The 576,716-nt window shown below is 47.6% G+C and overlaps 1 protein-coding gene and 1 long non-coding RNA gene across 4 annotated transcripts; one reads left to right on the top strand and one right to left on the bottom strand.

Moving 5' to 3' along the window:
* Positions 1–135,456: 135,456 nt before the first annotated feature.
* LOC147729492 (uncharacterized) lies at positions 135,457–356,377 on the bottom strand. The gene is made up of 3 exons (XR_015308319.1): positions 356,254–356,377; positions 255,980–256,084; positions 135,457–135,635 (listed from the first exon to the last, which is right to left on the bottom strand). It is a non-coding gene; the product is annotated as an uncharacterized LOC147729492 (long non-coding RNA).
* A 218-nt stretch (positions 356,378–356,595) lies between these two features.
* Positions 356,596–483,598, top strand: ZFAND2B (zinc finger AN1-type containing 2B). Of its 3 annotated transcripts, none has more exons than XM_086954360.1 (10): positions 356,596–356,803; positions 362,770–362,854; positions 379,060–379,154; positions 380,226–380,357; positions 381,561–381,712; positions 393,807–393,932; positions 416,792–416,864; positions 425,087–425,160; positions 425,411–425,486; positions 481,330–483,598. In XM_086954360.1, the coding sequence occupies exons 2-10, from the start codon at positions 362,800–362,802 to the stop codon at positions 481,372–481,374; spliced, it is 828 nt and encodes a 275-aa protein (XP_086810486.1). In that variant the 5' UTR covers positions 356,596–356,803; positions 362,770–362,799; the 3' UTR covers positions 481,375–483,598. The 3 variants fall into 3 exon arrangements, with proteins under 3 accessions (XP_086810486.1, XP_086810488.1, XP_086810487.1); XM_086954361.1 differs by lacking the exon at positions 356,596–356,803 and adding an exon at positions 356,808–357,326; XM_086954362.1 differs by lacking the exon at positions 380,226–380,357 and having other exon boundaries at positions 356,623–356,803.
* Positions 483,599–576,716: the final 93,118 nt, after the last annotated feature.

Here is a 576,716-nt window from a genome sequence, read left to right as displayed (position 1 = left end):
GATCTAGTGTCTCCATCGGAGGATGAAGTTTCTTGTTCTGAGTATGGATTGTAAGACCGGTTAGGGCGTCGGCGGGCATACACTTCTGCCCAAGTGTACACCTCGCCGAGCTTGTAGTCTATGGTGTCACGTTTAAATTTCCGAATCTTACGTTCCTGAGTTTCACGAATGTGTTTGTCCAACTGAATGTTGATATCTTCCAACATTTTGGTTAATTCTGTGGCTTCCATGGTATTGGTCAATTCTGTACGTGTGTTCTTGATTTCTATGGCCAGATCTTCTAGAGTTTTGGAAAGTTCCTCTATGATAAGGAGGATTAAATCTAACGAGCATTTGTTGAGTATGGCGTACCAACGCTCAACAAACCTTGTGTTATGTCACACCAATAAAACCATAGGCATGGAGTCGGTGACCTACCTAGGGCACAAGATGGGGGTGCGAAGAGTAACTCCAAAAGCAGAGAATGTAAAGGCGATATGCGAAGCGCTACTGCCCACAAACAAAGAGGAGGTCAGGTCATTTTTAGGCATGGCGGAATACTACAGCAAATTCTTGCAGCACTTCGCCACCAAGACACATCATATGAGGCAGCTGACGAGGGAAAGTACTGAGTTTCGTTGGACGGAGGAAACACAAAGTGAATTTGAAGTCATCAAAAGGTAGGTGTTAGGAGCAGTACCACTCCAGGGATACGACCCCCAGGGAAAAACAGTGTTTACTACCGATGCCAGCGATAAGGGGCTCGGTGCTGTATTGATTCAGGACCGAGGACAAGGAAGGATGGAGACACTCAGCTTTGCATCCCGCACACTGAGCGACACGGAAAAGAAATACAGCGTCATAGAAAAAGAGATGCTGGCAGTGGTGTGGGCAATGGCGAGGTTCAGGCAATTCCTGTGGGGCACACGGTTCCAGTTGAAAACGGATCATAAGCCTTTACTGAAGGTACTAACATCCAGCGGACACGCCAGCGCCACACCCAGGATCTCAAAGATGACCCTGAAACTACTAGAATTCAGGTACGACGTAGAATACATCCCAGGCAGCCGGAACAGAGTGGCAGACTACTTAAGCAGGGCGGCGGCCATGGAACAGAGTGAGGAAGACCAAACAGGGATGGAAGAGCTGGCTGTGCTCACGGAGTACCAAGAAAGAGTCATCGGAAATCAGGAGTGGAAAGAAGCGTATGACGAAGACCAGACCATAAAGGAGGTGAAATCATACATCTCAAAAGTCTGGCCGGACAAGAGACAGACCAGCGAGGACCTTAAACCATATTACGAGATCAGGGAAGAGTTCTCGATGGACGACCAAGGAGTGTTCGTGTACAGGGGAGATAAGGTCATCCCCCCAGCAACCATCATTCCCAAGTTACTAAGCATGCTCCACGAAGGCCACTTGGGAATAGGGAAGATGAAGTTGAGGACCAAGCAAAACTACTGGTGGCCAGGTATGGACCTACGAGCTGAGAGACACGTCAGAGACTGCTTACAGTGCCAAGGTGCAGATAAGACACTTAAACTGTTACGCCCAGCACTAGGAAAATTTGACCCCCCGCAGAATCTGTGGGAAGAGTTGTCAGTGGATATCCTGGGTGACCAAGGGGTTCAAAAATACGTGTGCGTCCTCATTGATAGATATTCAAAATGGCCAGAGGTGAAAGTGTTTGAGACGATGGATACAGAGACTATCATAAGGTTCCTATCTGACACTTTCGTGAGAGAGGGCATCCCCAAGTCCATCCTGAGTGATAATGACCCCCAATTCACCTCAGACAAATGGAGCAACTTTATGCAAAGGAATGGTATCCTAGTGTCAGGTCCAATGGTCCTCAGGATCTCACGATGCTCTATGGGGTCCACCTCTCGACAGCCCCTGGGTCTGAATGTGAACAGACACACAGGAATGATCGAGCGAGGGATAATCAGGAAGGGAAGGAAGGGAGCAGCTGGGAAGGGAAGCTGAAACGAGAACAAGGCACCATGAGACAAGCACAGACTTATATACAATTTCACTTATAAGTAACCTGTATCCCCACCCTAGTGTGAAGTGAAGGAGGTATACCTGGAAAGGAATAATTGGATGGCTTTGCCTGGCAATCAGAAAAGTTGGACTTGTTGATCATTCTAAAACACAAGAACCCTGTGGTCAGTTTCTTCCCTCTGTGATGTTTTTGTACACTAAACACAACAGTATAAATTACATACCAACATGAATGTCTAATATGGCTTCAACAGGGGTCAGTATGGTAGTTAGCCTGCCAGGCGAAGCTCATAAGCCCCTGTTGCACGAAATAAAGAAACGAAGACAATAGTTATTGTCTAATACCCTGGATATGTATTGCCCGGTTACATCACCAGACATACACACGATATTGCACACAATGAGTTACACTGATAGTCCTGGATCCTGAAGCGAGTACTAGACAGAAGCCAAGAAAGGCTAAACACGTCTTCAGTTTGCCAATATTCCCAAAGTTAATAAGGCACTTCTGGAATACAGAGTCTCAATGCAGGTAATTCCAATATTCCCATTTTGAAGAGGATATAGACAAGGTGGAGACGAGTGACAAGAACAATTGCAATGTGAGTCAGGAAGCCAGTTAATAACCAGAGCATAGGATGGCAGATCACGGATCACATGTGCTCACTCGAAAATCCTCCCAACAGAAAAACACTGAAGAAGCCGCTAGGTAAAACGGCAGACCACACGGAAGTGCGAAAACAAGAGCCTCAGCCGAGGACTCCACAGGAATGGGAAGCGCCGCAAGACGCCACCCACCAACAGAAGCGGAACCCTTCTACTTTACTCACCAGCCGGATCAGATAACAAGCATAAAAAAAGGATACGCTGGTAACTCTTGGAACAGTCTTTACCGCAACACAACCAGAATCAACGGCGGGCGCTTCTGTTCCTCCACCGGTAATGTTCCTTGCGCGTGTGACGTCATCACCACGGGCGTTGCGCGCGCGGACCCTGGAAACATGGGAACTGTAGTTTTAGGTACAGAATTGCGTCTCAAGGCAGGGTTCGAGACTAGACCCCGCCGTGAGACCTGACACCTAGTCAAACATACCTCAATCTACCATCCGGCCGGAAATGGGCTGGTAGAACGATTTAACAGAGTAGTGATGGGGTCGGTGCAAGCAGCCATCTCCAGCAACAAAGACTGGGAAAAGGAGATATGGCACATGGTGTGGGCGTACAGAATCACCCCCACAGGGACAGGGTATAGCCCCTTCCAAATACTGAGGGGTCGTGAGCCATTCACTCGGGACAACCGTGTATGGAAAGAGAAAACCATAACGAGCAATGGAAAGAGAAAACCATAACGAGCAAATGGTCCCCAACAGTGGTGCAAGCCAACTTGGAAAAGGCACAGGCCATCTTTGCGAGACACTACAACAACCGCAGAAATGTGAAAGAGACTGAATTGGAAAGAGGCGAATGGGTGCGTTTAAAGTTGGCTACGCTACAAAGAAAGGGAGACAGCAAGTACAGTAAGCCTATGGAGGTCAAAGAGGTGTATGACAGAGCGGCTCTGTTAAGCGACAGAATTGTGTGGTCCCAGGATCGCAAGGCAAGATGCAACAGAGTTTGACGATGGAGTCAAGGCGGAGCAGATCTAGAAGACGTGGAGGAAAGCAACGTTGAGCAGGAACAAGCGGATGTGGAGTTGGATGAGAGAAGAGAAGATCAGCATGGAGAGAGAACAGGTGACGGCAGCCAGGTAGCTGCGAAGGAAAGAGACATGAGGAGACAAGAAGAGGGAAAGGTTACGCTTGGAAGTGGAAGGGGTGATGTAGAGACTCAGGAGAAGGAGACTCCGTCCACCCCGGTGAGACTGACCCGGAGGGGAAGAGCAGTGGTGATACCGAAAAGGTTTCGATACTTTGATATGGACAGCGGACTGTAAGTTAAACGTTTCATTGTTTGGAAAAAGGGGAGATATGTAGTGTGGCGTTCTAGCAGTTGCACGTCACGCCGTGACGTGATGCGCTGGCGGCCATGTTGGCGGCTGCGCGCGCATCGGATAATCAGAGGCGCGAAAGACGAGACCGAGTGCGCACCTGCTCGGCGCTCTTTAGGGAACAATTATAAATAAATAAGAGTGACACTTCACCCATGTGTCGTGTATCATTGGGGCAACCTTACTTCATTACACATACATGTAAAAGAAATGGTGGCAAAGTGGTTGGCTGATAGAAGCTTGAAAATAGAGACAGGATAGAAGGCCAACTTCAATATGGCGACACGTGATGTGCGTCCCGCGGGGTGGCTAACAGCGCTTCAGTGCACCAAAGCGTCACCCAGCAGTAGTTAAAGACCTCACTGCAGCGAAAACGATCCCACAGAGGGGAGACGTCACAGGAACATTGAATGCAGGATCGTAATGGAGATCCACGTGCAGGCAAGAGCGTGCCCTGTTATAGAGTTGCGTGGCTTCTTTTTAAACAAAAGCACAGCAGTTGAATATATCGATATCTCAAAAAGAGCAAACTATAATATACATCAATAAAAAAAATTAGTCTAGTTGATAAAACCACACATAGAGTGAAAATGTTACTTGTGAGACTCACAGTGCCAAAAGATGTTGATCCCTGGTGCCACTTGGAGAACTTGAATGTAACAAGATTGATCACACGTAGAGTCACGTGACGGAGTTAAGTGTAAAATTGGCTGGCTTGAGATAAATATGACATAGATGCAGCCCTCACTTGTAGATACATTCCAGTACAGCTGCTACAGTTTTTTGTAGTGTGGGATGACTCTAGAAGTAGATTATCTGTGGTAAAGGAGCACAATTTAAGCTGCACTTGGTATAGAGGTTGGTTCTTAGTTATCCCATCCTCGTCACCAATAAAATGTAGTAATGAACTTCAGGCTGGTAGATGTATTTTAGAAGTATGTATGGAAGGAGTCCTATGTCCAGTAGAAGAGCCCCACCAGGAGCAGCCAGCATTGTGCTCAGCCCCCATCGTAACTGTCCCTTTCTTGAGAGACACTCAACATTCTAAACTACATCATCATGCTATAAAATTCTAGAGGCAGGGCATAAGGTGAATAAAGATATGCAGGTATGGTATAAAGGCATAGACAGCAGTGTAAGATACTACACAGTGTTACCCTGAAACCGGTCCCAGGATGTTTGTTTCTGGTCCAGGGAAGACCTGGTGTGGCAGTCTGGGCTGGATTGTTCCCATGAGGAGCAAGGTCAAGCCTGATTTGCATATGGCTGGGCCCAAACTGGGGTGGCATGGTGCGGTACAAAACATAATGGATTTAACCCAGATATTTTTGAGTGGAGGTGAATGTTTGATTTGTTTAGCATGCCATCCATCATTTGTTTGCTCAGCATTTATAAAGTTTCCAGCAAGATTTCAATGCATACTTATAACTTTTTTGCCGCCAGGAGTATAACCCCTTTTCCAATCTGTTCCAGGTTTTGCATTCCACTTGCCACCTCTGGGGAAAACAAGGGGGGGAGGTAAGGGGTAGGTGAGGTGATTGCATCTTTTAAATGAAGCTAGTTGATTCAAAGTTGCTGTTGGCCATGCATTAGGCACTTCCACATTAGTCTCCATGGAATTGTCTAATGAAGTGGATGTTGTGGCAATGGAGTCACTGAAGTTGTCCTTTGTGATTTTGCCCGACAACCTCTTTATCGTGTCATTGTCTTTTAATACTCTCCAACGGTTACTGTTACAAATGTTAATTAAGACAAGTAAATAGTCAGACCAAATAACCGGTATGATAGAGCCAGTTCTAAGTGATTGCAAATTAGAGGAAAAAAGATCAAGCATATGATCAGCTTTATGCTTTGGTGACGTTACTAATTATCATACATTTAGGGAGCAAGTCCTCATACCAGCTACCCGTATGGTGGTCCTCCTGTCCAGCTTGCCTGCAGTCCGCTACCCTCTGCTGCCCTCACTATTGTGCCTCCTCTGCTCATTTTTTCTGCCTCTTCTCTGCTTGTTCTATCCTCTAGTTTGCAGCTTGCTGCTCATTCTGCCTGTTATTTTGCCTCTCTCTGCTAGTTTCTCACCTTTATTTTGCTCCTTTTAGCTTGTTTCTCACTTTTATTCTGATTCTGTGGCTTCCATGGTATTGGTCAATTCTGTACGTGTGTTCTTGATTTCTATGGCCAGATCTTCTAGAGTTTTGGAAAGTTCCTCTATGATAAGGAGGATTAAATCTAACGAGCATTTGTTGAGTATGGCGTACCAACGCTCAACAAACCTTGTGTTATGTCACACCAATAAAACCATAGGCATGGAGTCGGTGACCTACCTAGGGCACGAGATTGGGGTGCGAAGAGTAACTCCAAAAGCAGAGAATGTAAAGGCGATATGCGAAGCGCTACCGCCCACAAACAAAGAGGAGGTCAGGTCATTTTTAGGCATGGCGGAATACTACAGCAAATTCGTGCAGCACTTCGCCACCAAGACACATCATATGAGGCAGCTGACGAGGGAAAGTACTGAGTTTCGTTGGACGGAGGAAACACAAAGTGAATTTGAAGTCATCAAAAGGTAGGTGTTAGGAGCAGTACCACTCCAGGGATACGACCCCCAGGGAAAAACAGTGTTTACTACCGATGCCAGCGATAAGGGGCTCGGTGCTGTATTGATTCAGGACCGAGGACAAGGAAGGATGGAGACACTCAGCTTTGCATCCCGCACACTGAGCGACACGGAAAAGAAATACAGCGTCATAGAAAAAGAGATGCTGGCAGTGGTGTGGGCAATGGCGAGGTTCAGGCAATTCCTGTGGGGCACACGGACGGTTCCAGTTGAAAACGGATCATAAGCCTTTACTGAAGGTACTAACATCCAGCGGACACGCCAGCGCCACACCCAGGATCTCAAAGATGACCCTGAAACTACTAGAATTCAGGTACGACGTAGAATACATCACAGGCAGCCGGAACAGAGTGGCAGACTACTTAAGCAGGGCGGCGGCCATGGAACAGAGTGAGGAAGACCAAACAGGGATGGAAGAGCTGGCTGTGCTCACGGAGTACCAAGAAAGAGTCATCGGAAATCAGGAGTGGAAAGAAGCGTATGATGAAGACCAGACCATAAAGGAGGTGAAATCATACATCTCAAAAGTCTGGCCGGACAAGAGACAGACCAGCGAGGACCTTAAACCATATTACGAGATCAGGGAAGAGTTCTCGATGGACGACCAAGGAGTGTTCATGTACAGGGGAGATAAGGTCATCCCCCCAGCAACCATCATTCCCAAGTTACTAAGCATGCTCCACGAAGGCCACTTGGGAATAGGGAAGATGAAGTTGAGGACCAAGCAAAACTACTGGTGGCCAGGTATGGACCTACGAGCTGAGAGACACGTCAGAGACTGCTTACAGTGCCAAGGTGCAGATAAGACACTTAAACTGTTACGCCCAGCACTAGGAAAATTTGACCCCCCGCAGAATCTGTGGGAAGAGTTGTCGGTGGATATCCTGGGTGACCAAGGGGTTCAAAAATACATGTGCGTCCTCATTGATAGATATTCAAAATGGCCAGAGGTGAAAGTGTTTGAGACAATGGATACAGAGACTATCATAAGGTTCCTATCTGACACTTTCGTGAGAGAGGGCATCCCCAAGTCCATCCTGAGTGATAATGACCCCCAATTCACCTCAGACAAATGGAGCAACTTTATGCAAAGGAATGGTATCCTAGTGTCAGGTCCAATGGTCCTCAGGATCTCACGATGCTCTATGGGGTCCACCTCTCGACAGCCCCTGGGTCTGAATGTGAACAGACACACAGGAATGATCGAGCGAGGGATAATCAGGAAGGGAAGGAAGGGAGCAGCTGGGAAGGGAAGCTGAAACGAGAACAAGGCACCATGAGACAAGCACAGACTTATATACAATTTCACTTATAAGTAACCTGTATCCCCACCCTAGTGTGAAGTGAAGGAGGTATACCTGGAAAGGAATAATTGGATGGCTTTGCCTGGCAATCAGAAAAGTTGGACTTGTTGATCATTCTAAAACACAAGAACCCTGTGGTCAGTTTCTTCCCTCTGTGATGTTTTAGTACACTAAACACAACAGTATAAATTACATACCAATATGAATGTCTAATATGGCTTCAACAGGGGTCAGTATGGTAGTTAGCCTGCCAGGCGAAGCTCATAAGCCCCTGTTGCACGAAATAAAGAAACGAAGACAATAGTTATTGTCTAATACCCTGGATATGTATTGCCCGGTTACATCACCAGACATACACACGATATTGCACACAATGAGTTACACTGATAGTCCTGGATCCTGAAGCGAGTACTAGACAGAAGCCAAGAAAGGCTAAACACGTCTTCAGTTTGCCAATATTCCCAAAGTTAATAAGGCACTTCTGGAATACAGAGTCTCAATGCAGGTAATTCCAATATTCCCATTTTGAAGAGGATATAGACAAGGTGGAGACGAGTGACAAGAACAATTGCAATGTGAGTCAGGAAGCCAGTTAATAACCAGAGCATAGGATGGCAGATCACGGATCACATGTGCTCACTCGAAAATCCTCCCAACAGAAAAACACTGAAGAAGCCGCTAGGTAAAACGGCAGACCACACGGAAGTGCGAAAACAAGAGCCTCAGCCGAGGACTCCACAGGAATGGGAAGCGCCGCAAGACGCCACCCACCAACAGAAGCGGAACGCTTCTACTTTACTCACTAGCCGGATCAGATAACAAGCACAAAAAAAGGATACGCTGGTAACTCTCGGAACAGTCTTTACCGCAACACAACCAGAATCAACGGCGGGCGCTTCTGTTCCTCCACCGGTAATGTTCCTTGCGCGTGTGACGTCATCACCACGGGCGTTGCGCGCGCGGACCCTGGAAACATGGGAAATGTAGTTTTAGGTACAGAATTGCGTCTCAAGGCAGGGTTCGAGACTAGACCCCGCCGTGAGACCTGACACCTAGTCAAACATACCTCAATCTACCATCCGGCCGGAAATGGGCTGGTAGAACGATTTAACAGAGTAGGGTCGGTGCAAGCAGCCATCTCCAGCAACAAAGACTGGGAAAAGGAGATATGGCACATGGTGTGGGCGTACAGAATCACCCCCACAGGGACAGGGTATAGCCCCTTCCAAATACTGAGGGGTCGTGAGCCATTCACTCGGGACAACCGTGTATGGAAAGAGAAAACCATAACGAGCAATGGAAAGAGAAAACCATAACGAGCAAATGGTCCCCAACAGTGGTGCAAGCCAACTTAGAAAAGGCACAGGCCATCTATGCGAGACACTACAACAACCGCAGAAATGTGAAAGAGACTGAATTGGAAAGAGGCGAATGGGTGCGTTTAAAGTTGGCTACGCTACAAAGAAAGGGAGACAGCAAGTACAGTAAGCCTATGGAGGTCAAAGAGGTGTATGACAGAGCGGCTCTGTTAAGCGACAGAATTGTGTGGTCCCAGGATCGCAAGGCAAGATGCAACAGAGTTTTACGATGGAGTCAAGGCGGAGCAGATCTAGAAGACGTGGAGGAAAGCAACGTTGAGCAGGAACAAGCGGATGTGGAGTTGGATGAGAGAAGAGAAGATCAGCATGGAGAGAGAACAGGTGACGGCAGCCAGGTAGCTGCGAAGGAAAGAGACATGAGGAGACAAGAAGAGGGAGCGGTTACGCTTGGAAGTGGAAGGGGTGATGTAGAGACTCAGGAGAAGGAGACTCCGTCCACCCCGGTGAGACTGACCCGGAGGGGAAGAGCAGTGGTGATACCGACAAGGTTTCGATACTTTGATATGGACAGCGGACTGTAAGTTAAACGTTTCATTGTTTGGAAAAAGGGGAGATATGTAGTGTGGCGTTCTAGCAGTTGCACGTCACGCCGTGACGTGATGCGCTGGCGGCCATGTTGGCGGCTGCGCGCGCATCGGATAATCAGAGGCGCGAAAGACGAGACCGAGTGCGCACCTGCTCGGCGCTCTTTAGGGAACAATTATAAATAAATAAGAGTGACACTTCACCAATGTGTCGTGTATCATTGGGGCAACCTTACTTCATTACACATACATGTAAAAGAAATGGTGGCAAAGTGGTTGGCTGATAGAAGCTTGAAAATAGAGACAGGATAGAAGGCCAACTTCAATATGGCGACACGTGATGTGCGTCCCGCGGGGTGGCTAACAGCGCTTCAGTGCACCAAAGCGTCACCCAGCAGTAGTTAAAGACCTCACTGCAGCGAAAACGATCCCACAGAGGGGAGACGTCACAGGAACATTGAATGCAGGATCGTAATGGAGATCCACGTGCAGGCAAGAGCGTGCCCTGTTATAGAGTTGCGTGGCTTCTTTTTAAACAAAAGCACAGCAGTTGAATATATCGATATCTCAAAAAGAGCAAACTATAATATACATCAATAAAAAAAATTAGTCTAGTTGATAAAACACACATAGAGTGAAAATGTTACTTGTGAGACTCACAGTGCCAAAAGATGTTGATCCCTGGTGCCACTTGGAGAACTTGAATGTAACAAGATTGATCACACGTAGAGTCACGTGACGGAGTTAAGTGTAAAATTGGCTGGCTTGAGATAAATATGACATAGATGCAGCCCTCACTTGTAGATACATTCCAGTACAGCTGCTACAGTTTTTTGTAGTGTGGGATGACTCTAGAAGTAGATTATCTGTGGTAAAGGAGCACAATTTAAGCTGCACTTGGTATAGAGGTTGGTTCTTAGTTATCCCATCCTCGTCACCAATAAAATGTAGTAATGAACTTCAGGCTGGTAGATGTATTTTAGAAGTATGTATGGAAGGAGTCCTATGTCCAGTAGAAGAGCCCCACCAGGAGCAGCCAGCATTGTGCTCAGCCCCCATCGTAACTGTCCCTTTCTTGAGAGACACTCAACATTCTAAACTACATCATCATGCTATAAAATTCTAGAGGCAGGGCATAAGGTGAATAAAGATATGCAGGTATGGTATAAAGGCATAGACAGCAGTGTAAGATACTACACAGTGTTACCCTGAAACCGGTCCCAGGATGTTTGTTTCTGGTCCAGGGAAGACCTGGTGTGGCAGTCTGGGCTGGTTTGTTCCCATGAGGAGCAAGGTCAAGCCTGATTTGCATATGGCTGGGCCCAAACTGGGGTGGCATGGTGCGGTACAAAACATAATGGATTTAACCCAGATATTTTTGAGTGGAGGTGAATGTTTGATTTGTTTAGCATGCCATCCATCATTTGTTTGCTCAGCATTTATAAAGTTTCCAGCAAGATTTCAATGCATACTTATAACTTTTTTGCCGCCAGGAGTATAACCCCTTTTCCAATCTGTTCCAGGTTTTGCATTCCACTTGCCACCTCTGGGGAAAACAAGGGGGGGAGGTAAGGGGTAGGTGAGGTGATTGCATCTTTTAAATGAAGCTAGTTGATTCAAAGTTGCTGTTGGCCATGCATTAGGCACTTCCACATTAGTCTCCATGGAATTGTCTAATGAAGTGGATGTTGTGGCAATGGAGTCACTGAAGTTGTCCTTTGTGATTTTGCCCGACAACCTCTTTATCGTGTCATTGTCTTTTAATACTCTCCAACGGTTACTGTTACAAATGTTAATTAAGACAAGTAAATAGTCAGACCAAATAACCGGTATGATAGAGCCAGTTCTAAGTGATTGCAAATTAGAGAAAAAAAGATCAAGCATATGATCAGCTTTATGCTTTGGTGACGTTACTAATTATCATACATTTAGGGAGCAAGTCCTCATACCAGCTCCCCGTATGGTGGTCCTCCTGTCCAGCTTGCCTGCAGTCCGCTACCCTCTGCTGCCCTCACTATTGTGCCTCCTCTGCTCATTTTTTCTGCCTCTTCTCTGCTTGGTCTATCCTCTAGTTTGCAGCTTGCTGCTCATTCTGCCTGTTATTTTGCCTCTCTCTGCTAGTTTCTCACCTTTATTTTGCTCCTTTTAGCTTGTTTCTCACTTTTATTCTGATTCTGTGGCTTCCATGGTATCGGTCAATTCTGTACGTGTGTTCTTGATTTCTATGGCCAGATCTTCTAGAGTTTTGGAAAGTTCCTCTATGATAAGGAGGATTAAATCTAACGAGCATTTGTTGAGTATGGCGTACCAACGCTCAACAAACCTTGTGTTATGTCACACCAATAAAACCATAGGCATGGAGTCGGTGACCTACCTAGGGCACGAGATTGGGGTGCGAAGAGTAACTCCAAAAGCAGAGAATGTAAAGGCGATATGCGAAGCGCTACCGCCCACAAACAAAGAGGAGGTCAGGTCATTTTTAGGCATGGCGGAATACTACAGCAAATTCGTGCAGCACTTCGCCACCAAGACACATCATATGAGGCAGCTGACGAGGGAAAGTACTGAGTTTCGTTGGACGGAGGAAACACAAAGTGAATTTGAAGTCATCAAAAGGTAGGTGTTAGGAGCAGTACCACTCCAGGGATACGACCCCCAGGGAAAAACAGTGTTTACTACCGATGCCAGCGATAAGGGGCTCGGTGCTGTATTGATTCAGGACCGAGGACAAGGAAGGATGGAGACACTCAGCTTTGCATCCCGCACACTGAGCGACACGGAAAAGAAATACAGCGTCATAGAAAAAGAGATGCTGGCAGTGGTGTGGGCAATGGCGAGGTTCAGGCAATTCCTGTGGGGCACACGGACGGTTCCAGTTGAAAACGGATCATAAGCCTTTACTGAAGGTACTAACATCCAGCGGACACGCCAGCGCCACACCCAGGATCTCAAAGATGACCCTGAAACTACTAGAATTCAGGTACGACGTAGAATACATCACAGGCAGCCGGAACAGAGTGGCAGACTACTTAAGCAGGGCGGCGGCCATGGAACAGAGTGAGGAAGACCAAACAGGGATGGAAGAGCTGGCTGTGCTCACGGAGTACCAAGAAAGAGTCATCGGAAATCAGGAGTGGAAAGAAGCGTATGACGAAGACCAGACCATAAAGGAGGTGAAATCATACATCTCAAAAGTCTGGCCGGACAAGAGACAGACCAGCGAGGACCTTAAACCATATTACGAGATCAGGGAAGAGTTCTCGATGGACGACCAAGGAGTGTTCGTGTACAGGGGAGATAAGGTCATCCCCCCAGCAACCATCATTCCCAAGTTACTAAGCATGCTCCACGAAGGCCACTTGGGAATAGGGAAGATGAAGTTGAGGACCAAGCAAAACTACTGGTGGCCAGGTATGGACCTACGAGCTGAGAGACACGTCAGAGACTGCTTACAGTGCCAAGGTGCAGATAAGACACTTAAACTGTTACGCCCAGCACTAGGAAAATTTGACCCCCCGCAGAATCTGTGGGAAGAGTTGTCGGTGGATATCCTGGGTGACCAAGGGGTTCAAAAATACGTGTGCGTCCTCATTGATAGATATTCAAAATGGCCAGAGTTGAAAGTGTTTGAGACAATGGATACAGAGACTATCATAAGGTTCCTATCTGACACTTTCGTGAGAGAGGGCATCCCCAAGTCCATCCTGAGTGATAATGACCCCCAATTCACCTCAGACAAATGGAGCAACTTTATGCAAAGGAATGGTATCCTAGTGTCAGGTCCAATGGTCCTCAGGATCTCACGATGCTCTATGGGGTCCACCTCTCGACAGCCCCTGGGTCTGAATGTGAACAGACACACAGGAATGATCGAGCGAGGGATAATCAGGAAGGGAAGGAAGGGAGCAGCTGGGAAGGGAAGCTGAAACGAGAACAAGGCACCATGAGACAAGCACAGACTTATATACAATTTCACTTATAAGTAACCTGTATCCCCACCCTAGTGTGAAGTGAAGGAGGTATACCTGGAAAGGAATAATTGGATGGCTTTGCCTGGCAATCAGAAAAGTTGGACTTGTTGATCATTCTAAAACACAAGAACCCTGTGGTCAGTTTCTTCCCTCTGTGATGTTTTAGTACACTAAACACAACAGTATAAATTACATACCAACATGAATGTCTAATATGGCTTCAACAGGGGTCAGTATGGTAGTTAGCCTGCCAGGCGAAGCTCATAAGCCCCTGTTGCACGAAATAAAGAAACGAAGACAATAGTTATTGTCTAATACCCTGGATATGTATTGCCCGGTTACATCACCAGACATACACACGATATTGCACACAATGAGTTACACTGATAGTCCTGGATCCTGAAGCGAGTACTAGACAGAAGCCAAGAAAGGCTAAACACGTCTTCAGTTTGCCAATATTCCCAAAGTTAATAAGGCACTTCTGGAATACAGAGTCTCAATGCAGGTAATTCCAATATTCCCATTTTGAAGAGGATATAGACAAGGTGGAGACGAGTGACAAGAACAATTGCAATGTGAGTCAGGAAGCCAGTTAATAACCAGAGCATAGGATGGCAGATCACGGATCACATGTGCTCACTCGAAAATCCTCCCAACAGAAAAACACTGAAGAAGCCGCTAGGTAAAACGGCAGACCACACGGAAGTGCGAAAACAAGAGCCTCAGCCGAGGACTCCACAGGAATGGGAAGCGCCGCAAGACGCCACCCACCAACAGAAGCGGAACGCTTCTACTTTACTCACCAGCCGGATCAGATAACAAGCACAAAAAAAGGATACGCTGGTAACTCTCGGAACAGTCTTTACCGCAACACAACCAGAATCAACGGCGGGCGCTTCTGTTCCTCCACCGGTAATGTTCCTTGCGCGTGTGACGTCATCACCACGGGCGTTGCGCGCGCGGACCCTGGAAACATGGGAAATGTAGTTTTAGGTACAGAATTGCGTCTCAAGGCAGGGTTCGAGACTAGACCCCGCCGTGAGACCTGACACCTAGTCAAACATACCTCAATCTACCATCCGGCCGGAAATGGGCTGGTAGAACGATTTAACAGAGTAGGGTCGGTGCAAGCAGCCATCTCCAGCAACAAAGACTGGGAAAAGGAGATATGGCACATGGTGTGGGCGTACAGAATCACCCCCACAGGGACAGGGTATAGCCCCTTCCAAATACTGAGGGGTCGTGAGCCATTCACTCGGGACAACCGTGTATGGAAAGAGAAAACCATAACGAGCAATGGAAAGAGAAAACCATAACGAGCAAATGGTCCCCAACAGTGGTGCAAGCCAACTTGGAAAAGGCACAGGCCATCTATGCGAGACACTACAACAACCGCAGAAATGTGAAAGAGACTGAATTGGAAAGAGGCGAATGGGTGCGTTTAAAGTTGGCTACGCTACAAAGAAAGGGAGACAGCAAGTACAGTAAGCCTATGGAGGTCAAAGAGGTGTATGACAGAGCGGCTCTGTTAAGCGACAGAATTGTGTGGTCCCAGGATCGCAAGGCAAGATGCAACAGAGTTTTACGATGGAGTCAAGGCGGAGCAGATCTAGAAGACGTGGAGGAAAGCAACGTTGAGCAGGAACAAGCGGATGTGGAGTTGGATGAGAGAAGAGAAGATCAGCATGGAGAGAGAACAGGTGACGGCAGCCAGGTAGCTGCGAAGGAAAGAGACATGAGGAGACAAGAAGAGGGAGCGGTTACGCTTGGAAGTGGAAGGGGTGATGTAGAGACTCAGGAGAAGGAGACTCCGTCCACCCCGGTGAGACTGACCCGGAGGGGAAGAGCAGTGGTGATACCGACAAGGTTTCGATACTTTGATATGGACAGCGGACTGTAAGTTAAACGTTTCATTGTTTGGAAAAAGGGGAGATATGTAGTGTGGCGTTCTAGCAGTTGCACGTCACGCCGTGACGTGATGCGCTGGCGGCCATGTTGGCGGCTGCGCGCGCATCGGATAATCAGAGGCGCGAAAGACGAGACCGAGTGCGCACCTACTCGGCGCTCTTTAGGGAACAATTATAAATAAATAAGAGTGACACTTCACCCATGTGTCGTGTATCATTGGGGCAACCTTACTTCATTACACATACATGTAAAAGAAATGGTGGCAAAGTGGTTGGCTGATAGAAGCTTGAAAATAGAGACAGGATAGAAGGCCAACTTCAATATGGCGACACGTGATGTGCGTCCCGCGGGGTGGCTAACAGCGCTTCAGTGCACCAAAGCGTCACCCAGCAGTAGTTAAAGACCTCACTGCAGCGAAAACGATCCCACAGAGGGGAGACGTCACAGGAACATTGAATGCAGGATCGTAATGGAGATCCACGTGCAGGCAAGAGCGTGCCCTGTTATAGAGTTGCGTGGCTTCTTTTTAAACAAAAGCACAGCAGTTGAATATATCGATATCTCAAAAAGAGCAAACTATAATATACATCAATAAAAAAAATTAGTCTAGTTGATAAAACCACACATAGAGTGAAAATGTTACTTGTGAGACTCACAGTGCCAAAAGATGTTGATCCCTGGTGCCACTTGGAGAACTTGAATGTAACAAGATTGATCACACGTAGAGTCACGTGACGGAGTTAAGTGTAAAATTGGCTGGCTTGAGATAAATATGACATAGATGCAGCCCTCACTTGTAGATACATTCCAGTACAGCTGCTACCGTTTTTTGTAGTGTGGGATGACTCTAGAAGTAGATTATCTGTGGTAAAGGAGCACAATTTAAGCTGCACTTGGTATAGAGGTTGGTTCTTAGTTATCCCATCCTCGTCACCAATAAAATGTAGTAATGAACTTCAGGCTGGTAGATGTATTTTAGAAGTATGTATGGAAGGAGTCCTATGTCCAGTAGAAGAGCCCCACCAGGAGCAGCCAGCATTGTGCTCAGCCCCCATCGTAACTGTCCCTTTCTTGAGAGACACTCAACATTCTAAACTACATCATCATGCTATAAAATTCTAGAGGCAGGGCATAAGGTGAATAAAGATATGCAGGTATGGTATAAAGGCATAGACAGCAGTGTAAGATACTACACAGTGTTACCCTGAAACCGGTCCCAGGATGTTTGTTTCTGGTCCAGGGAAGACCTGGTGTGGCAGTCTGGGCTGGATTGTTCCCATGAGGTGCAAGGTCAAGCCTGATTTGCATATGGCTGGGCCCAAACTGGGGTGGCATGGTGCGGTACAAATCATAATGGATTAAACCCAGATATTTTTGAGTGGAGGTGAATGTTTGATTTGTTTAGCATGCCATCCATCATTTGTTTGCTCAGCATTTATAAAGTTTCCAGCAAGATTTCAATGCATACTTATAACTTTTTTGCCGCCAGGAGTATAACCCCTTTTCCAATCTGTTCCAGGTTTTGCATTCCACTTGCCACCTCTGGGGAAAACAAGGGGGGGAGGTAAGGGGTAGGTGAGGTGATTGCATCTTTTAAATGAAGCTAGTTGATTCAAAGTTGCTGTTGGCCATGCATTAGGCACTTCCACATTAGTCTCCATGGAATTGTCTAATGAAGTGGATGTTGTGGCAATGGAGTCACTGAAGTTGTCCTTTGTGATTTTGCCCGACAACCTCTTTATCGTGTCATTGTCTTTTAATACTCTCCAACGGTTACTGTTACAAATGTTAATTAAGACAAGTAAATAGTCAGACCAAATAACCGGTATGATAGAGCCAGTTCTAAGTGATTGCAAATTAGAGAAAAAAAGATCAAGCATATGATCAGCTTTATGCTTTGGTGACGTTACTAATTATCATACATTTAGGGAGCAAGTCCTCATACCAGCTCCCCGTATGGTGGTCCTCCTGTCCAGCTTGCCTGCAGTCCGCTACCCTCTGCTGCCCTCACTATTGTGCCTCCTCTGCTCATTTTTTCTGCCTCTTCTCTGCTTGGTCTATCCTCTAGTTTGCAGCTTGCTGCTCATTCTGCCTGTTATTTTGCCTCTCTCTGCTAGTTTCTCACCTTTATTTTGCTCCTTTTAGCTTGTTTCTCACTTTTATTCTGATTCTGCATTCACTGCACCCATATACCACTAGAGAGGACAGTGCTGCGCTATACAACTACTGATTGACTGAATAAGTCTAATCTAGCTTAGAGATTTGTGTTGTCATCTATGTTCAAGTTGAAATCTCCATGGACAGAGAAGTTAGAATCTTGGAGACAATAGGGAGGAATCAAGTTGCCTGTAGAAGAAGCAAATTATGCATCATAGCCCAGAGGACTTAGAGGAGTACACCAGAAAAGAAGTCCAGGGATATTTTTATGCAGAAGTCTAGTCTTTCAGCTGTCTCAAATTGAAAAGTGGAGTAGGGAAAACTGGAATGATAAGAAATTGCTATGCCTTGCTCTGACGTGCAGTCCTGTCCTGATGTATTCTTGAATACCCCTGGGAATCGCTAGGGCATTATAAGAATTTGTTAATCCAGTTTTAGATCCGAATAATAAGTCAATCTTTCCATAGGAAAGTCAACTAAAGATATCAAGTGTGTTTAGGTAGGGACTATTAGATTCTTTTATTTTTTTATTTTTCAACAAACCTTTATTAAGAAGTTCAAGTCAAGTACTGTACACTGTGCAACAGATAGATAAGTGCAAAACGACACAGTAGTAGCCAGTTCAAGCAAAGTAAATGCAAGCGACATTCCCTCTCACAGGGGTCCAAAGTACAAAAACATGTTAGAGACATCAGAAAATAAAAGAGGAGCCTCTCAACTCCGGAGGGAGACTCCACCGTTCCTTAGTTAAAAATGAGAGCATGTAATGGAGGCCTAGTTAGGAGGGTGAGGAGGGCGGACTCCAAACAGTACCGGCGGCCTCCACGAGCGATGAGCCGGCGGGGAGCAAGGGAGAGGCGGCGCCGCTGGGGGGGGGGGGGGGGGGGGGGGGGATTGAGGGAGGAGAGCGGGAACGAAGGTAAGTCACCAGAGGACCCCAAATATCAACTGGACGGGAATTGGAGGGCATTAAGTCCCAGAACTCCGATGGCAAAGTCTGGCCTCGAGAGGAGTCCTCCAGCCAACTATCAACCTTGGGAGCAGGCCTGCGACCCCAGCACATGGCCACCCTGCACCGGGCCAGAACAAGCAGCCTAGCGATTAGACGGCGGGAAGCATCTGGGCAGAGTTTCACAAAGCCAAGTAGACACAAGGTGGGGTCAGGGGGTACCAGGGTGCTAGCAATTGCCGAGATTGTGGAGCACACGCCCTGCTAAAACTCTGAGACCCTAGGGCACAACCATGCCAAGTGCGCAAAATCTGCAGTAGGGGCGCCGCAACGCATACAGTTATCATTTGGTATGAGCCCCAGCATATGGAACTGGGTGATCTGGTAACCAATTTGTGCGGGAGCGGGGATTGTATACACTAGGTCAAGGGCCGGCATGGTGGGAGGGGCTGGGGAAAAGTGGAGTGCAGCGTCCGGCAAATGGAGCGGAGCTGGTAAAATAGTAGCGTGTCCAGTGGACCAGATGATTCTGGGAGGGAATAAAATGCATCCCCTGGGTAAAGGTCCACAACCATTCGTAATCCCAGACACGACGTGTGCTTGGACATACCGGAGGACTGAAGCGGTGGTTCACTACTGGCACAGCATTTGCAGAAAGTAAGGGTAAGTTTGAGAGCCGAAAGTAAGGGTAAGTTTGAGAGCCGGCAGAGTCTGGACCAAGCCCACCGCAGCGTCTCAACTGTATCCACCTCCGCCCGAGGTGGACTGCCGGGGTGAACAGTGCCGTAGACAAGGGCCAAGGTGAGGCAATACCCGTCTCAACAGCCACATGAGGTTGGTACGGGGTAGGATGAATCCAAAAATGCAAAAAGCAAAAGTGCAGTGCACCCAGACCACAGGCAGACATGGGGAGAGTAAGAATGTCATACGCCACCCTCTGCTGCCTACCCGCCAAGATAAATGAAATAATCAAGGAGTGTAATTTACGGAAGAAGTGGGCGGTAAGGAGGATCGGGACATTCAAGAACAAGTAAAGGAATTTTGGCAACACCACCAGCTTGGCGATGGCGATCCGGCCAACCAGAGACAGTGGAAGCTTGCCCCAGACAGAAATCTTATATTCCAACCAATCTACCGCACAGCCAAAATTTGATCTCTACAGCTCATCCGGGTCCAGACTCAACCAGATAGCGTGTTGGGCCAACTGCCCCCACAAATGGGAAATCGGGAGTAAACAAGACAGTGGCATCCATCAGAGGAAACAAGACCGACTTACTCCAGTTTACTTGTACCCCAGACAGACCACCGAATCATATGATTTCCCTGACCAACGGGCTAAGGTTGTCCTGGGGGTGGCGGAATTATAAAGTCAGGTTGTCTGCATACATGCATACAAGAAGGGAGCGAGCAGAAAAGCCTATTCCCCTATGCGTATGGTGCTGTCGGAGCCTGTCGACCAGGGGCTCCATTGCGATAGCGAAAAGCATAGGTGCCGGGTGCCTCGGCTAATAGTGATGGGGTTGGTCACCAGGCCGTTGATACCTAAAGGGCCGAAGGGGCAGTGTAGAGGAGCCTGACTTTACGCAGGAAAGTTTCACTGAAGCCCGTTCGGGATAGAAGGTAAAAAAGAAAAGGCCACTCAAGAGTGTTGAATTCTTTTGTTGCGTCCAGCAGGGCGGCCACGGCAGGAAGGTTGGGATTGATTTGATGCAGAACAGAAAAGATTGTGCGGAGGTTATGTGAGGTTGCCCTCCCGGGGATGAAACCAGATTGGTCTTGGAAAGCAATAACCGGCATGAACATAGCTACGAGTAGAAGTCCAAGAAGCGGGATTGGATCTCCTCCGGGGCGGTGGTTCTGGTAGATCACCATCCTCGAGGGGCGTAATTTAGGAGGCCGCGCTTGGTGGGTGAAGGAGATTAGCTAGAGTTTGACCCGGGCGGTCGCCCTCACCGAACCGTCGCGCCCGGCTCTCACGCCCTAAAAAGGAAACTCTGTGTGTTTTTGGCGTATGCAAGCTAAGTTGTCAGGAATAGGGCGCGCAGCATGCGGGGCATCTAGCTCCTTGAACTCCCCCTCAAGCAAAGTCAGAGTGGAACGAAGGGAACTGAGCACTCCAGATTGTTTGGATAAACATTCACCCCGGATTACTTTCTTGAAGCCCTCCCAAAGTAAGGACGCCAAATCCACTGAGCCCTTATTAAGTTCAAAATAATTAATGATAGCGGTTTGGATGTCTGCGCAAAATACAGAGTCCCGTAATGCATTTGGTGGAAGACTCCAGGAGAAGGCACCCTGTGAGGAGTATGGGAGGCAGAGGCGGATCTGAACAGGCGAATGGTCCGAGAAAGTGCGCGCCATGTGTATTGATAAGCCAGAGCAAGACATCAGGGGAGGTTAGCCAAAAATCCATGAGGGACCAACACCCCCTCGCGCCGGACATACAGGTAACCCTCCTGGGAATCGGGCAGGAGGTGGAGCCAGGCGTCATAGAAGGAATTTGAGTAAGATGGAGGAGAGGGCCGCAGTGGCACGAGGGTGGAAAGCCTGGAGACCAGACCTATCAAGCGTAGCAGATAAAGTAACATTGAAATTCCCACCCCAGAGGACCGCCACAGGACCACAGGAGGAGATGAGGTGCCAGCGTGATTAGAAGAACACCAGGTCATCAGAGTTGGGACCATAAACCGCAGCGAGTGTCATAGGCTGGACCAACAGTGAACCGTGTATAATTACATACCTGCCCTCAGGGTCAGTGAGTGTTTGGGCAGTGTGCCAAGGAAGACCCGTGCGTATTAAGATGGAGACCCCCCTGGCATAGGAGGAGTAGGTGGAAGAGTGGATTTTGCCCCAGTAGCGCGCCTGGACACGGGAAAGAGAGGAGGGCAATAGGTGCGTCTCCTGCAACAAACAAATGTCAACCCGGTGTCATTGTAAATGTGAGTGTATCAACCGTGCCTTACGATGGTCATTTAGGCCACGGACGTTCCAGGTCCAACAGACTGTGCCAGACATGAGGAAGGGATGATAGGTGTGGCGTGGCGCAGCACAAATTGGGAGCATCACAGGGAGGAGACCACGCTGTGATGAAGAAGGCAACCAAAACTGCCCCCCGAAATGTTCGCAAAATACCTCGGGCAACAGAACATGAGTTAAGGAACAAGGCCCGTTGAGGGGCGAGCCAAGTGCCCAGCATTTTTAGAACACTAAAGGGCGGGAAGTGTACCTAAAATGAAGCTAGGGGAACAACGCGAACACGAGGCACGGTTACCATTAGGCTACAGGCAGTAGAAAGAGCCATGCACAGTACAGTGTCATGAGCATGACATGGAGGAACAATAGCAAACAGGACATCCCCGAAGAGTTCCTTGATTAGTTGCTCAATGAAGTCTTCCATTTTAGAGATGTTTGTGGACTCCGGAAGGCCCGTAATGCGAAGATTGCTCTGATGGGAGCGGGCTTCTAAATCCAAATTTTTCTCCCGAATTACAGCCAGGATCTTGTCCATCTGGAATAATTTATGCCTGTCCTGGGTGGTCGCATCTTCAACGTCTGACACCCTGGATTCAATATGGAGCAGTCTATTGTCGTGGGAATCCACACGGGCCTTCACCGAGTCGAGCTGAAAGTTGGTCGAGCTGGGACACGAATCCGGTAACGGTCGACTTTACGTCCAGCATAATCGCCTTGAGGTTGTCATCCCGGCTTGGGAGGGTAGGGGTGTAGTCCATGGAGCCAGCAGAGTTGGCGCCATCAGAGCCCGCGCCGTCCTAAATGGAGGATCTTCTAAGCTCGAAGGCAATCTTGGGCTGCCTGGGATCTGATTTAACCATGACGAGGGGACCTCCAGGCGGGCACAAGGCCGCTCGGGGTAGAAGGGAAGCAGAGGAGGAGGAGTAGGAACCGCTACTCAGCAGCTGTCGATATCGAGGAGCCAAGATGAAACCAGTTCGGGGACCAAAGGCCAGGCAGCCGCCGCAGGCCAGGGAACCCGTCCCCCCAGGCAACACAGAAGGAAGTCACCAGTCGAAGATGGAAGGTGGGTCCCAGCAACAAAGTCCTTTGCTCCATCGCCCCCGGGAGACATTGCTGGAAGAGAACCAGGGCCAGCCGCGTAGCTAGGTGGGGGGGGCGGCGGTCCGCCCTAGGCGGCACCTTATCTGAGGCGGCTGAGGTGGCCGCGCGGGCGGGCCGGCACTCTCACTGACTGACTGGAGAGGCGAGGCCCGGCCCGTTGCGGCCGCGGAGGCCTGCTGTGAGTGACCTGCTCTGCTGTGCTGTGCCTATGACTAGGGCGGCCGCGACGCGCGGTGACCCCGGTGGCCGGGCGGTGCTCAGCTCTGCTTAAGTTTACATTACACGACATGTCAATCATGACAGTTACAGTAGGAGGCACTTCCGATTGAGAACAGATTAAGCACCTGATCACGACATCTGACGTCATCATCTATCTCCGTACAGGCCCCCCACCACGTACCACCTCCCTCCCAGACTCGCTCACAGGGCCGTCAATTAGGTAGTGTGCGCGGTGCGCACCGCCGCAACCAATGATGACTGCCCTGTAACACTTTGGGCCAGCCCTCGCTCTCGCCGCCGCACTGGTGACGCGCGGCGCGCAGTGCACGCCGGCCCCTCCCGTCGTGTCGAGCCTCGAGGTCCGGGTGTGGAGACCGAGACCAGCACCATCCATTCTTGCCGTAACGACCGTTGCCTGCCCTGGCCCTGCTGCAGCTGCCCTGTTTCTTCCTAGTGCTACAGTAGTAGTAGAGGAGTACAGTACTGGGCTGTGGCGGTGGGTGGCTGTGGGCGCCGGGCGGCACTCTCTCTGCGCGACTGGAAGCCTCTGCTGCCTGCTGCCATCAAGGCTCCTATCAGAGGTCGTCACGCACAACTATAATTGATTGAGGTGAGCTGGTGAGACTGAGAGAGAGTCGGATCGCAACTTCGCAAGTGAGTGAGTCAGTCGAGTCCAGTCATTGAGATGGATCATTGGGGCGGCACCGTGACCGTGCACGGCAGGCCGCAGACAGTCGACATACCAGGGTGGTGGGCTGTGATTGTGCTTTCAATGAAAACTGATAACAGACTATCCCTGTTTCAGTAACACAGCAGCGAGCCTACAGAGAATTCATGGCACAGACAGCACAAGGAAATCAGGCCTGGCTCGACAGAGAGTGGAAATAGAATGTGGTGCCTATTTTGAGGTGGCAGAATAGCGGGTGTGCAAGGGCTTTAGAGCTGATGAACTTAGAAGAATACTTCCAAATGTGGGGCTTGTGTCAGAGTTTGCCTCTTCAGGAGTAGGTGAGCCCTTTTAGATGTAACATGGAGACAGGAGAGCAGTCTGTGGAAGATGGAAGCTTATGAGGGACAGAGCTGGGGTGTGTGGTAAGCAGACTTTGAATCATTATATGTAGGGTCATCCACCTTTGGTTTTCTGTCAAACAGTTCATTCTGGGGAACAGATAAAAGATATGCCCTCTCTAATGAAGTGAGAGATGAACAGATTCTCCTCTCAGGTGAATTATGCCTCTGGGAATTTGAGCACTCATGTAGAAAGTATATTAGTGAGTTGCTGTTTTATTGAAGATAGATTGGACTGGAGGGGCTGATCAACAAAGAGAGGCTCTATCAAGAAAAAAAATCTTTGTCTCTAAGTGAAAGAGTAACTTTGTTGCAAATTATATTACACATTTTTTTGATTTAGTCTGGCGTTTTGTTGTCTGTATTCATTCTCTAGAGGGAAGGAAGCTGATGATATGGGGGAGTACCAGACAGACGCAACATACAGTCACTGGGTATAATTCAGGAATGAGAGAAAATGAAGGTGTCGCATGTGATGCAAAAGGAGGGCAATGATGTGTCATCATCTGGTTTGACGGGCACACTGAGGTGCAAAATCAACCATAACGCAACATCAGAAAACATACAGTACCACAAATAATATTCATGTGAAAATTATCATTTATGTTCTGAAAAATCACTTTTAGGTGCAATGTAAGCAGGAATCAGCAGCAAGATCAAATTGAGGTGCATAATCACCCTTCAGGAACATCAACATAACTGTGGAAACACATTCAGAAGCAAAAATCCCATTTAGGTGCAGATACACGTGCAGTCAAAACAATCACATTTAAAGTGAGAAAGATGCTTCAAACAAGAACTGACTGGAAGGGCCTGATACAAAATCCACTCTTTGGGGCTGATTCACAAAGAATTAGCTAGAACGTAGTATTAAAACCCTCTTGTCGTATTAATAGCAGTAGTTGTGTGGTGTCCCTTTGTAGTGTTCTTCACTGTGTTACTGTGTATGATCATAAATGCTTTACACACTGCCTCTGAGATAAGCCCAGCTGCTCGTGCTACGTTACCACAGGGTTGAGCAGGGGTTATCAAAGGGTGTAGCCCCCTTACTCTGACTTAGGAAGAAGGGTCCCCAGTTGGACAGTGGCCAGCCATTGCTAACTATAGACCCCCATTTCTAACAAACAACCATTCCGATTTTGAGAGTAGTAAACATCTCAATGCCCATTAGATTCCCCATGTTAGACTAATGTTCTGATTTGTTACCTTTGCCTCAAATTTAAAGCACTCTGATTTCACGCTATATAAAACTTTATAAATTACTAAATGTAACTTTCATGATCGAGGTAACTGTTAGCAGCAATACTACGTGTCTCTCCTCGGAGACTCTGACATCTTTCAAGTGCTCACCGTCCTTTTTCCCCAGCAGCCGCCCCACACCTCCAACCCCCCGCACCCTCCCCCCCCAAGGGGCGGCACTCTGAAGGGTAGCCCCGGGCGCCACAAGCTCTAGCTACGCCCCTGACCAGGGCACAAGACAATGTGGTCAACCCCAGAAGCAGACCGCGTGCGGTCGAGTCGAGTCCCACAACTGCGCAATACAGAGGTAAGTGTCACAATAAACAGGAGTGCAGGGCTGAGACCAGGGGCTCACTCCAGTGGTAAAGATGCAAGAACTGAAGCGAGCGTAAGGCACAAGATTGGGAAAAAACAGCTGCAGCAGGAGGTCTGAGAAGAGTCTGGGCAGTGGTGAATGGGCAGTCAAAGTATCCAGAGGAGGTGCGAGCGGAGGCAAAGGCAGAGGGGGCAGTTGTCAGCGCCTCCGGCCCACAATGCTCTGGAGAGATGCCGAATCAGGCCCCTGTTGCGGGAGCAGCAGGCCCGGAAGGAAGGCCTCTGCAGGCCAGGATGCCAGAGGTGACCAAGGGTGGTAGGGGCAGTGCCAGTCTTCATTGAGCCCTACACTATTTAATACATACATGGCCCCCCTGGAGGAAGTGGTTACCCCCTTTGGGATAAAAACCGTCACATACGCTGATGACACCCAAATGGTTGTATCATTCTCGCTAGAAAGTGCCCAACTTAAAAACCTCCATGACTGTCTCGAAGGAATCCACAAGTGGATGTGTGACTCAAGGCTGAAACTTAATGGCTCTAAAACCGAGCTCATGCTACTGGGACATCAAACATCACCCCTCCCCAGTGCTATGTGGCCATCTTGCCTGGGTACCCTTCCGCAACCCAAGACGGAGCTCAAAAGTTTGGGTTTCTGCCTGGAACAGGACCTTTCTTTTAAAACTCAGGCCAAAAAAACAGTGGGTACCTGCGTAGGCCTGCTCCGTTCGGCCAGGAAGATTCTCCCTCTGCTCCCAGCACCTTCTCAAAAACTCCTCATACAAGGTCTGATATCATCTAGGCTAGACTATGGCAATGCCCTCTTCCTGTCAGCCCCTGAAGCAACTATGAACATTCTGCAGAGAACCCAAAATGCCGCCGCAAGGCTCCTGACAGGCACTCCCCGTAGAACATCAGCCAAATCTGCCTTGAGGGCACTTCACTGGTTGCCAATTCGTGAAAGGGTCAAATTTAAGGCCTTATGTATAACACACAAAGCTCTACAAGACCAGGGTCTCCCGCTGCTCAAAATCATGCTCTTCCCATACAAACCTAACAGGTCCCTGTGCTTCTCCCAAGGCAACTTGGCCACGGTACATAGAATCAAGAAAGCCCGAACTGGAGGACGCCGATTCTCAGTTGCAGCTGCAACATCATGGAACGCCCTACCAACCCATCTTCGCGCTGAACTTAATCACAACAAATTCCGCAAGTTACTTAAAACTTACCTTTTCCCACAATAACCCGCGCACACACCCTCCTCTTTCCGCTTCCCCCCCTCAGTTGTTATTGCAATCCCAGCGCTGGGACGCCCCCGGGCAGCCATGCGCTTTAGAAATCCCGTTTTCATTTCATTTCATTTCATTTCCCTGGACAAGGTCAAGCAAGGGAGGTTCCGCCGTGCCCCCAGGAGCAGTCCATTGAGCAGGACGTAGGTAGGCCCCGGCCGGCCTCAATGTAGGGCGGGCGCAGCAGGGCCGCCCGGCGGAGTGGCAGCAGAGGCGGCCAGAGCACCCAGCACTGCCCAACAGGAGGGTAGCAGAGCGGGTAAAGAGAGCTCGCTGAGCGGGGGGAGAACGCCAACGGGGAGACATGAGGGGTCCGCCTCTCCCTCAGCCAGGCTCGGGCACTGCAGCCGGGGAAGGAATGGAGCGCAAGGCAGTGTCCAGGCTGCAGCGTCCTCGGACCAGGCCGCACAGCAGACGGACCCCAATCCCACCAGCAACTCCCCCCCCGCCCCCGAGGCAGCGCCACTCACGGTCCTCCAGCAGCACCGGGCCAGGAATGTCCACCGTCCCCACGGGGCGCACCAGGCCCACGCAGCCCCGAAGAAGAACAGGAGCAGCCCTCTGGAGGCAGACACGTGTGCCCAGCGTCGGCCATGAGATCCGCAGCTCCGCTAAGAAAGCTGGTAGGAGAGCAAGAGTAAGGGCGAGCGACTCCAAATTCCACCTGGAGTCCAAAGAACACTTTGTCGTGCGTAAGGAGTGTGGATGCATGCAGGAATTTGGAAGTTTGGCCGGCAGAGTCCACTATTTTTGCCGTCGGCCTAGCCACGCCACCCGGTAATGACTATTAGTTAATGCGACAAGCTGTAAGACCTGTATCAAGTCAGTTATCGACCACCTTATGAATTATATGGCCAAGATCCCACAACTACTTGACATCCTACACCGGTGTGGCAGTATAAACATGATACAATCCTGCTCAAGATCTTTGTCTAAAGTTGTGTTTAGCACTTAACAGAGGCTTGAAATGTACAAATTGCAATTTAGTCAACAAAAAGTTCATATAAACTAATTTAAAACATTTCATAAAAGAGCAAAATGCCTTAAATAAAAATCAAATACTGAAAATGCAAGTTTCTATGAAATGCATTCCGCAGACATAAAACGTAATATTTTAGGGAGAACATCTGCCAGTCTCTCATTCTTCATTAATCAAGTCCGCAGAATAGAGACAACTTTAATTGCAACGAACACTCCGGATCTGCAACCGGCACTCATAAGTGGGCTAAAAAGTAACAATAACTCAAATCGTCTTCTGTTAAGCAACTGTTATGTCAATCCCGCCTCTCAGCAAAAAAAAAAAACCAGGTACTAAAAACACTGTCAACAAAAATGGAGCATCTTTTAAATAAATATGCTTCACAACTACCAGTGATAGTTGGTGACATGAAAGTTGATAGTTGGTGTTCAGTTAAATGTGAAAACCGTTTTACAACTGCGAGCACTGGAAAGCACTCCTAGTGGAATTAAAACTCGCCCTAGGGGGGCAATTTGGCAATACCCAAGTGCAGGCTGCCAACACTCATCGACTCCCTTTACAAATCAAACCAATGGAACTATACTCAACCAAACGCAGTCTCTTAAAGGCCTTAAAGGTAAAAAGAAAAAGGATCTAAAAACTCCCAAGCACAGACAATAAAAGCTCTTCGTGCGGACACAGGAAGTTTGGGAGATACGAACAAAGAGAACCAAGGCGGAATGGTTGAAAATCTTCACCCTCCTCAAAGAAAGGGGCCACACCCAAATCTGGAAATATATTAACCAACACAGTAACAAAGGTCAAAAAAAAAGGGAAGGGAGTGGCAGCCGCTGAGTGGGTTAAACACGCACAGCAGTTATATTCTAAACACCAGAACACATCCTACATTCATTCACAATAACCTTCCCCAGTTACACACAACGTTGTTAAAATATCTAACATCACAGAGGTCGAGGTCACGACGTTAATCAGAAAAATGAGGACAGATGGTGCTCCAGGACCCAACGGGGTCCCCGCATCAGTGTTCAAAGCCTCACATGCTTTTTGGGCAGAACAGCTCACACGGCTTTTTAGGTACGCTTTTGCCACATCAATTATTATAACGTCGTGGACAGGCTCTATTCTTCCATTTACAAAAAAGGGGACAGCACTAAAACAGAAACTTATCAGCTTATTGCTTCATTAGATATAGAAGCAAAAGCATATGCCAGAATACTACTGAAGGAATTAGAAGCCTGGGCTAAAGACAACAACATTCTTCCTTTTTTTCAATCCGGTGTTTTAGGCATGACAGTTCCACCACAGATAACATCTTGGTATAGGGACACCTGTCACAACGAGCAACTCAGTCATCACAACTTCCCGTCTTTTGCTGTTTTGTGAACTATAGTGCAGCATTTGACCAGGTTGATCGAGGGAACCCGTGGGAAAAACTAGACTCTTGGGGAATCCCCCAACTGCTGAAGGCAATAACTGCGCCACATCAGGGGACTTGGATTCGCATTAAGACTAGTCAAACGACAGTAACAGCCAAGGTGTCAACTAATAACGGGCTAAAACACCAGTGTGTCCTTGCACCCCTACTTTTTAAAATATATACATCAGACCTGGGAAAAGCACTGTAAGGGGCAGGCTCACTAACAACAAGGCTGGGGAAAGTACGGATCCAAATTCTTCAGTATGCCAATGACATTGCAATAATGGATCACACACTGTCAGCAAAACACACAAGGCGATGGACGGAACGTTGCACATTGGCAAAACATTCACCACCAGTTACAGATCTGGGTTTAATCCATCATTATTTTGCTCACCACGCCACCCCAGTTCTGACATGGTCATATGCAAATCAGTCTTGAACCTGCGCCTCATGGGAACAGTCCAGCTTGAACTGGCTAGCCATGTATTCCCTGGACCGTAATCAAGCATCCTAGGACCGGTTTCTGGCTGTCAGATCTCTGTACTGGGGTGAATGTATGACATTGTTCTGCATTCTGTCCATCAACTGTTGTTTGTGCATTTGTCACCCAGAGTGGGACGGGTATGCTCAGACGTGAGTCCTGTGCTCTCCATGCCACTGGAATCAAGCTATCCTGGCTGATGAGGGCTGAAAGCGCTAAACCAGTCCTAGGATGCTTGTTTCCAGTCCAGGGAGGACCTGGCTTGGCAGTTCGGCCTGGACTGTTCCCATGGGGCACAGGGTAAAGACTGATTTGCATATGGCTGGGTTCAAACTGGAATGGGATGGTGAGCAAAAAACGATGGATTTAGGCCCTGATCTCTGTACTGGGGTGAATGTATGACATTGTTCTGCATTCTGTGAATCACCTTTTTTTTTTGCATTTGTCACCTCGAGTGGGACGGGTATGCTCAGACGTGAGTCCTGTGCTCTCCATGCCACTGGAATCAAGCTATCTTGGCTGATGAGGACTGAAAGCCCGAAACCGGTCCTAGGATTCTTGTTTCCAGTTCAGGGAGGATCTGGCTTGGCAGTTCGGTCTGGACTGTTCCCATGGGGCACAGGGTGAAGCCTGATTTGCATATGGCTGGGTTCAAACTGGAATGGCATGGTGAGCAAAAAAACGATGGATTTAGGCCCAGATCTCTGTACTCGGGCACATGTATGACATTGTTCTGCATTCTGTCAATCAACTGTTGTTTTTGCATCACTCATGGTCAGGCATACAGAAAGCCCTTAATGACTTACACTCAAAAGAACAATCTCCGAAGAAACTAGGAGAAGACCAAGATATTCATTTTTGGGCAGTACCATCGAAGAAAACAGCCCATTGGCACCTAGGAGATCTGCAAATCAAAACATGCACATGCTACAACTACCTGGGCATCAGGCTATTGGAAGTGGCAAAATCCATAGCCCACCTGAAACATCTCAGAAGCAAGGGGCCGGCATAATTTACAGTATGAGACGTCTAAACCAGCGTCTTCACAGTCCAACAGCTGAACCCATTCTGAAAGTTCTAAGAGCAAAACTTGTTCCCTCTCTCAATGATGGTCATCTAGTTGTTCCAGTGCCTTCAACAAGCTCCTCCTGAACCTTCAAATTACTGCCTATAAGAAGGTCCTGGCATGACAGGCCAAGAGAGCTAGAGAAAGGCTGGAGCGGAGTCTCATTTGCCCGGATATCACTTGTTCAGAGGTATAATAAAATACTATATCAGAACGCTGCGTGCTTCAGAAGTATCACTGAAAGCTCAAATTAAAGTTATCTTTGAAGTAGAAGGCTCTCCGTGGCAGGAACAGTTGGTAGACGCAACAAGTTTACTTGAAATAGAGGCCCAAAACTTGCACAACCTGGACATCCCGGTAATAGCCTGGAAAAAGACAGTGAATACACAGGTCAAGAGAATTTCCTATGTAAGGGACCTGGAAGGTCTACATCACCAACCCAAACTTTTAACACTGGACGCTTCTTACATCCTGGGAAAACCTCAGCCTTATTTTGAGCAGGCTTTGACAGTTTTGGCTAGGAAAAGACTCTCCTTTATGAGACTTCTAGCATTGCCCATTGTGGACTTCAATCCATCCTGGGTCCGGCAAGACAATTCAGTTGTCTGTCATCTTTGCAGTTACCATTGTGAATCCTGGCTCAATTTTTTATGTTGCTGCCCACATCTAGCCAGAGAGCGGGAATGTCTGGTACTCCCAAGTTGCAGGTCTCACGGCATTGGAGGATGCAGAAAAGTCTCAGACCTGTGCTTCTCTGCTAATACATCTCAAACTGTGGCCAGCCTAGGAAAATTCATTGATGCAATACGGATTGCACTTGCTTGTTTTTGTACAAGCTTTATTCGAGATTATTTCTCATAAAAGCACAGCATAAAATTGAACATTACAGAATAAAAACATAACATTTACAGGTATAAATTCATATAGGCATTCTGTGCAGCTTATACAATATTAGCATAAAAAAATTACATGTGACAAAATAGTTTTACATTTTTAAACAGTTAAAATAAAAGGAAAACCTGATTAACTGATCCCCCCCAGAAATCGTCGCCTGATTGCCCAGGCCCATCCCAAGTATTTAGCTACCCCAATAACTATCGATTCCTGAGTTGTTGTACACAAAATTCTTAAAGCCACTGCACTGTCACGTGTCCCCAGGTTTTTGCATACAGGTGTAAGCCATACTCTCCTGGGTGATGAGTAGGCTTTACATACAAATAGAAAGTGGCCTACACTCTCCACAGCAGTTTCACATACTGGGCATAACCTATTGGTCGACCTCTGCCAACCTGCCGTTAGTTTTTTTAGGGGAATAGATCCGGATCTTAGCTGGAAGACTAGCTTCCTATCCATTGGTACCGTAATAGTATCCCAATAATTTTCTAGGATAGGACGCATTTTTGTCTCCAGGAAGCGACCAGCCATAGAGTCAGACCTAACGTCTTTCAGCAGATTACCACCCACCCAATCCCAATATTGTGATTTGAGGGTTTCTTTGCTTGGGAAGACCTCTTCCACTGGGTTATTCCAAAGATTGGAAAACCCCAGGTTAATTAACATGGCCCTTAGATTTTTAAGCCATTTTATCTTGTGGAAGATGTCTTCCTTAATTATCCAAAGAAAACCCTCTGCATATTGCCTGATCTCTGGAGTTGTCCAAAGACGTCTCCAGTAGAGAACAGGGCGCAATCGCGCTCTATCGCTAATTGGGCGTCTACCCAACTCCAGGAACAGTGGTATTAGGGGGGTGCTCTGTGGAAGTCCTGTAATCCCTCTGAGGAACTTGTTCTCAGATGTCTGTAGGGCCGCAAGATTGTCCCAAGCCCATAACTCTGCACCATATAAGGTGGCACCTAAGACCTTTGCATCATACACTATAAGTGCGGGTTTAATCGGTTTTGTCTTGGATTTGCGGTGTTCTCCCCTCAAAGCACCTGAAAGCTGTTGATGTTTTATGGCCACTTTTTCCAAATGATGCGACCATCCAGCGCCCTCTGCTATCTGAACCCCTAAATATGTGAACTCCTTAACAGTATCTAACTTGCTATTATTTAGAGGTACCTTGGGATAGATTCTACGGCGTGGGGTAAAGGCCATTAGTTTCGTTTTCCCCACGTTTACTTCTAGGCCGTGCTCTGTGCAAAAAATATCAAAAATATTTAATGCACGTTGCAGCCCTTCGGGGGTTTTTGACAAGATCAGGGTATCGTCAGCGAACATCAGGATCGGGACCCTGACGTCCGCTAAGGAAGGAGCGTCTACGTTTGCTTCCAACATTCGCTTGGCAATCCCATTAATAAATAATGAGAAGAGTAAGGGAGCCATGGAACAGCCTTGTCGGACACCCCTTTCCACTGGGAAGTCCGGAGTTGACTCGCCATTCCCACCCCACTGAACTCTTGCGAAATTGGATTCATGTAGACGCATAATTAGTGTGAGCAAATCAACAGGAATTCCCAGCTTTTGCAAGACCAACCATAGCTTAAACCTGGGGACTAGATCAAATGCCGCCCGCAGGTCGACAAACGCGACATACAGGCAGCCTCTTCCTAGTAAAACTGTCTTCCACCGCAGTATGGTAAAGCGGAAAACCTGGTCAATGGTGCTGGTTGCTCGCCTAAATCCAGCTTGGTATGGGGAAAGGGCGTTGTTGTCGTCAACCCAGTCCATAAGCTGGTTTGCAACCATTCTCCCCACTACTTTTTGCATGGTTGCTATTAGGCTTATGGGCCTATAGTTGGCAGGCAGTGAGCGATCTCCCTTCTTGTAAATGGGAATAATAATTGCACCTTTCCAAAGGTCGGGGACCACCCCCCCCTTGGCTAGGGCGTTTGCTACTAGAAAGATATACCTCACCCATCTCGTCATATCATACTTGAAGATATCCGGGGGTATCCCATCTAACCCTGGTGCTCTCCCACATTTCACGGAACTAATCGCGATTTCTACTTCTTTGGAGGAGAACAAATTGTCAATAGCATAGACTGGCATTATGCCCTCACCTACCCCGGGGTGCATGACTTCGGCATATTGTGGTCTGAAGTAGTCAACCCAGGCATCTTCAGCTACATTATTATCAGGCTTTGCTGGGCCACCTCCTCTACCCCACTTAATAATTTTCCAAAAGGTCCTGGAGTCCTTATTACTAGAAGCCTCTTTTAGCTCGGCCCAGTGGTCTTCGTCCCATTTCCTTTTGGCTTGAAAAATGGCCAATTTGTACAATTTCCTTGTCTCTTTTATTGCAGCACTGTCCCTGTTCCTAATAGCTTGTCCCAATTCCAGTCGTGCGGATCTACATTGGCGATTGAACCACCTTCCAACATCCTGGGTTTTCCTCCCTTTCTTACTCTTAGTCAAAAAACATGGTTTGAGGAGGGAAAATAACTTGTTGTGGATATCAGTGATATCCCTAGCCCCAGGAACTATTGGATCTGCCGCCTCCATTGCGGAAATTGCGCTATCAACCTCATGGTTGATATAGGTCACGGTTTTCTCATTAGCCAATACCCTTGGCCATTTTAGCCTACGTTCGTCGTTGCTCATGACTGGAATCTGATCATTCCTTAGGTGCAAGTTTCCCACTCCGACATTCCACCACCTATGGGTCACACAAAGGGGGTTATGATCACTTTCTACTCTAGGCCTAATGGCCATATCAATAACCCCCTGCCACAGCTGGAGACTACATATTATATAATCAATTCTGCTCCTGCTGTTACCGTTGTCAAAGGTACAACTACCCTCCTTGTCCCCTGGGGTTCTCCCGTTCAGTGCTCTTAGACCATGTTCCATACAAATAGCATTTAGTAATAGGATGTCTTTTGTCCACCGTGGGACGGGGTTTAAATATAAAGATGGTACTCCCCAAAGGTTGTCCTCATCCTTCCCTAAGGGATCATTTGTGCAGTCTAAAGGTTCAAAAGTCCTGTTAAGATCCCCGGCTATTATTACCCTACTATCTTGGGACTTGGTCTCTAAGGAGGCAGACAGCAGCTCTAGGGTGGAAGAATAGGTTGTATTACTGCCTCTTACATAAACGTTGTACAAATCCATTGACGAACCCTTATCTGTGGAGATTCTTAGCATTTGTAAATCGCTAGTTCCCAGGTCCAACATTTTGATAGTAATGTCCAAGTCCTGTTTTATCCATACAGTAAGGCCTCCCATAGGCCGACCCCTTCCACCTTTGGATGCTGGTATGGAAAAGTTTAAATAACCAAAACAAAAGAGGGGGTCACAAGCCCAGGTTTCTTGGAAACAACAAACATCAAACCCACTGATATATTCCACCCAAGATTGGGAGTCTAACTTACTACCCAACCCTGCAACATTCCAGGATAGAAGCGTACCAAAGCTAGACTCAGTCCCATCAGGATTGTTAATGTTGGAGCACACTTGGGAAATCATTGGGCTTTCGATGTTGTTGGTGACCTTCGCAGGATCATCAATGGTGTCAACTACCATGTTAGCTGTTGATAAGGGTAATTTCACAGCACTAGCATTTATATTTTCCATCCCAGTACCTCCCTCTGCAACAAAACTCCCCTTCTCTGTGTAACCAACAGTTAAGATTGTAACAGCAGTACCAACATGATCTTCACAGGCCCCTTGGACTCATTGTTGTTCCCTCCATTACTACTACTCAGCTCTCTGGTGATTTGTCAACATCCCCATCCCGGGTCCTGCCATCCAGCATGAGGATTATAGTTTGTGCATGTGGTATAGTTTTGACCAAATAATGGAGCTGGTGTGGAAGTGATTGGCCATGGTACAGTGGGGGGATTTAGGGGTTCATTAAGCAGGCTAGTCAGTACACTGGTTGGGCGGGGGTAAAAAAGGTAAGATCTACAATTCCAATACCTCCCTTGTTTGTACCCCATCCCTGCCTAGTTATCCATCCCGCCACCCTTGGGTCTTGGAAGTTGACCACAATACAGTCCCCACCCAGGCTTTTCGGTGTATACCCAATCCAGTCTATTCTCCTTACCCCTATGATTAACCCATCGATGTCTCCTGGGAGAGGTCGGTTCTCCCTTAACCAGGGCATGATCTTATTTTTGAGCCTCTGGAAGGTTTCTCTCTGCCCTATAGGTAGCGGTGGAACATTTATAAGGACTGCTACATAGGGGAAGAAATCCGGAGTAAGATTCACTGGGGGTTTTCTGTGTGGTGGCTTTGTCAAGGGAGGTGGGATCGATTTGGAAACTGTAGGAACAGGGCGGGGTGCAGGTTTGTTCGACACCAACTGGGTATTAGTTGGTTGGGTTGGTACTAAAGCTTTACCCGCTGGAGGACATGCATTAGCCCCTTTCCCGACCACAGGATTGTTTGGAACTATCTGCTTATTGGTTACTTTTGTAGGTACTGGAGCTTTACCCGCTGGGGGACATACGGTAACCCCTAGACCAGCAACAGGAGATGGAATTTGTGACTGGAGTACCATAGACTGAGCTGGGTTTGTAGTGTTAGGCTGATGTTGAACAGGGCCTGAGTGTACCAAATCAGTAGATTTGGGAGTTGTGTTGACAGTGGTGTTACTTGACTTGGAAAGTAATGGGGGGTTGGTTTGAGGCCTTCTTCCCTTGTCTTGGGTAACAAGGTTAATATTGCCCTGGTGCTTTGTACTTACATCCACCCTAGCATTAACTTTAATCAAAGATTTTGTGGAATAAAAGTTATCTAACGTTGCCTGCTCAAAGTGGTTTAACCTATCAGAAAGCTTGGCGATTTTATCCTCTATCGGGGTAAGTATTAGTCTAAGTAATTTTTCTAGCTCAGGGAGCAGATTTGCAAGTGATAACAACTTATCGTTAGTTGGTAAGGCAGTCTCAGGACAAATATTCTCTTCAGAGTCTGGGCTATCCAAAGGAGCAATGTTTGCGTTCGAAACACTTTCTATGCTATGGTTTTCTTCAATAACAGCCTCTCTAGTATTCACAGTTTTGTGTAGCTTCCTATGCTTTTGAGGGGGTTTGGCCACAATTTTACATTTTCTCAGTGGAGCAGTTCTTTTCCTTTTGGACCCATGCTTGGGTTGAGCCAGGATAGCCTGGGCACCAGAGTCAGGGAGCAATGTAGGGTGAATATGACTCCCACTGGAATTGTTCGATTCTGTAACAATTTCCTTATTTGTTACTTTTGCCTGTCCTTCAGATTGTTCGTTGGCAACTGGAAGATTTACAGAAGATAATGGTGTTACCAGGGCGGGATACGTTAGAGTTAGGTGCTTGTCCGTAGAATTTTTAAGTAGTTCAATTGATAGTCTGCGCTCTGCACGCCTCTCGGCCAAGCATAACTCTTTGTCAATTGAAGATGAACGGTTAAAAAAGAATTTATCCAAAGGGCCAATTGCCAGTGGACCAATCTCAACCGGTGGAGTAGTCGAACAGGCGCTGGCAGTACTTGTTGAGGTAGACATTGCCCTACTTCACACCAATAGGATACAGTATATCAGATATCACTTACTGTAGAAGGAACTGTGGAGCACTTGTCAGGGGGATGGCCCAGCCCGGCCTCCTTCGGCCCCTGACGGCCACAGACGGTCTCGCCCTTGTCCCGGGCTTCTCCCGGCGCCCTCCCGCGCAGCGGTATTCACACGTTAATTTATGGCTCTTACGGTGATCACCCGGTCGTAGGGGCGGGGCGGGGAGGGAGAGCAGCCCAGGTGGAACGGGCGGGGTTACTGGGACTCCTGGGAAATGTAGTCCCAGCCCTCTTGCTCGCAGCCCTCAGCCCCTGTCTTACCCCAGCAGCAGCTAACAGCCCACGAAGGAGAGCGCCCCTCTGCGAAGCGGGACCCGCGCAGCGGGTTCCGCGAGGCGTTGGTGGAGATGCAAGGAATCCACGGGCAATCCAAACAGCAAGGCAGGTTTGTCAAGGTGTCCCACGAAGTGCAGGGCAAGCCGGTATTTGATCACCCGGTTGTTGGGGGCGGGGCGGGGAGGGAGAGCAGCCCAGGTGGAACGGGCGGGGTTACTGGGACTCCTGGGAAATGTAGTCCCAGCCCTCTTGCTCGCAGCCCTCAGCCCCTGTCTTACCCCAGCAGCAGCTAACAGCCCACGAAGGAGAGCGCCCCTCTGCGAAGCGGGACCCGCGCAGCGGGTTCCGCGAGGCGTTGGTGGAGATGCAAGGAATCCACGGGCAATCCAAACAGCAAGGCAGGTTTGTCAAGGTGTCCACACTTGCACAAAAGATCAAGAACTAAACAAATGGCCACCATGCAAGAGTGACACTATTTAATTATTTTATTTAGTTAAAATATTATTCTTATTTCTGCAATACATTTAAAGACCTCTCTCTCAGATAACTTTTATCAAACCTTCCAGGTTCACAAGGAAATAAAAAAAGATCAAGACCAGAGGACTAATCAAGTCAATCCAGGAACCTGTCACGAACCAAGAAACATTAACATTAACGGGTATAGTGCTCATCTACCAGATGTAGGAGTAAGCCGTACACATCAGCACTTAAGTTCCAGCTCGGACAATCATTTTCAGACTTTTACTCTTTTAGTTCTTAGCAAACTCATTGAGAATTTTATTTTTCTCCTTCTTAATAGCTTTTTAAATGATTGTATATTGTAATGATTTTAATTAATTGAACAATAAAGTATACTTGACTTCTTGCTCCTTACCTAGTGTTTTGTGGGTTAGAAGGACAAGTTTGGAAACATGAATGGGGAAGAAACTGGAGCAAGATTCAGATGGTTCCTTTGGGTAAAATCTCTGTCAGAAAGCAGAGCAACAAACATTTACACTTCTCAGAATCATCATTACAGCCAGGAGAAAGTTCACAGCATATAAATGGGTTTCTTTAGTTTTTAACCCGTCTTTTAGTAAGATTTTTGAGATTACATTCTGTTGGACCTGGCCCTCTCTACACTCTACTTTTCTTGTTGAACTTGTTTACTCGCCGTAGGACTCAGTGCACTTTACCACTGCTAACCGACGCTAACGTCCTTGGACTCTCCTCTAAACATGGTAAAATTGGCTTATACCCAAACGGCATATTTAATTCACATGTAAGTGGTACTACATAAGCCCAGGGCCTGTAAATTAAATGCTACTAGTGGGCCTGGCTGCACAGATTATTCCACCCACTTACGTAGCCCTTGACAAATGAACCCTTTGCAAGTCCCAAACCTTCCTTTCTAATACATTTAAGGCTCTGGTCAGCCCAAAAGGCTGGATGCAGTATATTTGAAGTTTTATATGTCCTGGGAGTGAAAATAATTTTTCACTGCTGCAAGGCCTAGCTTTACAATGGGATAGCATTGGAGTAACCTTATTACAATTAATAAGTTGTAAATTCCAAATGGGAGCAGGCCACCAATTCATGTTTGGTGTCTCTGGAATTGTAATGAAAAATCCTCTCTGATGGTAAAGTCAGATTTTCAATTACAATTTTGAAAATACCACTTTTAGAAAGTTGCCATTTTCCTGCCTTATCCAATTAGTTCCTGTAGCCTGCCACTGGTAACATGACTGGGTGTAGCTAACAGTTGGGCTTTGAGTATTCATCCTAGACAGTGACACACAACAGAGATCTGAGGTGTGCCTCGTTGGGTCATCACTGGTAGGATGAGAGGGCCGGGCACAACCCTACTGACACCTGAATAGGCATTTATACCATCCTGCCTTCCCTGTCCTGGATTCTAGGAACTTCAAAGGGAAACTTCAAGATGCTTCTCCAACCTTCCAGGGGGAGGGCACTTGTTATAAATACTGGACATTAGACAACACCTCTTCAGTATACTTCCAGACCTATGGATAATCAGCCATGCCATGAAGAAGAACTGCTTTGCTGCAGAAAGGATTGCCACTCTGCTGGACTGCTGCTCTGAAGGACTGATGCCTCTTGAGGCGGTGAGAAGGACTGTACCTGCATCTGTTGAATCCAGGAACCCAAACGTGACTCTACGGCTAGTTGGCTGGCCTACTGACTTGAGCCTCATGGACATAAGGCTCCAAAAACCATGCACTCCAGCACCTGGACTCTGCCATCTGTGAGTCTACCCTAATTATTTTTCTAACTTGGTGTGGGATCCTTGGTGTATGGTGTTTTGCAATGTATTACTGTTGGAAGTGTTACACAAATACTTTAACAAACCACAAAACATACACGTGGGTCTTGTTTGTGATTTGTTAGAAGTATTGGGGAGTTGAATCCTGCTGGTCTCGAAACCTCCTCTGGCCCTCGATTCGTGGTTTGGCAAAAATACTTTACACATTTCCCCGTGTTAAGCCTGACTGCTCTGTGTTTAGCTACTAGAGGATGGAACACAGGACAATTTAGGGTTGGCTTTTGCCTCACCCTGACTTTGATTGTGGCTGCTGCTTGAGAAGGGGTTGACCCCCTCAAACAGTAAACCAACATTTTACACATACACTACAACAAATCCAAGATTGATATAATTATTGGTGTTATATCAACGTAGTTTCACTAATCAACTACATTATTTCAGTGAGGACATATTAGATATCTACTATAAGCAAAAGTAATGCAATCACACTCTTATCTTCACCTAACCAACTCAATCTTTACCCTCAACTCTTCCATCTTGCTTGGCCACAAAGGAATCATATTAATGAGTGTTCACACTTATATTTAGTCTAATCAACAGCATCAAGTGAAGGTGTCACATTTCACTTTGTTTCAAAGTCCTACCAACATATTAGTCATATGGCATCAGCAGATTGCTGCAAACTACTGCAGCATACTACTAGATCTTTAATAAATTAACATCCTTGAATCAGGATAGCAAACAGTACAACATGTCTGCAAATAGTGGGAAACAAGCTCACCCTATTGTACAAGCACTGAAAATGCAATAGGACTCGTGTTTAAGCGAGCCCTATTGCATTCTAAACAGAAGTGCGGTCATTAAAGAAGGCACGAATGGGAGGGAGTAGGAGGGTGGTTGTGGTAAAAAAAATTGCAGACTACAGGAGGGAACAGGGCGAATTAGGGGAACAAAACGTTTTTTTTTAAATTCTTTTTATTAACCAAATGACAAATCAAAAAAATTACAAAATACAAACTACAACAAGCATCAGGTGAGATTATACTCTTCTCATCTCATGGGCCGGTAATTACAGGTACAGAATCAAATAAAAATATAGTTATTGTAATAGGATCAAAAGGATTCCAGTACTTCCAATTCCATCCGTGGAGCCGGTGGATCACATATCTCTCCCCAGTGACTATTCCATGCCCCCCAGACCTTTCCCCATTTCTCCAGATAGCCCCTGGCCACAAACACAGAATTCTCCCTGAACATACACCAGTCCAGATCCCTGGCCCATCCTGAGACTTGAGGCGCCTGGCTCGCTCCCCAAAGTTGGGAAATGTTTCGTTTGGCCACCATGTACGCCAGTGTCACCCATTGTCTCCAGTAGGCATTCAAATCAGTGGGTTGCCATCTGTCAATAAACACCTTCGGGCCTCCGTCGCAGTTCCTACCCCAATACCTCTTTCAGCTCGTCATGTATCTTCGTCCAAAACTCCTGCACCACCACGCAGTACAGAGTATATGTATAAAGGTACCAGATTCACCACATTCCCTCCCGCAGTCACCACTCCCCATTCGCACCAATCAAGGTCCGGTAATATACGATCTATGCAAAATCTTTAGCTGCACCAGCCGGAATCTGTATCACCCCTACCTTTGGAGAGGAAACTGCCTCCACCCAGTCCTCATCATCCTATTCCAACCCGTCAGCACTCCACTGATTCCGGACTCGTCCCAACTGATTCTCCATGTTGTTAATAAGCTTCCTATATATCAAGGAAATAGTCTTCTCTGAAAGATGCCTGTCTAACACACGATCTTCAGGAGGGGAGGCTTCCGGGAGCACAGCGTCCCTAGGTACCTGGGTAAGGAGCGCATGTATCACCTGCAGATATCTGTAGTGTTCGGTATCATGTGAACTATATTGTTTCTTAAGAGCTTCAAATGTATGCATCTTATCCTTGCCCCAAACATCCTTTATCTGGGTAATCCCTATGAGATTCCACTTGTCAAATCCCTTGGATTTCCACAAACTCCGTAGTCTCTCTGAGTCCAGCAAGGGGATGGTTAAAGTCAATATGCCTCCCCAGCCTAAACATCGCTTGGCTGCGTTCCACACCCCCACTGTATGGGTTGTTGGGCCTGTCAATGCAAATCTCCCCGGCTTGGCATACAAAACTCGATTAATATCCCCACCAGGCACTAGCCCGCTGTCCATGGCTTAACCCGGATCTCCGGGGGGTCCATAGACGATATGGTTTAGAGCTGCTAACTGCGAAGCCCAATAGTACTTCCTTAAATCCGAGAGTCCAATTACTCCGTCATACCATGGTAGAGTTAATTTAACAAATGCTATTCGGGGTCTACCATCCCACAGAAGCCGCCTCTGAAGTGCCTCGATCTCCTTAAAATAGGAAACTGGTACCGGGTCCATTGAGTTCTGAAGTACATATAAGATTCGGGGCAGGGCCATCTTCTTAAACAGAGCAGCTCTCCATGTAGTGATAGCGGTAGAGTCCTCCAGCGCTCTACATCTTTTTAAAATCGATTCAAAGGGGAGCCCAGATTGTTTGCATACCTCAACTTTGGGTTGAGCATTATGTAGATTCCAAGGTACTTGAATCCTACTGGCTTGATCCGTATAGGGCAAGATTGCGGAATTACCAGCTGCTCGCCCGTGAGGACAAATAACACCGATTGTGTCCAATTTATCGCAAAACCTGAGTATCTACCAAATATGGCCAATACATCTAGGAAACTGCTCAAAGACACTCTGGGATTAGGGAGGTAAAGTAATACGTCATCCACATATAATGAGATTTTATCCTCCCAATCTGAAGTCCACCGCAGGCCTCGTATCGACCGATCCCACCGAACCCACGGCGCCAAAGGCTCAAGTGCAAGAGCAAACAGCAACGGGGACAATGGGCACCCCTGTCGTGTGCCTCTCTCCAAGGAAAAGTCTTTCAATCTACAGTTGTTTACGACCACTCTTGCCAGGGGATTTATGTACAGCAGTCGAACCCATCCAATGAACTCCTCACTAAACCCCATTTTTGCCAACACCGTAAATAAGTAGTTCCATTCTACCCTATCAAAGCCCATGGATGCGTCCAGGGAAACAAACACTGCCGGTTCCTGTATTTTCGATGCTCCCCCAAGAATCCCGTGTAACCTCCGCAAGTTCAGAGCTGTGTTTCGGCGCGGCATAAAGCCCGAGTGATCCGGATGTATCGATGTTGAAACTTCCTTTACCAGCCTAATAGCCAGCAGTTTAGCCAAGATTTTGGGCTCTGCATTAAGGAGCGAGATGGGCCTATACGAGGAACAATGCGTCTTGGCCTTAACCGCTTTATGTATGACCATGATATTCGCAATTCTTGATCATATGGGAGCTGTCCCTTCTCCTTGCTTTCTAAGAAAATGGCTCGAGTACACGGGGCGATCTTATGAGCATTTAACTTATACAATTCTATTGGTATCCCATTAGGGCCGGTCGCTTTGCCGGATTTCATCACTATAATAGCCTGAGCGACTTCATCATTGGAAAAAGGAGAGTCTAAATACATCTTATCTTCCTCAGACAATCTTGGCATGATAATATCTCTGATCTTCTCGCCGTTCTCGGCTTCTGTATATCCACTGGCACTGTATACCCACTGGCACCCACCGGCAGTGTGTATTTCTTTGTAATATTCGGAAAATGTGTCAGCTACCACCTGTGGATCTGTAACTGGTTCTCAGTCTGCTCCTTTGAGCTCCGGTACCAGCCTAGATGCCCATTCCTCAAGCTCTAGACAAGCAATTCATTTGCTGGCTTTGCCTCCATGTTCATATATTTGGCTTTGTTTTGGGCCACTGCTCTATCTCTAGCAAGACTATTGTATTCGTCATGCCGTAGTCGCAATAGGTGAAGGGCTTCCGGTGTAGGTGTTCTAGCCACTCTCTCCTCCAAACTTATCACAACTGCCTCTATTGTGGTCACCTCGGCCTGACATTTCTTCTTCTTTCCCGCCACCAAGGACAGGACCTCACCTCTCATCACCACTTTGTAAGCTACCCAGAGGGACTGCACTAAGTCTACTGATCCTACATTCTCCTGGGAATAACGCTCCGACTTCTGGATAACCTTCTTAATGGCCGGGTCTTTCAATTGCCAGGCGCTAATAGGAGCCACTCTCCCCACCGCCGGCCACTCGAACACGAACTGCACAACCACAATGGGGAATGATCTGAAATACCCCTGCCTAGATACCAAGCCTCTTGAACTGTGGCAGCCATAGCCGCTGGTACCAATATATAATGTAAATGTAAATGTAAATGTATTTGAGCTTGTAAAGCGCACTGCTACCCGTAGGTTTTCTGGTGCTGTATAACGCTGGGGAGCCTGTCCTGGCTTTCCCTGTGAGATGGTCCCTATTGGGCACCCCCAAGGTGAAGCCAGGCATCCCCGGCGTTGATGGGGCCGTTTGAGGAGATTAAGCAAGCTATTGCCCAGAGTTGCTGAGTGGAACCCATGGTTTGAGTGACACCGAGGCGAGATTTATCGAGCCCGCTGACATTGGCCCAAACACCCTGCAGCATCGGGATTTGAACCCTGGTCCCGGGCTGACCTCTGCTTCTGGGTCTGCCATCTCTAACCTGTGAGCCACACTACTCCACATAATCTAACCTAGACAAACTTTGGTGTGCCGCTGATGTATGGGTAAAGTATTTCTGTGTTGGGTTACGCACTCCCCAGCTATCCACCAATCCTAACGTCTCGAGAAAGTTTGAGAGCCATCTCTGCGACTGCCGAAGCAGTTGTGGTGGATTTCTATCTAACTCGCCATCTAGCACTGCGTTAAAATCACCTGCCATAACTATGAGGCCTAGGGGCAGAGTGAGAAATACATTGCTCAAGTCTTGAAAAGTCTCAGTTTGAAGGCCCGGAGGCACGTATATTGACATATAGGTGACAGTTCTCCCCCATATTTGCCCCGAAATACCACCATACCTGCCTCTTTGATCTGCCCAAGTGGCCTGTACCGTCATGGGAAAGGAGTTTCTAACCAAGATTCCAACACCCCGGGAGTCGGTTGTAAATCCGGCATGGGCCACCAACTTGTACCCCCCTTTATGAAGCGCCATGCAGCGATTACCTTCAAGGTGTTTCTCCTGCAATAATACCACGTCTGGAGAATGCCTCCTAATTAGCTGATTGACCATCCCTCTCTTAATTCTGTCACCCAATCCATTCACATTACAACTCAGCACCTTCATCCTTGATCCCTGGCTAACCTGTGTCATCTGGCCCACAAAACAGACATCCAACTGCTCCATTCCCACCTGATGCATTCAAAAAGGGAAAAAAGCAACCATTTGCCCCCATAAAACAAATCTAAAAAACAACACAAAACACACCAAATACCAATATTCCCAACCCCTCTCCCCCACCCTGCACCCCTGGTCTCGGCTTCCGCCTGACCCCAACTTGCAGTGTGCCTGTCGCCCCATATTCTAACTAACCAACTATCTAAAGGTAGAAATGAGGAGGAAGGCAGCTCTCATTAACCCTCCCTCACACCTGTAACACCTAACTCTGCGCCTAAAGCGACTCACATCCATTGAGGGTCAGAATAAAAGAACGCACATGCCGGACACCCCCATTCCCATTCCTTGAAGGGGGGCCCTCTACTCCTGCTCTTGCTCATCTCCCCTCTCCTCACTTTGAGGTCTCTCAGACCCCGGCTAGGGTTGTCCCTCCAACCAGTCCAAGGCAATGTCTGGATTGTCATAAAAACTGGATTTCCCGTCGATCTCAATCCTCAGCCGGGCCGGGAACATCATGGCATATTTCAGACCCCTTTCCCTGAGCCTTTTCTTGACCCCCAGGAATCCCTGGCGTAGTCTCTGCACCGCTTGGGTGAAATCTGGGAAAAAGGGGAGACTGGTATTCTCAAATCTCAGAGGGCCTCCCAACCTGGAGGCCTGCAGGATAGCGTCTCTTCTATGAAATTAAGTACTTTCACAATCATCGGATGGTTGGAGCTCCAGGCCTCGGCCTTCCACCCGGGACTCTATGTGCCCGTTCAATAGTAAACAAATGACTCAGTCCTTTGGGTTTAAGGTGGTTGAGACAAAGGTCTTTCACGAATAGATCCGGGGCCTTTTCCGGGACACCAATAATTCGAACATTACTTTTTCTGGCCCTTCCCTCGTAGTCGTCCAGCTTCCGGCTCGTGAGATCGCCGGCCGCCCTAAGTTCCCGCACCTCCTGCTGCAGCAATGCCACATCGTCTGTCAAGCTCGTTGTTTTAATGTCTAGGGACTTGAGCTTCTCGCTAGTCTTGGTGAGATCCGCACGAATAAGGTTTACTTCTATAGTCTCCGTATCCAGTTTATGAGCAAGTGACTTCATTTTCGGTCCCAAAGACGTTTTAACCCCGTCTATGGCTGCCATCACATCCAGCAGTGTGGGTTCTGTCAGAGGGCCAGCCGATTCCCTTCCCGGGTCCTGTGTCTTCTTTAAATCAGGCGGGGACCCTCTGGGCGTCTTGTATCGGTCCAGCTTATTAGCCTGGATGTAACGAGACCCTTTAATGAACAGAGACTGCGACTTCTCGCTTTCAGGTTTAGTCGCCATCTATGATCCCCTGTCAGGACTCTCCACTGTAACCAATGTAACCACAACACAACTGACCAGAACCGTGAATATATTGGCTTCCTCCCCTCACAGCAGGCCCCTCCTCCTTCCACAGGTTTTGTCGTCTCCTTTTCCCCTCGAGCACCGAACTGACCTCCAGACTCGTCCCTCTGCCTGCCACCAAATGTACTCAAGCTCCAGGTCTCATCAGCTCCGGCAGCCCAGATTCCCCCGTATTCAGGGCGTCCTCAGGCACTTAATGCCAACACACGGAAGACTCCTCCGTGACAGTCCGTCTCCCCGCAGCCGGTCAACACTCCAATTCATCCGGCCGTCTCCACCACTGCCTGGCTGGCTTTCCTCTCACTTGAACCGGCGGTTGGGGGTGGGGTGCCTCGCCCGCTTCCCAGGCAATAAGGCGACCCCACACAGTCACCAAAGGTCTCGCCAATTGGTGTAGTCGTTCCCACCACAAGTGCCTCCTGTGACCACCCGGATTCGTCCCCAGGTGTCATCCGTTCTGTGGCAGATCAACTTCCTCAAATGTGTCCCGGCTCCCCCACCACGGGAGGTCTGATCCCGCAGTTTGCTGCTCCGGTCCCAGACTCCACTACGTAACCGGAAACCTGTCGAGGGGGAGGGTTTATCGTCAAACCACAAGCCCACTCGCCCGTTTGCTGGGTCTTCATTCCCCCACCCCGGCCAGGCTTTCCGTCTCTCACCGGCCTCACAGAGCTCGAGTAATCCTCCGCTGTCCCTCCACAGGCGGGCACCGCCAGGCGGGTAGCCAGGATATCTGATGCGGGCTCTGCTCTTCTGCTCCTGAGTCAACCTCGGAGACTTCCCAGACCGGCCGGCCACTACCGGTTTCCGCCACAGTTGTTATTCCACTTGCTGCCGGCGCTTCTCCCACTCCAGCCCCGGGCTTCACCAGTCTCGGAGGCCAAGAACTTCTCCGCTCCCCGCTCCGGTCCCCGACCTCGCAGCGGAACCGGAGTTGCATTAGGGGGCACTGCAGGATCTCCGCTGACCACTGACAGGTTCAGCGCCTCAGGATTAGGTCAGGATGTGGGGGCGAGGGTTCGGTCTCGGCAGAGCTGCTCACCTAAGCGGCCTCTTGGGCGCTTGTTCGGCTCCTCCCCCGAACAAAACGATTTTTAAAGTAAAGTAAAGGGGCTGCTTGCCTCGGAAGAACAAAACTGACATGGCTGTCAGGAGGTGGGACTAAGAAGCCAATCACCAATCAGAAGGCTGATGATTGCAGCCAAAGAAAATGATGTATAGAAAGTGGGCAGAGTTTACCCAGCTATAGCGTATACTGCATGCCTCGCAAAGTGTTGGCAGCGAGTTGCACTGCAATGCTATGCGAGACCTAAAAAGGTTGTGTAGAAATTCTTATCCCACTGCTGATCGGCTGCTTCATTCACATCCAGGAAATAATGTCTAGTGAAGCTATGATTACTTACCATGTAGCTTTACAGAAAAGGCTCTGTAAAGACACTAAAGACGTCCAACATATACTGCAGCTGTTGCCATACGTCTGGTAAAGTGCACCCTCACTTTGGCTAAAGTGGGCTCTTTGCCTTGCTGTGACATAAGATGAGGAAGGCAGACAGCCAAAGTCGGATGCCTTGTTTGGACAACGGGCGATTTCTTCCTTGTAGGCCAAAAGACACAAATTGTTGATCAGATGAATGTAAGTTCTTGGTTTTGTCCATGTAGAACCTAATGAACCTCGAGACATCAAGTGAGTGCAAGGATCTCTCAGCAAAAGTGGATCTAATAGGAAAGAAATATAGCAGGAAGTCTTGTTCCTTTAAATGAATGGCCGTAGGGATATTTGGCACAAATCTTGTATTGATCAGTAAAATCACATCGTCTTTGGTGAAGCAAAGATATGGCTCCTCTATAGTGAACTGTTGCAATTCTCTGGGCTAATAAAGCGGAGAAAGAGCGTTTCATCCTTCTGAATATGGACATTTCGTCCAAGTAAACTGTGACCAATAAATACTCTTGGAAGGTTCCCAGAAATGCAGTAGCACTTGATGGGGCCACATGGAAATTAGGTTAATGATCTCAACTTTGCACCATGTGCAGAAATATTTCATTTAGTGTTGTTGGTTTTAGTCGTGGATGGCGCATGTGCCTGCAGCAAGATTCCTCTGCAGTCCGAAGGGAGTTGACCGTACTCTAAGTTATCAGAAGCCAGACAGACCAGCTCAGTGACTTGAAGTCATGATGGAGAATCTCTGTTGTGTCTGAAGAGGCACCTGGGGTAATTCTTCAACAAGACTGGTGGGTATATGAGTGCCTCAGTAAGTCTCTTCCAAAAGAGGCAAACCCATGCCGGGAATCAATGAGCAGTTATCGGTCTTTTCCTTCCACAGCACACTAGGGACAAGGAAAGTCGAGAAAAGCCACAAGCAAAGTTCATTTCTTCGAAAAGGCATTGCTCTCAGAGCATGGCTGATAGAACATGCAGCCATAGTAAAAAAAAAAAAAAATTGCCATGGGATCAAACTGATAGATGGGTGGCCGGGCCCATGTTCAAAGATGTGTTCTGCTTGCAGCTGGGGGAGTTCCCATACATAGCAATCTTCAAGGGCACGGCGGAGTGCATCTAAATGGTAATTTTGGCATCCTGGAAGCTGCTCTACTGCAATGTCCACCTCATGGATGGTGGGTGCGTCCTACCGCATCCGTGACTCATCTGACAGAGAATAGGACCTTATTCCTCTTTGCTTCGCGATGTACCACTTTAAGGTTTGTGTTGTCCATCTGGATCAACACAGCTTGCTTTTTAACCTCAGAAGGAAGGACTGCAAGCCTATTCTGATGACCTCTACTCCAGGATATTAATGTGTAGCTGTTGGACAGGGCCTCGTGGCGTGGCCCCACTCCTCCCGCTTGGCGAGTCCCGGACTACCTCGACCCCTGTTCTACGACCACGAGCGGCACCTTCCACGAGTGTCGCCCCTCCGGGCCGCCCCCAGCTCTCCCCCGACAGACCTCGACCTCGTCTCCTCAACTCTCCCGGCTGGCCCGGACCATTTCCCAGACCATCATCTCTGGCCCAGCCGCCATCTTGGACCCTCCACGACCAGGCCTCGTGGCCTCGGCCCGACCGCAGCCGCAGGCCCAGCAAAGCCTGACATTGAGGCCCCACGATCTAACCAGGGGGTAAAGAGACCACTTGGCGAATCAATGGGGGAAGGAGTTTCGATGGTCCCCCATCCGCCTAGTTTCGATCGCCCACAGCCTCCCTGGGCGCTGGCTCCACCCCCCCTGCTGGGTGTCTGGACTCGCACATCCCGGACCCCCCGACCTCCAAGTGCGAGGGTCCGGATATCAAAGGGCACCAAACCTATAACTGGGGCAGCTCCAGAGCAGGAAGGCAGTTGTATCCTGGAGTCGAGAGACACCGAGACGAACTCATCCTTGGAGACCTGCTGGCGCTGCCGCGGCTCATCTTCGTGAACCATCCTTGGAGTCCTGCTGGCGCTGCCGCGGCTCATCTCCGTGAACCATCCTTGGAGTCCTGCTGGCGCTGCCGCGGCTCATCTTCGTGAACCATCCTTGGAGTCCTGCTGGCACTGCCGCGGCTCATCTTCGTGAACCAACCTTGGAGTCCTGCTGGCGCTGCCGCGGCTCATCGTCGTGAACCATCTTGGGGTCCTGCTGGCGCTGCCTCGGCCCATCCTCTTGAACCATCTTGGGAGTCATGCTGGCGCTGCCGCGGCCCCTACCGAAGAACCCTCCAGCTCGAGGATTGAGAGCTGTCCGCCAGATATCCCTGTACCGAACCGGTACCAAGACTGTCCCGCTACCCCCTTCCCACAGAGACTAAATTCAAGGGGATCCTCGAGTCCTGTTTCTACTGTATCATACGATAACCTGCCAAAGAATACTGATAAACGAGTTAAGAACCTATCTTTGTGTGGTGTCCATCTGTAGGGGGTAGGTTGCTCGTCTGTACCACCTAAGGAGAGGACCCTCGCCCGGAGGCCTCTCTCTCTTAATCGGCCGACCCTCAGGGTCCCCGTCTAACATTGGTGGCCAGCGGCGCGATTCGAGCCGACGCAAATCGTACGGAGAGTAACTCGCCCCACTACCAACGAAAAACACACAGCGACCATGACGACGAAAGAAACCGGAAGAACCGCAAAATTCCAGATGGAACGACTGGAAGATTACAGTCACAAAGAATTGAAGCAATTCTGCATAGACTTGGGTATCGCTACCACGGGACTAAGCACTAAAGACGATCTCAAGCATGCCCTGCAGACTTGGGTGGAGACGGGAGCGTCGCCACCTGTGAGAAAGATCCGGTCGGAACACCTGATAGGGTTGGACTACGGAGCCCAGACTTCCCTGCACGAACAAGGCGGCATCACGTCTCACCAGAACCGCGGACGAAGAGCCATGTCTCTCCTCTCTTTCCACAGCGTGAGGCAACATCTAGAGGAGGTGCTACGGAGAATGGACGAATAAAAACGGACGCCACACAGGAAGCGGGGTCGCAGAACGTCGAGGAGGTGGGACCTGTGACGGAACACGCGGAGGACGCCGAATCTCGGAGCCGGGAGCCGGAGCTGCACGCCGAGAGTCAAGACAGCCTTGCTGAGCGTGGAGAGGAAACGGGGGAAACCGAAGACCGCTGGACGGAGGAGTGGTGGTGTCCCCCGGAGGAGGCTGGAGAGCGTGCCGTGACTCAGGAGAGTTACGGCGGGGCCGGTGAGTGACATTGATCGGAAGCTCATTGGGGAATTGTTTGATATTGTGGGTGGCGGGTGGTGGAGAGCAAACCTGTGGGTGGCGGGTGGAATGGACTAAGGGGAAAAGCCTATACGTTCACAGGGACAAAGTCAGTACTAGTAAGTATCACTTGGTTGTTTATCTTGGGTCGGTTTTTGCTTGGTCTTCGACTATTCCTCCGCTATATTCTTATCCTCGCCTTGTACAATTCACCACCTACCCTTTATCCCTCACGACCATTATCTTTATGCACAACCCTTCACCGTTCCCTTTTCCGTGCACTACCTTCCTGTGTAGGGGCAAGGGTTTCAAACCAACAGTCCAACTGACGGCCCCTTTCTCTTTTTCCCTCTCGGTACCTCCGGGTAAAACAACACCACGGAGTTTCCATCGTCCCAGGAATTACAGCAACTGGAGGAAGCGGGAGGAACATCGAGTACCACGGCTAATCCTTTCAAACCTGGAGAACTTGGTGCTGCGGGAGGAAGCGCGGAACCCGATGTGAAATCTAAATCCTTGTTTCCTGATAATAAAAGTGCTGTTTGCCAATATATTCAGCCTCCGCGTCTTTATATCCGACCTGCCCTCCCACAAGTGGTGTCAGAAGTGGGATCTGACGGAGACATGGAGGCGGCACTTACAAAAATGGCTGACCATCAAGAACATTTGGGCAAAGTAATGGAAAAGTTTCTCCATGTTGTGGAAGAAGATCGGGAGAAAACCCAAAAGGTCCTTACAGGACCGAGTCAAACACATGGAGCTGCTATGGACAAATTAGCTGAAATATTAGGCAATCAAAAAGGACCTACTACACTTCCATCAATGGTCATGCAGAAATATGTTAGTGGAGACGATCCTGATTTCTTTTTTACAAACTTTGAGCGTATAGCCACTGCTGCCGCATGGCCCGCCGATAAGTGGGGTCAGTATTTAGGTCCTCTTCTATCAGGGGATTTACAGGCAGCATACCAAGCAGCCACCGTACAGGGAACGGTGCCATATGCAGATATTATGGCTGAGATACCCGCCACCCCCTCTCAACACAATCCCCAAAGGAAGGGAAACCGGAAACAGTTCTGAAGTCTTTGGAAGAGGGAGGGAGTGACCCTCCCGGCCGTATTTATTAAAATATGAAACAAAATTAAAACATTAAATCAACAGTTTCATATTAATGTACAATTTCATTACCACATTGCGATGTTTGGCTAACCTTAACAGATTCTCTAATACAGAGGTTCTCCTAGCCGAACTAACATCCTACAAAACATTTACTTGATATTTTGAAATTGTACATCCTAACGTTTAAGGGCCAACGGCAAGGTCGTAACCGGTGTCAAGATCCCTAAACCAGAAATACCCCCCCCCCCACTTGTGAGGGGCGACAGCACAGAGGCGTACCTCAAGTGCAACTATCAATTTCCCTTGACTTGACGGGGCCCCAAATAAAACTGGACGCCACTTAAAGGTCGTCCGAGGACTCGTGTGAGGTATCTAGAAGGTAGCGTAGACCCCCCCCCAAACCCCACACAACTTACCACATCTGCCGTCGCAGACGTCCTGGCCCCGGGAAATTCCCCAGGAGGGGGCTGTAACCCCTCCTATCCAGGAAGGGGCCTTGACCGCCTTTCCTTTTCTTTCGGCGACCCATCCTTAGAAGGGACCGCCTCCCCGTTGAGGGGCCAATGGCCACCTCCCCCGAGCGCTCCCATCCGTGTTGGGTGACGCCCACTCATAGGGATCTTCTAATTAGTGCTCACCGATCATGACCTTACCGCCCGACCAAAATAAATACGACAATGCTAACTAACTCACTAAACTAAAAAGACATTGGCTACTATAACTGTATTAAAAGCATGCTTACCAATGAACACTAAAGCAGTATTTCTTTATTCACGAAACATAACCCAAATAGACCATTCTTTATTACATACTCAAAATCATCACGGTAATACCACAACCTGTAAACGAAAATCAGAGTTATCCATCAACTTTATTCAAAAACCACTTGCTGTCCTCAGGGGCTGGTGGGTGGGTCAAAATTGGCTCTTCGTTCCGTCTCGAGCTCACGTGCAGCGAGGAGGTGCAGCTTCAGAGCACAGGAACAAGAGGATGTCTTCTGGTCTTGCGTCTCCTTTTATCCGTCTTCAGGGCGGGCGTAAACCCGCCCCTGCCTGCCCCAAAGGGCGTGGCCAGCCGCGTCAGTGTCTAGGCCAGCCCACTCCAGGGCGGGAAAAAGCGCGCCCCGGCTACGCCGCTTCGGGCATACCAGCCGAGACTCGCTTCCCGCCCAAGATGGCTTCCCGGGGGGGTCGTGGTACTCCGCCATACGTGCGGGGGGACCGAGTGGTCGCCCCTTTCCATATGGCTGAGATACCCGCCACCCCCTCTCAACACAATCCCCAAAGGAAGGGAAACCGGAAACAGTTCTGAAGTCTTTGGAAGAGGGAGGGAGTGACCCTCCCGGCCGTATTTATTAAAATATGAAACAAAATTAAAACATTAAATCAACAGTTTCATATTAATGTACAATTTCATTACCACATTGCGATGTTTGGCTAACCTTAACAGATTCTCTAATACAGAGGTTCTCCTAGCCGAACTAACATCCTACAAAACATTTACTTGATATTTTGAAATTGTACATCCTAACGTTTAAGGGCCAACGGCAAGGTCGTAACCGGTGTCAAGATCCCTAAACCAGAAATACCCCCCCCCACTTGTGAGGGGCGACAGCACAGAGGCGTACCTCAAGTGCAACTATCAATTTCCCTTGACTTGACGGGGGCCCCAAATAAAACTGGACGCCACTTAAAGGTCGTCCGAGGACTCGTGTGAGGTATCTAGAAGGTAGCGTAGACCCCCCCCCAAACCCCACACAACTTACCACATCTGCCGTCGCAGACGTCCTGGCCCCGGGAAATTCCCCAGGAGGGGGCTGTAACCCCTCCTATCCAGGAAGGGGCCTTGACCGCCTTTCCTTTTCTTTCGGCGACCCATCCTTAGAAGGGACCGCCTCCCCGTTGAGGGGCCAATGGCCACCTCCCCCGAGCGCTCCCATCCGTGTTGGGTGACGCCCACTCATAGGGATCTTCTAATTAGTGCTCACCGATCATGACCTTACCGCCACAGGCCGGATAGTTGACCGGCTATCCGGACCCCCCACAAAACTCCTACCTAAAGGTCATGTTATAACGTTTTTAGCCATGCTATGAAGTCTCCTATCAGTAACTCATTCCCCACCTGAGACAAATGCACACCATCCCCCAAATACATACTATCGTCAGTAATACACCCATGTGGAATAGAATGCAATGTCTTGGAACGGAACAACCTACTCACTTTGTTATTAAGTTTTCTGACAGAATGATTCAAGGCGGGAACAGAAATAGCCCCCCGCCACACTTTCCGTGGGATCATATGTGACCACGCAATTGTGCACCCTGGAACTCTCCTCGCTAACCAACTTACAGTGGAAAGCATCGCCTCAAGGAGAAGTCGTCTACCAGTGGTGACCAAATCATTGCCCCCAAGATGTACTATGACTACAGACGGCGGTGACCTTGTCCGCCCTAACAAACCCTCGAAAAAAGATTGAAACTGGTCAATACAGAGACCGCCTCTTCCGTAGAAGGACACCCTGTACCCGTATTCCCCAGCTACGTGAATCATGTCACCTGCCTTGAATACGTCCGCGGCACGCCTCACGTATGAGTGGCCCACGACCCACACCTCCTTTTTCACAGCCGGTGATGTCTGACCGCTGGCCCGGTGTTGGGTCGACTGCATAGTCCGCCCCGCCTCGTAGGCTTGCGCAACTGAAAACCAAACAAAAACAAGAAGCGTGAGTACATCGTTACAGCTTCACAACATGTGCAACCGCACATACCTTTTATAACAATTGGAGGACCAACGCCCCACCCGTTTAACTTGTTCCACATTCAGACCCCTGGCTGTAGCTTCTGTAGCAGCCCCTATCCGAAAGGAATGGGTCCCAAACTCGCCCGGGTTCAAGCCCGCAGCGGCAATCGACATCGCAAGCACCCGCTGAAACTGAAATCTTGTCAGTGGGGTGGCGTCAGCGTGTCTCAACAATGTCCCCCCCCATGATGCCACCCTTCGTGCTAGGTAATCTTCTAAACACTTTACCGGACACATGGAGGACCCGGGAATCCTGCGTATGATTATGCAGTCACCAATCCCACTTTGATCGGTCTTGGACCTGACAAATGAGACAGTCATTGTCTCCCCTCTGATCTGAACGTGCTCCTGGCACAAACCTCCTGTCACATCCTGCCTGTTCCTCGCCACTAGTTCGCTTACCCGCATTGCCCCATGAAATGCCAGCGTAAAAGCGGCTCGGAATAACACTGCCTCAAACTGAGATGAACATGTAGCAGGGAGTGTAGATAACAACTGGGCCAACCTATCCAAACCTATCGGGCGCCTCACATCTACCCTGCGACCCTCAAGGCGTTGCCACCCACGTAGCGCTTTTTGTACAACGAAAGACGCTGTCGGGTCTTGGATCCCATGAGCCCTAGCGACAAAGGAAATGGCAGCCCGATGCCTCTGGGCCGTGGCCACCGATTTCCCTGCCAGATGTAAAGACATCAGAAAGTTTACTACCCATTCCTCCTGGCCCCAAAGCTCCTCTCTAGCAGTCCCCAAAAAGGCTAAATAGGATCGGAACGCCCCTTCATATGCCTTCCTCGTCCTGGGTGCTAAACTCTCTCCCACGAGGTTACGAAGTTCGGGGCACCGAGAGACCAGAGAGCTTCGGGAAAGGGTGCCGGCTCCGGGTCCGCTGTGGGAAGAAAACCCCAGAAAGCCTGCATACGAAAACGAGACAGTGCATCAGCTGCCTGGTTCATTACCCCTGGGACATGTCTTGCTTTGAATAACACATTCAATTGCATACACAATAAGACAATTTCCTTGAGCAGTCTCAAAATCCATTTACATCGTGCTGCCTGGCTATTGACACACTCGACCACGGTCATATTGTCAGACCAGAATACCACAGAGTGATCTTTGAACCCTTCGGGCCAAGTTCTCAGGGCCACTAAAATGGGAAAAAGTTCCAGGAAAGCAATGTTACTTGTCAGTCCACTGTCATGCCACCATGTTGGCCACTTTTGTGCAGACCATCTTGTGCCGAAGATGGCACCAAAACCTATGCTCCCTGCCGAATCCGTCCACAGCCCCAGCTCCTCAGAGGACACGGCTGGTTTGTTCCAGACGACTCGACCATTGAAATCCGCCAGAAATGCCAACCAAATGCGCATGTCCTGGCGGACCTCAGCCGAGAGCCTCGTGCGATGGTGGCCTTCCTTCAAGCCGACCATGGCTTGAGCAATCGAACGAGAAAAGGGGCGGGCCATTGGTATAACCCTCAGGGCAAAATTCAACTGACCAACTAGCTGCTGTAACTGATGCAGCTTGACCTTAGATCCATTTATACATATTTGCAGGGATGCCCTGAACTTGGACACCTTTTCAGCTGGTAAACGGAAACAACCTTCTTCGGAGTCCAACTCGATCCCCAGAAACTCGAGGCAAGTAGAAGGCCCCACAGTCTTACCTGGTGCCAATGGCACGCCAAACTGATTCATTAAAACACAAAATTGAGCCAAAGCCTGCCCACATTCCGAATCCCCAGCTGGTCCCAGGAACAAAAAATCATCAAGGTAATGCATCACATGCTGGAAACCCGTCTTCCTTGTGAAGACCCACTGTAGAAAACTACTGAATTTTTCGAAATAGGCACAAGATATAGAGCACCCCATCGGCATACACCTATCCATGTAATAATGGCCCTGAAACATGAAACCTAGGAGCCGCTGATCGGCTGGATGTACCGGGAGCAACCGGAACGCTGATTCGATATCTGATTTTGCCATCAGCGCCCCGGGCCCCAGGCGATTTAAAATGACTACGGCCTCATCGAAGGATGCGTACCGCACCGAACACACTTCCGGGTCTATCGCTTCGTTTACAGAAAGACCACGTGGAGCTGATAAATTATGTATCAGTCGGAACTCACCCGGGTCCTTCTTGGGGACCACTCCTAAAGGAGAACAAACAAAGTTATGCACAGGGGGTACACTAAACGGGCCGGCGACCCGACCTCGAGTAACATCCTTCCGGATCTTATCCTGTACCACGGTCGTATGCTGCATGACCGAAAGTTGATTTTTACATTTCTCCACACCCTGAAAGTCCCCTACTGGGATGCGGAAACCATAAGCAAACCCGTTCCGCAACACCCCAGCAGAAGTACGATCCGGGTATTCACTGAGCCAGGGAATCATTGCCAAGGTATCAATCGGGGTAGGTAAAGGCGCCCCTCGGACTATGTTAGACCTGTTTGGCGCCTCCTCTACCCCCGTTATCACCCGTTTTGGCTCTGCACGTGGACTCAGGATGGGATGACCCGCACCCACTACATTCGTGTCTAAATTTGCACGATCCCTGGGGCCTAGTACATTTACCCCTGTTGAAGTTCCAACAAAACCCCTTTTTTCCTGTATTGCTAGCAGGCCTCGAGTAATCGTCGGTACCCGTACCTGATCGAAAGGGCGTCCCCGCATACTGGCGGGAGGATTCGCCAACATTACTCCCCACTAATGGCACTTTCAACATACCAGTCTCCTTCATTTTATCCCATGACACAGAATCATAACAATCCCAAGTTAAGCTTTTCTCATGCTCTTTAGCCTTTCTGAAAAGATTATCGTAGCAGAACCAATGGTTACCCTGGTGTGACGTCGAGTATCCCATGATTCGTGACTGATAAGTCGGCAACTCGGGAAGCAACTCGGGCCTTCGTTCCCCCAAGATCGAGGTAAAAACCCCCCATGCTTTGCCCCAATTACCAATATTTTCATTTACTTTAAAGGCGGCCATCTTTGCGCGCCAAACACTCGGATGCATGAGGTCTTTCTGGCCCTTAACATGCTCCACTTCATAGTGATCCGTAAGCAACGAGAAGATGTTCACATACTCCCCTGCCCAAATCTTCTCTTTAATAGCCAAAGGCACATGTTGACCCAACTTTTCCCTACGAGAGGGTGCTGACTCGTCCCTCGCAATCGGCAATGGCCGCTTACCTGCACCGGACGCTGCCTCTGCGGTCGTACTCGTCCCTTGTGGCTTGTCTACTACTGCAGCCGGCGCGGACACCTTGGCTGCCTCTCGTTTCTCACGCAGTTGCTTCATCAGCACCTGCGCTTCGACAGCCGTGGCGCCCTCGCTACCCTCGCCCAACCACGCTGCTAGTTGTGCTGCCAGCTCGGGCGGCATATCATCCTTGGACACAGGGGTGACCACAACGGGAATCGGATTCCCTTCCTCCGGCACGGGGGTGGGTGCCTCTAGCGGGGTACTGGGACCCGGGATGTCTTCCCCAGCTCTTCCCCTCCTGGGCCTCTTGCTTTTCCCTCCCGGGGCTGCTCCCGCCAACGGACGCTTCGGTCCCCCTTCCTCGTTTTCATCCATCCGCCTCTTTAACTCGGTCATCTCTTTCATGAGAACGCGCAGCATCTGGTCAGTAGTCATGCGCTTTCCCGCCTTCTTCGGCATTCTCCAACAGAGTATCTGGAAAACAAACAAGAACGATTACAACGCTCAAAATTGGCTCTTCGTTCCGTCTCGAGCTCACGTGCAGCGAGGAGGTGCAGCTTCAGAGCACAGGAACAAGAGGATGTCTTCTGGTCTTGCGTCTCCTTTTATCCGTCTTCAGGGCGGGCGTAAACCCGCCCCTGCCTGCCCCAAAGGGCGTGGCCAGCCGCGTCAGTGTCTAGGCCAGCCCACTCCAGGGCGGGAAAAAGCGCGCCCCGGCTACGCCGCTTCGGGCATACCAGCCGAGACTCGCTTCCCGCCCAAGATGGCTTCCCGGGGGGATCGTGGTACTCCGCCATACGTGCGGGGGGACCGAGTGGTCGCCCCTTTCCAAAAACGCTGTATAATGGAAAGGTTGGGAGTGGATGACAAATCCTACAGAATAAAATTACGCCAGATAAAAGAGGGTCCACAAGAAACACCCCGAGCTTTGTACTTTAGGGTGAAAGACATGACCGACCGTTGGTTGAAGCCTGCAACATCGGACAAGGACGATATCATGTCGAAAATTTACTTAGAGCAGTACCTGGCCTCACTTCACCCACCCATACAGAAGTGGGTTAGAAAACAACCACTGGTGACTCTAGAAACTGCGGTGGAGAACGCAAGTGCCTATAACAGGGCCCAGGAGCTCCAAAAGGGTAGAGAAGATACACAATGGAGAACTCCCGGACCAGGACATCATAGGCCACCCCGCGTTTCTATCTCTAAAAAACCTGAACCCGTGACTCTCTTACCGGGACCTATGATACCCACCCCGGTATTCAGACCGCCAAATCCTGGACCTCAGTGTTTCCATTGCGGAGGGCTGGGACATATTGCTAAGTTTTGTCCACAAAAAGAGGAACCTATGGAGATAGGGATGGCCCGGAACTACTACTGTTCTACATCGCGAGAACCCTTACCCCCATATCACTGTGCCGTAAAGGTCAATGGACAGTCCACTTTGGCGTTGGCAGACACGGGGTGTCGACAAAGTGTAGTTCGACCCCAAGATTTTCAACCAAGGATGGTACCAAGTGAAGAGATGGTGGCCATAAGTTGTGTGCACGGAGATGTTAAACAATACCCAACTTCGCAGGTTACCATTCAACATATCAACGATTCGGGGACCTCCCTAAAAGTAGGTCTTATACCGAATTTACCTGAGAAAGTCATCCTGGGAAATGATTATCCCCATTTGTCACAGATGTTAGCGTATGATAACCAGAAAGGAGAGGACTGGTGGGCCGAAGCTTCTTTTTCTAAAGCAGATGAACATGAGTGGCCCTTATCAAAACCACGGAAGAGTAGGAAACAGAGGAGAATAGAAAAAGGGAAGCCACCTACTGTATTGCCAGTTATACCAGAAGAGAATCCCTGGGAAACCGACAGAAGTTTTCGTGCAACACAGAGAGAGGATCCGGTACTACTGGAGGCCTGGAAGAATGCTCTAGAACAGGAAGATCCCCTTCATGTAGGTCCCTATTTCTTTAAGAAAAATGGGTTGCTTTATAGGAAAGGAAGTCCTACTCAAACACCACAGCTGATAATACCTACACCCTTTCTTGAAAAGGTTATGTTCTTGGCCCATAGCCATTTGCTAGGAGGTCATTTTGGACCTGAGAAAACAGACAAACAGATCTTAGAGAGGTTGTATTGGCCTGGCATTTACCAACAAGTTAAAAAGTATTGCAGGGAATGCCCCATCTGTCAGAGACATAGCAGGTACACACCCCCTCGTGCACCCTTACGTCCACTACCTGTGATAGAAGAACCCTTTAATAGGGTAGGAATGGATATAATAGGCCCCTTGTTGCCGTCAAGAAGTGGCTGTAGGTATGTCCTTGTATTGGTGGATTACGCTACCCGTTTTCCGGAGGCTATAGCCCTACGGCGGCCTGATGCCATCAATATCGCCAAAGCAATGATAACAGTGTTTTCCAGAGTAGGGTATCCAAAAGAAATCCTGACTGATCAGGGAACCCCATTTATATCCAAAGTCATGAAGCAAGTGTGTACCGGATTAGGTATTCATCAAATCAGAACGTCCGCTTACCACCCTCAGACGGACGGGTTGGTCGAAAGATACAATGCTACCCTTAAGACCACCCTTAAAAAACTGTTGGAACTAGAGACAAGGAAATGGGAGGATATGTTACCGTTGGCCCTGTTTGCCATACGATGTAAAATACAAAAGAGCACTGGATATTCTCCTTTTGAGTTGTTATATGGCCATCAACCCTGTACATTTTTAGACACGGCTCAAGAAAAATGGGAAAACGAACCTGACAATACCAAACCTTTAGTTGATTATGTCTCCTCTCTGAAAATGCATCTTGGTCAGATCCGGACTATTGTCCGTAATAATCTGGAAGAAGCACAGGCTGCTCAGAAGACACAGTATGATAAGAAAGCAAAGGAAAGAAAGTTCGAGGTGGGAGACCACGTCCTATTGATGATGGCCTCCTCTGATCATAAATTGCTTGGCCAATGGCAAGGTCCTTATAAGGTCACTGAGAAAGTCACCCCTGTGACCTATCGAATAGAGTTAGATGCAACCAGGGGTACTTCACAAATCTATCATATCAATTTGTTAAAGAAATGGGAAGGACCTCTACCTATCCTAAGCGTGCAGACAGAGACCAAGGCCCCTTTATTTACCCAGTGCATAGATGCCAGTCTTCCAAACACTTTGAAAGAGCAGTTAACCCAAAACCTCGCTCCCCTTGGAGGAGTGTTTTCACTAACCCCTGGGAGGACCACTTTGGTACAACATGCCATTAGGACACCTGTAGGGAAAAGGGTGCGACTTCGGCCGTATCGGATACCCGAGGCACGTCGTCAAACCATACGAGAGGAAGTCCAAAAGATGCTGGAAATGGACATTATTGAACACTCTTCTAGCGAGTGGAACTCACCGGCTGTCCTGGTTCCAAAACCGGATGGTTCGGTTAGATTTTGTATCGACTTCAGAGAAGTAAATAAATTATCCGAATTCGATACATATCCACTACCAAGAGTGGATGAAATGGTGGAGAAAATAGGGAGGGCCAAATATATCAGTACGCTGGACCTCTGTAAAGGGTACTGGCAAATCCCTTTACGTACACAAGACAAAGAGAAAACAGCTTTTTCTACCCCTGATGGGTTGTACCATTTTAAGGTTATGCCTTTTGGTTTACATGGGGCACCAGCCACCTTCCAGAGAGCAATGAATTGTATCTTACGTCCCCATGAGAGGTATGCCGGAGCATACATCGATGACATTGTCATCTTTAGTGATACATGGGACCAACACTTACATCACTTAAAACAAGTCGTTGAAACTATCTCTCTGCTCTGGTGCAGCAATACATTCCCCCCCGTACACTTAGGTCCTCCACTCAGAACAAGTTCAAGATTCCGCGCATCAACAGAGCCAAAATGGGAGGACGTTCGTTCTCCCTGCTGGCACCCTCCTTATGGAACTCTTTACCCCAATTTTTGCGTTCTGAATTGTGCTTTTTGACATTCCGTAAAGGAATTAAAACTTGGCTTTTCAATACTTAATTTTATGGTTTGACGCTCCTCCCACCCTTTATACCGCTCAGTTTGCCTTAGCGCCGGGAAACCTCCGGGTAGCTGCGCGCTTAACAAATGTAATTATAAATAAATAAATAAATAAAACATTAGGAGGACATGGCTTAAAAATCAATCCCTCGAAAAGTCACTTAGCTGCTCAAACAGTAAAATATCTGGGATACCTATTAGGCGAGGGAATGATTAGACCACAAGATTCCAAACTGACAGCCATATCTCAAATACCCCTTCCTAAGACAAAAAAGATCTCCGGGCCTTTTTGGGCCTCTTGGGGTACTACAGGAGATTCATCCCCAATTTTTCACAAATACCGTCCCCTCTCACCAATCTACTGCAAAAAGCATCCAACACAGAAGAGCGTTTAAAGAATCCCAGTCCCGACATTCTAAGAGCCTTTCATACCCTGAAGGGTTCACTTACGTCCGAAACAGTGCTAGCCAGTCCTGACTATTCTTTACCGTTTGTACTACAGACGGATGCCTCAGATCAGGGGTTGGAGGCTGTGCTCTCTCAAGTATCCCGACAGGGACAAGAAAGGGCCAATCCTGTACATCAGTAGGAAATTATTTCCTAGAGAACAGAACTATGCAGTCACCGAAAAAGAGGCCTTGGCTGTGAAGTGGGCCATAGAAACACTGAGATATTATCTGGAAGGAAGAGAATTTACTTTATTCACTGACCATGCCCCTTTGGAATGGTTATCCCGAAACAAGGGAAACAACGATCGAGTGTTAAGGTGGTTCCTGGCATTACAACCCTAAAAGTTTCGCACTCAACATCGGAAGGAGTCAGAACAAGGGAATGTAGACTTCCTATCCCGATATCCACAGGACAGAAACCATAGTAACAGGACACCAAGGGAAAGGGGATGTGAGAAAGATCCGGTCGGAACACCTGATAGGGTTGGACTACGGAGCCCAGACTTCCCTGCACGAACAAGGCGGCATCACGTCTCACCAGAACCGCGGACGAAGACCCATGTCTCTCCTCTCTTTCCACAGCGTGAGGCAACATCTAGAGGAGGTGCTACGGAGAATGGACGAATAAAAACGGACGCCACACAGGAAGCGGGGTCGCAGAACGTCGAGGAGGTGGGACCTGTGACGGAACAGGTGGAGGACGCCGAATCTCAGAGCCGGGAGCCGGAGCTGCACGCCGAGAGTCAAGACAGCGTTGCTGAGCGTGGAGAGGAAACGGGGGAAACCGAAGACCGCTGGACGGAGGAGTGGTGGTGTCCCTCGGAGGAGGCTGGAGAGCGTGCCGTGACTCAGGAGAGTTATGGCGGGGCCGGTGAGTGACATTGATCCGAAGCTCATTGGGGAATTGTTTGATATTGTGGGTGGCGGGTGGTGGAGAGCAAACCTGTGGGTGGCGGGTGGAATGGACTAAGGGGAAAAGCCTATACGTTCATAGGGACAAAGTCAGTACTAGAAAGTATCACTTGGTTGTTTATCTTGGGTCGGTTTTTGCTTGGTCTTCGACTATTCCTCCGCTATATTCTTATCCTCGCCTTGTACAATTCACCACCTACCCTTTATCCCTCACGACCATTATCTTTATGCACAACCCTTCAGCGTTCCCTTTTCCGTGCACTACCTTCCGGTGTAGGAGCAAGGGTTTCAAACCAACAGTCCAACTGACGGCCCCTTTCTCTTTTTCCCTCTTGGTACCTCCGGGTAAAACAACACCACGGAGTTTCCATCGTCCCAGGAATTACAGCAACTGGAGGAAGAGGGAGGAACATCGAGTACCACGGCTAATCCTTTCAAACTCTGGAGAACTTGGTGCTGCGGGAGGAAGCACGGAACCCGTTGTGAAATCTAAATCCTTGTTTCCTGATAATAAAAGTGCTGTTTGCCAATATATTCAGCCTCCGCGTCTGTATATCCGACCTGCCCTCACACACCACCCCAAAACGAAAACATCGCAACCACGGAAACCATTGCAACCCCCGAGGAGGAGAGAAGCACGGGCCTCTCTCATGAGGAGGCCCGAGAATGAGAGAGGAGCCGGCTCCACGAGTTGGAACTAGCTAGACTCCGCTTAGATGGAGAACTGAAACAAGCGGAAAAAAAGATGGCCCTTGAACACCTACGATTACAGGGAGAACGGGAAGGAAAAAAAAGACAGAGGGAGCTGGAGGAGAAGAAGCTCGCGTACGAACACGAGCGCGGTTTGAAGGAACTAGAAATTAGGAAACAAAACAGGGACCTCGGCGTCGCCGAGAACCGGAGCTCCACTCCCCCTGCGGACACCAAGGTCCACATCCCCAAAGATGTCGTCCGAGAGTACTACAAGAACAACGACATCCAGCAATGGTTTAAGGCCTACGAGGTAGCCATGACCTCCCACCGGGTTCCGCGAAAAGACTGGGGGGGCGGGTTGTGGGGGAGATTCATCAACGAAGGGAGAGATGCCCTGCTACAGCTCCCCGACGCTGAGATGACCTCCTACGAGCATATGAAAGCCGCCCTCCTCACTCGCTATGGGCTCACCCCCGAGATGTACCGGCACCGATTCCGAGACTGTAAAAGGATCCCCGGTACCACCTGGGTAGAATATGTGAACTTTTTTAGCCGAGCCCTAGAAGGATGGATCAAGGGCAGCCAGGTCACCACCTATGAGCAATTGTTCGATCTTATCGTATGGGAACACCTCTCCAATAACTGTTTCGTCAAACTAAGGCAGCATCTCCTCGACAGTAAACTGACCGAGCCCCGGAAACTCACCATTGAAGCAGATCGATGGGAGAGCACCTGGGTCCCCCGGAACTGGGCGGGAGACCAAGGCCTAACCTCCCAGGGGTCCCACCGTCCGTGAGGAGGAGGAGGAGGCCAGGGCCGGGACCGGGACACCGCCACGGTGCCTCTCACCAGCACTCCCCCGTCCCTGGCCGGGAGAGGAAGCCCTCCAGTACTGCCGGGACCCCGCCCCAACATTATCTGCCACAAATGCCAGCGACCCGGTCATTACGCCAACGACCCCAACTGCCCGAGCAACCAAACATCCACCCCCATAGGGCCGCTAAACCGCCAGATCACCGCCGTCTCCCTAGGGGAGGATCAAGGCAAAGAAGAGGTCGAATACGATGAACAGTACCAGCCCGAGTGGGAACCCGCAGCCATGTCCCTGGTATGTCTGGGCGAAAGAGACATGGTCCCACGGGCCCCCATCCCGGCCAATACGCAGAAGTACAGCCAGTGGGTCACCATTAATGGACACCGGGCCGAAGCCCTCCGCGACACGGGAGCCAGCGTAACGGCCGTCCGTTGCCATCTGGTGACCCCGGATCAAATCCTGCCCAATGTGCTATGCCCAGTACGGTCAGCGGATAACTCCGAAAGCCTGTGCCAGATGGCCCGCGTCCCCTTTGAATGGGGGGAGTGTCGGGCATGCTGAAAGTGACCGTCCGTGACGACGCCCCCGTAGACTGCCTCCTGGGGAATGACCTTGAGAACTCCCCCTGGATTGCCGTTGAGCGGAGGGAGCACCTGGGGATGCTTGGCCTCCCTGAATGGGTCTGTGCAACGACCCGATCCATGGCCGCCCGCACCATCCCCTCCACGGAAGAACCCGAATGGCCCGAACCTCCACCGCCCGTAGTCACTGAAGACACCGACCCTGAACACGGTCCACCGGGGCCCAACGACGAAGAACCTGACCCACTCCGTGACCTCCCGGAGCTGGCCCAGTGGCAACAAGAAGGTGGCCCCACTCAACAGTTACGCCAAGAACAAAAAACGTGTCCCTCCTTCGAGGGGATCCGACAGCAAGCCGCAGCCCAGAGCACAGGGGATGCCTCGGGGGCTCACTGGGTCTATTGGGACAATGAGCTCCTCTACAGTGAACAGAAGATTGCCGAGCTCGGGGCAAGCCGGGTGCTGGTAGTCCCCCTCCGATTCGGAGACTTCCTCCTGAACCTGGCTCATGATGTACCTCTCGTCGGGCACCTGGGGCAGGACAAAACTTACAGCCGCCTGGTGACCCACTTCTACTGGCCCAAGATGAGGAACGATGTGATCAATCACTGCCGAGCCTGCCCCACCTGCCAGGCCAGCGGGAAGAGCGGCAGAAAAATAAAAGTCCCTCTGCAGCCCTTCCATGTCGTCAACACTCCCTTTGAGCGGGTAGGGATTGACATTGTGGGGCCCCTGGAGCCCCGGAAATCACAGGGTCACCGGTTCATACTCGTCCTGGTGGACCATGCCACCCGCTATCCCGAGGCCATACCTCTCCGCACCGTGACAGCGCCCGTGGTGGGCCGAGCCCTGATGGGGATCTTCTCACAGGTGGGCTTCCCCCGAGAAGTCGTCAGTGATCGGGGCACGAACTTCATCTCCTGATACATGAAGTCCCTCTGGCAACAGTGCGGGGTCACCTACAAATTCACGACCCCCTACCACCCGCAAGGGAACGGACTGGTAGAACGTTTCAATCGCACCCTCAAGGGTATGATCATGGGCTTGGCGGAGCCCTTACGTTGCCAATGGGACCTGTTGCTGCCCTGCCTCCTATTTGCCTACCGGGAGGTCCCACAGAAGTCCCTGGGATTCAGCCCCTTCGAACTATTGTATGGGCACCCCGTCCGGGGTCCCCTGAGTCTGATAAAAGAAGGATGGGAGGTAACCACCTAGAATGCTCCTCCTGATGTGTACCGGTACCTCCTGACCCTCCGGAACCAGACTCGACGGTTCAGGGAACTTGCCAAGGCCAACCTCGAAGCCAGCCAAGAAGACATGAAGAGGTGGTATGAACAAAACGCCTCGTCCATCGAGTTCGAGCCGGGACAACAGGTCTGGGTCATGTCCCCGGTCGAACCATGCGCCCTCCAGGACAAATGGACGGGGCCCTTCAAAGTGGTGGAGCGCAAGGGGCCTGTCACCTACCTGGTAGACATGGAGTCCCCCAGGAACCCCCTCCGGGTCCTCCATGCCAACCGACTCAAGCCTCACTTTGTTCGCTCGGAACTTAGCCTCCTGATGGCTACTGACAGCGGGGCTGAAGAGGACTTTGAGCCACTGCCCGACCTCCTGAAGACCCTTGAGAAAGACGGCTCCGTGGAAGGCGTCAACCTCTCTTCCACCCTGACCCCCGCACAACGCCAAAGCTGCCAAGACCTATTACGACAATTTGCCGATCTATTCTCTCTCACCCCCGGGGTCACCCCATGGTGCCTCCACGATGTCGACACCGGGGATAGCCCACCTATACGGCACCGGGCCTACCGCGTTCCCGATCGGGTACGCGCCTGCATCCAGTTGGAAGTATCCAAAATGCTGGCTCTTGGAGTGATCGAGCCCTCCAACAGCCCATGGGCCAGCCCGGTTGTCCTGGTTCCCAAGGCCGCCGCCCCTGGCGTCGCCCCCGAACTCAGATATTGTGTGGACTACCGGGGTTTGAACACCGTCACCCGAACCGACGCTCACCCCATCCCTCGGGCTGATGAACTGATCGACCGCCTGTGGGCCCCCCGCTACCTGAGCACCTTCGACCTAACTGCAGGTTACTGGCAGATCGGCCTCACCCAGGGCGCCCAGGAGCGATCCGCCTTTTCCACCCCGGATGGCCACTATCACTTCAAGGTGATGCCCTTCGGGATGAAAAACGCCCCCGCCACGTTCCAGAGACTAGTGAATAAGGTGCTGGCGGGGCTTGAGGAATTCAGCGCTGTCTAGCTAGACGATATTGCGGTTTACAGTCTCCACTGGGCCGACCACCTCCAACACCTCCATGAGGTCTTGGCCGCCCTCCGACGGGCAGGACTGACAATAAAAGCCAGCAAGTGCCAAATCGTCCAAGGGTCCGTGAGCTACCTGGGGCACCAAGTGGGAAGTGGCCAGGTGGCCCCCCTTCAACCAAAGATCGCCGCCATCCGGGCCTGGGAACCCCCGGTCACCCAAACAGAGGTCCGAGCCTTCCTGGGGCTCACCGGATATTACCGGCGCTTTGTGAAGGACTACGGCAGCATTGTGGTTCCCCTTACAGAACTCACGTCCAAAAAACACCCACCGAAGGTACACTGGACACCGGAGTGTCAGGCCGCCTTTGAGACCCTCAAGACAGCGTTGTGCACCGCCCCGGTGCTCCAAGCCCCCGATTACAGCTGGGAATTCATAGTACAGACCGATGCCTCCGATAACGGAGTCGGAGCAGTCCTCTCCCAAATCAACGCAGAGGGGATTGACCAGCCAGTAGCCTTCATTAGCCGACGTCTGCTGGCCCGAGAACAGCGCTGAAGCACCATTGAGCGGGAGGCCTTCGCCGTGGTGTGGGCCCTCAAGAAGCTCCGACCCTATCTCTTCGGCACCCACTTCCGGGTCCAAACCGACCACCGACCTCTGCAATGGCTGATGCAGATGCGAGGAGAGAATCCGAAACTGTTGCGTTGGTCCATCTCCCTGCAAGGGATGGACTTCACTGTGGAGCATCGCCCAGGCAACGACCACGCCAACGCAGACGGCCTGTCCGGCTTCTTCTGCCTCGGCGAGGAGAATACCCAAGAAGATGGGTGACTCTCCCTGCCTTCAGCTGGGGGGGGACGCATGTTGGACAGGGCCTCGTGGCGTGGCCCCACTCCTCCCGCATGGCGAGTCCCGGACTACCTCGACCCCTGTTCTACGACCACGAGCGGCACCTTCCACGAGTGTCGCCCCTCCGGGCCGCCCCCAGCTCTCCCCCGACGGACCTCGACCTCGTCTCCTCAACTCTCCCGGCTGGCCAGGACCATTTCCCGGACCATCATCTCCGGCCCAGCCACCATCTTGGACCCTCTAAGACCATGCCTCGTGGCCTCGGCCCGACCCCAGCCGCAGGCCCAGCAAAGCCCGACATCGAGGCACCACGATCAGACCAGGGGGTAAAGAGACCAATTGGCGAATCAATGGGGGAAGGAGTTTCGATGGTCCCCCATCCGCCTAGTTTCGATCGCCCACAGCCTCCCTGGGCGCTGGCTCCACCCCCCTGCTGGGTGTCTGGACTCGCACATCCCGGACTCCCGACCTCCAAGTGCGAGGGTCCGGACATCAAAGGGCACCAAACCTATAACTGGGGCATCTCCAGAGCAGGAAGGCAGTTGTATCCTGGAGTCGAGAGACACCGAGACAAACTCATCCTTGGAGACCTGCTGGCACTGCCGCGGCTCATCTTCGTGAACCATCCTTGGAGTCCTGCTGGCGCTGCCGCGGCTCCTCTTCGTGAACTGTCCTTGGAGTCCTGCTGGCGCTGCCGCGGCTCATCTTCGTGAACCATCTTTGGAGTCCTGCTGGCGCTGCCGCGGCTCATCTTCGTGAACCATCCTTGGAGTCCTGCTGGCGCTGCCGCGGCTCATCTTCGTGAACCATCCTTGGAGTCCTGCTGGCGCTGCCGCGGCTCATCGTCGTGAACCATCTTGGGGTCCTGCTGGCGCTACCGCGGCCCATCCTCTTGAACCATTTTGGGAGTCCTGCTGGCGCTGCCGCGGCCCCTACCGAAGAACCCTCCAGCTCGAGGATTGAGAGCTGTCCGCCAGATATCCCTGTACCAAACCGGTACCAAGACTGTCCCGCTACCCCCTTCCCACAGAGACTAAATTCAAGGGGATCCTCGAGTCCCGTTTCTACTGTATCATACGATAACCTGCCAAAGAATACTGATAAACGAGTTAAGAACCTATCTTTGTGTGGTGTCCATCTGTAGGGGGGTGGTTGCCCGTCAATACGACCTAAGGAGAGGACCCTCGCCCGGAGGCCTCTCCCTAATGAACCTCGAGACATCCAGTGAGTGCAAGGATCTCTCAGCAAAAGTGGATCTAATAGGAAAGAAATATAGCAGGAAGTCTGGTTCCTTTAAATGAATCGCCGTAGGGACATTTGGCACAAATCTTGTATTGATCAGTAAAATCACATCGTCTTTGGTGAAGCAAAGATATGGCTCCTCTATAGTGAACTGTTGCAATTCTCTGGGCTAATAAAGCTGAGGAAGAGCGTTTCATCCTTCTGAATATGGACATTTCGTCCAAGTAAACTGTGACCAATAAATACTCTTGGAAGGTTCCAAGAAATGCAGTAGCACTTGATGGGTCCACATGGAAATTAGGTTAATGATCTCAACTTTGCACCATGTGCCGAAATATTTCATTTAGTGTTGTTGGTTTTAGTCGTGGATGGCGCATGTGCCTGCAGCAAGATTCCTCTGCAGTCCGAAGGGAGTTGACCGTACTCTAAGTTATCAGAAGCCAGACAGACAGACCAGCTCAGTGACTTGAAGTCATGATGGAGAATCTCTGTTGTGTCTGAAGAGGCACCTGGGGTAATTCTTCAATAAGACTGGTGGGTATATGAGTGCCTCAGTAAGTCTCTTCCAAAAGAGGCAAACCCATGCCGGGAATCAATGAGCAGTTATCGGTCTTTTCCGTCCACAGCACACTAGGGACAAGGAAAGTGGAGAAAAGCCACAAGCAAAGTTCAATTCTTCGAAAAGGCATTGCTCTCAGAGCGTGGCTGATGGAACATGCAGCCATAGGAAAAAAAAAATTGCCATGGGATCAAACTGATAGATGGGTGGCCGGTCCCATGTTCAAAGATGTATTCTGCTTGCAGATGGGGGAGTTCTCATACATAGCAATCTTCAAGGGCACGGCGGAGTGCATCTAAATGGTAATTTTGGCATCCTGGAAGCTGCTCTACTGCAATGTCCACCTCATGGATGGTGGGTGCGTCCTACCGCATCCGTGACTCATCCGACAGAGAATAGGACCTTATTCCTCTTTGCTTCGCGATGTACCACTTTAAGGTTTGTGTTGTCCATCTGGATCAACACAGCTTGCTTTTAACCTCAGAAGGAAGGACTGCAAGCCTATTCTTATGACCTCCACTCCAGGATATTAATGTGTAGCTTATTCTTCTTTTCTGACCAGAGGTATCTAGAAGTGCACACCCAATCCTCCCAGCGATGCAGCTGTTATCATGATTATCCTGTTAGTTGGAGGTTGGAATGAAAGAACTACTTTGAGGTTTGATGGGAACTTCCAACTCAGCAGGGTTCCTTGACTCGTTGGATTACTTTTGTTTTTGCAACATCTTTTTATTCATCGTACAAACAAAACAGTACATCAGCAGTACTTGAAAAGCCCCCATCAAAACATGACAATTGATTACAGCTACTGAGACCCCTTGTGAACGCAGACATTAAGACCACCTCACATGTCTTCATCCAGAACCTCCATACTGTTGCCCGTTCTACCTATATTAGTACCCCGTACTTGGGGAGGGAGGTTGCATATATTACCTCAGTGCGCATTCCACTTCCCCCCAAAACCGGTCCCACTTTTGGGGGCATCCTCTATTTTTATAGACCTCCACTTCTGCAGTCATGCACCAGTCCATGTCCCTCTCCCATTCAGCTATGGTTAGGGATTCCACTGCTCCCCACCTTCTAGCAATATTACGTTTTGAGATCATGAGGCCCATTGTAGTCCGGAGCTGTTCAACCCGACTCATGTCAGCTACTTCCCATATATTCAACAGGCACAGTTCAGGGGACACTCAAATAACCCCACCACTACCTTCTTTCATGCATGTGATTACTGCTTCCCAGTACAATTTGATCATCGGACACTCCCAAATAATATGGAAGAAAGTGCTAATACCCCCACATAGCCTTCTGCACAATGCCTCTCCAATCTTGCCCATTTTGATCAGTGTGGTGCATGCAATGTATGACCTTTGGAGTCATTTTAATTGCACGAGTCGCAATCTTGATGATAGGCAACTTGAGGTGATGAAAGCGCCTCCCTCCAGTCCTCTTCCTCCAAGTTGGCGATATCAGCCTGAAAGTGTACTTGTAGACTAAGAAGCGAGTCAGGTAGGTTAATTAATGTGTTTATAGGTCATGGGTATGGCTTTGCAGTGCATATGTTTGGACTGGAGCCTGTCTTTCAGCGGTGATGCCTCTGGTATGTACTTCCCCCCAGGACCGACCCCCTGAAGGCATGCCGTATTTTGGAGTATCTAAAGAATTCCTTCTGAGATAACTCAGATTCTTTCTGTAGATCTGTAAATGGGATTTTTTCCCCCTTGCCCACAGATCATTCACCCTTGAGATGCCAATGGTGTATCATTTGTTTAAGCCGTGGTTGCAGCCCAGCTTTCCCAGGCGCTCTGCCCACCAGAAGGGTGTGGCGAGCGTCACTCTGTTTCCCCAGCCAAGAGGTTTAGTAACTCTGTGCCAAATAGAGAACGTTTGGGCCGTCGGCACATGAGCTTCTGCTTTTTGGGGTTGGTGTATAGTGCTTCCCTGTACCCCGGGGCTACCATCAACCACTCATCCATACAGCATAATGGATCACCCTGTGAGCAATGAGCCCATTTATTTATGACCACCAATTGGGCTGCCCAGTAATGATCATGAATATTGGATAGTGCGATACCACCATCGTACCAGCCCCTGGCAAGTTTGTAGGCTGCTATATGAGGTGGCCTCCCATCCCAGAGCAGGTTTCTGACCTCCCAATCTATGGGTCTGAAGTATACTTCGGGAATCTCGTAGGGCGTATTTTGCAAGGCATAGAGGAACCGTGGCAGTGCCATCTTTTTAAATAATGCAGCTCTTCCCAATAGGGAGAGCGACAGGGCACGCCAGTGCTGCACATCTCCCCTTAGGCGGACAAGCGGAGCGAGGGGATTCCGCTCATAAAAAGTTCCTCCCTGGAAGTGACATAAAGACCTAAATATATGAAATCCTCTGTCACAATTTCCGCTTCATTGCCCGTCCACAGAGCAGAATTGAGGCCCCATAAGGAGAACATCACAGATTTGGACCAGTTGATAGTATAGCCTGAATATCGTCCAGAAATGGAGCAGATCTGGAGTATCCTGTCGACGCAACGTACAGCAGCACGTCGTCCGCAAAGAGGGATTCTGTCTTTGCGCTCCACTGTCCATCTGAACCCGTGGATAATTGGGTCCCCCGTATCCAACTCGCTAAAGGCTCCAGTATCAAGGCGGGACAGGAGCAGAGATAGGGGACAACCCTGCCTTGTTACCAGATTTAAAGTAAAAGTGTTTGATGTCAGCCCATTTACTATGCCAAAGTTGCAGAATATAACAGTTGAAGCCATTCAATACATTTTTCACCCAGTCCCATGCGCTCTAGGACTGCAAACATGTATGGCCATTCTACGGTGTCAAAGGCCATACGAGAGTCTAATGACAGTATTGCTGCATCTTCTTGAATTGAGCCTGCCACTGTAAAGGGGAATTGTTTTCGCACCAATATCCCTGCCTCCTTGGAGCCTGGGGTAAACCCTGAGTGAACAATGACTTTGTAGCCCCATCTGTTAAGCGCCTCACATGTAATTCCAACCAGGTGGTTCTCCTGGAGCAGCATCACATCGGGAGCCAGCCTTTTATTGTACTGAAGCATTATAGCTCTTTTTACGTTTGGCCCCTAGGCCATAAACGTTCCAAGAGAGTATACGAAATGATGTTTCTGCCCTCCCCCCATTGCGGGCGTGAATGTCACCTGTGTATTTTCATTGGCCGCATGTGTGATCACTACATGAGAGGCGATAGGTGAATCTGCCCATTATGTGGATGTCTTGTGCAGCATATACAATATTTTAACTTGCAGTTAGAGGCGTGGTCCTTGGAGTGTCATTAGCGAACTATTATGTTGGTGCGAGTAAACAGTAGAACATAAGTTAGAACGACCCCCCCCCCGCTCCCCTCAAAATCAGATCCTTTGACCCTCCCTACCACCGTGCAAGATGGTTTCCGAAATGCCTACTCCCCAACTTTGCCAGAGTGACCGTCGCCCACCCATCCCTGTAGCGGAGGAGCCGTATGCCAGTCCTCCAACCAACTCACCCCCCTTTCCCCCCTCCTGCTTGTCCCTCAAATTTTACTGGACGATTTATTAAAATGAATACATAAATGCAGTTATTGGTATACCCAGAGGTCTCTTCAATAATATGCCGGCAGCTGCCCCAGTCCTTGTCGAAATACAAAACAGCCTGCCACTTTTCCAGTTCCACTTGTATCCATAGAGCAGCTCAAGCAGTTCAGGGGACCATGTTTCATTATCCTTGAGAGGCTGCTCAGTGTCTCTTATGTCCCAGGAGAGATGAACCACGCAATGCAGATCCTGCTATGATGGCTTGTGAGTTAGTCTTTCTTATTGGTGAGGGTTCCTCTCTTCTTGAATAGGATCCTGTCGTTTTTGCGTCCACCCCAGCCACCGCTCTCGTCGATCTGGGTCGTCTCAATCGCCTACTCTCCACCATCCCTCAAGCCATTCCCAGACATCTCCCGGCTCGGTGAAAAAACAGCTTTTACCCTCTGCCTCAACCCTCAGCTTGGCTGGAAACAACATTGAATACTTCAACTTCATCTTTCTGAGGGTTTTTTAACCTCCAAATAACTGTGCCTCTGCACCTTTATGTTAAAGTTAGGAAAATGTTTTATTGTACTATTTTAGTACTTGAAAGGCAGTGCGCTACGAGCAGTTTGGAGAATATTATCTGGGTCTCTGAACACACGCGTCAGGATGGGTTGGGGGGGCGCGCCCAGGTTAGGTCTGCCTGCTGGTACACAATGCGCCTGCTCTATAGAAGAGAGGTTAGAGACATTCCGCGGCTGCAGGTGTTTTGTGGCTAGGTTCTCCACAAACAGATCTGCAGCTGATCCCTTGGCTCGCCCCTAAAATTCTAATGCTGTTTCTCCTAGATCTTCCCTCATAGTTATCCAACTGCGCTGCTGAGATTTCACTGGTGGCTTGTAGATCTGAGACTTCTTTCTTCAGAGCTGTTGTGTCTGTGACCAGAACGTAGGTTACATCCTCCACTTTGACCCGGGAGTCCATTTTTCTCAAGTCTGCCCGCAGTAGGGAGATGTCCATGAATACTAAATCCAAGCGCCCCTCTGAGGAGGTGCATACACTGGTGATGACAGCCATTATATGCGTGGGGGGAGTCCTGTTCGGCCTGCTTATGCATTTTCTCTAGTTCTGGGTCTGGCTGCACCGTTACTCCGTCTTGCAACTTCTGCGACAAGAATTTATCGAGCGTGGGTTGATGCGAGAAGCATCCGTTTCCGTTGCCCGACATTAATGGGTCGGAAAGAGTGTAGATAATTATGTGGCGTGAGTGTTTGCAGGTGCTCACCGCCGCCTGCCAGGGGATACCCCGCACGGTCTGTCGGCTTCCACCTTACAGACTCTCACGCCCTTGCAGTACACGCCTGTGCCACTTGCTATGATACAGTGGGTTCACACAGTATAACTGTGGCGGGCGGTGGTTTTAGAGCTGCGCTGTACCTGAAATCTGGAGCGGGACCCTGGTCGCAAATGAGCCGGACTTGCCACTATACCCCAAGCACACACCTGTCCCCCAGGTTCCAGGCCCTGCAGCACAATCAATTAGGGGCGTGGGTGTAGTGACCAAGGTATTTTCAATGATTGGATTGGTTATGACCATTGCCCACTACCATCTCAGTACATTTCGTTGGTACTTGGGCATATGTGTTCATAAAGCAGGGCTTGTCGATGTCCTTTCTGTTTCCGACTTTATCTTTCCTAATGGCAGGGCTTGCCTACTTGCTTTGGCATGATCTTATGCCTTCCTGCATACCAATTTTGCTCTTTTTTGGGCATAGAGGCCTATGCTCGAGTAACTCCATGTTCTAAACTGTCGCCATCTTCTGAACCTCTTTGGGTGAGAGGTGATGTTTTAATTCCTACCTGTTATTCACTCTTCCTAAACTGGAGAGGACCGGTTCTTATCGGAGGAATGTGCTGGCTCCGCGCCCGAGTCATAGCAAACTCTTGGCCAGCTGCTGTTGTGATCTCGGTACAAGGTGGTACAGGAATCTGATGGGAAAAGTAGGGTAGGTGAGGTTTGCTAGAAACTTCGATGGAGGCTTGAATTTTAAATTAGAGAAAGGGATCCAAGAGTTCTCTGAGTTAGTCTGGTGGTTTGGCGGTCTGGTGATACATCACGGTGCAGATGTTCAGTCGTGACTGTGGAGCAGAGAGTCCTGACCGAATCAGAGGAAGAGAGACGGACTTTTCTCTAAATGCAACATGTGCAAGACCACGGTGAGGTGTTCCATTGACGCTTATATTATGATTGTTTATGCCTAACTATTCCTTTTATTTTAAGGTTCTACACATATGTATACATCAGTAATTGCTATTGTGAAGAATGTTTACTGTGATGTTTAGTTATTTCTTTCTTTTGTTATTCTATCATTGTGTAATAAAGAAGCCCCAGAGCATATAATTTGTCTGTATTCCTTGTGAGGGAAGGTCGGACCCCTTTTTTACCAAGTGCTTACAGAGGGATGGGTAAGTTCCCCTCTAATGGGTAGTTGTTGATACGGAAGGGAAATCGGCTCCCAGCAGGAATGTCCAAATTTTAAGTGTTTCACCCCAGCATAGTGGAGGAGGTATGTATTTATTCACCGGAAGGTGTTGTTGGTACTGAGGTGCGTTGTTCTTGCAGTTGTGCGTTGTTCATCGGAAGGTGTTCACCGGAAGGTTTTGTTCATACTGAGGAGCGTTGTTCGTGCAGTTGCGCGTTGTTCGTCGGAGGGCGTTGTTCACCGGAAGATGTTGTTCGTACTGAGGGTGCGTTGTGTTCCTCGGCATATCCACCTAGCTATGGCTATAGACTTGCAGTATTTCTAGCTATCTATATTATTCCTTTCTCAGGTAGGTATTCTAAAAGTGTGGTGTGTTTATGAGTCCTGAGAAGGGCTGTGGTAAGTAATGGCCTGGTGACTGACAGAGGCACCAAGATATACGAAAAACCAAGTCATTACATTTTGGGCTTCTGACTCACAGGATCGAAGGGTGGAGTTGTGTAAGGGAAACAAATTACCTTTTGGTGTTGTGGCATTTATAGAGTGTAGGTTAGGTGAATTATAGAGGAAAAATATATCATGTTTTCTAGGAAAACATAGGTCGAATTTCAATTGCCTGTGGAGATTCCCGGGTGTGAATCGACTCCAAATGGAGTACTGGCTCATGAGTGGGCTCATTTTGCTAGTGTGAGTGAAAACTGGAATGCGCGATTGCTCGAAGCTGAACCGGCTCAGGTGGTGCCATATTTGCAGAAAGTGCCGGTAACAAAAGGAGAAGAGCTTCCTACATTAGGACGAAGAGGATGGGTTTTGCTAAATGCTTATAGATTAGTGCATGAAAAATGTGTAAAGCTACAGCACGAGTTTAAAGAGTTTGAAGAGCATTATGTGGAGGTAAAGAACGCTAATAAGCTGTTGAGATGTCAAAATAAATTATTGTCAGACAAGTTGAAAACTTATCAGACTGTAGTAGAAACAGCTGCAGTGCGCATTGCAAGGTATAAATACAGAAACAGACGAGGAAGAGTTAACAGAAGAAAGGTACACTTAGTCATTGCAAAGGAAGGGCTTGACTGGGATCCCGAGAAGTGGGATGGAAATATCTGGGATTCTTCTGAGTTTTCAGGTTCGGGTGAGGATGAAGATAACAAAACAGAGCCTATTAAGACTAAGAGTTGGAATAAATCAGAAGAGCATAGAGAGGTGCATGCACAGCCAATACATCGAAGAAGATTGCAGGGTGGTCCTCATACTCCCCAAGGGATAGCTTTTGATAGTTTAAAGGATTTTACACAACAGGAAATAATGATATTTTGGACAGATTTCGGCAGAGGTCCGGCGGAATTTACTTACATGGATGGTTCGTATCTATGACCTGGGTGCTGCAGGCGTAATGCTAGATCATGGAGATGCAGTGAAATTTTGCACGATAAGTACAGATCCGACCATTCAGGAACATTTTGGAAGCTATGGGCAAAATAATCAGATCAGTTTGTTGCAATTAGCTGTGGCCTGGTTGTAGTCATAAATATCCGACCGAATCAGACTGGCCAGTGAATGAGAAACCATGGAATACGCTGAGAGATGCGACCCAGAAATTAAAGGAAGAGGTGATGAAAACCTCTATTTTATTAGATACTGCACACAAATTAATGGAGGGACTACTTAATACTTCTGTGAGAAACAAGATCATTCGTACTGCTCCTCCTGCTTATAAGCAGGTGATGATGACGTTGCTAATAAATCAGACAGGGAACACACTGGCTGAAACGATTCAAGCGGCTCGCGAATTGGGCGAACTGGGGGAATGGATGAAGACAGAAATACCATCTAGACCTGAGGTCCGTACAGACAAAAACAAGTTAACCAGACGAGACAAGTTTTTTGCCCTAATAAAAGATGGGGTGAGCAGAGAGGAAATAGATGGGGGACCTACTTCAAAACTATGGTACCTATTTTGAAAAAGGGGTCTAGATAGAAAAGAAGGGAGCAGAAAAGTTATTAAACAAGATCACGAGCGGAGACATTCAGACGGGAGCAGTGATGAGGCGTACCAAGAGAGAAGGGGAGAGTTTTCAAATTATAAAACCTGGAACGAGAAGGAGGAATCTCCAAGATACAGAACATTTAATGAGAGAGAGAGAGAGAGAGAGAGAGAGAGAGAGAGAGATAGAGAGAGAGAGAGAGAGAGAGAGAGAGAGAGAGAGAGAGAGAGAGAGAGAGAGAGAGAGAGAGAGAGAGAGAGAGAGAGAGAGAGAGAGAGAGAGAGAGAGAGAGAAGAGTGTGTTGACCGTAGGAGCAGGAATGAAAGAGGTAGATCGCCGGAGCTGAGAATGAGAAACGAGCGAGAGAGATCTCCTGATCAGAGGTCACAAACTAGAAGAGATAGGAGAAATTCATTTTTTGAAGAAAGAGTGTACGAGGAAGATGTGTTGCCTAAACGATATGTGAGTCTTTACCCTGATTTGTCCTGGGCACAGGACAAGAACAATCATGAATAGAAAATAGGTCAAGCTCCAGTGATGAATTGGGCTCGTAGAGATCACAGACCCTATGTAGATATAGAAATTTTTTGGAGGCATCGTAATGTACAACGGGCCCGAGCCCTAGTAGCTACAGGAGCGGAGGCTACTTTGATGTCTGGAAATCCCAAGAAATTTAGACAACAGTATTTTACTATCACAGGGCTAGGCGGGAAAGAGACCCCAGCCGTGCAAACGAACCTTCAGTTAAAAATAGGGAAGATACCAAAAAGAGAATATAGCGTGTGAGTAGTGCCCTTTCTGAATACATTATTGGAATTTACATTTTAAAAGGAATGACGTTACATTCAGATGATGGATACTATCAATTTGGAACAACGCATTCTATTTCAGCTAATACTATGAGAGTAGGGCGTTTGAAAATTCCTCCTATAAAAGTGCCTCAGGCGACTAAGGTGATCTCAATGAAACAATATAGGATTCCTGGTGGGCATGATGAAATCTGTGCAACTATTCAAGACTTGATGGACGCAGGAGTCGAGATTCCGATTACTTCTGCCTGGAATAACCCCGTGTGGCCAGTGTGCAAGAGTGATAATTATTGGCGTATGACAGTTGATTAACGCAAATTGAATAAGCATACACCGCCTTTGACTCTTGCTGTACCCGACACTGTTACTTTGATAGAGAGAATACAGAAACATCCAGGGACATGGTACGCGACTTCTGATATTGCCAATGCTTTCTTTTCAATTCCCATTGCTCCTGAATGTCAGGAACAATTCAGTTTTTCATGGAATGGTAGACAAATGACATTTCAGAGTTTGCCACAGGGCTACTTACATAGTCCGACAATTTGTCACCGGCTGGTGGCGGAGCACTTGGAGGTAGTACCATTAAGTTCAGGAGTACAGATTTGTCATTACATTGATGATATAATGATTCAAGGTGAAACACAAGAGCAGGTCCAAACCCAGTTAGACCAAATTGTAACTCATTTGTAGAGCAGAGGATGGGAGATTAATCCTGACAAATTGCAAGGTCCAGCACAGAGTATGAAATTCCTAGGTATTCAATGGCATGAGGGAAATCGAGAAGTGATGCCACAGGTGAGACAGAAAATTAAAGAATTTGCAGTACCACGGTATAGGAAAGAGGCTCAGAGATTCATTGGGTTGTTTGGATTTTGGAGACAACTTATTCCCCATTTAAGTCAGATTTTGGCTCCTTTTTACAAGGTTACGTGTAAAAAGAATGTGTTTGAGTGAGGCGAGCCGCAGCAAACCGCGTTTGAATTAACAAAGGAGGCAATTCAACATGCTTTGGATTTGTGGCCAGTGCGAGACGGTGATGTTTATTTAAACGTGACTGTTCAGGGTCCATATGCAAATAAGAGTTTATGGCAAAAACAAGGTAAGACAAAAGTGGCTCTGGGATTTTGGACAACAAAGTTGCCTGACGCTGACGAGCGTTATACACCCTTTGAGAAACAGTTACTTGCATGCTATTGGGCTCTGGTAGACACTGAACAATTGACATTAGGACATAATGTTGTTCTGTTCAGTTCAGATTAGCTTTATTCGATTTTGGTTTAAAATCATAAACGCAGCAACAATACATAAATAGATACCTTAACATTTCATTACAAAGTTAATATCAATTATTAAAGCAGGATTAAATAAGTATGACGGATCAGCTAATCAATATAAAACATTTCATTATCAAGTAGAACAACTCTAAAAACAAAGAGGGTCATGCATACAGTGCCACAAAATAGCTTAAGGTTCAGGGGAAGAACATCAGGCAAACCTATGTCAGAGGTTTTCTTAATAATTGCATACTACTGTGCCAATTAAGCTAGTACTCATTAGTGGCCTCTTTGTAGTTGGTTCTCAGAAAATAAAATTTTTAAACAGTGGTTCAAATCTATTAGAGGCTAGGAGGTTAGTGGCGCTAGGTGCACAAGATCCCCTTCCCCAGGAATGTATTTCTTTGCGCTGATCTTAGTAACGGGATGTGTAGGATGCTCGGGTAGAAGTCATGCACGTCCCAAATGCAAATGGGGCCATCTCCTTCTTTGGGCTGGCAAGATGGTAAGTGGGGGACGATGTTCCTATTCTTAAATTTAATTAACACCAGGTCCCCAGAGATGTCTTTGGGCAGCGTACCTAACCACCCCACCCTCCTGACGCTCAGGATTCCACCATCTAGATCAGGTGGCAAAGGTCTGTTGTTCTGTAGCCAAAAAATAACCTTATTTAGCAAGTCCTGATGTGTTTCGTGTTTTCCCTGGCTAAGTGCAGGAACCCCAGAGAAGACAGTCACATACGGGGCGGCTTCAGGAGGTAAGTTAATACATGGCATTCTTTCTGGTTCGGCTCTGGCCACTATGTAATTTATTAACGCGGGTTTTAATGCCACTTTAGGGCCTGTTGCGGTAGGTGTATTAAGAGGTAGTAATTGAGTTTGGGCATTCTTACGTGTAATTGACTTGAACTTTTCGGGGGTAATGGGAGGATTAGGGCAAATGGGTATTACCATCTTATTGGTTGGTGGAGAATTCCTTTTAATTATTTTCTCAATGCTAGTCTGCCTGTCCCCCAGGTCATTAATTTTTATTACCAAAGGTGATATGACAGATAGTAACAGTTGCTCGAGCTGAGCCAGTAAAGTCAGTTGGGAGGACGATACAGGGTCATCTATTTTATCCACAGCCATATCCGCCATTGATGTGATTGGGTTAGATGGGGATGATGTAGGGCTGGTGCACAATTTTTGGATTTTTGGTTGGTTCTCATTGACATTTTCTCCGTCATGCTTCCGTTTAATATTGAGACCCCGAGGCAGTGCATTGGCTTGAGTTTTGTCTTTATTTAAAGGTAAGGGTAGGTCCCGCGGAGTGCCGTTTGAATTGTCAGAGTTACTGCCCATAATAGGGGGGGGGTGATGCATCCGGGACATACTTGGTGCCACACAGGGCATTGAGCTCCTCCCAGATGGACATGTTTTGTATACAATACGCCAAAAAGCGGCAATAAGCAGTACAGTGCAAGTCAGTAAGTAAGGTGCGTCTCTATACCTCCTCCTAAAGAAGAGTCAGGTGGGGTGGCCCGTCCCGTCCTCTTCTGGCCTCTGAGGGCCCGCCCTTTGCCCGGCGCCGGCCACGCGCGTCCGCGGGGCGGAGGAATCTGCCGCTGGTTAAGCACCTCCGGGCGCGGAAATGCAGGAAGTGGGTGGGCGGTGGTTCCTGGTTACCCCAGAGCTTGCTGGGAGCTGTAGTTCCTCCCCGCTATGGCCGTGTGGATGGAGTGTAACGGCGGCGGGAGGAACGAGCAGCGTAAGGAACCCAGCAGCCCGGCAGTGAGGGAAGGTAGGTGTGGGTCTGCCTTGACCCTTTCTTGCCCCTTAGCCAAGTGCGCCGAAGTCCCCACTCCTCAAGGGAACTGCCGCTGGTTAAGCGCCTCCGGACGCGGAAATGCAGGAAATGGGTGGGCGGTGGTTCCTGGTTACCCCAGAGCTTGCTGGGAGCTGTAGTTCCTCCCCGCTATGGCCGTGTGGATGGAGTGTAACGGCGGCGGGAGGAACGAGCAGCGTAAGGAACCCAGCAGCCCGGCAGCGAGTGAAGGTAGGTGTGGGTCTGCCTTGACCCTTTCTTGCCCCTTTGCCAAGTGAGCCGGAGTCCAACATAATGTTGTTTTGAGAACTGAGATTCCTATTATGCAGTGGGTCATGAGCTCTCCTAAAACTCACAGAATTGGACACACACAAGAAGCCAGTATAATGAAATGGAAATGGTATATACAGGACAGGGCTCGAGTGGGTCCTAAGGATACTGCGATGTTACATGAGCGGGTGGCGCAGGCGCCAATAGAAGAGGTAGACAAAGACCACCCCGTACCTATAGTGCAAGAATCTCCTGTTCAGTGGGGTAAGCCGTTCAGCGATCTCTCCGTGGAAGATAGAAAGCATGTATTGTTTACGGATGGTTCAGCGAGGTACATAGGAGCAAATAGGCACTGGAAAGCAGTTTCGTACAACCCTGTCACACAAAAATTGTGGAGTACAATTGGTGAAGGAAAGAGTAGTCAATTTGCAGAACTGTATGATTTCTATCAGGCTTTGAAACAGGAGTTGCCAGGGACTTGTCACATTTACACCGATTCCTGGTCGACTGCTAATGGTTTGGCAGTATGGCTTCCTATGTGGTATAATTATGATTGGCACATCAACTCAAAAGTACTAAGGGGTAAAGAATTGTGGAAAGAAATTTGGGATATACTACCTCAAAGTATTGTCACAGTCTTTCATGTTGATGCTCATCCCCCCATTGACTCTATTGATAGATTTGTTAACGTGATTGCAGATGAAAAAGCAAAAATTTCTGAGGCAGTGGTGGACATGCAGGATTCTGACTTGGTTGGATTGGCGAGGTGGGCACACCAAAAAGCGGATCACTTCAGAGAGAGAATTACTAGCAGGTAGGCAGCAGATAGAGGAATATGTCTTCCCATTGATTTAATAAAAACTGTTATTTTACAATGCCCTATTTGTCAGCATTCTCAACAACGAGAGGCACAGATAGTGAAAGGTCAGTTACATCGAGGTAAGTCACCTGCATAGACTTTGGCAGATCGATTACATAGGTCCCTCACCAATGAGTAAAAATTGTCAATATGCATGTACTGTAGTCGATACCTTTTCAGGATATTTAATTGCTTCCCCCTATAAACGTGCTACACAGATGAATACGCCCAAAACTCTAGATTTGCTCATGCTGTATTACGGCAGTCCGTTGCAGATTCAGTCCGACAATGCTCACATTTTAAGGGAAGATTGGTTCAGGAATACTGTGCTCAACATAACATTGAATGGATTTTTCATATTGCTTATTACCCACAGGCTGTAGTTTTAATTGAGCGAATGAATGGCCTTATAAATGATCAATTGAAAAAATTGTCTGATGGTTCATTGTGTAAATGGAGAAATCATTTAACTGATGCTTTACAGATTTTGAATAATCGACCTTTAATGAATTCCGACACATCTTTTATGCGAATGTTGTCCCCTTCTGTAAATGTTCAAGCTCATACAGCTATGGCTACTCTTGCAGCTGCTGGATTAGATCTACATGCTTTAAAACAGCTTACATTAAAGCAAAAGGACATTGTCCTCATTGAAACTGGAATTGGTGTCCAAATACCTGCGGGACACTTTGGTCTGATTGTCCTACGCTCAGGTGCTGGGTGGAATTATTGACATCAAGGTGAACTAAAAGTGATCTTACTGAACAGTGGTGACTAGGATTTGACAATCCGCCTTGCAGATCGAATTGCCCAATTGGTTATTATGCCTGTTTTCAGTGGTGTGGTAAAAAAGGGTCTGCCCCAACACTGCTAACTGTACGTGGAGAAGGAGGGTTTGGCTCAACTGATAAAAAGTGTGGGTCCAGTCGCCTAATCAACCACCTGAACAGGCCGAAATTATAGCAACGAGCAACGCCAATACTATATTGATCATGAAACCTGGACAGGAAAAATGGGACACAGTCCTGGCTGATAAATATTATCTTCGAGAATGAATAATGCCTGTTTTTGACTCCTTTTCTTTAGGTCATTGTGTGGACTGCTGCTGTGTCGTCGCTGGACTACTTTAGGCCTGGTGCGTTTGGGGCCAAGAGGGGCCGGGGAGATTCCGGAGTGGATTGATCATCCGAGAGCGCAGAACAGACTCGATCTTCAATGAGAACGTCAACATTTGGTAAAACATTGCTCACACTTCTGTATGATGAACATGAAAAGTGTCTCTGGCATGCTGTAGACATGTTTAGTGTCGGTTCCTGCCCCAACTGCTATTTTGATACATTCCTTCAACGTCACGGAAACCAGTTATGAATCTATGAAAAGTGATTTTTCAGTATACGATTATAGTGCTTCTTGCACAGTTTTAATGGAACTGAGCACACACCTGACTTTTGCTATTGCTACCTATAATATCGCGGAAGGGGATATTTGCTATCATTTCACGTGATCATCGTCTGATAGGTAAATATGTGCAGGCTAAATTGGAGAATGCCTCAACACTTTCCCAACATGTGCTCTTCTGTTCGTAATTCATGATTTGTAAACAAATTATTCTTTCTGCCAGTCACTACTATAATGTGTTGCTACCTACTGGATGGCTCTTTTCATGTGGCAATACTTCTTGGTCCTATATTCCAGCGAACATTTCCGGTGGACCGTGTGCTTTATCCAGACTAAGTCTGATGATGTTTTCTTTGTCCCCTTCCATACATGCCCGGACCGTGTGTGAAGCATCCCTGTTGACTGAGAACTGTGATTCTAGTTTGCATTTACTTTCCAAAACTGAATACATTAGCTTAGCTGCTTCAATTGTAGGTATTTCCGGACTATCGATTTACAACTCTAGAGCAATCAGCAAATTAGTCTGTCTTATGGTCAAATCTATTAATCACACTTCAACTGCTTTATCTGAATTTCTATTGGATACGCAAGGTGAACGCCGAGATATTTTACAAAAAAGAGCGGCCATTGATTATTTACTGTTGAAGCATGATCATGGATGCCCAGATTTTGAAGGTCTTTGTTGTTTTAATCTGTCTGACCATTCCAAGTCCATCCAGTCCCATATTACCAAGTTGAATAATTTGTCCCGGTAAGTCCGACAAAATTTAGATTGAGGGTGGTTTGATTGGCTTCTTGGGTGGTTACCTGATTTACATTTCCTTCGTCCCATCATAGGTGGCGTACTTCTGATAGTTTGTTTTCTGATCGCCATCTGCTGTTGTATTCAATGTATACCTTCTCTTTTGATTATGTTTCATCCACGTACTATGTCAAGGTCTGTTAGTTATGTTTCCTTTTACTCTACTGCTGACTTACGTTCAGTTTAATGTTGATATACTTTCGATGGTGTTGGACAACGGTCATGGGTGGAATGTAGTGAACAAGGTATTTTCGATGATAGGATTGGTTATGACCGTTGCCCACCACCATATCTCAGTATATATTGTTGTTACTTGGGTATATGTGATCATAAAGCAGGGCTTGTCAATGTCCTTTCTGTTTCCGACTTTATCTTGCCTAATGGCAGGGCTTGCCTACTTGCTTTGGCATGATCTTATGCCGTCCTGCATACTAATTTTGCAATTTTTCGGGCACGGAGGCCTATGCTCGAGTAACTCCATGTTCTAAACTGTTGCCATCTTCTGAACCTCTTTGGGTGAGAGGTGATGCTTTAATTCCTACCTGTTATTCACTCTTCCTAAACTAGAGAGGACCGGTTCTTATCAAATGAATGTGCTGGCTCCGCGCCCGAGTCATAGCAACGCTTGGCCAGCTGCTTTTGTGATCTCGGTACAAGGTGGTACAGGAATCTGATGGGAAAAGTAGGCGAGGTTTGCTAGAAACTTCGATGAAGGCTTGCATTTTATATTAGAAAAAAGGGATCCAAGAGTTCTCTGAGTTAGTCTGGTGGTTTGGCGGTCTGGTGATACATCACGGTGCAGATGTTCAGTCGTGACTGTGGAGCAGAGAGTCCTGACCGAACCAGAGGAAGAGAGACAGACTTTTCTCTAAATGCAACATGTGCAAGACCATGGTGAGGTGTTCCATTGACGCTTATATTATGATTGTTTATTCCTAACTATTCCTTTTATTTTCAGGTTCTACATATATTCATACGCCAGTAATTGCTATTGTGAAGAATGTTTACTGTGATGTTTAGTTATTTCTTTCTTTTGTCATTCAAGCATTGTGCAATAAAGAAGCGCCAGAGCATATAATTTGTCTGTATTCCCTGTGAGGGAAGAACAGGCCTTTTTTTAACCAAGTGCCTACAGAGGGATGGGTAAGTTCCCCTCTAATGGGTAGTTGTTGATACGGAAGTGAAAACGGCTCCCAGCAGGAATGTCCAAATTCTAAGTGTTTCACCCCAGCATAGCGGAGGAGGTATGTATTTGTTCACCGGAAGGTGCTGTTCGTACTGAGGTGCGTTGTTCGTGCAGTTGCGCGTTGTTCGTTGGAAGGCGTTCACCGGAAGGTGTTGTTTGTACTGACATGCGTTGTTTGGGCAGTTTCGCGTTGTTCGTCGGAAGGCGTTGTTCATCGGAAGGTGTTGTTCGTACTGAGGGTGCATTGTGTTGCTCCACATATCCTCCTAGCTATGGCTATAGACTTGCAGTATTTCTATCTATTTGTATTATTCCATTCTCAGGTAGGTATTCTAAAAGTGTGGTGTTTTTATGAGTCCTGAGAAGGGCTGTGGTAAGTAATGGCCTGGTGACTGACAGAGGCACCAAGATGTACGAAAAACCAAGTCATTACAGTGGGTCACCATCGCCTGCCCCGGGGTCCCTGCGTACTCTTTCACGGTCTCTCAGACTGGTCACCCGCCCTGGCTGGCTCCGTCTTCTGCGCTGCTTTCATTCATGTGATGTCTTTGCCCAATTGAGGTGTGGCTAGCAGGCAAGTTATAGCGTTGCAGTGCTTTTGGTTTGTAGGTTTGTTTCATGGGTCACACTGGTCGCATGTGGGGCATGTCGCCCGTGTACGCCGCAGTGTGCCTAGCGTACTCCTTAACTTTTGTGCTCTCAGGCTCACCTCGCCTGGGCGTGGAGTATCGCTGCCTGCTCTGAGGATCCAGGGAGCTCCTCACCAGCCTTTGGTAGGCGTCTCGATCCGGCCAGGCTCAGGCCTCTTTCTGATGGATCTGTCGCCAGTCCTCTACCGGCCGAGAACACCGGTCCCACTACTCCGCTACCCTACTGCTAGCCTCAGAGAATAGTTCACTACTCGGATGGGGCGGTGAGTAGTGGCCACCCCTTACCACGATGCCTTTGTTCGCGCCTCAGTGGTGCGACCGGGTCTACCATTGCCGAGTTGGGAACGCACCTGCGTCACGCCATGGCTTCTGTAATTTTACAGGTCTCGAACTCCATGGGCTTCCAGCTGTTTCAACAGTTGCCAGTGATCACCCGGAGCGAGGGTATGTCGCACCCAATGTTCCTGCACTGAAGTATGCGTCCAGAAAGAAGAATTGTTACTTACCTGTAAACAGTGGTTCTCCAGTATTGGTGTCTTTCATAGATTCACATGCTTGAATATTCCCCGTCGTCGAAGTGGGAGCCCCACGGTAAATAAAATAGCAATAAAACAAATATCATATATGTATATAAAACATAATTACACACATTCTAAAATCCTAAATACTCATAAGTACCATAGGTTAGTATTAACACATAGAACTATATTAAAAGAAAAAGGCACTTCAATAGCATATCCATGTCGTTATGATAGTCCAAATTACAGCCAATCAGGCGAAAGCAATGCAATGATATAACATAAGACTGCTAGACAGATAACAACCCATACAGGAGGAGGGAAAGAAAGAGGCTCACCTTATTTAAAAAGAATGCGAAGCACCGCTTGGCCCACTGCTGGATCAGCTTCGTTGATCGTCTCTAGGCCGCAGTGCTTGGTGAAAGTGTGCCTGCTGGACCCCGTACCTGCACGACATATTTGGTGAATCGGCACACCAGCAAACAGGGCAGTAGAGGATGAAATCGCCCTGGTGGAATGAGCTCCTACTGTAGATTGAAGAGGCTTGCCGGTCTTCTGATGACAAAACGAGATTGCTGAAGAAATCCAACGTGCAATAGTTGGCTTGGTAACAGAACGCCTCTTGTGCATGCGTCCATAAGCAACGAACGGTTGATCAGATCTACGAAAGGGCGCTGATCTGTCGAAGTAGAATTTAAGGCATATTTTTACATCCAATGAATGTAAGCTTCGCTCAACCGGAGATCGGGGATTAGCAAAGAAAGTTTTTAAGAACACTGGTCCATTGAGGTGAAAATCACTTGGCACCTTAGGCAGGAATGCCGGATTGGTGCGAAGTACAACACAGTCTGACTTGAATTGAAGGAAAGGAGGCTGAATGGTGAAGGCGTGGATATCACTCACGTTGTTGTATATAAAACAGCGATAATGTTAAGCATTCGCAGAAGACATGCTATTTTGTCTTTAGTATAGTTTTCCCGCTCATACTTGGAAGTACGGCCGGACTCCATTTTGTTTTCCGGCTTCCATCTTGTAGGCTACATTTCGCCATGTGCTCGCCACGAGGCAAGTCCTACCTCACTGACCGTCACCCCTGGACTTTGCCCAGCAACAAGCTAAAAATAGTTCCAGCTTATCTAGAGCATGCCCAGTACATGTAACATCTGTTTCTGCTTAGAGGGGATTGGAATGTGCATTCGAGGGGTTTCATGAACCGTTAACTCCACCCATGTATCGATCATGCTTGAGAAATGTCCTTATATAGTTATAAATCATACTTTTGAGCTGTAACCGCCCACTTATGAGCCCTTTCTTTGTGTATAAAAGGGGACCGCATGTTCGTGTTCTTTGTGCTACCTTGTACAATACTGTAGAATGTTGTGTGGGCTGTAGTACCACCTTTAAAGGTTTATTAAACTTTGTTTTTGTATTTCCAGTTTCCGTGCCAATTTCTTATGTAGTCTGAAGACTTAGCGTACAGAAGGGCGAACCCTTTCACACTCACAGGCCTTGCTGAGACCTGTATTCATCAATTGGCGCCCGTCACGTGGGGCTCATCGGCGACTCGGATGCTCGAAGGACTGGTCGTGACGAAGGATTGGAACCTTGCCGGGGACGTGATCACTGCCAGCGGCGCCTTTAGTCCTGGCATCCCGAGGTATTCTTCCTTCCCTTCCGATCTGACCATCTGGGTGGCGCCGGTCATCGACTGAGACCCCTTCTGTTGGTTTGCCGCGTAGTGGCCGTTTGGGTGAATTCGGAACTTGGCAGTTGGAATCTGGACGCCCTTGATTGGTAAGAATCATTGTACGATGCTTGCTCCGAGCCTTTGATAGTCTTGTTTGGCAAGACAGTTTTATACGCTTGCCCGACTAATTTGATTGATTGTTTGGTAATGACTAGTCATATTATTGATCCTGTGAGAGTCATACATGAGTTGCAACCCATATAGGCAGGCAATGTGTGGATATTTCTCCTGATCTGTGAATTTGAGCGGCGCAATGTTTAAGTGCCATTTAATTATAATATTGCATATTCTGCATTATTTCTAGACATGCCTGTTTTTAGCGCACTGCGTAAGTGGTGCTGCTGTTTTGGAAATGACCGGTTGGTACTAGAAGAATCACAGCCGGCTCCCCCAGAGGGGACGCCGAATAGAGACATGTATGTCAAATTTGGTCTTTCCCCCATAATGTACAGCACATTGTGGAGGAAATATACAAAGAAGGATCCTGAGTTGCGATGGCCTATGTATGGATCGTTTGATTTGAGGAAGATTGAGTATGTGAAGCAGTGTATGTGTAAGCGAAGAGTGCGACAAGATATGTTTGAATGCATACTAATGTGGGTGAAAGAGGAGCGGGAGACGCGTGAGCAAGCACTGATTGAGAAAGAGCAGCGAAAGAGTGAGCGTGAAAAGGCGCATGAGATGAAAAAGCGAGAAGCAAAGGAATTAGAAGAGAAGCAGGAGAAAGAACGTTGGTTGCAAATATCTGGCTAGTATCCTGTTCGTCAACCTCTCTATCCTGTCCTTAATAAATTGGATGATGATTTTTCGTTATTAGATCGTTCACCACCGCCGTATGCTGGTCTGTTCGCCTCGAATGGAGGAGATCAAGATTCTAGGCCGCCCGACCGGAAGAGGGATACGCGGTCTATGTTATCGGCCGATCGTATGGCTGATCTTCGTAAGATTGCTTATCGGGTCACCAAAGATACTATGCCCCTTGCCGATTTATTGACAGAGCTTGAGACATGGGAAGATAGAGAAAGATTATATTTTGCTGGTTTTCTTTCTGATGAAGTGGTGTCAGCCTTTCGGAAATATTCTGATGTTCTTGAACCAGGGGATGTGATAGCTGATGCAAAGGAACTGCGTAAAGGTCTTTTTCTTTCTCCCCAGGTGCCCAATGCACTTCGACGGCTATTTGCGTTACGGGATGAAATGTTTCGGCTCCGGGATGAAGCACGGAAACGGAAGGCTCGCGACGAGCCATCGAATATGGCTGGCGGCGGGAAGCAGTCATCCATCTTTTATTCAGATAAGATCGATGCAGTGCATGTTAAACCAATGCGGGAGGCGGCGCCTTTGTACGTTCCCCCTAAGGGAGCGGGTACTAGTACGGATAGAGGATCTCCGGATGCTCAAGGGTATTTCATCTATAATTGGGTTTATACTTCTTGGAATAGGGCAGATGTTATGGCATTGAAAGCGATTTACAGAAGGGGGTGGTGATGAACAGAGTGTCTGAATTGAGCAGACCACTCTTACCCAGTCCAAAGATCAGGGCTTGATCCATCACCGTTATTTATCTCACTGCCCCATCCCAGCTCAGAACCTGGCTATATGCAAATCAGTCTGTCCCTGGCCCAGTGCATCATGGGAACAGGGCAGACTAAACTACCAAGCCAATTCTTTACCAGAAAGGAGACAAGCTACCGGGGACCGGTTTCTGGCATTTCAGCCTCTTCGGCCCGGCTTGCTTGAATCCTGATGGAGCAGTGAGAAAGGGACTCATGTCTGAGTATACCCTGCCACACCTATAGTGGCCAAAATCGATTTACAGAAGGGGGTGGTGATGAACAGAGTGTCTGAATTGAGCAGACCACTCTTACCCAGTCCAAAGATCAGGGCTTGATCCATCACCGTTATTTATCTCACTGCCCCATCCCAGCTCAGAACCTGGCTATATGCAAATCAGTCTGTCCCTGGCCCAGTGCATCATGGGAACAGGGCAGACTAAACTACCAAGCCAATTCTTTACCAGAAAGGAGACAAGCTACCGGGGACCGGTTTCTGGCATTTCAGCCTCTTCGGCCCGGCTTGCTTGAATCCTGATGGAGCAGTGAGAAAGGGACTCATGTCTGAGTATACCCTGCCACACCTATAGTGGCCAAAATCGATTTACAGAAGGGGGTGGTGATGAACAGAGTGTCTGAATTGAGCAGACCACTCTTACCCAGTCCAAAGATCAGGGCTTGATCCATCACCGTTATTTATCTCACTGCCCCATCCCAGCTCAGAACCTGGCTATATGCAAATCAGTCTGTCCCTGGCCCAGTGCATCATGGGAACAGGGCAGACTAAACTACCAAGCCAATTCTTTACCAGAAAGGAGACAAGCTACCGGGGACCGGTTTCTGGCATTTCAGCCTCTTCGGCCCGGCTTGCTTGAATCCTGATGGAGCAGTGAGAAAGGGACTCATGTCTGAGTATACCCTGCCACACCTATAGTGGCCAAAATTGAAAGCAGCATTACCTGATCCTCGAAAGAATCCAGCAGCCTTTTATGAGGAAGTTGAGGGGGCTTTGAATTCTTGTACTATGACTTTGGCCGATATTGATTTGTTCTTCGGGCTTATATTACCACCAGATATGTGGAGATCAATACAAAAGGTTAATGATCTTCCGGCATTTAAAGCTCGATGGGTGGATCTTGAGGATGAGGACAGGGAGAGAAAACCAGCACAGAAGCCGCCCCAGACGATTTAAGATCTTCCTACTGCTATTGTAACTAAATTAAAAACACTTATTCCCCCTAAAAAGATTGATTGGACTATGTTAGCGTCCTGTAAACAGAAAGTAGATGAATCCGTTTCGGATTTCTTCACGCGGTTTGAGGAAACGTTCCATGATTTTAGCGGTCAGTCGCTCACGGACGATACGGGTCGACATCTCTTTGTTGATAAAAATGTCTCGAATTTATTACCAAGTATAGCAGCTCGATTAAAAGCGAGTGAAAGTTCTGGGACGACTTCGACACCAGCATCCCTCCTGACGATGGCTCAGTATTACGAGCGTAAGGAATTAGAAGCAAAGGGTAGTGAGGAAAAGAAATCTAAAGATCTAAAAACAAAGGTTATGTTAGCGCAAGTATATGGGCCGCCTCGTAGGGGTAACGATCGGGGCAGCAGGAATTTCTCTACCTCTCCTTCAGGCCGTACTGACTTGGCCCGGGATCAATGTGCGTATTGTTGACAGAAAGGCCATTGGGCGAATGAGTGCCCGGAGTTGCGTGCACAGCGCCAGGAGCGTGGGCAGGGGTCTATAAGGGGTAGAGGAAATTTTTCAGGCCCTAGAAATAACACGAATGACCAAGCTAGATTTGATTCTAATGTGCGACCACGAGATGGGTCTAATGTTTTTGATCGACGAAATCAGTACCAAATGTCTGACTATGTACCTCCCGAGCAGCACGATTCACAGTATGCATAGGATTGCGTAGGATGGGGTAAGGAACCAGTTGAAGTGCCAGCAGATCAGAGGGGTCCTTATGTTACAGCACATGTTTTGGGCTCTACTGATAGGTTCCTGGTTGACACAGGAGCTACTCATAGCGCTTTGTCCAAAAAATTGGTTTCGATGGCTCCCCTGTCTGGCTCAACGATTACGTCAATAGGGTTCGATGGAACGCCTTCTGTTAGCCCACTGTCACAACCTCTTGCACTCTATGTAGATCAGTTTGCTGCACCATGCCCATTCCTCCTTTCCCCGAACACTCCTGATAATATCATCGGCCTGGATATGCTCAAATATTTTCGGGCCACGATACGGTGCTCCCCTGAGGGAGTACGTGTTATTTCAAATGACAATTATCCATCAATGGAGAGGGTGTACATGATCACCATAGAGGCCGCACTGGCCTCTTTGCCTGAATCTTTATGGGCCACGTCCGATACCGACGGTGCATATCAGTGTAAAGAAGGGAGCTGTGTTGCCACGCCTGCCTCAGTATCGGATTTCGCAGGAGGGGGAGGAGGCGCTCATACAGATAGTGCAGGATTTGATTAAAGTTGGGGTGGTTGAAGAGGTTCCATATAATGTGTGTAACAGTCCTATCCTACCGATTTTGAAGAAAGACACTGACACCAGGATTTATCAATTTATTATCGATTTGAGGGAGGTCAATAAGATTGTGATACCTCAATACCCAGTGGTTTCTGATATCATGACACTTCTTACTTTGGTCCCACCAACTGCAACAACGTTCTCTGTTATCGACTTGAAGAACGCTTTCTTTTCGATCCCTATTCATCCTGACAGCCGATATCTTTTCAGCTTAAAGTTGAATAATAGATCGTACAGGTTCTGTAGAGTTCCCCAAGGCTATACTGAGAGTCCCAGCATTTATAGTCAGGCATTGAAACGACAATTGGATTCGTTTGTTTTACTCGACGGTGTGGCGCTTATACAATATGTCGATGAGATCTTGTTGGCTGCCGACACCCCTGAGCAATGTGAAGAATGCACTTTGTCCTTACTTACATTTTTGGCATCTCACAATCACAAAGTATCGAAAAAGAAACTGCTATATTGTAGACCAAAGGTAACCTACTTAGGTCACCTTTTGTCTAAGGAGGGGCATGCACTCACACCAGATCTTATTCAAGCCATTTTAGACACACCAGTACTCTCCACGCAGAAAGAAGTTCGAGCTTTTTTGGGTCTCACCTCCTTTGGTAGACAGTGGATATTGGGGTTTTCATACATAGTTAAACCATTGTTAGGCTTGTTGACAAAGGATACCCCATTTCCCCTTCCATGCACGGATGAATGTGAGAATGCTTTTCACCAATTACGTCAGGCCCTTTGTTCGGCACAAGTATTAGGCACCCCTGACTACACAAAGCCCTTTACATTGTATGTGCATGAGAGAGATGTGTAGGAGGGTGGATACCGGACTATGGTTACCCCCAACTTTTTGCCTGGTATTTTGCTGGTTTTCCGACTTAGTTGACCTGGGACCCTGCTATTCAGGACCCCAGGCCTACTGCTCTCTCTCTAAAATGGATTCCATTTACCTTAGGTACATATCTAATTGGATACTGAGTCACCTTATAAGTCCCTGTACAGTGTACCTTAGGTACCCAGGGCATAGATGTACTCAGGGCCTACCAGGGGCTGCAGCATGTATTATGCCACCCCTGGCTGTCCATCTAAATCTGACACAACTGGCTGCACGACAGCTGGGGCAAGGTGGTGTAATCACCCTTTGCTTTAGATATAGTATACCTATATCTAACCCTAAAATGGACACATGTATTCCTATCAGTCACTCCTATGGCAGGCCATAACAATCCTGAAGGCAGAGTGCTTGGAATCATGTTAGATGGTGCTCTGGCATGAGCTGAGCCCGTTGCAGCTTGCAGAACCAAGTCCTAATAGCTGTTCCATGATAACGCGTACCATATACTCTTAAGTGCATTATAATCCTCGCGGTTATTTGCCAACTTTGGTATCGCTTTATCAAAACATGTCGAGTAATGTGTCATACGAATTGGAATACTAACCCCTCGCCGATTCTGGCGACGGGGTTAGCATTCCACCCTTCTAGAGGCACACGACATGTATGTAACTGTGAACCCCGGTTAAAGTTAACTCGAGCCTCAGCATAACAAAATGGATGCTGCCACCACAGACACAAGTCTGACCTCCTGCTGCTGGAAGTCCTTCCAGCGAGGAGAGCTTGGACAAAGGGTTTCCTGTCAGGGGCGGTGCTAGCACCATCCCAGACAGGGTTTTGTGTATCCCAGGTAGGCAGGGCTGAGAGGAAGGTGACTGCAAGTGGCACCCCGGTGCTCACTGTGCATATGCCGGCATGAACCAGTTCCAGGGGCACACCAGCCCCTGAGCTGGGGAAAGGCCGGACAAGGGAGAGGGGTGTAACCACCCCCTTCCTGGTCCCACCCATGGGCAGGACCTAGTCGCGTTCCAGCCCCTTTCTTTAGTATAAAGGTAGGAGCGGGCCCCCTTCCGAAAGTAGATCATTCTGAATCTTGACTACTTTCCACGAAAGAACTCTTGAACATTTCTGAACACTCTCCCTTGTGGCTAAGGAGTAGCCACCCTGCACCAGCGGGCACCATCTAAGCGCATGCAGTTTGCTGCACGTCCATCCTCCGGATCAAGACTGCCCAGCTCGACGAGACCCGGATTCCTTGCCATCTCTGACCTCTACCTACATCATCAGCCCAGCTGAGATTCGTGGGTGTGACGAGACCCGAGGGACCGGCCATCTTCAAAACCTGCACGACGCTTATCCAGCACTACCGCCGAGGGATCCTCGAGTGAGTGCTTTGGGGTTTGAGAAGCCCTAACCCTAAGCAGCTCCAGCACCAAAGTCCAGCCCCCCAGCATCCACGAGATCTGCGTGGGGCCCTTCTGCTCTTTGCTGCTCACCGCGTTGTCCGGCTACTTGCCTGCTGGCTTGTGGCCCTCCTGACGACGAACCACGACACTTCCATCGCTGGTCTGGTTGCTCTAGACTGGCACTTGCTCCCCTCCAACAGAGGAGCACCCCGGACCCTCCTGGTCCACTCCAGACGCCATCTTGAGTCCACTGCGTGGGCTTGCATTTGCCAAGAGTTGTTGCCCCAATCCTGGGTCCAGCATTGCCGACAGCAGATACCTTCGTGGGACAGCTCGCACCTCCATCCTGGTCGCCGACAACGCCTCCTGGTCCGAGAGACTGCAGAGCCCAGCGCCGCCCACTCACCTGGTCAAGGTGACTTCATCAGGCGCCATCCTGGTGCCCATCTGATCACTGGCTAGTGATTAAGAACTGAGTCTGCTCTGCTTTCAGGTCGTCTCCATCTTCAATCCAGGCTTGGATCACATCGAACTTCATCACTGGTCGCCTGCCAGCAACTTCTTCTTTCAGGCTACATAGACTGTAACGAGGATTCCCGACGTCTTTTGAACCCTATGCAGCCGCAGCCCCTGGGCTAGGTAACTTGAGCATTTCTGTGCTCCAACGTAGGTTCACTATCTAAGTGTCCAGATCCTTTTTCGTTTTCAGCCTAACTAGTCGGATTTGTCCGATAACACTAACTTTACGAAATCTAGCATCCATAGACTGTGTCCCGCATCCCGCGTGAGAGTGCACACTCTGCACCCGATCCCCCTAGGCCTTCTGCTCATAACCTTAAGGTTCAGTAGTGTAGTCCTAGCGATCCTAAAGCCTCTGGATTGAGTTACTTACCTGCTAGTATTTCGCATTCCACTTTTGTAGTATATGGTTTTTCGTGCCCCTCGGGCATTTGTGTAATTTGTGCAACTTAAAGTATTTTCTTAAGAGTTTTGTTGTGTGCTTAGCTCGCTGACTCATAAAGAGTTCAGGATAGACTTGTTATAAATAAATATCTTTTTATTTTCATAACAACTTGTGTGGTGTCCTTTCACTTGGTGTTCAAGGGGTATATGTGATGGTATAACAGCTGGCTTAACACGCCCTCTAGAGTTTAGCCTAAAGACTGCTCTTGTCCATGCTACTAGGATAGCTGGTCTATAAGGTTGACTTACAACCAATCATCAATAAGGGTCGTTTGGAATGATACATAGTGATCACTAGAATTGTGAGCACTGCATATCAAGCCAACTTCTCACATTGGTGAGCAGCGGTTGGGATTTGAGCTTGCTGTTGTTTTACCAATACCATACGTATCCTAAGAATATCATTTGAAAGATAGCATAAGTACCAAGGTACATATAACTTAGCTTAGAATACTCTGAGTTCTACTGAACCAGCTGTTGTAGTGTAACAGGGCTTAGCACACCCTGACTACAACTCTTAGCAAGGGATAAGTAGGCAAACAAATAGTGTAGGTAAGTGCACCACTTACACCTCACTAGAAAAGCATGTCAGACAAAGGAGGGAACTCAGAGGCCCCCCTTGTGTCAGTTGACCCTCCACAGGTCATATCAAGATATGCAGCTCTTAGCTTCCAGGAGATGAGACAAGTGTGTACCTCCAGGAAGCTAAAACAGGGTTCTAACCCTACCATCCCATTCCTGATTGGTCTCTTAGAGACTTATGATGCCAGGAGGGCTTCTAACACAGGCCCTCCTAATCCAGATGGGAGCATGCCCCCCTTAGAGGGAACCCTTGGGGAGTTACAAAGTTGCCCTAGGGTGGCAACAAACCATATACTAAACAAGTGGTATAAGGAAGTCGATAGAAGGAATGGAGCTGTCCAGAGGCTGTAGGATCGCTGGGACTACACTATCCTAACTTTAGGTAAGTAATAGGAGACCCACCGAACGCGTGTGCAGAGTGTGAACTTACACGCGAGATGCGCAACAACGTCTATGGACAGTACAGTTCAAGAAAAAGGTGAGTACGGACAATCCTGACTAGTTAGGACTAAAACGACTGTGGAACTGGACACTAGGAGAGTCAATCTACCCTTGAGCACCGAAATGCTCTTGTTACCTCACCCACGGGCTGCGGGTGCATAGGTGCGAAGTCGTGTCGGGTTTCTGCATTGAAGTCTATGGAGCCTGAAAGACAAGATGCTGCAGGCGACCAGGAGGAAGATGTACGGTGTGATCCAAGGGTGGATCAGAGATGCTGAAGACCTGAAAGCAGAGGGGACAATGTTCAAAGTCACTAGCCAGTGACTGGAGTGGAACCAGGAAGGAACCAGATTCTGTTGTCGCAATCAGGTGAAGAGTGGACGCTTGACTCTGCAGCCACGTGGACCAGGAGGTGTCTTCGACGACCAGGATGGAGGCACAAGCTGTCCCACGCAGGCTCTGGCTGTCGGCGGTGTTGGTTCCGGATTCAGCGTCAACAGGCCTTGGCAAAGGCAACCCACGCGGTGAGTGGAAAAGACGTCTGGTGCAGACCAGGAGGGTCCGGGGTGCTTCTCCTTTGCAGGGAAGCAAGGGCCAGTCTGGAGACACCAGACCAGCAGTGTTGATGTTGTGGATCATCGTCTAGGAGGTCCCTAGCCAGCCGGCAAGTGACCCGACAATGCGTCGAGCAGCAAACAGGCAGAAGGGCCCCACGCAGATCTCGTGGATGCTGGAGGGCTGGTCTTCGGTGCAGGAGCTGCTCGGGGCTGGGGCTTCTCAGTCCCTAAAGCACTTCATCGAGGATACCTCAGAAGTTGTGCTGGAAGTGAAGTGCAGATTCTTCAAGATGGCCCGTCCCACGTGTCTCTTCGCACCCACGGATCTCAGCTGTGCTGCAGATGTAGGTAGAGGTCGGAGAGGTCTGGGAATCCGGGTCTCGTCGGGCTCTGAAGTCTGGATCCTCGAGGGAAGACGACAAAGTGAAGCAGCTGGACGCTTGATGGTGCCTGCTTGTGCAGGGTGGACACTCCTTGCCCACAAGGGAGATTTCTTCAGTCTTCTCTGTAGAAAGTCGAAGTCCAGAGTTTCTTCTTGTAGAGTTTCAAGTCAGGATTAATCTGATTTGGAATGGGACCAGTTCCTACCTTTATCCTGCTAAAGGGGGCTGTACTATCACTAGGTCCCTCCTAGGGGTGGGACCAGGAGGGGGGTGGTTACACCCCCTATCCTTTGTCCGCTGTCTCGCCAGAGCTGGGGCTGGAGTGCCCCAGCAACTGGTTTGAACCGGTGTATGCACAGGGACACCTTGAGTGCCCCAGGCATGTCTCATTCCTTTCAGCCCTGTCCTACCCAATACACAAAATCCTGTCTGGGGTGGTGCTAGCACCTCCCAAGGCAGGAAACCCTTTGTCCAAGCCTCCCTCGCTGGAAGGACTCTCAGCAGCAGGAGGACACACATTTATGTCTGTGGTGGCAGCATCCATTTTGTGATGTTGAGGCTCGAGTTAACTTTAACCGGGGTTCACAGTTAGGTACATGTCGTGTCCCTCTAGAAGGGTGGAATGCTACCCCCGTCACCAGAACTGGCAAGGGGGTAGTATTCCAATTCGTATGACACCTTACTCGACATGTTTTGATAATGCTATGCCAAAGTTATCAATAACCGCGAGGTTATAATGCACTTAAGAGTATATGGTATAGCGTTATCATGGAAACAGCTAAAGGACTTGGTTCCGAAAGCTGTAGACAGGCTCAGCTCATGCCAGAGCACTATCTCACATAATTCCAAGCACTCTGCCTCCAGGATTGTTAAGGCCTGCCATAGGAGTGACTTATAGGAGTATATGTCTCCATTCTAGGTTTAGATATAGGTATACTATATCTAAAGCAAAGGGTGATTACACCACCTTGCCCCAGCTGATTGATCAGCCAGTTGTGTCACATTTGGAGGGCCAGCCAGGGGTGGCATAATACATGCTGCAGCCCCTGGTAGGCCTTGGGTTCACTTATGTCCTGGGTACCTATTTCACACTGTACAAGGACTTACAAGAGTGACCCAAAACCAATTGGTAAATGCACCTAAGGTACATGGAGTCCATTTTAACAGAGAGAGCCGGAAGCCCGGGGTCCTGAATAGCAGGATCCCAGGCCAACTAAGTCGAAAACCAGCTAAACACTAGGCAAAAAGTTGGGGGTAACCATAGTCAGATATCCACCTTCCTACACAGCATTACTGCTTCCCAAACAGGGAAAAAAGCAGAGATTGTTTCACCAACTGGTAGCTGAGTGAAGTCAAGCTCTCTCCTCATTGTTCATGTTCAAGATGCTCCCATTTACATTAGCTTTGGCATAGACATCTGCCTAAAATGTAACCGATTATAACTTGATTGTCTTGGAGGGTAATAGGGTCTTTAGCCTCTGTATTGGGAGAAGCCTTCAAGAAGGGTTGAGCCCTTCTTGAGCCACAAATTAGAGAGGAGGTAGGGTGCAAACATTAGGGTTCCCAGAAAGAGTGCCATCTCCATCCTGATGTCTCACATGACGTGATCTATATGCTTTTCAAATAAAGTTTGCCCATCAAAAGGCAAGTCCAAAATCTTTGCCCGGGCTTGTGGAAGATAAGAAACTAACCAAAGCCATTCTTGCCTGCTCAGAAATACACCTCTGCAAGATCACATAAGCATGTGTAGTAAACACCCATCGCTGTGTGGATGATGGCAGTGGACTGATTAATTTCTGTTGTTATTGTTAATTCAGTTCCAAGTAACAAAGCTCTCTGAGAATCATCATGGACTTTGGGCCATCATAGTATTTGGAAAAAGTGATCCTTATACATAAATTATGAGCAGTATTTATGAACCAAATAGTTATTTATTCATATAAAAGAAAGGCTTAAAAACTTCAACAATGAGTATAGACAACAAAAAGTGCTCAGTGGTCTCTTAGATGTGATACACACAGGAGAGAATAGTGGTCAAAGTACGTATCTGATCGCTCCGCCCTATACGTCTGGCATCTTTCCCAACAAGCAAGGGGTGCCACAGGGCTCTTCCCTGAGCCCTCTGCTTTTCAATCTATACGTACAACCTCTGGTCATAGTAACCAAGAGCAGAGGGCTGACCATGGTCTACTATGCTGACAGCACACAGTTGGTGGTGGCTCTCTCGAGCGACTCTAAACAGAACGCTGTCAAATTTCAAGTCGATCTTGCGGCAGTCGCCGAGTGCATGACCACCAACTGTCTCCAACTTAAAGCCAACAAGTTGGAGGTGTTGTTGGTAGGAAAGGACCATGGTCTACGGAATGAGCTCTGGTGGCCCAAGAGCCTAGGCATTGCCCCCTCCCCCAAGCAGGCAGTGAGGAACTTAGGGGTTTGGATGGATGCTTCCTTCAACTACCAGAATCAAACTAAAAAGGTGGTGGGAACCTGCTTTGGGTTGTTGCAAGGACTCAAACCAATCATGGGCTTCTTTGATGCCCCTACCAGGCCGATTATCATCCAGGCCTTGATTATGTGGAGACTTGATTATGCCAGCTCGCTGTATCTGGGAGTGAACAAGACAGAAATACTTAGGCTACAGAGTTCAGAAAGCGGCTGCAAGATCTCTCCTCGGTCTAGGAAGAGCCTGCTCAGTGACAAACGCTATTCGCCGTCTCCACTGGCTGCCTGTGGCTAGGCAGATTGAGTTCAAGGCTCTCTGTATAGCCTTTAAAGCCCAAATTTGCCTCTCCTAATATTTTGACCGACTTGCTGCTACCCTAGGTTCCCTCCCTCCAGCACCGCTCCATTGAACAACACCTGGTGGTGGTCCCCCGGGTTAGGAGGATTCATGCCGGAGGTTGCTCTTTTCAGAACAGAGCTGCAATTCTTTGGAACACACTTCCGGCCCACATTCGGGAGATTAACTATTATCTCAAATTCAGGAAGGCCCTAAAAACCTTTCTCTTTCCTACTCTGTAGGCCTCATTGGGCCCTCACTGACCTTGGTCACTCTTTGCTGTCAGCGCCGGGACGCCTCTTTGCTGGGGCAGCTGTTGCGCTTTATAAAACCCATGAACATAACAGTCGAGATTTAGATTCCTTAAGGAGATACCACGCTCATCATCTGGATACATAGGATTACACAGCCTGAGAATAAGGTCAAACACACAAAGACATAATAAAAACTAAACAGTAAATAGATATAGAAAAGATAGCACAATGTACAAATAAAATCATAGTAATTATTCACATAAGGTATTAACCTTGAGAACAAAAAAGCACAAGGCTTATTTGAAAAAAGTGAAGGCAGGATAAAGCGTAATAATGGCATGGTTCACTCAGGATAAAATAACTGCAGATTCATAGAATATGAAGTAGGAGCCTTCGGAGAACAGAAAAATAAAGTGCCTTGACATATCGAAACATGAGATCTGCAGCCGCTATCAGAAATGTAGAAAAGTATCTTCAAATGACTGTAGGAAAGTGCCTCTTTTGACAAGGTTAGCCACCCACTTTTTCCCTAGTGTATGATGTGATTTCAAATTTAAAGTGCACTGGGTCCCTGCTAACCAGGTTCACATTGCCATGAGCAGATATGACCCTAAAATATTAAGTCCATTCTTGGATATTGCAAGTGCACAGGGAAGCCACAGAAAGTGCATCAATCAATCAATCAGGGGGTTTATATAGCGCGCTGCTCACCTGTGAGGGTCTCAAAGCGCTGGGGAGGGAAGGGGGAAGAAGTGGCTCCGGATCAGTCGAAGAGCCAGGTCTTGTGGTCCTTACTGAACGTGTGCAGGGTCGGGGAGCGTCTGATGTTCAAGGGGAGCTCGTTCCAAGTCTTGGCCGCAATGTAGGAGAAAGCTCTCCCACCAGTTCTGTTTCTGCGGATGCGAGGGACCTCTGCCAGGGTGAGGTCGGCGGAGTTGAGGTTCCTTTTGGGTACGTGGAAGGATACTCTCTCGTTTGGGTCCGATGTTGTTGAGGAATTTGTAGGAGTGGGTGAGGAGTTTGAAGGTGACCCTCTTCTCGATGGGGAGCCAGTGGAGGGCTCGAAGGTGTTGGGTCATGTGTTTGTGACGCCATGTCCCGAGGACAAGTCTGGCTGTGGCTTTGTGGATGGTTTGGAGTTTGTGTAGAAGAGTTCTGTTGATTTTGGCGTAAAGGGCGTTTCTGTAGTCCAGTCTTCTGGTTATGAGTGCGCGGGTGACGCTCCTTCTGCAGTCGGGGGTGGGGGGGATTCATTTGAAGGTCTTGCAGAGGATGCGAAGGCAGTTGAAACTAGTCGAAGCCACGGCGTTGACCTGGTGATTCATGTAGAGCAAGGAGTCAATGATGATGTTGAGGTTCCAAGAGTGGTCTGTGAGGGTTCCCAAGGGCGGAGCGCCACCAGGTGTTGTCCCAGGCGGAGGTGAGGGGTCCAAGGATGAGGACCTCGGTCTTCTCTGAGTAGAGCTTCAAACAGCTGTCTTTCATCCATGCAGCCATGTTCTGGATTCCTTCCTGGAAGTGGAGTATGGTGTCCTCTGGATTCTTTGTGAGTGAGAGTATGAGCTGGGTGTCATAGGCGTAGGATACGATGCTGAGCCCATGCTGTCTGACAATGGTGTTGAGGGGGGCCATGTAGATGTTGAAGAGTGTGGGGCTAAGTGAAGATCCCTGGGGTACTCCGAAGTTGATTTTCGAGGGCTCTGAGAGGAAAGCAGGGAGTCGAATCCTCTGGGTCATGCCGGAGAGGAAGGATTGGATCCAGTCGAGGGTGGCTGCTTGTATCCCTGCGTCATGAAGCCTGGCTGCGAGCGTGCTATGTGAGACTATGTTGAAGGCTGCAGAGAGGTCTAGAAAGATGAGGGCCATAGTGTCTCCCTGGTCGAGTAGTATGCGGATGTTGTCAGTGGCAGCGAGGAGGGCAGTCTCGGTGCTGTTGTAGCTGCAGAATCCAGATTAGGAGGTGTCTAGGAATGAGTTCTCTTTGATGAAGGCAGTCAGCTAGGAGTTTACGCGTCTCTCGCTGACTTTGGCTGTGAAGGGGAGGAGAGAGATCGGCCAGTAGTTTTTGGGGTCAGTTGGGTCAGCCGTTGGTTTCTTGAGGAGGGCTTTCACCTCTGCCCGTTTCCAGTCGTCAGGGAAGATGCCGGATCTGAGTGAGGCGTTGATGGTCCAACCTAGCTCGGGTGCCATGGTGGCCCTGTGGAATATGTGCGGTGGGCAGGGGTCCGTTGGGGCTCCTGAGTGGGTATTCTTCATGGTTGCGGTGAAGAGTTCGATAGTAGCGGGTCCCAGGTCGTGATGGTCGGCTTGTCGCGGTGGTGGGTATAGGGATGGTGTCCAGCGCTGGTTCGCTCAAGTTGTCGTAGAGGGCCTTGATCTTCTGATGAAAATAGAGGCTGAGCTTGTCGCAGAGTTCCTGGGAGGGTGTGACGTCCGTGGCTTCACTGGTTGGTTTTGCAAACTGCTGTATGACATTGAACAGCTCCTTGACGTTGGTCTGGACTTTGTGTCTTATGAAGGTTTGTTTGGTGTCTCTTATGCGCTAGTGGTATTCCTTCAGGGAGCTCCTGTGGTTGTTTTCTAATTTCGCCAGATAATTACGAGCTTCCTAGTTCCATGATTACTTCACTGTATCCTAAGTTGTTTGGTACCAAACATCTCTTAATAAATCCACACTAATGACAGTTTTGAAAAGCTACCAAGCACTGGTGTGGTTCTCTGACTAGTCTTAGCCAGCCTGCAACCACCAGACATGTTGCTGGCCTCATGGGTTGAGAGCCAGCTCTCCCCGAGACTAGGAACACAGCCTGCTCTGGGCGGGGGTGCTTCACACCTCCTTTCAGGCCAAGATGGCCTTCCAGAGTGGGAATCTTCAAAGGTGATGCCGCCTTTGAAATGAGAAACAGACATCTCCAGATAATGGAGGATTCCAACCCCCCTTTCCTGCTACACATTTGGTGGGAAGTCAGACAGGAAAATTAGTTAAACCAGGAGGTGTGCCCAAATTTAGCCAGCACCACCCCTAAAGTGAGGCAGGTGATATTGACGCAACTTTTCCAGTTCCTCCATCTTGGGATGGCAGTAATTAGCCTATCAGGGCCAGGGTAGTGTCCTTTCCCACAGGGAGTGGTCACTTAGAGGGTGTAGACACCCTAAAGGTAGGTAGCGATTGGCTACTACCTATTTCCCCCTGAACCTCTAAATGTATTATTTAGGAGACATCCCTGGACCTTGCAACTTAGATTGGATGGACACAAAGAAGATACGGACAAAGAAGAGCTGCTGACCCGAGAACTGAGGCCCGCTGCGGAATTCTGGCGCCAAACCATGCCTACTACCTTTCGGTCTCGGCAAGCTTGGTGTGCTGCCTCGCCCGGCAACGGTGAGGCCTCCAAGAACACCAGTTTCTCCAGCCTTCTACAAATTGCCAAAGAACTCTTTTAGAGAAGAGGTACTACTCCTCTGCATTCCGCAGGCAAATAACCCGCAAAGTCTGATTTGTCCACTTGCTGCTACCCGGCGACTACGACGCAGTATCCCATCCAAAAGAGGCACCTTTTCTCCGGAGGGTCAGATTTGTCTTCCCACTGAGTGTGAAGACACCAGGACCTACCAGAGACATGCTGTACCAATAGTAGTGGTACTGGACCTGCTGTAGCATACAGGAAGACAAAGATTCCAATCCGTGCTCCAACTGCCCAGGAAGCAAGCACCTGTTGAGGGACGTTGAGACCCACTTTGCGAGTGGCCCAGCTATCGAGGAATCATCTCTACAACAAGCCTGCTCCTGACTGAGGACATTTTTAAGCGCGCCGCCAGGCTGACCTATTTGCCCTGCCAGTCTGGTCTTGGTAACAATGACCTGTGCTCCCGTGGTCTTGTGGCCCTTGACACTTGCTCCTTCGAGTGGGCATTGGCTTTTGCGGGGTATGTCACTTGTTAATGTGGGTTAAATTGAAGGTTACCCAAAAAATGTGATGTCCGCAAGTAACAGTATCGTCTACGCATGTGTACGAAAAAATTAAAGACAAATGTATTTCGCCATTGGTTAAACAAAAACTCCCCTCTTTTTACTTAGGCTTATGTACCCACTGTAGGAGAGTAGGGTCTGCAATCCTATGATCACCCAGATTTTTTGCTTTTGTTTCACTGGTTTACGACTTTCTCTGGCTGTGGGCCTGCCAATCAGACCCACAGCCTGGCTGTTCTCTCGCTAAATTGACATGTGTACCTTAGGTGCATTACCCAATTGGAACTGGGCCACCTTGTTAGACCCTGTAACTCAGGGCATCGGTGTACCCAGGGCCTACCAGGGGCTGAAGCATGTATTATGCCACCCCTGGATGGCCATCTAAATCTGACACAACTGGCTGCACGACAGCTGGGGCAACGTGGCGTACTCGCCCGTTGCTTTAGAGATAGTATACCTATACCTAACCCTCAAATGGACACCCGAATTCCTATCAGCCACTCCTATGGCAGGCCTTGACAATCCTGAAGGCAGAGTGCGTGGAATCGTGTGAATTGGGCTCTGGCACGAGCCGAGCCCGGTTGCAGCTTGCGGAACTAAGACCCAATGGCTGTTCCATGATAACGCGTACCATATTAGTAACTTCGGTATCGCGTTATCAAGACATGTCGAGTAAGGTGTCATACGAATCGGGATGCTGACCCCTCACCAATGCTGGCGACGAGGTTAGCATTCCGCCCTTCTAGAGGGACACGACATGTACGTAACTGTGAACCCCGGTTAAAGTTAACTGAAGCCTCAGCTCCACAAAATGGATGCTGCCACCACAGACACGAGTCTGACCTCCTACTGCTGGGAGTCCTTCCAGCGAGGAGAGCTTGGACAAAGGGTTTCCTGTCCGGGCCGGTGTTCGCATCATCCCAGACAGGATTTTGTGTACCCTGGGTAGGCAGGGCTTTACAAGAAGGTGACTGCGGAGTGGCACCCCGGTGCTCACTACGCATCTGCCGGCTAGAATCAGTTCCAGGGGCGCCCAGCCCCTGACCTGGGGAAAGTCCGGCAGGGGAGAGGGGTGTAACTACCCCCCTTCCTGGTCCCACCCCTAGGGCAGGACCTAGTCACATACCCACCCCTTTCTTTAGGATAAAGGCAGGAGCGGGGACCCTTCCAAATTAGATCATCTTTGAATCAAGAATACTTTCTACGAAAGGAACTCTTGACTCTTCTCAAGATTTCTCCCTTGTGGCTAAGGAGTAGCCACCCTGCATCCGCAGGCACCATCTAAGAACTCTGCGGTTTGCTGTAAGTCCTTCCTCAGGAATCCGACTGCCCAGCTCGACGAGAACCGGCTTCCCTGGCACCTCTGACCTCTACCCACGTCGTCAGCTCAGCTGAGATCTGTGGGTGCGACGAGACCTCGAGGGACCGGCCATCATCAGAACCTGCACGATTTCTTAACCGGCACGACCACCGAGGGATCCTCTGGTGAGTGCTCTGGGATCCGAGAAGCCCCGACCCTGAGCAGCTCCAGCACTGAAGTGCAGCCTCCCAGCATCTCCACGATCTGCGTGGGGCCCTTCTGCTCTTTGCTGTTCAGCACGTTGTCTGGTCACTAGCCGCTGGCTTGTGACCTTCTTGACGACACCCGACAACCAACGCTGCTGGTCTGGTTGCTCCAGACTGGCCTGTGCTCCCTTCTGAGAGAGGAGTACCCCGGACCCTCCTGGTCCACTCAAGACGCCATTTTAGGCCCCCCCGTGGCCCTGAAATTTGCCAAGGCTTGTTGCCCCAATCCTGGGCCCAGCGACGCCGACAGCATCAACCTTCGTGGGACAGCTCGCACCTCCATCCTGGTCGCCGACAACGCCTCCTGGTCCGTGAGACTGCAGAGCCTAGCGTCGCCCACTCACCTAGTCGAGGTGACGATCATCCGGTGCCCTTCTGGTACCCTCTGACTACTGGCTAGTAGTACGAACTTGGTCCCCTCTGCTTTCAGGTGTCATCCATCTCTGATCCAGGCTTGGATCTCTATGAACTATTTCCACTGGTCGCCGGCCAGCAACTCCTTCCTTCCGGCTCCTGGCTCGTCAGCGAAGACTCCCGACGTCTGTAAAGACTTGTGCAGCCGCAGCCCTTGGGGCTAGGTAACTTCGGCATTTCGGTGCCCGCATAGCCTCCTTATTTAAAGGGTCCCGAGTCCCTATCGCTTCCGACTTGCCTTATCGGGTCCGCCCGAGACCACTAAACTTTCCGTGCCCTCGGGCACTTGTATTGATTGTGCACTTGAAGTATTTTCTTAAGAGTTTTGGTTGTGTGCTTAGTACCCTGTCCTCATAAAGAGTACAGGGCTGTTGTGATTCTAATAAATACACTGTTTATTTTCATAACACTTGTGTGGTGTCCTTTCACTTGGTGTTCAAGGGGTATGTGATGGTATAACAGCTGGCTTAACACGCCCTCTAGAGTTTAGCCCGAAGACTGCTCGTATCCACGCTACTAGGATAGCTGGTCTAAGGTTGACTTACAACCAATCACCATAAGGGTCGTTTGGACCTATGCATAGTGATCACTAGAATAGTGAGCACTGCATATCGGGCCAACTTCTCACACCCACCATACTACGCAGATGTCACGCATCTGTACATCACACAGCGCTTGGAGACATATGCACATTGTGTCGCCTCCTTTGGCCAGCCATTTGTGTCATCTGTACACCACACAACACATTCAGTTGTATGCACTTACTGCAGCTATGGCATCGTCTGCACAATCACCTTCGACCTGGGGGCTCCTTTCCTCACCACACATCCCTTTGACCCTTATGCACTCCACGCAGCCATCTGTATCCTGTGCACCCCTTCAGGCACTGTTGGACTCCTCTACACACCACACATCCCTTTGACCCTTCTACAATCCACGCAACCGTATGCACCATTAGCATCATGTGCACACTACAACAACCTTGTTAAGTCTTTGAATTCCTCTACACACTACACCAGGGGTCTCCAAACCGGTCCTGGAGGGCCGGATCCATGCCAGATTTGTTGGATATCCCCATTGAGATACATGTAGCAATTTTAAAAATCTGGCATGGATCCGGCCCTCCAGGACCGGTTTGGAGACCCCTGCACTACACAAATCTTTGAGCCATCCTTACACCTTACTTCCTCTTAAAGCCATTTGGATCACCTACACACTACACAAACACCTTAAATGTTTGAACTCCTACACAATGCACAGCCCTTTGACACGTCTGCACACCTTGTAGTGTCCCAAACCTTATGTTTGGTTCGATACACCACTCACTCTCTATTAATCACTCTATTACTCTACTACATACTCTCGACTACTCTACTAGGCACTCTCTACTACTCACTCTCTAATACTCACTATTACTCACTCTACAACTCATTCTCTACTACTCACTTTCTACTACTCTCTACTCTAATAACACTCTAGTAATCACTCTCTACTACTCACTCTACAACTCTATAATACTCGCTCTACTACATTACTGACTACTACTCACTCTACTCTCAAATCACTATACTACTCACTCTCTATCTACAACTAACTCTACTACAACTCTTTACTACTCACTCTATACTACTCTCTACTACTCACTCATTACTGCTCACTCTAATACTCTTTATTACTCACTCTTTACTACTCTCTAGTACACTTTACGAACTCTTTACTATGCACTCACAACTACTACTCTCTGCTACTCACTCTCTACTCCACTATACTACTCTCTTGTACTCTATACACTCTCTACTACTCACTCTCTACTATCTACTACTCACAACTCTTTTATAGTACTCTCTCCACTATCTACTACTCACTCTCTACTACTCTACTATCTACTACACTCTAGTACTCACTAACTACTGCTCTCTAATCTCTACTCAATCTATACTACTCATTCTCTACTACCCACTCTACTAAATCTAACATCTACTACTCACTCTATTACTCACTTTCTACTACCCTCTGCTACTATCTAGTACTCTTCATTACCCTCTACTACACTCTCTACTACTTGCTATCTCCTACACACTATCTCCTACTCACTCGATAATACTCTCTACTACTCAATCCCCATTACTGCCTACAACTCACTACTACTCTACTGTTTACTACTCTAGTCTTTATTAGTCTACTACTCACTCTCTACTAACTACTACTCACTACTACTCTCTACTGCTCACTCTCTACTACTCACTGTACTAATCACACTACTAACTCTCTAGTACTCACTCTCTATTACTCTCTACTCACTCTTTACTACTCACTCTCTAATCACTCTCTACTACTCACTCTCTGTTACTCAATCTGCAAAAACAGCCTGACCGTACTCCAACCCTTTACTCATTGCCTAGAGGCACTAGTGAAAAAAATGTCATAGGTCTCATCTTTATTACACAAAGCAATTTCTGTTTGTAATCAGGTGGCTTTTTAGCTTTAGCTTTATTAGTGTTTTTCAAACTTTCAGACATAACATGCATATATATGCGTAGATATATGCGTATATATATGTATGTGTGTGTATATATATATATATATATATATATATATATATACAAATACATGAATTTATGGTTTTATACTATTTATTGGCACCATTTGTACAGATGTATTTTGCACAAAGGAATTTGCACACAATTAGCTGCTATGCACTTATCACTTTAGCTCGGATTTAAAACCCTGGCTTATCAGCAAAGTTTCACAAGACTGATGTATATATAACGCTGGTTCTTTCTCCGATTAGGGTTCCCGGCTGGGATTCCCTATTTTATCACTTAAGCACTTTATTCATTCACTTACTGCACTTTTTTGCACAAAAGCACTTCACATTAGTATGATAATCATATGGTCAATTTTTATGATATACATGTATGTGATTTGACAGCAAAAAAGTGTTTTTGTTACCAAACAATGTTGGTTAAATAGAGGTATATTTGGGATAAAGACAATATGGCATTAAGCAGTCATAAGATGGTTTATTATTGTCATGTATTGTTATGCTTTTAATAATGATCAAAATATTTATTGTTTTAGACATGAATTATGTAATAATAACATACAGTATTAGTACGGCTGTTTTTATCCCAAGGAACAACTAGCAATGCAAATGTATTTGTACAGAAATTAATCACATTGCGATTATTACTACATGGAAATCGACTGGGACCAAGTCCATTTTCTATGTTGTTTGCTGCCATCAGTAGTCACATGATACTCTGTAAAAAGTGCTTTCATTGGTGGATTGTCATTTAAATTGGGTATAATTACAAACACTTCCATCTGTTGAGCAAGGCGACTCAGATTGCCGAAACGCGTCAGATTGTGGCACCCCTGATTCACTAAATCTAAAATAAAGAAACACTGCTGCACTCATTACCGGATTTCAAGTGTCCGTTCTTCTCTTAGAGAGTGCTGGTATGCGCGGTACTCTTTGAGAGCGTTAACGTATATAAATACATATATAAACATATAAACATCTGCATATCTATATGAATAACAATATTAATGCATGCTTACATATACATAGATGCACACATATTCATGTTATGTACATGGAACTTTAAAAAAAGCTAATAAAAGCAAAACTAAAAACCCACCCAATTACAAACAGAAGTGCTTAAATTTACTAAAGACGAGACCTGGTGCATTTTCAATACGTGTGTGTGTGTGTGGCTCTGTGTGTGTGTGTGTGTGGCTCTGTGTGTTGTGTGTGTTTGTGTGTGTGTGGGGGGGGCTCTCTGTGTGTGCCCATTGTTATTCGCAATGTCATTAGCTCAAAACCGCGTAAATACACAACCTTTTGCATGGCAAATGCAATAGGTCTCGCATTTGTGAGAGATTAAGCTATTGGCATTGTAAATGACAATGCCATTTTATTTATCTGTTTTCAAAATCAACACATAAATAAAAATGTTGTCATTTACAATGCCAATAGCTCTAACTTTTGAAAAGGTGAGACCGTTGCATTGTACATGCTTGTTTTAATGTCGTTTCGGAGGAAACGTTTGTCTGATATTTGGAAGAGGTCGCTACTGATGCTTTTGAGGTAAAAATCCAGCTGTGCTTTCTTTTTTTGCTACCACCTTAGAAGTACTTGGTGGGGCATTTTTCACTGAATCTTCCCGAGATAAGAGTGAATCTCCTTTAGTAGGCGGAAACCTCTTCTTTACCAGCAGAAGAAGAGCTGACATCCTTTATCTGCCTTTAGGGGTCAGTTACTGCAAGAACTATCAATGGGATAAAGGCAATAAATGCACTGATCATGAGGATCATCAACGTAGATCTACTGCCCACAAACTGAGCCAGTGTTGAAGAAAGCTCTTTTCTATTTCTCAGTGAAACGTGTCCATTGGTGACAGTTGACAATTACCCAGGGCCAGTACTAAGGTACCAGTTTCAGCAGTTCCCTAAAAAACAACTCACAGTTTGACGAAAGATTAAAATAGGGCTGGATACAGCCCCAGAAGGACAAGGTAAAGAGTAATAGTAACCAAAATATAAGGTCAAACATAAGGACAAAGCTCTTCTGATGGACTCCCAAACAAAATGGTAGAAATCTGAAATAATGAACCATTTGAACAATATTTACTGCCATTTAAAGTTACCAGGGATTCCCAGCCTGATGAGGGGAATGATTCAAGCATCAGAATATATGAAACATCCAATGCTGGAGGTTGAACCAATTGTGGAGAAGCGGTAGGTCTGATGGGGTAGAATATGACCCTAATAAAAGATGAAAATGTATGACAGAAATATATTTCTTATGTAGTGCATGCACTGGTCTGTACAGTACATAAGAGGGTTGCATGGAGATGCCAGGGATAACAAGCCTCCATAGATTGACTTTATTAAAGGCATAAGAGACTTGACATGTTTAACATTTGATTTACCACATAAGTATATACCTGCAAAGTTTAGAATATCTCCTCCGGACGTCAACACACCTGCAGAACAGAACAAAAAACATTAGTTGTTTTGTCTTCCTACTGAAAACAACCCGCAAGAAGACATGATGTTTGAGGGAACAACAATAATGTATATTTTATATTTGTGAGAACAATATAATGCAACTAATTTTGTCTTCTCATTCTTTCTCATAACAGTTCACTACCATCTTAAATGTTCTTCTTGAAGACTCACAAATAGTAGAGGTTAAAAGAAGAAGCACAATGCTTCTTTTTTAAAAGAAAATAGGTTTATTGATTTTGCACCTTAATAATAATAACCCCTCTCCCCACCACTCTCCAAGCAGACGATTTCCCTAGATATTAACAATTTCATCAAATAAATTGCCAAAAGCAGGTTATGATAAAAAGGAAAAAATATACATCAGGTACATACATATATATGCAGCTTCAGCTATCTTAAAAAGAAAAAGAAAACCAGGAAGAAAAGAGGGCCCCACGAGAGAGAAGTATGGAAACAACAAAAAGAAAAGAGAACCAGACCAAACATCTCATAATCCGGTGGGAGTTCAGCTGCTACCTCAAATCATAAAATGGTTTCCAAGTTACAAAGAGGAAGCCATACTCTTGACATTTTTTCCCTTATCTTCTTAGTTTTCCGAGAATAGATAGCCCTTTCCAGATGATAAGTTGACAATAGGCGGGCCAACCTTTGCTGAAACACTGGAGGAGAAGGGTCGAGCCAGGATGTTGTCAAGCAGATCCGATAGACAGCCATAACAACAATCTCTTAAGAATGAGTCTCTAAAGAACTCTATGAGAATGCCTGTCGTGGTGTAAGACACAAACTTGTACTTGATCCAATGGGAGGTGTAGTCAATGAGTACAATCATGAATCTCTTTTGGACTCCAGAGTGGTTCATGGGACAGATTATGTCAATGGCCAGCTTGGTCCATGGTATACCTGGCACTGCGACTGGGGTTTTGGGCATGTACAGATCTTTATCATCAGACATACATTTATCCCATTTGCTTTCTGTTGTCGCAGGGATCCTGCTCTCACACAGAACTGTGCATAGAGACTTGGATCCTCAGTTAATTAGGGTGTGCCAAAACTCACCTTAGTACCCAAAATCCCCTTCCCGACTAGCAATCAGTGTCTCATTGGTTCTTACAAACTCCCAATGTTTAGACAACCCAGAACATGGACTTAGAACACCTCAGGTTACGTGGAACACATGAACACTCTTTCGTTATACCAACAAATCAATCCAGAACGAGGAGTAAATGAAGACACGTGCATGTTTGAAATGTTTATTTCAAATGCAATGTTCTCAAGCGCAGTATCTTAGCTAATACAACGTAATCAGCATAGTTACTAGTCCATAAAATACAAAGGGAGAAAGCATGTTAAAATGCTAGAGAGAAGATGGCTAAATGACACCTAAGTCTTACTCTCCCTTGCTAGTATATTATTTTATATCTAAAGAAGGTCTCTTTGGGTTTTAGCAGGGCGGCCCCATACCTCTGATCCTAGTGGAAAGGGATCACATCATCTTCCACCAGCTCTCTGCATGCGAAGCATCATCAAGTGTGTATGCATCCTTTGTGCAGTGCAATATTCAACGCGCCTAAAACCAGAGTTGGCCGCAACTGCATATATGTTATGACTAGAACGTGCGAAGATCAGACCTCACAACAACCACTGTGTTGAAATAACCCTGAAGGCCTCTGCACTCACTGTACAGACATAGCTTACCAAGCAAAGCTGATACAATAGCAAAACATGTTATTCTCGAGTGAAGCAAAACATTCTACTAGGCTAAAAGCTCTAATGACAATATGTGCTGTGTGCAGAAGCAGCAGAAAGGTAAAATGGCATTTTAACTCCTAATAAGCTCATGCTAACTTAACACAGTTTGAAGGCAAAGCATACCTATATGACACCCTCCCTTGATCCGAGCACGAATAAGATAAGGAACAAATTTTGAAATGCAGAGTTCAAGAACGACAGTCAGCTCAAAATTGTGCAAGTGAAGACAAATTAAAAACAATTTCATCCAAAAACAAAATTTCATAACCAAGAAAGTTTAGTCTTTGGCTTTAGCAATGTCAATAGGCCTGAAAATTGTCATATGCCAGAAAAGATAATAATAAAAAAAAATGTTCAATGTCCAATAAATGGTAATGACATACTTCATCCTAACATGGAATATGCAAAATATGCAGCAACAGCTTCCAATGGGAAGTCACTGTTCTCATCCGAAAATAGTTCAGCCATCCAATTCAATAGCGGGAAAGAACATACATGCTCTTCAATTACCGGAGCCTCTAGCACCATCAGAGGGCAACTTAGTGGGTTCTCAATGAAGCTGTGTGCCAAGAAATCTTGCGCCGCTGCGAATACATTCCAACGACCCAGTATTCCATGCATCGCTGCAAAGGCCATAATCCCTCTGTCAGAACAAAGCAATTCATGAGCAACTAAGGGGCTCATGAGCTGGTTATAATCCACATCAGGAGACACTGTATTGCAGAGACACAAATCCAGGGCCCAGTCAAAATCGCAACTCAGGCAATGAAAGACAGGCTGGACACATGTAAAATAGGAAAATCGAAACGATTATCCATAAGTTGCATTTAAGGTGGCAAGTGGCAGCGCCCCATAGTATTCAAGCATTCTGTTGCAAAACAGTGCCAGACGTGACAGCTCGTCTCGAAACACAGGATGTGCATCCATTTTGTATGAAACAAAACAGCAAAAGAACGCCTGCAGCTAGTGCCAGTAGAATGGGAAATCCACCAAATAGGCTGGAAAAGACCGAATTAAAGAAAGCAGGAAAGACCCCAAATATACTTTGAAATGAAGTCACAAGGCCGCTGCTAACCACTTTAAAAAAGTGCGCCAGCCCAGTTGTGGAGGATGCATTAAAGGATGCAATGGTAAGTTAGTATTTAATAAAGCTTGCACCTCTGTGCGGGTGTTAGCTATGTGAAGGAAAAATGTTTCACAAGCAGATGTGAGGGCAACTTCTTTTTGGGACAATAAAGCTCTTATGCGACTCATCTTATTGAACTCTGCTTTCAAGGTCGGAATCTTGGGCCAGATGGAAACATCCAGTTTCCCATGCGTGGGTGGATACATTACATTCTTACAGCAAACCACACGCTCACTGACTGGAACGACATAAGCAATTCCTTTTATCAACCCACAGCAATCCTCATTGTTTAATAGTAAATAACTCCCATTTGCCAGTAATGTGAATGTGGGAACGATAGCAGGCACGGGGGTACCTTATAAAACACAGGCTAAAATTGGGCACGTTTTGATTACAGGAGCCGTGTAATTGGATATGTCTAAACATTAATGAGTGATCCGGTGTTTGTGCATTCTTCACCATTCAAATAAACTTCCTTGCCCTCCCTAAGGCATCTATATGTAACAGGAAGTGACCAGGCTTCATGGAGATAAGCACTACCAAGAGGCTCGTATCTACCAATGGCAAAGTATTTCATACAATTTTTAAACTCGAACAGAGGAAATGGGAGAGTTATCAATCCATGGATGAGCCACGTTGCAGTAGTGGCCTCTGCCACAGAAAACAGTAAGAACTCTAACCGCTCAATGTGTAACATGGAAAAAGAGGCATCCTTCATCGGAAGTAAACGTTGCTTGTCAGTCAAATTAAACGGGGCAAATAGGGAAGAGGTATTCATATAATGCAATGGCACTTTTCCTGCCTTAAGCGTCTGCAGGGTCCAAGCAAACTGCATAATAGAACGCAATTGATTCTGACCATTGTACAATACAGACACTTCATCTTGCACAATATCCACAACAGATGGCACAATATTATCCAATGTGTAAATGCGGGAAGAAAGTGTGTTAATACTATTATCTACAACTGCTAGCACTTTTTTTAATTAGCTTGATGATAACCCTGAAGCGGGTAGCCGCCTCAATCTGGGATGTCTTCCAGAATTGGTTATTAACAGCATATGTCCATCTTTTAGATCCACCTTTAGCCGGGCCTTTTATGAAATCATTCAGATCAACACCATCAGTCAGTTTAGATAAATGCTGTTTAACTGACACCAAGGTGGAATGTTTGAGCCAATTCTGACATAATTTACCTACCGAATAGGTAGTCACAGAATGGTCACTTTCAAAACGGGGATCCACCATGACCTGTGTAAAGCCGTGAGCCAAACCCAGAAAACGATGCTGGCACGAGTCAGCACTGCTTTGCCAAAGCAACCAGCCATTGCGATCCAAACTGGATATGTTAAAAGAAGAATTTAGCAATAGATATTGCAACTCTCTGATCTAAAATTTTGTAGTATTATCCCAACCTGAATATTCTTCTAAATCAGGGAAAGGAGCATTTAATTTTTTAGAGGTAGCCAATCCAAAGCATGTTGTCTGTGAAATTGTAGAATTCAAAAACAACATATGATTCGGGATGAGACATGCACAGTGCAAAGCCTCAGTGCCTTGCACCTGCCAACTTTTAGAACCCCAAACAGATTTAAAGCCAACTGTTTCCTTCCACAACTCGTAGCCTCCAACAGCCAACTGGTCCAGAAAGGACTTTGAGTACAATAATTTAGTGTCGGTAAGTCTAACCTTGGATGTGGACTTTTCTGTCATTTTAAAATAAAATGCATTGGTATTTGACTGAATAAAATCAGTAAAATAAGCGAACCTTTTCAAAAAGGTAGCAGAACTGCCTTGTACAGGAGCTGGACAATGTTCCCATTGTGTATAATTTACAGTGTTCCTCCTGGTATTAGTTTTATGTAGGTAGTGATTGCCAAAATGTTGGTAACAAAATAAATCACCGTAATTAGCAGATTCTAAATACAAATCTTCAGCATCAAAGGCAGCATAATATTTCAAATCAGAAAACAACGCTTCTACGGCCTGAACATCCCAATTATCAGAACGTATATTTTGTTTAACCACATCCTCCATGTTAACTTAAGCACATTAGGTACATTTATAACCGCAGTGGGGCCATGGATTTGAAATTTAACAGCATCCCATAGAATTCCATCTAGGAGAGGCCAAGCAGTGATATTAACAAAAGCCAAGTCTCTCTTCAATCTGTGTGATGAGGAATGGGGTGCCAATGTTCCATTGATATGTTGAATGCATGTTCTCTCCTCGACATAGTGTCCATTGACGAGACGGAAAAAATAAAACACAAAACCAATTGGCATAAAAAGGTAAATCGAAAAAAGCACCAGCCAAATATAGATCCAAGGGGGGAATCAACATTTTTTTTCAAACCGTCTTATATAAACTGTAAACCTCAATGGCTTTCCTGATGTGTGTGAAACAGTGTCAAATGAAAATCTGGATTCTGTGGCCAAGCGAGTTTGTAAATCAGGCATCGATAAGTCAGTTGGGTAAGTGTAGTCAATTTCATCATGTTGAGTACCTGTAGCGATTTCGAGCAGTACTACCAGGCGTCAGGCACACAGCCGCACTTCATCTCCCAGAACCCCCTGGGCTCAGGCGGTCAGGAGATCAGTGGCAGCTGGGCTACATAAGCACCTACCCGGAAGGGGAGGGTGCTTGTCAATCCTTCCTGTTTTCCTGAGCAAGCCTGTTGTCCGAGAGTGTTCCACCGTGGAGACCGACGCTGGAGAGCCAAGGACACTGTTGGAGGGCCGCGGACGCTTGCCTGCCCACTTGTGAGGACGCCGTTGGAGGGCCGCGGACGCTTGCCTGCCCACTTCTGAGGGCGCCGTTGGAGGGCCATGGACGCTTGCCTTCCCGCTGGATGAGGTAGGAGTATCGCGCAGCTGTGCTAGCGAGACTATGTTTCTCTACCTTTTCTCCTAACGGTGCATAGCACCCACAGTGTACTTCCGCACCAGGGAACCGTAGTGCAGTCAACTACTAAGACCCTCCCGCAATATTTTGCTGAAACTTACTCGAGACTTGAACCAGTACCATGTCTGATGTAGAACTGTGATTTCAACAGTTCAAGAGAAATATCGGATATTAGACACACAGTCGTTTGTGAAGGAACGGAAGGGATTAAGGTTCCCAACAAGCTGGACATCGACTGTTCTGGGTACGGAGGCAGTTCACCTGAGACCAGACCTAGAAGGGTGTCCTGTCCAGACTTATATCGTTTTATCCCCTTCCCTTTCCCCCCCCCCCCCGAGTGCATTCTTTCCTAGTAGTGTGCATCACTTTGGGGGAGTTGGCGCTTATGGGAACTGGGAGGTCTCTCTTCAAGCAGTGGTCCCTGCAGGCAAGAAAAGCAAAGGTTAGTGGCGAGTGTGTCTATATGGGGCTACGACCTTTCTGACTAAACCTGACAGTACCAGGCAGGGTACTCAATAAAGGACTAGAAATTGCAGGCATCTCGAAGGCAACCTCAGGCACGGATTTGAAGCCGGGCCCAAAACAGAATTTCTCACAATCGAAGGACATGAGACTGCCGGTGTCATACTAAGAAGAATCGGCCACTCTGTGTATCTTGACATTGTCAATGGAGATATACCCGTTTTCCTTACGACTTGGAAGTGGTGGTAAAATGACAGTTCTTGTGCCCTTCACACTAAGCACTGGAACTGGAGCTCGATAAGAGGGACCAATTTCTTTCTTATTCTCGATCTTCTCCCGAACCAGTTCTCCAACTTGGGGCATCAAGCCAACTACCGGGATCTGCAACGTATCATCCGAGGTGGAGGGAAAATGTTCCTTTGCAAGACTGTCTCCCGTCTCTTGTAGATTCTGTAAAACATTGCAATGTTCATGTACGTCAAAGGAGGCAGCAAAAGCCGCCGAGTCTAGACCGTCAAGGTCCAGTACAAACATCTTGATACCAAAGAGCATCTCGTATGGGGTCCGCCCACCCAGAGACCTTCTAGGGAGATCATTTAGAGCATGCCATTGAGGCGGGCCAGCCAGTTCCTGCCAGTGCCTATAACTCAAGCTGTCAAAGATCTCGGTTAATTCGTTCCACAACACTATTACCCTCCGGTCTGTATGGAGACGAAAACATGACTTGGACCCCCAATGAAGTCATGGCATCCTTATACGCTGGAGAACCTGACCTTATGGGCCAGGCGGCGCAGGGCACGCCTGAGATCTCCGGGTTCACCTGCCTTGACGGACAGAGACACGAGACACTCTGTTTGGCGTAGAAAAGCAGATTTATTAGCTGCAGCTAAGCACAGTTGTCCTGTAAGTACACCAATGGTAGGTTCTCAGGAGACTGCCACTTAATTCCGTGGCGCACAGTCTATTATAGTACACAAGTTTACAATGATTTCTCGCAAAACATACAAAACTGACAAATAGGAATAGTTTGAAAACAAGCTATCGAATGTCTAAAACACACCCTTCTTTCAGACCCTGTGTGCTCTCCTCCCCTCAAGTTAATCAACACTAGTGCACGTAATTCAATGTGCAGGTGGTAGAACATGTTTGAATGCTTCACAGGATAGTTTATGTAACAAGAGAACATACGAAGAGAATAGCGAAGGCCAGTTAAACAAGATAGAGTCAAGAAGAATGGTGGGACCCAAACAGTGGAGTAAGACATGGATTAATCAGTCTAGACATGGATTTACAAACTCGGCAAAACCCTGACATCAGTTTCGTAAACATGGGCAAGAGTTACTCTTCCACGAGAGAGACATGTAACAGCTGAAAAGGCAAAAACATCGCGTTCACCACGTTTGCCGTGCTGCCTGAGTGAGGCAACACAAAATGGCAGTTAAACACAAAATGGCGTCTAGATACGAAGCAGAGTCGAAAACCACGTAACCTCAGACCCTCCTTTTGCCATACTCAGGCAAAGGACTCATGTTAGTCTGAGTCGATATCAATGGTCATGAGGTCATTGAGTTGCTGCTGCAACATCATTCCAATATTCTCTGTTTTCTGTGTTGTTGGCTTAGAAACACACACAGAAGCACAAAGTCAGCAAATGGCTGGACCACACTGTATACAGAGGCAACAAGAAAAGATGATCGCTAGAATCGCTCCAAGGAAAGTTAACACTTTCCATCCCCATTTGGACAGTAGTCCCCAAAACCATCCCATCACAGACCAATCTCCAGTGTCCTGATGAATGGACTCGGAGATGACATGTAGCTTAGAAATGGCTTGGTATACTGTAGGGGCATTATCAGGAACGTAAACGCAGCAACTAGACCCAATCATTTTACAGACTCCACCTCTATCTGCAAGGACAATGTCTAGAACCATTCGGTTCTGCAAGGTCATAAGGCGATCCGCCTGAAGTTCAGCTGTCAAATTACTCAATGCTCCAGAAGTTTATAGTCGCATCAACCACACAAACTAGGCGTCTGATGTTTCGACTATTAACCATTGGACCGCAAAAGGGGAGAAACCCTTTTAGAAAATCTCCTCCCTCTTGTCCGGCTGTGTCTTCCGCATCAATAACCCCTCTACCAAATCTTTTTCTATGGTGATCTGCAGGAGCATTATATGTTGGAGGAAGAAGAAAGGCTATATAACATGTTCCAGAGAAATATGTGGGAAGCCATGTATAGGCTCTGTCGCGGCAGTTAAAATATGTGCCTTGAGATGGCAATAACGGTGAAGAAATCAAGGGTGTATAAACATATGTGTGGGAACAATTACTCTTTTTTTGCTTAATTTTTGTATTCTGGCCATTTATTTGTAAACACAAATTACCTCTTTGGGGTAAAACCCAAATTGGTGCAAATCTCTTCTGTTTAACCTTGTCAGTAAGACTAGTGATATAACGAGTCACATTCCATCCATCATATGCTCTCTTCTCATCCTTGGGAATGTTACCAATATCAGCAATTTTTGCCATGGTCACTATTCCCTTTATCAAAGGACTGTGACTGAAATCCACTCCACCATTATAGGACCCACCAGGAGGATATCGAAGTTGGTTCTGGTATGTATTAGAAAACATAGCCAGATAAGCCCAAGCAGAACCTTCATACGAAAATGAAAGGACTAAATATGGCATCCCTCTCTCTGTATTATGTGGTATAAGCCCACAAACCCAACAATCAGTAGTATTTACTACCAATCGATGCTGATGTAACAATTGGATAAATGAATTGTTGAGATATTCCATTCATCTCATCTGCTCATGGTCTGGGAGTGAGTAAAATCTGTGCAGAGAAATAGTAGTAGAGGAAATCAAAGAAATAGAAGTAGGAACAGGTGTCAGCTGTATACTGTGTATGATCCATCCTACACATGCTAATAAACTGCAGGAACATACTTAAATACATAATGCTACGCCACACCGACTGAATACTAGTTTCTTATAATGATTTCTTTTCATTATCTTAATATCATCCCCTTTTCCTGCGCTATCCATTACTCTAAAGGCGTTGCTCACGGTAATCTTCCTTAATCACTTGGCTGTGATTGTTAGCCGTCCTATGACACTGCAAGTCCTGTTGACCTAGTCACTATTCAGGTCACAGCCTAAGACTCCTACCGTGACCCTGCAACTTGATGGATAATGGAAAAGGAATGTTTTTCTTTTTAATAAAGGCAAAATAATAAAACACAGAATTTAATTGTCTTAAGGCAACCTTTTTCTCAGGTTGTACTGTGTTTTGCTAGGTATTGTTTGGTCCTTAAACAAAGTCTCCGGATCCGATGTATTCAATCGTAAGTGTGAAGGTACAGCTTTCTGCAAAACGTCGTCGTCCTCTTTCTCAGAACTAGTCCAATCCAGGCGTGCACTGCTGACTGCTACAAATCTGGGTACTTTCTCACAGTCTCTATCACCAACACCTTTCCGGACCCACTGGTCATAAGGTAAAGGTAATGGTACCCTTTTACAGTGAACGCTGTGGATCGAATTCTTCTTTCCGACGACCTTCACTGCTGTACGGGTGGTTAGTAGAGCTTGTCTCGGCGGCCCCCCAACGAGGTTCCCGATTCTTTTTCCTCTGGAAATTCTTCAGACACACCCAATCCCCAGGTTGGATGGAGTGTCCTGGATCTGGGGAGGCCTCCGGCAAAGCGTTTTGGACCTGTTGATGAATAACATGCAGTTCAGTGGTGAGGTCATGCAAATAATCATCCAACAATTGATATGTAATATCTGAGTATTTCTTGGGTCGAGGGACTCCCCAAACATTGGCTGGACGCCCAAAAACAATCTCGTATGGGCTAAGCCCCAAACGAGAATGAACAGTCGTTCTTGTTGAGAGAAGTGCCAAAGGCAAGACATCAGGCCAGGAAAGGCCTGTGCTGGTCTGAATCTTTGCTAACTTAAGTTTGAGAGTGCCATTATAACACTCTACCAAACCCGCTGACTGAGGGTGGTTTGCCGCATGGAATTTCTGTCTAATACCAAGACCCACACATACCTTCTGCATAATTTGACCTACAAATTCACTCCCATTGTCACTCGAGACAATGCGCGGCAAGCCAAACCTCGGGAAAATTTCCTTCAGAAGGACTTCGGCAGTAGACAAAGCAGTATTGTCCTTTAGGGGGTAAGCCTCTATCCATCTGGAAAAGGCACAAACCACCACCAGGACATACTTAAGATTGTTGAAACGTTCCATATGGATATAATCTATTTGTAGTACCTCAAAAGGATACGTAGGAGGAGCAAAGTGACCTGCTGGAGTTGGAGTTCCCTTTCCTGGATTATGCATCAAACAGACAATACAATGCTTCACTACATTTTCTGCACATTTAGGAATATTTTCATTCTGCCATACTGGAGCTAGGAGTTTACATATACCCCTTGCATTAATATGGGCTGGTCCATGAGCCATAGTAACCACAGGTAATACATACGCATATGGTAACAACCATCGCTGATGCTCTGACAATTCCGTCCAACATCCCATCGTATGCAACATTCCCGTACTCTCTCTCCACTTACTCAATTCTTTCTCAGTTGCCTCCTTTTGAATCATTTTCACACTTTCTACTGTGTCTTCACACTTACCAACATCTGCGACCCATTTTGCCGGTCCTGCAAAATACATGCGATTTTCAGCATTTTGTGCTGTTTCCCTCGCTATTTCATCCGCGAATGCATTTCCTCGACCCACGTCATCAGTGATCTTTTTATGCGCACTACACTTCACAATCGCTATTTGAATAGGCAAAGCGAGTGATTCAAGGTCAGTCACTAACTGACCATACTGTATTTTAGTGCCGTGGGAGGTAAAGAATCCTCTTTCTCTCCACAAACGGCCAAAGCTATGGGCAACACCAAAATCGTATTGACTATCTGTATAAACAGTCACTCTCTTTCCTTTCGCCAATACATATGCTCTTGTCAACGCAATCAACTCTGCAGCTTGCACTGAATTCTGTGAAATGGGTGCAGTTTCTACTACTGTGTGTAGAGTTGTAACAGCATAAACTGCTCTCGTCTCGCCATTAGGAAGCTTAAAACAAGACCCATCCACCCACAGGATCCCATCTGGATCCGTAAGTGGTGTAACTTTCAAATCAATTCGACCTTTAGTTTCTTCTTCCGTACGAAGAAAACAATCATGCTGATCTTGTAAATTTTTCTCATCCAAAACAGGCAACAATGTTGCTGGATTCAGAACATTACATCTCCTATGTACGTGACTAGCTAAAAGCGTCAACTCATATCCAGACAAACGAGCACTCGTTAAGTGCTGGGTTTTTGTCCTGTTTAAAAGAGTAGCTACTGCATGTGGCACCATAACATTAAGAGTATGATCCAACACCAATCCAGCAGATTGACTAATGGAAATCGCCGCTGCCGCTGTTGCTCTAAGACAACTGGGTAATGCCTTAGCGACTGGATCTAACGTAACCGAAAAATAGGCACATGGCCTTTGTTTGTCTCCAAATTGTTGTGTCAAGACTGATAATGCACAACCTTCTCTTTCATGAACATAGAGTGTAAAAGGTTTACTGTAATCTGGAGTACCCAACACAGGAGCAGAACACAAAGCAGTACGTAAGTCAGAAAAACTTTTTTGACATTCATCAGTCCAAGGGAGAGGTTGGGGCGTATCTTTCAGAGTGAGTGCCAACAAAGGTTTAGCTAGTAGGGAAAAATTCGGAATCCACTGTCTACAATGAGAGGTAATGCCTAAGAAAGCACGCACCTCTCTTTGTGTGGATGGTACAGACATTCGTGCAATTGCATGGATACGTTCTGGGGTCAATCGCCTTCCCTCCTTCGACAAGAGATGACCGAAATAGGTAACCTCTTGGCGACAATATTGCAACTTAGAAGGTGACAGTTTATGGTGTAGATTAGACAAATGTCGCAAAAGTGACACAGTCGCATTCTTACAGACATCTTCCGAATCAGCAGCCAGTAACAAATCATCGACATACTGGATAAGAGTAGCACCTGATTGCAAAGAAAAGGTGTCAAGCTGAGATTTCAGAGCCTGACTAAAGATGGAGGGACTCTCACAATAGCCTTGAGGTGCACGTTTAAATCGGAAACTTCGGCCTCCGAGAGAGAAACCAAAGAGATCCCTACTTTCCTCAGCAATGGGAATGCTAAACAAAGCATTTTTGAGATCAATAACCGAAAACCAAGCTGCCGAAGCAGGAATCTTAGTAAGCAAAGCAGTAATATCCGGATCAGGAAACTGAGGGACAACAATTTTATTGACCTCTCGGAGATCTATCACAAAACGATACATAGGTGGCTGAGAAGGATCAGTACACTTTAGAACAGGCAGAACAGGACTATTACAAACATTTCCTCTGGTCTCCTCGACCACACCCTTCTGAACCAAGTCATGAACAATAGCCAACAAAGCTCTCTCACCATCGTTAGTGATTTTGCATTGCGGAATGCTTGGTAATTTAACATCAGGCCTAAGAGTAATCACATTTGGTGGAATTTGAAGCAAACCAACATCATTCGGACCCGTAGCCCAAAGCGTAGCAGGAAGCGAACGCAGTTCGAGTGGCAGTTGGTCTTCAGATACGAACATCGGAGAAGTCAATTTATCACCCAAAGTAAGATGTACACCAGAGGGTGAGCAATACAATGTGGCATGCTAGCATTTCAATAAGTCCAAACCCAATAAATTCTCTCCGCAACCTGTCGTCAAAAGAAGTGGAGCTTCTAAATCGTACGGGCAATGGGCAAAGGACAAGAAACAGGGTTACTAACTGGGGTGCCAGAGAATCCCACAGAAACATTTGTTAAGCCAGACAAAGGTGCCCCAGGGAGTTTGGAATGCATAATAGAACTTCTCATTGCACCAGTATCTAAAAGAAATGGTTCTGTAACACCCAATGCTACAACATTGACATAAGGTCCATTTTGACCCACTGGAACTGATACGACTACCTTACTCTGTCTATGGCTGTCCTAGCTAGTGTGGAAATCAGCATTCTCACTATCAGTGTAATAATCATCATTATAATATTGTGCAGACTGAGAATTCCGCTGGTCGAAGTAATTGGTAGAGTCCTGAGGGGAAGAGGGACGACGTTCCTGAGACGACGCACCACGCCCTCTACCTCTGGACACTGACCGAAAATCTCCATGACCTAGTGGCCCTAATGATCCGCCATAACGTTGCAACAAAACCGGACAACTATTCTTAAAATTACCTTCCTCTTTACAGTAGGCGCATTGATTAGGACCCAACGGAAATCTCGGAACTGAAGATACAGGTTTCTGCAACAACTTCTGAAACTGTGGAGGCTGTTGAAATTGGGGCTGAGCAGAACGAGGAGGATAAGCCTGTTGCAGAAGAACCTTCATTTTTAATTCTTTAGTCTTTTACTCCACTTTTTCCTTATCTTCCTTATCCCTATTCTCGTAATATTGAGCAGTAGCTAATATCTGGGCAGTTGAAGAAACAGCTCATGAACTCTCTGATTGTTTCAATTTATGCGATAATTCTGGAAGTAAATTAAAGACGAATGTATCTACAAATAATCGCTGTCCACCTTCAGTGCTCATATCTTGACCACTATGGTCGATGAAAGTCTCTTCAAAACGAGTAAAGAAATCAGAGACGCTTTCGTCAATCTTTTGTTTGCACGCTGCTAACTTATCCCAGTTAACGCGTACAGCAGGCATCATCGTTTTCATAAGATCTATTATTCTACCGGGCAACTCCGTAATCAGATCATCAGGCTTGACACCACCTATTTGTCCTGCATCTGCGGCTGTAATAGCAGCCCAATTACCACCTAAAGCTTGATCATGGTCTTGTCTACGAATTTTAGCCCATAAAGCTTGTGGGACTACATTTCCCATAAGTAAGTCAATATCTGCCAGATTCATAATACATGCATTAACAGTCTGGGACAACTCTTTATAATACCCAGCAGGATTCTTACGATGGTCCGGTAAAGACTGTTTAAGTGCCAGCACTTCTGATCTTTTCCAAGGATCATGTACCCATATGCGCTGAAAATGAGCAAGGACAGGCAGATGAGCGTTTGGGTCTGCCTCTCTCCATATTGGAGGAACTTCTCGCATAGGATATTGTGCCATTTTATGACGAACCGCAGGATCAGGCTCAAGAGAATTTTGAGAGAGAAGAGAAGATCGGAAAGTAACAAGCTTCTGAACAGCAGGCTCTATACCAGGACCCACAATAAGTCCCTTATCAAATTGATCCTGTACTTCGAACAGACCCTGAGGAGGTGAATCTAAATCCATATCTTCCCACCCTTTGATAAGAGTGTTGCACATAGTATTAAAGACGTACCTCTGCGTAGGCGCGTTCCATTGCAAAAAGGTGTCTAAAATATCACGCACACTATACTGTAGTCTACTCATAATCCAATTACGAGCAAGAGAATCTCACTTAGTCCGTTCTTCCAAATCTGGAATCTGGCTGCGAGATTGTCTTCGAGACGAAGCAGGAGAAAAGAAAAGAGGTCCAAGAAAAGGTGACAGAAGACCAGAAACAGTTTCAACTAAACGTTGTCGAGCTGTAGGAGAATCTGACACTAGAACAGGAGAAAACGTATTCTGTAGAACAGGGGAACAACCAGTAGCAAAAGAAGGTAAAGGTAAAGGAGACTGAAGCACAGAAGATTGGGGTACGGAAGTTGGTGGCAAAGGGGGCGGAGGTGGAATCACAGGAAGAGGCAATTGTGCAGGAACCAGAACAGCTGGATTCGCAACAGGTTGTAATGGAGGTGCATTAGCACCTGACACATAAGGTGGAGGTAACTTAATAGATGGGACATGAAAGGATTTTCGTCAGAACCCTTACTCTTTCAGACAGTAGGTAACACAGGATAACATCTGTCTATTGCCATACAATGCTGTCTTTCCGAAACCTCAACCATCTGATCAGTTTCATCGATTTAAACTGTTGGGCAGCCTGCAAAATTGTCATATTCTGCTCTTTCTTATCTTTCTTCATTTGTTTAATTTCTTTCTGTTTGGCTTCCTTACGCCAGAGGCGGAAAGAGTCAAACATTGCCGGCCGGGCGTTTCTCTTAAATAAAATCGCTTCCAAATTATCTAGTATATCAGGCTCAAAGGTGCCATTTTGTGGCCACCGTAGGACACCATCTTTTTTGGTATATCAAATCCATGTTTCATTAAAAATAATAGGACCAAAACCATGTTTTGAATAAAGCTCGTAAGTGGGAGTTCCAACCATTTCAATTCAATTCAATTCAGTTAATTTGTATAGCGCGCTACATACCCAGAGGGTCTCAAGGCGCTTGGAGAAGGGTGGGGAGTTACTTGTCGAATATCCATGTTTTGAGTTGCTTTCTGAATGCTAGGTGGTTCTGAGTGAGGCGAAGGTGGGTGGGAAGTGAGTTCCAGGTTTTAGCCGCCAGGTAGGAGAAGGATCTTCCTCCCATGGTGGTTTTGTTGATGCGAGATATAGCAGCAAGGGCTTGGTTGGAGGAGGGTAGCTGGCGGGGGGGGTGTAGAAGGAAAGTCGTGTGTTGAGGCATTCAGGTCAAAGTTCGTAAAGTGCTTTGTGTGCATGGGTTAGGAGGCGGAATGTTATCCTCTTATTGACGGGAAGCCAGTGAAGGTTTTTCAGGTGACCAGAAATGTGGTTGTTACGCGGGATGTCTAGTATGAGTCTGGCTGATGCGTTCTGGATGTGTTGGAGTTTTTTCTGGAGTTTTGCGGTGGTGCCGGCGTACAGGGCGTTTCCGTAGTCCAGGCGGCTTGTAACCAGTGCGTGGGTGACTGTTTTTCTAGTTTCGGTGGGGATCCAGCGAAAAGTTTTTTTGAGCATGCGAAGAATGTTGAAGCACGATGATGAGACGGCGTTGACTTGTCTGGTCATCGAGAGTGAGGAGTCCAGGATGACGCCCAGGTTCCGTGCGTGGTCTGTCGGGATGGGTGCTTTTCCAAGGGACTCTGGTCACCAGGAGTTGTCCCAGGCAGAGGGGGAGGTTCCTAAGATAAGGACTTCTGTTTTTTCGGAATTCAGTTTCAGACGGCTGTGCTTCATCCAATCAGCTACTTCTTTCATTCCTTCATGTAGGTTTGTTTTGGCGGTGTTAGGGTCTTTGGTGAGTGAGAGGATCAGTTGAGTGTCATCAGCGTAGGAGATGATGTTGAGGTTGTGTTGGCGTGCGATGGCCGCGAGGGGGCTCATGTATACGTTGAAGCGGGTGGGACTGAGTGAAGACCCTTGTGGCACGCCACAGATGACTTCAGTGGCCTCTGACTTGAATGGTGGAAGGCGGACTCTCTGAGTTCTTCCGGCAAGGAACGAGGTGATCCATTCCAGTGCTTTTCCTTGGATTCCGATGTTTCTGAGGCGTTGTATTAAGGTGCTATGACAAACTGTGTCAAAGGCTGCGGAGAGGTCGAGGAGGATGAGGGCGACTGTGTCTCCATTGTCCAGTAGAGTTCGAATGTATATATATATTTGGTATATTTTGGTTTTTGTAGAGCGCGTAGTCACCCTTGAGTATCCCAGCGCTAAAACCTCGAACTCCTAACGGGGGGCACAGGGAAATTTCGAAGAAAAATCAGGGAAAAGGAGGGTTTTGAGGGACTTTCTAAATCGAAGGAGGTTGGGTTCCGCTCTGAGGTTCGAGGGGAGAGCGTTCCATTTTCTGGCCGTGAATGTCGTCTGTTGCTGCGATGAGTGCGGTCTCGGTGCTGTGTTTGGCTCGGAAGCCAGATTGTGAGGAGTCGAGGGATTTGTTGGTTTCGAGGAAGGCGGCGAGCTGGTTGTTGACAGCTTTCTCGATTACTTTGGCTGGGAATGGAAGGAGCGAGATTGGGCGGTAGTTTTTGAGTTCGGTGGGGTCCGCTGTGGGTTTTTTCAGAAGGGCGCTTAGTTCGGCGTGTTTCCAGCTTTCCGGGAAGGTGGCGGAGTTAAGGGAGCAGTTGATGACGTCTCGGAGGTGTGGTGCTATGATGGAATCAGCTTTGTTGAAGATGTGGTGAGGGCATGGGTCTGTGGGGGATCCTGAGTGGATGGAGTTCATCAGGCGGATGGTGTCCTCAGTGGAGATTGGGTTCCAGTCATTAAGGATGTTCAAGGGGGGTGAAGGTACTGCGGAAGGTTGGGAGGGTTGGTCTCCAGGTTGGTTATCGAAGCTGTTGTGGATGTCTGCGATTTTGTCGTGGAAGAACGAAGCTAGGGAGTCGCAAAGGGCTTGGGAGGGAGTGATGTCGTTAGAGTTGGCAGCGGGGTTGGTAAACTCTTTGACGATGTTGAATAATTCCTTGCTGTTGTGGGCGTTGTTGTCGAGTCGGTCTTTGAAGGCGGCTTTCTTGGCAGTCCGGATCAGTTGGTGGTGTATGCGAGTGGCGTTTTTGAAGGCGCCCCTGGTACTGGTGTTTGGGTCTTTTTTCCATGCCTTCTCAAGGGAGCGACAGAGTTTCTTGGATTTCTTAAGATCATCGTTGAACCAGGGGGTGTTTTTGTTGCCTAGTTTGATTTGACCTTTTCTCAGGGGTGCTAGGTTGTCGGCGCTGTTGGTTAGCCATTGAGTGAGGTTAATGGCTGCTTGGTTGGGGTTCAAAGAGTGGGCAGGGGGGTTTTGAAGAAGCGATGAGGAGATCTGGTCGATGGTGATTTTGTTCCAGTTTCTTCGCATAGTAGGTTGAGGATGGTTGTGGGTTGTGGGCTTTTTGTAGAAAAAGTGAACCCAGCTGTGGTCCGTCCAATGGAGAGCTGCGGTGTGACTGAAGGAGATATGTTTGCTGGAGGTGAAGATAGGGTCGAGTGTGTGACCTGCGTCGTGAGTGGGGGTATTAACAAGTTGTTTGAGTCCGAGGTTGGTGAGATTGTCCAGAAGGGTGGTGGTGTTGCTGTCGTTTTTTTCCAGGTGAAAATTGAGGTCTCCCAATAGAATGAAGTTCTCGGAGGGGAGGGCGTGTGGGGTGATAAAGTCAGTGATGTCTTCACTGAATTGAGCACGGGGTCCTGGTGGCCTGTAGTGGAGGGTGCCTCTGAGAGTGGTCTTGGGGGTCAGTGTGGATCTGAAAGTGAAGGTGTTCGGCGCTAGCGAGATTGACGTCTGAGCTGGTTGAGATGCGGATGGAATTCTTATGGACGATAGCGATGCCTCCTCCTGTTTGCTTGGTGCGGTCTTTCCGGATGATCTTGTAGCCTTCCGGGATGGCAATGGTGATATCTGGGGCTGAGGAGGCGTTCATCCATGTTTCTGTTAGGAAGGCGACGTCCGGGGAGGTGGTGTCTAGTAGATTCCAAAGGTCGATGGCATGTCTGTGGACCGAGCGGGTGTTGATCAGGATGCATTTTAGGTGGTTGGTGCCAGGTCTCAGTTTGGTTTTAGTGGATGTGGAGTTGGTCTTGGTGCCGTCGAATTTGCAGGAGTTGCAAGTGAAGGGTCTATGGGTGTGTCCAGGGGCGGCTTGGACGCAGGTGGGGAGACGGCCGGGATTAAGGGCTAAGAGGGTGGAGGCGTCGTATGTGATGCGGGAAGGGTGGGTGGTACGGGGGTCAGGGGGTCTGGCGCTGGGCGCGGTCCAGGCGCGGACGGGCGTAGACGGGCTTACCTTTGGTGCACCTTCGGCGCGGCCGCAGCGCGTGGACGCTGCGCGTTGGGACATCTGCTTTTAATGGATAGTGGAGGGGGCGGAGCGTGGGCGGGTCAGCTGGGAGGCGGTAGCGGGGAGGCGGGCCAGGGGAAAGCACAACAACAAAATTGTGGGAGGGATAGGAATCGAAACCAACACAGTACAACGTCAGCAATGAAGGAATGCACTGTAAGCAGTGAAAGCGCAAAGGACTGAATACTGCTGCGAATATGTAAAAGCACTACCAAATGACGTTAAGTTAAAGCGCTACCAAAATGAGCTAAGCACAAAGCGCTATGATTTTACACATGAGGGCTGATTGAAGGTGCTTCAGCTGTGGGCAAATGCAGTTATGTTAAAGCGCTACCACAATGAGCAAAGCACAAAGCGCTATGAATAAGTGAAGCTAAAGAATCACAAGAGCTACGATACCACACACGTGGGCCGATTGAAAGCGCTTCAGCTGTGGGCGCTGGAAAGAAGATTGCAAGCAGGAGCCAGGGAGCGTGGGGAAGCAACCGTTCGGGACGAGGTCCAGGCGGTCACAGTCTTCTCTTGGAGGTGGAGGACCCTCTGTTCGTGGGTGGGCGGGTCAGCTGGGAGGCGGTAGCGGGGAGGCGGGCCAGGGGAAAGCACAACAACAAAATGGTGGGAGGGATAGGAATCGAAACCAACACAGTACAACGCCAGCAATGAAGGAATGCACTGTAAGCAGTGAAAGCGCAAAGGACTGAATACTGCGGCAAATATGTAAAAGCGCTACCAAATGCTGTTAAGTTAAAGCGCTACCAAAATGAGCTAAGCACAAAGAGCTATGATTTTACACACGAGGGCTGATTGAAGGTGCTTCAGCTGTGGGCAAATGCAGTTATGTTAAAGCGCTACCACAATGAGCAAAGCACAAAGCGCTATGAATAAGTGAAGTTAAAGAATCACAAGAGCTACGATACCACACACAAGGGCCGATTGAAAGCGCTTCAGCTGTGGGCGCTGGAAAGAAGATTGCAAGCAGGAGCCAGGGAGCGTGGGGGAGCAACCGTTCGGGACGAGGTCCAGGCGGTCACCTGATTCAGAGGAATCGGACAAGAATCCTCTAGCCGGGAATCCCTAGAGCAACCAAAACAACAACATTTCCTAAACTTACTAAATCCAGGCATTTTGTAATGAACTGGACTTCTTACAAACGTCAAGGGATTTTTTGGGACAATATAGTCGCAGCACAAACGTACTTACCCCTCGGCTTTGGTTAGTGCACTAATCGAATAACAAAACAAAAACAAAGAGTGGGCGCTACCCACGAATACTTAACTAGATGTTTTCTCACGCCAACAGATGTCCGTCTAACGTCTCGCGATACCAATCATCACCAGAGGGCCAAGGCAGGGTGACAGTCAGGTCAGCAGTCGTCAGCAGCCGTCGGAAAGGAGTAGCCGCGCTTCAAAAGATGTTCAGTCCACTTCGACATACAGGGGTTGCTCACGTGGTTCGCAAAATCCTCCGGAATTTTCTTGCGAAGCTCCTCACGACCCTTGGGCAAAACTACTACCACTGAAGTCGCCCACACGTTGGGCCGCCAATTGGAGAACCTGATCTTATGGGCCAGGCGGCGAAGGGCACACCTGAGATCTCCGGGTTCACCTGCCTTGACGGACAGAGACACGAGACACTCTGTTTGGCGTAGAAAAGCAGATTTATTAGCTGCAGCTAAGCACAGTTGTCCTGTAAGTACACCAATGGTAGGTTCTCAGGAGACTGCCACTTAATTCCGTGGCGCACAGTCTATTATAGTACACAAGTTTACAATGACAACTCCCAAAACATACAAAACGGACAAATAGGAATAGTTTGAAAACAAGCTATCGAATGTCTAAAACAGACCCTTCTTTCAGACCCTGTGTGCTCTCCTCCCCTCAAGTTAATCAACACTAGTGCCCGTAATTCAATTTGCAGGTGGTAGAACATGTTTGAATGCTTCAAAGGATAGTTTATGTAACAAGAGAACACACAAAGAGAATATCGAAGGCTAGTTAAACAAGATAGAGTCAAGAAGAATGGTGGGTCCCAAACAGTGGAGTAAGACATGGATTAATCAGTCTAGACATGGATTTACAGACTCGGCAAAACCCTGACATCGGTTTCGTAAACATGGGCAAGAGTTACTCTTCAAAGAGATAGACATGTAACAGCTGAACAGGCAAAAACATCGCGTTCACCACGTTTGCCGTGCTGCCTGAGTGAGGCAACACAAAATGGCAGTTAAACACAAAATGGCGGCTAGATACGAAGCGGAGTCGAAAACCACGTAAACTCAACGCCTTAGAGGCGAAAGCCGGACCCTGATCCGAATGGAAGGTACCACAGGCAAAAATTCCTACAAAGACACTCAAGTCTCTTATGACAGTCCATGAATCAGCGCTGCCGTGGGGCCAGACCCACACAAAGCGTGTGCATGAATCAACTGCTGCTACTAAGATGTACTCATTCGCAGTATCAGAAGAAAAAGGACCGCAGTGATCTAAATAAACATAACCAAGTGGTTTATTAGAAATGTACAACTGTGTCTGGGGCGGACGCACAGCAGTTGATGGCTTGATCTGCTGGCAAATGTCACATTGAAGGACATAATCACACGTCTGTTTGTACAGCCCCAGCCACCAGAAACATTGTTGTAACTGAGCCACAGTAGCTGAAACGCCCACATGCGCAGACGCGTCTCCTTAATGGGCTGCTGTGATCAATGTGTGCCTGCGATCCGCATTGGGAAGTAATCTCTCACCAACGTGAGGAATTTTCACATAAGGAACTTTATCAGGACTTAAGTGGTATGTATACTTCGAAGGGAAACCCTTAGGATATTTAATTCCCTTCTCAGTCGCAGCAACAGCTACCAAGATGTCATCATCAATCTTACTTTTGGACTGGGTAACTGCTGCAACTAAATATGACAAAACTGCTGATTTTGCGGCCTCATCAGCCAATTAATTGCCAACAGCGTGGACTCCCACGTGCTGATGACCTAAAGTGTGAATAGAAATTTGCCTAGCCTACGAGAAGGTAAGTTTCAATTCTATTAAGGACGCGGAGGCAAGGATTATGCTATATATTCTCTCTTCGCTTTATTCAAATTTTGCACAGCAGCTCTTAATTTAACCATTAACAAACTTCATTTCCCACAACACTAGGGAAAAGAAAACAAAGTCTCTTCAGTCCTTTCCAAGAAGGTCTTCCCATAAATCCTCATGCAACTTCCTGCACTTCCTCTTTCTTCGCTGGAAGAGTTTCCCCAAGGTTAGGCGCTTTGTTTTATATGATCATTCCCTGAAAGAAACAACACCAAATTACTAGAGATGCCCTTAATCGTTTTTCACATTGAGGTACATCAACAAAATAAACATTCAGTATACACAGCGGTGATCGTTAGAAAAGAGAACATTGTAGGCATGCAATAACAAACTGAGTTACTTACACCCATTACGGCGAGAGATAGCAACCAACGTTATGTTATGTTATGTTATGTTATTTGGGTTCTTCTATAGCGCAACGGCTACTCCAGTAGGAGTGTCCCGGCGCTTTGGCGAGGAAGTCCTTTAGGAAAAGGAAACATAACTACAGAAAATAAGGAACAGCGAAGTTAACTGGTAAAAAGCCAGGTTTTTAGTGCCTTTCTGAAAGACATCAGACTAGGGGCCTGTCTGAGAGAAATAGGAAGCTCATTCCAGGCGCATGGAGCCAGGTAATGGAAAGAACGCCCACCTTGTCTGGTTCGCTTGATGGACGGAACGACCATTTTAGACAAGGAGGCAGATCGCAAAGCTCTGCTCGGCTTGTAAAGAGCAAGGCGTTTCCTAATGTACCTGGGACCTGAATCATGAAGGTGCTTGCTGGGTGGGATAATCCTCGCCTCCGCGTCCTTAATAAAATTAAAACTTACCTTCTCGTAGGCTAGGAAAATTTCTATTCCATGTCAGGACCGGAGGCGAGGATTATGCTCCTTCAAAGCTTACTCACCACCACTTGCGCTACACTCAGCAGCGGCTTAAAATAGAGCCGTTTAAAGGTTGAGTCTGATGACCAGTCCGCTGCTCTCATAAGGTCTTCCAAACGCACACCAAGGTTGAACGCCTTGGACGCCATAGCACCCCAAGAAGTGTGGCTCAGGGGTTAGAGGCGGCAGACCCGGAAGCTGAGATCGGCCCTGGACCAGGGTTCAATTCCCCGCCTCGGCGGGTCTTGGGCTCAAAAATTCCACGGACGCGATAATTCTCGCTCCGGTGCCTTCTCAACTCACGGGTTCACACTCTGCGACTCTGGGCAATAGCTTGCTTAATCTCCACAACGGCCCCTCGCGGCGGGATGCCTGGCTTTCACCTTGTGGATACCCTGCCGGGGTTATCTCAAAGGGGAATACCAGGACGGGTTCCCTAAGCAAGCGCCGGGAAACCCTTTGTGGGTAGCTGTGCGCTATATAAGCTCAAATACATTTACATTTACATTTACAAGTGGAATGCGCACCAAAAGCTCGTGTATTGATACCTGCCTCCTGCATCACCCACCGTACCCACCGGGCAATCGTGGGGGAGGAAACCGCCTTAAAGGGCTTCTTGAGGGCTATTGGGAGTTGTCGTTCGCCCGGGGGACGAACTTCCTCCGTAGCGTCCTCATAAGCTTTTAAGCATTGCACCACACAAAGCTTTGGGGATTCTGCAAAAGCAGGATAGGAAATTGTGCGTGTGTTCGATTTGGTACGTCTACTCACCGTAAAAGTCACCCCATCCGGGGAAAAAACCCTGGCCCTGATGTCTAGGGCACGAATATCAGACACTCTCCTACACGACACCAAACATAAAAACATGGCTAGTTTCGCCGACAATTCCTTGCGTGAAACAAAGCGATTAGGCTGCCAGGACAACAGTAAATTAAGAACCAGGTTTACGTCCCAGAGAACTGAATAACGGGGTTCTGGAGGGAGCGACAGCCTAATGCCCCTCAGGAGTTTACAGACAAAAGGATGTTACCTCAAGGGGGCTCCATCCACCGGAGCCTGTCCTGCTGAAATTGCTGACCGGACCGCATTCAATTACCTATATGCCAGACCCTTTTTGGCTAACTCCGCTAAGTATTTGAGAACATGGGCCAGATCTGTGACCACGGGATCCACTTCCTGTCGTAGACACCAGCATACCCATCGCGTCCATGCTGATTTATATCGTTTCAATGTGCTGTCTGCCCAAGCTTTGAACAACAAGAGCTCAGCGTGGGCTGAAAGGCCTGGCAATCTCCAACGTTGCCTGTAATCCGCCATGCTACGAGCTGCAGGGAACCCTCCTCCACCAAGCGGTGGGGACTCCCCTCTGGACTCAACAGGAGATGCGGAGTCGGTGGAGTCGGATTGGAGAATCCCAAGAAAGTCCCAGAAGCACTGGAAACCAAACATGGACTTCCAGCATGGAGTGATCAGGACCACCGCGGTCTCTTGCCTGCGAACTTGGGCTGTTACCCTGGTGATCATGGAAAATGGAGGGAAGGCATATCCCCTCTCCTGCGTCCAATCCTGTCTGAACGCAATCCCTGCCTCCGCTAGAGGATCTGGTCTCCAACTGAAGAACCGGAGAAGCTGCAGATCGAGGCGGCAAGCAAAGAGGTCGATGGAGAACGGACCCCATCTCTCCTGAAGGTAATGGAAAATCACTGGATCCAGCTTCCAAACGCTGGAGTCCCGGAGGTAACAGGAGTGCCAATCCGCTACAAGATTCTCCTTCCCCGGAAAGTACTCCGCTGTTACCGATATTTGATGGGCTAGACAAAACTCCCAAAACTGCTTTGCCATATTCGCTAACGCTTTGGACCGAGTACCCCCCAGGTGATTTATGTATCGGACCGCCGACACACTGTCCTTCTTTAAGAGGACCGAGGCTTGGTCTTTGGTCCAACACTGGACGGCCAAGGAGCCCGCTAGGAGCTCCACACAATTGATGTGGAGCAGTTGCTCTTGCGGAGACCAGCTGCCGTTGGTAGAAAACTCTCCACACCGTGCGCCACAGCCTGCCCGGCTGGCGTCCGATTATCACCAAGTCTGGGGCTGAGCCGAAAATTGCTCTCCCGTTCCACGCTTCCATGTGTGATAGCCACCATTCCAGCTCCTCGCGGACCTCCTCCGTTAGGGGAACCACCTGAGAGTAAGTGAGACCCTTCCGCAGGTGATGAGCTTTCAACTTTTTTAGGGGCGTTAATGCAACGGCCCTGGAAAGATCGCCTGGATCGACGCCGAAAAGAGGCCCACCAAATGAGAATTTTGCAGCAGGGAGGTCCTCTGCTTCGCCAATTTCTGCCGGATCTCATGACGGATCTTTGCCACCTTCCTGGAGGGTAAGCTGAGAGTGGCTGAGGTGGAATCTATCACAAAACCCAAAAAGGTGGCCTTCTGCATAGGAACCAGGAGGGACTTCTTCTCATTGATAACAAACCCTAGGGACTGGAGGAGAGACACCGCCATCTGCAGATGGGTTCGCAGTTGTGAAGGACTGACTTAGGAGAAGCAAGTCGTCCAAGTAGACAATCAAGCGGACCCCGTGAGTCCTCAGGTACTCCACTACTGGCTTGAGGACCTTGGTGAAACACCACGGGGCCGAGGAGAGGCCGAACGGAGGCACTGAAATTCGTAAGCCTGCCCCCTCCAAAGAAATTGGAGGAACCACCTGTGAGGAGGAAAGATCGGCACCACCAGGTATGCGTCCTTCAGGTCCAAACGTACCATCCAATCGAGTGGTTAGAGAACATCTCTCAGCAAATGAATGCCCTCCATTTTGAAGTGTCTGTACACCAACCACTCGTTGAACTTCCGGAGATTGATCACAGGCCTCTGGCCACCGTCAGCCTTGTTCACTAGGAAAAGGTTGCTTAAAAACCCCGACGGGTGCACCTCTGTGTGATACACCGCTCCTTTGCGGAGCAACTCTCGCACTTCTTCGTCTATTAAAGCCGCGTCTGATGCGCAGAACACAATTGGTCGAGGGGGGGCGCTCCTGCCAAGGGGACCCATAAAACTCTATTCGAAATCCCTGGACTGTCTGGAGTACCCACGCATCCTCTGTCAGGGCTTCCTATGCGGGGAAGAACTGCGTTAACTTGCCCCCAACCTGAAGCTGCGCCGCCGGCAAGACACTCACCGTTGTTATTGCCGTAGTTTTCTCTGTTAGTATCAAAAAAGAATGCCAGTACTGCCAAATGATTCCAAGTCCTTAGTAGACACTGTACATATGAACCAAACAATATGTAAGGAAGATACAAATCATAGAATTAATCACTTTTGAGTTTGCATTTTATTTACACTTTTTCTTTTTAACTTATACTTTTTTTGCCATTTCAAAGATTTTTACAAAATATTGTAGTGAAATATATTACAAAAAACGAACATCAAGGTACTTTTCACATCAAAATTTCATACATACACATTCATACAGCTAGACATTTCATTCATACTAAAAAACATTCATTCAACTAACAGTCTAAGACAACATATACTTTTTACAATTTATGTACACTTTATGACTCGGAAACCATAGAATCTCATTTGTGAAAGTAAATCCCTCTAATCATAGAGTTGTTCTTATGGTTTCAACGTGAGAACGTTATCTGAGAAGGTCTACGTGTTTCAAACTCCGTGATTAGGGATTATTCCGGAGAAATTGCCAAGATCGGCAGGAATATGAAAAACATGCTGAGAAATTAACCAACAATCTCATCGATCGCGGGTACCCCAAAAAACTCTTACAACATTCAAAAAACGGGCTTGGTGGACTCCACAGGAACATCTGTTGGAGAAAAAAAACAAAAAGAAATTGGACCGAATAGCTCAAGTCACCACATATTGCCCAAACTCCAACATGTTAAAAAAAAGTGGTGCATAACAATTGGCACTTGGTTAAAAATCTAAGTGAGGAATTGAATAAACCCCCACTATTTGCCTTCAAAAAAGAATCAAGTTTAGCCAATAAATTGGTGAGAGCTGCACTTCCAATTAAACCACCCACCAATCTGAGGAACATGATGGGCTTCCCACCAATGATGGGACACCATAATGTGGAGGATGCAACTGTTGTGAGTCCACCGAAGAAGGAACAACATTTAAACACAACGGAGTAACATGGAGACATGAGATGTTTACAAACTGTAAAACACGATCGGTCATCTATGGAATCAAGTGTCCATGTAACCTCCTATATATTGGGAAAACCAACCAGGAGGTCCGTTTAAGGATCCAACAACATAAATCAAGGATCAAACGAAAGGTAGCGAATGCCCCATTGGTAAATCATTGGCAAATAAAGAATCATGGAGACAATGAACTAAGGTGGACAGTGATAACAAAAGTGGAACAGGACCTAAGAGGAGGAGACCTAGAGGCCAAATTATCAAGAACAGAAGCATCAATGATCGTAAGGTTCAATACAGCTACAAACGGATTAAATGAACTCTCTGAGATGTTCAAATTATAACTAATCCAAAGACAGAACCATACTTAGGACCTACTGACTGGTTCCATATCCTATAGAAACCCCTGATGATAGAATTATACAATGATTGCATCGGAGATAACATGGTACACAATCAGCAAAACCAATAGGATGACTACCTGGCTTCATGAGATAATACAACAATCGTCAAGTACACACATGTGAATCCAAACAGGAAATGACTAGACAAAGATGGTGACCACAGTACACAACTAAGTCATGTGACTTTTTCAAAACAGGAAATAATAGCTCCACAGAGCAACACATCCCGGAGCGTGAGGCGGGACACAGCCAGAACACACTGCGAACCAAAGGTACGTTCCACTAAAAACACCGCTACTGAAGTCTGTATCTCATACAAACAAACTCTGAATCGTCCTCTCTTGGCTCCCCCAGGCGCTCAGCAAATTATCAATTCAATCAAACGGAATCCAATCCACAGAGGCTGAAAACAACAAAACCGGTAAGATTCGAAACTCCCTAAAAACGCCATAGGTATGGTTTTTCACAAGCAAAAAACAGGTCACTGACTCAATTTTTACCATGCTTTGTTCTAGAATTAAAGAGAAAGATCATCATCTTAAAGTGAGTACAATTGTATAACATGTGTGAGAGCGAGTGCAGCCATCATTTCTTTGAGCCATTTCTTGAACGATTTCAATAGCGTTCACATTTGTTATATAGGTGGTCCCGCTCCGCGGACGGTGACGAACTTATGAGGTACATCCTACTGACAATTAGAGAGGTAAGAGGCAGAGAAGTGGGTGTTGAGCCAAAAGCAGCTTTCACCCTTTTTGAGATCAAGTATTAATAGAGGTTCCCTTGTTTTTCATTTGCAGTCTATGGTCCTGACGAGAACTCCCTAATCACGGAGTTTGAAACGCGTAGAACTTCTCAGATAACGTTCTCACGTTGAAACCATAAGAAAATAGAACAACTCTATGATTAGAGGGATTTACTTTCACAAATGAGATTCTATGGTTTCCGAGTCATAAAGTGTACATAAATTGTAAAAAGTATATATTGTCTTAGACTGTTAGTTGAATGAATGTTTTTTAGTATGAATGAAATGTCTAGCTGTATGAATGTGTATGAATGAAATTTTGATGTGAAAAGTACCTTGATGTTCATTTTTTGTAATTTATTTCACTACAATATTTTGTAAAAACCTTTGAAATGGCAAAAAAAGTATAAGTTAAAAAGAAAAAGTGTAAATAAAATGCAAACTCAAAAGTGATTAATTCTATGATTTGTATCTTCCTTACATATTGTTTGGTTCATATGTACAGTGTCTACTAAGGACTTAGAATCATTTGGCAGTACTGGCATTCTTTTTTGATACTAATTAAGGCAGGGTTTGGACTTACTGCTTGGGAACCCATACCCAGTGGAGACCAGCAGTAGTTTCCTCTGCAGCAGCGTCCTCTGAAACGTTGGCCCCTGGTTGGGTAAAAGTTGGTGAAGCGCTGGTCTGACTGATATTGTCGGCGCCCGGAGCCTTGTCCCCTACTTTGGGGCTGCTGGTTTTGGCCACGGCCGGACGGGCGGCTCATACCCGCCCGGCCCCACGGAAAACCTGTGGAGTAACAACTCTCTTTATGTTCGCTTGGGCTTTGTCGAGGGATGTGATCGTGGCCACAAACTTCCCAAGTTCCTTTATAAACGCCGAGGCCCCCGCCTCGGAACCTGCCAAGTCCCCAAGCTTGGGGTCGACCTTAATCAACAGAGACCTACGCCACTCTGTCGAGAGGGAGCAATTGGCATTGCCCACAAAACAAATCGCCCGTTGCGCCCAAGCTGAGAGGACCTCGGGATCAATCAAAGAATCTGAAACCCGAGCTTCCTCCGCCATGTCAAGGATCTTGGCGATCGGGCCAATGGTATCTAGCAGTTTATCCTGACAGGAACGCCAGGAGTGATCTATTCCCTTCTTGGGATCCTTAATAAACTTGGCTAAGAACATTGCCATTTTGCTTTCAATTTCCGGAGTAATGGACACCTTGCCTTCTGAAGAGGGCCGCGGGCACTCCGCCCGTAGTCTACTGCGTGCCTCACTCTCCAAAGGTTTCCTGAGACGCGAAGCCAGGTACAAAGCTGCTTTCTCGGCGGGCATCCACTCCGCAGAGCGGGGATGAACAATGTCATCTGGATCTAACATGTCGGAAATAGTCGCCTTAGGTGGATCCGAGGATCCCGCAGGCCTCCACGACATTGAGGAGCCCGCCTCGTCATCGAAAGCGTCCGGGGAATCGCCTTGCTGCGTTGCAGAGGACGCTGGCGGGAGTTCATCATTCCCAGGAGAGGGGTCTTGGGGCGGTAAAATGGGAGCTGTATGCTCCAAAAACGCCTGTTTAAGGCGCTCAAATGCGTCTGTCTCTACCTCTCTATTGCACTTTTTCTTAGGTGGGGGAGGAACCTGACAGTCTGAAGCTGGAGGTGGAGTATCCGACGTCTCTGGGACTGCAGGGTGTGGTTGTCCCATCTTAGCACACAGCTGCTCTATTTTGTCCGCTAGACGCTGCTCCATAGGCGTCATTAGGTCTGATACTGCCTTATGAATAGCATCGTCGACTTTGGCGTAAAAATAGTCATCCCATTGCAGGTACGCCAAGGAGTCTTCCTCCTTATAATAGTCTTGCTCCATGTTACGTTATCCCTGTCAGAACGCGCTCCGGGACCCAGGTCGCGACGTCCCTGCAGCGGCCTCTAGCGGCCGGCGGACCGCACCGCAGTCCGCTGATGAAGCGGGATACCACGTAAAAAGCGCACGAGCGCTGCCGCGGTGTAGGGGATCTTAAATAAAAGGTTCGACATATGCACAAACAATCCCCCAGCACGAAAACGTTCACAAAGCCCAAGAGAAAAAAATGCACTTATCTCGAGCTGCCGAGCAGCGAAGAAAGAGGAAGTGCAGGAAGTTGCATGAGGATTTATGGGAAGACCTTCATGGAAACTGTGCAAGGACTGAAGAGACGTTGTTTTCTTTTCCCTAGTGTTTTGGGAAATGAAGTTTGTTAATTGTTAAATTAAGAGCTGCTGTGCAAACTTTGAATAAAGCGAAGAGAGAATATATAGCATAATCCTCGCCTCCGGTCCTGACATAGAATTACAAACACGAGTGGCAACTGCTCTTTAGGCGCAGCCACTCGGACCCAGATCCTTTTATGTTTTATTGTGTTACCCTTGGAATCACCAAAATCATTCTGAATCCAAAAAAACAGGTTTTCATTGTAAGACTGTTCACAGTAGTAAGAATCACTCACAATTAGAGTTGTCACACTAGGATCAGCGTACTCCAATGCAAGCATCAAAGCACGAAGCTCTGCCAATTGTGCGGTGCAGTCCCCTAGAGTCAGCGTGTGCCCGACTCTGGACTTGAACTCATCATTCACCATGGCACCCACCACAATGGCGCAAGCGGAACGTATGCATGTTTAGACCCATGCTCAACTTGCGCTGAACCATCAGTGTATATGATGCAATGGAAATCCTCCAAAGGCCGCAGAGCCAAAGGTGCAGGATGAACGAATTCATATTGCAAAAACTCCTGCAACTGTAAGGAGGCATCAAAAATAAACGTGACATCCAGAGATGTCAATGATGCTGCCCATTGTATCCACCGTGGGTGCAAAGCTTTAGAATTTGGTACACTGGCTTTCCTAACTGCTTCAAATGCAGGATACGGGGTAACAACCAACATGTGTTTTCCCTGCGACAGTGCACCTTCCTTAAGAATCGCCATCTGCAATGCTGTCAAACCTTTTTCCACAGAGGAAAACCGCATTTCAGCCCAAGTGCACAAGTGTGACTTGTAAGCAATAGGTACTGTGTCACCTTCATTAAAAGTAAGATAAGTGAAACCCACCGCCCCAGGGATGATTCTTATCACCAGGTTGGTGTGGTTATCACAAGTCAGTAAGAATTTAGATTCTAGAAAATCAGCCTGCAAAGATTGCAAAATAGCTTAGTGTTCTGGCAGCCAGCACGATTTGGTAAAAGTAGGTTGTATCAAGGCATACAAAGGCTTGATACGCTGGGCATATTCAGGAATGTATGTTCGCCCGAAATTCAACAATCACAGCAAGGACTGTAATTTTTTCAGAGTTGTCGGAGCGCGCAGTTGTGCGCATTTCTCCAAGAAGTAACAAGCCAATCCTCGACCTTCATTGTTGAGCTCGTAGCCCAGGAACGACACTGTGTACTCTGCAATGTGAGACTTTGCAAAGTTGAATTTGTAGCTGAAGTCGCAAAGCTACAAATTATGCGGTCAACTCGACACAGATGCACCCAAAGTTCGTCGTCTGTGAGATAAATGTCATCCACATACGAACACGCATCGGGTCTATTGTCTCCAAGAGAGAGCAGCAAACACGCCCGGACTATTCTTATAGCCCATTGGTAAACGTTTGAACTGTTTTTATTTGCCGCCGTTTGTAAAACTGGTCCATTGGGAACTTAGACTATCCAAATGGAGGGCAAAAAAAACGTTGGATATGTCAAGCGTGGTTTTAAACCGCTTACGTACAAGACTATCCACTAAGGCAGGGCCATGAGTATTCTGTACTGCACAGTTACGACAATGCGAGTTAAGATGCCGGTAATCCAATACCAAACGGTACGAGCCGTATGGCTTGGTCACAGTAAACAGAGGGTTATTCATTGGTGACACACGTTTCAATTACACCTTGATATTCCATTGTTCAAGGATTTCCGCAACAGAAGCCTTAGCTTCGCGTCTGATGGGATATTGAGGTTGAGGCTGTGGCATAGACCGTAAGGGAATCTCGTGGTGTGGGGAAAATATATCCCAACCACAGTGTGTACGGTACAGAGCAGGCGCCAGGGCTTTAACCCACTCCTCTGCAAAATTCAGCGCATGCTCCTTCGAGACCGTGTGCGCGAAACTAGGGAGGATTACCTCCTCCCCTCTCGGAGCTGCGAGCACAAAAGGTGGGGGCCAGTCAGCCTCCGCTAACAAAACGTCATGGATAGTCGTAAGATTCTCCCAAAATACTCTTTTTATGGTACGTTACATGTCACCTTCAACTAAAAGGACTATTTCATGAAGTCTATCAGGGGGAGCAACTCTACTGTCAGCTATCTCCACAACAACATAACGGTCAGTCGCTGTCACATTCAGTAGCGGATGCAGGGCCTCTCGCACTATGGTAATCTCCGCCGCACTGTCCAGCAAGGTCAGAGCCCATGTCTGATTTCGAAGCTGCGTTCTCACTATCTGTGGCATATCTTGCTGTTAAAGCGGCAACTTTCTTTTTCTGAAACTGGGGTCTTTTCGGTGTTGAATCGTCCTGCTTGCCTTTACCGTCTTTCGGGCGGGGTTGGTCGCGTCCCTGCTGGCCGCCCCCGACCTCTGCTACCTCCTCCACCACCGGTCGATGAGGCGATGAATCCTGAAGAGAACGAGGAGAGCGTTGTTCAGAATCTTGAAAACGATCAGGTGATTTTATCGTTGCGCAAGTCATAAATACGTTCTGTAGGTGCAGGCACTGGAGATGCAGGACGAGACTCCTGTTTCTGCTGTTGTTGTTTACCCTGTTTTTGTTGTTTTTTCCGCCAATTTTGCTTCTTAGCCTTGGGCTGTTTGTCAGTTTCTGACTTCTGCCCTTGGGGTTGTTTTTTCTCTTTTGTTGAGAAAGGCTTGAGTCCCAAACTGTTGCGGCCTACGGTCTTATAAGCTGCCACAATAATTCTTGCTAACTGTCGGGGTTTGTCGACATCGGGTACAGCCTGCAGAGCATTAGACACCTGAAAGTTCACTGTATCTCTCTTGACATTCGCAAGTAGGAGATCGGAAACTACGTCAAAAGTGCCGCATAAGCGTATACCCAATTCAACCGACGCTTCAGGTCAGTGCTCATCCTGAACACGCTTAAGGACCGTAGGAAGGACAGTCAATGAAGGAGTACCGAAGCACCTCGTATACACTGCCACAAAGGTCCTACCCCATGTTTCACAGTCACCAGGTTCCGGGACCAAGTCTTTTGGCATGCTAATTGTCAGAATTCTGTGTTTTTTACCAGGAGTCGTGTTAGGAAAAACTGCTTCCAGCTGGTCAAACTTCTCGGCAAGCCAGAAAGGAAAATCATCCTTATTCTGGGGGCACTTGCCCATTACTACGTTCACCATCACAGGACTGAGCCTCATACCGCCCTGTCCGGCAGGAAGCGCCGCAGCACCCGGGCCCCGCCCAGGAGATTGCGGGTTATGTACTTCACTAACAACCGAATTACACTAATTGCGACTGTATGTAACAGCCATAAATCTGCAAAGGGAACCGCTCCATGTCGAGGATGCGGTGTAAATCCAGCCAAAACAGGCCAAGTTGCGCCTGGAATGGATAAAGGACCTAACCTCTGAGTTAAAAAAGAGTGTGGTAGGGCGCCATTAAACCAAACTCGGTGCTGCCAAGCATTAATAGGAACTTCCTGTGTTGGATAGGGAACATATTCCTGTGGCATGGCAGTCGAAGAGTACGTGTCGAACACATTAGTATTTGCATTCACAGCCGGGAAGGTCACCCACGAGTAAAAAAAAAATCATATGGGTAAGCTACTTCCGCACTCTCCACCATGATCACAGCCATGCCATCCACAGGGACATCTTAAGTCTGTAATTGATTGCGTACCGCAATCCGACTATGCTGTGGAATATCAACGGCCATAGCGACACAGTAAGAAAAAGGTACCATAAAAACTACGTAGCACAACTTAGTAGTTGTTCAAAAAGAAACTGTTTAAAAAGAATCAAGCTTGAAAAGATCCATGTAACTATAGGTAGGTTTATCCGACACCACTGTTAACCGGAAACAATAGTGAAGGGTGTTAAGGACTGATAGAAGCACTACTCAAGTGTCATGTAATAAGACCACCAACGTTGGGCGCCATGTCGCAGGGATCCTCTCTCACACAGAACTGTGCATAGAGACTAGGAACCTCAGTGAATTAGGGTGTGCCAAAACTCACCTTAGTACCCAAAATCCCCTACCAGACTAGCAATCAGTGTCTCATTGGTTCTTACAAACTCCCAATGTTTAGACAACCCAGAACATGGACTTAGAACAACTCCGGTAACGTGGAACACATGAACACTCTTTCGTTATACCAACATATCAATCCAGAACGAGGAGTAAATGAAGACACGTGCACGTTTGAAAAGTTTATTACTAATGCGGTGTTCTCAAGCGCAGTATCTTAGCTAATACAAGCAAACATATTATAAGAAACAACGTAATCAGCATAGTTACTAGTCCATAAAATACAAAGGGAGAAAGCATGTTAAAATGCTAGAGAGAAGACGGCTAAAAGACACCTAAGTCTTACCCTCCCTTGCTAGTATATTATTTTATATCTAAGGAAGGTCTCTTTGGGTTTTAGAAGGGCGACCCCATACCTCTGTTCCTAGTGGAAAGGGATCACATCATCTTCCACCAGCTGTCTGCATGAGAAGCATCATCAAGTGTGTGTGCATGCTCTGTGCAGTGCAATATTAAATGCGCCTAAAATTAGAGTTGGCCGCAGCTGCATATATGCTATGTCTAGAACGTGCGAAGATCAGACCACACAACAACCACTGTGTTGAAATAACCCTGAAGGCCTCGGCACTCACTGTACAGACATAGCTTACCAAGCAAAGTTGATACAATAGCAAAACATATTATTCTCATGTGAAGCAAAACAATCTACTAGGCTAAAAGCTCTAATAACAATATGTGCTGTGTGCAGAAGCAGCAGAAAGGTAAAATGACATTTGAACTCCTAATAAGCTCATGTTAACTTAACACAGTGTGAAGGCAAAGCATATCTATATGACACTGTTGTGGCAGATAACTGATCTGGTATACCCACTACTATAGGTGCCCTGGAGGAATAGTTTATAATGATGTTTTGCCTACCCGGATGCACATTGCAGGCAGCACAGTTTGTAATGATGTTTTCCCCACCCGGTGGCACATTGCGGGCAGTACAATGGACATTGTTAAAAAGGAGATTGCTAGAGTTGAACCTTTTCTTACAATGTACACTTTACCCCATGTAGATCTCCCCTTGAAATTTATAAGCATTTTCACCATCCTCACTATTGGAATGGTTTCTGTTGCATATCCTTTTGGTGAAATGTCAGGTTCCAAAACATCAAGATCAGAGATGTCAGTTCGTTATTATCATCAGGATTAATCAAAGTAAAAGGGGAACACGATTCAGCAAACACAACCAGGGGCTTACTGTTCAAATGAATGGTACATTTAGGATACTTAGTATATTCAGGAGGATTTGGAGAGGGATCATTGTCGGTATCTTTTACTTGAAATACATACTTGGAGGATAGGTTCCCCTCACTGCAAACCACTTTCACCTGACTGTTCTCCCCATCTCTGCAAACTCTAGCAAAGTGCCTCTTCCTGTTACACATTTTAGATGTCACATTGCGGGCAGTACAACGAATATTGCTCGCAAGGTGATCGCTGCTGCCACCCTTGTAGCATTTTAAACCATCAGTTACTCTGACTGGTTTGTTAACGTTGACTTCTCCGGGTCTAACCTTAAGTATTTCCGTATCATTGCAACTGTCGTGTGCACTGCTGGTGTTGAGAACATTGGCAAATAGTTCATTTGGAATTTTCATTTCCTTGATGCACTTAGCAGTGTGCTCTATGGATAGTGCTACGCTACAAGCTTCTTTTAGAGTAGGGTTTTTTGCCAGGAGTTTTTCTTGTATGCGACTATTATTGGTGCACCTGACTAATTGGTCCCTGATGAGGGAATCATTGAGTTCCCCAAAATCACATAACTTGGTTAGACCTCTGAGTGCTGCTATGTAGTTGGTACAAAATGGGGTGGTGATGGACGGAGCATCTGAATCAATCAAACACTCACACCCAGTCAAAAGATCTGGGTTTAATCCATCACCGTTCTTTATCCCACTCCGCCACCCCAGTTCAGACATGGCTATATGCAAATCAGTCTAACCCTGTGCCTCATGGGAACAGTCCAGCCCGAACTGCCAAGCCATGTCTTCCCTGGACCGGAAACAAGCTTCCGAGGACCGGTTTCTGGCATTCCAGCCATCTTCAGCCCGGCTTGCTTGAATCCAGTGGCAAAGTGAGCAAGGGACTCACGTCTGAGCATACCCTGCCACACTTATGGCGGCCAAAAGCGGTACAAAAGGGGGTGGTGATGGATGGAGCATCTGAATCAATCAAACACTCACACCCAGTCAAAAGATCTGGGTTTAATCCATCACCGTTCTTTAGTCCACTCCGCCACCCCAGTTCAGACATGGCTATATGCAAATCAGTCTGACCCTGTGCCTCATGGGAACAGTCCAGCTCGAACTGCCAAGCCATATCTTCCCTGTACCAGAAACAAGCTTCCGAGGATCGGTTTCTGGCATTCCAGCCGTCTTCAGCCCGGTTTGCTTGAATCCTGTAGCGATCGCTACCATCGACATGGCCAAATGTAAAAGATTCCGTATTGACAGTCCCTTGCGGAAATACTACAAGTCCCAGAAGGCCATCCGGCGCTGGGGGCTGACTCAATGGGATGACCTTATATAAACTCCACCTCCGGAACACAACGGGGCTTGTCAATCGTGTTCCGTATTCTCTCATAGCAGTTGAGAATTCTCTTGTCGAGTGGATATCTTGAGGACTACTCTGATGAAAAGCCTGCGTGGTCATTGGTCCTGTTCTGCACGACGTCGAGGAAAAGCCTGCGTGGTCAGTCCTCTGATCTGCACTACGCTGACGAAGAGCCAGCCTGGTCAGTCGACGGTGGAGCAATCAACGCCGACGAAGAGCCATCGTGGTCAGGAATCCCAGAGAGTCCTTGTTGCAAGCCATAATCTGTCGTGCAAGTATACCTGAGGAGTGCGGGCTCGCCTCCTGTTCTTTTGTTTACTTTTACTGGTTGAAGCGGTACTAGGGCTTCCGCCATTCTTGTTTATATTCGGGGAATTTCCGAGTTCTCTGTCAGTGATTGCTGACTCTACCTGATACTTGGGCTACACCGATCCACAAGGTGTATTGTGGTTCTTACAAGCGTGGTACTAGTAGTCCTCCAGATCTATTTTGTTACCTACAGCTGTGATAGGTAGAGAAGTGAAGTTAACTTCTCCGTACTTCTGGCAACCTTTTCACTAGTGCGCTGTGCGTATGCTTGGATTCTTTCTTGGATACATGGGGTGGATAAACTGGTGAGTGTGGCATCCAAGGGGGGGATTCAAGGTTCACACAGTTACCTTTGCGGCATTAATCTCTTGCTCTCTGTCCCCTCCTCTACCTGCAGTGTCCCAGTACCAGTAACCTCATGGTGTAACGACCAGACGATACCAGAAGTACCATTCCCCCGATGCCAATCTACCTTCTGGCCCCTATCCGTACAGGCTCGAATAGTGGGTATATTCCATTGTTGGGGTTTGTGCGGTGCGGAGTTGGAAGGACTATCGTCTATCGTCTCTGCTGGCCATCAGAGTAAGGTTAGTGGAGCTTGCGTATTCTTGCGCTGCTCTCAATCCCGACAGATTAACAAGCCCAAGAGTACAGCCCAGCCTAGACGATAGATACTAATGCTATTCTCACTTCCTTGTTGGAGAGCTTTACAGAACTTCAACAAGAGGTTCAAAACTCCCGTGCTGAGAACCAGGCTTTATATAAAGAGGTCTCTGATTTACGCAAAGACATGTCGGACCTTGCCCAGAAAGAGCCAGCCGTTAAACCATTGATTAGACCGGCCACCTTGCAGCCGCCTCCTTCCTTCCAAACTGGGGGTTCGTTTGCAGCCCCATCCACTTCTACCGAGACCACTCCCACGGTCCATATAATCCAAAATCATGGAATTCCCCTAGCTCCCCCCGAAAGGTTTTATGGAGACCCGCGAAAATTCGAGACATTTTTGAATCAATGCCGTCTACATTTCCTATGTAAGCCTATGGTCTTTCAGGATGAGGCTTCCAAAACAGCTTTCATGATGTCCTATATGGGAGGGAATGCGTCCAGCTGGACTATTCCTTTACTGGAAAGGAATGACCCTGTTTTGCATAATTTTTCCACTTTTTGCCTAGAACTCCGTAAATTGTTTGATCGAAAGTCCCACATGTTGTCCCTAGATCATGAATTAATGACCTTAAGACCAGGGTCCCAAGATCTGTTGTCCTATATCACCACATTTAATCGCCTTATCGTGGAAACTGATTGGCCGGCTCAGAAACGGATCTCCTTGTTTTATCAAGGACTCCAGGGAGAACTGAAGGACGTATTAGCACAGGTGGTGCAATTGCCTTCTACATGTGAGGAATTAATAGATTTGACAGTCCAACTAGATCACCGGTTGCTGGAACGGAAAGGGGATAGAAACAGGGGGGATAATAGATACTCTTACCCCCTGGTTAAACCTCGGCAGGGGGGTGAAGAAAAAGTAAAGACACCGGAAGGACCGGAACCCATGCAAATTGGGGGAATACGTGGTCCTCTCACCAGGGAAGAAAGGGACAGGCGACGGAGGCTCAAACTCTGCCTGTATTGTGGCAAAGGTGGGCACTTCATCAATGACTGCAGAGCTCGGAATTACGTTCCAGGGAAAAATCCCCTTCCTCGAGGGAAGGCTGCTCTTAGTTCCAGTGAGCCGGCGGAAAACTGAAGGTCTCGGATCAGATAGAGACCTCTGATTTGAGACGACCTCATGATACGGTCTCCCCTTATGTCGCAAATACCCTACACCCTGCAGTCGCCCGTATGAACGTGAGTGTTTCATTAAGGGTAACTAATCAGGACCCTTTAAGACTCGATGCCTTGTTAGACTCAGGGGCAACCGGAAACTATATCGATCAGAACTATGCCTTCCGCATGGGTATCCCCTGTGAAAAGAAATCTATACCTGAAACAGTGAAAACAGTGGATGGTACGGTACTGACTTCAGGCCCTGTCACATACCATACGCTTGCCTTGTTAATGAGATTCGGTGAAGATCACTGTGAGTACATCCAGTTCGACCTTATCGATGCCCCTCAGTTACGTCTCATTCTAGGTATGCCTTGGTTGACGCTGCATAATCCTTCGGTGAGCTGGGCGTCCCGTACAGTATGTATGACGTCCGAGTATTGCAAGGAACACTGTCGGGAAGGGATAAACCATGACTTCCCCCTTGTTCCCTCACCCGCTACTTTCTTAGCAAGCGAATGCACCGTTGATTCCTTTTGTTGTGCCACAGCATTACCCGATGAGTACAGTGCTTTTCACGCCTTGTTCGATAAGCAAAAAGCTACCCAATTGCCTCCTCATCGCACCTACGATTGTAGGATCGACCTCATTCCGGGTGCGGATATCCCTGGCAGCAGGGTGTATGCCCCGACAGAAAAAGAGACGCTGTATCTAAAAACCTACATAGAGGACAATTTGGCGTCTAGGTTCATAAGACACTCCACCTCCCCTGCCTCGTCACCCATGCTCTTTATACCTAAGAAGGATTGTGAGGAGCTGCGACCTTGTATTGACTATCAAGCCATTACCAAGGTGACCATCAAGAACTGTTATCCTCTGCCCCTAATTCCAGTGTTGATGGATTAGTTGAAAGGAGCTCGCTATGTTACAAAACTCGATCTCCGCGGGGCCTACCATCTTGTACGCGTAATAAAAGGGGACGAATGGAAGACTGCGTTCAGAACTAAGTTTGGTCTCTATGAATATCGAGTGATGCCCTTTGGCCTATGCAACGCCCCAGCCGCCTTCCAGTTCTTTATGGACGAGGTGTTAAGGGGGTGTTTGCAATCATTTTGTGTGGCTTACATCGATGATATTTTAATCTATTCTGCATCTCTGTTAGACCACATCACCCATGTAAGAACTGTGTTAGAACGGCTACAACAAAACTCCCTGTATGCCAAATTGGAAAAATGCCTTTTTCATGTTCAGCAAGTTGCCTTCTTGGGTTATGTTATAGATGCTTAAGGGTTTCGAATGGACATGAGTAAGGTTAAAGCCATCCTAACCTGGAAAACGCCACGTAACGTCAAGTCTGTGCAGAGCCTTCTCGGTTTTGCCAACTACTATCGGCGTTTCATTCAAGATTTCTCCAAAGTCATTCATCCCATCACTTCCCTTTTGAGGAAAAACGTCCCTTTCAAATGGGGAGAGGCAGCCGAGACCTCATTTCAACTTCTAAAAGAGAGGTTTACACAAGCTCCCATTCTTCGACATCCGGATCCGAAGATGCCATTTGTGTTGGAAACAGACGCATCACAGTATGCTCTTGGGGGAGTCCTGTCCCAACGCCACCCTACCACGAGTCAGCTTCACCCTGTGGCATATTACTCCAAGAAGCTCACCCCGTGTGAGGTTAACTATACCATCACTGACAAGGAGCTCTTAGCTATCAAAAGAGCGTGTGAAGAATGGAGGCACTACCTCCTAGGGGCGTTACATACTGTCGAAATCATTACAGACCATCGTAATCTGTTATTCTTAAAAACAGCAAAGGCTTTGACTACTCGACAACTGAGGTGGACCCTCTTCTTCTCAGACTTTGATTTTGTGATCAAATTTAGACCTGGGACCCGTAACGGAAAAGCAGATGCGCTCTCCAGGTTGGGCGAGGAAGAAGCGGTAGTTCCTACGGAACCCCCTTTCATTCTTAAGGGGACCGAATATTCAGAAATATCTATCGCCTTAATCACCTCTGAAGATTTTCTAGACGACCTTAGAGTCGCCCTAACTGACCAGGATATAACTGCTTGGGTACAAGAAGAGCCTGACAATCGATGCGAAAAGGATCAGCTAGCCTATCATTTCCATGCCTTGTATGTCCCCTCATCTGCGTTGCAACGCAAAGTCCTGGAATGGGCACATGATTCTGCTCTAGGGGGACACATGGGCATTCACAAGACAACCGCTAACGTGGAACGATCCTTTTGGTGGCCTGGTGTCAGAGCTGATACTAAGGAATATGTAAAGAACTGTGCGATCTGTGCCCAGGGAAAAGCCAGTCATATCAAACCACCGGGACTGTTGAAGCCATTACCGATTCCACCCAAGCCGTGGCATACCCTGTCCATGGACTTTATCGTGGAAATGCCCCCTTGTGAGAAACAAACAGTCATTTTGGTGGTAGTTGACCATCTTTAAATGGGACATTTTATCTCTTTACCTGGTCTACCTTCCTCCAGTGAATTAGCCAAAGTCTTCTTGCAACATATAGTCCGACCACACGGATTGCCGAGTGTGTTAATCACGGATCGGGGAACACAATTCACCTCTCGTTTTTGGAAGGCTCTATGTACCATTCTGCAGATAGATGCTCGTCTCTCGTCCAGCTACCACCCACAAACGGATGGTAAAACGGAACGTCTAAATCAGGCGCTTGAACAATACCTGCGATGTTTTTCGTTACAGAACGCCACTGATTGGACCATCCTTCTGTGGTTGGCGGAATTCGCCTACAATAACGCTGTACATACCACCTTGGGCTGTTCTCTTGCCTTTATGGATTCCATCCGAACATGCTTCCCTTTGAATGGCCGGCTGAATCCTTGGTTCCTGCCATCCATGAACATCATGCTCATCTTCGGGCTATTTTGATCGAGGCTCGGAACAATTTGGAAAAAGCCCAAGCAGCCCAGAAGCAATTCGCTGATAAGAGATGTACCCCTGAACCTGAGTATAAGGTGGGGGACAAGGTTTGGCTTTCTACACGCAACCTGCATATTAAGGGACTTACGAAGTTGAATCCTAAATATGTTGGTCCCTATGGCATTTGTGAGGTAATAAATGCTGTAGCCATGAAACTCTCATTGCCAGTGTCATGGGCGATTCATCCTGTATTTCATGTATCGCTCCTACTTCCTTGTCCTCCGAGCGTGAGGTTGCCTGATAGTCCTCGTCCTGTGGAAATCGAAGGACACGAGGAATATGAGGTACTGTCCATTCTGAACTCTTGCTTGGTCCGAGGCAGGATCCAATACCTGGTAGATTGGAAAGGTTTTGGCCCCGAAGACAGGACCTGGGAGCCTGTGGACCATCTCCATTGTCCCGAGTTGGTTGAACAATTCCATGAGCGGTATCCCGGGAAGCCAGGACGTCCGCCGGGACAGCGGTCCACGAGAGGGCGTTCTGTAGCGATCGCTACCATCGACACGGCCAAATGTAAAAGATCCCGTATTGACAGTCCCTTCCGGAAATACTACAAGTCCCAGAAGGCCATCCGGCGCTGGGGGCTGACTCAATGGGAGGACCTTATATAAACTCCACCTCCGGAACACAACGGGGCTTGTCAATCGTGTTCCGTATTCTCTCATAGCAGTTGAGAATTCTCTTGTCCAGTGGATATCTTGAGGACTACGCTGATGAAAAGCCTGCGTGGTCATTGGTCCTGTTCTGCAGGACGTCGAGGAAAAGCCTGCGTGGTCAGTCCTCTGATCTGCACTACGCTGACGAAGAGCCAGCGTGGTCAGTCGACACTGAAGCAATCAACGCCGACGAAGAGCCAGCGTGGTCAGGAATCCCGGAGAGTCCTTGTTGCAAGCCATAATCTGTCGTGCAAGTATACCTGAGGAGTGCGGGCTCGCCTCCTGTTCTTTTGTTTACTTTTACTGGTTGAAGCGGTACTAGGGCTTCCGCCATTCTTGTTTATATTCGGGGAATTTCCGAGTTCTCTGTCAGTGATTGCTGACTCTACCTGATACTTGGGCTACACCGATCCACAAGGTGTATTGTGGTTCTTACAAGCGTGGCTCCTAAACGCTTGGTACTAGTAGTCCTCCAGATCTATTTTGTTACCTACAGCTGTGGTAGGTAGAGAAGTGAAGTTAACTTCTCCGTACTTCTGGCAACCTTTTTACTAGTGCGCTGTGCGTATGCTTGGATTCTTTCTTGGATACATGGGGTGGATAAACTGGTGAGTGTGGCATCCAAGGGGGGGATTCAAGGTTCACACAGTTACCTTTGCGGCATTAATCTCTTGCTCTCTGTCCCCTCCTCTACCTGCAGTGTCCCAGTACCAGTAACTTCATGGTATAACGACCAGACGATACCAGAAGTACCATTCCCCCGATGCCAATCTACCTTCTGGCCCCTATCCGTACAGGCTCGAATAGTGGGTAAATTCCATTGTTGGGGTTTGTGCGGTGCGGAGTTGGAAGGACTATCGTCTATCGTCTCTGCTGGCCATCAGAGTAAGGTTAGTGGCGCTTGCGTATTCTTGCGCTGCTCTCAATCCGACAAATCCAGTGTCAAAGTGAGCAAGGGACTCACGTCTGAGCATACCCTGCCACACTTATGGCAGCCACAAGCGGTACAAAAGAGGGTGGTGATGGACTGAGCATCTGAATCAGTCAAACACTCACACCCAGTCAAGAGATCTGGGTTTAACCCATCACCGTTCTTTAGCCCACTCCGCCACCCCAGTTCCGACATGGCTATATGCAAATCAGTCTGACCCTGTGCCTCATGGGAAACAGTCCAGCCCGAACTGCCAAGCCAATGTAGTTGGTGACCGATTCTTGTTTCCCTTGGATACAAGTAAAGAATTTATGCCGCTCTAAGACTACATTTATCCTGTCACCAAAATGTGTCTCCAATTTCAAAAGGGTAACTTTAAACTCATCCATATCCTCCTCATCCTCTTCTAGCTCCGGTTCAGGTAAGGTGTTGTATATCTTTCTACCTTGAATACCTACGTTTTGTAATAGGATGTGTTGTTTGCAAACAGCAGAATACCTTTCGCCACCTATGGCGATAAGGTATGAAGCAAACAAATTATTCCATTCCTTCCAATGGATTTCCGGTTCCCCAATCTCATTATGAAAAGAGGGTGGTTGACTAATAGCTGGTACAGCCATAGTAAAGGTAGAAGATGCTAATACAAATACCCTACCAAAAAGCTATTATACGAATCACAGAGTGAACACGGAAAAATCAGTACACAGCTAACCAACATTAGTAGAGCAGACATACTGCAGGTAAGCAAGTCAACATAGATGGGAATCCCCACTACTGACAATCACATTAAAACCAGAACATATACTGTTGCATGGGATGCACTTGGATCACTTGAGATCTTAGTATAGGTGTGCACAGATAATCAACACTTGATAGAAAAGAAGTACTGCAGGTTCAAGTTCAAGTTCAGTAATTTGTATAGCGCACTACTCACCCAGAGGGTCTCAAGGCGCTTGTGGGAGGGGGAGCAATATTTATCGAATAGCCAGGTTTTAAGTTCCTTTCTGAAGGAAATATGGTTCTGTGTGAGGCGGAGGTGAGTGGGGAGGGAATTCCAGGTCTTGGCCGCCAGGTAGGAGAAGGATCTTCCTCCCATGGTGGATCTGTGGATGCGCGGAACTGAGGCGAGCGCTTGGTTGGAGGATCTTAGTTGGCGGGTGGGTGTGTAGAAGGACAGTCGTGTGTTGACGCGTTCGGGTCCTAGTTTGTAGAAGGCCTTGTGAGCGTGGGTGAGGAGACGGAACGTTATTCTCTTGTTGACGGGAAGTCAGTGGAGGTCTTTCAGGTGACCGGAGATGTGAGCTTGGCGAGGGATGTCCAATAAGAGTCTGGCTGATGATTTTGGATGCGTTGGAGTTTTTTCTGTAATTTGGCTGTGGTTCCGGCGTAGAGGGTGTTTCCATAGTCCAGTCGGCTAGTGACCAGTGCGTGGGTGACCGTCTTTCTTGTTTCGGTGGGGATCCAACGGAAGCTCTTTTTAAGCATACGAAGTACGTTGAAGCAAGAGGATGAGACGGCGTTAACTTATCTGGACATCGAGAGGGAGGAGTCTAGGATGAAGCCTAGGTTGCGTGCGTGGTCTGTGGGTATGGGAGCTGAGCAAAGGGCCGATGGCCACCATGAGTCGTCCCAGGCAGAGGGGGAAGATCCGAGCATGAGAACTTCCGTTTTGTCCGAGTTAAATTTTAGGCGGCTGTTTTTCATCCATTCGGCTACTTCTTTCATGCCTTCATGAAGATTGGTTTTGGCGGTGTTAGGGTCTTTGGTGAGGGAAAGGATTAACTGGGTGTCGTCAGCGTAGGAAATGATGTTGAGGTTGTGTTGTCGCGCGATGGATGCGAGGGGACTCATGTAGACGTTGAAGAGGGTGGGACTGAGTGATGATCCTTGTGGTATTCCGCAGATGACTTCGGTGGCCTCTGATTTGAAAGGGGGGAGGCAGACTCTCTGGGTTCTTCCGGCTCGGAACGAGATGATCCAGTCTAGGGCTTTTCCTTGTATTTCGACGTTGCTGAGGCGTTGTATGAGGGTGATATGACAGACTGTGTCGAAGGCGGCGGAGAGGTCGAGTAGGATGAGGGCAACTGTTTCTCCGTTGTCCAGTAGTGTTCGGATGTCTTCTGTCGCTGCAATGAGGGCGGTTTCGGTGGTGTGTTTGGCTCGAAAGCCGGACTGTGAAGAGTCGAGGGAGTTGTTGGATTCAAGGAAGGCGGCGAGCTGGCTATTGACGTCTTTCTCAATGACTTTGGCAGGGAAAGGGAGGAGGGAAATGGGGCGGTAGTTCTTAAAGTCAGAGGGGTCTGCTGTGGGTTTCTTCAGGAGGGCGCTGAGTTCGGCGTGTTTCCAGCTTTCTGGGAAGGTAGCGGAGTTGAAGGAGCAGTTGATGATATCGCGGAGATGGGGGGCGATGATGGAGTCTGCTGTGTTGAAGATGTGGTGGGGACAGGGGTCGGTTGGCGAACCTGAATGGATGGAGTTCATTAGACGGATGGTGTCTTCAGTGGTGATTGGGTTCCAGGCGCTAAGGTTGTTAGAGAGCGGTTCAGGTTCGGAGGTGGGTGGAGTGGTCTGTTCTTTGGAAATGTTCTTAAAGCTGTTATGTATGTCGGCGATTTTGTTGTAGAAGAAAGAGGATAACGAGTCGCAGAGGTCTTGGGAGGGAGTGAGGTCGTTTGAGGCTGCAGTGGGGTTGTTAAATTCTTTGACGATGTTGAAAAGTTCCTTGCTGTTATGGGCGTTATTGCCTAGTCGATCTTTGAATGCTTATTTCTTGGTGGCTCGGATCAATTGGTGGTGTTTGCGGGTGGCTGCCTTGAAGGTGGTCAGGTTGTCAGTGGTTGGGTTTTTTCTCCATGTTTTTTCGAGAGTACGGCATAGTTTTTTGGATTTCTTAAGGTCATCGTTGAGCCAGGGGGCCTTTTTGTTACCTTGTTTGATCTGGTGGTTTTTCAGGGGTGCTAAATCGTCAACGCTGTGAGGGATCCATTGTTTGAGTTTGGAGGCAGCATTATTTGGGTCCGATGAGAGGGCGGGAGGGTTTTGGTTGAGCGCTGTGAGGAGTTGGTCGGTGGTGATTTTTTTCCAGTTTCTTCGAGGAATAGGTTGTGGGGGGTTGTGGATCGTGGTGGTTTTGTAGCTGAAGTGAACACAGCTGTGGTCCGTCCAATGGAGAGCTGTGATATGATCGAAGGAGATGTGTTTGCAGGAGGTGAAGACAGAGTCGAATGTATGTTCGGCTATATGAGTGGGGGTGTCAACAAGTTGTTTGAGTCCGAGATTGGCCAGGTTGTCCAGAAGGGTGGAGGTGTTGCTGTCGTTTTTCTTTTCTAGGTGGAAGTTGAAGTCTCCCAGTAGAATGTAGTTCTCAGAGGGGAGGGCATGTGGGCTGATGAAGTCAGTGATGTCTTCGCTGAATTGTTTACGTCTTCCTGGTGGTCTGTAGATGAGGGTGCCTCTAAGTGTGGTCCTGGGGTAGGTGTGGATCTGGAAGTGGAGGTGTTCGACGGTTGCAAGGTTATCGTCGGAGCTGGTCGTGATTCTGATGGTGTTCTTATGGAGGATGGCTATGCCTCCTCCTGTTTGGTTGGTGCGGTCCTTTCGGATGATCTTGTAGGCGTCCGGGATGGCTATGGCGATGTCGGGTGCTGATGATGCGTTCATCCAGGTTTCTGTGAGGAAGGCGATGTCCGGTGCCGCAGTGTCTAGTAGGTCCCAGAGTTCAGTGGCGTGTTTGTGGATCGAGCGGGTGTTCAGCAGGATGCACTTCAGGTGGTTGGGGTCGGAGCTGTGTTTGGAGGAAGTGGATTTGGTGTAAGACTTGATGCAGGCGAACTTGCAGGAGTGGCAGGCGAAGGGACCATGGGTACGTCCTGGGGCAGCTATGTAGCACTGTGGTGGGCGTCCGGGTTTGAGGGCTAAGAGGGTGGCGGCGTCATACGTTATGCGGGAGGAGTGCGGTTTGCGGGGGCCAGGGGGTCTGGCGCTGGGTGCGGTCCAGGCGCGGAAGGGTGTAGACGGGCTTACCTTTGGCGCACCTCTGGCACGCGTGGGGCGCGACTGCTGCGCGTGAACGCTGTGCGCAAAATCATCTGTCATAAATGGAGAAGTGGAGGGGGGAGGGGCGAGGGAGGGTCAGCTGGGAGGTGCAGGGGACGGTCTCCGGGGCACAACAACAACAAAATGGCAGCAGTATCGAAAAGTGAAACTACAGAGAGGCTGGGGCACTAAGCCAAAATCAGGCAGCTTACACAATGGTACAATAAAGCGCTACAAATCAACAAGGCACAGCACAATCAATGCAGTTATAAACAGAGCAACACAGCGAGCGCTGAAAGTGAAATTATTTATGCAATTATTTCGACAAAGCCAATCTCACTATAGCGCCAATATGCACAGCAGCCAGCACATGTACAGTATTCTGAGGAGAGCACAGAGTGCAGCCCAAACGATACCAGGAGTGGAGCAGGGAGCATGGGGAGCGACCGCTACTGAGAGCGTCAGGATAAGTCCACTTATATTGCAACCTAAAACTAAAGTGAAAGTCCTCAAAATCTGAAAATATACTGACACATGGGTATGTAATTGGATTTTTGAAGTCAGAGTAAGGTGTGTGCATCACCGTAGGGTGCACACACTCTGATGGAGAAGGCAGGAGGAAACACCGGACAGAGTGCATACACGGAGTGGAGTGGTGTGGCTCACTGGTTAGAGGCGGCAGACCCGGAAGCAGAGAACGGCCCGGGACCAGGGTTCATTTCCCGACGCGGCAGGGTTGTGGACCAGGGTCAACGGACTCGATAATTCTCGCCTCAGTGCCTACTCTAACCAGGGATCACACTCGGCAACTCTGGGCATTAAGCTTGCCTCATCTCTACAACGGCCTCCCACAGACGCCGGGGATGCCTGGTTTCACCTTAGAGATAACCAGAAGGGACCATCTCACAGGGAAAGCCAGGACGGGTTCCTCAGCGGTCTTCAGCGCCAGGACACCCCGAGATGGGGTAACAGTGCGCTTTACAAGTATCATCATTACATTACATTACATTACATTACGGTGGAAAATAGGGTGAAGGTGTGTGTGTCACCGTGTAACTGGCGCCCCAACAGGAGGAGTCTGAGGGTAGGTGGTGTGTGTGTCATCGCAAGGAGCGTGTGCACACCTAAACTTACAGGAAGAAGGTGACCTAACGATGACTGTTAGAGGCGGAGACCATGAACTAGGACTGATGTGCAGATTAAAAGGAAGGGAATGCACAGTACCTTAGGTCTTTGTCAGACGATGTACACAACGAACTGTAGGGTCGGTAAGACTCGTAGTTCCTTCAAGTGAAGAACGTTATTGACGAGGAGAAAGGAGGTAAGTAAGTCAAGACAATTCGCAATAAGCTCTGCACATTGAGGAAAGTAAGGCCATTTGAAGGTACTGCCTAGAGCACTTGAAATGTGAGTGCAGGTGTGTGCGAATGAAACGTTAACAAAAGGGTGTGCATGTCACCAAAAATGGAGTGCCCACACAGTGGCGAGATTATAGTGAAAGGAGTGCGTGTCACTGTGTAAGGGTGCACACTCAGTGCAAAAGTTTGAGGGGAAAAAGGTGTGCGTATCACCATAAATAGCATGTGGCCGCACAGGCTTGCAAGGTGAAATGACGGACCTTAAAAGGTGGAGCTGACTGCATGCAGGGGTGGAACTGAACTGGGAAGAATGTATGCACAGGCAGTAAGAAGGTATAAAATGCACAGTATCTCCGGGCTTATGAGCTCATGAGTGAAGAAATGTTCCGCCCTGAGAGGAAGGAAAATGTTACCTCAAGGAGCGCAGGAGTGGCGGTGATCTTGGCGAGAGAGACGATAGTGCACCACCGTGAGGGGAATGATTTTACCTCATGATGCGCAGGCGCAAGGTAACAGGAAATCTTGAAGTCGGCAGGCACTATTTCCTTCCGTGAACTCCGAGTCGGGTCTGGCAGGGAATCGATGGAACGATGGACCGTGAACTCTGGGGCATAGGTTAGTAGACCACGATTCCCGCAGGCTTTCCTCGTGACCACCGGGCAGGCAAAGAAAAGCACCTTGCTAGCGCAAAGAGAAGTACGCAACCGAAGAGCCTCGAAGAACGAGAAGGTGGATGACCGTGGGGCACCAGAATACCGAGCAGTATTTGCTCAGTCTTCATTCCGTGGCTTCCGAGACCACCGGGCAGGTGAAGTAAGAGCACCGGAGAATAATGCATGCAATGTCCTCATAGAGAAAGAGGTACGTAAGAAGGGGATCCCGCTGAAAAGGGAGTTGTGTTAACAAACCAACAAAGTCCGTTGAAAGTTTTGTTTTGGTCACTTAGTTATCACTGTGTGCCCTGACTCCCGGGCTTATGTATTTGTATATAATTTGAAATTGTTGCAACTACTGTACCTGTCACTTGTCTATTTAACTGTGTTTATTCCTCCTTTACACTTCCCTAAGCACTCCCCCCTCTGCCCTTCCCTCTTCCATTTTGGGGCTTTTCACAAAACTGTTTTGATTATTTTACTATTCAGGTATTGTTAATAAATTACGGTACCTAGACTGAACCTTTCCTTCTTCTGAAATCATTCTTTATGAAAGTGTTTTAAATTAAACTTTGTTGGTTTGTTAACACAACTCCCTTTTCAGCGGGGATCCCCTTCTTATGTACCAATGATCGCCCAGGTCCCCGCGACTGCATGGGTAAAACCCCCCCCTTTGTAATGTCTCATAGAGAAAGAGGCGGGGCAGCAATGATGATCAGGTTCTCAGCAAACGAAGTTCTGATTCCAGCCAGACCGAAGAGTCTTCACAGGGACTAGGAAAGGCGTGGAGAAGGCTTCAGTTACATCAGGCTGGTGGCAGATAGGAGTGAACCAGAGGACCCTCGACACAGGGAGGCAGACGGAGCAATGCAGAACTGCAGAACCAGCACACTGATGTACGAAATGGAGAGAGTACTGTAAGAAGAAATCACAAAGCTGGCCCCCTGCGCCAAATCGTCGCCAGTGATGTAAAGAAGTACTCTAGTAGATGTGAGTACAAACGTCTTTATTCTGTCATCCACTCTCCGGAACTGCCGGAAGCATGCCAACATTCTAAGGCAAACTTCAGCGGAACGTTCCAAGGGGGGAGGGGATGTGGGGGAAGGAGGAGGGAATGTACGAAGGAGAAGGGGAGAGGGGGGAACAGGAGGGAAGATTACAGCAATAAGCTTGTATAAAGATGGGGTGACCCCCCACTGTCCTTTGCCGTCCCCTACTTTACCCAAGAGGGAAGCCAGTTTATTTATTTATTTATTAACAGTTTTCTATAGCGCGAACATGACCCAAGGGTATCAGAGCGCTTAACATCACATTAAAACAACAATGTATAGAAAGCAATAAGATCTTAAAAACAAAAAACTTAATTAGTATTACTTTCGACCTAGTCTATAAGTAGCATCAAGTGATCACATCCGTGATAAGTCTTAGGTGGCGATTGTCGTACCTATGGTAGGAACTTACTCATATTAAAGATCTTAGTTTCCCTCTTAAATGTTACAGAGTTTGTAATTTTTCTGATGTTTGCGGGAAGGGAGTTCCAAATTCTGGGAGCCACGCCTGAGAACGTCCTCCCATATGTTTTTTTCAACTTGAAGATAGGTGGTCTCAGGAGCAGATAATTGGCACTCCTGGCTGGTCTGTTTCATCCTGAAATTTCTATTTTGTGGGCGAGATATCTAGGTTTCTTGTGATGAATCGCTTTATGGGTGATTCATGCCATCTTCAGCTGTACCCTAGCGTTGTAAGGTAACCAGTTTAAAGCTTTCGGGTGAGGGGAGATATGGTCAAATTTCCTCGAACCTGTAATAAGCCTTGCCGCTGCATTGAGGCAAGCTTTTAGGGGTGCTGTGGAAATTTTTGGTAGTCCTGCTAGCGTTGTACACCCATATTCAATCCTCGAGATAACTAGTGATTGCACAGCTAGTTGTAAGTCGGTCTCCGTGAGAAAGGATTTCACTTTTTCTCAAATAGTTCAAATGGAAACGGGAGTTTTTTGCCATTATTTTAATGTGGGTTTTCATATCAAGGTTCTCATCCAGTGTGATTCAGAGTGATTTCGCCGAGTCAACTAGAGTAGGGATGCAATTTAACGCTGCGATCATTTTGGACCATTCCTTCACTACAGATTGATTCTTTTGAGGTGTGATAAGTAAGAATTCTGTTTTATTTGCGGTTAGCTTGAGATGATTGTTAGTTAGCCATTTTAGCGATATTTTGAGGGTTTCATTCATTGTGTTTATGTCTTCCAGGCTCGCAATCTTGATGTAAAAGTTGCGTGTCGTCCGCATACATGTGGTACGATATTTTTGATTTCGGCAGAATTTCTGTAAGAGGTTCGATGTATAAGTTAAACAATGATGGAGATAAAGTGGATCCTTGAGGTACTTCGATTGTGTTTGGGCATGAAGGCGAAAGTGGTTGGTTTACTAGGAATCTCCGAGTTCTGTTCTGTAAAAATGATTCGAACCATTTCAGTACAGTGCCATATATTCCCATCCTGTTGTGAAGTCTGTTCAGTAATTTTTCGTGGTTAACTGTGTCAAATGCTGATGACAAGTCTAGGAGGATGAGTAGACAAGATTGATTGGGATCTAGTGCTTGAAGTGCATCATCGACAATGTGTAGGATAGCGGTTTCCGTGCTGTGATCTGCTCTGAATCCAGATTGACAGTCATCTAGCAATGAGAAGTTTTCGATATGTCTGCTCAGCTGATTCTGTACACATTTCTCTATCTATTTGGCAATAAAAGGGATGTTGGTCACTGGGCGATAGGTATTTGGATCTGTTGGGTCCACTGTGGGTTTTTTGATGATCGGGACTACTTGACCTGCCTTCAGGCTTTCTGGGAGGACCCCCTGGGAGAGTGAGGCGTTTATAATTTCTGTCCATATTGGAATCATAGTATGGCCGATTTCTTTTAGGCATTTCAATGGTAGTGGGTCGTTATAATGGTTGTTGGGTTTCGTGATCGCTAGCGTTTTCGCAATCTCATTCTGGTCCAATAATTTGAAAGTGGCCCAATGTGCTTTATTTTTAGTCATCTTGTCCACATAATTCAGAGCAGATTGTGATGGAGGTGTACTGTCGTCAATTTTATCTGCAGCTATCCTAAGTTCTTCTTCCAGCTTCTTGGCTTTGTTAGTGAAAATGTAGACAATTCTTCACAACTTAGTTGGGTTTTAGTGACCTCTTGGACAGATTTTGCCATCTTGTTTCATTTCTGTTTTATGATTTCAAACAATTTCCGTGGTCTGTTTTTGGCGTTATCCAATTCTGTTCTGATAAATTCCTTTTTTGAGTTGATGATCTTCTTGTTATATTCATTTCTGATTTTTCTGAGTGATTTCAGTTCAGGGGAAGATGGGTGTTGTCTCCATTTTCTTTCTGCGCGTCTCAAATTACGCCTTTCTTCATTCAATATTCCATTAAACCATGGGTTTTTAATCTTTTCCGTAACTCTTTTAAATTTGAGTGGTATGGTGGCATTGACTATTTCCGTTACTGAGGTAGTGTAATGGTTCGTTAGATCGTTCACATTTTTCATGTTGTCAGGTGGGTTTAAGTTTCTCCTGCAGCTTTCAATTAGAAGATCCATATTTGAGTCTCTGGTATCTCGGATCCAACTTTTAATTTTGTTAGTTTGAATGGTTTTTATCTTCTCCCACGATGGTATTAGGAAGGTTATGGTGTGGTGATCTGACCAGTCGCAAAATTCTATGGAGAGGATTGAGATGTCATTATTCTTCGAGATAATCCAGTCCAATGTTGCTCCTTTCGAGTGTGTTGGTTGAAGACAAGCTTGGGATAGTTTTAGTTCAGTTAAAAAGTCTTTAAAGGCGTTTACCTGTTTGTCGTTGTTGTCATTCCAGCGTAGATTGAAATCACCTAAAAATATATTATTAATGTCGGTGTTGGCGTTAGCAGTGATGATCTCCATCAGTTGGTCAATGAAGTTCAAATAGTTTCCTGCTGGGTGCTATAGGGCATGTAAGTTGCAAATCTGTTTGTTTGCCGATCTTACATTGAGCCCTAGGTATTCGCATGATTCGAGGGGGTCGGATTGAAATTGGCCGACTTCTAAGTTCGATCTGTGGATACAGGCAATACCGCCCCCTGTCTTTTTCTGTCTGTCCAGTCTCAATATGTTATAGTGCGGTGGCACCAGAAGGTCCAAGACTGGGGACGAGGATTCAGATAACCAGGTTTCGGTAAGTATGGTTATGTCTATTTTCTGATTGATGATGATGTCAGCTATGTCAGAAGCATGTTTCGCTGCAGATCGACAGTTGAGCAGTAGACATTTTAAAGATTTCTCATTTCTGGTTGTGATCCTGTTTAACGGGTCAGTGGTTAGTTGGATTTGTTGTAAGTTGTTGAGATTTTGTTTCCTCTCATTCCTCGTTGATGTTCTGTTGGCGTCTATCAGTACTCTTTTGATTTCCTGTGCCTTCATGGGGTCTGATGACTCATATTCCCGTAGTAGAGATAGTATGTCTTCTTCGGTTAAATAATTTTGATTTTCCTCATGACCTTGGGTGCGGTAGTGGGAGTACTCCTCTGTATGTTTCGATCTTCACATTTTTTGTTCCCGAATTTTCGTTCTGAGCAATGTATCATTGACTTCTTGATACTTTCATTTGGTCGATTTTCTCCTCTGTCATTGATTGCGGCATTAGCCGTTCTATCAAGGTTTGGTGAACCACAGCTGTTGTAGTTATTATTTGTATTTCGCGTTCTTTCTGATTCATTCCCGATTAACATATTTTCTGTTCCGCATATGGCTCCTGGTTGAGTGATTTGTTTCTGCGGGTTTCTAGATGGAGTGCTGTTTTGTTCAGGTTCCTGTTGGTCTCTGGTTGGGGTAATACTTATAGGGTAGGTGTCGGATGAGACTTGGTTGTCTGTTGGCGTATTCTGGAGTTGTAAAGGCCTAGTATCTCTCATTTGCGTAACTTGATCAGGTTCCTGTTGGTCTCTGGTCGGGGTAATACTTATAGGGTTAGTGTCGGATGAGACTAGGTTGTCTTTGACGGATTCTGGAGTTGTAAAGGCCTAGTGTCTCTTAATTGCGTAATTTGATCCGGTTCCTGGTGGTCTCTAGTTGTGCTACTTCTAGTGAGGTTGTTTGGTGGGACAGAGTTGTCTACTATATGAATCTGGTGTAGTAGAGGGTTCATGTTCTCCACATTTCTTTTTAAGGATGAGAAGATGTTGTCGGATTTTTCCAGTTCATCGTTAGAGGCTTGGATCAACACTATTCCATTCTTGAAGATAGTTATGCAAATGTCCGCTCTGAGGTTAGGGGATGCTCTGGTCATAAATTTTGTTCCATGCGGGATGTTGGTTGTGGATTTAATATATAGCATGTTTGTAAAGGCATTGCGCCATTTCGCCCATCTCCTGGTGAAGAATATCATCTCTTTCATGATGATTCCTTTATCCATGCAAAAGGAAGTGTCAGAGATCAATGTGTCAGGGTTTTTCCTCATGAGGTTATGCTTACATTTTTTGGCTGCATTTTTAGAAAGATAGGTAGGGTATTTTAGTATGCGTTCCTACCTATTCGTTCCAGGTAGTTGTCCTCCATTTTGTGATGTGTGTTCGCGTACTAAAATTAGTTGCCTTCTTCCTGGTGGTATGAGTTTTCTCTTTGCATAAATTACTGAATAATAATTATAATTATACCTGGTAGTATCATAATAATATTCTCTATAGTATAAGTAATTAAATAATAGATTCTGATTTTTTTATTCCTCCTCCAGGTAGGTAGTTTCTTCAGGATTCCTCTGATAAATACCCTCTCCAACACAAGTGATTATATGATAATTACTATGTTACTATGTTCCTATGATCTTTGAGTAGACTTTCCAAGATGTCCACCTTTTTCGTTATCTTTGTTAGCACTGATGTCTTTCTCTCTTTCTACCATTTATATTTGTCCTCTTTCCCTTGCCATAGACTGTTTAAGTCCTAGAGTTGGCTCCTTTCTCCATGTCTATTGATTTATCAGTCCTCTTTCAGTTGCTCCTCTATCATGCCGCCATTTTGGAGTACTATTTCTACAGTATGTTATGCACAGTTGGTTATAATAGGCAGCAAGAGCTACTTTCCCTTTTGCAGATTGAATTGTCCTATGCGGCCGCCATTTTAAGGTCAGGTGCGCCGCTTCGTAGTTTCCCCTTCATTTCACTTTCCGGGTTTTAATACTCGTTTCTCTCTCTCTTTTTTTATTTAAACACAGCTTGCGCTAGGGAGCGCAGGGTCCATCCATTTCTTTTTATCGTGCCTCATGTCCAGCGCCGCCCCGCCTCCGCTCCCGTCCCTCACCTCGGTTCGTAGATACAGCGTAGATGCGCTGGCCAGGGATCTTTGTTTCCTCGCTCCGCTTAGCACGTCACTCCGGTTAGCACGCAGGCTCCGATCGGGCTCCGTATCTCACCCAAGGTTCCTGGGGGCCGGGGCAGCACAGAGGATATCGTGGGGCCGTGGCAGTGCCTCCCAGGGGGGCACCGAGTAGCCTGGGGCAAAGCGTCAAGCTAACAATCGGTGTCCCACGTCATCCGATGTCTCCGACGTGGCGATCCACAGTGCACAGAACGGATCGATAGAGAGTCACCAGCCCATGTTCCCGAGTGCCCTCTGATGCCAACGATGGGACAGGCTCGGAGTCTGGGGATGAGAAGTCGCGTGGGACTGGAGTCAATCCTCTCAGAGTAAGCCGTTAATTAACTTCTTCTTCTAGTTCCAGGATATTCCGCTGTTAGTCGTGTGGTCGGAGGGTGGACGGCAGGGTTTAATCAGGGATTTTAAATGTTTATGTTATCCCTCCCCGTTCTTTTGGGAGTCACAAATCTTAGCACTCTCCTGGGGTTGGTATATCCACACAGAAATCATGTCACCATCTGATCACTTAGCTTAAACCAATTATTACCTATTTCAAGCAAGATAGCCCAGAAAAGATATAAAACCTTAGGTTCACATATCACTTTCATCAGATTGGTCCGCCCGATCACTGGCAGTCTCACGTTATTCCATCTCCAAAAATCTTGTTTCACTTTGAAAATTAAGGGCGTCAGGTTAGCTTCAACAATCTTTCCTACCTCTGCTTTGATAACCACCACAAGGTATACTGCTTCCTCTGTAACCCGCCCATCAACCAGGAGTTATCTTTGTTAATAATAACCAGAGCTTTTTCCCTATTCAAAAGGAAGCCAGAAAACTGGCCAAATCTTTTGGCTTCGTTTTCAATCTCCAAAGGGGATGATGGACGGAGCGTTGACAATACAAACACTCACCACCAGTCAATTGATCTGGGTTTAATCCATCACCGTTCTTTAGCTCACTCCGCCACCCCAGTTCAGACAAGCTTCCCAGGACCGGTTTCTGGCTGAAGATGGCTGATAGCCAGAAACCGGTCCCAGGATGCGTGATTCCGGTCCAGGAAAGACATGGCTTGGCTTCCCATGAGGCACAGAGTCATGGCTGATTTGCATATGGCCATGTCTGAACTGGGGTGGTGTGGAGTGCAAAAAAACGATGGATTTAGGCCCAGATCTCTGTACTGGGGTGAATGTATTTCATTGTTCTGCATTCTGTCCATCAATTGTTGTTTATGCATTTGCCACCCCGAGTGGGATGGGTTTAACACCAAGTCCAGCAGCAAGTTTGTAATGTTCGTTTACACGCTGGAAGCATATAATCAAAAGGAGACCGCTGAACTGTTTGGCTGCAGCTCCACGAAAACTGACGCTAACACAGCCACCAACGTAGCAAAAATAAAAAATGAATGCGTGTTTTTGTGTGCTGCAAATTATAGGTACAAGTACTGCAGTTTAGGGGATTTGTGTGCGTCTATTTTAATATATGTTAAGTGTTGCGCCCATGATTAATTAAATTAAGTGTATGACGGCGGTGAAGCAGGCACTATTGTGATAACAAAACAAGCTACGATGGGGCAAATGAGTGGAAAGACGCATCAGTCAGCTAGGTGTTGGGGAGAGGCGGGCAACAAAGAGAAAAAGCATTTACAATGCAATGGTCTCGGCATTATTAAAGGTAGAGCTATTGGCATTGCTCATGACATTTTTTTTCATTAAAAAATAAATAAATAAATAAATGGTATTGTCATTTACAATGGCAATAGGTGAGCATTAGAGAGTAGTAGAGAGTATTCGCGGACAAAGAGCCACACACACACACACACACACACACAGACAGAGCCACGCACACACACAGTCAGAGCCACGCGCACACACATAGACAGAGCCACGCACACACACACAGACAGAGCCACGCACACACACAGACAGAGCCACACACACAGAGCCACGCACACACACATACATACAGAGCTACACACACACACACAGACAGAGCCACACACACAGACAGAGCCACACACACAGAAACACAGACAGAGCCGTGCGCACACACACAAACAGAGCCACGCACACACAGACAGAGCCACGCACACACACACACACACAGAGCCACGCACACACACACACAGACAGAGCCAAACACACACAGACAGAGCCACGCACACACACACAGAGCCACGCACACACACACACACAAAGAGCCACGCACACACACACAGAGAGCCACGCACACACACACGCAGACAGAGCCACACACACACACACAGAGCCACACACACACACAGACAGAGCCACGCACACACACAGAAGGAGCCACGCACACACACACAGACAGAGCCACGCACACACAAACACAGAGCCACGCACACACACACACACACACACACACACAGACAGAGCCACGCACACACACACACACACAGCCACGCACACACACACACACACACACACAGACAGAGCCACGCACACACACACACACAGAGCCACGCACACACACACACACAGAGCTTCGCCACACACACACACACAGAGCTACGCGCACACACACAGACAGAGCCACGCGCACACACACAGACAGAGCCACGCGCACACACACAGACAGAGCCACGCGCACACAGAGGCACAGAAAAACCGGGATGACAAATGGGAACAGAGGCAGAGAAAAACCGGGGGAAAGAGAGGCAGAGAAAAACCAGGGGAACAAAGGGAGAGAAAAACCGGGATGACAAGCAGGGAACAGAGGCACAGAAAAACCGGGGAACAGTGGCAGAGAAAAACCGGGGGAACAGAGGCATAGAAAATCCGGGATTAACACATATTAACACATATTAGCATTAATAAATACCAGTAGCGTGCGCTGAAACTAACCAAGGAGTGAAAAACGCAAATCAGCCACAGGCGCTTGCCACTGAATATTATAGTGACATCAGGGAATAAAAATGCAAATACGCTACTTTATGGAAGGCGGAAACAGCCAGCACGTGAGACTGCCCTGCATATCCTGCACCACACAGCAGCGAGCCAAAGAGCCAGTTGAGTCAGAGGCCCTGAACGTCAGGATTGTCAGCACCACATCCTGGTAGGCATGGTGCCTTTGAGAGAGAGAGTCAGGTGCTCCGGGTTGGCGCCGATCCCCGGGTGGAGCCCGGCAGCCCCACCCCTCCGCTATTACGACACATTCAAAGGGAGGTGAGCGTCCTGGTACCACCCTGACCCCGTACAGCATCCCATGTGACCCACGCTGGTGGCACCATACTGTGCCCCTACCCCCAAGTGTCTACACCGCCCCGCACGCACTGACTAGAAAGCTTCATGGAAGGAGTAAGACAAAGGCAGTGGGCACACCAGGAGTAAGAAGCAGACTAGAGAGCTTCATGGAAGGAGTAAGATTTGGATTAACGATGTGTAGAGCAAGGCATGGACTACAGAGGTACATGAGAGGAGTAAGACAAAGACTAGAGAAATGTATGAGAGGAGTAAGAGACTACAGAGATAGATGAGAGAAATAAGATGCAGATGCGAATGCACACCGGTACCCAGGATCACACGGACAGGCGAATTTTGGCAGAGAATCCAGGCTGTGCACAGAGATATGCACGCAGCCCCTTTGTAGTGCCCGCCATTTACATTTAAGCCCCGTCCTTTTCAGACTGGGGGGGCGTGTTTTTTGTTGAGTGACGAATGACGTCACAGTGAGAAAGAACGCAAAAAACACGCCCCCGAATCCGAAAAAGACGGGGCTTAAAGGGAGTGACGCCCCTCTTCTCCAATGGCTGGCAGGCATTTACGAGGTCAGCCAATGGAAAAGAGGGGCGGGTTCAAGCCCCCTAACGTAAAAACATTAAATCTCGGAGCTCTGACCACACTGCTACGCTGTGCGATGCAGTCCTCGACCTAAAAAGAGAGTGAACCATGCTGAAGAGAGAAGGGTGGGAGGGCGGCTACAGAGAAATGAATAAAGACGTGCAGAATCCACAGTGTATCTGTAGCCGTCCATTTGCTTCCCATCTCAGCAGCAACTAGGACTGCCATGAGCTGCTTACCCCACATTACCGTGCCAGTCTTAGCACCAACCCGCCAGCAGCAGGTGCACAAGACCCCTCTTCCAGCCCTGGTACCACCCGGAGGGAGCGGACCCTGCACCCTGCTGGTTGGGGGGCCATGATTACCAGGGGAGCATCCTGGCAGGACCGGCTGCCTGCGTGCAGAAGCCCTGGAGCTGAGACGGGAGACCGCCTACCTTCTCCAGCTCTGCCCCTACATGTGACAGCACATAGGACAACTTTTGTTCTGTCGTCCTTCAGATTGCACTTAGAGAGCTCGCTCCAGGCAACTACCTGCAGCATATAAGGGGCATGTCACGCATGTTTTGTGAAGAGCGCTCTTAATGAAAAATTAAAAACATCTTGACACAACTGCTTTGGACTCTGCTTTGCGCATGTGTGGATCGGAAGAGTTGAAACCCATCATCTGTCTGCACTCAATGGTAATTTTCAGGTGCGTTTTCTATTATTGCAGCTCTGTGAAAATGACGATGTATGTGTTCAACGAGCATCACGCATGAACGGTACACAGACAAAATATCGAGTTTTAAATTTCGATATACAATTATATCGAAGTTTAAATATCGAAGGGACATAATATAGAAGGTATGTAATATCGACACTTTTAATATCGATATTAGTAATATCGAAGTTTTAAATATCGATGTCAGTAATATCGAAGTAAATCATTTTGATGTTACTAATATCGATATTTAAATAAATTTAGTGTATATTATATAGTATTTATTATGTTTTATCATGTATTTTTAATGTAATTTAATTAAAAGTTGTGTTTTAGTACTGTAGCGGGTTGTGGGTTTATAGGGGAATAGAGTGGGAAGTAATTTAATTATGTTAAATTAATTATTAATTAGTAGGAATTATTAATTAATTGAGAATAATTTTTAATTAATTTTAATTAATTGATTAATTGATAAATATGTTCTGTAGCGGGTTTGGGTTTATAGGGGAATAGGGTGGGAAGTAATTTAATTATGTTAAATTAATTATTAATTATTAGGAATTATTAATTAATTAATTGCGAATAATATTTAATTAATTTTAATTAATTGATTAATTGATAAATATGTTCTGTAGCGGGTTATGGGTGTATAGGGGAATAGGGTGGGAAGTAATTTAATTATGTTAAATTAATTATTAATTAGTATGAAATATTAATTAATTAACAGAATAATTTTTGATTAATTTTAATTAATTGATTAATTGATAAATATGTTCTGTAGCGGGTTATGGGTTTATAGGGGAATAGGGCGGTAGGAAATTTAATTATGTTACATTAATTATTAATTAGTAGGAATTATTAAATAATTAATTGAGAATAATTTTTTATTAATTTTAATTAATTGATAAATTGATCAATATGTTCTGTTGCGGGTTATGGTTTTATAGGGGAATAGTGTGGGAAGCAATTTAATTATGTTAAAATAATTAATAATTAGTAGGATTTATTAATTCATTAATTGAGATTTTTTAATTTAATTTTAATTAATTGAATAATTGATAAATATGTTCTGTAGTGGGTTATGGGTGTACTGTTGCATTCTGTGGAGTTGGAATAGTAATTGTTACCCCTACGCTATCCAACACTTTCCCTACTGTTGCACTCTCTGGAGTGGGAATAGTAATTTTTACCCCTACGCTATCCAACACTTTCCCTACTGTTGCACTCTCTGGAGTTGGAATAGTAATTGTTACCCCTACGCTATCCAACACTTTCCCTACTGTTGCACCCTCTGGAGTGGGAATAGTAATTTTCACCGCTACGCTATTCAACACTTTCCCTACTGTTGCACTCTCTGGAGTGGGAATAATAATTGTTACCCCTACGCTATCCAACACTTTCCCTACTGTTGCACTCTCTGGAGTAGGAATAGTAATTGTTACTCCTACGCTATCCAACACTTTTCCTACTCTTGCACTCTCTGGAGTGGGAATAGTAATTGTTACCCCTACGCTATCCAACACTTTCTCTACTGTTGCACTCTCTGGAGTGGGAATAGTAATTTTTACCCCTACGCTATCCAACACTTTCCCTACTGTTGCACTCTCTGGCGTTGGAATAGTAATTTTTTACCCTACGCTATCCAACACTTTCCCTACTGTTGCACTCTCTGGAGTGGGAATAGTAATTGTTACCCCTATGCTATTCAACACTTTCCCTACTGTTGCACTCTCTGGAGTTGGAATAGTAATTGTTACCCCTACGCTATTCAACACTTTCCCTACTGTTGCACTCTCTGGAGTTGGAATAGTAATTGTTACCCCTACGCTATCCAACACTTTCCCTACTGTTGCACTCTCTGGAGTGGGAATAGTAATTTTTACCCCCTACGCTATCCAACACTTTCCCTACTGTTGCACTCTCTTGAGTTGGAATAGTAATTGTTACCCCTACGCTATCCAACACTTTCCCTACTGTTGCACTCTCTGGAGTGGGAATAGTAATTTTTACCCCTACGCTATCCAACACTTTCCCTACTGTCGCACTCTCTGGAGGGGGAATAGTAATTTTTACTCATACGCTATCTAAAATGTATATTGGTTTTGTATTACTTTTATGTTGATATTAATTGTTTTTTTGTATGATTATTTAATGTATATAAATGTATTAGTAATTTATTATATTATTATTTCTTTATAAGTTATGAAAATAATTAATTTAGAGTTATTATTAATGAAAAAAATATGTTATATATATTTATTAATATTAATTTGTATTAAATTATGTATTATTTTAACTATTATAGTATATTTTTAAATATGTTTATTACATTTATAAGTATATTTTTGTTAATATTACATAATTATTTTATATTTAAAAAAACATTTTACAAAAAACAATATTTTTGTCATTCTATATATTTTTTTTCCGATATATTTGTACTTACCTTGTTAGGGATAGCATTCCAATATTTTTGGCATCAATATTTTGGTTCCGATATTTTTGTATATCGATAATTGTGACTTCGATATTTTGTCAGACATTCCGCATGTACATATGACCAGTTACAAAGAGCACTGTGATTAAAATTAAATGGGGTGAAAACAAAAGCTGTGTTACAGTCATAGCTTAGTCCTTACCCACTTCCGTCTACACCCAGAACTTTAAAATTTACATTGAGCCTGTGAAGACAGTGCAGAGGAACGCAGTTAATTACAGTCTCCAAAGGCAGTGATTTTTGTCAGGGCCTCTGAGGAGCCGACCAAGTAAAACATCCTGGGTTGCCTGACGATGGTAAAAATCGCCATCCGTCCCCTCCTGCAGCCTCGCGTGCGCATGCACACACTAGCATCCACTCATCACTGCTTGCCTAGGCATGCTGAAGTGGATGCCTGCTTGTGCCCCCGGGGAACCGCAAAGTGCATTCTGATAGAGAAGCACTCTAGTAGGTCCCTGCTTGTGCCCCAGAGGCACTGTAAAGTGCACCCAATGGAAACAAAGATAAACACCTTGAGGAGCTTGTCTTGAAGAGATGAGACGGGGTAAAGCTGCCGACGCTGGAGAGCAGAGTTCGATCCTCGGCTAGGGCTGTATTAATTATAAATAATTAAAAGAAGGTCCAGGGTTGGGCTAAATAATTAAAGGGAGGCTTGGGATGTATTTAATAATAATTAAACTAAACAGAGTGGGGAGAGACAAATAAAACAAGCATTGTGGGGAGAGACAAATAAAACAAGCATTGGCAGTGGGGGTGTGAGAAGGTAAAGAAAGTACTCTATGCTGTAAAGGGGCCAACAGCTGTGGAAGAACACAAATGAAGACTTGTCCATCATAAGGAGGGACTACCAAGCCTACAACCAATCATAAGTCACCATTTAAGACACCAGCCTATAAAAATGATCGGTGGAGAGTGGGCGGAGCTTATATACACTATAGTGTATACAGCATGTCTCAACAAGACAGCACAGAGACCTAAAAAAAGGGAGTAAACAATAAGGATTAGTTACTTCCCTGTAATCCTAGTTCTCTTCCAGGGGTATCCTTATCAAAGTCATAAGCTCTAGAATATATATATATATATATTCACTAAAAAAAAACAAAGGTTTCACACCAGTTATAGTTAGCTGAACATTTTACTCATACAAAACCATTGAAATTCCCACGTTATAGTTAGTTGGACTCACTATAACTCACGCGCCTGCAATCCACTGCTGATGATGTCACATATTACATCATTCATGACATGGTCAGTGACATCACTGATGACATCACTGATGACATCACTGATGACATCATCCAGTGTTTGTGTGTTTCTGTTAAGTTAAAATATGTTTTACATTTTGAAGAATGAGTGTATGTATGAGTGTCTGGATGACTGACTGAATGAGTGAATGTTTGTGATCAGTCTAGAGAAGTGAAGATGCCTGGGCTGAGTAAGTTTAAGAGATTTTGTTGTTTAGGTTGTACAAGGGATTCCCAGTTAGAGGACTCGTGCCCGATCCCTCCTGTTGGAACTCCCACTTATGAGCTCTATTCGAAACATGGTATTGGTCCCATTACAGACATGGGTCCGATATACGAAAAATAGTGGAGTTTTAAGATGGCCCCAGAATGGTAGTTTTGATCCCACTATATTAGACAATTTAGAAACAATTTTGTTTAAAAGAAAAGCCCGGCCGGCGATGTTTGACTCCTTTCGTCTTTGGCGTAAAGAAGCCAAACAGAAAGAAATTAAACAAGCGAAAAAGGATAAGAAAGCACAAGACATGTCGATCTTACAGGCTGCCCAACAGTTTAAAGATAATGAAGTAGATGGTGCAAAGGAGGTATTAGAGAGACAGCATCATATGGCAATAGATAGATGCTATCCGATGCTGCCTACTTCCTCTTTAGATAAAAATAAGGAATTAGAAGAAGATGCCTTAATGACTTGTTTATTGAATTCCCCTCCGCCCTATGTCCAAAATGCTACCGCACCTCCGTTACCTCCTCCTGTTGCTCAGCAAGTGGTTGCTCAGTTGCCAATTGTTCAGCAACAGGCTCAGCCTATTAATACTTTGTTGCCTGCTTCTGCTCCATCCTCGCAGTCTGTCATTCAATCTCCGCCTTTTCCTGCTCCTAATCTTGTAGGAGTAGTGTGGCTCAATGATTAGAGCGGCAGACCCTGATGCAGAGGTCTAGCCCGGGACCAGGGTTCAATTCCCCGCCTCAGCGGGTCTTGGGCTCAAAATTCCATGGACCTGATATTTCTCGCCTCGGTGCCTATTCCAATCATGGAGTCCCACTCTGCAACTCTGGGCAATAGCTTGCTTAATCTCCACAACGGCCCCCACAACGCTAAGGATGCCTGGCCTCCACCTTGGGGGTGTCCAGGAGTGAACGACTCACAGGGAAAGCCAGGATGGGTTCCACAGCGGTATTCGTACAAGCGCCTTGAGACCCTTGCGGGTGAGTAGTGCGCTATACAAGTATCAATTTACATTACATTACTCTTCAGCGAGCTATATTTCAGTCTCTGCTGCCTTCTACATCCGTCATGCATTCTATTCTCTTGAACGATTCTCCTACTTCGCAGAGGAGGGTAGTGGATGTTGTTTCAAGTTTCTTTTCTCCTCTCCTTGGGTCTTTTAATCTGTCTCCAGCTTTCTCTAGACGACAATCTCGTTGTCAGCTTCCTCTAAGGGATGAGAAAGTAGTTTTGGGCTCTCTCGCTCGTAGATGGATTGAGCAGGGATTAGAATATAGTACTGCAGATATTATGAGTAACTTCTATCAATGGCCAGAACCTACCCAGAGATATGTTTTTAACGTTATGTGTCAAACCCTTATTAGAGGTTGGGAAGATATGGAGTCAGATACAGTTCCCTCGGAATTGCTGGAGTTGCAGGCTGACTTTAATAAAGGCATTAATGTAGGACACCGAGTTGAAGAGGCAGTGAATAAACTCATTGCATTTCGCACAATGTTTTTATCCTGGTCTGTTTCCGAGACTAATCCCACCAATAAACAAGGTAGTAAGAATTACCCGATGCGTGAAGTTCCTCCTGTATGGAGAGAAGAAGTGATTGGTCCACCTCAAGTCCCCGCTCATTTCCAGCGTATATTGGTCCATGAACCCTGGAAGAGGTCTGAAGTGTTGGCACTTAAGAACACTCTTCCGGACCCTCGTAAAAATCCTGCTGGATATTACAAAGAATTGTCCCAAACAGTCGACGCTTGCATTATGAATTTGGCCGACATTGATATGCTATTTGGAAATGTGGTTCCGCAAGTCATATGGGCGCGGATTCGTAAGGAAAATCACTTGGCTGAATTAGGTGGTGATTGGGCTGCTATTAGAGCCGCGGATGCGAACCAGGTGGGCGTGTGAAGCCTGAGGATTTGATTACGGCTCTACCAGGTAGAATAATTGATGAAGACAATGATGCCTGCGGTACGAGTAAATTGGGATAAGCTGGTCGCATGCAAGCAAAAGAAAGATGAAAGTGTCTCGGATTTCTTCACTCGCTTTTAAGAAACGTTTATACACCACAGTGGTCAGGATTTGAGTGTAGAGGGTGGTCAGCGGTTATTTGTGGACAAGTTTGTATACAATTTGCTTCCTGAGTTATTGAATAAATTAAAGAGTTCTGAAAGTGCATGGGCTGTGTCTTCTCCTGCTAAAATATTGGCTACTGCACAGTATTATGAGAACAGAGATAAGGAGGAAAAGGAGAAACAAGAGAAGAAAAATAGAGATTTGAAAACAAAGGTTCTTTTACAGTAGGCGTATCCGCCTCGCTCGAATCAGCATCAGCAATCTTCCCAGTTTCATCAGCCTCCACAGTTTCAGAGATTGTTGCAAAAGACCGAGTATTATGCGCCTTTCATTAGGTCCTAATCAATGTGCATATTGTAGGGAAGAAGGGAATTTCAAGAATAGTTGCCTGGTTCTATTACAGCCTAATAATGGGATGTCTGCTCCCCGAGATCGTGGTAATTTTCAGGCAGGATCTAGAGGTAGAGGACAGGGTGCGTCCTCCCAGGAGCAACATTCTTTTTCTTCATCTACTTCGAATTACTTTGATCAACAGGCAGTTCCGTCCACACAATATTGCAATGATGATTATCACGTTGAGAATAGGGTCGACAATGTTCAGATTGAATAGGACAGCCATGGACAAAGTAAGGGAGATGTGTCGATTCCAGTAGATCAAAATGGGCCATATGTCACTGTCAATACTCTGGGCGTTTTAGAACCGTTTCTTTTGGATACTGGTGCGATGAGAAGTTCTATCATACATTCCAAACTCCCTGGGGCACCTTTGTCTGACATTATGAATATCTCTGTGGGATTTTCTGGCGCCCCAGTCCGTAATCCGGTTTCTTGCCCCTTGCCTGTCTCCATTGGTCCTTATGATTTGGAAGCTTCCCTTATCCTGACAACTGGTTGTGGTGAGAATTTGCTGGGCTTGGATTTGCTATAAAGGTTACATGCAACATTGTATTGTTCTCCTTCTGGTGTGCATCTTACATTGGGAAAGAAGTTGATGTCTTCTATGTGCTTGTCCCGAGATCAGTTTCCATCTGAGTTGCTTTCTCTGCCGGAAAGTCTTTGGGCCACGGGTCTGAATGACGTGGGTCGTCTTGCGATCCCACGGTATGTTGTTACAGTTAAAGAGAATGTTGGGTCTCATGGTTGCTGGGATGCTTGAGAGGTTGGCGATATGGATAGGGGGGGTAAACTCACTTGTGTCACATGGAATGTGCGGGGACTCAATCGGCCGCAAAAGACACGACAAATGCTTGCCTTTCTTAATAGACATAGTGCTCAGGTTGTTTTTCTTCAAGAAACACACCTTCGGGGTAAGGCGGCTGAAATAGTGGGTAAGCACTAGGCGGGGGTACGACTGGCCACGGCATATTCCTCCTATGCCCGTGGGGTGATGATTCTGATAAAGAAAAATGTCCCGTTTGAACTACACCATGAGGAGATTGACCAGGATGGTAGATATATCATTGTGCAGGGTAAATTGTGTGGTACGCTGATCACCCTTCTTAATGTATACGGACCGAATGTCGATGATCCTGATTTTTATGTTACACTTTGGAACAAACTTTATATGCTTCCCCCGTCGGCTATCCTCTGCGGTGGTGATTTGAATGTCACGCTGGATGCTGACTTGGACAAGAAGGAGGACAGACCATGTGTGCGCAAGAAAGCGGCTGATGCTGTATGTGAGGGTATGCGTGGGCTGCAACTATTGGATATCTGGAGATTGAAGTACCCGAGCAAGCGAGAGGGAACATGTTACACGTCGGCGCATGATAGATGGTCGAGATTAGACTACTGGCTGGTAACTCGTGATGTGGAAGTGCCTTCCCAGTGTATTCCTGGGGTTGGAGTGTCTGCCTCTTTGGAGTATTTTCCATGTACCTGTGTTTTGTGCCCTTTTGTAACATGCACACACCACTTTGCCCTTGTAACACACGATTTGCGACCTCTCACATGTTTTTACCTTTGATACTGGCACAAGTGCCACCTCTGCCTACATAACACTTGTTCTTGTGCCGGAGTGTCTAGCACCTTTTACAGTATTATACCCCAAATGATACTTTGTCTTCTCTTGTAACTGCACACTTGTCACTTTTTCCTCCTGTGCACTTTTTACTACCTCATGTATTTTTGGATGCTCACAATTTTTACTACTTCATGTATTTTGTTTGCTCACAAATGCCACTATTACCTTATGTACTGTAACATAGGCGTTTGCAATCTGTTCTTTTGTAATGTTTCTCATTATGTTTCATTTCTGTTCCTTATGTGAAGCGCTCTGACACCTTCGAGTAAAGTCCGCGCTATATAAAAATGCATAAATAAATAAATAAAATAAAATGTGAGTGGATGGGTGTTGGGTGTTGAACATCTGCCTCGCACTATCTCCGACCACGCACCTGTTAAACTGGTGCTACAGATGCCAGCGCATGCGCCTGCTCCTTTCACTTGGCGTTTCTCCCCTGGTGTATTGACTGATCTGGTGCTACGTGAGCGATTACGTCAGATCATTGAGGAGTTTTTTGTGAACAATGTGGGGTCTGTTGACAATATGAGTACAGTATGGGAGGCCTTCAAGGTGACGGTGAGGGGGGCGTGTATTGGCCTAAGATCAGGGGTGCTCACGTCTATCCGGGAATCCATGACCAGGCTGGAAAAAGAGTTGTTGGTTCTGGAGCGTCAGCTGGAGATAAGTGCGGAGGCCACATTGCTAGCTGACATCAGATCAAAAGTCACTGAATATAATGAACTGGCGGAGCAGGAGGTAAAATTCCTATCCAAACATGCCACGGCTAGATATTATGGAGAAGGGGGTAGGCCAGGGAGGGGGCTAGCGGAACGGGTCAGGGATCCCTGGGCACGCCACTGTACGGTGCAGGAGATTGACGATCAGGGGGACGTGGTGACTAGCACGGACGGTATTCTGGCTTGCTTCGCGAAACACTATGCACAACTCTATGAGCACAGGGACACGGCAGATGAGGAGGAAGTGAATAGGTACTTCGAGGACATAGCTTTGGTATGGTTGTCCAGGGAACAGCAGGAATTTCTCATGCATCATGTCACTGAGGCTGAGTTTAGCGAGGCACTTGCTGCTCTCCCGAACGGGAAGGCGCCTGGCACGGATGGTCTCTCCTCCGAATTCTATAAAGAATATGCAGATTTGCTGATTCCGCAACTGGCGATGGTCTTGGAGGAAGCGTTTGAGTGCGGCCGGCTCCCGGCGACAATGAGAGAGGCACTACTGGTAGCCTTGCCTAAACCAGGGAAGCCCCCGAACAAATGCGATTCGTATCGGCCCCTCTCACTCATGAACACCGATGTTAAAATAATTGCCAAGGTATTAGCCACGAGACTGCGTTTACTCCTCCCAGTCATGGTGCTGCCGGTTTGTTCCTCTCAGGTCAACTACTCACAATCTGAGGGCTCTGTTTGCTGTGCTACACCTGCTTAAACCGGAGCTGGCTGCGGTGGCGGTCATGCTTGACGCTGCCAAGGCCTTTGATTCGGTGGCGTGGAAATATATGTTGGCTGTTCTGCACCGGATGGGGGTACCTTTTTTTTTTACTTCGCTGATTGCTCTCTTGTATACTGAGCCCACAGCGAGAGTGAGGGTCAATGGTCATGTCTCTTCCCCATTTCCGATTCAGAGGGGAACAAGGCAGGGTTGCCCGCTCTCGCCTTTACTTTTTGCTATCATGATGGAACCACTGGCCTGTATCTTGCGGCAGAGGTATGCAGAAGCGGCGTTGAAGTTCCCTCTTAGATCCTTGGCTGTGTCAATGTATGCTGACGACATGGTCCTCTATGTTCGTGAACCGGCGATCCACCTGGAAAACATACTCCGGGAATTCATTAAGTTTGGTCGCCACTCTGGACTGACCATTAACTGGGACAAATCTGTCGTGCTGCCTCTCACGGACATTACACACCAGATCCCCTTGGAATTTTCCCTGGAATGGGCAACAGAGTCGGTTCCATATCTAGGCGTCTGGGTGCACAGGGACTCCCAAGAAATTATAAGGGCCAATTATGGAGTTGCCATCTCTAAGTTGGAGGATCAGGTAGCGCGTTGGACCCGTCTCCCTCTGACTCTAGCAGATCGAGTGTCCTTAATTAAAATGGTGGTTCTGCCAAAATTTCTTTACCTCTTTGTCAATATACCTGTCCCTCTGAAGTCGCACTTCTTTGCCAGACTACGGTCCCTACTGATATCCCTCACCTGGGCCGGTAAGAAGCCACGTGTTACGTGGGAGGTACTGACCAAACCGTACGAACTTGGGGGATTTGCTGTGCCGGACATGAAGCTTTATTATCTTTGTGCGCAAGCGCATTTTGCGACTTACTGGATGTGTGCTCCACCGTACACTCCGCACTTTAAGCCAGTACTGTCCTGCCACATCCCCTAAGAGCCATGATTGTTAATGAACATTCGGTGTTTGAGAAGGGGGAGATTGATACTGTGCGGATCATGGCGACTGCCTGGGAAGAATTGGGCAGCCAGGTTGCCGTTATATGCGCCGGCTATGCCGCTGCTTTATCACTCAGGTATTTAGGTATCTGGAGAGATTGGAGGGTTACAGGTTCTGAGGGAAGCTGGACTTCAAACTATGGGGGATCTTTTCCCTGGGGCATCGTTTCTCCCCTTGCAGGCCATGACGGCCCGCTCCACTAACGCTGCTATGTCTACCTTTGTATACGTTAGGCTTCGGGCTGCGGTACATGCTCTATATCCAACATACCCGGAGGAGCCGTTGGCACTCGGGGCTTTACAGTTGCTTTACACTGCCACGGACAGGACTAATTTGCTATCTAAACTATATCGAGCTGCACAGGAAGATGAGGGAGGGAGCGCAGTCTTGGCTAGGGCCAGAAGGGATAGGAGTCTCCCAGAACCTTTGAGTGATGACGAGTGGACCGAATGTTGTGCTATGACTGGGGGGTATGTGATTAATGGTAATTTTCGTCTTCTGCATTATAAGTACATACATCAGTGGTACTACACGCCGGCTCAGCTGGTTAGGTTTGGTCTTCGAGAGTCTGCTCAGTGTGTTCGGTGCGGAGAGGATGACGCTGACTTTGTACACCTGGCCTGGGGATGTTCCCGTGTGTATGACTTCTGGAAGGCGGTGTCTGGGACGCTTACTGCCATGACCTCGACTGAAGTTGCGTTAGATGTGCGCCTTTGCCTCCTGGGAATTGCTTCTGGTATACCAGCAAAATCTAGAAGGCTCGTTGTGTTGGCGCTCCAATTGGCCAAACGGAGAGTTGCTATGGGTTGGGGAGGGAGGAGAGCGCCTGATGTGCAGCTGTGGCTGAATGACATGGCTTATTGTAGGGATCAACTGAATTGTTACTATGAGGGACTACCGGAGAAGGCGCGGCCTCGGGATATATGGGCTCCATTTACGCTCTATATGCTTTCCCTAGAAGACACTGGTAGCGAGAGAAGTGTGAGTGCCGACTTATCGGACGGAGGCTGTGAACCCGAATGAGTATTGACTGAGTGAGCGTGTGCCGTCTGTCCTGCACAGTATGTCTGAGCTATGGATATACTTGGAGGTTCCGCATGCACCATAGCTGGACAGCGAGACCTAACGGTCATACATGTACCCGATGTTGTTTGAACCATGGTGAATGGCCCTGTCAACGACTGCCTACCCTGGTTAATGCCCATCTGCCACCTCTGGGGTTGATTACCTTTTGGACACTGTACCTAACAGGCTCGGAACACTCACAAGGACCAGGATCGGGAGGGTTGGGGGGAAGTTGGGTTCTGTTATTGCTTGAGTTTGGTTCTTCAAAACTGTAAAATGAGACGAGATCCCATCAGGGCGCTACGGCCACAGTCTTATGGTGTACTTTGAACATTTTATTCTGAACAACTATTGTGCCTTCACGAGCTGTGCCTTACTAAGCTGTAAACTTCTACCAGTGATATATGTTCCTAGGCTCGTCTGCCTCGGCTGGTACACTGATTGCGGCCGGCCCTACCAGTGGGTTGTAGGCACACCGCTGTGTATATGTATAATGTGCAATAAAGGTCTTACAAAAAAAAAAAAAGAGAGAATGTTAGGATGCCACGTATTCCCAAATATCGCATTTCGAGTGATGGAGGATAGCACTGTTGGCTATTGTTGATGATTTTATTCAGAAAGGTGTGGTCAAAGAGACGAGAGGAAAAGGTTTGTAACAGTCCTGTTCTTCCGATCCTTAAAAGAACGGATCCTTCACAGCCTCCTGTCTATCGATTTGTTATCGACCTGAGGGAGGTCAATAAAATAGTGGTGCCACAGTTCCCTGTTGTTCCGGACATTACAGCTTTGTTAACAATGATCCCTGATTCAGCAGTTTGGTTTTCTGAGATTGATTTAAAGAATGCTTTCTTTAGCATTCCTATTGCTGAAGAAAGTAGGGACATCTTTGGTTTCTCTTTAGGTGGACGAAGTTTCCGCTTTAAGAGAGCTCCTCAAAGCTATTGTGAAAGTCCTTCTATTTACAGTAAAGCTCTTCAGTCCCAGCTTGATGCTTTTTCTTTGCCTCCAGGTGCTACACTTATTCAATATGTGGATGACTTACTGGAGGCTGCTGATAGGAAGATGTGTGTAAGAGTGTGACTGTTGCATTGTTGCGTCATTTGTCTGCTTTAAATCATAAGGTGTCACCCTCTAAGCTGCAATATGCCTGCCAAGAAGTGACCTATTTAGGCCATCGCTTGTCGAAGGAGGGAAGGCGATTGACCCCAGAACGTATTCATGCTATTTCACAGATGTCTGTTCCTACACACAGAGAGAAGTGCGTGCCTTTTTGGGTATCACCTCCTACTGTAGACAATGGATTCCCAATTTTTCTCTTTTGGCGAAACCATTGGTGGCACTAACGTTGAAAGACACACCCCATCCGCTCCCTTGGACGGATGAATGTCAGAAAAGTTTTGTTGATTTACGTACTGCCCTGTGTTCTGCTCCGGTGTTGGGTACCCCAGATTATAGCAAGTCCTTTACACTGTACGTCCACGAGAGAGAAGGTTGCGCATTGTCAGTTCTGACACAGCAATTTGGAGATAAGCAAAGTCCATGTGTTTATTTCTCCGCTACATTAGACACAGTAGCTAAAGCTTTGCCCAGTTGTCTCAGAGCTACAGCAGCTGCCGCAATCTCTATTAGACAGTCTGCTGGATTAGTATTGGATAATACCCTCATCGTTATTGTTCCACATGCAGTGGATACCTTGCTGAACAGAACTAAAACGCAGCATCTCACGAGTGCTCACTTGTCTGGTTACGAGCTGACAATTTTAGCGAGTCATGTACATATCAAAAGATGTAACACGTTAAATCCAGCTACGCTGTTGCCACTCCCAGATGAGGAAGATGATCAGGAAAAACATGATTGTTTTCTCCGAACAGAAGAAGAAACGAAGGGTAGGATTGATCTAAAGGACACTCCGCTCAAGGACCTGGATGGGATCCTTTGGGTAGACAGTTCTTGTTTTAAGCTTCCAAATGGAGAAACCACTTCTGCCTATGCTGTCACTACCTTATGCACTATTGTTGAGACGGCACGTATTGGATATAATTCAGCCCAAACAGCTGAATTAATAGTCTAGACTAGAGCATGTGTGTTGTCAAAGGGAAAGAGAGTGTATGTGTACACGGATAGCCAGTACGCCTTTGGCGTTGCGCATAGTTTTGGTAAGTTGTGGAGGGAGAGAGGATTCTTTACCTCCCATGGGACGAAGATTCAGCATAGCCAGTTAGTGACTGATCTTCTCGAGTCACTTACCTTACCTACACAAATAGCGATCATAAAGTGCAGTGCACATAAGAAAGTTACAGATGATGTGGGTCGTGGAAATGCGTTTGTAGATGAGGTAGCGAAAGCAACAGCCAGAAATACCACTAGCCGAATGTATGTGGCAGGCCCTGCAAATTGGGTTAGGGAAATTGGAATGTGTGAAGACACGGTTGACAGTGTGAAAACGATTCAGGGAGAGGCTACTGAAAAGGAATTGAGTACGTGGAAGGACAGTACGGGAATGTTAGACTCAATGGGCTGTTGGACAGAGTTGTCGGAACATCAGCGATGGTTGTTACCGGACGCTTATGTGTTACCGGTCGTAACTATGGCTCATGGTCCAGCTCATATTAGTGCAAAGGGCATATGTAAGCTTTTGGCCCCGGTATGGCAGAATGAAGGAATTCCGAAATGTGCAGAAAATGTGGTGAAGCATTGCATTGTTTGTCTAATGCATAATCCAGGAAAGGGTACCCCAACTTCGGCAGGTCATTTTGCTCCCCCGTCATATCCTTTTGAGGTGTTGCAGATTGATTACATTCATATGGATCGCTGCAACAACCTCAAGTATGTTCTGGTGGTGGTATGTGCTTTTTCCCGTTGGATAGAGGCCTACCCCTTGAAAGATAATACAGCTCTGTCGCCTGCTAAAGGACTAATTAAGGAATTCTTCCCTAGATTTGGTTTGCCGCGCATTGCCTGAAGTGACAATGGAAGTGAATTTGTGGGCCAGATTATGCAGAAAGCATGTTCTGGTCTTGGTATTAGACAGAAATTCCTTGCGGCAAACCATCCACAGTCAGCAGGTTTGGTTGAGTGTTACAATGGTACACTCAAACTGAAGCTAGCCAAGATTCAACCTAGCACTGGCCTTGCTTGGCCTGATGCTTTGCCCCTAGCTCTTTTGTCTACCAAAACTACTGTGCACTCTCGTATGGGACTTAGCCCCTATGAGGTGGTATTCGGACGCCCGGCTAATGTTTGGGGCGTCCCTCGTCCCAAAAGATATTCGGACAAACCATATCCTTTGTTGATTGATTATTTACACAATCTGACTGCTAAATTAAGTATTATTCGCCAACAGGTGTAAAGTGTTTTGCCGAGGCCTCCACAGACCCAGGTCATACGATTCAACCTGGAGACTGGGTTTGTGTGAAGAACTTTCAACGGACCAAGAATCTGGAGTCTCGCTGGTCTATGCCTACGCAAGTTTTGCTCGTCACTCGCATGGCTTTAAAGGTGGTGGGCAAGCGCAATTGGGTCCACGGCGTGCACTGTAAAAAAGTGCCACTGCCGTTGCCCTTTGATCAGTGGATTCGTAGTGGTGTAAGAGAATCAGACACTGCAGCGATTCCTTGCTTCATTCCTTTCAGTGATGCTCAAATTTATGGGACTCAGTCTGAAAAAGCGGATGATGATATTCTTCAAGCCGCTGTGCCTTTGCATCGTCGGATAGACACTACAAATCCAGAAGCTCTATTCCAGGACCAGACCGTGCCGAGTAAAACACGTTACAATTTAAGACCAAGAACTAATAAAGAGAACTGAACTTTTTTTTGAATGTTTTCCATTAAAGACATTTCTTTTTTTGAACTCTTTTTGCTTCCTTTTTGATATAATTTTAGTTTTAGATGTGCCATCTGCCTCCGTCGCAGGGTCACGGTAGGAGTCTCAGACTGTAACCTGATTTTTGATCCATTAGTAAGTGGCTAGTGCCTCAGGATATACAGAAGTAAGTAGCTGAGTGACTAAGGAAGATTGCTGTGAGCGACATTTTTTTTTTTAAACAAAAATGGATGGTGCAACAACCATAGGTAGGGAAAATAGGAAGCAGGAAATGAGATCAAAGTATTGTAAATTACTGGAGTAGTCGATTTGGCGGACCTTTGTGTGTTTTGATGGTTTTATGTATTTTATTAGCTTGCACAGGATGGATCGTACATGTTTTGCAAACAAGAAATGTTGCTAATTCTACCACTTCTTTGCCTTCTCGTCTTTCTGTCTTTTCACATAAAATGCATACTCTACCCCCTCATGAGCAGATAAGGAGAGCCGAGTATATGAATAATACGTTCATTCAATTATTGCACCAACATCAGTTGGCTATTTACATGACTGACTGTTGGGTGTGCGGTTTTATGCCACATAATGCGCAAAAGGGAATGCCATATCTGGTTCTTCCCTTCTCATATGAAGGTTCAGCTTGGGCTTATCTGACGATGTTCTCAGCCGGATACCACAATAAACTTAGAAGCCCTGTAAGAACTTCTGGGAATGGACTAGATTTCAGTCATAGCTCTCTGATAAAAGGCATAGTAATAATGGCTAAAATCGTAGAGAAGAATAAGATTCCATTAGATGAGAAGAGAGCTTACGATGGATGGAATGTTACCCACTATGTCTCTATTCTTGGTGACAAAACTAAGAAGGGTGAGTCTTCTCCAGTATGGACTGTGCCCCATCAAGGTAATTTTTGTCTCCAAGTAAATAGCAAGAAAGCTGACATGCAGCAGAAATGTGCATACACATACTTCCTTTCGTCCCTTGATTTTCCTCCGTTGGTTCCGTCACAAGGAACATATTTCGTCTGCAATGACCGAGCTCATACTTGGCTCCCTTCCAATTTTTCTGGAACTTGTTACATAGCTTTCCTCCTTCCCCCTACATATACGGCTCCATCAGATCATCACAGAGTTAGGCATAGCAGAGGTGTAATTGATGCCAAAGACACGGCAGAACAAGAGGGAGGAGACTTTCTTAAAGGATTCCTTCCCTTTTGGGGCCCGATGATTAACAGCAGACATATTAGGCAATTGGTTCGAGTGGTTGAGACCACTATTAATGTTACTGCAGGTGCGATAGGTAACATTACAGCGGAGCTTCAGGCTTACCGTCTCATGACATTGCAAAATCGAATTGCATTAGATGTGATCTTAGCAGACAGAGGAGGTGTCTGTAGATTGATCGGATCTAGTTGCTGCATTTATATTCAAGACGACGCTCCGGCAGTTTACCAAGCCATTTCCAAATTGCACACGGTCTCCGAGTCGATTCCTCAGGACGAAGGAGATAGGTCTTTTATGGGATGGTTTTGGGGAATATTGTCAACTTGGGGATTGAAGATCTTAACGTTTCTTGGAGCAATCTTAGACATCATATTCTCTTGTTGTGTATGCGTGCAATGTGGTCCTGCAGTTTGTGGCCTGTTGGCTACCTTATGTGTTCCACAATCTGCTACTCAGAAGACGGAGAATATTCGAATGATGGTGCAGCAACAGCTTGAAGATCTTATGAACATCAGTGTCGACTCTGACTCAGATTAGCGTGAGTTGGTTTGTCTTTGCCTGAGTAATGGCAAAAGGAGGGTCTGAGGTTCTGAAAATTACGAATTTGTTCGTACTCAGCCTCCATTTTGTGATCGCCGCCATTTTATGTTGCCCTCACTCAGGCAGCTCGCGAACGCGATGTTTTGTCGTTTCTGCCTTTGCGTGTCAGGTGGCTTCTCTGCTTATGTTTACTAACGAGTGTCAGGGTTTGGCCGAGTACACTAATTCCTGTCTGAGCTGATTAATCCCCATCCGGACTACATGTTGGTTCACACCATTGTTTCCTTTAAGTTATCTTATCTACTGTCCTTCGCTACATGTCTCATGCATTCTCCTGTTTCACGACTGTCCTTCTATGACACACAGCTATGTTTTCTCTGCTTGTAAATCAAATAATAGGGATTCATTTTGTAATTTACTTAAGGGGTCGAGTGACAAACGGAACAGGGAATTTGAGTTGCCTTAGTCTTAAAACATTGTCTATAATGTTTGCCTATAGCTCATGCTCTTGTGTGATTGCCTTTTTGCATTGTATTGTACCATATATAAACCTGTGCACCACGGAGTTAAGTAGCAGTCTCTTTTGAACCTCGTTGCACTGACGACTTCTAAGACCACTGTACTAGCTGCAGCTAATAAATACCATCTTCTACGCCAGACGAAGAGTCCGTGTCTCTGTATTTGATAAGGCAGGTGAACCCCGGGGTTTTAGGCGTACCCTGCGCCGCCGGGCCTTAAGGCTGTGGTTCTCTAAGTGCAGTGAGAGAGGAGAGGAAAATGAGTGAGAAAGCAAAGAAAGGGATGAGAGGAGAAATGAAGTGAAGTAGGGGGACTGAAAGAAGGTGAGTGTGGGGAAGGAGAGTGAGGAGAAGGAGAGTGAACATCGGGAATGAGGATAAGTGAAGAAAATGTAGTAAAGGAACGGGGGGTGGAAGGGTAAGAAAAGAGCAGTGATGTTTAGGAAAGAGTGGAGATACAGACTGGATAAAGACAAGTGAGTGTGAGACAAGGTGAGTAAGGGAGTGAAGAGACAGAGAAAGTGAAAGAAAAAGTGAGAGTAGAAGACTGAGGGCCTCATTTATGAGGCCATGCGTCACTTTTACGCCGCCGGTGCGTCACTTTTTGTGACGCACCAGTGGTGTAAAAAATGCACCTTGTTGAGTCATATTTACAAAGTGACGCATCTAGGTAGATGCGTCATTTTGTAAACCCCTGCGCCACATTATACCTGCGCCGGATGTAATGTACGCAAAGGAAGCGCATTAACGCAAGGAAGGGTTGTAGAAGGGACGCAGTGAAATCTATGAGATTTCACAGCGTCACTTTTAGGACGCCGTTGCCTCAAAATCTTGCGCCTGCCTCACGGCAGGCGTAAGACTGACGCAGGCCCTTTCACATGGGGCTTGTCCCATGTGAAAGGATGCATTGCTGGAGTTGCGTCACTTTAGTGACACACTTCAGCAATGCGTCACTTTTGTGCTTACAGATACGTCAGAAATACGGACGTATCTGTAACTCTTTGCGACATGACGCGTCATACATTAAATATGACGCATCAGGAATGTCGCACGGAGAGCGCACTGAGAAGTGATGCATCTCTGCTTTCACGCAACGATGCGTCATTTCTCATAAATGAGGCCCTGAGTAAGAGAGGAGAGAAACATAAGTACACTTTTTTTCCCCGTGGTGCGCTCAGGGTGCGCGTACCAGAGAACACACCTGGGAACGCACCCAGCGCTTACCCCGCGAAAATTGCAAAAAAAATGTAATTTTTTTGGGCCCTTCAGGGTCCTTCTAGCCCCCCCTCAGAAAACCTAGGGGGTCAGGGGGTGTCTACTCTGCCCCCTTTAATTATTTCCCCCTTTCTTTTTCACCTCTTGTGTCTCGATTCTACCGAGACACAAGATGGCGGACTCTCTGGACTGTTTAGAATGTTGACAGACACCCGACAGCCAATCAGCTTTTCGCTTGCGCACTCCCGTAGCGCGCCGGGTGCGCTGACCGGTACACGTACCGGTGAGCACTTGGAGCGCGCCTATAGATATATATGTGTTTTTTAAGTAAGATTTAAAAAAAAACACTGGAGCAATTTCCACCAAATATAGCAAAGGCACATCTGCGTACCGGTCCCTATAATTTTGCCAAGTTTGGCGTAATTCCATTCTGCGGTTCGGGCTGTAGACTTGTCAGACTGTCCTATGGAAATTAACAGGGGGAAACACGTTTTGGGACCCCCCTTTTTTCTCAGCCCCCACTTCACGAATCACCCCGAAACTTCCAGGGAAGGAGCGGAGTGGAGCTGGTCACAATTTTGGAAAATTACACACAAATTCCTCAACCAGCGCCAGAGTTATTCCCAATAGAATGTTGCGGATTTCCTATGGTAGCCAATCCTAACTATAAGTACCTACTGGCGACCGCCAGTAGGTAATAATATATATATATATATATATATATATTCGGTTTGCTGCTTAAACGCCGACTCCAGGAAATGCTTCGCAGCAAGCAGACACAGACCCAGGTTTGGTGCAAACAAATGCTTTCGTGTTTAATCGGCCATATATATACATATACATTTTGCCAGTTTATTCGTATGTGTTTAATGTAATCACTGGCTATAGGTGATCTTCAGGGATTTATCCCAATACGTTTTGTCAGAATGTTATGGTGCATTGTTATTTTTAACATTATAGTAACGCGCAGTATGTTTACTATGTTTATTGCACTGTTGTACATACCTCTACGTTGATTGGCTAACGCCGTATGCACTTGCACTTTAAATTTCTGCCATTTCCCTCTGGAAAGCCATGTGACCAAGGCCTCTGGGACGCCGAAACGTTATGCTGTCCGTGTGTTGCAGAATAAATTAATTTACTCACGGAAAATTTGGGTCTGCTGTTTTCTGACGGCGCTGCGGTGAGATTGATACTACGGCGCTGCTCTGCGAGAACCCGTGTAGATATATATATATGTATACCATCGTAGAGTTTAGCCCTCAAAGGACCACGCCCATGGAGGCAGGTGCTTTAAATTACGTGCATGCTGCATCATCATTGCCAGTCGATGCCACTGAGAAAGGGACAGGATTCCCGAAACCGGTTTGGCTGAAAAGAACAGATGGTGACTGTTTTCTCTGCGTCTCCTGTTGCAGTTGATTCCTAAATGAAATGGATGCAAATTTCACCGATATTGTGGCTTCTTCCTTCAAGGGCTAAACTCTACGATGGTATGTTTGCTGCTGTAGCCCAGCCGCGGAAGAAAGCCTGCCGCTTGCTGCAGATCCGTGATGGCGCCCAATGACGATATCAATATACGGGTGATTGGTGTCCAGGAGCAGCTGACCACAGACAACAGGACACCCAGTGCAACATTTTCACCAGCCCACAGGGGTTTTAATCACACAGTTATATACTGCTTCAATGATGAACTCACTCAAGACAATTGGTTCATGCACTACAAGATCCAGAAGGCCATTTCATGTGACCATGCCCATGGAGGCAGGCGCTTTAAATTACGTGCATGCTGCATCATCATTGTCAGTAGATGCCACTGAGAAAGGGATAGGATTCCCGAAACCGGTTTGGCTGAAAAGAACAGATGGTGACTGTTTTCTCTGCGTCTCCTGTTGCAGTTGATCCCTAAATGAAATGGATGCACATTTTACCGATCTTGTGGCTTCTTCTTTCGAGGGCTTAACTCTACGATGGTAGGTTTTCGCGGCTGTAGCCCAGCCGCGGAATAAAGCCTGCCGCTTGCTGCAGACCCGTGATGGTGCCCAATGGCGATATCAATATATGGGAGATTGGTGTCCAAGAGCAGCTGACCACAGACAATAGGACACCCAGCGAAACATTTTCACCAGCCCACAGGGGTTTTAATCACACAGTTATTTACTGCTTCAATGATCAACTCACTCGAGACAATTGGTTCATGCATTACAAGATCCAGAAGGCCATTTCATGTGACCACGCCCATGGAGGCAGGCGCTTTAAATTACGTGCATGCTGCATCATCATTGCCAGCAGATGCCATTGAGAAAGGGATAGGATTCCCGAAACCGGTTTGGCTGAAAAGAACAGATGGTGACTGTTTTCTCTGAGTCTCCTGTTGCAGTTCATTCATAAATGAAATGGATGCAAATTTTACCGATCTTGTAGCTTCTTCCTTCGAGGGCTAAACTCTACGATGGTAAGGTTTTCGCGGCTGTAGCCCAGCCGCGGAAGTAAGCCTGCCGCTTGCTGCGGACTCGTGATGGTGCCTAATAGCGATATCAATATACGGGAGATTGGTGTCCAGGAGCAGCTGACCACAGACAATAGGACACCCAGAGCAACATTTTCACCAGCCCACAGGGCTTTTAATCACACAGTTATTAACTGCTTCAATGATGAACTCACTCCAGACAATTGGTTCATGCACTAAAAGATCCAGAAGGCTATTTCATGTGACCACGCCCATGGAGGCAGGAGCTTTAAATTACGTGCATGCTGCATCATCATTGCCAGCAGATGCCATTGAGAAAGGGATAGGATTCCCGAAACCGGTTTGGCTGAAGAGAACAGATGGTGACTGTTTTCTCTGCGTCTCCTGTTGCAGTGGATTCCTAAATGAAATGGATGCAAATTTTAACGATCTTGTGGCTTCTTCCTTCGAGGGCTAAACTCTACGATGGTATGCTTGCGGCTGTAGCCCAGCCGCGGAAGAAAGTCTGCCACTTGCTGCAGACCCGTGATGGCGCCCAATGGCGATATCAATATATGGGAGATTGGTGTCCAGGAGCAGCTGACCACAGACAATAGGACAATCAGCTCAACATTTTCACCAGCCCACATGGGTTTTAATCACACAGTTATTTACTGCTTCAATGATGAACTCACTCAAGACAATTGGTTCATGCACTACAAGATCCAGAAGGCCATTTCATGTGACCACACCCATGGAGGCAGGCTCTTTAAATTACGTGCATGCAGCATCATCATTGCCAACAGATGCCATTGAGAAAGGGATAGGATTCCCGAAACCGGTTTGGCTGAAAAGAACAGATGGTGACTGTTTTCTCTGTGTCTCCTGTTGCAGTTGATTCCTAAATGAAATGGATGCAAATTTTACCGATCTTGTGGCTTCTTCCTTCGAGGGCTAAACTCTACGATGGTATGCTTGCAGCTGTAGCCCAGCCGCGGAAGAAAGCCTGCCGCTTGCTGCGGACCCGTGATGGCGCCCAATGGAGATATCAATATACGGGAGATTGGTGTCCAGGAGCAGCTGACCACAGACAATAGGACACCCAGCGCAACATTTTCACCAGCCCACACTGATCTTGTGGCTTCTTCCTTCGAGGGTTAAACTCTACGATGGTATATATATATATATATATATATATATATATATATATATATATATATATATATATATATTCAACACACTCCACCAGCGTCTTCCTTCTAGCGATATCAGAAAGAACTCAATGTCATTGATTTGACGTAAGAAATCACTGGTGTCCAGAACAAATGATGGAAGTGATTGTACCAGTGGTTGTAGAAAATAGTAACTTAGGAAGCAAGTACAACACATATAAATAAATATCCTAAACTTCCTGTGTTGTACTTGCTTCCTAAGTTACACAAAAACACCCAGAGGCCACCTGGAAGGCCAATTGTGTCTTCTTGTGGTAGTGCCCTGGAAAACACGTCCAAGTATGTAGATTATTTTCTACAACCACTGGTACAATCACTTCCATCATTTGTTCTGGACACCAGTGATTTCTTACGTCAAATCAATGACATTGAGTGGTCTCCCAATTACCTCATGCTGAGCCTAGACGTTTGTAGTCTGTATACTAGCATTCCGCAAAATCTAGGTCTAGAAGCCTGCAGACAGTTTTTCAAGAAAAGACCGTTAGGTTTTCTTCAACACACTGAGATGCTACTCAAGATGATTGAGTTATGCTTGAGTAACTTTTTTTTCCTTTTCGACAATACCATCTTTAGGCAGACACAGGGGACGGCGATGGGGACCTGCTTCGCCCCCAGCTTTGAAGGTATTTACCTGGGCTGGTGGGAGGAGCAGGTAGTCCATAACATCAGGCTATTTAAAGACCACGCCGTCCTCTGGCTACACTATATAGACGACATTTTCTGTGTGTGGAGTGGCACTGATACACAAGCAACTGAATTTGTACAAAATCTCAATAACAACCAGTTGAATCTCCAATTCACACATCAGATCAGTAAGGATACCATGGAATTCCTAGACCTCAAATTAGAGGTAAGCGGTAATACCATTGTTAGCTCGCTGTTCAGGAAAGCTACGGCTGGCAACAGTTGCTCCATGCAGGAAGTTGCCATCCCCGCAATTTAATCAACAGCATACCTTTTGGAGAGCTACTACGAGCACGTAGAAACTGTAGTACAGCTGAGAAGTTTGAACAGGAGAAAGAAATCATGAAAGAAAGATTCCTGTCACAAGGCTATAGCCCCAAGGTTGTAAAAGAAGCCATTACTAGAGTAGAAACTCTTAATCGGCAAGATCTGTTATTTCCTAAAGCTACTGAGTCTCAGACAAAATCTGAAGAAACAGTAATATTCATTACCACCTATAGTACTCATGCGTGGGAAGTGAAAAGAAGCCTCGGTAAATTTTGGGAAGTTCTAAAAACTGACAATGATCTAAGGGACTGCATAGGTGAACATCCATCCTTAACATTCCGGATACCTAGGTCACTACGTGACCAATTGTGCAGCAATATGATTCCTAACCCCAAAAAAGTCAATGCTGTAAAAGGTTTCTTTACATGTAATCAATGTAAGGCCTGCAAATTTAGCAGCAGTATAAAATCACTTCAATTTAGCAGCAATGAAACTTCATGGATTATACAAAAGCATTTGAACTGCAATACTGAATATGCCATCTATACTTTGAAATGCCCATGTTCAAAATACTACATTGGGAGTACCATTCATAAGGGTAAAAAGCGGGTATTAGAACATTTAAGAGCGATTGGTAAAAACGACAAAACTTATCCAGTAGCTCGACATTTTCACGAACATCACAAAAGCAATGCTAATCTCGTGAAATTTGCCGTCATTGATTGTGTCCCCCCGAACAAAAGAGGAGGGAATAGACTTCTGGAACTCAGGAAATTAGAGTCCAAATTTATCTTAAGATTCAACACCATGGCGCCCCATGGTTTGAACATGGCCGAGGAACTGTCAGTACATTTACATTGAAGTAGAAAAGTTTGTCGCAATAATTTGGCTGCTCAATTACCTTCTGTATGTTTTTTTAGAATTTTGTGTGTTTCCTTCATGATACGTTCTTCATGATACGTTTTTTCGATTATGAAGATTTTAATAGGACTTTGCCTTTATCATTGTCTTAGGTGTTACAAGTACTTACCCAACAGTGACTGAGGAGAATTTCGCTGGCATTCAACAGAGCACCAGCCCACTGGAGCTTGATTAATGACTGACCTAATTTTGAATTAACTTTACTACAAGCATTGAGTTTCCAAAGTATATGGACTTGGCCCACTGGGGCAATAGTTTTTCATTTAATTTGCATTAAATTAAACTTAATTTGTTAGCCCACTCGGGCATTAATGTTTCTAAGCATGTGTAACGTTTGCCTCGGTGGATTAATTAATTAATTAATTGTGTGCTTATATAGCGCAGGAATCACTCCCGAAGGGGTACCTCCGCGCTTCGACCGCTGCGAAACCCTTCCTGGCTTCCCTGAGAGATGGTCCCTTAATGGGTATCTCCAGGGTGAGACCAGGCATCCCCGGCGGTCTGGTGGGGCCGTTAGTGAAGATGAGGCAAGCTAGTGCCCAGAGTTGCCGAGTGTGATCGCTGATCAGAGTGGGCACCGAGGCGAGAGAATTATCGAGTCCGCTGACCCTGGTCCAGAAACCTGCCGCGTCGGGAATCGAACCCTGGTCCCGGGCCGTCCTCTGCTCTCGGGTCTGCCGCCTCTAACCAGTGAGCCACACTACTTCACTGATTGATTCCCAGAGTGATGCGGTGGTGTCCCAGAGTGATGCGGTGGTGCCCCAGAGTGATGCTGTGGTGCCCCAGAGTGATGCTGTGGTGCCCCAGAGTGATGCTGTGGTGCCGCAGAGTGATGCTGTGGTGCCGCAGAGTGATGCGGTGGTGCCCCAGAGTGATGCTGTGGTGCCCCAGAGTGATGCGGTGGTGCCCCAGAGTGATGCGGTGGTGCCCCAGAGTGATGCGGTGGTGCCCCAGAGTGATGCTGTGGTGCCCCAGAGTGATGCGGTGGTGCCCCAGAGTGATGCGGTGGTGCCCCAGAGTGATGCAGTGGTGCCCCAGAGTGATGCGGTGGTGCCCCAGAGTGATGCAGTGGTGCCCCAGAGTGATGCGGTGGTGCCCCAGAGTGATGCGGTGGTGCCCCAGAGTGATGCGGTGGTGCCCCAGAGTGATGCGGTGGTGCCCCAGAGTGATGCGGTGGTGCCCCAGAGTGATGCGGTGGTGCCCCAGAGTGATTCGGTGGTGCCCCAGAGTGATTCGGTGGTGCCCCAGAGTGATTCGGTGGTGCCCCAGAGTGTTGCGGTGGTGCCCCAGAGTGATTCGGTGGTGCCCCAGAGTGATGCGGTGGTGCCCCAGAGTGATGCGGTGGTGCCCCAGAGTGATGCGGTGGTGCCCCAGAGTGATGCGGTGGTGCCCCAGAGTGATGCGGTGGTGTCCCAGATTGATGCGGCAGTGTCCCAGAGTGATGCGGTGGTGCCCCAGAGTGATGCGGTGGTGCCCCAGAGTGATTCGGTGGTGCCCCAGAGTGATGCGGTGGTGCCCCAGAGTGATTCGGTGGTGCCCCAGAGTGATGCGGTAGTGCCCCAGAGTGATGCGGTGGTGCCCCAGAGTGATGCGGTGGTGTCCCAGATTGATGCGGCGGTGTCCCAGAGTGATGCGGCGGTGTCCCAGAGTGATGCGGCGGTGTCCCAGAGTGATGCGGTGGTGTCCCAGAGTGATGCGGTGGTGTCCCAGAGTAATGCGGTGGTGTCCCTGAGTGATGCGGTGGTGTTCCTGAGTGATGCGGTGGTGTTCCTGAGTGATGCGGTGGTGCGTCTGAGTGATGCGGTGGTGTCCCAGAGTAATGCGGTGGTGTCCCTGAGTGATGCAGTGGTGTTCCTGAGTGATGCGGTGGTGCGTCTGAGTGATGCGGTGGTGTCCCAGAGTAATGCGGTGGTGTCCCTGAGTGATGTGGTGTGCGTCTGAGTGATGTGGTAGGGTGCGTGAGTGATGTGTGGTGGTGTCCGTGAGTGATGTGTGGTGGTGTCCCTGAGTGATGTGTGGTGGTGTCCCTGAGTGATGTGCGGTGGTGTCCCTGAGTGATGTGTGGTGGTGTCCCTAAGTGATGTGTGGTGGTGTCCCTGAGTGATGTGTGGTGGTGTCCCTGAGTGATGTGTGTTGGTGTCCCCGAGTGATGTGTGTTGGCGTCCCTGAGTGATGTGTATGTATGTCCCTGTGTGCTGTGTGGGGATATCCCTGAGTGATGTGTGTGGTTGTCCATGAGGGATGTGGTAGTGTCCCAGAGTGATGCGGTGGTGTCCCAGAGTGATGCGGTGGTGTCCCTGAGTAATGCGGTGGTGTCCCTGAGTGATATGTGGTGGTGTCCCTGAGTGATGTGTGGTGGTGTCCCTGAGTGATGTGTGGTGGTGTCCCTGAGTGATATGGTGGTGTACCTGAGTGATGCGGTGGTGTCCCTGAGTGCTGTGAGTGGATGACCCTGGGTGGTGTGGTGGTGTCCCTGAGTGGTGTGGTGGTGTCCCTGAGTGGCGTGGTGGTGCCCCTGAAGTAGAAACGATTTTTGGTGCGTAAATTACAATGTTTTACATTTAAACGCATATTGTAAGTAAGTAAATAATAATGAAACGCATGCAAAAAAGGGTAAAACCAAATAAAGAGTATTAGAGCGTAAATAGGCCTGCTTTGAAGTACAAACAAAAGGCGCGATGCGTGGGCAGAGAGAAACCACTAATAAAATGCGCGGCAAACCTAAAAGTCTACTCAAGCGACCATATGGAGAGGGAGGGAGTGGGCTGCCTGCAACTCGAGGACGCATATGGATAGGGAGGGGTGGCCTGCATACTAAGTGTAATGCGTGTGGCAACAGAGCGAGAGCGTGGCACCCGCTGGAGAAGGAGGGGGTGGGCTGCCTGGTCACTTTAATGCGTTTAGCAACAGAGGGAGAGGGCGGAGCGCGCTGGAGAGGAAGGGGGTGGGCTGCCTGGGCAGTTTAATGCGTGTAGCAACAGAGAGAGCGCGGCGCTCAAGCACGAAGTGTCTGGGAGCAAATGGAAGCTCTTAAAAAAAATGCGTGTGGTTGTGGCAGCTGGTGACAATGCGTGTAATTGTGTCCACATGAACTGTACGTGATCCGCACTTGGTAGAGAATTCGAACCGCCTACTATATACTCGCCTATTTATCCCTGCGGGATAGAATAGTCGAGACCTAAAAAGGATGGCTGGTTGGGAGACTTTCTGTAGGACATAATGGCCGCCAAGTGCACACTGATCGAGGAATACTTTAAACCTGCTTGGGCTAAATCAAGTAGGTAAGGAAGAATTACCTCTTCCTGCCCGGTTGTCGGATTAAAATGATTACGTGTACACCACAAGTAGAATCTCTTCCACTTAAGAGTACGATGCCCTCGTGGAAGGTCTCTTTGCCTCTTTCAGGATGTGCATACAGTCCTGCAGTTAATTTAAGTGTCCATATTGCAGGACCTCAGGAGCCATGCTGCCAAGTTCAGCGAGGGAATCCTGGACACCGCCTTCCAGAAGTCATACACACGGGAACATCCCCAGGCCAGGTGTACAAAGTCAGCGTCATCCTCTCCGCACCGAACACACTGAGCAGACTCTCGAAGACCAAACCTAACCAGCTGAGCCGGCGTGTAGTACCACTGATGTATGTACTTATAATGCAGAAGACGAAAATTACCATTAATCACATACCCCCCAGTCATAGCACAACATTCGGTCCACTCGTCATCACTCAAAGGTTCTGGGAGACTCCTATCCCTTCTGGCCCTAGCCAAGACTGCGCTCCCTCCCTCATCTTCCTGTGCAGCTCGATATAGTTTAGATAGCAATTTAGTCCTGTCCGTGGCAGTGTAAAGCAACTGTAAAGCCCCGAGTGCCAACGGCTCCTCCGGGTATGTTGGATATAGAGCATGTACCGCAGCCCGAAGCCTAACGTATACAAAGGTAGACATAGCAGCGTTAGTGGAGCGGGCCGTCATGGCCTGCAAGGGGAGAAACGATGCCCCAGGGAAAAGATCCCCCATAGTTTGAAGTCCAGCTTCCCTCAGAACCTGTAACCCTCCAATCTCTCCAGATACCTAAATACCTGAGTGATAAAGCAGCGGCATAGCCGGCGCATATAACGGCAACCTGGCTGCCCAATTCTTCCCAGGCAGTCGCCATGATCCGCACAGTATCAATCTCCCCCTTCTCAAACACCGAATGTTCATTAACAATCATGGCTCTTAGGGGATGTGGCAGGACAGTACTGGCTTAAAGTGCGGAGTGTACGGTGGAGCACACATCCAGTAAGTCGCAAAATGCGCTTGCGCACAAAGATAATAAAGCTTCATGTCCGGCACAGCAAATCCCCCAAGTTCGTACGGTTTGGTCAGTACCTCCCACGTAACACGTGGCTTCTTACCGGCCCAGGTGAGGGATATCAGTAGGGACCGTAGTCTGGCAAAGAAGTGCGACTTCAGAGGGACAGGTATATTGACAAAGAGGTAAAGAAATTTTGGCAGAACCACCATTTTAATTAAGGACACTCGATCTGCTAGAGTCAGAGGGAGACGGGTCCAACGCGCTACCTGATCCTCCAACTTAGAGATGGCAACTCCATAATTGGCCCTTATAATTTCTTGGGAGTCCCTGTGCACCCAGACGCCTAGATATGGAACCGACTCTGTTGCCCATTCCAGGGAAAATTCCAAGGGGATCTGGTGTGTAATGTCCGTGAGAGGCAGCACGACAGATTTGTCCCAGTTAATGGTCAGTCCAGAGTGGCGACCAAACTTAATGAATTCCCGGAGTATGTTTTCCAGGTGGATCGCCGGTTCACGAACATAGAGGACCATGTCGTCAGCATACATTGACACAGCCAAGGATCTAAGAGGGAACTTCAACGCCGCTTCTGCATACCTCTGCCGCAAGATACAGGCCAGTGGTTCCATCATGATAGCAAAAAGTAAAGGCGAGAGCGGGCAACCCTGCCTTGTTCCCCTCTGAATCGGAAATGGGGAAGAGACATGACCATTGACCCTCACTCTCGCTGTGGGCTCAGTATACAAGAGAGCAATCAGCGAAGTAAAAAAAAAAGGTACCCCCATCCGGTGCAGAACAGCCAACATATATTTCCACGCCACCGAATCAAAGGCCTTGGCAGCGTCAAGCATGACCGCCACCGCAGCCAGCTCCGGTTTAAGCAGGTGTAGCACAGCAAACAGAGCCCTCAGATTGTGAGTAGTTGACCTGAGAGGAACAAACCGGCAGCACCATGACTGGGAGGAGTAAACGCAGTCTCGTGGCTAATACCTTGGCAATTATTTTAACATCGGTGTTCATGAGTGAGAGGGGCCGATACGAATCGCATTTGTTCGGGGGCTTCCCTGGTTTAAGCAAGGCTACCAATAGTGCCTCTCTCATTGTCGCCGGGAGCCGGCCGCACTCAAACGCTTCCTCCAAGACCATCGACAGTTGCGGAATCAGCAAATCTGCATATTCTTTATAGAATTCGGAGGAGAGACCTTCGGGAGAGCAGCAAGTGCCTCCCTAAACTCAGCCTCAGTGACATGATGCATGAGAAATTCCTGCTGTTCCCTGGACAACCATACCAAAGCTATGTCCTCGAAGTACCTATTCACTTCCTCCTCATCTGCCGTGTCCCTGTGCTCATAGAGTTGTGCATAGTGTTTCGCGAAGCAAGCCAGAATACCGTCCGTGCTAGTCACCACGTCCCCCTGATCGTCAATCTCCTGCACCGTACAGTGGCGTGCCCAGGGATCCCTGACCCGTTCCGCTAGCCCCCTCCCTGGCCTACCCCCTTCTCCATAATATCTAGCCGTGGCATGTTTGGATAGGAATTTTACCTCCTGCTCCGCCAGTTCATTATATTCAGTGACTTTTGATCTGATGTCAGCTAGCAATGTGGCCTCCGCACTTATCTCCAGCTGACGCTCCAGAACCAACAACTCTTTTTCCAGCCTGGTCATGGATTCCCGGATAGACGTGAGCACCCCTGATCTTAGGCCAATACACGCAGATTTCCGGGCCACGTGGTGGGCCTAAAATGGCGTCTTGAATGGACCAGGAGGGTCCGGGTTGCTCCTCTCGTAAAAGGGAGCAAAGGCCGGTCTGGAGCAACCAGACCCTCAACGTTGGTTGTCGGATGTCGTCAAGAGGTCACAAGCCAGCGGCTAGTGATCTGACAACGGGCTGAGCGGCGAGCAGAAGGGTCCCACGCAGATCGTGGAGATGCTGGGAGGCTGCACTTTGGTGCTGGAGCTGCTCAGGATCGGGGCTTCTCGGACCCCAGAGCACTCACCAGAGGATTCCTTCGGTGGTCGTGCTGGATTAAGAAAGCGTGCAGGTTTTGATGATGGCCGGTCCCTTGAGGTCTCGTCGCACCCACAGATCTCAGCTGAGCTGACGATGTGGGTAGAGGTCAGAGGTGCCAGGGAGCCGGTTCTCGTCGAGCTGGGTCGTCGGATTCCTGAGGAAGGACTTGCAGCAAACCGCAGAGTTCTTAGATGGTGCCTGCGGATGCAGGGTGACTACTCCTTAGCCACAAGGGAGAAATCTTGAGAAGAGTCTCGAATGTCCTTTCTTTATCCTAAAGAAAGGGGTGGGTACATGACTAGGTCCTGCCCTAGGGGTGGGACCAGGAAGGGGGTAGTTACACCCCTCTCCCCCTGCTGGACTTTCCCCAGGTCAGGGGCTGCGCGCCCCTGGAACTGGTTCTAGCCGGCAGATGCGTAGTGAGCACCGGGGTGCCACTCCGCAGTCACCTTCTTGCAAAGCCCTACCTACCCAGAATACACAAACCCTGTCTGGGATGGTGCGAACACCGCCCCTGACAGGAAACCCTTTGTCCAAGCTCTCCTCGCTGGAAGGACTCCCAGCAGCAGGAGGTCAGACTCGTGTCTGTGGTGGCAGCGTCCATTTTGTGGAGCTGAGGCTTCAGTTAACTTTAACCGGGGTTCACAGTTACGTACATGTCGTGTCCCTCTAGAAGGGCGGAATGCTAACCTCGTCGCCAGAATTGGTGAGGGGGCAGCATCCCGATTCGTATGACACCTTACTCGACATGTCTTGATAACGCGATACCGAAATTACCGATATGATATGCGTTATCATGGAACAGCCATTGGGTCTTGGTTCCGCAAGCTGCAACCGGGCTCTGCTGGTGCCAGAGCCCAATTCACACGGTTCCGTGCACTCTGCCTTCAGGATTGTCAAGGCCTGCCATAGGAGTGACTGATAGGAACTCGGGTGTCCACTTTAAGGTTAGGTATAGGGATACTATACCTACAGCAACGGGCGAGTACGCCGCGTTGCCCCAGCTGTCGTGCAGCCAGTTGTGTCAGATTTAGATGGCCGGTCAGGGGTGGCATAATGCATGCTTCAGCCCCTGATAGGCCCTGGGTACACCGATGCCCTGAGTTACAGGGTCTGACAGGGTGGCCCAGTTCCAATTGGGTAATGCACCTAAGGTACACACATCAATTTAGCGAGAGAACAGCTAGGCTGTGGGTCTGATTGGCAGGCCCACAGCCCGAGAAAGTCGTAAACCAGTGAAACAAAAGCAAAAAGTCCGGGTGATCATAGGATTGCAGACCCTACTCTCCTACACTTCCTACAGAAGATCAGAAGGATTCTGAGGAGGTCATCACAGAGGGATCTATTGTGGCCAGCCAGATGATTAGCACGGCAGCGGATGGTGCTACGTATTCGGCACATTGTTATGCGCATGGGATTTGCGCTAGAAGGTCTGCCTGGTTAAGACTGACAGCTCTTAACCCTTTCCATGCTCATGACGAGCTCAGCTTGTCATGAGGCACGGTGCTCGTGTGCTCATGACGAGCTGACCTTGTCATGAATAATGGAATTCAAGCATTTCAGCACAGGAGGGGAATATGCTCCGCAGCCAAGGTGTTAAACCAGATGCACAACAGAGGATTCTTAACCTTCCTTTTTCTGACTCCTCCCAGTTTGGTGCCCACACCGACTGAAGTTGCGTTAGATGTGCGCCTTTGCCTCCTGGGAATTGCTTCTGGTATACCAGCAAAATCTAGAAGGCTCGTTGTGTTGGCGCTCCAAATGGCCAAACGGAGAGTTGCTATGGGTTGGGGAGGGAGGAGAGCGCCTGATGTGCAGCTGTGGCTGAATGACATGGCTTATTGTAGGGATCAACTGAATTGTTACTATGAGGGACTACCGGAGAAGGCGCGGCCTCGGGATATATGGGCTCCATTTACGCTCTATATGCTTTCCCTAGAAGACACTGGTAGCGAGAGAAGTGTGAGTGCCGACTTATCGGACGGAGGCTGTGAACCCGAATGAGTATTGACTGAGTGAGCGTGTGCCGTCTGTCCTGCACAGTATGTCTGAGCTATGGATATACTTGGAGGTTCCGCATGCACCATAGCTGGACAGCGAGACCTAACGGTCATACATGTACCCGATGTTGTTTGAACCATGGTGAATGGCCCTGTCAACGACTGCCTACCCTGGTTAATGCCCATCTGCCACCTCTGGGGTTGATTACCTTTTGGACACTGTACCTAACAGGCTCGGAACACTCACAAGGACCAGGATCGGGAGGGTTGGGGGGAAGTTGGGTTCTGTTATTGCTTGAGTTTGGTTCTTCAAAACTGTAAAATGAGACGAGATCCCATCAGGGCGCTACGGCCACAGTCTTATGGTGTACTTTGAACATTTTATTCTGAACAACTATTGTGCCTTCACGAGCTGTGCCTTACTAAGCTGTAAACTTCTACCAGTGATATATGTTCCTAGGCTCGTCTGCCTCGGCTGGTACACTGATTGCGGCCGGCCCTACCAGTGGGTTGTAGGCACACCGCTGTGTATATGTATAATGTGCAATAAAGGTCTTACAAAAAAAAAAAAAAAGAGAATGTTAGGATGCCACGTATTCCCAAATATCGCATTTCGAGTGATGGAGGATAGCACTGTTGGCTATTGTTGATGATTTTATTCAGAAAGGTGTGGTCAAAGAGACGAGAGGAAAAGGTTTGTAACAGTCCTGTTCTTCCGATCCTTAAAAGAACGGATCCTTCACAGCCTCCTGTCTATCGATTTGTTATCGACCTGAGGGAGGTCAATAAAATAGTGGTGCCACAGTTCCCTGTTGTTCCGGACATTACAGCTTTGTTAACAATGATCCCTGATTCAGCAGTTTGGTTTTCTGAGATTGATTTAAAGAATGCTTTCTTTAGCATTCCTATTGCTGAAGAAAGTAGGGACATCTTTGGTTTCTCTTTAGGTGGACGAAGTTTCCGCTTTAAGAGAGCTCCTCAAGGCTATTGTGAAAGTCCTTCTATTTACAGTAAAGCTCTTCAGTCCCAGCTTGATGCTTTTTCTTTGCCTCCAGGTGCTACACTTATTCAATATGTGGATGACTTACTGGAGGCTGCTGATAGGAAGATGTGTGTAAGAGTGTGACTGTTGCATTGTTGCGTCATTTGTCTGCTTTAAATCATAAGGTGTCACCCTCTAAGCTGCAATATGCCTGCCAAGAAGTGACCTATTTAGGCCATCGCTTGTCGAAGGAGGGAAGGCGATTGACCCCAGAACGTATTCATGCTATTTCACAGATGTCTGTTCCTACACACAGAGAGAAGTGCGTGCCTTTTTGGGTATCACCTCCTACTGTAGACAATGGATTCCCAATTTTTCTCTTTTGGCGAAACCATTGGTGGCACTAACGTTGAAAGGCACACCCCATCCGCTCCCTTGGACGGATGAATGTCAGAAAAGTTTTGTTGATTTACGTACTGCCCTGTGTTCTGCTCCGGTGTTGGGTACCCCAGATTATAGCAAGTCCTTTACACTGTACGTCCACGAGAGAGAAGGTTGCGCATTGTCAGTTCTGACACAGCAATTTGGAGATAAGCAAAGTCCATGTGTTTATTTCTCCGCTACATTAGACACAGTAGCTAAAGCTTTGCCCAGTTGTCTCAGAGCTACAGCAGCTGCCGCAATCTCTATTAGACAGTCTGCTGGATTAGTATTGGATAATACCCTCATCGTTATTGTTCCACATGCAGTGGATACCTTGCTGAACAGAACTAAAACGCAGCATCTCACGAGTGCTCACTTGTCTGGTTACGAGCTGACAATTTTAGCGAGTCATGTACATATCAAAAGATGTAACACGTTAAATCCAGCTACGCTGTTGCCACTCCCAGATGAGGAAGATGATCAGGAAAAACATGATTGTTTTCTCCGAACAGAAGAAGAAATGAAGGGTAGGATTGATCTAAAGGACACTCCGCTCAAGGACCTGGATGGGATCCTTTGGGTAGACAGTTCTTGTTTTAAGCTTCCAAATGGAGAAACCACTTCTGCCTATGCTGTCACTACCTTATGCACTATTGTTGAGACGGCACGTATTGGATATAATTCAGCCCAAACAGCTGAATTAATAGTCTAGACTAGAGCATGTGTGTTGTCAAAGGGAAAGAGAGTGTATGTGTACACGGATAGCCAGTACGCCTTTGGCGTTGCGCATAGTTTTGGTAAGTTGTGGAGGGAGAGAGGATTCTTTACCTCCCATGGGACGAAGATTCAGCATAGCCAGTTAGTGACTGATCTTCTCGAGTCACTTACCTTACCTACACAAATAGCGATCATAAAGTGCAGTGCACATAAGAAAGTTACAGATGATGTGGGTCGTGGAAATGCGTTTGTAGATGAGGTAGCGAAAGCAACAGCCAGAAATACCACTAGCCGAATGTATGTGGCAGGCCCTGCAAATTGGGTTAGGGAAATTGGAATGTGTGAAGACACGGTTGACAGTGTGAAAACGATTCAGGGAGAGGCTACTGAAAAGGAATTGAGTACGTGGAAGGACAGTACGGGAATGTTAGACTCAATGGGCTGTTGGACAGAGTTGTCGGAACATCAGCGATGGTTGTTACCGGACGCTTATGTGTTACCGGTCGTAACTATGGCTCATGGTCCAGCTCATATTAGTGCAAAGGGCATATGTAAGCTTTTGGCCCCGGTATGGCAGAATGAAGGAATTCCGAAATGTGCAGAAAATGTGGTGAAGCATTGCATTGTTTGTCTAATGCATAATCCAGGAAAGGGTACCCCAACTTCGGCAGGTCATTTTGCTCCCCCGTCATATCCTTTTGAGGTGTTGCAGATTGATTACATTCATATGGATCGCTGCAACAACCTCAAGTATGTTCTGGTGGTGGTATGTGCTTTTTCCCGTTGGATAGAGGCCTACCCCTTGAAAGATAATACAGCTCTGTCGCCTGCTAAAGGACTAATTAAGGAATTCTTCCCTAGATTTGGTTTGCCGCGCATTGCCTGAAGTGACAATGGAAGTGAATTTGTGGGCCAGATTATGCAGAAAGCATGTTCTGGTCTTGGTATTAGACAGAAATTCCTTGCGGCAAACCATCCACAGTCAGCAGGTTTGGTTGAGTGTTACAATGGTACACTCAAACTGAAGCTAGCCAAGATTCAACCTAGCACTGGCCTTGCTTGGCCTGATGCTTTGCCCCTAGCTCTTTTGTCTACCAAAACTACTGTGCACTCTCGTATGGGACTTAGCCCCTATGAGGTGGTATTCGGACGCCCGGCTAATGTTTGGGGCGTCCCTCGTCCCAAAAGATATTCGGACAAACCATATCCTTTGTTGATTGATTATTTACACAATCTGACTGCTAAATTAAGTATTATTCGCCAACAGGTGTAAAGTGTTTTGCCGAGGCCTCCACAGACCCCGGTCATACGATTCAACCTGGAGACTGGGTTTGTGTGAAGAACTTTCAACGGACCAAGAATCTGGAGTCTCGCTGGTCTATGCCTACGCAAGTTTTGCTCGTCACTCGCATGGCTTTAAAGGTGGTGGGCAAGCGCAATTGGGTCCACGGCGTGCACTGTAAAAAAGTGCCACTGCCGTTGCCCTTTGATCAGTGGATTCGTAGTGGTGTAAGAGAATCGGACACTGCAGCGATTCCTTGCTTCATTCCTTTCAGTGATGCTCAAATTTATGGGACTCAGTCTGAAAAAGCGGATGATGATATTCTTCAAGCCGCTGTGCCTTTGCATCGTCGGATAGACACTACAAATCCAGAAGCTCTATTCCAGGACCAGACCGTGCCGAGTAAAACACGTTACAATTTAAGACCAAGAACTAATAAAGAGAACTGAACTTTTTTTTGAATGTTTTCCATTAAAGACATTTCTTTTTTTGAACTCTTTTTGCTTCCTTTTTGATATAATTTTAGTTTTAGATGTGCCATCTGCCTCCGTCGCAGGGTCACGGTAGGAGTCTCAGACTGTAACCTGATTTTTGATCCATTAGTAAGTGGCTAGTGCCTCAGGATATACAGAAGTAAGTAGCTGAGTGACTAAGGAAGATTGCTGTGAGCGACATTTTTTTTTTTAAACAAAAATGGATGGTGCAACAACCATAGGTAGGGAAAATAGGAAGCAGGAAATGAGATCAAAGTATTGTAAATTACTGGAGTAGTCGATTTGGCGGACCTTTGTGTGTTTTGATGGTTTTATGTATTTTATTAGCTTGCACAGGATGGATCGTACATGTTTTGCAAACAAGAAATGTTGCTAATTCTACCACTTCTTTGCCTTCTCGTCTTTCTGTCTTTTCACATAAAATGCATACTCTACCCCCTCATGAGCAGATAAGGAGAGCCGAGTATATGAATAATACGTTCATTCAATTATTGCACCAACATCAGTTGGCTATTTACATGACTGACTGTTGGGTGTGCGGTTTTATGCCACATAATGCGCAAAAGGGAATGCCATATCTGGTTCTTCCCTTCTCATATGAAGGTTCAGCTTGGGCTTATCTGACGATGTTCTCAGCCGGATACCACAATAAACTTAGAAGCCCTGTAAGAACTTCTGGGAATGGACTAGATTTCAGTCATAGCTCTCTGATAAAAGGCATAGTAATAATGGCTAAAATCGTAGAGAAGAATAAGATTCCATTAGATGAGAAGAGAGCTTACGATGGATGGAATGTTACCCACTATGTCTCTATTCTTGGTGACAAAACTAAGAAGGGTGAGTCTTCTCCAGTATGGACTGTGCCCCATCAAGGTAATTTTTGTCTCCAAGTAAATAGCAAGAAAGCTGACATGCAGCAGAAATGTGCATACACATACTTCCTTTCGTACCTTGATTTTCCTCCGTTGGTTCCGTCACAAGGAACATATTTCGTCTGCAATGACCGAGCTCATACTTGGCTCCCTTCCAATTTTTCTGGAACTTGTTACATAGCTTTCCTCCTTCCCCCTACATATACGGCTCCATCAGATCATCACAGAGTTAGGCATAGCAGAGGTGTAATTGATGCCAAAGACACGGCAGAACAAGAGGGAGGAGACTTTCTTAAAGGATTCCTTCCCTTTTATGGCCCGATGATTAACAGCAGACATATTAGGCAATTGGTTCGAGTGGTTGAGACCACTATTAATGTTACTGCAGGTGCGATAGGTAACATTACAGCGGAGCTTCAGGCTTACCGTCTCATGACATTGCAAAATCGAATTGCATTAGATGTGATCTTAGCAGACAGAGGAGGTGTCTGTAGATTGATCGGATCTAGTTGCTGCATTTATATTCAAGACGACGCTCCGGCAGTTTACCAAGCCATTTCCAAATTGCACACGGTCTCCGAGTCGATTCCTCAGGACGAAGGAGATAGGTCTTTTATGGGATGGTTTTGGGGAATATTGTCAACTTGGGGATTGAAGATCTTAACGTTTCTTGGAGCAATCTTAGACATCATATTCTCTTGTTGTGTATGCGTGCAATGTGGTCCTGCAGTTTGTGGCCTGTTGGCTACCTTATGTGTTCCACAATCTGCTACTCAGAAGACGGAGAATATTCGAATGATGGTGCAGCAACAGCTTGAAGATCTTATGAACATCAGTGTCGACTCTGACTCAGATTAGCGTGAGTTGGTTTGTCTTTGCCTGAGTAATGGCAAAAGGAGGGTCTGAGGTTCTGAAAATTACGAATTTGTTCGTACTCAGCCTCCATTTTGTGATCGCCGCCATTTTATGTTGCCCTCACTCAGGCAGCTCGCGAACGCGATGTTTTGTCGTTTCTGCCTTTGCGTGTCAGGTGGCTTCTCTGCTTATGTTTACTAACGAGTGTCAGGGTTTGGCCGAGTACACTAATTCCTGTCTGAGCTGATTAATCCCCATCCGGACTACATGTTGGTTCACACCATTGTTTCCTTTAAGTTATCTTATCTACTGTCCTTCGCTACATGTCTCATGCATTCTCCTGTTTCACGACTGTCCTTCTATGACACACAGCTATGTTTTCTCTGCTTGTAAATCAAATAATAGGGATTCATTTTGTAATTTACTTAAGGGGTCGAGTGACAAACGGAACAGGGAATTTGAGTTGCCTTAGTCTTAAAACATTGTCTATAATGTTTGCCTATAGCTCATGCTCTTGTGTGATTGCCTTTTTGCATTGTATTGTACCATATATAAACCTGTGCACCACGGAGTTAAGTAGCAGTCTCTTTTGAACCTCGTTGCACTGACGACTTCTAAGACCACTGTACTAGCTGCAGCTAATAAATACCATCTTCTACGCCAGACGAAGAGTCCGTGTCTCTGTATTTGATAAGGCAGGTGAACCCCGGGGTTTTAGGCGTACCCTGCGCCGCCGGGCCTTAAGGCTGTGGTTCTCTAAGTGCAGTGAGAGAGGAGAGGAAAATGAGTGAGAAAGCAAAGAAAGGGATGAGAGGAGAAATGAAGTGAAGTAGGGGGACTGAAAGAAGGTGAGTGTGGGGAAGGAGAGTGAGGAGAAGGAGAGTGAACATCGGGAATGAGGATAAGTGAAGAAAATGTAGTAAAGGAACGGGGGGTGGAAGGGTAAGAAAAGAGCAGTGATGTTTAGGAAAGAGTGGAGATACAGACTGGATAAAGACAAGTGAGTGTGAGACAAGGTGAGTAAGGGAGTGAAGAGACAGAGAAAGTGAAAGAAAAAGTGAGAGTAGAAGACTGAGGGCCTCATTTATGAGGCCATGCGTCACTTTTACGCCGCCGGTGCGTCACTTTTTGTGACGCACCAGTGGTGTAAAAAATGCACCTTGTTGAGTCATATTTACAAAGTGACGCATCTAGGTAGATGCGTCATTTTGTAAACCCCTGCGCCACATTATACCTGCGCCGGATGTAATGTACGCAAAGGAAGCGCATTAACGCAAGGAAGGGTTGTAGAAGGGACGCAGTGAAATCTATGAGATTTCACAGCGTCACTTTTAGGACGCCGTTGCCTCAAAATCTTGCGCCTGCCTCACGGCAGGCGTAAGACTGACGCAGGCCCTTTCACATGGGGCTTGTCCCATGTGAAAGGATGCATTGCTGGAGTTGCGTCACTTTAGTGACACACTTCAGCAATGCGTCACTTTTGTGCTTACAGATACGTCAGAAATACGGACGTATCTGTAACTCTTTGCGACATGACGCGTCATACATTAAATATGACGCATCAGGAATGTCGCACGGAGAGCGCACTGAGAAGTGATGCATCTCTGCTTTCACGCAACGATGCGTCATTTCTCATAAATGAGGCCCTGAGTAAGAGAGGAGAGAAACATAAGTACACTTTTTTTCCCCGTGGTGCGCTCAGGGTGCGCGTACCAGAGAACACACCTGGGAACGCACCCAGCGCTTACCCCGCGAAAATTGCAAAAAAAATGTAATTTTTTTGGGCCCTTCAGGGTCCTTCTAGTCCCCCCTCAGAAAACCTAGGGGGTCAGGGGGTGTCTACTCTGCCCCCTTTAATTATTTCCCCCTTTCTTTTTCACCTCTTGTGTCTCGATTCTACCGAGACACAAGATGGCGGACTCTCTGGACTGTTTAGAATGTTGACAGACACCCGACAGCCAATCAGCTTTTCGCTTGCGCACTCCCGTAGCGCGCCGGGTGCGCTGACCGGTACACGTACCGGTGAGCACTTGGAGCGCGCCTATAGATATATATGTGTTTTTTAAGTAAGATTTAAAAAAAAACACTGGAGCAATTTCCACCAAATATAGCAAAGGCACATCTGCGTACCGGTCCCTATAATTTTGCCAAGTTTGGCGTAATTCCATTCTGCGGTTCGGGCTGTAGACTTGTCAGACTGTCCTATGGAAATTAACAGGGGGAAACACGTTTTGGGACCCCCCTTTTTTCTCATCCCCCACTTCACGAATCACCCCGAAACTTCCAGGGAAGGAGCGGAGTGGAGCTGGTCACAATTTTGGAAAATTACACACAAATTCCTCAACCAGCGCCAGAGTTATTCCCAATAGAATGTTGCGGATTTCCTATGGTAGCCAATCCTAACTATAAGTACCTACTGGCGACCGCCAGTAGGTAATAATATATATATATATATATATATTCGGTTTGCTGCTTAAACGCCGACTCCAGGAAATGCTTCGCAGCAAGCAGACACAGACCCAGGTTTGGTGCAAACAAATGCTTTCGTGTTTAATCGGCCATATATATACATATACATTTTGCCAGTTTATTCGTATGTGTTTAATGTAATCACTGGCTATAGGTGATCTTCAGGGATTTATCCCAATACGTTTTGTCAGAATGTTATGGTGCATTGTTATTTTTAACATTATAGTAACGCGCAGTATGTTTACTATGTTTATTGCACTGTTGTACATACCTCTACGTTGATTGGCTAACGCCGTATGCACTTGCACTTTAAATTTCTGCCATTTCCCTCTGGAAAGCCATGTGACCAAGGCCTCTGGGACGCCGAAACGTTATGCTGTCCGTGTGTTGCAGAATAAATTAATTTACTCACAGAAAATTTGGGTCTGCTGTTTTCTGACGGCGCTGCGGTGAGATTGATACTACGGCGCTGCTCTGCGAGAACCCCTGTGGATATATATATATGTATACCATCGTAGAGTTTAGCCCTCGAAGGACCACGCCCATGGAGGCAGGTGCTTTAAATTACGTGCATGCTGCATCATCATTGCCAGTAGATGCCACTGAGAAAGGGACAGGATTCCCGAAACCGGTTTGGCTGAAAAGAACAGATGGTGACTGTTTTCTCTGCGTCTCCTGTTGCAGTTGATTCCTAAATGAAATGGATGCAAATTTCACCGATATTGTGGCTTCTTCCTTCAAGGGCTAAACTCTACGATGGTATGTTTGCGGCTGTAGCCCAGCCGCGGAAGAAAGCCTGCCGCTTGCTGCAGATCCGTGATGGCGCCCAATGACGATATCAATATACGGGTGATTGGTGTCCAGGAGCAGCTGACCACAGACAACAGGACACCCAGCGCAACATTTTCACCAGCCCACAGGGGTTTTAATCACACAGTTATATACTGCTTCAATGATGAACTCACTCAAGACAATTGGTTCATGCACTACAAGATCCAGAAGGCCATTTCATGTGACCATGCCCATGGAGGCAGGCGCTTTAAATTACGTGCATGCTGCATCATCATTGTCAGTAGATGCCACTGAGAAAGGGATAGGATTCCCGAAACCGGTTTGGCTGAAAAGAACAGATGGTGACTGTTTTCTCTGCGTCTCCTGTTGCAGTTGATCCCTAAATGAAATGGATGCACATTTTACCGATCTTGTGGCTTCTTCTTTCGAGGGCTTAACTCTACGATGGTAGGTTTTCGCGGCTGTAGCCCAGCCGCGGAATAAAGCCTGCCGCTTGCTGCAGACCCGTGATGGTGCCCAATGGCGATATCAATATATGGGAGATTGGTGTCCAAGAGCAGCTGACCACAGACAATAGGACACCCAGCGCAACATTTTCACCAGCCCACAGGGGTTTTAATCACACAGTTATTTACTGCTTCAATGATCAACTCACTCGAGACAATTGGTTCATGCATTACAAGATCCAGAAAGCCATTTCATGTGACCACGCCCATGGAGGCAGGCGCTTTAAATTACGTGCATGCTGCATCATCATTGCCAGCAGATGCCATTGAGAAAGGGATAGGATTCCCGAAACCGGTTTGGCTGAAAAGAACAGATGGTGACTGTTTTCTCTGAGTCTCCTGTTGCAGTTCATTCATAAATGAAATGGATGCAAATTTTACCGATCTTGTAGCTTCTTCCTTCGAGGGCTAAACTCTACGATGGTAAGGTTTTCGCGGCTGTAGCCCAGCCGCGGAAGTAAGCCTGCCGCTTGCTGCGGACTCGTGATGGTGCCTAATAGCGATATCAATATACGGGAGATTGGTGTCCAGGAGCAGCTGACCACAGACAATAGGACACCCAGAGCAACATTTTCACCAGCCCACAGGGCTTTTAATCACACAGTTATTAACTGCTTCAATGATGAACTCACTCCAGACAATTGGTTCATGCACTAAAAGATCCAGAAGGCTATTTCATGTGACCACGCCCATGGAGGCAGGAGCTTTAAATTACGTGCATGCTGCATCATCATTGCCAGCAGATGCCATTGAGAAAGGGATAGGATTCCCGAAACCGGTTTGGCTGAAGAGAACAGATGGTGACTGTTTTCTCTGCGTCTCCTGTTGCAGTGGATTCCTAAATGAAATGGATGCAAATTTTAACGATCTTGTGGCTTCTTCCTTCGAGGGCTAAACTCTACGATGGTATGCTTGCGGCTGTAGCCCAGCCGCGGAAGAAAGTCTGCCACTTGCTGCAGACCCGTGATGGCGCCCAATGGCGATATCAATATATGGGAGATTGGTGTCCAGGAGCAGCTGACCACAGACAATAGGACAATCAGCTCAACATTTTCACCAGCCCACATGGGTTTTAATCACACAGTTATTTACTGCTTCAATGATGAACTCACTCAAGACAATTGGTTCATGCACTACAAGATCCAGAAGGCCATTTCATGTGACCACACCCATGGAGGCAGGCTCTTTAAATTACGTGCATGCAGCATCATCATTGCCAACAGATGCCATTGAGAAAGGGATAGGATTCCCGAAACCGGTTTGGCTGAAAAGAACAGATGGTGACTGTTTTCTCTGTGTCTCCTGTTGCAGTTGATTCCTAAATGAAATGGATGCAAATTTTACCGATCTTGTGGCTTCTTCCTTCGAGGGCTAAACTCTACGATGGTATGTTTGCAGCTGTAGCCCAGCCGCGGAAGAAAGCCTGCCGCTTGCTGCGGACCCGTGATGGCGCCCAATGGAGATATCAATATACGGGAGATTGGTGTCCAGGAGCAGCTGACCACAGACAATAGGACACCCAGCGCAACATTTTCACCAGCCCACACTGATCTTGTGGCTTCTTCCTTCGAGGGTTAAACTCTACGATGGTATATATATATATATATATATATATATATATATATATATATATATATATATATATATATATATTCCACACACTCCACCAGCGTCTTCCTTCTAGCGATATCAGAAAGAACTCAATGTCATTGATTTGACGTAAGAAATCACTGGTGTCCAGAACAAATGATGGAAGTGATTGTACCAGTGGTTGTAGAAAATAGTAACTTAGGAAGCAAGTACAACACATATAAATAAATATCCTAAACTTCCTGTGTTGTACTTGCTTCCTAAGTTACACAAAAACACCCAGAGGCCACCTGGAAGGCCAATTGGGTCTTCTTGTGGTAGTGCCCTGGAAAACACGTCCAAGTATGTAGATTATTTTCTACAACCACTGGTACAATCACTTCCATCATTTGTTCTGGACACCAGTGATTTCTTACGTCAAATCAATGACATTGAGTGGTCTCCCAATTACCTCATGCTGAGCCTAGACGTTTGTAGTCTGTATACTAGCATTCCGCAAAATCTAGGTCTAGAAGCCTGCAGACAGTTTTTCAAGAAAAGACCGTTAGGTTTTCTTCAACACACTGAGATGCTACTCAAGATGATTGAGTTATGCTTGAGTAACAATTTTTTCCTTTTCGACAATACCATCTTTAGGCAGACACAGGGGACGGCGATGGGGACCTGCTTCGCCCCCAGCTTTGAAGGTATTTACCTGGGCTGGTGGGAGGAGCAGGTAGTCCATAACATCAGGCTATTTAAAGACCACGCCGTCCTCTGGCTACACTATATAGACGACATTTTCTGTGTGTGGAGTGGCACTGATACACAAGCAACTGAATTTGTACAAAATCTCAATAACAACCAGTTGAATCTCCAATTCACACATCAGATCAGTAAGGATACCATGGAATTCCTAGACCTCAAATTAGAGGTAAGCGGTAATACCATTGTTAGCTCGCTGTTCAGGAAAGCTACGGCTGGCAACAGCTTGCTCCATGCAGGAAGTTGCCATCCCCGCAATTTAATCAACAGCATACCTTTTGGAGAGCTACTACGAGCACGTAGAAACTGTAGTACAGCTGAGAAGTTTGAACAGGAGAAAGAAATCATGAAAGAAAGATTCCTGTCACAAGGCTATAGCCCCAAGGTTGTAAAAGAAGCCATTACTAGAGTAGAAACTCTTAATCGGCAAGATCTGTTATTTCCTAAAGCTACTGAGTCTCAGACAAAATCTGAAGAAACAGTAATATTCATTACCACCAATAGTACTCATGCGTGGGAAGTGAAAAGAAGCCTCGGTAAATTTTGGGAAGTTCTAAAAACTGACAATGATCTAAGGGACTGCATAGGTGAACATCCATCCTTAACATTCCGGATACCTAGGTCACTACGTGACCAATTGTGCAGCAATATGATTCCTAACCCCAAAAAAGTCAATGTTGTAAAAGGTTTCTTTACATGTAATCAATGTAAGGCCTGCAAATTTAGCAGCAGTATAAAATCACTTCAATATAGCAGCAATGAAACTCCATGGATTATACAAAAGCATTTGAACTGCAATACTGAATATGCCATCTATACTTTGAAATGCCCATGTTCAAAATACTACATTGGGAGTACCATTCATAAGGGTAAAAAGCGGGTATTAGAACATTTAAGAGCGATTGGTAAAAACGACAAAACCTATCCAGTAGCTCGACATTTTCACGAACATCACAAAAGCAATGCTAATCTCGTGAAATTTGCCGTCATTGATTGTGTCCCCCCGAACAAAAGAGGAGGGAATAGACTTCTGGAACTCAGGAAATTAGAGTCCAAATTTATCTTAAGATTCAACACCAGGGCGCCCCATGGTTTGAACATGGACGAGGAACTGTCAGTACATTTACATTGAAGTAGAAAAGTTTGTCGCAATAATTTGGCTGCTCAATTACCTTCTGTATGTTTTTTTAGAATTTTGTGTGTTTCCTTCATGATACATTCTTCATGATACGTTTTTTCGATTATGAAGATTTTAATAGGACTTTGCCTTTATCATTGTCTTAGGTGTTACAAGTACTTACCCAACAGTGACTGAGGAGAATTTCGCTGGCATTCAACAGAGCACCAGCCCACTGGAGCTTGATTAATGACTGACCTAATTTTGAATTAACTTTACTACAAGCATTGAGTTTCCAAAGTATATGGATTTGGCCCACTGGGGCAATAGTTTTTCATTTAATTTGCATTAAATTAAACTTAATTTGTTAGCCCACTCGGGCATTAATGTTTCTAAGCAGGTCAAGTCAAGTCAAGTCAGAGAATTTATATAGCGCACTACATACCCAGAGGGTCTCAAGGCGCTTAGGGAGGGGAGGAGGATTACTTGTCAAATATCCAAGTTTTAAGTTGCTTTCTAAATGCTAGGTGGTTCTGGGTAAGACGAAGGTAGGTGGGGAGTGAGTTCCATGTTTTAGCTGCCAGGTATGAGAAGGATCTGCCTCCCATGGTGGTCTTGTTGATGCGGGGTACAGTGGCGAGGGCTTGGCTGGAAGAACGTAGTTGGCGGGAGGGGGTGTAGAAGGACAGTCCTGAGTTGAGGCATTCTGGTCCGATGTCGTAGAGTGATTTGTGTGCGTGGGTTAGCAGTCGGAAAGTGATCCTCTTATTGACGGGTAGCCAGTGGAGGTCTTTCAGGTGGCCAGAGATGTGTTCGTTACGCGGGATGTCTAATATGATCCTGGCTGAGGCGTTTTGGATTCGTTGGAGTTTCTTCTGGAGTTTAGCGGTAGTACCTGCGTAGAGGGTGTTTCCGTAGTCCAGTCGGCTCGTGACCAGAGCATGGGTGACTGTTTTTCTGGTTTCGGTGGGGATCCAGCGAAATGTTTTTTTGAGCATGCGAAGAATGTTGAAGCAGGATGAGGATACGGCGTTGACTTGTCTGTTCATTGAGAGTGAAGAGTCCAGGATAACGCCTAGGTCCTGTGCGTGGTCTGTCGGGATGGGTGCTTCCGGCCACCAAGAGTCGTCCCATGCAGAGGGGGATGTACCTAAGATGAGGACTTCTGTTTTATCTGAGTTCAGTTTCAGACGGCTTTGTTTCATCCATTCGGCAACTTCTTTCATTCCTTCGTGTAGGTTTGTTTTGGCGGTGCTGGGGTCATTGGTGAGAGAAAAGATCAGTTGAGTGTCATCCGCGTAGGAGATGATGTTGAGGTTGTGTTGGCGAGCGATGGCCGCAAGGGGGCTCATGTATACGTTGAAGAGAGTGGGACTGAGTGAGGATCCTTGTGGTACGCCACAGATGACTTCAGTGGCCTCGGACTTGAATGGTGGAAGGCGGACTCTCTGTGCTCTTCCGGTGAGGAACGAGGTGATCCATTCAAGTGCTTTTCCTTGTATTCCGATGTTTCTGAGGCGTTGTAAAAGGGTGCTGAGGCAGACTGTGTCGAAGGCTGCAGAGAGGTCGAGGAGGATTAGGGCGACTGTGTCTCCATTGTCCAGTAGAGTTCGAATGTCGTCAGTTGCTGCAATGAGGGAGGTCTCAGTGCTGTGTTTTGCTCGGAAGCCAGATTGTGAGGAGTCGAGGGATTTGTTGGCTTCGAGGAAAGCGGAGAGTTGGTTGTTGACAGCTTTCTCGATGACTTTGGCTGGGAAAGGAAGGAGCGATATGGGGCGGTAATTTTTGAGTTCGGTGGGGTCCGCTGTGGGTTTTTTCAGAAGGGCGGTGAGTTCAGCGTGTTTCCAGCTTTCCGGGAAGGTGGCGGAGTTGAAGGAGCAGTTGATGACGTCTCGGAGGTGCGGTGCTATGACGGAGTCTGCTTTGTTGAAGATGTGGTGAGGACATGGGTCTGTGGGGGATCCTGAGTGGATAGAGTTCATCAGGCGGATGGTGTCCTCAGTGGAGATTGGGTTCCAGTCGTTAAGAGTGTTCGAGGGGGGAGAATGTTCAGCATATGGTTGGGTGGGTTGGTCTCCGGGTTGGTTGTCGAAGCTGTTGTGGATGTCCGCAATTTTGTTGTGGAAGAGTAAAGCCAGGGAGTCGCAGAGGGCTTGAGGTAACGTTTGCCTCGGTGGATTCCCAGAGTGATGCGGTGGTGTCCCAGAGTGATGCGGTGGTGCCCCAGAGTGATGCTGTGGTGCCCCAGAGTGATGCTGTGGTGCCCCAGAGTGATGCTGTGGTGCCGCAGAGTGATGCGGTGGTGCCCCAGAGTGATGCTGTGGTGCCCCAGAGTGATGCGGTGGTGCCCCAGAGTGATGCGGTGGTGCCCCAGAGTGATGCGGTGGTGCCCCAGAGTGATGCGGTGGTGCCCCAGAGTGATGCGGTGGTGCCCCAGAGTGATGCAGTGGTGCCCCAGAGTGATGCAGTGGTGCCCCAGAGTGATGCAGTGGTGCCCCAGAGTGATGCAGTGGTGCCCCAGAGTGATGCGGTGGTGCCCCAGAGTGATGCGGTGGTGCCCCAGAGTGATGCGGTGGTGCCCCAGAGTGTTGCGGTGGTGCCCCAGAGTGATTCGGTGGTGCCCCAGAGTGATTCGGTGGTGCCCCAGAGTGATGCGGTGGTGCCCCAGAGTGATGCGGTGGTGCCCCAGAGTGATGCGGTGGTGCCCCAGAGTGATGCGGTGGTGTCCCAGATTGATGCGGCAGTGTCCCAGAGTGATGCGGTGGTGCCCCAGAGTGATGCGGTGGTGCCCCAGAGTGATTCGGTGGTGCCCCAGAGTGATGCGGTGGTGCCCCAGAGTGATTCGGTGGTGCCCCAGAGTGATGCGGTAGTGCCCCAGAGTGATGCGGTGGTGCCCCAGAGTGATGCGGTGGTGTCCCAGATTGATGCGGCGGTGTCCCAGAGTGATGCGGCGGTGTCCCAGAGTGATGCGGTGGTGTCCCAGAGTGATGCGGTGGTGTCCCAGAGTGATGCGGTGGTGTCCCTGAGTGATGCGGTGGTGTTCCTGAGTGATGCGGTGGTGTTCCTGAGTGATGCGGTGGTGCGTCTGAGTGATGCGGTGGTGTCCCAGAGTAATGCGGTGGTGTCCCTGAGTGATGCAGTGGTGTTCCTGAGTGATGCGGTGGTGCGTCTGAGTGATGCGGTGGTGTCCCAGAGTAATGCGGTGGTGTCCCTGAGTGATGTGGTGTGCGTCTGAGTGATGTGGTAGGGTGCGTGAGTGATGTGTGGTGGTGTCCGTGAGTGATGTGTGGTGGTGTCCCTGAGTGATGTGTGGTGGTGTCCCTGAGTGATGTGCGGTGGTGTCCCTGAGTGATGTGTGGTGGTGTCCCTAAGTGATGTGTGGTGGTGTCCCTGAGTGATGTGTGGTGGTGTCCCTGAGTGATGTGTGTTGGTGTCCCCGAGTGATGTGTGTTGGCGTCCCTGAGTGATGTGTATGTATGTCCCTGTGTGCTGTGTGGGGATATCCCTGAGTGATGTGTTTGGTTGTCCATGAGGGATGTGGTAGTGTCCCAGAGTGATGCGGTGGTGTCCCAGAGTGATGCGGTGGTGTCCCTGAGTAATGCGGTGGTGTCCATGAGTGATATGTGGTGGTGTCCCTGAGTGATGTGTGGTGGTGTCCCTGAGTGATGTGTGGTGGTGTCCCGGAGTGATATGGTGGTGTACCTGAGTGATGCGGTGGTGTCCCTGAGTGCTGTGAGTGGATGACCCTGGGTGGTGTGGTGGTGTCCCTGAGTGGTGTGGTGGTGTCCCTGAGTGGCGTGGTGGTGCCCCTGAAGTAGAAACGATTTTTGGTGCGTAAATTACAATGTTTTACATTTAAACGCATATTGTAAGTAAGTAAATAATAATGAAACGCATGCAAAAAATGGTAAAACCAAATAAAGAGTATTAGAGCGTAAATAGGCCTGCTTTGAAGTACAAACAAAAGGCGCGATGCGTGGGCAGAGAGAAACCACTAATAAAATGCGCGGCAAACCTAAAAGTCTACTCAAGCGACCATATGGAGAGGGAGGGAGTGGGCTGCCTGCAACTCGAGGACGCATATGGATAGGGAGGGGTGGCCTGCATACTAAGTGTAATGCGTGTGGCAACAGAGCGAGAGCGTGGCACCCGCTGGAGAAGGAGGGGGTGGGCTGCCTGGTCACTTTAATGCGTTTAGCAACAGAGGGAGAGGGCGGAGCGCGCTGGAGAGGAAGGGGGTGGGCTGCCTGGGCAGTTTAATGCGTGTAGCAACAGAGAGAGCGCGGCGCTCAAGCACGAAGTGTCTGGGAGCAAATGGAAGCTCTTAAAAAAAATGCGTGTGGTTGTGGCAGCTGGTGACAATGCGTGTTATTGTGTCCACATGAACTGTACGTGATCCGCACTTGGTAGAGAATTCGAACCGCCTACTATATACTCGCCTATTTATCCCTGCGGGATAGAATAGTCGAGACCTAAAAAGGATGGCTGGTTGGGAGACTTTCTGTAGGACATAATGGCCGCCAAGTGCACACTGATCGAGGAATACTTTAAACCTGCTTGGGCTAAATCAAGTAGGTAAGGAAGAATTACCTCTTCCTGCCCGGTTGTCGGATTAAAATGATTACGTGTACACCACAAGTAGAATCTCTTCCACTTAAGAGTACGATGCCCTTGTGGAAGGTCTCTTTGCCTCTTTCAGGATGTGCATACAGTCCTGCAGTTAATTTAAGTGTCCATATTGCAGGACCTCAGGAGCCATGCTGCCAAGTTCAGCGAGGGAATCCTGGGATGGAGAATCTTCCCGTCCATCTTGGTCAACACGTCTGATCTGTAAGATAACCTCTTGTGGGGGGAGTACCGACAACTGCAACAGGTCCAGGTAACACCACAGACGAGGCCAATCTGTAGCTATCAAGCTCATCATAATGTTGGATCGTATGAGCTAGGACACCACCTTTGGAATTAGAGGCAGAGGAGGAAAGGCGTACGCAAATATTCTGGACCAATTCATCCTCGTCCCTGGATGGTGGAACCTGGATGCGAAGGCGCAGCATTTTTTGTTTTGGTCGCCTAGAAACAAATCTATGAAAGGTTGACCCCATTGATGGAAAATATCCGCCAGCACCTCGTCGTTTAGCACCCATTCTGGCTGATCTTCGAAGTGCCGACTGAGTGAGTCTGCTCGCACGTTTTGCTCCCATGGAAGATGCACTGCTGTGATGGAGAGGCCTCGGTCCAGAAGCCAGTGCCAAATCGCTTGAGCTTCCAGGGAGAGTGGGCGAGAATGCGTACCACCCTGTTTGTTGAGGTAATACATGGTGGTTGTGTTGTCTGTTTGGATCAGAATCGAGTTGAACGTGATTGAGGGCGGAAAAGCTTTCAGAGCTAGGTGGACTGCTCGCAGCTCTAGCATGTTTATATGATAGGACTGCTCCTTGATGGACCACTGGCCCTGCATCTGTAGGCAATCCAAGTGTGTCCCCCATCCTTGTAGAGATGCATCCGTTATCAAGGATTGAGCCGGAACTGGATGATGGAAGGGGACTCCCACCAAGAGGTTCTTCGGTAGACTCTACCATAGAATGGACGACCTTGCTGCTTGAGAGAGCACAATTCGGTCTTCCCAGTGACCCAATGCTTGGTTCCACTTGTCCTCCAGATCCTGTTGCAAAGGCCTCATTCTCAGTCTGGCGTTGGGAATGAGAAATATGCAAGAGGCCATTGATCCTAACAGAGATGCCACTTGCCGGACCGTTGGATGATCTGTCTGGAGAAGAGCCTTGCACTTCTGTTGCATCAAAGAAAGTTTATCTTCCGAAGGAATCGCTCTTCCTATGTTTGAATCCAGAGTGGAGCGCAAATAATGGATCGCCTGGGTAGGCCGGTGAACTGATGTTTCCATGTTCACATGAAGACCCAGCCTGCGGAGCAGAATCAGACAAATTTGAAAATCGTTCCTTACTTTCCGAGGACATGGCCCTGTCAGGAGCCAATCGTCCAAGTAAGGGCAAACAAAACAGACCCTTTCTGTGTAGAGCCGCCACAACCACTGCCATGCACTTGTTAAAGACTCGTGGGGCAGATTTCAGCCCGAAGGGCAAGACCTTGAATTGATAATGTTTGCTGTCGACCACGAATCGTAGGTATTTGCGATGACATAGCATGATAGGTATGTGGAAGTATGCGTCTTGGAGGTCCATCAAACACATCCAATCTCCTGCTTGCAGATGTGGACATATTTGATGAAGCGCCAACATGCAAAACTTTTCCTTCAAGATGACTTTGTTCAGCAGTGGTTGTGCTCATGATCTCTTTTTGGCACAAGAAAGTACCTGGAATAAACCCCCTTCCCTCGCTGAGCGGGAGGAACCTCTTCTATGGCCCTTTTTCGCAAAAGTGTTATCACTTCCTGTTGAAGTAACATTAGTTGGTGAGGGCGAGATCTTTTCAGAGGAATATCCTTTGGAGGCACACGAAAACGTAGTGGGTAGCCATCGCGCAGTATACCGAGCACCCAACGATCTTTTGTTATGTTGCACCACTCTTTCAGATGATGTGATAACACTTCCTCCCACTGGTGTGGGCAACGGCGCCAGTGTAAGCTCCTGCTCATTGCTTCCCTGCTGATTTGGCCGTGTTAGAGGATTGCTGCTGATGACCTCCTCTACCCCTGTTCGACTTACGGCCTTGGAACTGTGATTTGCCTTGGTTTTTGCTTTGGGACCATCAATGGGTTTGAACCCTCTGTTGGTAGCCCTTGCGCTGGTTGGGTCTGTATCTCCATTTGAATTCCTTTTTCTTTTCTAATCCCACGGCCTTGAGTGCCTAGTTCAGCTTTCATCCTAGCCATCTCCTCATCGGTGTGGGCACCAAACTGGGAGGAGTCAGAAAAAGGAAGGTTAAGAATCCTCTGTTGTGCATCTGGTTTAACACCTTGGCTGCAGAGCATATTCCCCTCCTGTGCTGAAATGCTTGAATTCCATTATTCATGACAAGGTCAGCTCGTCATGAGCACACGAGCACCGTGCCTCATGACAAGCTGAGCTCGTCATGAGCATGGAAAGGGTTAAGAGCTGTCAGTCTTAACCAGGCAGACCTTCTAGCGCAAATCCCATGCGCATAACAATGTGCCGAAAGCGTAGCACCATCCGCTGCCGTGCTAATCATCTGGCTGGCCACAATAGATCCCTCTGTGATGACCTCCTCAGAATCCTTCTGATCTTCTGTAGGAAGTGTAGGAGAGTAGGGTCTGCAATCCTATGATCATCCGGACTTTTTGCTTTTGTTTCACTGGTTTACGACTTTCTCGGGCTGTGGGCCTGCCAATCAGACCCACAGCCTAGCTGTTCTCTCGCTAAATTGATGTGTGTACCTTAGGTGCATTACCCAATTGGAACTGGGCCACCCTGTCAGACCCTGTAACTCAGGGCATCGGTGTACCCAGGGCCTATCAGGGGCTGAAGCATGCATTATGCCACCCCTGACCGGCCATCTAAATCTGACACAACTGGCTGCACGACAGCTGGGGCAACGCGGCGTACTCGCCCGTTGCTGTAGGTATAGTATCCCTATACCTAACCTTAAAGTGGACACCCGAGTTCCTATCAGTCACTCCTATGGCAGGCCTTGACAATCCTGAAGGCAGAGTGCACGGAACCGTGTGAATTGGGCTCTGGCACCAGCAGAGCCCGGTTGCAGCTTGCGGAACCAAGACCCAATGGCTGTTCCATGATAACGCATATCATATCGGTAATTTCGGTATCGCGTTATCAAGACATGTCGAGTAAGGTGTCATACGAATCGGGATGCTGCCCCCTCACCAATTCTGGCGACGAGGTTAGCATTCCGCCCTTCTAGAGGGACACGACATGTACGTAACTGTGAACCCCGGTTAAAGTTAACTGAAGCCTCAGCTCCACAAAATGGACGCTGCCACCACAGACACGAGTCTGACCTCCTGCTGCTGGGAGTCCTTCCAGCGAGGAGAGCTTGGACAAAGGGTTTCCTGTCAGGGGCGGTGTTCGCACCATCCCAGACAGGGTTTGTGTATTCTGGGTAGGTAGGGCTTTGCAAGAAGGTGACTGCGGAGTGGCACCCCGGTGCTCACTACGCATCTGCCGGCTAGAACCAGTTCCAGGGGCGCGCAGCCCCTGACCTGGGGAAAGTCCAGCAGGGGGAGAGGGGTGTAACTACCCCCTTCCTGGTCCCACCCCTAGGGCAGGACCTAGTCATGTACCCACCCCTTTCTTTAGGATAAAGAAAGGACATTCGAGACTCTTCAAGATTTCTCCCTTGTGGCTAAGGAGTAGTCACCCTGCATCCGCAGGCACCATCTAAGAACTCTGCGGTTTGCTGCAAGTCCTTCCTGAGGAATCCGACGACCCAGCTCGACGAGAACCGGCTCCCTGGCACCTCTGACCTATACCCACATCGTCAGCTCAGCTGAGATCTGTGGGTGCGACGAGACCTCAAGGGACCGGCCATCATCAAAACCTGCACGCTTTCTTAATCCAGCACGACCACCGAAGGAATCCTCTGGTGAGTGCTCTGGGGTCCGAGAAGCCCTGATCCTGAGCAGCTCCAGCACCAAAGTGCAGCCTCCCAGCATCTCCACGATCTGCGTGGGACCCTTCTGCTCGCCGCTCAGCCCGTTGTCAGATCACTAGCCGCTGGCTTGTGACCTCTTGACGACATCCGACAACCAACGTTGAGGGTCTGGTTGCTCCAGACCGGCCTTTGCTCCCTTTTACGAGAGGAGCAACCCGGACCCTCCTGGTCCATTCAAGACGCCATTTTAGGCCCACCACGTGGCCCGGAAATCTGCCAAGGCTTGTTGCCCCAATCCTGGGCCCAGCGACGCCGACAGCATCAACCTTCGTGGGACAGCTCGCACCTCCATCCTGGTCGCCGACAACGCCTCCTGGTCCGTGAGACTGCAGAGCCTAGCGTCGCCCACTCACCTAGTCGAGGTGACGGCCATCCGGTGCCTACCTGGTACCCTCTGACTACTGGCTAGTAGTACGAACTTGGTCCCCTCTGCTTTCAGGTATCATCGATCTCTGATCCAAGCTTGGATCTCTACGAACTTTTCTTCACTGGTCGCCGGCCAGCAACTCCTTCCTTCCGGCTCCTGGCTCGTCAGCGAAGACCCCCGACGCCTGTAAGACTTGTGCAGCCGCAGCCCTTGTGGCTAGGTAACTCCGGCATTTCGGTGCCCGCATAGCCTCCTTACTTAAGGGTCCTGAGTCCCTCGCCTCCGACTTGCCTTATCGGGTCCGCCCGAGACCACTAAACTTTCAGTGCCCTCGGGCATTTGTATTGATTGTGCACTTGAAGTATTTTCCTAAGAGTTTTGTTCTGTGCTTAGTACCCTGTCCTCATAAAGAGTACAGGGCTGTTGTGATTCTAATAAATATACCGTTTATTTTCATAATACTTGTGTGGTGTCCTTTCACTTGGTGTTCAAGGGGTATGTGATGGTATCAATAAAGTTGTGTTTGCAGAAAACTGCAAGTACATCCCCAATGGAGGCACACCGATGTAGATCACAAAAACTGTGGTTCAATGTACAATTGAAGATATCATTTATTTTGTTCAGTTGATTTTCATATTTTTCATATTAGGATTTTTTAGGCTGATATTAACAACATATCAGAAGACAACGTATACTGGTAAACGTCAACATATGAACTTTAAACTCCAATGCATTTCGGGCATTTATGCCCTTGGTCACGGAGAGCTGAGGAGGAAGAAAACGAAAACGGGTGTAAGGGGTCGGGTGGTTTGTTAACGGGTGGGGGAGTATAATAGTGCTAATGGTGTGTGGGCTGGGTTGTCTAAAGTAATATAGTGCTCGACGCTATTGTGAAGGATTGGGGTATGTGAGATGGATATTACCGCCTGTGAAAAGTTAAATACAAAAGGGCTGAACACGAGTCAATAATTACTCAGTATTAGAACAAAAATCTTACTTCATAGTTACACGTAGCGCGAAAAGACGCTATCTACCGGTCATCCGCTCGCCGTCTCGAGTGCTCGTGTTAAAAGCTGCTAATTATATTAATGAACAGTGATGGTGGACTCATGCGGGGGGTAGGGTAGGTGGTAGGAAATACGGCGGCCATCTTGGAGTAGAGCGTAAACTAAAGACAATACGGAAAAAAGGGTGCACAAAGGACTGGGAGAAGGGTGTGTACAGGATGAAAGGGAATACAGGAGAATAGTAAAACAGTTAAACAGTACATCATGAATACTTTACAGGTAGCAACTAAATTCAGTGTGGTCGTTAAGCCCATGAGGCTTCAATGTTTGTAGTAAATAGATCCATTCAAGTTCTCTCTTCAACAGTAGTTTGGTGTTGTCAATGCCTTCTTTCTTGGATACAATCTCCAAGACTATGTATTTCAATTGGGCGATGGAGTGGCGTGCATCAGCAAAGTGTAAGGCGACATTGGATTTTTCCATTCTTAATCTTATGTTGGATTTGTGCTCATTGAGACGAGTTTTTATTTTCCGTTCAGTTTTGCCAACGTATAGTTTGCCACACGGGCATTTCAGTGCGTAAATCAAGTTAGAAGAATCACAGGTAGCATCAACTTGAAGTTTAATGTTATGTCCTTTCATGGGGTGTTGTATTTTATTGCCTTTAATGACGTTATTGCAATGATTGCAGTTCAAACAAGGTTGGGTGCCACGATGATGTTTGGGTGTATCAGTGGGTCTGGCAAGAATTTCTTTGATGTTTCTACTCCTAGTATGAGCAAATATGGGTGGTTTGTCAAAGATACCCTGAAAATCAGGTTCATTCTGCAGTATGGGCCAGTGCTTCCATATGATCTTTTTGTATGCTGCGCTTGCTGTAGAAAATTTGGAGGCCAGCACCATGCGTTGTTCTGTGCTTTTTTGAGTCTTAACCAGGCTTTCTGACCTGGGAATGTTGGCCACACGGGATTGTGCTTGTTCAAGAACGTTGTCGGGGTAACCTCGTTCCCGAAACCTATCCTTCATTTCCCTGATGCGTTTGTCAACAATAGTGTCATCAGATACGATGCGCTTGACGCGCAACATTTGGGAGAATGGGAGGTGATTCTTCAAGGAGCCTTGGTGGAAACTGGCAAAGTGGAGAGAATTGTTGCCATCAGTGATCTTCCTGTGTAGATCCGTGGCTATTCCTTCAGGGGTATTTTTAATGAGAACATCCAGAAAGGCAATGTCGGTTTCACTAATTTGCCAAGTTAAATTGATGCGAGGATCTTTGCCATTAGCTTCCATAAGCAGTTCGTGAAGAGATTCCTTGGTGTCAGACCATAGGAAAAATAGGTCATCAATGTACCGCACGTACAGTTTGGTGTGCTTTTGGAAACTTGAATTGGTATATAAGTGATGTCTTTCGAAGTTCTCCATGTATACATTGGCGTATGACGGGGCAGCACAGTTTCCCATCGCCATTCCGGAGAGTTGCAAAAACCACTGGTCATCAACTTTGAAATAACTGTGTTACAGGATAAATATCATCAATTCCATAAGGAACGTTTGCATGTGTGGATCAATGTCACTTTTAAGTAAGATCTGTTCTATAGCTTCGATTCCCCCTGCGTGGGGTATTGAAGTATATAATGAACTCACATCAGCTGTGCAGAAAACAAGAGGCTCATTGTTCAAAGTTTGAATGCTGGATAGTTTCATAAGGAAGTCTGTGGTATCTTTGATGTAACTCACTGATTGGGTGACTAGAGGTTGCAAGTACGTATCTATGAATTTACCAGTCGTTTCATGAATTGATCGTTTGGTGGACACTATGGGTCTAAATGGAGGGTCCATAAGATTTTTATGAATTTTAGGACACATGTAGATAGTCGGGCTTTTCGGATGGTCAAGTATCAAATACTTCTTGGTGCGTTCTTCAATCACACCGGTTTGGTGTGCTTTGTTGACAAGGTGTTTCAACAGGTCTTGGTATTCATTAGTGGGATTATAATCCAGAGCCATATAGGTTGTGGTGTCTTGGATGTGTTCGTGGAGTTTGCGCGTGTACATTTCACTGTCGAGTATTACCAAGGCGCCGCCTTTGTCAGCTTTAGTAAGTTTGATTCTCGGATTGTTGGCAAGCGACTTAAGTGTGTCACGATCTTTATTGGTGAGGTTCTGTGTGCTTCTTGGTACTTTGAAGTTGATTTTTGCTAGATCTTTGCGAACTAGAGTTTCAAACAAGTCAATGCACTTGTGGCTGGTCGGTGCTTGATAAGTACTGGGGGGTCTCAAACCTTTGAGTTCATCGTCCTTAACAGTTGTTGAAGGTGGTAATGTATTGTCAAAGAAATGTCGTAATCTCAGCTTACGAGTGAACTTAAAAGTGCTAACTTCGAGTTCCAAAAGGTTGGTGGGTGTAGTAGGAATAAATGAGGTCCCTTTTTCAAGGAGATTCATTTGATGACTGGAGATATTTATCTCAGAGATATTAATCACGAGACTGTTTTCTTTGGTTTTAGGTCTTTTTTGGCAACCGTGCTCCTTGTCGCGGGTGGACTCTTGTCTCTGTCTTTTGGCCTTGCTCCGCCTGAGTCTTCGGGTTGGTCTGGGCTGACCTCTAAAAAAGGAGAAGAAGAACTGGATGTTGTTTGTTCCCGACTGGTACTGGGCGCACTGGCCTGTTCGCTGTTTGGTGGGTGTCTAGCAGTTGGTGGTAGTCTAGGTGGGCGATTAGTTGAATCAGTATCGGATGAAGAAGTATCCGTTTGAGTGTTAAATGGTCTATTACGACGTCTTTGGGCATAGACATCGGCCCATGAGTAAACTTCATCAAGCTTGTAGTCAAGCGTGTCACGGCGGAACTTCCTGACTTTGCGTTCGTGAATTTCTTTCTGATATTTATCAAGTGTGGCTTTTGTTTCATCAAGCATAGATGTGAGTTCTTCCGGTGTCAATAGATTTTTGATTTCATTATCGATTTCTTTCATTTCCGCCTCCAGTTCCTTAAGGATACCAGCCAATTCTTCTACAATCAATAGTATCAGATCGAGACTACATTTGTTCAATATTCCGTTCCATTTCTCCAGAAAGGCTTTTGAGTTTTTGCAGAGTGACGGCTTTAATGCAATTCGTAGTCCACGTGGGATCCTGAGTGCCCGGTGATATCGCAATAGTGTGCTCGCGTGGAGATTCTGATTGATGTGTCGTTTAGATAAGTAAATTAACTGTTTTACACATTGCTCCTTGTTCCTGGTGGTGGTAGAAGGGCTTATATCTTCCTCGATCAGCGAATAAAGTCGTTCTTTCTCTGATTCATCATAAGCTAACGTGTGAGCTCTGGCTTCTGTGCTCTTGCTTATATCGCCAAATTGCATGGTTGAAGCGTGCTACCCCACCGTGGGCGGAGATACGGATTGACAAACAGTGGAGGTGGTAGGGTGCACAACTGAGTGGATTAATGTATTCAAGAAAAAAGCTCCAAGGTTCTGGGTGCTCTCGAAGGGTGGTGTTGTCCGTCTAAACACCTATGAATATCAATAAAGTTGTGTTTGCAGAAAACTGCAAGTACATCCCCAATGGAGGCACACCGATGTAGATCACAAAAACTGTGGTTCAATGTTCAATTGAAGATATCATTTATTTTGTTCAGTTGATTTTCATATTTTTCATATTAGGATTTTTTAGGCTGATATTAACAACATATCAGAAGACAACGTATACTGGTAAACGTCAACATATGAACTTTAAACTCCAATGCATTTCGGGCATTTATGCCCTTGGTCACGGAGAGCTGAGGAGGAAGAAAACGAAAACGGGTGTAAGGGGTCGGGTGGTTTGTTAACGGGTGGGGGAGTATAATAGTGCTAATGGTGTGTGGGCTGGGTTGTCTAAAGTAATATAGTGCTCAACGCTATTGTGAAGGATTGGGGTATGTGAGATGGATATTACCGCCTGTGAAAAGTTAAATACAAAAGGGCTGAACACGAGTCAATAATTACTCAGTATTAGAACAAAAATCTTACTTCATAGTTACACGTAGCGCGAAAAGACGCTATCTGCCGGTCATCCGCTCGCTGTCTCGAGTGCTCGTGTTAAAAGCTGCTAATTATATTAATGAACAGTGATGGTGGACTCATGCGGGGGGTAGGGTAGGTGGTAGGAAATACGGCGACCATCTTGGAGTGGAGCGTAAACTAAAGACAATACGGAAAAAAGGGTGCACAAAGGACTGGGAGAAGGGTGTGTACAGGATGAAAGGAAATACAGGAGAATAGTAAAACAGTTAAACAGTACATCATGAATACTTTACAGGTAGCAACTAAATTCAGTGCGGTCGTTAAGCCCATGAGGCTTCAATGTTTGTAGTAAATAGATCCATTCAAGTTCTCTCTTCAACAGTAGTTTGGTGTTGTCAATGCCTTCTTTCTTGGATACAATCTCCAAGACTATGTATTTCAATTGGGCGATGGAGTGGCGTGCATCAGCAAAGTGTAAGGCGACATTGGATTTTTCCATTCTTAATCTTATGTTGGATTTGTGCTCATTGAGACAAGTTTAATGTTATGTCCTTTCATGGGGTGTTGTATTTTATTGCCTTTAATGACGTTATTGCAATGATTGCAGTTCAAACAAGGTTGGGTGCCACGATGATGTTTGGGTGTATCAGTGGGTCTGGCAAGAATTTCTTTGATGTTTCTACTCCTAGTATGAGCAAATATGGGTGGTTTGTCAAAGATACTCTGAAAATCAGGTTCATTCTGCAGTATGGGCCAGTGCTTCCATATGATCTTTTTGTATGCTGCGCTTGCTGTAGAAAATTTGGAGACCAGCACCATGCGTTGTTCTGTGCTTTTTTGAGTCTTAACCACGCTTTCTGACCTGGGAATGTTGGCCACACGGGATTGTGCTTGTTGAAGAACGTTGTCGGGGTAACCTCGTTCCCGAAACCTATCCTTCATTCTCTGATGCGTTTGTCAACAATAGTGTCATCAGATACGATGCGCTTGACGCACAACATTTGGGAGAATGGGAGGTGATTCTTCAAGGAGCCTTGGTGGAAACACTGCATATCGGGCCAACTTCTCACATTGGTGAGCAGCGGTTGGGATTTGAGCTTGCTGTTGTTTTACCACGCATATCCTAAGAAAATCTTGTGAAAGATCGCATAAGTACTTCAGGTACATATAACTTAGCTTAGAATAATCTGAGTTCTACTAAACCAGCTGTTGTAGCTCCTCAAGGCTTAGCACACCTTGGCTACAACTCTTAGCAAGGGATCAGTAGGTAAACATATAGTGTAGGTAGGTGCATCACTTACACCACACTAGAAGCAGCATGTCCGACAAAGGAGGAAACTCTGAGTCTCCCCTTGTGTCAGTCGACCTTCCACAGGTCACGTCCAGATATGCTGCGCTTAGCTTCCAAGAGATGCGACAGCTCTGTACATCTCGGAAGCTAAAACAGGGTTCCAACCCTACAACTCCATTTCTGATTGGTCTCTTGGAGACTTATGATGCTAGGAGGGCGGGTACCACCGACCCTTCTCATCCAGAAGAGAGTATGCCCCCCCCTCGAGGGAACCCGAGGTGACCCTGACCTTATCCATCTCTCCGCAGAAGGTGAAGAGGAGGACGAGGAGCCAGAGACATCTGGGGACGAGGCAGACAAAGGTCCAGAGGTAGTTAGTCAGCTAACTAAGGACAACTTAAGCCGGCACGAGAATGGTACTAGGAGACCCCTGGGGCCCCTCTCAGGCCAGCTTAACATTGGGAGTGGACGAGTTAGGTCCCTATCGAGAGGCTCTAACAGATCCATTCAAACCAATGGCTCTCGAGGCTCTGCTAGAAGAGGGATGACATCCCCTCAGAGGAGAGTGTACGAAGCGAAGGAGCGGGAAGTAAATCTGCGGATCGAGAGGGAAGAACTTGCCCTAGCCAAAGAAAGACTCGCCTTTGCTAGAGAGCAAGAATTGAGTGGGACAATTCCCACTGGTGGCAGCATTCCCCCACGGGAACCCAGGAGTTTAGACACTAAGCACCTGAATAAGATAGTGCCCCCCTTTAAGCAAGGGGACGACATCCACAAATGGATTACTGCTTTGGAGCGGGCCTGCACTGTACAGTGCATCCCCCAGAGTCAGTGGGCAGCTATCTTGTGGCTCTCCTTTGAAGGTAAAGGTAGAGATAAGCTCCTCACTACTAGAGTCGAGGACGCTAACAATTACCAGGTCCTGAAGAACACACTGATTGATGGGTTTGGCCTAACCACTGAGCAGTACAGGTTGCTGTTCAGGGATACCCAGAAAACTCAGTCTCAGGACTGGTCTGACTTCGTTGATTGTGCCACTAAGGCTTTGGAGGGCTGGTTGCTGGGCAGTAAGGTTACTGATTACACAGGATTGTATAATTTGATCATGCGAGAACAGATTTTAAACAATTGTCAGAACCAGTTGTTGCATCAGCACCTTGTCGACTCGGATCTGACCTCTCCCCAAGAATTGGGAAAGAAGGCAGACAGATAGGTCAGGACAAGGGTTAAGCAAAACCAGGGCCAGAACCAGGGTGGTCAGAAGAAAGCAGACCAGAAGGGTAAAGATTCGAAGGGGGAACAAACTGACCAGAAGTCTTCGACAGGTCCCCAACAACCCAAAGAGGGGGGGGGGGGTCAGGCTTCCCAGAAAAAGAAGAATCAAGAAGGCCAATCGAAAAGGTGGTGCCAATACTGTAAAAGTAAAACTCACTGGTTTAGTGAGTGCACCAAGAAAGGAGGGCAGACTCCTGCTACTGCAGCCCCTAAGGCACCTGTGCCCCCTAGTACAGCCAGCAGTAGTAGTGCGCCTCCCAAGGGACTAGTTGGGTTAACCTTGGGTTCTGAGGGGTGTGTCAACTTAGTTGGTACGCTCACTCAGGCTGTCCTTGTCTGTACGGGGGATGTGGACATATCCCCTGATGTCAGTCCCAATACTTTGGGCAAATACCGACAGACGCCTTTAATTAATGGAAGAATGGCTCAGGCCTATAGGGACACGGGTGCCAGCGTCACCATGGTGACGCCTAACTTTGTGGACCCTGGACAGATCATGCCAGGTACAGATTTCCTGGTGACCAATGCCAGCAACGTCACTACCAGTCATAGTTTGGCGATTGTTGCTTTCTCCTGGGGAGGGGTAAATGGCCAGAAAAAGGTTGCTGTTAGTTCAGACCTCCCAGTGGATTGTTTGTTGGGCAATGATTTGGAGTCATCGCAATGGTCAGAAGTGGAGCACCGGACTCACATGGAGATGTTAGGCTTGCCAGCACATGTGTTTGCTGTGACCAGGTCACAGGTCAGACGATGCCCCACTGAACAGGTGCTGGATCCTGGAACAACGGACCAGACACCTCCCAAGAAGAAGAGCAGTCGGGTTAAGGCCTCGCCTTCCCCCTTGCCCTAGGTCGAGGATCAAGTCTCAGAGGAGGCTGACCTCCAGGAATTGCGGGAAACTGAACCTAAAGAACTCAAACTTGATCAAGTTGAGTTTCTGGGCTCAGGGGGATCCACACGAGAAGACCTGGGGAAGGACCAGTTAGACTGCCCTTCCCTTGAACCCCTCAGACAGCAGGCTGCTGCTGAGGCTGCTGGGAACGCCACAGGTACCCACAAGGTATACTGGGAAGATGGACTCCTGTACATTGAGGCAAGAGACCCCAAGCCTGGCATGACCAGGAGGCTGGTTATCCCCTTGTCTCAGCGTGGTTTCCTCCTTACCTTGGCCCACGAGATTCCCTTAGCAGGACACTTAGGCCAGACGAAGACGTGGGACAGGCTTGTCTCGCACTTTCACTAGCCTCACATGAACGAAGATACCAAGGAGTTTTGCCGCTCCTGTGTCACTTGCCAAGCCAGTGGTAAGTCAGGTGGCATGACAAAGGCCCCCCTTATACCAATGCCTGTGGTGGGGGTGCCCTTTGAACGGGTGGGGATTGACATCGTCGGTCCCATGGAACCACCAACAGCATCAGGGCACAAGTTTATACTGGTGGTAGTGGATCATGCCACCAGGTTTCCTGAAGCTGTTCCCCTTAGGACCACTACAGCCCCTGTGGTGGCAAGAGCCCTAGTTGGAGTATTCGCCAGAGTGGGCTTCCCTAAGGAGGTTGTCTCCGACAGAGGTGCAAACTTCATGTCGAGCTACTTAACTGCTATGTGGAAGGAATGTGGTGTTAACTACACGTTCACTACACCCTATCATCCACAATGCAATGGGCTTGTTGAGCAATTCAACAGGACCCTGAAAGGGATGATTCATGGACTACCTGAAAAGCTTCAGCGTAGATAGGACGTCCTGATTCCCTGCCTTTTATTCGCTTACAGAGAGGTCCCACAGAAGGGGGTTGGCTACAGCCCTTTTGAACTTTTGTACGGGCATCCTGTAAGAGCACCCCTGTGTTTGGTGAAGGAAGGATGGGAGAGACCTCTCAAAAAGCCTGCAACCAGCATATTGGACTATGTGCTTGGTCTCCGCTCGCGGATGGCTGAGTACATGGAGAAGGCATCCGAAAACCTTAAGGCCAGCCAAGAACTCCAGAAAGCTTGGCATGACCAAAAGGCTGTCTTGACTGTTTATCAGCCCGGACAGAAGATGTGGGTGTTGGAGCCAGTGGCCCCAGCATCACTCAAGGACAAATGGTCCGGGCCCTACACCATCCTGGAGAAAAAGGGAGAGGTCACCTACCTGGTGGACCTTGGAACTCCCCGGAGCCCCCACAGGGTGCTCCATGTCAACAGGCTCAAAGCATATGTCGACAGGAAGGACATGAGTTTGCTCATGGCCATAGATGAGGGACAGGAGGAGGAGAGTGACCCTCTCCCCGACCTGCTCACTCAGAATCCTGACGATGGATCGGTAGACGGTGTTGTCTTTTGTGGCAGCCTCTCCGAACATCAACAGGAGGATTGTAAACAGGTTCTTCAATCCTTCCGGCATATGTTCTCTCTAACCCCCAGTCAGACCAATTGGTGCACCCATGAGGTTGACACTGGTGACAGCTTGCCCGTCAAGAGTAAGATCTACAGGCAGCCTGATCACGTTAGAGACTGCATCAAAAGTGAAGTGCAGAAAATGTTGGTGCTGGGAGTCATTGAACCCTCGGATAGCCCTTGGGCTAGTCCCGTAGTTCTAGTGCCGAAACCTCACACCCCGGGCGGTAAGAAAGAGATGAGGTTCTGCGTAGAGTACAGGGGTCTCAATGCAGTCACTAAGACTGATGCCCACCCAATACCAAGGGCAGACGAGCTTATCGATAGATTGGCTTCGGCCAACTACTTAAGTACGTTTGACCTGACACCTGGGTATTGGCAAATCAGGTTAGCTGAGGACGCCAAGCCTAAGACAGCATTTTCTACCCCTGGTGGGCATTATCAGTTCGTGGTGATGCCCTTTGGTTTGAAAAATGCACCTGCCACCTTCCAACGGTTGGTGAATCACGTTCTCACTGGGCTGGATGACTTCTGTGCGGCGTATCTTGACGATATCGCTGTCTTTAGCTCCACCTGGGAGGATCACCTGGTCCACCTGCGGAAAGTGTTAGAGGCTCTGCAAGCAGCAGGTCTCACTATCAAGGCTACCAAGTGCCAGATAGGGCAGACACAGGTTGTATACTTGGGCCACCTTGTCAGTGGAGGCCAAGTTCAACCACTGGAGAGCAAGATAGTCAATCAGGGACTGGGCTCCTCCAACCACCCAGACTCAGGTTTGAGCTTTCTTGGGCCTGACTGGTTACTACCGGAAGTTCGTCAGAAATTACGGATCGATTGTGACTCCGCTCAATGAACTGACAAGTAAGAAAATGCCAAAAAAGGTTCAGTGGACAGCGAGCTGTCAAAAAGCATTCGATGACCTAAAACAGGCCCTGTGCACGGCACCTATCCTCAAGAGTCCAGACTACTCCAAACCATTCATTGTCCAAACAGATGCTTCTGAGTTGGGTGTGGGAGCTGTTCTATCTCAACTGAATTTTGATGGTAATGACCAGCCCATTGCTTTTATAAGCAGACGGCTGACCCCCAGAGAGAAAAATTGGTCAGCTATAGAGAGGGAGGCCTTCGCTGTGGTGTGGGCCCTGAAGAAACTGAGGCCATACTTGTTTGGCACTCATTTCAAGATTCAGACCGACCATAAGCCCCTCCTATGGCTAAATCAGATGAAGGGTTAACCAAGTTATTGATTTTTTCTGGCCTGCCTCTATGTGGCACACTTCGAACAAAAACATATCTACAACGAGGTAGCACCATATTTTGAAAACATCATCCACTGGCACCGTTTCATAGACGATATCATTTTCGTCTGGAGCGGTGCCAGTGAGGAGCTAGTCTCTTTTTTGGAATGGCTGAACCTGGGTGACAAAAACCGAAGATTCACAGCCCACTATAGCAATAGCAGTGTAGATTTTTTAGATATCAAAGTAAAAGACTCAAAAGGCAAATTGGAGGTTGAGCTATACACTAAGCCAACAGACATAAATAGCCTGCTTAAATACCAAAGCAACCACCCTAGATCCCAGAAAGACAATATTCCCTTTGGGGAGTTTCTGCGACTGAGGCGGAATTGTACGAGTCTTGATGACTTTTATTACCATGCTGAGATTACAGACAGAAAACTGCGGGAACGGGGTTACCCGAAAAAATTAATAAAACAATCCCTCAAAAGAGCCAGATTTTATAATAGAGACGCACTTCTAGATCTAAACAGATAGAAAAAAAAACAGAATAGGATAGTGTTTGCGAGCCAATATTCGGGTTTGAGCAATAAACTAAAAAATATAGTCAACCGAAATTGGAAAATCCTTAAAAGCGAATTGACAGTACCACTGCCCAAACCCTTATTCTCCTTCTTGAGGAACAAGACAATTAGAAATGCACTGGTACACACTTACAAAAACACATCAGGCCCATCCCAAAGTACCTTGACAGGAAATGGGAAAGCGCTTGGGAATCACAAATGCGGATCATGTTCAATTTGCCCAAGTTGTATTTAAAGCAAAACACTGCTTTTTAATGGCAAAATACTAAAACCTCAAAGCCTAAATAACTGCAGGAGCAAGAGTGTAGTGTACCTCTTAATTTACCCATGTGGCCAAGGCTACGTGGATGAGACAGGGAGGGAACTCCGTATTAGACTGCTGGAACATAGATCAGCAATCAAAAACCTAAAAGAAAATGCCCCTCTAACAGACCACTACAGAAACAATAAACATGGATGCTATGACTTCACGTGGTTTATTCTAGAGAAAGCCAGCATGAGTAGAAGAGGGGGCAACCTAGAAGCGATAAGAAAATCACGAGAACAGTGGTTCATGATTTATTTAGATACAATAAATAAGGGTTTGAATTCAAGAGAGGACTGGATGAAAATTGTAGCAAACCAATGAAAAACACTGTACCTTACCTGTCCAACTAACCAAATTGTTTTCCCTAAAAAATCAATAACTTGGTTGGGCGTCGAGTGCATCGCAAATCACCTATTGACACAGGATTAACTTTCAGTCAATCGACGATATGCGAATCACAGGACTTCCTTTACAATAAACTTATATCTATATACATAAAAAGAAAGGTGCTAGCGACAAAAAGTATTCCTAATTCCATCAATAACATCGATTAGAATATGCAAATATTATTATGCCTTTAGTATGCAGTAAAAAGTCACATACTAGAATGCAAAGAAGAGATAAAGCCGTAATTCATAGAACTGACCTCGGTTTAACATCACCGTATACTTTAATAGCGACACCAACAAAATGTTTATGGGAGCCTTGACAACGTAGCCCAAATGCTCCAAACCGAGGCTTGAATAATAAAAATGGCCGTGTTTCAAAGCGAGGCTTGGAACCCGCGTGAAACACAACCAGAGACATGTGCGGAGAGCCACAAGGGAGGGAAGGACAAAATAGGTTTCAGCTGATATAAGACTGCGATAACCAATAGAAAACCCGTGGTTAAAATTTAAATAGGTCGGGTAAACGCCGGATGGTCTCTTCGCTTTTGGATCGGATGACGACCGGCTGCCGCTTTGCTTAAAACCCGAGGACTACAAGGGGTACGGGAAACCTGGTTCTGGCTTTCTATCGGTAAGTACCCACCCCTGGCCATAATAGAACTACGTTAACAAGGGGATACCGGCCATATTTTAACAACTAGAATTAAACCTACGTCTTTACTTGCTTTATCTCGATAGGAATGCGCAGCAAGTAACCAATAGAAGTACCGGCCCCTAAAGAAAACAGGTGACGATAGCTCTACAAAAGGGGTAAGATGTGTTAAATTAGTATTATGTAGGGAGCCCAATGATATGGCATGCGGAATAAATAGGACTCTCATATATATCTTTGTTTGCAGAAACCGATTTAAATAGAAGCAGTAAACTTGACAGCATCTCGGCTTGGCTACAGAGTAAGGAATTAATCACGGCCCAAATCTTTTAACCCAAGGTAATTATGAGTACAATGCGCCACCCTACTTGTTAAGTGCAGCTCAAAAAAACTTTAATTGAGGGTAAATCCCCCCCCCCCTCCTCTTTTTCTTATCTACGTACAGGGAACACATTGATTTTAAAAGAAAGTGCCAGAGGAACAGCCTTCTAGTATGAACAAATCAGGACAAGAAATGAAGATGTGATGGTAAATCACTAAACTGACACTATACAAAACAAAACTATAATCGTGTCCTCCAATCAGTAAAGTTAATAAAAGTACATCTATCTTTCACAGTGCACATAGACCAGGATGAAAATTCGATCACCTGAGCAGAGAGATCATGAAAATCTGTAGTATGTGAAAGGTAAATAAGAAAATGTGCAAATTAGTGAGATGAGGCAGGGAGGATAGCTAGTACCAAAGATAGAGTAAGAAGGCAGAGAGGCAGAGTATCAATAAGTCTAGAAGGTCAAATTGAACCTGATAATGGAACCAAAAGGGGTAGATACTTCTCATTTAGATGAATTACAATGATGATACAATCTAGCTGTACATGTTATATATGAATTTTTGAAATTAAATCAGTAAGGATATGTTATTTTGACAGGCATGAATTGTTAACAATATGAGGCACATCGGATTGTGTGGATAGACAAGAGATAGATTAGGATACGTGTACTGCCAATATCAATTGTACTGCCAATATCAACTGTAAAAAGTATTGCAAAATGTAGAATGGAACTTTTAACAAGACACTGACGGTAATATGTTTATCCGCAGGAGATCTAAACTACAGGCAACCAACCAGTGCCAAACAGTAGGAGAGACTGAATAATATATAGTCTTGATAAAGATTGTAATATATTACTGAAACCATCGAAACGCGTCGACGCCCCGTGGCACGATTAAGGGAGTAAAAAACCTAACCTGTAGATCAATAATCATACACTCTCAGGACTGTGTTTATGTGAAACCCCAGAAACGTGCAACACCTATTGACAAATTTCATGTCTTTTTGTATGTCTCTCCTTTTTGAGGTCTATTAGTGTCAAGTGTTTGATTACATTGTTTTATATAATTGTCAGTTGGAACTTATGTGTATTAGAGACTGTATTTTATGAATTTGTTGTGCAAATTTAGTCAGTAAAAGAACTTAGGGCGCCTACATTTGGGTTGGCAGAGAAACCTAATTTTGGGTTGTTCATCTTGAGATTTGGTTCACCAAGGGAAAACGTTTTTTATTGCTACTGGATTTGCCCAGGTAGCGGAGGAGGAAACAGAGAGTGAACTCGAAAGCGAACTCAGGTCAACAAAACCAGCGTGTAGTTCACAGCAAAAGAGGCAGGCCAGACGGCATGAGTAAGAGAGGCATGAGCTCCTGCTAGAGATGGAAAGGACATACAATCGGGAATTAGAGCATGAGCAGAGGACGTTGCGTTCCCCTCACGAAGGAAGCGGAGACAGGATTAGAGGGCAGCACTGTAACAAAACCAATGAAAGGCTACTAGCAGGGCTGAGAGTCATACCGTACACTAGTCAAAGTAGGGCTGAGGAAGAAATCAGGGATACGTCTATCTGGTGCTCACACACTCACGACGCAGGAGGACATGCGCTGCTCCACGCAGATGCACAGCAAAGATAGTTGTACCCCTAGTGAGATTATAGCAAAGAAGGAAGGCAAGAGTTTTGTATTCTCGTTTTGCAACTTGTTTGATGAACTGAGGGGAGGGACCAATATGAGTGGTCTTGACAGTAGTGATGAGACTGACAGAAAAGTTTAGGCCTCAGAAGTTAAAACAACTCATGATTTCCATTAAGGCCTCATATTACTACACTGGTTTCTAAAGAGGAATTAAACCACATGCTGTGTATCCTACACCAGTTAATTCCTGATTCATGCCAGATTATATTTTATACGGGAATTAAGATCATCCTCCTCTAACCTCCTGGCAGCTCTTACTTCTACATTTAGAAAATCTATAGATACATCACTCGATGTTGATGGTACTTCCGTCTGGAACGCTCTTCCTAACATGCTAAGATGATTAATAGACTTAAAATTCAAGGAAGACCGTAAAAGGCACCTGTTCCAATTTTCATATGGACTATTGTCAAAGGACTACAGTCAGGCTTCTGCTTGACTTCACCTAAGTACCTACTTCTCTCACATGCCAGTCATACACCTAAAACTAATTTCAGTGTTTAACAATACTGTGTAAAGCTTTTCCACCAATCATAGACACGGATATTGCCAGTGACAAAAGGATGTAACTCCGATTTAATCTTCATTCTATGCACATTCTTCAAGCTGTGTTCTTTGCTGTGACAATATGTCTTCCCTGATTCACCAGGTCTCTGAGGTTTCAACTAGTAGTTTCAGTGCTCTACAAAAACTTCAAATAAATAACCAAAACATGGCTTGGAGACAGCACCTAAAAGGTAATCTACAAGGTATTCCCAACAGAATATCTAAGCTGTACTAGAAACCATCAATGTATAGCCAGATGAGGCCAAACAGTGACATTCAAAGAATCATTATGAACTACAAATATTGAATAGCTAAAGCTGCTAACAAAAAAGAGCTTAAAGAGCTACACAAACTAATGAGAGAGGCAAGAAGAGATTGCATGGCAAAGAGCATTAAGGAGGCAGAGAACTCAAGAAGAACTATTTAAGGTGGTGAATTCTATCCTTAGGCCAAAAGAATTAGAATTTGACGCACAATTCTCCTTCTAGCTACGTGAAAGCATCGCTGACTCCTTTGATAATAAAATCCAGATAATCCATAACTCATTCACAGCAAGTGTTGAGACGATTAAATCCGATGTAAAAGAGAGCAACCAGCCACAGCACTCGTTTCGTGAATTTCCCCCCGATTACGCAGCACGAAGGTCTGGCTCAGATCCTTAGCTGTAAATCAGGCTCCCCAGAGGACCCCTGCCCGCTGAAACTATGGAAAGTAGTAGCTCACTCGCTCATTAAGCTGCTGACCCATATCTGAAGTACTTCCCTTACATCCAGCATTTTTCCTGAGATGTGGAAATATGCCTTTGTCCTCCCCCTCAGGAAAAAACCCAAAGGAGCACCAGGAGATTTGAGCAACTATCGCCCCATAAATGTTGGTAAAGTGGGTACAAAGACAGCTGTCCAACTTCATTGAGGAACATGGCATTCTACATGACACCCAATCCGGTTTCAGACCTGGTTTTAGTACTGATACGGCCGTCTTGGAGGTGGCAGAATCTGTAAGAATGTCAGTGGACTCAGGGGCATCAGCAATGCTTGTGCTCCTGGATTTATCCGTGGCATTCAATACAGTTGACCACTCAAGATTATTGCAAAGACTCAAGGAAATCAGGGTTGGGGGGTGGTTCTGGCTTGGTTGAAGTCGTTCCTCTCCAACCATACGCAGCAAATTGCCCTACAACCCCACAAATCCAAACCCAAGCAGATTTGGTGTGGAGTCCCTCAGGAATCAGCACTTAGTCCTCTTCAATATATATTTGGCCCAGCTGTTTTCACTCATAACCAACTGGGATGTTAAGGCGATATCCTACGCCAATGACACCCAGCTGGTGTTCTTGTTAAAAGAGCAATCGGACAACGCCTTTAAGCGCTGCAAGGGCTGTCTGAAAGACGTCTCCTTATGGATGAATAATAACAAACAAACTCAATCCTGAGCAAACGGAGGTGCTGTTATTTGGAAAGAATCTCCCGCCACCAGCAGAACTATGGTGGCCGCAGGAAATGGGCTACCCTCCCACCCCTGCAGCGACGGCAAAATATTTGGGGGTAATGTGGGAGACGGACCTCTCTTTCCCGGCCCAGATCAGGCAAGTGCCATCTACCCGTTTTGGTAAATTGAGAAGCCTACGTAAGTTCCTCCATCTACTGCCAGAGGACTGCCATGCGTCATAATACATGCCACTGTGACAGCTAGAATGGATTATGCGGATGGCCTCTATGTAGGTCTGCCAGCCTACTTGATGAGAAGATTACAGATGGTGCAAAATTCGGCTGCAAGAACGATTAGACGAGTACCATTCCGTCATCATATCTCTCCGCTCATCAAGAAGCTCCAAAAATGTTAAATGCACAGAGCAAGCCAATCAAATATGGGCTCCAGTGTTGCCAACATCCAACAGGAACTGCTGTTACGGAGACTCTGGTCAGTGCTTTTCACAGCTTGGTGCAGGCTCCATCAACATCACAAAGCTCTACACTAAACTGCTTTCTTTTTTATTTCGAAAAAGAAAATCCCAAAACTGTTGTTTAAAAAAGAAAATGCTCCCCTCGCCATGGGAGTCCATGGCGAGGGGAACATTGAGCAGTTTTCACTGCTACTTCCAGTCAGGGTTTTCCTGGCGGTGATGGGCAGTGAAAACTGACCTCGTTTCACCCATCTAAATTAGGTGAGCGGAATTACAGGTCTGTCGCCCATGGCCTTTACTCCACAGGGCAGTTCGAGAGGTTTAATCATGGCGGAGTTGGAGAAGTCTCTGCCATGATTAAGCCTATGGCTTGCCCGAATTAAATTGGCCAGACTGCACTATGTTGGCGAGGAGGGAACATCCTCACTGTTGCAAGTGAGCTCCACACCAAAATATAAATTAGGCCCTCAGCTTTCACACTTTGTTTTGAAATGTTAGCCAGATATGTCATATTAGAAATAGACCCAAAATTCAAAACTGGAGACAGAGCGGCATGAGACTTTTTGAAAAGAAGAGAAAATAAAAGTGTGCCTAAGGTCAAGAGGGACAGATCTAGACTCAAAAGAAAGATTTATGGCTGAAGTAAAGACAGGAAGGACAGCTGGCAAAGATATCATTCCTTTAAAAATGTCTGTAAGGGGGTGTGGCTTGAGGCGTCAAGATGGCGGTCGCACTCTAAGAGTGCTCCGGAGCCCCTCCGTCATCCCCCTTGGATCCGCCCGACTACAGCTGCCATCAATCACTGCAAATGGCTGCTGCGGCTCCCTAACTCACCTGCCTTGCTCTGATTTCCGTTGTGGGGCTGCCCGGTCCCTCAGCCGCCCTGCTAGCCGCCCTCCTTCCTGTGGCCTCACACGCCTAAGATGGTGGCCCTCGTTTCTGGGCCTGTAGTTCTTGCCCGGATGACCTGGCGTGCTATATGCCCTCACTGCCTGTGAATACCCTGCAGTGGTAGATCAAGTGGCGCTTGGGGCCCGGCACAGTGGCGGATGGCCCGCTCATGCGGGCGAGACCTGATGGGCACCGGGAGACTGACTCGGCTCTCTGCACTGCGGGCGCTGCCTATGGGCCTGCGCTGATTGGGGCCCCCGCCGACAGCATTGGCCCGGTGAGTGAGGGCCTCCGCTCTTTCTTGCTGCTGCCGGAGGGGTTGGGCTTCCCTCCGGCCTTCGTCTCGTCATCCCTTGACCCCCGGGTGAGGGTAGATCCACACCGGACTGGGGGTGGTGCCGCTGCGGGTCCCCGGGGGGGCGAGGCCCCTGGCCCCTGGACGGGCTCCCGGACTGTGGGACTCTGTAGTGGTGTGCCTGCCTGCTCTGGCCCGGATCGGCCTCCCATGCTGCCTGCCTTGTGTCAGGGGCTGGGTCTTGCCCCCTTGGTTGGGGCTGCTGATTCCGTGGGCCTCCGCCGGCAGGCTGGCGCAGTGCATCTGGCTGGCCATGGCCATGCGAGATGCTCTGGGCTGGTGGATGCTCCATCCCGGGAGAACCGTGGAGCTGCTGGCCGCACCGAGGGCGCTGCTGCTGTACCCCGCACTATCTCCTTGTCCAGACTTTTGGGAGCTGTGCTGTGGCTGGTGTGAGGGGGTGAGTCGGCTATCTTCATCGGGTGGCGCGCCCGCTCCCCCCTTGCCTGCCTATCTGGAGGTTGTTGATATCGCTCCAGTGTGGTGGGGATTGCCGGTGCTGCCCGGAGGGCGGCCACAGTGGACTGACTACTGGGCGCTGGTGTGGACTTTCTCCTTTTTTGGTGTGGCGGACGCCCCTCTCCTGTGGACGGTGGTGGACGCCCAGGGCCCGCTGTTTGCCTGCTGTGGCATGGCCGATCCCCTGCCCTCCCCTGGCTGCTCCCTTGCCATTTTCTGCGCTGCAGAGCCCGGTTGAAACTTGTGACTGCCCACCTGACGTCTCTTGCCCCCCCCAGTGGCTTCCCTGGGCCCATCAGATGTTGGGGGTCCTCTCTGCTGCTTGGCCTGCTTTTGGGATCCCTCGGCCCGGTCCACCCCCTAGCCTCTGGGGTGCTCCCCGTTGGTGCTGTATGGTGTGGACTGAGGACACCTGCTGCCCTGCTGGACCTGACCTGGGAGTGACTCGGAGGTGAGGTGGACGTTGGGTGGTGAGTGGGGTGCGATTAGCCACTACACCGGGTGGCGAGGGCGCAGCTGCGGCGTCAGCCCGCCCCCCCCCCCTCTAGGCGCAAGGGATTGACCTCTCCGAGAGCATGGGCAGCAACCGCAACACCCAGACCCCGTTCCTCCAACACAAACCACAATGGACCGCTTCACTACCTTGGACCGAGACCCAGATGGAGGGGCCCTGGTAGTCCTTGGCGCCGCCGGAGGAGACCTTTCCACCATTTTGCAGGCGATAAGTACATCACAGGCCTCGGTAGAGGGCAAGATCGGGGAGGTGTGGGTAGACGTGGCTCTAATTCGCCAGGATCTGCGCAACGCCACGGAGTGCATCACGGAGACGGAATCCCGTATCTCCATGGTGGAGGATGATGTGGGTACCCTCAAATCCGAGGTGGCCCGTCTCCAGACACAGGCCTCGGAGCTACATCGCAGGGCTGAAGACACCGAAAACAGGGCGCGAAGAAACAACCTGTGCCTCCTGGGATTTCCAGAGGGAGTAGAGAAGGGGCATACCGACACCTTTATCCAGACCTGGGTCCGCTCCTGGCTGCCAAAGGAGAAACTTTCCCCCTGGTTCGTGGTGGAGCAAGCTCACCGTTCTCTCGCCCCCAAACCTCCACCCGGAGCTCCTGCTTGCCCTATCATCCTCAGGATCGTCAAATTCAGGGATAGGGACGCTATTCTGGAAATGGCCAGGAAACTGGGGCCTCTGCAGTTTCAAAGCTCCAGAATCATGGTCTTTCCAGACTATTCCAGGGAGGTCCAGACTCAGCGCCGATCTTATGACGAAGTTAAAGAAAAGCTCAGGGCGATGGGTCTTCGTTATGGTCTCCTCTTCCCGGCCCTGCTTAAGGTGATCTTCCAGTAAAATACCTTCTTCTTCGACACCCCGCAGTGAGCGTGGACTTGGCTAACAGAGGAGAGGCCCCTCCTGCCTGGGGAGACCCGTTCTCCTGCCCGAAAAGCCTTGGAGCGGCCGAGTCCGAACGCACCCAAGTCCCAACTGCGCCGGACCGAGTCACAGAGGAGGGGCAACCGTCGGGGAGAGGAGTCCAGATCACCCGCCGCGCAGTCCCAGCGCTCTCCGGCTCAGTCTCCACATCGAGGACCTGCCTCCCCCAACCTGGCTACTTTCCTGATCGATATGGGTAGTATCCCTGGTCCTAGTACAACTTTGCGGTGGGCTCTGTCGGGCTCTGACCTGTCTGACAGTCCTGTGATCCGGGGCTCGAGTGGGGAAGATGGAGTCTGATCGACGCCTGGCGTTGTACGCTTAGCAGTTCACTCTTCGAGTCTCTACACTGGGACTGCTCCTGACTTGACAAAGTGGGGCCGCCCTGGCTCTACTGAGGGGCTGATTGAGGTCTGGAGCTTCATAGTAGTTCTGGGTCTGATGCACATTACTGGCTTCACACTTGCTAACTCATGTTTCAGCTGTTAGCATTTCATCCGAATACATGGAGGGATGTCCAGCTCAGCCATGTTCCTGATTGATTGTTCGCTAACTGTTTTAGATTAGCAGTCACTTCACTGTAAGGTAGTTGTTGGTTGGGGTTGATTCAGGGCGACAGATGCTTCCACTTCAGAATTGTAGGGTGGGGGGAGTTGGGGGGCGGGGAGGGAGGGGAAGACCGTTGTCTCCCGACAGTTTGTTGTTTTTAGCCGCCTATGGGCCGCTCTATTTCGTACCAATTGGTAGCCATGCATTCTTTGATGCTCCCGCTGATGACAGGCAGATCAATGCACCACACATCTTCACTTTGGGGCCCGGGGGAGTGCTTCCCTGGGTTTGGAAAATGGCTCTACACACCATTCCGCTCTTCCACACGCCACCCCTCTAGATGGCTTACACCCTCAATAGATCTCTCCACATCCTCGCCTGGAATGTGAACGGCCTCCTTGACCGAATCAAGCGCACAGCTGTTCTCCGCACTGCCCACCACCACACGCCTGGCATTCTGTTCCTCCAGGAAACGCACCTCTTGGACTCACAATGCAATTTCCTGGCCCGCAATGGGTTTGACAGGATCTGGCACTCTGGTTTCGCGCGGGTCTCCCGGGGGGGGGGGGGGGGGGGTTGCCATTCTACTCAGGCAGGGGCCACCCTTCACCTTGGCTAAAGCTGAGACTGACGCGCAGGGCACATACGTGGCGGTGTCGGGGACGATTGAGGGACACCCTCTCAACCTACTGTGTACTTATGTTCCCCCGTGCTCCTGGCCTCCACCCTCCCGCGCCTCACGCTGGTGATCTCCTCCCTTCCACACTTTCTAACTGTTGTTGGGGGAGACTTTAACGCTGTCCTGCAGCCTACACATGATGAGACGGGCCCGCGTCGGCACACCGTCTTGCCTCTGCAGGGAGTATGTCTGGTTGGTCGTCTGCCTTGGGTCTTTGCGACGTCTGGAGGGTATGGAACCCCTGCAGGGACCAATATACCCACACGTCAGCGGCCCACCATACCCACTCCTGTATATATCTAATCCTGATGCCCGCGACGGATTGCCAACTGATATCTGGGGCTGCGATATTGCCCAGGGGGATCTCGGATCACTCCCACGTCTCCCTTCGTATCGGAACTTCCACCGTCGGCTTATGGGCGACCTGGCAGCTTAATGCATGGTTCCTACAGGACTCTGCGCTGGTGGAATCCCTTGGGCAGGAGCTGCGTCACTACTTCTCCACTCTGTTCCCTCACCAGGGACGTTGTGGGAGGTCAGCAAGGCGGTTGTTCGGGAGTGGCCAGAGGGCTGGTCGAGGCGAAACGTACGGAGCAAGCCGCCCAGCTAGTGCAGCTGGAAGCTCAGGCTGAATGGCTGGAGGGACTCCAACTGACCACCGACAGTGATGATGTAATGATTTCCAAGCAGGTTCCGCAGGAGCGTCAGGAATCCGGAGAGTAATCCTCAGCCTTCCCCTACGGCCTTCCGACTCTATCAAACACTAGAGTATTGAATGGCACGCCAGGGGAAAACAGGGAAACAAAACAAGGAAAGGTTGGGGAAGACAATAGAGCTTGGCTGTGAACTTCAGAATGGATGCTTGATAACAGGTAGGCTGAAAAGGAAGAAATGTATTATTGTCTATCTTTGCTAACCACAACGTTAATCTACACCATGTCTATAATACATATAAGACCATTACATACCACAATTGATTGTCTGGACTGTAGAACATATAGGAAGGGTAGAATAAGGTGTTTGTGATTCTATTGCAAAGAAGACAAAAGACAGTAAATAACGCTTTCCTACTCTATGCTGGTGAGTGACAGTATTTAAAGCGTAATGCTCACTCTGTATGTCCAGAGAGTACACTGAGAGAACCTCCAATTCTTCTGTAAGTATGGATACGAGTTTGAGGGCCACTACCATGTACCTTGCATCAATATCTGTCAAACAATAAATACATTCAGGTCTTCATACAAAGTAGTCGCCAAATATATAATACTGAAAGGCAGCGCATAGCGCTGTTACCGTGATTCTGTGCAGAGGAGCTTGAATATACACCACACTCTGGTCCACGCAAGATCCCCAAAAATAATATACATATGGCCCAGGGACGAGTGGAATGAAGAAGTGCACAGGAGAATCCAGCAACAAGTGAGGGTTAACATAAGAAACGAAACAGGCAGTGCCCAGCCTGATGGCGGAGATTAAACCCGGCCACCGTGCGGAGCACCTGAGGAATAAGATGGAGATGGGCGTGGTACAAGGAGAGAGGAATATACGAAGATAGAGCAAAATACGGCAACAACAGCAAATAGAGGACGACAGGATGGACATGCGTCCTACAAACAGCTGTTCAGCCGGTACGGCATGGAGGATAAGCTGCACGCAAACACCTTCAAGGAGAAGGCAGGAAACCAACAGGAAACAAAACAGACCAAACGCCAACCGGAAGTCAGGCAAGACAAGTCGGGACTGAACCCAAAACGGAAGGAGCTAGACGCAAGAACGTAAAGCAGCGTTCTGTTGTTCTGCACGTCTTAAATAGTGAATGACATTTAAAGTTACAGTGTCAGAGGGATGTCGGGGCATGACAGATGATTCCTCTCGACAACTTGCGATGGTCCGCGAGGAGATAAGTCGGATCTCGTTGGAATCCGCAAAAATGCTCTGGCGCTCTTCTGTGGCACGCATTTATGGGTGGGGCGACCAAAATGGCAAACTCCTCCACAATCTAGTGTCTGAATTCCAAAGTCAGCCGCATTGTTCCCGAGATCCGAACAGATTCCGGGATCCTCCGAGTAACATTCGCCGCCATCGCGCAAACCTTCGCCGACTATTATGCGTCCTTATATGACGCTTGCCCTCCGGGTACTCCCCTGGTGGACTTGTTGGCGGAGACTGGTACTCAGCTGCCCTGTCTCCCCCGGGAGAACGCTGATACCTTGGATCACCCCTTCACCCCAGAGGAAATACAAGGGGCGATCTCAACGCTACACCCAGGCAAGACGCCAGGGCCCCAAGAATATTACGCGGCTTTCAGTGATGACTTGGCCCCTCACTTGGTGGAGCTATTTAATAATGTGGCGGAGGAACGGTCTTTGCCGCACGAAAATGATATGGTCACTATCGTAGTCATCCCAAAGACGAACACGCCATCCTTGGATTGCACGGACTACCGCCCGATCTCATTGATGAATACGGAAATTAAGATCTTTGCCACTGTGATAGCCCACTTCTACAAGGCCTAGTCCATCCTGATCAGTGTGGGTTCATGCCTGCCAGGGGCACCCGTCATTGCATTCAACGTCTCCATCTGGCTATGGCTCATCGTCATCGCCTGACCCCATATCTGGTGCTCCTATTCATCGATTTAGAAAAAGCCTTAGATACTGTGGATTGGAGCTACCTAGAGGGTGTGTTGGAACAGATGGGGGTTCGGTCCACGCTTTCGAAGCTTGATTAAAGTCCTCTATAGTAACCCCAGGGCTCGTGTCCTCATTAACGGCAAGCTTTCTGAGGCGTTCCCAATCCGCAGGGGGCACCCGTCAGGGGTGCCCGCTCTCGCCGCTCCTATTTGCATTTACGATGGAGCCCCTGGCGGCACTCATCCATCAGGATCCTCTCATCCAGGGCTGGACCTGGGATCATAGTCAGACCAATAAGATAGCCCTCTAAGCAGATGATGTCCTGCTTTTTCTGGCGGACCCGGCCTGTTCTGGCCCCAGATGCCTGGATCCAAGCTGCTTTTGAGCGGATTTTCAGGCTGAGACTTAACCCGGCAAAGTCAACCCTGGTCCCCTTGCATCCTTCTCTGGCGTGCTTTGACTGGCAGGCGACTATCCCTCTTAGGGGGCAATCATTTAAATACTTTGGTATATGGGTTACCCTTCTGCCAGAGCTCGAATGGGCCCTGAACGTCACTCCCTTGGTCACTAGGATGAAGGCGGACCTCAAGAAATGGCAGACCCCTCCCCTTAACCCCTTGGGCAGGAGTGCGCTTTTTAAAATGCTGATCCTTCCCCGCTTTCTCTACATTCTACAGAATATCACCATCCAACTCCCTGGTAGCTGGTTCTGAGAATTAGACAGCACCCTCACCCAGTTTTTATGGGGCGGGGGAGGTCCCGACTGGCACACTGCCGTATCCCCCCTCTTTGACGGAGGCATGGGAGTGACCAATCTCCAACTCTACTACCTGGCCACAAAACTTATTGTGATCCATGACTGGTTTGCGGGCGGCTGGTCCGACCCAGCATACCGGGTGGAACTCAGAGTAATGGACTTCACGCAAATCCTGGCCTTTCTATACGGCAGCCCGGTCCCACAAACTCTACCCCCTATTAATAGGACAGTGCTCTTGGCCTGGCGCAGTGCCCTTCGCCATGTGCAATGGGACAGGAGGCTTACCAGGCAGACTCCGCTGTGGAATGGAACATGGCTGCGGGAGGTCTCATCCTTGCGTGGTTTCCACCACTGGGACCTTGTGGGGAATCTCACTGCTTGGAGACGTGTGGGTGGGAGACCATATTCGATCCTTTGCTGATCTACAGAAGCGTCACGCCCTTCTGCCTTCCCAATTCTACAAATATCTCCAACTCAGACACGCGCTTTGCACTCACATTCCATCCCCCACTACTCTCCAGGAATTCAGTTCAGGTGATGATGGGGAACTTGGGGAGAGGGGAGGGGGGGGGGGGGAGGAAGAGGTCTCCCGGATATATTGGGCACTGGAGAACAACGGTCCTGCGTCCCTAGACCGGCTTTGGGCTCGCTGGGAGGGGTGGGTGGGAGGAGGTGAACTGGTGGGACGCCCTTATGGCACAGACCCGGACAACATCCGCCAAGCTACGCCTCGTCCAACTTTACTACCTCCACGCAGCATACCTCACTCCGGCGTGCCTTTTCTGGGCCCATATGAGAGCCCTCCTGCATGGGTTTCGAGTCTGCCCCAGCAGATTTCTATCACATGGTATGGCAGTGTTCAGCCCTGGCGCCGTTCTAGAGAGGGGTGGAGCGCGAGCTTACACAGACCCTAGGTTGGGAGGTTCACCATGACCCGAAGCGCCTGCTGCTGGGAGTGTTTGACAGCCTTGATGGCTCCAGGGCAGATAAGCATTACCTGGGGACAGCGGTGGCGGTAGCGAAAAGAGATATAGCTGCGCTTTGGTCTCAGGCAAAGACGCCCACTGTGCGGAAATGGAGGAGGGGGTGGATTGGTGTGGAGCGCAAGAAGAGCCCCTCTTCGAAGCTAGAGGGTGCCCTGGGCTATTCAATAAGGTGTGGGGCAAATGGTTCAACCTGTTACCTGTGTGAGGTTCCAAGTGATCCTGTCTGTGTACTTTGTTTTGGGGGTGTCACTTCCAATCCTGCTGAGTCAACTATATTCTTTGTCGATCGTGTGTGGTGTAATCTCTTTAAGTATAATGCTGGATATGCTCCCAATGAAGTTCTATGTTCCTGTTTAAAAAAAAAAACAATAAAGTTGATTATCAAAAAAAAAACCGTCTGTAAGACAACAGTTGAATGCAGAGTCTGAGATTTTATAGGATTTAATTACTTCAATGACATCAGCATTAAAACCCGGGGAAAACTGTTAGTAAAAAATTCGGACAGATGTGGTTGAATGAATGACAACTGTTCTCTTGTTAAGTTTTAGATCGAGTAAAATTAAAATAGTGATTGATTTCATTTATACTTTTCCCATTCTCTTTCTGCTAGCATGATGCAAATGCCAGGCGGTTATTATAAACTCTCTGTTTGCCTTAAGAAGTGACTTATGGAGTTTTCAGAGCTTCAAAGGTTTGAGATTTCTTTGTTTTATTTACAAGAAACAGACAGCTGGTAGTTCTATTGAGTAGATAACATCCGTAATTAAAGAAATAAGCTATATTGTGGAAGAAATATTTTAATAGGTACCTTTGCTTAGAGTCGAAGGACAGTTGGCTGTAAAGAAGCCCTAGAAAAAAAAATCTAATTCCCTAAAAAATGAACTCCTATGAGCAGAGTTATCTTCCTTTATCCGTAGTGCGTATCATCTCTCTAGAACTGACAACTCTCAGATTACACGTTCAAGCAGTCCAAGCAAAAAACTAGAAGATGTAATATTGAGGTTACAAACACCTGCCACGCACATCTCTGACCACAAACAGGATTATGACAAGGACAAAAAGTAGAGGTGATACTTACGATCAACGATTTCTCCAATGTAGTTGTTTAAGGTTTTCGTTAGCTGATCTGCACCATAGCCCTTCTTGTTAGCCATACTGAACTTCTCAGTTAGAGCAGTGAAGCCTGCACCAAAGAGGTAAACACAAGATATTGAATGAATGTAAATATATCCCCATATCACCCACTTTTTTCCAATTCTTACTGGAAAGGTGCACACACTCCCACAGATTTCCTGCCCTGTTACGCATCAAGCCACATGGCTGCATTTCTTTTAGACTACATTTTATTGTTTATGTTTTGTTTAGGACAAGATGGTTCCATCACTGAGTGTAAGACAGAATGGCAACACTGCAACATGGGTTTTTTTTGTACTCTGATGCCCCCTAGCTCCTCCCCTTGCCTCACCCCACTCCCAGACTACCCCTTCTTGCTGCAAATATCTTGGTCACCCCTAGATCCGGCTAAATACTGCCATCTCGTGTGTATACGGATTGTGAATTTCCTAATGTGTTAGTAATGCCCGATAGTATGCCCATCTCTTCCAGATTTGTATGTTTTTGGTGACAGTCTCTAGCCCTCGTACATTGATTTCTCTCTACTCATGCGCCAGTCAAGCCCCCTGTGCCATTCTTTAACAGGGTGGGGGTCACTGTCCTTCCAAGGGTGAGCTATGTCTTTCTTAGTTACTGTCAGACCCAGTCTTTGCAATGCCCACATGCGCTGATCTTCGCCAAGCCATTATCTCAAATGGGGTAACCCTATACAGTCAGACGGACCTGGGTATCATGTAGTACAAAAGAACAGTGGTCCTAGACTAATGTGATTAACAATTCAGGCAACTTTTTAATTTCGGCACATGGAATCAAAGGCACATAAAGAAATTAATTACTTCAAAGATCAAGAGTGGTTGATAAACCAAACTTAATTATTCAACCATTTGGTTTTATTGCAAATATACTTTATGATTCCCTATTAAAATGCAGTCATATGGTTACACGGTTATCACAACAGAAAAAGAGCGTGAAAAAGGTAGTGCTCAGGGGAAAAGATGAAACAGAGAAGGAAAACAGTAGTAGCAGTATAAAAAATCCTTTTTCTTATATTTTACAAAATGGGGGGAACCAGACACATTTTTGGCGGTCTCCCTGAAAAACACAGGCCTACCCACATATACACAATTGTATGTAAAACGTTATTCACACTGTTATTATTCACAGTGTATACATCATCTGTGTATCTTGTGTGGAGGGCGCAGATGTAAGGTGTAGGCCTATTCAGGAGCGTCGACGTTTCGACCCTAGTGCTTAAGGGTGATTGGGGTCCTCAGCCGCGGGTCTTCCTCAGGACGGGGGTGGGGGATATCTGTAAACAACCGTGAAAGTCAATGCTGTAATCCAATTCAATTAAAAGTGCCTAAACCAATAGATGTGCCCAAAGAGAATAAATATGTATGCTCACCAAAACAAAGTCAGATGAGTGCCAACCAAATTTGTCATTCAAATGAATAGACTCAGTATTCCCATGCATATGTCATAGGAGGGGAAGCCATTCCCAAACAACTAAGACGACAAACAGCAAACATAGTAATGTAACAATACGATAGCGGCCCAAAAAGAAACCTTATTGGCATACTGATAAGTTAAAAACAAACTCACCCGCCGTTAATGAATACACGGTACGGGCGTCTGGCAAAGGGGACAATACAGGAAATGAGTGGAGTCTCTGAAAATGTAAAATGGAGCAATGGCCGGAGTCTGGCCGGAGTCATTATCTAAGGAAAACAAAGTTCTGAATAACTAAAGCAACAGGGGGCCACCACGACAGCTGTAATTACCTTATGAGTAGACTGGTGGCTCTGTGAATCTTCCAACAGGACGTGGCATAAAACTCGCTCACTGTAGGGGAGGAAGAGCGGCAGTCTAAACCGCATTTAAATGGAATCGTGCATGTTGTCAAATGACATACCGGCGTGAATCAGTAGAAAGACTTACACATTACCCGGCCAAAAACAGTAGAAAGACTCACAAAGAATGCCAGCAATTATTAGAATTGTACAAAAAAGATTGTCAACCTCACATTTCTTTCACTCCTCACAATTGAGGAAAACAAACCAAAATTACTATATAGTTTGTTCGGTATATCCACTTCATACCTTTTTAATTTTTATTTCATTATTTTTAGGTATTTCTTGTTTGAAAAAAACACAACACATTAACGCATTTGACACTTTCTACATAATTTCACTATACAAATACATCAAAAATCCACAATACATATATATATATATACACTACACATTTCACAACGACTTTTGTCCACAATAAATTCGTTTTCACAAGGTGTTCTCCGATTAAATTTATACCCAAAGGACAAAGTAAACACAAAAGCATTTATCATTCAATATACAGCAACTTAATGCATTTCGGTTTTAAATGCAGACGTGTTTCAAACCCAATTCCGTCACTTTTTGGGTTATTATCAGGGCTCTGTCTCTTTTGTTTATCTACAAAGTGTATGTAAAACAAAAAGAATTCCGTTTTAGTACTCAGTTTTAATTCTCAGTTACTCCCCCTCTTCTCACCTCCATTCTCTTATGTCACTACTTTTACCTGTATTCCAGCATTTCGCCGGTCCACAGTTGTACGTTTTGCTCGCTACTTCATCTGTGTCTTTATCTACAATGTAAGTTGTATACATAAGGACCTTTGTTTTCAATTCTCAGTAAGCTCAGGAACTCATTTGCAAAAGCCTTGTTTAAGCATACCTCCTCGGATCTTTATCCTCGTGTTGGCACCCTTATACGTTATCTATCTCTCTCGCTGCCTGTTCGGTAGCTGTAACCAAAAAAACTGAGTAATTTAAAATTTGTTCCCCTCTGTTTTATTCCAAAATTCTTCTGTCTTCATCACGGTTCAAGAGACATACCTGCTCTCAATTGAGCGCGTTCATGCGTGGAGTGCTGCACGTCTCAAGGTGAAGTAGTTGGCCGTATTCTGCCTGCAAGTTATAAAAATTCTATCACCTTGATGTCAGTTACCTTTGTTTGCTACCCACATTTATCTACATATGAGAAGGCATACCTGCTTTATTTCATAAGCGATGCAACGCCGAGTGCTTTGCGTGTCTACAGTATACTCATTCGGCTTCCTCACTTCGGGGTCATCGTATCTAGCAGTTTCCTGTGTATACATGGTTACCAATTTTAGTCTGACAATCTAGATTTTCAGTCACATGTCGCCTAGAGATATCGGTCGTATTACCTGTTTCTCCTGTGTGCCGGTCGTCAATACACCAATCCTTTTGACATCGCGGCCATCTTTTAGTGTGTTTTTTTATATGTTTAACATAGTTTGGCAAACAGCGGCCATCTTTTGACATGCAGTTTTCCAAACATCATTTTTAAGCCTGCCAAAAGTCAGCTAGCACAGCGGCCATCTTTTAGCGTACAGTTTCGCTTTTATATTGGTTATCTACCTCACTCAATCACCTACTAGGAAAACTCAGTTTGGTTTTTAGATGTTATGACAGCCATTTTTGATTGTTTTGAATTGCTAGATTGATTGTTGTCATTCAGTTCGAATTTAATTTGAATCGCACGTTTCTCTAGTTAGAGTCTTGAAACTTCAGACAGTGCATTTAGTCCAGTTAGGGCACTGTTGAATTTTAAAATCAAATACGCTTCTTTATGCAGTAGCAACTTCTCTGAATCAGCGGGGCATTTCAGCTGGTTGACATTATACAGTACTGACCATCTGAAGTCGTTTTCCCCATGTTGTTTGTCAATAAAGTGTTCCACCATTGGAGCCGATACCACTTTATTTTTAATGCGGGATCTATGCTGTGTTATTCGTACATTTACTTGCTGGTTAGTCTTAGCAATGTAAATTTTTGAACACTGGCACATGACAACGTACACAACATTGCGTGTCCGACAATTTGAGAACCCAACATGTTTCCATTTAATGTTGGCATGTTGGAATTCTTTTCCATCGATCGTGCTAGCGCAGGACACACAATTCCCACACTTGTGGTGTCCTTCAATGAGTTTCATCCCCCATTGTGATAGTAAACCGCTCTTTGGTTTAGGCAAAGCTATGTCTGCACGCACGATGTTTTGGCCAATACTCCTGTTTTTCTTGTAGGCAAACAGCAGGCGAGGAAATGGGCATTCCAAATCCTCAAGGAGGTGCCAATTTTTAATGACCATTTGTCTGATCTTGTGGGTGTCAGGGCCATATGTAGTCACACAGACTAATCTATTTAGTTCTTGTTTTTCTTTGACCTCTAGTAGACACTCTCGTGGGGTGAAGCGAGCCCTCTTATAGGAATGCTTCAGCATTTTCAGTGGATAGCCTCTATTCACCATTTCTCCACAGAATGTTTCTGCATAGTGCTCATAGTCTCCTAGCTCCGTACAATTCCTTCTTATCCGGAGTAGCTGGCCATATGGCAGATTTGCCTTTAGACTCCTGGGATGGGCACTGCGGTGGTGTAGTATTGTATTTTTGTCGGTTTTCTTTTTATGTAATGAAGATTTCAAACAGCCCTCTACGCATGTAATTTGTAAGTCCAGAAATGTAATTTTTGTACAGCTCGACTCGATGGAAAATTTGATGTCTTGATGTTTTAAATTAAGGCCACTCATGGAACTGTATCAACTCCGCGCGGCTCCCCTGCCACAGGAGCTACACGTCGTCGATGTAGCGTAGCCACTGTATTATATGCTCCTTGTATGGATTGTTATTATCAACAAATTTTCTCTCATACTCGGCCATGAACAATATGGCCATCTCTGGGGCATAAGGATATCCCATAGCAGTCCCTTTTGTTTGCATAAAGAACTGGTCATTAAATCTGAAGTCGTTTTTTCTCAAAGCAACTTCTGCTAGTTTAAGGATAAATTGAGTGGGGACTCTATGTGGCCTCTCTCGAGCTTCAAGATAGAGCTCCATTACTTCTAATGCCTCCTCCTGAGGAATCTGAGTATATAAGGAGGTCATGTCCATAGTCACCATCAATTGATTCGATGAGTCAAACTGGGTTCCCTCCACCTTGACTAAAAAATCAACTGGGTCCCGCAGTTATGACTTCACTTTACTCACAAAAGGTTTTAAGAAGAAGTCGACATATTTTGCAATCGGTTCTAGACACGAGTCGCACCCGGAAACGATAGGTCGTCCCGGAGGCTCGCACAGGTTTTCATGGATCTTTGGGAGGAAGTATAGGAGGGGGGTTCTCTAGAATTTCTTCACAAAGTACTCACCCTCCTTTGGTCCTACAAAACCACTTTCTCTGCCTTTTTTGATGATTGCAGCTATTGTACCTTGTATCTCCTTTGTGGGATCTTCCTGTAGCCGTCTGTACCACATTTGATTATTGACCTGTTATAAGGCCTCGGGTAAATACTTATCACTTGGCCAAATAACAACTGCTCCATTGGCCAAATAACAACTGCTCTGCCTTTGTCGGCCTATAAAAGATGGCCGCGATGTCAAAAGGATTGGTGTATTGATGACCGGCACACAGGAGAGACAGGTAATACGAGCGATATCTCTAGGCGACATGTGACTGAAAATCTAGATTGTCAGACTAAAATTGGTAACCGTGTGTTAGAAATGGGATCCCTGGCTGGCCAGGGCTTCCGCCAAAGTCAGTCAGAGACCACCACTCCCAAGTCAGGGCAAGGGAGTGGTGGTCTCTGACTGTCTTTGGCGCAAGCCCTGGCCAGCCAGGGATCCCATTTCTAACATTGGACACAGCGGTGAGGATAAGGATAAGGATTTGTGTTTGCGTTGTACCACAGTGGCAACTGGCCACACTACAAAATTCTGCATTTTAGATAAATCACATTTTGGGGATTATTGTATGAAGTTTGCTAAAAATGTCATTTCTGTGGAAATGTGTTTCTTGTGCACTTTGAGTTAGGTGTCCCTAGCTCGGGAGGGTAGATCATCCCCTAAGTGCAGTGTGTTTTCTGGATTCCCCAGGAAGGATGAGTCCAGTGGTGGCAGCTATTTTAGATTTCAGTATAGGAAATCCCACTCCTAGTTCCCAGAGTATGGAACCTGTTTCCCAAGAGGAGGAGAACAGGTAGAAGTTCAGGAACCTTAGGAAACCACCTCACCAGCAGTGGAAGTATTTTGTGAATGACTGTTGGGAGGCAATGTGGGAGTGGCTGGCGGCTAACCAGGACGATGAGAGGGACGGAGTGGAGACTATGTTTCTCAAGGAGCAGTTGCTCAGTGTTTGTTGTCCAGAGTTACGCCAGCACCTGTTGCAGTCTGAATACTTTAGTCCTTGGGCGCTTGCAGTAGAAGCAGAGCGCTGGGAAAGTGCTGGAGGTTCTCTAGAGTCATTGGTGAGTGACTCCAAAAGTAGTGGTTCAGGTATCCTCCAGCCCAGCGTGGTGGAGGAGGCTCAGTGTAGCCCAGCTAGGTCCCAGGATAACGAGGAGGGTGTAGGGGCTCACTGCCTGGCTCAGTGGAGCATGAGTGAGAGGGAGACCGAGGGTCCCCAGACGCCCGTAGCCCTGCATCAGGACTTGGATGGTTTCTTGAGGAAACACCAGGTTGGGGCCCTAGGCTGTCCTGTTAGTCCATTTGAGGAAGAACTCCTGGGGCCCCATTAGGATGGCGGGCGGGCATCCTATCGGAAATCGGGACCGCCAGCCCTAAGGGCGGGGGTCCCGCACGCACCATTAGGATGTGCCCGCCACTGTGGTGGGCACATCCTGTATTTTTAGTATTTACATAATCAAAGCGGCAGGCACCGCGCGGTGCCTACGGCTTTGATTATGTAAATGCAGGGGGGTACTATAGGTACCCCCCCCCCCTTTGGCCTTCACTCTGGGGGCCCACAGGGGGCCCCCAGAGTGAACACCGCATGCCTTTCCGTGGCGGCATTGCTGCCACGGAAAGGCATTGAAAAATGCCCATGGTAATATTGCGGGCGGTGTCTGACACACACCGCCTGCATGTTACTCGTTTTCCGCCCCGGCCGCAAGGCGACCGGGGCGGAAAAGTGGCGGGCGGTGTTTTGCTCCGCCGTGGTCCCCCCCGCCATTCTAATATGGCGGGGGGGAATACAGGGAAGGATGGCGGGTGGATTTCCCCCGCCAGGCTGGCGGTGGCTACCACCAGCCTGGCAGGGGCAATCCGCCCGCCATCCTAATGGGGCCCCTAGTGTCTAGGGAACCTGGAGCATCTGTAACTAGAGCTCCAGGGGTTCCAGTGTCCGGCAGTGCTACTCCAGGAGGGAGTGCACAGAAGTCCGAATTGAGGAGTGATTGGGGGATGAGTTTCCCAGTGGATGCACCAGTGGACCAGGGACTAGCCAGTTGGGCTAGATCTTCTTGGGGTGACCCGGGTGGTGCCACTTCTGGTCTGGGGGATCTTCCCGCACTGTCAGGTGGACAGGGGACGGGAGATCTGCGCCAGACAGACAGTCACACAACATATGTGTCATTTGTTAGCCTCAGGGGGATGGTGTGTGAGTCCCCAGAAGTCCTGGAGTGCAAGGCAAATATTCCACCAAAGGTTTTAGACCGGAGGTTGGGAGGCCAGGTTCAGGTTCAGCCTGACCTGAAGGGTAGGGCGACTGTAACCAGTGTCCTGACTGGTTCTTCTTCCAGAGGAACCTCTCCAGTTGGGACAGGGCAGACCTCTGGAAAGGGGTGCAGAGGGTGGGAGAGCCCACCTCTGACCCCGGTGCAACCTGAGTGGATAAGCCCTGGGTTGGAATGGTGTTCTAGGTGTACCCCTCGTCGGTGGTGGAGGAACCCTAGAAGCAGGCAGTCAAATTGGGTAACCATTACTCACCGACTTCTGAACTGCCTTGCGGGGTCCCTCAAGGATCCTCGTTAAGTCCGACGCTTTTCAACATTTATGTCGCGGACTTGGCGAGGGTCATCAAATCTCATGGGATGCGTTTAACCACCTACGCAGGTGACACCCAGCTTGTGCTGGCGGTGCATAAGAACGGCCCAGTAGTAGCAGCAAAGCTTCAGGAGGGGTTACTGGACATACAATCATGGATGCACAGTAACTGCTTGAAGCTTAATGCGGAGAAAACGGAGGTGATGACCTTCAGTAATATCTCTCCAGAGTGGTCCCCGACATGGTGGCCCAGTCAGATGGGCCCTCCCCCGGTCTCAGCCACCAAGGTCAGGAATTTAGGAGTGATTTTTGATAGCAAGCTATCCTTCGGATATCATGTTAACAAGGTGGTCTCTGCGGCGTTCTTCATGGTGAAAAAGATAAAAAAACTTCTGCCGTATTTACCAGCATCAGCAGGAAAAACACGGATTACTACCTTAGTGTTTTCCAAGCTTGATTATGGAAATGCTCTCTTTTTCAACACGCATAAATGCATCCTGAACAAGCTTCAATCTGTCCAAAATATGGCAGCACGGATCCTGCTCAATATACCCAGACGTCACTCGACTTCGGCAGCCATACGCCAGCTCCACTGGCTAAGAGTGGAGAGCAGGATCAAATTTAAAGCTCTGTGCATTGCCTATAAGGCCATCCATCAGACAGGACCGAAGTTCCTAAAGGAGGCATTTCAGGTGTACATTCCTAAAAAGAACCTAAGATCAGCAGCAATCTATCGACTCTCTGTACCCCGCACAAGAACGGCAACATGGGGCGACAGACGATTTTTGGTAGCAACTCCAATATTGTGGAACTCACTCCCCTTAGACATTAAAACTGCGCCAACCCTTATTAGCTTCCGCAAGGCTTTGAAGACCTGGCTCTTCAATCAATAATATCGTGTCCTGACCACTGTATCTTGGAGTATCTCACTGCGCCTAGACACCTCAGGGTAGTAGCTGCGCATTAAAAATTCCATAAATAAAATAAATAAAGAAGAAGAGGTAGGGGGAGGAGAGCCTTCCCCGAGACTCCTGGTCCACCTGAGGTTGTAGACCCTAGGCTGGAGAACCAGTGGCAGTCTAGTCCTGTCTTGCAGACAGGAAGAGTGGAGAATGGCTCCTATGTAACAGCGGTTACTACCTCCCGCTCTGCGAATAGGCAAGGACCGGTGGCACCTGGGTGGCCCAGGGCCTGGTCCTGGCCGCGGACCAGGCCAGTGGGGTAGCCCAGTTGTTCCAGATAGTGGTTTTAGAAGGAATCCCATGGGTTCACCGTGGCGTAGAACAGGAGGGTGTCCCTGCAGTTGCGGGCCCGCGTCCGTGTTCTATCGCCCCAAGCAGGGAAGTCCATCAAGGTGGCGATTGTTCTACCCTGCGTTTTGGCTGGAAGGGGGTTGTGTTGGACTTGGCCCTTCTGGCAGGTTCACCCCTAGACTTTTTGCTTGTAATGGTGACCTGGTGATGGTGATTTTTGGGTTCTGCGCACTTTCACTGTGTCCCAGTGGAAAGTGCGTGCGCACTCTGAGTGCATGTGATGAGATAGACCTGCCCTCCCATAGGAATGCATGGGGAATGTATGTGTCCCTGGTAGTTCCTGATTCGTGGGGTGTACAGGTTCGAATTTGATATGTGCAAACTCATGACAGTGAATGCTTCGCAATGATATACGTGGCATGAGTGTGTCTTGTGTACAAATGCCACTTCTAGGAGTTGGCATATTAATGTAAAATATGCCTGGCATGTGATTGGCTGGAGCTGGCTGGTGAGCCTGCCTCCAGGAAGGCTGGATGGGTCTGCCCGGTGGTGAGTGGGAGATTAGCATGTTGATGGCTGGGGAGGGCTGCACCTGGTTTCTGATGGGCCTGGACTTTCCCCACACAATGCTGGCTCCGCCCCCTGTGGTGCGACTGATGACCCTAGCCCTGCCAGTGAATGAAATGGGTGGTTGAGCCATCAAGAGTGCTCCAAAACCAGCTGCTACTGGTTTCTCCCCCACCCTGCACCCTTAGACAAAGGAATGTGGTGTATAAAAATGGGGCTGTGTCCCCACAGATGTTGTTCTCTTCCAGGATCCTGCCTGAGGGGGCTGCTGCTGTTGCTGGGCCAGAGGACCGCCACTTGGATTGTCTCCCTGCCTGGAGACCCAGTGAGCTGGCTCTGGGCCCAGCTTTGCCCCCCCCCTGCCTACCTAAGGACTTGCTTGAACTCTGCCCTGCTGAGGGCACCTGGGAGCGCTTTGGACTTTCCCTGTAGCGCCTGGAAGCGCTAGATTTCCCCTGTAGCGCTTGGGAGCGCTGTATTCCTTTGCCTAGCGCTGGGAGCGCTTTGTTTGCCCCTCTAGCGCTGGGAGCGCTGTATTTGCCATTGTAGCGCTTTTTGCACAGCCAGTGCCCACCCGGCATTTGCCCGTCTAATTTGCCAATTTCGAAGCCCCTGGCGAGTGCCCACCTCGCCAGGGACCGTGCCTCTATCGTCGTGGCCATAGCGAGAGCCCACCTCGCCTTATATTTAAATTAGAGGGTTCACCGCCGCAGCCCGGAGTGTTTTGAAAACATTGCCGGGCCGCTGCCAAGTGCAACCCGGAAGTGCCCGCCTCCCTGCTCGGGGCCACACTGTCATTAGCGGACACCTGAGGCAGGAAGCCAGGCAAGCTGCAGCAGGACGTGGCCAGGTCTGTGGCAACCCGGAAGTCCCGCCCCCGCAGCCCGAGAGAGGAAGCCGGAAGCTGCTGCCTGCCAGGGCTCCCATGTGAAGGGAGAGCCCCGCAGAGAAGGACCCCAATGCCCGCAGAGTTCCCCGAGGATAGCCCTGTGAGTGTAGAAGGGCTGGGGACTCCCGCGGGGTATTTTGCTGTCTCAAGTCCGGGAGGGACTCCAAGCAAGGCGGCATTTGTTGTTGGGGCCACGAGGCTCAGGGGACTTTGTTGATTAAGAGCCCGGAGAGGCTCCAGAGACGGCCTCATTTTGTGTATGAGCCTGAAAGGCTCAAGGGGGCATTTTGATCTACTGAGAGCCCACGAGAGGCTCCAGGCGCCGCATCTATTCCTGAGAGCCCCGAGAGGCTCAAGAAGGCGCCCCAGTTGTTGGCAGAGCACCAGAGGCTCTAGAGGGCATTTCTTTGTTCAGGAGCCCAGCGAGGCTCAAACGGGGCAAGTCATTTGTTTAGAGCCCTGAGAGGCTCAGGGGGACATTTTATATCTTCAGAGTCTGCGAAGCTCCCACTTTGGCCCTCATTGTTCTTTCAGCTGCCCAGCACTTCATGGGCAGCTGCCACGTTTAGGCCCCCCCTGACTTTGGACACAGGGCGTCCTAGCCCCAACAAGGCCAGAGGGCCTAGGGACAGTCACAGGTGGTGACTTATGAGAGTTGGCGCAATTGTTCTTTAATGCACCGCTGAATGTGTTGTTTAATGCATCATGTGTTTTCCTTCATTGATACACCTCTGAATGTTTGTAGGCATCATGCGTTTTTCTCCCCTGCACGTCTGAATGTGTTTAGGCGGCATGTGTTTCCTCCCTTACACCTCTGAATGTATGTTATGCATCATGTGTTTACACCCCTACAGGTATTGCGATACTTAGGTGGTTGTTTTTCTCCTAGTGCAGGTGGTGCTAGTGGGGTCCTGGTTACCAGTAGTTACTGGTTGTGTACTACAGTGATTTTACATTCTATGTGCTATGTTCTAAAAGTGTTACTTCTAAAAGTGCTGATTCCTGACAGTGGTCCATGTGGCCCTGTCTTGTACATATCCCCTGTAAATTCTGCCCGTGCCTGTTGGCACATTGTAAAGTGTGTGTTCTATCTAATGTGTTTTGGTGTAATACAAAGGCTATTTTTATAAATAACCTTGTGTGGAGTTTCCTTTGTGGTGGGCCTTGGGTGTTGTTGCTGGGGTGTGTGCGCAAATACTTAACTCATATTGCCTCCAAGTTTAGCCTTGCTGCTCGCGCCGCGTTACCCAGAGGGTGAGCAGGGGTTATCTTGGCGTGTAACTCCCTGGCCCTGACTTAGGAGTGGTGGTCTCTGACTGACTTTGGCGCAAGCCCTGGCCAGCCGGGGATCCCATTTCTAACACCGTGTATACACAGGAAACTGCTAGATACGATGACCCCGAAGTGAGTATACTGTAGACGCGCAAAGCACTCAGCGCTGGATCGCGTATGAAATAAAGCAGGTACGTCTTCTCATATGTAGATAAATGTGGGTAGCAAACAAAGGTAACTGACATCAAGGTGATAAAATTTTTATAACTTGCAGGCAGAATACGGCCAACTACTTCACCTTGAGACGTGCAGCGCCCTGCGCATGAACGCGCTCAATTGAGAGCAGGTGTGTCTCTTGAACCGTGATGAGGACAGAAGAATTTTTGAATAAAACGGAGGGGAACACATTTTAAATTACTCAGTTTTTTTGGTTACAGCTACCTTACAGGCAGTGAGAGATAGATAACTGATAAGGGTGCCAACATGAGGATAAAGATCCGAGGAGGTATGCTTAAACAAGGCTTTTGCAAATGAGTTCTTGAGCTTACTGAGAATTGAAAACAAAGGTCCTTATGTATACAACTTACATTGTAGATAAAGACACACACAAAGTAGCGAGCAAAACGTACAACTGTGGTCCGGCGAAATGCTGGAATACAGGTAAAAATAGTGAGATAAGAGAATGGAGGTGAGAAGAGGGGGAGTAACTGAGAATTAAAACTGAGTACTAAAACAGAATTCTTTTTGTTTTACATACACTTTGTAGATAAACAAAAAGAGACAGAGTCCTGATGAGAACCCAAAAAGTGATGGAATTGAGTTTGAAACGTGTCGGCATTTAAAACAGAAATGCATTAAGTTGCTGTATATTGAATGATAAATGCTTTTGTGTTTACTTTGTCCTTTGGGTATAAATTTAATCGGAGAACACCTTGTGAAAACGAATTTATTGTGGACAAAAGTCGTTGTGAAATGTGTAGTGTATATATATGTATTGTGGATTTTTGATGTATTTGTATAGTGAATTTATGTAGAAAGTGTCAAATGCGTTAATGTGTTGTGTTTTTTTCAAACAAGAAATACCTAAAAATAATGAAATAAAAATTAAAAAAGTATGAAGTGGATATACCGAACAAACTATATAGTAATTTTGGTTTGTTTTCCTCGATTGTGAGGAGTGAAAGAAATGAGATTGGCAATCTTTTTTGTACAAGTATTGACGGTCCAGCCCACTCCACGCCCCAGGACCTAACTCCTTATTGTAAGAAGGCAATTATTAGAATGGCATGTTAAAACCAAGGTAAACAAAGGGGGGCTAAATGGTTGGAAAAGCCTTCTAAATGAGTGAGGGAGTGTTTAAAAATATGTGTCATGGTTAATGCAAATGCCAACCCAGTACATGAATCATGGTCCTATTCTGGTGCATCGTATATAGAAAAAACAACTGAGGCAGGAACAGAAAAAACGGAAATTACATACATAAGTGACAAGATCACATACATAAGTGACAGAATCACATATTACCCCAGAAGGGGTTAAAAGACATACTATGTAACATAATACAATATTAAAATTTACAACAGCAAAACACAATGTACGAAGGCATATCTATCCCATGGTTATTGCCAACAACAATAACGTGCGCATGCATATAGTTTATATGGTGGAGGACAGAACACAGCAAATTACACACACAATAAATATAACGGAGAACATGTGCACAAGTCTCAGGTTATATTACAAGGATAACGCCTGTATTTGAAAAACTGGATTAACCATTATTAAGGTTGCATATTTGTAGGCTGTCCGGAATTCGGTTTAACCCGATAGTGCTCGAGAATACCATACCGGACGAAAATAAGCTGATCCGGTATAAACCGAGTATCACGGAGTTTTCACATTCGCCACTACCAAAGTAGTACTAAACAGAACTGCACGGGCAGCAAACCGCAGGGAATAATGAGTCACTCCCCATTTAATTGGGCACGGTTGGGGGGCGGGCTACCATTGTGCTGCTATCTAGGGTGTCCGCACTGAGGGCGAGTCGGGTTTAAAGAGAATGCCTTGTTCCAAGAGACTGTGGGTTTGGGGGCACCATCTTCGTGTTCGTGTTCATTTATTTATTTATTTATATAATTTCTTGTATAGCGCAAGAATCGACCCCGGTCGGGGTATCTCCGCGCTTTGTTCGCCAGGATGGTGAGAGGTGGACTTTCCAGATGAGCTAGAGTCTTAGTAGCTAAATTAAGGCCAGTTATTCCTCTAGGAACAGGTTGGTTTTAAGCATTTTCCTAAAGGATAGATGGTTGGAGATTTGTCTGAGACTGAAGGGCAGGTTATTCCATAGAGTCGGCCCAACAAGGGAAAGAGCCTTGTCTGGTCTTTTTAATGAGAGGGGGTTTTAATAGCAGTTGATTGCTTGAACGCAGAGATCGATCTGGTTTATAAAGTTGTAACTTTTGGGTCAGGTAATTAGGGCCCTTTCCGAACAGAGACTTATGAACGGTACAACAGATTTTGAATTTGACACGTTGCCGTATTGGAAGCCAGTGAAGTTCTCTCAGTAGGGGCCTGGAAGGGGTTCTTGTGGGAGCGTTCAGAATCAGTCTTACCGCTGTATTCTGGACCACCTGTAGCCGATTTATGGCATCCTCGTTAGCTAATATCAGGAGCCCATTACAATAGTCTAATCGACTTATCACCAGGGCCTGTACAAGGGTCTTTCTGTAGGTATCAGGCAAGAGAGGGAAAACTCGCCTCAGCAGGCCAATGGTGCGGAAACATGCTCCAGCGATCACATTTGCGTGCTCCTTTAGGGTTAGATTTTGGTCTAACTTCACACCCAGATTTTTAACAGTAAGTTTTGGGGAGGGCACTGGTCCTAAGTCCAGAGACCTCCAGTCGGGAGACCAGAGTATAGTAGCTTTCCCAAAGAGCATTACCTCCGTCTTCCCGACATTGCATTGGAGGCAGTTGGAGGCCATCCAATTAAAAACAGCCCTCATACCTTAAGCAAAATGTTCCCTAACATTAGAGTTAAGGGAGTGGAAAGGGTAGAGAAGTTGGGTGTCGTCGGCGTAGGACACTGGTGTGAATCCATACTTCCTCACAATTTCAGCAAGGGGGGCTACGTACACATTGAACAATGTGGGGCTTAGGCATGAGCCCTGTGGCACCCCTTTCGCGAGCGCCCTTCAGATGGAACGATAGGGGCCCAAGCTGACAGATTGTGAGCGCCCGGAGAGGAAGCTCTCCAACCAGGAAAGAGCCTGTCCTCCAATGCCCCCTCCCTGCAAACGGCTCAGAAGAATTTTGTGGGACACAGTATCAAAAGCGGCCGACAGGTCTAGCAGCACCAGAATCATCGAGCCTCCTCTATCCTGTGACATCTTGATGTTATCGGTCACGGAGAGGAGTGCTGATTCGGTGCTGTAGTTGGGCCTGAACCCAGATTGTGAGTGGTCCAGGCCCCCTGTCGCCTATATGAAACTGGAAACCTGGGTGTTGACATGTTTCTCAGCCAGTTTGCTCAGGAGGGGCAGAAGAGAGATGGGGCGGAGATTTGAGAGTTCCGTCCAAGGAGAGGTGGAGTTTTTACGTATAGGATTCACTACTGCCTCTTTCCATTGCTGAGGGAGTTTTCCTTCTTTAAAAGAGGTTCAGAATTTTACGGATGATTGGGCATAGTATCATGCTCAAGTTGTTCGTCAATCTGGCAGGGAGAAGATCAAGGGGAGAGCCAGTTTTCATGTTGTTTAACAGTGATATTATATCACTCTCAGTGGCTTCAGGGATGTCAAGAAAGGTGTCTGTGTGAGTCTTTATGCAAGGGACACTAGAGTCCTCAATGTTATTGGGGTGTTTGGCCAAAATTTTATTGTAAATAGTGTCAATCTTATCCTCAAAGAATTGGGAAATATTGTTACACAGCTCTTGGGAGAATGTGTCGGGACTTTCACATACCGAAGGGTTAATAAAGGTCTGGAGGATTTTATATAGTTCTCTGGTCGAGTTGCCAGCTTCATCTAGCTGAGATATTAAGCAGGTTTTTCTTGCCTTTTTTATGTTTTTATAATAGGTGGATATTGCCTGCAGGTAAAGCTCCTTACTAGCGCTGGAATGAGTCTTCCTCCATAGTTTTTCCAACTTTCTACATCTTTGTTTCTCTAGTTTTAATGTTTCAGTGAACCATATCTCTTTTTTGGTGGTAGAGGATTGTTTAACTAGTTTTTGAGGGGCTAAAAGGTTTATGGCATCCAGGAGTGTATTATTAAGTTTGGCTAGAGCCGACTCAGTATTGTCAGAGTCAGAAACAATTGGCTCTCTCCAAACTTGCTCAAATGTGTCCGGGGTGATTTTATGCCATGATCTCCGTTTAATGCTCAGAGCAGCAGGAGGATCAGAAGGTTTTGCTAGCTGTATGAAGGAGAATTCTAGCATACTGTGATCAGACCAGTTTATGGATTTGGGGGGGTGACAGTGTATTGAAGGGTGATTAGTAAAGATTAAATCAAAAGTGTGGCCTCCCTATGAGTGGGGCCGCAGTTTCGCAGATGAAAACCTAGAAGAGCAAGGTCAGCTAAAAGGAGCTTTGTGACAGAGTCTTCTGATACATCAGCATGAAAATTAAAATCTCCAAGTAAAATAAAATTTTCTTTGGCCCTCCTGTGTGGAGCTAGTATTTTGGTTAGGGCTAGTGAGAAGCCAGCATTAGGGCCAGGGGGCCGGTACACTAGAGCACCTTTCCAGTGGTCCTTAGTTCCTGTGTTTATTTTAAAGATCATTATTTCCGATTCTAATGGCTACGCATCAGTAATTCCAAGTAACCAGAGGAGAGTTCTTCCACAGTCCCAGAATATTTGGCCACTAAAATAGCTCGGCGACTAGATGAGCCTCCATGTAGTTCTGGGTGCGCACTGCGGACACAGCGAATTTACTAGCACCATTGTCAGATTTCAGCATGAAATAATATTTGCAGGCCGAAGTGTAATTTTTTAAATTCATTTAACTACATGCTATGCACAAACCCCGGCCCAGAGCTTGTAATACTGGATCCATCGAGCGAAGCTGTCGATTTCACTCCTCTTCGCAGATAATCAATGCATGCATTTTTATGTGCGGACATTGTTACCTGTGGGGTCCCATACCAAGGAGGAGGGGAGTAGTTTGCCTCTTAAAGGGAGGATATTATTGCTGGAGTAAAAATCATACTCTTCCCTTGGGCACTGGACTCCCTGGACAAGAGGCTCAAAGCCAGTTTTGCACGTAGGATTGGCATACATGTGTGCGTAGCTGTTTTATTATTGCAAACGTTCTTCTTACATTCAGAAAAGATGGTCTTACACTTCTAAAAGGATTTGCTCACATAACGCTTTTCATGTGCATACATCTACACAGAGCGAAGGGCGTACGTAGGCAGACAACTTGTGTTCAGGGCCTGGAAAGCACTGTGAATGTGTGTACACCCATGAACGTATACATCCATCTTGGAATGAATGAATGAAATAGAATTTTATAAGAGCACTATCACCCTGATAGAGCACCCTGGCGCTGGAACACGTACCATGTTGTGGTTGTGATTCAGGCCACTACCTCTGCAGTCCGGCAGAGTTGTGACCGAGTTTGTCACTTCAGTTACTGCCAGACAACAGTGCCCCATTTCTAACACAAGTGCGTGAAATTTGCCCAGACTCACAGGGCTTCAGCTCCCCCGTCGTGTGTGTCTGCCCGGGCGCGCTGAGCTGCTGTGGTCTGGTGTCCGTTTTCTTGCAGCCGCACCCGAGCACTTAACAGGTCTTTAAAAGACCATTCACTTGCTAATGAGGCTTGTCCCTCTAGAGCCCCGGCTTCTCCACTCTGCATATTGCTGGGAGAGTCAGCCCCCCCTCCTCCCCCGCCCCGAAATGTGGCTCTAGTTCGGCCTCTGCCTAGAATTAGATAGATACAAGATCAGTGCTTTAAATGGGCCGTGTAGTGACCACTGACGTAGGACACTAGGAGCCTGTGGGTCACAGGGCAGTGACCAGGCCACTGGACACGAGATCCGGTAGGGGACAGGAAGTGGACAGACGACTGGGGACAGAGGACGAGGACAGACGTGCTGCGCCACGTTGACACCACAAAGATAATAAAGAAAGTAACCAACCTCCTTTGGTGTCCTGTGATCCTATGCTGACCGCATCCACGACTACATGACATCTGGCGACGAAGAGTGGAGACGATTGCCACGTATGCAGGACATCGGCCGGCGTGATCGAGGTCGGCGGTGAAAGGTAGACGCACGGAGCTACACGGGAGCCCACCCCGATCAGCGTCCAACGAGAAAGAACAAAGCGCGGTAAGAAGCGCCCAGGAGCAGCGCTAGTGCCCGAGTAAGAAGCGCGAGGCTATCGCGCTAGGAAATTTAAGCGCGAAGTCTCGCGAGAGGTGGCAAACCTCGGCGGCCATTTTAAGAACAGGCAGGAAAGCCAATAAGAACCAAGGAACAACGCGGCGGCCATCTTAGAGTCAGGAGAAGCGAGATTTCGATCGCGAAATCTCGCAGGAAAACGGGCGGCCATTTTAACTGGGACTTAAAGGAAAATAACAAGAGAAGATACAGGGCAGCCTTTGAAAGGGCAGGCAAAAACGAAAGAAAGCAGAAAACAAAGAAAATAGAAGAATAAAGGGGCAGAAAACACAGAGAGATCCCATACAACAAGAAATAACAAGTAATAAAATACAAAATAAGAAGAGAAAACAATAAGAAAGTCACAAAAACATCAGAAATAAAAGAAATACAAAGGCAACAAAAGAAAAGAAAACAAAATGCCTGAAACAAAGCAAAGTGCACAATATCGCAAACCAATGCCTTTCAGTGTATCAGAGCCACAAGTGGGAATAAGATTGGATAAGTGGATTGTGAAGTTTGAGCGATACATGGAGGCGACAGATGTAGTAGAGGGAAAGAAACTAGGACTATTCCTAAATCTGGTGGGGGATGAAGTGGATGACTTCCTGATAACACTCCCAAAGAGCGAAACGGAAACATACGAAAGACTAATAAAATGCCTAACAAACAAGTTCGACCATCAAAGAAACGTCGACTTTGAAAGATACAGTTTCAACATAGCGTTTCAACAGCCGGAGGAATCAATGGACGATTTTGCAACAAGGCTGAGAAAATTAGTAGCTCATTGCGAATTCGAAAAATACGACAATGAACAGGCCATCCGCCTAAGACTGATAGAAGGCTTTCGTGACACAGACTTTCGCCCAAGACTACTTAAACAACCTATCACTCTAGAAAAGATTCTAGATCTAGCGAGAGCGGAAGCAAGGGCAATGGTGCACGCAAGACAGATGGACCGAAGAGAAGAGCAAGTCCACAGAATGACAGACACCAGCAGAACTGGGAATTGGAAGAGAGGATCAAAGGAACAAGTGACAAGGAAACAAGGGTCCCAATGCTACAGATGCGGGTTGGAGTTTCCACACCGAGGAACCTGCCCAGCATTCGGTCAAACATGCAGAAAATGTAACAGAAGTAACCATTTTGCCACCATGTGCCAAGGAATGCAATTAAAAAATGAACGGGGAAGGCCTGGGAGACCGAGAACAACAACAAACAGACATGTACGACACATGGAAGCGACCACCAGGAGCTCGTCATTGGAGTCGGAAGAGGGAGCAGAAGAAGAAACAGCAGGGAAGGTGGAACGCCTATACCTCATGTCCACGGACGAAAGGCATGAGGAAGAGCACATCAGATTAGTGGATAGGAAATCAATAAAGAAGACGGACTGGGTAACCATCGACGTAGGACCTGACCAAACGGAATTTGTGCTGGACAGTGGGGCCACGTGTAACATTATGTGCGCCACAGAATATGACAAAATGAAGAGAAAACCACCCCTACAGCCATCAAGTATACGAGTGTTTACCTGGGGTGCACAAAATCCGGTAACAAACATGGGAAAATTCACGGACACCCTGACACACAAGGGCAAGACCGTCACTGAGGAAATCCATGTGCTACGAGGAGACATTCCCGCACCATGTTTACTAAGCAATGTAACAGCTAAAATCATGGGCCTATTAAAGATGATGTAAAATGTTCTCTTTGTTCGACACATGATACAAGAGTACCCGAAGTTAACGAAAGGACTTGGAAAGCTGAAAGGACGACAGATCACATTGCACATAAATGAATCAATCAGACCGGTCGCCCAGCATCACCGACGGGTACCCATCCATCTACAACATCAGGTGGAAGAAGAAATAAAGGCACTACTAGAACAAGACATCATTGAGCCAGCTGAAGGGCCAACGCCATGGGTATCCCCAATAGTGGCTGTACCAAAAAAGGACACCGCACAGATTAGGATCTGTGTGGACATGAGAATCCCCAACACAGCTATTGAACGAGAACGACATCCAGGCCCGCATCTAGATGACATGATAAGTTGCCTGACAGGAATGAGAAAATTCTCCAAGCTAGACCTATGCAAGGGATACAACCAACTGGAGCTGGACCAGCAATCCAGGTACATAATGACCTTCTCAACACATCTAGGCCTATTTCGCTACAAACGATTACGTTTTGGAATATCGTCAGCAGCTGAGATTTTCCAGGAAACGATCAGGCAGATCATTAGACCAATCAAAAATAGCCTAAACTACAGTGATGATATCCTGGTATTTGGCAAATCGGATGAAGAACACAACAAAGCATTGAGGGAAGTATGCTCACAGCTGGTAGATGTGAGCCTAACAGTAAATTAGAAGAAATGTGAACTGGGAAGAGAAGAACTAGTGTTATTCAGACACATCTTTTCGAAGAAAGGAATGAGACCAGATCGCAGTAAAGTAGACACCCTCGAAAAGGCAAAAGAACCAAAAGATGTCGCTGAAGTGTGCTCATTCCACGGCCTTGCCAGCTATTGTGCGAGATACATCAAGGACTTCGCAACGGTGAGCACCCCACTGCGAGAGCTAACAAAGCAGGGCCAAACATTCGAATGGACCACAGAATGCCGCAAGGCGTTTGAAGAAATAAGGGCGTCAGTAACGGCAGTAGACCACCTGGCATATTTTGACCCGAGCCTATGCACCGAATTGACAGTAGACGTCAGCCCGGTAGGTCTTGGCGCAATACTAGCACAACACAAGCCTGGAAAGGACTCACTTCGACAGATAGTAGCATATGGAAGCAAGAGTCTGTCGGACATTGAGAGAGCATACTCTCAACCAGAAAAGGAGAGTTTGGCAGTAGTATGGGCATGTGAGCACTACCACATGTTCATATATGGGAAGCCATTCACGATAGTAACAGACCACCAAGCACTAGTGACCATCTACGGAAACCCAAACGCCAAAATACCACCAAGAATTGAACGATGGGGGACCAGACTGATGGACTACAACTTCAAGATTGTCCACAAGCCTGGGAAAGACCAAAACCCAGCGGATTATAGGTCACGACACCCACTTCCCCATCGAGAAGGTGGCACCACCATGGCAGAAGAATATTTAAACTTCATTCTAAAACAGAACACTCCGGCATCAATAACAAGTGCAGAACTAGAGCGAGAAACAAAAAGAGATCCGACAATGCAGGCAATCGGGACGGTAGTGCGGCAACAGAGATGGAGACACATTAACAATAACAGCCCTGCAGGAGAAGGGATCATAAAAGAAGAACTGCTAGCCTTCAAAAAGATAAGTGAAGAGCTGTCTGCAACTGTTAATGGAATTCTGATGAGAGGTTCAAGAATTGTGATACCGCATAGCCTGAGAAAGAGAACCATTGAACTAGTTCACGAATCACATCGAGGCATTGTAGCGACAAAGAAGATGTTGAGAGAAAAAGTATGGTTCCCAGGATTGGACAACATGGTGGAAGAAGAAGTATCACACTGTCATGTCTGTCAAGTGACAGGACAACCTGCCAAGCCAGCACCATTGAAGATGTCAGAATTGCCACCAGCAGTATGGACCGAGTTGGCAGCAGATTTCTATGGACCATTAGAGACTGGAAAATACCAGCTAGTGGTCATTGACGAATTTTCAAGATTTCCAATAGTGAGAGAAGTATCGCCAACTTCAGCAAGTGCAACATTACCAGCGCTAGACAACATATTTGCCGCCTGGGGCTCACCACAAACATTGAAAACAGACAATGGCCCTCCATTTTCTGGAGAAGAATTCCGTAGATTCATGGAATACTTGGGGATCAAGCATCGGAAAATAACTCCCCTATGGCCACAGGCCAATGGGATGGCAGAACAGTTCATGGGGACGATAAAGAAAGCCATCCAGCGAGCAAAATTGACTCAGATATCAATTGGACAAGCATTATGTCAAGTGCTAAGAGACTATAGAAACACCCCTCACAGCTCCACTGGTAGATGCCCAGCGGAACTGGTACTGGGAAGATCAAGCAAAACAAGACTGCCTCAAATAGACGCAAAAGCAAGCACAAATAGAAGCGACATTGCAGAAAGAGATCATCAAGCAAAGAAAAAAATGAAAGAATATGCTGACAAAAGGAGAAATACATCTGAACGCCAGCTAAATGAAGGAGATCTGGTGGTAGTGAGACAGAGACAACAACGGAAGTCAGATAGTCCATTTTCAAAAGATCCGCTAGTTGTGACCAACGTAAAAGGATCAATGGTGACTGCAGCATCAGACCATCAAAGAATAACAAGAAACAGTTCCCACTTCAAGGAGCTCAAAGTGGAAGAGGAAGGACCAGTGACAACATCACCAAATGTGGAAGAAAGAGAGCAAGGAACTAGCAGAGAGACAATATCACTGAAAGTGGAGAACGGAGGACAAGAACCTAACAGAGAACAAAGACCAAGCAGAGTGTGCAAGAAGCCAAGAAGGTTGGTTGAAGAAATGTAGAGAATCTCTTTTCTCTCTCTCTCTCTCTCTCTCTCTCTTTCTCTTTCTCTTTCTCCCATCACTATATGGATAATGTACCAAGAGTTTGCGCATGTGACAAAGAAGTTTTATTTGTGACAAGGGGGGAGATGTAGTGACCACTGACGTAGGACACTAGGACCCTGTGGGTCACAGGGCAGTGACCAGGTCACTGGACACGAGATCCGGTAGGGGACAGGAAGTGGACAGACGACTGGGGACAGAGGACGAGGACAGACGTGCTGCGCCACGCTGACACCACAAAGATAATAAAGAAAGCAACCAACCTCCTTTGGTGTCCTGTGATCTTATGCTGACCGCATCCACGACTATATGACAGGCCGGTACTGAGTACCGGCACTTCCGAATATTTGTGCTGTCAGTACCGGCACTTTTTCTGTAGACCAGGAGGGTACAGGTACCATGACGGCAAACTCAGGTTATGCATCTCCTGCACCTCAGGGCAAGGCCATCTCCTCCAGGGCTTCCGAGCAGCTTGCAAGTAAATGAGGCGTGAAGTAGCCGCCCTTTTGCAGAGTTGCTGCTGAAGATTAGCAGCACCCATTTCATTGTTCCCAAACTACAGGGGTTTGAGTGGGCACTTGTCACACTGTGATTAACAGGGCAGGGTCTCTAGACAGACCCTGCACTGTCAATCTGGTGTGCAGCGATGAAAGTGCTTTAGCGCCCCTACCCCCACCCGTCTGCGTTCAATGCCATGGCTCCTTGCTTGGGAGGTAGTCTCTCGCAGCTCACTTCTTTGGATGCCCTCTCAGCTCCTTACGTGCTTTAAAAGCAGATCAATGAAAACGCCAGGATTTGCATACATATTGAATAGGATTACTGATATGGATCTAAAAGTACCCAAAAGGAGCTTTCCTTTCAGAAAGATAAACATTATATTTATATTAGGGTAATAGTGCGACCAACTAATTACAATGATTATTTACAAAGTCAAAACCCTGAAAATTGTATTTCTTTGGCACAAACAATGGTGAAACGAAAATCTATTTATGTTCCATATTTATTTAATCTCTTTCCGTATTCCTGTCCTGATCAGGGGAGAGGCTGCAAAGGAAAGAACCTGCTGCCCTAAGGAAACTTGCATGCCACATTCGTTTACTTTCACAGGCGTAGGTTTCTGGACCATGAATAATTGTAAATCAAGAGGGAAAGAGTTCATTTGGGAACCAGCTTGATTTGTATTCTGCCCAACAGAGTCCCGGCGCTCAGGGCGTCACTATCGGGGTGCAGACCGCACGGGTGACACCATGAGTTACAGCATTGGGTGACACCAACCCTAGTGACGCTGCTGCCCACCCCTCCAGCAAATACCTCAAAACAAGGAAATGTTAACATATCACTGTTTGGCTGTCATTTTTGTGTAATGAGGTAATCTGTTTTGTTGACAAACACATTTCTCATGTGATTTGATATATGCTGCAACTCGTACAGAATATATTTTTAGAAAACAAGGGGGACCCAATCAGTACCTAGGGACCTTGGGCAGTCAATTATTATGAAAAACAGTGGTCCATAGGATTAAATTTCCACAAAAACAGATGCGAATATAGACTCCAATCAGTGCTATATTGACTCGTGTTTTCAGTACCCAGCCGGGCCTGAAATTTTATTTCAAATATAAACAAGGTAAAAAGACCATCAGAGAGGTCTAATGCAAAAGTTGGTAGGGTACACGCCTGTACCTATCCAAAAGAACATTCAGAGAGAATTAAGGGGTAGGGAAGAAAGCAAAGAAAAGAGGGTAAAGAATATCAGGCAAAAAGAACATGGGAGCCAACTATCCCTTGCATCAATAGCATATTCGCACAGCAAGTTCAGACAACCAATTCATGTAACATTATCTACGCGATGGGAAAGTTACAGAATTTGGAAAAGTGTCGACGGCGTTTCGATCCCCGGCTCCTAGTGAACTGGGATCATCATCAGGACATAAACAATGTATTGCCTGTATGTGCTTTTTTTAAAAAACCTGTTGGAAATCACATTTTACAAAGATGGGAGAAAAAAGGGGGGAAAAGAAAGAATTACGTTTAAATATGGCACTATTTACAATTACTCATTACAGGTACAATGCACACATTATTCATTTATATCATGCCATTGTGATGTTGACTTCCATCAAAAGTCTTCCAGTGCTCCAATTTCATGCTATACGGAAAGGTGCGAGCAGTTTAAACTGAAGCCGAATCGAATTATTACTCCGTGAGCCTTTAGGCGCTAACGTGGTTGTGCCTACTAGTGCTTTCGAGAGAGGCGCCGTGGTGATAGCTCATGTGAGAATCATATTTTGGGGCATGCAGCCTGGAAATTTAATCCAAGGTCCCTAGGTACTGATTGGGCAATCTGCTTAAAGTAGAACTATTCTTAGAGAACAAGAATTCTTTGAACACTTCCAAAAGACAATATTTGACCTTGTTCACAACCTAAACAGTTTATATATTCTGTCATGGAATGGTCTTGCCTTTTTTCTGTATTTCAGAGCCATTTCACAAATGTTTTTAATGACTCATTCTGATAAGCATTTTTCCAAATGTCACACTACATGCTTTGAATGAAAATATTGTTCATTTAAAAATGCGTACAGCACAAATGCTCATTTTCGTGTACAACCATTTCGAATGCATTTTATTTTGGACTGTAAACACATGCTTAAGATAGGTTTTTGCTTAGTATTTAGTAATATCGAACCTAATAAAGTGGAGTGGGTGTTGTATAGCGTTTTAGGATCCTAGTGTAATTTACCGATTCATGCCCTTATATAGTCATAATTGACCTTGCCCTTATATAGGCATATAAATCATAACCATATTTAGACATAACCCATCCAGTCCAAATACAGGCATGGCTACTTTCACTAGTTTCAAAAAGCCACAACGATTTCTTGGAAAACTCTGCTTCAGCAGTCAGGGACATCCCCTTTCTTGGCATTTTCAAAGAACTACCATTCCCTTGGGGTTCTTTGGTGACGTTATTATGTTCGACTTTACGCCAAACCAGGCACCTTCAAGGTATAAATATGCCCACACTTGCCCTAGCAAACACACAGTGGTTTGGAGCAGTTTGACTATCTACTTGCCTGACGCAGCACGCAAGTGCCGAAGGAAGCCGACCCTCCAGCTGACACACTGACAGAGAGGCTGCCTTTCTCTCGCTGAGAAACTAGCTCCAGTGTTTCCAAGCTCCCCTAGCGGGGTGTTGAGAAATCGAGTCCAGAGACCTTTATTCTAAACCAAGGTATGGAGCTGATTAGACACTAAGAGAAATCTTGGATAGATTCTTGGCAAAGAAAACTAAACCTATGCTACACCTCTATCAATCAATCAATCAATCAGTGACACTTATAGAGCGCGCTACATACCCGTAGGGTCTCAAGGCACTGGGGGGAGGGGGCGGGGGGGTGCCGCTACTGCTCGAACAGCCAGGTCTTCAGCTTCTTCCTGAAGGAGAGGTGGTCTTGGGTCAGGCGCAGGTCGGTCGGGAGGGAGTTCCAGGTCTTGGCGGCCAGGTGGGAGAAGGACCTTCCTCCTGTAGTCGCTCTTCGGATGCGGGGGACGGCGGCGAGGGCGTGGTTGGCTGATCGGAGGTGGCGTTTGGGAGCGTAGAAGTTGATCCGGCTGTTGAGGTAGCTCGGGCCTTGGTCGTTTAGGGCTTTGTGTGCGTGGGTGAGGAGGCGGAAGGTGATTCTTTTGTTGACGGGGAGCCAGTGAAGGTCTCTCAGATGTCCGGTGATGTGGCTGGTTCGTGGGATGTCGAGGATGAGTCTGGCCGAGGCGTTCTGGATCCGCTGGAGTCTCTTCTGGAGCTTGATGGTGGTTCCGGCGTAGAGGGCGTTGCCGTAGTCCAGTCGGCTGGTGACGAGGGCCTGGGTGACGGTCTTCCTGGTCTCCGTGCGGATCCACCAGAAGATCTTCCAAAGCATGCGCAGGACGTTGAAGCACGACGAGGAGACGGCGTTGACTTGCCTGGTCATGGAGAGGGAGGAGTCCAGGATAAAGCCCAGGTTGCGTGCGTGGTCTGTCGGTTTGGGTGCGGTGCCCAGGGCGGGGGGCCACCAGGTGTCGTCCCAGGCGTAGGGCGAGGAGCCCAGGAAGAGGACTTCCGTCTTGTCTGAGTTCAGTTTCAGGCGGCTGGTCGTCATCCACTCGGCTACCTCTTTCATCCCTTCGTGCAGGTTGGCTCTGGCGGAGGCGGGGTCGTTGGTCAGGGAGAGGATCAGCTGGGTGTCGTCGGCGTAGGAGATTATGCTGAGGTTGTGTTTGCGTACGATGGCCGCGAGGGGGCTCATGTAGACGTTGAAGAGGGTGGGGCTCAGAGATGATCCTTGAGGGACGCCGCAGATGACTTCGGAGGCCTCTGACTTGTACGGTGGTAGGCGGACTCTCTGTGTTCTTCCGTCGAGGAAGGAGATGATCCATTCCAGCGCCTTGTCCTGGATTCCGATGTTGCTGAGGCTCTGTACTAGGGTGCGGTGGCAGACCGTGTCGAATGCCGCGGAGAGGTCTAGGAGGATGAGGGCCGCTGTTTCTCCATTGTCCATCAGGGCTCGGATGTCATCGGTGGCGGCGATGAGGGCGGTCTCGGTGCTGTGATTGGCTCGGAAGCTGGACTGTGAGGGGTCGAGGGATCCGTTCGTCTCGAGGAAGGCGGCCATCTGCTTGTTGACGGTCTTCTCGATGACTTTGGCAGGAAACGGGAGGAGCGAGATGGGGCGGTAGTTCTTGAGTTCGGTGGGGTCCGCTGTTGGTTTCTTGAGTAGGGCGCTGAGTTAGGCGTGTTTCCAGCTCTCAGGGAAGGTGGCGGTGTCGAATGATGTGTTGATGATGTCTCGCAGGTGGGGTGCGATTACAGCGTCGGCCTTGTTGAAGACGTGGTGAGGGCAGGGGTCGGTCGGTGATCCGGAGTGGATGGAGTTCATCGTGCGGATGGTGTCTTCGGTGCTGATCGGGGTCCAGGCGTGGAGGGTGGTGGTGGGGGGTGGCTGTTCGGTCATGGTGTGCGTTGGTTGGTTGTTGAAGCTGTTGTGTATGTCCGCGATCTTGTTGTGGAAGTATGAAGCGAGGGAGTTGCAGAGGTCTTGCGATGGGGTGATGTCGTTGTTTCCTGCGCTGGGGTTGGAAAGCTCTTTCACGATGTTGAAGAGTTCCTTGCAGTTGTGTGCGTTGTTGTCCAACCGTTCCTTGAATGCTGTTTTCTTGGTGGCGCGGATCAGCTGGTGGTGCTTCCGGGTGGCAAGTTTGAAGGGGGTCCTGTTGTCTGGTGTAGGTTCCCTTCTCCAGACTTTCTCGAGGGCTCGGCAGTTCTTCTTGGAGCTCTTGAGTTCGTCGGTGAACCACGGGGATTTCTTGCTTCCGGGTCTGCTGGGCGGGGTCCTCAGCGGGGCGAGCTTGTCCGCGCAGATGCTGATCCACTTCGTGAGGTTGTCGGCGGCCTGGCTGGGGTTCGCTGAGCTGGCAGGAGGGTGCTGGCTCAGGGAGGTGGCGAGCTGGTCTGTTGTGATCTTGTTCCAGCTTCTGCGGGCGGCCTGTTGCTGGTGGTGGTGGGTCGTCGTTCTCTTGAAGGTGAAGTGGACGCAGCTGTGGTCCGTCCATTGAAGCTCTGTGGCGTGGCTGAAGTCGATGTCTGTGCTGGAAGAGAAGACTGCGTCGAGTGTGTGTCCGGCGAGGTGGGTGGGGGTGGACACCAGTTGCTTGAGTCCCAGGTTAGCGAGGTTGTCCAGCAGGGTGGTGGTGTTGCGGTCGTTGTTGTTCTCCAGGTGGAAGTTGAGGTCCCCCAGGAGGATGTAGTCTCTTACTTCTTCCCTCGTACTAAGACTTAGGTTAGGTACATCGTGGTAGGCGTATTTTCGAAGCACCAGTTGAGTACTTTTAGTCTTTGTTATATATGTATGTATTTTATGACTTAGAAACCATATCATGCTTTTACAGTATTATTTCATAATACTCTTCTTGCTGTACGCATTATACTTTACAGCTAGTATTAAGGTTGTAGCAGTTCATTTCTTCTGCATGAGAAAGAAGACTGTTTCATAAACCTTTTATTGAAAACGCCTGTCTCTCTATTTCTCTGCACTTCTGATGAAACAAAGCATGCACGATTGACCGAGTGAATTATCTATCTATTGTTTCCACGACTCTGAAGATCAGTTTTATCTTGGGGAAACAAAGTTGTCATGTTTATGCGGTTGTCAGAAACTAATCCCTTCTTGTGTATTCAAGAAAGTTTCTAGTGACCACTGAGCTAGCTGGCACTCGCAATTAAGGCTAACATATTCGATAGAGACATAGCACGTTTTTGTGCTTTCTTGAGTAGATTCTTGGGGTATCCTCTCTCCCTAAGGCGCTCCTTCAGGTCATCTGACTCATGAAATAAATCCTCCTTTTTGCTGCAGTTCCTCCGTAACCTTAGGAACTGTCCAAAAGGTAAATTGTCCCTAAGGTTACGGGAATGGTGGCTTGTGTAACGCAACAAGGTATTCCTTTCGCTGGGTTTCCTATAGAGGGTGGTGTGGATTAACCCCCCTTCCTCCTTTATTGATATATCGTGGAAACTGATCCTGGTTCTGTCGAATTCTAGAGAGAATTGAATGTCTTGCAATTGGTTATTTAACCAACTATGGAAGTCTAAAAGTTGCCGTTCTTCCCCCTTCCATATCATTTTGACGTCGTCAATATAACGACGCCATAATGAAACCTGGTCTTTATAGAGGTTCCTATCGCTAAAGATGTGTGTATGCTCATCCATACTAATATAATAAAGAGAGAGCCCAAACCTTTGAGGCCGGTAATCTCAGGAACCGCAGCACCAATCACAACACCCAATACAGCGTTGGAAAGGGCAGTTGCAGCAGAAGGACATAGGCTATGCAGACGCCCACCATGTACATTTAAAAGGTAAAAGAACCGTGCCAGCAAAGTAGTCCCTTGTGGGCGTATCTGCGCTGTGCTGTGGGCGTGTGCTGGGGGTGTGAAACACTGGGGGCGTGTGGTACGTTCCACCCTTCATGCCATTTCTCGTATCGTGTGCTAATCCCACCCTGCTCCCTTTAAATACCCTGCACCCCATAATCATAACCCACCCTTACTCTTTAAATTTCCCTCAACACCCTTAAACACTAACCCATCTTAACCCTATAAATATACCCTGTACCCAAACCTATCCATAAACCCTAAAAATACCCCTGTACCCCAAAACTCAAACCTAGCCCTGAACCCTATAAATACCCCTGTACCTCAAAACCCAAACCTACCATTGAACCCTAAAAATACCCCTGTACCCCAAAACCCAAACCTAGCCCTAAAAATACTACTGTACCCCAAAATCCAAACCTACCCCTGAACCCTAAAATACCCCTGTACCCCAAAACCCAAACCTACCCCTGAACCCTAAAAATACCCTTGTACCCGAAAACCCAAACCTAGCCCTGAACCCTAAAAATAACCCTGTACCCCAAAACCCAAACCTACCCCTGAACCCTAAAATACCCCTGTACCCCAAAACCCAAACCTAGCCCTGAACGCTAAAAATAACTCTGAACCCCCAAACCTAGCCCTGAACCCTTAAAATACCCCTGTACCCCAAAACCCAAACCTAGCCCTGAACCCTAAAAATACCCCTGTACCCCAAAACCCATACCTATCCCTAAACCCTAAAACTACCCCTGTACCCTATAACCCAAGACTATATTTGAACCCTTAAAATACCTAAACACCCCAAAACATATACCTCAGTACCCCAAAACAAAAATACCCCTATAACCATACTTACCTTATCCAAACATAAAAAAACATGTTTTTACCATTCATGCATTTACAACGAATTTCGTTGTAAATGTATGCATGGTAAAAGCATATAAAATGTAATGCCATGCGTTATAATGGCATTGCGGAGTCATGGCACTTTCGTAATGAAAGTATGCGGAGAGATGGTATGCAGAAAGAAAGTTGCGGAATAATGGGTGTTTACCCTACCCCGGTAAGTACATTGGTGGCACGGCGGCCCACATCTCCAGCAACATACTCATATTTTTTCACCACCCATTTGAAAAATGCACATGTCTCTCTCATTGATGGCCAACACCGACATACGCTTTTAGGCACACCTCCCGCCACAAGTTCTAGAATTGAGAACTTTAGAGCTCGGCATCAGCTCAACATCCTGTGATTCCAGGCAATTCGCTTTGTCTCCCCGTGCCTACCACAAATGAATACACGCCGAATGAAGCACGCCGAACTCAGCGCTCTACTCAAGAAACCCACAGCAGACCCCACCGATCTCAAGAATTACCGCCCCCATCTCGCTACTCCCGTTTCCAGCCAAAGTCATCGAGAAGACCGTCAACAAACAGCTGGCCGCCTTCCTGGAGACGAACGGATCCCTCGACCCTTCACAGTCCGGCTTCCGATCCAACCACAGCACCGAGACCGCCCTCATCGCCGCCACCGACGACATCCGAGCCCTGATGGACAACGGAGAAACAGCGGCCCTCATCCTCCTAGACCTCTCCGCAGCATTCGACACTGTCTGCCACCGCACCCTAGTGCAGCGCCTCAGCAACGTCGGAATCCAGGAGAAGGCACTAGAATGGATCATCTCCTTCCTCGACGGAAGAACTCAGAGAGTCGGCCTACCACCGTACAAGTCAGAGGCCACCGAAGTCATCTGCGGCGTCCCTCAAGGACCCTCGCTGAGCCCTACCCTCTTCAACGTCTACATGAGCCCCCTCGCGGCCATAGCTCGCCAGCACAACATCAACATAATCTCCTACGCCGACGACACCCAGCTGATCCTCTCCCTGACCAACGACCCCGCCGCCGCCAGAGCCAACCTGCACGAAGGGATGAAAGAGGTAGCCGAGTGGATGACGACCAGCCGTCTGAAACTGAACTCAGACAAGACGGAAGTCCTCTTCCTGGGCTCCTCGCCCTCCGCCTGGGACGACACCTGGTGGCCCCCCACCCTGGGCACCGCACCCAAACCGACAGACCACGCACGCAACCTGGGCTTCATCCTGGACTCCTCCCTCTCCATGACCAGGCAAGTCAACGCCGTCTCCTCGTCGTGCTTCAACGTCCTGCGCATGCTTCGGAAGATCTTCTGGTGGATCCGCACGGAGACCAGGAAGACCGTCACCCAGGCCCTCGTCACCAGCCGACTGGACTACGGCAACGCCCTCTACGCCGGAACCACCATCAAGCTCCAGAAGAGACTCCAGCGGATCCAGAACGCCTCGGCCAGACTCATCCTCGACATCCCACGAAACGACCACATCTCCGGACACCTGAGAGACCTGCACTGGCTCCCTGTCAACAAGAGAATCACCTTCCGGCTCCTCACTCACGCACACAAAGCCCTACACGATCAAGGCCCGAGCTACCTCAACAACCGAATCAACTTCTACGCATCCAAACGCCACCTCCGATCAGCCAGCCACGCCCTCGCCGCCGTCCCACGCATCCGCAGAGCAACAACAGGAGGAAGGTCCTTCTCCTACCTGGCCGCCAAGACCTGGAATTCCCTCCCGGCTGACCTGCGTCTGACCCAAGACCACCTCGCATTCAGGAAGAAGCTCAAGACCTGGCTGTTCGAGCAGTAACGGCACCCCTCCCCCCCCCTTAGCGCCTTGAGACCCTACGGGTAGGTAGCGCGCTCTATAAATGTCATTGATTGATTGATTGAATATGATCTTCTGTAATTTAAATTCTGCTCATGACATGTTGTCGAGTTTGCTCTATTTAATATTGCAAGGAAAAATAAAAGTAGGGAAACTCGAGTTCTCACACTACTGATCGCGCACTCTTAAGTGCATCAGCAGTGCACTGTGAATCGGAGCGTTTCACAGGCCTATCACAGATAAGAAATGCTATATAAACGAAATCCTACAAAACAATAAACTACTGGCCGGCGACAATTCATTCCAGGACAACGTCGGGACGGGCTGCTAGTATCTGTCCATATATATAATGGCCAGGTCCGGGGCAAAGCTTGCCCCCATTACTACGCCTTTCGTCTGCACATAATAGTCATCTTCGTCAAGGCCTGCGGGGGTGATATGTAGGAAGATCAGCTTTAGGTACTGAGGCACGTTGCATCCCAAAGCAGTCCCAAAGCACAAAAGCACCCGCCTCCAGCGTGGTACCAGCCCAACACAGCCTCATACCACGTGTAGTAATCCTACTTCTTGTGCTAAGCACTGAAAGCAATTTGGGGAGATAATTGCTCCGTTTTTCCATAATTTATGTTTTGTGGGGTATGTTCTAAGTCTGTACTGCAGCTAAATGAGGTGGAACCATGTCAGGATTGTCAAATGTCACAGTGAGACTCTCTCCTCCACCCATTCTTTATCAGTAAGGGACCCTAGGACACGTTCCCAGGTTAGGTGGAGAGCACAGAATGTGTCACGCATTTAATGTATGAGTGAACAACAAATCAGAGCTACTTTGAGATTCCCTCAATTCTCACATGAGTAATTTTGCTTCTAGGAGATTATACTTCAGGAGCTCCTCAAGGCTCGAAGTTTGAGGAATCAGTGGATGTCTCAGTTGTAGGTTAACTGTAGTATTAGGCATTATGTAGGTCATACTTGGCTTTTAGGATCTACCATGAAGCTAGTATTGTCGCCTCCATCACACCCCTTAAGAGGAGATCCCTATCATGTTATATTTTCAGAATACTGCAAGCGCTGCCACCTGCAGCATCCCTGATCCCACCCAAAGCGGAGTTTATTTTGTGAGACTCTTTGCCCATCCCATGTCCCTCAGAGCGGTCCTCCACATCTGGATCACCACCCTAGTTGCCAGGACGAGCGGAACCAGTGAGGAAGTTACTCGTAGCAGGAAGTCAGCCAATGTTTTGGTGATCATTTTTACCTTTGTGTTTAGGAGGGAGATGGGGCGGTATGAGGAACATCTCTCCGGGAGACTTCCTGGTTTCCGGATCACTACGATCTCTAAGAAGAAAATAAATCGGAGAGCAACCACATTCTCTCCATTGATTTCTTCAGGACAGCCTCCATGGGGTCGCTCAGTTTGTTCATGAACAATTTAAATAATTCTCCTGGGAACCAAGTAGGACCAGGCGTCTCCGACAAATTCAACGGGCTCAGGGCCACAGAGAGTTCCCCAGCAGTGAGATTCACCTCCAAGGATTGTCTTTAGGCATCAGAAAAAGTCCAAACCGGTAGACCTGACATGAACCGGCTGATCTGTGTTGAGGGTATAGATAATAGTATTGCGGAAAGAAGGTGGCAATTGATTTGTCACCATTCATTTGTAGTCTGTTGAAGTCTATCTGGTATGTGATTGGGGTACAGTGTTGTATGTTGGAGCAGAGACAGTGGAGGAGCTTGCTCACCTTGTCTTCCATTGTTAAAGGCGTGTTTATGAAGTGAGCCATATGTTCTCTGCCTCGTCTAGCAGTGAATGTAGTAGGAGTACATGCATGCATTTATAATGTAAAGAATGAATTCATAGTATACGTCAAATTTGAATTCAGGCTCCATATTTTCATGTCAGACCCCTCATATGCTGCATGTAGTCTTCCTTAAATTCATAGTACAAGGTCTGTACTGTATGATTGGTGCTTGGCAAGATTGGTAGTGGTATGGTTGTCTACCACACAGGTGTGAGCTCAACATCTTAGAGCAGGTCCTGTCAGCCACTGCAGTTCTCTGACTCAGTCCTAGTTGGCTGGTCGGGTAAATCATCAGCTTGTGTGCACAAAAGACTTCGACAGATTTCATTCTGGCATTATCTAGTGGCACTGTGATGGATCAGAACATGGTAATTTGCAGGAATTAAATGATTTAAAGTGGGCCGCTTCAATAGAGGATTGAAAAGATGAGGAGTGGATAGAAACTACGAAAATGGTATGCCTGTTATTTAGATTGCACTGCAAAATGTTAAGATGTTAAAGCATCCTCCCTTCATTCCAGTTTGTTGTATGGCAGCAACTCTGTTTCATCAAAATATTGAAGGCATAGCAAGGATAGCATAGTGTGCATCTAAGCTTCTATTTCCCTGACCATGTGCTGCTACATTGGGGATGATGTGAACCATGGACAGTAATCATTAATACCCAAGATCAGTGGTCCTATGGTCAGAGGACTCCTAGGGTTTGTGAGGCCTACTCAGGAGGTCAGCGACTGTTTTTTTTTACCAAAGAACAAGTTTCTTACCTTCAGTAACAGCTTATCTGGTGAGCCTATTAACCGCAGATTCCTTACCTTAGAACTATCCTGAGGTGTGAAACTGGGTCTGTCTTTCGAGAGGATAGGCCCTAAAACTGCAATGCATCTAGAACAGCTCCGGTGAAAGGGACTGTCAGAGAGTCGGATGTTACTTCAGTATGTTTACAGCGAACCCCAGCGAGTGCAGTAGTAGTATGGAGGTGGGAGATGACAGTCTGGGCTGAGCTTGACTTCAGCAGCCAGTCATTGAGATAGGGGAAGACTGGTAGCCCTGATCTCCACAGATGAGGTGCAACCACCTCCATCACCTTCGTGAACACCCAAAGGGCGCTGGTAAAGCAAAAAGGAAACTCTGCGAACTGAAAGTGCTCATAGCCCACTGCGAACTGCAGATATTGCCTGTGGGAGGGCAGAACGGGAATGTAGAAATATGTGCCCCCAGGGCACAGAGTCCAGGGCAGACAGGACATGAGCAAGCATTAGCATTTTGAACTTCTTGAAGAAGAAGAATTGTTACTTACCTGTAAACAGGTGGTTCTCCAGAATTGGTGTCTTTCATAGATTCACATGCTTGAATATTCCCCATCGTCGAAGTGGGAGTCCCACGGTAAATAAAATAGCAATAATGCTAATATATATATATATATATGTAATATCATAAAACATAATAAAACAGATAAAATATACACTGAAAAACATCAACAAAGGTTCCTACATAGGAATGCATTAGAGAGAAAAAACTCATTTGCAACATATCAGTGTCATTATGTTAGTCCAAACTGCAGCCAATCAGGCTCAAGCACCCTCTAGAACCTTCTCCTCAGAAGCTCAAGCCCTCAGATTTTCGTAGCACAAGTAATAAAAGCGTATGAGGAGAAAAGAGCCTCTGAGGGGAGGAGGGAGGGTCGCATGTGAATCTATGAAAGACACCAATACTGGAGAACCACCTGTTTACTTTTTCTAAAGAGCTGGTGGGAAGAGCTGCTTATCTAACCAGTCAACCAGCATCGAAGCATTCCTCCCTTACTCAGTTTCAGCCAGTTACTGAAGACCAGGTCAACACACTTGTTGGCAAGATTAAATCAGGCTCTCTGCTGGACCCATGCCCTCCGGCCATAATGAATCAACTACACAAGGTTATCACCCAGCCGCTGACCAATATATGTAACTCCGTCTTCAAAACCGGTGTCTATCCACAGACTTGGAAGAAGGCCATTGTTAAACCTTTGATCAAGAATCCTTCTTTAGACCCCACCATCACGTCCAACTACAGGCCTATTGCCTGCCTTCCTTTCCCCACCAAAATCGTAGAGGCAATAATGAATAAACAGCTCTCAGAGTTTATTGAACAACACAAACTCTTAGACGATACTCAGTTCGGGTTCCGGAAGGGACACGGAACTGAGATAGCATTGGTAAAGGCCTCGGATGAAATTCGAGAGATCATGGATTCGGGAGGAGCGGCAGTGCTCATCTTGTTGGACCTGTCAGCTGCTTTTGACACGGTCGACCATGTCATCTTGGTCGACCGTGTCGCAGCCCTTGGAATTAACCATCTGGCTAAAGATCTCATAGCCTCTTTCCTAGTTAATCGTAAACAGGCAGTCAAATTGGGCAATTACTACTCACCCACCTCTGAACTGCTCTGTGGGGTCCCTCAAGGATCCTCTGGAGTCCCATGCTTTTTAATATCTACGTTGCGGACTTGGCGAGGGTCATTAAATCTCATGGGATGAGATTAACCACCTACGCGGATGACACCCAGCTTGTGTTGGCGGTACACAAAAACGGTCCAGTGGTAGCAGCGAAGTTTCAGGAGGGGTTACTGGATGTACAATCAGGGATGCACAGTAACTGCCTGAAACTTAATGCAGAGAAAACCAAAGTCATGACCTTCGGAAAAATCTCCCCAGAATGGTCTTCAACTTGGTGGCCCAGTCAGATGGGCACCCCCCCGGTTCCAGCTGCTAAGGTCAGGAATTTGGGAGTGATTTTTGATAACAGGTTATCTTTTGGTTATCACGTCAATAAGGTGGTCTCAGCTGCATTCTTTGTGCTGAAGAAAATAAAAAAACTCATGCCATACCTACCTGCTTCGGCAGGAAAAACACTGATCACCACCCTAGTGTTTTCAAAACTGGATTATGGAAACGCCCTTTTCCTTGGTACACACAAATACATCCTGAATAAACTCCAGTCTGTGCAAAATATGGCAGCACGGATCCTGCTTAATATTCCCTGGGTCACTCCACTTCAGTAGCCATACGCCATCTACACTGGCTAAGGGTATAGAGCAGAATCAAATTTAAGGCTCTCTGCATCGCCTATAAGGCCATCCATCAGACCGGGCAGAAGTTCTTAAAGGAAGCCTTTCAGGTGTACATACCTGGAAAGAATCTAAGATCAGCAGCAAGTTGTCTACTGCACGTTCCCCGTACAAGAACGGCTACATAGGGAGACAGACGCTTCCTGGTAGCAACCCCCATACTATGGAACTCACTCCCCTTGCATATTAAAACTGCACCAACACTCATTGCCTTTCGTAAGGCTTTGAAAACCTGGCTATTTAATGAATAAGTTCGTGCCCTGAATCCTGTGTATCCCAGAGTATCTCACTGCTCCTAGACACCCCAGGGTATTAGCTGCGCATTAAAAATCCCATAAATAAATTTACAGGTAAGTAACAATTGTTCTTCTCCAGTATTAGGGGTGTCTTTCATAGATTCACATGCTTGAATAGAATAGATAGCAGTAACCTCCTCAGAAGCTGAGATTGCAATATATTCTTAACACTTGAAAAGAACAACATATAGCTTAAAAGCATTGGCAATCTCAAAGAAATGGAGGAGGGAACAGAGGCTCACCTTATTTGAAAAGATGACGAAGCACTGCTTGCCCCACTGCGGTATCCGCTTCGTTGATAGCTTCCAAACAATAATGTCTGGTAAAGGTGTGCCTGCTGGACCATGTCGCTGCCCGACAAATCTGGTGTAGAGGCACCCCCGCAAACAACGAGGTGGATGATGCCATCGCTCTCGTTGAATGTGCCTTCACTGGACACTGTAAAGGCCTACCAGCCTGCTGGTGACAAAAGGATATGGCTGAAGAGAGCCATCTTGCAACTGTTTGTTTAGTCACTGAATGCCCCTTCCGCAGCTGTCCATATGCTATAAATAGCTGATCGGATTTACGGAAAGGGGTTGTTCTTGAAATGTAGAATTTTAGACAACGCTTGATGTCTAAAGAATGTAGTCGTTGTTCTGCTGGAGATTTAGGAACCGGGAAAAAAGTTTTTAAGAAGACAGGTTCGTTCAAATGGTAGTCAGTAGGTACTTTCGGCAGAAACGTAGGATTGGTACGAAGTGACACTCCATCGGGCTTAAACTGTAAACACGGAGGCTTGATCGTAAAAGCGTGAAGGTCACTTATACGATGAGACGATGTTAAAGCCAAAAGTAAAGCAACCTTCCAGGTAAGAAACTTAATGTGTGCTCGGTGAATCGGCTCAAATGGAGGCTTCATAAGTTGTGACAATACCACGTTGAGGTGCCATGCCGGAGGAGGGCGCCTTAACGGAGGAAACTTCCTGAAAAGACCTTTAAAGAACTGTCGGAAGATTCTGGATGAACAGAGAGACGTTGAGCCATCATGGCGGTAGCATGAAATAGCTGCCAGAAAAACTCTCAAGGTGGCATGAGAGAGACCAGACTGAGCGAGGCTCAGAAAGAAAGGCAAAAGTTGCTCCGGACTGGAGTCAATTGGATGAACATTGGATGCAGCGCACCAATGACAGAAACGCTTCCACTTTAACTTATATGTTTTGATGGTTGATGGAGCTCTAGCAGACGCTAGAATGTCTCTACATTCTTGGGGCATACTTAAGGAGGCAAATTCAACGTACTCCGGTTCCATGCCGACAATTGAAGCGTCAACGGGTCTGGATGGCAAATTTGACCGTCATCCATCGTCAGGAGGTCCGAACGTGGATGCAGATGAATGGGCGTGCATTGTGACAGTAGAAGGAGTTCCGAAAACCAAGCCTGCCTGGGCCAACGTGGGGCGATCAGAATCAAGCGGCAGGGTTGCCTACGCATCTTCCACAACGTTCTTGGCACCAACGGGATCGGTGGAAACGCATAAGCAAACAGTCCGCTCCAATCCATGAGTAGGGCATTGCCGCTGGATTCTGGATGAGGATGCCAACTTGCGAAAGTCTGGCACTTCCAATTCACTGGGGTTGCAAAGAGGTCTATCCTGGGATGACCCCATCGGCGGAACACCAGGTCTAGAGTTGGTTGATGCAACTCCCATTCGTGAGTGGATGACGCGACCTGCTCAGGGAATCTGCCAGTATGTTGGATGCCTCCGGCAGATAGACTGCCGTCAAAGAAATGTTGTGACGAAGTGCCCATTCACAAATTCTTTGAGCTAGACGAGATAGTGGCGGAGATCTTGTGCCGCCCTGTTTGTTCATGTAGTGCATGCTGGTGGTGTTGTCTGTTTGAACCAGCACCGACTCCCCCTGCACCACGGGCAAGAATGCTTTGAGCGCTAGGAAGATTTCCATCAACTCCAGTCGGTTGATATGCCAGGTCCGCTGAATCGCCGTCCATTTTCCCTTGATGGAAAGGTCCAGGAGATGAGCACCCCAACCTTCCATGGACGCATCCGTGGTCAATGTCAGATCCGGAGGCTGGGCAAGGAAAGAAATCCCTTCGTCTAGATTGGCTTGTTGTTCCCACCAGAGCAGACTGGTCTTCATGCGGGGTGTGACTGTCACCTAGTCGTTGAAAGACCCCGACACTTGCCGCCATTGCAGGTCCAATTCCTCCTGTACAGGACGGGTATGTAACTGGCAATTTGGGATCAGTGCGATACAAGATGCCATCCCTAGAAACGATTTTAACACTCGCACAGAAACTGACTGCTTTGACCTGATGATTGAGACCAGATGAACTATCTTCTGGCGTCGTTCGATGGAGACGAAGGCTTTTGACAAGTTTGTGTCTAGGATTGCTCCGAGGAAGTTCCTTTTCCGCAGAGGTGTGAAGTGTGACTTCTCCACATTGATGGTCAACCCTAGAGACTTGAACAGGTGTTGGCATAAACGTGTGTCGTGAGCCAGCTGTTGCGAGGTTTGGGATTTTAGAAGACAATCGTCCAGGTAAGGAAAAATCTGAACTCCCTGAAGACGCAGATGAGCCATGACTGGAGCCAGAACCTTCGTGAAGACACGAGGAGCTGATCGGAGGCCAAAAGGTAGGACTTTGAACTGATAGTGAACGTGACCCACCTTGAACCTCAAGTATTGCCGATGTTGATGGATAATTGGCACATGAAAATAGGCGTCTTGCAGGTCTATTGTCGTTAAGAAATCTCCGCTGCAGAGAAGTCGTAAGACTTCCGATAACGTCAACATGCGGAAAGATTGTTGTTTGAGGAATAGATTGAGAGCTCTCAAGTCCATAATGGGTCGCCACTCCCCAGTCTTCTTTAGAATGAGGAAAAACCTTGAGTAGAAACCTTTCCCTCGCTGAGATACAGGAACCACTTCGACTGCACCCTTTGTTAATAAAAGAAGAACTTGATGTTGCAGTTTCTCTAGATGGGGAGGTGGCGGGCCCGAAGGCAGAGAATGTGGAGGAATCTCTGTGAACTCCAAGGCATGACCCTTGCGCACAATGTCCAACACCCATTGGTCTGATGTTATCAGAGACCACTGGAAGTAAAACTGCGAGATTCGCCCTCCAACATTCTGCTGAACTTGAAAGTCATTGACGTTTGTTGTTGGATCCTCTATAATTAGACTTTCCTCTATAGGGCTTGGAGTGTTGCTGACGAGAAGATTGCTGGTTTGAGTAACGCTGGTTCCCCTGATTGTACTGGCGGTACTGTGATTGTCCTCCTCGTGAAAAATTGGATGAGGTGCCCCGTCCACGCGCCCCACGAAAAGGCTGCTTCTTAAACTGTAAGGACCCAAGCGACTTTGCCGTGTTGGTATCTTTCTTTATGGACTCTAACGATTCATCGATGTGAGAACCAAACAAAGATTCTCCGTCATACGGCATGTCAAGTATTTTTGACTGGACCTCTTGTCGGAACGACGTGGATTTCAGCCAACCCTGGCGTCGGAGCGCCGCAGCACTGGCAAGAATACGGAAGGCAGTACCCGCAACGACCACAGCACAGTCAATTATTTCCTCCGAAGCCCTTTGCCCATCTTGAATGATCTGGTGCGCTTCCGCTCTGGATGTTTCCGGAATTACCGCAATCAGCGCAGAAATGCCCGACCACATTTGTCGGTCGAAACGACCTAAAATGGCCAAAGCATTAGCGGCACGGGCTGAAGTAGACGCCATGGACGAAAACTTTTTCCCAATTGCATCCAAACGTCGACCCTCTCTATCAGGAGGGGAAGTGATAGGAGCTGCCGGGTTGCGCGCCCGACGCTGCGCTGCCTGAGTCACTACAGAGTCCGGCTTAGGATGCGAGAGTAAACAGGCAGGCGAGCCCGCTGGGGCCTTATATTTCTTTTCCAATCGAGGTATTTGAGCAGACAAGGAGTTAGGAGCCTGCATGATCTTCATTCCCTCCTTCCAAACAAACTCGATGATTGGTATGGTATGGACTTGCTTATAAGGCTGGTTCTTAAAATCATAAAGAAAACAGTCTTCCTCTCGCTGCACTCTAGGTAATTTGAAGCGGTCTGCCGCTTTATCCATCAATTTATGGAAGCTAGCGATGTCAACCGGTGGTGAATCACTGGAATCGCCCTGTTGTGGCGAGGGTGTCTGTATTCGATAGTCATCGAATTCCGCCATATCTGGATCTTGTTCATCATCTGTATCCTGATTAACTTCCCCTTCCTCTCTTTCCGGCTCCGACTCATCATCCACATCTCGTTGTGAATTAGTGGGGATAGCTGGACGTGGCTCTTCTGATGGAGCAGCCTGCCTAGGAGGAGTTTGCTGAGGCTGAAAAGATATTGTGGTTTCAGAGGTAACATGTCCCGGAGTACCCTGGGGGGTAGGCGGAAATCTTCTATTGTAATCATCCAACATATGTTGGAGGTTGGAAAATAGCGACACTGGAAAAGTCGCCATAGGAACCTGCACATATTGTTCTTCGTGCTGGTCTACAGCCTCATCCTCGTCCTCTTCAGAACTAGTGTCCTGACACTTGATTACCAAATCCGATGGACTCTGAGCATCACCATAAACAGTGTCGTCCGGAACAGATTCCGTTTCATGGTCCGTTACGAATAATGGAGAAGGTGGCTGTAGAGTAGGAGTTGGCAATTGGAGAGCAGAATCCTCAACATTGCTGACAGAAGACTCCGTAATGACTGCAGGGACTGAAATGTCCAAGGGCACTAAGGGCATATTGGCTAAGGACAGTGATCCTGAAGTGGATGCTGCGTCCTCTGGCTGTGTCCCTGATGGTAAAGGTAACGCTGTCGTCGACAAAGCCGTTGACGTAAACATTTGCGTTGACGACGATGATTTTGAAACAGTCGTCGGAGACGGTGATGTCTTGGATGAATTCGTCGACGTTGAATGCTTTGATACAACCGTCAACGTTGTTTTCGTCGACGGGATCGTCGTCGAATCCTTGGATGATATCTTCGCCGTCAACGAAGCGGTCGTCGACGAGCTGGTCGACGTGGCCTTCGATGTCGACGGAGTCTTCGTCGTCGAAGGTGTCTTCGTCGTCGACGGAGTCTTCGACGTCGACGGGAACTTAGCAGTCGACGGGATCTTCAACGTCGACGGAATCGTCGACGATGACTTCTTCGTCGACGTTGGCTTCTTCGTCGACGATATAATAGGGATCGTCGACGAGACTGAAGAGGTAGAGGCTTTCGTAGTCATGAAAGCCATCGACGATAACCTCGCCGCCGACGTCGTTGTGACAGTAGTCGTCGACGAAGCCACAGCAGCCAATCTCGTCGATGGAATGGTCGTCGATGAGCCCGTCGACGACCGCGCTGTCATAAGTGTAACAACACTTATAGAGGCTGGAAAAGACGCCTGAGAGCCAGGTCTCGTGGGCGTAGACACAGCAGTCATAGTACCAGTAGGTTTTACTGGAGCTACAGTCAAGGCCAGCTTTTTCCTCTTTAGAAAAGGAGATGGTAACTCCTGAACACTGCCACGCTTGGAAGCCACAGTAGAAGGACCTGACTGGAAACTTTCTGCGTCTGACAAAACTGCGTCCTTATCTTGAAGGCGCTTCAGCCATAACAGTAGACGACCCTCCCTGTCTCTGAGGGTTTTAGCAGGGAAAGTTCTACAGAACTTACAGTCAGCCACCTTGTGTTCTGGATATAAGCAGTAAATACACTTTTGGTGGGGGTCCTTCTCAAATAAACGCAGTTTCCCACAGGAAGAGCAAGGTCTAAATAAAGACTTCTTACTTAACATCTTGAGAAAACACTGAGTAGAAGAGTAGATATGAAGAAACATTGAGCAGAGCTCAGAGAGACTCCCTTCACACGACGTGCGGTAGAAAATCTGAGGGCTTGAGCTTCTTAGGAGCTTGATTGGCTGCAGTTTGGACTAACATAATGACACTGATATGTTGCAAATGAGTTTTTTCTCTCTAATGCATTCCTATGTAGGAACCTTTGTTGAGGTTTTTCAGTGTATATTTTATCTGTTTTATTACGTATTATGATATTACAAACTAAAGGGGCCTGCAGGTAGCGGTTTCTGGGGGAGTGATGGACTGTAAACAACAATTAGCCTAGCCCACAGTACACCCAATCCTGAAAATGCGACACTTAAAGGGTTTCCAATACTTTTCAATTCCCTAGAGTGTATTCCCTAAAACTACTCAAAATGCCACGGTGTATCGGAAAAATGTCATAAAAACCATCATAACGTAAATCCCACCCAAGAAAAGTGTGAGAGAAGAGAGAGAGCACCTCACGGTAGTAACACCAAGGGGGTTGGTGACTGGTGCTCGCCAGCATACCAACTTATCACAGATTACTATTTCTCCGTGTAGAAAAAGAATAGTGTGGATTCTCTTTTTGAAACAATCGCAAACCCAATGTAGTAAAGAAAGATAGTAAGAACTTAAATATAAGTGAACTATCAGTGCCTAGTGTTTTTATAAGTGCCCATTGGACCCCTGTGAGAATATGAAAATGTAATTCTCACTGTTCAAAAACCGCATGTGTTGACCTGGACCACTGTGGTCCTTTACAAAGGGATGTTAACTAGAAATATATCATGGTCAAAGTGGACTCATGCTCAAGATTCATTTGGATGTGGCCTCATTGCTCGGCTGACGCCCGAACTGTTATAAAAGATTTGCAAGTCTTTATCGGCACATGCGCAATCAGCACACTACATTCTGACCAGATTCCTGCGTTTAGCTCTCGAGCTTACAAAAAGGCCATGGCCAATCTGGGCGTTGCATTGCGGTACTCAAGTCCATTCGATCCTGAGGGAAATTCTGTAGTGGAAAGAAAAAAACCAGGACATAAAGCAATCTATAACAGCTAGGGTATTAGGCTCGGGTGACGGGTGAGTCAAACATCTAATAAGTGTCCAACGTAGTTTAAACAATCTGCCAAGAAATTCTCCGGGTGGAATCACTCAATATGAAATTCTATATTGTACTAGAATGATTGTCGAAGACCTCGAGCGACATACTTCAGTGGTAGAACAAAAACCCTTTGATATCAAAGACCGTTTGGCTGTTTTACAGGACTTAAATGAAACAAGAAGAAGTCTGAACCACACATTACAGAAGCCAACGACCACTGAAGAAAAACCACCTGTTCCAGCAAAGCCTGCCTGGATTCCAAAGATTGGGGATCTAGTCTGATCGCGGACAAGAAGTAATTTGGGCCTTCATAAAGAAAACCAGTACCTGTGCTAGCAATCCACGGATCAAGAACAGTGTTACTGCCACCCCTTGCTGGGAGAAAGGAGAACCAGTTCGTATCAATCGACCTGGTTAAACCACATCATGTGGCCGATAATAAGTAGTAGGCCCCGGGGACTCCAAAGATGTAGCAGGCGAGGATAAGTTACTTACCTGTAATCCTAGTTCTCATCCAGGGGTATACCCCTGGATGAGAAAAGATCGTGAAAAGATCTACTGTGAACCTCGATGTCGATCCAGAGACTTCGACGTCGATCTCCCTCGACGTCGATCAGGTGGAGGTATATCATGACGTCGACTCAACGACGATTCTCGACGTCGCGTCGATGGCGACCTCTCGGCGTCGACCTCCTTGACGTCGAAGGATGGGATCTAGCAGTCCCTCTCGACGGCGGCCCGCTAGCCAGCAGCGACCTAGATGCCGTCCTAGCTCTCGACGCCGATCCCTTCCGGGGTGGCGGAGAGTGTCTCGATGTCGACGGAAGCCTCGACGTCGCCGGAGACTTAGATGCAGCAGCAGCCATGGACTTCGAGCCTGAAGCATGGCGCCTCGACGCCGACTTACTTGATTGCGGCGGAGATCTTCGACGTCGTGAAGATGATCTGGGCCTTTTCGACGGCGACCTCGACGTCGACGGAGTTCTTCGACCTTCATTCCTCTTTTTGGAGACAGGAGAGGTGGAATGACGCCGTTTTTGGCCGTGTTTGCTTGTAGGAGACGATCTAGGGGCTGTGGAAGCACCCTCCTGGTGACTTTTTTCCATCTCCTGCATGGCATGAAGTCGAATCCTCTCGCTGTCGTGAAGAGTCAGACTTTTACATTTTTTACAATGATGGCACTGATCAGGAATGTGTGAAGATGGAAGGCACACAATACACACCGAATGTGGGTCATTCAGAGCCATCTTCTTGTCACAGGAAGGACATTTCCGAAAAAGAGCAGGCATTTTGACAGGAAATTCTTGTGGGTTACCACAGAAAAATAAATCAGAAGCCTTATTTATTCAAAAAATGTCGAAATATTTGACAAAACTCTCAAAAAACCAATTTCAGTAGAAAACTGAAGAGCTCAAGCTCCAGGATCCTCACGGAAGGAGCCGGAAAAAAGAACTGACCCAACTGTCACCTGTGGTGCACCATGGGAGCAAGGGGTTGCCTTCAGGTCTTAAAGGCACGGTACCCCTACTCTAATGCCTTAAAGGCAAGGTGTCAGTTTTCTTTGTTTGCTTTACTGCAGCCTACTGGCAAATGCCTGCAATTACAGGTTTTCCTATGGCAATAAAGCATTGTTGTATACAAATGTTTTCTGCTCTCTTTCTTCCTTAGGGTTTGGAAGAGTACTACTGTATGTATGCTGATTTATGTAATTTTGCGGCACTTTTGCCAGTTAGAATATGTTTTTTAGGCTGCAAATATATGTTTCACATATATATACATATATATTTATATGTATTTTCTATATGCTCCGGGATCCCACACATGGGCGGGGATTATTCATAGATTATGACTATTGATGAGTATCCCCTGGATGAGAACCAAATCTTGCTACTATCCAAGAGGTTCAAACTGAGAGACTCACACCTTTGAAGAATCTGCAGTAAGAAAAGAGGGACTATGCAACAAAGCAATGGAACGTGTGCCTCTTGAAACCCAAATAACAGTTTGTAGAGACACTCCTGTCTACAATGATGTAGCATCTGATTATACTAATATGACAAAAGATCCGGTTGCTCCAGTGATTTCAAAGAATCCTGATGCAATTCCAACAATTGACAGAATTGCCTCTGGCTATTTCATCAACTATGATACGTTTTCTAAGGATCCCAGTGAACCCGAAACAACGCCAGCAAATAAAACTTTCAAAGACCAAGTAACAGAACTTTTTCAGCAACTAGAAAAGACTTATCTGGTTTCACCAAGGGTTGGATTTTGGATTGTGTCAGGCGTACTTTTTCTCCTACTTTGGCTCATTCTTGTATTAAGTTTGGGAAAGCTGATAGATGGGAAATATAGTAAAATGGACACAGCAACTAAGAACATCAACTTGCTCCTGAAGCCACACAAATCATCTCATTGTGAAGAAAGAGACGTGTCATCAGTGAACATCACAGCCGTTCCTATACCTGGTGGTATAGCATGGGATAGAACTGATTATGACATTTATGGTCCGGCCGAGCTGCTAAAGCTTCCACATCAATTCAAGATTTCCTTGAGTGATTTTGTTTCACCCAGCACGTTTTCTGAAAATTGGGACTTTGAGACTGTTAATAATATGATGTCAGATTTAGAAATGTCTGCAAAATTTACAGACCATGAATATTTAGAAGGTTCATCAGATTGCGAACAAATGTATTGTTACAATCACTATGGTCATCATTACTTGCACAAATCTGCAAAGCCTAGAAATTTTTATACGTATAATCAATGGGAACATTGTCCAATGCCACCAAAGGGTAGCTCAAAAACATTTTATGAAAAATGTCCATACTTCTCAGGAATTAATACCACAAATCCGGAAACGTTTTTCTTTAAAAATGTTAATAAGACAGGAATGAAAAGTATGTTAGCCAATACAAAGCAAATTTATTCAGCAGGCTTTTATGCCCAGCTGTCCTCGTTAGGTTTTGACTTCTGGAGAGACAACATAGAAACAAAAACTGTCTGGGGCTCCAAAGACTGGCAAGTACATGGAATAGAAGCTTTATTTTGAACCTGTATTATTCCAGAACAAATAATGTTTTTGAATGACACTGTTCAACAAACATCCTGTCTTGGCTTAGCCAAGATAAAAGAATTAAACAAACCGTCCATACCTGTACCTACAGCTGATAGTAAAAACACTTCAGAGGTTGAAGAAACATTGATTTTACTCAAAAACAGAACTGATCCTGATTGGAAAAAATGGTTACTCTTACCCACAGACACGAATAACTGTCAAGATAGATTCCCGAACAAGACACAAGGGTTTACAGTAACAAGGCCAGACCCAAGATATGTCCAGATACAACATCCAGGGGTAGTAACAACATACAGTGTAGGACAACTATGCCTCTAATAGCTAAAATAATCTACACTTACATAGGTTAAACAAAACTTAACTTTACTTAAAGATGGCACTGATTTGAGAGACTTCTTATTAGGGCCTCATAAACCAAGTTATAAACGTTTCATATACGCCGGTATTTATACTACTCATAATGAAGCAGGGAAAGTCACGCAAATGGACACTGCAGAATGAATACGAGAAATTGATTGTGTCAATTTAGAGAAAGCTCTCTCTGTAGTTGATAATGGGTTAACAACTCTGTCATCCAGAATGTATTCTTTGGACAGCATTGTATCCTCTGCTACAACATGGACAGTCTCAATTGCGTTCTATAATGCTGCTAGGCTGGACGGTACAAAATCTTAATTCAGGCGTTGTGCCTTGGTGACTAATCAAGACCACGTCATTGTTTACTGGATTTAACCACTCCCTTTGGCACAAAGGGGAGCAGACTATACGGTGCTGAGAAAAGAAAAACTGGAAAGATTACCATTGACTGTTTTTGAGAAACCAGCCATAAAATGGATAATACATGGCACCATTACGTTGCCAGTGACGATTTTCCAGTTTTAGTACTGCTTGAAACATATACCAGCAGGCCTGTATGAAAGGTTGGGTAAAAAATACATAAAGTCAACCTGGGATTTACCATACACACACAAATGTTGGAGTGGGGGAAAAGAAGTATTTCTTAGTGGTACACAATGTAACAGCACATTAAGCGGTACACTCTTATGCCAGGGTATTAATTTACATTGAGCCTGTGATGGTTCTTCGACCAACTTATCCTACCACCTGAAAGGTTCTCCGGCAGCAGTGCTAGATCCAATGTTTAGGCAGCTTTCCAATGGGAGCTACATAATTTTGAATGATCACAGCTGTTGTGGAATGATGCCAGAAATTGACTATCTCGTAACTGTGTCAGCCAGGGTCACTTGTTGTATGCAAGTATTGTTTCCTAAAGCTAAGACAGAAAGGAAGACACCTTTATGGCATTCAATGAACATCTCTTCTATTCAAATTGATACTTTAAGCAGAATGAAAGCCATTCTTTTACAAAACACTGTGCCACTGACCTCGTCCAAAGAGACGTATAATCAGCAAGTTGCAAGGTCCTCGACAGAGATACATGCCCTTTTATCCACAAACTGTCCAATACATTTTGTAAAAATGTTAGGTCGTATCTTAAATAGGTCTTATACCAGTGGTACCGTACATGTATTTAAGACAATTTTTTCGGGGCCGTTAGCACCTTTTGAAGCAGTCCTCTGTATTTTTCCAAACTTTTTGCACTCTATGTACGGAGGCCTGCCGCTCATTTTGGGACTCCTAGCAGGAATACTATTCTTGTTCCTTCTGCTCTCTTGGCAATGAAGTGTCGATAGCGCATAATCCAAATTTTGGGCTTGGAGCGTTTCTTTAAGTTTCTATCATTCAGATCAATTTGGCAAGATTGCATCTTACCTGTTCTACGATGCCTGATATGTGGAGAAGAATGCTTCCAACACTTCCATCAGCACTGCCAACGGATGTTGACGCTTTGCTTGGTTCGGTAACGGCTCATGCATGGTGTTATCCCCAGCGGCTACCAATCCTGATGACGGCATTCATGGAGATCTCACCAGCACAAGCAGCTGACTGTGAGATACGTGGAACAGGCACACAGGTACTATCTACTGCGAACATCGCTAATGCGACTGACGCTGACGGTGATGCTTCTCATCTGTGTACAAATGATCTGCTTAACGAGGTAGTCCAAGTTTCACCTACAGTAGTAATTCAATTCAATTCAATTCAATTAATTTATATAGCGCGCTACATACCCAGAGGGTCTCAAGGCGCTTGGGGAAGGGTGGGCAGTTACTTGTCGAATATCCAGGTTTTAAGTTGCTTTCTGAATGCTAGGTGGTTCTGAGTGAGGCGAAGGTGAATGGGAAGTGAGTTCCAGGTTTTAGCTGCCAGGTAGGAGAAGGATCTTCCTCCCATGGTGGTTTTGTTGATGCGAGGTACAGCAGCCAGGGCTTGGTTGGAGGAGCGTAGCTGGCGGGAGGGGGAGTAGAAGGAGAGTCGTGTGTTGAGGCATTCGGGTCCAAGTTCGTAAAGTGCTTTGTGTGTGTGGGTTAGGAGGCGGAATGTTATCCTCTTATTGACGGGGAGCCAGTGGAGGTTTTTCAGGTGACCAGAAATGTGGTCATTACGCGGGATGTCTAGTATGAGTCTGGCTGAAGCGTTCTGGATGCGTTGGAGTTTTTTCTGAAGTTTTGCGGTGGTACCGGCGTATAGGGTGTTTCCGTAGTCCAGTCGGCTTGTAACCAGTGCATGGGTGACCGTTTTTCTAGTTTCGGTGGGGATCCAGCAAAATGTTTTTTTGAGCATGCGAAGAATGTTGAAGCAAGATGAAGAAACGGCGTTGACTTGTCTGGTCATCGAAAGTGTGGAGTCCAGGATGACGCCCAGGTTCCGTGCGTGGTACGTCGGGATGGGTGCTTTTCCAAGGGACTCTGGCCACCAAGAGTCGTCCCAAGCAGAGGGGGAGGTACCTAAGATAAGGACTTCTGTTTTGTCGGAATTCAGTTTCAGACGGCTGTGCTTCATCCACTCGGCTACTTCTTTCATTCCTTCATGTAGGTTGGTTTTGGCGGTGTTAGGGTCTTTGGTGAGTGAGAGGATCAGTTGAGTGTCATCAGCGTAGGATATGATGTTGAGGTTGTGTTGGCGTGCGATGGCCGCGAGGGGGCTCATGTATACGTTGAAGAGGGTGGGACTGAGTGAGGATCCTTGTGGTACGCCGCAGATAACTTCCGTGGCCTCTGACTTGAATGGTGGGAGGCGGACTCTCTGTGTTCTTCCGGTAAGGAACGAGGTGATCCATTCCAGTGCTTTTCCTTGGATTCCGATGTTTCTGAGGCTTGTAGGAGGGTGCTATGACAGACTGTGTCGAAGGCTGCGGAGAGGTCGAGGAGGATGAGGGCAACTGTGTCTCCATTGTCCAGTAGAGTTCGAATGTTGTCTGTTGCTGCGATGAGTGCGGTCTCAGTGCTGTGTTTGGCTCGGAAGCCGGACTGTGAGGAGTCGAGAGATTTTGTGGTTTCGAGGAAGGCGGCGAGCTGGTTGTTGACAGCTTTCGTGTTGACTTTGGCCGGGAATGGAAGGAGCGAGATGGGGCGGTAGTTTTTGAGTTCGGTGGGGTCCGCTGTGGGTTTTTTCAGAAGGGCGCTGAGTTCGGCGTGTTTCCAGCTTTCCGGGAAGGTGGGGGAGTTGAGGGAGCAGTTGATGACGTCTCGGAGGTGTGGTGCTATGATGGAATCTGCTTTGTTGAAGATGTGGTGAGGGCATGGGTCTGTGGGGGATCCTGAATGGATGGAGTTCATCAGGCGGATGGTGTCCTCAGTGGAGATTGGGTTCCAGTCATTAAGGATGTTCAAGGGGGGTGAAGGTACGGCAGAAGGTTGGGTGGGTTGGTCTCCGGGTTGGTTGACGAAGCTGTTGTAGATGTCTGCGATTTTGTCGTGGAAGAACGAAGCTAGGGCGTCGCAGAGGGCTTGAGAGGGAGTGATGTCGTTGAAGTTGGCAGAGGGATTGGTAAATTCTTTGACGATGTTGAATATTTCCTTGCTGTTGTGGGCGTTGTTGTCTAGTCGTTCTTTGAATGCGGCTTTCTTGGCAGTTCGGATCAGTTGGTGGTGTATGCGGGTGGCGTTTTTGAAGGCGTCTCTGGTGCTGGTGTTTGGGTCTTTTTTCCATGTCTTCTCAAGGGAGCGACAGAGTTTCTTGGATTTCTTAAGATCATCGTTGAACCAGGGGGAGTTTTTGCAGCCTAGTTTAGTTTGACGTTTTTTCAAAGGTGCTAGGTTGTCGGCGCTGTTGGTTAGCCATTGAGTGAGGTTAATGGCTGCTTGGTTAGGGTTCGAAGAGTGGGCAGGGGGATTTGAAGAAGCGATGAGGAGATCTGGTCGATGGTGATTTTGTTCCAGTTTCTTCTCAGAGTAGGTTGAGGGTGGTTGTGGGTTGTGGTCTTTTTGTAGATAAAGTGGACGCAGCTGTGGTCCGTCGAGTGGAGAGCTGTGGTGTGACTGAAGGAGATATGTTTGCTGGAAGTGAAGATAGGGTCGAGTGTGTGACCTGCGTAGTGAGTGGGGGTATTAACAAGTTGTTTGAGTCCGAGGTTGGCGAGATTGTCCAGAAGGGTGGTGGTGTTGCTGTCGTTGCTTTTTTCCAGATGAAAATTGAGGGTCTCCCAATAAAATGTAGTCCTCGGAGGGGAGGGCGTGAGGGGTGATAAAGTCAGTGATGTCATCACTGAACTGTGCACGGGGTCCTGGAGGCCGGTAGAGGAGGGTGCCTCTGAGTGTGGTCTTGGGGTCGGTGTGGATCTGGAAGTGAAGGTGTTCGGCGCTAGCCAGGTTGACGTCCGAGCTGGTAGAGATGCGGATGGAATTTTTATGGACGATGGCGATGCCTCCTCCTGTTTGGATGGTGCGGTCCTTACGGATGATCTAATAGCCTTCTGGGATGGCAATGGTGATGTCTGGGGCTGAGGAGGCGTTCATCCATGTTTCTGTTAGAAAGGCGACGTCCGGAGAAATGGTGTCTAGTAGATTCCAGAGGTCAATGGCGTGTCTGTGGACCGAGCGGGTGTTGAGCAGGATGCACTTCAGGTGGTTGGTGTCAGGTCTTTGTTTGGTGTTAGTGGATGAGGGGTTGGTCTTGGTGCCGTCAAACTTGCAGGAGTTGCATGTGAAGGGCCCATGGGTGTGTCCAGGGGCGGCTTGGGCGCAGTTGGGAAGTCGACCGGGGTTAAGGGCTAAGAGGGTGGAGGCGGCATATGTAATGCGGGTGAGGTGGATGGGACGGGGGCCAGGGGGTCTGGCGCCGAGCGCGGGCTTAGCGCGGACGGGCGCAGACGGGCTTACCTTTGGCGCACCTTCGGCGTGACCGCTGCGCGAGAAGACATGTGACATATGTGGATAGAAGAGGGGGCGGAGCGAGGGGTTCTCACATGGGAGGCGGGGGCGGGGTGTAGGGACTGGCTCAACACAAAATGGAGACGTAAACAAAGATAAGCAGTACGATATTGGGGCACAGTCGGAGTGACGCTTTTGGAATGGGCAGTGGTAATCAGGCGAGTCAGGCAATAATGCAGTACCAGGCAGCAACAGGCAATGCGAGCAAATGCGAGGGAATCAAAGCAGTGGGCGGTAAAGCGCTACGATCGCAGGCAGCAATGAGCAGTGTTGTGCTACGATACCAGACGGTCAGAATGGCGCTACGATGTCAGGCAGCAGATCCCAGGTAGCAGAGAGCACGCAGTAAGTCTGGAGGATCAGGGAGCCTTAGGAGCGACGACCGCTTCCGAGGAAGGTAGGTAAAATTCTTTTCAAGCTAAGAAGGTTTGATGTTTTCACCAAACAATGAGAATGACTTTTGAAGTTAGCACACAGCGTTCTATAGGACTCTGTATTCAACCTTCACTTAAAAAAAAAAATAATTCCAACTTTAGAACTCTATTTTTTCTACGGTTTGACTTTTTCCAAAATTGAACTTTTTTTGGCACAAAGCAATCTGCTTAAAGTAGAACTATTCTTAGAGAACAAGAATTCTTTGAACACTTCCAAAAGTCAATATTTGACCTTGTTCACAACCTAAACAGTTTATATATTCTGTCATGGAATGGTCTTGCCTTTTTTCTGTATTTCAGAGCCATTTCACAAATGTTTTTAATGACTCATTCTGATAAGCATTTTTCCAAATGTCACACTACATGCTTTGAATGAAAATATTGTTCATTTAAAAATGCGTACAGCACAAATGCTCATTTTCGTGTACAACCATTTCGAATGCATTTTATTTTGGACTGTAAACACATGCTTAAGATAGGTTTTTGCTTAGTATTTAGTAATATCGAACCTAATAAAGTGGAGTGGGTGTTGTATAGCGTTTTAGGATCCTAGTGTAATTTACCGATTCATGCCCTTATATAGTCATAATTGACCTTGCCCTTATATAGGCATATAAATCATAACCATATTTAGACATAACCCATCCAGTCCAAATACAGGCATGGCTACTTTCACTAGTTTCAAAAAGCCACAACGATTTCTTGGAAAACTCTGCTTCAGCAGTCAGGGACATCCCCTTTCTTGGCGTTTTCAAAGAACTACCATTCCCTTGGGGTTCTTTGGTGACGTTATTATGTTCGACTTTACGCCAAACCAGGCACCTTCAAGGTATAAATATGCCCACACTTGCCCTAGCAAACACACAGTGGTTTGGAGCAGTTTGACTATCTACTTGCCTGACGCAGCACGCAAGTGCCGAAGGAAGCCGACCCTCCAGCTGACACACTGACAGAGAGGCTGCCTTTCTCTCGCTGAGAAACTAGCTCCAGTGTTTCCAAGCTCCCCTAGCGGGGTGGTGAGAAATCGAGTCCAGAGACCTTTATTCTAAACCAAGGTATGGAGCTGATTAGACACTAAGAGAAATCTTGGATAGATTCTTGGCAAAGAAAACTAAACCTATGCTACACCTCTCTTACTTCTTCCCTCGTACTAAGACTTAGGTTAGGTACATCGTGGTAGGCGTATTTTCGAAGCACCAGTTGAGTACTTTTAGTCTTTGTTATATATGTATGTAATTTATGACTTAGAAACCATATCATGCTTTTACAGTATTATTTCATAATACTGTTCTTGCTGTACGCATTATACTTTACAGCTAGTATTAAGGTTGCAGCAGTTCATTTCTTCTGCATGAGAAAGAAGACTGTTTCATAAACCTTTTATTGAAAACGCCTGTCTCTCTATTTCTCTGCACTTCTGATGAAACAAAGCATGCACGATTGACCGAGTGAATTATCTATCTATTGTTTCCATGACTCTGAAGATCAGTTTTATCTTGGGGAAACAAAGTTGTCATGTTTATGCGGTTGTCAGAAACTAATCCCTTCTTGTGTATTCAAGAAAGTTTCTAGTGACCACTGAGCTAGCTGGCACTCGCAATTAAGGCTAACATATTCGATAGAGACATAGCACGTTTTTGTGCTTTCTTGAGTAGATTCTTGGGGTATCCTCTCTCCCTAAGGCGCTCCTTCAGGTCATCTGACTCACAAAATAAATCCTCCTTTTTGCTGCAGTTCCTCCGTAACCTTAGGAACTGTCCAAAAGGTAAATTGTCCCTAAGGTTACGGGGATGGTGGCTTGTGTAACGCAACAAGGTATTCCTTTCGCTGGGTTTCCTATAGAGGGTGGTGTGGATTAACCCCCCTTCCTCCTTTATTGATATATCGTGGAAACTGATCCTGGTTCTGTCGAATTCTAGAGAGAATTGAATGTCTTGCAATTGGTTATTTAACCAACTATGGAAGTCTAAAAGTTGCCGTTCTTCCCCCTTCCATATCATTTTGACGTCGTCAATATAACGACGCCATAATGAAACCTGGTCTTTATAGAGGTTCCTATCGCTAAAGATGTGTGTATGCTCATCCATACTAATATAATAAAGAGAGAGCCCAAACCTTTGAGGTGGGTAATCTCAGGAACCACAGCACCAATCACAACACCCAATACAGCGTTGGAAAGGGCAGTTGCAGCAGAAGGACATAGGCTATGCAGACGCCCACCATGTACATTTAAAAGGTAAAAGAACCGTGCCAGCAAAGTAGTCCCTTGTGGGCGTATCTGCGCTGTGCTGTGGGCGTGTGCTGGGGGTGTGAAACACTGGGGGCGTGTGGTACGTTCCGCCCTTCATGCCATTTCTCGTATCGTGTGCTAATCCCACCCTGCTCCCTTTAAATACCCTGCACCCCATAATCATAACCCACCCTTACTCTTTAAATTTCCCTCAACACCCTTAAACACTAACCCATCTTAACCCTATAAATATACCCTGTACCCAAACCTATCCATAAACCCTAAAAATACCCCTGTATCCCAAAACCCAAACCTAGCCCCGAACCCTATAAATACCCCTGTACCTCAAAACCCAAACCTACCATTGAACCCTAAAAATACCCCTGTACCCCAAAACCCAAATCTAGCCCTAAAAATACTGCTGTACCCCACAATCCAAACCTACCCCTGAACCCTTAAAATACCCCTGTACCCCAAAACCCAAACCTACCCCTGAACCCTAAAAATACCCCTGTACCCGAAAACCCAAACCTAGCCCTGAACCCTAAAAATACCCCTGTACCCCAAAACCCAAACCTTCCCCTGAACCCTAAAATACCCCTGTACCCCAAAACCCAAACCTAGCCCTGAACCCTAAAAATACCCCTGAACCCCCAAACCTAGCCCTGAACCCTTAAAATACCCCTGTACCCCAAAACATAAACCTAGCCCTGAACCCTAAAAATAGCCCTGAACCCCAAAACCCATACCTATCCCTAAACCCTAAAACTACCCCTGTACCCCATAACCCAAGACTATATTTGAACCCTTAAAATACCTAAACACCCCAAAACATATACCTCAGTACCCCAAAACAAATACCCCTATACCCATACTTACCTTATCCAAACATAAAAAAACATGCTTTTACCATTCATGCATTTACAACGAATTTACCATGCATACATTTTCGTTGTAAATGTATGCATGGTAAAAGCATATAAAATGTAATGCCATGCGTTATAATGGCATTGCGGAGTCATGGTAATTTCGTAATGAAAGTATGCGGAGAGATGGTATACAGAAAGAAAGTTGCGGAATAATGGGTGTTTACCCTACCCCGGTAAGTACATTGGTGGCACGGCGGCCCACATCTCCAGCAACATACTCATATTTTTTCACCACCCATTTGAAAAATGCACATGTCTCTCTCATTGATGGCCAACACCGACATACGCTTTTAGGCACACCTCCCGCCACAAGTTTTAGAATGGAGAACTTTAGAGCTCGGCATCAGCTCAACATCCTGTGATTCCAGGCAAATCGCTTTGTCTCTCCGTGCCTACCACCAATGAATATGATCTTCTGTAATTTAAATTCTGCTCATGAAATGTTGTCGAGTTTGCGCTATTTAATATTGCAAGGAAAAATAAAAGTAGGGAAACTCGAGTTCTCACACTACTGATCGCGCACTCTTAAGTGCATCAGCAGTGCACTGTGAATCGGAGCGTTTCACAGGCCTATCACAGATAAGAAATGCTATCTAAACGAAATCCTACAAAACAATAAACTACTGGCTGCCGACAATTCATTCCAGGACAACGTCGGGACGGGCTGCTAGTATCTGTCCATATATATAATGGCCAGGTCCGGGGCAAAGCTTGCCCCCATTGCTACGCCTTTCGTCTGCACATAATAGTCATCTTCGTCAAGGCCTGCGGGGGTGATATGTAGGAAGATCAGCTTTAGGTACTGAGGCACGTTGCATCCCAAAGCAGTCCCGAAGCACAAAAGCACCAGCCTCCAGCGTGGTACCAGCCCAACACAGCCTCATACCACGTGTAGTAATCCTACTTCTTGTGCTAAGCACTGAAAGCAATTTGGGGAGATAATTGCTTTGTTTTTCCATAATTTATGTTTTGTGGGGTATGTTCTAAGTCTGTACTGCAGCTAAATGAGGTGGAACCATGTCAGGATTGTCAAATGTCGCAGTGAGACTCTCTCCTCCACCCATTCTTTATCAATAAGGGACCCTAGGACACGTTCCCAGGTCAGGTGGTGAGCACAGAATGTGTCACGCATTTAATGTATGAGTGAACAACAAATCTGAGCTACTTTGAGATTCCCTCAATTCTCACATGAGTAACTTTGCTTCTAGGAGATTATACTTCAGGAGCTCCTCAAGGCTCGAAGTTTGAGGAATCAGTGGATGTCTCAGTTATAGGTTAACTGTAGTATTAGGCATTATGTAGGTCATACTTGGCTTTTAGGATCTACCATGAAGCTAGTATTGTCACCTCCATCACACCCCTTAAAGTGGAGATGCCTATCATGTTATATTTTCAGAATACTGCAAGCGCTGCCACCTGCAGCATCCCTGATCCCACCCAAAGCGGAGTTTATTTTGTGAGACTCTTTGCCCATCCCGTGTCCCTCAGAGCGGTCCTCCACATCTGGATCACCACCCTAGTTGCCAGGACGAGCGGAACCAGTGAGGAAGTTACTCGTAGCAGGAAGTCAGCCAATGTTTTGGTGATCATTTTTACCTTTGTGTTTAGGAGGGAGATGGGGCGGTATTCTTATTAGGGCCTCATAAACCAAGTTATAAACGTTTCATATACGCCGGTATTTATACTACTCATAATGAAGCATGGAAAGTCACGCAAATGGACACTGCAGATAAATACGAGAAATTGATCGTGTCAATTTAGAGAAAGCTCTCTCTGTAGTTGATAATAGGTTAACAACTCGGTCATCCAGAATGTATTCTTTGGACATTATTGTATCCTCTGCTACAGCATGGACAGTCTCAATTGCGTTCTATAATGCTGCTAGGCTGGACGGTACAAAATCTTAATTCAGGCCTTGTGCCTTGGTGACTAATCACCACGTCGTTGTTTACTGGATTTAACCACTCCCTTTGGCACAAAGGGGAGCAGGCTATACGGTGCTGAGCATAGAAAAACTGGAAAGATTACCATTGACTGTTTTTGAGAAACCAGCCATAAAATGGATAATACATGGCACCATTACGTTGCCAGTGATGATTTTCCAGTTTTAGTACTGCTTGAAACATATACCAGCAGGCCTGTATGAAAGGTTGGGTAAAAAATACATAAAGTCAACCTGGGATTTACCATACACACACACATGTTGGAGTGGGGGAAAATAAGTATTTCTTAGTGGTACACAATGTAACAGCACACTAAGCGGTACACTCTTATGCCAGGGTATTAATTTACATTAAGCCTGTGATGGTTCTTCGACCAACTTATCCTACCACCTGCAAAGTTCTCCGGCAGCAGTGCTAGATCCAATGTTTAGGCAGCTTTCCAATGGGAGCTACATAATGTTGAATGATCACAGCTGTTGTGGAATGATGCTAGAAATTGCCTATCTCGTAACTGTGTCAGCCAGGGTCACTTGTTGTATACAAGTATGGTTTCCTAAAGCTAAGACAGACAGGGAGACACCTTTATGGCCTTCAATGAACATCTCTTCTATTCAAATTGATACTTTAAGCAGAATGAAAGCCATTCTTTTACAAAACACTGTGCCACTGACCTCGTCCAAAGAGACGTATAATCAGCAAGTTGCAAGGTCCTCTACAAAGATACATGCCCTTTTATCCACAAACTGTCCAATACATTTTGTAAAAATGTTAGGTCGTATCCTAAATAGGTCTTATACCAGTGGTACCGTACATGTATTTAAGACAATTTTTTCGGGGCCGTTAGCACCTTTTGAAGCAGTCCTCAGCATTTTTCCAAACTTCTTGCACTCTATGTACGGAGGCCTGCCTCTCATTTTGGGACTCGTAGCAGGAATACTATTCTTGTTCCTTCTGCTCTGATATGGCAAGTTCGGTCAGCAGCGATACCCAGATTACCATCGAGAACACTCTCCTGGCAATGAAGTGTCGTGAGCGCATAATCCAAATTTTGGGCTTGGAGCGTTTCTTTAAGTTTCTATCATTCAGATCAATTTGGCAAGATTGCATCTTACCTGTTCTACGATGCCTGCTATGTGGAGAAAAATGCGTCCAACACTTCCATCAGCACTGCCAACGGATGTTGATGCTTTGCTTGGTTCGGTAACGGCTCATGCATTGTGTTATCCCCAGCGGCTACCAATCCTGATGACGGCATTCATGGAGATCTCACCAGCACATGCAGCTGACTGTGAGATACGTGGAACAGGCACACAGGTACTATCTACTGCGAACATTGCTAATGCGACTGACGCTGACCGTGATGCTTCTCATCTGTGTACAATTGATCTGCTTAACGAGGTAGTCCAACTTTCACCTACAGTAGTAGACAAATTCTTTTCAAGCTAAGAAGGTTTGATGTTTTCACCAAACAATGAAAATTATTTTTGAAGTTAGCACACAGCGTCCTATGGGACTCTGTATTCAACCTTCACTTTTTAAATAAAACTTCCAACTTTAGAACTCTATTTTTTCTACGGTTTGACTTTTTCCAAAATTTAACTTTTTTTGGCACACAGCAATCTGCTTAAAGTAGAACTATTCTTAAAGAACAAGAATGCTTTGAACACTTCCAAAAGACAATATTTGACCTTGTTCACAACCTAAACAGTTTATATATTCTGTCATGGAATGGTCTTGCCTTTTTTCTGTATTTCAGAGCCATTTCATAAATGTTTTTAATGACTCATTCTGATAAGCATTTTTCCAAATGTCACACTACATGCTTTGAATGAAAATATTGTTCATTTAAAAATGCGTACAGCACAAATGCTCATTTTCGTGTACAACCATTTCAAATGCATTTTATGTGGGATTGTAAACACATGCTTTAGATATGTTTTTGCTAAGTATTTAGTAATATCGAACCTAATAAAGTGGAGTGGGTGTTGTATAGCGTTTTAGGATCCTAGTGTAATTTACCGATTCATGCCCTTATATAGGCATAATTGACCTTGCCCTTACATAGGCATATAAATCATAACCATATTTAGACATAACCCATCCAGTCCAAATACAGGCATGGCTACTTTCACTAGTTCCAAAAAGCCACAACGATTTCTTGGAAAACTCTGCTTCAGCAGTCAGGGACATCCCTTTTCTTGGCGTTTTCAAAGAACTACCATTCCCTTGGGGTTCTTTGGTGACGTTATTATGTCCGACTTTACGTCAAACCAGGCGCCTTCAAGGTATAAATATGCCCACACTTGCCCTAGCAAACACACAGTGGTTTGGAGCAGTTTGACTATCTACTTGCCTGACGCAGCACGCAAGTGCCGAAGGAACACCAGGAGGCCATAATTTTTGCCATTCCGCCATCGGGCGGAGCCGTGAGGGAAAGGGCAGCAGCGTTTTTACTGACCAGACGCCGGGAGGCACACCGGAGGGACGGAACCACACTCCCCAGCAGCCTCTGGGGCGGCAGCGCGCCCGTGACGCGTCATGAGCGACCGGAGGCGCTAGAAAAAGCTTGACCCCCGGGAGCCAAGGGGGAACACCAGGAGGCCATAATCTTTGCCATTCCGCCATCGGGCGGAGCCGTGAGGGAAACGGCAGCAGCGTTTTTACTGGCCAGACGCCGGGAGGCACACCGGAGGGATGGAACCACACTCCCCAGCAGCCTCTGGGGCGGCAGCGCGCCCGTGATGCGCCAGGAGCGCCCGGAGGCGCTAGAAAAAGCTTGACACCCCTCTCGTCCCGCAAGACGCGCGCGGGAGCGACCGGGAGAAGCCCGGGAGAAGCCCGGGACAAGGGCGGGCCCTCTGTGGCCCTCAGTGGCACGAAGAGGACGGGACGGGGCTACCCCCCTAACTTCATCCCCGTAAGGTACTTTTACACTAGTCTATGTGTTTTGGACTGCAAAAGACACACTCTGCATGAGAAACGTGTGCCACTGATTGACTTTGACTTTGTTCCATATTGCAGTTGGGTGTACCTGCATGCTGGTCCACAATTATCTTACTGTGTCAATTGAGTGGTAATTCTGATCTCTCACTCGCCTTAGCTCTTACATATTTGTTTTGCTCATTGTATATTACTACTATTTTGTATAACAAACGTTAGCTCCTATTTTCCCTGGCCTAGTATACGCATCCATCATTATGTCTCCAAGGGGCAGTCGCAGCAAAACAGCTGCTGCGGGGGGCGGTTCAGTAATCGGCCCCATAGATAATTTCATCACTAAGGCTAATGATGCCATAAATCAAGGTATCTCACTCTTAGAGCGCAGGGTCCCTCAAGATCTGGCCAGCGCTAAACGCTCTTCCCTTGGCCTTATTGCTGCTGCCACTACACCTGGTCAGGTCTTGACAAACAATATTAGACCTTTAGCAAATATTTGTGCTGAGATCCATACTATTCCAAGCGAGGTTAATCTATCAGCCTCTATTCCTCTGATAGACTCAGATACAGATATTAGCATGGACTTGGAGAAGACCCCAGATCTACTTATCAACCCCACCCCAGAAGAAATACCCGTTGACAACACAAGACAATTAAGAGGTAAACGAGAGGGGACCATCCAAAAACATAAGGCATATGCATCAAAGTCCCGGTCCGTAAAGGTTAGGAAACATGGCCCGACTAAAAGAAAAATCGGGAAAGGATCCAACTCTAACCTTGACCAAAATATAACCAGAGCTACAGACATTATTAAGGAGGCTGACAGGGAGATCGACCAGCAGGGCAGAATGTCAGTTTACAATGATACCATCAATGATACTATCAATGATAACTCTGAAAGTGCTAATGACCGTATGCTAGAAAGGCTGGCTGAATTATTGAGTATTTACTTATCACCGATTGAGAGTAGGCTTACTCGAATCGAAAAGCAATTAGCCGATCTGAGTATTCCTATTAAGAATCTACATAAAGAACGCGCTATAAATGGTGCAACAAACCCTAGTTCAAATAAAACAGTTGCTACCAAATCTAATACTCCACAAGCACCAACCACAAACATTAATGTTATACCTAAAGTTCCATTAGTTACATCAGTAACATCGAAAGGTTCATCCATTAGCCAGCCAACAGTTACCCTCAGTTCTAATAACACTGCTCTGGATAAAAGGACGGACCAGAATATTAAAAAACCAATTGTGATTACTAATGGCCAACCTGAGAATTCCGCAAGCAGTTCTTCTGTGGCACAACCACCACAAAAAACAACCAAGCAAGTTCCCTCTCGTATCAATCTTCCACATGAATGTGGAGAATATGTGCTGGTGCTGGTAAATGTCACCAAATTACGGAAGGACCAGGATGAAACTTTTTCATCTCTTAAAAACAAAACCTTCCACGGGTTAATTGCAAATTGCAATTATCCTATAGATGGTGCAAGGGAGATCATTAACATTCAGCGAGTAGGTTGGATAGGCCCACTCAGGAAAAGGTTTGAGGGTGACTGTGTTACCATAAGTTTCAAAAACCCAGAATGGGCGGAAAAAACACTTGCCAGCGCCCCATCACCCTCTCCCTGGGAATTTAACACCACACACCTTCCATTAGGTTATTTTTATAGGCATTTGATACCTCCTGAACAGACTATGGCAAGTCATCCTGTAATCCCTTATCACGACATGAATTTTGGAGCAAGGATTAAATCACCGCTTTTTATCCAGAATCAGAAGCCCTTTGTAAATCATATGAATAGCCACAATCTGCGGAACCAGCCACTAATGTCAATTCCCGCCCCTCACTTTCCTCATTATCCACAGTTCCCAGCCATGCACCAACAAAACTATAGAGAAAGGTCTTATCCATCTCCTGATCCCTATCAGTTCACACCAACAACATTCAACATCCCAACCTACAATCGTTTTGAATATTTTTCCAATTTAGATGATCAGGACTGACTGGGAACAGCGGACAATAATGAAACACATGGACAGGCTGCAACTATTACATTGGAGGGACCTCCAGTTCTAGGTGCAGTTTGTCGTGACCTGATTGATCCTACAGAAATCACGCCTACCAATAGCATTTTGCCCATTTTGCCCACCTCAAATAAGCCAACTTATCACAAAATTAGGAACACTGGGAGTAGATTGGGTAAATGTTGTAATGCTTATGGTTTATCGATTTTAAGTTGGAATGTTGCAGGGCTGGAAGCTAAATTGTTGGATCCTGCATGGATTGAGGTGATTAATGATGTGGATATCCTTATGTTTCAAGAAACATGGGCTGTGGGGAATTTGTATATCGAGGGACACCACTGTTTCAGCTTAACATCACCCAAACCTAGATTTGGTCGAGCAGTGGGTTGCTTATTCATAGGGATTAGAATTCTGGCAGGTGGTATAATCAGAGATTTGCAGATTGATAACTCTGATAATCCCAACATCCAAATTCTCGAATACAAGCTAAAGTCAAAGACCTTGATCTATTTAATTAATTTTTACAATAATGATTTCTATTGTGTACCGAACAAAATTTTTTTGGCTTTATCAAAGGTTTTAAGTATGCTTGAATGTTCCTCAGTAGTAGACACTAACATTGGTATTTTAATAGGGGGCGATTTTAATGTGAAATTAACAAAGAACTACGGGTCTGATGCTCCCATTTGCTCTGACTCAGCAGACCGCAGGGGATTAGAATTGTCTAAAATATTAACTGAATTTAACCTTGCTGATGCTATGAGGGAAGGGCATAATACGAATTTCCCCCATGTTCCCACGTTTATCAGTGGGAATAGTAGTTCTACTATTGATTATGTATTTACATCACCACTCTTAACTGATCGTATAGCAAATACCTCTGTGGTGCAAACTTCCTTTAGCGACCATAATCCTTTGTTGGTGATTTTAAATTTTGTATCTAGCCCAATTTACATGAATCTAAACGGGGCAAGGGATATTACACCCTCAATTGATGGTCTTCGATTGAAATGGAGAGGAGTTGACTGTGGGGCTATTCTAGATAGCGTACAAACGTTATACCCACATTTGATAAAATCTTGCTTGTCCCCCACTGGTAACAATGAGAAATTAATAGCAGATTATGTCATACCATCAAAACTCTCCTGTCAGTCCCACTTCCCAAAGAATGCAAAGAGCCTAGGTGGTTTGACTCGTCTTGCTCCCTGGCTAACAGAGAGTTAAGAAAGGTACTCTCTGCCAAACCAAGGTGCAGAGTTGCTGTCCAAGCCGCCAGGAAAAACTATAAAGAGAAAATATCGGCAAGGAAGGCTAACTTATTGTCCGATCACTGGGACTCTCTGATAATTAGTGCGAATTTGGGTGGCAGTGGTCCATTTTGGTCCGCTGTCCGAAAAACGAGGGAAATGGGTAAAGAGCTCACCCAAATAAGCTGCAATATAACTAGTGCAGCGTGGGAGAGCCATTTCTCCAAAATATATGAAGCCCCTCCTGAAGAGCTTGATGAGTATTCTCTCCACAAATCAGATCAATTGGATGGTCTAAAGATCTTGGACCACGAAGTCAAAAAAGCCATAAGGGAAAGTCTAGGAAATAAAGCACCTGGACCAGATGGTCTCCCCATTGATATTATTAAACACAGTGTTGACTTGAGGACACCTATATTTCTTAACATCTTTAACAGTCTTCCACAAGTAGCCATGCCATCTACTTGGGCCACTAGTATTATTGTCCCAATTTATAAAAAGGGAGACAGGACAGATCCAGCAAACTACCGCCCTATCTCCCTTTTGGACAATACCCTAAAAGTCCTTGGACGCATAATTTACAATAGGGTATTGGAATGGGCGGTGAGTACTGACTTCCTGGACCCATGCCAGATGGGGTTCAGGAGCGGGGTAGGAACAGTGGAGCAATGTTTAAATTTTAAGCTGATAATTGATAAATATTGCATTGCCCGCTCATCCCCTAGCCTATCTCGCTTTTATGGATCTTTCATCCGCTTTTGATCTTGTAAATAGATCTAAGTTGTGGTCAATTCTCGCATCTAATGGTCTTGATGATACTCTCGTTAGATTTCTAGCCTATCTCCATTCTGACCTGAAAGCACGGGTACGTATTGGGATGGGTGGAGAGGTCTCGGGATCCATCGAGATAGGAAGGGGGGTGAGACAGGGGTGCGTTTTAGCACCCCTGTTGTTCATCATTTACATTAATGGCTTATCCAATTGCCTGAAAAAAGCTACACCAGATGTCCCAATGATTTTAGGAAATCCTTTACCCGTGCTTTTATACGCAGACGATGCGGTGCTCATGGCTAGGACTCCAAACGCCCTTCGTCTGCTGGTAGACTGCTTTGTAAAATTCATGGAGGGTCTGGACCTAAAGGTAAATTTAAAAAAATCTTTTATTATGTCCTGCGGCCCGGGTAAAAGGAAGTTAAACACAATTCGAATAGGCTCAGACAAATTTGAATCTGTCCCTAACTTTCCTTACTTAGGGGTGGTTTTCGCTGCGAACAGCTCTTGGAGTGGGCATTTGGCCCACGCCACGAGCAAGTTCTCGAAAGCCAACAATTCTGTGTTGAGCCTCCCTCGCCCAAAGAAAATTGGTGCCACTAAGGCTATTTTAAAGATTTTTAAATTGCAGTGCTCACCTGTTGCCATGTATGGAGCAGAGGTGTGGGGGTTGGGAAGCAGTACATGTATTCAAAGAGGAAAACCGCTTTTGTAGAAAAGTGCTGGGTGCCCCGATCTCCTCATCTGATTTCATCTGTCACAAAGAACTAAATCTTCCATTTATAAGTGATGTTATCAGAGCCAGACCGGCTCTTTTCTGGATCAGGATCTGGAGAAATGAAGCTGCTGTCCTCACACAAAATATTATCAAGGACTGCCTAAATTGTGAACACGGCATGAACATTCCCTGGCTTACAGAAGTTTCTAAATCACTTAATGAAATTGATAGATGTACCCTGTTTATTGATCCAATGTTAATTGAACCAAAGGACAAGATGGAGGTTCAAAAAGCACTCTATGCACTTTACAGAAATGGTCGCTTCGAAAGAGAATCCCAGAAATCAAGTGTTACGAAATATATTGGAAATGGACTGTGTGGGCAAACCCTCCCGCCCTATCTCTCCCTCCCTATGTCCAGTTGGGAGAGAGCTTTATTGTTTTGATTGAGGGCAGGAACTGTTAAATTCTTGTTGTCATTTCCTCTGGGGTATCGACACAGTGCTGATCTCAACCCATGTCCCTGTGATGGCATGAGTACTCAAGATGATCTGCACTTTTTATTTTTCTGTAAATTTTATTTGAGATTCATCAAATGGCTTTTAACCCCCTATTTTAAAAAATACAGACCGCTCACCCTCAAAGATTCATATATAATGCTGCTTACTTTGGAAACTGAATAATTGACTTTTCGCACCAGCACTTTCTTAAGAATGGCTATACGAGCACGTAAGACGATGGAAACCCCCTGATATCAGTAATTAGCGTTAACAGGTGTCACTTTGTATATAATGTAATGAAATGAAACTTATTAACTTATTGTACAAAATTTTGGGATGTTCTTTTGCACAAAAGCTTTTCCTATCTGTTTGTATGTATCTCATTTTAATGAATTGCTGCTGTAATCGGTACTTTTATGAATTTTATGGAATTCGAATAAAGGTCTTTTGAACTTGAACTTGAGGAAGCCGACCCTCCAGCTCGCTGAGAAACTAGCTCCAGTGTTTCCATGCTCCCCTAGAGGGGTGTTGAGAAATCGAGTCCAGAGACCTACTTCATTCTAAACCAAGGTATGGAGCTGATTAGACACTAAGAGAAATCTTGGATAGATTCTTGGCAAAGAAAACTAAACCTATGCTACACCCCTCTTACTTCTTCCCTCGTACGAAGACTTAGGTTAGGTACATAGTGGTAGGCGTATTTTAGAAGCACCAGTTGAGTACTTTTAGTCTTTGTTATTTATGTATGTATTTTATGGCTTAGAAACCATATCATGCTTTTACAGTATTATTTCATAATACTCTTTTTGCTGTACGCATTATACTTTACAGCTAGTATTAAGGTTGCAGCAGTTCATTTCTTCTGCATGAGAAAGAAGACTGTTTCATAAACCTTTTATTGAAAACGGCTGTCTCTCTATTTCTCTGCACTTCTGATGAAAAACAAAGCATGCACGATTGACAGAGTGAATTATCTATCTATTGTTTCCACGACTCTGAAGATCAGTTTTATCTTGGGGAAACAAAGTGGTCATGTTTATGCGGTTGTCAGAAACTAATCCCTTCTTGTGTATTCAAGAAAGTTTCTAGTGACCACTGAGCTAGCTGGCACTCACAATTAAGGCTAACATATTTGATAGAGACATAGTCGACTTAAGTCCTACGTCAAATCTATAGGATATATTATTCCAATGCGCAGAGCCTATTGGGAATAAAGGAACTACACTACACGTCTATACACTGGTACACGCGTCCTCTGATCACATGCCCCTGGGGTGACTGCCCAATGTCCAACCACCTCTACCGCATCCCACTGGCGTGTACACGCCGGTGGGATTGGAACCCTTTAAGTGTCGCATTTTCAGGATTGGGTGTACTGTGGGCTAGGCTAACTGTTGTTTATAATACATTGAGAGGGGGGCGGCCTGGCCTTTCTTCTTCCCCCTGTGGCTCCTAATGTGTTGTTGGAGTGATGGACTGGCCTAAACTATGGCTGACCAACCCATAGAGTATGTGGGCATCGCTCCCTTGACCATGCAGAGTTTCTGTAGCTTGCGCGCCGTGGTGGCTGGACTGGTATTGACGTGGCTGAAAGCTGTTTCCATGACCATGAAAGGTGCAAAAGATGGACTGGGGTTGGTGAGAAACCATGGGAAGGTCCCAGGATCTGGCAGTAGATCTGCTATCCTTAAAATGATCCTGCTCTGAGTTCGCCTTGTCTCTGATGAGATGGAAGTCATCAAAAAGCATGTCCATAAGCGACACTTGGGCATTCCCGGAAAAGCCAATCGTTCTCAGTCAGGCGTATACTTCGCTGCAGTACTCCCATCAGACATACCCTGGGGGAGAATGGCACAGCCCCCCTCCGGGTCCATGGGCAGCCCCTCCGCAACTGTATACCACAGGGCAAGGGAGTAGTGACCCAAAAGGCAGGTCGTGTTCATGTACCGCAGTGCAGGCTGGTGGAAGAAAACATTCTTTCCCTAGGTGCCCTGCCTCTTGGGTTCCTGATCCGGTGGAGTGGTAGGGAATGCCCCAGAATTTACTAAGGAAGTGGATGCATGGGACTCCCAAGCTCTCCAGGGAAGGGTGTTGCGTGAGGGAGTTGGGGTCCCCTGGGGCACGACGGTGGGCAGTCACCATGTTCACAGGAGTTCCTGTGCAGGGTTTGGACAAGTCCCAAGCAGGACGTCAGTGAGGGCTTCATTAAGTGGGAGAAGCAGTTCTGAGGGGGGTAACAACCAGCTGAGCCAACTGTCAGTCTTGACTGCCAGTCATGGTTGGAACCCCAATCGCTGATTCTCTAGCGCCCTCAGCCTTTTGGAAAAGGGCTGCTGCCCTTTTCCGCGAGATGCGGGAGACATGGTAGGGGGAGGCAGCCTTCAGAAAACTACCGCTCCCCGCTGCCTCGTCGAGCGCGCACAGGAAGTGACGCAACGAGAAAGCTCTGGTCGGCTAGAAAGCAGAAGCCGGAGAAACACACAGTGCTGATTATTCTGTGTGTACGGATGCACACGTCCTGAGACCTCCGCGTTTCCAGCCTGGAGGAAGTCTTCAAGTTTGGTGGGGTAAGGGTGCCAGTGACACCGCTAAGAGTCTTCTATCCCACATTTTTCGGTATTTACCTTCATTGCATTTACGACGTGGGTGACGCCGCCAAGAGTTAATTACTTGTTTATCACCATTGAGTTTACGACGTGGGTGACGCCGCAAAGAGTCATTCGAACCTATTTTACCACTAACTAGAATTTCTACACAAGAGGTCTATTGTGTTTCTAATAACATTAAGTATTGCACTTCAATCGCATTTGGAAGAGGTAACCTATGATGCCAGGTGGTATATCCTTTCAATACCCAAAAACGACATACCTTGAATAGGATTGCAACCTGAATAGTTACAAGGACATCGTTATATTTTTGATTTACAAAGCTATGTGGAATGCCATGACCTATATATGTTATTCAAGTGTGTGTGTGTAGCAGGGGGTCTTAGCGTGGTAGCTGGTATAGCTTTCCTTCTGCCCTTGTGAAGCCTAACTACACACCCAAACTGGTGGGTTTCAGAGTTTACTTTCATTGCATATATCTATTGTATAGTACAACTTTAGCACGATGAGGTGATTAACCCTTTCCATGCTCATGACGAGCTCAGCTCGTCATGATGCACGGTTGAGCTGTGCTGGTGACGAGCTGAGCTCGTCATGAATCAATAGAAATAATGAAAAGTCAGCATAGGAGGGGAAAACACCTAGCAGCCAAGGGGTTAGACCCAGATCAGTTGACTGGGGGTGAGTGCTTGTATTGTCAACGCTCCCTCCGTCCATCATTTCCTTTAGTTTTTCTTTGTTCGCCATAAGTTGGCAGGGTATGCTCAGACGTGAGTCCCTTGCTCACTTTGCCACTGGATTCAAGCAAGCCGGGCTGAAGACAGCTGGAATGCCAGAAACCGGTCCTCGGTAGCTTGTTTCTGGTCCAGGGAAGGCATGGCTTGGCAGTTCGGGCTGGACTGCTCCCATGAGGCACAGGGTCAGACTGATTTGCATATGGCCATGTCTGAACTGGGGTGGCAGAGTGGGCTAAAGAACGGTGATGGATTAAACCCAGATCAGTTGACTGGGGGCGAGTGCTTGTATTGTCAACGCTCCGACCATCATTTCCTTTGGTTTTTCTTTGTGATTTTATATTGTTCATTTATTCCCAGTATCAATTATTGCAAGACATTACAAAAGTCAGCTTCCATGCAGGAAACTATATAGCCTAAGAGAAGACCTTGAAGTCTACATATCGTCCTTCTGTACAAGGCTTTACCACACGTTTATCTTTCTTTACAGGTAGACAACTACTGCTATGTGATGTTGGGTAGGTTCTGTTTTCCATGTCAATATTGAATGAATGAATGAATGGCTTTATTTCGATATAAAAAAATATCATAAAAGCAGATACAACAATTTTAAAATCATGTAAAAACAAATGCATTCTATTTACACCGATAAAATTGTATTAACCAAAACAGATAAAACAAGCATTAAATAGTCACAGAAAGCCTAGTCAGACGAATTAACCATGCCCATTTTAGAAACTTAGACACACAACATGCAAACAGGGTATAAGTGTCAGATTTTAAAATACGCAGCGCCTCTCTGCACTGCCGGGTACCTAACTGCCTGCACAGGGGTTTAAGCCATCTCCGCCTTGGCCGTGCATATGCGGGACATTCAAAGAAAATGTGAGCGACCGACTCTACACGTGATGGGCAGGTCGCACAGGAGGAGGAGCATGGGTAGGCAAGATTCCAACGGGAGGTAAAATCACCTACAGGTAGCGTCCCTACTCTAAATTTAAAATACAAAGCTCTGTCACTAGGATTGGTAATAGGGTCAAGGTAGGGTTCGTAGGCCACCACTTCCTTCATCTTCAGAAATTCCTCAGTGGATTTACAATGTTTTACAGCAAGGGAATTCTTACAGAGTACCCAGCTGCAGTAAAGTTTCTTTAGAACTGCCTTGGGGGGGGGGGGCAGTCCTTGCTTCCCAAGCATCTCCAAGCCCCAAAGCTCCTAGCAGATGTTTCACGTCCCTCAGCCACTTAATCTTGGACCAGCCCTCCAGAGCCAAGATCTCTGCTAAGGCGTCTGCGTATGGGGCTAGCTCGGGCACTCGCCACAGTCGTGCCCAGAGCAGCAAGGGGCGAATTTGGGCATGATCCTTAATCGATCTACAGCCCATATCCATTAGTAAAGGTACTGAAGAGGTGCTCTGGGGGAGAGCCATCAGGTCTTTCAAGAATTTGGTCTCTGATCTAGCTAAAACTTCGAGGTTGCAAGTGCCCCACAGTTCCGCCCCATACAGAGCAGCACTAACCCCTCTAGCTTGGTAAATCTCGAGGACTGGGGCAATCGGCTTGGTTGTAGAGGAGCGTTGCTCCATCAGTAGGGCACCACCCACTCTTTTATGGGTTAGAAACATCTTTTGGATGTGTGAGTTCCAATGCATTGGGTCTGTAGTCAAATTCAGACACCCTCTCCAGTCACGGAATTCAACACCGGGGGGCGGCCCATTTTTTTGGGTGGGTTTAGGACCAGGAACTTTGTTTTATTAGTGTTAATTAGCAGACCCCTTTGAGAGCAGAACTCCTGATAGCTGTTAAGGAGACTCTGCAGGCCCACAGGAGTCTTAGAGATGAGGAGGGTGTCGTCGGCAAAAAGCAAGGTGGGGATTCGCTTGCCCGCCAGTGAGGGTGCATCTGCAGGATGTTTTAGCAGATGCTCCACCACTCCGTTCACATACAGAGAGAACAGAGTGGGGGCAAGCACACATCCCTGGCGAACGCCTCTTTCTACTGGGATCCTGTCAGTTTTTTCGCCATTCTTTCCCCACCGCACCTGCGCATAATTATCAGTATGTAACAAGATGTACGAAGGCAACCCCATCTCAGACAGGACTCTCCATAACCCCTCACGTGGTATTAGGTCAAAGGCAGTCTTCAGGTCTGTAAATGCCAAGTAAAGACTGCCCTTGCCAAGCACCACCACCTTCCAGTATAAAAGAACCAGTCTGAAGGCCTGTTCAATGGTCCTTGTGCCAGAACGAAAACCGGCCTGAAGATCTGATAGAATATGATTTTCGTCTATCCACTGGAGGACCCTTCCCAGTAGAACTTTCCCCGCTACCTTTTGAGATGAATCGATTAAGCTTATAGGCTTGTAATTTGCAGGGTCGTCCCGGCTCCCCTTCTTAAATACCGGGACGACCTCCGCCCCTTTTCAAGACTCTGGAACAGGTGCACCATTATTGATGGCGTTTAGCAGAGATGAAACCAGCTTCCCCCACTCATTCCTGTTCACGCGCATCATGTCGCCCGGTATCCCACCGGGCCCGGCTGCTTTCAAGGGCACCAGCAACTTGATTACGCTTTCAACTTCTCTTGGAGTAAAGGATCACCCAATGTGTCTCCCGAGGGGTCGGCTAACGAGGAGGTTCTGTGAGTAGTCGCTTGAGAGGCCCCCTCCTTGGAAGTATAAAGGGACTGAAAGGGATTATACCATGTATGGGCAGGAATATTGCACGTTACAAGGGAACAGTCAGGTCTGTCCCTTGCCCTTACCATGTTCCAAAAGCCTCTAGCATCTCTGCCTTTGCTTGCTGCCATTAGGTCATTCCAGTACCTATCCTCCAATTCCTTCTTAGCTTCATTGATGGTCAGGTTATATTCCTTTCTGGTGAGCCTAATCTCCACCAGGGATTTGCCTTTAACAGCTGAGATTAAGGCTGTTTTTGTCACCCTACACTTCTTGGTGTACCAGTTTGATTGTTTCTTGGGTCTATTAGCTTCACCCACTGTGAGAGGCCTGCTTGGGAGTTGGAGAAGATTGCCTAAAGACTTGATTAGCTTACAGAAGAGGCTGGACATCTCACTGTTCGTCAGGGTGGTAGAATTCAAAGTGGACAGGGAAGCTGCTAGAAGAGCCTCCATGGCTATCAATCTCTCTCCATCCATAGCTATTTTACTCCATCTCAGCCGCCTCCCACAGTTAGAGGGACATACCTCCAGACTTGGAGCCAATTTCAGCAACAAATGTGCTCCACTCTCCCCACCCCACAAGGGGAGCAGGGCCAAAGAAAGAGGGTTGTGGTCGCTATCGGCGGAGGTAAGGACTACCAGGTCATTGACAAAAGGCCAGAGCTTAAAGTCGAGGAGGATGTAATCTATCCTCGACGTGAGGTTAGGCCTATTGTAAGTATGGCCTCCAGAAATGTCAGAGGACGTCCTCCCATTCACTGCCCTCAGACCAAATTCTAGGGCCAGGGAATTAAGTTGCACAGCCCGCTATGACCACCTCCGGATATGCTGAATAGTTAAAATGGGAACGCCTCTCCTCACGTCTTCAACAGTGTCCAAGATGTCCTCCGACGCTAGGGGCTCAAAGGTACAATTGAGATCTCCGGCGACCAGGACATGAGATCTGTCAGGGCACTGCCTAAGAAGATCTTCCAAACCTGCCACAGTGGGGGACAGAGACCCTCCTTTCGTGCCCCTAGCATAGATGTTAATAATGTTTAGGGTAAGCCCTCTCCTGGGCCCCCTAAGTGAGATCACGAGGAGGTCAGGGGAGTTGGTTTTGTGCTGCTGGATTTGACACCGAAGCGTGACATCAACTCAGATAAGGAGACCACCAGAGGGGCGACCCCTCCCTGTGGAGGGGGAAACTGCTGGTCTAAAGAACGTAGCATATCCCACCTTGTGGCAAGGCTCCTTACTCCATGTTTCTTTAATATGCAGATTCAATGAGCCTCCACTAAGGAATTCCAGTCGGGTAAATCCAGTTTCCTTGAAATGCCCGCCACATTCCAACCAAGGATCTTAAGAGCAGGAGCTGCCAGGACCGGTAACCGATCCAACTGCTGCCTGGGGCTAAAAGTTAAGATAGTAGGAGTAGGAGAACCGACTGAATCAGACTGTGATGGTAGGTTAGGACTTGTTGTCACAGATTCAATTGTAGCCCGGAAGGCTGGGGCACTTGGTAGGACAGTTCAACCCCAGTGGCGACATTATATCTGTCCCTGGTCAATCCCTTAGGTCTACATTGTGCAGAGCCACCCCCTCCGGCAGCTCCGTCCTTGAGGGGGCAAGTCTGTACGAGACGATGGTAGATCCTTTCACCTGAATTGGAGCACCTACACAATCCGGGAGTTAGTCGACTCCCTCTAGACCCAAAAGGGACTCGAAGCTGTTGAATAGTGGAGGAAAGTATAGGAGATGGGACACCCTATCGGGAGGGGGACCTCTGGTGCGGATACTCCTCCACTGCTCATAGATGTGCGGAGGGGGATCACTGAGTCTTTGGGAATAGAAATATGAGAGTCCCAAAGTTTGAACATCACCCACTCTTCCAAATCTAGGGTCTCTACGAATAAAATCTACCACTCACGGGTCCCTAAAATTGATAATGACACAGTCACCTTCAAAGTTTCTGGGACAGTTACCCACCCAGCTGGCTCCTCTGACGTTTAAGATCTCAGTTTGGGATTGGGGGGGGGGCAGGGGGAAAGCTCTATTCTTATTTAACCAAAAAACGACTTTATAGGGGGCAGACTCCGGTGGAAGGTTAACACAGGGCAGCGTCCGTTTAGCACAATCGCTGCCCTGTGAGCCTCTCCCCGAAGACTGTCTATCACCATCAGGTACACGGGAGGATGGCTGAGCTCTCGGGGGCAGACCTTCCTTAAGAGGCCTTCCATTGGCAGACGTCGAGGGGTTATTGCCATCGGAGGATTTCTCTGTTTGTGGGCGTTTTGGAGGTATAGGTAAAGGGTTATTTGCAGCAATCTGGGCCGTCCTTAGTGGGACACTAGACCTTTTTTCCTGCCAACTGATGGGACTCTTCATTTTGTTGTCAGGAACTTTTGCCAGTTTACCCAGCATAATCGAGTTGGCTGTAGTCAAATTCTCTAATTGGTCTAGTTTGGTATTAATTAACCTTGTACGTTCCAATAAGGGTAACGTCAGGTCTTTAATAAGAATTTCAATTTTACCCTAAAGCTCGTTGTTAGACCTGTCTGGCCTTTTGCGTAGCCCCTCCATTAATTATTTATTTTGTCCCCTTTTTGCCCCTCATACCCTTTTTATCTTTTTGTGTCCACTGGATTTTTGTGGTGTTGGCAGGGGTTAGATGCTCTTTTGCCCTCATAGTTTTTTACCTGAGGCCTAGGTACCTTTTCTGACTAGAGAGTTTGGGACCCACAAAATGGTCGCCCTTAACTGCCATAACGGTCATCCCTAGACAGGACCCATAGACTAGAATAGGGACCTTCCAGAATCTTCTGGTCCCTTCTGGACCTTCTGTGGCCAACCTATAAAAGGTCACAGGCAGTGCAGCCATTTTGTCTTACCAGAGAGAGTCAGCTGGAGTACAGCCCGTAGCATAAGGTGGGGGTAGGATATCCAGAGGGTTGATCTCCCAGTGTAGGGACACTTCCTTACTGCTTCACCACCCCTCTCCCCTTATAGTTACTGACCTGACCCTGCCAAGTGGTATTCCTCAAGACCCTGGGCACCTGACCCGGTTCTAAGCCGAGAAGTGAGGGTTAGGACGTGTTGAGGGAGACTGAAATAGTGGAGAACTCAGTACATTGCCCAGTAGGAAAGCTCTCACTAGATTCTGAAAGTGTGATACCAGGAAGGAGGAACGTTTGAGACTGAGGAGTTAACTCCTGTGACCTCCCCTTCTCAGTCCACCACGTGAGCTGGGGAACTAATTGCCCCCCCCCAACTTTCCAACCGGATCCCCCCCCCCTCTTGTACCTGTGGTAACGGAATGCCTTAATAAGAGTTGCAGGCACGCCAGGAGGGAAGGTAGGGTCCGAGTGTCTGGGACAGGGCTCACAGGTGGTGTAGCCGAGTGGAGGAGACAGCCTTATTCTTCCCTGAGCCGGTGAGGACATTCGGAGGCTTGTGAAGGAAAAGCTCTCCCTAATCTGCGCAGGCTCGGTAGAGCGAACGCTGGTCTTGGAGTGAGGGCGGAGCGAAGGAAGAAGAATCGCTGTAGCTGAGCGGGCTCGGCCGTGGAGCCGCTAGTCCCTCGCGCCTGCTCAGTCAGGCCGCTTTCCTCAAGGAAGGCGGAGTCAGCATCCAAGGAGGAAACGGGCGTGAGACGAGCATCGGCTCCCTTCAGCCTGTGTGGCCCCTTTACCCTGCGCCAGCTCGGTCATCGAGTGGCTGGTCTGGCGGGTGAGGCGAGTCAAGCAGCGAACAGATCCTCGCCGAGACCCCTGGTGTGGTCTTTCCCTCCCCCGGCGATCCGAGACTTTGGCCCCGAGGGCCCATCTCTGAGAAGTAAGGAGTGTGTGTTGGGGGAAGTTAAAGATTGGAGTACTTCCGATCGAGGGGCTGAGGAGCGGTTCCTAACTATTGGTCTAACTAAGAGTGGATTATACCAGCCAGAAGCCTTCAAGACTTCCACAAGTGACCCAATCACACCAATGCCGATATTGAATGCTGCTTAGTGTTGTGTTGATAAATAATCCTCTTTGTTTCAGGTCTAGAGGAGAGCTTTCATGGAACAGTAAAGTGGGGGTTTATAGCTATTCTTCCTTGGTGCAGCAGGGGAGATAATCGGTATCAACCTTTCTTGGAGGTCCAAAGATTACCTGAGCTTACAAAGTGGTCAGACAGTGCTCTCTGAGAGCCTGTGTATTGAACCCTAATGCTTGTAAATTGAGTTGTGGGAACTCATCTCCAACATTTAGTAATTTGTAGAAACTATGTTGAAATGTGTATTTATGTACTGACAAAGGTTATATAGTGGAAAGAGAGCAAAGTATTATTTTTATAAAGCAGCAAGTATTTTCTTATAAAATTTTGGTGTAGTGTCCTTTTTGAGTGGATGGAGGTGATGTTACTGATGGGTGTGACGCAAACTTAGCACATGTTCCTTGGAGTTAGGCCTTCCCACTTAGTGCCAAGCTACCCTATGTGACTTGGGGGTTCCCTAGGTCTAACATAATTGGTGTCTAGCGGTGGGATCTAAACTGTGTTTGCGTCTACTCTGAGGTAATAAAACCTTCCCCACAGGCCTACACCTGGAGTTTTCTCCTGGCGGACTTCCCAATTACTACTTTTGCTTTTTCTAAATTCATTCCTGGTGGTGGGTGGAGGTAGCTTCAAATTGCCCCTTGTGAATCTATTCTTTTTGTGTGCTTGTCCCTACATTGCTTTTCAGCAAAATGGAATTTGCTTTGGAAGAACTGGACACTTATTCTGTAGCCCAGCTTAAGGACTTTTGTCAAACGATGGGAGTGTTCTTTAAGCGTGGTGCCAAGAAGGGGGAACTCCAGACCAGTTTGAGGGCTTGGGTGGCAGCACATGGAGAAGGGAAGGAGGAGGAAGAGGGGACGGACCGGGACACAGTCAAAGGGGTAGAGGGATTGTTCCATCCTGAGATGGGAAACCTACTTCCAGGACCAATGACCTACTCAAGGAGGGGCAGTAGTGTCTCCGGAGGAAGCTTGACCGAAGCTGAACTAACAGACAGGAGGGAGAAAAGGCAGCTGAAGTGGGAGTTAGCCAGGTTAGAACAGGAGAGGGGGGAACAGAGGATGGCTCATGAGCTTAAACTAAAAGAGCTAGAACTCCAGGCCCTACAGTTAGGACCCTCCAACTCTCTGAATGGTGGCAGCGAAACCAGAGAACCAACCAGGGAGTCCAGACAGCTACCTGCCCAAAGACATAGTTGCCAGCTACAGCCAAGGGGGTGACATAGCCAAGTGGCTGGCTGCCTATGAGGTCTCCTTAAGAGCCCATGGGATCCAGGAGAAACACTGGGGGGTGGGTTATACAAGTATATGCCTCCTACTGGTCGGGACACCTTGTTAGCCCTGGAACAGGAGGAGCAGACCCACTACCCCACCATGAAGGTAGCGTTAATCAAAAAGTTTGGGCTAACCCCGGAAAAGTATCGCCAAAAATTCAGGGGGAGCCACAAGTTAAGCACCCAAAACTGGGTGGATTTCCTGGACTATGCGAGGAAGGCATTGGAGGGCTGGGTACAGGGCAGCGAGGTGAAGGACTAGGAGGGGTTATATGACCTTTTTCTTAAAGAGCATCTACTCGAGAAATGTTTTCCCGAGCTGCGCCAACACCTGGTGGACAACAAGCTGACCAACCCCCGGAAGCTTGCAGAGGAGGCGGACATCTGGGTAAGTACCCGGGTGTCCTCAAAAGGGACTGGAGGGGATTCCCAAAGGGCCGGACAGGGCGCCCCTCAGAAGAAGGAGGGGGGAGATAAAAAGCGGGAGTTCTCCAAAGGTCCCCAAAACAGTTTCCAGGGAAAGGGAACAGGTTTCACCCCTAAGGCAAACCCGCCCAGAAACCCTCATCCTGGCCAAAGCCAGCAGCCAAGGGTTGTCCACTGCTTTGCGTGTGGTGGTGTTGGACATTATAAGGGAGAGGTCAAATGCCCAAAGAGACCACCCACTCCCACCGGAGGAAAATCCCCGGGAGTAGCTAGTGTAGCGCTCGGGGAGGAGTTGCCCTTAGATAAGGGGGTTGAGTGGGCGGGTGTCACCTTAGTGTCCCTGGGAGATCGGGAGATGGTTCCTAAGATCCAGGTGCATACTACTAAGTATGGGCAATGGATCACCATCAATGTCCAGAGAGGGGAGGCTCTGAGAGATACAAGAGCCAGTATGACTATGGTAAGGAGTCAACTGGTGTCTCCAGAGCAGGTGATTCCCAATGTACTCCACCCTGCCGCGATCGCTGACGGCAGATTGGGCCACTACCCTGTGGCCGAGGTTCACTTTGAGTGGGAAGGGGTTGCAGGTTCACTTCGAGTTGCCGTAAGCCCTGCCGTGCCAGTCGATTGTCTGCTGGGGAATGACATGGAGCACAATGCTTGGAGAGAGATGGAATACCGGACTCATTCAGAGATGCTGGGTACACCTGACTGGGCCTGTGTAAGCACAAGGTCTGCGACTACCCGGAGACGGAGCTCGCCCGGTTTGGAGCCTGGAACAATGGCCCAGCCCGCTGCCAAAAAGGGACAGACCCGAAGACAGGAGAAGCCTGCTTCGGCTTCCACACCCCATGTGACAGATCGGCCACCTGTGGTGAGCCAGGAGTCCGTGGAGGGGGAAGTAGTCTCCCTGGAAGACCTACCCATCCCTGCTGAGTGGCATGTGGAGGGAGGGCCTACCAGGGAGGAGTTCTGTAAGGGCCAGAGGAGTGCCCTACCCTTGAGGGACTGAGGCGACAGGCCGAAGCCCAGGCAGCAGGGAACGTTGCAGGACACTACCATATTTACTAGGAAGACGGACTCCTCTACAGTGAACCCAAGGCTCTTTACCCGGTTCATCAAGGGCCTTGGTAGTCCCGCAACGATACCGAGCCTTTCTGTTAGAATTGGCTCATGAAATACCCTTGGCAGGACACCTAGGTCAGGACAAGACCTTTACTCGGCTTGTCCCCCACTTTTACTGGCCTCAGATGAAAGTGGCGTCTGACACCTACTGTCGGACATGTGTATCTTGTCAAGCCAGTGGGAAAACAGGGGTGAAGCTGAAAGCTCCACTGGAACCACTACCTGTAGTTAGCACCCCCTTTGAAAGGGTGGGCATCGACATTGTGGGGCCATTGGATCCACCAACTACAGCTGGTCACAGGTTTATCCTGGTTCTGGTGGATCACGCCACGCGGTACCCAGAGGCACTTCCTCTGAGGACTGTCACTGCACCTGTAGTGGCTAGGGCACTGATGGGGATCTTCACCCGAGTGGGTTTCCCCAAGGAAGTGGTGTCTGACAGGGGGACCAACTTCATGTCAGCGTATATGCGGGCAATGTGGAAGGAGTGTGGAGTGACCTACCGGTTCACCACTCCCTATCACCCCCAGTCAAATGGACTGGTAGAAAGGTTCAACAAGCCCTTGAAGGGCATGATCAGAAGTCTGCCTGAAAGCCTGAGGAGGAAATGGGACGTCCTCCTACCCTGTTTGCTATTTTCCTACAGGGAAGTGCCACAGAAGGGAGTGGGCTTCAGCCCCTTTGAGCTTCTGTATGGGCACCCTTTACGCGGTCCTCTCAGCCTGGTGAAGGATGGATGGGAAAAGTCTCCCAGGAAGCCTCCCTAGGATGTGGTGAGCTACATGCTGGCCTTCAGGAGCAAATGGCGAAGTTGTGGAAGCAAGCTTCTGACAACTTGGAGGCCAGCCAAGCAGTAATTAGGGGTGGTATGACCACAAGGCTCACCCGGTGGAGTTGGAGCCTGGCCAGAAAGTGTGGGTGATGGAGCCTGGAGAGCTAAGTATCGTCCAGGATCGCTGGACAGGCCCCTTTGAGGTGTTAGAGAAGAAGGGTAAGGCCACATACCTGGTGGACCTTAAGACCCCTCGACAGCCCCTATGGGTGCTACATGCTAATCGCCTCAAACCCCACCATGAGAGGCCCGAGGTCATCTTAATGATGGTGACTGATGGAGGAGAGGAAGCAGGAAAGCGAACCTCTCCCAGACTTGTTTTCGTCTCAGGAAAAGGATGGGTCAGTGGAGGGAGTAATTCTCTCCCCAGCCCTAGCTCCCGAACAGCGGGAGGACTGCCGCCAGATACTGGAGCAGTACTCTACGTTGTTCTCCCTTGTCCCGGGAAGGACTCACCTGTGTACCCATGATGTGGACACAGGAGACAGCCCACCAGTGAAGTCAAAGACCTACCGGCTGTCAGACAAGGTGAAGGCCAGCATCCACGGTGAGGTTACCAAGATGCTGGAGCTAGGAGTTATAGAACCTTCCAGTAACCCCTGGTCCAGTCCGGTGGTTCTAGTGCCAAAAGCAGCTCCACCAGGCACCACTCCAGAACTGAGGTTCTGTGTGGATTACCGGGGACTGAACTCAGTTACCAAAACTGATGCTCATCCGATCCCTAGGGCGGATGAATTAATTGACCGGCTGGGAGCTGCCCAATACTGGAGTACCTTTGACCTCACTTCAGGGTACTGGCAGATCTCCCTGACAGATGGAGCAACGGTCAGCCTTCTCCATGCCTGAGGGACACTTCCAATTCTGTGTGATGCCCTTTGGGCTCAAGAACGCCCCTGCCACTTTTCAGCGGCTGGTGAATCAGGTCCTCTCCGGAATGGAGGGTTTCTCCGCTGCTTACCTGGATGACATTGCTGTCTTCAGCAGCAGTTGGGAGGACCATTTGCAACATTTGCAAGCAGTTCTCCAGGCCCTGAAACAAGCTGGCTTGACAATCAAGGCCAGCAAATGTCAGATTGGGCAGGGGTCGGTTGTGTACCTAGGCCACTTGGTGGGTAGGGGAACAGTGCAGCCCCTCCAGGCAAAGATCAAGGCAATCATGGCCTGGGAACCCCCCAAGACCCAGACTGCGGTCCGAGCTTTCCTGGGCCTCACAGGTTACTACCGTCGCTTTGTGAAGGGGTATGGCACTATTGTAGCGCCCCTCACACAGCTTACCTCAAAGAAACAACCTCGACGGGTAGTCTGGACAGAGGCTTGTCAGCAAGCCTTTGAGAAATTGAAGCAGGCAATGTGTGCAGCACCGGTCCTGAGGCCCCCAGACTTCTCCAAGGAATTCATTGTCCAGACAGATGCATCAGAGCATGGCATTGGGGCAGTGTTATCGCAACTCAATGAAGAGGGTCTGGATCAGCCTGTAGTCTTCCTATCCAGGAGACTACTTCCCCGGGAACAGAAGGGGAGTGCAATTGAGCGGGAAGCTTTTGCGGTGGTGTGGGCTCTGAAGACGTTGCGGCCATACCTATTTGGCTCACACTTCCTGGTTCAGACTGACCACCGACCCCTTCGTTGGCTGATGCAAATAAAGGGGGAAAACCCCAAGTTGTTGAGATGGTCTATCTCCCTACAGGGAATGGACTTCCGGGTGGAACATCGGCCTGGAGTGGACCACGCCAATGCAGACGGTCTCTCTAGGTATTTCCGCCTTAGTGATGAGGACTCCCAAGGGGTTGGGTAGCTCTCCCCAATTTCAGCTGGGGGGACGCGTGTTAGACCTGTCTGGCCTTTTGCGTAGCCCCTCCTATTAATTATTTATTTTGTCCCCTTTTTGCCCCTCTTACCCTTTTTATCTTTTTGTGTCCACTGGATTTTTGTGGTGTTGGCAGGGGTTAGATGCTCTTTTGCCCTCATAGTTTTTTACCTGAGGCCTAGGTGCCTTTTCTGACTAGAGAGTTTGGGACCCACAAAATGGTCACCCTTAACTGCCATAACGGTCATCCCTAGACAGGACCCATAGACTAGAATAGGGACCTTCCAGAATCTTCTGGTCCCTTCTGGACCTTGTGTGGCCAACCTATAAAAGGTCACAGGCAGTGCAGCCATTTTGTCTTACCAGAGAGTCAGCTGGAGTACAGGCTGTAGCATAAGGTGGGGGTAGGATATTCAGAGGGTTGATCTCCCAGTGTAGGGACGCTTCCTTACTGCTTCACCACCCCTCTCCCCTTATAGTTACTGACCTGACCCTGCCAAGTGGTATTCCTTAAGACCCTGGGCACCTGACCCGGTTCTAAGCCGAGAAGTGAGGGTTAGGACGTGTTGAGGGAGACTGAAATAGTGGAGTACTCAGTACATTGCCCAGTAGGAAAGCTCTCACTACATTCTGAAAGTGTGATACCAGGAAGGGGGAGCGTTTGAGACTGAGGAGTTAACTCCTGTGACCTCCCCTTCTCAGTCCACCACGTGAGCTGGGGAACTAATGGCCCCCCCAACTTTCCAACCGGACCCCCCCCCTCTTGTACCTGTGGTAACGGACTGCCTTAATAGGAGTAGCGGCACGCCAGGAAGAAAGGTAGGGTCCGAGTGTCTGGGACAGGGCTCACAGGTGGTGTGGCCGAGTGGAGGAGACAGCCTTATTCTTCCCTGAGCCAGTGAGGACGATCGGAGGCTTGTGAAGGAAAAGCTCTCCCTAATCTGCGCAGGCTCGGTAGAGCGAACGCTGGTCTTGGAGTGAGGGCGGAGCGAAGGAAGAAGAATCGCTGTAGCTGAGCGGGCTCGGTCGTGGAGCGGCTAGTCCCTCGCGCCTGCTCAGTCAGGCCGCTTTCCTCAAGGAAGGCGGAGTCAGCATCCAAGGAGGAAACGGGCGTGAGGCGAGCATCGGCTCCCTTAAGCCTGTGTGGCCCCTTTACCCCACGCCAGCTCTGTCATCGAGTGGCTGGTCTGGCGGGTGAGGTGAGTCAAGCAGCGAACAGATCCTCGCCAAGACCCCTGGTGTGGTCTTTCCCTCCCCCGGCGATCCGAGACTTTGGCCCCGAGGGCCCATCTCTGAGAAGTAAGGAGTGTGTGTTGGGGGAAGTTAAAGATTGGAGTACTTCCGATCGAGGGGCTGAGGAGCGGTTCCTAACTATTGGTCTAACTAAGAGTGGATTATACCAGCCAGAAGCCTTCAAGACTTCCACAAGTGACCCGATCACACCAATGCCAATATTGAATGCTGCTTAGTGTTGTGTTGATAAATAATCCTCTTTGTTTCAGGTCTAGAGGAGAGCTTTCATGGAACAGTAAAGTGGGGGTTTATAGCCATTCTTCCTTGGTGCAGCATGGGAGATAATCGGTATCAACCTTTCTTGGAGGTCCAAAGATTACTTGAGCTTACTAAGTGGTCAGACAGTGCTCTCTGAGAGCCTGTGTATTGAACCCTAATGCTTGTAAATTGAGTTGTGAGAACTCATCTCCAACATTTAGTAATTTGTAGAAACAATGTTGAAATGTGTATTTCTGTACTGACAAAGGTTATATAGTGGAAAGAGAGCAAAGTATTATTTTTATAAAGCAGCACGTATTTTCCTATAAAATTTTGGTGTAGTGTCCTTTTTGAGTGGATGGAGGTGATGTTACTGATGGGTGTGACGCAAACTTAGCACATGTTCCTTGGAGTTAGGCATTCCCACTAAGAGCCAAGCTACCCTATGTAACTTGGGGGTTACCTAGGTCTAAAACTCGTCATCTGGACCAAGGGTGGGGCGTAAACTATGAGAGTCTGTCGGGACCCCAGTGAGGTTTTGTGTTGGAATAGGGTCAGTAAGGGATAGAACTCTATTGTCGTTTGTTTTTGAGATCTTTGCTGTCCCCACTAGATGTGAAATGTCCCCTCTTTTCCTTTTACCAGATTTGGAATCAGACTGGCCACTTTGAGTAGGGGGTAGTGGGGCGGGGCTAGGTGGATTAGATAGAATACCAGGGCTATTAGATGAACAATTAGTGGGTGAACATGATATAGAATCTATAACAAAGCTACCGGCCTCAGCCTCCGGGGCGGTGGACACCATGTCATTGTTTAGATAATTATTATCAGTTGTATCTAAAATGCTTGGGAGTGGGGGAGAGATAACTTGGCCAATTTTGCCCAAAGACAAACGTTTGCCTGAAACAAGATCAATAGATAGGCGTTTCTTGGCAAATGCAATTTCCTTTTCGAGAATGACTGTGGCCCGCTTAAAAAAGTGATCAAGAGTTCCGGTTACCACCCCACCCTTTGATGACACTTGTACTATTCTTTCCTTCCCGGAACGTAAAGACATACTTGCTGCAGGATACTGTAATGTCAAACAAAGTTACTACTAGGTGGATGCACAGAGGAATTAAGAATTGTCCCGTACCCCCTGTGATGCTAGATTACCTTGCATTAGGCCGTAGTTCAGATGAAAGAGAGGGCGCCCTTGTCCCGGGCTTCGCCCGGCTCGTCCCGCGCACGTCCAGCGATGCGCGGTGCTGTGCTGGGATTTGTACCACCTGTGGAGGGTGTGACAGGGAGGTACCTTCTAGCCCAGGTGGATTATGGGCGTTGTTGTTGTTGCCTCCCTCTTGGTCCGCAGTCCCCCAGCTACGAGCATTTCCCGCAAAGCGGGAAACGCGAGATGCGGCAGAGTCAGCAGATGAAGGTAGGAGCGTGGTTCTGCTCGTAGCCTCCAAAGTCCGTTAATCTATCCTCCAAATGCGGGCAATGTTCAGCAGAGTGCAGGAATGCAGGTTGTCCCGCGATGCGCGTTGCTGTGCTGGGATTTGTACCACCTGTAGAGGGCGTGACGGGGAGGTACCTTCTAGCCCAGGTGGATTATGGGCGTTGTTGTTGTTGCCTTCCTCTTGGTCCGCAGTCGTCCAGCTACGAGCGTTTCCCGCAAAGCGGGAAACGCAAGATGGGGCAGAGTCAGCAGATGAAGGTAGGAGCGTGGTTCTGCTCGTAGCCTCCAAAGTCCGTTAATCTATCCTCCAAATGTGGGCAATGTTCAGCAGAGTGCAGGAGTGCAGGTTATCAATATTGAGTTTATATCTCATAGAAACCTTTTTCTCCTCTACAGATCTCCCTCCCTGCTGTTCCCATCCTTTCCTTACCCTCCTCCCCACCCGATTGACCCCCTTAAACTTCTGTATCATTATGGCATTTCGGAATAGAGGTTGTCAATAGGTGGGCCCATTTTAGCAACGAGACTATCTTGAGAGGCCTTCGAGAGAACCTCGACACTGCCACTGAGAGTAGGCAAAGGTCCAGGACCTCGGTCACCCTTCCACCAGCATAGCAGACAAGCCCCATCCTCCATAATCACAATGGGAGAGAATATGCCACATCTGGAGAGGTGCCCAATCCACCGGCATCCGCCAGATCCTCATACCAGTCCATGTTGGGGTCGAGGAGCGGGTACTCCTAATCCCCCACCCGAGTCCCAACCCATAAGAATAGGCCTTGTCTCTGGCCTGGAAGGTATGGCTCGAGTCTGCATCTGGGCTAGTGTTGGGGGAAGGTCAAGGTGGTACAACCAGTGTTAGTCCGAATCCATCAGTGGATCCAAGGGACCTGACTGGAGTTGGGGGCAGATCCGGTGGCAGAGAACCAGTTAGGGACCTGCCCAAGTGAGTCAGAAAACAGAGCAGATCACGAACATTCAGTCATGAAAGACTTCTAGCTTGCTTACTAGTTAATATAGGAGGAATATGCTATCATGCTCTTACCTGACCTTTGAGAGTCAATAAACTTATAAGGTTTCCAAAATAGCACCAGAAACAAAAGGATATGAACCAAGCAGGAGTCTTTAGGTCTCTAAAATAAACAGGAAGGCCAAGGAGTTCCAGGAAGGCTTCCTTTTCCCTTATATTTCCGGGGACTGTATCCAGGTAAAACAGGTAATAAATATCCTCGTGGGAGAATAGGTTCTGAACCAAGAAGGACTGTCTCTTTAAATCAGGAAAAAACACGACCACAGGTTCTCAGGAATTCACCATGTGGAAATTGTTTATTACCGAAACGCTATCTCGCGTTTCCAAAAAATAATAAAGCGGCCAAGGGTTCTTTGAATAGAAACGCTTCCTCACGTTTCCAAAGGATGAGAAAATCGGAACAGATTATTAAGTGCAGACGCGTCCTCGCGCTGCAATAATCCAACCACAGGAAAGCAAAGTTTGTTTAGCGTAAGCGCGTCCTTGCGCGACACGAATCTTCACGGCAAGAGTCGCCGAGGTGAAGGAGGGTGGAGCGGGAACGAGGTGTGGATCACGGCGTCCAGGCTCAATAAAGTTATTGTGCAAACAAAGAAAGCAGCCAGCTCTCTCGCCGGACGGCGAAATGCCACGAGCCGCTAAGAATCGAGGAGAGTTCAGGAGAAAGCAGGGATGAATCGCCCAGACGAACAATCATAGAAACCAGGGTAGGTTCAAGGCACAAACACGGAACACGCCTATGGAGTGAAGCGAGGAAAACCAAGCGCCGCCATCTTGGTGGGGGAGGTATAAGAGCCTCCCCTCATCGTCTCTGATTGGCCCATAGACACCCGGTATCTCCCTGTACTTTCACCCACACCAGGGCATTCTGGGAGATGTAGCGTAAGTAGCGCGTTACAGCATATTCCTGCCTGTAGCTACACTCAGGATAGGGGAAAGGAGACCTACGGCCTTCTGATCCTAACACTTACACCTCGATCTACAAAAAAGGGATTTCTCATCTCAAAGGAAAGTCTACAGCGATCTTGGGCAAAATTATAGCTGTGAAGCCTGATTATAATATCCAAGAGATCAGAGTGAACACCCATATTTGCCAGAATCTGCCATAACTTAGGTTGGGTGTAAACAGAAACAACGGTTCCTGTGGATTAAAATAGTAAATAATGATACTACTTGTGTGCACAATTGCAACAAGCATTTGCAATGAAATGGGTCTCGCATTTGCAAGAGTTATAGTTATTGGCTTCGTGAATGACAATGTCTTTTACCAATGTGTTTTGGTTTGTAGTGTAGTGGATGTTTGTAGTGTGGAGTGGAATAATGTGGGTTGTATTGGAATGGATAGTTGTGGAATTGTGTGGGGGTGGAATTTTGTGGTGTATAGTACATTTGTGTAATGGAATTATGTAGCATGTTAAATAGGGGTGAGAGCTGCACAGAATAGATAGAAAGGAAGACAGAGTGGGATAGGTAGTTTATGCAGGAAGTGGATTTTAAACTGTGACTTGTAGCTGCCACAAAATATTTACTACAAGCGCAGATGCTGCTGAGCCACTGTGACAACTTGAAGAAAGCTCGAGGAAACAAAGAGAACCCGCCCCCGCACTCACCGGGACTTCACTGGTGCTGCGGGGGGCGGGAACCACTGCCGGCTTCTTCCACACTCACCGGCTGTCTGGCGCTGCAGCTGGGCCGCGGGCGGGGCTCCTCTCCTCTCGTCCTGGGGCCCCAACCAGACGTGGCAGGCTCTGCTCCTTCTCTCTCGTCCCGGGGCTCCCCTCTCCACTCGGGGAGCCTCGGGGACCCGGCCGGCAGCTTCTCGGCTGCGAGGGGCGGGACTTCCGGGTTGCCTGTCTCGGGCCGCGCTGCAATTGGTCAGCCGGCCCAGTGCTTCCGGGTCGCCGCGGGCAGCGCGGCGGCTCGCTTCTTAGGCAGGCAGGCGGCTTCCCAGGATCCGAGGAGTGGGCTCCCTCGTGAATCCAATAAATCACGGACCTGGGCAATGCCGGGTGGGCACCGGCCTTCACGAACAAAGCGCTCCCAAGCGCTATAAAGGCCAGTAAAGCGCTCCCAGCGCTAAAGTGGCAAATAAAGCGCTATTAAGCGCTGGGTCACCACAGAGCGCTCTCAAGCGCCAAAAGGCAATACAAAGCGCTCCCAGGCGCTGGGGGCTAATAAGCCCAGCAAAAGTTCCTCAGGGCAGGCAGGGGGGGCAAGGCTGGGCCAGAGCCAGCACACTGGGTCTCCAGGCAGGGAGACTCCCCAAGTGGCGGTCCTTCTGGCCCCAGCAGCAGCAACAGCCCCCTCTGGCAGGATCCAAAAGAAGAACAATTTCAGTGGGGACAGCCCCTTCTTATACTGTAAATTCCTTTGTTACAATGTGCAGGGTGGGGGGAAAACCAGTCGCAGCTGGTTCTGGAGCACTCTTGATGGCCCAACCACCCATTCCTTTCACTGGGGAGGCTAGGGTCATTAGACACACCACAGGGGGGCGGAGCCAGCATTGTGTGGGGAAAACCCAGCCCATCCAGGACCCAGGTACACTCCTCCCACACATCACTCATGCTAATCTCCTACTCACCACCGGGCAGACCCATCCAGACTTCCTGGAGCCTGGCATGCCAGCCAGCTCCAGCCAATCACGCTCCAGCACCCTCACAGCACACATATCTCAATGTCCAGAAGTAGCACTTCCCAACTAGACACATACATGCCGCAGACACCATCTTGCAGCATTCACTCTCACGAGTTTAAGCATACCAAACTCGAGCCTGCACTCCCCACGCATCAGGAACTACCAGGGACACACACATTCCCCATGCATTCCTATGGGAGGGCAGGCCAGCCATACTTCACGCACGCACTTTCACTCTGGGACTCAGGGGAAAGTGCGCAGAGACCCAAAAATCACTGACACAGGGTCACAAATAAGGCAAAAAGTCTAGGGGTGAACCTGCCCTGCGGGCCAAGTCCAACAGTTACATGGTGTTTATTTTGGGGAAGGGGAGTGGGCAAAAGTTGCCCAAACACAGTGTATTTAATCTATAAATGCATTTAATTCACCATTATCTTCTGGGATGCAACTGTGCTGTTAGAATGCAACATTACCATCTTACTGGCTCCTGCTCATCACTCTTGATTTGCAGTGAGGTCCTGTGTTAAAACTAATTTGTAATTATAAGACATTGTATATACGTAGTACGCACCTACCATTTCAAAATGCTTTAAATAACAAGTATTACCCTTACCCAATACAATAATGCTACTATTAAACAGTTTAATGGTACGGAATTTACTGATCTGAGGAGGATGGAATGCAGACGACCATAATAAGATTGGACCGCTTGATCTTCCAATCACTGCATTTGTCATTGGTGACAGTTCAACTCGCAAAACCATCCTTCCAGATTACAATGTTTATGCACATGTTGGGAATACGCCCATATTTCTGCTGTAATCACTCTGTTGATGAAGTGAATGTAAGCTTTGCTTTGGGCATGCTTCTAGCAACACAGGAAGCTCCTAAAAACAGACTTGCAGATGCCAAGGCCTCTGCCTGTCATGTAAACATACCTTTCCTCCGTATGATAAAGGCTCTCTACAGAACTGTCTAAACCACGCCCGCATACCAGCGCAGTGGGAAGCCTATTGAGTAGCAAAAGTTATTCTTTAAATATTTCAAAACATCTTAGATCAAATCCAGAGCCCTTTCTCTGTGTCAATTCTCATACAACTAACAAAATGTCAGTATTCACTTGTTTGCGGGCACATATAGGCGGCTGTCAATACAAATGCTGGGAAACACGTGCCTAGTAAAACAAGCATTTACAATGCAATAGGTCTCGCAACTGCGAGTTTTGGAACTATTGGCAACTTAAGGGAATTGCTAGTATTCAAACCCTACCAGGATATGAGCCCTGGCATAATTAGTGAGGCTATTTCAGAGCTCTTATATAATGAGATTACGGTCATAATTTGTCGCCACATTACATGTAAAAAGGATAAGTGGATTTTGTTACAGGTCAAGTAGATTTCAGAAGCAACTTGCCCCATGGACAAGTAAATATTTTATTAAATCTCACACTGGTATTGGTGGAATTATCTAACTTGGCATTCCCTTCAGGATATGGGCTGGGAGGTTACTCAAGCCTGGGGCTTTCTTAGACTGCATTTGTGTGTGTCAACTGCACTTCCTCCCTTGTTAAATCCTCCTTTAGTTCCAATGCCCTATGACACACCAGCCACCTGCAGAGGCAGTTTTTGACAAAATGTTGAAGGTCTGTGTCATATAGGTACAGACTCTCTATGTAGAATTTCTGCATATGACCTGCTTTTACAGCCTTTATGGCCTCACTGCCCGAACTGTTGTACTGTCTGGGGCCTTTATTTCTCGTTTATGTTAACTATCTTGTTCCACTGATGAGCCATGTTAGGATTTTCGCTGCCTTGTCCCTGGCCTCATAAATGCGTTTTTGTTTTGCAACATAGCAACCAACAGGGTCAAATTGACCTATCGAACAATATTCCTTTTAAGTCGGATGCAGGCTTTTATCTTGGAGGGTCACTGAATGTATGTCGCCTCCAAGTATAAGAGTTCCTTTTCCGCTTCCTTGTATTGCCTTTCTCTCTTTCTAGTCTTCCACTGCCCCCGATATTATCACACCCCGTATCGTGGCTCTATAGACCTCCCATAAATTGGACAAGTCACTCACTGCATCAGTGTTGTCTTTAAAAAGGTTTAGTGGCTTTGTTCAAAAGCTCCATTTCTTTTTTTGTAGGGCAAGTGCCATGCCGCCATTTTCGACTCTCTTTCCTTGTTGCTTTCGAGTTTCTTACTGAATGCTTAGTGGCGAGTGATCATATTCCCCTCGCTTTGTACTCTTCATCCGTGAATCTGTGTAGTGCTGAGGTCAGAGTGAAGTAGTCTAAATGAGAGTGGGTGTTGTGTGCTCCTTAAAAGTAGGAGTAGACCTGGCGTCCCATGTAACGTTATCAAAATTTCCATTCTCATTTTCTTCTTCCAAAAGGCTATGAAGACATGGTTTTGGGTCTGGGTGTGAGTGTTTGCGATGGAGGGGTGGGCCGAGAATTGTGTGTGAATGTTATGTTCATTTGGGGGATAGATAAGGGAATGCAAGGTTCTGAAGACTGTAAGTTGCTTTCTTTTGTGTATGTTGATGGTGAAAGGTAATGGGGTGGTGATGGAGCATGAATGATGCTAGATGATAGACCAGTGGGTGGGTATTGTATGCTTGTGGATTAAGCGCTTGGTGTATTTGCTGCATGGAGAGGGTGAGTTTTAGATGGCTTTGAAAGAGGGTTATTTATGCTGGCATTTGGTGTACACTGGGTGTGTGTATGAAAGTTGGGATGAAGAGGAGGTGTTGGTTGAATGAGACTATGGGATTGGATTGACAATGTAAGTTTGTAGAGAGTGGTGTGTGTTTGCTGTGACCGTGGCTTTCTTGGAGAGCGATTTTAGTATGCAAGCCACCAAACGAGATGCAAGTAATTCGAATTACTTTACAGGGGAGGATAAGAAAAGAACATATAATACTTCTGAACCTCTATCTGCACCCACGTCACAAAAATAAAGGGAGTCAACAATTAAAGGAGGAGCTGGTGAAAATTATAACAGAGGAGAAAACAAATAACTGGATAATCACAGGGGACTTCAACCTAAACATGCAGGGGAAACGAGCTGTTGACATCAACTCAGAAGACGATCGATTTGCATGGGAGGAAATGTCCCAAGACATCAGCACAGATGGAAGACTCACATGCACCTCGAAAAATGTGTTGTCGCTTTTTAAACAATTGGGCTCACGAGTACTAAATGGCAGATTTCCTGGAGATCGTCCACAAAAAGCAACTTTTAACAATGCATCAACAAGGTCTACAATTGACTATACATTCTGCTCTCGCTATATGTTCACAAGAGTAAAAAACTACTGCATTGGAAGTGTAGGTTTCAGCGACCACTTCAACCAAGAAATCACAATAGAAGATCAATCATTATATAAACTATCCGTAGCAAACACAATCTGCTCAGATTATACTAACAACGAAAGAAGAGTAAAATGTAAAACCAATGATCCCGGGGGACTCCTATCTACTGCAAAACAACTCTGGGAAAAAGGGAAAGCAGCCAACTCCGACATAATTGCAGGCTGGGAGGAATTCACAAACGCCCTACGTAATAGCTACGGAGATTTAAAGGGGCATTCTCAAAGTAGGAGAATCAAGTTCCATCAAAACCTATGGTCAGGGCCCATCTCACGGAACAACGTTAAACTAAAACAGATAAACAACACACTGCGGAGCCTTTTGTAACGCTTTTGGCCGCCATAAGTGTGGCGTGGTATGCTCAGACGTGCGTCCCTTGCACACTTTGCCACTGGATGTAAGCAAGCCGGGCTGAAGACGGCTGGAATGCCAGAAACCGGTCCTCGGAAGCTTGTTTCCGGTCCAGGGAAGACATGGCTTGGCAGTTCGGGCTGGACTGTTCCCATGAGGCACAGGGTCAGACTGATTTGCATACAGCCATGTCTGAACTGGGGTGGCAGAGTGGGCTAAAGAACGGTGATGGATTAAACCCAGATCTTTTGACTGGGTGTGAGTGTTTGATTGATTCAGATGCCCCGTCCATCACCACCCCCTTTTGTAACGCTTTTGGCCGCCATAAGTGTGGCGGGGTCTGCTCAGATGTGAGTCCCTTGTTCACTTTGCCACTGGATTCAAGCAAGCCGGGCTGAAGACGGGGCTGGAATGCCAGAAACCGGTCCTCGGAAGCTTGTTTCCGGTCCAGGGAAGACATGGCTTGGCAGTTCGGGCTGGACTGTTCCCATGAGGTACATGTCTGAACTGGGGTGGCGGAGTGGGCTAAAGAACGTGATGGATTAAACCCAGATCTTTTGACTGGGTGTGAGTGTTTGATTGATTCACCACCCCCTTTTGTACCAAAGAACGATCACTCAGCACTGCCAGAAATGCGGCAGTTGAAAGCTACCCGCAAAAAACTTATATGGCAAGATAAAAAGGAAGCAGAGGTATCTCTTTGGGCTACACTCCTGTATGATATTAAAAGCAACAACAGCGCACAGTTTAGGAAAAAGATTAATGCCCTATCCAACCTGCAAGGTCAGCACATCAGCTCCAATGTCACTGAAGAAGCTTGGATAAACTACCTCGAATCCCATTTTAACAAAAAACAGACTTCCGAAATTGGCTTAAATAACCCCGCGCCCAACATGGAAACCCACCTGCACCTGGGACACCTCAATAAAGAACACTGTCAGAACCTCACAATCACAAAGAACCAAGTTTATAAGAGAATTTTGAAGGGTAGGCGAGAGGGAGCTCTTGGCCCAAATGGGATCCCGCCTATACTGTTCAAACAAGATCCTGAATTTTGGTCCATAGTCCTAAAATCAATCTTTGATGAAATCCTACAGACATCAATAATACCAGCATCGTGGAGGGGCTCAATAATCTCACCCATTTACAAAAAAGGCAACAGGAGCGACCCAAAGAGCTATCGGCTGGTAGCTCTTCAGGACAATGAGACCAAATATTACGATGGGGTTCTTCTACAAGAATTAACAACATGGGCCACAGAAATCAAAGCAATACCGTATAATCAAACTGGTTTCTGCAGAGACATGGGCACTGCTACTAACATCTCCGCCCTCTCACTAATGATTGATACCGCACTTGTAATCAAACAGCCTCTATACCGTATTTTCCGGCGTATAGGACGACCCGGCGTATAAGACGACCCCCTACTTTTCATGATGAAATGTAGGTTTCGTCCTATACTCGCCGTATAAGACGACCCCCACTTCCGCCGGCTGGAACCTTCTGAAGTCCCCTTTTCCCCTTTCCATGTTCATGAACTCAGTAGATGACGTGCGCTAGTGACGCTCCTCTACTTCCGATGAACGTGAGGATTATGGCGCCAGATCAGCGCATATACCGCTGTGTCTCTAGGCTCAAGACGCAGGACGAAAATAACGAAATGCCCCGTGAGACCCTCTCCCAGCACTACGGGACTGTAAGTAACTTTGCGCTATTTTGAAATCATGTGCAATTTTTGATTACGGTACGTAATGTAGCGGTAAACGTGTACTTCTCTTCATGTACGTGTCCTATTGTGAAGCGGGCAGACACCTTCGGATAAAGTCCTCATACGGCACAGAGAGTGTGAACACGCGAGTAAGAGCCCAGGTCATATTGGAGGGTTCGTGGGGGCAAATTCATAGTCGGTAGAGCGTTGCTTGCACTCTGAAAATTTGGTAGCCAACTAATCTTTTTACATGGTAACGCCTGGGTACAAGTAAATCTGGGGGCAGGCGACCACCTATCAAAAAAGGTTCAATACAACTAAAGGACTAAAACAAGGATGCGTACTTGCCCCGACACTTTTAAATCTATTTATGGCCGAGCTTTCAGTCCAACTCAATGGAATTAATGCGCACACCCGAAGTTAGGAGGTCATCAGCTATCTAACATTCTATATGCAGATGACTTAGTACTCATCAGCAGGACACCCATAGGACTTCAACGCCTGCTGGATACTACACTTCAATACTCAGACATCAATAGACTAAGCATCAACCAAGATAAAACAAAAGTCATGTGTGTAAACTAACGGAAAACAAAAACAAAGTATAACTGGCTCCTGGCAAAAGTTAACCCGTTAAGCGCGCGCAAACATTCCGCCCCAGTGCGGACGTTCGATTGCGCTAACGGGATTCGGACGTCCAACGGTCGTGCGCAGCACTAGCGAGGTAGTGCACGCGATGACGGTTGGACGTTCGAAACGCGGAACGGGTTAAACTTGAAGTCGTACAAGAATATAAATATCTGGGAGTCATGATTGATAGCAAAGGCAACTTCAAAGCACAATGCGAGGTAATAAAAAAAGGAGGGGATTAACAACAGCGATTGCACTAAGAAACTTGAAAAATACAACCGCTCTGCCCAGCTTTCTCCCTCTGACCAAGTTGATACAGGCCAAATTTATTCCATCAATCGCATATGGAAGCGAAGCGAAGCTATGAGAGGGAGAAACGCGGAAACATTGAATGGCATCATCGCCAGAGCGCTGAGAATAATATATGGGTTGCCTGCGGCTCTAATTTGGGATACAAATACAGGAGCTAGCCAGAAATCGATGAAGCTGTACTGGAACAGAGATGGCGACAACCTGTCAATCCTTTGCGCTCACATCTGTGACCGTTTTTACGCATACAATTTTTAAGCATTTTTTTTTGCACATACAAGCTCCAAAGAAAAATATCAAAAGGTTATTTACCCTTGTATAAACCAATGAATGTTGAGACGGGACTATGCACTACAAACATGCACTGATCACGGTCTCACGAACTGCTGTTTACCTCAACCGATAAAAATGAAGAAACAACACTATGGGTCATCAAGGTTGGGGGAGGGGATCCGCTAAGTGATCTTAATGTGGGCTTTTTAATTGAGGTCATACACTTATTTTAAACTAATGTTTTATTGCTTATAAACGATGCTCATATCTTTTTTGTAATGGTTTTAATTAACTGCATAATAAATATATACTACACTCCTTCCCGTAGAATGCAAGCCAGCATCATCTCCGGCCTTATGTCTTTTCGGGTCCTAACAGGTAATCCCCTTACTCTGTCACCCTTTACCTGGACTCCAGGAGCCCCAAGGTTATATAGCCCCAGTGATCAGGTGACCTTGAGCCAATGGGAACCCTAACCAATCAGAACCCCAGCCCTAAAGTTTGTATCAGGCTTCTCCAATGAGTAGCTCATGAGCTACTGGTAGCTCTCCATCTACCTATTAGTAGCTCCCCTGTCTACAGCCCAGCCTATTAACCTCATCAGAGCTTTGAACGTTCAGCGCCCAGTGCTGAACGTTCGAAGAACGAATGCTGGCTCGACGGCCAACGGTTGTGCGCAGCACTGGGGAGGTAGTGCTCGTGACGACCGTTGGCCGTCGGCAGCAGTTAAGGGGTTAAATGTTAAAGCTTTCGAATAAATACAAGTATGCTGAAATTGAAAATCGTGTATTCAACACAAAAATGTGTGTATTTCCAAAACGTAAGAGCTAGTATGTGGAGAGACTTCTGACTAATATTAACTTGGTGCCAGGGACATGAAAGCTTTGGCTGTTGTGAATTACCAATGAAGAGGGATTCCACATTAACAAAGCATTTTTTTACATTAAAGCTGGGAACTGGGCTTGATGCACCTGAAGTGATCACTACTGGCCATCTTGCTTATGGTGGGCACTAATGCAATTATTTTCTGATGTGGTCAGTATTAATACTCAAACTATTAGTAGCAGAGTGGGATTTTCACCAAACATAAGTAGCTTAGGACCCAAACCCTAGGTCACATAAAAACCTAGCCCTAGGACTCAATGGGAACCCTAGCCCTATCAGCCAATCGAAACCTAAACTCTAAGCCCTAGGTCCAATACAAATCCTAGTCCTGGGAACCATTCAGAACATGTATGCAACAACCAATGAAAAATCTTAGTTTAAGAGCATGTGACCTTAAACTTAAGGGGCTGTGCAGGGTGTGAAGGCCTACTCGACTGGCTGTAGCCCAAAAACTGGTGTACAGAAAGGGAGGGAAATGCTCTTCAGCTCACAATTTCCAGTCCAATACACACTTTGCAGTTCCTGTTTAACCCGGCAGGTAAGGCCACTAAATAATGCTTTTCACGCACTTCAACAAAAAATAAGTACTACACACACTTCCAAACACAATTTAAACCACAAAACAGATTTGATAGTCTCGAAGATACTTGGGCTATGCGGCAGATTTTTGCCTTTTAGGATTCCATTTGGGAGAGGGTTGGCTTTTGGTAGCTTTGGAACCGTTTTAGGGAAAACAAGGAATCATAAATCTATTCTTCAAGCTAAATAGAGGAGACCATTTAGTCCCCAAAATCTTAGTGAGCAACACAATATCCAATCTTACCAAGAAAACTATCAAAATATGGGAACAAGATGTGACCTGGAAGTGGTTAAAAACACGTTAAAAAAAATCACAGACGCCAGTGCAGAATGAAGAGTCACTACTTTCCAGAGAGTCACCCATGAGATACACACAAAAAGGTATTGTCCTCGATATTGTTTTGTTGGCTTTGTCTAAACAAATAATTGATGTTTGCTCTAAAAATAAAATTCTGGGACAAAGGGTGACCAGAAATTTATTAGATAGCACACTAAGGTGGGCTAGATAAAAATTAACTTGTCCAATTTGGCAGTATGATAAAAGAGTTGCCCTTGGCCCTGCCAATTAACCCAGAAATGTAAAGTTGAAACAAGCACAGAGAATTTCAGTTCTCACTTGCTGTACTTGGGTTTGCCACATGGACAAGTGTAACGTCTTAGTTTTCAACAGCAAACAACTTGTAGGCAGTAAAAGACCTGCGATGCCAGACTTCATAGTCCCACCGTGTTCAAAACATCCATACCCATCTAGTTTACATCACAAAAGAAACCCAGCAAAAACTTTAGAGTGCTGTGCTTGAACCAAGACATGCACGTATGATATGCATTTCTGTGGGTGCAAGGAGATAGTCAAGGTTCATAATTATGCTGTGGTGAATGGATGTGGTGTACTAGCAGGCTTCTGTCCTTACCTTGTTAGCATATTGATGTCGCCCATGCTGTCAGCCTGACCCTCACTCTAGTCACTCTAAGCTGAAAATCACCCTTTTCTTTCACGTGTCCCTCAAATCACTGCTTCTTTCTCAAGTCGTGTTACCATGTTTTCAGTACTGGGCTTTTATTGAACAGCAGAATGTAGGGGTAACTAACTAAACTGACACTGCCTAAAACAAAAAATTTAACAGGAAGGCCTATTTAAAAGAACAATTTTTTTTACAACATGGAGTGAAATGGTACACTACTTTCTGTACAGCAGTTCCATGTGCATCATACCTTCCGAATGGAAAAGAGACTGTGCCTAGGAAACGTGTCTGCTCTGCGGCCAACATAATACACAAGACATAATACATGTGATATGCTTGTGTCCTAATCTCCTAGAAGACAGAAGGGCCCTATTACGAAGGGGTTGGATTGCAAAGAACACAAGATCTTGCAAAGGAGCAGTTCTGGCTTGCCCTGACCCCTTGAACACTACCCTTAACTGTGCCTTGCTCAGATTGATGGATTGCTTCATTAAGAAGCTAGAGGAGGTGAGATGTGCACACGATGGTCGGGCAGGCAACCTGACTCCTGACCTCACCGAGATTATCACCTCTGGTCACTGACCAACAGACATGCTCCAGACCCACCAATAATGCATGGCATAAGCAATGGAGTCTGTTTGTGTATACTGTTCTCTTATACTATGTCTCCCCCCCTTACTAGGAAGATGTCAAACTCTCTTCCGTAACTGAACATAATCCAGTGTGCCAGGGACTGTGCATCAAGAAATAGAGCCTTTTATGTCATTATGACTCTCTTTTTCTTAATTCTTAACTGTTTACACTAGACCTCAGTGTCTTTATAGATTAGGCTTCTACACGCTTTTAAATTTTACATCAAAGCGAAGTACCTAGCAATGAATCTCTGTTATTGTATATTGTTGCAAGGGTTTTTAACTAATCAGCCAATAAAGCAATTTTCAATGTGCATCATACCTGACACGTCTGCAAACAGCAGCACCCCATGAAAGTTTTGGGTGTAAGGCAGCTTGTCTGAAAGGTCACCATATACCACCAGATCTGGTACGTGGGAGGCCACTTTGCCTATCTTGTGGGACTCGCTGTGCTCCTTTGCCAGGGCTGCCATTGAAGTCATGGTTGCTGCAACCAGCCCCCTCACAGGCTGTTTCCAGGATCTCCAGGCTCTTGACACCAACTGACATGGAGCGGAACCCTGGGCCCACTGCCAGGGAAACCAGAACCAGGAACTACCGGTGCTCCAGAACCTCTGGTGTCACCGCAGCCAGGGAAACCAGAACCAAGAAGCACCAGGTCTCCAGAACCACTGGGGTCACCGCTGCCAGGGAAACCAGAACCAAGAACCACCAGGTCTCCGGAACCTCTGGTGTCACCGCAGCCAGGGAAACCAGAACCAAGAACCACCAGGGCTCCAGAACCTCTGGTGTCACCGCAGCCAGGGAAACCAGAACCAAGAACCACCAGGGCTCCAGAACCTCTGGTGTCACCGCAGCCAGGGAAACCAGAACCAAGAACCACCAGGGCTCCAGAACCTCTGTGCCACCGCAGCCAGGGAAACCAGAACCAAGAACCACCAGGGCTCCAGAACCTCTGGTGTCACCGCAGCCAGGGAAACCAGAACCAAGAACCACCAGGGCTCCAGAACCTCTGTGCCACCAGTTCTGGTGATCCTGCTGCCCTGGCAGAAGCTTTTACAAAGGAAAACAGTGGTTCCTGTGGAATAATATAATCAGTATTTGTAATAATAAGCACAATCGCAACAAACAGGGTTTAACTAAGGATGTGGAATAATAAAATCAATATTTTTAATCTGTGGAATAATACAATCAATATTTGTAATCTGTGGAATATACGCCCTGGCAGAAGCTGGCACCAATGTCCCCAGAAAACACGCATAGTGGTTCATCAGAAACCAGTGATGAAGATGATGATACAGGACCACTCTAGAATGTTCCTACTTACCTATTCCAAAATGTTGGCATGTATGCAACAGGTACCGGATTTCTGGCCCGTGCACCTTATTAGTAACTACTATGTTTAAGCTTTACTTAAATAGGGTTTAAATTAACTGAACCAAAGATACAAATAACTAAATAAATAAAAATAAGTAATCCTGACTGTCACGCTGATTATTTCTCCTACTTAAATGGATGGAGGACCCTTGATTTAGCACTAACAAAATGGGCGCTAGATTTCTGAGCTGTCTAGCACTGAGGTGCCTCTGACAGCGCTCGTGTTCCTAAGGCTCCTGCTTGCAAACTTTATTCGGTCCAGCTTTCTTCCCCTGTGTATTATGGGCTCTGTAGTCTCTTCAAAAGTCAGGGCTACAAGTCCCTGGAGACACCGCGCGAGGCTCCGATACATAACATCCCGCTCCTTTGAGGCTGAAAGGCATTCATGACACCTAGGCCGGGCATCTGAGTAGAAAGCTACGGTGGGATTTAATTACCCTTTTAAATTGCTAATGAATGTTGAAAGTTTTAGACGGAACACAAAAGAAAAACACTACATTTTTTTACCTCAGTTCGGACGTACTCTTCCTAAACCAACTGCTCTGACTAGAAAGAGGTCCCATGAGGGCCCCGCTAACTACTGACTCTGGCCGCCGTGACTGAGGCTCCTACGCACTTTAATTTGTTTTCCCCATAATTTGACAACAAGCGGGGCCACCTGAGGATGAGTCGCTTCGTAAGCTTGTCGCCAATCAGGTGAGTCGAAACATAATCTACGAAGTAAAGGGCATTTATGGTGCTCTTTAATTGGCCGCGTAGACGTCTGTGCTGTGATTGGATTGCGGGAGCTCTGTCCTGGTGATGATTGGCTGTTGTGCCTTGGAGACTAAGCAGCGGCGCCGCGCTATTGGGCGTTTTTGGAGACGCTCAATTGGCTGAAGATGTCTCTGGCAAACGTAGAGCATCGCCCTGGCTCAGCGCTGAGCTGCTGCAGGTTGCGCCTTCCGTAGAGTGACAGGTTCTAATGACGTCACTAGAGGGACGTTGACCTTTTACCGTGCGGCTGCCTCCGCGTCCCGGTGAGCCCCGGGTCTGACGGTGAACGGGAACCGCTCCGGTGAGTAGTCTCTGCCTTACCCCACAGAGAAGGCAGCTTCTGTGCCACCATCAACCGCCGCGAGACGCCCGGGCTGTGCTGACGTCATGTTCGCGACACCTATTTTGGTCGTTGTGTTTTGTCCCTCGTACCTTAGCAACGTCGCCTGATCACGGGCCTACGCCAGGGTGGAGCAGGAACACATCTTCCCTTCCTAACTTTGAACGAAGAACCATGATGTTTACATGTCTCCCCCCCACCGGGCTCTGTGTATGGTGTGGTCAGTGTTGGGGCGACCAGTGCGTGAGACGGCTTCCTCCGCGGCACGTGATGCCCACTCCAATATGGCGGTGGCCGTGGAGACGCTCTGCATTGCGTGCCCCTCGACCTCGTTGTGTGTGGTGCGGAGCTCGCCATGGGGCTGCTCTCTGCGGGAGTTTGCGCTTGTATTTGACGTCAGGCGGCCTGACCTGTCACCCTCGGTCCGGTCTGGTGGGGGCTTCCCTGTGCGCCGCTCCCGGGCTCGGGGGGACCTGGCCGGACGGTGAGTCCCGGGCGCAGAGGCCTCCTTGGGGTGGGGGCTGCGTGTCTTGGTGCCCAGGCCTCCTCCTGGGGTGGGGGTTCAGACCCCCCTCCCCGGGGGGGCTGCAGGGGTCTGCCGCACTCAGTACACACCCTGGGTGCGGGATCCGTGGGCGACAGACAGACAGACGGATGTCAAGTGAGGTGTGATCTCTGTTAATGAAGCGCGCGACAGCCAGCGTCGCACGCTAGAATGGAATGCATTTTGATATAGCAGGGGACATCACCTAAAGGTGTACAATAAAACCAAGACCGTTACGTAAGGAAATTACAAATTACAAGGAAGAATAAAAAGTAAAATAAAACAGTAGAAGTCAGACACACAAAAGGCACACTAGGATTGGGATCGTACATGCATACATGACAGATTTACAACATTGTACGAACTTCTGTGAGGGGCGTGAAAAGGGATGCAAGTGTCTTTGGAAGAGGAGAGATTTGAGGCCGGCTTTGAAGATCTGGGTAGAGGGGGTGGCGCGGAGCAATGGGGGCAGCGAGTTCCAGATTCTCACCGCACTGCCTGAGAAGGATTGAGCCATCGGTCTTTCCTTTTTGCTCAAGCAGACCCTTTTCGGCATTATGAGAAGGTCTGGAGCCTCCAGAGATGTAAGTTTATTTGCCAGGTATCGAGGGGAGGAAGCGTGCAAGGCTTAGTGGGTGAAGCAGGCCAGTTTGTAGATCTTGCTTCGATGGGAAGCCATCAAAGAGGAAAAAGGATGGGTGTGATGTTGTCACTCCTTTTGGCCCCATAAACAAAACAAGCTGCTGAATGGATTACAGATTTGAGAGGGGAAAATGTAGTACTCTGGTAATGTTATCTGTGCTTCTCTAAGATTAATGGTGCAGTTCAGATATCTGAAATGAATGTCGGTATTAGAAATGAGTCCGCTTAGGTTTAAGAATGTTTACAAAGTTAGCATCTATGACCGGCGTATTTATGGTTAAAAGGAAGGCAGTGATTTTCAGCATCATGTTTTTGTCTGATATTCTTCCTGTGTCTTTGCAGTTTTATGTGCATTTATAATATATAGGCAGGCAGTTAGACTTGTGGTGTGAAATTGTCCGCCCTGAATTATTAGTGGAGTCTAGGTGACTGATTGAGAAAGTGGTATTTACCTCCCAAGTGTGTGCTCCCATGCTGATTGTCTGGATTCTTGTGTGCAGAGACTGCAAACGCAATCCTGTAGGAAACCGGCTCGTCATATGGTATACCAAATCGTGGTATATTGTGCAAAGAGTCCAGGTATTCCCATGTTAGTAGTCAGGGGCTTGCACTAGCAATTCCAATGTGCACTTATAGGAAATTCATTGGCAAAATGTCCAAAAGCTGAAATTTTAAGACTGCTATGGTATCACATGAAAATCAAATAGCATCTACGTGGCATTCCCCTGCAAAACAGATTACACACTAAAGGGAAAACCTTTGGCCTCCTTATCATGCAACCATAACCACCACTCCTTGTGTATAGAAAACCTACTGAAAGGCATACACGCCTAGATACACCACAGATGTGTTTCAAGTACCCCAATGCAGAAAAGAAAATGCAAATAAATAAAAAAGCCGACCTTGGAACACATGCTTGAACAATCCTCCAAATCACAAATGCCCAAGTATTACGTCAAGCGAATGGTATCAACCGAGATTAGTTACGAGGTATGCCCATCGAGCCATTGCAAAACTAGGCACAGTCTTCACACAGTGGCGGCTGGTGACATTTGAACCTGGTGGGGCGAAAAATGATTTCCGCACTGTAGCTCGCGAGCGCGCGTGCCCGAACACCCCCGCCCAACCCCCTTCCCCCCCCCCAGAAAAATTTGAACATCGAGTGGACAAATGGTGCATTTGTAAGCAATTTCGAGAAGGAAGGAAGGTTAATAAAGAAATTGTGAAAGTGCAGTTATGACAGTAATAAAGAGATGTCCTGCTTAATCAATATGTGGTTTCATAACAGACTTTGAGATACAATGCATTTCTGACTACCTCACAATGCACTAACCTATTCGGTACCTTTTTGCTTTAATTGACCACGTGAACGTGTATATTATGAACAATGATATATGAACATCACAGTGTTTAATGAATGTTACAAGCACATATGTTGCCTATATATAAAAAAAAATCAATAAAGAAATGATTTTCAAAGTAACAGAATGTTCATACATGTAGATATGATTTGTCCTAATTTTCTTTTTAAATGGAAGCGTTTTGTGGAGCCGGTGTGTCCAGTTTTTGATGAGCACGGCCACCTGTGTTATTAAAATCCACCCTCTTTTGTGTGGTTTTCATGCGTGTTCACGTGCAATATGTAGCTGTGTGATGGACTGACCCGGAACGCGCGCCGTGTGTTCTTGAGCAGGTGGTCCACAGACCCCGGCTGCTCCCCCTATCAATCTTTGAAAGATGAGCCGGGCAGCGTTCCTGGTGAGTGTATGTGCAGGACAGGCAGGCGGGAGCGGACGAGGGCTACTGCAGCGTGTCCAGAATTCTGAATAGTGTTCCACGGAACTCGGACCATCGTAAAGCAGAGAATGCTGCGTTTTGAGCAAGAAAAAAGCTCAGTGTTGGCAGCTGTTTTAGAAGTGCCATCAACGTGCTGATTAACATGTGTTACCCCTTATCTGTCTTTCATCTATGATCTATTATTTACAGTGGCTGCAGCGGACACCCTGATGTCCGGTTGTATCCGGCAGGGAGGTGGGAGCTCGCCACTCTCTGGGATTCATACGTCCTCAAGATGTTTGATAACTTACATCCACCCCTCCCTTAATTTAATTCATTACAACTGCTGATTCGACTGATGACAGCACCGCTCTAGCCTCGGCAGACCTACTATCATTAGAGGAATTGCATATCTAGTGCAGTGGCCCCATTCACCTTTTTTTGGGGGGTGGGGGAGGAAGTGTTGGGGGGGGGGGGGAGAGTGGGGGTTATGTAGCGTGAACAGGACCCGAAGTTACAGATGGACACATTTATTTTTGCGAGGCACGGGGAGAACAGAGTTTTGCCCAGAATTACAGGATGTTGAGAGTCCCTGCTGAGACACGAACCCGGTTCCCCAGGTGCGAGGTCCACGGCTCTAGCCGTTAGGCCACATTCTCCCTCGGACCTTTCCTCCTCCTCCGCTCCTTAGAGATCATGTATATTGCGCTCTGCGCCTTCCCTCCTTGTCCCCCTCCTCCTCACTCAAATGGGGAGGACCCCTAGCCAGCCGGAAGTTATTGTGGGGGTTATCACTGTTTTTGTATTACGCACTCTCGATTTTTTATTCAATGGACTGTATGCGCATCTCTGTATGGCATTGTTACCTGCATTACTCTAAACGGAAAACACAGCATTGCACCAAATGTAACACTTTTTTTCCACCCTCACATAATTTGATGGAATAATGTTTCCGTCGCTTTTTTCTGCACTTACCTGTGCAAACTTACTTCTTACTTGGAGGAAGTTGGCAAACTTTCCTGTGCGAGGTGATATACCACATTTGTAACAATGCCCTGCTAAAAACTATTAGAACACACTGCATATGCAAGGATTTTTGCATTTTCTGCCTCTCTGAACAAAATGCTCGGTGTTTTTATTTTTATCATAAGACTGCCTGTGCTCCAACCATACCGGCCTATCTGTTGTCCTAAGAGACTCTTAATTATGCCGTAGACGATCCCAACTCTGCAAAGATCGATACAATTAGTGTAATTCCATAGGATGACACCACAGCCTATTGCTTATGGCATTGGCTGGAGCAGCCAAATTTCCCGCCCCATTAGGTGGCTGGGGGCTGTGGCATGAGGCAACCCCCGGTTTACCAAGGGGGGGGCTAGTGCGCATGTCCCCGCCGGGCAGGAAAATGACCTGTCCGGAAGAGGACACGCCCACTAGCGCGTCTGCACAGCCCCCCCCCCCCCCCTTTTCCTGATGGTTTCTGGTCCGGCCCGGCGACCGGCCGGCCAGAAACTGCATGCAAAATGTGTGATTTTAAGCACACAGTGGCGGTTCCGGATGGCGGCGGTGCGCATTGGGAGGGCAACGCCCCAACGCCCCAATGGACGCACCGCCGCTGTACAACAAATTAACCCAGTTCCTATATTTGGGCTTCGGAGAAACGTGTAGGTACTTTCTCACGTTTGAGGTTGGCACAATGATCGATCTGGTGTGCTTGATTTGTTTGAAGTTGGTCTCCCTCTCCATGCAGGAGGATGTTTCTTAGGGAAATGAACCCACTGAATAGTACACAACAAACCACACCAGTCAAAGTTTTTGGTAAGTAAACTGAATATTTGCAATGTGCCAATGGGATAAATCGGCTCCACAAAATTGTTGCTGGTAGCTGTTATCTAATTTTTTTCCCTCTGGAAACACAAGATTATCACGCAACCAAAGCAGCTCCAACTAATTTATTCCTAACATAGATTTTGGAATCTTAAAACCTGCCTGAAAATGGAATGTCAAGCTGTAATGCAACTGCTTGTGTTCACGTAAAGCACTCTGATACCTTTGGGTCGTCGAGTTTCTGCTATATAACCCAGCATTTTTGTTTTTGAGCAGCATGCATTGAAATTCTACATATCTTGTTATTTGTTAGATTATGCCGTCTGTAATTCGGTGTTCTCCGTCAGCTAGGGCATCGCATTTAGGTGCTCTTTTCAGACTGCTGCATTACACAAGCAGAATGAGTTTGATGTTCAATATCAGTGGAACCACTGAACCTGCTACTCGCCGAACAGGTACTTGGTGATGGATCGCAGGGCTCTGTCCCTCATCATTAAGGCTACATACACCTAGTCACTTATAACCAGACTCACCCCCCCTCCCTCTAGCCAACATCCAGTTATGGTGGTTTGTATGAGCTGAGTAGCTGTAGATGCTGGAATATGACTGGAAAAAATGGTGACTTATTAAACTATGCAAGTGTAAGATATGTAACCTGACTGGAACTTCGGTTCTCTCCATGTTGAGTTTGTAATCAACGGAAAACCTCCATTTAAAGTTTAATATGGAAGGACTAGCTGCATTATCGCATGTACTCAAGTGCATGCTAATCTGAGAAATGCCCTGGAAGAATTAAAGTAATCTTGTGTGAGGTTGTTGTTGCCTCCATCTCATCAAGGTATAGGGAGGTGGGGGTTCAGTCACTGGGAAGGCACCAAAAAGGGAGACCACCAAGATGCAGACAGGAATTGGATTACTGATCGTGAGTTATGGGGGGGGGGGGGGAGGGGGGTGTAAAAAAGTTTATATTGTATTACTGCCAATGATGGTGGGACGGTTGCATGGCTTATGCTCCAAGTCTGAGAGGAACTAGGTTTTTGTGATATGACTCCCCTGATAGAGACACTGATTACTGCCTTTAGTGATGCATTTCCCTCTTCACGTTTTTTTAAGGCGTCCTCTATGTTGTGTACTGTAGGTGCTTGGAAATTCCAGAAGGAGCCACAGAATGGAGTTCCCAGACCTGGGGAAGCATTGTTCCGAACACACATGCAAACAGCTAGGTGAGTATGAGCATGAAGACCTTGCTGTAAGACTCCTCGACTGGTATCAGCCTCCTTCTTGTTCGACTCTTGTAGTCCACCCAGGCTTGGGATTGACTGCAGCATGGATTTGTTCCTTCTGTAAGCACATCCTGACCCATTCCGCTCTAAAATAGAAGGTTTAACCATTGGAAGTGTAAGGCATGCTCGCACTGAGAAGAAACAGTTAACCCAGCAGGAAGAGGGGGTGTTTACTTGTTGAAGATTTTTGATACATGAGGCCTCTAAAAGCTGCAGTACAAGTAAAAAATCCAAATCCTTCTAAGCTTTCACACAGTTTGCTTTTTCTCTAGATCCCTTGGCTTTGTTGGGAAGATCGGATGTTCGGAAGATCGCCTTGTGTGGCTTGGCTTGTCTGTGACCGTTGTCAATAGACCGTAGGATATTCTTTGAGTGGCTAGAAGAAAGGGAGAGAGGCTAGTTATTCTTTAGAAAGCTGTGTTGCCGTTTCATTTCCTAACCGGTTCTAGCAAGATTTCTAAGTTTAACTTCTCCATAGACTCCTGGTCGATTTGCAAGGCATGAAGACTGCCATCTATAATGAGGCCATATTAAGAATTCATTTCATGATTATGTAAAATTCTAGCAGAGTAGCAGTCACTCATTTACTGCGAGTCATTGCCCATACTGCCACACGTGTGGTCGTTGAGCATACTTCACTCTGAAACCTCCTTACATGTCCCTAGCTAGAATTGTAGGCCTCTAGTTACAGGCAAATTATGCAACAAATCTATATTCATTAAACTGAAACATAATGCTGCACATTCATAAAACTACAATCCGAGCTCCAGAATGCCACCTTCGGAATATTAGTAAACGCTGATTGTTCATATATCCTCTGGGAAAGCTATCTACCCGCATAGCATTGTGAGATGAAACTCCTTCAGGTGTAACATGAGCCGCTGAAGCTTTACTTAGATGCTGTGCCGACAGGGGGCAGGAGGTCTTTGGCTCAGAGCAGCAGGGTGTGTGAGGATCTGTTCATGTTTTAGGTCTTAATTATTTTATAGACTATAGAGAATCTGGAAATATCTTTTTTTTATTTTTTATTTTTAAATTTTTATTATTGCAAGAAAGACAATTTAGTACATTTTTCGTAACATAAAATAGACAGACAGAAAGGACATTTTTTCAATTAAACCAGTAAGTAGCATCAGAGACCGAGGATCAACAGTTACATATTAGAAGAAAGAGTATAAATTTACAAAAAAAAAGTAAACACAAATTTTACTGGCCTCCATAAGTAAGAGATTTTACAAATCAAAAAAGTTTCGCCAAATTTTTTTCCCTCTTTTTCAAAGCCTTGGGACCTCTGAGTTTAGCTAATCAGAGTTCCATTACATTTATTTCATTTATCACTCGGGAGAGTAAGGGATTGTGTCCATAAATGATGGACGAGAAATACTCCTGATCCCCTGATCATGAATATTGAAAAACAAATGAAGGAGTATCCCCCGATGAGTAGGTTGAAGGTCTTCCAAACGTGGAATGGATATTCCTTGTAAAAAAACCCTCACTCACCACCTAGTGGTGACATGCTTCATCATCGGGGTCCACCCTGGTGGCCTAGCGTCACCAGTGTGTGCTTCAACACCTGAAATGCAGTGGAGCAGGTTGTGTGGTGTAAGTGCAAAAAAATACAGTGTTAACAATTGTCCTGGTTTTAGCTTTGTGAATGACTTTTAATGAAAAAGCAACTGGACAATATTAAAATCCTGTCCTAAATCCTTAGCGGATAGCCGAGCAGCGGAGGGTAGACGTAGGTGACAGGCCTATTGCCACACAAGGAAACTAATACGTTGTACCACGTGATGCACCTACCCCCTGCACGTTGAAGCCCAATAGGAAAACGCCTCAAGTTTTTACTGATGCTCCACTTTTTTGTGAGCATCCCACCAATGGTACATTTTACCACTGGTTCATTAAGGATTTAGGACAGGGTGAGTCTTTTAGGGGACTCATACCTTCCATCTCCTTTGGTCCTGATGAATACCGGGGATTTTTCCCAGATGGTTGAAACATGTTGACCAATGCACTATGAACACATATTGAGATACGTAGGTCGTAACTCCCCTTCCAGTATCTCACTCTTTATTATTTTAATATTGTCCATTTGCTTTTTCATTTTATTTTCACAGTATCATCAAGTTTGCTTGATAGTAGATATCCATAACCCAAACTGATAAGTGATTTTGTTTTATCTGAGTATAAACATCTTAATATATCCGATAGGGCTACTTCCAACTATTTTCATTTTACAGTGCAAATAATCTCGTATTTGAATGTATTTAAAATACGTATCATTATTTAGTTCAAAAATAAGTTTTAGTGTGCCAAAATCCATAAGCCCGTTCGGTCCATACAAGTCACCCAAAGTCATAATACTGTGTCTAGCCCAAAGATTTCCTGCCCCATCCGAGAAAATGTCAGGTAAACCTGGGTTACCCCATAATCGAAGCTCAGCATTAAAGAAAGAAATTTTGTCAGTAATCATGACTTCATCCCAAACTACAGTATTAACATGAAAAGGTTCTGCATGTTGAATACACTTTTTGAATTTCAGAGAGAATATTATATTTTCACACTTGCTGCAATGTCTTTTAAAAAGATATTCCTAAAGTTGAGCAGTTCAGAACTTCCTAGTAAATTCCTTCTTATAACAAACACTAACATTTAAGTATATTCTTGACTGTTTATTTGTCATCCATTTATTGTTAGTGCAGAGACGAGTAAAGGGCAGCTCACTGATGCTGTTGACCAGGGGGCCGCATTTAAAGGTCGGGAGGGCCGCACTTTGAGTAACAGTGCAGTAAGAGATCCTTGCCACTTGCTAGATGGTATGCTGAAAGAATCTTTATAATCTTCAGAGTTAATTAAGAATACTCCATTATGTTCATCCCAACGGTGTAATTTAGCCGGTGGTTCTCAGTCCTAGAGGCCGTGAATGCTATTTTATCCATGATGTGACCATTTACAGGATTTTTGCTTAGTGATGATGGCGAAGTGAAAAAATAAACTCTCCGCATTATTAGATTTTTACTGGAAAATATGACTGCTGTAACAGACATAATCAAAGTCTGTAAACACCCTTGTCTACCAAGTGTTCAGTGTTAATCGGTGTAGATGTGTAGCATCTCCTTGAGTAGGCTGGGCAGTTTGTAAGCAGAGAAATATTGAGTAGCACTTCAGGAAATATTATTTTACAATGCATGACAGGCCTTGAAAAATCCACTAGCAATTGCAAGTGAGATTTTATCAGGTTGAGCTTTTTTCAGCATTCACTTGTCCCTGCTGGCGAGTTAACTTAAGCTGAAAGGAACCAGTGTTCTGTTCATTCAAAAAGTGAATGAGCAATAAAATGCCTTTAGATGTTCAAGCGCAAAGGTCAAATGTCAGTTTGTCTTTTCAGTACTTGTTGCTTACCTGTTCCTAGAAAATGGTGTTTAATTTTCTTTCTCTTATTATAGTCTGTGCTTTTTGTCAAGTGAGTTATCGGACAATAAATCAAAAAGCTCTAAAATGTCAGTTTATTTTTCCAACACAACATTTAAAAGCAGCATGTAAATAATTAGTACAAGTATTGAAAAATATATCCGGAATTATGAAACATTTTTTTTTGTAATTCTGAAGTGTGATGCAAGCAAAGATTTACATAAGAGCAAAACAAATCAGAACACTTTACTTGGTGATGTGCAACTGACACAAATTTACAGGAACTCTATTTCCAGACATTGTCCAAACCACATCAATAGGAAATTGTCAGTTTCAATTTAAAATCTGCTGATTGCAAATGACAATGTGCTGCTACTTTATTCTTTAGTTATGAATTTATTAAAAGTTACACTTTTTAAACATGATCTGCGAAACATTTGTGCCCCTGCTCTGATGACAATGCGGTTAATGAACGGAGGCAAGTTGGTCATGTGTATCATACACGTGGTTAGAATTATTTTATATATGGAGCAAGAGTTTAATCGATTAAATCAAACAAGAGTTTTCTGTACAGTAGACATGGGGAACAGCCATGACAACGTGGGGATTACCCCGCAATGCCATTACAATGCAGGGATTACAACGAAAGTCATTACAACATCTTTCGCTGGAGGGGGCTGTTGGATAGGGAATAGTTTAATTTTCTATCCAATACCTTCCCTACTGTCAACGTGGGCTGGTGTTGGAATAGAAAATTTAACTATTCCACTATCCAGGCGGGGGCGCTAGAGGGCGCACTAGCTAATGGCCGCACTCTAGTGAGGCTCTGGCTGCCTGGCCAGAAGGATCCTGAAATTATCCTGAAATCCTGCGAATAGACGCCCAGTAATTGCAGCACTGGCGACCCAACTTGAGATACTGCTCCGGTCCAACTTTGGGAGCGATCCGTCCTCGGATGCCTGAGTTGCGAGGCTGTGCGACTTGACCGGTGAGCGCTGCTGCGGTGCACTGTCGAGGCGCCCGGACACCGGCCCACGCGGGGCCGCGGCTCTCCACGAGGCGGCTAGGCCTCGGGACTGAGAGGCCTGAATCCCTGGAGGAGGGTGCTGCTGGAGGCCCTCGAGCGACAGCGGAGGTGAGTCTCTCCCCCTGCGGAGCCGCTGCAGTACGCGTGGGGGCTCCGGGCTGCCCCGGTGGACCACAGAGGGGCCGGGAGACCATCGCGATGCACGCCTGTATCTGCCGAGTGAGGCGGACATCTCCCCGGCATTGCTCCTCGCAACCCCGCAACTGCCCCTGACCACTGCAGCCACCTGGGAGCGGGGACCTGCGGCACAACAGCGGACATTCGGAGGGCATAGGAGTTGCCCAGCCTACGGATCCTGCCCCGCGCATTTGGCGCGTTGACCTCCTCCTGCGCCCGGCGGCCTACCACCATCCCCCACTGACTCTCCCTGGGCTCCGGACCGCGGGGCCTACCGCAGCCCCTCACCACCTCACCCATAGTTGATCCTCTGGTGCGAGGGCTCTGGGGACAAGAGACTGCCTGTGATAATTTGTGCCTCAGGTGGGGGACACCGCCTCGGACGAGATTGCCGCTCGGGGGGCCATCAGGATACGCTGACTGGGCTGGGAGCAGTAGGCACGCACACTAGAGCCAGCCGCAGTGCCCGTGGGGGTGCTCACAGTCGCGGCACGATGGGCAAAAATGACAATAAACAGCCCAAGCTCTCTTTCGAACCGGCGATTGTCAAAAAACCATTACGCAGCATGGCGGGGACCAGTGGAGCCCCAGGATCGTCAGGCGCTGAACCCCCCCTCTGCCCCCTTGGCCCCGGAGCTCAGGCTGATGATGGAGGAGATGCGGCAGGGCTTCGCTACGATAGTTGACAAGGTCGACCGCTTATCATCCAGAGTGGATGGGGTTGCGCAGAAACTGGAGGTCCACGAGGAGCGCTTGGGGGAGGTGGAGAGACGCATCTCTACCTCTGAGGACACGGCCGCTGCCCACGACACGCGCCTAACTAGAATGGATAATATCCTGAGAGTAATAGCGGCAAAGAACGAGGAGTTGGAGGCGAGGAGCAGACGCAACAACATACGCGTCACGGGGGTTCCGAAATCTACCAACACTGGGCGCATGGAGGACTACGTGGAGCGCATCCTCCTCACGGCAGTGGGTAAGGAGGCCTTATCCAGCCAATTTATTGTCGAGCGGGCGCATCGCTCCCTGGGCCCGATCCCCTAGCCAGGGATGCAGCCGCGACCCATCATTGCCCGGTTACTTAACTACCGGGACCGCGACACGGCACTGCGTGCAGCCCGCACGACTCGGAATCTAGCTTGTGACGGGGTACAGTTCTCCCTGTATCCGGACTTTACGCCGATGGTGCAGGACCAGCGGAGGAAATTCCTAGACGTGAAGAAAAAGCTGAGGGACATGCAAGTGGACTATGCGCTTCTGTACCCGGCGCGGCTCAGGGTAACCCACCAGGGCAAACAACACTTTTTTACAAACCCGCAGCAGGCCGAGGACTATGTCCGTAGGCTGCGTACCGCCAGAAGGGACAGACGAAACGAGGGAGAAGATGAGGCAGACGTAAACCCTGCCGAACACGTGGAACCCTAACTGTGTCCTTATGAACATTTGATTGCTGACTCCAAACGATGGAATAGAGGTTGGTCTCAGATTTGAGGTGCCTGCTGCCGGTGAGGAGACCTGGAACTGCCTGTAGAAACTCTTTTGGTAGATTTGCTGCGTCGTGGGTCACTGGTGGGCGACAACTGCTTTTGTATATACTTGCCCCTCTGCTGGAGCTGCTCTGGAACTGGGCAGTCTGAAGGCAGAGTTGGAACTGAAATGAGCAGCGGTTGCTCCTGGGATAGACCTCCTGAATTTTTTGGTGTCTTTTCCGGCATGAGGGGAGGTGATGGAGAAAATGACTTGATATATGGTACTAGCCTGCAGGGGTAACATATGCCAGGCATCGCCCCACCTTCTCTGTCTTCTCCGTATGGCGCATGCGGGTCGAGAGGGGAGTGGTGGGGTGTTGGGGTGCATTCCTCTGGTGTCCTTAGAAGGGGATTCCCCAAAAGGTTTTTCTATTGTTCTTGATTGTTGGGGTCGTGGGGATATGATACTGGCAAGATTGGGTTGCTTCAGTGGGTGGGGGGGGGAGCTGGAGATTTGGGGCTGAACAGTTGTGCATGGGGGGAGGGGTGGGACTTAGATGTTGGGATGCGAGTTGTTGTTGAAAGTAGAACTGTTGTTGCGTATGACATGTATGACAAGTGCGCAGGTACTGGAATTCGTATATGTGAACGTTTAGATGTTTGTATGATGAGAATGTTCTGGACAGCGGAAAGATTTGCATCAGGTACATTTCGGTCGAGGGCTGCAGCATTGGCCAATTGCTTCCTTCAGGGATACGGTGACAAACACAGGTGATGATACGTCGAATACTGTCTCCATAATGTCCTGGAATGTCCGTGGCCTTAATAACCCCCGCAAATGCAGGAATGTGATTGCTTATTTAGATCGGCACCAAGTGCAGATAGCGATGCTCCAGGAACCCCACCTTAACCCGAATGGTGTCCCTAAGTTTGCGAGCAGATGGGCGAGTGTGAGAGTTTTCCTCCTATTCCACGTACTCTAGGGGGACTGTTATTTTAGTCAACAAACAACTACCGTTTCAAAAGCTGGGTGTACGAGCGGATAAGGAGGGGAGATACGTCATTCTTTGGGGGAGATTGGGCACTGATGTAATAATACTTGTGAATAGCTATGCACCTAATGTTGACACTCCTGGATTCTTTTTGTCGCTGTGGGGCCATGTACTGGACATTGAAGCCACTCACATTCTTTGGGGGGGGGACTTCAACCTATCGTTATGTCCTATGGCGGATAGATCGGACGGTAGTATACAATACAACACGAACGCCAGAGATACACTTCAGGGCATACTGACAGAGGCTGGACTAGTGGATAGCTGGAGGCACACACACCCGACGGTTAGGGAGGGTGCACATTTTACGGCACATGCACTCTCATGGGCGCGGATCGATTACTGCTTTATCTCGCGAGGCCTTGCTGGAGGAGTTGTTCGGGTGAAACATCTGCCTCGTACCTACTCGGACCATTGTCCTGTCTTGACAGTCTTGGAGATGCCGGGGTATGCTAGGGTGCGTCCGCCGTGGCGGCTTTTTCCCTCAGCCTTGCTGGACCCTGTCTTTAGACATGAACTGGGTGAGGAGATTGAAGCCTTCTTTCCGAGGAACAAGGGATCGGTCGACCAGGTCGAAACGATCTGGGAAGCCTTTAAGGTGACCGTAAGGGGGATCACGATCTCTAAAAGTTGCGGAATACTGAGGGACATTGTGCGCACATTACATAAAATTGAAGCAGAGCTTAAGGCGCTGGAGGCAAAGATGGTTGGTGACTCCTGCCCTGACCTCGCGGGGAAATTCAGGGCACTTCTGTCGACCTATGAGGAAGAAGCGGCCAGGGAAACGAAATTCCGGGGCAAATATTGGACGGCTAGGCGCTACTGTGAGGGGGATCGACCGGGAAAGGTGCTGGCTGCTCTCACGAGGCACCAGCGCTTCGCCACCCATATCCTGGAAATCTCTGATGGGGAGGGTAGGACTTACCAGGATTCCCAGGGAATTCAAAACACCTTCCTACAGCACTACCAGCGTCTATACTCCACGCAGTAGGTAGGTGAGGTGGAATTCGGTAATTTCCTGGACGACATCGCACTCTGTTGGCTTAGTGATAGCGACAGGGCGTTCTTGGGCTGCCCGTTCGAACTGGACGAGATCAGAGAGGCGATCATGTCCCTTAGCAATGGCAAGGCAGCGGGGCTGGACGGTCTACCGGCCGAATTTTATAAATGTTATATCGACATCATGGCGCCGGTACTGAAGGAGGTTTTCGAGGACTCGCTCGAGGTAGGGATACTGCCGGGCTCCATGAGAGAGGTAGCGATCACGTCACTTTTGAAGCCGGGGAAGGATCCGAAGGACACAGATGCCTATCGCCCCCTGCCGCTGCTAAACTGCGACGCGAAGATCCTTGCAAAAGTGCTGGCGACTAGGCTGTCCCTGCTTATGAACACCTTGGTGTTACCGGACCAATCTGGCTTTGTCCCGGGGAGAGCTACGTCCCATAACTTGCGTACACTGTTCTCCCTAATACCCACCATTTCGCCCGACTTGCCGATCGCTGCTGTATTTCTGGACGCCACCAAGGCGTTCGATTCGGTGGAGTGGGGTTACCTACTAGCTATACTGAGCAGAATGGGGTTACCCCGGATCTTTATAGCCTGGGTGAAACTGCTCTACACCTCACCGGTCGCCAGGGTCGTCGTCAATGGGGTGCTTTCGACACAGATGCCGATCACGAGAGGAACTAGGCAGGGCTGCCCCCTGTCACCCCTGCTTTTCGCCTTGGCGATAGAACCGTTGGCTTGTAGAGTGCGACAGTTGCACAAGGCCAGTGCCTTTAACTGTCATCAGCGGCAGATAAGTATTTCACTCTATGCGGATGACGTTACTTTGTACGTGCGTCACCCACAAGATCACCTTAACTCGCTACTGAGGGAGTTCGTGGCGTTTGGCGGCATATCCGGGGTACATATAAACTGGAAGAAGTCGCAATTCTTCCCCCTCACGGCATCAGTAGCCCGGTTTCCGCTGGATTACCCCCTGGAATGGTGCAGCTCTGACTTAAGGTACCTGGGCATAGAGGTGTCGCTCGATAGGGACGACACTATCCGGTCAAATTATGGTGTGGCTATCTCGCAGTTGACTGATAATGTGTCCCGCTGGCGGGCCCTGCCGATCTCAATGGCAGGAAGAGCTTCCCTGATGAAGATGGTCGTCCTCCCACGGTTCCTATATCTATTCCAAAACATTCCCTACTACCCGGGGGCCTATTTTTTTTTAAACGGCTCCGTTCTGAGCTGCTGCGCCTTTTCTGGGGTGGAAAGCAACCACGCCTTAGCTGGAGGGTCTTAACGCAGCCGTACGATAGGGGAGGATTCGATGTGCCCGACATGGAATTATACTATCTCAGTGCTCAGGCTCAACACTCCTATCACTGGGTTAACCCCGCTCCCTTCATGCCACAAGTCGCTGCTGAGGACTGGATCGTTCATCCGCTCCCGCTTAAGGGCATGCTGATGGGACTGATTGGGGATGTTGAGACGCCTGCTCCCACTGTTACTTGTACTATTGATGCCTGGCGGAGAGTAACTAAACTGCTGGACGCCCCCATGCTTTATTCCCCGGCACTGCCCCTTGCATATCACCTGAAACTTTCACTCTTAACGGAAAACGGATTTCGATCCATGTGCAAACGCGTACACCTTAATACATGGGGTGACCTATTTCAGGAAGGAATGTTCCGTACCAAAGAACAGATGTTCCAGACTACTCCCCCGACACCCATGGAGGTGTTTTACTATATTAGACTCCGGCAGGGTATGCGAGACATACTCCCCAACTTCCCGGAAGAACCTGGGACTGTACTGCCATTGCATGTCATGCTCATATCAGATGGCAAGCACTTAGTGTCTAAACTGTATGCCGCTATACGTGGGCAACGCCCAATGATGCTGCTGAAGGCTCGGACTAACTGGGACTCTGAGCTGCCCTCTGCACTCACAGATGAGCAGTGGAGCTATTGCTGCTCGGTCACGGCTAGGGTTTCCTCCAGCTGCCGGTTGAAAATTATTCACTATAAGTTTGTGCAACGCTACTATTATACTCCAGTCAGGAAACTTAGGTTTCGTCTCTCGGAGGATGATAGGTGTGCTAGGGTGCCGGGCGAGCGGCGCGGATTTCCTTCATCTGGCTTGGGAATGTGGAGCCATACAAACGTATTGGGAACAGGTACACGCCGCACTCCAAATAATGATTGCTGGCCCACTGCCCATGGAGCCAATAGTGATGCTGCTGGGTTATACCAAACATGTGCCCAAGCCGGACCGCAAATTTGTTGACATTGCGTTGCTCCTCGCTAAGCGGAGAATAGCTTGCAGGTGGGGGAGGGGGAGAGCGCCAAAACTTAAGGACTGGCTCGACGACCTCACATACTGCCAGGACCAACATGGCGTTTATGCGGAACTGTTGCCTGCCCGTTGCACGCCTAGCGATTTTTGGTCTCCCTTGCAGGTGTACTGGCTGTCCCAAGCGACACATAGCGACTCCTCTGGAGATGACGAACCGGTCCCGGGCCTGTGAGCGTATAGATGATATGTATTGCATTCACCATACTACTTCACACATGGTGGGAGGTAATTTACACCGCCTAACATACGGCGGATGGCCGTGACAGCTGGGTAAACACTGATGGTGCGGGGACTGGGAACACCCGAAGGCCTTGTGACACTGGTTAAGGGAGGGACCTCTCTCACCCATCCAATTCTTGGGATAGTGGTGGTGGACACACACACTGATGGCCACACATGCTCATCGCTGCAGTCGACACTTGAGAAGGGGAACGTTGTGCACGGCTTGGCTCTATGGTGTAACCCGAATATCCCTACACTGGAAATTAGCTGCGCTGCCTATCGAGGATGCACACACTTGAGATACGTATGGGGCACTGCAGCACATAATGACATAGCCGGCTGACTGGACAGATCGCAGACGATTGGGGGTTGGTGGATTGTGATGCTGCCACCCTGCTGGCCTGTCTTCATGCCTGAATGCGGAGGGGGGGAGAATTTCATCCTCCTTACGCCCTTGACTGTGGAGGGGGGGGGGAAGATCCTGGTAATCTGGCATCCCATTGATGTACACATGAAACTATGCCTGTATTGTACTGGACCATGTGAAGCTGATACCTCTCTATGGACTGTACCATGAGTATTGATTTAATGGATTGCTGATGCTGTCGCTGTCATGTTTTTTTTTTGTGCTGCACGCAACTAATAAAGGTTTAAAAAAAAAAAACTATTCCACTATCCAGCGCCCTCCAGCGAAAAGTCGCTGTAACGACTTTCGTTGCAATCCCCGCGTTGTAACGCCATACAACCGTAGACATGCCGAACTCGCGGATTTCAAGGCACTCTCATATGTGACGCCGAAGAAAATGGCGTCTCAGTGAATTAAGGTACTTGACCAGGATCACATAATTTGAAAACAGTTCCTGGGTCAAGAGCATTATAATTAGGATGAGTGGATTATTTAAGTCCGTAGATCTGCAGGTCTAGTAAAAATGTCACTTTTTTGAGGCCTGCATGAGAAATGGCTTGCAGTGTTGCATAGAAATGTCCCTTCACCAACCGTAGCATTTGAAGTCCGTGAAGCCTCACTGTGGCACTCTGCGCAAGTTCTAGATCCCTTCCCTAAAGGGGAAGGTTCTCTGGACTACTGCTTCATTTTTGACCGCTTCAATAACTGAGGGCATATGCACCCAGTTCAATGCATATGTTGCTGAACTTGTCACAGAGAATCACAATCTTCAGATGCACCAGTATTGGCCTGGAAAGCTGTCAGTGGCCAGAGTTAGCAAATTGTGTACTGGCTGTTTAGGCGTTGCCTGTCACGATTGCTAATGTTGAGCGGTCTTTTCACAGATAAGTTTACATGGGAAGGAAATAGTGAGCACGTATGACCAAAGACTCCCTGAAGAAGTATTGTATATTGTACTACAGTAAGTTTGATTTGTAAAGATGTATTGGACCTCATATACACCGTTGATGTACCACGCACTATCAGGGCGGAGAGCAAGCAACAATAAAAGCAAAACTTTCCATTAACACTGAAAAACACTGTTTCTGTTTTAAATGGTGCGAAAATGAAATACCACTGATAACCTCTGTTATTTAAAGGTATTGAACACTGAAAAAAACCCCACTAGAATTTACGATAAATAGAAACTGAAAACAGGAAAGCCTAAATATATTCTAGCCCAACTACAGGTGATTGGCAATCTGACTGGCTTCAGCAGAAAATATTGCGATATTTTCCACTAAGACATCTTGAGATCTGCCAGTTAGTCTTTGCTGCTCACTTCCCTACTCCACGGTGAGCTATGCCGACAGACATTACTCTGCTACTGCATTTACTGAATGTTCCAAGAGGGCATTGTTTGGCAGTGTATGAACCGTCAATTGTGTACATGTACAGCTGAGTATTGAAGTGAGAGAAACCTTTCTAGCCCTTTAAGTGCACCAACATGCTGCAAACACTGATGCCCCATTAAAGGAACCAGTCCTGGGTCACTCCTCTCCGGACTCGCCCAGTTCCATCACTGGGACCAGCCGCAGCTCTGCCAGGGTGCCTCTGTCCTGCAGTCATAGTTCTATTCAGCGCGCTTTGTTGAGGCCAGTGTAAATGTTCATCCTTTTAACTCTTCTCTTGAACAGGTTTTATATAGAACTAATCCTGATTACTTTCTTCAACAGCTCGCTTGATATTCTCGAAATGTGATTGCTTAACTTCTGTAGTCCTTGTTCTTAACTTCTATCTAAACTTTTGTCTGTGCTCAAAAGGACCTCACAGCCTGACACAAATGCTGTCTGTTGGACCTGGGGTTACCAGTCCACATAGGGTAGCCTGGCACAGAGTAGGAAGGCTAAACTCCAAGGCAAATTGTGTTGTGCTTACATCACTCACTTACAGTAACCAGTAATCTTGTTTCGTTAATCATAAGATGGTACACACATTAGGCATTTTTCCCCATTAATTCTCTGTATCAATATAGTCTCAGCAGTACATTGTCCCCCAGAATCAATAGATCAAACAATCCTCTACAGGTTGTTTGGATAAAGGTTAAATGAGTCAACATTACATCAGATTAGCGAAATCATGCAGTAGGTCAATTTGGAGATCACCTTGTAAACTTATTTAGCTGAATTAACCTAGGTGAATGCTCAGCAGGTGTCAAATTTATTCTCCTCCCCCCCCCCCCCCCTCTGTCTGGATGAGAGCGGTAGGAAAATCAGCTGGAATCTTACAGGGACTCGGAGGACCTGAAACACACTGGCCCCCTTGTACCACTTAATCAGCCAGCGATAATGCTAGATCGCGTAGATATCAAGTCACAATTCGTATAGTTCTGCTAGATGGGGCTCCTCTGGCCAGCACACAGTTTCATTAGGGTTTCTCCGGTCAGACCAACCACCCGGACCTGAGGCATAGGTTTCTGTTGTCAAGTCCCTTACCAGCCCCCAGATCCCTGCTTACTTGGGCTAGGACCGCTTATGTTCCAAGTGAACCGTCGCCGGCAGCTCAAATAGCTTGAATCTCACCACCAACACAGGTGTCCCGCGTCTACTCCCTCGCAGGCCAGGCGGCTCCGCATCAGAGCCTGCAGGGAAGGGAGGACTCACCCGCTGACTGCACCGCTGACTCCGCCTCACCTCCGCTCCTCACCAATGCGCCTCAGTCTATTCGTGGCAGCTCCGCGCTTCTGGGCCTGCGCGGGTGATCAGTGACTTCAGCGCGGCGCCGCCTTTCTCCTCAGGCAGTCAGCAGGCCCTCCTCCGGACCCGCCCGCCAGCAGCTAACTCCTCGACGTTACTCCGCCCCCTGTAAGTAGTGTATTCCCCCATCTATGGGGCCTGCGCAAATATGGGACTCTACCTCTTCACCTCACCGCTGACTCAGTTTCCACCTCAAAGCAGCAGCGGCCCCCGGAGCGCCCCCTTCACCGGCTCTTACTTCCACCCTTCAGTAGTGAGCCTGCTCGACCCCCTGGGACACCACCAGAATCACGGCCGCGGTCCAAGCAGCTCCCCCTACAGTAATCACGGTAGCCACCAACTTGTCTCCGGGGAAGAAGACGACTTCCCGGCAGCGCTTCACAGCCCAGGTGAGGGGTGACAGGAGAGGTACAGGAGCAGGTTGGTTTTAGGATGCAGATGGGTGAAAAGTTCCCTCAGTCCTATCCCTGCCTTTCGAAGCTCCTTATAGTTCTTTGCTCAGCTTTTCCTCCACCGGATAACGGGGCAGAACTCTCTCAGCTCAATCCCTTCCCAGCGATCTCGCAGGCCACCCCAGTGTCGGGGGTAAGTTCCTATTAACTCGTGAGGACCCTATGTCCAGGTACATCAGAGTATAAATGAGTAGTGTCAGGTCTATGGTTAGAGGGAAGGTGACAGCAGTAAGGAAGCAACCCTTAAAGTAAGAAGTCAACTTTCTGAGTGTCCTAACGCCCTAGCGCTACAGCCTGCACTCCGACTGGCTCTTAGGTGACAAAATGGCCGCCCAGGTATTGGTCTTATATACCCTAGGTCAAGTTCACTGGAATGGGCCAGAAGGTTCTAGTTTCCTCTCACTAGTCTATGGGCCAGACTCAGAGGTAAAAGTCTTTGGCAGTTGGCAGCCACCATTTTGTAGTTAAATTCCTCACTATCACCTCCATTATAAAAGAACACCTGTGCCCCTTTTCTATGGTGTAAACAAATAATAATGAGGCACCCAGAGCTCCAAGGACAACACCAAGTAAAATATAGTGGACACAAAAAAATGAAAAAATTAGGAGGCTAAAAGGAGAAGAAAAAAAAAATAGGAGGGACCACCCAAAGGGATGCAGGTCTAACACTGTCCATAACAAACTAATTCCTGGTCTTGTTGAGCAGAATGAGTGTAACCCAACAATTCTTTGGGAGGGGGTGTCTTAATAAGGGAATGGAAGTATTTACAGGACACCAGTGTCCTTATTTACATCTCTGTGAAAGACTTCAGACCAAGGTATTCGGTTAGTGCAGCTCTGTCAGTAGCTGGTTGTACAATTCCGATCAAGGTCACTACGCACACACAATTGCGGAGTTCTACACTTGGTTGTTTCTGTTACTTGGGCAATACCCACTAGAATGTGCCCACTGACAAGATGCTCCCGTGCTACATCCGGTCATATAAGATGGCGTTTTGCCCACCAGAGAGACCAGCGATCTGTGCCCCTGGCCCGAGTGAAACACTGTTACTTGAGACCTACAGAGGTCAGTGGGGTAATCCTCTCCCCGTATGGTCTGATAGAACGAAGTGGACTTCATGTTGATCATTTTTAATTGAAGGATAACAAACTTTGTATGCTTGCATGAACAGTTTCAGCAAAAGGTGTAATTATTTAACATATGAGCACTCTGCTTGCATTTCATTTTGCGCCCATTATATTGGATGTTTAAACTGACTCCAGTCATGAAAAAATAGTAATAAACTGATGTCTTTGTTAATCCGCATCACATATCTGTTGACAAGCTAGCAACGCTAAACCAAAGGGTATGCCCAGACGTGGGTCCCTTGCTCACTTTGCCACTGGATTCAAGCTAGCCTGGCTGATGACGGCTGATTAGCCAGAAACCTGTCCCAGGGTGCTTGTTTCCAGTCCAAGGAAGACCTGGCTCGGCAGTTCGGGCTGGACTGTACCAATGAGGCACAGGGTCAGACTGATTTGTATATGGCCATGTCTGAATTGGGGTGGCGGAGAGCGCTAAAGAATGGATTAAACCCAGATCAGTTGACTGGGGTGAGTGCTTGCAATGTTCAACACTCCGTCCATCATCCCCTTAGGTTTTGTTTTGTTCGACAAGCTAGCAACTGCTAGCTCTCGTTTGAGAATGCTACTCTGTTGCATGGATGGACTAACCCCTCCCTTACCGCGTGCCCCCCACCCCCTTTGTATTTGTGTTCCTCTGTGATGGCCTAGAGGGCAGCTGGTGTTGTATATGACCTTGCTGTTCTAGGATCCTTATCCTTGCTTTGCACTACCATCTCTACAGATTTCCTGCCCATGAAATGTGACGCGTGCGAACAGATTTTCTGCAAAGACCACATCACGTACATCCAGCACTCGTGCACCTCTGCCTACAAGAAGGTAACTCCTGATTGCTCTTGGCTGCTGGTTCCAGAAGACCTCCTGATATCTTCAGGCTAAGCTCACTTTCTTTGTCTTCATGTGCTGTGTTATTGCTGTCACCGTTTTCACTATTCTGTCTTCCATCTTTAGCCCCATTTCATTCCTCATCATTCCCATGGATGCTGTGTGTTGGCACTACTGACCTGTGCCATGTGTATGCTGCTACCTCTGTACCTGCTGCTCACTCTGCCCAGCTTTAACTCTTTAACTATTTTACGCTCTGTGCTAATCACTTGCTTCTCTTGTACAACTGTCTCTGAGCTCTTTCCTTACACTCATGACCTCAAAGGATTCTTCTTTCTCACACCTTGCCAGGAGTCTTTTTTTAGAGGGCGCTTTTAGCACTCCGGCCTATTTTTCCCTTCCTGTATTTTACTCTTGTGTACTGATTGTTGAATTCTTCCATGTATAGATATAGGCTGCCCACTCTTTCCTGTACTGCTGTTCTCTTCTATGACTCTGGCTTCCTCCTGCCTAATTAAGTGTGGAGACAAACTGAACAAGTTGAATGTTGCGGATGAGCTGAGTTCGCAACATGCCTCGTCTGTGTGCCAGTCACCCCATGCCAAATGTCGCCTTTACAGCGCTTTATTACAACTGGCCAGTCAATAAAATGTACACCTCCTTTCCTGTTCATGCCTTGCTCTGGTCCATTTGTTATACCTTTCTACTAGATAGAGCCACTTTCTCCTTTTTCTGCTTCTGACCTTGCACCGCTTTCATATATTCCGTGGGCAGTGACTGAATCTGGCATGCCCAGTCTACTGCCTCTTCTGACTCTTCCTGAACATAGGGTAAGGACTGCAGTCCTGCTTCCTCCTCACCAGACTTACTCTTCCCTGATATGGACTGGCGCTTTACTTCTATCATATTTTCCTTTTGTCTGCGATTCCTTCTGCGCCCCACCCCTGATGCCCAAACAGCTTACGAAGGCTGGTGCGCTTGGTCGTCTCATGTGATGATACATCACTGCTCTCACCCGCTATACACCTAGCGTGTTCTTATGCACCTGTGTGCTTGTATTTTCAGGATGTGCAGGTGCCTGTTTGTCCACTCTGTAACACCCCTATCCCAGTGAAACGAGGACAAATGCCAGACATTGTCGTTGGGGCACACATCGACCAGGACTGTAAGTCTGATCCCGCTCAGCGGAAACGCAAGGTAGAGTTTCTCTTAGCAACTTTCTTCCGCATGGTATTTTGTCCCACACATTTAATTTCAGGTGGAGAAGGAAGCCAAAGTTGTGCCTTACAAAAATTGTTGACCTTCGGCAGCTGTAAAATTAAATATCTCAATTTAGGTGTGGCAGATCACTGAGTAAAGCTTGTTGAAACTAATTCCCCCTTCTGGAAACCACCACGATGGAAAGTGTCTTAAAGCGTTGTTTCTCCACCATGGGGTTCTTCTGATATGCAAAACCTTTACATTCCACTCCATTAGGGGGACACTGAAATACCCTTTCTTTTGGTTTCATTAGATATCCAAGCAAAGAACAGTTGTAGTTGTTAATTGTACACGATCCAATGGCTTTCCGCAGATAGGATTTCAAAGCCATCTGCATATAACCGCACAGGAAGCTGCTTTTCATTGGACACTCCCAGGGCGGAAGGTGGCTGGATGACGGATCCTTGCTCTGTGTGCATTGTTCAACATATCTAACCCATCTTTCCCTTTCTATATTACCTGGTCGTGAGGTATTTGCTGGGCAGTTTCTGGGGCCTTCCGCCTGTGCTCTTAGGAGTTCAGGAGACTGTCACTTTGTGGTAAGCAGTGACCTTCCTTTTGATGCTCACTGCCTTCTACTCTGTTGTAACTAGCCTCTTCCTCCAGAGGGTTCATGCTGGTTGATGGTTATAATAACATCCTGTGCGATGAGGTTTACGCTGAGGAGAAAATGAAACTAAAGTAATGGCTGCCATGCACTGACGGGGATTTGGAATGTTCTTGGGTAATAATGGCCCAAATAAGTAAATGTATTTAACGATGTGGGTGGGCCCTGCTCCTTTTACATCCGATCCACCATGCCAGTCAGGAGTATTCCAATAAGATTGATGGTTTTCTTCATGGTCCACTATTGTTACAGGTAAGTAACATTTTCATTCTACACATTGCTACTCAACTCTGAAGTTAGGGGTGGGGGGAGGGTTGTAATTGCCACTTTGATTGGCACCACTCTTCTGGGACAGTGTGAGCAACAAGGTATCTACATTCAGCATGCTTTGTGTATTTGTTTTTATTATCTTTTTGGAGAGTTGTTCTTGCCTGTGGCTCTTTCTGCAGTTAGCACTTGGTGCAGTGATGCTCCATTTTCACATCTGAGCTGGGCCTCTGACCTCTGTGTTGATTTAATTTGCTTCTGTTTAGATTTATACCAACAGGTGTTTGAAGCCAGGCTGCAAGCAGAAGGAAATGATGAAGGTGATCTGTGATCAGTGCCGTGGCAACTTCTGTTTGAAACATCGTCATCCTCTGGACCATGAATGCAATGGCAGCATTGCTCCCATCTCAAAAGCTGGGTAAGTCATTCCTGCCTTCGATCACTACTAAAAACTGAGCTGCACTTATTCTGTCCCTGATAACTGGTAGCTTTGGCGAGGTGAGGGTTGATGCTCAAGTTACCCAGCTAGTTATTCATATTGAGTTAGCATAGAGCTGCTTCATCTAATTTGCCTAGTTCTTGACAAGAAACAACAACAAATATACTTTTTATGTTCTAATCTATATTTGTGTGTGCAGTACAGTTCTTCCTTTTGTCGGACTTAATTTGTACTATTTATGAATATTTCTTCAAACTCCTTAAAGGTGTAAACAAATTGTCTTTGCTGGCAAACTCCTTGTTTACTACTTGCACCGATAAGTTAATATCATTGAGCTATGCCGAGATACCAGTATCTATGCCTGCTATGTTGGTGAGAGCACCTTCCTTTCTATTCCCTCCTCATTGCTGGTATCTGTGGAGGATCTGTTTTGAATCTTCTTCACCGATCATGCATAGATATTGCTGCATAGACCATGTACCTGCATTCGCCCACAGCAATTGCTTCCCAGGTAAAATTTGCCCAACTTAAAAAAAAGTGCACCATAGCGTATTCTGCCTTAAGTCAAGGTGCGAAGACAGAGGCCAGGGAGGTCTGCCCGGTTTCGTTAGCAAGAAGAAAGGACACACTTACCTTCCGAATTGAATCCACCGTTGCCTGGGATTGAAGCAACGTGTGCCTCAAATGCGATCGCCAGGCTGGGGACAGAGCTAGTCGAACAATCTGGGAAATGAGAGCATGATCAAAGAGCAATCGTGGAGTAATAAATACATCAGATCTATGGTCTAGAAGGGTCGTGTTGCTAAAAAGTGATTGATACGTGCGGAAGTCTTATGTACAGCTTAGTAATATGTGAAGTCCCTAGTAGATTGGTGTAGCCACTGCCACATGACCTGTAGTCTGCAATGCGCCAGCCAGTGTAGGCCGGCAGCTGGGAAGGCCCCCGCTTGGTCAGAGCATTGGCTAGAACAGTCCATGTCAGTGTCCATAACCAAATTCATGTCACCAACTATCACTGCAACAGGGGTCTGGGGCATGTAGGCTAAGGAGCTAATGAGGAAGCTTTCCTGTCGCTCTTTAGGGGTGTAAACATTCACTAGTGAAAAGTGCCCACACTGATTCGAATCACGATCAGGCACCCTTTAACCTCTTCCATGGTAGATAGGATTTCTCCCCGAAAGCTCTGAGAAGAAAATGGCCACCCTATCTTTCTCTGTAGAAACTGAGGACCGCAGCTGCTACGGCGGGACCAGCAGGGCTGCATCCTATGATCATCCTTGGAAACCAAGCAAGTCTCCTAAAGGAGAGATGCATCCCTGCCGCCCTGCCCCAGGAGAGAAAGGACAGCCAACCTTTTAGTGGGATTGTTAAGGCCCCGGATTATGAGGCTAGTGACCTTAGGCTCCAGGAAATCTAAAACTAAGGGTGGAGTGCTGAGTTCCCTTCCCCCCCTCAATGTCATCACTGGAGCCTCAGTCTTTTTTCCGTAAAGCCCTGAAAACTTGGGTTTTACACCCATTCATCACCGTGAGCCTTACACATTGACTGTTGGCCCCTTTCCGCAGCGCCTTGACGCCTCTGGGCAAAGTCTGATCTTTATACGACTAATATTCATTCATTCACCTGTCGGAGGAAAACCTCAAGACTTTCTCCCCGTTTGGGAATCGATAATAACAAATTGGTGCTTGGAATTGTCCAATATGGTTATTGCCTGGAGCTTACCAACAACCCTCCAAACATTCCACCTCTATCACAATTTGTCACTAGACCACCAGCACTTGCTTCAACAAGAAGTGCAATCTCTATTACTCAAAGGGGCTATAGAACCAGTCCCACTTCCTGGCCAAGGGTTTATTCCCTTTACTTTTTAATTCCCCAAAAGGAGGGCTCGTTAAGACCTATTCTAGATCTCAGTTAAACAAATACATACTGTCAGAGCACTTTCACATGGCGACTCTTCAACAAATATTTTCCCTTTTACAGCAGGACAACTTTAAGTGTACGCTAGCTCTAAAAGACGCCTACTTTCACATTCCAATTTATCCCGCTCATCGCAAATACCTCATATTTGTGATTGCAAGCCAACATTACCAGTTCAAGGTACTTCCATTTGGCGTCACCACGGCCCGCAGAGTGTTCACCAAATGTCTCGCAGTAGTAGCCGCTCATCTCAGAAGACAGGGTATCCATGTCTTCCCTTACCTAGACTGGCTTATCAAAGCGGGCACTTACAGAACTGTATACTATTCACTCCGGCAAAAGTACACCTACTTCATCATTTGGGTTTCGCAATCCATGCACAAAAATCTCACCTATGCCCTGCACAAGTGCAGTCTTATCTAGGTGCTTCCTTCAACCCTCTCAAAGCTCGAGCCTCTCGCAATGTAGCCAGAATTCACAATATTCAATCCACAGTGCTACAATTTCAACCCAGTCAAACATTACAAGCCAGAGCTTTCATGCAACTGCTGGGAATGATGGCATCCTGCAATGCAATCGTACCTCATGCAAGGTTTCACATGCGTCCTCTGCAAGAATGTCTAGCACGTCCGTGGAATCAGTCACAAGGTCAATGAACCAATCTAGTGTTGGTAGACTGCTGCACCCATCGCTCTCTGCAGTGGTGGAAGCCCTTCTTAGACCCTATTCCACAGCAGGCGTACCTTTAACTGGTTGGGGTGCCCTTCTACAGCATTACACAGTACAAGGGCTGTGGTCAGACAATCACAAATGTCTCCACATCAACTACCTGGAACTTCTAGCGGTGTTCCTAGCACTCAAAACTTTTCACACTCGCCTTGTAGGAAAAACTGTCCTAGGCCACATGACTGCAATGTCCTATCTACAGAAACGGGGAGGGACAAACTCTTCAGCTGTCACGCCTTGCACAAAGTATTTGGAATTGGGCAATTTATCACAAAATGTATCTGCTAGCTAAAAACCTTCCAAGAGTAGACCTCCCTCAGCAGACACAAGCAGCAAGTTCATCAGTGGCAACTTCATCCCTAAGTTCTTCTCCCCTACTTTCAACAATGGGGTTTTCCACAAATAGATCTGTTTGCCACAGTACAAAGCACAAAAAGCCCAAACTTTGCATCCAGGTTCCTACGACCTCTATCCAAAGGCAATGTTCTATTGATGAATTGGCCAGGGATATTTGCCTACGCCTTTACTCTTCTCCTAATAATTCCATCACTGGTTTGGAAGCTCACACAAACATCCCCCACACTGATCTTCGTAGCCCACACATGGGTTCTCAACTTTGGTACACCACTCTGTTAGAACGGTCAGTTGTTCCACTTCAAAAGCTACATCTCACACCCAGTCTCCTGACTGATCCATGGAGAAATCAGACATCCCAATGTCCTGAAGTCCTAGAGTTTGGTTATTTACAACTACCGCCATTTTGTATGAATATTCCCAAAGAGGCTAGAAAGCCTACTACCAGACCATGTTATGCAGCAAAAAGGAAACGATTTATTATCTACTGTAGGAATAAGCTTAAGGAGGAATCGTTACATATACCACAAGCTTTATTCCCTGGTAACATCAAGACCAACAAGAGAGGGAAATTATTACTGGAGGAATTATTGGAGGTAGATAGCATTATAATAAATGGAAGGCTCCCCTGATATTCCGGCAAATTTTAAACCTAAATCTAACAATAGTGAATCTATTCTTGATTATGTAGTAGTGGGTAGTACTTCCTTTTATCTCCTGAAAGATCTGTTGGTAATCAATACAGAACTTAGCGATAATAAGGTACTTGCCATTACTGTAAATTTAAATCCACCTGCGGTGGATACGTGGCTCATCAATAGTGAACGGGTACATTTTGGAGTCAATTCTGGGAGAAGTTACTGGAATTTTAAGGCTATTGAGGGCTTGACGAGTATCTTGGAGGTGGCTGTGGAGAATTTGGCTCACTGGGATGGACGAAGAGGTGGCTGTGGAGAATTTGGCTCACTGGGATGGACGTGAATTAATGTTTTGCTGACTTTCTGAACAAAGTAATTTCTATCGCAAGAAACCTTCCCCTATTAAAAATCCTAAAGTAACCCCCCGCTGTCTTCAGCATCTTAATACTGAAATAAATAAATTGGTAAGGGACCCTAAATCCCTGGTCCAATCATTGGTCCTCTCAAGGCTGGACTACTGCAATTCTCTTCTCACTGGCCTCCTGAAATCCCACCTGACCCCCTTAAATCTGTTCTCCATTCAGCACCTCGCTTCATTTATGGGGCCAAAAGAAGCCACCACTTCACACCCATGTTATCCACCCTCCGCTGGCTTCCCATCGAGGCAAGATGTATCTACAAGACTGCCTGTATCACCCACAAAGCCTTGCACTCCTCCACTCCTCGCAACCTGGCGAATAAACTGAAACTCTCTGGAGGCTCTAGAACATCACATAATGCAGAAAGTTTACTGCTTGAACCTCCCACTTTCAAGAAGGAAAGATCGATGGCCCAATCCTTTTCAGGCAACGCAGTGAGAATCTGGAACTTACTTCCGCCTCAGCTCCGGACCACCACCACCTCCTCCCAGGTCTTCAAAACTGACTTCAAAGTTCTCCTTCAAAGACACTTCCAAATTTATTTCACACCCTTTCTATTATCTGAAGGAAGACCTTCCATTATAGAGAATCCTTTTTTCCATGACTATGGAAGTGCCTCCCAGGGTGTGCTGCCAGTTATTGCAGTATTATCCTTCTACCTGTGTTTGGTACTCTTTTGTAACATGCACACATCACTTTTCTCTTGTAACACACTGTTTGCTACCTCTTAGATTTTGTTTGCTTTAGATACTTGCACAAGTGCCACCATTGCCTATGTAACGTTTGTTCTTGTGTTTGAGTGTCTGCCATTTATTGCAGTATTACCTCTACTTGTATTTTGTACGCGGTTGTAACCTGCACACATGTCACTTTTTCCTCCTGTAATGCTCCGTTTGCTTTCTCTTGTATTTTGTTTGCTCACAATTTTCACTTTTGCCTCATGTAACTTAAAGTCTGCTTTTGTAATTTGTCATTTGTTCACTTGTAATTTTCTCCTCATGTATCAGTTCTGTTCCTATTGTGAAGCGCTCCGACACCTTCGGGCAAAGTCCGCGCTATATAAAAGCGCATAAAATAAATAAAGCAATAAATACCGAAGGGGTCTTTCACAGACACTCAACGCCGATGCATTCCACAACCACATCAAGACCCTGAAAGCGGCCTGGCATCTGTAATCAGAGCCGGGCCTCAGCTGACTGTCACCGCTGTCATGTCTGAACGTGAAGCGGGCACCCGATGCAAGGGACCCACAAGGAAGCCAGCCCCCTCCACACTGACCCGGTTACTGAAGCAGTGAGGGGTGGCGGCGAGCAAAGGGGGGATGAGACGGGCATAGCGGGAATAGAGAGGCCGAGAATGGGGACAGCGAGGATTGTGATGGCCCAGAGTGGGAGAAGCCGCCGGGGCCCAGCAGGACTGTGAGAGGGTACTGTGGGGGAGATGGAGGGAGGGTGGACGAGCACAGCGCAGTGTTCGGGTCGGTCACCTTCCCTGCCCCCCACACCCCCGACCCGTGTCTGCTGGCGGACGCCTATCAAAGGTTTGGTTCTGACGGACCTCTTGGGTTTTATTGTTCTAATCTCTGTGTAGATGCAGTGGGCAGCTGCACACTGGGCCCCTACACACTTCCAACGAGATCAGTCTAGGTGAAAATCGTAGTTGCCCTTAACCTCCCCAGAAATGTTCCCCTCCACTTAATTACTAACTGGGAAAGACAATACTTCATGGGTTCACTAGGCCGAAAGGTGTCCTGAGGGACTTACAGACTTACGAGGCAACGTACAGGAGTAGAGGGGAATGAGAGGACCACTAGACGGAGTATCTGGGGGTCGCCCCCGGTCAGCAGGCCACCAGGTTTCCAGATCTAGCCCTTTCATGTACAAGACATGGCTATCTGGCTCACGGAAAGGGAAAGAAGACTACATTTCCCAGCACACAACAAATTATTAAATGAAGTCCTAAAACGGAGAACCTGACCAAAGGGGGGCACCACAGAAGAGCAGCGAGGGCGCAGACATGAATGTAGGGGGGGGGGGCGGGCGCCAGAGGGACTCGTACGGGAGAGGATGCGATTACGCCTGGCGGAGGAGTGCTCTATAATCTCCCCAATGAAATGTTTTCTTATAAAAAATTTAATTTTTTCAAAAGTTTCTTAGTTTTATATTAAAAGGTTGGAAATGTTAATTTTTATTCTGTATTTTATCCATGATTGTATGTAATTGTATCTAATTTTTCAATCTCTTATGTGGATCTCATTCGAGTTCCAAAATCATAAATAAATACACTTGAAACTACTGTAACAACATCAATCCACTTGATGCTTCTATATAGAACATAATTTATCTGTTGCATTTACAGCAATCTGGATTGGCTTGCACATCCATTTGTTTACACCTAGCAGAAGTTGCTGCACATTTGCACAATAGGCAACACTTATCTCTATTCAGAGTACCAGTGATTAAAGCCTTCATGGAAGGATTAAAAAGGGTGATACCACCAAGAGAACCTAAACATAGTCCATACAAGGCTAATGGGTCCACCTTTTGAACTAATGCACAAATGTAAATTCCAATTCCTCTCATGGAAGGTTGCTTTCCTCAAAGCAATCTCCTCACTTCGGAGAGTTAGTGAACTTTAGGCATCAACCATACAAGAGACTTTCTTTCAACTTCACAAAGATAAGGTGGTTTTTCTAACCAACCCTAAATTTCTCCCTAAAGTAGTTTCTGCCTTTCAGATCAATGAATCGGTTGAGTTACTTGTGTTCTTTTCTCAACCTGATTCTGTGGCAGAATGAGCTCTAAACACACTTGATGTTAAAAGAGCTATACTATATTACGTAGAAAGAACCAAATAATTTCGAAAAACAAAGCAACTATTTGCTGCTTTTTCTCCACCACACCAAAGCAATCCTATATCTAATTTCGGTATTGCAAGATGGATTGTAAAATGTATCCGAACATGTTATGCCAAAGCAAAAATAACTTTGATAATACCTGCTAGATCGCATTCCATTCGCAAGATAGGGGCTACCATGGCCTTCTTAAGAATATTCCCCTAGCTGACATCTGTAAGACAGCGATTCAGAAAAGGGGGTGATGACTCGGATGTGAGACCCTTGCTCATTGCACCATCAGGATTCAAGCAAGCCGGGCCGACGACGGCTGAAATGCCAGAAACCGGTCCCCGGTAGCTTGTTTCCTTCCCAGTATAAGAATTGGCTTGGTAGTTTGGTTTGCCCTGTTCCCATCATGCACTGGGACAGGAACAGACTAATTTGCATGTAGCCAGGTTCTGAGCTGGGATGGTGCAGTGAGCTAAAAAACGGTGATGGATCAAGCCCTGATCTTTGGACTGGGTAAGAGTGGTCTGCTTAATTCAGACACTCTGTTCATCACCACCCCCTTTTCTGAATCCTCTGTAAGACAGCTGCATGGTCTACACCGCACACATTCACCAAACACTGTTGCGTTGATGTGTTAGCGAGACAACAGGCAAATGTAGGCCAATCATTACTTAACACAGTTTCAAACAACCACTACAGCTTAGCCACCTCTTTGGGAATATGCTGCTATATAGTCTATGCAAAGCATGTGATCTACAGCTCGCATACCTCCCCTGTCTCCTGTGGTTGTTGTAGATCTCAATTTACATTCATATGCATGGACGTTTTGATTCTACACTCACTAACTCCATTCTCGCCCTCTGCGGGAAAACAATCTAACAATGGAGTCGGTGCTATCTCCGAAAGGAGGAGTCACCTTACCTTATGTAGGAAGGTGGATACCTGACTATGGTTACCCCAGATTTTTTGCCTAGTGTTTAGCTGGTTTTTTACTTAGCTGGCCTGGGATCCTGCTAATCAGGGCCCCAGGCTATCTGCTCTCTTTAAAATGGACTCCATGTACCCTAGGTACATCTCCAATTGGATAGTGGGTTACATTATGAGCCCCTGTACAGAGTTCTATAGGTAGCCAGGGCGTAGGTGCATCCAGGGCCTACCAGGGGCTGCAGCATGTATTATGCCACCCCTGGCTGGCCACCCAAATTGACACAACTGGCTGATCACTCAGCTGGGGCAAGGTGGTGTAATCACCCTTTGCTTTAGATATAGTATACCTATATCTAACCTTATATCTAGACACATAGACACCTATAAGTCACTCCTATGGCAGGCCTTAACAATCCTGGAGGCAGAGTGCTTGGTTTTATGTGAGATGGTGCTCTAGCATGAGCTGAGGCTGTCTGCAGCTTTCGGATCCATGTCCTTATAGCTGTTCTAGGATATTGCCATACCATATACTCTTAAGTGCATTATGAACCTCGTGGTTAAGTGCTAACTCTGGTTTGGCTTTATCAAAGCATGTTGAGTAAGGTGTCATACGATTTGGAATACTACCCCATCGCCAGTCCTGGCGACGGGGGTAGCATTCCACCCTTCTAGAGGGAGAAGACCTGTTGTTCCTTCTATTCCCGGTTAAAGTTAACCAGAGCCTCAGCATCACAAAATGGATGCTGCTGCCATAGACACGAGTCTGACCTCCTGCTGCTGGATGAAACTCCGGCAGGGGAGGCCTGGACTATAGGCTTCCTGCCTTGGGAGGTGCTAGCACCACCCCAGACAGGATTTTGTGTGTTGGGACAGGGAGGGCTGAAAGGATTGAGACACTGCCTGGGGCACACAAGGTGTCCCATGCATGGGCCAGTTCAAACCGGTGCTGGGGCACTCCAGCCCCAGCTCTGGCGCGAAACTGGACAAAGGGAAAGGGGTGTAACCACCCCCTTCCTTGGTCCCACCCATAGGAGGGACCTAGCAGGTAATCCAGCCCCTAAGATTGGTATATAGGTAGGAGTTGAGTCCCAAGACTTTAGATTATCCTGACTGAAACGAAACTCTGGACCTTCATCACCCTACTTTGGAAGAAGACGACTGAAGAATCTCCCTTGTGGTCAAGGAGTGACCACCCTGCACAAGCAGGCACCATCCAGCGATCGACGACTTGCTTTGCCGAAGCCCGAGCCCAGAGCCCGAGCCCGAGACCAGAGCCTGACAAGAACCGGATTCCTCAGGCGCCTTGATGCCTTTGGGTTCTAGTTGCGCGGTATAAATTTTCATTCATTCATTCCAGACATCCAACAGCCCAATCCACAGTCCCTGCAAAGCTGAGACCTGTGGAGGCGACGAGAGACGTCGGACCGGCCATCTTGAAAAGTCTGCGACCTGCTAACTGTGCAGCCCCCGAGGCCTCCTCGAAGCTGTGCATTGGGGATTGAGAAGCCCCAGCCCGAGCATTATCTGCACCAAAGATCAGCCCTGCACACTCCACAAGTTCTGCGTGGGGCTCTTTTGCATTTTCCTGCTCGACGCGTCTGCCCGGTCACTTGCCCGTTGGCTAGTGGCCATCTTGGCGACGAATCTGAGAAACTACACTGCTGGTCTGGTTGCTCCAGACTGGCCCTTGCTTCCTCAAAAGAAGCCTACATCGATTCCTGTGTGGTTTGCCTTTGCCAAGGCTTGTTGGCCCAATCTTGAAGCCGACAGCGAGAGCCTTCGTGGGACAGTCCGTGCCTGCCTCCTGGTCGTCGTCGCCGCCACCTGGTCCACGTGGTTGCAGAGACGAGCTTCCCATCAGCACCTGATTGCAACGCGACATCACCTGGTTCCATTCTGGTCACTGGCTAGTGACCCAGACTCTGTCCCCTCTGCTTTCATGTCCTCTACATCTTCGATCCACCCTTGGATCCACCCAGATTCTTCTCTTCTGGCCGCCTACAGCATCTATTCTCCAAGGCTCCATAGATCTCCACGACGAAACCCGACACACTTTGGGACCTATCCACCCGCTTCCTGTGGGTTAGTTAACACAAGTACTACAGTGCTCCTGTAGAAGTTTACACTCCTAGTGTCCTAGTTTCAAGTTGTTAAGTTCTATTCTAGTCGGAAGACTCCTAAATCTTTAACTTTATAACTTTTACGCACCCATTGATTTCTATGTGTGTACTTTTAGACACTGCACACGCATCCCGTGGGGCTCCTGCTCCCTAACCATTGTTAGTCCAGTGTAGCCCCAGCGATTCCCAAAGCCCTAGGCCTTACCATTGTTCGTGACGTGGTACTCATACCAATTTTTTAATATATGGTTTGACGGGCCACCCCGCCCTATCCATAATTGTGCAACTTTTGTCTATTCTATTAAGTTACTTGTTTTGCGCTTGTACTTCTGTGCTCACAAAGAGTTCAGGGGTTTGTTTAGAAATAAATACCTATATATTTTGAATATATATCCTGTGTGGTGTCTTTTCATTTGATAGTAAAGGGATTGCATATGGTAAAACAGCTGGCTTCACATGCCCTCTTGAGTTTAGCCTAAGACTGCTTTGTCCATGCTATCCCTAGGATAGCTGGTCTATAAGGTTGTCGTTACAACCATCACCATAAGGGTTGTTTGGGCTGGTGCAAGGTGCTCACTAGAATAGTGAACATCATATACCAGGCCAACCTCTCACACCTTATGACTGCAAAGACTTCTCAGAACAAACACAACTTACAAACATCCGGACCCAACACTAGATGGCAGGAGTATGCAAAGCATGTGAATCTACAGCTCTATATGCCAAGAACAGATGCTTACTGGGAAAGTAACATTATCCTTCCATGCCTTCCCAACTAGCCAATGTAAGTACTGCTCTCATGCTATCTATAGTAGTAAACAGCATAAAAGTAGTGCCAGGATTGGCTGGGAGAGGCGAACACAGTGCTCCATCCTAGATCAGTGGACTGTCTCTGCTTCCCCAGCTCCTTGACAGTGCTGACGGTGTAAGCCTGAACTGCTCATATCTGGTTTTTCACAGCAAAAAACCGCCCAATCTGGCATGCTCAGTCGAGGCAGTTATAACGCCTCAGCTGGTTGTCCCAATCACACCTACTGCTGGGAGAGACAGCTCTGTGGTTTTCCCACCCTATTAAGGAAGCAATGTTTAATGTTGTGCAGACGCTGCGGTACAGATGAAGTATTTTTATTATTATGATTATTTAAATAAAGTGTCAGAATTGCAATAAAGTGTCACGTAGTAGGGGCATGGGGTCAGTGCCCCATCCCTTCCATGGAGGCACCACCCCTAATGCAGAGTGTTTGGTAAACAGACTAATGTGCTGTAAATAAATGTGCAAGTTTGTCCTTCAGTATCTCTGACCATTTTAAGGATGAAAGCCAGAGGAACAAGGTCAGTAGCGTGAAACCAGTTTTCCCAAATGTCCTTTCTACGCGGTTTACTCCTAGTAGTGTTACTTAATGTGTCTTTGCAATAGCTTCTTTCCACCTCTAGGTAGTATCTTTGCAAGTGTCCCTGGGACATATAGGTGAAGTTGGTTACTGAAGAATGAGCATCTTTGCTTAGTGCTCCTCTGACAGTTGCTAGTTTGTTGATTTCATTTGACAGTGTCTTCGTCGAGGGTCTGTGTTCTCTCTGAATAAATTGGTGCCAACAGTGAAACATTGCAACCAACTGTTAATGGTCTTGTTCATAATATGACTGCAGTCCAAGAGAAGCATCTCCAGCTCCGTACCTTTTTTACAAAATGGTTTCCGCTGTGGGCCTCTGCTCTCAGTCCACGAGAGGTAAAGGTGCCATGGCAGTTCTCTAAGAATAGTATTACTTAGATGTGTGGGGCGGTTAAAAGCAAGTACTTAAAAAAAAAAAATTAAAAAAATCTGTAAACCCGACTGATCTTCATTCAACATTTGCGGTTTCCATTGAAAATTCATGGAAGTGTACTGTTTGCTGTTCTATTAATTGAGTGTGAGATTCTGTAGCGGGTGCAAACTGAGAAGAAAATGATATTGCTGATCCAAGTTTTGTTTCCATGGTATCATAAAGCTATCTTATGTTCTCTTGTGGCTTCTGTATTCCAGACTAAAATGATTTTGAGTTGGATGTTGGTACAGAAAATGAGAGTATTTGGGATAAACTCACGGTCCTGATGCTTCTTTCTTTGATTTTTGTTTTAATCTCTAGCCATGCAGCACTATCGAGAGCCCAAGGAACTTCTTCAAAATCTGTGACCACCTCGGGCCACCCAGCTGCAGCATCTAGCCGTCCAGCTTCGAGACCAGGTCCTGCTGCGCACACCCAGCCCAGCAGGTAAATGCGCGCAGGCACTGTGATCCTTGGGTTCAAGCAGAACCTGTTCCTGAGCCCTCGCTTGGGAGCTGTTAGTTATGAGTCCTGCTTCAAAAGCACACGAGTACCACACACTGACAATTTTTTCTTTAGTTTTTCCAAAGTGCTAGATTGTTGCTGCTTCCCATATTGTAAATGGCTGCCCCCTCCGTTCCCAAAAAAAAACGTCATTTTGCCTCTGTCTCTACTATGACTACTAGTCTAGTGTCGCACTCCAATCCCTAGCATGGTACAATTTGCACCTATATTTCAAAATATACATATTTGCCTGCCACACTGACCACCCTCTCTTTGGTCTTCCCTCGCCGTACATTTCCCAGAACGGTAAGATAGATCTGAGGTACCTACTGCTTCATACCCACTTCTGTCTGGGTGTGTCTCCTTCATTTATGAGGGCTGTGCTTCTGTTCTCTGTGAGACCATTTTCAGTGGACAAGGGAACCCAAGGAAGCAATAAGCTAAGGACCTTAGGGTAACTATATCTGTAAACAGGACAGTGGTCCCTAGACAAAGCAATTATATCAAATCAATATAGGCTCAATAGACGCTATATTCTTAGTCCAGCCGAACCGATTTATTTTGTGATAAACAATTTTTAGAAAACGTTTTTTAAAAAATGTTACAGCAGGACACCAGCCGATGTCAACTGACACACTAAGGAAAAACAAACAAGGCAAAAGACAGTCTGTGTATTCAATAATACAAACACACTATTGCCAGTATACATTAGTACATTTCAACTGCATATAGTGTAGTACAGTCGACGACGTTTCGAACCAATTGTAAATACAGGTTCATCCTCAGGACATTACATATATGCCCTTTTGATCTGCTCAGCCTCTATATATAACAAAAGTTACGAAACCATATATTATAACAGACATAAAACATTAAGAAACAAAAGGGGAGACAAACAAATTTCATAGGTTAGGGCATGTAGAAAAACACTATACATACACACATTTTAATAGTAATAACCTCTAATGTGCCGCCTTTGTCCACAGGAGTGGCCGTAAATTTAAAACCATAGCTCAGTTCTAGTGACACATAGCGACAACATGCAGATCCAGAACTACATGCAGGTGAGGAAATATAGATAGCCAATAACGTGATGCCAAGGTTGCAATACTACATCGTGATATCTATGGTGCATCCAATCAAATGACGGGTGTTGTGCAGTGTCCAGTTCTGTTCTCTGTGAGAGTGAAGTGAGCAGGCATAGTGCTTTCAGTGGCTGCTACAATGGCTTGATGAGAAGTATGATAGAAATCACAATCTACTGAAGGTCCATGTAGACGGTTGGGAGACAGAGAACATGACCGCACCAACCACACACACTACACACACACACAACCACACACACTACACACACACAACCACACAACCACACACACAACCACACACACAACCATACATACAACCACAGACACACGAGCATAGACACACGAGCACAGGCACACGAGCACAGGCACACGAGCACAGGCACACGAGCACAGGCACACGAGCACAAGCACACACAACCACAACAACACACACACAACCACACACCACCACACCATCAGTGCACACTTTCACCAGACACAAACACCATCAGTCGTCCGTATACGCTTTCACCGGGCACAAACACCACCAGCCATCGGTGCATGGTTCCACCAGGTACACCCCACCAGACGTCGGTGCACACTTTCACCAAGCACACCTACACCACCAGCCGTCAGTGCATGCTTTCACCAGGCACACGCACACCACCAGTTGTCAGTGCACGCTTTCACCAGAGACACACACTACCAGCCATCAGTGCACGCTTCCACCAGGCACACACACCACCAGCCAGCAGTGCACACTTCCACCAGGCACACACACCACCAGCCATCAGTGCACAATTTCTACAGGCACCCACTCCACCAGCCATCACTGCACACATCAATTGTTAACGCATCCACAATTAACTATTGCAGCAATCGCAGTATGGCACACTTTACTTTTAAACCTATTCATCTAAAGTGCAGCATGCCACCATTACTACAAAAATAAATACACTTTTGTTTGGCCTACAATTTATTGACTTTTGTTGCAATTAGTGTTGCAATATTTAGCAATGCCAAAAGCTCAAACTTAATTACTGGGAGACCTATTGCATTGCAAATGCTTGTTGATACTTTCAACACCTCTGAAAGATCAGTGAAAACATTGCCAGTGTTAAAGGAGGTGCTTAAACACTCAGGGGACATATTTAAGGAAACCACCAGGGCACGAGTCATTAACCCAGGATAGAGAAGAAATATAGGCCAGCTCCAATGGACCCTACCTACATTAGAGGACAACTACCTTTAGACAATGCACGTAAATGTGCAAATTCAGACTACTGGTGAGGCTCCACCTCCAGACAAGGAATCTAAAATTCTGGAGGCCTCGGGCAAAAGGGTAGCTGCTCAAGCAGCTAACATATGGAGAATTTCAAACACACAAGCCCTGTTAGCTAGGTATGACAGGGCCCATTACGACACACTAGAGCAAATTCTCCAGCATCTGCCAGACCTTTATAAGGAACAGGCAGAATACCTAATACAAGAGGGAAAACTCATATCTAACGCCTCCATCAAGTGTGCGCTAGATGCGGCAGACGCAGCAGCCAGGACTATCAATACCAGTGTCATGCTTAGACGACATGCGTGGCTCCGCATATCTGGGTTTAAAAATGAGGTTCAGAGCACTTTACTCAATCAACCTGTGAACCCTGATTATTTGTTTGGCCCAAATGTGGACATAATACTAGACAAAATGTAAAAGGATACCGAGACAGCCAAGTCTATGGGAGCCTTGCAGTCAATACAATACAGAGGCGGCTCTTTTCGTCGCTCAGGCATCAGAGGAGCTGCAAGAGCAGGCTCAACACAGCAAACCTCATACAACAAGGGGAACACGCAAAACACCTACAACAAGAACAGTAGAGGTCGATACCGTGGCAATAACAGCAAGGGTAGAGGACGAGGTAATAACACGACCAGATCCTCTACCAATACCAAACAGTGACTTTTTGTCACTACCCCCAGACCATGTAACACCGGTCGGGGGAAGATTACAGCAGTTCCTGCAAGTCTGGGAAAACATAACCACAGACAAGTGGATGAGGCAAATTATCCAGCATGGCTATTGCCTAGAATTAACCTCCACACCACCCAACATTCCCCCAAGACACCGTCCTATGTCCGCAGAACACCTACACTTATTGCAGCAGGAAGTCATCCGCATGCTACAAAAAGGGGCCATAGAACTAGTACCCTTAGAACACCAGGGTACAGGGGTGTACTCACTGTACTTCCTAATCCCCAAAAAGGACGGGTCCCTCAGGTCAATTTTGGACCTCAGGCCCCTAAACCAATACATTTTATCAGAGCATTTCCACATGCTCACTCTACAGCAGGTGCTACCACTGTTGCGTCAAAGAGACTTCCTCGCAACACTAGACCTCAAAGACTCATATTTCCATATGCCAGTACACCCAGCACACAGGAAATCTCTCCGGTTTACAATACAAAATCAGCACTACCAATTCAAAGTCCTTCCTTTTGAGGTGACAACAGTCCCAAGAGTTTTCACCAAGTGCCTAGCGACAGTAGCTGCACATCTGAGGACCGCATATTCATGTCTATCCGTATCTGGACGACTGGCTGATACAAGCACAGTCAGCCCAGCAATGTGCCAGCCACATGTCACGCACTATTCACCTCCTGCACAGTTTAGGTTTCTCGCTGAACTATCCAAAGTCCCATCTTCAGCCGGCCCACGTACAACAATACCTGGGAGCGACTATAGACACTCTGGCAGGGAAGGCACAACCAAATTCTGTCAGAATAAACCGCATTCAGACGCTAATGCAAAGGTTCAGGCCCCAACACTCGCTCCCAGCCTGAGTGTTTATGCAACTAATAGGCATGATGGCCTCGTGCATCTTCATAGTCCCTCACGCAAGACTACACATGCGTCCGCTTCAGGAGTGCTTAGCACGTCAGTGGAACCAGGCTCAAGGACAATTAGGCGACATAGTGTTGGTGACCAGTCGTGCATACAACTCTATGCATTGGTGGAATCCACAAAACCTTTGCAAGACACGACTGTTCCAAGAGCCTGTACCACAAATAGTCTTAACGACGGACGCATCCCTGATAGGGTGGGGAGCCCATGTCCTCCACCACACAGTGCAGGGCTTATGGACCACGCAACAAAAGATGCACATCAACCTACTGGAGTTGATGGCAATTTTTATGGCACTAAAAGCTTTCAAAGTACATCTCTGCAACAAAACCGTGTTGATCCGGACGGACAACATGACTGCACTGTACTACATACAGAAACGGGGAGGAACACACACTCCACAGCTGTCACATCTAGCTCAGAGCATGTGGAAGTGCACAATCAAATAGCGGATCTGCTCAGCAGACACAGCCAACAGATGCACGAGTGGGAGATTCATCCCACAGTGCTCCAACCATACTTCCAACAGTGGGGACAACCAGAGATAGACCTGTTCGCCACAAAAGAAAACGCAAAATGCCAGTACTTCGCCGAGAGGTTCCCACACCCGCAGTCTCAGGGCAATGTGATATTGATGAACTGGTCAGGCAAATTTGCCTACGCTTTTCCACCAGCACCGTTCATACCGCTAGTGGCACGCAAACTGCGCCAGCACTCCATGACGCTAATCCTGGTTGCTCCAACATGGGCGAGGCAACCGTGGTACACCGCGTTCCTAGAACTTTCCGTGGTGCCTCCTCAAAGACTAAAACTAACACCCAGTCTCTTAACGCAGAGCCGTGGAGACATTCAGCACCCAGATCCCCAGCAGCTGAACCTTGCAATCTGGCTCCTGAAGTCAGAGTTTGGCTACCTAAACTTACCTTCTGACTGCATGAACATTATCAAAGAGGCAAGAAGACCTACCACAAGAGCATGCTATGCGGCAAAGTGGAAACGTTTTGTCATTTACTGTAACAACAAAGACATAAACCCACTAGACGCATCAACTCAAAATATCATATGCTATCTTTTGCACCTACATTGCTGCAATCTAGCCTATACAGCCATTAGGATCCACTTAGCTGCCATAGCAGCTTACCTTCAGAACAGGCAACACCTTTCGCTATTCAAAGTGCCTACAATTAAAGCATTTATGGAGGGGCTCAAACGAGTGATCCTCCCGAGACACCCAACGTCACCTGTCTGGAACCTAAACGTTGTTTTAACCAGACTAATGGGACCACCTTTTGAACCTTTACACTCGTGTGAAATACAATTTTTAACATGGAAGGTGGCTTTTATCGTAGCAATTACTTCGCTTAGAGTTAGTGAGCTGCAAGCCCTTACTATTCAAGAACCATTCTTCCAAATTCACGCAAATAGGGTCGTGCTTAGAACAAACCCTAAATTCATGCCCAAAGTGGTATCCCACTTCCACATCAATCAGACAATAGAACTGCCAGTGTTCTTCCGGAATCCACAGTCAGTACCTGAAAGGGCCCTACACACACTAGATGTTAAGAGAGCTCTCCTATATTACATAGACAGGACAAAAGATTTCAGGAAGACAAAACAGTTGTTTGTTGCTTTTTCACCACAACACAAAGGAAACCCCATTTCCAAATCTGGACTAGCCAGATGGATAGTTAAGTGCATCCAAATATGTTATCTTAAGGCTAAACGCACTTTAACAGTTCCCCCAAGAGCGCATTCTACACGCAAAATGGGGGCATCCATGGCTTTCCTAGGAAACATTCCTCTAGAAGAAATATGTAAAGCAGCCACATGGACAACCATACATACTTTCACAAAACACTATTGTGTTGATGTACATTCCAAACCGCAAGCTGCTGTAGGACATGCTGTTCTAAAAACTCTTTTTCAGACTGCTGCAGCTGGCATAGGTAGCCACCGCTAAGGGAGAGACTGCTATACATTCTATGCACAGATATGAATTCAGCAGCCCACATGCCTCGAACGGAATATGCTACTTACCAGTATGCATCTGTTCTTGGCATGTAGGGCTGCTGACATTCATATCGCCCACCCTCCTCCCCGGTGCCTGTCGCAGCTGTAGCATCCATTTTAACTCACATTTTCTTGCATGGACATCTCTTACTGTACAACACTCCATCTCTGCCACAATGGCGAAAAACGATCTAAAGATAGAGAGTATGCCCATGCGCACTGTAGTCCAGGAAAGGAGCCACCTATCTCGTGATACTTCGAAGACTCTTCCAGGACAACAATGTGCAATCATCCGGACCCAACACTAGGCGGCGATCTATGCACAGATATGAATGTCAGCAGCCCTACATGCCAAGAACAGATGCATACTGGTAAGTAGCATATTCCTTACAATTACACCCTGAGGGGGCCAGTGACAAGTGCGCCACTCTCAAACAGTATCGGTTTGTTTGGATAGATTAGAGTGGATCACAACAAGCAGGGAAAGCCGGACCTCCGCTTTTGCTAGTGAGTCTGCAAGCCAGAGGAAAAAAGAGGTCCTTTCATCCCTCCTATCTATTCATCTCTCCACCCTTTTAAGCCTTTCATCCAGCGTCCATTTCATCTGTCTATTCATGCTCCCATCGGTCTGTCTTTTCATATAATCCATCCATCCTTCCTTTACCATTCCATCCATCATTTTACCCACCTTTTATCAATCACCCATCCTTTCACCCTTCCATCCAGGTTTCCATCCATCTGTCCAACATTCATACTTCAATCCATTCTTACGTGCACCCACCCATGCAAATATAACTTTACTCTTCCATCTCTCAAACCTTTCACCTTTATATCCATCCTTTTATTGACCTCTCCTACTTGTCGCAGTTTCTTCTTTTTCATAATTCCTATATTTCGTTCTTCCTTTCTGCCCTCACTTTCTCTTCCCTTCTATTTTCCTCATTCTTTCTCCATCTGTTATGGTTTCTACCCCGCCTTTAGAAAAGCAATACAGCAAGTTTTTATATAGTGCGAACTCAACCCAAAAGTATTGAAGCACTTTACAAGATTTATTATTAAATATTTTTTTGTATGCATGGCGATATTAATTGATTTGCCCAGAATCACAGGATTTTAGGCTGCCCGAGACTAAAAACCCATCTCCTAAATCGACAGCTCGAGTATTAAGCCACAACCCCAACCACCAGAGTGGAAGCATTTTCAATATTATAATCTAACTTGATGTATGCAACAACCATTTAAAAAGCCAATCGTCTTGACTTCTTGTAGGTGTAATGTTACTTGTGTTGTATATCTGAATGCAATGACAGAAGCAGCAAAATATCATTAGGGTGGCACACTATGCAATGCACATATTTTTAGCGTTCGAGGCATGTGGGCTGCTGAATTCATATCTGTGCATAGATCGCCGCCTAGTGTTGGGTCCGGATGATTGCACATTGTTGTCCTGGAAGAGTCTTCGAAGTATCACGAGATAGGTGGCTCCTCCCCTGGACTACAGTGCGCATGGGCATCGCCTCCATCCCCAGATTGTTTTTTTTCCGCCATTGGGTTCGGATGTGTTTCGGTTCCCTCTGTCGGAATCGATAGTTGTTTAACTTTTCTAACTTGAGACCAAAAGGTCTTTAGGCTTGGCGTCGGTATCGTTTTCGTTCGGGTTTTCTCTGTTTCTCAGCTCCGAACTCTTGCTGCCCCTCCGCGTGCTGTCGGCGCGGACGGGCCTACTCGACGCTCCAGACTACTGACCATGGAACATCGGGCCGCAAGACTCCAGGCCCAGTTATCGGCACCCCCGGCGCCCCCGCCAGACAACATCTTCGAATCATTTGTTGAAGACGACGATGCCCTACAGGTTTCGGACTCTAGCCCTGCGTCGGAGGGGGATGACTACGACGCGGGAGACGAGGAGTTTGATGAAGCCGGCGACGAGGTAGGGGACGACGATGGGGCCATTGCCACCGTGGGGGATAGCTCGGAGGAAGAGCATCCCCAAACTGACTCAGGGGTCGACCCCCTTCATACGGCCCAGGTCGAGGGATCGCCTTCGGGCCTTACCCAAGACCTCGTTACTCGTCCAGCAGCCCCGCCTCCGGGCCCGGCCACGGACTTTTCTGATGCGCCACTCCCGTTAAAGAAAACGAAAGTGAAGCCATCGGGATCCACACCTCCGGTTTCGAAACCGAAAGTGAAAGCTGCACTGGTGGCACAGAAGGCTCTGGAGGCATCGCTTTCGAAGAAAATCAAAATGGCCGACTTGAAGAGCCGCGCCAAGATGGCCGACCCGAGGGCCTCGGGGTCTATGGCGAAGTCGCCCGACGCAGCCGCGTCGGCGCCGAAGATGGTCGAGGTCGATGACCCGAAGAAAGCTTCGAAGAAGCGTCAAGGCGATGCCAAAGCTTTGGCTTCGCCGGCTCCGGCCGCCGGGGACAAGGAACGTGATGTGTCGGCTCCGAAGACGGTGCCTCTCGCCGACCCGACTCCCGACTCGGGGAAATCGCTCGAGCCGGTCAAGCCCTCTCCAGCCTTAACGAAAAAGGTCGCGGAGTCCCTGCAACGGATTCGGAAGGACGCTGTGGTTCCCGAACCGGAGGATGTGGTGCCGAAGCACACACCGAAGCCGACAAAGGCGCAGACACCTATCCGCTTCACCCTGCCACCGAAGTCGACGCCGAAGGCTTTCGCTCCGAGGCATGGGGCAGGCGTGCCCTCGAAGGAGGTGTCGACGCCCAAAGCGTCATTGGTGGTGTCGAAGCCTCGGCTCCAGCCACTTGCAGAGGAAGAGCGTCGAGAGGTCATCATCGACGCCAATACCGGGAAACTGTCTCTCCTCAAGAGGAAAATCACCACGGAGCCGGTGTTGGAACATTTTCGTATTCCTCTCAAAAACAAGAAGGACTCTGCGGGTACTTCGGCCCCTATAGAGCCTGCATCTCCAAAGGCCTTAGAACATTCACCAACGCGTTCCAACGCAGGGGATGGTGACGACGAGGAGGTCGAGTACACCTATCCGGCCTACTCGGATCCGGAGGAGGAACATGAACCTTGGTCTGCCGGGGGCGACCCGGAGGACCCGCAGTCTGGTCAGGAACCGCAGCTCTTTGCGGCAAAGACCTCACCAACGGAGGACTCGGCAGCCTTCAACGCTTTGATTGAGAGAGCTGCAGCTAACCATGATGTCGAGCTACATTCAGATCCTGTAGATGTGGATTTTTTGTTTGACACTTTCTCAGTGGCTGAAAAGTCAGTCAAGACATTGCCAATGCTCAAGGGAGTGCTAAAGCACGCGACGGAGGTCTTCAAGGAGCCCACTCGGGCGCGTGTCATCAATCCTCGCATTGACAAAAAATAAAAGGCAGCGCCCTCGGATCCAACATACATCAAGGGACACTTGCCACTGGACTCTTTGGTTGTATCCAACGCACGCAAGAGGGCGAACTCACAGACCACTGGTGACGCTCCTCCCCCAGACAAAGAGTCAAAAATATTTGAGGCCTCAGGGAAACGGATTGCTGCGCAGGCGGCTAATATTTGGCGAATCTCAAACACGCAGGCCCTACTTGCACGCTACGATAGGGCTCATTACGACACCCTAGAAACACTGCTGCAGCACTTGCCTGACCAGTACAAGGAGGCAGGGGAAACGTTAATTCAGGAGGGAAAGCTGATCACAAACGCTTCCATCAAATGTGCGCTGGATGTGGCTGATACAGCCTCCAGGGCAATCAACACTAGTGTGTTGCTGAGAAGACATGCATGGCTTAGGATATCAGGTTTCAAACCGGATATACAGACAACCATCCTGAACCAAACAGTTAATCCTGACCACCTGTTCGGCCCCGAGGTGGATGCGACACTTGAGAAAATGAAAAAAGACACAGACACTGCTAAGTCTATGGGGGCCCTCCAGTCTCAGCAGTTTCGGGGTGGTTCCTTTCGCCGCTCCAATACCAGAGGCACCTCATGGGGTCAGGCATCGCAATCCACACAGTATTATAAGAGCAATACCCAAACCTCATACACCAACAAGGGTAGAGGTGGCTACAGAGGCAACAACATCAAAGGCAGGGGACGTGGAAACAACAGCTCCAGGTCCACCACCGCCAACAAGCAGTGACGTCTTGTCACTGCCCCCCGACCACGCAACACCGGTCGGGGGGAGACCCCAGCAGTTCCTGCCCGCGTGGAAATCCATCACCACGGACAGGTGGGTCAAGACTCTTATCCAGTACGGTTACTGTCTGGAACTTACTTCCACTCCACCAAACATACCTCCAAGAAGCCGTCCTATGTCCGGCGAGCACTTGCACTTGTTGCAGCAGGAAGTTCAAGTCATGCTGCAAAAAGGGGCAATAGAGCTCGTCCCACTGCAAGAAAGGGGACCAGGGGTTTACTCCCTGTATTTTCTAATCCCCAAAAAGGACGGATCCCTCAGGCCCATTCTGGACCTCAGACCCCTCAACTGGTATATTCTCTCGGAGCACTTCCATATGCTCACGTTACAGCAGGTACTCCCTCTGCTTCAGCAGGGGGACTTCCTGGCTACGTTGGATCTGAAGGATGCATACTTTCATATCCCCCTGCATCCTGCCCACAGGAAGCATCTCAGATTCACGATTCAAGACCAGCACTACCAGTTCAGGGTTCTGCCGTTCGGGGTCACCACAGCGCCAAGAGTCTTTACAAAGTGCCTGGCGACTGTGGCGGCGCATCTACGACGCCAAAACGTCCACGTCTATCCTTATCTGGACGACTGGCTCATTCAGGCAAAAACAGAACAGCAGTGCGCCGACCACGTGTCGCGCACCATTCATCTCCTGCACGATCTGGGATTCTCTCTGAACTACCCAAAATCCCATCTCCAGCCCGCCCATGTACGGCAGTATCTGGGCGCGACGATAGGCACTCCGGCAGCCACTGCGCAGCCAAATTCAGTGAGAATCGCCAGTATCCAAACGCTGATCCAACGATTCAGACCTCAACACTCGCTTCCAGCGAAGGTGTTCATGCAGTTGATAGGCATGATGGCCTCCTGCATCTCCATTGTCCCGCACGCGAGACTACATATGCGTCCGCTTCAGGAGTGCCTAGCATGTCAGTGGACTCAGGCTCATGGGCAACTGACAGAACTAGTGTTGGTGAGCGGTCGGGCGTACAACTCTCTGCATTGGTGGAATCCACAAAACCTTTGCAAGGGCCGACCATTCCAAGAGCCTGTGCCACAGATTATCCTGACAACGGACGCTTCTCTCCAGGGATGGGGAGCGCATGTACTCCACTACACAGTGCAGGGCCTATGGGCACTACAGCAAAGGAAGATGCACATCAATGTGTTGGAACTGATGGCAATCTTCATGGCCTTGAAGGCGTTCAAAGTACATCTGTGCAACAAGGTCGTGTTGATCCGGACAGACAACATGACAGCCATGTACTACATTCAGAAGCAGGGGGGCACACACTCTCCACAGCTGTCTCATCTGGCTCAGAGCATGTGGAAGTGGGCCATTCAGAGGAACATCTTCCTCATGGCAGAGCATCTCCCGGGCAAGGACAACCAGATGGCGGACCTGCTCAGCAGGCACAGCCATCAAATGCACGAGTGGGAGATACATCCATCAGTACTCCAACCGTACTTCCAAAGGTGGGGTCCTCCAGAGATAGACCTGTTCGCCACAAAGGAGAACGCAAAATGCCAAAGCTTCGCCGCCAGGTTCCCACACCCGCAATCACAGGGCAATGCGATGTGGATGAACTGGTCAGGCAGATTTGCGTACGCTTTTCCCCCAGCACCTCTGATACCGCTGGTGGCACGCAAGCTCAGGCAGCACTCGATGACTCTCATCCTGGTTGCTCCAGCGTGGGCTCGCCAACCATGGTACACCATGTTTCTGGAACTCTCCGTGGTACCGCATCAAAGGCTTCATCTCACTCCCAGCCTTCTGACGCAGAGCCATGGCGACATTCAGCACCCAGATCCGCAACAGCTCAACCTGGCGATCTGGCTCCTGAAGTCCTAGAGTTCGGCTACCTCAATCTTCCCCCCGATTGCATGGACATCATTCGGGAGGCAAGGAAGCCCACTACTAGAGCTTGTTATGCGGCTAAATGGAAGCGGTTTGTCGTTTACTGTGTAAACCACGATATTGACCCGCTAGATGCTTCCATTCAGAACATCATTTGTTACCTTTTCCACCTGTACCAATGTAATTTGGCGTATTCTTCCATACGCATTCACTTGTCTGCAATGGCAGCATACCTCCAGAATAGGCAACACTTATCACTTTTTAAGGTCCCTGCTATTAAGGCTTTTCTGGAAGGACTCAAAAGGGTCATTCCACCACGGACACCACCAGCTCCGGAATGGAACCTCAATGTGGTTCTTACTAGGCTGATGGGTCCTCCCTTTGAGCCACTGCACTCTTGTGAGCTTCAGTTTCTGACTTGGAAGGTGGCCTTCTTAGTAGCAATTACATCGCTACAGAGGGTTAGCGAATTGCAGGCGCTCACCATCCAAGAACCTTTCTTCCAAGTACACGCTAACAGGGTGGTGCTCCGCACTAACCCCAAATTTTTACCCAAGGTTGTATCTCAATTCCATATGAACCAAACAATTGAGTTGCCAGTGTTCTTTCAGAACCCAGAGTTGCTGGCGGAGCGGATGCTCCACACCCTTGATGTTAAAAGAGCCTTAATGTACTACATTGACAGGACCAAAGATTTTCGTAAGACCAAGCAACTTTTCGTTGCATTTGCCTCACACCACAAGGGAAACACTATCTCCAAAGCTGGAATCGCTAGGTGGATTGTAAAATGCATTCAGATCTGTTACGCTAAGGCCAAGCGCACTCTCACAATTCCACCAAGAGCCCACTCCACCAGAAAGTTGGGGGCCTCTATGGCTTTCTTAGGTAATATTCCCTTAGAAGATATTTGTAGAGCAGCCACATGGTCTACCACACATACTTTCACTAAACATTACTGTGTAGACGTGCATTCCAAACAGCAGGCAGCTGTTGGTCAGGCTGTTCTTAAGACACTTTTTCAGACTGCTGCAGCTGGCACGGGCGGCCGCTAATAATGGGAGGACTGCTATGTATTCTATGCACAGATATGAATTCAGCAGCCCACATGCCTCGAACTGCAAATGCTACTTACCAGTATGCATCTGTTCTTGGCATGTAGGGCTGCTGACATTCATATCGCCCACCCTCCTCTCCGGCGCCTGTAGCAGCTGCAGTCTTCATTCATATATATATCTACTCATATATCTGCTCGCAGCATAGGCATCACTCACATACTTCACTCCATCTCTGCCAATGGCTAAAAACAATCTGGGGATGGAGGCGATGCCCATGCGCACTGTAGTCCAGGGGAGGAGCCACCTATCTCGTGATACTTCGAAGACTCTTCCAGGACAACAATGTGCAATCATCCGGACCCAACACTAGGCGGCGATCTATGCACAGATATGAATGTCAACAGCCCTACATGCCAAGAACAGATGCATACTGGTAAGTAGCATTTGCATTAATTGCTTTTAAGCCACACCCTTAATTGCATCGGTTACGCCCCTTTGAAAGATCCCAGAGTATTTTCATCCCACTCAAAGCCCTGGTCTACACGTGCGGTCAGGTTCTTGGCGCACATAGCCTTGGCTGAAGCGCACAGAGACCTTACTCTGCCGCACACAGAGGAAAATAATTAAAGGGAACATTGCCTGGGACCCACTCATTAAGATTAACCCTGGGCGGAGCTGGCGGAGCGGGACTACACAGAGGTCCACGGAGTTGGGGACAAACTCTGTAGAACTCTGCTCCTAAAACCCATTAAGAATTAATTAAAACTACATTAAAGATTAAAGAAAACAGCCTTACCTTCACTGCTGCATTCCCGGGCTGCCGTCCTCCTCTTCCTTGCCGTCTCAGGGTGGTCTGCGCACGTGCCCGCGCTTGCGTATTTCTCGCAAGGAATGCATACTGGACCCCATCCCCAACATCTTCAATAGGTTTGAACAAATATCTGGCCACACCATTAACGCAGAAAAAAATCTAACGTCTTCTTCTTCCGAGAGGGTACTCATCCAGAGGAGATTGCCTTTGAGCCATGCTCCTTACCGGTGGCGCAGCACACCTTTAAATAACTCTGCATACATATATACTGGTCACATACGAACATGCTAGAGGGTAACTTTACCAGGGCCATCCGGTCAATACGCTCGAGTGTCGCCTTCTGAACTACATTACACCTCTCTGCAATGGGCTGTGCAGCCATATCAAAAGTGGTGATTCTCCCACAGCTCTTGTATTACTTCGCTAATTTACTAATCCTAATACCCTCCTCCACTTTTAGAACCATGGACACTATACTCTCCGATCTCATATGGGAGGCCGGAAGGCGCAGAGTAAGCCTAAAAAAACTACAGCTGGGGACCAACGGAGGGGGATTAGGTGTACCCGACCTCTGAGCATATTATGCGAGTTAGCTACAATGGTTGTCCTACTGGACAGCAGGATGCAATCTACAAGTGAGAGGATACTCTGCGCGTGATGTGGACCAAGGTACCCTACACGCATTATAAAACATGTCTTGTTGCCGCCCCTATTCAGGAAACATCCCACTGATGGGTATTTTAATAGACCATGAGAACTTTGTGTGGGAAACTGGGGTGACAGATCATCTATACCTGATACTTGCCGCACTATTGCAATACGTCAAGAAGTATTGGGCCCCCCAGAGACAAAAAACCCCCAACCCACGAATTAGTTAAGACCCTATACTACATGGGGAGGGAACAACACCTTATCAAATGGCTATATGTGGCAATAGGGGCACACGCCGCAATAGAGCTAACAGACTTGCGAGCTACATGGGTGAAAGATATTGGACGGGAGCTCTCAATCAAGGAATGGGCTGGAATTCTGGAATACCCCCCAAAAAAGTGACTCGAAATGCAAAGTTTAAATTCATACAAAGTATGTTAGGCTCTATAGAGCCTATCTCACATCTTCAACAGATGTTCCACATACACCGCATCATTGCCCCAGATGCCACTTGAGCAAGGCTGACTTAGTTCACATGAAATGGGCATGCCCTCGCTTACAAAGTTTCTGGAAGCTCATCAGGCTTCATATATCGCCAGTCACACACATACATGTAGGAAACACAGTAGAGAAATGTCTCCTAGGCCTACGTAAACATTCGACCAAACAGAAGGTACAACCCAGATTTGTGGGCCTCGCCCTAATCCTTGCCAAACGGTCCATAACTATGCAATGGAAGTTAACAAAACCGCCTACTGGATACAGCTGGCACAGTGAAATGCTCCGCTGGAGTGGGGCAGAGAGTGCTGCGATACAGCGGGAGGAGGCCAGGGGATTGCGAAAACATATCCCTCTCCGTGGAGTGGGCTATCCAGCTAGAAACCCTAAAGTATAGATTTGGAACCAAGCGCTGGCACCCCGAACACGCAACAACCCACAGCATAGTTGTGACACATAGATATATGGTAAATGACAGAACGTACTAATCACCACAACCTCGAAAGTTAAAGAGCACTCATCGCTAGAGTAGGACACAAGAATACACACATAAGCAATGGAAATGCCAGAACAAGTTTCGGGGGGAGGTAGGAGGATGGACCCTGGATTGAACGTCAAGCCATCGATCTTTGTTGCCGCCAAAGTCATCCCATTCTAGTAAGTCCCACAAGGTAAAAAGGAGCAAGTAGTCAAACAGGTCTTTGATTTAGCTCTGTTAATCTAAGTCATCTGACAAGATAAGGGAGCGTCGCCACTCGGCCTGGCTCTGCAGTTGAGCCCGGGCCGTCTCCATCCCTCCCTGTTTTTTCTGGGAGCTGGAGCGACCCTGCCCAATTTCGAGAATTGTATGAGGCCATGCACCTCATATTTGTCTGGCTCTTCCCCGCTGGAGCCCCTTTGGACCCTGCAGGTGCCCACTTGCTGGTCTTACGGCAGCTTCACCCTCTGTGCCATTTGGGCCCTCAGGTCCACAGATGGACCGGATCTGTGCTGGTCGAGCCACCTTGACCTTCCCCAGCATTGGCCGTTCTGTCAACGCTCCTGACTCCGACACGGAGCTGGATGGGTGTTGCCTGACGCTGACTGGAATCATGCCATCTAGGCTGGGACCTATGCCCTCTTCCTTTGGGTCAACTGGACCCTGAAGAATACCAATCCCTAGATACTACTGAGTACGCATGATGTTAAGATTTGACGGATGCCAGTGGACTGGACACCTCTCCAGATACTGCCTTGGTTGCTTGTCCTACCATGGCTACACTGCCAACTCCCCAACCCAGGGGACCCCAATTTCCTCACACACCACCCCACCCCAAGAGGGAGGGGTGGTCCAAGCCTCCACTGAGTAAATCCTTGTAATTCCCAAAACGCCACCAAAAGGGAATCCAAAAGGCTGGATATCTTTGACAAGATGTTTTCTTCCACCAGCCTGCACTGCTGTCTAAAAAAAAAAAAAACAAACAGCATGGCTTTTAGGCCATTTCTACCATTCACTCAGGGATTTGGTTGCGCAGATTCTTCTTATGGTCCTGGAGGTATCCAGGGCCATACTCTCACAAGCTATTTTGGACTCGAGAGATGCAGGAAAGTTCACAACTCGTTGTGGGCTGGAAAACGACGGACTCGTAGACGAGGCGGACTCCGTGTTGAATCGCTTGAAGGATAACAGAGCTACGGCCAGGTACATGGCCCCTCAACAACCCCAGTCTGCTTTTCGCTCCTTTCGTGGCCACGGAAGGGGCTGCCAGCCATGTCTCTTCCTGCCCATACGCCCATGGCATGCAAGTTTCGCAGCCCCTGCGAGGCCAATGACACAGTGGCCACAGACCGTGTGGTTCAGGTAGCTGAAAGGTAGGACAGTCCACTACTCCCCCAGCTGCTGCAGCCTTCAAGACTCTCCAGTTGCCCTCCGACCATCATGGGCACCCAGTGGGAGGCAGGGTACGCCATTACCTTTACCACTCTATGCTGAAAACCTGTACCTGCTGGCTTATCAAGATTGCCCCAAAAGGCTACTCCCTCCCCCTGTGACCACCCGTCCACCCATGCTACCAACTTGCGACAGGCTGCCAGGGGTCAACTTCCCTTACTCAGCCAGGCAGTGGCCGCTCTCTTGGCCAACGGAGCCATAGAGGGGGTGCCAGCAGCAGAAGTAGGGTATGGTTGCTATTACTGCTACTTTCTGGTTCCCAGGAATCACTTAAATCTCTGTCCTGTCCTAGACCTGCACCCTCTCAATTTCTTCCTGAAAAAGAAGAAATTCATAATGCTTCCGTGCACTAGAGTCCGGTCTGCCCTAAACCCGGGAAACTTGCAGGACGCATACTTCACATTCCCATCCTGCCTTTCCACAGATGTTACCTGCGGTTCAAGGTTGGTCACGAGCACCTTCAGATCACTATGCCTTGGGTGATTACGAAGTTGATGGCGGTAGATTCAGCTCATCTGTGGGGATTAGAGGTGCCACTCTTACCCTAGTTGTACGACTGGCTGTTGAAGGTGGGCTTGTCCTATACAGTCGTCTCCCACCTCCAGACTACGGCAGACCTCCTGCACGCCCGGAGGTTCACTATAAACATGCCAAAGTCACACCAGACCCCTTTTCAGATGCTTCCTTTCTTTGGAGTTGTTCTAGACACAATGCAGTTTCGGTCTTATTCTGAACAAAAAGTCCAGCATTTTCAAGCTCTACCACCTATGTTTCAGCCTCTATTCTGGGTTTCAGTGAGTGTGACTCAAAGGCTGCTGGCAGGGCCGGACTGAGAACAGAAACCGGCCCTGGCAAACTGCTCAGCTGGCCCCCCTGGGGCCAGGGGGAGTGCAGCTGAGCAGTTTGCGAAGGCCGGTTTCGGCCGATTTTGTTACCGGGGGCTGACATTACCGACCCCCAGTTACAAAAACGGCCCCCCAGGGGCCCAAAACAGCCTCCCACCCTAGCGGCCTACCGGGGAAACACCAGGTCCCCACTATGGCCAGTCCGGGCCTGTTTGCTGGCCCTCATGGCCTCCTGCTTGTGACTTGCCCGCTGACATATACGGGCTCTGCAGTGCAGCCTTTAGTTCCAGAATCAGGGGAACCTCTCTGACATAGTCCACAGCAAAACATCTATAGTGGCGGTTAACAAACCACCATTGGGTCCGCGGCAGAGCCTTCTCCTTTCTCCAAATTGATCTGACAGTAGTGATAGCCATCCCATCTCAGGAGGGACGCATCTATCTGTGAGATGTGGCGAACAGAGGCCTCCGTCTCTGGTGTAATCCGGACTCCACATCCTGTTGGCGCTCTAAACAATCAGGCTGACATTGAAAGCCTTTTTACCCTCTCATTAAGGGAAGGCTAGTTCAGGTGTTGACGGAAAACACCACCACCATTTGATACTGCAACAAATTGGGTGGGTGGGGTCATATGACTGTTTATCAAGAGGCCCTGCGCCTCTGGACATGCCTTGAGCATCATGGTATTTACCTGGTGGTTCAACACGTGGCAGGCTCTCTTAAAGTCAGGGCAGACAAACTCATCCGAAGATGCTAAGCAGATCACAAGTGACTTCTCCATCCAGAGGTGATGTAAGGACTCTTTCAGCAGTTTGCCACCACAGAGAATGCACAATGTCAGCAGTTTTGCACACTGAAGTTTCCAAAGTGCCTCTTCCTCGAACGCTTTTCGTCTCGAGTGGAGCTCAGGCTTCCTGCACGCCTTTCCACCCATACCACTCCTGCCCGGAGCTCTCAAGAAGATCAGTAACCACCGGGTCCTATTCATTCTTATGGCTCCGGCCTGGGCTTTGAGAGTTTGGCATCCTGAGCTGTTGAGCATGGACTTAAGGCTCCGGATCAAGTAGCCCCTTCGGGAGGATTTCTGTCATAGCAGCTGGAGAGGTTACTCCACCAGAACCGCTCAATGCTCCACCTTCATGCCTGGTTATTGAGTGGCGACAGTTGACTGCTTTTGACCTTCCACCCCAAGCCTACAATGTTGGCAGCTTGATGTCCCTCCACCAAGACAGTGTATGCTGGCCGTTGAAAAACATTTGTGGCATGGTGTGCTGCGAAACAGATTGAATCTTTATCTTCTCTCCCTTCCAGGTTCTTTTGGCTATCCTTACCGTAGCACAGCAGGGCTCTTCATTGGGCACTTTGAAAGGGTATTTATTTGCCATCTCTACCTTTGTGGCTACCTGATCAGCACTCTCTCCAAGTCCCCTATTGTAAACACTTTCCTATAACCCCTTCCGTGTTCCCTTCGGCCGACGGAAGCACTCCCTCCCTGGTGCTGCGCACGATCGTTGGCCGTCTCATACCCGCCACCCATTAAAACGCCCGCACCGCGGCGGAATTGCCGCCGCGGTTGAGGCATTAAAGGTCTACAGCACTGTTAGACCTAGGGTATCCTAGACTACATAGGGTAGCCTGGCACAGTAGTGGACACAGCTAAACTCTCAGGCGTTGGTTAAGTGCTTACAGAACCCACTCAAAGTAACTCAATGATTGACCACTAAAATAAGACACAACACCAATTTAGAAAAATACCAGTACCTTTTATAAAAATAATGTGATTCTGTTTCTTATGCAAAATGGGTTTACAATTAGCTCAGCAAAGACTCACATAAGTTACAAAGACTTTAGTACATTTCCCACTCTAGCAATGCGAAATCATAGGTACATTTCCCTTGGAATAAATGATTATCAATCCCACGAAATTACTTCTTCAATCAGATGTCACAGTAAGGAATATTCACTATACAGGTTACAAAAGTTACATTACAGTCCTGGCATGTACATTACATTACCCTTCTGTTCTCAGAGCCCACAGCCAACTACAAAGCTAAACAGGAGACAAGATGAGTTAATAAGGCTTCCTCTTTGCTTACTTAATGGCTATACCGCTCTGGTAGTGAACCTAACTCCAGGTGATTATTTGCCTGTAGAGAACCTGACAGGGAGCTCTAATCCTTACTGAATTTCTCTGGCCCCCTTCTTAACCACTACTACAAGTACTTGAACCTAGCGGTTTGTGTCTGTAATTAGAGGGCAGGAGTCAAATTCCCTCGGTCTATTTGAAAGGCCTCAGCACTTTGGAGCCGCGTTCGTTATTCCCAGTCACTGGGGTTACCGAGTGCCGGCACAGCCGCCTCCCGCTTCCCCACTTCCCGGCTTACTTTTGGTTGAAGGCGAGCTAGCTGGCGTTGCCTTCGTCACGCGGTGGCGGTGGTGCCTTTCAGCAGTCGGTGTGGGCGTGAGGAGTCAGGGAAGCCTACCCCGGTCCGAGGCGCTCCACCGAGGCGTCCGTTGCGGCGCTTCTGCCTCCTTCGATGTTCCTTCTGCCTGGGGCTCCACCGCGGCGCACCTCCGGTGACGCGGCCGGCCCTTCCTGCCGCCTGACTCCGCCTTGCGCACGCCTCCTCAGACGCGCTGGGTCCTTCTTGCCGGTTCCGGCTCGGCGCACCTCTTCTGACGCGACGGCGTCCTTCTCCGCTTCGCAGGCGATCAGCTGGGCTCTCCACACACGCCTCGCAGGCGATCAGCTGGGCTCTCCACACACGCCTCGCAGGCGATCAGCTGGGCTCTCCACACACGCCTCGCAGGCGATCAGCTGGGCTCTCCACACACGTGCTGTCGGCGCTCCCACAGGTAGGAGACTCCGCCGGCGTCACCGCCTTACTTCACGAAAGGAGGGTCAGTCACGAGGGTGATGGAATGTGTCTGTCGTTCCCCAGCGGGGTGGCACAGTCCTCTTTTTAATGTTCAACTGTTCTTCCCACAACCTTCAAGGTGGGGACGCAGGACGCTCTCACCGGTCGATCTGGGTTGTAGATTAGGGAGGTCTTCTTACAACACGACCCAGGCTCTTCAAAGTAGTCACAAAGTCTCTGGTCACACTTTATGGCTGGTGTGACAGTGGGGTTCGGTCAGCCTGAAAGGGGGCACTTCCCAACACGCGACAGCCGGCCCACAGGTCGATCTGGTCACCTCTGGTGCGCAATCCTCCTCCACAAGTCGCCTCCCTCCTCACTGGTCACTCCTGAGACTACTACAAAATGGCTACTGGTCACTGGCCTTTTATAGGGTGGCCTGAGTCCTGCAGAAGTCACTGGATGCTTCTGGAAAGTTCCTCATGTTAGCCTATGGGCCTGTTCTCCTGGAATGTCCGTTATGGCAGTTGGTGGACACCATTTTAGATGCCCGAGTGTCCCTAGATTCTCAAGGAGCATAACTAGGCCTCACAGGTTATGAGGGGAAAAATGGCGTCATAATCAAGGAACACCTAGCCCCCTGACAGCACTGAAAAATCCTGGTGGACATATAAAAATAAAAACAGAAACTCTGGGAGGCTAAGGGGGACAAAAATAAATAATGTTGGTTAGAGTATCCCCAGATGCAGACTGGTCTAACAAGCACATTTTCCCCAGTCTCCTTTATTATGTCTCAATGGAACCTTAACTTGGTTCTTATTTTCCCAATGTGCACTCCCTTTAAGCTGCTTCACTCTTGTCCTCTAAGGCTCCTCCCCATCAAGACTGCCTTTCTGGTGGCAATTACATCTGCTAGAGGGTCCGTGAGTTGTAGGCACTGTCGCCTCAGCCTCCATCCAACTCTTCTTTTCTCTGACCAACTGTTCCTTCGGACTCTAGCATCTTTCTTGCCAAAGCTAGTCCGTTCCATGTAGACCAGTCAATGACATTGTTTACCTTTCGTAATCCGTCTCATCTCTCTAAGGAAGAGGAGAGACTCCACCAGCTGGACATAAAAAGAGCAGCATTCTACACAGGACCATTCCTGGTGGACACTTGACTCTTTGTGGATTATGTTGGGGCCACAAAAGGAAAGGCCGTGCAGAAACAGACCATTTTTCTCTAGATGGTTCGGGCTATGCATTAAAATCTGCTACACATTGGCCAAGGAGCAACACTTAGAGGGTTTGCATCCTCATTCCCCCAGCTCAAAGGGTGCGACTACGGCATTAGTAGCCAAAGTCCCTTCCTGGACGTCTGCCAGGCGGCATTATGATCATCTCTGCACATGTTTACCAATTACTACTGCCTAGACAGGTCTTTGGGGGCAGACACTTTGTCCCTTTGATCTTGCAGGACTTTTTGGTGAGAAATTGTTGAGCCGACCCATCTTTGGAGATATTGCTTGGGTATCTTTTCTATAGAAATTAATCTGCAGCTCAAAGTTTCTATTATATGAACAAGTTAGTTAACTTAAGTTATGCTTTATCTGGTAGAGACTGGATATAGCTGCAGATTCCTTCCTGTCCTACCAATCCTCCCCGCTCTAGGGACCGAGTTTTCCTGTTTCAGGGCCCTAGTTTTACACACCAGTGGTCTGTGTTCTTCATGGCTCTGCATTCCTGGCTGGGAAAGTCGCTAAAAGAAAGTGACATCCGCGTGCTAGGGTGGTGCCTGCATCGGTACTGCACACGTTGCTTCCAGTGCGGACGATGCCACACGGAACCAAACGACTCCACCTACCGGCACGCATGGGTGTCTGCTGGGGTTACTGACACCTGGGGATAATTCTAAGGTAAGAAATCTGCGGCTAGATGGTCTCCAGCAGGTAAGGTGTTACCGAAGGTAAGTAACTTGCTCATGACTTCAGTGAAGAATCCCATGAAGGATTACAGTTAACACTTCCTTTGGAAAGCTTGTGTATTGAGGATATAAGAGTTCCTGCAAGTATCATTTCTGTATGCTTATATCTTGGTTTCCACCGGCACACCCATGTTGTAGAGACCCTTCTGCTAGAAATATTAATTCTCCGCTCTGGCCTTATGCTCTTCTCCACTTTGTGCTTGCAGGCCGAGTGAACCTCGTCCATCCCCTCCTCCTCCCATTGCTGTTCCTATTGCTGACGAGCTTCAGAATGGATTGGTAAGAGTCTGTTTTATCTCTGCAAGAAATAAGAATTTGAGATACAGGAGTCCCTCGAACTCTGCAAGGATCTAAGTTGACTTTGGTATGTCTCTTACAGATTCCAAGGTATGGGTGATATTGAAACTCCACGACATCACAACTGTGGTTAATTAGGTTTAAGATCTACAAGACAGCCTTTTGCTTGGAGGTTTTCGGGCGAGGGAGCAGTGTCAATGATTTATTTGTATAATTGTTATTGGAAGCTTGCCCATCGACTTGAACTGATCTCTTCTTGTGATGGATGAGTGCAGGACCCACATAGATAGCATGGCAAGATACTAGCGGCAGGATCAGGATGGTAGCTGGCTCATGCAGGTGGAAGGCAGCCTTTTCAGGGACACCATCCACCTGGTCTACAAGGTAGGGAAATGCAGCCGAACAGGGAGGCATAAAGTGAGCAGGCTGCTGGGAATTCAAAGGATACCATCATGGCAATCCCACAATGCCATGCTCACTATATAATGATACTAGAGTACAGACAGGAGGCAGGGCCTCGGACTTAGGGAAATGGGACTCTGGGTTAGATTAGTGGAAATAGAGTGCAGTGCGGCTCGGACTGAAGGGCTAAGCAAGTGTAAACAGAGTGCAATGGAGCTCATACATAAGGGCTAGACCAGTGTAAACCGAATATGGAGCTCTGACTGAAGAGCTAGATTAGTGCGCTGTAAAGAGTACAGACCCATCTGTTCAGGCCATGGATGATTGCTGATCATATATGTTTCAGAATGTCTTAACTCTGATCTTAAATCTGTATGTTTATATAATATTCAATGAATATGCAATGTGAATATTACCACTGCAAAGTCTTGTACAATGCGCATTCTAGAAGTAGCATATAAGCTGGTGGTCTAGTCAGTTGACAAATTTCCAAAAATTCTATAAACATTGGCTAGCACTTTTGAATAAATCTTCGGCACAGTTTATTAAAGCTTTGCATTTCTGCGCTATTTTTCCTGGGCATCCCAATTTTTTGCAGTCGTTCTCAGTATGGCTTTGGTTTTGTCTTTTGGTGTTATGCCCAGATGTGTACTTTCTATTGTGTTTCTACTGCCCTCACCCAGTCTGGCCTTTAGTTCAGGATCTGTAACTCCTTGGATGCCCTGTATACCATGAAGCTGCATTCAGAACAGTTCTCATGTGGGAGTTTGCTTTGGCGAAAGCCAAATTCTGTCCCTCTTGGGAATTAGGAAAATCGCAGAAAACTTTCCAGTTATTCTCCAAGCTGAGGGAGCATATCTACTACCATCCTCCACTCCCTCTCAAGATAAGTTGTTACAGGTTTCAGGAAGGGTATGTAGTATTAGGTGGCTGCAAGCGATTATGTTCAAGATTTGCTTAACTAGCCTTCCCACAAGAAATCATCATTTTGCTTTCTATTCTGTCAATGTATACAGCCGTGTGGTATTGATTCATCTCCCAGAAATGGTGAAAGCATCTGACCCCAGTTATTAGGTCTAGACTGGCCTTTATCGAGTCTAGGCAAAGGGTTTGCATGCAAAAAGTCTTATGCCCCTTTAAGGAAAATGGGTTTCTGTTGCAGTAAGCTCCATCCCCCCCCCCCCCCACACTTACCTACTGATGCACATTTTCTTGGTGTGCCCTGGGTACTTGCCAATCAGCTTCCCAGGGCATGTTTGCTTCCCCCAAAACGAACCCAATTGGCATCTCTGGCCGCAGCCCCATGTAAATGGTACCACAAGTACCCAAGGCACTGTGACCAGGGAAGACCTCTAAGGGCTGCAGTACTTATTGTGCCACCCTTAGAGGCCGCCCTAAACCTTTACGCACACACTGCCCTTGCAGGCTGCATGTTTTGGTGCAAGTAAAGAGTCGACATAGCACACATCCTCGTCTAACCAACCCTTAACTTCTCAACTTGCCTCTCCAAGTGGTGGTCACACCCAGAAGTCCTTCGTCTCCCTGCCTGCAGTCCTTTTGCAAACCGGAGGTTCTCCGTAGAAAACAGCCGGGCGCCCGACGTAACAGCACCCTGCACCCGGCCGCCCCAGTGCTGCTGAGGGTGCAACAACAGTGTATCGCTGACCCTGGGGGACCCCTGACTCTAACCCAGAACCTTAGCTCCCACAGTCTATTACTTACCGTGACCCGATAACCTGTTTTTCCTCCATAGGATAACACTGACAATATTCTTTCCAAAAAGTGTGGAGTTTTGAAATCTAACAATATTCTTTAAAAATCGCACAAATAACCAATAGTATTTACTTACCTGTCTACAGGAAATGTCCCAGTGCTGAATCCAGGTATCCAGCACTGAGTAAGAAAAGTAATGCACAAAGTAACTTACCTGTAATTTACTGAAAAATCCTATTTATTCCAATGTACTGTATGTGCTAAGTGTTACAACCTGCTGCCTCCCCTGTAAATCAAGTACAAGTTCTATTGCATTTTCAAACTGTTCTATATTCAGCAACGTATTACTGTAAAGTATTTTATACTTACCTGTGCTAGGCTTGCTTGGTTCTGAAAATAAACAGTATATTTTTTATACAAAAACAATTGGCCTAGAATTCAGTTTGTGAGTGTGTGAATTCATTGTCTGACTGAGTGTGTACATCAAATGCTTAACACTGCCCTCTGATACTGCCTTACTGCTCGACCAAGCTACCACAAATAGAGATTCAGGTTCTATCTAACCTCTGACTACCTCTGGAGTCACCTGGACTCTCTATACACACTGTACCTTATTTGGGTGTAGTGTATATATAGAGCCTGTTTCCTACACCCCTGAATTATTAATAGACTGCCACCTCTACCGCTCACAGCTAATAAGTTACTGAAGCATTAGCCACACTCCAGCAGAGTGGGTACCATTTTGACGTCCCACCTCTGAATACCGCTTTGATGACAAGTTGAACTGCTAACACTTCTCCAGTATTAGGGGTGTCCTTCATAGATTCACGTGCCTGAATCAGAGTAGATAGCAGTACATATCCTTGCTAGGCAGACACTATTAGTAGCCAAGCTTGTAAACCTATGATGCACATAATCACGATATATATATATATATATATATATATATCTATATATATATATATATATATAAATATATATATATATATATATCCCAAAGCATGATAAAATGCAATTATTGAAGCGTGTGCACAATGAAATAGCATAATAAGCGTCTGACAGCAGCAAAAGGAGGTGGGAAACAGAGGCTCACCTTAGTCGAAAAGATTACGTAGAACTGCTTGACCCACTGAAGCATCTGTCTCGCTGGCTGCATCCAAACAGTAGTGTTTGGTGAAAGTATGCCTGCTAGCTCAGGTTGCCGCACTGCCGATGTCCTGGAGAGGGACTCCAGCGAACAAAGCAGTTGAGGAAGACCCTGCCCTCGTAGAGTGCACTCTAGGGGCTGCTTGCAAAGGTCCTCCTGATTGTGCATGACAAAAAGCGATCGCAGCAGAGATCCATATTGCAATTGTTTGCTTAGATACTGCCTGACCATACGAATTGCACCATAGGTGATAAACAGTTAATTGGAACTGCGTAACGGAACTCTCCTTTGCAAATAGAACTTTAAACATCTCCCAATATCTAGTGTAAGCAATGTCCTTTCTGGATTTTGGTGGAGGAAAGAATGTCTTTAAATTTACAGGCTCGTACCGGAGGAAGTCCGGAGGCACTTTAGGTATGAATCTTGGATTAGTGCGAAGCACCACTGATTCATTTGAGAACTGTAAGAAAAGGCTGATGACCCGTGCGAACCTGGATAGAACTGACTCTTCTAGAGGAAGTCAAAGCCCATAAAAGTGACACCTTCCACGTAAGGAATTACAGATCAGTTCCGTGGATAGGTCCAATAGGAGGGCACATGAGTTGTGCTAATACCACATTGAGATGTCACGATGGTGGCGTACGACCTACCGGAGGGAACATTCTGAAAATTCCTTTAAGAATTGTTGTATAGTTCTTGAAGAGTAAAGAGAAGTGGTCCCATCTTGTCGGTATCTGGAAACTGCTGCCAGAAAACCCTTAGGATTGCATGAGACCATCCCTAACTTGCCAGCTGTACGAAAAACTGGAAAGATTTGCTCTGTTTTAACAGAAAAAAGGATGAAGTCCTGCCGAGCGACACCAGATACAAAAAAAAACATTTCCATTTGAGACTGTGTTCTTGCCTTGGCTTATACTTCTTTGCAATCCGCAGGATTGTCTAGATCGGCGAACTCAAGGTACTCAGGCGCCAGGCTGCTAACCTTGGAGAAGTCGGATCCGGGTGGTAAACCTGACCGCCCTGGATGAAGAGTAGGTCCGGAATTGGACGCAACAGAATTGGTTCGCACTCTGACCGTAAAAAAGAAGCTTGGTGAACCAGTAGTGGCGCAACCATCTGGGGGTCATGAGAATCAGCCGACACTGCTCCTTCCCCATCTTCCGCAGAACTTTAGGAACCAACGGTATCGGTGGAAAAGCGTAAGCAGATAATTGAGACCATTTGATCGAAAAAAAAACTCATTCCCCTGAAAGTCTTTGTGGGGATGCCAACTTGCAAAGAACCGGCATTTGCTGTTCTTCTTGGTCGCAAAAAAGAGGTCCAAATCTGGATGACCCCACTGCCGAAACATTGAATCCACCGTCCGTTGAATAAGCTTCCACTCGAGAGTGGAAATTGTCGTCCTGCTGAGAGCGACTGTTAGAATGTCCCTGAACCCCGGGACATGAACCGTCAGACGGTTGAGTATGTGTCGAATTGCCCCTGCCCAAAATCCAGGGCTTTCTGAGGCAACAGAACTGATCTTGTCCCTCTCGGTTTGTTGACATAGTGCATTTGTATTGTCTGTGCGCAACCAATACAGTGGCTCCTTGAAGTATTGCGCTAAAAGATTTGAGGGCAAGGAAGATGGCACTTCGCTCAACAGATTGATGTGCCAGGCCCTTTCTTGCGGGCTCCATGTCCAGCTGACCTTCAGCCCTTTAAGATGCACTCCCCAACTCTCGAGGGATGCGTATGTGTTGATTGTGTAATTTGACACCTCCTGAAGGAAAACACACTCTTTCTTGGATTCACCAAATAAGAAAACCTCTCGCATTCGAGGATTGATTAGTAATGAGATCTTCGAATGAAATGGAGACTTGCAACCACCGCTTGTCTAATTCCTCTAGCATCTTTCTCATGTGTAATCTGTAGTAGGAACCCACCAGGATGCGGTCAGGAATGACTTTGAGGATCTACTGAAAACGGAACGTAATGTACGTAGATGTGAGACAAACACCCTTACTGGGTTTGTATTGATTGCTGCTCAGAGTGTTAATATCCGAGCTAGGACTAGTTGAGAGTTGTCATGTGTTGAAAAAACCCGGCTTTAAAACAGTGACTGCCAAGTCTGGGTGTGCTGGATTGCTTGTTAAGAAGAACGAGCCCTGATTATATAGTTGTCTCAGTAATGATGAATCTGTATGCTTTGCAGACGTAGAAAGGCTGCCACTGGTGCCAGGATCTAGATAAAAACACGTGGAGCGGACCAAAGTCCAAAAGGTAGGCCTTTAATTGAAAATGCTTTAACCTATTGAAAAACGTAGCTACTTCCTGTGCTTTTGAAAAATTGGAACATGAACATCGACACCCTGGAGGTAGAGTGCAATTATCAAGTCGTTTTGGCAGTAGTACTTTAAAAACTTCTTGAGGTACAACATTTGAATAGTTTGCGCAAAGATGTAAAATCTGGCGCTACTTCTTGACTTGCTTGTTGATGAGGAACTGAGAGTAAACTCTAACTCTGTTGTAGATTCAGAACCACTCCGACGGTCCCTGTGTGTATCAATATAGACAATTGTGCAAACGACTCGTGCAGATGAGGAGGAAGCGGTCCCCTTGAAGGTGTAGCAAAAGGGAATTTGCCAAATTCTAGAGCGTGCCCTTTCGACATAACTATTAGAACGCCCAACAGACAACTGTTATCGTTGACCAAATGAAATAAGATAGTCCATCCCAAGAGGGATGACGGTGGAATAAGGGTGGGTTCTAAGGTAAGTCGTTGTTTCCTTGAACAAGTACCTCCTGCATACGATTTAGAGTCGAATAATGCAGTTGTAAAAATGATACCGGGTGGAACTCCTTGGAAAAAAGGATGCAGAACTGCCCTCTGACACCACGAAAGGGTTGCTCTCTGTACTGGAGAAAAAACTAAGGCTCGGGTAGTGAGTGCTCAACATGTTGGCCAAGAAGGAATATCTATAACGGTACGACCATTATCTTAGTGTGAACCTCTGGGCGAAGAACCGAGACGTCTGCCAACCCTATCCCTGCAATACTGCCGCCTCTATGGGCTGTCTAAAAACTTGGAGATGCAATGTGCACTACACGGTCTATTGTTGATGATGCACTCCTTCTATTTTTCTGTAAAATCCTTGAAACATCAGCTGAGGAGTATTGTTGACGCAGAGCACCAGTGACGGCAAAGATTGTCGTCAAAGAATACATCGACCGTATCGTCGACAAGCTGGCACATTTTCAGTCAGGAAAGTGCGCAGAGTGAGTCTAGACGCCTGAGAGTAAATCTCGTGGGCGTAGATGTGGGAGGCAGACTCAAAGAAGGCCAGAGACCCCTTAATTTCGATGTTACTTCAACTGGTGAAGTAGAGGAGAAACATAATTTCAAACCATTAAGGTGCAGTACAAATAAAAAAATCCTCCCACATCAGAAGGGCGTATAGCTTAAGCACAAGACATCCCCTTCTTCTCCTACCATGTCAGAGACGGGCAGAGTGCTGGTCCATATACTCTTCATGAGGGTTCACGGGAAAAGGTTTCAGCCTTCCACAAGCGACGCAGGGTCTGCAGATGGACTTCGTGTAATAAGACATTGCAAAACTGTGAGATATGAAGACATTTTTTTTAAGACAAATGAAGAAATTGAAGAAAAACTGAGCAGAGCTCAGGGAGACTCCTTTACACGACGTGCGGTAGAAAATCTGAGAGCCTGAGCCTCTGGGAGAACCTTCTGGTGGGTGCTGGCGCCTAATTGGCTGTAGTTTGGACTATACAAAATGACTAGGATAGTCAAAGGTGTGGACGTTTTTTCTGCTGTAGCTTTGGCTACTTTACTTCCTGTTTTTTTTTTTTTTTTTTTTTGGTATTTACTATATATTTCTGGCATAATATTGCTTTTTTATGTACCATGAGACTCCCACTCCGACGACTGAGGCATGTGAATCTATGAAAGACACCCCTAATACTGGAGAACTTATGTTTTGCTCTAATTCTCCCTCATTGGTACCCTAGAACTTTGTTTTGGCTACTGGTCTGCCAATCTATCCCTCGTGGTGGCTCGTTTTTTCCGGTACTGAACGCCCAGTACTAGCCACTGTATGTAAATGGTCCCCAGAAGGTAGTGTCTGTGCATAACCTTTTGAGACCTTGACGATGTAGTGCTTGCTACTACCACCAACACCGTCGCTGTCACAAACTCCAACCTCGCCCTTCTCACCAACATAACCACTACCTCCACTATCATCATCACCACCACTGCCACCAACCTGGTCACCTTAACCATCACCACTATTAGCACCTCCACCGCAGCTAGTAGTACTGCACCACCACAATATTCTCGTAGATTTGTAAGAGTGTTGTGTGTAGATGTGTAGGGAAAAGTTATCTGGGTGTATGTGTGTGAGATTGCGTTGGATTTACTGAAAGAAGGGAGCACTCTTTGATCAAGTACCCACACTCTGTACTTTTTTCACATTTCAAGTAGTGGTGGTGCCCCACTGCGCTAAGGGTGCAAGCAGTTAAGGAGATGCTGCTGTCATTTAAACTAAGTAGAGCTTGGCATAGACAGATTGCTTGTGTTTCAGGAGGTCCTGGGAGTCTGGGCTGAGCCAACACTCCAATGCAGAGTAAATCTAGGCCTTTGATAAGAGCTTGTGGGTCCGGACTGTTCAAGCTTTCCAATGTAGACTGAATTCAGGTTTTCCTTGAGACTTGGTGGACTGAGCCGTCATTGGATTAGAGCTCACGCCTTCAAGGGGAACCTATGTTTGTGAGACTGAGGTAACAGCAAACTGTAAACCCAATGTAGATTGTTAAGGTGCGCTCTTTTTCTGAGCATGTAACATCGTGGTGTAACCTGAATGCAAACTTTTGTAGGTTAGTGACATGATATTATCGTTTTGAGTTTATTTATCTGGTTAACGTTTTTTCTTTTTTTTTGCATTAGAGTGAAGAGGAGGCCTTACAAAGAGCCCTGGAAATGTCCCTTGCTGAGTCTGCGACCTCCACCCCCGTACCCAGGTAACTCTTTGTTTTGTTTCTATTTCTCCACTGTGCAAGAAATGGCTATGAAACCTAAGGGTAGCAACTCCTCCCCATGTATGTGTGTGAACGTTTCTTATTCTTGTGGTCTTCACTGCTCCAAGAAAGACTTGCCACCAGCAGGCTCTCCGTGTCCCCTTTAACTGCATCCCTTCCCACCTGCGCACTCATTCATTGTTACAAGTTGTTCTCTTGTCCCAGTGAGTGATGACCGGTCACATGATTTCAGTTCACAGGAAGAAGAGGATCTGGCTCTTGCTCGGGCTTTGTCTGCCAGTGCAGAAGAATATCGGAGACAGCAGCAGGTGAGCACACTGTGTGCGAAGCGGATGAGTGTATTGTGAAAGGCCAGTGTCAGTCAAGTACTGTATGTGTGTCTTTCTATTGCTGTGGGAGTACTGTGCATGTCCGAAATCAGTGAAACTAGTATTGGTTGGGCAAAAGATTGCCATGCGTACCAGGAGGTTAGTACGTGTACAACGTTGCTTGCAGGTGGAGTTTACTCTCACCAAAATGCATGTCCGGGAATTTCTAGAACAAAGTTCAGAAACCTGGACGGGAGGGGAGGAGCTATAGGACACCACCTCACTTCAAAACAAGTGTCACCTACAGTGACCTACATGTATAGACCCTCATCAGCGGAGTGTTTTATATTTCTGTAAAGTAAGGCTCTGTCTACAGTCAGGACTTTAGTTTGTGTTTACAGTACCCTCACACACCCTATTTTTGTCATGCTTCATAATCTGGTCTCATCCTGCTCTCTAAAAACCAGGATAGGCTCAACCATATTCCAGGTAGCACTTAGGATAATTTATCCTTCTGGAGTCTTATACTGAAATATACATAGAAATATTGCTATCTCCGCCTCAAAAACCTTGACATTACTCCCACAGTCTTGGTAGTGAATATGCCTTTAACTTAACCCAGCAACTTTCTCTTTGGATAGAAACCCACTCTGTGGCACTTATAACAAAACCGTTTACCCTGCCTTTACACAGGGGTTCTCATTAAATGCTTCTATCTTGAACGGGCATGTACATGCAAAAGAATTACTATATCATAACATGAGTAGTCAAAATTACAGACTTTCATTCACTTCTCTTTTAGCTGCCATGGAGCTTAGTCCAAATAAATCTATAATTATGTACGTTGAGTCCAAGAGCGTATGGTGTCTGTGATCTGCTCTCATCTTTGTGCTTCTGGTAAACAGCCAGGATTGCATAAGCCATGAGTGATGCGCCTGCATCCGGTGTTGACACCTTGTACAACTAGTTTGTCCAAAGTGCAGGTTTGAAACTTCCCTTCACAAGTCTGTGTTATCCTTCCTGGTTGCACAAACCCTTCACTGGTTAGGGCTCCCCCCCCCCCCCCATGCTGATATTAGGGACGTGGGTCATTCTCTGCGCTGCTGTACGTGTTCGCTCATTCTTCACACTCTCTTCTGTTGTTGCTAATCTCCCCAGATTACCCCTGTAAACCCCCAACGCGCTCTCCGGGATCTTGGGCTCTCGATGCTTATAGCGACTGCCCTTCCATATGATCAAATTGTGTCTTCCGTGCGTGATGGAGATTTCTTTACTTCTTGCTCTTTCTTCTGCGCTCTGATCATTTCATTTCCTCCTCTCTCTATGCGAGGCTGAGTGTTGGCTCATACCACTCCTTCTCCTTTAGAGATGGGACTGCCAAAGTGCTGCTTGCATCATTACCACTTCTATGCAACGCAGATGAAGGTGCGCTCCTCTAACCTAGCTAATAATCAGCTATGCAAAGCAGGGAGGGCTATATTGCATTAGATTAACTGTAGGAAAGAATCTCTTCTGGCCACAATTGACAATGCCTTTGTCTCTTATTGCTGCACTAGTAGATTGTATAAAACCTCATCTCAACGTTCCAACAGGAGGAAGATGCCTTTGAAGAGAAAGACCATCCGGCCAGGGTTCTTCAAAGTTTGTCCTGGAGGGCCGGATCCAATGCCAGAGTTTTAGCTTATCCCCATTTAGATAAATGTAGTCTTAAAAATCTGTCATGGATCTGGCCCTCCAGGACCGACTTTGGAGAACCCTGGGTTACGAGATGCACTTTATTCTTACAAGAAAACCAAGAACACCAAATTAAAAACCTCATTTTAAAAGTTAAAGAAATAGTCACAGTAATATGGGACCTCGCCAAACTCCATTCCATTAAATTGTCATCCTGAATGCAGTCAGAATAGTTAAAAAATAGTAATAAAAAAATAAATAGTTTAGAATTAGATTTTAGGCTGCTGTGCGAACGCAGTAGGGGAATTCACATTTTGTACCCAAACGTTGAGTTCAAAAGTGTTTTGTAAATGTTGTAATGTCGGTCTTTTCTATTCCAATTTCAGGTAAAAGAAGTCAAATGATTGGTTTGGTTCACACCTGGCGATTCTGTCGCTTATCACAAGACATGGGCTCGGTCTGTCCTTGCACACCATTTAAATTAACTTTTCATACCCGGAATTATTAAATCAATGCAGGTGCTGCATCTCTTGGTGAGCTTTGAGAAGGTGTTCGCTTGATGGCTGGATCCATTTTGTAGCGTAATATACTTGGGATTCTTTGTCTTCAGGGAACAGGCCCTTGTGCACCCGAATTACAGCGTAATATTCAAAACATGCAGGTGTCCTATACCAAGGAGTCCTTTCAATAATATATGTTTGAGGCAGAGGTCCTACATAATGGTTTCTGGGGGAGGAGGGATTTGGAAAAAAAAATTGTTTCCTCATTTTGCACACTTGGAAGAATTGTTTTCTTTGTTCAGTTTCTATGAGTCAGCTCACAGTTTAAGTCCAAACCAAATGTATGCTGATTTCCGGAAGTATATCCACAAAACATTTCTTTTATAAATTCAGATTCTTTGCATGCTCCAGCTATCTGGTGATTGGATCCAGAATATAATTTCACGTTTTGAAAAACACCACCCAGTGTGGCGCTCTGAGTTCGAGTTCCTTGTGGTTGGTCACCATCTTCAGATTTCATTATTCACGTCTAGAGCGATTCACAGACTGCACTAATACACTAATGTGGTTTAGGTTTGTCTACCTGTGACGGATTATCACCACGGATAAGATGCTCTTTAGTTGTTAGGCTGTCGGCTTAAGTATGCAGATGATGGCAAACGGACACACTTTAGGAGGTGATTTTATTGTTTTCTCCTATGTGATGGTGACTTTGTATCTGAAGATATTTCTTCCACAGTTTGTTGTTTGGTACAGTAACGAAAATGGCTTTGTGCTTTACATTGTTAAGTGGGTGGCAGTCACCTGTCCACCAGCAACAGAGTACTGGGTGCCAACCAGCGTCTTGGGCATATCTGAAGTTTTCCTCATGGTGAAGCGGGTATTAATCGTTACAAGTAGACCATTCAATAATTGCACGGAAAATGTGAGATAAACAAAACAGCAACTTCAAAATCAGCCTCTTGTATGTTCTCCTCTAGCTGTGGACCATGTCTTTCTAAAGCATGAAGAGAATGTGTAATAACAGATAAGGCCATGTTGGCCCTGATTGAGGACTTTAAGAATTACTGTAAGCCACATAAGAGACATCGTAAATCTCAGAGAAGCAGTCCGTTCTGTAATTCCTAATAGAGGCGTAGACGGGTGCAAGAGTGGGACCGTGGTAAATCCAGATGTGATACAAAATTACCTGTAGGCTTTTGAGTGTTTAAGAATAGCCCTCAGCATACAGAAAGATTACTGCTATGTAAATGTATCCATCCCAGAGATTGGTGATAGACAGCCAATGAAAATGGTTAAAACAGCCTGGTCTTTCAAGCCGCATTCTAGGATGCCTTTCAGGTCCTTCAAAATTGGCCACAGTGATACAGTTCTCTACAAAAATGCGCCCAAACTGCTTGGTCTTCCTACACTTTCATAGATTGCTTTGAGGTCTAGGAATGCACAGACTGTCCTGTGTAAGAGGGGCTAAGCTCCTGCAGTTCACCATGTCTCAGAGCGTACTCCACATAACATTTAATTCCTGTGCTACTTTGATCCAACTGACAATCGGGGTGTTAGTTATATCAGTAGAGACGTTCCAGACCACAGTCTTCCATTCTACCTTAGGAAAGGGTAGAGTCTACCACTAGTTACAAATGACATCCATCACACCAGTACATCTTAATTTGCTATACCTCTTAATCAAAATGGTAACTGTACTGAGTGCACAGAAATTCAGAATTACACAAGGTTACAATATCCAAAACTCTCCATAGAGCAAGTATATGTTCGAGGCATGTGTGCTGTAAATACACATGCTTTGAATACTCCTGTCCTCTAGTGTTGGGGCCGGATGTTTGCAAGTTGTTTTTCTTCGTAGAAGTCTTTTCCTAGTCACGAGGTGAGGTGACTCCTCCTTTCGGTGATAGTGCGCATGGTCATCGACTCCATTTTTAGATTGTATTTTTCCGCCATCGAGTTAGGATGTGTATTGCTGCGCTCCGGTTCAAGACCGTTCCCCTTGACACGCAATCCTCTCTGCCTCAATGGTATTGTTTCTGTACGCATGCCCACTTCTCCGCATATCGTTTTCGACATCGAAACGACCTTCGGTTGGGAAGCTTCGTGGACGGCCTGCGAGGCATACCTGTGCTCTGTTGCTCTCCATCGATGGATTGGACTCTTGCCCTCAGTGACATGCGAAATATCCGCGCAACGACTTACACAAAGTGTGCAACTTGTGCTTATCAGCCGAGCACAAAGAAGAAAATTGTGACTCTTGCAGATCGTTTCGATCACAGAAGCCTTTTCGCGATCGTCGGGCTCCATGTTGGGCGTTGCAGCGTCAAAGCATCAAGGACTTGCCGTACATATTCGGTGAGGACTCCGGCCAGGAAGATATTGAGACATCGGCGTCAAACAAGGAGGAAGCTTCTCCAAACAAGACTCAAGCTTGGAACTCTAGATCGACTTGACGCCAAGGAGCTGCCGCAGGGTCAAGGTGACGTAAGTACCGAAGACCCTTTGCCCCCACAAACTATCCTCAAAAAACGAAGGCTTCGGCACCACCTCTGCCTTCTGGCCAAGGTCTGCACTGAAACGATGTTGCAGACGCGCCGCCACCAAAACCACCGGTCAGGCATTCAGGCTCGGTATCTAGTCGATTTAAAAACCCTCCTCAGAGCCGAAAACCTCCGGTTCCAAGCATAAGACTGGCTTTGAACCGAAATCCACTGCGGCCAAGACCAAGCAACCTTCGGAGCCAAAATCTTTCACGCCAAAAGGTCTGCTCCCTTCAACACCAAAACCACTGGCACCGAAAACGTCCGCACCGAAACAGAAGGGTACTCCTTCGGATCCGAAAATGGACATTATTCCATTAAAACCCGATCCAAAGCCAAAACGACTGCATATCAACCCTGATACTCGTCACATCCACATACAACCACCTCCGAAACTTAAGCTTCAAGAGGTGGAGGCCACGTCTTACAAGATCCCCTTGAAAAGAGTGACTAAAAGTCCCTTTTATTTTCCATCACCGCCACCTCCAGCACTCCAGTCACCTCCTGAGTATTCTTTCTAGATTACATCTCAAGATTCTCCTCAATCTCATCATGATGATGCACATAATGGGGGAATGCCTATGCCAATAGATCCATGGATGGATTACACAACAGACCCCCACACCAGGTGACACTGTTCAAGACTTGTACCCAACCAAACTATCTCCTCCCGTAGACTATGCATCACACCATGAGCTCTTTGCCAGGGCTGTACGTTACCATGGGATTGAGCGCCATAAGGAATCACTGGAAGATGATTTCTTATTTGAAACACTAGCATCCACACATGGGTCATCTCAGTTTCTACCAATGCTTAAAGGCATGATTCGGCATGCTGAAGACATTTTTTAAGACCCAGTCAGAGTCTGCCTTCTAACTCCTAGAGTGGACAAAAAATATAAAGCCTCTCCTACGGACCCCGTTTTTATCAAGAGACAAGTGCCAATAGATTCACTTGTGGTATCAAACACTGGTAAAAGAGCAAATTCTCAATCACCAGAAGATGCTCCTCCACTGGATAAGGGGTCTAACCTCAATCAATCGGAGCATTTATATAGCGCACTACTCACCCAGAGGGTCTCAAGGCGCTAATTGACGTCTCTGGCAAGCGCATAGCTACGCAGGCAGAAAATCATTGACATATTGAAAATACCCAAGGCATTTTAGCTTGGTATGACAGGGCGCACTGGGACGAAATGGAGCTTCTCCAATACCTCCCAGATGAGCATAAAACTAAGGCTCAGGACTTAGTAAATGAGGATGAGCTCATCTCTAATTCCTCTATTCATTCTGGTCTAGATGATGCAGACACCTCAGCTACGTAGATTAACACCAGTGTCATACTAGGGTGGCATGCTTGGTTAAGGATTTCAGGTTTTAAACCGGAGTTCAAACAATCTATCCTTAACGCACCATTTGATAAGGAACTCTTATTTGGCCCTAACGTTGACCAGGCGTTAGAGAAGATCTTTTTTGGGCGATTTGGGGTAGTGCGCGCTTAGGCCCCTGTAACGTTTTGACCGCATAAGGTATCCATGCCAAATTTGAGTCCTTTTCTTCCAACATCATGTGGATTCTAAAGGTGCCCAGGGTTTGTGGATTCCCTTGGAGGGGTCCCAGAAATTAAACAAAATGCAGTGAAATTTTAGTTTTTTTCAGAAAAATGGGAAAAAGGGGCTGCAAATGAAAGCCTCTGGGTTTTTCCATGCAAATGTTATCAAAAAAGGGGTTGTGGGGCTGAAATCTCCATTTTCTCAGCTTTTAGGGAATGACAGTCGTTTGTCAGAGAACCAACATTTTTCACACAGTTTTGGCATTTTTCTGGGACATAGCCTTTTTTTGCTATTTTTAGAGCTTTCAACCTCCTTCCAGGTAATGGTAGAAATGTGTTTGGAAGCAATAATGGATCCTGGAAAGCTATACATTTTCGAAAAGTAGACAAAATTCTGAATTCAGAAAGGGGTCATTTGTCTAAATCCATGAAGGTTTCTTTATAGAAACTAACAGTTAAATATTGGAATAATTGAAAATTAGTTGAAAAAACTGCCTTTTGTCTCAACGTTTTCACCTGTAACTTCTTGTAATTTTGACAGCTCTTTGAAAGTAATATACCGTTACATCCGTTTGATCTTCCTGGTTGTGGGGATATATAGGACTTGTAGTTTCACCAAGAACCCGACGAACTCAGAGCCAAAAACTGAGCAGCAACTTGCAATGGTATTTTATTATTTACCGGGTATGGAACCCTTATTCTTGGAAAATGTATACATGGAAAAATCGGTACCAAAGACACCTATGTATTTCTGAATTAGGTAAAAATTATAGAGTTTAGAAACAGTATATATTTGCACATTTTCAAAATTGGGAATACTCATACTAGCATGAGAATTATTGGTAATTTTTCAAAATGATTTTTTTTTGTACACAATGTGTTTCATTGGGAAGGGAGAAATGCATGAAAACTCAATAGTTAATAACAGTTGATTTACAAATCTGAATTACCCCAAGTCTCCCGATAAAAACGGTACCTCACTTGTGTGGGTCGGCCTTGTGCCTGTGACAGGACACGGCGCAAAATGCATCGTGGTCACTCCTCAAGTTTGCAGTTAAAAATTGACCCTTTTATGGCAAAGTTGCTAGCTGTAGACTTTGCACCCAAGCTCTGCCGGCACCTAGGGAAACGTAGCAAACCTATACATTTTTGAAATCGAGACACCCAGGGAAATTCAGGATGGGGTGACTCAACTGCTTCCCAACAGGTTCTGTTACCCAGAATCCCTTGCAAAGCTAAAAAAAATTGACAAAAAAAACGCATTTTCCTCACATTTCTGTGGTGGAAAGTTCTGGAATCTGCGTGGATCAACAAATTTCCACCCACCCAGCGTTCCCCCAGGTCTCCCGAAAAAAATGGTACCTCACTTGCCTGGGTCTGCCTAGTGCCTGCGACAGGAAACAGCGCAAAACGCAACATGGTCGCACCTCTATTTCGCAGTGAAAAAGGGCCCTTTTTTTGGCAAAGAGCCTACCTTTCGTTTTTTTAACCCTAGCTCTGCCGGCACCTAGGGAAACATAGCAAACCTATACATTTTTGAAAACTAGACACCCAGTGGAATTCAGGATGGGGTGACTCGACTGCCTCCAACCAGGTTCTGTTACCTAGAATCCCAGGCAAGGCTAAAACATTGACAAAAGAAACGCATTTTCCTCACGTTTCTGTGGTGGAAAGTTCTGGAATCTGCGTGGATCAACAAATTTCCACCCACCCAGCGTTCTCCCAGGTCTCCAGAAAAAAATGGTACCTCACTTGCGTGGGTAGGTATATGTGCTGCAACAGGAAAAGGCCCAAATCGTAAGGTGGAGACTTAAAAATAATCTATAGCAAAAGTACCTTATTTTTTTGGGCGGGGGGGGGGGGGGGGGCCTGAGTTTTTGGCCCGGGGGCTCGGCGGCAAACTTTGGAAACTACCAAACCCAAACAGTTCTGAAAACTAGACACCCGGGGGAGTCCAGGGAGGTATGGCATTTTTGGAAGGGGGGGGGGGGGGGCGCTAACGTTTATCTACCCAGAATTCCTTGCAAACCTTAAAATTAGGTAAAAAAAGCACTTTTCCATACATTTCTGCATGGGATCCCCGTGCCGGCACAAATGTCCTACCACCCAGCGTTCCCCTTATTCCCCCGAGTAAAATGATACCTCACTTGCGTGGGTGGGCCAAAGGCCTGTGACTAGGATGACCCCAAAACTGTAGAATTCTCTGTGCTTAATTTGTCAATTCCGAACGCTCCAATTTCTTAAAACTAAATTTTTGGCCTGTTCTGCTTTGGCCCACCCACACAAGTGAGGTATAATTTTACTCGGGAGAACAAGGGGAACGCTGAGTGGTAGGAGATCCCACGCAAAAATGTATGGAAAACTTTTAACCTAATTTTAAGGTTTGCAGGGAATTCTGGGTAGGAAAACGTTGGGGTACGCACGTATGCCATACCTCCCTGGACTCCCCCGGGTTTCTAGTTTTCAGAACTGTTTGGGTTTGGTAGTCTCCAAAGATGGCCGCCGATATTTCAACGATATGAAATGCTCAGTCAATAAATAAATGTATAAAAACCGAACCAGTGACTCCTGAGCTATAAAGCCACGACAAGGCACCAACGGTTTTACAGGCCATTCACGCACCTTTCATACCTGATACACACCAGACCATTGACACCATCCGGAAGGAAAAGCAACACATTACAACATTCACAAAAAGGGATAAGGTACACCCTACTTCAGAAAGAGAAAAAAGACAAATATTACTGCACAGCCATCTAATCCGCAAGCACACACACATACTGGTTGGATTTGGCATGAGGGTGAGTGATGATTCAGTACATACAATTGTATTCACAAGTAATTTCACGAAAATGAAATGCACTGCGAATAATTGAAAGTATGAGAAACTGAACCACTGACTCACAGCTCGTGAGCTGTAAAGCCACGTCAAGGCACCAACCTCTTTACAGGCCACTCGTACACCTTTCGTACGTGTGACGCATACAAAACATTCACACCGCCAGCCGCGGACCCATCCCATTACAACACTCACACCAGCAGACAGCGCCATTCAAGGGCCCATCACTTTCACACGCCCACATTCCTGACACAGCAACTACACAAAGTGATGGACTGCGTGGAGTGGCGCTCAGCTAGCAGTGTGTGTAGCGACCAACAGAAAGTAACTACTCGCACACCGCCAGCCGAGCGCCAGTCCACCCACACCACCATCCAAGCACCAGACCATGCACACAGACAGCTAAGTACCACTCCACGCACACCACCAGCCAAGAGCCACTCCACGCACACCACCAGCCAAGTGCCACTCCACACACTCCGCCAGCGAAGCACCACTCCACGCACACCACCAGCCAAGCGCCACTCCACGCACACCGCCAGCCAAGCGCCACTCCACGCACACCGCCAGCCAAGCGCCACTCCACGCACACCGCCAGCCAAACACCACTCCACGCACACCGCCAGCCAAGCGTCACTCCACGCACAGCTCCAGCCAAGCACCACTCCACGCACACCGACAGCCAAGCATCACTCCACGCATACCTCCAGCCAAAAGCCACTCCACGCACACCGACAGCTAAGCGCCACGCCACGCACACCGCCAGCCAAGCACCACTCCGCCCACACCGCCAGCCTACGCACACCATCACATTTTGATTTTTATTTTAACAAAACAAACAAAATAATTACAAATAGATCAAAATCTAGTAACACAAAATCTGTAACTAAAAACATTGCACAAATGCCAACCTTTAAAAAAGAATACAAATTATTTAAAAAACACAGACCAGGCAGTACATTTTACCACTCGTGGATACTCCCAAAAATTCTTTTGTGTGTGGTAAGCTCTATAACCAGCAGGCACACACAGCCCAGGGTTAGAAGGACACCCAGGGCAGTAAAGAAGAGTCTCCTTCCGCAAACCTCTCCGCCAACAGACTCTACATCTCCTAGTGGGAAAGTCTTTTGTAGATGTGGGAGGAATGTAATCAGAAAAGTGGCGAACTTTCAATCGAGCCCCATCCTCCACCACTCCAAATCTAGGATCACTTACTTGCTCCACAACAACAAGGCGAGATATCAGAGTGCTGAAACTGAAGAAAGGTCAACTTTGACCCAGGAGAACACGCCTTGAACCAATAAAAGCATTGAAAGTTGCTAAGTTGAAAAAGTGGATGGCCAACTTCTTATACCAAACATAAGCCTTCCGAATAGCAGTGAAAGGTTCCAACCTCTGATTTACTCTGTCAACACCATCCATGTGCTTATTGTAGTCCAGAATGCACACAGGTTTGTGCACTTCAGCAATCTGACCCCAAACTGGCAGAGGTGAAGTACTCTCATCATGGATGGTACTCAGCATGTACGCATCCCTCCTATCCACAAATTTCACAGCTAGTATTTCGCCACAACGTAAGGAACTGCACTGACCCCTCTGAAGTTTCTTGCAAACAAGCTCCTTTGGAAAACCTTTGTGGTTAGAGCGGATTGTGCCACATGCAAAAGTGTCCACTTTAAACAATTACACAGCAGTGACACTCCAAAAGTGGACGGACAACCAGGGAGGTCCATAGTGGAATTAAAAACCTACCCTGTCTTACTCTGACAACATATACAGTTTAATTCCATAGCGTGCCCTCTTGCTAGGGATGTACTGCCTAAAAACCAAACCACCCTTGAACAAAACCAAAGACTCATCAATAGAAATTTCTTTCCCAGGAATGTAAATCTCGGAAAAACGATCAACAAAGTGATCAAGAACAGACTGAATCTTAAAAAGACGGTCACAGTCAGGGTGACTACGTGGCAACGCCTCAGAATTATCCAGAAAATGCAGCATGCGTATCAAAAGTAAATACCGATCACGAGTCATAACAGCTGGAAATATGGCTGTTGCCATCAAAAGACTGGTAGACCAATATGAAGCCAGGTTCGGCTCCTTTAACAAACCCATCAATAAAGTTAATCCCAAAAACTTCTTCATCTCTTCCAGATTTGTGGGAGTCCACCGGGTAGCTCTAGAGTGGGGCCTAAGTTTGTCACTGTTGACCCTCAAAAACTGTTCAGCATACAAATTAGTCTGCTCAACCATCTCACCCAAAAACACATCATCCATAAATATCTGAAAATACTGTATAGGCAAAAAGTTTTCACAATCCACTCTACACCCTGCATCACCGCTAAAGGCCGGCAACACCGGCTGCACCATGTTAGGATCAACCCAGAGTCCAACACTTCCAGTAGGAAGACTAGCAGCCTCAGGCTGCAATCAAGCTGCCTCTTGCACCATCGGCACAGCAATGTCCTCCTCTAACACAGGCCCTTCATCTGCATCATCCGATGATTCCATGTGGAGAGAAAACTCACTGCCAGAATCTTCCCCTCCCTCCTCTCCTCTCCCTCAATGTCATAATCCGGCTCCAAAGAAGATTCAAGAAGCATACCTACCACCTGCTGAGCAGTCATTCTACGGCTAGCCATAATGATTACTAACAAAGGTAACTTGACACACAAGTCAACAACTACAATCACTATGTGAAATAAGCAATGAACAAAATTCACCTTTATCAAAAATAACTGCACAGTGCAAAACAATACCACTCACTTCCCAGAAGCAACTAAACTCACCACCACATAGTCTGCACTGACACAGTATGGATCAACAATATCCCACTAAAAAAGAAAGAGAAAAAAAATAGACCTAAGACAATGCAAAACACATGACAAAAATGTTCATGCTCAAAACACTAACTAAATGCCACTAAGACACCACTTACAAAAAAAATCCAAACATTGCAATATTACTCATTTGGAGTACATACAACAAAAATAATTTTCTTACCTACAAAAATGCAAATACACAAAACTGCATAACCCCTGCGGTAACCGCAAACAGGAATCAAAAGCTTTAGACTAGATTTAAAAAGAAGAAAAAAAAACATTAGATTCACATACACAAAAAATACACTAGTCCAACATGCCAAGTTAAGGTGTAGGTGGGCCTAACAGTATAACATCAATAGGGGAGCAACCCTTGCCCTTGAGGCCACCCCTAAAAAGAGAAAAAAATTAAAAATTCTACTGGCTTCTGCCCCCCTTGGGAACAGATGGGACTGCTACTCTGCCACTCAAAGAGGGTAGAAAAGGCCACAATCTTCCTCCCATAAAGGAAGGGGAACGACCCATGACCATGGGGCGGATCACCAAAATAAAAATAAACCCTGGTGCCCTAGTGGCCCTAAAAAATAAAAAAGCAGAACTGCCCTTCCAGGTGATACCAAAGGGGTTGACGGACGGAGCGCATGCGCAAATCTAACACTCACCCCCAGGCAACTGATCTTGAATTAATCCATCATCATTGTTTAGCTCACTTCACCAACCCAGTTCAGACATATGCAAATCAGACTGACCCTGTGCCCTTTGATTGCCCTAAGTTGGCAGACGTGGGTACCTTGCTCACTTTGGCACTGCACTCAAGCTAACCTGGCTGATAATTGCTGATTAGCCAGTAACCGGTCCCATTATGGTTATTTTTCTAAAAATTTGACCCCAAGGGGGGCAGCCAAAGGCTTACAACATGCCCCTTAAAGGGGAGCGACCCTTGTACAAGGGGTTGCTCCCCAAAACAAAAAAAACATTAAGGCTACTCAAAATGGCTCCCATTATGAGAGTGACCCATGCCCAAGGGGCCACTCCCCGTACGCACAATTAATGCCCCAAAATGCTGCTTTAAAAAAAAACTTTAGACAACTTCTTCCTCCCCCTCCGGGGGACAGACAAAGCGAAACAATTTGCCCCCAAATGTGGGAGCGAACCTTGCCCAAGGGTGCCGCTCCCCGAACACACACACAGCCAATGCAAAAAAAATAAAAATAAATCCCTGGTGTCTAGTGGGCATTCCTGCTGCACGATCGCACAATCGTGCAGCAGGAATGCTCTAAAGAGGCATTGAGGGAAAGGAAAACCCTTTCCTTTCCCCCGATGCCTCTTAAGTTTAAATCCCACCCGCCCCAGGCCCCAAACTTACCTCTTTCTCCTCTGACGCGCAGGAAGCAAATGGCTTCCCTGCGCGTCGGAGAGAAAGGGAACCTCCAATGACATCAGCGCGCCTCGCGCGCTGACGTCATTGATGACGCGGGCGGGGGGCGGCAGGGGAATGTCTTCCCCTGCCTTCCCTGCAGAAACTTAAGAAATCGGGCACCCGCGGGGGCAGCGCTGGCGCTCCCCCTGCGAGTGGGGCTCATGACGAGCTGAGCTCGTCATGAGCACCCGAGCACTGTATGCCATGACGAGCTCAGCTCGTCATGAGCATACAAGGGGTTAAAGCTAAAAGAACTTTCAACTATACCCGCTAGAGTGCATTCCGCTCGCAAAATAGGGGCATCAATGGCCTTTTTAGGCAACATCCCTCTAGCTGATAAATGTAAGGCAGCTACATGGTCTACACCAAACACATTTAACAAACACTATTGTGTAGATGTGTTAGCACGTCAACAGGCTAATATAGGCCAAGCAGTACTGAAAACACTATACCAAACAACTGCAACATCTACAGGTTAGCCATCGCTTTGGGAGTATACTGCTTTCTAGTCGATGCAAAGCATGTGTATCTACAGCACACATGCTTCGAACGGATAATGTTACTTACCCAGTAAGCATCTGTTCTTGACATGTAGAGCTGTAGCTTCACATGCGCCCATCGCTTCCCCGGGTACCTGTAGTTGTTGCAGTTCTTAAATTATACATTCATACGCATGGACCGCTCTACACTACGCTTATACTCCATTCTCACCCTCTTGCGGGAATACAATCTAACAATGGAGTCGATGACCATGCGCACTATTACCAAAAGGAGTCGCCGCCTTACCTCTTCACTCGGAAAGACTTCTTTTAGGACATCTTTGCCTCTATTCTAATGGTGTCTTGGGTTTGCCCAGAGCCTCCGGAAATGGCTAGCTTGTCAGCTGTATATATCTGGATGGTGGCCATTATGGCTTTGGATAGCATTCAGTTGGTTTTGCTGATTGTGCGAGCTGGAAAGTGAAGTTGAAACAATATGGAGTGAAGTTATATTTCTTCAAGCCCTGGTTGAAGCAATGCCCTCAAAGGGGGAACAGATTGGAGCCTGGACGGCCATGAAGCATGACATTGCCTCCATTTGGATACAGACGTGTGAGGGCTTCACCAGGAGTTCATAAATAGATTTTTGGGAGGAACGGTTTCTATATTTTCATAGAGCGTTCTTTTACCAGGCAGTCCGATTTCCTGGCAATGAGTTCCTTGACTGAGGTTGGTGTTCAGGGTAAAACAAAGTTACTTGGCCTTAGAAAAAAGTTGGTGTGTGACTTTGTCCATGGCATTCAGCTAGGTTTGTTGTATTTGTTGCTTGTTCTTTATGAATACAAGAATTCAGTCTTCATGGGGTTGGACTACCGGTGCTGGACATCCAGGTCTGGATGAGATGCAGGCAGTGTGTGAACGTTTGGGCAGCAATACTTCCACTATGGATGTAAAGTCTCAGCTGGCATTATGTGCCAGACTAACAGCCTCTGCACTGTCCTCTCTTCTAGCTGCCCTTGCATTCATGCTGGTTTGTGCCCAAACTCTGGTGTCGAAAGAAGCGTTGTAGAGTGAATTTATTTTTATTGCACTAATGGTGCTGTGGCAGCAAGTATGAGGAGGTGGTGGTTTGAGACCATACACCTTCCTTTAATCCCAATCGGTGCCAATCCCTGGAAAGCATGCAAATGCAGCACACAAGTCCGTAACCAGTAAGAGACTGGAAATCTCATGTAAACAGTTAAACTCTTCTTTACCTCTGATCCAGATCAAAATACTTTGAGTATCCAATTATAAATTCCCCGAACTAAGTTGGGCATGTGTTGGAGGGGGGAGGTCTCTGGGGGACAGAGGTAAGTACTCCTGGCCACCCCAGGAACGGTACCAAGCTCTAGAGTCAGACCTCCATGAGAGGATGGTTACGCATAAGGGACACCAAGCCAAACAAGTCCTTCATATATGATTCTGCATTAGGTCAGGAGGTATGTACACTTGGGTTAGGGTGTTCAGGTTCGCATCTTGAATGACCCGGGCGTCTGGACCGGATAGGCGGGAGACTTTGGAGGCAACTCTGGATACTCAGTCTCTAGTCCTGGGGTTTGGGAGGGCTGTGGGTTTCAGCACTCCTGGTCCGGTTGTTGGGGGCCACGTATCCGGCGCATGGCTCTCAATCCTCGAGCGGCGGGATACGGACGGCCGCAAGGCAGAGGTATCAGGCATACGACTCGCAATCCTCGAGTCGTGTGATACCGATGAGTTCCAGAGCGTCCGGCTCGCACTTCTGAGCACTTTTCGGTCAGGGAGGCACCTCAAGGACGGTGGGCGCACCGTAGTGCTGGTACCTCAGCGGGTGAATGGTATTCAACACACCCCAAGTATGGGGCGTGCAGTGCGAGGTGTGGGGCGTACCCTCGAGCGTTGCGATCCTTCAGGCACTGTGCGTACAGTCCTCTGTGCGGCGCGTACCCTGGAGCGTTGCGATCCTTCCAGCTCCTTCAGGCACGGTGCGTACAGTCCTCTGTGCTGCGGGTACCCTGGAGCGTTGCGATTGTTCCAGCTCCTTCAGGTACTGTGCGTACAGTCCTCTGCGCGGTGCGTACCTTGGAGCGCTGCGATTGTTCCAGCTCCTTCAGGTACGGTACGTACAGTCCTCTGTGCGGCGCGTACTCTGTAGCGCTGCGATTGTTCCAGCTCCTTCAGGTACGGTACGTACAGTCCTCTGTGCGGCGCGTACTCTGTAGCGCTGCGATTGTTCCAGCTCCTTCAGGTACGGTGCGTACAGTCATCTGTGCGGCGTGTACCCTGGAGCGTTGCGATTGTTCCAGCTCCTTCAGGGACGGTGCGTACAGTCATCTGTGCGGCGTGTACCCTGGAGCGTTGCGATTGTTCCAGCTCCTTCAGGGACGGTGTGTACAGTTCTGGAGGCACCGTAAGGCTCGAGGCGCGACTAAGTCAGCAGGGCTCGAGTCGGGGGTGGCCACGAAGCGTCCTCAATGGGGGCATTAGCCGCGATCACGTCTGCAGGGCTCAAGGAGTTCTTGGCGGGCGAGCGACGTCCTCTGTCTCGCAGGATGGGCTGCGACCACGTCAGCAGGGCCTTCTCGTTCCAGGATCCAACTGGCTCTTCCCGCCAGATCTGCTCGTTATAATCCTCTTCCTCCTTTGATGTCTTGACCCTGCCAGCTGGTGCCTTGTGACCGATTGCTGGCGCCCCTGGCCATCTGGCGCTCGTCCTCCTTGAAGTTGGGAAGTGGGGCTTTTCGGCTGCCAGGCAGGGAGCGGTGCCGCTCCTGGCAGGAGGTGCGAGTGAAACTCCCCCGCCCCAGGTTTCTCGGAGGTTGTGGCTCTGGGGGGATGGTGCTGGCGGGCCTGTGTTTCTATCGTGGGTCCCTGGTGCTAGGCTACCTGCTACTGGGGGGAATTGGGGGCGCCCTGCTAATGGTTCTACTATTCTTCTAGGATCCGGGGGGGGGTTCTGGAAGTAGGTAGGCCTACGCCAAGGGGGACGGGTCTAACAGCATGGATTGTTACAAAAAATGTGGTCCTTTTCCTTAAGCCTCCTGGACCAGTGCTAGGCATGTTGCAGATGACTTGCACCAGTTGTATGGGCTGGGACAGCTTGCTGTGTCCTTAATGCTCATTTGATGTGTTTAAGCAGCAGCTACATCTTGTGATCGTCCCATTGTCCTACTGTTTGTTAGGCCTCTTGATCCTGAGAGAGTAGGTTCTTTTTTTTTTTTTTTTGTGTGTTTGTTTTTTTTAGTTCTATATAGTTCTAACTAGAGCCAAGACCTCAGGTATCAGAGAACTTTACATGAGCACCAGTTTTGTTACATGAGAACACATTATTTTTTTGTTAGGCAGGGGGAGATTACGTGATTTGCCCAGAATCACAGGATGTTGAGCTTCGCTGCTGAGACTCAAACCCAGTTCCCCAGCTTCGAGGTCGACCGCTTTACCTGTAAGGCTACAATATCTTTAAGTCATGAATTGGGACAGTAAGGTATTGAGTGACACAGAGCCAATTCGGCTCTGAGTCCAGAAGACAAGAAAGGACTACACACGTTTAGTAGGACTTGGAGGGAGTGATGGGGGTGGCAGAAGTGTCAAGGTGTGGCACAAGATGCGGTAAATTGCAATTAGATTGGTGTTGAAATAGGGATACTTGGATTTACTGTTTACCGATTTCAAAAGCTATTTGACCCACATACATAACAGATTGAAGGTGTTGGTGAAAGGAAAGAGCTGAGACTGTTGACTTTACACAATATAACCAAGGCCACTAAATCCCAAAGTCTCTATTAACCTATGACATCCAGCCATTGGTGCGCCAGTCCTGCTATTGTCCGAGGGAAAGGAAGACAGGCATGTAGTTCCAGGTCTTAATACCGGAGCATGTGTGATCCTGCTGTTGAAGGGCTGATTGTTGGAGGCAGCAGGGAGCATTGAGGCAAACCAATTTTGATGTTCTAGGTTCTTGATGACTGTGTAAAACCCATTGGGGGGGGCGGGGGGGAGAGGGGAGAGGAGGGGTCATTGCCTGTATTTAAGCAGTATGGTACTGCGAGGGAAGCTCTTGGGCTGGACTCCTTGCACTGCACCACAGTTTGTACCCCAGGAGATGGAAGAAGCAGCCAGTGACTGATGGTGTATAACTCTGCGATACCATATGAGTTTGGGGGTGCATGTGGCAGTGAATGAACCTGGTACCGTATCTATGCACCAGTTTTGATCTAGGGAATGTTGGTCTCGGTTGGACCTTTCAAGCCTCTGTTGTACTGAACAGATCTCCAGATGAACATGCATTGCTTCTTCATTAGCGAGACCCTGAGTGAAAACTAATCTCTGGCAATGATTGGAGTGCGTAAAATATGTTTGTAATATTGGAAGAGATACGATTTGAGTGGAACCAAATTTGTAGTCATGAGACCAATAAAACGATCATGATTAAAAGTGATTACAGAGTAAGTTACAAAATGTGAAAACTGCTGCAAAGATCTATAATGTGTGGATATTTAAACGCAAAATGAAATGAGGGAGGTGAAATCTATCTAGATGTGGTAACCCTAAATGACTGTTTGGAAGAGTGAGCGATGCTCCTTTACATACAACATGTATGTTTGACACCCATAGCTGGTGTTCTTCTTTTTTTTTTTTTGTGTGTGAATTATTATGCAGTTTCTTTTGTCCAGCTGCTGGCTATGCCGGACAGCTCAGGCGAAGTTGGTGTTTAATTAGATGTGAAATGCTGATGATGTTTGTGATAGACCACTGTTGCGGTCCAGCACAATATAGCATTTCAGAGCTCCATTATTGATTATGCTTCTAACATTATTGCCTTTATGATTTCAATCTTAAAATGTATTCGGAATGATCTTATTAATGTATTGTAAATATTTTATGTTCTGTTGATGTGGCCAAAGCGACTGTAAATAAACTGGTTTGCTACTAGGGATAAGTAGTTTTCTACCACTAGTAATAAGGTCACAATCACAATATAATGTCCAACTTGGGTCATAATAAATGATTTGCTTGCTCAACCCTTGGTAGTTGGCTGCGAGCAGGCAGGCTTAACTTAAGAGACGGGTGTGCAAAGCAGTTAAAAACACCAGTACATTAAATAAGTAAGAGACAACTAAGAACAATTTTTTAAAAATTGGGAATATTTTTAGAATAAAATTACACCACAATAAGAAAATCCTATGTAGGGATCTGTTTTAAATTTTTTAAGAATAAACACTTTCCAGTGGCTAAAATTCAAAAGCACCACTTTAGGACATCTGCTCACGCGTGACTGGGACAAAGTCAAAGTTTCCGGCTGACCGCAATGTAGCACTGGTCAAATACATTTAGCGGTAGGGCCCGGTTTAGTTTTCAACATCTGACTTAGTCACTCCTTTGAGATCTTTCTCAATGTTGAGCAAGGCTCCTTGTTAGGCCATGTTTGGGTTAGACAACGACAGCATGGCTCAACGTAATGCCTCAGTAGTCTTGGTTTGATGTCGCCAGCTTTACTCTTGATGACTGGCAGGTCAACTGATGGAATAATTTAAGAAAAATTCTCCAAATCTTTTAAAATGTTTGGATCTTCATTCAGAAGTTCCTTTTGCGGTTCCAAAGTGTCCACAGCACCCACCCCACTAGAAATGGCCTGTATGAAGGTCTTTACATTCATGGGAGCGGTGCTAGACATATCCTGCATGACGGTCTTTACCCTCATAGCAGAGTTGCCAGACATGGCCTGCATGAAGGTAAAGATCACACCTACCTGTTGAGCAGGGCATTCAAATTGGCTGTGTACCATTGTGTTGCAGCTCCCCTCAAACTTTCACCCCACCATGTCCATCTTCTTACTTTCGTTATCTGGAGGTGGTCCAGAGGCAGTGGACAAGTTTGCCCTCTTTCTTGTTGGGGCAGCAATAATACAGTCCGCTGGTACAGTCTCTAGAATATAAGTAGGCTCTTTTAAAGAGTGTTTATATTTCTTCTAGTTGCACTGAGAGGAGATGGCAGAGCTGATAAAACATCTGCCTGAGCAATTCCAGAGAAAGGCAGCGTCCCTTGCAGAAGAAGGGAAAAATATTGCTGCATCTGCTGAAAATCTGCTCTCGATGTAGGTAGAGGGAGCTTCCAAGGTACAACCAAGACACAAACAACAACTCCGCAATGGCCGTACCAGACACCACTACGTCAAACCTTTGGGGGACAGGTGAACGTAAATTTGCAGCCACGAGTAAGTAACTCCAAACACCAACATCCCTCGCAACACTGGTGGTAGCGGGGAGAATATGAGTGGAAAAGGTCACTTCAGACAAGTGGATACTCAACATCATCAAGCACAGATATTGCATAGAACTAGTCATGCACCTACCTTTAAAGGCATCAAAGAGAGTAGTACACACAAAGGAGGAAAGCACCTGACACCTAGATGAAGTAAAATAATTGCTACAAAAGACAGAGAGGGCAATTGAGTGAGTGCCCAAAAAAGAGCTCAACTAGGAGGGATGCCCAACATATTTTCTAATACCAAAGCAAGATGGATCTCTACGTCCTATACTGTACCTCAGTTTCGTAAACCAGTTCATAAAGACACAAAAAATCTAAATGGCAACGCTAGAAAAGTTCATCTCAAAGCTACAACGAGGGGACTATGTGGTGACAATTGATCTAAAACATGCATACCTACACATTCCAATGAATCACAAGCACAAGATGGAACACACTATCAATTCAAATTGCTTGCATTAAGAATAAAATCTGCGTTCAAAGTCTTTACAAAGTGCTTAACGGCAGTGGCAGCACATCTGAGAAGACAAGGGATGCACATATATCCTTACCTAGATGACTGCCTGGTAAAAGCAAACTCATTGCACAATTGCAGAAACCACATAAAAACAGTGATATCAACACTCCAAAAGCTTGGATTTTCCATAATCCAAGGAAAAATTGGCAACAAATCCAGATCAAGAGAAGCTCTTCATGGGAGCTAGGACCAACAGAAGCAAAAACATACCCTTGCTACAAGAGGATACCACTGTTGCTACACGAAACTCTCCAATACCAGATGGCTCAGTCTCTGACAATGAGGACAGTGGAGAAGATGCTGGGGAAAAAATGGTCCCTGATGGAGCTGAGAGCAGTGGGGGACCGAATAAGGAGTGCTCCTTGATGTATGTGTAACTACAGGGTTCCTGAGCCCTCATCGATGGGACCCAGATGACTCAATTTTGGGGTACCTTGGGACCAGAGAACATAAGGTGGTGACAAAGGTCCGACTGCCAAATAGTGGCATATGAAGTGGGTTCATGTCAAGGGCGGTTTCATGTTTCTGTCCTGACAAATGCCATGAACCCTTTTGAGCCAACGGGCAGAAACAGGTTGATTGTTCTAGTGGTGATGGGATACTAGTTCCTTACACTATATTTTTAATACGAAGTGGTACCTCATCCAATATAAAGGTCAAATTGGTGTGCACAGATCCTTAGTTGGATAGACGTGCCTGGCTTCAGTGTGTAGCCCAGCTCTTCATCAAACAGGGTTTTTGAAGAGCAAGGGGAGTCCTATGATCAAATCAAGCTTGACACATGATCGTGTGTAAGGACATCTCAGCCCAATTTGTGTGCAAGTCCATTACTAGGCTGACGTAACCTGATCATAATGTGCGATTGAATATCTTTATTGTTTTTTCCACTCTGTGTCTCTTTTGTGTGTGTAACAGTCTGTGACTGGAGGCCAGCTCAACCTTTAGGCCGCATATCCTCTAGTACCTTACAGTGGATAGACTCCACAGTTTCTGTTTTGAAGATCTAGTGGTTGGCACACAGAGTACAGGAGGAGATAGTGAGGTGTGACAGAACAAATATGGCAACTGGAAAACCCTTTGTATCTCTAACTCCTACAGTAACCATTAACATGGAGGCTTTGCCTATGGAATAGGGAGTTCATGTGGGAAAATTCTAATTCCGAGGACTCTGGGGAGTAGATGAAACCGTACAACACGTAAATGTGCTGGAATTGAAAACAGTGTTAGCATTAAAAGCCTTTCTGAATCTGTTGTGGGGAGAATTAGTACAAATTCAAACAGGCAATGCAACAGCAATGGTCTATCTTCTCAAGCAGGTAGGTACAAAATCCTTCGTACTTTCAAAACTAGCTCAGGAAATCTGGAGGTGGATCATACGGAAACCATTAAACTTAACAACAATACATCTGCCAGGGAAAGACAATGTAGAAGGGGACAAGCTAAGCAGGCAAGCATCCACCTCACATGAGTGGAAAATGAGGTAAACAATACTCTAACGGATATTCAGAAGATGGGGAACACAAGAAATAGATCTTTTCACGATAACAGAGAACGTGAAATGCCAGTCCTTTTTCATCCAGACCTCTACACCAGCACTTCATGGGGCATGCTCGGTCGATAGACTTGTCGTGGAGATCAGTTTTCGCCTTTTTCTCGCTCCCACTGTTTTCATTGGTAATCAACAAATGCAGACAATCACAGATGACAATAGTCCTAGTCCAGTGTAGAACAATGTGCAGAAACTACCAGGGTTACAAGACCTGATGTTTATGCAAGTGGGGCGAATACTCCACTCATAGCTGAACTCCATGAGCTTAGCAGCTTGGCTCTTGAAGACAGAATCTGGACATTTAGATTTTCTGGTGAAGACTTGTGGTCCTCAAAGAAGCAAGAAGACCAACAACGAGGAAATGCTGCGCAGGCAAATGGGAAAGATACTCAAGGTGGTGCCACAAATCTTTCTTCTTACAAGACAATGCAAAAGGCACTAAAGTCATACAATCCCTCACTCATCTTCTATAGAGCAAGTTAACCTACGAATCTTCAAGAGTACATTTGGCAGCAACAGTGGCCTACAATAGAGTTCACATAGGAAAAGGTTCTTAAAAAACACAGTAATGAAAAGATTCCTAGAGTGAGCAAAAAGAATAGCTCCACCAAGAGTTGTACCAACACCTAGATGGAACTTAAATGTGGGACTAACTCAACTGATGAGGAAAAACTTTTAACCACTTCATAAAATTGGTCACACACCAAACTGGGTTTTTAATCGCAACAACCTCTCTGAAGAGTAAGTGAGTTGCAAGCACTCACCGTCCTATAACCATACATGCAAATACGCAAAGACAACATAGTCCTGAGGACAGACGCACATTTCCTACCAAAGGTCATATCACATTTAAACATAAATCGTACAACTCAAATGCCTAGTTTCTTCCAAAAGCCAAAGACTCCAGCTGAATGAGCACAACATACACTAGATTCCAGAAGAGCGCTAATGTACTATATGAAGAAAACAGAATCTGTCAGGAACGGCAAACTAGTTATGTCTTTCGTAGTCGAACCAGGGAAAACCAATTACCAAAAACACCATTGCAAGTTGGATTACTCGGACAATCCAGTAGTCACACAGTAGCTGGCATACAACTACTAATCAAACCAACAGCACACACTACACATAGAAAATGAGCTACAATGGCTTTCCTGGTAAATACCCCTATGCATGGCAGCCACTTAGTCATCAGTGCACACGTTTACAAAACAGTACTGCGCCGACATACAGATGCACAAAGAAGCGCAGGTGAGAGAGAGTACAAAAACATATATTTACAAGCTGAAGCTTGTCTCCGGATAAGAAAAAAAATGCTTAATTAGTGCACAGCATGTGATTCCAGGAAAGATTTGCACTGTAAAACAAAATGAGTTGCTACCTGTAGGAGTAGTTTTGCAGCTTGAAGAATTTTGGGGATTCGCAGGCGACCTACTGATTCCTGAAGAGATGATGGAGCAGAAGTGAATAAAGAACCTGAAACATACTTCAAAGAACGAATAAAAAGTCTGAAGATGGCAAGCAGGTTTGGAAGCTTCCAGGGAGGGGTGTATGACCTCAAGAGAGGCTGGGTTAGGCACCAAATAATGGGACAGTCCACGCCTAATAACAATAAAAAAAATTATAAAAAAGTGAGAAAAAAGACTAACACCAGGGATAATTCCAAACCCAATCACTAGCTAGTGGAATAACGCACAGCATATGAATCCAGACAATTCTTCAAGCTGCAAAGCTACTTCTACAGGTAAGAAATTCATCTAGTTCTGCTAGAATTAACTTGTTATCATGGAATGCATTTTATAAAAATGTTTGTGCTCCCAAATGTATAAACACTGATTTTCAGAATTTAGAGCAACAATGGAAACTGCTCACTCTTAAATCACACCGGAATCTCGAGAAAACCTGGAGAAAAAACCCTACCACCGACAACCTGACCACCTTCAAGGAGGCCACCCGCAAACACCACCAATTGATCCGATCCACCAAGAAATCAGCATTCAAGGATCGACTCGACAACAATTCCCACAACAGCAAGGAACTATTCAACATCATCAAAGAATTTACCAACCCCACTGCCGGCACCAACGACATCACTCCCTCACAAGTCCTCTGCGACTCTTTATCCTCTTTCTTCCACAACAAAATCGCCGACATACATAACAGCTTTGAAAACCAGTCAGAAGACCAGTCAACTCCACCCACCCCGAACCAAAACCGCCCTCTAACATCCTTTGCAACTGGAACCCAATCACTACTGAAGACACCATCCGCCTGATGAACTCCATCCACTCAGGATCACCAACCGACCCATGCCCCCACCACATCTTCAACAAAGCAGACTCCATCATCGCACCCCATCTCCGCGATGTCATCAACTGTTCCTTCAACTCCGCTACCTTCCCAGAAAGCTGGAAACATGCCGAGCTCAGCGCCCTCCTAAAGAAACCCACAGCAGGCCCCTCTGAACTTAAGAACTACCGCCCCATCTCACTCCTCCCATTCCCTGCCAAAGTCCTTGAGAAAGCCGTCAATAGCCAGCTCGCCGCCTTCCTCGAAGCCAACAACTCCCTCGACCCCTCACAGTCCGGCTTCCGAGCCAAACAGCACCGAAACCGCCCTCATCGCTGCTACAGACGACATCCGAGCACTACTGGACAACGGAGAAACTGTCGCCCTCATCCTACTTGACCTCTCGGCCGCCTTCGACACAGTCTGTCATAGCACCCTCATACAACGCCTTCAACAACGTCGGCATACAAGGAAAAGCTCTGGACTGGATCATCTCGTTCCTCGCCGGAAGAACCCAGAGAGTCCGCCTCCCCCCATTCAAATCAGAGGCCACCGAAGTCCTCTGCGGCGTACCACAAGGATCATCACTCAGTCCCACCCTCTTCAATGTTTTCATGAGTCCCCTCGCATCCATCGCTCGACAACACAACCTCAACATCATCTCCTATGCAGACGACACCCAACTGATCCTCTCCCTCGCCAAAGACCCAAACACCGCTAAAACCAATCTACACGAAGGAATGAAAGAAGTAGCCGAATGGATGAAGAACAGCCGTCTAAAACTAAACTCGGACAAAACGGAAGTCCTCATCTTAGGTTCAACCCCCTCTGCTTGGGACGACTCATGGTGGCCACCGGCCCTGGGTACAGCACCGATACCTACAGACCACGCATGTAACCTGGGCTTCATCCTAGACTCCTCCCTCTCGATGACCAGACAAGTCAACGCCGTCTCATCTTCATGCTTCAACATCCTTCGCATGGTCAAAAAAATCTTCAGTTGGATCCCCACCGAAACAAGAAAGACAGTCACCCACGCTCTGGTCACTAGCCGACTGGATTATGGAAATACCCTCTACGCCGGAACCACAGCCAAACTACAGAATGATCTCCAACGCATACAAAACGCCTCAGCCAGACTCATATTGGACATCCCCCGTCAAGCTCACATTTCCGGTCACCTGAAACACCTCCACTGGCTTCCTGTTAACAAGAGAATAACATTCCGCCTCCTCACCCACGCACACAAGGCCCTCTACGACCTAGACCCCAATGCCTCAACACACGACTGACCTTCTACACACCCACCCGCCAACTACGATCATCCAATCTAGCCCTCACCGCAATCCCCCGCATCCATAAGTCCACCATGGGAGGAAGATCCTTCTCCTACTTAGCGGCCAAAACCTGGAATTCTCTCCCCGCTCACCTCCGCCTTACACAGAACCACCTCTCCTTCAGAAAGCAACTAAAAACCTGGCTATTTGATAAGTAATGCACACTCCCTCCCCCAAGTGCCTTGAGACCCTCTGGGTGAGTAGTGCGCTATACAAATTCCTGAACTTGAGCTTGAACTCTGCGAGGCCTGTGATATGCCACTGCTGCTGACTTTCCTTGCCCTTTGTGTTCTATTTTTTTTTTTTTAGAACCTCTGGGGCTCTTAGCCTTGGTTTGCATGGAGCTGCAGTAACTTGACTAACCGTTAGGGGAAGGTGCAAATGGATCAGCAAGAGTTGTCCTGGAATGGCTACATTCAGTTGAAAGCATGGAGGAGTCTTCAACTGCAGAACTAGTCGTGAGGATTGCTGTGTTTAAGCTTGTGTGAGCTTGCCATCTGTTGTGTATTGCCATGACAATGTGTCCATCGTCTGGTGCTCGGTCAAGGTTGGGCCTCTCGCTTCCTAGAAAGTTTTAGGACTGCATTCTTCAAGTTTCCAGCATGCATGGCCACAAAGAGTTTAAATGATTTACCTTGTGTGGTTTAAAGATTAAGGAGCTCGTGAACAGCACATTTTCTGCGGTTCGCCCAGTCTTTTGGTTGTTGCCCACAGGGACAGAAGCTTGTTAGTACCGTTGGAGTAACAAAAGATTCAGAAAAGGCAAGGTTCTATACTTATGACTTGCAGTTTGCATGCATCTTCTTGATGTATGTTCATAGCTTGTCGTGCTATATTAAAAGGCTTATAACCGATGAACTTCAAGTAACAAAAGTATCTCTTTGGTAAAAACAGAACCCAGCAAGCTATTTACATAAAGAATAAATCTGGTATTTGCATGTTACACATTGTGCTTTGTGGCAGGCACATTGCCCTCTATGCTAATTTATGGTGACTGAAAACTGACTAGATAAAGCACAGATTTCTTCAAGTGTATTAGCCACAAGAGTTGTCTTACTGTTATTAAACTCTGGAGATTGAGGAAATAAAGTTCTCTTCCAGGCGATCCTCATCAATAGTCATAAGCACTAAAATATCCCCGCCCGTGCGCGGGACCCCGGAAACACAATCGTATATGTGACCCACATATATGTGTATATGTATATGTATATATATAATATAATCTAATATAATAAAAAAGCAAATGCGGCCTTACACACACTTGAGCTGAATAATGCTGTATGGACTCTCCATTATATCATAAAAGAATACATTAGAAACGGGGAAAAACAGCAGAACATGTTTTAGAACTGTTTTAATGCTTAGCAATCAGCACAAACTCTCAGATAGGACTGAAAGCATAGACCACTCCCAGGCTGCATTGCAGAAAAACTAGCCTAAAAAGGCTGAAAAGCTACCTCCTAGCAACATAGAGATAAACTGACACTGTGCCTTTAAGGCAGTCATGACCCCCAGCTTCCCATCATGCCTCAGCGGTGACAGGTCAGTTGTTCTTTCCGGCTCCTTCAGGAAGGATCCTGGTTACACAGCTTCACTTGTGAAGACGGCGTCCTTCAGGTATGTCCTCTGCGTCGAAGAATCGTCATCCTCTGCTGTTGTCCACCTGGCAGCGATCGGCGAAGCCCTCCGCCGTCGTCAACCCGGCGACGATCAGTGTCGAGGAGTAACATTCATCTGCCGTCGTCAACCCGGCGACGATCGGTGTCGAGGAGCAGATGTGGTGCAATCGTACGGTGTAGAATGTTTCATACGCCGACGATACCCAACTGCTAATCTCTCTATCCCAAACTCCTACCACGGTAGCTGCCAACTTTAAGGCCTGTATGCAGGATCTAGCAGGTTGGATGAATCAACACTGCCTGAAGCTCAATGGCTCCAAAACGGAGGTACTGGTGATAGGAGGGAATGATGCAAGCTGGACAAGAGACTGGTGGCCAACCTGTCTTGGCCCTCTGCCTACTCCCTGTAAAGAAGCTAAGAAATTGGGCATCTATAACAAGCGTCCTAGAAGTACAACAGCACGGGATGTAGATTCTCAGGAGACTGTTCGTTTTTACAGAGCCAGCCTTCTCCTTTTATACAAAAATAACAGCTGCAGGCAAGAATTCTTTAGTTTACAATACGGTCATATACATATTTCCACAATAATGAAAGAGCGAAGTCATGATGGCAAACCCCCATTTTAGATGTCCAGTTTGTGACAGATGACCCAGCCCGGCCCAGAACTACCATCAGATATCGATGAAACCCCAATAAAATCGGGCACCTCCTCATCGTAAAACCGGCCATAAACAAGAAACATGGACAGGTGTATGTGTGTGGATAACATGGTTTGTATGTAGTGAATGGTTTATGGCATCTTGTGCCTTGATGCTATCTTACTCGGCCACTGGGCGAGGAACTGCCCGAACAGGTTTGGCTGGAGGCAGTGGAGTCAGCTCGGCCAGGTCATGGGGAAGTCAGCTAAGGTGGACGTGTCCTTTCAGATTGAATTCGACCTTAATCAATTGACTATATGAGGGCAAGCCACAAGATGGATGCCGTTCACAAAATGGAGTCCGAGGGTTCGAGACGGAAACCATGATTTAAGGGTGATAGCATCACTCAATCAGGACGCAAATGCAAAGGGATAAAGTCCTAATCATTACCGGTCTGCCGACACCAAATTCGTCAGGGTACGATGATATTTTGTGACACGAATGTTGGGCCTCGATACCATATTATAGCAGGGTCCAGAATTTTCAGAACCACAGACCCTCCTTTTGCCCTTATATAGGCAATAACTCACGCTAATCTGAGTCCAAATCTGTATTCATGAAGTCATGGAGATGCTGCTGTAGCATCATCCTGTTGTTCAGTTCGCCCCTTGACACAGGCTTCCTTACACATGATGTAGCACAGAGGCCACATATTGCAGGAGCGCACTGCACAAACAGGCAGAACAGGAACAGAATGGCTAAGATCATCCCAATGAATATCAGAATTTTCCATCCCCAGGCAGATATCAGTTCCCAGAACCACCCTATCAAGGACCAGTCCCCTTTGTCCACATGAATGGAATCAGAGATCTTGTGCAGTTTGGAGATGGCCTGGTACACTGTTGGAGCATTATCAGGGATGAAAATGCAGCAACTGGATTGGATCACTCTGCATACCCCGCCACGGTCTGCAAGTATGACATCTAGGGCAACCCTATTTTGAAGAGTCATAAGGCGGTCAGACTGGAGCTCTGCAGTCAAGTTGCTAAGGGCACCAGCCGTTTCAATCACGGCGAATTCAACTACCCTCGTCAATTGGCGAATGTTCCTGCTGTTCACCATAGGCCCCCAAAAGGGCAGAAAACCCTTAGCGAAGTCTCCAAACTACTGCTCCGCAGTGTCGTCTTTATTCACGACACCCCTAACTGTCCTTGTCCGATGGTAATCTGCCTCGGCCGTGTAGGTGGGTGGCAGCAGAAATGAGACAAAACATGTGCCCGAGAAGTCAGGGGGCAACCATGTATATGCTCTGTCGTGGCAAACGAAGTAGGTACCCTTAGCTGCTAGGAATGAAGGGGAGGTCTGAGATGAGAAAATATAAGTCTCAGTACAGACACTCTTCCCTAACTGAGCTCTAGGGTTTTTGCCATTTCCCTGTAGACATAGGTGACCTTGGTGGGGTACTATCCAGATTGGGGAGGATTTCTTTGCTTTCTGACTCTCAGCCAAGGAAATTCCATATTGTGTTATATTCCATCTGCTGTAAGGCGTCAATTCATCTCTGGGAATCGTTTTGTACGTTTCAACATCCCTGCTCATATTTCTAATTCCCGCCACTAGTGCCTTGTTGCTTGAGTTTTTCCCTGGAACATATGGTTCGAGGGCAAACAGAAACATTGCTCGAAGTGCCCACAGAGAACCATGGTAGCCAAATGGCAGGACAAAATACGGAATACCCTGATCTGTTGTGTGTGGCATAAGTCCACATACCCAACAGTTTGTGGTGTTCATTACAGATTGGTGCTGGTGTAGGAGTTGGACAAATGAATTATTTACAAATTCTAATCTTCTGGCAGACTTGTGTTCCGGCAGAGGGTGGAAAGAATGAGGGGAGAAGGTAGGAGGAGGTGTGGGCTGAGTGTTGTGTACAAATGTAACTCGAAATGTAAGTAGGGCATAGCCAATCAAAAACATCATTATGCTACACAACATTAAAATGCATATTACTAAAAATCTTTTTCTTGCCATCACAGTGCATATTGTCGTTTCAAAATTCGTAGATCTAGCAGGTCTCTCCATCCTTGGAAACTCCATCCTCTAAGTTGCTGCCCGCGGTGGGAGATTGATTCTGCTAAGGAGTGCTTCTGTTCAGTCCAGAGTAATTCCCTTAGACCAACCAGAACTGTCGACTTAACCGTCTCCAGCTGCTCTCCCTAGACTGTGGCAACCGCGACCCTAGCAGCAGAACCGGATGGCGGTTCGAAAATCAAAAATGAGCAAGTTTCCTGGATGAGAGAGCTGCACAATCAAAAAATAGTTCTTGGGGGAAAGAAAAATCTTATTAGTTTACTTTTATTAGTCCGTTTTTCTTGGCCTCAGGTTATACCGTTGTTTCCCAGGTATGGTGTGGTCTTCAAACAAGATTTCAGGTTCTGTAGTGTCCAACTGCATTGACGGTGGCACAAATTCTTGCAGAATACGATCACTCTCCTTTTCTGTATCAGTTCCTTTCAATCGTGCATCACTGAAGGGTACAAAGAAAGGCACTGATTCAGTCTTGAGTCGGCGACACCGTCCTGGACCCACCGGTCGTAGGGCAGAGGCAGAGGGATCCGTTTGCAATTGATCCCGTGGATCCAGTTCTTCTTTCCTTCCACCCGAACGGCTGATCTTGTGGAAAGAAGGACGAGGTATGGGCCAGTCCACCTGGGCTGTTCGTTCTTTGTGCGCTGAAAATTCCGCACCAGTACCCAGGTGCCAGGTTCAATGGTGTGGCCTGGATCATTAGACGCTGGCGGAGAGGAACTGTGGACCTGTTGGTGTAAAACACGCAATTTAGTTGTCAATTCGTGCAAATAGTCAAGCAGTACAGGGTGCTCTATCTCGCTGAGTTTCTTGGGCCTTGGCACTCCCCATATATTAGCTGGGCGGCCGAACACTATCTCGTGCGGACTAAGTCCCAGTCTAGAATGGACAGTCATTCTGGTAGATAGGAGTGCTAGAGGCAGGGCGTCAGGCCATTTAAGACTTGTGCTGGCTTGGATCTTGGCCAATTTCAATTTTAACGTGCCGTTGTAGCATTCTACTAAACCAGCTGATTGGGGGTGATTTGCAGCATGGAACTTTTGGTGTATGCCTAGACACTCACACACTCTCTTCATCACTCGTCCCACGAATTCACTTCCATTATCACTCCAGACCATTCTAGGCATACCGAACCTAGGGAAAAATTCTTTGACCAGGGCTTTGGCTGTGGACAAGGCAGTATTGTCTTTAAGGAGCTACGCTTCCACCCACCTGGAGAAGGCGCAAACAACATCAAGCACGTATTTCAGATTGTTGCACCTCTCCATGTGGATGAAATCAAGCTGCAAAACTTTGAACGGATACGTTGGAGGCGCAAAATGACCTGCTGGAGTTGGAGTTCCCCTACCGGGATTGTACTTCAAACACACCATACAGTTCTTGACCAAATTCTCTGCACACTTTGGGATGCCACTATTCTGCCATACTGGGGCCAACAACTTACAGATTCCTTTCGTACTAATGTGAGCCATTCCATGAGCCATGGTCACCACTGCAAGTACATACGCATCGGGTAACAGCCATCTCTGATGCTCTGACAATTCGACCCAACAACCATTCGCATCCAATCTACCCTTGCTTTCTCTCCATTCATTCACCTCTTTCTCAGTGGCCTTGGATTGTATAGACTTCACACTTTCAATAGTGTCCTCACACATACCCACATCAGCAATCCATCTCGCAGGACCCACAACATACATTCGACTCATTGCGTTTCTTGCAGTTTCTTTCGCAACTTCATCTGCAAATGCATTCCCACGACCAACATCATCTTGAATCTTTCTGTGTGCACTGCATTTCACAATCGCAACTAGTAGTGGCAAGGTCAGTGACTCGAGAAGCTCGTTAACTAGCTGACCATGTTGTATTTTTGCACCATGCGATGTCAGGAACCCACGTTCACGCCACAATCGTCCAAAACTGTGTGCCTTGCCAAAGGCGTACTGGCTATCTGTATACACATTCACTCGTTTTCCTTTTGCCAACACACACGCTCTTGTAAGTGCAATTAACTCTGCTGCTTGCGCAAAATTGTGTGGGATACGTGCAGTTTCTACAATCGTGTGCAATGTTGTCACAGCATATGCTGCAGTTGTATCACCATTTGGCAACTTGAAACATGAACCATCAACCCATAAAGCATCATTACATTCAGGAAGGGGAGTGTCCTGTAAGTCTACTCTCCCTTTTGTCTCTTCTTCTGTCCTAAAACAGCAATCATGTATTTCGACCTCATCTGTCTCTGCTGGAATGGGCAATAACGTGGCGGGGTTGAGTGTATCGCACCTCTTTATGTGTATGTGACTCGCTAACAGTGTCAGCTCATAACTTGACAGTCGAGCACTAGTTAAGTGCTGTGTCCTTGTTCTGTTTAGCAAAATGTCTACTGCATGTGGGACCCTAACGATCAGTGTGTTATTCATTACTAATCCAGCAGACTGTCGAATACAGACAGCTGCTGCAGCAGTGGCCCTCAAGCAACTTGGTAATGCCTTAGCTACAGGATCTAGAGTCGCGGAAAAGTACGTGCATGGACGCTGTTTGTCCCCAAAGGATTGTGTCAGGACTGATAATGCGCAACCTTCCTTCTCATGGACGTATAATGTGAAAGGTTTACTGTAGTCGGGGTTACCCAACACAGGAGCTGAACACAATGCATCACGCAACTCGTGAAAACTCTTCTGAAAATCTTCAGACCAAGGCACAGGATTGGGTGTATCTTTACAGGTTAATGCCACCAAAGGTTTAGCCAACAGTGAGAAGTTTGGTATCCATTGTCTGCAATATGATGTAATGCCCAAGAAAGCACGCACTTCTCTCTGTGTCCTTGGGACACCCAATTTTGCAATTGCCTGTATTCTCTCTGGGGTCAGTCTCCTTCCCTCCTTCGATAAGATGTGACCTAAGTAGGTCACTTCTTGTCGACAAAATTGCAATTTCGAAAGAGAGACTTTGTGCTTCATGTCACATAGATGACGCAACAATGACAATGTGGCTTGCTTGCAAATCTCTTCAGTATCTGCAGCGACTAGCAAATCGTCTACGTACTGAATAAGAGTCGCACCATCAGGTAGAACAATCGTGTCAAGTTGTGATTTCAGAGCTTGACTGAATATAGATGGACTTTCACAGTAGCCCTGAGGAGCGCGTTTGAAGCAGAAGCTTCTACCTCCTAAATTGAAGCCAAAAATATCTCTGCTCTCCTCAGCAATAAGGATGCTGAAGAAAGCGTTCTTCAAATCAATCACCGAGAACCAAGTGGCTGAAGCTGGAATCATAGTCAATAGGGCAGTAATGTCGGGAACAACTGGAAATTGTGGCACAACAATCTTGTTCACTTCTCTGAGATCAATCACAAATCTGTACACAGGTGGCTGAGATGGGTCAGTACGCTTTAAGACTGGCAAAATAGGACTGTTACAAATGTTGCCTGTTGTCTCTTCAATGACATCTTTCTCAATCAGATCGTAAATGATCGCTAACAACGCCTTTTCACATTCGCTAGAGATCTTGTATTGGGGAATACGTGGCAACCTAACATTGGCTCGCAATGTTATGACATATGGCGCTATCTCCAAAAGACCCACATCATTAGAACCAGTAGCCCAAAGTATGTCCGGAAGAGATGACAATTCTGTTGGAATATTTTCCCTTGACAAATACATTGGGGAGATCACTTTCTTACCTAGGGTAAGTTGTACTCCCGAAGGAGAACAGTACAAAGTCGCATATAATCTCTTTAACAAATCCAAACCTAACAAGTTTTCGCCACAACCTGTTGTAAGAATGAGGGGTGCTTCTAATTCACATGGCCCAACAGAAAGGGGCATAGGACTAGAAATTGGGTTTTTAACCGGGCGCCAGAAAAACCTACTGAAACATTCATTTCGCCAGACAAAGGTGCGCCAGGAAGTTTTGAGTGCATAATAGAACTTTTTGTAGCACTAGTATCCAGCAGAAAAGGTTCTGACACACCTGATGTAATCACCTCAACATAAGGTCCATTCTGATCTACTGGAACTGAAACAACTCCCTCTCTTTGTCCATGGCTGTCCTAGCAATCATTACCCTCATTCTTGTTTTCTGCATAGTAGTCATCAGCATAGTACTGAGCTGACCTAGAAGACGCACTATTCTGTTGATCAAAGCTATTCATAGAATTCTGAGGCGGAAAAGGACGAGCATTCTGGGGGACATTTCCGCGGCCCCTACCCCTAGGAGCCTGTTGAACACCTCTACCTCTTGCACCAGAAACACCATTTAAACGTTGCAATAAAGCTGGACAACTATTCTTGAAATGACCCTCTTCCTTGCAATATGCACACTGATTCGGACCATACGGTAAACGCTGTTGAGAAGACTCATTTCTTTGTGAGTTTCTCGAATACTGCTGAGGTTGCTGATAATCGGGCTGACTATTATTACGAGGCGGATAGGCTTGCTGGAGAAGGACTTTAGTTTTCAAATCTTTTGTCTTTTTGTCTGCTTTATCTAGCTCGTCTTTGCGCCTATTCTCGTAGTATTGGGCTGTGGCCAAAATCTGTGCTGACGTGGAAACAGCCCAAGCACTCTCTGGATCTTTCAATTTATTACACAGTTCAGGAAGCAGATTATGCACAAATTTGTCTACAAACAATCTTTGGCCACCCTCGGTAGCCATATCCTGACCCCTATGGTCGACGAAAGTTTCTTCAAACCTCGTGAAAAAGTCAGACACATTCTCATCTTTCTTCTGCTTGCACGCAGACAACTTGTACCAATTCACACACAATTCAGGCATTAAAGTCTTCATATATGTGATAATCCTACCAGGAAGTTCTGCTACTAAAGGCTCAGGCTTAGAGCCACCAACTTGTCTAGCATCAGCAGCAGTGATATTAGCCCATGCGTCACCTAATTCTTGGTCATGATCTGTATGACGAATCTTACTCCATAAAGGCTGTGGAACAACATTCCCAACCAACATGTCTACATCTGCTAAATTCATTATACATGAGCTGGCAGTCTGTGATAGCTCCTTATAATATCCTGCAGGGTTCTTACGGGGATCAGGCAATGTCTGCTTGAGTGCTAAAACTTCAGATCTTTTCCAGGGGACATGTACCCATACACGCTGGAAATGTGGCAGAATTGCTGGATTCGCATTCGCATCACCTTCCCTCCAAACTGGAGGAACTTCTCTCATGGGGTACTGTCGCGCCTTTTTCCTACTTGACATGTCATCCTCATACAGTGATCTAGAGACGTTTCCCTTACTCCTATAGGATAACAACAAATCTATTGCTCGTTCAACATCGGCACCTACAATCATGCCTTCATAGAACTTGAATCGCATACGGAATAATTCCTGCATTTTGCGTTTTGGATCATTGTCTTGCAAATCTTCACAGAGATATACACCTATCTCTTCGAATACATATCTCTGAGTGGGTGCTTCCCACTGACGGAAGACTTCCATAACAGACTGAACATCATACTTTACAGTATCAGTAACCCATTTACGTGCTAACTCATTCAGCACTTCTCTTTCCTGATAATCAGGCAGTTGACTACGCAACTGTCTACGTCCTGTTTTAGGGGTCGTCTTAGGCGACCCAAAGAAAGGTGAGAATAGACCAGTGACAGTACTTGCCACTCTCTGTCGAACAGAAGGAGAAGCTTGCGGAGAGGCAGATGTGCCAGAAAAGGCAGGCTGATGTAAAGAGGAAGTCGAGGCAGTGGCAGAAGTAGTATCATGATAAACAGTTGGAGCAGTAGGCAAAGTCGCAGACGGAGTATGTTGCAAAGGCGGCGGCCCTTGAGAGGGCTGCGCCGGAGAAGTAGGAACCAGCTGAAGAGGAGCTGGTGCTTGTGTAAGAACTGGAGTTCGTGCACCGGGGCGCGGTATAACGAAGCGCTTCGGGGGTGCAGTAGCATTTGGTGCATATGGGGGTGGTGAGCTCAGTAAATGGGACATTAATAGATCCTTCTCTGATGTCCCTTTTGAACCTTGTCCTTCATGTGGCAACATTGGGTAGCATTTATCTACTGCTAACTTCTTGCTTCTGAGCATTTGTTCCCTCTCTCGCTCTTCCTCATTATCCCTGTATGCAACTGCAGCTTGCACCATTGACATATCTCTTTTATTCTTCTTAGCTAATTTCATTTCTTTCTGTTTGGCTTCTTTGCGCCATAAGCGAAAAGAGTCAAACCTCGCCGGCCGGGCTTTCTTCTTGAACAGTTTGACCTCGAGATTATCTAAAATTTCTGCGTCAAAGCTACCATATTGGGGCCATTTTAAAACACCATTTTTTCTGGTGTACTTTATCCACACTTCATTATATGTGATAGGGCCTACTCCGTGCTTCACATATAGTTCATATATTGGAGCTCCGATTGGAGGAACCGGACACGAATCCTCTAATCGGGAGTCCTTACTACAACCAAGACAAAAAAAGTTTCTAAGTCTGCTAAGACCAGGCATCTTGGCTCACTAGTCTAGCTTCAAACTTCAAAGGATTATCGAATACGATATTTTCGTGAATACACGAATCCCTTGGTTTTGGCGCTTGCAAGTTCCAAACAAGGTGTATCTCAAGGATACCAAAACTAAGAATCAAACTAAGGACTGGGAGACGCTCCACTTATACTTAACTGAAGTATTGATGATCGATGACGTCACTAGAAGACTCGTCTATCGTTTCGCTCTACCAAGGATCACTGGGTCCAAAACAGGGCGATAGTCAGGGCAGCAGTCCTTCGTAGCCGTCAGGACGCGGGGAAGCTCGCAGCAAAGACCTTTGGAACCACGTCGACATACAGGGGTCGCTGAAGTGGCTGGCCGTCGTCGCTGAAGTGGCTGGCCGTCCTCTGGAATTTTCACACGAAGCTCCTCACGAACATCTGGCTTGGACCGTCACCGCTTGATACCGCCCCACGTTGGGCGCCAACTGAGGTGCCGGGTTTTTAGGAACCCAGTGGTGCCAGGGGAAAACACCCAAAGACCTCTTGAGTTCTCCCTGTTCCGGACCACAGAAACAGAGTCTTCTAGGTGAAGTCAAAGATCGAGTTTTATTGGCTGCAACCAAGTAACAAGCATCCTAGAAGTACAACAGCACGGGATGTAGATTCTCAGGAGACTGTTCGTTTTTACAGAGCCAGCCTTCTCCTTTTATACAAAAATAACAGCTGCAGGCAATAATTCTTTAGTTTACAATACGGTCATAAACATATTTCCACAATAATGAAAGAGCGAAGTCATGATGGCAAACCCACATTTTAGATGTCCAGTTTGTGACAGATGACCCAGCCCGGCCCAGAACTACCATCAGATATCGATGCAACCCCAATAAAATCGGGCACCTCCTCATCGTAAAAGCGGCCATAAACAAGAAACATGGACAGGTGTATGTGTGTGGATAACATGGTTTGTATGTAGTGAATGGTTTATGGCATGTTGTGCCTTGATGCTATCTTACTCGGCCACTGGGCGAGGAACTGCCCGAACAGGTTTGGCTGGAGGCAGTGGAGTCAGCTCGGCCAGGTCATGGGGAAGTCAGCTAAGGTGGACGTGTCCTTTCAGATTGAATTCGACCTTAATCAATTGGCTATATGAGGGCAAGCCACAAGATGGATGCCGTTCACAACATGGGGTTCGAGACGGAAACCATGATTTAAGGGTGATGGCATCACTCAATCAGGAGGCAAATGCATAGGGATAATGTCCTAATCATTACCGGTCTGCCGACACCAAATTCGTCAGGGTACGATGATATTTTGTGACACGAATGTTGGGCCTCGATACCATATTATAGCAGGGTCCAGAATTTTCAGAACCACACCATGACCCAAGCTTTAGTGACCTCCTGTATAGACTATGGCAATGTGCTATTCCTGGGAACCACTGAAAAAAATCTTAGGCGCCTGCAGGTTCTTCAAAATACCGCAGCACGATTGGTCCTGAGACTACCCAAAAGAGCAGCATCCAAACCAACTCTGGCTGCTCTACATTGGCTACCTATAAAAAAAAGGATCCTATTCAAAGCGCTCTTAATGTGCTATAGGATTACATCGCACAAAGCTCCTCAGTATCTGGCGGACCTAGCCCTCACCTATGAGCCAAGCAGAGCACTTTGCTCTAAAGGGACTGGCCTACTTAAAATCCCCCGTGTCCAAAAAGCCAGAATGGGAGGTCGCTCTTTTAGAGTGCTAGCGGCCAACAAATGGAATTTACTTCCAGCGATTATTAGGCTAGCAGACACTGAAACTAAGATTCTGTTTTCGGTCACGGTAATGCCTCTCTCTCCACAGCGATGGGACACGCCGAGATGGCGTCACCATGCGCTCTACAAACTCCTTTATTATTATTGTTAAGGATACAGGAGCATCACACAGATGCAAGAATACGCCAGTCCTCTTCATACATCACCTCTGCAAAGATTGGTGCAGGAAGTGGATAGATCGCCCTCGCCCAGACGTGAAGATCAGACGGGCAGATCACGGGAGCGTAGGCAAGTCCTCTAACACGGCCAGATCGGCAGTGAGGCAATGAGCAGGAGCTTCCTCTGGCGCCGTTGCCCACTCCAGTGGGAAGAAGTGCTTCACATCATCTAGATGAGTGGTGCAGCATAACAAAATATGGTTGGGTGCTCAGTATACTGTGAAATGGACATGCACTACGTTTTTGTGTGCCTCCAAAGGAAATTCCTCCGAAAAGAGCTCATCCTCACCAGTTAAAGTTGCTTCGGCAGGAAGTAATAACCGTTCTGCGGAAAAAAGGCCATAGAAGAGGTTCCTTCCGCGCAGCGAAGAAAGGGAGTTTACTCCAGGTACTTTCTTGTGTCCAAAAGAAATCAGGAGCTCAAGTTCAGACCTATCCTGAAAATTCGCTTGCCGAACAAAGTCCTTGTGAAGGAGAAGTTTCGCATGTTGGCCCTTCATCAAATATGTCCACATCTACATAGTTCCCATCACAAAAGAAAGTCACCTACGTGGTCTTTCTCTTCCACTCGATCCTCGAAGAGGGACTATTCTCCCACTCTATTGGACAGCCCTTTGTCGAGAGTGTCACCGATAGAGGACATTAGCACATCTCATCATGTGCTTCAGAGAGGGGCTCCGAAGGATGCGAAGGCGTGGATTTTTTTGTTTTTGTCGTCTGCGAACAAATCTATTGACGGACAACTCCTCTGCTGGAAAATATCTGCCACCACCTCGTCGTGCAGCACCAAGTCTAGCTTATCTTCAAAGTGCCAACTAAGCGCGTCAGCTCGCACGTTCTGCTCTCCTGGAAGGTGCACTGCCACTATGGAGAGGTTCCGAGCCAGATGCCAGTGCCAGATCGCTTGAGCCTCCAGGGCGAGAGCGCGTACCACCCTGTTTGTTTAGATAATACCTGGTGGTCGTGTTCTGTTTAGATCAGGAACGAGTTGGACGTGATTGACGGCCAAAAAGCTTTCAGAGCAAGATGGACTGCTCGTAGCTCCAACATGTTTATATGGTAGGACTGCTCTTTTTTGGGCCACCGGCCCTGCATTTGAAGGCACCCCATGTGTGCCCCCCCCATCCTGCAGAGATTCATCTGTTATCAACAATTGCACTGGAACTGGTTGATGGAAAGGGACTCCCACCAATAGGTTCTGCGGCCGAGTCCACCACCTGATGGCCGATTTTGCTGCTTGAGAGAGCCCAATCCGATCCTCCCAGCGACCCGTTGCTTGGTCCCACTTGTCCTCTAGATCTTGCTGCAACGGTCTCATTCTCAGCGTGGTGTTTGGAATGAGAAATATGCAGGTGGACATTGACCCCAGTAGAGATGCCACCCGCCGGACTGCTGGGCTATCTGTCTGAAGCAGAGCCTTGCACTTCTGCATTGAAGAAAGTCTCTTTTCCGAAGGAAATGCTCTTCCTTTGTTTGAATCCAGAGTCGATCCCAAATAATGGATTGTCTGTGTGGGCTGTTAGTCTGACTTCTCCATGTTCACATGAAGCCCCAGTCTGTGGAGCAGATTTAGACAGACTTGGAAATTGTTCCTTACTTTTTGAGGAGATGGCCCTCTGAGGAGCCAATCGTCTAAGTAAGGGTAGACAAACAGACCTTTTCTGTGTAGGGCCGCCGCTACCACTGCCATGCACTTGGTAAAGACTTGTGGGGAAGATTTCAGTCCGATGGGTAAGACCTTGTACTGATAGTGCTTGTTGCCGACCACGAATCAAAGGTATTTGCGATTCTCCTTCCCAACCTTCCTTCTCTGAACTTGGCAGCATGGCTCCTGAGGTCCTACAATACAGACACTTGAATCTGCCGCAGGACTGCATGCACATCCTGAAAGAGGCTAAGAGGCCTTCCACAAGAGCTTTGTACGCTTTTAAGTGGAAGAGATTCTAACTATGGTGTATTGATAATGATTTTGATCCTACAAAGGGGCAGGAGGAAGACCTTCTTCTTTTCCTCCTTTATTTACCCAAAGCGGGTTTGAAATATGCCTCGATCAGGGTTCATTTGTCAGCCATACACAGCATACAGAAAATCACCCAACCAACCTTCTTTTTTCCAATTGCAGGTGGTTAAGGATTTCGTACACGGGTTGAAGAAAGTGTATCCCCCGGTTAGAACTCCTTCCCCCCCTTCGGAATTGAATCTGGTGATGTCTAGATTGATGGGTCCTCCTTTTGAGCCCATTCATAAAGCCACATTGCAGCACCTGACTTGGAAGACCACTTCTCTGGTGGCAGTAACATCAGCGCACAGAGTAAGTGAGATCCAAGCGCTGTGTGCAAAAGAGCCCTATACTGTGTTTCACCACAACAGTAGTGTTAAGGGCTCACCCTGCTTTTTTGCCAATGGTTATCTCTGTTTTATATATTAATCAGTAAATCTCCCTACCGTCCTTTTTCCCAATCCCGCAACTCCTGCGGAGAGGTCTCTCACTCCTTAGACCTTAAAAGAGTGCACAAATTCTATTTGGAGGGTACAAAGGGTATAAGGAAATCGGATCAATTGTTTTTGAATTATGGTGCCATGAGAACAGGTTTCCCAGCCTCCAAAAGATCCATTTCAAGATGGATAGTGCCCTGTATAAAATTGGCCTACCAGTTGGCACATAAACCCCTTTTGTTGTCTCCTAAAGCACATTCCACTAGGGGAAAGGCGGCCATAGTAGCTTTCTTGCATGATGTTCCAATGTCAAATTTGCAAGGCAGCAACTTGGAGATCGGTTCACACTTTCACACGGCATTATTGTCTAGAATCCGATTCCAGGGCGGATGCTCAAGTGGGCCAGGCCTCCTTGAGGAATCTATTCGGATAGTATTATATATCTATCCAGGCTTAGTTATCTGAGCTGGTTGGTTAATTTACCCTTCTGTTTCCTTTGCCCGCAGGGGGTGAGGTGAGGCTCACTATTCTATTCTAGTGCATATGACTATTGATGAGGGTCCCCTGGAAGAGAAGGATTAGTTAATTACCTGTAATCCTAGTTCTCTTCCTGGGGTATCCTCATCAAAGTCATAAGCAACCCTCCCCCCTCCCGGGGAAAGGATTATTGTATTTTTAAAAGGTAATGTCAACTCTTTGTGTTAGGGCTTTTGAGTCACCGCAAAGAACAACTGAACTAACTGTCACCCCTAGGGCATGATGGGAAGCTGGCGGTCATGACTGCCTTAAAGGCACGGTGCCAGTTTATCTCTATATTGCTATGAGTTGGCTTTTTATCCTTTTTAGGCTGTTTTCTGCATTGCAGCCTGGGAGCTGTCTATGCTTTCAGTCCTATCAGAGAGTTTGTGCTGATTGCTAAGCATTAAAACAGTTTTAAAACATGTTCTTCTGTTGTTTTTCCCTGTTTCTAATGTATTCTTTTATGATTTAATGGGGAGTCCTTAGAGCATTATTCAGCTCTAGGGTGTGTAAGGCTGCATTTGCTTTTTTATTAAACATATATATGTATATATGGAGATACATATATGTGGGGCACATATGATTGGGTTTCCGGGGTCCCGCGCATGGGTGGGAATATTCTTGTGCTTGTGACTTTGATGAGGATACGCCTGGAAGAGAAGTATGATTACAGGTAAGTAACTAATCCATCTATGTAGCAAGTGCCTTACCTCTGTAATATATTTTAAAATGAAGCAAGTTTGTCACGAATGAAGTAAGCCTTAATAGATTTGCTGTCATATTTGTGCTTACTAGCAGTTTCTTTGCAGTAGAGTTATTTAAAAATAAATGTATTAGCTGTCTGTCAGACTCCACTTTTCATGACTCCACCCCAGTGGCGTAGCTAGGCCTTAAGCCGCCCATGGTGGCACCTGCATTTGCCGCCTACAGCGGCCTGAATGAAAAGCGGGTGGGGGGGTTGGGGCAGGGGGAGTGCTGGCATTCATGAGGCCGTGGGTAAGAGAGTGGGTTGCTGCCGCCCCCAAAACTTGTGCTGCGGTCCTCACCCCCCCTAGCTACACCGCTGCTCCACCCCTTACGGACTCCAGCCCTTTTGTGCTTACCCTCATAATCCACAATTTATGGTCTCCCAGAGTGTTTTTGTCATTTCCAGCGCCACCTCTGGGTGATCCAAGCATTTCACCATACCAGTTTCGTCATCCTTAGAAATATTAGAAACCCAAAGGTTTGCTCTAGTACCTCGGACGCCTCTCATCTGTCTCTGAAATCCACTCTTCTAGATGTGGGGGCACTAGCTGATATCTTGGGGCCACTAGCTGATATCTTGGGGCCACTTGCCGGACATGTAAACCCTAACAGTCGAGGCTCGCCGGAGACGTAACTCCTGACTACCAATGACGCTGCCTTTCTAAGAGCGTCTATCAGGGAAATTAACATCTCAATTCCCCTCTCTGTATCTAAGCTATGGCAAAGAAGTTCTGGGGGGGTATCAACTGCAATGACTACTCCTGCAGAGCCTGGTCTCACTGACATGGGTAATACATCTACTGCACTGTCTACAATAACAGAACAAAACCACTGCAGGTTTCAGGGGCTCTTTAGAGCTAATGCAGAAGCATTTGCTGAAGAAGCGGTCACCATCCTCCACCTACTGATGTGGGCTCTTTGTCCACTCCCTTAAAGTTGATGGTGTGGAGTGATTCAATCAAATGAGAGACCGTCTTTTAGAGCTCAAAAGACTTCTCTCACCGGTATAGGGAGACTGCTGGAGTATTTGGAGTTTGTGTCGCCCCAGTCAGGACCGCCTGATAATTGAAGGTCAGGTCCTGGAATGCACTGACATGTCCTGATGCACAAACCACCTGTCTGTTGCAGTGTTATTTTACAGACCATTGCCTTTTCGCATCCGTGAAAGTTAGGAAAAAAGGAAATATGACTCAGTCAGCCCTGGCTGCATCATAGCATTTTGTTTTTCTGGTGGGATGGTAGGGAACAAGCAACAAGGCAGAAGTAATTCAGGGCAAGCAACACATTTTGAGGGGGCAGGAGGGACCGAGCAAGCAACAAACCAGAGGCAGGAGGGACGGAACCAGAAACAGTGCAGAGGGATGAGGCAAGCTACAACAGAAGAGCGAAAGAGGGATGGGCAAGCAACTGTTATGGGGCAAGCAACAACACAGGAGTGGGATGGGAGAGACCAGGCAAGCAGCACCATGAGAGTGGGTCTAGCAGCAATGCACAGTAGTCGGGGTGGGAGGCAGAGAGTTTATATAACTTTCTGCAAACATATGCAGGGTTATGCTGCCGCTAAAAGAAAAGGCCGCTCTGAAAGCGCAAGCATTGGGCAAGGAAGCAGTACTTTGGTCATGCTCCAGGGAAGGGATAAACACATGAAGAGGAAGTGAAGCCGGCCGAGTAACACTGTAAGTAAATGAATGACGAAGCCAATAAATAATGAGCAATGTGTGGGTTCTAAGCCCCCTTGAAATTAAATCAAAATGTTCCACATGGGACAGGCATGCGGTGTCTTAGGCAAGACATAAAAAGAGCTGTGATCAAAATAGGGCGGGCAAGGGAGCACATCTGCATGGTCTTAAAAACAAGCTTTAGTCAGTTTATCATCCATTCTCGCAGTTGAATTAATCTCCAATCCAATGCATGTTGTAATGAAAAATGCTGTCAAGAATATGAGTGATGCCGCTATCTTAAATTACGTTAATTACTTCTTCACAAGCTATGAAGCTAGTCTGAAAAATCCATAAATGATGTAGGTCAACTTAAGCAGCACACATCCTATCAGAAAAAATCAAAGCGCAATTTACAGATTACATCTTCATGAGTAGGAAAGATTAAAACATGGCGCAGAACACAAAAAAAGCCAAAGTCCATCAAATGCATTTTTTTTTAAAACAAATTAGATGGCCAAAGAAATCACATTAGAGGAGTTATTCAGTTAATAGAGTACAGTGATTGACTACATATTCAATAGACACTATATTTGCCACTTCATGTAGCGTCCTGTTGTGCATACCTCTCCTATCCTAAACTGCTACTCACTAACTAAAATGGAGGAGCTGGGCCGGGGATCCGTGCAAATGTTCCCTCTATATATATATATATATATTCCACTTATTGCAATTTTGTTCCCATTTTCTAGGACAGAACAGAGATTGATATACTACCCTTTCTGCTACCATGCACCAGTCCATGTCTTCCATCCAAGAATTCACTGTTGGTACATCAGCTTTTGCTATATTGCGCTTGGCTACTACCATTCCCAGCATTGTCCAGGTTTTTTTCTTGCTATTCAAGTCTGTGTGTTCCCAAACATTTAGGAGGCACCTTCTGGCCTCTAGTTCCATATTTGTCGCCAGCACCTCTTCCATGCAGTGGAGCACTTCCACCCAATATATTCTATTGTGTACACATTCCCAAATTATGTGGATAAACGTACCCTCCTGGTTACACTGCCTCTTGTACTTGGGATCTGTCCTGCACCCCATCTTAACCAGCGTGAGGCATGAGCGGTATAATCTGTGTGGGTTCATGAGTTGGATCAACTTGAACATAGATGAAATTGTCACCACTTTTGCGGAGGTCGGTGCCTCTTGCCAGTCGTTCTCTAGATCTTCAATGTCGTTTTCCCATCTCCTGCAGAGCTGTAACAGGGGATGGGGCGCATTGTTGACTAGTTTTTAGTAGGTTGGGAAGATATATTTTTTTGGTGCATATAATCAGGGGGTGGGGGGGGGACTTGTCCAGATTGGGGCCAACGAGTGAGTCATGGTAGGCAAGATGGCCGCTGCGCTGTTGTGCTGAGAGGTCGCATCTAATTCCCTCTCCCACAATGAGTTGACATTTCGTGGAAAAACGCTGTGCTACACGGAGTAATACCTCTAATGGAGTTTGGGCGCTGGTGGCTTGCAGAAGTAACTTTAAAGAAGAAAATATTGCGAGTTGGGCAGGCTTGGGTCCGAGTGAAAGAAGCGCTATTGAGGCTTTTTTCTGGACACTATATGGCTCCTAAAATACCTGTTCGTGCTCCCAACCAGGAGAAGGTGAGCGAGAGGACTAAAAAGCTGACAGATACTTCGGCAACAATGAAGACAGTAACAGCCATTAGCGCAAAATCGGATACCCCAGCAGGAAAGAACACCGGCGCGATTAAAAAAGTATTTCCTCCCCCCCCTCCTCCAGAGAAAGCTAAGAAAGCAGAACTACGAAAACAGAGTTTGATCTCCAAACACAACAATCCAGGAGAGGCGCGCTGCACTAGTAAAAGCAATTCAGCAAAGGGAGATGAGCAGAAGTTACGAGAATCAGGTATGCGGCAGCCTACCATGACGGAGATCTTGACAGTGACAGTGAAACTCCCCGATGCGGTAGCAGCAGAAACGCCAAAATGCGGAGATGCTGTGATGCCGGTCTCCGTTCACGAAGCAGACGCTGACACTCCGGTTGCAGGAAACGTCCTCGAGGACGCAGCGGACGGCGGAGACTCTGTGAGGGCGGTTGCTAGGCAACCGAGAGAGCCGACGCCGAGAGCAAGCCAGATCGTGGAAGCAACGCAGGCAGGCGGCGGTGTACCGGCCGAAGCGGCGCTGGAAAGCAGTGAAGGTGAAGGTAAAGGGGAGCGCGGAGAGGAGGAAATTAATGGCACAAGGAACACGGGAGGCACAACAGTAGATACCACAGCCGATATGCTCGGAGCCCTAATGTTGGTGGAGGAAGAAATAAACGCCTCAAAGAAAAAGCCTGGCTCATGGGGAAGCCATGAAAGTTTAGTGAATGTGAACCTTACAGGAGAGGCAAACAGTAACAAACACCTTCAGGGGGGCGGTGATTGCACTTCTCTAGAAGGGGAAGGCGAATTCTATTCAGTCAACGAAGATTCAGGTTCAACATTATCGTCAGAAACTAGTGCAGAAGAGGACGAACAGGAAGATACTGAATCAGGTATAAGCGCGTCAGAGAAAGAGTCCACAATGAAAAAAAAAAGACATTCTAAACTGGAGAAACGACTTCTCTGGGACTACTCAGCAACCTCACAAGTATATCAGGAGGAGGATGTACATGAAAACACGGCGGAGGGAGCAGCAGCTGCTGGCGGTAACCCCGCACAACGGGACCCTTTTCATACCCTGTTCTTGACTCTTAAACAAATGCAAAGCGAAGCAAGGGCAGAGAGCCGCAGGGCGAGGCAGGCATCAAAGAAAATCCAAAACAGCTTAAGGAAAGTCAATAAACTGTATGATGAACTGGTGGACCGTGTCACAGAGGTTGAGGAGCGCACTGGCAAGCTGGAAGATGATGTTGGGAGATGGCAGTCATTCAAGACCGAGCAAGAAAGAATGGCAGAGGATATGCGTTGGAAGATGGAGGACTTTGAAAATAGGCAGAGGAGGAACAACGTTCGCTTGCTGGGTGTGGAAGAAGGGGCAGAAGGGCAGGACGTCAGGCAATACGTGATAAAGTTGCTGAAGGGTGCCTTTCCAGAATCCCAGTGGCAGTGGGAAACAGAAATTCAGAGGGCACATAGGTTCCCATTTACAGTAAAAAAAAGCCGGGGGGGCAGGAGGAGGAGGGAGGGATGGCCAGAAAAACCATCCCAGGGCAATATTGGTGTATATTGGGAACTTCCTGCTCAGAGAGGAGATTTTGAGTAAGGCAAAGCCAGAGAGTAGGAGGACTTTTGAAGGCACCACCTTTTTCGCTAGACCTGACTTCTGCCATTTTACTGTAGAGAGGAGGTGGAAGTTAAGGCAGTTGATCGCACCATTCCAAGCTCTCGGTATGGAAGCATATTTACTTTACCCAGCCAGACTAAAAGTAATCGTGAGAGGGAAAACTTGGATGTTTAACGCAGAGATTAAAGCTGAGCTCTTCTTAGAAGAAATGAGGAGGCAGAAGGGAGGTTAAAAGGTATAGATATTTATATATGGCTATACATGTTTCTGGATAAGAGTGAGGGTGATTTAAGGGGAGCACAGCAAAATTAAGTGAAGTGAGTGGGGGAGGGAAGCGACTTGCACAACAACAAAGGCGGGCACACATAGGTCAGTTGACCTATTTGCCTGTAAAAGGGAGGGGGGAGGGGGCAGAGCAGGGGTGGAGAGGGAGGGGAGGGGAGGGGGGGGTGGAACGACAACATTTTTTCTTTAAGATATGGCACATTGTTATGTATTCAAGAACTTGTGAAAATATGCAGTCTGGTTTGATGATGTTAAATAATGTTTATCTTGTATGGTACCTGTCAAAGTTAGCACAATGGCATGTAGGATAGTATCACTGAATGTATGTGGTTTAAATGAGCCTAATAAGAGAATGAGAGTTGCAGCGTATTTGAAATCTTTGCGATTAGATTTGATATGTCTGCAAGAAACCCATATAGAGTCAAGTAGGGCATACCTTTTAGAGCAATTAGGATTTGATTTGTTGGCAAGATCTAGACAAGAGACTAGGACCAGAGGAGTAGCAATCCTGGGTAGACAAAGGGATGTCGTGGTAGGGAAGAAGAAGGAAGACAAATGGGGTAGATGGGCTATCTTAGAAATCTGTTTTAAAGGGCAGAAATTAACGCTAGTTACTATCTATGGATCAACAGAAGATGACCCTGATGTATTTCAGTTTCTTGATGCGGAGTTAGCCCAGTGGAATGAACCCATAGTATGCTGTGGAGAAGTTACCCAGGGTAATCTCAGACCATAGTCCGGTGATCCTTACTATTAAAATCAACCAAATACCAAGAATTCCTGCACAATGGACTTTTGAGAGAGGCCTTTTAAAGGATCCTGCATATAGGGAGCATATGGTAGTTTGGATCAAATGGTTTTGGGATATAAATAGGGGGACAGCAGCCCCAGGGGTGGTCTGGGATACATTCAAGGCAGGAGTAAGGGGTGAAACAATTAGTTTTGCAATGGGGAGACAAAAAAGGGAAAGGGAAAGGAGAGAAGAGATAGGACAGAGGTTGTTAAGAGAGGAAGGGAACTTAAGCAGGGCTATAAGACACAATCTACCCTTAGAGGATTGTCTGCTTAAGATCATAGCGCTAAAAGCTGAAGCAGTGGAAGGTCTTGCAAGGCAGGCAGCAGATAACTTCTTAACAAAAAAGGAAAAAATATACGAACTTAGTGAGAAGGTGGGGCGGGTGCTGGCAATTAGAACTAGGCAGAGAGCAGCTGAAGCAGGTGTAAAGGAAGTAAGAGACGCGCAGGGGAACATGGTCATGGAGACTAACCTAGTAAGAGAAGTCTTTAGAAAATTCTATGCGGATTTATATACTCCAGAAGATCCAACGAATCTAGAAGAGATTGATAAATATTTGAGGAATATTCCGCCACCAACAATGTCAGTAGAAGACAGGGAGATATTAGATGGACCATTGCAGCTTGAAGAGTTAGAGGAAGCTCTTGGAAGTTTACCGGCAGGGAAAGCGGCAGGGCCGGATCAGATTCCACTTGAATTTTATCAAATATTCAAAAAAGAGCTTTTGGCAGACATGTTTATGATAATGCAGCAAGCACAGGTAGGGGAACCCAGCCCGGAGACGTGGGGAGGGGCTAACATAATAGTTATTTTGAAAAAGGGGAAGCCACCAGAAACACCAGGGTCATATAGGCCAATCACATTAATGAACTCTGACGTTAAAATCTACTCTAAAATATTAGCAAAAAGGCTGGCTGGGATAATCGAGCAGCTTGTAACCCCTATCCAGCATGGATTCATTCCTGGGAAAGGGACCACGCAACATGTAAGGACGGTGATCACGATGTTGGACTCTGCGGATATCCTAGGAGACCCTGTCGCAGCACTATTTCTGGATGCCGAGAAGGCATTCGACAGGGTCTCATGGGATTACCTGTGGCAGGTTATGAGGTGGTGTGGATTGGGGGAACCTTTTATAAAAGCCATACGGGTACTGTATAATGCTCCAACAGCAAGTATAAGAGTGAATGGAGGGCTTTCTGATAAAGTAAAAATTGCTAGGGGGACTAGGCAGGGATGTCCCTCCTCTCCCCTGCTGTTTGCGCTATATTTGGAACCACTATTGCGTAGGCTTGAAGCTAATCAAAAGATACCACCAATGAGGATTAATAACTGTGTGGTGAAGACCTTAGCCTACGCAGACGATGTTGCAATTTTAACGCCTAATCCGACCATAGCTATAAAAGAGGTGGAGTTAGAGGCTCAGAGGTTTGGAAAGATCTCAGGATATAGCCTAAATAGATTAAAAACGCAGATAATCAAAAATAGATATACTGTATGTACTGATGATAGGGTGGTCAACTCAGCAGTGTACTTAGGGGTGCTTTTAACGACAAGTTTGGATAACATAGTAGAGCAGAATTTGGCACCTCTAATTGATAAAGTCAAAAAAGACTTAGAAAGGATGAATAATTTGCACCTTTCCCTTATGGGCTGCACAAATATAATTAAAATGTTAATTTTACCTAAATTTTTATATTTCTTTCGTTCTATTCCTTTAGTATTTGAGGCTAGATGGTTTAATTTGTTAGAGAAGGTACTTAATAGATTTATTTGGGCACACGGGAAAACTAGACGGGCCTATAGATATATGACCCTCCCAAGAGAAAGAGGTGGCTGGGGGGCACCTGATTTTAGGTTATATCAAATGGCGGCAGCACTTCAGTATATGCAGGGGTTAATTGGGGGTGGAGGAAGTGATAGCAGTGTTACGACTATGTCAACAGAAGTTTACTCTATAGTATTAGGGGCAGAGGCAGAAAATAATTTTTTAAATAGAATTGAGTTTGGTTACCACAAACGGACTAGATTTAAGACTGTAGTGGCAGCAGGTAGGGTATGGATTGCATTCCTAAAAAAAATGGGGCTGGGAAGATATAACAGATATATCAGGCTCTATAAGAACAGATCTTTCCCGGCGGAAGTATTTGCAGATTCGATAATGTTGAGTTGGTACCAAAAAGGAATAGGGCAGATTGGGGACTTAATGGATGGGGAGGCGTTAGTTCAGTTTACAGATCTTATCCTCAAGTATGGGATTGAGAGGAAGGACTTTTTCAAATACCTACAGGTAAGGAGCTTCCTCTGTCGTAAGCAAGGTGGTAGTGCGGGATTTAGTACTAATGAAGTATTGGAGAAAATAAAATTGGGGAGGGACTGCACAATTAGATCTTTTTATGCATGTCTAGCAAAAAGTAAAATTGATGATTTAGAGAAAGTTAGCAACAAATGGATTGAAAAATTGGGTGGGGAGACTGGACATTTTCAAGAATCCCTGGACATGGGATGTAATGTTCTGTGCTCAGGTCCCATGCAATCGCAGCATTATAAGACTCTATTCTCGTTGTACCATACTCCCGCCAGGATAGCTAAATGGGGAGGCACCACTGGCACCACCTGTCCACGTTGTAATGCAGGGGATGCAGATATTATCCATATGTTTGCTACCTGCCCTCAGCTCTATTCCCTGATTAAAAATATGGAAGATTTTCTTAGTAATACTCTTGACATACGAACCAAATTGACACCTATGATGATACTGTTTGGGAGAGATAATCAAGTTGGTTCTGATCAGAAGGAATTCATGTTTATAGCTACCGCAGTTATGAGATTAACAATAGCAAGAGTTTGGCTAGACAAGGTACCCCCAGGAATGCATGTATGGCTGGCAAATTTACTAGCTAGTTATAACCTTAAGAAAGCTATTTATGCACGCAAGGGGAAAAGGGGTAGGAGACTTGGGCTCAAAATCTGGGAACCAATAGCCAAATGGAAAGAAAGGATGGCAATATAAGATATTGTAACAGAATATGAAATTTTGAACTGTAAATTATATGGCAGGATATCTCTATTTTGCTTATATTGTTTATACTGTTTAAAACTTCAAACCAGCGAAATTTGAAATTTTTGATGTATAAAATATACAAATGTATGATGTAAAATACAATGTGCATATTAAGAAAAAGGAAAAATAAAAATTATTTAATAAAAAAAAAGGAACTGGGGGGGGGGACTTGTCCCTTGGAGATGGTTGCCTGAAAGGTGTGCCTAATCTGCATATATCTAAACATCTCTGTGGCTGCTAGGTCGTAGTCGTGCTAAGGAAATTACTTGTATAACCTGAATATTTCCCAAAATTCGAGAATGTTTAGAACTCTGTTTATTGATGATTTGGGCGATGCTAAATACAACAATGTTGTCTGCATACAGGGTGATTAGATCTTCCCAGCCCTCTGACCATCTCAGACCCTTTATCAATGTATCTTTGCCTATCCATGACGCTAACGGTTCAAGTAGTAAGGCAAAAAGCAACAGTGTCGGGGAACAGACCGGTCCCATCCCTCTCCTGAGAGCTTAGACTGGGGACTTTTTATTATTTACCACCCCCTGTGCTGATGGGTCGTTATATAGGAGGCTAATCCAACCCACAAAGTTGGGACCAAATCCCAGTTTACTCAGGACTGCAAATAAATAGAGAAATTCGATTTTATTGAATGCCAATGTAGCATCTAGGGAGATCACCACTGCATCTTCTCTTAGCGTATCTACTCTTCCCAACAACCCATGCAGTCACTGAAGGTTGAGTGCTGTGTTTCCCTCCGGTAGGAAGCTGGATTGATAAGGGGGCACCAGATTCAAGATAACCTGTATCAGGTGCGTGGCCAGCAGTTTTGCTAAGATCTTAACTTCTGCGTTAAGCAGTGAGATGGGACAATATGAGGAGCATTTGCTTCTGGATTTACTGTCTTAATGTATAACAACTATCGTGGCCAGTCTCTGGTTTTCTGGAAGTCTACCCACTTCTCAACTCTCTAGGTACATATCTCTCAGGTAAGGGGCAATTTTATTGGGCACCAATTTGTAAAGTTCTATCGGTAGGCCGTTGGGTCCCATTGCCTTTCCAGATTGTAGGCTCCTAATGGCATGTGCTGCTGCTACATTTGTTATGTCGCTATCCAGTAGCGTTAAGTCATCCGCTGCAAAGGATGGGAGGGGCATATCTGCCAGTAAGGCTCTCGATTTCCATTCGGAGACGGTATTACTGGATGCTTTAATTTGCTCATCGTTTGTTGTGGACTCTTCCAATATCGATTGCGTACAGTGCAGCATTTCTCCTCCATCTTCTATAAGCTCTGTTACTAGTCAATTCGCATGGTCGCGCTTGTCAAGCCATGCAAACAATTTCCCTGCCTTGTCCCTAATCTTGTATATCTTAAGTGTGGCTCTGTTAAGTGCTTTTGCTGCATCTGTGACCAGGTCTTTAACAAAAGTTAGATATAAAAAAAGACTTTAAAGCTATAGTTCTTGTGTGACACTTTTGTTGTTGTTTTTTGTGTTTTACTGATGGGATTTTGAGGCTCTGTGGATTTATTGGCGCTATTCTCCCGCTTGCTGTTCTCCCATTACGACGCATGCCCATATCGGGGAGTGGTCCGAAATACCCCTTCCCAGATAAAATACCTCCATAATTTTCCCCACCTGGTCAGCTGGGGTAAGTACATAGTCTATCCTAGAAAGGTTATTATGAGCACTTGAGTGGAATGTGAATTATATCTCGCCGGGGTAGTGGGTACGCCATGATTGATGTACCAATCCCATTGTCCACAGAAATTTGTGGCAGTACGACCATGTGGATTGTGGGCTTAAAATTACCCATATCCCCTACTATGCAGAGTGCCTGTCACCCTGTCCCCAAACTAATCTATAAGATTTGAGGGGGGTGGTCTATCTGTATTCTCACCTGCCTCCACCCGTACATTTTACTATATTCGTTTCAGCCCAATTATTGTAAACCTTAAAGGTTAATGTCACTTAGCAGGCTTCCAGCCACTTCATTTGGTGTTCAGACAGAGTTGGTTTGCCGCCGATTGTCCTTGTTGTGGACTCTGCACGTCTGTTGAGTACGAAAACGCCTCAGCTACCCGCTCCCTCTGGTTTCTCAAGTCTGGTTGTCGTTACTTGTCGTTCTTCCGAGCCGGTTTGTCTTTTGGGAGGTGTCTCCCGCCACAGCCTGGTATTGTTTCCTTTTACCAGTCTCTATCCTTCCAGCCATTCTTGCGCCACCTCTGGGGTATCAAAGAACTGTTTTTTCCTCTGCTTCGATTTGCAATTTCACTGGGAACAGCATTGAGTATTTCATGCCCAAGTCTCAAAGCTCTTTTTTGATTGCCAGAAAGGATCTTCTCTGCTTCTGGACCTTTACTGTGAAATCGGGAACGAAGGTTATTGCACTGTTTTTATATGTGACTGGTGGGGCACTGCAGGTAGTTTGCAATTCAATGTTTCGATCTCTAAAATTGAACAGTCTAGCCAGCAATGGTCTAAGAGGGGCCCCTGGTTTCAGCCTACCGCCGGGTATCCTGTGGGCTCTTTTAACTGAGAAGAAATTTCAGAGGCCCATCGGTTGTAGACATTTGGTGATTAGCCATTTGACAAAGCGGTCAGCTGAGGACCCCTCCACTTGTTCAGGGACCCCTACGGTTCTATCAAATTCAAAATTGATCACAATACATTACAAATACCATAAATAATGAACTCAGCAGACCTAAGGAACCGTTTCGCTTTGCTAAACTAAACAAAACGCCTGCGATAGTGTCTTCCCCCTCATATCGCCTGATGCAGCAACTTAATTCACTGCCTCAAATATGTCTTCCCGCGCTGATGCCATTAATCAGAATTAAGGCATAACCACGTTTAGTCACGGTCCACCAATCTCACCAAAAATCTCATAAAATTCTCCTTCCACTTCAACAAACTATTGTTTTCTCAACAACATGTTCCTGCAAAACAGCATCATTTCTGAGACCCTAAAATGGGACAAATGACACACATTCCCCCACCTAAAAAAGTCCTTAGCAAATGCGAACCCATCACAAACTCGCCAAACCTCTCATGGCTGGGTACAGGTATTAAGCACTGTCTCAAGGTCACAACCCAGAAACGGCTATATTAAAAATGCTAGATGATTCTCTTGCTGTCGTGGACAGCGGTGGAGTATAGTAATCCTTGATTTAACAGTGGCCTTTGATGCCGTAGGCAACCAAAACTAACCTGCAGACTTGACCCGCACATAAATATATAAGGTACTTTGAGCTAATGCTTCTTATCATAACCCTTTCATCGAAACACCTAGAGAGGATTGTCATTTTTAGTTCTGATATTGTTCCTGTTGACTTTGTGGTCCTGGAAAGGTCTATCTTATCCCCCTTCGCTTTTCACCATTATTGTGGGGCCATTGTCAATAATGCTCAAACATAGTCATCTCTGTACGTACACCAGAATGAGGGCGATACTCGGGGTATCTGAGAACGTAATCCATCAATTACCAGCTGACTCGAGCTCAATTATAGCTTCATTCAAATCCGAGTGCAGGAGGCTGGTATTCTATATGAAGAGGACAAATGGTGCCAGATTAGTGGTTTTCATATTCAGTAACAGGGAAGCTAATGTTCCCCGTATGCTATTTTATAATTGCTAGATGATTAATATATGCCAGTAAAACTAAATAAAATAGTAGCTTCAGTATCGCCCAGATGTTCACTTGTGGTGACTATTCAAGATCTAGCTTATCCTTTCTCCATATTCCCCCACATATGTTTCTCAGCTGTTTTTATCACCTTCTCCTATGGCATTTTATATTTTAGCACCCCTTCTTTGCTCCTGAACTTTTAGACTTTCCTTCTCCGCTGTACGGGCGAGACTCCCTTTTGTTCCCCTGTTTAATGCCAAAAGTTTAATTTTCCAACTTTCTTATTAGTTCTACATTTTCTAACTACTTGTGTCATTCTGGTTTGCCAGTTCTTATCGCATTCTTCAACTACTGTTTAAATAATGTACTTTGTTTGGCTAGCTTGTGGTTCTCAGGATTATATACAAGAATTATTTCACTCTCCGTTGTTGGGTGTGTTAAGAGCACTCTGATACTACTTGATTTTGTTGCACTATATAAAAATGTAAATAAAAACAAAAACTAAGCTATTGGGGATTCTTTTTATGTATTGTTAAACCAATTCCATACATTTTATTGCAATTTTTCTAGAAAGGTATTGATTGGGCAGTTATGGAAATTCAGTCACCATCATCCAGACCAAGGATTCACTTTCATAACAAAAATGATTCTAGCCCTATTTCTCAGTTAGCTTTTTTGAGGCTGGAGTAGAAAGGTGGTTTTACTTTTTTATAGAACTTGACTTTCATTAGCCATATTTCACTTCCTCCGTTAGTTCACCAGCTTGGGATTTCCTTCCATCCCTTGGTATGCATCAGAGTAGGTTTCTGCCAACTAACCTAGTCGCCACTGTTTAGTTGAATGCATTTATGATTTCCATTTCAGGCTGAGACCCGGACTTCAAAAACTTCAAACTGCACCTTGTCTTGACAGACGCCCAGTAGCATGTGGAGACCCACCGGTGAGAGGAAGGAGCGGTGCCCACAGAAGATACGCTAGCCCACTGCGCGTGTGGGTGTATGCGACTGATGCTCAGATGTAGCTCTGAGGCCGCTCAAGTCACAAGAGTTACAGATGAAGCACATTATCTATTTGTAAATGTTTTTTCTTTTAGGGCTATAACTATTGACCTAAAGAAGTCTTCATGGGCGGACAGTATTATAGTGATAAACTTTTATCAGAATCTTATTTAAAATGTTTCTATGGGTCTAACGTGATGGGGTGTTGTTAATGTATAAATTGTAAAGATAATTTATCATCTACTTAGTTCATGTAAAAAATGTCAATGCTGCCAATGATATTGTTGATGGAGATGGCTTGTTTGAAAAGTGCTAACCACTGATCAGAAGACCACTATATACATGCTCGGGATTGGCTGGCGCTAGGAGCAGGATCAGACCCGAGTCATGCTTGGAAGTTGTCTAACTGGTAGAACTTGGGTACATCATGTTGTACCATGTGATAAACAGAGAGATGCAGAATTCAGGGGCATTGTCTCTGGTCCAGTTCTTTTGGGTTGTGCTAGGCAATACCAAAAATGTAATGGCTGTCATTTGGGGCTTACTCCCCTGACTAGCCACAGTGAGATGGTTTGATGAAAAACAAAATGGCTGCCCGGTCATGTCAGGAGAGATCTATGCTTCAATTTAAACTTGGTCAAGAGGTTAGTCCTGTTCTAGGAAAACAGAACTCACAAGAGTTGATCATTTATGGTTCGACTGTCAAATGTTGTGTATGTGTGTGACGATGTGAACGTTTTAGTTCAAACTACCATTTTCTTCTAACCTACAGCATGAAACAAATTATTGAACACATTCACTAATGATGCATACAATGGTTTATACAAGTAATACAGGAGTTCTGCAGTTTTTCAGTAACCTTTATTAATGGGACTCTTTAAGCCAGAAACATTGATGGGCATTCTGACCAATGTTGCTAATTTGGGTTTGTTTTTGTTATAACTGTGCCCCAGTATGACCTCATTATTTATTCATTTTATTTTACAAATGTTTTGCTTTTCCAGTTAATTGTGTTTATTTAAAAAATATTTGACTGTATGAATATCACAGAAATATTTTGAAGTGCCCTGCCAAGTTCTTTTTACCCAGACAAGGGTTCAGAAGACACTGTTGAAGCCGTTTTGACTTGAGACTAAACTTTGAATCCAAAATAACTTCTTTCTGAAGTGACTTGCTAGATGCAGCTATGGCATTAAAATATTGTTCCAGTTTTAAATCTGCAGCTTGTCTGTCCATCACCAGAGGTATGCAGAAAAGCTCTAATTTATGAAGGTGCACCGTTGGCAATGAGTAGTAGTCTGTTTGCATGCAATCATCCACAAAAGACGTGAGTAAGGCATGTAGAGCTGTGCATGCTAGAAAAACCATGTTGTGAATGGTTTGCGATTCACAAAGCATATAGTGGAAGCAGATTAGACAGTTTTGTTATCATTTCAAGGGAGGAGAGCAATGGATCTGTCTTACGTGTACATACTTCGATCAAGATCTGTAAAAAGATAAAACATTCAGATGTTGTGAACACAAAGTAAGGGACCTGGCCAGATTTGCAGTGTAATCCGTTTGGTACTGATGGAGATTGTGTGGTTGGTGCTGTATATAGGCATTTGCATGGTGGCCAAAAGACATGATGAGGCTCTGAATCATTAGCACTTATTTGCAATGTTGTACCGCTGAATACACCGACTGTTACCTGTATCAACGTTGTGTTCAGAATAGTCGTTCTGTACACTGACTGAGCCTCTAGGCAGGCTGTCCTTGTGATGTTTGTGATTTGTGTGTGTGTGGTTCATTGCTTGTGGGATTTTGCACAACTACCCTCTTAGCTCCCTTAAAGGACTTGTCTGTTTTTAAAATTGTGTTGTCAGAAAAGAAGTCATTGCCGTACACAACTGTACTATTACCAACAATTTTGTTTAATTAAATAGCAAGTAGCAATAAACTTACATAAATCCCATGCAGATGTGGATGGGCATCTCCTGATTAATAATTGTATCCTGTAAATAAAGAGCGTGCAATGGGGGCTTTTGCTTGTGTTGTCTGATACCTAAACTTGTCATTGCTTTTGCCTTCAGTAGCAGTATCACTGTAATATTGTGGGTAATTTTCAAAATACAACTTTTTTTTCAAAAACAAAATGTCTTTGGCTTTGTCATGATTCCTTGCAGCATGACGTCTTACCCGAGACATCACCAGGCTTTTGTTGGGAATGATAGATTGGAGAGAGAGTTTAGAATGTAAATGCAATTAGAGCACTAAGACAAGCACTGCACCACAGACTCGCAAGGAACAGATCACATTAGATGTAAGGCATCCATTGATTAATACTGTATTCTGGGATGGCTGAAAACAAGGAAAGTTCCACAGTATTGGATCTTTTATAGATTCGCATACTTTTGAGTTATTATTCGCATTGTGCTGATAAGCTACAGTACAATTAACATATAAATATCCAACATATTAGTCTATGTAGCCGATCAACCTCATTGTGTTTCTATAATGTACTAATGTACTTGACGAGGTAGAAAGGCATAAACATGAAATCTTGGGTGTCATGTTTAGATATTTTATACTGCGGGTTGTTTGTTAGGGTTCCTGAACACTGAGCTCTCTTTTATTTGCAACTATTTCCAAGGTTTAACAGTTGTTTGCCGATGCAGCTTCGATTAAACTTCTGTTCACAGATAATGCATTATTTTGGAGCATTTCTTTCTTCTTGAGTTCTCCTCTCAGGTTTAGCTTATGTAGTCTCTTTCGATGCCTGTATCTGAGTTCATGCGCAGAGGAAGGGTTTTATATTGTGCCTTTGTTCCTCTGTCTTTTACTGTGCCTGCTAATGCTTCAAATGTGATGGGTGGCCAAGATATTTTCTGATGAGCTGCAAGGTGAGTGCATCAATTTGCCTTCACCACACTTCATCCCTGAGGACTGGAACATCTTCAAGTGTTTTTGCATTTAATTATGATACTTCTCTTCTATACGAACATCTGCTAATCTCAATCTCCCATTCTTGTGTTAGGAAAAATCTCAGAAAAGCAAAGCATTTGAACTGTAAGCTTCACTGAACAAGTGTGTAAAATGTACTGTCCCAACAGTGTAGCTGTCTTTGGAAAACATGCCCTTCACTTTTAAAAAGCTTGGTTCTGCCTATTGACACCTAAGGGTTTGGTTTCTGTGAAAATGTCAGTCATTTAGCAAATGACTTCTGGGTTAAGGACTATAAACTCATCTACCACATATGCATTATTAGTCATTGCCTCAGTGATCATCCACAATGACTCCCAACCAGTTCCTATCGAAGTCTCTGTTCGTAGCAGCAGGTTGTGTGGCTGAAAGGTCATTGTTGAGACCGCTCATGGATGGTGGATTTTACTTCTACTTCCAACTGGTGTCTGCTACTGGAGACATTGCCTCTGATGGTCAAGTGACAGCTGAAAAAGTCTGGTACCCTCTATGGATAGTCTAGGAGACAGGGTTAAATCCACAATTTACAACATAAAAAACAACCACACCCTGACTTATATTTCTTCTATTATATGTAATAATTCATACAATATGTGGTCCAACTTACAAGTGGTCATTTTATCCCCAAAACTATTTATTTCCAACTCAAATAATATAGAAATGTGTATATATAATGTACATTTGTAAAGTTGTATACTTTTTTCAAAACAAAGAATAATGTTAACTATGACAGGCCCCTTTTCTGTTGTAAAGCAAAAAGAATAAAAAATAAATTTGTTGAACAAAGAAAGGAGCACCAACAGGCAAACCACTACAAACTAGTAAGCCTACCCCATCATATGTACGGTTTTGTTAATTCAATAATGGTGGTTTAGTCCTGAGGAATGTGGCAGCCAAATAAAACTGGTCACCAAAACATGTCAACTGTGTTACTAGACCCATGAGAAGCCAACCAAAAGTGCTGAAAAAAGAGTTCAAAATGCAGGCACTACGAAATTGTGCATATCACGGGGTCATATTGTTTTGATAGTGGCGTGGTGTACGAGTCTGATAGTGTGATTGTTGGAATGCATGAAGTGTGGAAAGATTGGGTTTGACATAGTTTTATTTAGAATCGTGTACTCTGAGACTTTGCTTTAAAAAAAAGTGTATAACTTTATGAATGTATATAGAATTAAATTGAATTTTTGTAAATGACTTGTGTATAAATTGAGTTGGTGTTTTTTTTTTTTAAATACCACTTGTAAATTGGACCATACATTTTATAAAATATACCATAAAGTATGTGAAAAACAGTTAAAGGAGGGTTGTTTTTTTCATGTTGAATATTACCTCTGAGCTTTATCAGCAAGGAGCAGCGCCTCAAACAGGAGCGTAATCGACTATTTCCCGTTATGCCAGCTGGCATGTGGGGCAGCAACGAAGGACCTCCACTTGTGTTAAGAAGAAGTAGTGGCTCATGTTGCGGTTTCCGAAACACATACACTTTTTATGGGACAAGATCTTTAGCGTTTTGTCCAACCACAAACCAGGAGGACCAGTGGATGGTGTATCATGTGTTCTCTACTTTTAGGCCAGTTCGGCTTGGGTGACTCTACCATTAGACCAAGCGTCTACTGGCAAAGCTCTCCAGGTCACTGAGATACACAACCCCTCTGCCACTTCAAGGTGGCGATCCTCTAAGCATCTCAAGTGAATGTTAGATGATCAGGAAGGATTTTTGGGATGGCTGCAAACCATAGCCAAATATTAGTTTCATTCTAGAGGGCAAACTAAATGTTTCACTTGAGGGGTCAGACCTTGCACAGAATGGCGCTTAGGTGCTTGCCACCCTCCTCATTTTAAAACATTTAACTGCTGCTGCTATCACTTGCACCTTGTTTTTTTATTTTGTTATTGTGTCTGTCATCATTATTTTACATTGTGGAGCTGTGTTCAATGCTCTGGGGGAAGGGAGGGAATTGCACCCAACAAGAGCTCACGGTGGGCTGGCGCACGGTCAGCGTTCTAGTTGCTGAACCCGATGCGCAGCTGACAGCATAAATACGCCAGATGGCGTGCCAAAGGCAAGCCCAATTGGTGGCAAACTGGGTCCAGGGGCTAGAACCCCTGCATCTGCCCCCTTAGTAAGCCTCTCCTACTCCAGTTATGGGCTGAGGCAGTTAAATAGAGTTCCAGATGTATGTATACCATTTCGTTGGAGGAGCATCAAGAGAGGTGGTTATACTGTGACTTTGGACTCACCCCTCAAGATGCTCCCGCACTACCAACGGGGCCTACATATCAACTTCTCTTATTTAACTGCAGATCCCTGCCCAGCACACAACCAAGAGTTTCATGCTGCTAAAAGACCTGGGGCCGGAGGTTTGGTTTCTCACGGAGACCTGGCTCAACGTGAGCTCAGAACTGGATATTGTTCAATCTTTCCCCCCTGGATACTTAATCCAGAGGAAAGACAGAATGTCAGGAGTGGGTAGTGGGATGGCCATAATCTATAAAGGTCACCTGACCTGTAGACTACTAGAGAGTCCACTATCAGACTGCGAGAATATTCATTTCTCAATCAAATTTACTCCCTCACTGTCATTCTCGGGCATATTTATCTATCTCCCATCTGGGCCAATTTGGCAAATCCCTGATGGAGACCGCTATGACCCTCGCTAGTTCCTCGGCCAACTTTAGTCTCCTTGGAGATATTAATCTTCATTTTGATGATCCCCTAGAATCATCAACAACTGAACTAACACAAGACCTGTTGGCATGTCAACTTCACCAGAAGGTCTCTCAAGCTACTCATATCAAATATCACCTTCTTGATCCGATTTTTTTCTAACCTGGTGGAACTTGAAGCAGAAGCCCTCATCCCCATCCCGAAAATGTTTTAATCCCCACAATATGGGCTCCACTGACTCCCGCTGTGCACACACACTCAACTTGAACACTGAAACACACTCAACTTGAACACTGATTCGACCTTGGCCCAAACTCCTGTTGGAAGAGTGGATCCAGGAATTTGAGAACTCCGAACTTAACCCTTTAACAGACTTTCAGAAGTTTATACATTGGATTGAGGAATCACTGAACACAGTTCTTTCCAAGAAATTAATCCAGAAGAAAGTGGCCTACAATTCCACATGGTTCTCTCCAGAACTACAGGCGCTAAAACAAAAATGCAAACGTTTAGAGCGGATATGGAGGAAAGATTTCTCTGTAGCTAAGAAACAAGAATATACGAAAGCTATTGGAAAATATAAAGCTGAAATAAAACGAGCCCAAGCCACTTACGAGGAAAAGATTCCAGGAGCGGCTAACTCCTCCAGCGAGACCATTTTGATCGCAAAAAAACTGCTCAAAGCCCAGGACCCTCCAGCGGCACCAGACCCGTCTGGAGACTGCTGTAACAAACTTAAGAGTTCTTTGCCACCAAAGTTCATATTCTTAAGCACCTCCCAAAAAGAGACAATGACATACTTGAGCCGACTGACGCGGGCCAGGATGGAAACCATTCCCATCTGAAAACTCACACCGCAGACTCAGGAGTCATTCTTAGCTACCTTCATGGTCAAATCAGGATCACCATTGGACCCAGCACCTCTTAACATCTTAACATTGGCTGCTTCCATTGTGGCACCCATTATGACCAGCCTGATCGATTCCTTCAGAGAGCTATGGTAAAAGCTCTGCTGTAAAAGCCTAGCCTGGACCCTGTAGATATGGCCAACTATCTTCCTATCTCGCTCCTCCTGGCAATGGGCAAAATTGCAGAGAAAATTGTTAACACACTCTCCACGTTCCTGGAATCCAATTATCTGCTCCACCCCTCACACATTGGCTTCCGCCCACGCCAAGGCACTGAGATCGCCTTGATGGCGGTCATGGAGGAAGCCAGAAAGGTCCTTGACGTAGGAGGTAAAGCTGCCATAATACTTCTCGACCTAAGTGCGGCCTTCGATACGGTGAAGAATCATATCTTGGCTCACCGTCTCAGGAATATAGGAGTGTCCGGCAAGGTGCTATCCTGGGGCCTCATTTATGAGGCCTTGCGTCAGTTTTGCGCTGTTGATGCATCACTTTTTGTGACGCATCGGCAGCGTAAAACATGCGCCTTGTTGCGCCATATTTAAAAAGTGATGCATCTAGGTAGATGCGTGACTTTTTAAACCCCTGCGCCACATTATACCTGCGTCAGGTATAATGTATGCAGAGGGGGCGTTCCCCCGCAAAAAGCCTCGTAATAGTGACGCAGTGAAATCTATTAGATTTCACTGCGTCACTTTTAGGACGCTGTTGTGTCAAAATCTTGCGTCTGCCTCACAGCAGGCGTAAGACTGACGCAAGCCCTTTCACATGGGGCTTTCCCCATGTGAAAGGACGCATTGTTGGAGTAGCGTCACTTTTGTGACACACTCCAGCAATGCATCACTTTTGCGCTTACAGATACGTCAGAAATACTGACGTATCTGTAACTCCTTGCAACATGATGCGTCATACATTAAATATGACGCATCATTGGTGTCGCAAGGAGTGCGCAGTGAAAAGTGACGCATCGCTGTTTTCACGCAGCGATGCGTCACTTTTCATAAATAAGGCCCTTGGCTCCAATCCTTTCTGGAGGACTGGTGTGTCCAGGTGACACCTTGTCTAATCTGGCCCCCCTCAAGTGTGGAGTACCACAGGGCTCATCCTTGAGCCCAACACTTTTTAATTTCTATATGCATCCACTGGCGGGGATGGTCTCCCCCTTTGGGATTCATGTAGTCACCTTTGCCGATAACACTCAGCTGGTGGTGGCTTTGAACCAGGCCGACCATATGCCCCCGGATCTCTGCGGCTGTCTTGAGGAAATCACTAAGTGGCTGAGCCTATCCCACTTAAAACTCGACGACGACAAAACCGAGCTTATGCTACTTGGCAATCAGCTAAATGTTAAAGCCAACACAGCCTGTATGGGACTGGCACCCACCCCTAAAATGGAGATAAAAAGTCTGGGGGTCTGGATGGACCAAGATCTCTCATTTACAGTTCAAGCCAGAAAAACCACTACCCTCTGTTTTGGCTTGCTAAGTACGGTCCGCAATATTCTGCCACTACTACCGGACCGAGCCCAAAAGACTCTGGTCCAGGTGTAGTAATCAGGGTTCCCAAGGCCTACATGCTCCAAAGATAACCCACTTACTCTCAAGAACTGTTGGCACGGAAACTGTAAAAGGCAAAGAACAAGTTTATTAAGACCCCATGGGGTGGTGGTACACTCAAACAGCACGCTTCGGTAATGCAAGAGGTATCACACCGAACACCGGTGTGACCCCGATTTATATACAGTTTTGGGGCAATAAAAGATAGGCGGCACAAGTTTAAAACACATTCATGTACATATATGGTCATGTTTTGGAACACAGCCAGCTCATTGGAGGGGGCACAACTCCGCTGGTCAGTTTGGCGCACATTCCTGAAGGCTAACTGGTCAGTTGGGACTGCGCATGTGCAAGCTTGACCAGTACTAAAAATAGCCTGTTGCTGGGCAGACTGAAGTGGTCAGTGGTACGGACAACGGACTAAAGGGCACGCCGGCCACGAGGCCGCTCATGGTCTAAGATGGCCGCCGCAACATTCAAAATGGCGTTTTTATATATAGCCAAGTTAAGGAGGACAACGTGTAGTTTCAGCTAATCGCTAACGCGGCCATGCCAATTACGACAGACGACCCTTTTAGCGTTTAGCTGAATCTACCTCATAGTGAACATAATCAGGATGTTCGTCCTCGATGTCTATTAACATTATCTGCGTTACTTCCTTATGAAGCATCATTTTGTCATGAGCAAGAGCTCGTCTTGATGGTATGCAAGCTGATAGGCACATGGAACATAAGGCTGGACCACATTGAATACATAGGCATATAAAAAACAGTGCCCCCACAATTATACATAGAATCGTCAACAGTTTCCAGCCCCAGGTAGTAAGCATTGACCAGAACCATCCTGAAAGTGTCCAAGTTCCATTGTCCGGATGTATCTCAGCTGCTATTTTGTGGAGCTTTGATATGGCATCATAAACAGATGGAGAATTGTCCGGTATATACACGCAGCAGCTACTTCCGATAATTCTGCATGCCCCCCCACGGTCAGCCAGAACCACATCTAGCACCATCCGATTCTGGAGCGTAACGATTCTAGAAATCTGTAATTCCTCAGTGATGTTTCCTAGGGCAATGGCAGTGTCATTCGCTACAGCCTCGACAACACGTGTCAATCGTCTTATTTTCCGGCTGTTCAACGCAGCCCCCACGAAGGAAAATAGTCCCAAATTAAAGTCCACATACTGTTGCAAGGCAGTATCAGTCTGGTCTATGTCGTCCAGAACAACAGTCCGCTTAACTCTATTGAGGACAAAGTCATGATACAAGATATAGTCATTGTGATACATTGGTGGGGCAATGAATACAGGAGGTAGCACAAACGATACATAGCACGTACCCAACCATCCCAATGGAAGCTGATGATAACCCTTCGTTCCACAAATAAAATACGTGTTTCGAGATGCTACGAATGAGATGCCATTCGGGCTATCAAAAGTAAGAGTGGTGTTACATTCACTTTTCCCCACCGCAATCGAACCTTTATTTCTAATACACAAATCGGCTTTAGTAGCAATGACATTAATGACGTGAGCTGGATACATTAATATTTCTTTGATTGCTGTACACACGCGGGGCAGACACGTTGTCGGGCCTGTACTCTTCCCATTCAAATCGAGTACCCTCAGCCCGTGGAAACCCATCCTTATCATGGGAGCATATTTTATTCAAACGGAAAAGCACCCCCCCTTTTGTTGGCCATCTCAAAGTAAAAAGGAGGGTGTACCAGGCATTGCACGATCCATTATGCGAAAACGGGAGTGGAATGAGTGGGGTGCCCCCTCTCTTCTGGTGCCCCGGCAACATCCCACACACCCAGCAATTCGAAGTATTGGTCATATTATGCGTGTGATGAAGAATCTGAATAAAACTGTTATTCAGATAAGTTTGCCGATGTCGTTCTTCATGGTAGGGTAATGTAAAGTGAAAATGTTCAGATGGAGCCGGGGTAGTCGGCAGCAAATGTTCACGTGCAGGCACCACAAGTTCAACTACCCAGGCTATTACAGCTATCACCACAATAGTCAGAACAAAGAGAATGGCACCTAATATTCGTTTATCTCGTGATGCCGTTGATGCCATAGTTCAGAAATGTTCTTGCAGAGTCTCAAATAGTTCAAATTGTTCACAGAGTCTCAAATACACGTGCGTGTATACCTAAAAAAAGAAAAATGCGGTGCTGAACTCCGAGGTAGCCGTTGTTTTCTTCTCCGGGCCAAGACGGGTGTCGCTACACTGGCAGAACTGATCCCCCCCCCCTTGGAATTCCCGGTTTCCGTTTCACAAACCTGGAGCGGTAACCAACCAGTCATGTAAAAAAAAAAAAAAAATCTTCTTATCGGGGACGCAGGTTGTAGTGCTCTCGTCCGGCAACAGCGTGGTCCGGGAAGGCTCCCTCAACTTCGGCCGACGTCACAGCTGGGCTCTTTTCTTTCTCCAGAATCTCCTTGTAGTCAGTCAGCGCAGCAGGAGTCACCAAATCCGGAGAGACACGGCGGCAGTGTGTCGAGTGCACCCACCGCTTTCTGTTGGTCACTCGTACAGCGGTCCGGGTTGCAAGGAGGACCTGTTCAGGGCCCTTCCACCTGGGCTCCATACTGCTCGCTCTCTCAAACGATCGGATCATCACATGATCACCAGGGCGAAGATCATGGCCCTCTCCAGTAGAGTTGTCAGGGAGCGCTTCTCGAACCTGTTGATGAATAGAAAGTAAATCATTTGTTAATCGTGCCAAATAGTCGTTCATCATAACACAAGGCACATCATGTATTAATCGCGGCTTGGGCACCCCCCAGATATTCATGGGGCGCCCAAACACCACCTCGTAGGGTGTAAGGCCAGTTCGTGAATGGGGTACTGATCTAAGAGAGAGCAGTGCTAGCGGCAAAGCATCTGGCCACTTCAACGATGTGGATGCCACAATTTTGGCCAGTTTAAGTTTCAACGTAGCATTGTACCGCTCAACCAGACCTGCCGACTGAGGGTGGAATACAGCGTGGAACTTCTGCTGAATCCCTAACCCCTTCAGTAGATACTCCACAATCTTTCCAACAAAATGAGGCCCATTATCGCTCCACAGAAATTTGCAAACTCCAAAGCGAGGAAAGAATTCCTTAAGCAACACCTTAGCTGTTGTCAGAGCCGTATTGTCTTTCGTGGGGAAGGCCTCAACCCATTTGCTAAAGGCGCATACCACCACTAGGACGTACTTCAGGTTGTTGCAGCGCTCGAGTTGGATGTAATCCATTTGGAGTACCTCAAATGGTGCAGAAGGTGGAACGAACCCTCCTTTCGGAGTATGGGTCCCCTTTCCAGGATTGTGTTGTAAACAAATCAGGCAGGTCTGCACTACTCTCTTGGCAGTATTAGCAATCTCAGGATGTTCCCAGACTCGTGTTAACAGTCGAGTGATTGCAAGAGCTCCGACATGCGCCAGTCCATGTGTCATCTGGACCATCGCCTGCACGTAAGCCGCAGGCAATTTCCATTTCTCCATGTCTTTGCTTCTCCAACAACCCTTGTCATCTAGTACCCCATCTGCTGCCCATGCCGCAAGTTCTGATTCAGTGGCTGATTTTTGAATGTCCAATATTTCTGCTCTAGCATCACTCCATCGCTCAGCCTGCGATTGTATCACATACATGGGGGAGCTAGTTCGGGACATAGCCGTTTGTCTCGCTATGCTGTCTGCGAAGGCATTTCCTTGGCCCACTTTATCCGTAATCTTTTTGTGGGCACTGCATTTTACTATCGCTACTTTCTTTGGGCCGAGCAACGCGTTTAGGAGATCACGCACTAGCTCTCCGTGCATAATGTGTTCTCCGTGAGATGTCAAAAACCCACGCTCTCTCCAGAGTAGCCCGAAGTCATGTGCCACTCGGAAGGCGTACCGGCTGTCTGTGTATATGTTCACACATAGACCAGCACTCAATTCGCAGGCTCTTGTTAAGGCTATCAGCTCTGCTGCCTGAGCCGATTTCTGTGGTATCTTAGCTGTTTCTACCACTGTCTTAAGTGTCGTGATCGCATAGGCTGCGGAAGTCGTACCATCTGGCAGCCTTAAACATGATCCATCAACCCACAGTTCCCCATCCACATCTGGAAGTGGCACATCCTGTAAGTCGACACGACCCTTTGTCTGTTCCTCGGTCAGGAAAACACAATCGTGATGTTTTTCTTCCTGACCCTCCTCGGCCGGATAGGGCAATAAAGTGGCAGGGTTCAAAGTAGCGCATCTTTTCAGTGTAATATGTGGCGCCAAAAGTGTCAGCTCATATCCTGTTAGCCGTGCACTCGTGAGGTATTGCGTCTTTGTTTGGTTTAGCAGAGCATCTACTGCGTGAGGAACTAACACCAGCAGTTTGTGCGATAACACTATTCCCTCACTCTGCCGTATGGCTACTGCCGTTGCTGCTACCGCTCGAAAACACCCAGGCAACCCTCGTGCTACAGGATCAAGAATAGCAGAGAAGTATGCACATGGTCTCTGCTTATCCCCGTGTATTTGCACTAGCACTGACAACGCGCACCCATCATTCTCGTGCACGTACAATGTGAAAAGCTTTGTGTAGTCTGGTGTGCCTAACACGGGTGCGGAACAAAGGGCCTGCCTCAACTGTTCAAAAGCCTTCTGACATTCATCTGTCCATTCAAGGGGCATTGGTGTAGCTTTGGACAGTAATGCTAGCAAGGGTTTTATGATGTGTGAAAAACCCATGATCCACTGTCTACAAAAGGATGTCAACCCTATAATGGCACGTACATCTCTCTGCGTGCGGGGGACTGGTGTGTCTAGAATTGCTTGAATCCGATCAGATGTTAATGCACGACCCTCCTTAGACAACAGATGACCAAGGTAGGTCACCTGAGGTCTACAGTATTGGAGCTTTTTCTTCGAAACCTTATGATTGTTCTGTGCCAAAAAGGAAAGCAACGCAAGTGTACTTTCTTCACATTGTGCATAAGAGTCAGCAGCAAGCAGAAGGTCATCCACGTACTGGATGAGAGCAACGCCAGTCTGCAATTTAAAGGAATCTAGCTGTCTTTTCAAAGCCTGGCTGTAGATGCTAGGGCTTTCAGTATAACCTTGGGGAACACGACAAAATCTATACGATTTAGTATTTAACGTGAAGCCAAACAAGTATCTGCTATCAGGATGAACAGGGATGGAAAAGAACGCGTTTTTCAAATCGATTACACTAAACGTTGTGGCCGTGGGTGGGACCAATGTAAGCAAGGTCGTAATATCGGACACCACCGGGTATTGGAGAATGACAATTTTGTTGATCTCTCTCAAATCAATAATAAAGCGATAGACTTTGTCGTCAATATCTCTCTTAAGGATCGGAAGAATAGGACTGTTGCAAACATTATAAGGGACCTCCTCCACTACCCCTGCAGACATCAAATCCTGAACAATATGTGTCAATGCAATTTCACCGTCTCTCGAAATCTTATACTGTGGCACTCGTGGTAGAGGGGCCCCCTCCTTAACAGTAATGTGTATTGGTGGAATACGCATCTCTCCCACATCCGTGTCTGAGGTCGCCCATAACGTATGCGGTAGAGAGGCCAAAGCTGGAATGTCTAAGATAGTGTAAAACCTGTCGGGGTCAGGATAATTGTCATTCAGGATAACCCGCACTCCCTCAGGAGCGCACCGTATCGTTGCTCGAAAATATTTAAGCAAATCAATACCCAGGATATTATCTGGTTTATGGGGTGATAACAAAAATTGACCAAAACTGAAAAATTTGTCAAGACATAGTGCAAGGGGCTTTGACAATGGGCTAGGGGAGGGTGTGCCATCGAACCCTACACATGTAATCATTTCGCCAGACAGGGGAGCCCTCGGAACCAAGTTTTTCGACAAAGCGCTACGTGTAGCTCCTGTGTCGACTAGAAATTGATCAGTAGAACCCAGAATACCCGCTGTTACATATGGACCCTGCTGATCTACCGGCACTTCAATTGATTCCTTACCCCATCCTACGCAGTCCTATGCATGCACATAATCCTGATGCTCCACATTCTCACCCTCCGAAATCTGATATTGATTTCGTCTATCAAACGTGTTTCGTTCATCCTGGCCACGGCCCCTCTCCTCAACTCTTCCACGATCATTTCCGCCACCTCTCGCTCCCCTATAACCTCCTCTCGACCTACCACCTCCTCGACCACGCTGACTACGCTGCTCACGAAGTACCGGACAATCATCAGCCCAATGCCCAAACTCCTTACAGTAAGCACACTGATCCTCCGCTATATCCGTACGACCATACGACGCATTCCCTCCACCTCGTCTACCTCTATCATTCCCTCTGCCCTGTGTTCCCCGAACCTGCGCCAACATCACCTTCGTTTTCAATTCTTTCGCCTTTTTCTCAACACTTTCTTTAGCCTCCAATTCCTGCCGCTCATAATACTGAGCCATAGTTAACAAAGACGCAGGGGTCGCCGTGGCCCAGGAACTTTCACTCGATTTCAATCATTTTGCAATCTCCGGTAGGAGATTAGCCACATACTTATCTACAAACAAATGCCGACCCGTATCGTCTGTTAAAGATTGACCACTGTAATCATGAAACGCCTCCTCGAAGCGTGTAAAGAAATCTGAAACCGTTTCATCGGGCTTTTGTTTGCACGAAGTTAACATAGTCCAATCTATTTTTTTAGAAGGAACAAGCGTTTTTAATTTAATCAAGATAGCTGCCGGAAGGTCTAGAATTAACTGACAAGGCTTACATGCCGGTTCCCTATATAAATCGGCAGCATTTATTTCTTTCCATGTCCCCCCCAGTATTGTTTCATCATTATTTTTACGAATTTGCCTCCACATATCAGGTGGTAGAATTAGCCCAAAAAACAAATCTATATCAACAAGAGTCATCACACAAGACGAAATAGCCCCTTCCACCCCTTCATAAAATGCCGCCGGATTTTTCCGAAGGTCAGGTAGAGAATTTTTCAATGCCATAACATCTGCTCTATTCCAGGGCGTGTACACCCAATTGTATACAAAATACCCCTTCGCATCCTTCGACAATTTATCCTCATCTGTACCTTGCCCTTTAGGAGGGACATACAAAGGTGCGGCTTCACGCATAGGCATAACATGCAATGCAGAACTCTTATCTGAACCCCGGAGAGAACACTGTTTAATCTGCTCGTCATGTTCCGACTCGGCCTCCTTTTGCCTCCTTTTTCGCTCCTCCTGCAATCTGGTCGTTTCATCCCGCAGCTGGATCAGTTGCTTGAAAAGGTCATCAACATCTGAAAGATCAAATAAACCTTTATCCAAATTCTCACGATGTACTGACACAGATTTAGGTTCTAACGTGTCTGAAAGTTCACGATACGCGGCAACAACTTCATCCGCCAAATTAGACAAAAAATACATTAATTCAAGATCTGACCACCTACTCCTCTCCGCAATCACCTCATCCTGAGAAACACATTTCCTATTCACTTTACGAGCCCAACTACGTAAATGTGCAGACCTCTCCGTAGAGAACCTGAGAGCGGATATACCCTTCTTTTCCGACTTATCCTGCCCATCATCTCCCGAATCTTCAACTGGAGCCGTTGGCGAAACGTACGGAGGCGGTGACCGATCTAGCAATGAAAAATCATCAATTTCATTATTAAGGACAGGATAAAGCGGTCGGCGAATAGGAAATTGACCAGTCGTTTGCAATTTACGTTCCCGTTCCTCCCTCTCTTTCTTCTCCTGAGCCTCCTTTTCCTCAAGCTGTAAAGCCTTATCCCGAGCAGCCTTGCGCTGCTCTTTGTCCGCCAAGGCAACTTCACGCTTCATTCGCTCACGCACCGCTTTCTCCCACATTCGCACACAATCAAACATGTTTTGTCTAGACCTGCGTTGAAACAAACATTGCTCCACAAACTGCACTTTTCGTAAATCGAACGACCCATGTAGAGGCCATTGCAATTCAGGATCGGACTTTGTATACTTATGCCATAATTTGCTGTACATAATAGGGGGAAGGCCAAATTTTATGTACATCTCACGATTTGGTGTTCCTTCTGGGGGAGCCGGCTGTGCTTCCGCTAACCTAATTGTGGTACCATTTCCAAGACAGCACATCCCTCGGAGTGTGCTGAAAACAGGCATGTTCAAAAAGTATCACGAAAGCGTGACACCGTACAAAATGGCACTTACAGTACTTCACACAAATGTGCCGCTCAGAGGAAAAAAAACAAAGTTAGAGAAACATCTCTACATGCCTGCCTATGTGAAGTGCACTACACATATAAGTTCAAAGATCGCAAAGTCACAAAACGTTAGCTAACTCAAATCAAAACGTAGATCGTAGGACTTCGGCAAGCGTCCGAGGACTACCTTACCGATTACAAATCATAGAACTTCAGTAAGCGTCCGAAGACTACCTTACCGAACACAAATCTTACCCAAATTCTCAAATGTCCAGATTCCAACTGCCAAGGTCTTGTGATCAAATCAGCCAAACGGCACTTTCCCAGCAACGCAGACACTCGAAAACTCAGTCGGAGACCGGCGCCACCTGGAAGGTCAGATCGGAAGGAAAGGAAGAAACACCGTGGGAGCCAAGACTCGGGTCACTCAGTGGCAGCGCGCGTCCATGGCGAATTTCCAAGCCTTCGTCACGACCTCTCCTTCGGGCATCCGAGTCGCCGATGAGTCCCTGGTCGTGGTCGCCAATTTGTAGTAATCAGGGTTCCCAAGGCCTACATGCTCCAAAGATAACCCACTTACACTCAAGAACTGTTGGCACGGAAACTGTAAAAGGCAAAGAACAAGTTTATTAAGACCCCATGGGGTGGTGGTACACTCAAACAGCACCCTTCGGTAATGCAAGAGGTATCACACCGAACACCGGTGTGACCCCGATTTATATACAGTTTTGGGGCAATAAAAGATAGGCGGCACAAGTTTAAAACACATTCATGTACATATATGGTCATGTTTTGGAACACAGCCAGCTCATTGGAGGGGGCACAACTCCGCTGGTCAGTTTGGCGCACATTCCTGAAGGCTAACTGGTCAGTTGGGACTGCGCATGTGCAAGCTTGACAGTACTAAAAATAGCCTGTTGCTGGGCAGACTGAAGTGGTCAGTGGTACGGACAACGGACTAAAGGGCACGCCGGCCACGAGGCCGCTCATGGTCTAAGATGGCCGCCGCAACATTCAAAATGGCGTTTTTATATATAGCCAAGTTAAGGAGGACAACGTGTAGTTTCAGCTAATCGCTAACGCGGCCATGCCAATTACGACACAGGCACTTATCCTGGATTTAATACAAAGGTGGGAACCATATGTGGACAATATTTAACGGGGTCCAATGTACATGTCCAATCAACCAAATACCACAACGGTACAGAGTTCCCCGAGAAAAGGTAATTAAGTGAGTGTGTGTACGGGAGGAGAGCAAAAGGCAGGGAACAAGGTGTTCCCTTGTTGGAACTAGAAGGCCTCACACACCCAGTAAGCTAGATGTCATGCTTCATCATTGGCCTCCTGCTCCTCGTCAGACTGGCGCTGCAATGTCTGACGGGCGCCTAACAGGCGCTCTTTGTTAGAGTTCTTTTGTTCCAGCCAATGGTTGAGTGCGTGTCGGGGGGTCAAGTGAAGGTGTAGTCGTGAGGGAGTGGTGGTTAAAAAAGGTGGGCCAGCTCACAAGGACCTTTATTAACGTGGCTGACTCCCTTGATTAAAAGGGTGGGAGGGGAGATAGGGACTGTAGGGGGCACAGCGAACTAACTCAACCTTCTAATTCGGTTGACATTTTTCATGCCCAACTGGCAATTCTTCAGGACCTTAGGTGCTCAGTACTACACGGTGATAGAAAACAATAAAGAAAAGGAAATTAAAAGATACAACCTCTCTGGGTCAGTAAGGGGGCAGGCCAGGTGGTCCTGCTATAGCGGGGTGACCCAAAGGGTATCCCTAATGGGCCTCGCAGTCTGTTCCCGTGGGGCTGCGCAATGAGGTATGGTGCCTCTAATGCGTGCAGCACGGGCTCGCAAACCTACCCACACGCGTGGCGCTCCAACGGTAGCGCGGAACAGCTGACCTGCCCCCTTACTGACCCAGAGAGGTTGTATCTTTTAATTTCCTTTACTTTATTGTTTTCTATCACCGTATAGTATTGAGCACCTAAGGTCCTGAAGAATTGCCAGTTGGGCATGAAACATTAGTGGTTAGACCTAAAAAGCTGAAACTTAAGACACAGGCCCTTGAGATGTGTACCAGTGTAGGAACACCGGCGGAGCTGAGTTACCTCACCCACAGGAAGCGGGTGCACAGGGTCGAAGTAGTGTCGGGTTTCGTCATGCTGGTCGATGGTGCTTGGAGCTGAAGATGCTGCAGGCGGCTCAATGTGAAGAGTTCCGGTGGATCCAAGGGTGGATCTGAAGATGTGAAGACCTGAAAGCAGAGGGGACAATGTTCAAAGTCACTAGCCAGTGACTACCGTGGAACCAGATTGGAACCAGGCGATGTCGGGTGCAAACAGGCGTTGAGGTGTAGCTTCTCTCTGCAGCCACGTGGACACCGGGGGTCGAGGACGTCCAGGAGTCGGTCACGAGCTGTCCCACGCAGGCTTCTCGCTGTTGGCGATGTCGGCAACTTGATCGGAGCAAACAGGCCTTGGCTAATGCAAGCCACGCAGAAATCGAAAAATGCTTATCACTCGGACCAGCAAGGTCAGAGCGGGGGTTCCTTTCTGCAGGAGCTAGGGCAAGTCTGGAGCAACCAGACCCGCAGTGTAGTTCGTCGGTTTCGTCGCCAAGATGGCCGCTGACCACGTGGCTAGTGGCCGGGATGGCGCGTCGAGTGGCACAATGCAAAAGGGCCCCACGCAGATCGTGGAGATGCTGGGGGGCTGATCTTCGGTGCAAGGGCTGCTCGGTGGTGGGGGTTCTCACGCCCCAAAGCACAACGTCGAGGATGCCTCTGGTGCTGCGCTGTCAGCTCTTCGGGTGTCTTCCAAGATGTCCGGTCCCACGTCTCTCGGTGCCTCCACGGGTCCCTTCTTTGCAGGGACTGTGGATCGAGCTCTGAGAAGTCTGGGAGTCTGGGTCTTGTCAGGCTCTGGGCTCGGCCTCCGGCGGGAGGCGGCGGCAAAGCAGACGTCGATTCGCTGGTTGGTACCTGCTTTCACAGGGTGGCCACACCTAGGCCACAAGGGAGATTCTCTTCAGTCTTCTGAGCAGCAGAATGTCGAAGTCCAGTCTTCTTCTTTGTTTAAAGTTGATTTCAGGATGATCTGCTGTGCAATGGCACTGCTCCCACTCTTATTCCCAATCTGAGGGGTGGATCACCTACTAGGTCCCTCCTCTGGGTGCTACCAGGAAGGGGGCGGTTACACCCCCTTTCCTTTGTCCAGCTCCTCGCCAGGCCTGGGTCTGGAAAGTCCCAGGACCGGTTTGGACTGGCTTATGCACGGGGACACCTTGTGTGCCCCGGGCATGTCTCAATCTATTCAGCCCTGTCCTACCTAATACACAAAACCCTGTCTGGGGTGGTGCTCGCACCTCCCAAGGCAGGAAACCCTTTGTCCAGGCTTCCCTCGCTGGAAGGACTCCCAGCAGCAGGGGGCCAGACTCGTGTCTGTGGTGGCAGCATCCATTTTGTGATGCTGAGGCTCTGGTTAACTTCAACCGGGGTTAAGTCTACACACATGTCGTGTCCCTCTAGAAGGGTGGAATGCTATCCCCGTCGACAGAACTGTCGAGGGGATAGTATTCCAATTCGTATGACACCTTACTCAACATGTTTTGATAAAGCCAAACCAAAGATAGCATATAACCGCGAGGATTATAATGCACTTAAGAGTATATGGTATGGCAATATCCCGGAACAGCTTAGGGAGTGGTTCCCGACAGCTGCAGACAGGCTCAGCTCATGCTAGAGCACCATCTCACATATTTCCAAGCACTCTGCCTCCAGGATTGATGAGGCCTTCCATAGGAGTGGCTGATAGGAACATATGTGTCCAGTTTAGGGTTAGATATAGGGATACTATATCTAAGTAAGAGGTGATTACACCAACTTACCCCAGCTGAGTAATCAGCCAGTTGTGTCAAATATGGAGGCCAGGCCAGGGGTGGCACAATACATGCTGCAGCCCCTGGTAGGCCTTGGATGCACCTATGCCCTGGGTACCTAGGGTACACTGTTACAGGGGCCAATAAGGCGAACCAGTTCCAATTGTGTATGCACCTAAGGTACATGGAGTCCATTTTAAGGGGAGAGCAATTAGCCTGGGGCCCTGAATAGCAGGATCCCAGGCCAACTATGTCAAAAACCAGCTAAACACCAGGCAAAAAGTTTGGGGGTAACCATAGTCAGATATCCACCTTCCTACATAACCCCCCCCCCCCAAACGAAAGGAGATAAGGCTATCCTTGACCAGTTAAGCCTATATTGCCTAAGTGGCCATATAAGGAAGTACCAGCTCTGGCTTGGTAATCATGGTACACTAAGCAATCCCTCACCCTAAGGGCATCTGAGGGTCTCCACCATAGGGAATCTCTACCTGTGGTGTGTCTTTGCAAAGTCAAAGGCTGGTGTTGAGATGGAGTACTGAAGTGAGTTTCCTCTGTAGGGCTCAGCTTCCTCCAATCACTCTCCACCATGTGTGCCTTTCTTTCTCTGACTGAGTTGCACTGTGCTCTCAGGGTCAACCTCTGGCTACCTAAAGCTGGAGGCTGAGTCCCTCTGTTTGGCTTACTGGAGGGACAGTTCAGGTTTGGGCCCTTAGGGTCCCAGGTTTGGCTGTGCCCAACAATATTCATCTGGGGGAGGTCCCTAACTACTTTTAAGGGGGATCCCTCAGGAGTTTTTAAAGTTTGCACCTCACTAGGGCTACTAGTTTTGGTGCCCCTAATCTGTTGATTGGGGTGCTTTATTTGACAGGGGGCCCTTTGGGTCTCACTGTCCTTCTTGTCCTCTGCAGCCCTGGGCTGAGTAAGGCAAGGTAGAGAAGGGCAGGTTACCTGCTCCAGACTGGGTCCCACCTGAGAAGGGTCCACTGCCATCAGAGGCTCTGTCAGGCCAGGCCTAACAACCTCTGGGACAGTTCCTTCATCAGGGGTAAGATCATTTCCCTGAGGAGGCTGATCCTTTCCTAAAGTCTGGTGAGGGGGAGATTTCTCTTCCTCCTCCATGCTCTCAGTTTGGGTGGAGTTATCCATCATTTCAGGCTTCACTACCCATGCATCTGTTTGAGTTTGGGCTGTGGCCATCACAGCCCCACCAACCTTTTCAGGAGGAGACTCAGTTTGGGTATGGGCTGTTACTAGTACAGTCCTGCTACTCTTTTCAGGAGGGAAGTTAGCTAAAGATGGGGCTGAGGTTTGCTCAGCCCTCCCAACCTTTTCAGGAAGGATATCTTGGATTGGGGCTGTAGCCATCACAGCCCCACTAACCTTTCCATGGAGATTTACCATTTTAGAATGGGTGTGTTGTTCAACCTCAGCCCAGGCTGAGATTTCCAAATCATTACCCAGTAGGCAATCTACAGGCAAGTTTGCTGACACTGCCACTCTCTTTGGGCCAGTGACACCTCCCCAGCTAAGATTGACTACTGCCATGGGATGATTGGTTTCTATGCCATCAATGTTTGTCACCTGATATTTGGCATAAGGTAAAAGTTGCCTTGAGGGGACTAGACATTCAGCCACCATGGTGATGCTAGCCCCTGTGTCTCTGAAGGCCTCAACTTTCAAACCATTGATGAGGGGCTCCTGTCTATACTTGCTCAAAGTGTTTGGGCAAGCAGTGAAATTGGCAAACCCCATGCCAGTCTCATAGACAAGAGTATCTGAGTTAGGGGACCAGGATAGGCCAGAGTCCACCTGTCCTCCAAAAGTAAACCCACCCAAATTCTTGGGGGTGCTCCCACCACCTGGGGGACCACTGCTAACAGTGACAGGAGGTGTTGGAGCCTTGCCTGGAGGTATATTCTCCTTATTGCCATTCTTGGGACAACAGTTGTCTGTTTTGTAATGCCCAACCTGTTTACAGGTATGACAATAAGGCTTTTTCTGGGTTGTAGAAGTGTCTTGGGACCCACCCCCATTCTTGGAGTTTTGGGGCCCTGGGTAAGTCTTTTCCTTACTTTTATCCCCACCCTTCTCTTGAGGCTTGGTAGTCTCTTTCTTTTGGTCACCACCCTGGTTCTTAGGCCTGATCCTGGTTCTGACCCATTTGTCTGCCCTCCTACCCAATTATTGTGGGGAGGTCAGATCAGGTGCTGATGTAGAAGCTGATTTTGACAATTACTTAAGATTTGCTCTCTCATAATTAAACTATACAATCCTGTATAGTCAGCAACCTTACTTCCCAGCAACCAGCCCTCCAGAGCCTTAGTGGCACATTCAACAAATTCAGACCAGTCCTGAGTCTGTGTCTTCTGGGTATCTCTGAACATTAACCTGTACTGTTCAGTGGTTAAGCCTAACCCATCAATCAGAGCACTCTTCAGGACCATGTAGTTTCTAGAATCCCCATCACTAACTGTGAGGAGTCTGTCTCGGCCTCTACCTTCAAAGGAGAGTCACAAGATTGCTGCCCACTGCTCCTGAGGGATCTGCTGTACCATGCAGACTCTCTCAAGTGCAGTCATCCATTTGTGGATATCATCCCCAGCTTTGTAGGGGGGCACAATCTTACTCAGGTTTCTTGTATCAAAAGACCTGTCTTTATCCTTGTGGATATTGCTGCCACCAGTGGGTTCTATTACCCCACTCTCTCTAGGCTGTCTTGCTCTAGCAAGTTTCTCTTTGGCCAGGGCAACCTCTAATTCTTGACTCTGGATCCTAAGCTCAGCCTCTCTCATTTTGGCCTCATGTTCCCTTCTCTGAGGGCTAGTCATCTCCCTTCTGGAGTGACCATGAGAACCTCTAGAAGCATGGGAGGTGTCAGAGTCACCTGAGTGAGTCCTTCTCCTCCTAGGCTTCTGGTTAAGTCCACCTGGGGGTCTGAATGGGTTGTTACCAGATTCAGTCCCAAATAGGCTTAAGTTAGCCTGGTTCAGTCTACTGACCAGCACCTGACTATTTCTGTCATCACCTGACTCACTGCTCCCCTCTTCTGTCTCTTCTTCCTCTTCCTCCTCTGGATCTACCTGAGGAGCTCCAGTGATGGGGGCTTCCTCATCTACCAGGATTATAGGGACAGGGGTTTCTACAGTGTCATCCTCAGAAGGATGGCCTCCTTCAGCATCCCCTGTGGGGTCTGCATTAGAGGTCTTTAGAGTCTCAGACTAGTCCAAGATCTCTCTAAGGTGGTCTGTGGTAGGGGAAGGCCCTGTCCTCAGACCCCTTAAGACACAAAGCTGTCTTAATTCCTTAAATGAAAAAATAGCAAATTTGGATGGTGCCCTTGGAGGGTCACTCTCAACAGGAGTAAGTCCACTGGACCCCTCTGCTCCAGACATTGCTCTAGTGTGGGTGGATGTGTTGCAATCTACCTACACTGGTGTTTACCTACTAAACCTATCTAGTAGTTGTGTTCTGGGTGTGCTACTCCCTTTGCTCTAAAACAACTAAGTTCAGTAGAACTTAAGTATACTAGTCATGTTTTATATGTACCTAGCAGGTACCTGTATGATCTTTCAAATGATAATCTCAAAGATTGTAATGGTAAAACAACAGCAAGCTCAGATCCCAATCCGCTGCTCACCAATGTGAGAAGTTGGCCTGGTATATAATGCTCACTAATTCTAGTGATCACTTTGTACCATGCCAAGCAACCCTTATGATGATTGGTTGTAAGTCAACCTTATAGACCAGTTATCCTAGTGGTAACGTGGACAAAGCAGTCTTAGGCTAAACTCTGAAAGGCATGTGAAGCCAGCTGTATTACCATACACAACCCCCTTGAATACCAAATGAAAGGACACCACACAGATATATATTGAAAACAGCGATTTTGTCATGTATTAAGATATTTCAGAACAGTTGGTTTTCATTCCTCTGATGTACTAAATGTGTTGAGAGCCAAGTTAGTTATTTGTTTCCTCGTCCCCCCTTGAGAAGAACCAGAAGGAATAACTATCAACAACGGCCCGGTCCCCTTTTAGCAGCTGAAGCTGTGAACTCTCTTCTCATTGGCTGCGTGTGGGAGTAGGGCGAGCAGAGGGAACGGATGGTTCCTTCCGGATAGCTCATTCACACTTTAAGTTAGTTTCTGAGTACGTCATCTGTGAACCCCTCGGGAGTCGGGACCGCTAAACCCGCTTTGTGTTGCCCTGGTGGAATCATTAGACTATAATTTCCACTTAAACTGCCTCCAGAAAGGAGTCTTTATTGCGCCACTAAGGTCCCACTGTGAAAGTTGTTGGAATGGTGTGTAAACAGTAGGCGGCCATCGTGTTGCTGAGTTTGAGTGCCCTGTCCTTGCCTACATAAATTAAGCCCAGCCTGAGGGAAAGTGAAAGCGTGCCATGCGCACGCTGTGTTCACGTGGGGACAGGAGATGTGCACGCGTACGGAGTGCACATCTCCTGTCCGTACGCGTGCCAGAGAGGAGACGCCATGCACGTGCACATCGCCTGTCCATGCGCGCACACGGTTTGTATCCCTTCGTGCACCAAACCGACAACAATAGCAGCGTATGCGCTGCATTCGCTAGTCGAGACCTAAAAAGGGCTGTCTTGATTCAAACATCACCAATACTATATTCTACCTCAACAAACGGAGGTACGAAATCATTTCTGCTAAGCAAGCTAGCACAGCAGACTTGGCAATGGGCAGATTCTCAAGGAATCAATCTGCATACAATACATCTACTGGGAGTATACAACACAGCTGCAGATCTTCTGAGCAGGCAAAACAACTGCTCCCACTGGAATTGAAGCAAAAGAATGTACAATATATTTTCAGACCTGATTGCGACAATACAGAGCAAGAAATGCCAGTTCTTTGCATTAAGGTTTCCTCCCCGCCTGTCAAAAAGGAATGCACTGTCACTAAATTGGTCAGGGACATTTGCATACGCTTTTACACCAATACCTCTAATCCAAAGAGTACTGGAAAAAGCAAGAGATCTGGGGACAAACCTAATCCTCATTGCCCCCACAATGGTCCAGACAGACATGGTATTCAAGTCTGCTAGAACTGTCCATCGGACAAATAATCAAAATCAGAGCGGAGAAAGACCTGTTGACAATGCATCAGGGCCAAGTCTTTCATCTGGAACCAACAACGCTACACCTAGCAACTTGGCACCTGAATACATAGAGTTTGGTCACCTCAACCTGCCTCAACGAACAATGGAAATTCTAAAGGAAGCAAGAAAACAAACTACAAGAAAATGCTATGCCGCAAAATGGAAGCGATGCACCACTTGGTGCACAGCTAACAATCAAATGAACTCCTTCAAGACACAAGAAAGAGTGATCGTATATCTAACTAACTATATCCCCCGGACAGTGACATCAACTACTCAAGCATAAAGGTTCACCTCTCCGCCATCGCAACTTACACCAGGGGAAAATTATGCAATAGCTTCTTCACAAGACCTGTCATAAAAAGATTCCTAGAGGGGTATAAAAGAATTGCTCCCCCTAGAACAGCTCTAGTTCCCATTTGGAGTCTAAATACAGTGCTCACAACGTATGGCAAAACCATTTGAGCCTATGCATAAGACAGAACTCAAGCACATCACTTTAAATCAGCATTTCTCATTGCCATTACATCCCTACGGAGAGTAAGTTAACCATACCAGAACCATACATGTATATCCACAAGGACAAGTTATTTTAAAAATAAATCCACAATTCCTACCAAAAGTGGTATCCAAATATCACTTAAATCAAAGCATTATCCTTCCGGTTGTCTTCAAAAACTGAAGGGGGGAAAAAAGCCTTCATACCCTGGATGTAAGGAGAGCACTAATGTATTACTTACAGAAAACAGAACAAACTCGTAAAACCAAACAGTTGTTTGTTGCCTATGTACATACTAACACAGGGCTGCCTGTCACGAAGGCCGCAATCGCACGTAGGATAGTCTAAACCATCCAACTATGCTACACTACAGCTAACAAGATATTAACGGTACAACCAACAGCTAACTCTACTAGGAAAAAGGGAGCGACTCTGGCATTTATGGCCAATGTGCCCATAGACACTCTATGTGCAGCAGCTACATGGGCATCACCACACACTTTACTGTGTGGACATACAAATGAATAAGGAAGCACAAATAGGACAGAAAGAACTTCAACACCTGTTCGCAAGTTTTTCCTCTTAGCACAGCCTTCCCAAGAAGGCAGAAACCGCTACGTAATCTGATGCACAGCATGTGAATCCGGAAAAGAATTCACGCTGCAAACTAAATGGTTACTTACCAGTGGGAGTAGTTTTGCAGCTTCAAGCATTTTCTGGATTCACATGTGATACAGCCAGCCTCCAATTCAAGGAATACAAACATGTGGGGAAGCAAGTTATAATACTTATCTAAAGGACTAGACTATCAACACAAAGAAAAAAAGGATCCGAAGATGGCTACCGTGCACAGCGACCTCCAGGGCGCCGTCTGACTTCACACAGGTTACATACCTGGCACCAAATGGTGGTCGACAAAACCCAAAACAAGAGAAAAAAAATACTATTCCGGACCCAACCACTAGAAGGCAGAATAATGCACAGCATGTGAATCCAGAAAATTCTTAAAGCTGCAAAACTACTACTGGTAAGTAACCATTTAGTTCCTTTCTGTGCCTCCAGGTACAGATCCGGAGCTACTTCCTGTTCTCGGATGTGACTTTATTCTCTAAAGTTTTCTTAAAATGGAGTATGCAAAGGAAAATGTCATGTCCACAACTACAGGGTTCAAACATTGTTGGGACTGTCTCAAACATGTCTGTGAGTGATCCTCAAGAGATATGCCAATCATACTTGAGGTTGGAATTGATTGTAAAGGTGACACTTTACGTTGCCAAACACCAAAAGACTTCATGCCCAGACCAGTCGAAGTTCAAACGAATGTCCGCTCCCGAAGTCCTTCCAGCAGCAGATTCTGAGCTTGGTCCCAATGCAGCCCAAAGTCCCTTGTGCATCAGTAATGCTGCAGCAGACTGAGGTTTACTTTGAAGCCATTCTGTACCTTTTTGGTGCCTTACTAACTCTCTCTGACACGTGTTTGAATCCCAAAGAAATGCGAGGGCCACAAGTTGGACTTATGTCCACGTGTTTGCCCACTATGCCTTCTTGACCCGCTCAACCCACTGATTTGGCTTTACAACCTGTATCGGAGTTTTTCACATCAGCGCTGCTAGCGCCAAAGGACGAAGTACGACCCATCAGCTGAACTTGTCTCGACCGAGCCGCTGTTCCGCTGCACTGGGATGCAGCCTCCTGACAACCCACCACATTTGGATACACTGCCTTCACCATGCCACAGATCTCAAAAACAACATAGTATTTTTGGCATGGACTCGTACAACAACAATTTTATTGATGCGGATTAACTTTCCCTCACTATACAGAGGATAGGTAATGTGAGGAGTGTGAAGATGCTAGCAGCCTTGATACTTCCCCAGACAGCAGTCTAGTCTTTCCAACTGGCCCTGTAGCAAAAACACGGGCCACCTTCCCTGTGGTTGTGTGAAGAAGTGCTTGTCCTCCAATGAAAGTCAAAACCAATGTCCTCACAGAGGTCTTTCAACTGGGGCAAGCACACACAGAATCTCTGTTGCCTTTGAAGGATGTTCTCACACACTCTTTTGGATGCAGGGGCAAAACCATGCTCTAAGCCCACCATTAACGGGCAGATAGGCCATTGCCCAGCACTTGGCGATCTGGAATTTTAATTCAACACCTGACAGCTTGGTGATACAGGCGTCTGAGTAAAGAAACCCAGACGCCTTCCCTACCACTCAACCTAATCTTGAATCTAAGTGCATCAAAATATTTGATAATCGCATGTTCTCCTTCACCATTCTTGTCCTGTGCTATGTAAATGCCAGCTGCCTCCGCGGTCACTACACCAACGCACCTTACGGCAAAGTTGCCCAAAGAGAACCTCCAGGTGTCTTAGACTCAAGACATTTGAGACAGCCATGATCTGTCCAAGTTTGTGATTCGTTGTGGTATGGATTTCCCTGAGGCATTGGCAATGCAATGGGTTCTAGCGTGGCACTTGGACATCATGCATAGATTGCCGATGGGTTTCTCTTGGGATGACTTGGCATCTTCAATGGTCATGCTCTTTCATAGCACCTACATTTTGGGCGAAAAAGCAGATTTGGTCCTGGAACTTTTTAAGGATAGTAGCGCCACAGCACATTCCTTGGACCGGTCTGCCCCAGTAAGCCTTTTCACCAGCAATTCAGCTCCCTCTGCACCTACTGCAAGAGTTTTCAATATAGCCAACACCAGACCACACCAGTGCACGTGCAGCTTAGTCCCTTACTTCCTCAGCTGTAGCAGCTTCAAAACTGCTTTAGTGTGTCCTTCTTGACACACAGCCCCCCCCATAGAAGGCAGGATCTGGCATTTCCTCCAATGGTGGCAATCAGTTACTTCAGACAAGGGGATTCTTCAAATTGTTCTGGGCTATTCCTTTCCACCCCGCTGCACCTTCCGCTACCACTAGGGTAGCTGACGGCGTACTGACTGTCCGTCTTGGAGCAGGAAGTGCTGTCCGTTCAGTTTGATGTAGCCATAGAGCGTATTCTGGCATCGGCGGACTGAAGGACAGAGGCCTTCCTCCTATTCTAGATCTTTGCCCTCTCAATACCATCCTGTGGAACAACAAATTCAAGATACTCTCACTAGCCCAGGTCCTGTCTGCCTTGGAGACCGGGTGGCGCTTGTTTCCACATCTCCATCTTACTAGGTGCGATCTACTGTTCACGGTGGGCCAAAAACATTTCATTCTCGGTGCTCCCATTCCACATCACCAGTGCTTCTCAGGTGTTCATGAAAGTGTTTGCGGTGTTCTCTGCAGATCTTTGGAGGTCAGAGGTGCCAGTCTTCCCCTACCTGGACAACTAACTGTTAAAGGCGGTTCACCCACAGCCAGTTGTCCACCACCTCAAGACGACTGAGCACCCTCTAACGTTATTGGGGTTCACGATCATCATGCCAGTCACGCTTGACTCCTTCGCAGATGCTCCCAGTAATAGGAGCAATTCTATTAAATGTCCTGCCTTTACCCCGGAAAGGAGAGTCCAGGACATGTGTGCTTTGCCCGCGGTGTTTCAGCATCATTACTAGAGCTCAGTGAGGATGCCTCTCAGGCTGCTGGGATTGCTGGCCTCCTTCACCCTGATGATAAAGCATGCCATATGGCATGTGGGCCTTGCAGTGGGATCGAAAGTGCACTGGGATCGAAAATCCCAGTGGGCAACCCACTGGTTTTCATGAACACCACCACCTCCATGTAGTACCGCGACAAGCAGGGCAAAGTGGGGTCTTGTATCCTGTGTCGGAGGTTTTACAGCTCTAGAAGGGGCTGGACCGCTGGGAGTTTTCAGTGGTGGTGAAACGCCTGATGTGGTGGTTTAATGCCAAGGCATATCAACTCAACCGTCAGTGCCTAGTGAATCACAAATGACACACCTGGAAGTACCCTGCCACACTTATGCCGGGCTGAAGACGGCTGGAATGCCAGAAACCGGTCCTCGAAGCTTGTTTCCGGTCCAGGGAAGACATGGCTTGGCAGTTCGGGCTGGACTGGTCCCAGGAGGCACAGGGTCAGACTGATTTGCATATAGCCATGTCTGAACTGAGGTGGCGGAGTGGGCTAAAGAACGGTGATGGATTAAACCCAGATCTTTTGACTGGGTGTGAGTGTTTGATTGATTCGGATGCTCCGTCCATTACCACCCCCTTTTGTTCCCGTTTTTGGCCGCCATAAGTGTGGCAGGGTATGCTCAGACGTGAGTCCCTTGCTCACTTTGCCACTTGATTCAAGCAAGCCGGGCTGAAGACGGCTGGAATGCCAGAAACCGGTCCTCGGAAGCTTGTTTCCGGTCCAGGGAAGACATGGCTTGGCAGTTCGGGCTGGACTGTTCCCATGAAGCACAGGGTCAGACTGATTTGCATATAGCCATGTCTGAACTGGGGTGGCGGAGTGGGCTAAAGAACGGTGATGGATTAAACACAGAACTTTTCACTGGGTGTGAGTGTTTGATTGATTTGGATGCTCCGTCCATTACCACCCCCTTTTGTACCGCTTTTGGCCGCCATAAGGTGGCAGGGTATGCTCAGACGTGAGTCCCTGGCTCACTTTGCCAATGGATTCAAGCAAGCCGGGCTGAAGACGGCTGGAATGCCAGAAACCGGTCCTCAGAAGCTTGTTTCGGGTCCAGGGGGGATATGGCTTGGCAGTTCGGGCTGGACTGTTCCCATGAGGCACAGGGTCAGACTGATTTGCATATAGCCATGTCTGAACTGGGTTGGCAGAGTGGGCTAAAGAACAGTGATGGATTAAACCCAGATCTTTTGACTGGGTGTGAGTGTTTGATTGGTTCAGATGCTCCGTCCATTACCACCCCCTTTTGTACCGCTTTTGGCCGCCATAAGTGTGGCAGGGTATGCTCAGACGTGAGTCCCTTGCTCACTTTGCCACTGGATTCAAGCAAGCCGGGCTGAAGACGGCTGGAATGCCAGAAACCGGTCCTCGGAAGCTTGTTTCCGGTCCAGGGAAGACATGGCTTGGCAGTTCGGGCTGGACTGTTCCCATGAGGCACAGGGTCAGACTGATTTGCATATAGCCATGTCTGAACTGGGGTGGCAGAGTGGGCTAAAGAACGGTGATGGATTAAACTTTAAACCCAGATCTTTTGACTGGGTGTGAGTGTTTGATTGGTTCAGATGCTCCGTCCATTACCACCCCCTTTTGTACCACATCTGGAAGTGGTACAAGGCGACTTCCAAGAATGTGGAGAAACCTAGCTCGACCTTGTCAACACCGGCAAGAACACGCAATGTCAGCAATTTTGCTCACTGGGTATCCCACAACACCTCTCTCTCAGAGATGCATTCCACCTAGAGTGGGGCTTAGGACTCCTGTATGCCTTCCTCCTACCCCCACTACCTCTCTTGCCCAAGTCATTTTAGTAGCTCCGTATAGGACAAGGAGAGTATAATACCAGGATCTCCTGGGTATTAGCATCTGCCTTCAAGGTGCTACTTCGGGAAGCGCTTCTGTCACAGCAGCAGGGCAGGATCCTGCACCTGGGCCTGTGCAATCTACACCTCCATGCTTGGGTAACTGCATTCAATATCATCTTGGTGGAGAGGCGTCCATCTACAAAATCAGTGTACATCAGCCACATTTATGCCTAGGGCACCCGTCCGATATAGCCACCACAAGCCAAGTTGCCTAAAGTGCTACTGTTTGTGTTATCTCAGGCTCAACAGGCACTTCAGGCTAAAAGTTGTAAGCCCTTATTTCTTTTCTTTTTTTTGCATTTGTTGGATCAGCCTTCTTCGTTTAAATCCTGTTGCTGTGTGAATTTTAAAAGGTTTGCATAGCATTTGTTTTGGCCAAAGCCTTTAGTGATGCCAAAGTGAGACTTGGGACCTCATTTATATGTTGGAGGTATGTACACATCCCGCCAACATGAAGGTCCGGCCACTCAAGTTAAATACAGGCGGGCCTTCGGAATGCCTACAGCAGTGACTACTCCGGAGCCGCCATAGCCAAACCTCTTGGACTGGCTGACGGATGGATGGGTGGATAGGTGGCCATTTTTTTTTTTTATGTTCGTCACCACCATTTTTTTTTTTTTTTGTAAATATCTTTTTATTGCAGCAATGATAGATAGGTATACAGTACAGTTTATGCCATTCCCCTTGATGCTCAGTGTGAGCTCCGCTCCCACTCCCCAGTATCACACAGCCATTCAGCTCGCACCCCGGAGGTCGAGCGGCAAAGTCGCAGGTACATAGGAAACTGCGCTGGAGCATTCTGTGCGTGGCTACAGCCAACAAGTGGATGGGAAACGGCAATGCTGCTTTTCGGACCTAACACTCCCTCTCCCCTGTCCCGAGTCCAGTTGAAGCCAAGAGTTTCTGTGCAACTCCCGTGAACATACCCCCCTCCCCTTCCCCTAAACCCCCTCAACTTTTCCTACCCCGCCATCCCCGTCCAGGAATCCCCCCCCAACTCTCCCTGCCCCCTACCCAGCCCCCCCACCCCCCCAGGCGTGCCAGAGTATCACCTAATTGAACTCTCAACCTTGTCACCAAGATCAGACCCGAAGCATGGTATCAGGATTCGTCTGCAATCATCCGTAAAACATCTCGATGGAACGCAAGGGCAGTGCAATAGCCGAGCGGGACTACGCCGCCCCCCCGTCAGGCGGGCGTCCCTCTGGAGCCGGGCTATGTACCGGGGATTCCTCCTCCTCCTCGTCCAGGAGCGTGAGATCTAGGACCAGCCCCTCCCACGCCCTGGCTCTCTCCAGTGCCATGTCATTGTCTATCCTGAGCGCAGCTCGCAGGCGAAGCTCACCCTCACATCTAGCCCATTTAAGCAGTTCAGCCTTCCAGCGCTCTACTACGGGGCCCCGGGACGCCTTCCACTGGGACGTAATGGCCCGCTTCGCCAGGAGAAGCCCCAAGTCCAGGAACTTGCTAGTGACTTTGTTCTTTGATGTGTGTGGGAACCAATGTAGTATGCAATGTGCCATGGTGAGTTGCAGGTTCCTCTCCGTCACCTCCCTCAGGACCTCCACCACCTCCCCCCAGAAGGGCCCCAGCTCGGGACAGGACCAGAACATGTGTCGGAAATCTGCGGGATCCGCCGGGCAGCGCGGGCAGGACGCTGGGTGAGCCGGGAAGTACTTATGTAATTTATCAGGGGTCAGATACGCCCTATGTAGGACGTAAAAGTGCACCAGCTGGAACCTGGCGTTGCGCGTGCCGTTCCGGGCCCCCTCCAGTATACCATTCCAGGCCTCTTCGGGGATCTCAGTCGCCAGATCGGCCTCCCATTTCATCTTCAGGGTCAGCAGCGGAGCGGTGGATTCCGAGACCATGCGTCGAGTCAGGCACGTGACCGCTTTGACCGTCCCTGCCATCATCACGACGTACTGACATCCCAGGGACAATGGTGGCTCCGAAATGCCCGCCCCCCAGTGTTTGCGGATCGCCGCCGTTAAAGCCGCATGAAGAAGGAAGTCCCCACCCGCCAGTTCGAAGCGGTCCTGCAGGAGGTCGAAGGGCAACATCACTCCATTTTCGTACAGGTCACCTATGGATGACAGCCCCTGCTGGTCCCAGCCGCTCAGCCCGCGCCACGAGCCTCCATGCGGAAGCGCCCCGCAGAGTCTAAGCGGGATCTCCGGTGCGTAAGGAACCGTAACACCGCATCTCCGGCGATATCTGTTCCAGCATTTCCGGGCCGTCGCAAACTCCTGGGTGAGGTGGAAATCCCCCATCGGAAGTCCCAGGACAATCCGGGACAACACCTGGACCGGACCCGCTGGTTCTCCTGCTCCATCCTCCCCCCTCCTGGCCCGAGCCACCCATTGTGTCAGCCATTGCAGCTGCGCCGCTAAGTAGTAGAGCTCGTAGTCCGGCACCGCTAGACCTCCTTCCGCCCTAGGGCGGAGAAGCGTGGCATGGGCCACCCTGCGCCTTCCCGTCCCCCACAGGAAGCCGATGACCATCGATCGCAGCCGCCGAAAGTAGCTCGCCGGGATCCAGATTGGGAGGGTCCCGAAGAAGTAAAGCAGCCGCGGGAGGGTTACCATCTTGAGCAACGCCACCCTGCCCATGAGCGACAGTGGGAGCGTGCCCCAAAAGTCGAAATTCTCTCTAGTGTGCCGTATCGCCGTACCGATATTACCCTCAAGAATATCGGCTCTGTCATGGAAGATCGAGGTGCCAAGGTATCGCAGGCTCCTCTCTTCCCAGGTCACTCCCTCTGTAGTTTGCGGGCATGTCCTCCGTGGGCGGGCCGGGAATAGGTGGGACTTCTCCCAGTTCACTCGGAGGCCCGAGATTCTACCCAGCGATTGCAGGAGGGCCTTAGCTCCTCGCAGGGAGTCCGTCGAGTCCGCCAGGAACATCAGCAGATCATCTGCGTATAGTGCGATGTGGTGGTCTTGACCATAGACGTCCAGGCCCCGATACGCCTGCCCCAGCCGGGCCCGAGCCGCCAGCGGCTCGACGGCCAAGGCAAACAGCAGGGGGGAAAGAGGGCAACCCTGACGGGTGCCCCTGCCCACTCCGCACATCTCAGAGATGATCCTCCCCGTCCTGACCCTTGCCGTCGCGTTCGTATAGAGCAGCCTCGTCCAATCTACGAAGCCTTCGCCCAGGCCCAGCGCTCGCAACACATGGAAGAGATACGGCCATTCCAGGCTGTCGAAGGCCTTCTCCATGTCGACAGCAAACACCACTGCCTCATCCCCGTCGTAAGTGTCGGCCTCTAGTATGTGCAGGAGTCGCCGCACGTTAAGCGCTGTATTGCGGGCCGGGATGAAGCCCGATTGGTCCGCATGTACCAGCATGGGCATGTGAGGGAGCAAACGCGTCGCCAAGATCTTGCTCAGAATCTTATAGTCCAGGTTGAGCATGGACAGTGGGCGATACGCTGACCTGTCCCATGGCTGCTTACCCGGCTTCAGTAGGGGGACTATCAGCGCCTCTCTCGTGGACGCCGGGAGGCAGCCTAGCCGCCTCGACTCGTTGTAAACCCACGTCAGCCGGTGCGCTAGGAGATCCGTGTAGGTGAGGTAGAATTCCGTCGGGAATCCATCGGTGCCCGGCGTCTTATTTCTTGCCATGCTTTTGATGGCAACCCGTACCTCCCTCTCCTCAATCTTGTCCCCAAGTCGCTTTGCGATCCCCTCCTCCAGCACCGGTAGGTCAAGACCCTCCAGAAAGGCCCTAAACTCCTCCGCCGACGGGAGGACCCTGCTGCGGTAGAGCTCTGTGTAGTAGTCATAAAACAATGCGTTAATTCCCTGTTGATCGAACCTCGCCGCCCCCGCCTGGTCTCGGAGCTCAAGAATGACCGAGCTTCGACGGGACGGGTTGGCCAGCCAGGCCAGGAGAGCCCCCGATTTGTCGCGTTCCGAGTGCGCTCGCGTGAGGTAGGCCTTGTAGTCAAAGCATCGGAGACGCTCCACTGTCGCCGCCACCGCCTCTCGCGCCCCTAGCAGGGCCTCGTGAGTGTCCGGCCGCTCAGGTCTCGCCCTCTCTAGTCTCCGCAGGGTCTCGTCCTCTTTCTCAATGTCTTCCAGTAGCGTTCTCCGCACTCCCGAAGCCGTTGCAATGCACTGGCCCCGAAGTACCGATTTGAAGGCGTCCCATTCCGTCGCGGCTGACCCCGCCGTACCCGCGTTCTCCTGGAAATATGCCTCAATGCCCGAGGCAATCGTGGCACGGAAGAGCTGATCGTCCAGTGCCTCAGGGCGGAGCTTCCAAGCCGGGATCCTCGGGCGGAGCTGCGACCAGCGCAGCCGCATGAGGAGCGGGTTGTGGTCCGAGATCGAGCGCGTGAGATACTCACTGTGGCACACCTCCGCGTACACGTCTTGCGAGCATAGGAAGGCGTCAATGCGGACATGTAGTTCGTGGAGAGCGGAGAAGAAGGAGTAGTCCCTGTCCGACGGATGGTTAGCCCTCCAGGAGTCAACCAGTCCCCACCGGCGCTGCCAGGCCGAGCGCGCGAGTGCAAGTTTACCAGCTGGTGCATTCGGAAGGGGAGGGTGGGATCTATCCAGGTTAACGTCTGCCACGCTGTTAAAGTCGCCGCCCAGGAGCAAGGGTTCCACCAGAAACTGAGCTAGTTTATTGGACAGTTGTGCGAGGAATGCAGGTTGGTCCACATTTGGGGCGTATATGCAACCCAGGTTAAGGTCCCTCCCGTCCAGCTTGCCGCGCACCATTATGTATCTCCCCTCTGGGTCAATCACCTGTTGTGTGCATTGGTAGGGAATCCCCGCCCGCACCCAGATGGCCACCCCCCTAGCATAAGCGGAGTAGCCGGTGTGAAAGACCTGCCCCCTCCAGCGCCGCTGCAGTGCCCTCCCTTCTTTGTCCAGCAGATGGGTTTCCTGAAGGAAGGCAATGTGTATGCCCCGCCTGACCAGATATGAGTGGATCTTATGACGCCTGTGCATCGAGTGCATCCCCCTTACGTTCCATGTGAGACATCTATAGCCTAAGTCGGATCCCATGGCGAAGTCTGCCAAGCCCCATCCACTCCACTCACTCTCCCGGCAACCCCCCCAGCACGCCTAGGTCCCCCCCCGTCCACCCCCCAACCTGCACAATCAAACTACCCCAACTCCCACACCCCCGGACAGACAACCAACGTGGAAACCCCATCCAAACTCAAGAATCAAAGAGCGTATCACTACATAGTAGGGCTGGAGTGGCAGCGATGCCGGCTCCAGACAGGTCCGAAGCCCCCCGCCCCCGCCCCACTACCCCTAACAACAATCAGGAGAGGCCCCCCGACTCACCCCGTCCCCCACGGTGCCAGTGCGAAGTCCCGGGGGGGCATCCGCATCCCACTGCAGAGCGTCCAGAAGCGGTCCCCCCCCCCCCCACCTGCATGTCCCATTATCTTACTTGTGCAGCCAAGGTCTCACGATCCGTCTCAGCCAAGGATACCTTCCGCTGTCTGGGGGGTCACCACCGGCAGGTCCGTCTCAGAATGTTCGTGCCCACTGCTGGAGCCAGGGCTGAGAGTGCTGTCCTTCGACTGCTCAGATGCGCTGCTGGAGGGGCTGGCGTCCCCCTGGCTGATGGCCGCCACCGCTTGCACCGCCTTGGCTCGCTCCTGCTGCCAGCCCGTTGGGGAGCCAGATCGTCGCGTCGGTGTCCCTTCCGCGGAGTGTCTCCTGGGGGGGGTCTGCGGCGTGGGGCCCGCGCCCGGTTCCCCTCTCGCGTCCAACCAACTCCAAGCTTCCTGCGGCGTCAGGAAAAAGTGAGTGCGATCCCCATCGACCACCCGCAGCCGCGCCGGGAACAGCATAGCGTAGGGCAGGTGCAGTGATCTCAATTTTCGTTTGAGCGCCAGGAAGGAGGCACGCTGCTTCTGCACATCTCTGGTGAAGTCCGGAAAGACCATGACCCTGCTGTTGTCTATTCTCAGGTCCGGGATTTCCCTCACCCTCCGCAGTATATGGTCTCTGTCTCTGAAGTGCAGCAGCCGCAGCACAATCGGGCGCGGAGGCACCCCCGGTTTGGGGGGACGCGCAGGGACCCTGTGTGCGCGCTCAATGGCAAAGAACGGCGAGAGTCCCTCCGGGGCCACCTCGGATCGTAGCCAGCCCTCCAGGTAGGTGACCGCATCCCGCCCCTCTGCGTTCTCAGGGACCCCCACCAGGCGGAGGTTATTGCGCCGAGAGCGTCCTTCACTGTCCTCTGCTCGGAGCTCCAGGACCCGCACCTTCTGGGCCATTACCGCCAATGACGTTTTGAGCTCCGCCACGTCCCCTGGCAAGGTTTTCAGGGCCACCTCTGAGGTCGTCACCCGCTCCTTCAGTTTCCTGTGGTCGTCCTTCAACAGGCTTAGGTCCGACCCTATGGTGTCCATGCGCTTCTCAAGTGCCTCCCGCGACGCCACAATCGCCTGCATTATGTCCCCCAGGGAGGGATCCCGTGGGCGGGTCGAGCTCCCGGCCCCTTCCCTCGGCGGGTCGTCCTCGGCGAGGTGCCCCGGGTCATCCTGCCTCAAGGCCTCGAAGCCTTTCTTCCTGCTGTTGCCCCGCACCATCCTGGCAGTCAGTGATCGTCAAGCGCCCCTGCGGTGGCCACCGATGTTCCCCCTCTCTCCGTCCTTGGTCCGCCTCCGGTCCGCCGTGCCTTCCGACCACTGGGCCTGCGTCTCGTGGGGTCCAGTTCAAGGGCCAGTCTCCGCCGGCGTCGTGTGGCACCAGTGCCCCTGGTCCGGGCACCTAGAAGGCTAAGGCAGGGTAGTCACCGATGAGAACCTGGTCCGCTGTGCTCGGACGCCCCCGGGCAGGCAGGCACCTCTTCCCGCCCGGAGCTTCAGGGACTCATGGGGGTGGGGAGTCAGCACCTCGTCTCCTGTTCCCCTCTTCGTCCCCCTTGTGCGCGTGCTGCCAATCCACAGTGGCACAGGCTCCCTGGCAAGGCCGTCACCGGGATATCAGGACAGGTGCCTCTCGTAGGTCCAGGCCTCCACTCGGCCCCCACAGCTCCGCAGTCAGCCACCCAGCCCAGGTAGGCGCCTCGTGGCAGGGGGGGGGAAGGGCAGTCAGTCCCTCAAACCCCGCTCTCCCTGACGGCCAGTGTCCTCGCGCACCCCCCAACGCCACCACCAGGAGGTCGGGTCGTGTGTTGTGCGCTGGTCCAGCGGTCCACGCAGCACCAGGGGCTCTGTCGCCGGCCGCCAACGCGGTCACTCGGTCTCCGCCGGCGCCATTTTAGGGTCAGGCATGGCCGCCGACTCTCGTCCTTCAGCGTCACCCGCGAGTGTGCCAGCCAGGTCCCCTCACCTTTGTCCGGTCTCCGGGGGTTCTCCGCCGGCCAGCGGTCAGTCGTCACCGCGTCAGGGGGTCCTTCCTCGCCTCCTGGAGTCAGCCGCCAGGCACTTCAGAGCAGGACGGCGGCCGCCATTTTGGGCGCTCTCCTCTCCGGGAGCCGCGCTCGAATCATTAAGTCCAGGGGGGGTGTACACAGGGGCCCCCAGTCCTCCAAACTCACCCTGCGTGCCCCCGTTGCCCTCCTATGTACTTTTGAGGGGTCTGGGTGCGAGCCGGGGTTCAGGATATGCGGTGGTGCGAGGCGGGCACGGAGGAGCTCCGGAGTCCCGCTTCCACCTACATCGGCGCCTTAGCCACGCCCCTCATGTTCGTCACCACCATGATGGCAGTTCCTGACAATTTTATATAAATGACAATCAGCTTGGTGGTCATTTATGAATCTGGCAGGCTTTCCGTCCACCAGGGCAACAGAGTAATTTACTCTGTCACCCTGGTGGAACAAAAGGCTGTCCAGCATACAACTCAGACCCTCAATCCTCACCTTTTTGATGTGTGCCTCCTTTGAGACACTGCACAAATTGTAAAATAACAGGTTCTGAAGAAGATGGTGTAGAAATGAATTGCTGCCATTGAAACGTGTGTTGACCAGCAAGGGTGTGACACCCCAGTTACCAGCACAGCAACCGAGAGTTGATGTTCTCACCCGGACTTTTTTCATCTGTGCATGTAGTGTTGTTCTGGGTGTAGAGTGTGAGTGTTTAGTGTGCAAGGTTATGGTTGTGTAGTAGTAAGAGGTGAGAGTATGTGTGGGGGGGGGGGTGCTTGACTTATTTATTTTCTGTAGATAGTTGTGATTTCTACGCTGTTATATGCATAACATTAGCTGAACGATGAAGATAAAATAGTGTGATATCAAGTGTAATAATCGGTATACTTTTTATAATGTGAAATACCTGATAAAAAAGTTAAACTAAAAAAGTAATACATGAAATAAAAATTGTAAGAAGGATTACTTGGTCTGTGTGGAAAATCATGTCTTGTATGCCCCAATATGGAGCTTTGAAAAGCCAGTAACTAAAGAAATATAGGTCTAGAGGGTTTACTTTGCATGTAGTTTGGTATAGAAGAATGAAGCCACTGATAATGGCACAGTTCAAGCCATGCTGATACTCTGGCGAGCCGGTGTTGATCTTGGGTCACCACATTGTGTCTCTTGGTGCCTGGGTCTGGTCATGATTGCAGGTATTGTGACTAAAGCGCCTTAAGGCGATATGAGACCGGAGGTAAAGCTGGATATTGCTGCACACAAGAAGTACTCACGGACAATGCACAGGTTCTTTTCCTGGTCCTAGCCTTGGGCCCAGTTAGGATGATGTTTCATAGACCATCCACTTCCCACTCAAAATCTTCAGGTAGCAAAGTCTACACTCAAGCATAAGAAAGAGAGGTGACATTTTACCCCCATCCGCTGATCTGGGTGGAAAGAGAAGGCGCAGTGGCGTCAAGGTCTCAGGCAGGCCTCTGTAAGGTCTATGGCTTCAGAACCGAAGCTTTTGCTAGCCCTGGCCTGCCCAGAACTTCCTGGGCCATTTTCTATCCCGAAAGAGACAGCGCTTTGACAGCTGCAGAGCGTTGGTGCCAGCCCTGCCCTCTGTGGTCAAGAAGCCCCTGCTGCAGAGCGTTGGTGCCAGCCCTGCCCTCTGTGGTCAAGAAGGCCCTGCTGCAGAGCTTTGGTGCCAGCCCTGCCCTCTGTGGTCAAGAAGCCCAAGCTGCAGAGCTTTGGTGCCAGCCCTGCCCTCTGTGGTCAAGAAGCCCCTGCTGCAGAGCGTTGGTGCCAGCCCTGCCCTCTGTGGTCAAGAAGCCCCTGCTGCAGAGCGTTGGTGCCAGCCCTGCCCTCTGTGGTCAAGAAGCCCCTGCTGCAGAGCGTTGGTGCCAGCCCTATCCTCTGTGGTCAAGAAGGCCCTGCTGCAGAGCGTTGGTGCCAGCCCTGCCCTCTGTGGTCAAGAAGCCCCTGCTGCAGAGCGTTGGTGCCAGCCCTGCCCTCTGTGGTCAAGAAGCCCCTGCTGCAGAGCTTTGGTGCCAGCCCTGCCCTCTGTGGTCAAGAAGCCCCTGCTGCAGAGCGTTGGTGCCAGCCCTGCCCTCTGTGGTCAAGAAGCCCCTGCTGCAGAGCGTTGGTGCCAGCCCTGCCCTCTGTGGTCAAGAAGCCCCTGCTGCAGAGCGTTGGTGCCAGCCCTGCCCTCTGTGGTCAAGAAGCCCCTGCTGCAGAGCTTTGGTGCCAGCCCTGCCCTCCGTGGTCAAGAAGCCCCTGCTGCAGAGCTTTGGTGCCAGCCCTGCCCTCTGTGGTCAAGAAGCCCCTGCTGCAGAGCGTTGGTGCCAGCCCTGCCCTCCGTGGTCAAGAAGCCCCTGCTGCAGAGCTTTGGTGCCAGCCCTGCCCTCTGTGGTCAAGAAGGCCCTGCTGCAGAGCTTTGGTGCCAGCCCTATCCTCTGTGGTCAAGAAGCCCCTGCTGCAGAGCGTTGGTGCCAGCCCTGCCCTCTGTGGTCAAGAAGCCCAAGCTGCAGAGCTTTGGTGCCAGCCCTGCCCTCTGTGGTCAAGAAGCCCAAGCTGCAGAGCTTTGGTGCCAGCCCTGCCCTCTGTGGTCAAGAAGGCCCTGCTGCAGAGCGTTGGTGCCAGCCCTATCCTCTGTGGTCAAGAAGGCCCTGCTGCAGAGCGTTGGTGCCAGCCCTATCCTCTGTGGTCAAGAAGCCCCTGCTGCATAGCGTTGGTGCCAGCCCTGCCCTCTGTGGTCAAGAAGCCCAAGCTGCAGAGCTTTGGTGCCAGCCCTGCCCTCTGTGGTCAAGAAGCCCCTGCTGCAGAGCGTTGGTGCCAGCCCTATCCTCTGTGGTCAAGAAGGCCCTGCTGCAGAGCGTTGGTGCCAGCCCTGCCCTCTGTGGTCAAGAAGCCCCTGCTGCAGAGCGTTGGTGCCAGCCCTGCCCTCTGTGGTCAAGAAGCCCAAGCTGCAGAGCTTTGGTGCCAGCCCTGCCCTCTGTGGTCAAGAAGCCCCTGCTGCAGAGCGTTGGTGCCAGCCCTGCCCTTTGTGGTCAAGAAGGCCCTGCTGCAGAGCGTTGGTGCCAGCCCTGCCCTCTGTGGTCAAGAAGGCCCTGCTGCAGAGCGTTGGTGCCAGCCCTGCCCTCCGTGGTCAAGAAGCCCCTGCTGCAGAGCGTTGGTGCCAGCCCTGCCCTCTGTGGTCAAGAAGCCCATGCTGCAGAGCGTTGGTGCCAGCCCTGCCCTCTGTGGTCAAGAAGCCCCTGCTGCAGAGCGTTGGTGCCAGCCCTGCCCTCTGTGGTCAAGAAGGCCCTGCTGCAGAGCTTTGGTGCCAGCCCTGCCCTCTGTGGTCAAGAAGCCCAAGCTGCAGAGCTTTGGTGCCAGCCCTGCCCTCTGTGGTCAAGAAGCCCCTGCTGCAGAGCGTTGGTGCCAGCCCTGCCCTCTGTGGTCAAGAAGCCCCTGCTGCAGAGCGTTGGTGCCAGCCCTGCCTTCTGTGGTCAAGAAGGCCCTGCTGCAGAGCTTTGGTGCCAGCCCTGCCCTCCGTGGTCAAGAAGCCCCTGCTGCAGAGCGTTGGTGCCAGCCCTGCCCTCTGTGGCGAAGAAGCCCAAGCTGCAGAGCGTTGGTGCCAGCCCTGCCCTCTGTGGTCAAGAAGGCCCTGCTGCAGAGCTTTGGTGCCAGCCCTGCCCTCTGTGGTCAAGAAGCCCAAGCTGCAGAGCGTTGGTGCCAGCCCTGCCCTCTGTGGTCAAGAAGCCCCTGCTGCAGAGCTTTGGTGCCAGCCCTATCCTCTGTGGTCAAGAAGGCCCTGCTGCAGAGCGTTGGTGCCAGCCCTATCATCTGTGGTCAAGAAGGCCCTGCTGCAGAGCGTTGGTGCCAGCCCTATCCTCTGTGGTCAAGAAGGCCCTGCTGCAGAGCGTTGGTGCCAGCCCTGCCCTCTGTGGTCAAGAAGCCCCTGCTGCAGAGCGTTGGTGCCAGTCCTGCCCTCTGTGGTCAAGAAGGCCCTGCTGCAGAGCTTTGGTGCCAGCCCTGCCCTCCGTGGTCAAGAAGCCCCTGCTGCAGAGCTTTGGTGCCAGCCCTGCCCTCTGTAGTCAAGAAGGCCCTGCTGCAGAGCGTTGGTGCCAGCCCTGCCCTCCGTGGTCAAGAAGCCCCTGCTGCAGAGCGTTGGTGCCAGCCCTGCCCTCTGTGGTCAAGAAGCCCATGCTGCAGAGCTTTGGTGCCAGCCCTGCCCTCTGTGGTCAAGAAGGCCCTGCTGCAGAGCGTTGGTGCCAGCCCTGCCCTCTGTGGTCAAGAAGCCCCTGCTGCAGAGCTTTGGTGCCAGCCCTGCCCTCTGTGGTCAAGAAGGCCCTGCTGCAGAGCGTTGGTGCCAGCCCTGCCCTCCGTGGTCAAGAAGCCCCTGCTGCAGAGCGTTGGTGCCAGCCCTGCCCTCTGTGGTCAAGAAGCCCATGCTGCAGAGCTTTGGTGCCAGCCCTGCCCTCTGTGGTCAAGAAGGCCCTGCTGCAGAGCGTTGGTGCCAGCCCTGCCCTCTGTGGTCAAGAAGCCCCTGCTGCAGAGCGTTGGTGCCAGCCCTGCCCTCTGTGGTCAAGAAGCCCCTGCTGCAGAGCGTTGGTGCCAGCCCTGCCCTCTGTGGTCAAGAAGCCCATGCTGCAGAGCTTTGGTGCCAGCCCTGCCCTCTGTGGTCAAGAAGGCCCTGCTACAGAGCGTTGGTGCCAGCCCTGCCCTCTGTGGTCAAGAAGGCCCTGCTGCAGAGCGTTGGTGCCAGCCCTGCCCTCTGTGGTCAAGAAGGCCCTGCTGCAGAGCGTTGGTGCCAGCCCTGCCCTCTGTGGTCAAGAAGCCCATGCTGCAGAGCGTTGGTGCCAGCCCTGCCCTCTGTGGTCAAGAAGCCCCTGCTGCAGAGCGTTGGTCCCAGCCCTGCCCTCTGTGGTCAAGAAGCCCCTGCTGCAGAGCTTTGGTGCCAGCCCTGCCCTCTGTGGTCAAGAAGCCCCTGCTGCAGAGCGTTGGTGCCAGCCCTGCCCTCTGTGGTCAAGAAGCCCCTGCTGCAGAGCGTTGGTGCCAGCCCTATCCTCCGTGGTCAAGAAGCCCCTGCTGCAGAGCGTTGGTGCCAGCCCTGCCCTCTGTGGTCAAGAAGGCCCTGCTGCAGAGCGTTGGTGCCAGCCCTGCCTTCTGTGGTCAAGAAGGCCCTGCTGCAGAGCGTTGGTGCCAGCCCTGCCCTCTGTGGTCAAGAAGCCCCTGCTGCAGAGCGTTGGTGCCAGCCCTGCCTTCTGTGGTCAAGAAGGCCCTGCTGCAGAGCTTTGGTGCCAGCCCTGCCCTCTGTGGTCAAGAAGCCCCTGCTGCAGAGCGTTGGTGCCAGCCCTGCCCTCTGTGGCGAAGAAGCCCAAGCTGCAGAGCGTTGGTGCCAGCCCTGCCCTCTGTGGTCAAGAAGGCCCTGCTGCAGAGCTTTGGTGCCAGCCCTGCCCTCTGTGGTCAAGAAGCCCAAGCTGCAGAGCGTTGGTGCCAGCCCTGCCCTCTGTGGTCAAGAAGCCCCTGCTGCAGAGCGTTGGTGCCAGCCCTATCCTCTGTGGTCAAGAAGGCCCTGCTGCAGAGCGTTGGTGCCAGCCCTGCCCTCTGTGGTCAAGAAGCCCCTGCTGCAGAGCGTTGGTGCCAGCCCTGCCCTCTGTGGTCAAGAAGCCCCTGCTGCAGAGCGTTGGTGCCAGCCCTGCCCTCTGTGGTCAAGAAGCCCCTGCTGCAGAGCTTTGGTGCCAGCCCTGCCCTCTGTGGTCAAGAAGTCCCTGCTGCAGAGCGTTGGTGCCAGCCCTATCATCTGTGGTCAAGAAGGCCCTGCTGCAGAGCGTTGGTGCCAGCCCTATCCTCTGTGGTCAAGAAGGCCCTGCTGCAGAGCGTTGGTGCCAGCCCTGCCCTATGTGGTCAAGAAGCCCCTGCTGCAGAGCGTTGGTGCCAGTCCTGCCCTCTGTGGTCAAGAAGGCCCTGCTGCAGAGCTTTGGTGCCAGCCCTGCCCTCCGTGGTCAAGAAGCCCCTGCTGCAGAGCTTTGGTGCCAGCCCTGCCCTCTGTAGTCAAGAAGGCCCTGCTGCAGAGCGTTGGTGCCAGCCCTGCCCTCCGTGGTCAAGAAGCCCCTGCTGCAGAGCGTTGGTGCCAGCCCTGCCCTCTGTGGTCAAGAAGCCCATGCTGCAGAGCTTTGGTGCCAGCCCTGCCCTCTGTGGTCAAGAAGGCCCTGCTGCAGAGCGTTGGTGCCAGCCCTGCCCTCTGTGGTCAAGAAGCCCCTGCTGCAGAGCTTTGGTGCCAGCCCTGCCCTCTGTGGTCAAGAAGGCCCTGCTGCAGAGCGTTGGTGCCAGCCCTGCCCTCCGTGGTCAAGAAGCCCCTGCTGCAGAGCGTTGGTGCCAGCCCTGCCCTCTGTGGTCAAGAAGCCCATGCTGCAGAGCTTTGGTGCCAGCCCTGCCCTCTGTGGTCAAGAAGGCCCTGCTGCAGAGCGTTGGTGCCAGCCCTGCCCTCTGTGGTCAAGAAGCCCCTGCTGCAGAGCGTTGGTGCCAGCCCTGCCCTCTGTGGTCAAGAAGCCCCTGCTGCAGAGCGTTGGTGCCAGCCCTGCCCTCTGTGGTCAAGAAGCCCATGCTGCAGAGCTTTGGTGCCAGCCCTGCCCTCTGTGGTCAAGAAGGCCCTGCTACAGAGCGTTGGTGCCAGCCCTGCCCTCTGTGGTCAAGAAGGCCCTGCTGCAGAGCGTTGGTGCCAGCCCTGCCCTCTGTGGTCAAGAAGGCCCTGCTGCAGAGCGTTGGTGCCAGCCCTGCCCTCTGTGGTCAAGAAGCCCATGCTGCAGAGCGTTGGTGCCAGCCCTGCCCTCTGTGGTCAAGAAGCCCCTGCTGCAGAGCGTTGGTCCCAGCCCTGCCCTCTGTGGTCAAGAAGCCCCTGCTGCAGAGCTTTGGTGCCAGCCCTGCCCTCTGTGGTCAAGAAGCCCCTGCTGCAGAGCGTTGGTGCCAGCCCTGCCCTCTGTGGTCAAGAAGCCCCTGCTGCAGAGCGTTGGTGCCAGCCCTATCCTCCGTGGTCAAGAAGCCCCTGCTGCAGAGCGTTGGTGCCAGCCCTGCCCTCTGTGGTCAAGAAGGCCCTGCTGCAGAGCGTTGGTGCCAGCCCTGCCTTCTGTGGTCAAGAAGGCCCTGCTGCAGAGCGTTGGTGCCAGCCCTGCCCTCTGTGGTCAAGAAGCCCCTGCTGCAGAGCGTTGGTGCCAGCCCTGCCTTCTGTGGTCAAGAAGGCCCTGCTGCAGAGCTTTGGTGCCAGCCCTGCCCTCTGTGGTCAAGAAGCCCCTGCTGCAGAGCGTTGGTGCCAGCCCTGCCCTCTGTGGCGAAGAAGCCCAAGCTGCAGAGCGTTGGTGCCAGCCCTGCCCTCTGTGGTCAAGAAGGCCCTGCTGCAGAGCTTTGGTGCCAGCCCTGCCCTCTGTGGTCAAGAAGCCCAAGCTGCAGAGCGTTGGTGCCAGCCCTGCCCTCTGTGGTCAAGAAGCCCCTGCTGCAGAGCGTTGGTGCCAGCCCTATCCTCTGTGGTCAAGAAGGCCCTGCTGCAGAGCGTTGGTGCCAGCCCTGCCCTCTGTGGTCAAGAAGCCCCTGCTGCAGAGCGTTGGTGCCAGCCCTGCCCTCTGTGGTCAAGAAGCCCCTGCTGCAGAGCGTTGGTGCCAGCCCTGCCCTCTGTGGTCAAGAAGCCCCTGCTGCAGAGCTTTGGTGCCAGCCCTGCCCTCTGTGGTCAAGAAGTCCCTGCTGCAGAGCGTTGGTGCCAGCCCTGCCCTCCGTGGTCAAGAAGCCCAAGCTGCAGAGCGTTGGTGCCAGCCCTGCCCTCTGTGGTCAAGAAGCCCAAGCTGCAGAGCTTTGGTGCCAGCCCTGCCCTCGGTGGTCAAGAAGCCCCTGCTGCAGAGCGTTGGTGCCAGCCCTGCCCTCTGTGGTCAAGAAGCCCAAGCTGCAGAGCTTTGGTGCCAGCCCTGCCCTCGGTGGTCAAGAAGGCCCTGCTGCAGAGCGTTGGTGCCAGCCCTGCCCTCTGTGGTCAAGAAGCCCATGCTGCAGAGCGTTGGTGCCAGCCCTGCCCTCTGTGGTCAAGAAGCCCCTGCTGCAGAGCGTTGGTCCCAGCCCTGCCCTCTGTGGTCAAGAAGCCCCTGCTGCAGAGCGTTGGTGCCAGCCCTGCCCTCTGTGGTCAAGAAGGCCCTGCTGCAGAGCGTTGGTGCCAGCCCTGCCCTCTGTGGTCAAGAAGCCCATGCTGCAGAGCGTTGGTGCCAGCCCTGCCCTCTGTGGTCAAGAAGCCCCTGCTGCAGAGCGTTGGTCCCAGTCCTGCCCTCTGTGGTCAAGAAGGCCCTGCTGCAGAGCTTTGGTGCCAGCCCTGCCCTCTGTGGTCAAGAAGCCCAAGCTGCAGAGCGTTGGTGCCAGCCCTGCCCTCTGTGGTCAAGAAGGCCCTGCTGCAGAGCGTTGGTGCCAGCCCTGCCCTCTGTGGTCAAGAAGGCCCTGCTGCAGAGCGTTGGTGCCAGCCCTGCCCTCCGTGGTCAAGAAGGCCCTGCTGCAGAACGTTGGTGCCAGCCCTGCCCTCTGTGGTCAAGAAGCCCATGCTGCAGAGCGTTGGTGCCAGCCCTGCCCTCTGTGGTCAAGAAGCCCATGCTGCAGAGCGTTGGTGCCAGCCCTGCCCTCGGTGGTCAAGAAGGCCCTGCTGCAGAGCGTTGGTGCCAGCCCTGCCCTCTGTGGTCAAGAAGCCCATGCTGCAGAGCGTTGGTGCCAGCCCTGCCCTCTGTGGTCAAGAAGCCCCTGCTGCAGAGCGTTGGTCCCAGCCCTGCCCTCTGTGGTCAAGAAGCCCCTGCTGCAGAGCGTTGGTGCCAGCCCTGCCCTCTGTGGTCAAGAAGCCCATGCTGCAGAGCGTTGGTGCCAGCCCTGCCCTCTGTGGTCAAGAGGCCCCTGCTGCAGAGCGTTGGTCCCAGCCCTGCCCTCTGTGGTCAAGAAGCCCCTGCTGCAGAGCGTTGGTGCCAGCCCTGCCCTCTGTGGTCAAGAAGGCCCTGCTGCAGAGCGTTGGTGCCAGCCCTGCCCTCTGTGGTCAAGAAGGCCCTGCTGCAGAGCGTTGGTGCCAGCCCTGCCCTCTGTGGTCAAGAAGGCCCTGCTGCAGAGCGTTGGTGCCAGCCCTGCCCTCCGTGGTCAAGAAGCCCAAGCTGCAGAGCTTTGGTGCCAGCCCTGCCCTCTGTGGTCAAGAAGGCCCTGCTGCAGAGCGTTGGTGCCAGCCCTGCCCTCTGTGGTCAAGAAGCCCCTGCTGCAGAGCTTTGGTGCCAGCACTGCCCTCTGTGGTCAAGAAGCCCCTGCTGCAGAGCGTTGGTGCCAGCCCTGCCCTCTGTGGTCAAGAAGCCCCTGCTGCAGAGCGTTGGTGCCAGCCCTATCCTCTGTGGTCAAGAAGGCCCTGCTGCAGAGCTTTGGTGCCAGCCCTGCCCTCTGTGGTCAAGAAGCCCAAGCTGCAGAGCGTTGGTGCCAGCCCTGCCCTCTGTGGTCAAGAAGGCCCTGCTGCAGAGCTTTGGTGCCAGCCCTGCCCTCTGTGGTCAAGAAGGCCCTGCTGCAGAGCGTTGGTGCCAGCCCTGCCCTCTGTGGTCAAGAAGGCCCTGCTGCAGAGCTTTGGTGCCAGCCCTGCCCTCTGTGGTCAAGAAGCCCCTGCTGCAGAGCGTTGGTGCCAGCCCTGCCCTCTGTGGTCAAGAAGGCCCTGCTGCAGAGCGTTGGTGCCAGCCCTGCCCTCTGTGGTCAAGAAGGCCCTGCTGCAGAGCGTTGGTGCCAGCCCTGCCCTCTGTGGTCAAGAAGACCCTGCTGCAGAGCTTTGGTCCCAGCCTCTGTGGTTTGCCCTTGGCCCCCAGGGACCCACAGGGGCCTCCGGTCCGGTTGCCACTCGTTGGTCCTCCAGGACGCGGTCTGATGCCTTGGGCCCTGTTACAAGGCCCGTTCTGACACTCCGCACCGGCTGTCCTTTCAGGACAGGGGTTGCTGGTCCCACCAGCTCTGATCCGTACAGGCACCCATGGGGCACTGTGCGCTGATGGCTGCCCGGGCTCACCTCAAGTAGCCCAACCAAACAACTACAGCTCAAGCAGGCATTATGCTGCCGGATTCCAAGTCCACCCCTCTACTGTGCAAGTGCAACAAGTGTCAGCAGAGCCGCCATCCAGGTCAGGAGCCCCCAGGACACGTCTGACCACTGTCCCCTCAAGAGTGCGCCCTGTGCAGCCGCACACCGCCGCCCAGGCGACCCTTCTGAGCGCACCTTACAAAGGTCCATCTGCTGATTGCCCTGCTGAAAGCCCATCTGAAAAGAGACGGACACGGGCTGAGGTAGCAACACAAGACAGCCCCAGGCAGGGTGTGGAGAAGAGGCGAGAGCAGTGTGCGGCATCAGCTTCGCTCAGCCTCTCGAGGCCCACACTGCGGTTCAATGCTCCTTTCACCCGGGGGTCCGTGCTCGGGTGGGGGCGGCCTCTGCAGGACTAGTCAGCCGCAGGAGACCCTTGTGGACGGCGGACGCTCCCGGTCGAGGGTGCGATTGAACAGCAATAAAACTACACGCCCACCGTAGCTCCTACCTGCGCCTCTAGGCACTGCGCGCACTACTGATAAGGAAATCATTTTCTTGGCGAGTAAGTGTTTGGCGTCCTAACCCCATCCGTAAACACTCTGTGGAAAGCAGCAACACACTCATGCCAGGAATATACGGAGTCACGTTGTAGATGACCCATGTGGGTTTATTTCAGGAAATGTGGACAGAGGACCCCAGCCACGGCTGCGATCACCAAACACTCCTGTCAGCGCTCCCCGCAGGGAGCTCGCCTTAAGACGGTGGCCGCAGTGACATTCCAACCCTTGTCACAGCGGCGCTGCCCAAGTGCACATTGTGGGGAGGGGAAGGTGGTACACACAAGGATCCCCCCCGGGGCGGAGGATACCACACATCCCCCTCCTTACACATTTGAGACACACTGCAGAAATGATAAAAACACAATTACCGATTATTTATCAACATAGTATTCCAAATACTTGGGGCGGCAAACCTTCTTGCCGCTCGCCCTGGGAAAAGGGTTAACCAGTGTTGGACACCCCTGTTTGGGGCCTTCATTGTTGCCCAGGATACTGCTCTGCTCATAGGGGTGTTAAATGTGTCTACAGTGGGAGCAGTGCACTTAACAGCCCTCCGCATGTTCTATATTTTCCCTTCTTGAGTCTTCACTGCATTCTTAAACAACTTAACAATCTCAGTGGGTTCAGTGTACTCAGACCAGTGTGCCCTGCCCGCGGGGGCTTTGATTCTGACTAGGTCTCCCACCCTGAACTCCATCTCCTTGACTGCATGACGTCTGCCATACTCCATCTTCCTCCCTATCGTGACTTTGCGTTCTCTGTCCTGCCATTGTGAATCCTTATTCTGACTTGTCCACCCTTTGTACCATTTCATCCACCCTGGAACTAACCTTGAGTTGGGTTTTCTCGCTTTCAGCAACTCGAAAGGTGTCACACTAGTGGTTTGGTGTGGTGTAAGTCGGTATGCTTCCAGACGCTTCAAGACCTCATCTTTCCAACACAGCCCCCTGGCCTTCGCTAGTTGGATGCCCTCCTTAATCGTCTTGTTGAAACGCTCGACCATCCCGTTTGTCTTTGGGTGGTATAGTGCACACCGCTTATGTACGATCACATTACAATCTAGAAATTCTTTCATTTCTTTCTAGCAGAGCTGTACCTCATTGTCTGTCAATAGACTGATTGGCAATCCTTCCCTGATGAACACTTCCACTAAGAAGTCTATGACTACTCTGGTCGTGATTTCTGACACAAACTTCACTTCGGGCCATCTGGAGCAGAGATCGATCAGCACCAAAATGTAGGGTGTGCGATGTTCTCCTGTCAGAGGACCTACGATGTCCAAGGCCACATCTACCCATGGACCGACTGGAAGGGGCCTACAATGCATGGGAGGTGTTTGTCGTTTTAGGACTTTGTCGCTGGTAGCGCATGGCACACAATCTCCTACCCTCCTCTCGATTTCCAAATCCATCCTTGGCCACCAGTAGTCCAGCCGCAACCTTTGTTTAGTTTTGGTGACTCCCATATGTCCCTCATGGGCTAGGTTCACCAAGCTCTCTCTCAACCCTTTGGGAGGGACTAGTCTTGTACCTCTGAACAGACACTTGTCGGCAAAGGATAGTTCATCCTTGACCATCCATTATGGCTTGAGAGTTTCTTCCTTCTTGTCTGGGTCCATCCAGCCGCTCTTGGTTTTCTCACACACCCTCTGCAGGAGTGCATTGGCGTTTAAAGCTTCCTTCCACCGTTCCTCATCAATGTCACCCTGGGTAATGACGCACACATTGTCCGCCAGCATATCCTTTTCAGAGACATTGTCACCCTCTTCTTCTTGGACTTCCTTGTGATCTTCATTCACGAGGCGAGAGAGGCAGTCAGCTGCGAAGTTCTTCACTCCTGGTACATATTCCACGTCGAACGTGTATTACTGCAGACCTATTACCCATCGTCTGACCCTGCTAGATATGGCGTCAAGCCCCTTTTTGCTGAAGACTTCGACTAAGGGCTTATGGTCCGTCCTCAGGTGGAATTTTGCTCCCCATACAAAGTCTCTTAATTTTCCGATCGCCAAATGAGCCGCCAAGGCTTCTCTCTCGATCACGTAATAGTTTGACTCTACCTTTCGTAGTGAGCGTGATGCGAACGCTCTTGTCTCCTCCACATCGTCTGCTACTTGCGTCAGGACTGCCCCTAGGCCTTTGGCACTGGCATCGGTGGTCAGCACGGTCTTTCTGTCTGGGAAAAAGGATTTGAGGTTGGGTGCTTCAGATAACGCCCTCTTGGTGTCTTCGGACTCCTTTTGACACTCCGAATTCCACTCGAACGTCACTCCCTTTTTTAGTAGGTTACGAATGGCATATGTGCGCCCAGCAAACTTATTATAAAACTCCACCATTCCCAAAAAGGATTTACAGCCTGATTCATGAAAAACGGATTCTGCGATTCTCAATTAGCGATTAACTGCGAATCGCAATTGAGAAATCGCAGAACGGTATTCATGATGTTTTGCGATAAAAAAAAGCGATTCGCACACGGCCGCAAAAACCGTTTGCGATTATCGAAAATCGCAGAAAAATCGCTATTTCCGGCTACATCCGTGTCGGATTTGCGATATCGCAAATAGCGATATCGCTAATTGCGAGATCGCAAAAAGCGAGAACGCAAAATCGCGAGATCGGGAAAACGGGAAGTCGCATTTCGAGCACAGTGATGACATCACAACCAGGAAGCAGCCAGTTCCCACCCCCATTCACCACAGTGAGGCAGACCTCGAGGCAGCCACAGAGACAGCTCCTGCAATTCACCTTGGATTACCACTTTCCAACTACACTGCAGCTATGTCTGAGGAGGCAGTACCTGGGCCCAGCAACACCACCGGGCGCAAGAGAAAGCTAAAGTTCTCCGAGCAGGAATTGGAGCACTAAATTGAAGGGGTGGTGGAGAACCACTCCAAACTGTTCGGGGAGGGCTCAAGGAGGGTGCCCGAGCAGGAGAAGCGCAGGATCTGGGTGGGCATAGCGGCCGCTGTGAATTCTGTGGGTGTGGCCGAAAGGTCACTCGATGAACTTAAGAAACGGTGGTACGACCTCCGAGGTCGTGCCAAAGAGAAGGTAGCCGAGAGGCTTGGAGAGTCCCTGGGCACTGGAGGGGGAGGACCTACAGTCCCTCCAAACACCCTCATGGAGGATCGAGTAGAAGACACGCTGGAGGCTGAGGCGTGCATCGGAGTCACCCGTGTGGACTCATCCCGCCCCACCCAAGAGATCCAGGGTAAGTGGCATGCGACTGCGACCCTGTCCCCTATGAATGGCCATGACCATATAGCCTCCCATAATGTTCCATAGTCATGCCATCTGTGCACATCAGGTAATGCCCTAAAGCATTGTGGGACATGTAGTGTGGCCACAATGTAGAAGTACCCCAATGCAGCCAGACAGGTTCAAAAGTACGCAAAGCCATAGGCAGTCAGGGAATGTCACCCAGCATGCATGTAGCAACTGCACGTGTGACAGATACATGCAACTAATGAACGTCCACTTCCCCTCACAGGTGGCGCAGACAGCAGCGACAGCGAGAGGCTGCAAATAGATGAGGAAGCACAGGATGACGAGGAGGTGCCGTTACATACACAGCCTCCTGCGTCTGCCGCAGCAACAACCCCTGCAGCCAGGTCCACTACCAGTGTGCCTCCAGCCCCTGCCGCAGCAACAACCCCTGCAGCCAGGTCCACTACCAGTGTGCCTCCAGCCCCTGCCGCAGCAACAACCCCTGCAGCCAGGTCCACTACCAGTGTGCCTCCAGCCTCTGCCGCAGCAACAACCCCTGCAGCCAGGTCCACTACCAGTGTGCCTCCAGCCCCTGCTGCACCAGCAATGCCTAGCTTGACACCACCATCAGCTGGCGCATCAACATCAGGTCCCGCGACAGCGGCGACACAGCGGCCACCCACTGTGTCAGTCCAGCAGAGCAGGCGTGGCAGGTCTCGCCTGCAGACCAATGCTCCCAGCACCAGGAGGGGGAATGGACAGCGGCTGCCGAGCCTGAGTGTGGAACGTCGCATGCTCAGGATTCACCAGCTGCAGGCACGCCGGCAAGGGCCCATACAGCTTCAGCTTTATAACATTGGCCGCAATGTGGCAGGTGTGGGGTACCGGATGGACCGCATGACGGCAGCCATGGCAGGTGTGGGGGAGGGGATGGCCCGCATGACTGCAGCCATGGAGGCCAACACAGCTGCAATGATTTCGCAGCGCAACACAGCCCGCCGCCGCCACCGTCAGCTACTGACCCGGCTGACGGCTTACACCCGGTCGAACTATGTTGTAGGCAATGCCACCTCGCAGCTATCGCGCCGGTCCCTGGCGCAGCAGCAGCAGCTCATTCAGTGCTGCGAGGATGTGGCCAGGGTACTTGAGCACCTGACCACTGCCGTGACCGCACTTCACCCTGCTCTACCTGCCACTGTCGGGGGTGATGATGCCAGCGAGGGGACATCAAGTGTGAGCAGCCACTCTGCCTCACACGTAGGGGCGCTGAGACGCAGCACCAGGCCCACTGCAGGGACACGTGCGGAGGCTGAGGAGGAGCCAGAGAGGCGCGCGGGTGCTTCGCGCCGGAGGCGCACCTGACTGAATAGTACTTGTACAGGCACAGGCTGAACATAAGCCTGCCCTGTGTATTGGACGCAGCAGTATGCTGAAATACTGTTTGCATTTGAAGGATGGCAACTGGAACCTTTTTTGTGATTCAAACAATAATATTTAATTTAGCATTCCACATTGGCGTTGTGTCATTCTTAAATTTTGCATGCAATTGTTATTTGTTGGGTGAGGGGAGAGGGTGCACTAGAAACTGTTCATTGTGATGTGGTTGCGACGTCTGTGGCCTTCAGCTGGGTTCTCCCCGCGTGCATGGCGCGCATGTGCAGGTGGCCGGTCGTCCCCTTCCGATTCACTGCCAGAGATGTCGACAGGTATCCGGCGCTTGGTAGCAATGTTGGTAGCAATGCGCACTATACATAGGGTGTCCCGTTTCTTCACCTTCTCAGCTCTCAAACTCATCACCTTACCATGGTGGTGTCCCGACTGGACTACGGCAACGCCCTTTATGCAGGTATCCCTGCATATAGTTTACGGCGTTTGCAGCAGATACAAAACCAGGCGGCCCGCCTGGTCTTCAATCTTCCCAAATTTCACCGATCCTCCCCCCTCTTGAAATCCCTGCACTGGCTCCCTGTGCGAGCTCGAATCCAATTCAAGCTCGCCTCCATCACCTTCTTGGCCCGACTGGACCTAGCTCCAGCATTTATCTCCTCTGAGATCACTCCCTATGTACCCACTAGGGAACTCCGCTCGTCCTCCCAGTCCCTCCTCACTATCCCACGCTACCGGACAAAGAAGTGGGGAGGTTCGAAATTTGCTACCCTTGCCCCGATCCTTTGGAACTCCCTTCCCCTGGATCTCCGATCCATCACCCTGTACCCGCAATTTCGCAAACATCTCAAAACCCATTTGTTCACAAAATCCTTTGATTAAATCCCCAGTAGTCTCCCCCGTTTTTCTAGCCCTGGATCTGGTTAGCAGTAGCGCCAAGAAACCGCAGGTGTACGAGCGCTTTACAAGTATTTTAAAACTCAAACTCAAACTCAATGTTGTGTAGTATAGCACACACAGCCATAATGCTGCAGCACACTTCAGGACTGTAGTACATGGCCCCACCTGTCTTGTGAATTATGCGGAATCTGCTCTTCAGTAGCCCAAAAGTTCTCTCAATGCAATTCCTTGTGCGTATGTGTACTACGTTGTAACGCCGTTGCTGTGGTGTAGCAGGGTTGAGGTATGGGGTGAGGAGGTATTCACGCAGGGCGTAGCCACTGTCACCTGAATGAGAGGAGCAGAGGGTGAGTGCCTGTGCAGAGCAGCTACTTCATCACAGTGTGACATTGTGGGCAAAGTGTACTTACCAAGTAGGTGTCCTTCCCCGAAGTCTCCCCTGGCCAGTCGTGTGTGGAGGCCGCTGTGCCGGAATATGAATGAGTCATGTGTACTCCCCGGGTACTGTGCCACTATGTCCGTGATGTATGTCTTTGCATTGCAGACCATCTGGATGTTGAGGGAGTGGTAGGACTTGCGATTGCGGTACATGTACTCCGTTGCAGCTGGTGGGCAGATGTGGATGTGGGTACAGTCAATGCATCCTATCACGTGTGGAAAATGCGCAACATTGTAGAATTGAAGCTTGGTCTCATCCAATTCCTGTTGGCTTGTTGGAAATTTGATGTGGTGGTGTAGCTGGGTCAGCATTGCGTCAAGGAAACTCCTTAGGCAGCGGGACTTGGTGGGCTGGGATATCCCCCAGCAGCCGCAACTATCCCCTGGAAGCTCCCGGAGGCCAGGAGGTGCAGGCTACACAATACCTGGACATGTGTTGGCACGGCATTGGTCCGCCTTGTTGGGTGCTGCATCAGAGGGTCAAGGTCCTGAATTAGCTTGATGATCATTGCTCCATTCAGGCGGTACTTTGCGTAAATTTGCTCTCTGGTTTGGCCCAGCAGGGTGACCCGCTGGCGGAAGATCCTGGCTTGGATTCTGCGTCTCCTCCGTGCTGCTCGCTGTAGCCTTCGCCGCCTGACCACCAAGTACATTCCTGGCATTGTGACGCTCCTTATGCTGATGCTGCTTCTCCTTAAGTGTGTTTAGGCAGGCCAGCACCAGTTGCTGATAGGCCAATGGTTTTTCAAAAAAAAAAATTCTATGGGTTTGATGGTTACCACCTGCTTTGGGTTGTCCTTAAATTGCACCTCGCAAAATGCGATTTTGGGTTTTTTCGCTAATTGCGATTTTTCATGAATCCCGATTGCGAGGAATTTGCGATTTCGCTATTATTTTCGCAGAATCCGTGATTTCTCGCTATTTCCGAATCGCAAATGGTCTACTGCCGGGATTCTGCGAATATTTTAGCGATTTCGCAATTCTGTGTTTGCAAATTCGCATTTTTCATGGTGAATTCTGATTATGGGAATTGCGCCCGCAATAGCATTTTCGCAGCTATTGCGAGCTTAATTTAGCTTCATGAATCAGGCTGTTAGTCTCGTCTTTACTTCTTGGTGCTGTGAGATTGATGATGGTGTTTTGCAGATCTGTCTTGGGCCGGATGCCGTCCGTCATGACTTTGTGTCCCAGGAATTCCAACTCTGCACACCCAATATTGGACTTTTCTCGCTTCACTGTGAGCCCTTGCTCTTTGAACCTTTTTAGGACTTGTCTGAGTCTTAGTTCATGCTGTGTCGCATCTTCTCCAAACACCAGCACCTCATCCTGATAACACATCACCCCAGGGATGCCACTTAGGAGGTTGCTCATGATCCGCTGGAAAACTGCGGCAGCAGATTCTAGTCCAAACGGCATCCTCTTGAATTTATAAGCCCCCATGGGCGTGATAAATGCTGTAAGCTCCTGTAAATCGGGATGGAGCCTGACCTGGTAGTACGCCGATGTCAGATCAAGTGTAGAGAAAACCTTCGCCCCCGCTAACCTGCTTATCATCTGCGTGATGTTCGGTATAGGGAACTTGTCCACTACGACTTCTTTGTTTAGACCCCTCACATCAATGCATAAGCGGACAGAACCATCCCCCTTCCTGGCTACCACTAAGGGGGCTAACCACTCAGTGGCCTCCACAGGTTCGATCACCCCCAACTTGCACAATTTCTCAACTTCCTTTCTCACTGCTTCTTGTATGGCAATGGGCAGATTGCTGACCTTGGCTGAGACAGGCTTAAAATTCTCTCTGAGCTTTATTCAGTGTGTATATTTATTTATGCATCCCAGTTTGTCCTTGAACACATCCTTGAATTCTCCCTCTATCCCTTCTAGTGTACTTTTCACTTCTTGTACCAGTATTTGGGATTTCTTGTTGGGATTGAGGTATACTCCCAATTCTTTCTGTGCCTGCCACCCCAGGATGTTATCCCCTTTTCTAGACATGTATATCTTAGCTACTGTCAGCCTGTCTTTGTAGCCTACCGTGCCCCAGAAGTAGCCCTTCATTTGTATGGGTTGCCCCCCTTAGCCTACCGGTCTCACATCCATCCTCTGCAACTTTTATATATACCCTTAGAGATTCTCTCACACTCATCTGCAGAAATTATTGTTAGCTTCGAACATGAGTCAAACATTGCTTCAATTTTAGTCTCCTCTACTGCTATGACATCTTTGGGGCTGTAGACAGACCCGCTCTGAACCTGCAATACAATTTCATCGCATGCGCATGTGGTATCGCTCTTGAATGGTTTTCTGTAATTAGGGTTGCTTCTACAGCATTGTTTAAAATGTCCCCTTCTACCACACTTATTACATGTGAACTTCAATGCTGGACATTCTTTATCATTCGCTAAATGTCCCTGTTTACCACACCTGTAACAATTCCCCTTGAAGTTCCAACTACTTTTGTTCTCCTTTACTTCTTTCTTCTGTACCCTGACTGCTATTATGTCCTCACTATCTGTTGAGACCTCGCTTACCTTAGCTTTAACCTTGCAATCTTGCTTTATCTCTCTCACGCATTCCATCATGTGTTCTACTTGTTTTGCTACAATAAGTGCATCCCCCAGAGGTGGGTCATCTTTCAACCACAACTCTTCACGTATGCGTTCAATTTACACTTCAGCAGGAATTGATCATGTATCCTGTCTTCACATGCGCCCCCAAACTTGCATGTTGCCGCTAACCTCCTTAACTCTGACACAAATTCTTCTACTTTTTCTCCTTCTTTCTGTCCTCTCTTCCCAAAATGGTAACGTTCCATTATCGTGCTTATCTTCGGCAAGAAATGGACATCTTATTTTTTAAGGCTAATTTCGTATTCATTCAACCCTCTTGCATCATTTGCACTCAACTCAGGCAGGTGTTCCAAAATGTCCTGCCCTCCACTCCTAGATAGTGCATGAGAAGTGCTACTTTTCTCTCCAACCCCAAGTTCGGTCCACACACCACTGCATAATTTTGAAAGACTTTCTTCCATTTGTTCCACTTCAGAACTGGCTCCCCTGGGGTGGATAAAAAAAACGGTGGCGGAGTGACATTCTGCATGTTGGCTCTATGTAATTATAGAAACTTACGTCTGAAAAATGAGTTGAGCATAAAAGAACCCCTTTACGGTAAAACACAGCTCACCATCACTCAGTTTTCTACACACCAGAGCCTCCAACTCCTTTTTTTCACAGGCAAACCTTTTTTTTGTATATGAGCAAAACAATGAGTTACTACAAGTATGAGAAACACTGTTTCCTCTAGATTATGTTCTAGCAGTTCAACATCATTATAATGACCAGAAAGGAATGTTTACGACTTTAACCACTAGGTGGCAGCATATACTTAAAAGACCATTTTCTAGTGAAACTACAGTTTCTTTCTCACATCACTCGTCAAGTGTAACCTTTCCGGTTTTTAGGTTTCGCTGGGGGACGGAGCTGTAAGCTCCGCCTCCAAAGAAATCTGTAGTTTCTAGTATGGGTGCTTTGAACACGCCCCTCTGTCTCATTGGCTAGCTCCATAAATGGAGGCTAGCCATTGGAACAGAGAGGCGTCCGTCATGGCCGGACCAGATTCGGGGGCGTTCCCGAGAATCTTTGGCTTTTGGCTACGTCATGATACGTCAGCCAAAAGCCGGGAACGCCCCCGAATCTGGTCCGGCCGGGCCGTGCTTGCTGCTGTCCTGCCTTACTCTGTGTCCCTCCTCCCGCCTTCCCCCCTCCCCCCTCCTCGCTGTCCTGTGCAAGTTTCCCACCTCCCCCCTCTGTGTGCCCGTCTCCCCTCCCGCTTCGATTATTGGGACTCTGCAAAAATAATTTTTAGATTTTATTTTGTTTCTCATTGAGTTGGAAGACGCTCTTTAAAAAGCCGCTTTACCTCGCTGTTTATTTTAATCTCGAGGGTGCCACCCCTCTGAAATGCCCCCGAGATTCACCGCCGCGGCCCGAGCGCCGCAAAACAGGAAGTCAGGCACGACGGTGCCTGATGCAGGGCGGGACTTCCGGTTTGTCGGAGGAAGTCCCGCCCGCCGCCGCGCTGTGATTGGCCAGCACTGCCACCGGGGAAAATAGAGGAAGAATGCCGGCCGAATCCCTGCGGCCCGGGGCTCCCAGGAGTGAGGGAGAGCGCCGGGGCCGCCCCGGAAAGCAAAGAGGGAAGCGGCAGGCAGGGCTCCGTGGCCGAGGAGAGCCCCGCAGCCCGAGAAGAGGAGCAGCGCGAAACCCGCCAGAAGCCCCCGCCAGAGTAGCCCGGTAAGTGAGAAGGGCTAGGGGAGGCTCCGTGTGGCAGGGTGTCACTGTCTTGAGCCCTGAGAGGCTCACGAGGGCATTCCTGAAGGGGTAGAGTGGCACCAGAAGGCAGTGGGTCGCTCCCCCAGCGGACATTGTTTCCAAGTCCCCGGGCATTTCAGCAGAGCCGTGAGGGGCTCCAACGATGGCTTTGGGAGATGATAGGGAGAACAGTCAGGTTAAAAAGGCAGCTAGAGGGTAGCAAGAGTGGGGTGACAAGTGGAGAGAGAATAAAAAGTAGAAAAAGAGGGAGGAGAGGTCGGTAGAGGAGAAAGAGGGGCATGGCAATATAGAGTTAAAAGAGAATGTTGATGTAGGAACATAGAGAGATAGCGACAGTATAGATAAAAGAGAAGAGACGGGCGAGGGGAGAAGCAAGTATAAGGAAGAGAAAAAGGAAGGATAAGAGAAAAAACAGAGTCCTAAAGAGATAGGGAAGAGACAGAAAGAGGGGCAGCAAAGTAGCAGTGGATGGGGGGGGGAGGGGGAGGGGTAAAGAGAAGGAAAGAGAGAAAGTGAGAGAGGAGGAGGGACAGAAGGGAGAGGTGGCTTAGCAGCGAGCACCAGACAGGAATGAGGAGATGGGGGAAGGGAGATGGCCCGTGGACTTGATTTCCCTGTTAAAACTTTAGACAGACTCGCCCTGCGGACTGCTCGGGCTCCGGCCTCTACCTACTCTTGCACTATTTTTATCCTTCGCCTTTGACCGTCTCCTGCCATCTGACTCGGCGGCCAGGCTCTTGACTCACCTCTTCTGGGCGCTGGACTGCATGAAGATGGCGTCGCCTGCAGGGGGCAGCACCTCGGACCCTGGACCGGCCGGCAGGGGGGCCCTACTACTGCTGCTGCTACTAGGGGAGCGACCCCACACCTCGCGTCTGCACGTGTGCCGGGGACGGGGCAGGCTGTCAGTCACGGGGCAGGCCCGCGCCAAGTCAATCACTCCGGGCTGTAGGGCTGTCTCTGAGAAAACGCTGCCAGTGCCTGACTACCTCAGCTGTCTAGAAACTCAGTGGTTAATTTGTAAAATAAAAAGTGCCGGGGCTCTCATCAGGAGACAGCGCTAACCGTAGAAATGTGCAGGTGTAATCTGCCTCCCGACTAGAGCCCCAGCACTCGTTATTCTGGAGAGGACTTGGCCAAATGGCTAGAAGCTGCCTATTTCGGAGCTGGAGAACCGGGCTCGAGTCTCGGCGTGCCTCAATGTCCAGGGGAAATCATGCGACATAATCGCCGGTGCTGAGCACCTGCTCAAATTAAACACTTGGCAGAATGGACTGCCTCTTCCTGGAAGAAGTCTAACATGCAATCGACTGTTCCATCCCTACCGGCTTCGCTTTTCAGGCAGTGACATGACTTTACTCCAGCCCTGCCCCTGACAGCTCCTCTGGCCCCTTCTGGCGCGAGACTGACCCTGTGCCAACCCTACTGCGCAACAGAGGCAGTCTGACGTGGTTCGCCGCGCTTTTACAACACTGTCTTGCTGTGTGTGGACTGCTGCAGGTCAGCATGTGCTATGTGTGTCAATGTTCCCTCGCACTATATTGCCGGGTGGGATTCGAACCTGCGGTCAGCTGGCGATGTGTGTGCAGGCGCAGATACGCCGAGCTTGGCACTTCATGGAAGCTTGCCTGGCAGTTTAAGAAGTTTGGTGATATTTCTTGGGGTGAGTGGGCTGCGCACCACACCCCCCGCTCATGCTTATCGTGTGATAGGGTAAGGCGCTTGCAGGATGTGGGTGAAGTGCAGGCAGGCCGGTTAGTGTCAGCCACACTCGCTGAGAGGGACGGCGGCCCCTCCACAGCTCAGAGGCTGTCACTGGTAAGAGGTGTCAGTCACAGCACACGTGCCCTAAAAGGACACACTCTGCCAGCCGCGGATGGGCACGCCGAGTAGGGGGAGCCAGGGTACTGCAGCTCCACGGGGGTGTGTTTATCCATACATAGGGGATTGTGCATGAGCGTTAGAGAAAAGCCATATCTGAAGAGAGCATTGCATGTATGCTGGAAGAAGTGTATGTACATGCTAGTGTGTGTGTACCCGTTTAGGTATATAACAATGTGTGCGTGCTTCCGTTTATTCGAGAATTGTGTGACATGCGAGCGTGTGTGTGTGTTTAAAACACTGTGCGTTGTTATGATCAGCTAAATGGGAGATTATTAGGGTTACTGAATTTCTATTAAGGTAGGCAGATTGTGTTATTTCAAAAGGTTTTCCAAAGTATTGGGACATACTGAAATTCTTTGTTTTCTCTTCCTTTGCATTGAAACTTTGGGCAATTGAATCAGCATCTGTATGATGATCACAGAAATCGACTTTGCGTGTAGGGAACAACTTACTCATTCAGTTACTTTCAGGCCATGGATAAAGGTAAAGCAGAATCATGTTTTCTTTTCAGAAATATGGGTTCTCACAAATGCATTTTGGGTGCCCTAAATAGCACTGTGTGGATGTACAAAGCATCAAGGAAGAATTGTCCAAGTTGATGTTTCGGAATACCACTAAAATAGTGTATTTTATTTTTGTTTTAGTTTGGTCCACAGAGAGGCATAATTCATAAGTGCGTTTTCTTTTTTGATTTAATTGTTGTTCACATTGTACAGAATTCGAGTGAATGTAAATCATATTTGACCTTTTGGTGGTCTTCTTATCCTGTTTCTTATTTCAAATATGTCTGGTTAACAATAGTCCTAGTGTGTAAATAAGTATTACTAGCAGGACATATGGAGACTTCCCATGCTTTAGTCATTTTTAGGTTTCGCCTGACGTTTACTGCGCAAGCAGTATCGCGCAGGCGAAAACTTTTGTAAACAAGTATGGAGCTTTCTCCCGCCTCTGTCTTCCATTGGATAGCTCCATAAATGGAGGCTAGCCATTGGAAGACAGATCTGCCCGTCATTGCCGGAGCTCCTGGGTGTGTGTGTGTGTGTGTGTGACTGTTCCAGGGTGTGTGTGTGTGTGTGTATGTGACTGCTCCAGAGTGTGTGTGTGTGTGTATGTGACTGCTCCAGTGTGTGTGTGACTGCTCCAGTGTGTGTGTGTGTGTGTGACTACTCCAGTGGGTGTGTGTATGTGACTGCTCTGGTTGTGTGTGTGTGCCTCTGGGTGTGGCTGGCACTGGGTGTGTGTGGCTGGCTCTGGGTGTGTGGGGCTGGCTATGGGTGTGTGTGTGTGGCTCTGGGTGTGTGTGTGTGTGTGTGGTAGTAATTGCTGTCTGCTGAGCTCGTCCGTAGGGTACAATAGTTCTCACATTTGCGAGATATTAAGCTATTGGCAATGTAAATGACAATGCCATTTATTTATCTGTTTTCAAAACCAACACATAAGTACACATTTTGTCATTTACAATGCCAATAGCTCTAACTTCTCCAAAGGCGAAACCGTTGCATTGTAAATGCTTGTTTTCCCTTTCTGTGGCCGCGCAAAGTCTTGGGATGAATTCCACACAGGTATTATGCGAATATTAGTGGCACACGCTGTCGCACACTTAAACCTTGTTCCGATGGCTGTGACCAAAATATGTGTTACCCAAATTGGTGAGAGAAAACGCTGTGCCTATCTGCGTGACAGGCTACAGATCCCAAATACTGTGGTCCAACTCTGCGCAACTGGCTCGCCTTTGCCTCCCAGGTGTGCCAGTCAGCGTGACTGGCGGTGCTCAATTATTACTCTTTAACTCTGCCACAACCAAATCTACTTGGGGCAAGGTTCTTCCCTTTGTCGTCAAGCGCGCTCCTCAGTTGCAATGCTGAATATTAACTGGGGTTATTGGTGTGATTCTCCTCACTGTCACACATAACTGTGCTAAACTTCGCTGCGTTAGATACCACAAGGGGGAACTAAACCTGTTTTTAACCACCTGGGGGAGCCAGGAAGTTTTGAGTGCATAATTGAACTCTTTGTATCACCAGTATCCAGCAGAAAAGGCTCTGACACACCTGATGTAATCACCTCAACATAAGGTCCACTCTGATCTACTGGAACTGAAACAACTCCCTCTCTTTGTCCATGGCTGTCCTAGCAATCATTACCCTCATTCTCGTTTTCTGCATAATAGTCATCAGCATAGTACTGAGCTGTCCTAGAAGACGCATTATTCTGTTGGTCAAAGCTGGTCATAGAATTCTGAGGCGGAAAAGAAGGAGCATTCTGGGGGGGGGGTTTCCACGGCCCCTACCTCTAGGAGCCTGCTGAACACCTCTACCTCTTGCACCCAAAACACCATTCAAACGTCGCAATAAAGCTGGACAGCTATTCTTGAAATTACCCTCTTCCTTGCAATATGCACACTGATTCGGACCATATGATAAACGCTGTTGAGAAGACTCATTTCTTTGCGAGTTTCTCGGATACTGCTGAAGTTGCTGATAATCTTGCTGACTAGCAGTACGAGGCGGATAGGCTTGCTGGAGAAGGACTTTGGTTTTCAAATCTTTAGTCTTTTTGTCTGCCTTCTCTAGCTCGTCTTTGCGCCTATTTTCATAGTACTGGGCTGTGGCTAAAATCTGTGCTGACGTGGAAACAGCCCAAGCACTCTCCGAATCTTTCAATTTATCGCATAATTCAGGAAGCAGATTATGTACAAATTTGTCTACAAACAATCTTTGGCCACCCTCGCTAGCCATATCCTGACCACTATGATCGACGAAAGTCTCTTCAAACCTCGTGAAAAAGTCAGACACATTCTCATGTTTTTCTGTTTGCATGCAGACAATTTGTCCCAATTTACACGCAATTCGGGCTTTAAAGTCTTCATATACGTTATAATTCTACCAGGAGGCTCTGCTACTAAAGGCTCGGGCTTAGAGCCACCAACTTGTGTAGCATCAGCAGCAGCAATATTAGCCCATGTATCACCTAATTCTTGGTCATGATCTGCATGACGAATCTTTCCCCATAAAGGCTGTGGAACAACATTTCCAAACAACATGTCTACATCGGCTAGATTCATGATACAGGAACTGGCAGTCTGTGATACCTCCTTATAATACCCTGCAGGATTCTTGCGAGGATCAGGCAATGTCTGTTTTAGGGCTAAAACTTCAGATCTTTTCCAGGGAACATGTACCCATACACGCTGGAAATGCGGCGGAATTGCTGGATTCGCATTCGCATCACCTTCCCTCCAAACTGGAGGAACTTCTCTCAGTAATCGGGAATTGCTTCCCTTACTCCTATATGACAATAACATGTCTATTGCTTGTTCAACATCGGCACCCACAATCATGCCTTCCCCAAACTTGAATCGCATACGGAATAATTTATTCATGTTGTATTCTGGATCATTTCCCTTCAAATCTTCACAGAGATATACACACATATGTTCAAATACATATCTCTGTGTAGATGCTTCCCACTGACTGAAGACTTCCATAACGGACTGAGTGTCATACTTTGCAGTATTGGTATAGGAGAAAGTAGAAAAACCAAAACTATGGTATTAAAATACAAAGATGAGGTTGACTGCATTAGGATACAAAACTCAACTTTTATCAAGAAGGTAATACTAATTTTGTACCTGGAACCTGTTCATTATCCAAACATATGTCTACAGTGCAACACAAAAATAAAAATAAAAGCAATAATCGAAACCCAATAAAAATGTCTGGACTTTTAGTGGAAGATCCATCGCCCATTTCAAAAATCGACTTATTGCCATTGGCAAACGAGTCTGCAAATACAAACACACCAAGCAACTATCAACAGACAAAAGAAGATCAAGATTTTGCTGCAGCAGAAAATCAAGGAATCCAGTCGCACAATGATAAATTAAAAGAAGACTTTAGGCCCTGCATTTAAAAAAAGAATTGCATACGAGACACATGACTGAAAAACAAAGAAATACAATGTTGATATCAAATCAAAACACACCAAGTTTTTTAGCCAAAAAACAAATGTTACACCCTCCTTTTCATAGAAAATTAAACATTTGAATCTAATCCACAACCCCTATAAAAATCCTGATCATATTGAAAGCTGTGATCTCACAAATACAGAGGAGCAAGATATTGAACGGACACATTTCTCATCCAAACGTGAACAGCATCTAAAGGTTGATTTCGAAAAAATAAAAAAGTACTGACATTTGAACAAGACTTTCCACAAGAACAGAAGAAACAAGACCCTTAAATTTGAAGGAAGAGACAAATCAACCTTAAAAAAAAGTGGCAAGGGGACCTCTTGTAACTAACTATGTCGATCACAAATTATGAGCCTCTGCAGGGAATCCCTATTATAAAGTACAAGAAAATAAAATTGTGCAAAAACCTCCACAAACTATGCCAGCACTGTCCTCATTCCTCACCAGTCTATTAAATTATGCTAGCTAAATCAGGCGTAGAGCCCTCTCTTCATCACCCACACATTGATAGCCCTAACTTCTACAAGTATCCAGGCTCTTTGAGGGAAGGAGTATCCCAAACCATCGGCAAGATTACCACACTATCAACACAAGATAGGGAACTAATCTGTGCGAGCTCTCATGCCCAGCAGCACCCTATAGCTAAAATTAAAGAAAAATCAACAACCTTCCAGCAAGTCCACCAGTTGTAACCCAGAGCTTGGGAGTTGTGTTTTTCTATTAGAACGACAATACATCTTTAGAGCTCATACTAATGGGTCATACTAATTTCGCACCTAGAACCTGATCATTCTCAAGCAATATTTCTACAGTGCAACACAACAAAAGACCAACAATCGAAACCCAATGAAAATGTTTGGACTTTTAGTGGAATATCCATCACCCATTTCAAAAAAGAGCCAAGTGAGCCTCCTGTAACTTTGTCCATCACGCATTATGAGGCTCTGCCGGGAATCCCAATTACAAAGTACAAGAAAATAAAAAAATATGAGTGCAAAAAACCTTCATCAAACTATGCCAGCACTGTCCAAACCAGTCCATCAAATTACACTAGCTAAATCTGGAGTCTACCCCTCTCTTCATCACCTGCACATGGACAGCACTAACTTTACAAGTCTCCAAGCTCTTTAAGGGAAGGAGTTTCCCAAACTACCGACAGGATTAGCACATTGACAGCACTTGATAGGGACACAATCTGTGCGAGCACTCACGCCCAGCAGCACCCAATAGCTAAAATGAAAGAAAAATAAACAACATTTCAGCAAGTCCACCAGTTGTAACCCAGAGCTTGGGAGTTTTGTTATTCTATTAGAATGACAATACAACTACAGAGGTCACATGATTACTTGAACCAAGGCAACATTCTGAAACTCCTGAGGTTTTTCCAGAATGTCCCAAAATGTTTCTGGACAATCAGTGTCAAAAAATAACTTTGTTTTGCACAGAAAGGAGAAAAACCAAAGCTGTGGTATTAAAATACAAAGATGAGGTTAACTGCATTATGATACAAAACTCAACTTTTTCCAAGAGAGCCATACTAATTTCCCACCTGGAACGTGATCGTTCTCCAACAATATGTCTACAGTGCACCACAAAAAAAAAATCAAAACCCAATGAAAACGTCTGGACTTTAAGATTTTGATCCATTGCTCATCACAACAATGGACTTATTGCCTTTGGCAAATGAGTCTGCAAATACGACGACAACAGGCAGATATAGACATACCAAAGAAGATCAAGATTTTGCTGCAGCAGAAAATCAAGGAATTCAGTTGCAGAATGACAAATTAAATGAAGACTTTAGGCCCTGCTTTTAACAAAAGAATTGCATAAGAGACAAGTGACTCAAAAGCAAAGAAATGCAATGTTGGTATGATATAAAAACACACTCTGCTTTTATCCAAGAAGGAAATGTTATTCCCTCCCTTCCATAGGAAAATAAAAAACATAGTAACTGAGCCACAACCCTCTGCATATAATAATTTGAAACTGTGATCTGACACCTTCATAAGAGCATGATATTGAAGGGAAACATTCCATATCCAGCCTCCACCAGCATCTTCAGGGTGATTTGGAAAAGTTAAGAAAGTATTGACACTCGAACAAGACTTTCCACATGAGCACAAGCTACAAGATCCCAAAATAGGAAGGAAGATACAACTCAACTATGAAAAAAAAGAGTCAGGTGGACCTCCTTTAACTAAGTCCATCACAAACTATGTGACTCTGCAGGGCATCCTTATTATAAAGCACAAGGAAACCAGAGAAATGAGTGTGAAAAACCTTCATCAAAATACACCAGCACTACCTCAGTCCTCATCAGTCCATCGAAAAATGCTAGCTAAATCTGGAGAAGAGCACTCTCTTCATTTGACGCACATGGAGAGTCTCCGAGGTCCTTGATGGAAAGAGGATTCCAAATGACCAGCAAGATTAGCACACTGACAGCACAAGACAGAAAAGCAATCTGTGGAATCACTCAGGCCCCGGAGCGCTCAATTGGTGAAATGGAAGAAAAATCAACACCCTTTCAACAAGTCCACCAGCTGTAAGCCCAGAGCTTGAGACTTTTTGACACACTATTGTTTTCTGAAGAATCAATAAAATACAGCTTTTTTTCTGCACAGAAATGTAGAAAAATCAAAACAATTGTATTAAAATACAAACATGAGAATGACTACATTATGTTACGAAAATCACCATTTGCCAAGTGGGACATTTTATTCTCGTGCCTGGAGCCTGATCGCAATCCAACAGTATACCTACAGTGCACACCAAAGAGAAAAAGAAAACCCAGCCTAACCCCCTTGAAAATTCCTGGACCTTTGAGGGAAGATCCATAAACCACCTCAACAATGAACTTTATTGTCTTTGGCAAATGATTCTGCATATATAAGAACAACAAGCAGCTTTGAACAGACTAACAGACTAAAAATGATGGGGATTTTGCTGCGGTAGAAAATCAAGGAAATCAGCCACACAATGATACATTAAAAGAGGAGTATAAGCCCTGCATTTGAAAAGTAACTGCATAAGACACAAATGAAGATTGATATATACTGGGTAAATTAGCTTTAAGTATTTAACTATTTTTAAGGCACATATCTCTATGTATATGGTGTGCTAATATGTACATTGTTGTTGTAGGTAAAGCGGTTATTACTTAAGCCCATGGATTACGACTGCTATCTGAACTCTTCTACACGGATTGAGCATCAGCACAATGTTGCACATAGAAGTACAAGAGTACCTTTGGACTTTTAAAAAGTAAAGTCTGATGTCTCCATTGGTGTGTCAGTCGTAAAATGGTGTCAACATGTGCAATTCTACACAATATAGTGACTGAGAAAGAATTGGAAGTTTGGATGTCTGAGTCAGAGTCTGATGAAGAGGACAAAGAGCCATCAGCACCTCAACAAGATGATGACTCAAGAACAGCCCAAGGCTGCGGACGCCTCACTAATGTAACAAATAATTATTTTACTGGGTAAGTTATAAATGTACCAAATCATTTTAGAATAATAATACATATGCTTTGTAGTTGGTAAATCATAGTCTCGCTTTACTTTCAGATATGGTAACATATGTAAGCAAAGACTGCTGACCTCCTGGTCAGAGACCTGCTATCCCCCTGCAGCTCCGCCGTCAAGTGCCTTCTTTTGGTAGGTGTTGAGGCTGTCCTCCACTCTCAGGGTCCTGCCTGAGCCTCATTCCTGGGAGAGCCCTCTTTAGGCTTTCTTGTCTCTATTGTGCCTGTTTGCCTCTTTCTGCCTTTTTTTGCCTTCTGTCTCCCTTTCTGCCTGCTGCCTTCTGCCTCAATTTTTCTGCCTTCTGCCTCCATTTTCTCAGTATTCTGCATGTTTTTTGCACCCTCTCTTTCCTCAATTCTTCTATTTTTGGCTGTTTTTCCCCTTTGTGTCTGCCTTTTGCTGCCCCTGTGCCCCCCCAATGTTGCTGAATTCCTGCCTCCCGCTTCCCACCTCCAAGCTGCGCTTCCTGCCCCCTCCCCTACTTAATGGTGGATGCTATGCGGCCGCACCGCTGGCACCCTGAAGGCAAACCAAAGGCAAGCCCGTTTGCACCTGACCATGGCCAGCAGCAGGGCCCCTGGTTCCCCGTCCCTCCACCGCTACAAATCCGCCAACATCAGAAGAAACATCAACTGCAAGAGACCGACGCCGAACACCACCCATGGCCAGTACTCCTGGCGACACTGCAGACAATCCTTCACCATCAACAGACCCCCCATGACCGCAGAACTCACCCCAGATGCCAGGACCACAGAAGCCCTGACATGCATCCTCCTCAATATGCGCTCCCTCCAAAAACATGCGATAGAGATCTGTGACCTGCTCGACACCCTCTCACCAGACATCGCCTTCTTCATGGAAACTTGGACCAATGCCACCTCCGCCCCCCGACATCGCCGCTGCCATCCCCGATGGTTACAAGATCCACAGAAAGGACCGCCCCAACTGCCCAAGAGGAGGACTCACCATCGCACACAAGCGCTCCCCCGACTCTCCACTCCAGTACAAGCGACTCCTCTTCCAACACAGAGAACCTCCACCTCCAGATCCAAACCAGCTCCAGAACCATGCTACGTGGGACCCTTATCTACAGGCCCACCCGGGCCTCGCACATCCGCCTCCTGAAACTGGATCAAGATCACAGAGGATCACCTCAACAACACCATCCTCCACAATCTCCCTCCGTCACGACCGATGCCAACTTCGCGGCCAAAGAACTACACCAATGGATCTCCAGCTGCGCTGACAAACTCACACCCCTCCGCCACCCCGTCAATCACCCCCCCTGAAGGCTGCCTGGTTCACCACCGACCTCCAAGAAGCCAGACACTGCTAAAGGCACCTCGAGAACCTCTGGCAGAACAAGAAAACTGCTGAAGACCTGAACAACTACAGGAACGCAATGAACGAATACCACCAGTGCATAAGAGCCACCAAGAGGAGCTTTGTCAAAAACAAAATCCACTCTAACGCAAGTAACACAAAGGAACTCTTCAACATCATATATTAGTTCACCAAACCCCCCAGCGAAGCCTCGGACATCACTCCATCCAAGGACCTCTGCAACAAGCTCATCTCCTACTTCCACCTGAAAATCAAGGCCCTCTACGACAACTTCAGCGAACAGACTCCGGACACCAAGCCCCTCTCCACCACCGACCACCTGCTGACCATCACCACCTGGAAACCTGCTACCACGGAAGACACCACCAAGACCATGAAGAACACACACTCAAGAGCCCCCAAGGGACCCCTGTCCACCCCACATCTACCACAGAGCCGCCACACCAAAGCTCCTAAACTAGGCCGGACCATAAATCCGGCATCTTCCCCAGTGACTGAAAGCAGGCAGAAGTCAAGCCCCCTCCTCAAGAAACCCTCGGCAGACCCGACAGACCTGAAAAACTACCGGTCAATCTCCCTTCTTGCCTTCGCAGCCAAAGTCACAGAGAGATTCATCAACACCCAACTGACCACCTTTATCGAAGAGAATGCCAACCTCGACTCCTCCCAGTCTGGAATCCGCAGCAACCACAGCACCGAGACTGCCCTCCTCGCCGCCACCAATGACTTCCGTATGCTACGCGACCAGGGCCACACTGCGGCACTCATCCTGCTAGACCACTCTGCTGCTTTCGCCGCCATATCTCAGACTCCACGACGCCGGCATACGGGGAACAGCCCTCATCTGGATCCACAGGCAAACAAAAAGGATCAGACTCCCACCCTTCCTCTCCGAACCTACAGAGATAAACTGCAGAGTACCCCAAGGATACTCGCTCAGCCCCACGCTCTTCAACATCTATATAGCCCCCCTCGCGGCCATCGTCAGACAGCACGGGCTCAGCATAGTCTCTTACTCTGACGACACTCAGCTCATCCTCTCTCTCACGAAGAACCCCGAAGACACCAGACTCAGCTTTCAAGAAGGAATGAAAGATGTTGCAGCCTGGATGAGCGACAGCTGCCTAAAACTGAACTTGGAGAAGACCGAGGTCCTCGTCCTTGGATCCTCCCCTCAGCGTGGGACAGCTCCTGGTGGCCCCCTGCCTATGGAAACCTACCCACCCTAATGGACCACGTCCTGAACCTCGGCATCATCCTAGACTCTTCCCTCACCATGACCAGTCAGATCAACGCCGTTTCCTCAATCTGGTTCAACTCCCTCCGCATCCTCCACAAGGCCTTCAAGTGGATCCCCCACGAATGCAGGAAGACCATCACCCACGCTCTAGTAACTAGCAGACTGGGCTACGGTAACGCCCTCTACGCCGTAATCAACAAAATCCTGCTACACAAACTCCAACCATCCAGAACACTGCAGAAAGACTCGTCCTCAGAACCCCACGACACGAGCACATGAGCCCACAACTACGAGACCTCTACTGGCTCCCCATCGAGAAGAGAGTATCCTTCAAGCTACTCACCCACACTTTCAAATTCCTCCACAACATTGGGCCCATATTCCTCAAAGAAAGAGTCTCCTTCCACGTACCCAAAAGGGACCGCCGCTCCACCAACCTCACCCTGGCAGAGACCCTAGGCATCCGCAGAATGAGAGCAGGCGGAAGAGCCTTCCCCTTCGTCACAGAAAAGACCTGGAACAAGCTCCCAGTCAACATCAGACGCTCCCCCACTCTGCACACCCTCAGGAAGAACCTCACGACCTGGCTCTTCGACTGATCCGGAGCTGCACCCCACCCACCAGCTCCTTGAGACCCTCACGGGTTAGTAGCGTGCTTTATAAACCCCTGATTGATTGATTGAACATTACTCTATGACACAAAATGTAAATGATAAGGTACAAAAGGTATAATATGAACAGAACTGGCCGACCGGATTTGTCTTAGCCTCGCTACAATATCCTGGGTGACAGCTGTGTGTCTCTTCCACTCCCTTCTTGCACTAAATGTGTATGCTCTGTGACTCTGTCATTTATATATTCCGCTTAGTGTGCTGTGCCCTGGCTATGAAGATTACTTGGAGAGTGAGATTTCACATGTCCCTCGGCTTCTGACGCAACACTTCCATGAGCCTGGATATCTGTTGGAAAATAGAATCATGATTAATAAATGTGTTGTATTCAAGATAATGTGTCAATGTGTTCACTACATCTACCATCATACACTATTAACAATAACTGCTTTTTTAATGTGCACTATTATGTGGATTACATTCCCTATTTATATATACACAAGAATTAAGAAGGTTGTATGATGTATAAGTGTTTTGATGCTGCCTAACCACATATATGTTTGTATGCAACAAAGCTATCTTATACTTCCCTAGAGAGGCTCCTGGAATGTCAGGTGTATCAATTTTACTGAATCCATTGACTGACCTGATTTCAGAGTAGTTTTTACTAGTTTGTCTATCACAGTTGGTTTGGGGGCAGTGGTGGACCTCCTCCAGTAGCTCTAGTCTCAATTAGACAGGTTGCAACCTTCTCTTGTCCATGATCTGAGATCTTGCCACAGTTTTCTGATTTCCTTCAGTGGATCTTCACATCACTCCAACAGAGTTGATATTTTTCTGTATTGCTTTTCATATTTAATTCTTTTGTGATAAAGGCACTGTGAGGGATGATTTCCCAAAAGGTTTGTCATGGTCCCCAGCACACTGCTCTGTCAATATTTCCAGTTCTTTTCATGAATATTTTATTTTGCGTTTCCAGGCCCCGGCCTCCTTCTCTGTGTCCTTTCTTGACATTTGATGTCTTTATGGGTGGATGCTACACACACAGGTCGATGTTGTATGGATACTGTCCACAATCCTCAGCATGCACACTCTGCTGTTTCCAATTGAGCATCACTTTTCAGTTGTGAGGTCATCAGCCTATGACAAAATACAGCGGCCACTAATTCTGACAGGATTCACAATTTAGGACATTTCAGAATGCCATTACCTAAGTAGCGCCCCAAACAAATGCTGACTCAAAAACTGTTGATGAAAATACTATTGTGCATTCCGAATAGCGATTTCCTAATTGTGAGGTGCTATTTGTCGCTATTAGGAAATCACTAATCAGATGCTTCATACATCTGTCCCAATATTTATAAAACCCTCTCACGCAAAGTAAACCCTCTGGAGACCGACAAAACTAATAAAACCTCTATCAATACCTGCAGGAGCAAATCTCAAAAAATGTAATACATTTCAGGCCCCCATGATAAAAAGTGAAATGGAGCCCCTCAAAAGTTCATGGTAAATTGAAAGCCACTAGGACTAACAGCTAAATAGATCTCTATACTCACGTGTTAGTATTATTAGCTTATACAGGTGCTACAGGGCAATAGCTTCCCTTACATGGTCCATCAAAAACCAGGATGCCGAGCCCTCTGGATATCAGAGCTGGCGACCAATAAAAACACCCAAACTGTAAATGAAAATGAGCAACGGGCCAAGTAGGCTTAAATACTATGGTGCTAACGAAACATCCCCTGTCACTCCACCAGACCACAGAGCCAATCGCTTATCAAATAATAGATGAAGATCCGCTTTAAAGGGCAGTCGATTTTTTACAAACCTCAAAGGAAATCATCTCCCCAGAAGACGATTAAATTCAAAGTAACCAAACAAGTTGGCAAGAACTATCAGCTGCATTGAACATGATGATCCCAGCTCTTTTGTGACACAAACACAGCCTTGAAAAGCAAATTACCGCTGTATAAATGGCTGAACGTTCTTTGGCAATGATCAATACTAAACTGCAAAATCTGAACTTCTTAATAAAGAGGCCTACCTGCGCCCACAGGCATGTCCCTCCTGCTTCCCAATAATTAATAAATGTTAGCAACTATTTACCAGGCCTTCAGGTAAATAGTGATTTTTTTCCTGCTATTTACTCAACCATCGGCTAGATAGTAGAAACTATTTACTATTTGGCTGGCAACGTTGAAAATAGAAAACAACCTTCACTATTTACCCGGCCACTGGCTAACTAATAGTCTGACTGTTTTGCAGACGACTGCGCAAAAAGCAGAGAAACTTCACCATTTTCCCGACCATTTGCTAAACAGTTGAGATTCCAAACCGTTCGGCTCATAGTCGTGTAAATAGCAGAAATAATTCATAATTTAACCGACAACTGGTTAAATAGTAGAAATTCTACACTATCTTTCTGGTGGTAGTACAAATAGCAGGAAACCTAAATATTTGCATGACTGCTGACTAAATTGTAGAGCTTTTGCTCTGTGCCGCTGGCACCATGCAGTTAGCTGAAAACGTCACTATTTACTCACCCGCTAAATAAACAGTAGATTCTACACTGTGTGGTTGGCGGCCTTGCACATACTAGAAAAATTTCACTTCTTACCCTACAGATGGTTAAATAGTGGATATTCTGCACTGGGCATCTGGCAGCTGTGCGAATAGCAGGAAAACTTAAATATTTACGTGGCTGCTGGCTGAACAGTAGAGATTCTGCCTGTTTGTCCAGCAGATGTGAAACTAGCAGAAAATCTTCTATGTTTGTCTGGTCGCTGTCTAAATAGTAGAGATACAGCACAATTGGCCGGCAGTTTTTTGAAAAGCTCTCCCTCCATGAAGCATCCGTCCTAAAGGGACGCCTTCCCCAATTAGTTGCCACCCCAACTAGAGGCCATCAGCTCATTAATGGTTTGCAACAAGATTTGCCGTCATAACTTATCAATCAATTATTTTCTGAATCGGAAAAGGAGGGAGGAAACCCCTTGCATGAACCCTCCTATTTGCAATTCAGAAACAAATGCAAACGTCATTTTACGAGTCTAAAGAAATCTCCAACTCATAAAAAAGGGTTTTGAGCAAAATGATAAGTATTTGTGTGGTCACAAACCATGTGATTTTGCAACGTGAGGCCCTTAGTGCTAAAACTGTCTGCGATGCTTGCACTAACCTTTAAGTTTAAAAGTCCCAAACATTTGAAGGATTCCAAGTTATTTTGAAAGACCTGGCACAGAAGGCCGCTCCATTACACCGTGGGCCAAGACATGGCACAGAATGCCACTCCATGACACCGTGGGCCAAGACATGGCACAGAATGCCACTCCATGACACTGTGGGCCAAGACATGGCACAGAATTCCGCTCCATGACACCGTGGGCCAAGACATGGCACAGAATGCCACTCCATGACACTGTGGGCCAAGACATGGCACAGAATTCCGCTCCATGACACCGTGGGCCAAGACATGGCACAGAATGCCGCTCCATCACACCGCGGGCCAAGACATGGCACAGAATGCCACTCCATCACACCGTGGGCCAAGACATGGCACAGAATGCCACTCCATGACACCGTGGGCCAAGACATGGCACAGAATGCCGCTCCATCACACCGCGGGCCAAGACATGGCACAGAATGCCACTCCATCACACCGTGGGCCAAGACATGGCACAGAATGCCACTCCATGACACTGTGGGTCAAGACATGGCACAGAATTCCGCTCCATGACACCGTGGGCCAAGACATGGCACAGAATGCCGCTCCATCACACCGCGGGCCAAGACATGGCACAGAATGCCACTCCATCACACCGTGGGCCAAGACATGGCACAGAATGCCACTCCATCACACCGTGGGCCAAGACATGGCACAGAATGCCGCTCCATCACACCGTGGGCCAAGACATGGCAACTTGGGAGGCGCTTTATAAAGCTGTCTAGTGTTCGAAACATGTTCTTAATTCTTTACGTTTACCTGCACATGCGACTAAAAATGAAAATGATCAGAACCTTGGCAAGACTACTTAAAGCTGTTTACTCTTCTAAAGCTATTTAATCACAAAGCTTTGAGAATGTTCAGGAGCCAGATATAGGTTTAACAAAAGACACTGCGTTATGAGAACATGTCTTTTTCTGCAGCAAACCTGTGTATTTTGGAATTTTTCAAATGGTTTGCTTCAAGTAGGCAAATCAGATTAAAACACCTGAAAACAATGAACTGTAAAACTAAAAACCAGAAATTGAAAAGTGGTATTGCAGTAACATAGGGGCATCCAATATTTAGGATAATTTTATCAAAAAGTAAACAGTTGCTTAGGGCTCCTTATGAAGTGACCTACATCGTATATTTAAGAGGCTTCATTCCAACCTAATGACAGAAGTAAAACCAACTATGGGCTTGATTCCGTATGTAGAGTTGTCCGCTGGCCTGTGGACAGCACTCTAGATTGACAGGAACTGCTATTATGGCAGTTCCTGTCTATGCACAAATTATTTGAAGGACAGTAGAGTCAGATATGAAGACTGTGTACACACTTTTTAAAAACATTTTGTTTTTGTTGGAAAGGGGTTTATTAGTATTGATGAAAAGTGACTTAACACTAGTAATAAGGCCACAAACAAAATAACAGGTTTAGATAGGGTCTCAATAAATAAATTCTCTGCTGAACCCTTGGTAGCTGGCAACGAGCAGGCATGACAAAGGTGTGTAATACATTTAAAAACACCAACACATTGAACAAAGAAGAAACAACACACAATACAAATCCAAAACTAATTTATAAAAATAGTTTGTATTTTTATGAAGGAATTGACAGCAAAACGACAAAAATCCAATGTAGGGAACTGGGGATATGACTTTTTAAAGAATAAACACCTTTAAGTGCACAAAAACAATAGCGCCACATTAGGACATCTGCTCACTCTTGGCCAGGAAAAAGTCAAAGTTTGAGGCCGACCACGATGGATCCCCAGTCAGATACACTAAGCGGGAGCCCTCGGTCAAAATTTTACCTTGGTCTTTTTTCTGGAACTTTTTATCTCAACGCCAAGCAAGGCTCTTCTTCAGGCCAGAGCTTTTTACAAAAAGGTTCACAAACTTCACCAAACTGCTGGATCTTCTTCCAGAAGGTCCCCATGAGGGTTCAAATTGTCCACAATAGCATTCCAGGGGTTTGGAGTCTATGAGATGGTCTTTGGGATGTTGGTACTACAAATCCCACAATGCACCTGGCCAAATCCTTAAAAGTCCACTGGATGCATTCCAGGCTAGTGAAATCTTGGTGTAGAAGATGCAGGTGGGCTCAGTTAACCTGTAGCTGCTTGCAGAGCATCCACTCCTTAATCCTTCTTGAAGGAAGCAATGGGACTTAGAGTGCAGACCTTTGTAATTTCTTCTCCTTGTAGTTTCAGGAAGCAGATTGGCGTGACCATGCAGCTTTTCCATATTTGTGCAGTGGTCCTAGGTGTCAAGCGGGGGGGACCCCTGAACAATGGGATGCACTTCCTCCAACATATGGCATATTCTTGTCTAAGAAGGCACTATTATTCCAAAATCCAAAATGGAGAAAATCTCTCCATGGAGGTTAGATCAGACAAAGCAACCCACAGGTGTGGCTCAGATTCCTTAACACTTCTCTTCCAACCTAGTCCCTAATCTAATTAAAGGGGTTCCTGCATGGCTGGGGTTGCAGGGTGTGTCGGTGAGCCTGTGCTGACGTAAAATGTCATTCTCCATTTGAAGACCAGTCTGGTTACTCCACCCAATCCTCTCTGTTGCTTCTGCCACTACAGTTCTACACCCACAGAAAATGAAATGAAATGAAACAGGTCTTATCATGCGCAACTAAGCCCGGAGGCATCAAGGCGCCTAAAGAAAAAGATCAAAAATAGCCAGATAACAAGCACTACAGATACGCCTTGGAGAATAGCCACGTTTTCAGGGCTTTTTTGAAAGTTCTGGACTGACGGCTGGGTTTTAATTCCAAGCGGCAGGCTATTCCACAGTTTGGGGGCTACTGCTGAAAACGCCCTCCCACCCCATTTGGTTCTGCGAACGCGGGGAACCACCATCAGACTCTTGGTTGAGGATCGGAGAGCTCTCTCCGGGGTGTATGGATGCAGCAGTTTCCTCACGCCCTCAGCCCTCTTACAAGTAAGCGCCCCATAGGTCATACAGAGAGTCTTAAAGGCAACCCTAGACTCAATAGGGAGCCAGTGTAAGGTTTTCCTGGCCGCCGTGGCGGAAGATAGTCTGGGAGCGTCCAGCACAAATTTAGCCGCCGCGTTCTGTACTGTCTGGAGGCGCTGCAAAAGACCTTTGTTAGCCCCCGCGTAAAGAGCATTACAATAATCAAGTCGCGAGGCCACCAACGCAACGACGACCTGCTTACGAGCCTGCGGAGACAAGTAGTGCTTGATTTTGCGAGGTATTTTAATAATGCCCCAACAGGTAGCTACTGTTCTATTGACCTGCTGTGCCATTGAGAGATCAAGGTCCATAATTACTCCCAGGTTCTTAGCAGAATCTGTAGGAGTAGGGCAGGTTCCCAACGAAGGAGGCCACCATTGTTAACATTACCACCAAAGACCAGAACTTCGTTCTTCTCCCCATTCAGTTTGAGTGAGTTGTTAATCATCCACTCAGCAACCGCCTCCATACAACTTCTAAAGTGATGAATAGGGGCGTGCACCGAACGAGGGAGGGACACCAAGATCTGTGTGTCATCCGCATAGGAGACTATCTCCATCCCAAATGATCTCACCAACCTGGCAAGTGGAGCCACATAGATGTTAAACAGGGTCGGACTTAATGCCGACCCTTGGGGGACCCCACATTGCACAGGAGTGGGAGGAGATAGAAAGTCTCCTAGCTTAACCCTTTGCTCCCTCTGAATAAAAAAAGAAGCCAGTAAGCTCAAGGCCACGCCATCTACCCCTATCTCCCTCGGACGAGATGTTAAAACAGAGGGAGACAGGGTATCAAAGGCGGCTGTCAGATCTAAAAGAATCAGCAGGGAGGTATGGCCCTGATCGACCTCAGTGCGGATGTCATCAAGCACAATCGCCAGGGCCGTCTCCGTGCAGCGAGCCCTCCTGAAACCGTGTTGGGACTGATCTAACTGTCCCGAGTTGTCCAAGAACGCCGCCAGATGCATGTTTAGGTGGGACTCCAGCATCTTGGCAGGGGCTGGGAGCAAGGAAATAGGGCGAACGTTCTTGAGCACATCAGGGTCTAGTGTGGGCTTCTTAAGGAGGGGCTTAACTACAGCACTCTTCCATTGGTCGGGAAAAATACCATCCCTCATTGCTCTGTTCATGATGTCTAAGAGCGGGGTCAATAGGGTACCTCTGCAATCCTTCAGAACTTTAAGAGGACAGGGATCTAAAGGAGACCATGATTTTGGCTACTTCACACCACATTAAGATAGCATGGCTCAGCCTGGCAAGGCTAGCCAATCAGGAGAAGGCAGCTGGAAGACTGGATTTTGGCTTACAGAAAAAATATTTTAATAACTTATTTTCCATGATAGTTATTATAAATCTAACAGCGTCAAGTTAGTGGATTTATCATAACTATCATTTTAAGTCCTTGAATGATATTTTGAACTTCTTCCTATCAATATTTATGCTGAAATAAAATATTCCAATGTTAGACTATAGAGCTAGTTATCTACAATGGGGACAAACAAATTTCGCAGTTTATTTCCCCATAGTTTATAATGTCCCTGCTTATAGTTACATGGCAACCTACCCCTGGGGCACCTAAAACGTAGGGGTGACTTACATGTAAAAAAGTCGAAGTTGCATATAAATTACTTTTAAAGACAGTCTGCCAAACAGGGCTGCTTATAAAATACCAGCAGCAACACAGCAGTGCACACTCCAGTGCGGGAAATCTTGTGGGCCTCTAAACCTCCCTGCTCCATTATATACCAGTGACTAGGAACTTATGGGTAGTTTGAATCCCCCATACCTTATTATATCCTAGGGACTTAAAGGGGTCTCTCATTGCCAATTCTAATTATACGGAAATCAATAGCAGAGGACCTGGGTCTGGTTAGCAGAGCCCATGGAGCAGTCAGAGTCACAAAACCAGCACCGATTAGGCAAAATGGGGGCTAAAGGTGTGGGGGGGGGGACAGTAAATTGGTCCTGATTTCTCACAGTGCACAATTACTATATATTTGCCTCTTTTACTGCATCTGTAATACAGCATGGAAGCAATGCAAAAAGGTGGCCTCATTTCCATTGTCTTTTACTTAAACCGGACGCCACACCGGCAAACAGCTGGAGCAATTGCACTCTAAACTTTTATATACAACAACCAACTTCAATACTCATCGAACTAAGAAGTATATATGATGACAACATGTGTACTGAGCCCTGAAGAAGTTCTTGTTGGACAAATGGAGTTGGCTACTGTTCAATTGAGGTGATTTACAGAAAAAAGAGATGATTAAAGATTTGCTGAAAGAAGAAATTATCTTCACATCTGTTTATGGAGACTAGATGATGACATTGCTTGAAGTTACAAATTGTGTACAATAGACTCAAGTTTCAATGTATACATTTAACAACTTTGGAATTAAGTGCTGAACCACTATCTTGTGTGCCTGTGCAGAGATGTTGTGACTACTGCTGAAGACCTTAATTTCTGCAAATACAGGATACTTGCTGGTAGACTGGGGAAATATCAAAATTAAAAGCTGGTGCCTTAGCTGCTCTTCCAGAGAGGGGGTAAAACCTTGGAAATTCTGTGTGGGCAACCTCCCCGCTTCACCAGTCGTGCAGGAGCATGAGCTTGCCAGTAGGTGGCTGGGAGCTGCAGACAGTGTTTATCATTATCCTCTTGGAGGAATAAATAATCTCTCTTAACCTGTTTACCGCGGAGAACATTCCACTGCGGTGTGGGCATTCTGATGAGTGGGCGGAGCTGCGTCGGCCAATGGTCATGCGCAGCACCAGAGAGGTAGTGCTCTGAAGCGAGCACAGAACGGGTTAACCACCCTGCCTCCCACATTTCTGCAGGGGTTTGCCATGGTCAATAAGACTAGAATTAGGGACAGCTGCCACTTCCCTGCCACAGGGACTGCTCCTGTTCGCCTCATTGCCTTATCAAGTTCATATGCCTGCACATGCAAAGTTATGTTAGTAGAGTTGTGTTAAATCATGTTGTTATGCTGTGCTTTGTTATGTTATATTGTGCTGTGCTATGTTATGCTGTGCTGTGCCATGCATAACAGAATGTTATGTTGTTATGTTATGTTGTGTTGTGCCGTGCATAAGAGAATATTTTGTTACATTGTGTTACGTTGTGTTATGCCGTGCATAACAGAATGTAATGTTATTTTGTGTTATATTGTGGTAGGTTGTGTTGGGTTATGCCATGTTATGTTAGTTTTGTCATTTGTATTTGTACAGCACGCAAGTAACCATGAAGGGTATCCTGCCGCTGAAGCTGGAGTTCTACGGGTCGAGCCAGGGTTGGGGCTAAGTGAAGAGGTAGGTCTTCAGTTTCTTGGGAAATTCAAGAACTGAGGAGGAGGCTCTGTTGTACAAGGGCAGATTGTTCCAGGCTTTATCAGCGAGATGGGAGAAGGCGCAAACTCTGGATCTGGTTTTGTGTATGAAGGAGGACGGTTGCAAGTAGGAGTCTGGCTTCACAGAGATGTCTGGTAGATTTGTGGAAGTTGATGCTGTTGTTGAGGTACATAAGGCTAATGCTTATTTGCAGATCAGGAGTCAGTGGACGTGCTATGAATGCAGGCTGGTGGGTTTAGGACGAGGCTGGTGGCTGAGTTTTGTAAGGTCAGTGAGGTGTAACGTGCTATGCATGCAGGCTGGTGGGTTGACGATGAGGCTGGTGGCTGAGTTTTGTAGGGGCTATGAGGTGTGATGTGCTATGCATGCAGGCTGGTGGGTTTAGGATGAGGCTGGTGGCTGAGATTTGTAAGGTCTGTGAGGTGTAACGTGCTATACATGCAGGCTGGTGGGTTGAGGTTGTGGCTGGTGGCTGAGTTTTGTAAGGTCTGTGAGGTGTAACATGCTATGCATGCAGGCTGGTGGGTTGGGGATGAGGCTGGTGGCTGACTTTTGTAAGGTCTGAGGTGTAATGTGCTATTCATGCAGGCTGGTAGGTTAAGGATGAGGCTGGTGGCTGAGTTTTGTAAGGTCAGTGAGGTGTAACGTGCTATGCATGCAGGCTGGTGGGTTTAGGACGAGGCTGGTGGCTGAGTTTTGTAAGTTCATGAGGTGTAACGTGCTATGCATGCAGGCTGGTGGGTTGACGATGAGGCTGGTGGCTGAGTTTTGTAAGGGCTATGAGGCGTGATGTGCTATGCATGCAGGCTGGTGGGTTTAGGACGAGGCTGGTGGCTGAGATTTGTAAGGTCTGTGAGGTGTAACGTGCTATACATGCAGGCTGGTGGCTGGTGGCAGACTTTTATAAGGTCTAAGGTGTAACGTCCTATGCATGCAGGCTGGTAGGTTAAGGACGAGGCTGGTGGCTGACTTTTGTAAGGTCTGTGAGGTGTGACGTGCTATGCATGCAGGCTGGTAGGTTAAGGACGAGGCTGGTGGCTGACTTTTGTAAGGTTTGTGAGGTGTGACATGCTATGCATGCAGGTTGGTAGGTTGAGGGTGAGGCTGGTGGCTGAGTTTTTTAAGGTCGGTGAGGTGTAACATGCTGTCTGGTAGGTTGAGGATGAGGCTGGTGACTGAGTTTTGTAAGGTTTGTGAGGTGTAACGTGCTATGCATGCAGGCTGGTGGGTTGAGGATGGTGCTGGTGGCTGAGTTTTGTAATATCTAAAGTCTTCTGGTCAGTTGAGCATTGATTCCACCATAGAGTGCATTGCTGTAGGACAGCTTGCTGGAGTTAGGGTTTGAGTGACAGTTCTATGATTGTTGGTGGGAAGACATTTGAAGATTCTTTTCCCCCATTTTTGAATGTGTGGAATCAGGAGATGGAATGGCATTCACTTGGCCGGTCATGGTGAGTTTGCTGTCGATGATTATATATCCTTGAGACACTGCCTCTTCCTTGTTAAGCTGTCACCCTGGCTCCCTTCACTCAGGGCCGGATAGGAGCCATAACCGACCCTGGCAAAGTGCTCGGCCGGTCACACGGGGGGTTGCGGGTGCGCCCAAGCTATTTGTCACGGCCGGTTTCGACTGATTTCATTATAGCGGCCAATTTTGCAGCTATACTGCAAAAACCGCCGTGTAACAAAATCTGCCCCCATTACTTCAAAACCGTCCTCTAATCCTGGTGGCCCACCAGGGAAATGCCCGCTACGGAAAGTCTGGCCCTGCCTTCACCTCAGTTACTGTCCATGAGTGGGGCTCAAAAGGCAACTAGAAATTTTGATCCAGGGTGTCGGTATTTGATTAGGACTTTGTCCCCAGGCTCAAATGTTCTGTACCAGGCTCACTGTATTCTACTGGCATAGTCATTATGGCATAGCCTCTGGCTGAATAACTGTTGCTGTGGCTCATGACTGTCAACCTACTGACGATGATGGGAAATAGCGGGCGTAACTGTTCCCCCCATGCCGGTGGTGGAGTGTGGTGCAGCTCTGTACTCTCGCAGAACCATGTATATCACCTTCTCTATGCCTTCCTTTCTGCCTCTGCAATGCGGATCACTTTCGTTAGGCTCTTCACAAGCCGTTCTGCCTCCACATTGGCTTGGGGCCACCGTAGCGTGATGTGTCGGTGTTGGGTTTCCCTGGACTGGAGGTACTCCTCCCATCCAGTGATGATGAATGGAGGTCCATAATCAGTCCGGATTTCGGCCATTAGTAGATGCACCGCCATGAACTTCTGCATCTTTGGAATAACATTCCCAGTGGATGTGGAAGGTATCATATTGACTTTCAGATATTTGCCATTAGTCGGCAGGGACTTTTTGTCACAGGACAATTGGACCTTCTTCAGTGAGCACTACGGCTAGTGGGTCTGGGAGGCTGGTTGCTTGGTCCTCAGTACACTTCGGCACTGTTGTCTTGAGAGGATGTCTGTACTCCACAATGAAGTTATATTCTTCGAACCGCAGGATCCATTTCTCGAATCGCAGTAGGGGTTGAGAAGCAGATCCTTTAAAGAGAGAAATCAGTGGCTTATGGTCGGTGTAGGCCATAATATGGTGCCCATACAGGTAGAAATGTAAATGGCAGCATCCCTAGTGCACTACAATAACCTTTGTTCAGTAGGAGTCAGTATCGCAGCTTGAGTATGCAACTGGGGCCTATTCACCAACTCCTTGGCATTGTGACAGCATCCCTCCCAACCCTGTAGCGACTGCATCTACCTCCAGTTCTGATGTTCTCTGGGGGCCAAAGTATGCAATTGTGTTTTATTGAGATTGTTTTATTGAGATTCACCCTCGACCCGGGGGTTTGAACCCTAAGCGAGCTTTCAGAGTAGTGTTGTAGGATCAGCGAGGTTCTGTATGAAATGGCTACAATAAATGATCATCCCCAGAAAGCATTGGACTCAGGACACTGACGTGGGGGCTGACGCCTCTTGTATGTCACATACTTTTTCTGAGTCAGTGGCAACTCCATTTTTCATGAAGTGGTAGCCAAAGAAAAATATGTCTTCCCAAAAGAATTTACACATCTCCTTGTGGCGAATGCGACCATGATCCAGTAACCATAAGAAGCCTGACCACAGCCACGTTAGATGGCTTTCGATGGTAGGGGCATGCACCAGGATAATGTCTCTGAGATTCAACATAGCCGTGAGCCTCGAGAGTATTTCTTTTATGATATTCTGGAAACTTTCAGTGCGCTGGAGATACCAAAACTCAGTCTCTTGTATTGCCATAACCCCACGTCAGTTGACAAAGTAGTTATGTGGCATGAGTTGGGGTGCAGGGGTATCTGGTTGCACCCAACCCACAGGTCCATCTTAGAGAACCATTTTTGACCCAGCTAGCTCCTCTATGATATAGTTGATAGTGGGGGTCAAATGTCTCTCTCGTTTGGTTTCCAGGCTGGATATCCTAATTTAGACACATATTCTTACAGCCTCAGGGTTTTTTTTTTTAGCAACCACAATGGGGAAGTCCCAGGGGTGGGTTTGTGACTTTCGCAATAATTTCTGCCTCTTGAAGTTGTTTTAACTCCTGTCCGACTTTGGGCGCAGTTGGGTGCCACCCTTCAGTGAATGGAGGGCAATGGACTGCATTGATTTGTCTATGTGAGAGCACACCCATTTGTTCTTTAGGCACCCAGTTCCTTGAAACGGCATGGATAACTCTTGCAACAACACATCTATCTTAACTACATGGACGGAGAAGGCAATCTGTAAAAGACCCAGATCCTGCGCAGTTTGGCAGCTGAGTAGCAACCTCGTCCCTTCTTGTGAGACGCGCACCTTAGCTCTTGTGTTGGATGCATGACCCTTATTCTCATGGGCTGGGGAGCTGGTGGTGTTGGTAGTGATGCATATTTTTCTGTGGTCATCAGGTTGATGATGCCCCCATACCTATGAGGGCCGTAACTGGGGCGCACCGGAAGCAGAGCTGGCTTCTCGATGTTGCACTTGTGGTGCTTGGAGCCTGGTTTCGCTGCATGAATAGCATGCACTACCTGGGTCATCATCATTCATATCTCTGTCTTCTGAGAGTTCTGGTGTAGCGTTGACTGCTCGCACCTGCTTCTGGCAAGGTTTCATTGACTTCTGGCTTAATTGGCACACATTTCTAAAATGATTTAGCTTGCCACATGCCATGCATCTCTTTACAGCCACTGGGCATTTCCCCAGGTTTAGTTATGGACCTCCGCACTACCGACATGAGTGTACAGTCAAGGGTGTCTTGCTAGGCTGTGCCTGGGTTTTTGGGTTTTTGGGGCATCTTAATGGATTGTATTAACTGACCCGGTTTTCATAGACCGTTGTAAGACCGTTTACATGTGTGATACCAAGGCGTTGGGCAGCTCTTTCTATCAACCCACTGCAAATATATCCTTCATTGGCATGTTGGGAGTTTTAAGGACATGCGCTCGGAATCTGGACGGGGAACAACCCTGTATGAATTGGGCCCAGATCTTGTCATCTTCATCAGGCAGGGTGCAGGTCCTGGCCAATTCTTCAGTTGTGGGCGAAGAAAACATTGATTGACTTCTCTGGAGATTGGAGTATGTTAGGTGTTGCCACTGATCTACATGTGGGGACCGGCCGGAGGTGAGCTTTGACAGGGCGCCACTGTTGGAGGAGAGGTTTGCGAGGTGTTGCAACCATTGTCTACCCCCTCCTTGCCGTATGGTATGGCTGGGACATTGTTTTGTCTTGGTGCGATGAGGCTGCGTGGACGGCCAGCAGTCAGGCAACGTGAGAGCGAGTGCAGGCACCAGCACTTGCTCGAGGTGCAGAAGCACACTAGCCACCGGGTGTCAGGCTGTCAGCCGGATGGACGAGCCGCCAACTCCAGATGTTTTTGATCACCTGGTTTTTGCCTATTTTATTGTAGGATAAGCCACACAACTGGTACCCACGCTAAAAACATGGTAATTTTAATGTGCATGTTTACTGCCAGTGTCTGCCTTTTCGTCAGGGTAAGGGGAACTTGACTGGGTACACTTGAGCACGTGTGCTGCACTTTTGAGACATCTGTTGTGCACAGCCTGGTAACTGCATACAGGTACAGAGGGGACTCTGCAGAGTTGGAAAATGACCTTGAGTAGGCCTCATAATTTTAGTGTACACTCATAGGGAAAGCCAGTGTGGTTTACTGTCTTGTGTGCAGTGACACTCTATTATACACATATGGTGAAGACTACCTTAGAGAGCAGTTTTGCTTTCCTTTGGCCTACAAAGACAAGTGAAATATCAAAATGTGGTGAAACATGTATGCCAAACCCATATCTCAATCAATCAATCAATCATAGGCATTTATAGAGAGTTCAAAGAAGATATCTGTACAGTTTATGGGTCATTCAGGATTTCCATATTTCTCTGGCTCATCTCAGGATCAGAGCCAGTCATTTGCAATTGTAAGTGTAATTCCATTGATGTGGCGCTTACTGCCTCTAATGAGGCATCAAATCACTTTTCAGTGAGTAGCACGCTACTCCGGAACCCAAAAAGGATTAGTGATGAATAAGTACAGGGGAATATGAAATTAATTTGCTCTCCTGAAAAGGAAAGGGTTGGGGATGAAGGATCTGAATCCATCAATTAGCTGTCACACTGTACCAGGGATGGGTCAGCCCAAGCTCATTAAACAAAGAAGGGGGCCCAAACCTCTGGAGCAAACACTGGTAGAAGCTCCTCTTTGAGATTTTGGTGGGATAGGCCATGGAACTGATGTCAGCGAGGGGCAGAGCTGAGGATCCAAGAGGAGATGTGACCAGTGACTCCTTGGTGATGCCATTTTGAGTTGTCCCACACATGCTGTACAGGAGGGTTGGGACAGGGGCGTAAAGGTGAAGTGGCACCCCAGGATAGGCCAGAGGTGCCTCCCTTCTAGACCCTTCCATCCCACCATAAAAGGTCTTGCATATGGGGGGAAGCTCTCTCTTGGTTGTGTTTTTCTGATGGACACTAAGGGGTCTATTACGATTCCATGACCCCGGGAAATAGGACCGCCTGCTATGTGTGCAGCGGTCCCGCATGCGCAATTAGGCTGCGCCCGCTACATGGGCAGGCGTATTACGCATTTTTTGAATTGCGGCGGGTGGTGCTGTCAGCAGCACCTGCCACAATACAAAAAAGGCACTTGTGCATTTGCATGCACAACGTGGCAGGCACCGTACAGTGCCTGCCACATTGTCCATGCAAATGCAGGGGGTACCATAGGTACCGCCCATGTGCCCCCCCACCTCCCAACATCCTTGGGCCCCACAACAGGGCCCCAACTGAGGAATCTACATGCCGTTGCGTGGCGGCAATGCTGCAACCGAAAGGCTGCTTCCCGCTGACATTGTAATATGGAAGGCAGTGTCTAGCAGACACCGCCACCATATTCAACCCTTTTCCGCCCGGTCGACCAGGTGGAAAAGTGGCAGACGGTCTTCCCGTCTGCTGCGGTACCCCCGTCATCATAATATGGTGTGGCGGAATGGGTGGCGGGCAGGGCATGATGTCAGGCGGATCGCCACCGCCATGCTGGCAGTGGCGATCCACCCGTCATCCTAATAGACCCCCTAGGAATGGAGGCTGCAGCCATGGACAACTGGAAGTAGGAACCCCCAATATCCATCTGGATTATTGACTCTGACTACATTTGCCCCAACAACCAGTGGGGGCTCTCCCCAGTTCCAAGAAACTAGAACTTCCTTCCACCCCCTAAGGACTAGTTGGGGGAAGAGCTCGGTCTCTGCACCAAGGATGAGAGAAATCCCATAAGAGAAACCAGCTTTCTGCAAAGTTTGCCACCTTAGAGGCCAGGAGTTCTAAGGAAAGTGCTCCAGGTGACTGAGGCTTGTGGCCCTCAAGAGGCCCAGGGACCCCTGGCCAGTTCATGGATTGGGGGGGCTCAGGACCCCAACTCCTGGCCCCTGATATCACCAAAGAATAGGTGAGCACAGTTGCGCTCCCCGAGTGAGAGAGATGGAGGCGAGGCTGGAGATACCAACTCTGGACCCCAGAGAAATGGAGGAAGACAGCGGAGTGCCGCTGCCGCACCCCCTACATCTGTAGTGAGCCGGCCCCATTACCCGTGCCCATGTGTGGTGGGAGCCAGTGGCCATCACCAAAGGAAGCACCAGGTGCAACAAAGCAGGTGGCCGGAACAGTGTGCCCCATAATGCCCTGCAGTACTTGTAACCAACTAAGCAATTTCTGCTGCTTGTGACGGGGGCCACCACCAACAAGTGGAAGAGAGTGCAGGGGAGCTGCGAAAGCCCTGCAGCTCTCCCCAAAGAATTTTTGTCAAGAAACTGACCCTAAGTTTGAAGGGTCAAAAGAAATATGACCAACCTGGGATTCACTTCCCTTTTTGAAGACTCCCCAAGCTGGAGCATGTGATCTACAGGTGGGCGTGTAGCGCTCCCCTAGAGGTGGAGGTTAAGGCTGCAGCTTCCTTGGCTTAAAAATGTTTAAAGAAGACACAGCAACATAGTGAATGCTCGGCAATGCTTTATTCTGATAAGATTGTATATTCTACTTTTTTGAAAGGTGTTCTTCATGATGGTTTGGCAATACTGATTTTATAAGGATTATTCACAGTAATTACATTCAAAGATGTCAATGAAAATACCAACAGTCAAAGAGGTTTGTTAATGCTGATATTAACCCATATTCCTAAATGACTTCATTGTTTTATTAATGATGATGTGAGCACCCTCTTGCACTGCCTGATCAATCATAATAAGGACAGAAAGGGATGGCATGCTGTATTATTGATAATGGGAGCTCATGATTGCAATGTTCGACTCGTCATAATACGTGCAGAGAGAGGGACTATGGTTACAAAGGACAGTGATCAAATGAAATATTGTCATGACCTGTGATTCTAGGCTTGGACTGTGGTGACACTGACCTGATGTAAACTGACTCCCCTATATATGACCACGTGCTGTACTGTACATAAAGGAGGGTGTGCTGAGAAGTTTTGGGGTTATAACCCTTTACGGGTCAAATGTAATGTTGTCAAAGTTATTTCCACTAGTCGTATGTATATTTGCATTTGTATGTTACTGCATGTTATTGAGTGGTATGTATGTAATAAATGTACTTCTAAAGAAAAAGCACAGACTGGATAATTATCTATGGAGTTTTATTAATGCCTGCCAGTGAATGGTCATTCCTAGCCCATCCCACCCACCCTTGAGTTGGCATTGACTGCACCGCTTTGTTACCCTAACGGAGTCAAGCGCTACAGGTGGGTGTTTGGTTCCCAGTGGAGGGTGAATGTGAGCCCATTACTTATGCACAGCTGATGGCCTCAAAATACTTCCTACTTTTTCAGCCGAAAGTAGCACATCCCTTTCCAATGACAGCTGCAAACTTATGTAATGTGGTAACATCCCTCTGCTCCTGTCCAACCCACCAGCAGAGACAATGACTTCATTTAGCACTTGCTGTGCGCGCTTTATGCAATAGGGTCCCTAAACCATAAGATCTCTTTTCTTATTCATGTTATTGGCATTTGTGTGAGGAATGAAGCTAGATAAGGAACCTGTATCTATGAGGGAATGCAGTTGGTATTGTTTACCTAGGCGATTGCTCCTTTGTTCCCTGCATTCAAGTTTAGGTCCGAAATGGAAATGATTGAGTATGTAGGCATCCAGGTTTGGTTTTAGTTGATTTAGATGTTCCAATATTTCTGGAAGTATTGATGAGTTCCATAATGACTTAAATTTTCCCTCAATTATGTCAAACTCGGTTTATCTTGTGGTTTTTCTGTTGCATAATTCTTTAGTCCACCAAAAGCTGAAGGGATTTCTTCATTCCCAGTAGTTTCCAAAGGAAAGGTTTGTTTTGTTTCTTTAATAACTTTGACACAATTCAACGCATCTGCAAAACATTTTCAAAAAAGCAAAGTACATCCACCTTGGCACCTTCACAAGTATCAAGCTTGCCAGCCTAGCAGGGGCAGCGAAAAGGGGCGGGTCTCAAATGCACAAAGACTCATGTCAAGTTAGCGCTCCAATACAGAAAAAATGGTTGAAAACAATTACAGGAAACCTGTCAAAAAGTTAGAACTGTACTCACAAATGCTGCCAATGTTGGTGCTCCCTTGGGTGTCAAGATGCCGAGTGAGGTAAATTATAGAGTCAGTCAGCTCAGTGCTGTCCTCTACAAAATGTGGTTTCAAAGTACTTCCTCTTCCGTCTGCAGTGTGCTCGAAACCTGATCCAAATCTGTGTTTGCCAACATTATGAGCACTGATGTATCCAGCAGGGCTGGCCTTTCCCCGATAGTTCCTTTGGTGAACAGAGGGGCATATTATCAACAACTAGCGATATTTATTGCTAAATAAGCTTAGCAACATGTTTTCTATCAACGTTCACCGCCGGATTTTATCGCAGAGATAACGTTCTATTAGCAACGTTTATCTCAAAATCGATAAAATTTCCGGCGATAGCGGCTTAATGCGTGAATATCGCTGGAAATCCAGCGATATTCAGGAATTAACACCAATAGGGTCTTAACCTGAATATCCACCTCCCATTGGATACACAGGTTAAGAACTGGTCTGAGCAGGCGTTCGTTTTCAGCGATGTTCGCGCTTAGTGCGATTTTTTTTATCGCTACGCCTGCGTTTATAATAGGCGATAGCGATGTTAGCGACCTTTCAGTCTCTAACAGGTTGGGTACGCCCACTTTGCATGTCATTAGCGATAAATATCACTGACATGCAAAGCTGGCTCCAAACCGCTCGCTATCGCCTTAAAGCTGTCGCTAGCTGATGTTAGCGACAGCTTGCAAAGAGGGCGATGAAATTATTGCCACTTAGTGGCCTTGCTAATATGCCCCCAAATTCGGTGCCCTTGATGCCAGTGGCGAGAACAATAAGGCAACCTGGGGCTTGTTTTGTCTTCACAGGTCCATCCCTGCTGCATTACATCCCAGCAGCGACTGACCTCCAACACAAACATCTCTGTCAGTCACTGACTCGCCCACAGCTCAGCCCCGTCACGCTGGGGGCACAATATTGTTGTATGGTTGGGGTGGGCGGGGGTAAACGAAAGTTGGAGGGGGGAGGAAGTGGTACACACTAGCACATGCAGACACAAATGATTAGAAGAAAATGAAGCTGCCTCTTAAGAGGATTTTTTTCTTTGGAAAAAAATCTTTTCAAATCAAAATCGACTGTTAAATCCATCGAGTCTTCCGCTGAGGGTTGCAGTTCCATGACTGCTTTTTCCCTTGAAAAAGATGTGAAAACATTGGCCTGTTTTTACCACTTGTCAGCCTTGCAACGTTGTGATCTTGGCTCATCCTCTGTGTTTGGAGGAACGCCAGCCTGCCTTCCTTGTACTCGATCACTCCTCCCGCCACCTATTGAGTCTGACCTGTGGGACCCTTCCTCTGCCACAGGGACTCTAAGGTAATGGCGGAGGAGCGTCGCCCACTGGCCCAGAGCAGCAGCTAAAAAACAAAATGATGTTACTATCATGTTCAAATTCAAATTCAAATCAGCGATTTTTTGACAATAATAAAATCATAAAAGCACAAATTTTGAAAGCAAATAAAAAACGTATTACAGTATTATTACATGATTCAAGGAAATAAGGAAGACAGCTCTTATTTTCATAATTAAGTTACGTGCTACAAGGACCCTGGAGGCAATCCATATATGTACACAGAGGGCTGCAAGGGGCTAATATTTGCAAAAGCTTCACATTGTGTTCTGGTACCTGATAACAGTCTTTAAAAAGGAGGAAATCATGATTTGTTCATTTTCCAACAGTTGTAACCTTAAAAAAGCTGTTCTACATTGTCTTAGACCCCAGCTTCTAAGTGTAGGCATTAAAAACTTTCTCCTTGGTACAACATAATATTTACAAAATAAAGTGCGGTGCAGGGTTATTTGTATTGATATTGTGTGGAGAAGTGTGGCTCAATGGTTAGAGCGGCAGACCTTGATGCAGAGCTCTGGCCAGGGACCAGGGGTCGATTCCTGCCCCGGCGGGTCTCGGGCTCATTAATTCCCCTGACCGGATATTCTGGCCTCAGTGCCTATTCTGATCATGGGTCCCGCGCTGCGACTCTGGGCAATAGCTTGCTTAATCTCCACAACGGCCCCAGCAGCGCTGGGATGCCTGGCCTTCACCCTGGGGGTGCCCAGGAGTGGACATTTCACAGGGAAAGCCAGGAATGGCTCCCTTGCGGTATTCGTACAAGCGTCGGGAAACCCACTGTGGGTAGCTGCGCGCTATACAAGTACAAATACATTTACATTTACATATGTCATCACATGGGCATATGAGAGAGCTTTTTGTCCAATCATTAGTTTCAGGGAATGTGACTAATCTAAAAAAAGGACCCACAGCGGAAACGAGGCAGGAGCATACCACAAAAACTGCTCTGTACCAATGCCAGGTAGGGCTGCAAACCCATACATGTGGTCATTAGATGGTTATCCATGACCGATTTTTTCCCTCTCTCTTTTAACCAGCACTTATTCTCTAGATGGTTCAGGCCGTGATCTTTTAACATGTTTCTAGATACCGTTTCCATGCTGCTCGGGGAATTAAAATATTCCGGATGGCCAATTTCCTGTATAAATGTTTTTATATAATTAATCCATGGCATGTTTGCCACCCTATCTAAATTCAGACAATCTGCGATTACTTCTCTATTAAGTCCAGTCTCCGCCGATATCCAGACCTTATACCACAATAAAAGGGGGTTTATTTTAATGATGTCAGTAATATAGGAAAGACCGAGTTCCCTAAGACACCTAAAAGTGGCGGTAGAACTAGGGACCGCCAATAAGTAACGGATAAAAGCGTTGTTGCAACTTTGAATTTGTTCTACTTCTTCAAAGCCCCAGATGCCAGCTCCATATGTTCCTGTTGAGGTACATTTGGATTTATATATGGCCAGCAATTCTGGGACAGGTCTGCCACCTACTTTGTTAGCGAAGTTAGTGACTGCACCTACAGCTCTTGAGAAGTTCAGTTTTCTTGCCTTCATGGCTTCTTTTCAAGGACCCTTTTTATCAAACATTATGCCTAGATATGAAAATGTATGTATGCATACTTTCCATTTTTCTGCTGTCAATAAACATGTCACATATTTTTTTCCTATTTGTTCTGCAACTCATGGTATATGTCTTGGTAGTGTTTACCTTTAGGCCCCCTATCTTTCAAATAGGCAACAAAGTTGGTGACAGACCTTTGTAATCCTAGTTGCATCTGCGCCATTATCACTGCGTCATCCGCATACTATAGGATAGGGACGGGGCTATCCTTTATAGTTGGATAGTCACATTGATATTCACTCAGATGTTGTCCTCAGCTGTTAATATAAAGTGAAAAAAGTAGAGGGGCAAGTATGCACCCTTGCCTCATCCCTTTTTTTTTATAGGAAACTTGCCCGAGCACTCCCCCTGTTTCCCATAGCAGACCCTCGCCCCAGTCCCTCTATACAGTTCCTTAATAAACATTAGCAATGGTGGGTCAACCTTTAGATCTTTAAGAATGTTCCACAACTTGTCATGTTTAATGCAATCGAATGCGGAACTTAGGTCCACAAACGTAAGAAAAAGTTTGCTCTTCTTTGCTCTTGTATATGTATCTATTATTGGAGTCAGATTAAGTCTCTGCTCAGTTTTACCTAATCCTGAGCGAAATCCATATTGAAAATTTGATAAAATTCCAGACTCTTCAACCCATGTCTGTAACTTGTCTAAAATAACCCTCCCTGCAACTTTCATAAAAGCATCTAATAAGGAGATGGAGCGGTAACAACTTGGTTTGTTTCTATTCCCCTTTTTAAATATGGGGATCACAATAGCGTCAGTCCAAGTGGGAATAAACCTATAGTGGTTACAACTGTTCAAAACATTTGTTAAAAGTGGGGTGGGCCCCATATTAGTTTTATAGACATCCACCGGTACACCGTCGGGTCCCGGTGCTTTCCCTGAGGCACTTTCCATTATGGCTCTAGTGACCTCCACAAGGGAGATATAGATGTCTAGGGGAAAGGGTCCCTGTTCGATGTTATCTTCAACTCCCAATACTGGTGTTGCTTTGGTGGTATCAGTAGTAGTCTCATGGTTGTAGCGGCCCATATCAAATCCTACCCTCTTGTCTCCTGTGATGGCCATATCTATCATATCGGTCTCTTAAAAAGTGAGCGTCAACTGCTCTCCAAAAACCAATATTATCTTTCTCTAAGCAGGTCTGATGTAAGGACTCCCATGCTTCCCTTTTTATTTGTTTTTTCAGTTTATTTAAGGCTAATCAATACGATATTCTGGCCTTACTTTTCCCTTACATCTAGACTCACTATGTAGGGTATTTTTCAAGTGGGTGTGTGCCTTCGTACATTCTTTATCGAACCAGCCCTGTGGGCTGCACATTCCATCCTGCTTTTCCCTCGTTAATAACTACCGAGCCTCATCTGCAATCTTGAGGAAGACATACAAAATGCCATCGTCCCTGCCCTGTGAAAGACATATGTCTATTTCCTCTGACATTTTTTTAATTAATCGTTGAAGGAATACCCTGGAATCCACTTTTGCCCACTTTAAGATATACCGATTGGTGCTAGCAAGATGAATATCAAAGTTATATAGTGTATTCCTATTGGTTCTTCTCGCCAGTCCTCTTGAGGAAAGGTCT

The sequence above is a fragment of the Lissotriton vulgaris genome, chromosome 2_1 (assembly GCF_964263255.1).
Source record: "Lissotriton vulgaris chromosome 2_1, aLisVul1.2, whole genome shotgun sequence".
NCBI lineage: Eukaryota > Metazoa > Chordata > Amphibia > Caudata > Salamandridae > Lissotriton > Lissotriton vulgaris.
The sequence above is the reverse complement of the archived record's forward strand: the minus strand, read 5'-3'. Positions and strand labels throughout refer to the sequence as shown.

Coding starts and splice junctions, on each gene's coding strand:
- ZFAND2B (XM_086954360.1), top strand. CDS start 362,800: ATGGAGTTCCCAGACCTGGGGAAGCATTGTTCCGAACACACATGCAAA. Junction 393,933..416,791: donor GCGCACACCCAGCCCAGCAG/GTAAATGCGCGC, acceptor TTGTGCTTGCAG/GCCGAGTGAACCTCGTCCAT. Junction 425,161..425,410: donor ACCTCCACCCCCGTACCCAG/GTAACTCTTTGT, acceptor ACATGATTTCAG/TTCACAGGAAGAAGAGGATC.